Here is a 522187-nt window from a genome sequence, read left to right as displayed (position 1 = left end):
GTATCGTATCGCCCACACTGCATTATTATATTCACCATAACACATAACTATAAATAAAATCGTGCCGACACGAAAAAATGGCGTTATTTGAATGCCGGACGATAATTTAAATGTAGCAACAACCGCTTTTAGCTTACAACCTTAATTGACTTAAAAATGCTTATCAATACGTGATGCTTAAAAAATAATAAACACAAAAAAGGGTTATACAAATATAAACCATAATAGGAAGGCATTCGACCTAAATTTTAAAGTTCACCTGTTTAAACATAATTCCTTTAGCAATACGGACGAAGTTCGAAGCACGATGCACGCTCACGACTTTCTGAACGACTCCGGACATGACATTCCACGTTTCGTTGTAGATTAGAATGGGATGGATAGCGAGCCACCCGCCGAAAAAAACGAGACAAGCAACCGCGGAACAGTCCACGTGGACTGCTTAATATCAACACAGGAGCAACGACCAATGGAAAACGGTACCACTAATGTATTTCTCACCTCCGCACTCACACCCAGGTCGCCTGCTGTTTTTGAATTATTTATACGATTTTCAACTTTCCGTGGCTCGCCTAGGGTTTCAAGTTTCGCGATCGTGTCTACGCGGTCGTTTTCGAAATGACTTATGGCATCCTGCTGATGTCATTTTCGTACGTAAGGCTAGTAAATAAGGCAGATTGTCGCTCGCAAAGTGCTCTGCGGCTCTTGAATTTAAAACGATTCCCAAGAACACGGGCGCAAGTTGATGAAGGTTGGAAGAGGCCGCGGTGCAAACTGCATCGTCTCGTCACAACGGCTCCCGCCCCCCGGCTCACCCCGCTGTGCTCTCCCGCCTTTATTGTAGTAAGTTCAGCGTATACGGTACGTGTGTGTATGGCTGTTCCGAGTCAACTGTTGTGCTGAGGCACGACGTTTTCATAGCTCTACGAGGTGCATGCGGCCGCGGCATTCGATGTTTGCAATATATTGCTGTTGCAATATTACGCTTTTTGTTTGTTCAGTGTGGGCGTCTTACTAGCAGATCACCGAGAAAATAAACAGCGATCCACTCATATACTAAATAAAATATTTGTTTGAATAAAATGTATAGACAGATCCACTCCTATCTACCTACGTAAACTTTATAAGCATTCGAATAAATATAAGTTAATAAGTACCTATGAAATTAAATTAAGTAAGTATGGGATACTCGTATTATTACGAATTAAATTTATGAAATAACTTAATCTCGTCACTACTTTATTCCGTTAATAGATGGTAGAGGAGACAGAGGGGACAAAGCGTATTCTTTTATAAAAACAATTTAACTTCTTTAAGAGGAAAAAATAACAAATGAGCGGTAATAAAGTGGGGTCCTTTGAACACGTCTACTAGATCGTGATTATAGGTATTTTTGATTCAATGAAAGGGATCGTTGGGGTAGCGACGGAAATATTAGGGCGCCCCTTGCTCACGTGACGGTCCTAAAGGGCCAGCCGTGACACTGCGCTCTATTTGCTTATTAAACTCGTTAAGCGGTGTCAGATTTTACTTTTGAGTCACGATTATACTTGTATCACGTCATTTTTAATAAATATTTAGATATTTAAATGTAGCGAATAAACTCAAATCATTTTTTATCTAAATTATCTAATGAGTGTTACTGTCTATTCAAATTAAAAAAAAATACCTGTTTATACGTATGTTGTATTATAGATTAAATCTAATTGTAAATATTAAGTAGAACTGACTGTTTTCTGCGAGTCTAATTTATACTTGTCTACTAGGCGAGGTAGCCTGGAACAGCCACCTCTATGACAAATTTAATTACGATCGGTTCTGTATTTTGGGTGGGATGAGTTGCCCAATAGAAAGAAAAAGTTACTTTCGCATACATTTCTGTTCTGATTAAAAATTTTAAAGTAGGTATTGTCAGCTAAGTACCTATATGATTTACAATGGGTAAGTAATTAGCTCTAGGTCTTGCATTTGCTAAGCGCTTAGTAACAATAGTTATTCTAATAGAAGCTTTGGTCTCTTTATTAAAGAAAAGTAATTACAAAATGTGATCTTAACATAGAGCTAAAACAAAATTGGAATCTACTAATAAGTTGAAATAATAGGGAATATTATACATATACTTACATGAATATAGGTAAACATCGATTTCAATTTAGTTGTGAAATTATTTACGGGACCATTAAATATGACATTCTAATTCTTAAAGACAGTCACGCAAATAACAAACAATTAACCATACAACACTTTTTTAATATTTATACCTATTTGTAAATATACTTAAGCATATTAAACAACGTGCGCGCAAGTAATCTCTGTTATTTGTTTAAGCAATGCAAAAATACACGAAGGGCTGTTTTGTTTGAACACATGCGGCAAGCGAGTCCGGTCCTGTGTAAATTCACTTATCTTACCCTAACATAAAGAATATTTAAAAAATGAAATACAAAATAATTAATTATTCTTAAATTTGTAATAAATTATTTTTTAATTAAAAAGAATTAAGCAACTTTTAATTTTATTGGAGAGATTTTTTTTTCATTTATAGTACCGATTACATTATAACTAAAAAATTATAAGCCTACCAAATGAACCGCAAAAATTAAACTTCGTAAGATAAACCTAGGTAAGTATATTATACAAATGAAAAAAAAAATGTGTTTACGATTCAATACTAATTTAAATAAAATACCTACTTCAAAAATGACCTCGTCTCGTGGAATCGAGAAGACAAACTGAAACTAAATACACTCCTACTTTAATATAATTTGACGGGAAGTGAAACGTTGTTAATGGTATCTAGCCGAATTTGATCTGACGAAGCGGCGCGGATAAATGAGAAAAATCAGTACCAACGTCCCTTGGAGAGTTAGGGGGCTACGACAGGGGTGCAATACGCAAACTAATGAACTTAATTTCTTGCTCGAATACAAGATTCAGGGGCTTAAAGTATACGTATATGTAGTTACCGAACAATAATAAAACAATTTAAATATTTTAAATCTTTAAGCATTATAATAGATTATCTAAAACTTACACGGAACTAGGTATTTTATTTAAAAAAAACACTATAAAATTAATAATGAATTAATTTTTTTTATGTTCATGTAATTCCATCTTTTCAATACGTTATCTTCAATCTATCAAATGAGACGTGAAAATATTAATAAAAACTCGCAACTATAAATTTAATCAAATTATGTTAAAACATATAAAAATGCTATTTCATATTTAAATCAAATAAAAAAAACAGCGGTGTCAAGTTTATTACATCCGCAATAAGCCCGCAATGGAAGAACGAACATCTCGCGCTAACATACACGGCTATCAATATGTTCTCATCCGTCATACAGCGACGCGCGTGTCGGACACACCGCACGACGCTCACATTATTCAACACAAACAAAAAGGGAATAAATGCTGGAATAAAATACTTTTAATTTCCCCGGGCGCCGCTAATCGGGCAACGGCGATGGAGGGCGCCAAATCGCCCTTTTTATTTTACTGCATGAACGCAAATCCGGCGGGAAAACGAAGAGGACGAGAGCGGGGTGCGGGCGAGACGGGGGTGCGGTCACGCGCACGGAATTAGCGCTCCCCTCTCTGCCCCCACCCCGGCCCGCACTTGACCCGCGCGAGGTGTCACCGAGCACGTTACCTACCCGCAAAAAATGGGGGTGAGCCGCTACCGCGCTCCGACGCCCTCGCCACTCGCCACTCTACAACAGGGAGCACGGATTTTGTTTTTAATTTATTACGATTGTTTCGATAACCTTAACGCGCGCCACTTAACCTACATACCTAGTGAATACAATCCAGTGATTCCTATCAAATTAAGCACAAAAGTACCTTAGGTACCTATTACTAAATTTTCTACTATAATAGTTAACCTTCGTATAATCTCTGAATGTGTTTCCGTTGGGCGCGCATTTATTAAATTAAAGCCACTAATTGACACGCAAAACTACTCGTGTAAACCACAAATAGTGATATTCAAGCTTCAGACTTAAACAATGACTCATTATTGTAAGTAGCTGCCGCGTAAAAACATATTAATGAAACTATTCCTTCTCCACGATCATATTAACTTATCCAACAACATAATATGTATATTTTATTTCATAACTATAATAATTATAATAAATAATAATTGAGATTACTTGATTGTTTCTCTCAAGATTTGTATACATAATATACAATTAAAACCACAACTCTCTGATCGTTTTTTTAGTATCGCTATGTAAATTTTTGGAGGAGACTTAGATAAGTGAATTTCAAAGTCACCGAATGAAAAAAGAGTACAATTTACATCGAATCCAAAAGCTAAATTCCATGAATTGAGCTGCTGGCAATTCAACATGGATAAAGCCATGAAAAAAACTAGACATCAACGAAGTTGTTATTATGTTAGAACTTTTACTATTTTAATGTTCAGTTCTTTCGATCTTATTATTGTTGGATTTCGTGTTCTCATTGTGGAAGTTTGAACAAAAGTATAACAGTTTGTGTGTTTTATTGCTAAAGTAAATCATCTTCGCTCAGAAACGCTGAGCTGACATTACTTAGTTTTGCAGTAACTCCAGACTTTGTTGAGCTATTACTCACCTCGCATAAAGTGCACTGCATATGTCTCCGACGGACAAGCATTGGTTTGTTTTGCAAATAGTATTTTCGTGTTTCAAACAGACATGCATATTTGTATAAGGATAAAATCTACATGAGAATTGAGAAATCAATTAATGTTTGCAGTATTATTTTGAGTTAATTAGAAATACCACGTAGGTTGGACACATACCTAACATTATTTTTATCGTTTATTAGTTTTCCTGTTTTGTGCACATGGGTACATTCCAAACATATTTGTTTTGTAGGAATTATTGCTACACATGACGTAATACTCCAGTGGTAATGTGTTAGTAATGTTTACGACTCTTATGACAAGGATAAGAGCCCTCTATGCGTCATTAGGCACATGTAACTCGGATGCTTTGTGAAGAAGTTGGCTTTATAAATTGAACAAACAGCTCAATTGTTGGCTCGACGATACGTCGCTCGTAGCTCCTTGCTCCTCAACAGCCCGAGACAATAAAGCTCAGGCGACAATTGCGTACAATTGACACAGTTACAGTCCTATACTTGCATCTTATATACACTTGAGAACGCAATGCTAAATTCTAATAGAGTTATTAGACTGTTAATCAGACTGAAAGCTGTAAGTCTAGACAAGGAGATTTTAATTGTTAAAATAAGTATATACTAATTATTAATTATAAAATATTAGGTACCTACTGTTCAAAGCAGTAGTACCTAATAAGTAATGAGAATTTTACATTTTTTTAAAAAGCAAAAAAGGATTAAACCCAATTTTTAATTAGAATATTTTTTATGAAACTAAATGACAATGTTCTTTAATCAGGGTTTTAGATAGTCACATGCCATCCTTATTGTTAAAGGTAGGTAGTTTTGCTGTGATCGGGAGATCAATCGTTTAATGATTAGATTGAGTCAATCAATAATGTTTAAACGCTTAGTATTATTATTAAATTTATTGATAAGAAAGTACCAATTATACAAACGATTTATTATGTATATTAAATTGCACACATCAAAACAATAGTTTGTTCAAAATTGAAAAGATAATAGCCGAAATTAATTATAATTCTTAACTAAGTTTTATAGAGTCAAAAATGTATATTGATATAGTACTTTTGTCCATATTCAATGAGCTAGATAAGATACATTACTATTTCCACGAATCCATTAATACTTTTAACCAAACTAAATATTAAACAGCGAAAATAAAAGTCGAATGTCCATTTATAAGCTGTAACAAGTTGTGAGATGGTGTATCAAATAACTTTGGAGTTACAGTATAATTGCGGTCAGCTGTGGGAAAGCATTGCATGAGATCTTTCATATGTAGTCACGGCCGGACACCTCAATTCATCAGAATCACGATCATTTCCGATTTAGTTTAGACGAACACCGCTCTTTAATACTACTGCAGTATCAAAAACATAGGTAATCTAAACTATACTGAAACATATGTTTGTATAATATTACAAATATGGTTTTAGTATTTAATCATCAATATTAACAAAGTTAACTTTAATTACTTATATAAATTATGCCATTAAAGGTAACATATTTTAGCTTATTAGATACAACTTCGGTCTTCATACAATAGTTCATTCTTAAACTAAGTACCTACCTACTCGTATCGAATGTAATGTCTCTATTAATATTGATACGTCTATTAATTAACAGAACGCAGGTAGAAATAAACTAACTTCATCATATTTTTTGATTTACACAACATAAATAATTTTCATAATTAGTTACATCCTCAATATTGAAGCTCGATAATTAGAACATTAATTTAACTGCTTATTAAAATGTCTAAACGAGTTCGATACTCGAGTTTCGAAGTGCGAATGATATTGAAAAACACGTCTCACACCATTATGTTTATGTGTTATAATGACACGCGTCTATTAGTCGGACCAACAATATATAGAGTGTACTTGCGCCTTGAAGCGCACTCGTAAATTGATAAGGCGTAAAGTGACTAGTACGTTCGAGATGTGAGCCTAGATATAAGTCAGCAGAACTGTTAAGTGGAGTGGAACTCGCCGCTAGTTGATACCGCTCTCGCCCCCCGAGAGATGTCGCTAGGTTTCGCGCGCTGCTCAGCCGCTAGTAAAAATACGTGCGGGTATTTCCTGTCCCCGCGGCTACGAGGGCGGAGGGGGCGATAAATAACTCAGTTTGCGGCGTGTGGGTGCGGGGGATGCGGGGAGCGGGGTCGCAGCGTTATTTGTAGGGCTCGCGTGTGAATTATTCGTGGGTTCACGCGCGCTGTTTGCCCGCCGTCTTGTGGAGTGGTGCGCGCCGACCCTCGTTAATGAAATTTCATATCGTTCGCCCGCCGCGTCTCGTTCTATTGTCGCTGCTCACTAGTCTCAAACTCTTGCCAGTCGCTCACTACCCTATTCTCTGCCTATTGAATAAGCCGAATTGTTACACTTGACTGTGGAACTGTGGAGAAAGACTATTATGTTTGCTCAACTTGAATAGAAATTAGGCGACGATTGTTACATATGAAACTGTAAGCAAGTAGGTTAAACGAATAATATGTACAAAATTATTCTTACTTTATGATTTCACCATTAAATCGGCTTCAAGCTTAACGGGCTTAGTGTCTATAAATATTAAATGCTTCGCTATCTAATCTGGGTACGCATCATAACATTTCCGAATTTATCGATGTACGTACAGTTGATCGTAAACATGACGAGGTTTAATACATGGACACATTAAACGCTATTTCTAAGTGCCCACGAGCATCGCCCGTGACTATGTGTGAACTTTTAACATATCGGACGTTCCTTGAGAAAAATACATTTCTAGGGCATAATAAGTATCCTAAAACTAATAAAATTGACCGAATAGTAACACTGTATTCCATACGTAGAGTACAACAAGTTAAACGATAAAAACCTGCAGTCTTATTTCAATGATAAAGGACCGAGCAGTTAATCATTTGCAAATAGGTACTTGAATTATGTACACAATAGTTCCCATTAAAAGTAGGAATGTAGATATAAATATACGAAGGCGTTATTGTAAATATTAATATTGAGTATAAATGAGTGGGTAAACAAGAAATAGAAACAATGAACTACGGTGTGACGTCGCGAGACAATGACGCGGTACAATTGCTCACAATTGACACAGTTGCACGCCCACAGCGCGCTTTGTAGTGATTAGTATAGTGTTATAGCACGTTATAGACAACGCAGATAGGTCGATTATGTAAGAAGGGGTGAATGAATGAGATAATGTAGAATGAGCAGATTTAGAAAATCATTTTGATTGAACAATTAAAAAATTCTACCGCTCAGAAGCATGCAATATTTTGAAATTTTCAAATCTCTTCAAAATATTTACTGAGTGAGTGAGTGAGTGGGGCATTTGTGCTGAAAAGAATGGTTAATATTTCTTACAGCGCCAATGACTGACCACTTACCGTAATGTGGCCCGTTTGCATACCTTATATATATATGTATAAAGATTTTTTTTTTAATTAACCTTTTCATCTACAATTTATATTTATATTTTTTATTATTAATATCTCGCAGGTAACCAGAATCAGGTAATATTAGAAGTAATAAAAATTATAACTCGTTTTATTTTAATATCTACTTACTTATCGAACGGTTTGACGAATTCTAAGTCAATAATGCTGAAGAATAGATAGAGGGAACTGTTTTAATGATTCATAAAAAGTCATTACTAAATTTAATTTTCGCCAAACCCAGCCGAGCGGATAACAGTCAGTTTCGAACAAACAAATGTTTCATTATAAAACACGGTTCTTTAATGCCACACTTCCCCTAACTACTACTTAGTCAGGCTTAATATCTACTCATTGTACTAAACGAGCATTATAATAATTATTTTGTACAAATTTAGACTCGGAAATATTTCGTTTTTTAACTTTTTTTATTTATTTTAACGATATCTTAAGAAAAACAAAAGAGGAAAAGCAAGTCATCGCAACATTCTGAATTTTTCAATTCGTCCTCATTTCACATGTATCTTGTTATTCACGTACGCCCGCTTTATATCCAGCCACTTGTATTCGGAGCTCACTGGCATGCATTTATTATTCGCATGCGTTGGACCGCATGTGTACCGCATGCCGAGAGCCGCCCTTTACCCATTCGCATGCATTCGCCCGCTTAATATGCGGGCTCGTATTGCGCCTTTCACGCTTCTCTATAACTCGTACACGTTGTTCAGTAATTTAATCGACTTTAAAGAATAGAGGTACGGTCCTTCGTAGTTTGTATTTATTATACAATTCAGTGATTTATTTTAATTGTTGTTCTTAATCTTAGTATGTTTAAATATTTTTATACGTTCTAAAAATAAACAAAAAAAGATATCTGTAAAGCAAGGTGTAAAAAAATTAAAGTATTGCCGTCTATTCTACAGGTAGTTGAGTCAAACTGATCTTAATGTCACAATGCTCTCATTTATCTGATCTTCAATCAGATACGGCACTCGCATGTCTGTGTCAAGGCCGTTGTCTGAGCTGAAAAAATAATTAATTATAAACTCTGCGTATGAGAGCAAAGACCGGACCTGTTATAAATAGACGTATTTAAACAAAATTCGTGACAAGTAAGTAAATTAAATTGCTTACAAACAATTTGTTTCATGTTTTAGAGCTTAGGTAGGTACTTAATTATCAACAAGCTATTTGTGAGTAAGACAACGTCGTAAGAAGACTACATGTGTGATTCTTATCTATTTCAATTAAAACAATTTTATAGTGCTCAATTAAGAACATAGGCAACCTAGCAAGAAGTTAATTCATCGCTCATAAAAATAAAAACATTAAAAAATTTGTACATATACCTACATAATACATATGTATATATTATGTGATACCTATTACCCATAATGAGCCATCATAAATTCTATCATTGTTAAGGTATTTTATCGAAGTATCTATCTAGAAGGTAAAACACGTAAACAAAATAATAGTAGGTATATTCTAACTTCTTTGAAAACATAAAACTTTCAATCCATCCGATAAAAAAGTTCAAACACATTAAATTCTATTACCTACTTATACCTAATTACAGCAGGTCAGTAAATACTATTATTATTAGTTGTAAACATGTAATCCAACACAATTGTGGTGCTAAAACAAAACTAAGTAGGAACGTGATTTTAGAAATTCATTTCTTAATAAAAATACGGATGATTTAACAGATCATTCGACGAAATTGTAGTTGACAGTCGAATAAAACTAGACGATGTTAACGTTTCCTTCCTTTATCGGTATGCAGAGTAAGTACGATGTCTACGAAGAGCGTTAAAATTGCGTTCTAACATGGTTTCAGGACAGAATGTGGGTAGCGTGAGCGTGTTCTCGTGTAGGCTAGTGTTGCGCCGGTGTCGATAGTGATTGCGGTGGCCGCTGCTCCCAATCATTGCAATTCAATTTGCGCGGATGTAGCGGTGCCGCGGCCGAGGCGGTCGAGACGCTTTGTTTACATTATGCCGAGCCGTGTCTCATCGCTTCACCGCGGTTCGATTAAGGACAAATCAATAAGGCAGTCGATAGCGAGCGAGTTTAATAGAGTGAGCGAGCCGAGTGGAGCGCCCTCATTACCCCCGCAATTAGCGCACGCCGCGCTCCCGTCGCCGACGCACCCCGCGCGAAAAACGAATAAAAAGAGCTGCCCTCAAAATGGCCGCCGCCTCCCCCCCGGACGCCCGCCGACCCCCGCGCCGCTTCGTGATTGCATCCCCGCAGCTCTTATAAATATGGCCGTATTCCTCCCGCCTTTACTGATTGCCCGTATACCCCCCGGCCTCCCCCCGCGACCGCGCCGCCGGCGTCTGAATAGATAAACGAGTCCACGTGGACTGCCGCGCTTATAAAAATCGCCTCCTCCAATCGAAATGACTCCACGTAGCTCTCGCACCAATAGAGACGTCGAATCGCGTGTAACTCCGCCCTTAATAAGCGATCCGGCCGTTTCGACCAATCAGAGGGGCGTATTTGACGGATTCCGCTCGACGACGACGAAGCAGTCCACGTGGACTGACACACACACGTACGTGAGTATAATGCCTCGAGTGGAAATAGCTATGACGGCGAAATGTGCGACAGCGAAAAAATAAAATGCGGTCGGTCGGTGCGGCGGCGGATCGAGCGAACGAGTGGGTGTAAACAGGGGATATTTTGGTGCGGCTCGTTCATTATTATTGAATGCGCGGCGCTAATGGCACGTCGCAGGTCGCGGGTCGCGGCTCACGACTCGTGCTCAGCCGATCACACACTTCCTGCTCCTCCGACAACGAGCACCGTTCGTTTGGCGGCTCACGTTTACCATACTATTATAAACATAACTCTATTATTAAACTGTTAACTTGGTATGACTTTTGTATAAAAAAACTTGTTAAGACCCTCGAAATAAATATGAAAACCAGTAATAAAAACCGTAAGATTTCTAATAATCTAAAGCAACGCTTATATTCGTTGAAGAAAACGGCTGTGGTAAAAACCTGTCTAAAAGGAAATAAAAGCAAGCGATGCCGGTGGAACGCAAGATAGCTATCGACGTAGGCGTATTGTGTCGACCGCCATCCGATAAAGTATGCTTGTCCGGTAGCCGCAATCGCTATTCAACACACAAGCGTCTTGTCTAAAAAATTAATGATACCTACCGCTAGGTACTCGCTACATAGTGTCCAGCGCTCACCTCGTCTCGCAGCGGACACACACTACAATGCGCTGCGAGTAGAAATTGCAACATGTGTGCACGCGCATTGTACTCATTTTTATTTCAAATTGATTGACAAGAAGTATTTAGAACACATTTTAAGTATGTAGTAATATATTAAAATAAGTAGAAAAAATATTAATGTACGTTGTAGGTACAAAGTAAAGTTTATATTCAGTGTCACAATCTATTGCAAATTGTATTACCTGAAAGGCCATTTAACGGTGTATTAATAACAGGTACCTAAGAGTCGGTCGGGTACGGGGGTGTCACAACAAAGCAAATCATAAATCAATCTCTGCACAAATTTACCGAGCAGGCTGCGATCGAGAGAGTGAACGAAATTGAACAATCGCCTAGTTAAGCCAAACCGAGAGGAGAGAATCAAGTGAAATACTTGGGCAGCTCTTAAACTACGATGACGCACGCCGCCGCCCGAACAATGCCGCGGTCATTAAAATGGCATTCCTTCACGAACATTATTATACTCACTGTGCAGTGTACACTCCACATTAAACAGTGTAGTCGGCAGTCGGCAGTCGCTATGATTTATACAACACTAGCACTAGCCCGCCACTTCAGTATCTTCATTTGGATAGTGGCTGTGGTATACGAAACGCCCAAGAATTGTATTACAACTAGTTAGAATCAAAAATATTAACTCGTAAAGAAATATATTTACTATTGACTTTATAATATTTTCATGATATTATTAATGTATAAAAAAGTAATTAAACATAAGACATAACAACTTATATACTTAAATAGAGTAAATATTTTACACAACAACCAAAAAACTAAATTTTAAATTAAGAACACGCTATAAAAGTAATTATAAGTAAGTATAATATTATCATATATCAACAGTCGAAGTTAGTAATTTTTAAATCCACGCCCACGGCAGATCACAAATGTCGGACATATTAATTATAATGTTAAATTAATAAATAGGTTCAACGCCAAGAAATAAGCAACACGCTTTACGACTTCGACACCTTGATAATACCTCGTTCGCAATTAATATATTTGGAGACAAGAGTAATTATCGTTAAATAAAATTGTTCGTAAATTTATCTTAGATAAGAATATTTTTTTGATAATTTTTGTATCAAACACCTAATTAGATTATATCTACCTACTTAGGTACAATTTAGTTGCTACTTGTGTATTTGTTATTATCGTGTATTTGTAAGTAAGCAGAATTTGCCGCTATAAAGTATAAAACGTAAAACTATTTAATTTGAATTCAGATTTTTCTATGATTTGTTTTTCTTACTGCTTTAATTTAATAAAGTGAAGTAAATACCTCCTGAGTTAAGGTATCGTTTGCTCCTCGAGGAGGCTTGGAACTTATTCTGTTTCATTGCGGGTTGGTGGCTCATAAGCATTCAGCGATGCTTACTTGGGTTTGAACTCGCAGTCATCGGTTAAGATTTACATGCTTAAACCATCTCGGCTTTGGGCTGAGATCGTAACTACCAATTTCAATCGAATGCCATACAAGTAAACAAACGACAATTAAATATGATGTATCAATCTGACATGTGAAATCGTTATAATGATTATTGTCTCAAGACCTTTTAGCGAGCAATAATTATTTAACTAATTATACTATTTCGTGCCAAGTGTACATGATGTATACGTAATAGGTACACGTTCACACAACGTTTAATGCGGGCGAGCAGGCGAGCTGCGGCTGAGTGTCAATCACGCTATAAGTGCGATATTACACTCACTGCCCCATCACAATTATTTGAACGGAGAATGTGTTGATTTATAAATTAATGTTGTTTAAACACGCTGTATAGTTTGCATAGAATTCAAGTTCTTTTTTCTTGTTTTAACTGGTACGTTATGCTGATAGTTGTTTTAGGCTATTTAAATATGTATTATTCTTTCAGATTAGGTAGGTATTATACTGTTTGTTACGTCACTTAAAAAAATATAACGTTTTACATATTCAATACTATTGCAATGTTATTACAATTCTAGTTATTCATTTGTTTTGTTATAATTTTAAGTGGATATATGATGCGTATGCAATTGAATTTTAAAAGAAAAAAAATACTTGTTGCAAATTATTGGCTCATCAGATTTATAAGTAAACTTACCTTTTATATCAACAAAATTTTCAATTATTTTAACGACAAATTGCACATAAATTCGGTATTCGATTGTATAATTCTTAGTAAAACGTTCGACTAATCGCTACGGCCGTTTAAATAGAACGCTAATCAAAAACACCGTTCGCTCCGATCTAGCTTTGATTTACAAACGCACTAATCAAGCAATTGTAATTACGAAATCGGAGAGATAATATTCGAGTAATTTCTCAAGAATATAACCTATTGCTGGACAACTACAATGGTGATGAACATTTATAACAAACCAATGAGTTCTAAATCGTGTTTAAAGATCATTTAATCATTTTTATAACTGGCACGATTGTGATCAAAGAAATTATCTTCATAGTTAGTTTTCTATGTCAAATAATCTCAACAGCCATTAAGCATTAATTCGCAAACAAAAAAGCTTTAAGAAGAATGGAATGGAATCTGTGCCTTCTGGGAATCGCGGGAAGGTTTCAAAGGCTGGCGTTGGCACAATGGCCGGGTTATACAACTAATTGTTCGCGCCGGTTAATAATGCAGCTCGTTTTGTTTGCAAGTGTGCGCCGGTGTAAGCCCGCCACCTAAATATCGCGATGAAATCTTACAACTGCGAGTTGTTCGTTTCTCTCCTTTAATAACATTAATTGACAAAATTAAATATTTATTTACGATTGTAATATTTAAATATGAATAGGTACCTACCTTTTTACACATAAACATTTCTCAGAAGATAAAATCAACTATAAAATCGGTAATTTATTCGACCACCTGCTGATAAGTAACACGCTGAAGATTTTGTATTGCCTTGTTTAATAATACTCTGAGTTACATTATTATTTGTGGTATTTTTAAGAGCAGAGTTATTTATGTTATTTGCTGTCTTAATATCAGTTTAAAAATAATAAAAAAATCGAAGTAATTAAAAATGTCCAAGCAACCCTACGTGTGCGGCAAGTCGGCGAGTCGGCGACGCGTTGGGCGCGATATCGCGGCCCGCGCGCGGCTCGCCAACGTTTGTCGCTGACCGGCGACCGCTGACTTGCCAATTAATCGCCTGTTTACATTGTCGTAATGAACCGACTGATCTTTGATCGCTACTATAAGGAATACTGTGTTGATAACATATATGTACATAGACAATATTGTTTTACTTCTTATTCACCTTTGACTTTAATTTATCGTAAGTTTATGGTTTTCAGTATTAGTCTTCCTATGGGTACTATAAATATAATCATTATAGATAATACTAAGACTAATACAACGACTATTTATTTATTTAAATATTTAAAAATGAAGATAAGATGAGGCAAAGAAAATAACGTGTATCAAGTTCAAATCTCAGCACCATTGTGTACCTTCGTGCGCTAAATTATTGCTTATAAGGTTTAGCGATGGAAGAAAACACTGTGATATACAATGTTTATGATAAATAGATGATAGACACGTCTCGAAAGCAATTCTATGATATTCGGGTAGGTAAGATTGCATTTATTTTCATATTTATCCTTGAACACGCAATGGAGAACAGACTTTTGATGATAAGTTAATGAAATAAGGAATATCCAGTGAATTTTAGTATTGTAAATAATATCTCACTCGTGTATAGATATAGACGAATGCTAATATGATGTTCTAGATCGACGCTCGACAGGTACGTATAGCTATAGACATATAGATAAGAAAAGGAATTGCCTGTTGTTGGACAGTGGCGATAAAATAGTGCTTAGGGTGCGACTTGGTGACGTCTCCGCGATATCGCTTGATTGCTGTTTATTTGTTATCGTGACGACGGCGCACCGCCATCGCGCTCGTCGAGGGACCTATTCCACGGGAAAACACTATAAACTTTATTTTAGGAGACCACATTGTGAAGTTACGCTTTAAACCCGAGCGAACGATTATTTTTTTATATCGCGCTGTAATCGAGAAGCTTAGTGGGACGAAATAAAAACGAAAAGAAAACGTAAAAATAGAAACGTACAAACAGACGATAAAAGCTATAAAATACACTGCGTCCATTGTCAAGGAGTCGTGTCCCACACTTCTGTGGGCGCGACATATCTTCGTTGAACAAAAAGGATTGAAGAATTAAGAAAACGAGAAAAAAAGAAGAAATTCGAGACAAGAATTAAGGAGTTAAGGTTTTTGTCAAGGCTCGTTACTTCCCACTTTGTAAGCGCTCCGTAAATTACGAGACGTACGAATACTTTTATAATTCCCGTAAATTATTTACATTAAGGAGATATTAAAAAAAATTAAGTGTGTATTTTGTAAGGCATTATGCAAACGTGTTCCAAAAGAATCAATTGAACGTCACTTTGTAATATGCGCTCAATTTGATTTTGAAATAGCTATGTATCATATCTATTTATCCTGTTATTTTCTTTGAATTACAATGTATATATTTAATATTTTAAAGGTTTTAATTTATAATATATTATAGTTGTACATACTATATATAAATCGATATTAATGTATGTATATTTTTATAGAACAATTTAACTTTAAATAAAACAGAAAAACTTCTGTTTAAAACTTAAAATCACAGAAGTTGCGGTTACTGTCAAGTAAGTAATGATATTACTCTATAGATTTATGTTCAAGTGTCTCTGAGTTGATTATTTCATTAAACATTCCTACACATTGGATATTATTAATTGCGGTTTGTTTGCAAATCCGTTTCGAGTCTATTGTAATATCGTTACATTGGTTTTTCGTTCAAAGGCCGTAGATTATCTTCAATTGATAATAATGTCTAATTATTTTTATTAGCATTATTGTGTACATGTTATATTCATTAACTTTATTAAAACTTACAAGACTACAAGAGTAATTATATTTTTACATAAATAATTGTTTTGCATATGCACGAGGACTATCAAATGAGATAATTTGTTATTCTTAAAGAAATCTTTATTTAAATTCACTAATAAATACGTACTTAAACAATTATTAAATATATACTTGTAAATTCTAGCGTAAATATGCGCAATAGTTATTTTCCAAGAATACGGATAAGAATTAAAAATAATGAGCTTACGTTATTTAATAATACAATCATAGTAAATCCTTTACAATATCCACAGCAATTGGATAACCGAGCGAGTTCCATGTAACAGAAAACAAGCTTATAATATTTCTTACACGCCTCCGCACACCCTTAAGCCCAGTGACACACTTAAGGTGTGTCCGTAATCTCAAAGTGTCCTAGTAACTCCACCTATCTTGGCTTTCTTTTCTTGCCAGACCTGACATAAATTGCCCTATTATTTAACTTTGCTGAAAACAATAAAGCTAAGTGGGTGTACATCTGTCTCTGTTTCTCGGGTACCTATCTACTCTAAACTTTCGCTAAAGTAGATATCTGTCAAACTTTGTCCTATTCTAGGCGTTGCCGAGTGCCGACTCATCTATTCTGTTGCAAGTTTACTGCGTGACTTGAAACAAAAGAAGCTGTCTGCTTTCGTATTAAAAGTTGCTCTATGCATCACCCTTTTAATAACAAGGTTTATACAAATCGAACATCTAATACCTATAACTTGCGAAACAGTTCCAGATTTACATAGCCGTATTCCCTCAAAGCTACTAGAGAATTCCCAAATAATACGTATCTATTAGAGCACATATCTCCGATTCGCCTAAGTATTCCTCAAACATAAAGATAGTCGGCGAAAAATTCGAGTGGAGAAAATATGTATGGCAGCGGCATGCAAAGGGTGGTTGAGGAGGTGGGGTACCGGGGGAATTGTAGCGGTCCCCCCGCTGCCGTTCGCTTTAGTTCACTTGCGACTCTTGTGTATGACGGTTGTGTGTCGTTTCTACTACGGTTACGAGTCGCGTGTTACTTATTGCACGGATTTGCGCGCGTATTTGTGTTGATCTTGTGGCTTAAGTGAAGTGAGTGTTGTGTCCTGTTTTTTTGTGTGCTTCAGACGATGACCGCGTGTGTTTGACGTGGGGATGTATCCTAGCGCGGGCGCAATGAACGCCGCCGCAGCCGCCGCTGCCGTGGCGGCCGCTAGGCATCCGGTGAGCCACACATACTTACATAAATCATTGCGGAGATAATCAACTTGCCTTCCATTATCAAGTTGCATTGTTATGATAAATCACCTACGGTGTGAAAGCTTGAGGAAAGTCTATCATATTTAAATGTAGCGTTCATGTTTAACGGTTTCTATTATTTGCATGGGAAATGTTAAATGTTAAACTTAGTCATACGCTCGAGCGTTATATTACTTACATAAAAAAAAAAAAAACGAAATACAATGAAAAGTTTTTGTTTCTAATATGGCCGTTGGAAATAGTAATAATAAAGAAAGCAAGGGTACAAACAAATGCGCCCCCCGCTGAGGTCGACTCGCAGTCGGAGCGATGTCGGACACACTCAATTACCCGTGTAATTGTCTGTTAACTTTTATACTTAACAACTGACTAGCTACTTTTTGTAGAAAAAATACTCACAAATATATGTTTCTACCACTCTTAATTAGAAAAAAAAATGAAACCAAGGTCTTTAAGAAATATTGAACATTATTTGTCCAATTAAAGTTTTCTACTTAATTTAAGATAAAATTTCACATGACTATCACACATACGTCGCTGCTCCCGACGGAGCTCATACAATATTTAAAGATCGATTCATATGATGTTGAATACCTATTACTTAAAAAATCTTTAAACTTCGTCTGTCGAATGTTCTTGTAAAGTTTTTATTTTAATAGAATCAATGTCAAAGCTATCATTATATGTGATTAAATATTATTATATATTAATTGTAAAAAAAAAACATCCATTTATTTTATTAACGAAGGATGTTTATAAATTTGAATAAGCTGTATTAAACATATAAATCAAATACTAAAGCTTAACCTTTTATTTATAGTTGAATGACTTAAATGTATTATCGTTATTACACATTGGTTTATAAGCATTGTTAAACATTACAAATCATTAAACAATGTTAAACCATAAACAATTACGTATTGTGATCCTTCTACTAGTTAAATATAATTTGAATTTAATATTCATGCATTCCTACGTATATTTATTGCCATCACGTGAGCCGTGTATTTTATTTCAAATTGCGGTATTTTTTCCTTTTATGAATAAATTTTTTAATTTAATATTTATTTAATGTAAAATACTGCTAACTTAACACTTTCCAAAAGCAGATTAAATGAAACAAAAAAAATATCAAATATTTTTGTAACTTCATAAGAAAGCTATCACATTTTTTCTCATTGAAAGTCTAATGTCATTATAGTTTAGATGACATTTTATGTTTTAAACATAAGTTCAAATCTTACAATAAGTTAATACTGAAACAGTTTCATATGGGATACTTACGGGCCCTCAGAACTTAAAAAGGCGTGAACTGTATTACGTATGACAGTAAGTTGTACTCTTTTACGACTTCACTTTTATGACTCGTATAGAGGTAGAGGGGTTAGAGGGGGCGGGTGGTAATGTAAATGCCTATTTGTATGTTTGCTTGAAATCCGTGTCGCGTCCTAGGTACTCTCTCTCGCTCGGTCAATATTTGACTTACGGAATTACCGCTACGAACAAATGATGGCGTCTCGCGTTTTCACGTCTTCACAAATAACCGCTTTATTTACTTGTTTTTTGTTGAATCGCTTTATAAAAGCAAGTCAACCGTACGCTGATGTTATTTAATTTGCATTAAAGAATATTATTATATCCTCTAAGATATACAACTTCAATATTATATATTTTCTATAAAGATGGTAAATTTTCGTTTCGTCAATGTAACCTTTGTAATACTTCCCGTGATATGCTTTCACGTTTATCAACGGAAACATATCTTGTTAGGATTACGTATCAGGGCTGACGATAGGGCACTCTTGAGTCAATGCTCTGAAATAATTCCCCACATTCGTGCTGATAACGTCGTTATCAGTTCGCACAAACACAGCATTTGGAGTATGCTAACAGTGTCCGCCGTAATCAACGCACCATCAATTTGTAGTCTTCACGTGTGTTTTTAGTTCCACTTTCCATGTATTGGAAATTGAGAAATAACAAAAAAAAACTTAAATTCTGTTATAACGATAGTTATTTTATTTTAAAAGAAATTATCTGATTATCTGCTATAAATACTTAAATAATAATTTCATAATTGATTTAGACTCAAATTGCGATGTGAAAACTCCAGTTGGTACGAAAATGATGGCTAGTATTTTAAATTTTTGTATATAGTTCAAAAAGCCTAACATTTCATGGTATTCAATCGATTTACAATGAGGCAGGTATCACCTTTCTAACCGAACTCGTCGGTAAGTGTAAGCGCTGTTTCTCGGAAAGTAAAATCAGATTTCTGATCCCTGTGCTACCATATTAGACTTGCATTCATAAATCCAATTGTACATACACACCCTAAGGTTTTGAATATAAAGTTCAAAATAGCCTGCATTATGATATTCGACCATAACGTTTCAAAACCAATCTCTGAGTTTAAATATTTGTCTACGCTTGTTTGCTCTGTAAGTGTGAATAGTGCTTAGTTGTTTACAGTGCTGCTGAACCTATGTATGCTTTTCGGAGTTGCCTTCTAATATCACTAATAAACACTTGACATCGATCTATTTTCCTGTTTCTGAGAAGCCGGAGATGATAATAAGTTCGTGACAGAAACAACGAATCTGCGTGTAGCACCGTATGTCGCGTGACTCTTTCAATTATGGAAAATTATGCAAATTCAACATTTACCTTTAAATATATAATAATTGGAGGAAACGAACATGTTTTATCTTCTTACAAAAAAAAAAAAAACGTATTTCGATTCAATTAATAAAGATAGAGTAATAAGGAAATATTTAAAAAAATATATACATTATCTTATACAGCTTGAAAAAAAAACTTGGGACATCACATTTTTATCAATAACTATTAAAAATTTTCTAAAGTAATGGCATCAACATAAAAATCAACAACATTTATGTCTATTTATTATATTCTAAACGATTAAGAAAAAAAGCAAAATGCGTCTCAACAAATTTTTACGGATAAAATTTCGCTTGAATTCATTCAGTTCATTCGAATTTTAAATTCCAACAAAAGAAGTCCTCTCGCCGAGTGAACAGGTAGACGTGGGCAGACAGACGTATTCAATAATTTGAAATAAGAACACGTATTTCTTTTTATATCCGTTTAAACGCATTCTGTTTAGTTTTGTTTTTGTGAGCGTCGCTGGATGCGGGCCTTTCATCCGGGCGGCCGGCCCTCCGCACAATACTGCCACTCAAAAACTCTTCATTGTATTTTAATTTGACCTTTTCGGCGATAATTTATGAGAATCTTTTTTCTTGAGGGGAACGTTTACTCAGTCTATTATTGTCAGAATTTTTTGTGATCGATTTAAAGATGGGGCGATCGAATTTAGGGACTATTAAATATTGTAAGTGATTCGAGGGATGTATAATTTCTTGCTGCTTTGATAAATGTTGAACAGAATATGTGCTGTCTCGCAAATATATTTGTTATGAATTTGATTTCAATACAATGTGGTATAAGAGTAATTAAATCTAATTATAAAAATAATTAATCAAATGTTAATTACATAAATCGTCAATTAATTTGATATTGTATATCATAAATTGACATATTAAAGGATATAATTGCGGTTAACCGGTATCCATTAAACGTTGCTATAATATATTTTATCAGTCATAAAGAAAAGTGTTAAACAGCGTTTTTTAACATGTGAATATATAATATCTCAAGTAATAATATATTTATTATTGGTATATTACTGAAGTAGTGGAATAATAGAGTAAAAAAAATGGTTGACCTCACTCTAAATATAAATTTCTATAAACATTGAACGTTATATCTTTACATTATTTTTTTTTAAATAAAAAGTCTTTGTAAAGAGGAAAAATGTGATACAAAGTAAGCTTAAGTATTTTCAGCATATATAAGAGTACAAAACGAAGGGCACCACAGGCCATGTATCATGCATGCCGTTTGGACGTTCGGCGTGCCTCCGAACGGCTACCGAGACTGACATTTTACTTTTATTGCATTAAGATTCCGACTCTTAAATTCAATTAATTTTATTATCAATAGATAATACAGCTTAAGTGTTATTGTTTGCATTTAAGTTTTTTATTAAGTTTATTCTGGTTAAGTAGAACTATTTAAAAACTTGAGCAATGTTGTAAAGCTTGTAATTTATGTTTGTGAATTCCGAGACACAATAAACTATGCACTCAGTGGACTCACTTGCGGTTGTGGTTAGGTATTACGTTATTAAGTGTGATCACCCATCGCAGCCGAGAAGGAGTCGCGGGCCGAGGTCGATGCGACCGCAGACCTATCTCCTCGGTTACATTCACTAAATTCCCGGCCACATTTTTCCCGAGCCCGATTGTCCGCAGCTCCATTTACAACGTCTACACGCCGCGCCAGTTCCTTTTACGCTTTTATTTACGCTCCTTTTATTATTTTTAAAGTCCGTTTGTTCCTCGCGCGCCGGCGAGCGACGGTTATTTATTTTTTGCCGCCCGGCCTCCCGGCGACCGTGTGTTGTTGTGTCCCTCGCTTTATTTTTATTTTCCTGCTTCTTATTATGGAGTTGGTTTTTTATTTATTTTTTTACTTTATTATTAGGTGCTTGCGTGTTCGTATTTTATTTTTGTGTTAAGAGGCGAGCAGTCGGCGTTGTTGTTTTTTTCATTAATCGAGCCTCACACCGAATTATGGTCATTATAGGATAATTTGTATTATGGTAATTTGGGATGCGTGTAATTTTTGTTTCGTGATAGGAACGTTTTTGTTCAATGTTCAGATTGATGAGTTATGCTATTATTCTCTCCATCATATGTTTGACAATCTGCTCAACTAGTCAAATGCATTTATTGGTGTGTTAAGTAAACTATTGTTAATTGTCATTGATTTCAATTAAAAATTTGTTTGATTGTATGAATATTTCATTTAAACATTAATACAAGAAATATTACGTAGGTACATGACTTCACTAATATAATAACAAATGATCATAACCTTAATTTTATTGGTCCAAATCAATTGTTTGTTTTTTGAAGCAGATTAAACAGAATCAGATATCATATTTGATTATGTTTAATCTGCCTACCTATTTAAAAAATGCATTATATTTGCACGATTCATTTCTTTGTAGTTCTTAAGTAAAGAAAAATGTAGACGCCAACTGTTTTTTTGTGTACAAATAAATAAAAGCGTTATTCTTACAGGGTCCACCGCAACCCGGGCAACCTATCAAATTCACTGTAGGTGAATCTTGTGACCGAATTAAAGAGGAGTTCAACTTTCTTCAAGCTCAATATCACAAGTTAGTATACTACTTACTTAAAAGCAATACATTTTTTTTGTTATCTCATCGAATCATTTTTTTTGTTATCTGTGTCGACATCGAGACGATACAATAAATGTTAAATCAATTTTGTACTTCATACTTTTTAATGAACTTCATGGTTATCATGATGTTTGTTCGTATTGTAAAACATAATTTGATATAAGTTTGAATAAAAATTATTATTTATTATTTATTAGAGTGAAAACCGCAAATGTTAATAATTTTTTTATGTAAAAATAAAATTCGATGATGATTATAGAAAACAGAAGGTTTTTTATATATAAGATTTTAACAAATAAATATGATTTATGTATTGTATTTAGGTTTACTTTGTAAAGAAACTACTTTTATACTGATTTTTTTTTACACATTTTTGGCTAAGAGTAAAAACAAAGATACGAACTAAAAATATTACAAAGGTATACGAAATTGAAGAACATTAGACATACATCTCGAAAAGGATATAAAAGTAAATCAGCTAAAAAGGGCTCATCCGGGATTTCTCCTGTCGCTGAGTATCAGTGAATCATCCCCTATCAGCCCCTTTGTGAGCTAAGTAGTCCCTTTTACAAGCAGACCCTTTATGACCCTTTGCTGTTAACTTAAAAAATCTGTTACAGGTAAAAATAAAAAAAATCACTATATATTCTGTACATGTTCTTCTAAAAAAATTAGAATATCAACAATTGTTCAATAAAATTATGAAGCGTAACAAATAATTCCAATACTAATGGACTGTGTATTTTATAATTTCAAGTCTCTTAAGAATGTTCTTAAACTTTAGAATCGTGAAGTAGAACAGTCGAGCATTGATAAAGCTCTTTACAAGTTTGACCTATTACTGACGATAACAGCTATAAAACAAGCTATTTGTTATAAAACCGCTTATCTCGTTGTATAATATGGAGTGCTCTTTAAACATAATGTGAATTTTGATTTATTGAGCCTCTACTTTCAATTACAAAACATTTACAACTATGTTAAATTATAATTTAAAAACGCATTTTATTTATTTGCGATTGTAAATTCTGGACTTAAATAATTGTGTATGAATTATAAATTAAAAGAATAATTGACGAAATTTCACTTCTATTGTATATTGTTTCAGTTTAAAATTAGAATGCGAGAAACTGGCTAGTGAAAAAATTGAAATACAAAGGCATTACGTTATGGTGAGTATTAAGAAATAAATATATTTGTTCGCTTCTTACTTAATAGAGATGTATTAAATCATAATCGATGTTTGTTTTTAACGAGCTGTGTTAGATGATTATCGTATTATGTTCGTGTGTGTACGCACAATCAATAAAATGTATCTTTTGTTCGACGCCCGCATGGCGCGTACGACGTATCACATCGACAACGAGGCTATTGGAACCGACAGTACATTTAGTGCCCCCCTGTTATTTAGAGATAATCGTCGACGTGAATAATATGTGTAGCGTGTACACTCACTTGTCAAGACCGGCTGTTTTGATAAATTACGCTTGTATATCTATTATTACGCATAAATTGTTAACATATTAACAAGTTACAGGAATTCGTAATGTTACATCGTATAAAACAAATTCGTTTAAGTTTGTTTTTAAACATTGTTCATCTGAGATTTTTTTATTAGAACGTTACCGTTCATACGTCACCGTTAACTACACACGTGAAACTTTAAAGTTTTAAACTACATTCACCATTAAAAATTCAGAAAATTTTCAAGCGCGGACATACCGTTAAATAAATTGAGAATAGAATGAAACCATATGGTTTTGCTATTAGGATCAATTTTGCAAGATGATGTAAAAATTAAAAGTGGCAACATTTTTCAGTAAAAGCGAATAGATATTATTTGGCAGTCCTTAATCCCCGCGTGGTCGTTCCGGTTTGATATGAATCACGATTAAGTGTTGCCAAATCGCTTGCAATTTATTTTAATACGCTCTAGAGGAAATTTTCGCGAGCGTTTTTATGTGTCGGAAACACTTCTGGCGGCGGTCCAGAATGTGCCATTGCGGATGTTTAGTCACTCGCCTCAAATGATTCGAGGAAGCTAATCCCTGCCAAAAGCTTTCTGTGTCACATAAACATTGTTTCAACGGACTAATGTAATTGATCTCCTTAATCTGTGCCGTTTATGTTTCAGTACTATGAAATGTCGTATGGACTCAATGTGGAAATGCACAAACAGGTATGTTAAAACATTTGTTATATTATTATACGAATAGGTTACATTTGCAAAACAGAAAATCCTTTAAGCCGAATAGTAAAACTGTCAGTTACCATAATCTATTAAAGCAAACAAAAAGTAAAAAATGTTTCCACATTCCGATATATTGTGTGATGTTTAAAACGGTATGATGAAGGTGAAAACTAGCGATATTTTATTAGTAGCCGAGCAAAGTGGCGCACGGGGAAAATGAATGTTGTAAAATTGAAAAAAAAAGTGTTATTGCTGCGCCCGCTTGTTGGATAAACGTTGTTTGACAGCAGCCCGCAGGCCGGGGGTCCAGGAGGCAATGTTGGGGAGGCTGGGGACTCGGGGCCGCTTGGCGAAGTATGGTCAAACCGTTTGTTTACATTTTCCTTTTTAATTTATAGCCTTCTTTGTTTACCAGGCAATCAAGATTTGCGTTTCTTTCCCCTCACTAATAATGCTTGAGAAAAAAACCTTGCCTGTGTAATAACTTTGTTATGATCCTATTTCGATGCCATAAAGTATATTGAAACTGTGATTGGGGACCGATTATTAAAACCGCTCCCCTAAAGTGTGCGTTTGAAACTCGTAATATGCTTAGCGATATATCTTTATGTTAGTGACGCGTAGAAAACTTGACTGTAGTATTTTTTTTGGGCTTTCACCCTAATATTTAATTTTATTTATAATCTCTTAAATTAATCAATAAATGAAGATTTAATCGAGTAAACTTCTAAATTTTTCTAATATATTTAATAATATTTTTTTATTCCATTAATATACAAAAAAAATACGAACCCTAATAAACGAAGTAAACTTCAATTCATAAATTTAATTCTTCAATAGTGTACTTGACAACCCTTACCACAGGGCATCAATAGCTTTGGTAACGAATAGTTATTACTTTTGTGCGACAGGGGTTCCTTGCGCTGTAGGGGCAATCGATGGGGCTCTGTAGTAATCTGTTGATTTTACGCTCAAAGAACCGTCAGTTGCCATACTCGATCCCCTATTTTATTAATAATAGCTCTACCTTAACACGTCTTAAAGCGGAAAAAACAATTTATAATGTACCCACACAAACCTCATATAAACCAGTCCATCTGGTATTTAAGAAATATTCCCACGTAAATATTTTATGATAGATAAATATCCTCTAAGTTATTCCGTGTCGTCATTTACTTACTTTTACTTAAAATCGGATTAAACAAACAGAACAGATAATGAAATTACAAGTTTCTTCATAAATTATTCAAAGTTGGAACGGCATGAAACTATGTTTGTTTAGGTTCTGGCAAACAAGCAACGAGGGTGATTTAGAAGGGTCGTATTGTTTGCGCTGCGGCGGACAGATGGCTCGCTGGCTCAATGCTTGAATGCGCTATTTAGCGTACATGGTACAGTACAGTGCAGCGCTTCATTGTAATGGATTATTACATTAGCACTTAACACGCTCAGTCGAACGGCAACCAGAAATGCACCCCTTTAACCATGTATAGATATCGCACGATATTATTAGAACAACAACAAATATTTTTTCTGTCCAACTTCATGCTTATTTTTATCGCCAACGTTGCGTGAAGCTTAACCGCTCAATAAGCAAGATATTGAGTTCGGAATATCCATTTCGAATCACTCGAATGCGTTTTTTTAATGCCATACCTACGTGTAATTTAATTACACTGAATATTCAAGGTCGTCACATTTATTTCTGTAGAGTAATATAAAAATAAATAGGAAAGTCAATAAGGTTGAATTTGTTTCGTTTGAACGGATTGCGTCGTGACCGCATCGTGTCGGTCGGCGTGACCGCGTCTAACGCGCGTTTTCCGCTCTTTCTGGCGACGACTAATTGCTTAGATTTTCTTTTGTTAGTCGTGGGGCCGGACCGCAGTCAGACCGTGCCGAATTACACCTACTTACGTCGTGAATTGATTGTTTCGTCTTTGTGTGGCTGTATCGACACGGAGTCTTATTGTTCTGTTCCTCTACCCATTATTCACGCCCGAACCGGCTTTACGTTCTCAATTATTATAATTATTTCCGTATATATTCAATCAAGCAAGCATATAGGACATATATTTTATTAACATTTTGTCGCACACAATTACTTATTCGTTATGGCGTAAAAAGATTTTCATTGTATTACTATATAAAATATGAGTATAACATTAAATAAACAAAGTATATTAGAAATAATCTATGTAATGTTAGGTCGAACACGCCTTCTACTAAATTATCATGTGCCGAGCTGATAGAGCGCTTCGAATGGAAGTCAATAGTTGAAGAGCAATAAATTCATAACGCTGGAGTGATTTCATGAAGTGTCACGAGTGGCGACAGCGAAACAATAGGGTTGTGCAATGTGCAATGTTCTCAACGCTCCACGGGATATCGATAAAATACTTCGACGTGTTTTACGAGCGTTGACACCCCTACACTATACGCTCCAGTGCACATATTTCCCCTATATCTGGTACTCGTTTGTTGTAAAATATTTGTTCGTGAGCTTTACAGTACAATGTTTAAAATAAACATAATTTTCGTTACGATTATTTAAATATTGCTTTCACAAAGGATACCTGTAGACATGTCTACATAGTGACAAAAATAATGTTTAAATAGGTAAAATATATCGATCGCGACCTTTTGTCATTTTACAGGATTAATTTATAAATCGCGAACTGTTGACCGACGTACGAAGTGGGCGAAAACAAGAAGCAAAATTGAGCTCGTCGGCATAATTTAATAATTTACGGTTTATTGCGACTCCACGCCAATGTTCCCTCACCCTTAATGCGAAATTATTCATATGCGGGGCGGAGGATTGTTTACCCTTGCATTAGGGGCGTCCGCGCTGCGCCAGCTCTCGTTGATAAAAACATTGCACGTGCCCGATCCGCTTAGCTACTATTTATAATGAAACAACAGGGGCTCGGGGACGCTCGAGATGTCCCTAATCCTGTTTGTTTTACAATACTGCAGCGTTCGTAGCTACTAAATTGTATTCATATTATCTTATTTTGTATTATAATGTTTCTTTATATGCCTATTATTTTTAAATGTAAATACCCACCTTTTAGGTTTATCGTGAATATTTTTTATACAATTTAGCAGAGATAATACAATTTACATACTGATTAAATTCTTACACATTACGCATATAATAATTTAGGTAATAATGAATTAAGAAATAATGCGTGCAATGATGTTAAGCTTAAAGCTTTTGAATAGATTAAATTATACGATTGGAAGATATATTTCACACAACACAAGAAACAATAAACCCACGATAAAACAACATCATTATGTTTTGTTCTGTATATCAGAGATGATTTCGATTTCGTGTGCAGTGTAGCGTACCGCTTTCCGTATCAAATTATAACTGTGTGTTCATATCCACATAAAGATAGTCGTTAAGGGTCCCGTATAATAATGGGTGCGCTATCTCGCTATATCTACAAGCGGGTACCGCGTTGTGAATTGTCTAAATGAACGCAACAACTCACAATGAACGCTCCGTCGCCCCTCACTGTAAAAGCGAAATTATCTCTCCATCTACAGAGTACGTCGCGCGCGGCAGATGGCGCTTGCAATAAAACCACTAAACGCGATATCGTTCGCTCAGAGCTCGCTGCCCCTTCGCTTTATTATTTGATAGGGGAGCCAAATTAAAGGATTTACCGTAACCCCTCGCCTGCGACCCTTAGTCGACAACAATCACCTCTGTATTAAGTCTAATTGTGTTTTCAAATTCGGACCCTATAATGACACCGGCGATGCTTTGTGCGCCATGTGAAAAAAATAGGGCGTACGTGTCCCTCGGGATTTATTAAATTCCAGAATATAATCTGCGCTGAGTTTAATTGATTACCATAGAAGGAAAATATTGACTTAATAATAATAATATAAGTAATCAGTTTGAAGATTTTTTGTAGGTTATTCGAAAGACCATTTAGTAAACGTTTTGTAAGAACTAATCGTATTATGTTATCAACAAATAATGTTGTTCGTGACAAATAGCGTGTATGGGCGTTACATAGAAGCCAGTGCAGTGTCCGCTCGGCAGGCGATGAACACGTTAACGTTAATCTAGCATTTATTCTTATTTATTTACGCCCCTTGCCGGCAGCGACGCACATGGCGCGAAACTAATTACACCAAATACGGCCTCCGCTACGGGGCCGCCTTAATTGCACTGATTGAGACACGGATATTGATTTCGAAACAGTTTGCGTTGATGCCGCCTCACTCGGAGGGCCGCGGCCGGGGTCTGTCGATGGTCGGGCGTGAAACGGCACTCATGAATAATGGACGCCTTGTTCGCTCCTTGACTCTTCATTTAAAACAGACGATTTCTATTCCACTCGTAAACCACACGCCCATGACTCACTCATTTACCATTCACCGTGATACTTCGTAAAAATGCAGCCCGGGCTTTGTGAGAATTTCGAGAGCTATCGTTACTGCTCTGCATGCTTAATTTATGTGTAAGATGCCGAACAGTATACCAATGTTCTAGTAGGCTCCGCCGCCGGTGTCATTAAACATCATTTACATATCATGAAAGCAGTATAACAGTTGTGCGGTGATGGGTCCGGGTAGTCTTTGCAAATAGTGAAACAATTCCAACGGGGGAAGGGACACGTACAAATAAAGAGGGTGGCAGCCTGCGGTGCTATTGACGGCTGAATCCCACACAATCTGAGCGTTGTAGTACAACACACTTTTAAACGGGGTTGGGGCGAAGTGTAATTACGATGAAAACAAAGTTTTAAATTCGATATAACGAATAACGATGACTTGCTCCTTCACATTTCATCGACGAGGGTGAAACGCTCGAGAGTAGTAAGTAATTACATAATAGCAGTCCTAGTGAATCAGGTTACAATTAATAAACGAAAAACTGTTTTTTATAAAAAGTCTGTCTTTTGTAAAAAGGTATCTATTTACAAGGTAATTAAAAAAGGATATGTTTATTTAACAGTAATTGCGTGCGAGGCGTGTTGAATTTTATTAATAGGCAGCCGATGTGGCTTACGATAATTATACAATTAAAAATGCTGTTGGTGTAATAACGGTTCTCGACTTAAGTTGAATTGAAACTACAAGCGACGAATTCCGGTTTAAAAATATATTGTGTTATTTTATTTATATATTCATAACGAGTGATTTTATCACGACGATTTAAAACAGTGACATAGAAATGTTTATTTTTATCGTATAACATGGATCTTTATTTGATATTTAAATATCCGCTACCTTTATTTATTCTCATAACTCTCAGACGGTAACAGTAATAATTTACCATATCTACATACTATTAATAATAAATGTTCAGCATAGGTGTTTATGTGATAATATCGTAGGTGCTAGTAGGTGTAATTGATTCATACAAGTGGATGTCCAGTTAAATATGAAATGAATGAAACACCTACCTATTAGGTACTGTCTTCGTCAATACTTATTTACTGTACTTTGGCTATCAGCTAGATTTTCATCGTGTAGTGCACTAACTTTCTTGCTATTAATGCGAATTGATAAGATTTTAAAACTATTTATACAAATCAAACATTGTTTATTTAAGTCTCGAATAGTTGTAAATGAAGTTACCTATTGTTATTATCTTATAGGTAATATAAACACAACGAATAGTTTTTTTGTTAATATTGAATATACAGGTGAACAATCTGCAATGCTAATACTTACTTGTTGTAATATCAGTAAGCTAAGTAACCAACTAGAGCAATCGAAAGAAACATATATATTTCATATTTTTTGTAAGTTAGTTAACATCAAATTATTAATTGCACCGTTTCGATCAAACTGGAGTTATATTCATGTAATAGAGGTGCAGTAATTATGGTAGTGCGTGCGGCGCCACGTGTCGAAAACATGGCCATAGGTTGCCACCGTGTCACCACGACCACACAGAGTCACCACATGTCGTACAACATAGCTTGTTTGATAATGATTCATTAACGTTAAAACACCGGTTTTGTTTGTGACGTGTTAATAGTGGATGGGATTATGTTTACCAAGGCCCTGTAGGTACCTACAATAGGTACACATTATGAATAACTAGCGGTTTATTGTTGCTTTGCTCTCGTGTAATATTGATTTTTCATTAAATCTATAATGTTCACTTCGAGACATTTCCTGTTAAAATGTATTTATAAATTAATGATACATATCTCATATATTTGAGTTGTCATATTTTTCTAACGATGTCGTTTGTTTTTATGAATCAAACTACACTACTTTTTTATATAAAATTAAATATTGTGCAATTTTTTTAGTTTTTTAAATTGAGCATAATTTTGTTTTTGCTAGTTTATGTAAGGACAAGTTGAGCTTAACTGGGGAGCCTGAGGTAGGTCGGACGTAGCTGTCCGCAGCGCTGCGGTTGTGGTCGCGCCCGACCAATCTGCGCTGCAGCTCCCAAAATACACTTTGTATTTTCCATTTTTAAATCACGTACATACTTAATATACTTAATAAGTTAGGATATTATTAAAAAAATATTTAGTTTGTTTTGAATCAATGAATAATTGAGCATAATAATGTTACTAATAGACTCTTTAAATACAGTAATTTGTAGTAACAATTTAACATAACCCTGTCTTTATCGCAGCTTGTATGTAAAGACAAGTGGAGCTTAGCGGGGGAGGCTAGGGTGGGTCGGACGTGGCTGTCCGCAGCGCTGTGGTTGCGGTCGCGGTCGCCCAATCCGCGCCGCCGCCGCTTCGAATATACACTTTGTATTCTGTTTTTGTAAATCGTGAATTTAAATACGGTAAAAGCATTTTTTATTTCATTTTGTGATTTAAATAAGTCGAATGTGAAATGTAGTTTTTAGTAATATTATAATTATTTATAATCAAAATATTTTAATACTCATGTTCTTAATGTTTACATTTTTTATCAAAATTTATAAAAACAGTTTGATTATGGTTATTCTATACGAACTTCATAACATACATAAATAGGTATATACATACACTCAATCAAAGTGCTTAAAAGAATTAAGAATTAAGTATATATTTTAATACGTCTAAATCTAAAATATGCCATAGTACTTCAAATATTTCTTAAAACAACATTAGTAAGTAATGTGTAAAACTTAATTATTTTTATGTTTCATAATATTATGTAAAATCTTCTTTCCAGTTGTTAAAATTTGTGTGCAAATCATGATATCTCGTAAAATCCAGTCATATAATAGAATCATTAATACGCGTGAACCTATTGACATTTAAAATTAACATAATATTTATTTAACACATGCGTTCTCTTAATAATTGGGAAATTTAAAATGTTAAACATTTAAATTGTGAAACCTTATTAAATATGAAGAAATGATTGACCACTTATTTATACACGTCAAATTAAATTTTTAATTAACAAAATAATATTGTAACATATTGATATGTTTTTAAAACGCAAACTGCTCAGTAACCGTAACTAAACTCGATAAGAAGTTATTTAAACTCTGACGTCTATTCCATTTCCTACAAAGCTGTCAGATAAAATAAATAATATTGAGCTCAGGTTGAAGCAACGCGTACAATAAGCATAGCTGGGCGTCCAAACAGCCTGCGCAAACACACCGAGTAAACATACCAACTCACCCCGGCCTCCCCCTCCGCTCTGCCCGCGTCGCTCGCGCTGCGACCGTTATGCTTCATATACATAAAATCAAATATTTGTTTAATTTACACCCTAAATGACAGTGTTGCCATAATATATAATATATTTAAGTACACGTATATAATATATTTAAGTCACTATTTGAAAACCTCTTACATTTTTGTACATATAATATATATAATTCTGTTGATTAAATTTTTTAATTAATTAAAACGTAGTTAATAGTTCATATAAGTTATATTAGATATAATTTATTAAATGGTAAACGATACGATCAATAGCCTGAATGAATACATACAAAATTTAACATAAATTAAATTAAAAATAAATCCATACATATTGGAAATGACAAGCTATCCATATTCATAAAGGTTAAAAGCTGCAGATGTATATAGTATCTTAAATTAACTATTCGCATTCGTTACGTTGCGAGAGGCCGGGTAGCAATATTTGTTCGCTGCAGTACGAGCTGGCAAACAGCGCTGCAAATGTAAACAAACACGCCTCAATCTCCTCGCATCGCGCTATCGCCGGACAAACTTCGCCGTTATAAACGAGAAAGCTATGAACTCGTCTACCATAAATGAATAACACATTTGCTAATAGTGTTTAATTTCACGAAGGTTAATAACTGGTTATGACATAGTTTTTAAATGAACATGTCAAATTAGAAATTGACATGCAAAATTATGTTCTTTAAATTGTTTGTATGTAGATTTTTTAAGGTATCATTATAATAAATCTAAGAGATGTTCTTACGTGTCAGAGAACGTTTACTACGTTTCTTTTATTAACAGGAGATTATGGCAGGTTTTATATAAGTGTTTATATATCAGGTTTATCTCAAGTTAACACGCCTTTATCAGGTACTTTATCATTCGTATGCTGATCGTATAATACATTGTGTATCATATTTATTTATCACATAAAATTGTTACGATTTGTTGTAATCAATCCAATCAATTTTGTAGCAAATCCATGATACCGACGATATCATGACAAGCGGACAGTGCAAGGAAATCTTAAGATAGTGATTAACTCGGCGCTATCTTATAATGTTAATGTGTTAGCTACCATGTTCTTTACAAAAAATATTCTAGATCATCCTCATTTTATCATCTTAAATGATATACTTTCTAAAGATTTCATATTAGTTATAATATAATACTGCTATGTATAGTCTCATTTGCATAGAAAGTGGTGGAGCGTCGAATAATTGTATAACTTAGACTTTGAATTAACTACACTAATTGCCGGTATAGCACTACTAAAATAGACTTGTAGTTGTATTGTGTCGGCGCCCCATTGTGCCGGTACACAATGTTCTCACAACTCACAAGGCAGCAGAAACGCGCAGTCATTAGCCGAGGCGGCTCGTTAATGCCGACAAAAAGTTACGCGTATGCTCCACTGATTGATTTGTCTACCAAACCTGTCCTTACCTAATATTAGCGTATTGGTCAATTATTGTTATATTCTTATTTTAAATCTTAATAATTGAATTGATGGTTGGTGTGAGTAATTAAATTGTTATTCTTCTTTGTATTAGGCAATATATTTGGCAAGTCTTTAATAAAAAAAAACGTACACGTAATACGTCACAAAAGCCATTTTGAGCAAACACTTTGTATTTTATATTGCATAAGGTAGTAATTGCGAAGTGTAACCAAATATATTTGTTTAATTTATAACTGATTTAATAAATAATACAATGGAATGCATTGTAATGAACTTTAAAGTTATATATTGTCAAAGACAAAGCTTAAAATTAAAACTTTTAAAATAAACTTTACATCAAATTAAAGATAATCATTTAAGATAATAAAAAAATATCAAGTCACTCTTAACTTACGAGACTCGTATCATACGAAACGTAAAGATTGACGCATTGGTTAACAAAAAAAAACCGAATGTATGCCGTATACGATCGCTTCTGCATCTACTTTAAAAAAAAAACATCAAAAGTAGCAAAACAACTAAAATCTGAATATCGAATATGAGGAATTTATAAGAATTATATGTCTAATACAAAAGTTGATATCTATTTATTGTAAGATTAGGTAAATGTTTTTTATCGATTATCGTATTTGATAACATTAAATGATATTAAATATTGGATTTTTTCTTTACACTTTAGATTAGACACAGTTCCAAACAATTCCGTAAGTCGTTGGTTCACACGCAATTATAAGCGCTCTTGAAAAAAGTGCCGAGTCAAAAAGGCTTCACGCTTTAGCGAGAGGCAGGAGACGCAGGATACACAAAGGGCAGTAAACGTTCGGTATGGGCCTAAACAAACAAGGGTAGCTAGGAAGCTGGCTCTTTGTTTGGCGAGAAACATGAGAGTCAACACACTGAACACAGAGTCGTCCAATTGTGAATAGGTACCGGTCGCCGGTATATTACCAACTCTCGAATCGATATGTCAATTACAAACATCTTTGTGACCCTATTAGTCAAACATTATGGAAATTACGTCTTAATACATTTTAATGACATATTTCTAAATAAATGGCTTTTAAATTGATGTTAATGACGGGTCGATGTTCCCTTTAATTTTCTTAATTTTATGGTGCTTCACAAACGATTAAATGTAATTGGTGTAACTTGCTTCTCGAACTTATTTTTTTAATTTATACAACGCGTGTATTTAATTATTATTTATGAAAACATAAAAAAAATACATTCGATTTTATATTTGTAGAGCAACGACAAGTCATTTCTCAAGTCATTAATTGACAGGCGGTACTTTTTTGTAATTCCATCTTTCGTTGGTCGCGCAATTACGATCTGATTACGACGCGACGCTGCCGGGCTGTTACAAGTCGCGATTGAGAGTACGTACTCGATACAGTCACTACTCTCGATATCAAGATAACGATGTCTCTCGCACCGCACCAGTCACCCTCTCGACATCTCTCGAATCAACTTGTTTTTGCCGCATAATTATATTATCCATTTGTTTTTAATGAATATTAATGGCACGCCTCGACCCTCGCTCAGACATCGTGTCGATTATTAATATCGAATAACAAATACATAGAACTGATATTAAACCGAATAGATTACGATATATTATTTTTATTAATGTAATACAACCTCAACTTCAGCGAGAAACGACAGGAGTTGGCGACGTGGCCATGGGATTGCATTATCGATGTGCCAGACAATAATGTCCCGCGGCAGGCTATGTTTAAACAATTATTACTCTGCGAATGCGATACGAATCGATGATAATGTTGGCCTCTGTCTACTGCAATAATAGCCCATTTATCGACTCGAATGCCATTTCGCTTGAGAATTATTTATTACCTTGCTATAAGAGCTATGTCGCTTACAATACAATAGAGCCTTCTCTATGCGCGACTGTTTTGTTTAATAAAGTGGAAACTTAGCAAGAGCGATGCGGGTAAGATAAGCTGAACGCGGCATGCATAAATAATTCATAAAAGAGCTGGCATCCATTAATGAAGGTCGAAATCTCTGGAAGCGACCGCGGCTGCCTCTACGTCCGTTTGGTTTGTTTCGCGAATACAATCGCGGTAAAAGTTCATCGCGCGGAGTGCTCGCCTCGAGGGAGACCGGTAACTTACTGAATTACTGACTGCCAACTGTCGACTACCTACTTAAATCTGTCTGGCATTATCAATGTTTGTGTTGTTTCTATAACGTTACTTTACTAATGGCTCTTAATTAGAATCGCAAGTGCCGATCTGATATAAAATCACTTGAGTTACATTTTAATGAGCTTATATATAAAACCTAATACCGACGTTTGATAATATATTAGACCTAATTGAAAGGTCCAAATGCCCAGCTTAAACGGTCATCGCATGTAATTAACAAAAATGTAATTTGCATACACGATTGATAATGGAGCTCGGGTTATTGGTGTGCGAATAGAAAGTATAAAATGTTAATGCTTTAGTACTTACTTATGTGATAAGGATTTAAATAATTAATCGAAATTCTAAACACTAAGAAATTAGCGTACAAACTATCCCTTACAATATTGATGTGTATTTACTTGTTTCGAACAGAATATCAATATGTATATACATTTTAATCCGCTGTCGCTTCACCATGATACTCTAGGGTCAGACGTGAGTATTCCGAGAGAGCTAAGAGACAATAAATTACGGCGTGCAACCGCGAGCGAGACCTGCATTTAGGTCACCACCGCGCCCTCGCCTTATGCATGCACTCTGCATCGCGCGCTGAGCAGAACCGAACCACATCGTGACGCCGCCTGCATAGTCACTGCAGCCACTGGAGTCACTCAGACCAATTTGTGCTATGAATTCTCACATTTGTCAAATATACTCGAAATACCATACAATTTAATGGTCTATGTAAAGCTTATTCTTATCATAAAATGAATACATAATATTCTAAACAAACGATCATTTAATGATAATTCAATAAAAATGTTCGTTGTTAATATATTCATGTATTTTATCATAATTTGTAAAAATAATATTTTTGAGCTACATATACATCATACATAATAATATATATAAGCAGAGATAGATCTCTGAACAAATGGAGCGTCACCGCAAGATGCAACTCCAGATTAAAAGCTCGACCGACTAAACCACGTGAAAATCGTGCAAAAAGAGAAGTCACCCGCGGCATTAGCGGATGAGTGTCGGAGCCATTAGTGCGCCCTCCTCCCATGTCTCTCACCCCGTCCTCCCTTCCTCCTCACGTACCTCTTTTATTTCTCGCGCGGGGATGAACTCCTTAATGACAAACCTTACTATATCTTTTGTGAAGAGCCCGCAAAAGTACGTATTTTGCGGCCCTTTTGTACGATCTTTTTTATTCCTGCGCTGTGCGCAGCTGTTGTTCGGGAGTTATACCGTCTACCTACCTATCTATGTAACTACGGACTGTAAGGGGAAACGGTTTGAAAATCTAAGAGGTTTAAAATTTATTTAAAAAATATTTTTTAAATAAAAATAAGTTACATTATTATCGATGAAATAAAATAAATTTTAAAACAATGTTCGTCAACCTTATCTTGTCTTTTTGTTTTGAGAAAGAAGTCATGAATTGTACAAATAAAATTTCAATTTAATGTATCAAAATTAAGTGAATTTTTAAATAATAAAATTGAAAGAAGGCCAGGTAATATATGTATCCTGTATTTTTTTTTATATTAGGCACTAAATAAAGCTAAATTTTATTAACTATTCTATTCTAAGAATCCGATAATAAGAAGTAAGCACAACGGATAAAGCTCCTTATTACATTATTTTTTGTAATTTATTAACGATAGAACTACCGCACAGTCCGTACTTAATATTCACATATCGTAAACTATTAACTACATGCAATTATGATAGCAAAATAGAGACAGGATAAAAATAAAAACATTTAAGCGAGCAGATGTTTCGCGCGTTGATATCGTACGGTCTCGGGTAGCGCGATGCGGCGCGATGGCGCGGCGGATGTAATGTAATTTGCGGTAATTCGGGCGCGTCGCGGCTTGTTCGCGTCACTTGCCCGTGTTATACAACCGACAATACATTTATTTACAATTCGAACAAATATTTTCGTACTTGTGTCCATGTTGAAATTCCATGATTTGAATATTATATTTTTACCTATAAGCGGTCTATGAACATTTAATTTTTCAGTTCGGCGAACATTTTATTTCTAAATATATTGAAAATGTGTGGGTATGTTGAATTGCGTTGAAAATAATACGATTGTTTTTTTTTATCTGTTTTGTATTTCAAATGTCGTCGTAACTGATATAATTAAAAAAAGCAAAGAATTAATCAAAGTAAAGCGTAACATAATGAAACGAAAGCACCGCTGCAACAGTAAAGTAAAGCAAAGCGAGGTATAAATTACCAGAAGCACGGGTCGCGACAAACAGTCCATTTAGCGTGGAATGAAAGTACAATTTGTGGCGGCGCGGCTCGCTGCGGTCTGCTCGCCGTGTACAATGTACATAACTATTAAATGCAAACAAGAATTAAAATCGTATAGAAATAACTAAAACCAAGCAATTCTATTTCCATTAACAACTATATCCTGAATGTTGCTGATTAATAATTAAGCTTGGAAAAGTATTTTAAACAAAACGCTACTTTATTATAAATTGATTTCATTTCGATTCAGTTTCTTTATCATCAATTTTTGGAGAATTATAAATATCGATATAATATCAATTACATTACCGTGTTCACCATTTGATGTACGATCTATTCGACAGATTTAAAATATATTTTAAGATTGATTTCCATAACAGTGTACCCTATGTAGGTTATCTATGCAAATTTATCTTCATTACAGTATGTAAATATGAATAAAACTATTTATTATATACGTTATTTTCTCAATAAACATGAATTATGAAATATATATGTACGACCAGAACAATACCGATTAACACAAAACAATTAATAAAAATATACACAAGGTGATGTTAATATAAGGTGTCATGTTGTAAAACCACTTTCAAAAGGCTCATTATGTTAATTCGTTCTCGATTCACTGCGAATCTGTGAATAAAATTAATGTGCATTTAAACGGAAAATACGAACAAAGCCAATAAACGCGAGTGGCTCGGGTAACACGGCGATTTATCATTTCATTTGACCGCATGCATATTATTTATAGTTTTAATTTTATTTGTTAGCCGGAGCCGGCCAACTTGTCGGCTACAATTATAATACGCTATTATTGAATCGACTCGTCGCCGGTCCGCGATGGAATGTGGAAACATTTTCGAATATCTATTTGTATGTAAAACGCGTTCCGCTGTTAGCGGTCTGTTAATAATTGATTACCCCATCTTTATTGAATGTTAATGTCCAATTCATTCATAGATATAGATAATTACTGTTGTCATTTGTTTTAATTGTGTACTTGGTGTGTCTTCGGTGTTTGTGTTAAATGAAATTTAATTTATTTTACACGTTGTTCTCTTTAAAACTAAACGGAGTACATACTTACTAACGTATTTAAATAAATGTAAGACTATTTTTCTCACTGGCAGTTATACATTACAAGGTAAACTATTTACTTAAAAGTTTAAGAAGTGTACCTATATTTAGAAATCAATCCATGTATTTTCTTGCAGACGGAGATCGCGAAGAGGTTAAATGCTATAATTGCGCAAATATTGCCTTTTCTCTCACAAGAGCACCAACAGCAAGTAGCGTCGGCGGTGGAGCGGGCGAAGCAGGTCACCATGACTGAACTCAATGCTATCATTGGGGTAAGCATTTTAATTAAATTCCACGTCTATTATAAATATAAATACGAGCTATTTAAATCCAATTACCTTCTACATTAACGCTAATTTATAGGTTTCAACATTAAAAGTAGATATGTAATAATTATGTTATTAAAATAATATCATAAAAAGTATCGAAACAATTTAAATGAATTAGTATGCTGCATATAATAAATGTCCATACAAATGATACAGCATATTATACCAGTGTTTAAGTATTAAAACCGTTTTGAGTTAATCGACTAAACAGCCAACATCAATCCTGTATATGTACCTGTAGATATTTTATACCTACGTAACTAACCGCTTAGTAAATTCGACACTTTAAGAACGTTTACTCAAGCGACACATACGTATTTACAAACAGAATTTAGCAGTAATATTTTATCTGCAAAAAATTCCACATAGATAATAAAACCAAAAGTCTAACCTTGTATTTATTCGAGTTCGTATGATGTTACCTTGTGTTATTTATGTTCGTACGTTATAATGTCGTATATTTTATACTAATAGTTAGTAACATTTCGCTTAAATTCGATTTAAATAACACGTGTCTTGTTTGTACAGTTCTGAAGTACTACATCGGTGTGTTGTAAATATGCCGTGGAATGTTTAGCAATGCTATCGCCACATTGCGCTCAGCCCGCTGATTGTGGCAACTGTCCAAACAGTTCACGCCTCCTGTCGCCATCGTCTCTCAACTACTCGTTAACATTCAGTTTATTGTACTGATTTAACGAACGGATATCAATCCGGTCAATATAACAACTATTTCATTAAAAATTAAAATGATCAACAATGTGGCAAGATGTGATTATTTCTACACTATTTCCTAAAAATATCATAACGGATAAGCAAGTAAACGTAATTTGAAGTTATCTAAACACACGGTCTATTCGCGCCGAGCGAACGCTACCAAACAAGTTCTAAAATATGCAATATAAAACTTTATTTGTTAAAGCTGTAAGAATGTGTAAAGTAAGTTCATTTTGTAAAGGCACGCGGCTTTCAACAGGTCGAAAGTTCGACGGTCGTTAATTAAACGATCTAAGCCGCGCTACTCGACTTGGCTGCCAGCCAACAACGTCGAATTAATAAAATTGCCACCGAGTAGAATTATTCTATGTTCATTGTATAATACAATTCAATTTATAAAGTCGATGGCCGTTGATTTTTAACACGCTATTGGCGTTTATATAATATAAAATTAACATGTTTCACACTTTCAAAATATGTGTAAAAGATAACATATTACTACTAAAAACGAATCTGTTGACTGGTAACAAATAAGTTTCGAGTGCCGCGGTAAATCAATTCTCCATAGTATTTCTTAATTTAACAATACTCTAATAGTGTTCTCGATTGTATTTGTACGGACTTCATTGCCGTCTATTATTTCAATCGTTAATTTCGCAGTCGGATGCCAAGTCATTAGAGCGACCTAATCTCGTGATGTGTAAAGTGAGAGCGACGAGCACAAGGCTTACAGGCACGGCTTCCAAAATAAATCACTTCAAAGATAATGAGTTCGAAAATAAAGCGGTGAAACTCACTCGTCTCTCATCGGAGTGCGGCCGATAGACTCTTGTTAATCTCGAGTCCTGGGCGCCGAGCCAACTCGATTAGTACTCTTAGAGCTCGCATACTGACGACAATGTTTCCACCTTTGCCAGACACTGATTTATATTTAAAGCTATTTTAAAAATTAACGCAGTCATTAAGTACTGCTATATTATTGTTAGTCAAATAGTTGGCGATAATATTGTTTTAGAAGATTACTTATATTAGCACCTGAATGTGATTTGTAAGTTTTGGCCGTGAATCAACAATCTCATGAATTATTTAACACGCTCTCCAGAGCTAATGCCTAGTAAATAAAAACCAATTACATGACGCAAAGTATAGATATAAAAAAGTATAACCATCATATGATTTAAATTTTAGTGGAGTGGTTTAAGTGCGGGTTCAACGTCCTCGGGACTTTAGAATTTACCTATCTATACCTTTTTATACAGATTACTGAACGGTCCCTGAGAAACCGGCAAAACGCAATATCGCTCTCCCCCTATAAAACACTCTAATTTAAATAAAAAAGCGGCGCCACCTTCCGTATGTCGGTCCTTTTTTATTACGAACCTTTTTTATTTTCGGGTCAGCTAGGGATCAAAGGGGCTCTCCCTTGAGAGCGCCCTCGCCCTCCTCGTCTGATTTGCGACCATTCCGTCGAGCGCCGATTTGTGAAGAGGGAATACTTCTCAAATTGGGGACTGTTTGCTCGTCTATTAAAATCACTTACCGCTTTGAGTGTCTCGATGAAACGACTTGTTTTGTTTTTGTCATTTCGTATTGCTTAAATCATTTTAAAAACTTCAACGTCTAAACATCAAGCATTTTCATATTGTCGCCCTATCCCATATCTTTGGATATCTAAAGCATATCGAATGTAATATTATCTCTGAAAAGCTTTAACGTCCGTAAATTCTGTTACAATAGATAAAGCCTGTAGCGTCTTTGTCGATACATTTTGGGAGCTCATCAATTCTCGTTCTGATTTTATTCCGCGTCGTCGAATCCAAGGGGTGGATGTCGCCCTCCGACGATGTAATAGCTTTTCGATGCAATCTCCTCATGCTCACCTATGACACAATTGTTCACATTGAAAAAATATTCACGTAACTCCAACAGATAGACGAGACGTGCGACCTCGTGTCACAGATACGCGTATCGAATCCGATAAGGAATTTCATTATTAATAGGTATATAAGTAAATAATCCGCATTAATTATTTCGATAGTAATTGATAAGCTATATCGTTGACATAAGTATAGAATAAGTAAGTGTATTATGCGTAGTTTATGCAATATTATCTGAAGAGATATGTGAACAAACACGAGTGCTCGCAGTGTAAATAGACCGTATCTGTTTCCCCGTCGATGGCTTTATAAACAAGCGAGTCGTGAAAACATTTCTATCTAGTTTACGTCGCGCGCCGGGTCCCGCACTCTGATAAAAATTACGACGGGCATAAATCAGGGCGCGGGGCGGCCGCGGCGGGTGGGAAACATGAATTTGTCATTTTTTCCTAGGCACGTTCGCGGCCGGGTGATAAATATTGCATTGCAGCCGTTCGGCGTTTCTTGTGACCATTAACTTTGCGCTATCTAGCGCTTCGGAATAAACTCTGTTGCTGAATCTTTTGTAAACCTTTTTATTTACAGTAAATAATACAGTCTATTTTTAAGTTTTCTTTAATATGATACAAACTATTGAATGGCATATATTTCATATCCATTACCGTGGTAGCTATTCGATTTCTGAATGCAAATTTATTGCAGTTTTCTTATAGTGTTTTTTTATTACACACCATTAACCAAAAATAAATAAACATGATTATTTTTGTGCCTACTTAAAAGATAATATGTTAATATTGATTATTAATTAAATATATCATATATTAAAAATATGATATTTTATTTATAACATTTTGAATGATTATTACAAACCAGATAACAAAATAAACCCATCGATGTGAAACACAATGCCTTCTCGGATTTATAGGATCCCGCACTCTGATACGTATTTGTATGTGATTAGACGCAATTATGTTGAAAGCTGATGTTGTAACAAGTGTTGGCGTCGCGTGCCTGCGCCTCGGGCTCGAACTCCGCGTCTAATGGTGCGTGTTCAGATCTCCGCCCCACACCCTCTACCCTCGTTGTAGCTTACACCGTCATATAAATGACTACAAACGTCTATAATTTGATCAACTCTAACGTTTAGACCGCTAAGTCACGACTTCTTTAATTCAGTTGGTTAGAGTAATCTCATTTTAGAATTGATTTTCCGAGCGTAATAAAAATACCATTGAAAGAGATTAAGCAAAAGATGATATATTTTTTTCATTACTGCTAGTAAACTTCGAAACAAAGATCATTGGGATAAGTAGATATTATAGTTTTATATTTAATTATAAAATTAACACTTTGTTAATAAAATTAGAAATGAAAGACTCAATTGAATTATAAGACGATAAACTCAAATTATCTCTTATAAATGAATCTTTAAATAGCTCTAATGCGCCGGTAACTCTAAAATAACTGGCCTTAATTTATTTAAATGTTCTAAGAAACTTTCCTCTCGTTGCTATTAAAGTTAACTGATTGTGGGTTAATATTATAGATTATTACGAACGAAGTTGTTCGACGGTAACAGCTGGGTAATTACTGAGGAAATTAAGATTAATCACATATTATCTGCGCTGTCTAGACACATGACATTATTCTTTTAGTGTAAAACGTTTTTGTATCGTTTCATAGCATTTGTAAATAAATCGCGTTAACCTTTGTATCTTTTAATAAACGTTAGTGCAGAAATGACACTGTAAATTCATCTTGTTTTGAGCGTAAATTTAATCTCGCTCAGGTAAAATGAATTTATTTGTAAAGAAAACAAAATAATATTTAATTTATTTATCAAGTTACGTAAATTAAAAGCAACAATATGTCATTGCTGGCCGTGAAAGTGACCGTAATTTTAACAGAATATTCAACACCTAACATTGGACAAATATTTGAACAGGATATCAATGAAACAAGTTTAACAAAACGTTTAAATAAATCCTAAAACGCGGCAATACTCCGTTTCGAACAGTAGCATTTTACCTAACGTTTTGTTAATGCTTACCGTAAAATATTTCCAGCGAGATTTGATGCGAAGGGAAATATTTAGCGTAAAAATCTACGCTCGGCGAACATCATCCATTTATAAATGGAGAATTATTCGCGGGTGTATAGACAGAGTAAATGTGCCGTGAAACCCAAACGCGTAGAAGCATTTTTTTCATGACAAAGCGTTCCACGCAAAGCGTTTGCTTTACTATATTCATTATGATTATGATTTTTTTTTATTAAAGATGTTGCTGTGGATTATTATTACTTTCAACTTGATAACCTTTTAAATAAGAAATCTAATAATTCTCAAATTTTAATCTTTTAAATTTTTCCTGTAATTATAATACGACAAAATATACATTTTATATTTATAAAGATATTATCCATTAAAACTTTTATCTTATCGCAATTCAAAGTACCTACCCTAAATTATATTGAAAAATAATCTTTTCCCCTCGTTTTCATAACCGAAACTTGAGCAAACTTTAATTTGTAGTTAATATAAACACCGAAAGTTGGCGGCGAGATAAGTAAACGGATAGCGTAGTCGTTAGGGGTAACGAGTTTCGATCCCCCGAGACCTGCTGGTATTTAATCACTTCTAAAGTAAAATGCACTTCGAAAAAAATATGGCGGTGAGATATGAACGGCACATTATTGTCATTCATAATAACAAGCGAGTGAAGTGGAGAGGGCGAAGGGTGGAAGGGAGTTGAAGCTTTGAGCGTGAGGCGCGAGGCGTGAGTCTCAATAGCTGGGTCGTGTCATGCCAGCCGTTTCGACGCGACTCAGCTTTGTTTAGATATCTCTGGTTTCCCACCCGACTTTCAGAAACAACACCTTTTCACAAAAAGTAGATACTCTTAAGTTTACCTTGTACTCATTGATTACATCAATTTTACGTTGTGGTTAGCTTAATTTAAAATTATATATTAAAGAAGAATGTTTTACATCTAATCGAACGCGTAAATGTGATTAAGCGAATGAAAAGAATATTAAACTATAATAGACTTTAAAGATTTCTTAACTTTTAAAGTGAAATGCAAAATAAGAACCTTTTAAATAATAATATTCCTAGGATGAACGTACCACGGTTAAGTGCCGCTCGCCACCTTTTGACACACAATAAATCAGAACCATGAGCGGCCAATAAAAAATATGTTCCGCCCTCAGCGAAAAACCAATTAATTTTCGGTGGCTAAATAAAAGATCGTGACCGCCCGAGCGGGAAAAATTTCCGTAGTGAACAGAGACGAGCGAGCGAGAAAGCGGAAGCGATTCGCGGAGGCGATTATTCGAAGCTCAGGCAAAACCATCCCGTATAATAATAAAGTTAAACGTGACGAGATAGAAACGGGAAGCGCGGGAAAACGAGGGAAGTGGAAAAAGGGGAATAATGGAGAAGGAGTAATCAATTTCGCACAGTCGTCGCCGGCGGCGGCGAAGCACTCATTTAAATTTTAAAACACCGCGGTGCCGGGGTCCGTGGAGGACTTTTTAATTTGCCTCGGCTCTGTTTTAAAAATGCACGGCGTTCTGCGGTGACACATCAATTCACTTTGACCGTCGACAGTTAAGGCTAAAATGTGTCGCACTTTATTCATACCTATATTTATGTTAATTCTTCAACAAGCTTTTATATACATCGCGTCATGGTCACCATAAAAAAGCGTTGTTGGAAATGAACCTACATGTTAAATATTATATTCGTAAGATAAAAGGAGGTGGTTCAAATTCTGTTTACAAGATTTGATCTAAACAAAGTTTTAAAAAAATACTCTATTTTTGTCCGATAAAATGTTGAATAATTTATTTTCAAACGAATGTATCTTGTTAAGTCACATTTATGTTTTGAAATCACTCGATAAAAACAACTTTTCTGTCAAAAAAATGGTATATATTAATTTTATTGACTTCAATAAAAATCTTTTAGAATATACATTTATACTTTAGATAGTTCTCGCGTATCCTACATATTTATGACTATTAATTTAAATATTAACTGGAATATATTTTGTACTTTCCACACCTACGTAATATGTGCCGCTTGATTTGAATTTAAAAAAAGAATAGAAACCGATTGCTATTTGAAAGGAATGATGTGCCTTATAATGACCATAATGTAGACACTGGTAAGAATACTGAACAATCACATTGAAATGCTTAGAGGTAAAAAAAATCCACTTTTTAAATATATCATTTTGTCCCCAGCAACAAAGGCCAGACTTGCCGCGACTCCTGCAGCAGATGCATGCAGCACATCTGCCAGCCCACGGCGCGCCACCTCTACCTCTACTAGGGCAAGGTGCCCTACCCCCTGCGGGCCTTTTAGGCCTTGGCGTACCTCATCACCCCCTATCCGTATTAGCCAAACCACCAGATATACACCGACCAGACGATAAAGGCAACGGTAAGAAAACTTCTAATCAATTTCAAATTATTTATACAAAAACTATATTTTCCCATATTTTTATTTTTTATTAATATTTTTATATTAAATATTTTAATTAAGGACTTAATATAAAATATTAGGACTATTTATTTAATGTGCGTTAACACGAGCTTTTGGATTTAATTATATAAAACTTACCACGTGTTCCTTCGTCCGTCTCTCGGTATTCATTTGGAAAACGAGTAGCTTAACATGTACATTTTTGCCTTTATACCTTACAGTAGGCATAATTCTATAAATTCATTCTAAAAAAACCTGTTGAAGTGTAATATCATAACGGATCAATACATAAGATGAATATTTTAAGAGCTGTCGTGTGTTTGTGATGCTCGTCTTGTTTGCCATGCGCCACTCACTGGAGACTATTAGAGTCCCCCTACCCCCTCACCCACGGCCCCGCTACCACGGCAGACGTCTCCGATCCCACTTCTGTTTCAATATTTACCACCTACGAGAGGCTTTTTGAACCCGCTGTTTGCGTGTTTTCGGATCGCTGACGGCTATGGCTCTCCGATATTACTTTCCGAGTATGAATAAGTCACTTCTAAGAATTGATGTCTACCTATCGTAATGTTTGGGTAGGGCATGTAAATAGGCGACTAAATTGACATGGCATATAAAACGCTTGTTTTACGTTGTCGTCGTCACTTTGAACTCGATATTTAAATAGTTATCTAAACATTTTTAGCTTCACAAACATAAAAGTAGGTTCGAACATTAAACGAATACTCCACACGAACTGGGAACAAGAGGGCGCCGCAAATGAAAATGTAACACAGAAATGGATTTGGAAGCCGCCCGTCGCTCCGGTTAATTACAAAAGCAAGCGGTAATCTGCGCTCCGGGATGTTCCGGCTTAGTGCCCCCTCAGCCACCCCAACCGCTCCTCCGCCTGCCACTTCCCTGGCTAATTTGTGCCATTATCGGTGTACTGATGTAAGAGTTACCGTACAGATGGCCCCTCCGTTCCTCGCCCGTCGCCCCGCACCTTGCCCGCGCCCAATTAATTATTCCTTGCTGGTGTGAGCGTCGCGTGTTTTAGTCAATTAGTAACGTAATTTTGCGGGTGACTTGAGTGTACACCCGCGTCGCGCTGCCTCACCGCGGACTGACTCGAGCGCTACGTTTTAACGTTCACTGAATTAAATACCTATGTTACCTACATGTACATTCGTATATTCTAATTATAATTATAAATACATGCTGCATACAATATTATATTAAAGTAACGCCGTTGATTTAGTACGATATTTTATTTGAAACATAATCTGCTTAGTTTCTAAACACTTGGCTAAAATTTTACTACGTTTTTTAGTAAACGGCATTAGCAATTGGTTATCAATATTGTCAATTTTAGCAAATTGTATTAAATTTTAATCTGTATAGATATCCATAATCATTTGATTAATTTCACATTCAGTATCGCTTGCCTATTGTTGTGGTATGTTTCATGCGCGCATTCCGAATTTGCGTGTATCCATAGATAGCGAGTATACGGCCAATAATTGAGGCTATTGCATTTAAATTAATTGAAGCAATTCATGCACTGCCGCGCCCTATGCTATGTATTAACAACCTAATATGTATGCAATATATGCACATAATCACAAACATATTGGCTCGGTTATTGCTCACAAACTTAGACGAATTAACCGATAGAAGATAATGCCTTTGATGTTCAATATTAACATACGAGTAGATGTGAGTATGAACGTGTGGTCGGTGGAATTAACGCTTATTGTTGGGTAAACGCGCTCAAGTTATACAATTAGGTTTTAAATTAATTTTTTAAGATTTTTTCCTCTTTGTAAATTGGTTGGTTTATCTTATGAATATTTATACGATATAAAACGCTCGGCTGCATGCATGTGTTTTACAATATCATTCGTATTCAGTCCCTGACGAAACAGGTATATAATTCATTCACATTATATCCAAAATTGACTTGGATTCGTTCATGGCAATATGCAATAAATTACAATAGTAGAATCTAAGACTAATTTGTCGCAGTAGGCACGGACGGCACGGCCTCGCTTGTGTTAGTGCTAAATTATTGTGACGTGTGTGCTGCATAATCTCGGCGTACGTTAGAGGAATAGCAGTGTTATCATTTGATATTGCAATTGCCTTGCTACCTATTTCCATATGCATCTAGCTTACCCAAGATAATGAAATATATTGCAAGGACTCCTGTGATATATAAATATACAATACTTAAGTATTAAAGGAAAATAAATAAGTGTAACGTGACTAAGACAAATTCTCGTAAATATTATTGTAACGTTTTGAAGTGTTTACTTTTCATTCATTGTCATAAAATTCAGTTATTAATACTACACCTACCGAATAGGTAAATTATCTTTAAACCGTATTTGACAAATATGTGTTATTATAATTAATTGGTTAAACTATTCGAAAAGCACATTATAACTAACATATTACTTACGCCATCAAATATAGATACGATTTATAGCTTAATAAATTACTTTAAAGTCGAAAACAAGCTTTTGCTAACTATCAAAATATGTTTGTTGAGCAAATTCAAAAAGTAAACATTCGCTCTGATACATATATTCAATGCTTTAAACCTTTCAAATGCTAGTAGCGCAAATTAAATTACACCTCGTAGAGTTGCGTGACGCGCCGACAGCGCTTGCAATATTTATTTCCCGCCCCACCTGCCGATCAGAGCATTTACACAAACGAATGAACATCCTTATTTTATAATCACTTAATAGTACGTTTATGTATGCTTTCTTTCCGAAATTAAAAAATTATTTTATTCGTAATTTCAATTAATTCTTACAATTTCAACATGTACCTACAATTCAAAAATGTTTTTTTTTTCTCGTTATTTTATTAATATTGTATAATTGTATTTTAAATTAGGTATGTACATATTACTTTTAATTTTGTATTTAAACGTAAAAGTGAAAGCACTACTCATATAATGCTTTAATAGAATCTAAACAACAAAAGATGAATACGTTCTAACATCGCGCTCCTTGTTCGCAGGTATCAGTTCAGCAGAGGAACGGCATGTGAGTACCAACAGAATTCCAATTTCACAAAGTTGAAGTTGTTAAAATTTCAAACAAAATTTCGCTTTGAAAAATTCTCGTAGAGGTGTACTCCACGTTCTGCTTTTTCCATTTGGGAATGCGAACGTAGAGAGGAGTGTTGTGCTCGAACGCGTTGATTTCATAACACGGCCCTGACTGAAACAAGTGGGTGGTGCAAGTGGCACACCCCGCGTAGGGTTGCCCCTCGCAACAAAATGAACTTTACTTATTGCTCTATTATGAACTTTGACTTTTTTGCACGTTTTAATTAGGTACATTAATATTATTCTTTCTCGAATTCATGTTAGACTAGGCTCGTATTCTTAGTATTGTAATTAATTTATTACTTTTTATTAACTAGGAATATTTAAAATTGCCATATTATATACCCTTAGCTACGAGTTTTTATTTTGACTATAAATGTATTGTAATAATAAAATCAATTAAATTTCTGAATCTTAAATATACAGGTAGAAATAAAAAAAAAAGTTGTATAGTTGGATAAATACCTCAAGAAATCGAATATCATTTTCATCCCTATATTAAAGTGAGCTCGCGACCGAGTGCGTCGTTCGCGAGGTGTTGCGAATGTCGGCTATCGTGCTAGCGCGGCGGTGGTGGTGGCGCGGGCGGTGGGTGGCGACACCCTGTTATGCTCGCTGAACGCAGCGGCGGCACACCACACAGATGTGCCACTCACCGGCGATACCACCGCTGCCGCTACGCCAACAACCCGCGCGATCTCTGCAAGCCAAATGCATACGGATCCATGCAAGACCAAAATTCAAAATGTCTTGCTTACCCCACTTCCATTCTGTTTTATGAAATTTGCTTTGATATTTCTATTAATAAAACATAAACAATCTAGCGTATATGCGTCTAACATTTTTTTATGCAAAACCACGCGGAGTAAATTAAATAAAATGTATTCAAAAACTAAAAGTTTAAAATCTTATTTAAAAAAATTAGCTAGTCTTATTAGTTATTTTGGAGAATTGGTTCCGGCTATACGAAGCGGTGTTATGTGAAACCGATACGTAGTAGCGAAGGCGATGTTAGCAGTCTGTTCACGGAGCCGTCGATCTGTGCAAACACGCGGCGAGCTGAGTAATGCACCGACGCGTCTTACAATTCGAAGCGAAGGGGGTCCTGGGGGCGTAGGGAGAATGCACGCCTTAATAAAGTTTACATAAACCGTCTTGGCTTCGGCTTCGTGCAAGCCGAGGGGGTGTCAGGTTACACTCCTTGTTCGTACCTCACTAGTTTGTCCAGCGAATGTTTTCACTGTAAATCACGAAGGCGCTACACTGTTGCAAGCGAGTCGTGAGTTTATTGACAACAGCGCATACCGCGCAGACCGTTTTATGCATAACACCGTAATGTTATAAAAATACTTTCCTAAGTTAAGTTTTTGTTTGGTTATATTTTATACTTAAAAATACGCTATAAATATCTTACTTAACAAACTAAATGTTACATTATTTTAATATTGAAATAGAGAAAGATATTTATGTAGGCACACACAATTGCGAAAGCTACTTCCATTTTCACTATAAAACTGGGATTATGACTGCCAATTTACACCAACACGAAATTGAACGGGCCTCTCGAACCGTCCTTCTCACGATCTCATTTTGCTAATATAATAACCACGGATTTATTTTGCCGCCCGTTTATTCGCTGTTGAATTACTCCTAATATTCAATTTAGCGCCCAAACCACACAAAAACTGCTCGAAGCCGGTTCATTACGCCGCACATCTCGCCTCTTCATCCTCCTTACCTTATCTAAGCTACTCTGAATAACGCCCCCATAACCCCCAATCCGCCCGGTTCTCGCTCACCACTTCAAGTGGAAAACTCACAGAGCGAGGACCCTGCCTTGTTTAGCATTCTCTTCAACTTCTTTGCTTAATAGATGCCCAAAAAAATTCGATCACTTTAAATTTGCAATTTATTTGGATATACTTCGTTTGTTTCGTTTTTACAGACTTTATATTAGCTTTACTTGTATTGTGAAACAACATAGTCAGTATGTAAACAATACGAAACGATAGAAGGTCGATTTTACCTGTTCTAAATGTCGTAAAATTTCGAAACTTAACAAATACGTAATAATATATAATATATATATGTGTACTTTGAAATAGGGATTATTTGATAAATGTTTAACGTATCTTTTAAAGAGTCCTTCATATCGTAGAGTATTTTTTTTTTCAATTATAAATCATATTCAATTTAAGTTAATAAATAATTGAATAATGACTGCGTGATGTTTTTATTAAGGTAGGGGTGAAATCTCCATTAAATGATTAAAGCATAAATTTATAAAATGTTTTTACACTGGTGTTACGGTGACAGAGATGTTTACGCGCGGTCGGTACTCATTCTCATAGTAGAGTCGTGCCACCCGCTCCGCAGTGACAACCCTCGCAATTTATCGCTCGAGACTTCCCTTAATTGGAAAGAATGGCCACTTGTAATTATTAAGACGCCCTAAAGTGAAACAGATTGCACGATAGTAGTCTCCGTTGTGTTTTGCTTTTTCTCTTGAGAATAAAAATAAAGTGTAAGAGGCCTTTAAATGTCTTGATAAATATAAATTATTTTAAGTTGCGGTTTCATTTAGGAAATAATATAAGAAGTATTTGCAGAATGAATAACATTTAATAACACGTTTTATTTATTATTCGACCAACTTACTTTTTTGTGATATCTTCATATTTTGTGCTTATAAGATCAGTCAATACACTCAATCGTGAAATGTTTGAGTAATAATCTTGATTAAATGTTTCGTTTCAAAGATTTTAGTAGACAGAGATTAAGAAATCCTTTAGGTAAATAGTTAAAGGATTTTTTCAAAATATAGTGTACAAAAATTCAAGAGCGTCTGTGGAAACATACAAATTCACAATTATAAATCAAAATACATTAAAAAAATTACTGAAACATTTAAAAAAAAAACATTGTTAGCAGTATACGTTTCAATAAGTAAAAATCTAAAAACCGTATAATTTGAATAGGCAATGATTGTCATTATTGAACTACTTAGTTAGTACACCTCCCAACGGTTCTAGTAATCAGGTATGTATTTCGTTATTTTACCGTTATGTATTACTAATTATTAGCCCAAATAATCAAAATATACTTTATTCAAGAAGTGAAGCTACCACCGATTCGGAATGTAGATTCTACCGAGAACCGGCAAAAACTCAGTGGTTACTCTTTTCCAACATTTAAAATACAAAGTTATGTTAGTTAAATACAATTATAGATGAATATAATTTATCCCGTTTAGAAGTAAATAAGTAGCTACACGATTTTTTATCATCTTGTATTGAATAATAGGTATGCTTTTTATATTAATGTTTTTTTTACAAATGATTTGAATTTATGAATCGTACGATAAAAGGCCAAAAACTAGTTGAGGGGCAACAAAGTTACGTATAATCCATTTGATTTACCGTATGAAAGCAAAGTCTAAAAACATATACAATTGTTAATACACACACAAACAATTGAATATTTATAGAACGATCGCCCTTCTCTAGACATCGTTGCGATGAAACCCCAATTTAAATTGTTAAGCTTTCATAAGAGCTGTCGTACATATAGTTACATCGCAGTGTTAGGATAGTGCTCGTCTCAGCTGTGTGGCTTTGTTCTGATCCGGCGTATCGCATCGATTTATGCAGGCTTGATCGAATCGCGCCCACCGCCACTCTTATAACAATACCTGCCTACTGCCTGCTGCCTCCACTCTGCTCACGTGACAAAATTGAATATTGCATTCCTCTACACCTTCGCTTCTTACACGATTATATATTTCGATTTCATTTCGTACCTTTGCGCCTTTCAAACTCTGTATTGTAATTCCATTGCAATGTAGGTACATCATCGTTAAAAAAGTTTGTTGGTTTTTTTTTGTTACTTTTGTTATACATTTTAAATATATAGATTAACCCAGTGTTATTTTTATACATTTTATGCTAGTTTATAATGTTTATACCTTCCGTATAAGTATATAACAAATAAAATTGATCACGTTGCAAATACAACCAATTAGTAAAAACAAAGTATAAGCGTTATATGAAAGTTATAAATTCATTTCGAAATCGCTATTTTAATAAGACATACAATTAATAACCCAGAAAGCTTGCAGTTAAAAATTAAAATCAACGCAATTTCGTTTAAATGAAACACTTGTAATTGGAAACACGCAACGGTAAGTCCGACTTTTCGCGCTAAAATTCCATTTGTAAATGCAATCATGGCTTATCAATTCATTGTTGCACGGATAGCCGGCCGACCGTAGCCGTAACAGCGCGCTCCCACACACCCATCGATTCAATATTCCCACTGAAATATCGAATATGCAGATACCCATTGGTTTCACTAACGTAAAAAGAGCAATATTTTATTAAAAACAAAAACTTACGCACACACTAGTCAGTGAAACTTTCAGAAGAAGAAATCTTCTAACTCGATATGTTTCGATGTCATAAATGATTAAGTTAACTTAACATTTGACTCTTTTTTTTCTACATCATAGGTGATGACAATTTTGTCATATTTAGTCCTCAAAACTACTGTTGTCACTTTCTTGTTTTCCTCGATATTCATTTTTATTTCGTTGATTGTTGATGCATAACAACGCATAGTCCAGACATAAAGCCATGTCTAGAACAGCGTGGATAGCATTAGACCACAAGTGTAATGAGCGTGCATCGAGCACAGACGTTCACGCCGTACTCTCCCATGTTGCGGACTTGCGGTTGCGGCCTGCACTACATCGTCGCAACGTGTGAGGTCCTGCACTGTGGCGACCACCATGCCATTAAGATAATGCAACGCAAGCATGCATTCTCATGGTACAATTATTTATTGCTTGTATTACTCCACTAATTACGCTAATTTCCAATAAGCAGTATTTTATAAAGAAATAAACAAAAAAGAACATTCGAATAATTGAAATCGCTGCAAGTAATTAGCAGTTAGGCGGGCGCGATAGCTCTCGACTCGGCTCACGTCTTCATAATTTATCTCAATTAGTTGGCAGCGTAATGGGCGGAAGGGCGGCGAACGCGCTCACTTCGTACTTGCAGATCATGTAGTACACCACGAGTCCATGACCTAACTACATTTGTATATATCTTGTTTTTTAATCATGAATTGACTTAACATTAAATCTCGCAAACTCAAACAATAATGTAGCTAAATACCAATTAATATTAGTATTTGTAAACAGTAAATTCACTTATGCATTTAAAAGAGAAAAAATCAATTTATGAACAAATTCAAGTAGTAGTTAATTAGATAACAAATATAACTCTGCGAATGGTATTATTTACATATTAATTTCAATTAATAATGTAAATTGAAGTCGAATGATGCATTATTCTTACGATTAGGTTGCATTGTTGTTCTTAAGCCTTTCATCCAGCTGTGAGTATAGGAACATATTGAGTTTCGGTTTGTGGTTTCGCCCGTAGCACTTGCTACATTCGATGATATTAGTTCAAAACGACAAAGGCGAGAGAGGCGGAGGCGGCCGCCGTATAGTGGAGAATATGCGAGTGTGCAGCTCTGCGGTAGTCGTCGGCGTGTTTAACAATGCGGCAGGCGTGCGGCGGGCGGCGTGCGGTATGTCCCATATTGCCTCGACACGACTTGTTCGTGTACTTGGATCACGCTCGCACTGCCGCGCCGCCGCACCGCCGCCGCACCGCCGCTCGCCTTCTATGCACGCCGCGTCGTTCCCTTCGTGCTTATCACACATTTACATATGCTTCGGGTGCTCGCAGCCGTGTTCGAGCATTGAAAATGTTTCATGAATAAATTTGTAATCCAATTCTGAGCTTAACTTTTTATTCGATCGACACGAACGCTAACATCGGTCATTGCTAATGAAAACAGACTTAAACGTAAGGCAGCGCCGATGAAGAATTGAAACGAACAATCTCCGGTTCGTCTAAAACGATTTGTCATAAAAAGAGTGCGACTCGCAGCCCTTTTTCAAGTTTCCTCGTTACGGGCTAAGACGAGAATCATTAGGAATTAAATTTCCCCTTTCATTAGTCCCTCAACCCTCGTATAATTCCGGACGCGGAGCAATAACAATATAAATCCCCCGTCGCGCCGAGCGGGGGATTAAGGCTTGTCTCGACCCTAATTTAGGGCTGCCCCCGCCCCGGATTAACGAAGTGGCGGAATCCGCTAGGGTTGTCGCTGCGCATAAACTTGTTACGTGTTTAATGTTTTATTGACGGGTGGCAAGAGAGCTCTCATTTAAATAACAGAGGAATAATCCGCGTCCTTTTAACAATGACCTAGTGGTTTGACCGCCTGTATCCTTCGCTTTAATACAATGTAATAGGTTATATAGTCACTACATAATTCATACTTAATTACTTTATTGTTTTATTTCCAAATTTTTGTCATTGTGATTCTATTACTACTTGTATGAATATATTACTTAAATCTTTAGGCCTACTGCTCGTTATAAAATAGCTTACTTGAATTTTGGATTTTTGCACTTTTGGATTGTTATTTTATAAGTAGGTACATATCTAAACAAAGCAAATCATGTATAAGTTCGAAATGTAGATAAAAAATTATAAGCGACAAACGTGTCTATGATAATTTCATGGAACATCATTTAATACAAATAACGCACATTTCTTGGTCAATAGAAAATTTCATATTCAAAAAAATGAAACCAGTACTGCTCTAGCACCAGCATAAAATAAAAATACGTCAACAATTGCGATTAACTTTTGATAAACTCGTATTTAAAACGGTCGTTCACCCTGACAAATTAATTTTTCGATCTATTATTCCGTGGAGGCGAATCGTTAGAGGTGGAACGAATTGTTTATCCCCGGTATTAAGTCGTAGCTGGAGTGTCGACGCACATATTGCAGTCGAAGGAATCTCCGAGGGATTGACGCGCCCTCCCTTCGAGGGATCACGGTTAAATGAGCTGGCATTTGTCAACACACGGTCGTGATATGCTGACGGCTTATTATATATTAAATATAAACTTTTGAACTCACCCTAGTGAAAATTTTGGTTTGTCGCTCGAATAGACAAACCACAAAAAATAGTTACAATAGTTTTTATTTTCGGAATATTATATAACTTGCTTTTTCCGTTAATGCGATTACATTAGTCTCTTTTTACAACTATAATGTAAACAAACTATACAGAATGAGACTTAACGATAAAACAAGTTTATTTCAGACTATACCGAGGTATTTATATTATTATAGTTAATATCAATTTATTGGTAATTGTAAATAATTAAAACGCAATCAAAGTTTAAAAATTAATATTGTCATTATATTTATTTTAATATTCCTAATTAGTAATTACTTGTTTTATATTAATCTTTCTTTATGTGAAAATGATCTTAATATATTCGATTTAATTTTAAAAACATGAATAACATTCAGTTTTGACTCAAATAAATAATAATATTTAAAGTTTTACTAAACCGGATGTTTCTACAATCGAAAAAGTGATTAGAATACCAACTTTAGTTGAGATGATGAAATATTGAGTAAAAATGTTGAATTGTTAAAGTACCTTCAAGTGAATAAATTGAGGATGATTGTTTCTACTCCAACAATAGGTACTTAGACTTTACTTTTTCTTTTCATTTGAATCCACATCACAAACTTTGTATAAAAACTAATATGTTTATTATTTTTACAATGATAATACAATTATTTCAACTTTGAAAAAAAAGATTAAATAAAAATCGCTGTAACACAGACTTGATGATTTACTTCTTCAGTACCAATTTCCCGAACGAGTTAACTTGCAACACGGCGACGTAACTCCATTCGAGGTAATTTATTTAAGCAATTTTAACAAAGCGAGGCCGCGTACATCGTATTAAAATTTGAGTCGCGACCACAAAGTAGACGCTAACACAAAATTAAAGTCGTCGACACTTAAGGGCTTCGTAGTTTCGAGGGGAGTTCCGTGAAATTTCTCTCAGAATTCCGAAATGGCGGATGAGTTTCGCAAGTCAACTCAATTATCGTTTTAATTAAGGCGCTGCCATGCCACGTGACATTTGTTTGCGTGCGTGAAAGCGATCGCTCCCCGCGGCTCTCGCCCGGGCCCCTCCTGTTAATTGCGCTAATTACTTTTGAAATGGTGTAGGGTAGAATGAGATTACTTATCGACGGCTTCCACTGAATTTATGTTATATTTGCGAGTATTTTAGGCAGAGTATTAATTTAACACAACTAACAAGTTCGTTGAATAAACTGTTCGGGCATACAAATAACTTGGCACGCCAAAGATATATATTATTTACATTTCCCAGACCCCGTCAAATATATCGTAATTAATTTGTTCATTTACACATTTAATGAACTTTAATTCTGCTTTTTATACTTTTACTTAAACATATGTTACTACTAAGGAAAAAGCACAACTTAATAAACATGACCTGGGCACTTAAATAATAAGCGCGATCTGTTTTAGACGTTCAAGTTGATGTTAGGGTGATGGCGCAGTGGTAACGATGAGCGCTGAGTGGGTGGCGAAACACGTCAGCTTGCCAACGATCATCAGACAATTTGGTTATTTGGGGTCGGCCATAAACCGATAGCGAGCGCAGTAAACGCAATCCACCACTCGCGACTATAAACTTTACGAGTCACGTAAAAACACGCTCGAAATGCCGACTGGCTACCATAAATTTATGCTAATGTATTCTTTATAGGAGTTTAATGTGTATTCAGAAATTCCTTCATTATTTATGTATACGAATGAACCGGTGAAGTTAATTTTAAAGTCGCGCTGCGCACCGCAGTATGCACAATCGCTGGCGATTAATTCTTTGTAATTCGCTTCCGAATAACTAATGGCACGCAAATTATTGCCTTACGAAATTCGATAATAACTTGTTTATAAAAGGCAAACTAGTATTAACAAAATAAACAAAACAGTATTCAAAAACATCTTAGATGAAATAAAAAGGTTAAGACATCTGTGATATGGCTGACGCGATAACTGTAGAAAATCGAGTAACTTTTCAAAACTATTATGCCTGAAATATAGTCCGAACTCAATCCGTACATTTCCGAGCGGTGGGCGGTCTATTTATCTATTTCCCCCGCTTCCGCCCCCAAGCGTCCGGTTAACCGCCCCCCTTCCGGTTAACCGGGCGGCGCGGCGTGCGCGGCTAAACGGCTCGTCGCGTGACCGCAGACAATAAGCCCGGGCGGCGTTAACAGCGCGCTTGTGTGTTGCCACTTTATATGTTACGTCAGAGCGACCCGATCCCCGCGCCCGACTCACCACCCGCTTCTCGCACTCCTCTTCTCGACACATGTGTCTCATGCGACAGGAGGACGTGACCTCCATCCTCCTCGAAACGAACAGGAGCCGATAAGTCGTGTTATCGGAGCTTGTAGCGCCTTGTTTAGCGGCAATGTTGCTGCCCTGCCCCGCCGACTATTGTGCCCGGCTCGATTGCCTTTTTCTTGAGGTCGACCCAAGTAATGAGATAAAGTACGTACAGATTAGCTATATTCGCTTTACTGACAAAAATAAATTTTGGATTTCACTAACGTACTTCAACATATTATATACATATATATTATATATATACACTCCAGAAATTCAACTCAAAATAAAACATTTTAATTTTATGATGTAAAATGTTCTTAGTTTTTTTTTCTCATTTAAAATTTCTTTGACTGTTTTCGCTTTTCATACATACCTAATAAAATAATTAATATTACAAATTAAAATTTACTCTAGTAGTATCAGCCAAATGGCCAGAGATATTACACATTCATGTTATAATAGCAGCCGACCGCAAAGACTATTAAATTAACGATTAGCCACAAGAGCTTTACCCCAGAGTGAATGACTCGTAGGGGCAACATAATATACATTGAATCGAATCCGACACGTCGCTTTATGGCGCGCACCGTGGGTCTCTCGAAATAGCATTACCTACTTGAAATTGGATATCAAATGGCGTGGAGTTTAGTTACTCATAAAATATAGCAACGTGTAGAAATTAATAGCAATCTCGATTAATTTATTTCGTTTTATTGATTAATCTATAAAAAAAATGTGTGGATGTAAACTGAATGTTTATCTTTCTGAAACAGCTACTTGTCCAATGAAATATAAAATGTACAATAAAACGAGCTCAATTGCTGACGTGATTCGTAATGCTGAGCTCCGAGCACAAATAAACTTGAATCTGAACATAAAGCGATATTGCTTGTGTACGAGAGGGTTGTAAGTCACAGCGGGCGGCGACAGGTTGACGGCGTGGCGAGCAAATTAACAGCTTGCCACTATCCTCTAACTTAGTACCTCGTAAAATTAGGCCCACTAGACCCCTCCAGGCCTACGAACCTTGCTGTATAGTTGTATTATACACGATTCAAGCAGAAATACGGATTAATCTTAAACAGTTATATTTATATCAATTAATAACAAACTTTAAATCACTTATGTATATTAATATAATTAATTATTTAATTTATATTGCATTCGAATAATATTAAGGAAATAAATTATCTGATAAGAGTTCTTCTACAAGCTGTATTTTTATACAGTGAAATAAAACCAAGTCGCCATGAACACTCAACTAAATGTTTATAAAGCGTTTAATTGATGCATGAATCCATACTGAGACTGAAGTGTGCCTGTGCACATCCGCGAATATATTTCGTATCGCAATGTCAACACGAGCTGAATCAGTAAGCGCGACGGTCGTTCGACACGTATATGATTATTTCATTAGTTCGTATTTGCGCACTCATTCGAATATAGCATCCGCCCTGCCCCACGTCCCCCGGCGCGTCGTGAGGGGGGCGATGACCACTCCCGGAGCTAATCATGCGGTCAGTTTGTTCTGCCTCAGCGTGTTTTGATATTGATATTGACTGTAGCGTTCGCATCGCTGCGCGCCGATTTATTTGCGAACAATGATCGATTGATTGCTATACGTACGTAAGCTCGCCCGTAAACGTTTTGATTATGTTTACCTACTCTTATTTGCTATATCAACAAAACCAGATACCGCATGCATATATATTGAAACATTCTGCGATTTGTATTAACTGGTTTATTTTTCTTGTCGTAGAGAAATTCAATATCTCCCGGTGAAAGAGAAAAGTACAGAACAAGAAGTCCAGCAGAACCAGATCACAAGAAACTTAAAAAGGAGGAAAAAGATATGGGCCATGTAAGTTAACTAGTTTCTTTTACGAATATATTATTGTTTTGTTTTTGTAATTTATGAATGTTGACATTCTGAAATATAATGAAGCTATTTAAATTCATTATTTAGATGAACTTAACTATTTTGAATCTATTTCTTTTTACAAGCTTTTAATGAACTCTTCATCTGTTAGTGTGTGGGTCAAACATTGAAAGTGAATTTTAACCCATTTCCATCCAACCGACGGAGCTGAATTGTTTAGTTCTACACGCTATAATATTTACGAAATGATGTTTTTTGTTGAAAATAGTCGTTTACATAAAAAAAAAAACTAATTATAGCTATCTTCTGTCGTGTTTAATCGTTTAGACTACTGACAGAAATATGATAAATTTGCATAAATATTTATTTCAGGAACTGGTAGTAGACGACGCAAGTGAAGAGCCGACGTCTCCTCACAACGGTGCACCTTCTCCACGAGAAAATGGACTGGACAAATTACAACCTAAGAAAGAACACCCACCGCACAGTCCCAGGTAACATTTACGTCATCTTACATATTGTTTCAAAGAAACGAATTGATTACTAGGATCGTTAAAAGTCACATTGAAAGTTGTGATATAAAACAGATGAAAACAAAACGTGATCACTGTTCAATTACCCATAAAGTTTAACATTCCAAAAGAATCATTACAAAGAGTCGTAAAACATTTATAGCGCTCGATAATCTGTATAACAAACATGTATTGGGGCCAGTCGCGCCTTAGTCCGATGTTGTGCACGATAAATTCATGATAATCGCTCCATCCATTTAAGGGAAGCCGTAGTTTGTAAACTATCCGTTACATTTCTTGCGGAAGGTCAATGTGCCAGCGACGATTGAACAGTCAAAAGTTAATCTCCTTCTCTGAATCAATTACGAAGCGGCGCGTTAGTCCTGTTACGACGATGAGATTAGACACGCCTGATGGATAACCAATGATAATAATCTTCACGAAAACTTATGGTTACGCCGACTTACGCCTTCCAGTCTAACCTTGTAGGGGCTTATTAAAGTGTACCCTAATTAAAACGGATTATGTTAACTGTTTAATAAACTTATTTGATGATTTAGTTCTAATGTTGTTTCTAGAAATATTCAAGCATAATGTACTCAAGCACCTAAACTTGTGTTTCAAATAATCACATGATTTATAATTGCCAATTTTAATGATATCTTCATGGTAAAATGTGATGTTTTACCGTAGTATCACGAGTCCACGACCTAAATACATCATTTATATGACGATACAAAATACATTCAGGTCTTTTAGCAAAAAGAATTGAATATGTAAATAACCTCAATACATTTTAATGGGCGGGTACAATTAAATTCTCTAATAATTAAGAGCGTGCTAGGTTTTTACATTTTCATTTACATAATAGTAACATCAATATGTAATATTAATAATAATTCTAGTTCTGAATATTATTGTTTTTTTTAATTCATTCTTTTGCGTTTAATTTACAGATCAGGAACGTCGAGTAACGCATCAACACCCTCAGCAAAGAAATTGGACGAGAAGCCAAGTACACCTATATCTAAGCCAGTAACGCCAACGTCAGGTGCTAGCGGGGTGGGGTCCGCAGGAGCGCCACTAAAGGCCGCAGTGAAGCCTCCGGCGCTACAGTACCCTTACCTCGGCAACGGTGCACACGACGCGTACGGTCTCGCAGGGTACTCCGCGAGAGCTGCGCTAGCGTATGAGCCGCTGCGTCCGCCCATCGGACCGGCTGCGCTCGCACCGATACCCGGTGGCAAACCGTAAGTTTGATTTTACTCGATTCACATACACACGAGTATGCTTATATAGGAATGTAATGTTTGTTATTTTTTAATCAAATGAAAAGATAATTCATAGCAAAAAAAAATTTAAACAATTTCATGCAGTCGCGATTTTCATCTGATTTTCATTTTATGAATTCGTTTTGACTTTCAGAGCGTACTCATTCCACGTGTCCGCGGAGGGGCAGATGCAACCAGTGCCATTCCCACCGGACGCGCTGATGGGCCCCGGCATCCCGCGTCACGCGCGCCAAGTGTCTGCGCTTGCGCACGGCGAGGTGGTCTGCGCCGTCACCGTCTCGTCGCCCACCAAGTACGTCTACACCGGCGGCAAGGGCTGCGTCAAGGTGTGGGACATCAGCCAGCCCAGCAAGGCGCCCGTCAGCCAGCTGGATTGCTTGGTGAGTGGGTAACTGTCGGCGACTCTCATTTATTACGTGCTCCTTTTTATTCATATTTCCGAGTAACATATCGATTGCATTCGATATTTTTTGTACGATCCTTGAAGTTCCCGAAAATTTAGTATAGAATCAAGTTTTATGTTTTGATTTAATCGTATTACAGCAAAGAGACAACTACATAAGATCAGTGAAGCTGCTGCCGGACGGGCGCACGCTGATCGTGGGCGGCGAGGCGTCCAACCTGTCCATCTGGGACCTGGCGTCGCCCACGCCGCGCATCAAGGCCGAGCTCACGTCGTCCGCGCCCGCGTGCTACGCGCTCGCCATCAGCCCCGACTCCAAGGTACCGCGGCGACGCAGCCACGAACTGTTTTAATCCTTCGATATTATATATAGTTTTTGCTAGTTATCCCTGCGATCTTACTATGTACATTAATTAATTTACAATGACTCACTGAGTTCCTTTTTAAAATGAATCTAATCAAAAAAGTTACTTCTTCATTGTAATTTCAATAAATAAAATTTAACTTTAGGATGATAATACAATAAATAAAGGAATTAGAGTTACCGTCAATTGAACACGTAAGCCTCTCAACCATCGATATAGTGTCATGGACTCTCTAAATAAATGAGATAAGGAAAGGATTAAGTGTTACTGTTGAAAAGTTGAATAAAAATTATTAACTGGTCAATAAATAAAATAAAATTTGGATATAGACGGACGGACAGACAAAATATGATTGATGATTGAATAAAATTTAAATAAATATACATACATGCGTACTTTGTTCTTACAATTATCAGTAGCATCCTTACTATAAATTATTCCTGAGTTTGTAGTGTGTCGAAAACTCAACAAAGACTACAAAATGAAAAATATATAATGTATGTATGTTATTGATTTGAATAATAACATTTATTTATTTTGATTGCAGGTGTGCTTCAGCTGTTGCTCAGACGGCAACATCGCGGTTTGGGACCTTCACAACCAGACGTTGGTACGACAGTTCCAAGGACACACAGACGGTGCTTCCTGCATCGACATCTCCGCCGACGGAACCAAGCTCTGGACCGGCGGCCTCGACAACACTGTTAGGTATATAGGCAACCAATTTTGTATCTACGACATAGTCTTGTCTTATGATATATATATATAGTTAGTTTACATTTATAAATTTAAATACTCAAAGTAATTGTGAAAAATTATACATTATATTATATGAATTCGGATGTTAATTCAACTATTTATTTTCAGATCCTGGGACTTAAGAGAAGGAAGACAATTACAGCAACACGACTTTAGCTCACAGATATTCTCATTAGGATACTGTCCCACGGGTAAACTAACCTACAATATGAACCATACATAAATTATATAAAAAGTAGAAAAACTCTGATGATGTCAACACATCTAAATTCTTTATCCAAAGAAAAATGATTATAAAACTTAGTATACAATACGTATACGGTAGAAATAAAACAAATCCAAATAAAGTCCGAATCGACTTATCCGAAATTGAAAAGAAATATTTGTAATGTATATTTTGCTGTATTTCAGGTGAATGGCTGGCGGTGGGCATGGAGAACAGCAACGTGGAGGTGCTGCACGCGGTAAAGCCCGACAAGTACCAGCTGCACCTGCACGAGTCGTGCGTGCTGTCGCTGCGGTTCGCGTCGTGCGGGAAGTGGTTCGTGTCCACCGGCAAGGACAACCTGCTCAACGCCTGGCGCACGCCCTATGGCGCTAGTATATTCCAAGTGAGTCATCATCTCGTGTGTCTGCATAGGTCCCTGGGTTATTGTTAAATAGCAATTAATTTTACGGTAGAATAATATTTTTACTAGAAATATAAGAATTCTACTATATTATTGAAAAAGCACCATTAATGTCTAAAAAGCTTAATCAGTGGCCCGTTTTTAAAAAAAACTTTAAAAATTTTATTTAAAACTTTAGGAATTTTAAAAATTGTCATACCATATTGTAACATGGTAAACAAGATACCTCAAGCTGCTAAATTAACTAAACTATTAAATATTAATCACAACGATTATCTTTACAGTCGAAAGAATCATCATCGGTGCTCAGTTGCGACATCTCATCGGACGACAAATACATAGTGACAGGCTCGGGCGACAAAAAGGCCACAGTGTACGAAGTGATCTACTAGTGCGACGAACTGACGGACACTCGGACAAGCGAACAAGCGAACAAAACAGATCAAAGTGACGTGTGACTAGTGATTGCGGACGTTCTGCGAACGTAGCGTGGCAAGTGGTGATATAGCTTTAGTGTATGTATAGAATATATGGGAAGCCTGTATGTACTTATGCGACTTGTTTATATAGATTAGTGAGCGCGGTTTATGTTTATTTGTTGAGCGCCCGTAGTGTATGTTGGCAGCAGATCTCAAAATGATGATTTCGTTTCAATATTGTTGTAAAATGCTCATATTAAAGAAAAGATATGCGCAAATTATACATGTCTCGTTTTATTTTTACCCTAATGTAATAATAAAGACAAATATAATATAAATCAAGTATAATAATACAATTGTATCGTACAAAGATTATTCAAGAAAAATAAAAAATTGAAATACAAAAATATATATTTATTTTTAGGAAATGCACGGCGATTCCTGTATTTTATTTTGTACAATCTATTTGTTATTATTTTTTTATTTACATTACATTTTAAATGAGCAAAGTTCGATGTCAGTACTGGGATGGTGGTTTGTGAACTATACGGTAATAGTCACAGGTAGCATAAGCTATAAAGCTTCTATAAAGAAGTTACTACATATTTTTGAAATTTGGCACGAGTCTTCACTGAGTCCCGCTATTGCGAAATATTTTCAAATTTTTTGTCTTACCCTTCTAGTTAACAGGTTTCTTCAATTGTCTTTTAGTTAAGCAAATATTTGAAAAACTAATGACCTTGATGTACATATATGCAAGAAAATGGAAAATTAAAATAGAATACAAGTACTAGTAATATATAAGTACAAAAATTTGTACTTGGGAAATAATTAATTTTGATAGAAGTTCATTTAAAGAACCGGTCGTCTCTTCATCCCTTTTTGAGGGCGTGAAATGTTCCATTATCTTACACTCTGCTTGATATTGGTACTGTTTAACAAATAACTCGAAAAACAACAAATAGTTTTAGAAATCTACCTAGTTGCTATAATGATTATAGATCTAGTCGTGCCTGCATTAGACCGCCAACGACACGACTTTTGACCCTTTTATTTACAGGAAATATTGTAACGGATTACTTTAACAGTTATTTTATTATCATATCTATAGCTTGTCTAATTAAAATGAAAAATAAGCTCGTTTCTTGACGCATTACTCAATTGAAATCTATTTAAAACCATCATCAACGTAAAAATATAGGCCTACCAGATGCCGTAGTCGCTTTAAAGCGACACCTTATGATGAGGTAAAAGTCTTACAATATTTACTAAATTGCGTGGTGCTAGCTGTAATTAAGCTTTATATGTCTGCAATCAATACAAATAGGTAATTAAAAATTGATATTATACTGAGTAATTTGCATATTAAAGACAATTTATTTGAGTGTAAATAGTGATGTAATGATGATATATATAGTGCGGTGAACTGTGATAATTTACTTAAAAAACGAAAGAAGAGATATACTTACTGTGGAAAACGTTGTTACAGACTACATTGTGTCATGTACTAAAATCAGACAAATGCTATCTTGAATATTAATGTATAATATTCATTATGGATTTAAAAAAAAATTGCATTTTGAAACGGTTAATGGAACTTTGGAAGTAAAATTAAAATTAATATAAGTAGTTGAGTGTAATGTGTAGGGTAATTATTCATAAAGATATATTAATCAAAAACTTTAGTAGAGCACAGTATAATGTAGCTGAGCTATTAGCAAATCGCATTATTTATTGAATCCACACCAATCCGGTTTTAGAGTTTGACATATGACTAAAACAACAATACTTCATAACAGAAGATAATCGTAAGGTAATGGAGAATAAGCAGTTTATTCGAGATAGTAGAATATCAAATAGGGGTTGTGAAATCGAAAATGCGGATTACAGAATTGCCTAGCTGATTGACTTTAGTAATGTTTCAGTGCTGTTAATAATCTGTTACTTGCATTCTTATCAAATATTACTATCTCCGACTTAACTATTCAATGGCTTTCCATTGTTAAAGGTTTTCCGATCGGTGTGACTTAAGTGAGGAACCCTCTCAAGACAGTATTTTATCTCCCCTACTGTTTATTTGTTTAGTAATTCGATCGTTTCTGTAATATCCCTACGCTACCACTTTTATAATGACGACTTTATTTATTTATTTATTTATATTTTGGAAACAAACAGTGCTATTAATAATTATAAATGTTGTACATAATTATTCCTTAAACCAAAACAGTTTCCTATGACAATAAATACATAAATTAACTTTCAGAGTGTAGAAAGCATATTAATAATTATTATTATAAATTAAACATTATCATTATAAATATTAAAATTAACTTTAAATTAAAAAATATTGCAATATATAGTTAGGTATGTTAAATATCATTTAGATTCATTCAATAAATATTTTACAGCAGATTTAAATTGACGGAGAGAGAGATGAAACATATCTGTTGTTTTGCACTTCTAATAATAAAACCATTTCCTGCAAATTTAGTGCGGGTACACGGTATATTAAAAATAGGTTTACTTCCAGAATTTAATCTTGGACAGTTAAGATCCAGTCTAGAGTCAGTAACTGGAGTCGATTCCATTGTTCAGTATCTTGTATAACAATATTTGATCTCTTTCGATCCTTCTATTACATGACAGTGGCAGTTGCTTCATAATTTTATTATTACCAGAGGTTCTATATTTTAAGTGTTTTTTAAATAAATAATGGACTTTATTTATTTTTTCTATATAAGTTTCGTATTGAGGATTTAATAAGCAAAACAATCGATACGGATCTTATGCAAAATTCATCGTGGTTTATGTGTATGGCATCGCATTGCGGTAAACCTTTCGGAATGTTAAGATATAATTGTAAGGAATTAAAGGTATATTCTATAAATGATTAGGCCTCTACCCAAATATTATTTTAATAACTAATGTATTCGTATTTTAAGTCCAATTCCTTATTACAGTTCATCTGCAACTTTGATCTTATTCTTGACAACTCTCCCAGTTGGTGTTATCATGTGAGCGAAATATATAATTGAGTCCTCCGATATAGATCCTACTCTAACATAGCCTTCCGGGGTACTGTCAAATCCTATCCTTCTAATAATATAAATGCGAAAGTTTGTGAGGATGTAGGGATGTTTGTTACTCATTCACAAAACGACTGTTTGGATTGTAAACTTTACAATAATATCATATCATACAATATATCAACATCAGATTAACACATAAGCTATAATTTATAAAGATATTGTGGAAATTGGCCAAAATATAACCATAAGTGTTGTATGAGTCGGAAAAACGAATCTGTCACCTGCGAATTATTGTGACGTGCGCTGCAAGAGCTGTAAGAGTTAAACGAATGTATATTAATATTTTAAAGAGGTAAATATAATCAAATATAGGTAAATATGATATAATCTAATCAAAAACGACAAGATTTAAACATAGACAAAATTACTACTTGTCTTGCTAAATCTCAGTTTGATAGATAATGCAGTAACGTTGAGCCCGCCCATTGTACTATTTAATTTTCGTCTGTAATAAACTATATACAGCATCTATGGGCGGTGGTGACCACTTACTATCAGGTGAAGCATTTAATGTTCTCAAGCTCAATATACATCGTAGAATATATGACAATGAACCCAATAAATAGTACAGATAAAATTTGAACAAATTAGGGTTTATTATTCGAATAGCAACAAATTCTAAAAGTATTTCAATAACTATTTTGATTTTATAAAAATACACTACTCATGATGCGTAGTATCAAATCAGAGACAGTGCTTTACGGTCTAAGCATTTTACTAAAACACAGAGAACAGTTTAAGAAGAACAGTTTAATAGATTCAATTCTGTATATTGAAAATTTTTTCAACTTTTATAGTAAAGAAAAAAAAACCAAAGTACTAAAAGACTTATTTTGTATTACAATTAATATATATTTTAAAAAATAGATTTATTATTTATAAAAGTAGTTATTTTTTTCTTGACGTTTAACTTTCCGTTTCGGCAACATATAGAATTGTTTGGGTATTATTTTTTGATTCAAGGTGCACTTTGAATTTTCTATTTGTTTTTTTATATCTACTGCCAAACTTGTTTTGTACTTTGAAAAAAAGTATAGAAAAAAAGTAAGTATAATAATGACGTAGACTTAAAACACGGTTAGATTCAAGGGTTGTAGGACCGTCAATGTGTCTTCAAAATTAGTCATTCTATTGTGAAATTGTGAAAAAAAAAAATTTTAATACAATAACGTCTAAGTAGGTTCTAAATAGTTGTTAATTTATTCTTCTTAGTGGAATCCATCTGCTCTTAAACCAGATAATAACTGCGTTACTTTCACAAATAATAGAAGTAGGAAAAAACTTAGATAAAAAGGTAATTTTTTGTGGCAATACGATCGACATCAAATTCCAACATTTGTAATTTGACACAATGGATTTCTATTGATAAAGTATTTTTGTAAATAATTTTCAAAACACATGTGCTTAGTTAACGAGAATATTATCGCCACACCGTTGATAAAGCTTAACATTTTGGTTTATTTATCTATTTCCCAAATAATAATATAGATTACCATGTATTTTATATACACATAGCCATAACGCTTTCTTTATTTATTTAAGTTAACTATTATCTCGACATTCTCAACGTTAATTTATGACGATGTGAGCAATATGTAGATTTGCGTTTTAACTTCCTGACGATGCAAATGAAATAATAATCAGTTTAAAATTCTATTTCTCTACGGACGCAAAAGCTAATAAAACAACTTAGCGCTTAAGGAAATAGCTTCATGCAACTGTGACAATCGAACGTATGATAACACATCTCTTTTTTGAATTGTTATTTAATCATTTTAATTTTTATAGAGTTACTTTTACGGTTTCACACGGGTACAATATAGTCTATATGTTGATATATAGTAAGATATAGATTGAAGAGCAGACATAAAAAGAAAAATTCTTGTTTTTTTTTTGACCAGGAATGTCGACTTCTCCTTGTTATAAAATGAATGTTTTATATTATGTTTATTGATGAAAACCGTATGTCAGTATACATATAGTCGTTAATAGCCAATAAAAAAAAGAAAATTGGATAACAAAAAGAGGAGAAATATAGTGAACTATTTTAATTTCACTTTTTTATTTATAGATGGGTAATATAGGCCTTAATAGTCTTCTAACGAAAATTAGCGATTCGTTTATTTTCAATAGATTAATAGTTATGTTGTAAGTATCAATAGTATTCAAAATAGTATACATAATCTAAACTGAGCAGCGCTATTACAAGTACTCTATTACAAGTAGTAAGCAGAAAAATTACGATTTATCTACTTTAATTGTTCCATGTGTTTACTGCTAAGGTATTTTCCATCATTGTTGTAGGAAAACACCAATACGAATGCCAATACGTAATGGATCCAATGAGCAGACGCTGGCACTGCCAGCCACCGTACGTTATCGCCTTCATACAATCATAGGTCGCCACTAATCGCAATCGTCATATGTATGTGTAACAATTTACATACAACACCTTTGTAAATTGTAACACACGTAAGATCATTAATTTAATTATGCAACTTGCATCTAAGGATCGTGACGTTAAACTTATCAATTTACCTGTGCCTTATGCGGACACGTGTCCTACGTGCCGATTTCTCACGAATGAATAATAATGCCTTATGAGTTAAAATGACGCATCATTAAATAGTTATATTTCTATTCTAGTTGTTGTTCTATAAAAAAGAACTTAAACTATCATGAAAAGTGTTTTGTCAATAAAATCCATAATCGTCTAAACTTCCCTGTCGTTAAAGTAATAGTTTGATGAAAAACCCGAATACCTAATTCGAAGTATTTTTTTTAGATAAAGCGTACTGTTATATACGTGCGTAGTTGTCAACGTCTGCCATGTAACACGAGTAGAGGCGCGCACGCACCAGATGCCGGCGGTGCCAGCCACCGATGTGATAGCGCCGCTGCGCCGCGCCCGTCGTCAACTCTACACGCAGAACTTGTTGGTTAATTAGGATAAACCAAACAGTTTGACCTACATCTAACTTAATTCTTTTGAATCGTATTTAAAATAGCTAACGTTTTAAAAATATCACTCAACCTTAAAATTTTGCTTTTCACGCCAATAGATTGATATTTTTTTATAAATAATGCTTAAAATTAATTTAATGACCATTTTATATAAGTTAATAATATATAAGAACAAAAATGTCATATGGAAAAATCAAGGTAATTATATGGTCTTGGTTTTTTTTAACCAAAAAAAATGCTTTTTTTTACATGCTACACACACGGAAGTCAAACGGTTTTACATTTGAAAAAGCTCACAGATAAACCCCATATCAAAACACTTCGCATAACCATAACACAAGGGAAGTAAAAATAAAAAACAAATATCCTTTGTTGTTTGTATGTCAATACATACATACTTACATTGAAACCCCCAACCTTAAGCGCTTAATCATGTTGCAATAACTATTGCAAAAAAAGTCATATATTATTTCTACATATATATCTACTATTTTTATATCCCCGAAACACCTACAAAATTATTGATAATCATTTCAACCTTGTCCTTAAAATCATGCGATAGTTTCCGTTATTTATTACGGTTGGGTTAGTTGTTGTTGTCCATTGTTCAGCATCACTTCCGAGGAATGTTATCACTAGTTATCAGGGGATGTAAGCATTGCAAAAATACTATCTATTCCGCTCCAATCGGAATTTCCGTTGTGATTTTATTTGATGAGTTCAAACTTAAGCCGCGCACTTTAAGAATTAATTACTTAACAATTTATTTTAAGTTGTAAATTCTTCAAGAGATATTTTATTTATTTACAAAGGAAAATATAAAGCAAATGGTTGTACGATTAATTGATTATTGGATATTATGTTTTTGGTTATTAAATTATTAATAACTAAAACAGAAAAAAAAATCACATAACATATTATTTTGATTGAGTTTAAAAACATTTTCAGTTACATATATACATATCTATTAATTATTATCATAGGTAAAAGAACTGTCGGGTAGGTCGGGTAAACAAATGATAAGAATAAAAGTGAATGATCCGCATATCATCATGTTCAATAAACAACTTTTTAATTTAAATAATATGCATGATTTTAACACAACAACGCTTTGGTATATATAAAAAATATAACTCAATGCGCAAACAACTATGCAACATTGTGGTTTATTAATATAATAGAGATTAACATTGCTATCATAGAGTGAAAAGTTTAGCGCGTGTTATGTGCACTGTAACCACCACCAATAGTCCTCCCGCTGGCGCAGACTGGCCGATAATCGCCGATCGCTGTTATCGCGCGTCCGTGGCGCTGTCCGGAGTAGCTGCGATCACTCACTCTAGTCACAGGACGCGCCGTATGCGCCTGTACGTGCATTCTTAATATTGTTCACAACTTCCAAATTTCGATACTACATTTATGTAATAAATAAAGCTCGTGCCTTATTGAGAACTCGTAAGTATAAATATATGTATATATATTTTTTAATTTATTTTTTAGGGATTTAACTAATTTTTCTGTACCTTTTAGATTCAAAATGTACCGCGAAAACTGCGGCTTGCTAAATGAAGCTCTAAGCGATCAGCTCATGTTCGAGTATTCACCAGCAGAGAGTCTCATCAATTTTGAGTTACCTTCGAACTTGAACTCTGAACTCAACGATTGGCAACTTAATGATTTAGATTTTCATTGTGATGCATTTGTTCACGGATTGAATGATTCTAACAGAGAGAACTCTATATTCGAAGACGGTTCGAATATACTTTTTGATTTCGACGATTTGGATAAAAACATAGATTTAGACGATTATCTTCTAGAAGCATTAACAAGTGATAAATCCAACGATGTGCTACAATCTAGCCCAAATTCTACAGATGTTGATAGTGACACAGCGCTCGGTAGACTTTCTGTCCTTGGAATTGATCTGGAATCAACCTATGTACAAGACAATCAGTACTCGTCTAACAATATAAATAAAACTAATGATAGAGTGCGAAGTTTTATACCAGAAACTAAAATACAAACATGGGGAGAGCCGGCGTTCTGTCCGGAACTTGGAGCGTTCCGATGCCCGGTGGAAGACTGTGGAAAACTATACGCAAAAGCGTCACATGTTCGCGCGCATTTGCGTCGTCATAGTGGTGAGAAGCCCTACCGATGCACATGGGGTAGTTGCAGTTGGCGTTTCGCGCGGTCAGATGAGTTGGCGCGCCACCGTCGAAGCCATTCAGGCGATAAGCCCTATCGGTGCAGCGAATGCGGCAAGAGATTTGCACGTTCGGACCATCTTGCCAAACATGGACGTGTCCACGCTCGCCGCGCTGCCGCAGCCGCCGCGGCCGCCAAACGAGCTTCGAACCATTCTTATAAAACTAGAAGACTGATGTGAAATGTGATTTATATAATCTTTTAAAGTGTGTGATGAAACTATAATCGCGCTGGCGCGTTTGGTTTTATTGATTAAGTACAAATAAGGATACATACAAAAGAATATGTGGAAAAAAATTGTGCAGTTAAAAACTTAAAATTTGTTGTAGTTTTTACGATATTTTATGCGATTCTGAGTAATATTAACTCTAATATATTTTTATAACATTTGTACGAATTTTGTGTTATTATATTAGTTATAATTAAGCTAGATTATATTAGTGAAGTAATCGTTTGAACTAGTAAAGTTTACTAAAGTAATTTATATTTAAAATAATTAAGCCACTCTTAATATACGTTGACCGTATGAATCTCGACCTGCGCTAAGCATAATTTATGAAATCTTGTATGATTAATAGACAAACTAGTTAGATGTTCTTTTAACTTTATTCTCGTTGTAATATCATGTACTTTATGTATACTTGAATATAATAACAAGAACTTACTGTTGTGTTACTTAGTCTTTAGATAAGCTAGAATAATAAAATAATAATTTACTTCCTCTACAATGTGGCTACTTTTTAACAGGTCTTTATAAACGACATATCTGTTGTCACAATCCACACGAACTACACAAAACATAAGTAATATTTAAATAGTTATAGTATTCTTCTCACACATTGGTTAAAAAATTTAATGATTCACTGACATTAGAGCACCGTGGTGGAGTAAGCTCCAAACCTTATCGAAAGGTCTTTCCAGTACAGTTGGAAGTTTACTTATTTAATTGTAGACTCAGTCATCCAGACCAAGTCATCGTGTGAAAAATTAAACTAGATAAGTTCTTCTTGATAATTAAATAATAATATGTGCCTACAGCCTATTCTAACCAAAGAAAAAGTAGACTATTAAACAACTTTGACATTGAATGGTCGCGACATCATCGAAATCTGAATAATCAATGGTATTATCAGTATGGGTTCGCGAAAAAATTACTTTGAACTTCAGCGTAGTTGTTATCGAAAGTTTGGAAGTAAAATTAGAGTGCATTTAAGTAGTTAGTGGGGTAGTGTTGTATCAAAAATAAAGATATATTAATCAATTTAGCTGTTTGTACTGTATAATATAGAATGGGTCATTAATAAATCTTAGATGTAAATTTAAAGTTTATTTTTCTTTACTCCTTCGAAAATTGGATATGTACTGGTGAAAAAAAAATAGTTGAAAGTTTGTTGATAGTTAATCGTTTGGATTTAAATCATGGTAAAGTTTAAAAGAGACACACCTTCCTGACTTCACATGATTATAAAATTATATTAAGAAATATTTCAATTATAAACTAAATAACTATAATGTAAGCAGTAGCATCAGCCCATACCGAACAATAGCATAATTTTCAATGACATGACTTTTTCTTCCTTTTCAAAGCATCTATTAATATGTGTATTTGCGTTTCTCACGCGTTCATTATCAAATATCTTGTAATGTATCTAAAAATACTGGACAATGGACATCTTTATAAGAGATAAATAATGCTGTCACCATTGACTCAGCCAGGTGGTAATAATCAGGGTCCAGCCCTCACTTTCTACGTGGCTTAAATTTTTATCACAATTGAATTTATAAGTCTTGCTTAACTATTTATTCAACAATATACGTAATTGTTGTGTTCGGCAACTAATCAAAAACAATAATTTATAAACAAAGAAAAATTGTGTACTTTTTAATGGTTTCATATATTTCTAACAGCTTAAACTTAAATCAGCCTTTAAACTGATAGGGATGCGATTTGAATGCAGTGACTTGCAAAAGAAAGTTTAGTCAAAAAAACACATTAAATAAGCAAAGAATCAGATACCTACCGATAAAATATTTTGCCGCTGAAAGCCAATTATTTTGTCTCCGACTAGAACAAAAAGCCACGTCAAAAGGTAATTTATTCAAGTAAACTCTTTCAAACACATTAAAATTGTTAATTATAAGATATATATATTTTAATTTAAATGTAACACCGGTTTGGATTGGCGTAAAACTGATAATTTATTTTCAGTTTTACAGACAGACAGAGTTACTAGTACAGAAGTAGTTACTTTTTTCCGATAGTTAAATAGCATTTAACTGAATTATTATATGTTATTAAACGACATTATAAATAACGTAAATCTCGTAAAAATATGCAATATATAATTATACTATATACAATTGTTTACGTCAGTTCTGAAACTAGAAAGTACTAGTTTTAGCCTGCGGTTTATACCACCTTTCATAACGCGGTAGAAGGTTTTAGATATAGAAAAGTATATTCCCTTTTTTAGGGTTTAAGCTTGCTTCATACTAAATTTTATTAAATTCGGTTCAGTGGTTTAGCCGAGAAAGCGTATCAGTACGACATATTTCGTCATAATATTAATACCTATATGGGTTAGTCTATATAGGTTACGAATAAAACATATCAATTTGATTTGTATTTTTTGCCTAAATTCGGCAAAACGAATACTCAATTAATCATATTATATGAACCTGAGATTTGTTTTATTTTATTAAGTAATAATAAAAATATATTTGTATTTAAATATAAATTACAGACTTACAAGCTCATAATTTACGTAAAAATGCGCAAATTACTACTTATTTGTTCCTTCTGTTCGAATTTCGACCACTGGGCAAACGAACACTTCGGGTTTGTTATGGAAAACCGGTTAAATAATTTAAAAAATTGAATAATTTTTACTACAAAAACATCTGTGTTTTACATTCGAACCAAGTTAAGTTAATGTAATTAAGTATTTTTATATCGTTATAGCAGATTAATCCTCTATTAATAAATATAAAATTATAGGTAACATAATTCTATAACATTTTATTACAGTCTAAATAAAAGGTACGAAGTGATTATTTAACTTAATATTAACTATTTATTTGATGAAATTATTCTATTCACAATTACTAACGATGATTTATTTTATTAAAAATGGTTCGTGGAAGCTATTTTTTGCTTTCTCCTTGCGCAAGGTCAACTTTAATATATAATTGAACAAAAAAAGGATCATTTATCAACTTGATCATGAACCATCATTTAACTGTTGTCTGACTGTGTGAAAAACAATATAAACAAAAGGAAGGTTTAATTTACGTTTATATATAAGAAGACATTAATATTCTAATATAAATAATAAATTATAAAATAAATATATAAACACAATATGTGGCTGTATAAATTAGTACCGTTGTCTTTTTCAATATTATAAAAGAAATAATGTCTACGGTAAAGTAATAGATTAGTCTATGGTTTTGTATAATGCGACTAAAATAAGTGGTAAGCAGTTTCCATGCATTTACTATGAAAAATAGAAATTCTTGCCATGGCTAAGTTAGTAATAGATACACGATTCAATTCAACTCTACATACAAATAAAAATGGTGGTTCAATTTCTATAGAATATTTAGTAAATTGAATTAAGTTATAAAACCTTAAAGAGCCTCACATAAGTTGTACATGATTTTGAAGATAGTTATATTGTAATTGTGCATCTGGTGCGATTACGTGGTGCGTAAGCGAGAGTTGTGTATGACAAATAACAGGTTGTTGAATACACCGACTTCGTTGCGATTTTGTGTAGTTACATTGTTCGTTTCAACTATTACTAAAGACTTGCAAAAGGAAGTGAAGAAAGCTACATTTTTGTATATTATTTGAATTGAGTGAAAATGTCAATATGTTAAAAGAGCAACAAGCTGAGCAACTTCAATTTAATCAGCATGTGACCCACATCTGAGATTTCTCTTCCTTGTATATTGTTTTCAAACTAAAATATCAATTCATTTAATACTACATCAGACCGGCTAAAGTCAAGAATTCACCGTAAAGTCGTACGGAAGAAACTACATGAATATCAGACATGACATTTTGTGATCTTGTCACGGTTGACTACAACCTGTGCAGCTCTCGGGGGGTCATATTCACAAACCAGGATTTTTGAAAACATCGTTGAATTCGACGAAGATTAATCGTGTTATCTTAAAATTTAGGATCGTCAAAAAGTAACTAATAAATTATCCCCAAATGTTATTAATAAAACTAAGTGAAGTTTAAAATACATTCCAAGAAGTGTGTAGTGTACCAAAATGAAATTAAATTATTTACTAAAGTATCAAGAGTGTGTAGAATGAAGCAGGATGGCTCATGCTGAAAATCATAGATACATTGTGCAGGTCAGTTTAATATATATTGGTTTCTGTTACTATTTATCTAGCAGACTATTTTGTCTGGCATCATACATTCAGATTTCACAGAAAATATTATAAAAAACAATACTATACATATATAAAAATCTTATCCGCAAGCATTTTTTAAAAATAATTTAATTACCATTATAACATTATTATGAATTGGTGTCCTATTTGGCTGACTTTTACTGATAGTACACTTTTAAATTGACCTTTGTTCATATTTTTATCACTACTTTGAAATGAGTTAACATATAAACAATGGTATATAATAAAGTTCTCTTTATTTTATAGAAAAGTTAAATCATTTTTACATTATTATTGTATCACTACACAGAATAATATAAGATGTACAAAAAAGTGTATTTAATATGAACAATTATATATTATTATTTCCAAAAACACATTACACATTTGATATAATTGTTTTTGAATTCAATTAAAGACTAAAGATACATAACAGAAAGGTAAATAAATAATATGTGGCTCTTCTAACTGAGAATTAAGTTATATATTCATTTACATTACTCAATATTATCAAACATTATAAATTTAACATATATTTTTTAATAATTATCATACTCTCTGTACTGTTGTAAAAAAATTGCACTAGATTCAAAAAGAAATGACTAATTTTATATATTCATAAGCAAAAGGTATTCACTAGAATCTAAGCTAGAATCAAATATAGCATTCCTCCAAATTTTAAATATTATTGAGATTACATAGTATACATGTCAATTTTAATTAATCAATTAGAAAAAGTACTTCTATATTTTGCTATTATATTATTATTGGAAAATATAAACTAAATGTATACTAGGTATGATAAATGACTAGCCCATTAGTTAGAGTATAGATTACGTTAACCAAAGATTTTGGGTTTTAAACCCACAATGTATGGTTAACAGTTTTATTATTTTTAATTTGTGTTTAGAATTCATTGAATTGACTGCCTAGTTTAACTAGAGGCTACCAATAAATGCTATTGGGTTTTTCTATAGAAACATTCTCAATAACAGCCCTCAGTCTGGATGATGAAACAGTGTTTATTCAATTGGACGACATGGATCAATTGCTTACATGCTTTCCCATGCCTCGAAGCATGTAAAGCCATTGGTCCTGCAGCCAAACTCTTTCCGGTTGTTAGATTTACTGTCTCATTAACTTATTAGAGAAAGCGAATATAGAGTGCACCTGTGTTTGTGTAGACCTGTATTGATATGTGTCTGCACTATGATGTTCCTGTGTAGTCGGCTGACGTCTCTCGAGATATGCTGTGGCTTAAATTGGTCAGGATTACATTATTATAATTTATCTTGCATTTGGCAGTCTAGGAATACATTGTGAGGAAAGCATGCATGAGATATAATTTTCCATACGTATATCCACTAAACTAATTACAAATATATTTAAATTGAAAGCATGCAATGTTCAATACAATTTTATAATTCAAAATATATTGTTCTAGGTATTTGTAGGAGCACTTTCTGCACAATATGAAGCCTTGTCAGTAGAAGCCTCTAAGCAAACAAGCTCTGAGGAGATAGTTTGCTGCATTGCTGATAAACTCAGCTTAAATGATGGATCGGGAGGTCCTTATGAGTTGGCAGAGGTATGTTCACATTCCTTTCTTAGTTTAGCGTGATCAGGTACATGTGGTTATTAATTCAGACTATTCCATCCAACTCTTAAAAATGATAAAAAATCAATGTGTTTTGGAAGTGGTAGAAGTTGATTTCATACAAATTTATTCACTAAATCAATTCTGTTTATTTTATTGCTGTTAATGGTGTAGATACAAGCAGCCCTCTTGTATGAGTCTGTAATAAAAAATCCTGCTTTAAAAGTTATTTTTAATGATTTATGAAATAGAACCAGAATTAAATAATAAATTTACTTATTAATATTCATAATATCAAAATTATATTACACAAGTCTTGTGATAGTTTTTCTTAAAATAATATTCTTCTCTTATCAAAAGCAGTAAGAACAATGCAACAAATATAATTGAATCCAAAATCTGACCTTCGTCGTTCCCAAACAAGACTATTAATGTTTTACTAGAAACAATAGTAATACAATCTCTGCGTAAGACAAGATTAGTCACTGATGATAAATACCATCAATTAATTTTTTGCTGCATTACTAGAAGCTACTTGTGTGAATTCCACACTAACATAACTTCCTAACAGATGTTGTGATAGTGTTTTATTTCACTGTAAATGTTTAATAAGTAATGGATTTCTAAATTAGTTTATTTATTAGTATTAAGAATCCGTCTATAACTATATCCTGAAATATGAATATATTATCTTTATTTTATGAGCATTCTATTAATAATTTTTGAATACCAGCAAAGTTCAAGTGAGCCTAGTATTTATGTTAAAAATTTGTTATCAATTTATCTTATATAAAATAATATCATAATAAATTTTAATTATATAAATTATTGTTCAATAAAATAGGTGGTGGGAGACATGGTCAGCGGAGAATGTAAGGAAAGGCGTCTCGGACCCAACGAGTCGCCGGTCGCAGTCATGATGTTGTGGCCCAACAACAATTCCGGTCAATACTACAGGTATACAACATGCTATCCAACTGATGTTCTAGAAGCTTTAGAAAATTAGAAATATTTATAAAGACGTCTTTCATGAAGTTTTATATAAATATTGTTGGCGTGAAAATATTCCACGTTCTATAACTAGAGCGTCTGCCGGCACGTTGGCATTTATTTCCAGTAATGCTTTGAAAACAAACATCGCCCCAGCGACGATGACTGACATACCTCACAAACAACTGACTAATATTTTTAATCGCGAAAATGTCAAGGGGAAGATTATTCACGTTTGTTCTATTCTATTTATTTAGAATTTTCGATTACGTGTCCTATGGCTCAGTACGCATTGAATACGGTAGACTGCTAGTCGATTCTTTATCAGTTCGCCTTTCATACTTCCTTCCGAAAAAAACATTTGTCATCCAACGTAAAAGACGTATAATTTTGTCGTTAAAAGATTGCAAAATAAAATTACAAACGTTCGGAATGTAATAAATGTATCCTATCATAAATATTTTCCTCTACGACTTAATTAGCAACAATGCATAGTAGCCGGTCCGCTGTGTAATTATCGAAGTACAGCGTTACAGGTATAACCTTGCTAACATATTTATTTACATTCAATATGTGAATGGTATCTTTACCTATAATAGACTCGAACACGATATGGACTTAGGTTTTCTCAGTTGCTTTGTTTGTACATGTATCTGGCGTTGAATAATTATATCATCGCGAATAAGAATTATTTTTAAATGAAACGTCTTTTTACCGTATTATTTATTTATATAAGCGTGCTATCGCGTCGTACTTTGTCATTTATGTATATAAGCTTTATTGATTCATGTTATTTTTATTATATACGTATATCATTTACAAATATTTTAATAAATTCCGGAGATTTCTGAGGTCTTTTTCTTTTATCACCAGCGACACATAGCTCGCTCATGTTTCACGCACCTTCCGGCTTCTTTTATTTTATTATCATAATGATAAAGCGTCCAAAACAAATATTTGCTTTCATTTCTTAATTTATTAATATTGTGTATCTCATAAAAGAAAAATATACTCACTGTTGTACTTATTAGATTAATACTTAACCAAAGAGGGTCTTACAAAAAAATATAGGGGGACAGTACCTAAAAACTATATCATACTTATCACATTTACATTCACTCTGCCCTAATTTAAACAATAAATAGTCCTAATTACCGCCATTTTTGGGCGAAATTCGATAAAAAAACGCCGTCCAAGTATTCGACATAATCTACTTCCAATACAGTAATGACTAATACGACAATTTTCGATGTTCACTCAAATGATGTATATAATCTTGCCATAATATTTTCTGCTTCATTAAATTATCCTGTCACTGAGCAGCTATTTGTAGACTACAATGCTCTTTATAATAATTGTACATACAGTGATTCATATATAATTATTTGCGTCTATTTTAATTATTGTAATTTTGTTCTCGTATCCTCAATATTCATTTAAAATATGTATGCATAGCAATTCGGTTTGATAGTGGTTATTTTCATTATTCCATAATATCAGCAACTAAAAACTAGTGCGTCGACTAAATATCGTATTTGAAATAAACTTGATTTAATGAAGGGCCGTATTACGACAGTGGTTAGGGATATTGTTGGTGCGCGTGAGTCACTCTTCCTGCCGCCGCCGCGGCGTGATAACAACCATCCTGCCAATCAAATTCAAACTGAAATTTTTGCTACTAGCAGTAAACATGAACTCTGAAAGTGCCTTTTGGTAAATTTATAATATTCGACATTTTAAAATAACACAAATGTAAAAACTCACGTCTGTATTTTGTTTCTGTATGTGTGAGAATAGTTTATGTCAATGTTGTTTGTGCAGGTTCTATCTGCGAGAAAAGATTCCCGACGAACCATGGATGGAAAACTTCTCAGTGGACCCGCAACTTATAAAGGACTACTTCCAGCGGTTTCTTTATCAGCCGAAGGATCGGGAGTATCCCGACCTGTGCCAGCTGCCAGAGTTAAACGAACAGACCCTCCTGGATAACTTGAGAGCTCGATTCGCCGCTGGATATATCTACACATATGTTGGCTCTATATTAATAGCCCTCAATCCCTTCAAGTTCTATCCTATTTACAACCCAAAATACGTTAAGCTGTATCAAAATAAGAGAATAGGCTCGAGCCTTCCTCCTCACATCTTCGCAGTCGCTGACGCGGCGTACCACTGTATGCTACGAGAGCGGACGAATCAATGTATTGTGATAAGTGGCGAAAGCGGTTCAGGGAAAACAGAGAGTACAAATTTTCTTCTCCATCATCTCACCGCCCTCAGTCAGAAAGGATCTCATGGAAGTGGCGTGGAACAAACTATATTAAGTGCAGGACCAGTGCTAGAGGCTTTCGGTAATGCGAAAACCGCTCATAACAATAACTCCAGTCGGTTTGGCAAATTTATACAAGTGAATTATAAGGAAAATGGTATGGTTCACGGTGCTGTAGTGCAGAAATATCTTCTAGAGAAATCCCGAATATGTAGTCAAGGTCGAAACGAAAGGAACTATCATGTGTTTTACTATCTCTTGGCGGGAGCTTCTGAACAAGAAAAGGAACAGTTGCATCTGCTCAGTGTGGACAAATACAATTATTTATCAAAAACTGGTTGTAGTGTAGTGCCTGGTGTTGATGAACAGTATGAGTTCTCACGTCTGAAACAATCCATGGACATGGTTGGTTTCACACTGGATAAGCAGCGGCGGTTGTTTGCTGTTCTCTCTGCGGTACTCCTTTTAGGTAAGTGTTAAACCTTATTGGCCTTACTTATATCCGCTGTTTAAGGGATGATTATTTCAACACAGATTTTCCACTATGATATATGAAAAAACAAAAGAGTAAGAATCAAAGCATGGCTACATCTAAAAATCTATAAATTATATCTAGTATACTTTCATTATTATAAATATATGTCTCTATTAACAATATTGTATAATTTTAATTTTATTTATCTTTATGTAAATTATTATCAAATAAATGATATATACTTTTATCATAAAATGTATGATAAGTACTAGTAAAACTTTTCAAATTGCTAATCCTAAGTTGTTATAACATTGTGATAAGATACAAACTATATTATCAGACAGTTAATTGACCCCTTGCTGATAATTTTATGATATCTAAAAAAAAGTTTTTAAAATAAAATAAAAGTCAATAAAATCGACAATATATTTAATAAACCATTGCTACAAATATTTAATAATTTTTTTTTTATATATGTGTTTATTTTTTGATTAAATGTTATTAAAATATAGTTTCCATTAGAATGAGGAAAGAAATAAAAAATGACGTAAAACAAGATGCTGACAATTATACTTCTATTCCATTCTATTATAAATAGTGAATTTGAGAAAATATTTAGTGAGTTTGATTTTTAATTTATTTCAAATAGAAGTAGATTCACTTTATATTTCGAATAAAAAGCTGGGGTTCTTAAAATGCAGTAATTTGTCCAAACTAGAAAAGGAGGTTGCTGCCCATACAATCTAAGGACTAAGCACAAAAACTAATTTTCTTATTTAAAATATTGTATAATATACAGTATTTCATCTTTTCCTCAATAAATTTAATTATAGTTTTAAGTATTTGTCTCATTGCTTCAATTTGACGTTTATTTGTCGTATTTCTTACAGTGCTGTTTTCTCACAATTTTTTTGTGCAATAATAATATGTCTATTTATATTTCTTGAATAAAAATGGCTAATTAGGATAAATTATGGTTTAAAACGCATTCTTTTAATAAGTTGCTGACTAAAAGAAACTTAGCAACATTAATTTAATCATTGAATATAGAAATTGCTTTTGCAGTGCTGTAAAGCATTGACTCCCTGTGTCACTGAATCCAAGTAAATGGAATCACAATATTCTAATACTTTTATTTTCTTAAAAAGGCAATGTGGAGTTTCAACCTCAAAGGAAGTCCTACCATCATGACGAAGCAGTGGGAGTGCGGAACCCAGAAGTGGTATCACTTATATCATCACTTTTGCGAGTTAAACAGGAGACTCTACTCGCGGCGCTCACATCCAAACGAGCCAGAGCCTCAGGGGAGACACTTGTCATTAACTATAGGTATGTACAGCTTGTAAACGTCTTAGTGCTGACAAAAGGCTTCTTGTCCTGTTCAGGACCTTATTCAACTACTTTATTCTAACCCAGTTCAATGTTTAGTTCATGAAATATCAATGTGGATACTTTTTTAGTGTCTACAGTCAAATGATACTCTCTAGCAAAATACATATTTACTGGAAATGTCTTTTTAACCACACATTTTAATGTCAGTCAGCAAAGGTCTATGTTTCGGTAATCCAGTACGAAATAATTAAATGTATAAGAGACATAAACAGCAGTGCCACGTTATATGCTTAAGATGTGTAATGCATTTTGTTATGTCTACGTTTAAAGGCTTTTGATTTACTGTCTAATTTTACCGCAGTTGTTCGTATTAACGAACCAGGTTTGTGGTTATTCTAAATAAACCATGCAAATTTTTGTTCAACGAACTCGACAGAATATCGGATCGGATTGCCTGTGTGTGTGTCAGAAACTTAGGGCGGCGAATGATACCGTCGTAGTTTGTACCACTAACTTATGGCTAATTTCTTAAACCATATGGACCTTAAGATACAACACGGTCAACCTTGAGATATTAACTTCAAATATTTCATTTACAACATTACACATATGTTATGCTAGTAGATTATATATCATAAGCAACAGAAAAATACAAATATTGACAAATTATTAATAACATTCCAGGTTGCCAGAAGCGATTGCCACGAGAGATGCGATGGCAAAATGTCTGTACGGTGCTCTGTTCGACTGGATAGTAATGCAGGTCAATCACGCATTGCTCTCAAAAAAAGATACACTCAGGGAACACCAAGGACATAGTATAGGTAATACTAGTGCTCTATTCAAAATGTAAAGAAAAATAACGGTTAAGTAACAGCTTGTAAATTTCCCACTGCTGGGCTAAAGCCTCCTCGCATTTCGAGGATAAGTGTTGGAGCTTATTATACTATGCTGCTCCAATGCAGATTGGTGGATATATATGAGGCAGAATTTCCATTGAAATTAGTCACATGTTCCTTACAATATTATCACTTCACTCGCGAGCATGAGTATAATATATAATCCTTCATCGAGGAGGAGTAGACGTCTTTGTTGCTCAATAACTTTCCAAAACATTATCGGGACGAGAATTATGTACCGAATTAAAATCGATTTTAAAATCGTAACGAAGGAATCAATGTATACATTCCAGGCGTCCTCGACATATTCGGCTTCGAGGACTTCGGTCCGAGCAACAGCTTCGAGCAGCTCTGCATCAACTACGCGAACGAGCACCTGCAGTACTACTTCAACCAGCACGTCTTCAAGTACGAGCAGGAGGAGTACCGGCGCGAGGGCATCCGCTGGACGGACATCGGCTTCTCCGACAACACGGGCTGTCTGCAGCTCATCGAGGGCAAGCCGGGCGGCCTGCTGTGTCTGCTGGACGACCAGTGCAAGTGGGTTCCGTGACCGACTCGTGTACTATGAGGCCGTGCTTAGATAATCTTTATCCTGCCATGGCCGAAAATCGCTTAAAAGATTAAAATTATTTATTATTAACAGAAAAAATAATTTAAAAAAAAAAAACAGAAATAACTGTTAATGCGACTACACTGCGAGTGCTAAAGTTGAACATGTTCCTTTATTACAGTTTCCCGTGGGCGACAAACGAGACACTCCTGCAAAAATTTAATTCTGTGCATGAAGACAATCCCTTTTATGAGAAACCACAGCGACGAGAGCCCGCATTCGTAGTGCGACATTACGCAGGGAGGGTTAAATATCAGGTAGCCTTAATATGTAGCCATGCATAAAATACGAGTAAAGCAAAAATACACTTAAAAGTAAACTTTCCACTGCAGTTTCTTAACAGTGGAACTTAAGCAATGAAACATTTTTTGAGGACGTTTGGTACTTATTTAGTTTAAAACTAAAAAAAATTGTGATTGGAGTAACTTATGCTTGAGATGTTATTTGATATCATTATATATTTTTTTTATATTTTAGGTGACAGCAATGCGCGAGAAGAACTTAGACTTAATGCGACAGGACATAGTAAGCGTTCTAAAGAACTCTTCTCTGGCATTTGTGAGAGAATTAGTGGGTGTAGATCCAGTTGCTGTCTTCCGATGGGCTATTGTACGAGCTTTCTTTAGGTAAATAAATATTTTTTCACTTATATAAATGGTATTTACACATAAATTCTGTATGTAATTTTTAAGTAATAATACTAGTACAATTCTTTAATGCGTTCTATTCACTGCAGGGGGTATTTTGCCTTCTTAGAAGCTGGTAGACGGCATCGGGTAAACAGGGTCGAAGGGGCGTCTAGGGTACAGCGAGCATCTATACATGCGCCGAATGACAGTATTATCAGGTAAGAATCGCAGTTGATGTTAAATTAAAATTTATGTCTTACGTGATTGTTTCAAAAATGCATCAATAGTAAAAAGAAATTGCTTGTCTACAGTTAACAGAATTAAGTGCAAAAATAAGTTCCATTAACATGAACGAGGCATGAAAATGTTCTATATATTGATATTCCCAAATCGTTTAATTTTACCTCGAATTATATAATACTATGTTACATATAAGCTTTGCTAATACTGTAATGTGACGTAATAAAATGTCTTGTTGCTCAGCCAACTGGTGACAGTATCGTCAATCAATCTTGCGATCAACCGCATTGCGTAAGTCACCGTTTATGGCATGCTTTCAGTTCTATGTGCACTTTACGCATGGATATTGATGTTTTTTTTTATTTTTCTCTCGACTTTTATCATCCTTAATATTACGTTCACGAGGCTGTGTCTAGATGTATTTCACAATTATCGCGAAATGGAAACGTCGAAGAATTAAAGATAAGCAGAACGGCGGCCGTTCACGCCGCTCCGGAACGCTCCGGAAGCGTGCGGCCGTCGTCGCACATCTAAGCACGGCCGCGCCGACCCGCCGCGCCGCCCGCCCCGCCCGCGCCGTTACTGTACTTTTGTTTTGTTTCCGCGGATGCCTTGTTTCCCCCGACCCGCGACAGGGCGGGCAGGGCGCGGGCCGATAGCAAGCAGCGCGTCGCGGGCAAACCTTACAGGCTCGCGGAGACGCGCACGCGCCGCCTCGAGCGCGACGAGCGCTTCGACGACGCCGACGTGCTGCAGCGCGCCAGCCTCATCGTCATGTACGTGCGCACGCTTGCCGCTTGCCCGCGCCGACCTCTCCCGCAGCTCTCTGCTCTCTACTCTACACTCTCTATCTCTCTCCGCTCTCTCTCCGCTCTCTCTCCGCTCTCTCTCCGCTCTCTATCCCTTTCCCGCTCGCTCTTACGTTCATCAAACAAATCTCGGAGATGGGACGGAGTTATTCGAAGAAAGAAAATGTTTAAACTTTTGCGTGGATTTGTTTTAATTTTTTCATTAAACACATTAAATATAATTATCATTCATATGTGGTGCATGTTCAATAGTTACTTAGTTTTGTCCGAGTAGCTTATCTTAGTCCTATCGTAAGAAATAATACTTGTTGTTTTTCTTTTGATTATTAAATGATTTTGTTTGATGAATTTTGGAAAAATTGTTGGGTCGATCGGTTACGGTGATGGTCTTTTTGTTTATAACTTTCTTTGCACCTATTTAATGATTGGTTTTACAGGGAACAATTTAGTATTTATAAATTTTTTATAAGATGTATATACATAATTATGTATGTGTAAATTTTTATTCTCCGACTACTAGCTTCTATCATATAGCAGGGTTATATTAGCCGCATGAATGTTTTATTTTTGGTAAAGGGAGTCCTCCGCCGTATCGTTAAAAATTCTGAAAGTCTGTCGATTGACAGGAAGAACAAATCGTTTCGGCCACGGGAGCGCGCAAAGAAGGGCCTTAAGAACCTGCAGAGCGTGAAGACGCTGGCGGGCCGCACGGCCGCGCCCGCCGGGAAGCGCAAGCAGCCGCTCACCGTGGCCGCGCAGTTCCAGCACTCGCTCGCCGCGCTCATGGAGACCCTCAACCAAGCCAACCCCTTCTTCATCAGGTAACTTGCGATACGCCTAATACGCAATGTATCCGCGCGGACTAACGAATTCTAAGTCTTATTTCTTATGATGTAGGTGTATAAAATCGAACAGCGACAAAGTGCCAAACGTATTCGACGAGGAGACGGTCCAACGACAGCTGCGCTACACCGGCATGTTGGAGACGGTTCGGATCAGACAGGCGGGTTACAACGTGCGGCTCACGTACGAGGAGTTTATTCAATTGTACAGAATACTTCTGCCCAAAGGATTGCTAAGCTCGCAGACGGACGTCCGACACTTCCTGGCTACGTTAAATTTGGATAGGGATAATTATCAATTAGGTAAACTAATTTTTTTTTATTGCTTATTAATTTATAGAGCGAAAGATCGAAATGCACGCGAAAATGCTGGACGTTTCAGGTGCGACGAAGATCTTCATGCGCGAGAGTGAGCAGACAAAGCTGGAGTACCGGCTACATCAGCAAATTATGGCCTCAATTATTACCATCCAGCGCTGGTTTCGAGCCGTGCTGGAGCGACGGCGCTTCCTCGCGCTGCGGCGCGCCTCCGTCGTCATCCAGGGATACTGCAGGTACGGTGTCGCCCGCCGCGCCGCCGCCCCGTGGAGCGCGCCCACCAACCCGCAGCATGCTTGCAGACAGTGGCTGGTGCAGCGGCAGGAGGCGGCACTGCGAGTGCAGGCATGGCTGCGCGGGCGGCGCGTGCGGCGCTGGTTCGTGCGCCTGCGCGCCGCGGCCGTGCTGTTCCAGGCGGCGGCGCGCGGCTGGCTGCTGCGCCGCTCGCTGCCCGCCCGCCGGCTGCCCACGGTACTTCTCCTCCTACTACTCCATGTCGACTAACGTGTGTGCGTGCGCAGGCAAAGTGTTGTGGAACACATCTGTATTTACGAGTCGTGGGTGGTATTTGTGTTGACAGCATGAGACTAAAGCGGCGCTCGTGCCGGAAACTGGCGTCTTCAAGAAGCGGCCGCCCAGTATTGAGCAATTGAAGAATATTATTGACATACAGCTGTGAGTGCCCCTTGTGTTGTGCTTGTCTTTGTGAATACAGAATATAATACGAATCTTTTCATATGATATACCCGCATGTTGTGTAACGTTAGTGAATTTTTTTACAGGAACATGCTTATACAGGAGGAGGCGGAAAAAACAAGACAGCTGCGAGCTACCCAATCACTGCCATTAGCGAGGTAAAATTAATTAAAAATATACACAATATTTTGTTAAATTATATATTTTATTTTAGTTATATTTCATTTTAAATTTGTCTGTGTTTATTGAGCCGAGATGGCCCAGTGGTTAGAACGCGTGCATCTTAACCGATGATTTCGGGTTCAAACCCAGGCAGGCACCACTGAATTTTCATGTGCTTAATTTGTGTTTATAATTCATCTCGTGCTCGGCGGTGAAGGAAAACATCGTGAGGAAACCCGCATGTGTCTAATTTCAACGAAATTCTGCCACATGTGTATTCCGCCAACCCGCATTGGAGCAGCGTGGTGGAATATGCTCCAAACCTTCTCCTCAAAGGGAGAGGAGGCCTTTAGCCCAGCAGTGGGAAAATTTACAGGCTGCTAATGCTAAATGCTAATTATTGTCATTTACAGTTTAGAGAAAAAACGAGACAATATATTGGAGAGCTCCAGCGCACAGACGTACAACAAAAGAAGAGTTTCCAAAACACAAAACATAACAGAACTACCGCTTAAACAATCAAATCCAAGGTTTGAAATAATTAAAGCTCCTTATTCGAATTGAAATAATGAACTCTCAAACATATTATATATATGAAAATACCTACTTTTTTAAGATAAGCCAATTATGTGATCAGCCAAGTATGGCTTATACTTGGCTGATGTCATTAATAATAATGAAATTTGTAATGTTAAAGCCAATATGAACAGTGGGGAATGTATCTGACAAAGCTGTGATCTAAATAATGTTAAGATTTTTTTTTAATTTTTATAATGTGAGTTAACACATCAGTTACCATTTTATATTACACAAAGTTAAATAGTATTTTTTTTTTAAATAAACCTTTGAATACAATTTGAATAACTTTAAGGTAACAACAATCTTATTTAACTATTATTATTTCAGTTTAATTAGTCAAGAAACAAACGAGTCATCGCCAGATGACAGCTGGAATGTAAACTCCAATAAATATCCACAAGGCATAGTCGCCTGGCCAAACAAAATTACAGCAGAAGACCTAGCCAACGAACTGCTGTGGCTCAGGATAGATCAGAACTATCTAATGGCTGAAAAGAACAAGGTAAAACTTGTCAAAATATTTGATCCTCAATTTATTATACCAGGTTTAAAATGTATTACACTATCGATATTACGTTTCAGTATATTATATCTAAAGTAACAAAAATGAATATCGTTTACTTTCATAGATACGAGAACGTGAGTTGGCCGAGTCGATAGCTAGCAGTAGTGAGGAGTACCTTCGGCAGGTTGGCGACTGGAGTCCAGCTGAAAGTTCCGACACTACTAAAAGCGGATCGAGGTACGTTAATAAACGGTACATAATGTCATGTATCTTACATAATATATCTTTGCATAGGGTATAGCTTACCATTGAACAAAATGACCTTTACAGACAATTAAATCTAATATGCTTTATTTAAATTTCTTATGTGAATGAATGAATATAATTTATACAAATACAATAAATATTGATAATATTTAAGTGTAGTTTTGGTGGTTGTTATACGATTTTTAATTATACTGAATATTTTGTCTGCAATTCGTTAAAAAAAAGTTAATGCTCAACCTACCATATTTACTGTTAAAAGCTTATTTACTCAAAAGTTATCGAAAATAATTTAAAATTTGTAATATAATTAAATATTCTTCTAACAATATTTTTAATCGCCTATTTTGAACATTCGTCGCTTCTTTAACTCCTAAAGTAAAGTGGCAAATTACAACCAGTGTATTTTATTATTGAAAATATATTGTAATCGTGGTAAATGGACATTAGCACTGTAATAAATCTTACCCATTTCTTTCCTCTGACAATGCGCCGTCATTTGCAGTACCTAAGATGTAATATATTTGTAAGCTTTTATTCTGAATACCTAATATCTAATCCCTTTCACAGAGGTTTTGTATCTAATACATTATATACCTCAATTGACATTAACAATAACACAAACATACACTTAGTATAATAAGTTGAACTTATTGTGTCCTGTTGCATGTTATGTTAGACGAACATCACCACAAGTGTATCAGCGCAGCTTGTCGAGCACGACGCTGGAGCCTCCCGTGCGGACGCTGCACAGCCTGCCGCCCGTGCGCCGGGACCCGCGGGACCAGCGAGAATCGCGGGACCACCGGGACTCAGTGCCCGCTATTCGAACGGAAAACAATACTGAACCGGGTAACTGTCTTATCGATTAGCGTTAACGTCCAAAGTCGTCGATACCTTTCTTTAATTATATGAATTTATCTCATAATTAAATAAATAATTCGAATGCATAACATTTATCTTAAAAATTAATTTGAAAATGGCTAACATTACATATTGCTATTGAGATATATTAATTAACTTTAATGATTGCTGTGTTTGTCTAAATATGGAATTAACGATCGTTAAAGAGTAATTATGGTATACAAGTAATAATGTCATCAATGCTTCAGTCTCTAAGACTTGTATCAATATTTTCTTCACTAATACGGTGCATATTCGAAAACATTATTGTTTATATCATGCTAATTACTACACGTGAAGATGATTCTTTTGTCTATTATTTTTCAATATTCGGGGCTGCCATTCGTCAATAGCTATCGATACCGAAAGGATGTGCTCGTTTTCAGTAATATTAACCGAAATAAGTAGCCATAATTATGAATTAGAGGAGAAATTTGAGAATATTTTAGGCTGTCTAGGTTGCACGGTGTGGTTCTTAGTGAGGAGTTATTACGATGTGTTAATACCACTGGTGTTCTATTACTTTGGTAAGTTAAAAAATAAATAATTGTAAATAAGACCGGTCGATCGCTTACGAGGCAAACATTAGCAAAGTAACGCAGCGCGTGTGCCCGCAGCGAGCCCGCCGCCGGCGCGCGCCGAGGGCCCGCCCGCGCCGCCCGTGCGCGCCGCGCGCCGCTCCCCGCGCCGCCTGCCGCCCGACGCCGCGCCGCTGTCCGCGCTGCCCGCGCTCCCCGCCGACCACTTGGACATTAAACGGTATTTATTTTTACTGTTATATAACCACTGAGCATTGTTATCATATCCGGTTCTCCCTGTGTTACGCCAGAAACAGTTTCAATGAAAAGATTAATATATATGATATTTAACGTTAATGATGAAATAAACTAAATTCCTGCAAAAACTTAGATATAAAACCAAACATAAATTTTAAATCCAATTATATGCATCAATGTTAATAATCTCCGAGGACGATGACGCAGCAGGCCGTAACGTTCCGAATGTCCCTTGCAGCTGCGCGTCGGAGGCGGCGGGCGGCGAGGCGCTGCGCCGGCGCAACTCCGACCCCGCGCCCGAGCCGCGCGCGCCCGCGCCCGACTACATCGGCCACACCGGGAACGGGCTCTTCGGGATCGCGGGACACAGGTTGCTAAATTAATTCTCGTGACTTTTCTAACATCATTTCCGTATTTTTGATCGAATCTCTTATATGCCAACATATCATCGATCAAAATCCTTCACGTATTGGTGAGCGAGAAAGCCTCTGTTCAAAATAAATTCTGGGCTTATATAGAACTTAATACAAAAAAATATTAAATATCTTTCCAGGTTTCGTAAAGGTACGAGATTCGCTAAAGGCGATAAATGTGTGTATTGCCATCAAGCGATCGATGCGTTCATTACTCAAGGACAACGATGTATCGACTGCAAACAGCTTTATCACACAAAGTGTATTCAGAATAAGGGAGTGATCACCATGCCCTGTCCCAGTCCCGTTACCGTTGCATCTAGAGGACGACATAAAAACAGAAAGAGGATCATTCTAAATAAAGATTCCCCATACAGCTTAACGACAGACCATTCCAAGGGCCCCGTTAGTTCTAATTTTAATTTGACCGGTACATCCGAGTTCATGGATAGAACAGACAAAATCATATCAGATGCCACGGAATTACAGGCAATGCAAAATTTCATCACAAAGAAAATATATCTTATGGAGTCCTCAGAAAATGAAAAACAGTCGGAAGTAAGTAAAAATGTTATCAATTTGGTTTTTTTTTTCATCATTGGAGAAACCACGATGTATATAAAACTGGCTTTAATTTATTAAACAATACTATCTTGTTTCTTGCTATAGGTGGACAGGGTATTCAAACATGCATTAAGAGAGTTCAAAGACAATCTAGTAGCCACTTACAGCGTTGTAGAAACAAGAGGCTCAGCACTGAAGTACAAAGATTTGATAGGTAATTTCCTTCACGTGATGGAAACGGTTTGTGCCAGAGAAGGTTCCACACTTTCCATAACGATGGGTGTTAACGCCTTTAGGGGATTCATGGACGAGTTTATGAGCCAACACGAAACAGATAAGGCTAGGACGAAGAGAAAAAAGGATAAGAAAAGAAAGGTAAATTAGTTATGTGTTATAAACATTATTTCTGTTATTAGCATTAACTATTTTCTGTTGAACACAACAGTCATCTACCAAGAAAATGTTATAGATCCGAATCCTATCGATATCAATAATCAAACCTAATTATTAATCAAATGTAGTTTTTTTATGTAGATTAAGACTAATACTAGTAAGTTAGTGCATGCAAAACTTATTCGTTTGGTTAGTTGTCCATTCGGTTTCAGGTGGACGATCCGATACAGTACAAGGGGCACACATTCATCTTATCCATGATTAACATCCCCACGGAATGCGAGATCTGTAAAACGTTCTTCATGTGGCCGATCGAGCGCTCTCTCATTTGCCAGACCTGCAAACTCGCCTCACATAAGAAGTGCTATATGAAGGTAATTAAATTTAATTACAAATATAAAGTATTCAATTTTCAAGTACTTAAACTCGGTTTAAGAAATTACATTTATTGTTTTTTTTTTTTTTAAATAGTTGGATAGCCCACCAAGACAAAGTAATAGTGAAAAGAAATAAAGCAATAAATAGTATCAATAAAGTTTTATATAATGCGCCCATGATATAATATTTTTATTTAAACAAATGTCTATTTAATACATACGTTTAAATAAAAACAAATATGCATATAATATAAGTTCATTATTAATTATTATCACATCGTCGAGAATACAAAATGATGAGTACATGTCACGCAGGTGTCGACGCAATGCCGCAAGGACTCGGGCACTCCGTCGGCCTCCATCGTCGGCGCCGTGGACGCGGGCGGCCGAGAACAGTTCGGCGTGCTCAAACGTGGAAAGGTAAAATTTACCTATTCGGACATTCCGTCATTGCTTTCTAATGGTTTATTTTTTGTTACATCGAATTTTAACTTACCTCTGAATATATTACAATAAAATACATGTTTTTGGCAAATTAATCATTAACGACCTTGTTACCTTTTTACTGTGGGTATGGATTTGAAGAAAACAGTTTTGTAATATAACTATTTAATTGTATAAACCAAAATTTATAAATCTTACAATAAGTTTAGTTACTTAATTTAGTTACAGCTTTTGTACTATAGATAATTAAAAAGCGTGGGTCACTTGGGATAAAAGGAATATTTGAAAATTCAACGCATTATAAATTATCTTATTAAATATTAAAATTTAGGCGCCACTGGCGATTCAAAGATTGTATATTTAATTATTTAGTACACCGTTTGCCAGGCCGGTGGTGTAACTAAGTTTGTATAAAAAATTTAAGTGGGTACATCACCAAATTTCTTGAATGTGGATATTGTTTATATATAAGGGAACAGGCATGCCATCCTTGGAGTTGCACCAGCAGCTATCTGAACACACTCAACTAGGAAACTGCAGCCGTCCACAATTAATATTTCAAATATTAAGTGTGGACGACTGCAGTTATTCATGTGGTGGGCATAAAAAAAACTCGTTTTGGAGGTTTAAAGTCCTGCTTACTTTAAATGATGATTTCAACTCCGGAGAATCACTCCAATGGGTCAAAAATCAATGTTTTTAAAGTCGGTAGAAATATGTTGTATAAAGTTTTATCAAACTTCAAAACTCCATTATTAATATATTCGATATATTCAGTATATCGAATTTGAAGTTTGAATTCGATGTTAAACCGAAAATGTAAAAATGCAAAAAAAACGAAATCGATAGTTCTTGAAACTTTGAAAGGTGCGGGAGTGTGGCCAGTATCACCAACATCCATTATATCCATATTTAAATCAAAGAAATAATTATTTTATTTAATAAAAGCCAATTATAAGGCAAAATAAATCTGTCATAATAAATTTCCGATATTTTCAAATAAATACTAACCCTTTATTGGATGACAGCTAATAAATTAATCTGAAACGATGCAAAATGACTACAACAACAAATACAACAAACGAATTAGATAATAAAATCTAATTTTAATAATTATTTCCCTGCACTGATAAAATAAATATAATTTATTTTATTAAATATAATATAATAAATAAATATAATTTATTTTATTATTTGAATTCAAAGAAAATGCCAAAATGATGTATTGGGCTAGCAATACCGATATATGAGAAGTGGGAAATGGGTTAACGGATTTTAGCGAATTGACATTTTGTGACGTTTTATATAATTTAAAAAATAGTTAAAATTATGAAAATAATTTTTAATGTAACAACCTGCAATTACATTATTTATATTCGATATATTTCAGGTCTTCGGCATTCCTTTAAGCGAGTTGCCTACTGGGGAAGGAAACATACCGATCGTTGTTGACAGACTCATTACTACTATTGAAATGACTGGATTGTACACTGAAGGTCTTTACAGAAAAAGTGGACTTAGTTCTAAGGTACATTAAAAACTTATCCTACTAACTATTATAATATATCATTTCTAACTTACAGAGCAAACAAACGAAAATTATACTGGCCATTGTAAAATTAGTATTTCATATACAAAATATTTTGTTAACCTGGTGTTTAAGAAAAAAAGTGGAATGTGTGGTTTTGTGTTCAGGTGCGTGAGCTGCGACGCCTACTGGACGAGCGGCCGGAGGAGGGCGTAGAACGACTGGACGCGTACGCAGTGCACGTGCGCGCCTCCGTACTTAAAACATTCTTCCGCGAATTACCTGAACCGTTGCTCACTTTCGACCTCTACGACGATTTTATTCTTGCCGCAGAAATATCTGACCCGCAGGTACTTATAAAAATATGTAATTTTACATAATAATAAACTGCTATACATATTTTTTTAAATATAACTTATGATTAATTTGGTGACTATTATCTGTAAAATACAAATAAAAATATTTTAAATTGATTCATTTGCTAAAGACAAACAAGCTTTTCTAACATAAAATACAGATTTTTGTATATGTAATTATAAGTTGATTATCGAAATAATCAAGCATATAAATAAATTTAATTCCAGGAACGAGTGTCCAGTATTTTTACAATATTAAAAAAGCTACCTAAACCAAATTATGATTTAGTTGAAAGATTAATATTTCATCTGGCAAGGGTAGCATTAGGAGAAAATCACAATAGGTAAGCAATATTATACTAAAAGCATAAATTGTTCTTCAAATAAAAATAAAAAAAATTATAACAAACAAATTTAAATTATTTAGATATATTTCTAAAGCCATATAAGCTTAAAGTTACGTGTAATTGCAGAATGGGTCCCAACGCGTTAGCTATCGTATTCGCCCCATGCATCCTGCGCACACACAAGGTACAGCCTGCGCAGGACTCGCTACATGACATCGCGCGACAAACCGCCTGCCTCGAAGCCATCCTCATCGACAAAATAAGCAATGTAAATTCAACTTCATATATTAAATAAAGCTTCCCTTTGACACATAGGAAAACTATTTATAATGCTTATTTCAATTGTTTAAATAATAATATTAATATATACTTTTGCTCCAGACGCGCGGTACGCTGGAGGATATCGCGACTTTGGATAAAGCATGTGAGACGGCGTCTAATCGACTGACCATAATCCGCGCGCGAAGTCTCGCTCCGCGACAGGAGGAGCAAATCCTCGAAGGACACATACACGAAATCGAAAAGGAGAAGAGGAATCTTACCTTCAACCTGCCTACACTTATTAGGTGAGAGACGAAACTTATTGTTTATATTATAGTAATTGTAAGTAAAATATTAAATAGTCTTCAAATCAAGCAAATCCAAGAAATATCTTTTTTTATAGCAATTTCATATTAAAGTTTCTTTAAGTTTTCCCTTAGCCTTCCCTTTAACTTCAGATGGGAGCATAATACGAAAACAAACAATCGCTTCAAATATTAGGTTTAAATAAAAACACCACAATGAGGCCTTACACTGTTCGCTATTTAACCAATTCAGGGCGACATCAGACGACGATTTGCTATCAACTACAGACCACGACGGCGAGTTTGGCAGCACCGATGACGTCAGCACGGGCGCCTCTTCGTTGCGATCACAACGACTCCTACATCGCCAGCTCTCTTCAGACGACCCTATAATGGTGTAGACGAAATTCCCTAAACACCAAAGGATATTTACAACGCATTCATCGTTGAACTTTTGAAGATTGTTGGTTTGTTTCATTAGCCGTGATCATTAATCAGAAACGACACTCAGGCTTTTGTGAGCGAACCGAAAACAACACTTAAATATATAGTATTTATATCTTGCCATGATACATAATTTTAACGGAATTTACTATATATAACTCGTAAATAAATTACTGTTTATTTTTTAAAATGTTACAAAAATAGTGTGGAAAAAGATCAAATACGTAGACAAAAATACCTTTTGTAAACCTAATAATATTACATTCGTTACTCATTATATTAGATTCGTAGCAACATTAAAACTAGATAAATAAATAATAATTAGTACCTAATCGCTTTACACTTCATGTAATGTCGTAAATACATTTTCGATATCATTCATGACAAACACGAAAATAATCTAAAAAGAGAAACGAAACATGCATTCAAACAATAATCATTCCTCGTTCAGCGTTTATTTTGTGTATAGTATTATATTTCAATAAATGAATATTTAATATTCCTATTTTATCAATCAACGAAAAAATTTCTTTGTTCTACTTCTAAAATGGTACACTTTTAAGCATTTATTTTTAATGATAATAATTCAAGAATTTTTAGTCAAATATTGAAGTTAAGTTTTAAAGCCTTTTAAGAATGAGTTGAGTTTAAAATAAAAAATTTCAATTACTATTTAAAAAATTGAATCTTTGATTCAAATATGGTTTTAATGTACAAAAAAATAGTTACAAAAATATTGTATTAAACTTGAATTTACTTCAAAATTGTATTGTATTCAAAAATTATCTATACAATTATTTATAGACAAATAATACATTTATTGTTATTGAATGTTAAATAATGTTCACATTGAATGTCATCACTCGGTATGTGTTGTTGTTAACTTCAAAAGTTCTGGACATTTTATAGACCACTTATTATGGCGGGCTTTGTTCGTGCAGATGTATTCCAAGCAAATTTGTAGAGTTTTACAAAAAAAAATATTTATAAAATAACTAAATAAATTCTCTATGGTGCATTTTAAATATTTTAAAACTTTCTGGTTGTTTTCATGATGACACGTTCAATCAGATTATATCAAGGTAAAGATATTGTGATAATTAAAATGATGTTTCTAGAAATTAATAAAAAAAAAGAACAGCTTAGATTACTTACTTAACATATTTTACACACATAATTTACTAGTAGAGGCTTAAGAGAATGTCTACTAACTTTAAAGTTGCAATTATAATAAGATCACAAGTTACGATAAAAAGAAAATACTATTTTTTGAAAGACATCAAAAAGTATTCCATAAAAACTAGTGTATGTACAGTTTTTTCTATAAAAATTAAATGTTAGGAACATTTAATATTAATTTTATGCATGGTATATCTGTTAGTGTTATCGATGGTACCTTGCTTGTATTTTATTTGTTTCATAATCTAAAAGACTGTCTATTGTTAAGCTATTGAATTTATTGTTAAGTCACAAAAGTTTTATCTGCTTTTAATTAGTTACTATATTTATACTTACTATTCAAACAACGAATATCTCTGTGAAACGTAACTTTATCTACTAAAGCATACTTGTAGCATTAAGTTTATATCAAGATATTGTGTAATTTAAAAACTCACAACAAAACATATAGGTTATTGTAGTAGTCATTTTTATACTTGTATTATTTGAATCTCACAATTAATTAAACCTTTGTACATTTTATCTGGTAAACAAACCAATAATGCTACTTAATTTGAAATATGTTGCAAAGGTGCCGAACAATTTTCTTTAATCTTTAAAAATATATATAAAAATCTTTTATTGGAGGTTGTGTCACAGTACTTTACTGTACTTTCTGTGCCTTCAACTTCTTTGCTTTCAGCAAGCAGCAGTTCATGTCTATAAGCGTTTAGATGATGTTGTATTTTACTAAATGTTAACTATCCTATCATATTATGTATATTACAGATTTTTAGATTTAAGTATTGGTTAACCACTTACTGCTTAAATATCTACAACAATATTTTATATATAATATACCTTTGAAATATTTTACTCTGGATCCATAAAAACTTATTGCTTATGTGGTATGTTGTAGATTTTTGATAATTGTGCATTATGGCTCCATTTTAGAATAATTAAATTACAAGTCCATGTAGATAAAAAAAAATCCTTGTAAAATTTTTGTAAATAATTAATAGCCTAACAATTTAGTTATTACTATATTATTATACATATTATACAAATTTATTTTAAGTTGATTAACACTTAGAGTATTTTATGATTCATGGTGTTTTAAAATTGGAATTGGTGCCTAAATTGATTTGTTAAACAAAAACTTTTTAAATTGACAGTTATATGTGAGTGTTATAAAATGTACAACAATTACAGTAAATTTTTTGTCTTGAAGTTAGGAGTCTGAGATCACACTTATGTGAAATAAAATTTTGATAAGATATTAATTTGATATTTTATAATTTGTTTAAAATAAATAAATGAGGCAGTGATTTAATACAGTAAATGTTATATTAATTAAATTTTTGTATTTTCTAAGGACCAATATGCTTTCATATGTTTTTTTTAAATCTATAGACTGCAAAGATATTCCTTGAATCTAATATGGTAATAATTTGTAATATATTAATGATATGTATATTAATCAATTTGTTTTAAGGGTCCTGTAATATGTCAATATTATGATTTTAATAAAATGTAACCAAAATATTAAAGTGTATACAAAATATGATAAAAAAAATAAACAATTGCTGTGGATATTTTTTTATTTTTTTATTTATTAGAAATTTCCATTAATTCTTCTGGTTGGTTTACTTGCCATGGTAACTGTCCTATAGCACACGTAGACCATGAATAATTTTTAGAAGAACTTTGCCAAATGCCATATTTCTGATAACATTCTTCTTCTATGCAATTTTCATTTGTAGTATTTACTTCTAACATTTCATCGTCATTAATAGTAATAGTTGAAACATTTGCATCATCTGTAACCTTTAGATCTTCCACTGTGTATATCTTTGGAGGTACCGCAGAGAACTTTTCTGGTATAGCAACTACCTCAGCTAATTTGCATATTTTGCGTATGATAGAAACTGGTAGACTGGGTTGTACTAAATAGAGCAAATCTTTAATGAAATATCTAAGATTAGGATTATAAGTCGATATTATTGGCTGAATAAAAGTAATGTTTGTTAAGTTTTTAGGTACAGGTTTGCGCAAATCCAAAAGTAAAGACCTTTTTTTATTTGGAAACCAGTGATAGAATAATGAATTTATTTCCTTCTTATCTTTTAAGCTCACATGTTTAGTTTCTGTCCTGAAATAAAACACACTTTTTATTAAGCAGTTCCAACAGAGAATAATACTATATATCAGTAAAAATATGTGAAATATCATTTTCAGAAGCATATTACAAAACATAGATAAACATTAGTATCACAAATAAATTATTTCAGCATAATGTGTGTGTATTTTGTCTGATTTGCTGTGTATACGCAATATTATAGAGAGGTATGTTTTAGTCATAATTCTCAAGATTTATGCAGATATTTTCAGATAGATGTAAAACTTTTGGTATAACTATATAAACATTCTACTTACTCATATACTTTTTCCATAAATAGTTGGTTTTTCTTCAAAGCTTTAAATATAACTGATACCCATTGTGATGCAAGTTTACGTCTTCTATTAATGTTTTCATCAGAGTTTGTATATTTAATTAATTCTAACACAAAGTCTTGTATTAAATCATTTGTGTGAAGAAAATTTAGCAATCCATCAAAACACTGCACATATTGTTTACAAAGTGATTTTGAACAGTCAAGATTGTAATTATCTAATAAACTGTGAAGTTCCAAAGATAAAAACAAAGAATCATCAGCCATCAGTATTCTGTTGACATAATTTGAAACTAAATCATTATTAAGGAGTTTTTTAGTCTTTGAATTCATAGTCTCAATAAGAAAATGTATAGAAATTAACTTTAAATTTGTAAAATCTACACTTTCATCAAACAAATCTTTAGCATCGTTTATTAATGACTCTCGGATTGTAGCATCCTTTATTTCAGATATGAATTTTATGTTGCATTTTGAATGAGAACATATGCTTAAAGAAATACAAAAATTTATAAGAACCGATATTTTATTCTGTAAATAACCTCCATCCTGTAATTTCCCAATTACTAAATTATTGATACATTGTTTATGCTTATCCCAATAATTTTGTTGTAGCCACTGTATGCTTGTAAGAGTCGCCTCTCTTAACAAATCAAGCGGAGGAAGTCTCTCACTGTGTGCAGTATCGTGCCGCAATTCTATAATCCAATCTGGGATACCTGAATTTTTGGCCGCTTGATATAAAGTAAGACCTTTCGATGTTTCTTTATCAAGCATATGATTTACAAAACGCATTAATGCTGATGAATATGCTAAGCGTAAGAGATGGTCAGTACATATTTCATTGTTTTTATTTAAATCTTGAACGTGAACTTCAAGCAAAGTCAGTGTTGATTCAATACCGGAAGGTAAAGAGGGACACCTGGCTTTCCAAATTAATAAATGATCTAGTGCTTTCTGTTTTGAAGAAAGTGTCGTAGTTTGCGCATATATTTTTTCATAAACTTCCTGCCACTCTTGACTATTATACCACGGAACTACCTGGAACCCAGCTAACATTTTCGATTTTATAACCTATTCAGTCAAGAGTCAATCACATTCAACTGTCACAGTCACACAGTCTCAATCTCAAATATAGATAATACATATAAGGCAACTGGCAAGATATTGACAAATGATGTCATTTGAAGTGACATATGAAATGTGACAGCAAAAGTTTTTGTTGCTATAAGAAAAACATATAGCACCACTATCCGAGTAATAATAAATCAAGCTAGAATCTACTACATAGGAACGGGAAGAACATGTTAGGGTAACTTTTTTTTAAATAATACTTTCTTAAATAATTTCCGAATTAATAAATAACATATTATCAGTCATCATACTATAGACCTTCTTTCAATATAAGCGTCCTATCATTTATCAATGTACATATATATAATCAATTTGTTCTTAGTTAAGAAATTTCTTCAAGTTTCGTATCTAATTATTTTGTCAATAAAAGATTGTCTAAATAATATTTTACATACATATTGTGCACATATTGAGCGCTTCGCTCTCGGTGTTGTATATACACTGATAAAATTTCTCGCAGCGTTCGATACCAAGAGACAGGACCAAACAGACATACCTACTTAATTTTTCTATAGATAACGGATATTTGATCTCTCACTTTATTATCCAGCAGATAGTGAGTGAAAAGAGAGACAGCGAGAATTTTAAGCTAATATAATTTATTATGTGTACACTGTACAGGGTAAAATTGATTTGCAATATCCTTGTTCGTACTTGTATTTAATTAAATATACAATATTCATTATACACCATACTGTTTCAAACTTGTGCATATAAAACTGAAGTTAAATAAAGTTTTAGAAAAAGGAACCAGTCTTTTTAAAAGCAAAGGCATAAATAAAAATAGATTTAAGAGAGTATTTTTTTATTAAAATTTGATACCAAAGCAAATGTATATTGTATGCAGTTAAAACACCGAATATCAGTTTTGATTTGTATTAGTATCTTTCTATTTAATATTTCAACATATTTTTAATATCTATCAAAAGATTTACACAATAATAAAGAGTTTATTTAAACTATTTTTTTAAAATATCATGATATAAACAATGTCAAGACTTAAGACGGTACATTAATAATTTGTATGCAACTTATCTATTTCAATTCGTGTCTATTTTAACTGCTTACCATATTGACATAAATTTAAATGCAAATTTTACTAAGGTCTCCGACACTGACGACATTAAAAAGCATATAAAAAAACATTTTTTTCATAAATAAAATAACAAATAAAATACTAATTGGAAAGGAGAAAATTTCTAATATAATTCTATGTCATAAGAACAAAAAATACAAATCTCGGTAACAAGTTCTTCTGATATCATTTTGCCAAGTTTACGTTTACGGCGACAATGAGCTAAAGAATACAATCGATGGGTCGTGCTCGCAGTAACCGGAACTATATAATTTACACATACAAAGGAACATTAGGAGAAAACTACGCTTTTCCGATATAAAAGAGTAATCTTATTACGTACGATAATAAATATCTATCAATATATACTCTCGATCAACAAATATAATTTAATATAGGCAATAATATATATAATACGAATTTTTAAATCTATTAACATTATCACAATACGAGTTGCGACGACATTATGCCGTCTAATAAAAAATTATGGTTCGTTTGTAACCACTTTATTATTTACAAACATTACTCTCATTCTTACATCGTACACGTCTCGTCTTTTCTGAAATGAACACCTGCAACGAGGAAGGCGACGGGCGCCCGCGTCGGGAGGACTCCTCGGGCCCGACGCGGCGACCAACGAGTCCGGCACTCTCACTCAGTCCGACCGCGCTCGCTCGAGCCGCGCCACACGGGAGCTCATAAATCGACGGAATCGAGGTCCTGCTTCGGGGCCCGCGGCGAGGGCGGCGAGGCGGAGTGCGAGGCGGAGGGCGAGGCGGAGGGCGGCGACGGCGGCGGCGTCGAGGAGCGCGGGTGGAACTTGCCCGGCAGCGACGCCAGCGCCGACAGCGCGGCGTCCGCGTGCGGGATGCGGCGCATGATCTTGCCGGAGGTGATGAGGCGGCCGAAGCCCTCCTGGTGCGCGAAGGCGTACCCCGAGCGCACGGAGCGGCGCGCGCGGCGGGCGGACGGCGTGCGCGGCGCGGGCGCGGCGGCGGCGCGGCGCCAGCGCGTGCGCGCGCGCAGCCGCTCGGCCAGCGTGGGCCGGCGCCGCGACCACGCCAGCCGCCACGACACCACCGGCACCATCAGGATCATCATCTGCGCAGAGTGGCGATTGGCACGAGCCGCACGAGGCGCAAGAGGCGCAAGCCTAGCTCGAGGACAGAACGCTACGAGGGACTCACCGTGAGCACGGCGGTGAACCAGAAGGTGGCCTGGGTGAGCGCGACCGTCAGCGACCCTACGTAGGGGCCGCGGATGACGTAGTTGTAGAAGTAATCCAGCACGAAGTACGACACCAGCGAACCCCAAATAGTGATATGGTTAAACACTGTCCAGTATGTCGTGTCTAATGCGATCTAAAATGGAAGCAGAGCGAAATACGATTAGAAAATTTGCAGTTAAATGAAAAATATGCGTATTGAATAGTTTAGCCGATAAAACGATACTCACTTGCGTCGTATTGTCAATGATCAATATCGTCGCAACTACGCTCCCTAAAAGCATATGATCTGATAATATCTTGCCGTCGGGTGCCAGTCCATCTTTGTAAGTACCTGAACAGATTTAAAAGTGCAAAAGTCAATATCAAATAATACCGTTAAAAAGTATAGAAGAAAAATCAAAATATTTTAAGTCTAGTGTCGCGTAGCTCACCGTATGGGATGAGGAACAAGACGAGCGAAGTGAAGCAGCCGTGCAGCGTGGACTTGATGAACTCCGTCTTGTTGAAGAGCTGGCTGGTGTGCCCGGGAGCGTACAGCTTGGGGAACTGCAGCGACGTGGCGTCCGACACGTCCTGCTCGAACACGCCCAGCGCCAGCACCGGCAGCGACGTGTAGAACAGGTTGTACACCGAGATGAACATCTCGTCGAACACGGTCTGCGGAAAACCACCGATGTGAAATAGATTTTGTAGCGATGTCTTGCCGACAAGTAAGAGTTGTATAGACAATACAGTATAAGAGTCTACTTATAAAAACACCATGTTACTTAACGTGTTGGATAGTTTTAGCATGTCTTTGCCAATTAGTAATGTACTTATTATTTTATGTAATTTTTGTATGGTTTATTTCGTATATCTAGAGTGATTAATAAAACAATGATATAGTAAAAGAATAACTTAAAAAAAAGTCAATATTTAAATTTACTTAATAGAAGTAATTGAAATAGATACGAAGATGTCCTCCTGATTGATTCTCGCCTGCTAATTGCTCAGGAGATATTATATGATATGATATTGCATCAAATGTGTAAGCGCGCAGATGTAAGTGCAATCTCTGTTCTCACTCTCTTCGTGCAGTGCAGACCGACTATTTCACGTGGTTTACGAGCCAACGTTCTACCAACGGATTACTTAGAAAACTTTTTGATGGACAAACTCGAACAACGTTTGTATGAAGTATCTTTAATAGACTTACCTGTGCACTAAATCCACAGAAAAACGCGAACCAAAAGTGGCAAACGGTGAATGCGAAGTTTTTGTAGAAGAAGTATCGTAGAAACTTGCACATTCGATAGTACGACCACCGGCCGTGCACGAGCAGCAAGCGCTGCAGGAACCGGAACTGCGCTATCGAGTAGTCGGAAGCCAGCACCGCCTGCATGCCCTCTTGGCCGGATATACCCACGCCTATATGAGCCGCTGGAATGTAAATAATATTTATTTTATTTCGAAAATAGAATAAAAAGAAATAATTTAAGCAGCAAAAATCAATAAACTTGTTTTTTTTTTACATATAAAACATTTGATGTACCTTTTATCATCGAAACGTCATTGGCACCATCGCCAATGGCAAGCGTGACCGCTTTTCTACTTTTCTTAATGAGCTCAACGACCATTGCCTTCTGTAATGGCGTCACCCTACAGCATATCACAGATCGGCAATGAAGAACTACGTCAAGAAATCTGAAAACAGGAACAAAAAGTGTAATATTGCAACTTTAACAAACAAATTAAAATAATAATCGAACAGAAGAATAATTAAACAGCCCACTACGCAAATTCGATTAATAATTTGAAATGACAGTTCCAAGTTTAAATTTAACCTGAAACTACAAAAGTGCCGACAAATGAACGAACTTCTCTTCCAGCTTGGGATGCAAGCAGTGCACGAGCGAGTGCCCGTTGACGACGATGGCGAACCCGTTGGAGTCGTCGCCGTGCTCGTGCGAGTCCGGCGCGTGCGCGGCGCCGCCCGACGCGTACTCGTTGCTGCAACACAACTCGCGTGAGCACGGAGCGCTCGACACTCGGGACGCTCGAGGAGCGCAGGCGGGCAGACTTTTATTTACAAAATTTATTTACGAAGCAATAGTCACATCTTTCATAATTATGTTAGAGAGTAACCTTTTTTTAAGAATATTCCATTATTTTATTTTATTTACTTCGTCGCATAAAATAATAAAACTATTCAATTCGGTAAACAAAATTAATAATTGCATTTTAAATTAATTTCAACTAAAAAATATCCCAAAAAACTCGCACACAAACATTTATGGCAATACAGCAGTAGCAAGTTCACAAAGTAAAAAAAAACATATAATCATTTGTTTTTTAATGACCTTATACCGTTTGCGAGCAAAACATGAAGTAACTAAACTACAGAGGGTATTAATAATATTTGTGTAATGTGAGGTTTTATTAAATAGTGTGACAGGTCGTGTTTCGTCTGGTTTAATTTGAAAATTACGGAATAGGAGAAAAATTAAGGTAGTTTCAGTGCAAGTAGGTAAGAAACACAGTCAATGACAGGAGTAGAATAATGATCTGTTACAAAATATGGGTAATTGTTTAGAAGATATTTTCTGGTTTACGAAACTATTATAAAGGAAAATAAAATATAATTTGTTTATTGAAACAATTGAGGCAGCTTCTTGGTATCAATAACAATCTTCTTCTAATAAGGACTCATTAAAATAATTTTATAAATAAGACATCTACATATTTCCGATGGTCAGATCATACTCTGTTTTAAGGCTCGCGTTAGTAAGACACAATTTAGATGTAGCATCGGCAAATTCAATAAAACTGATTATTGCCGATTTAAACAACCAATAGAAATAGCTCCCTATCGCGCCATTCAACGCTATTCGACGCAATAAATTCTCGCTTCAGTTCAACCCAAGACAGCAACGGGAATTCACATGATTGAATCATTCCGTACACTGCTTGACAATTAAATGGTAAAGGGAATATTATTTATTTTTTGGTATATTTTTAAATATGAATCATTGAAACTGGGTAGACCGTATAATAGCCAAACTCGTGAAACAATTTTCCATCATTTATCAATTTATGAGGCGAGACAAAAATATAGATTTTGGGGAAGATCACTTTCAAAACATTCAAAAATATTTAGGTACGTATATAAGCGCTATTTTAAAGGACAATTAACAACAACTTTTAACCCACTTACAAAGCTCAGAAAGGAGACGTCATCAGATAGCGATGAATCATTCGATGATTTGTGGAGCTATTGAGAGAGTAACCATAAGAATAAACTGTTTTTATAATATCAGGTGTTTTATTTTAAAAGCCGTATCGTATTTACTCAGTCTTCTATACTTAAAGTTTCAGTTAAAAACAAATCAATTTAATTTCAAAAGATTTAATTATGTGATCATGTAAATCTACGCGTCAATTTGACGAATATATTTGGTTATATGATATTGCAAGTAAATACGTTTGCATCAAGATCATTTTCACATAAGAAATAAAAAAAAATTTGAAGGCGTACTTAATTCGGATGTGATCGGTTTTACGATTTTTGCCGATGCTATATCTAAGCTGTGTCGTACTATACGTACGGACGTAACGTAAAGATAAGTAGGCGAAAATTTGATCAAAGCAAGGTTACGAAGACGAGTTCAAGGTCAGCAACGACACTAACACACAGCTACGAACAGTACGGACAGGAGGCGGGCGGGGCGGGGCGAGGCGGCAGGCAGCGAGTAAGTGGTCGGTGTCTACCTGTCGTGTGCGAGTGTGTTATGTTCCCACCTAAATGTGACGACGGAGACGGCGGGCGCGTTGAGCTTGACGTTGGCGGCCCGGCCGGGCGAAGGCCGCGCTACCGCGCCGCCGTTGGCCGTCTCCGAGCGGGAGCCCTTCGCCTCCGACGGGCCTGCGCAGTCGCTCTGTTAGTGGTCGGCTCGGGCGGTCCTCTGACCGTCGAGGTAACTCATAGAGGCGTGGGTACCGTGCGGGAGGAAGGTGTTGACGACGCGTATGGAGTCCCTGCACTTGGCGAGCTGGCGGTCCACGTCGTCGTGGGCGACGCCGTCGATGACGAACACCTCCGCCATGTCGTCGGTCAGCAGCTGGCACGAGTAGCCGATGTTTATCGCAGTCTCTGAGGATGACGTTAACGAAAGCTTAAATAAATGCCATTGCCATTGCACCGATTTCTCGCTACGTCGTCGTCGTAACCCAACTATAATATAAATTCTTGTGAACATTTCAATCGTTGTCTAGGTTGGGTGACCGTTTAGCTCCAGTTACCTTGTTTATCTCCCGTCAGAACCCATATTTTGATACCCGCCATGCTAAGATTCGCTATCGTTTCTGGTACTCCATCTTGTAATTTATCCTCTATCGCCGTAACGCCTGAAACGAAAACGAGGACATTAATTACCAACATATTTATATAAAAACTCAAATAAAAGGAGTTAGAATAAATCTGAGGTTTGGTAAGGCGACCAAGCCGCGGCCTGACCGATGAGGATGAGGTCGGTCTCGATCTCCTCGTAGATGGCGTCGAGGCGCTCGTCGCGGTCGCGCAGCGCCAGCGCGGCGGCCTGGTGGCGGCGCTTCCACTCCGCGAAGCCGCGCTCCTCCAGCGGGCGCCACGCCAGCGCCAGCGTGCGCAGACCTTCGCCCGCGAATTTCTACGCCGAGGTAATACGGTGTTGAGTTAAAAGGTCACCAAAACTTTGAGCAGAGTGTGTCATGTATAAACTCTGATCTCTTGTAGTAAAACTGTGTTTGCAGTCTTATATCTTATAAAATTTGGTTATTAATTTCTATAATATAATCTTGTTGTAATATCGAACTAATATGATGATAACGGCCATCGGGCATCATAGTGACTAACAGAACATCGATCGTGTTTGGATTCTTTGAATTTAAGTTTAAGGTAACCTATTCATATGGTAATTATATCATTCTAATAATTGATAATTAAATACAGTAACTAATTCAAATCTAATTATAGTATCGCAAAAGTGCTATTATAAACGTATTCAAATTATATAATTATGTAACTTCATTCAATATACATCATTTACTTATGTATGCAATGGAATAGAATGAGATATATACATATATATGTGTATATATATATATATATATATATATATATATATATATATATATATATATATATACACATATATATGTATATATATATATATATATGTATATATATATATATATACATATATATATATATATGTGTCTAAAGTAGTGTAATAATGTTGTTATAACTCACGTTTAAATGCTCCTGTGTTTTTGATCTCACTTCCTCTTGATGGCTACGTTTTAATCTGTCGTATATAACATTATCAGCACCTTTAGTATATAACCTAATTTCACCATCCTTCTTCAATATCACGGACATTCTTTTTCTAACATTATTAAAATCTAATATACATAACAACTCATACACCTGGAACAAATTCACATATGTTAAAGAAAAGTTTACCTCATACAAATATTAAAGATGGATTTTATGTAAACAAATCACCTCACCTCTGTTTTACCCATAACCTCTATAGTAATAGTGTTGGGCGAGCGCTCTCGGAACACGAAGCCAAAATTTCTCGCCGCCGACACCAGCGCCGACTCGTCCGGCGATTGTGCCTGCAATGGGAATTATCTATATATTATCTATGATCTTAACAGACTATTTTCGTTTTATAAAATACTCGCTACCCACCCCGGCTTCAGACGGTACAAGACGTTGAGGTGGTTTCGGGAAGTGTGGACTAGCGTGAACGGATAAAATATGAAATAAGTATATAAGGGGGAAGCCCTAGTATGGGAATGATGGTAGAGATGTATTGTAGAGATGTGTTGGTAGATATGCATTTGGTTGACTATAACACTATAGCGTAAAGAAATAGATGTCTTAACACGTCAATCGTGTAAGGTTCGAGCTTGAGAGGGACTGTAGCGAGCAAGCTGCCATACACTCGCTCACAATAAATGATAAATAAATGTGACAACCATGGTCAACGACGAAAAGCGGCATTTCGCGAGACTTCAAAGGCGATGTTCTACTCATAGTTTTTCTTGACGCTATGATAATACTACATTTGGATGCAATAGAAAGCCCGAAAAAGGATTGCGTGAAAGATTATATGTGCAAAATGGAGAATTAACGAGTACGGCTTGGGATACAGATTAATGACAAAGTTACGTTACGTTAATTTCGTCATCGTCGTATAATTAATACTTTTTGATTTTTTTTAATTTCTATGAATCCTTCACAGAAATTAAAGTGTTTAAGTTTTAAAAGCTGTTAGTTCTCTTAATCAACACACACACACAACGCTCTATAAAAAAGTAGGTCCCTTGCAAATGAAAGAGATGAAATCTAATTTAATGTTATACGAGTTGTTTTTGAGCAAATGAAACAATTCCACACCTGGTACTCTAGCCGGCCATTCTTCTGCTCGGGCATGACGGTGTGGCAGAGTGCCAGCAGCCGGAAGAAGTCGTACACGTTCCGGTCGCCACGACGGACCGCCTTCTGCAGCTTCGCGTCAAAGAACTTGAACTCCGGCTCATACTCGGGATTGTCGGAGAAGTCGAGCGGTTCCGTGCTCTGCGCGAGATTGTATAGTATTATATTATCTCATCGGTACGTCTCCTGTTTTCGTATATTATTCGGTGAGATATATTTTTAACCATATATATTTTATTAATAATAATTAAATGCCATTATTCCAAAATTACTTGAATTATAAATGAAAATTGTTATTTTTATCATTTTGGTAAATATTAATTACAATTTAACATAACATTCTTTACGACTATTATTTACACAAAATACAATTGATTTAAAACAAAACCACAACTAGACACAATATATTCTCATGCAAAACCATGCAATACAATAATATGCGAGTCACAAACACCATGCAGCTCTGTGAAGTATGTTAATGATTAATTATTTATTTGTGTACAAAGAAAACGAATATGTGCAGAATTAGTCACATCAATTGTTAGCACTAAATCCATTGAAAGTATATTTTAAATTGGGAGGTTAGTTAGTGTTTAACTCATAGAGGTATAAACGATTCAATTGACTTATCCACTAAATACCACGAGGAATAAGAAGTTTTACAAGATAGCCTGTTTCGCAGTGTTATTATTACAGGAGGAAATTTATTTTTTACATTTTTTAAACATATATAGCTTATACATTCGTCGATAGGTTAATCTAATTCAATAAATGTTATTAGCGTTAGCAAAAGAAATTTCATATTGCGGCTCCGACACATCGTACTACGAAGAGACCAAGCTAGATTGCATATAGAACCTCGATTCATACGAACCGTTTAGATCGCAATTTATAAAGTACGCAACGTGCACCGAGACGGCGTACCCGGCGTACGCACGTCTCCCCGGACCGCGGGGCCGTTCCGAACGGTTCGCATGAGCCGAGGCGTCGGTGTAGAGGGCTGGGGCGTACGTGCGCGTGCGCGTGCGGCGTGGCGCCGGGCGTGCTGCGGCCCTGCTCGTGCTCCAGCTCCAGCAGCCGCGCGCGCGCGCCGCCCGCGCCCCGCGCCGCCGCGCCGCCCGCGCCGCCCGCGCGCCGCCGCCCGCGCTGCGCACACTCGCGTCACTCTCGGCCCTACCGCCCGCACCGCGCGAGACTAACGTGTCCTAACATTGGTCTCGTGTGATAGCGTGTCGTCGTACACTGTATTGATACTCAATTCGCTCCTCGATGAGATCGGTCGTTACGATGAATAGTGTTGAGGTTAGTGTCCGTTGTCTCGATTGTTACTTTGTTCTAAAGAGTACAGCAAATTTTATCATAAATTGTTTGCGTTGGGATATTGTGCATGCAAGCCTTGCGTAAAAAGTCTATATGCTAACAGATCGATATAAATGGGCGGTAGTCACGTGTGAAATACGTTCTTGCGAGAAAATTTTAAAAACACAGTGACGCACATATCGGTTTTTACAAACGTTTGATGTCAATGGGTCGACGCCTAGGTCCGACTGGTCGAATGATGGTAAATGCATGAAAAACAGGTACAAACATGTGTTTTTATTTTAGTTAAACGAACAATATAACAAAACAAACAAACAAATAGGTCTGTCGGTGGATCACATCAAACGGACCAAAAATGAGATGTCCAACACAAGCTGATAAGACGAGGACGGCATCTTATCACCAATTAAAATTCAATTAAAACCGCAAAAAATTGAAAACATGCAAATAAATCCAATCTGTTACGTGCTATTTTCAATCTGTAGAAAACTATTCGCATGTTCAACTTATAGTGCTGGTCATGTTAGGAACAGCCTACATGCAATTACGCCGTGTCTTCTAAATAATTCAGTGCCTGGCTACTCGTGATAAGTATGAGTTAAACTGTTATCTTAAATCTTGTGTCACTTACGTCGGTGAGTTCGATCGTCTCGCCCGTGTTCTCATCGACGATATCGCCGTAACACAATCCGCCTATCGAGCATTTGTTGAAAGTCATTATGTTTTGTGTTAGGGTGCCAGTTTTATCTGAGAATACGTATTGGATTTGTCCTGAAAAAAAAGCCAAATCAGTACTAAAAATGTTAATTAACTAAGCAATCTGTGATGAGATGAGCTAAGATGGTCCAATGACTAAAACAAGAGAATTTAACTGATGATTTTAACAGGTTCAATCCCAGGCAAGCAACACAGAATTTTAATGTGCTTAGTTTTGTTTGTAATTTATTGCGTTCTCGGCGGCGAAGAAACACATTGAAACGTGGTGAGATAAGCTCCAAACTTTCTTCTAAGTCAGAAGAGGTCTCAGTCTAAGCCATCTTTTTTAATTATAATAATAGTCATTTTAATATTTAAATATTTATTTACCCAGCTCCTCGTTCAACGTTGTTGTTCGCGCCTTAGCCGCGGTTCCAGTCTTTTCGTAATACATTTTTTCATCCCAATTTATTAAAAAACTCTGCGCAAATCTTATGACCTACAAAAATACAAAAGTTTCAAAGTAATCAATTTATTTACAAGATACGATCTGTAGCATAGCTAACGATCAAGAATATACGATACCTCGACAGAGACGTAAAGCGAGATGGGCACGACGGTGTTCATTACGATCGCGTAAGAAAAGAAGACGAGTAGCGCGATCACGATGGCGCCCGACGCGGGCTCGGCCGGCACCAGCGTGTCCCACGGCAGGTAGACCTGGAAGTAGCGCCCCACCAGCCACTCCCACACGCCGCACGCCACCGTGCAGAACACGCACATCGACAGCAAGAACAGCACTATCTGTGGGGCCAGCGCACGTCTCATCACGTTCAGCGAATTTAGGTTCCAAATTCGAAATAACGTATCGTAAAATGTTAACTGTTTGGAAAACTTCATTTATCTTCGTTGTTTGTTTGTAACCATTTATTATAGTAAAAGTAAAAAAGTAAATTTTAACACTATTAGTTAATATTTATAATACTTTTAATACCCGGAAACAACAAGCCGTAATAAGATTCGCAGAAAAACAATCTCGTGCACAATTAAAAAGCAAGCCCCACTTACCCCTATAATAAGAAAATTAAGTAATCTATCTATGCTGGTGCGCTTGAACTTAGTCTTGCCAGAGTTCTGCATGAGTTTGGTGTCTTTCCCGGCGAATACCACGACGCCGTAGCACCACGACGTGTTCCGCAGCACGCACCCGCGCAGCAGTATCTTATCGTTGTCCAACGAGAAGTGCTGGTCGCGCCAGCTTAGCGTACCTACAATATACAATATATATATAATATAATAATAATCAAGGCGTTCATGTAAATCGTCGTCGAAGTTAATGTGACACGACCATAGATATTAGACGCGGGATGCACGGCTTTACGTGTTTTCCGAGGTATTTATTTTACTATAATTCTAGCTATTACTTTGTTTAAATGTATTTAAGCAATTTTTACGTAGAATATTTTATTATTTGCTGTAAACTTGTTAAATTTATAATTCGAATGGTTATGTTACATTAATATAACATATACTTTGTTAAAAAAATAATATATACTGGCTAAAAGAAGCGAAAATAGCGCAATAGTGTATCGGCCCTAGTGATGTAAAATGTCGTAGGTTTCATCCTAACCCCATGAGCTATTGTCGTCCCCACTTCTAGGGTAAGCTTTATACTAATTTGGAGAGGTAAATTGAAATATTAGTAATTGCATCATAAAATGGGGCATTACAACTTTGTCTAGCGACTTTTTTTCCTTTTTTTGGCAGCTATTGACGAGTTTAGCATGTTTATTAATTACAATACGTTAGAAATAAGAGTAAACATTTTTCTATACAAGCAAATTTATATAATATAATATCAAATATTTACAATAATTATTACGGTCGATTGACCACGGAACGAATACTAGTATTAATTATTCTGCCAAAAATATTTTTAAAGACGCTTCAACTTTGTAATATAATGGCGACTCAGACTCATAACATAGTTAACATTGTGGGTATACTGCATCATTTTTGCACTGTATTTAGAAATAAAAAGTTTTAGCACTTGAAATAAAACTCTGATAAGGATAAAGTGCTTATACAGCGGTAGTCGTAAAAAAAATATTTATTACCATTCGATGGTTGTTGTATTAGCGTAGACAACTAACCAAATGCACTTTTATATACGCTTAGACATTCAATAGCTATTAGGTCCTTACATACGAACTTGACGTTTGGTACAGAGGAATATAGAGTCATATTTTTTTTGTAAAATATGTTTACTTAATCAAAATATGCACCGTTGTTATCTATGCACTTTTGTTATCTCATACATAGTTCATTGATCCCTTTATTAAAAAAACCATGGGGGCGAGAATCAATAAACTCTTCGAAGACGGTTTGGACTGTCGCCTCGGAGTTAAATTTTTTTCCTTGTACGAAATTGTCTAAATTCCGGGTTCACCGATTGCGACCAGCGCTTCCGATTATCGTACCGTATCCACTTTGCATCACAAGTAATTTCGAATTAAAATACCTTCATTATTGTGTCGGTTGAGCAAAGTAATACAGCAGTCGACGCGTGTTTGCAGTTCGATTCACTCAATTCATGAGGTACCCATCGTTCAAGATTTGTTAACTTTCCAGATGTATTTTATTTTCTGCATTATTATAGTAACTGGTATTGTCTCAATCATTAGATAAAAGGAAAATATATGCTAGGTGTACCAAGGGTTTTTTATGGTATATATAAGCGGACGGAAAAATGGGCCACCTGATGAGTCACCACCACTCAAAAGGTTATCTTTGAAATATATCAAATATATCAAAAGTCAAAAATCTTTAATTGGAAGCACACCACACACTCGTTTATTATCTAGAAAAAAAAACACCTGAGAGGAACCGACGAAAGAAATTGAGCGGGAATTTTCTTTCATTTTTCTCATCAATTGTGTATACATTTTTTCCTATTTCTATTTAAACGACCTGAAGGCGAACGTTTCATTCCTATTTATATACTATATATATTCATATTTTATCAACTTTAGATATACCTACAATACAATGGTATGGTATTTAGGGGAATATTCTGTGGGCAAATAATACATACATAACTGTATAAAAAAACGTTTATAGCAAAATATTGAAATTTAACATGAATTAATGTAAACACTGTAGTGTTAGCATATAAACAGAGGAAGGCAATTTTAGCTAACAAGGGAAAAAGCAATTTCATCCGTCAATTACTATCTAATTTTGCAGTAAAATCATCGTTTAGTTACGAAACCGCAGATTGCAGCGCGCGCTGTTCTGTAACGTGATTGTGTGTACCTAGCTATAAAATAACACGAAGAGACTCGCTAGCGGCATTTATGATGAATGCTAATAAATTTTCAATTGCGTATTAGTTATAGATATCAACCAGGACATTATTTATTCACTAGGATTTACTGAATTTGCTAATATAAAAAGTCGTATATGTACATGACGTTCCAATTAAAAACAACCGTTACCGTATTTTTAACATTTACTAACTGTTATATTTGTCTTTGTCAAATGACAAATCGGAAGGAAGACGGAACGATGGTATTGAGTGTTTAAGTAAATACTAGCTAAATGTTTATAATTAAGGTCGATATAGTTTCAAGCGTTACGTTATATTATGAATTTGTATAGAAGAGCAGATACAGCATGAATATATTAAAAGAACATTAGGAAATAATCAGTTTTTATGATCTGATATGTATGAAGTACACATTTTAAATAGAACATAAATTCATATATATTTCTAAATTCTTAATATAAATAAATAAAAATAAAAGTATGACTTTTTTTTCAGTCACTGTACTGTAAAATGTATCAAAAATACAAAAAAAACATTTAGAATGTTGAACATACCGTCAAACTTATTAAGTAGATTGTTTGGCGTTTCACAGACGATCTCGCCGTCGAAGGCGCCGAGTTGTGCGTCGTCCTGGCCCATCGCGGCCGTCTCCAGAAGGCACTGACGACATTTTAAATTTGTCTCCCTAAAAACCAACAATTTATATTATTAATTTACAATATAAAGTAAGCCAACAAAACATTTTTCATAATATATTTTACTTTAACACAAACTGTTATCAGTAACTACTACAAGAAACACATTGAATTCAGGTTCAAATATAAACAATTCCAAGAAATATAAAATGTTTATAAATTTAAAAAAAAATCAAGGCGATGTAAGATAAAAAACAACAATTTAAATGGTCCAACTATTAAAGAAATAATAGAAAATATCATTTCCTACAAAAAAGTCCTACTTTTCTCGTACGACAAAATTTAGTAGACTTTAGGAGCATTTTATGCGTCGACTAACAGAAGTAACAATGGTTGTTCCTTGTATTAAAAGTATAAACTTCACAATAGAAAAAACTTAAATCTACGGATTTACATACATATGCGATGTATGTAAGTCCAATCTAATCGAGAAATGTATATCCCACATGTATTGACAAACATCTGTTAATAAATTTAGTACCTTAAATTACTTCTTAGTTAAGCGTTACGTTATAAAGGAATAGGACAGAATCAGGACAAAATCAAAATAATTGATAAATCGATTATTGACTAGTGCCGCACTGCGAAATCACACGAGGCAATTTTTATTTTAGCAGTTAAATTTAGTGTACGGAATTACATTTTTTGTCAGTTCTTTGCTGTTCATGGTATTATTCATAATCTAAGTTATATCGTAATATAAAATTTTATATTAGGATTGCAGTCATTTGTTTCTTTTATTACTTTTTTTTTTAGAATAAGTAATGTTTACTTTGTCTATTTCTCTGTGTATGGTTTGTAAATACTTTTTTTTTATTGTAACTTAATCATATCTCAAACTTTTAAATTGCGAGTACATGTAAGTTCACGTGATTACATGTAACAGGGAAAAGGAAAAAAAAAAGTTCTTTTCGCAATGCGGTTTATTGCTATGGGCTGGGCCGCTACGAATTTGATAATGGGAGGTGCAGCTTTAAGGCGCAAACCATAAATCGCGAAGTGTGATTTCGCAAAGCGGCCTAGGACTCAGTTTTTGTTGATAAAGGATAAAGACATTCCTATACTTCCTGGACTTGACGTTTGGCTTGAACGGATGACTTTAATTTATAGTTAGAATGTTTTTCGAATTAACCGAGGTGGGAAATTACGTATAATTTGACCCAATGACAAGCGAAGCTACTAATGATATGATAAGAAATCGTAAGTCAAAAGTTCAGAAAAATTATATAAATAATTATCTAAATTGATCGCAGTTCAGGTGCGTCTGACTTTTACTCGACCTCGCATCTATGTTTTGCCCCGGTTTATATTCGAACAAACGCTGAAGATTGTTTTAAAGACACTTCTTCTATCAATAGGCGTATAAGCTACGTGATCAAATCGAAAAATATTTGTCTCCCTATTTGCTATCTTACCGCCTAAATCTCCAAAATCAAATTTGATATGGGCTCGTTTAACGCCCGTTTGGATTCCTTATCTGTGTACGAGCTGGAATTTTTGCCAAATGGCTTATGGAAAAAATAAGCTAAAGTGATCCTATAAGGGTCACTTTATGATCAGATATACGGTAACTATATCTATAATAAATTGCGAAGGTGTGACATTTCATTGATGTATAAATCAAGAGGTGTGACGAAATGACGAAAATTTCGTCGTAGATAAAGGTTGCCAATACGACGGCCTATGACGTCAGCGATATTAACGTTCAAATTCCGCGCAAAAAAATTAAGTTATTTATATCCCTTATGACGACGTCTTTGGCAACCGCAACATTTACTTTACGCCATCTGCCATGATGTGTTTTATTAAATCGTAAATACTAATATCAAAATTGGTAACTGCTAACTGCAGAAAATAATAAACGCAAGTCTCTTATACACTAAACATAAAATTTTCACACAGAATTATATTAGAAATAAGAATTGAAAACAAAAAAAATATATTTGCATTTGAACCATTAGCAATTTTATATTTGTTGTGACGTGAGACAACAGTTATAACAGTTTTCCAAGAATTTAATGACACCGCAGTTATTGTTGCTACTTATAAATATTTAAGGTTATGACATAAAATATAAACACAAAGAAACAGAACGAGTAAGGTAATATTGTTTGATCATACAAAGTTGAAAAATAATTAATTAAACTTGATAAACATACCCGTCCAGTTCTGCAGTCTCTATATAGCAAAGCCCGTTAGGCTCCGAACTGCTAAGCAGTAGAATATCAGCCGCGACGAACTGGTCGTTCTCCAGCCGGATGACGTCTCCCACCTGAACAGACGCCCACTTCTCCTCCACAAGCTTGCCATTACGCAATGTCTTCGCCCGCCTGTGATTCACTTGAGAGTCGTTCTGATGACGTTGCTGTAATTAACATGTCTCGTTAAAATATGAACTCAATGACTTAAGAATACCTTACTTTTAATGAGGCAGACGTTTTTTTGCAACATTTTGATTTGTTATATTAATATTGCTTATTATAATCATAAAAATATTTCTGATACTAACTCTTAGTAGTAACGCAAAATATTTTGTTACACAGAGAACTATTAAACCTGTATAAAAACATTTTTATTAAGATTTCCATAAATCATTGCATACATACAATATTTTGTTCTCCTGGCCGATTTTGTTATATACATAGTTTGGGCAACTACAACACTTATGTCGTAATACTGTACAAATATGTGATACTATTTTTTCTCACTATACGTGTAATATCATCCGTTATCTTACGTTACTCATATCCTTACAAATATATACCTACCTACAATACCTACAATGGAATGAATAGAAGAGTAAATATACTATTCGCAGATTTCTTGCGAACAATAGAATATGTTTAATATACATAAAGAGTCAGGTCACTGGTTAGATGCAATACCCCCTAAAATTCTTGGGACACTTTCGAGACTATGAATATTTTCACGCAACAATAGGCCTCTAGCCGGAACAATGCTGTGCTTCGAACACAGATATCCATGTCGAAAGGAGGTGGACTTTTTTGGATTTCTCGATATTTCTTTTCCAATGAACTCATGTAAGAATGTATCTTTAAAGATAACAATAAAACAGGCAATCGCTATCTTCATCGTTCCTGCTTTTAGTGTGCCCACTGGTATTGGGCGTAAATTAACCAGATGACACTCGTGCCCCGGAAATGGAGATGGGTATCTCCATCTTACGTGGGAAACTATTTGAGACAAGCTACGACGAAGAATGCTGAAGGAGTAAATATTCATCTCTAATTACTTATGATATCTTAGTGCCGCTCAAAGCGCTTGATTTCTAAAGATATGTTTCATCGTTATTTAAACAACAACACAAAAATCCCAATTTTTCTGTTGTAATACTTTTTAAATTATGAAAGTAATGATTTTAGCGAAAACGCTAAATTATTTTATTTAGATTCATAATCATATCTTACAGGTAGTTAAACTAAAAACAAAATATTATTTATAAAAATCATATTTTTTTTTGTAAATATTATGAAGATAAATCATAGACAATATCGCTTAATAAGAAATTGAACTTCTTTAAAACATTTATTTCAAAACTTGTTTCATCGCCGGACGTATTGTGAAATAAAAACTTTTAAAATTTAAATTGAATCTAAGAATTAGGCTTATCTTTTTTTTTAATATAATACTAACAAAAAAATCTATACTATTACTACTGAACGGATTTTCTTGTGGTCTTAACTAGAAAATTAATCTCACTTTTGCTTTTAGATGACAGTAAAAAATTATTGTCATATAAAGAAACAAACTAGTATAAAAAATAAATCACTATCTGTTAAGGCAAGTCATAGTATTTGTAAGCAGAGAACAAACTTTTTAATAATTCATAGTAATAACAGAGTGTTTGCTTTCTTTATACAACTAACAGAATATTACCATTAGTTTATTAAAAGGCCTTCATAAGTTCAATGTCGGTACACATGGATGATATGAACATGAGTCACACATCACTCATTAGTACGTTATTGATATGACGGATTGATCGATAGATATGTAGATTGTTTTACTTTGAATGGTTATAAAGTGTTATAATTTTGATAAATAAATGATGAGTAAAATAAACGTCTTGAAACGATTTAGTAACGCCTTCCAAAGCTCCGAAAAGCAAGATCTCTTAGATAAGCAAGTGAGTCAGCCTCGCGCGTCTTGATGTTGATACAATATTCAGAATAAATTTGGTGTTTAAAATTGTCCGATAAGATTAAATTAAAACATATTCAGTTAGAATAATTTGTCATATATAAAATGTATGTTGGTGTATCTGTTCGAGAGTAAGTTCGATACTGTTGACTGGTAACCATGAAAGTTGACAAATATAATATTTATTATATTTATTCATGTAGTATTTTATACTATTCACTTTTTGTTAACTCGCCGCCAGCGGACACTGTAGCGCATCAAATTCTGTATCGTGATCGCAGTGACAAACTGTATATAATTATGTCATCAGTTATTTATTCAGATTATGGTGGCCATTAAACTAAGATTTTTTCGAACAAATTAATTCTGCCAGTAACATTAACAACAATAGCTTCTGAGGTAATCAACTATGACACACGGACATACGGCCTGACGGACTCACGCGATGTGTCATTTCGGCCTATTATTAATCTTTATACGTTTGTATTTATTCTAATGTAAAGTGTTTAAATATATATATATATATTTTATGAATTAATTAATTACAAAAATACAACAAAGGAATTCAATTTACTTACGAAGTCGTCGTACGCGTCTTTAACGGCAGTTAAAGCGAGCACACCAATGAGGGGTATTGCAGTAGTGATGGGTGTCAGCGAGGATATAGCCGGTATGAGCTGCAGCACTAGCAGACAAAGGAAGTAGAAATTGGCCAGTCGCTGGAATTGCTCCAACAAATTCAATGGCAGGAACGTGATTATCGAATACTTCGAGGTCTTGATATAGTTATTCTGAAATAAAACAGTATATAAATAATGTAAACATTTACATATTATAACCTTTTGTAACGAAATCTAACGATCTTATTTAATGCCAAAAAATTTAATGCCATTTCATGATCTCATTGAGTATAAACCCCAATACCATGAATGTAAAAACAAACTCAGTCTTTGCCAACTAGTTATTGAATATAATAATCAGCACTTAAACATTTTTTATGATTTTTAATATAAATACAGAGTTAAGTTTAATACAAATTGATATAAAAATCATTGACTTACAGCGTAGCGGAACTGCGCGTTGTACTCTCGGTTGTTGGCTTTGATTCTCCGTTCATTCTCTGCAACAAAGAACTCAAGCGATTCAAGCGATTGTTACTTTATACAAATAGTACTTAAATAAATGCAGACTAGAGAAACCGTTTTCCGTAATGGATTCGGTAAAATACATTAAAATTTATAATCATTAAATTTACGAAAACCATAAATCAGCTTATTATTTTATTGACTTATCTAACTGTTTACAGTATGCATATTACTATTTATATTTGAACTTGTACAATCGTGACGAAGTGCACATGACCTAGTAGTATACAGTAGAATTACGCATAGGAAATTACAAACGTAAATAATATAGAGTTCAATACATTAGCACAATAACACACTCTTGATATCAATTTACATAAAGGTACTATAAATATATCTGAACGTATACTGCACTGCAAGCGAATCGATTGTATAACATTCGCAGACCTTAACGCTAAAATAAGTCAGAGTCAGAACATGAAAACAAAGCTCGCTTGAGTCACGTAAATAAAATATAATTCATATAGAAGTGAGGCACATCAAAATACAATGCATTCAATTGAAGCGTGCTCACAACGTAAACGTACTTACTCGGCTTCCTCAAGTTCCACACTTGACAGCGAGACATAACATGCATTATGTTCTACTTCACTGAACCGATTACGATGTATGAAATAACGGCATTAAAAAATAAAGTCTTGGATAATTTTATTAAAACAAGCCAATTTAAGGATTCGAATATTTATAGTATTGATAAATTATGAGATATACAGGTAGGCTATAAGGTATTTACTAAGGCCTATTCCATGCGATTTTCTACAGGTATATTATGCACTACAAACAACTATTGATTAAAATATACTCAATTATAATAATTTAATTTTTGTTTGACTTCGAAAGATCCAAAAACAACTTCGCCGAAATTCCAAAATGGCATTTTCTCACGAATCAATAATGAATACCGTAGTTTATTTCAGAGCTGGACTAATGATGTCATGTCAATTAAAAGTCGAAGTATGTATAAGCAGTTTATAAATGTTTTCTACTGCTATTGGAATAGGCTATAAGTAAATAGCTTAGCGGCATCTATATTATTATAATTACAGAAACAGTTTATCTTACGATCTAAAGGCTTCCGACATGGGGCTTACTAATACTAATTAATGCTAATTTCAAAATACTATAAGTTTAAATAACCATTAATTATATTATGTATATACGTTATTAATGAAACAACGTATTTGCAACTGACTTCGAAAAAACTGTTATATTATATTTTGTTGTAGTAACCGGTAAGATTAAAGGCGACTTGATTTGATTTAAACTTTCTTATAGTGTTAGAGGTACTCAGATGGTTTCATATGTTCTTCTTAGGTATACGCAATAGGTGTACCTTTATTTATAAAATCAGGATAGACCACGTTTATTAGACTCACATCAATGTGTACGCTTTTTCATTGATTTGTTTTGTTCACCTATACTTGTTATCTAATTCCGATTATAATTTATTTAAATTGACCCAGAGGATGAAACATCTGAATTTTAACCGAACATTGCGGCTTCAAGCCCGCAGGCGAGCTCCAATGAATCATTATGTGCTTAATTTTGAATTTATAATTCATCTTATGCTCGGCGAAGGAAACTCCGTGAGGAAATTTATATGTATCCGATGAAATTCTCCTAAAATCCGATACTCAGAGCTTTTTGGAATTGGTCTCAAACCATCCAATTTAAAAGGAGAGAAGGCCAGTAGGCAAAATCATTTATTTTTTAATAGGAGTCGATTCAGTAATTTCTTTGTTACATAGTCCTGCCGCTTACATTATCGTTCACTTACTTGACGTTCGCCCACTTCACCACAGTTCAAATTATTTGACACACAACATAAATTATTATTAACATTAGTTACATAATCAATTTAACGATTTCTGAAATTATAATTTACGTTACTCTTCGTAGTTTCGGCAATATTACACGAGCGTAGGAACGGATCATTGAATCTGTTTACGCTTAATGCTTTAAAATATACTAATCCTATTGATTATTTATTATAGACTGACAGACGGAGTATTTTACATCATTATAATTATATAACACATAATTTATACCACAGTTATGTAACAAAAATTTACACGACAAAGGTTAAATGGCTTCAATCAGACATATTGGGCATATATAAATACAATTACTAAAAAAATGAATGAGTTACATTTAAAGTCATAATAATTATTTTCAGTCGAGAATTTCGAGTCAGGTGTAACGAATTCATCGTTAAAATAGCGTAAAAAAACCATATATATATTGTATCAAATAAGTATCATATATAAGTAAATATCATCCAAAAAGGAATGACATACATCCAGTAACTATCAAGTCATGCACATAGTATACACATGACTTGAAAGTTATTTTAAAGTTGTTTATTCTTTTGTTAAACAAATGTAAAAGACAAAGAATATGTCTTTGTGTACAGAACTCATTATGCGTTAGTTAAACGTAAGAAATATCAAATAAAAATAAAGTGGTTCTTTAAAACAGGTGACATTGTTTTTTTAGGTAGGTAGGTATGTCTTGTAATTTGTAACGATTATTTATTAGGATATTATTCCTCATAGGCACTATTTCGACTAGTGTTATATGCATTAAAGCAACGGTGACACTGTATATCTGATTACTGATTATTTAATTTTAAATTCAGACTATTTCATCACTTTGCTTAAGCCGAAGAATTGATCATACTCTACTCACGAGAGCGCCGCGCCGAGCCGACCGACTTATTTCAAATCGATGCGGCGGCCAACAGTGCAAGTTCGCATCGAGATGACTATAATTCTATCATCGTTTATAATGTACCACAAAGCAGGAATTGTCTTAGTTATTTAACAATAATGCAATAAAAAAATTGAAATATAAGGCAGCTATGGTGGTATATGTGGCTAGAACCGGAAAATTTACTGGAAACAGCTCATCTTTTCTTGGCAGTCTCTGGTCGAATAGCAGATAAAAATGATAACACCCGATTTTACTCGCGGTCAAATGTCAGAAAAGTTACAGCGACGGAACGGCTAACACGGAAGGCCTGCGTACCCGCTAATAGTCCCGCTAATCGGGACCGTATCAGCACCGCCAGAGAGTCGGTAAAGGCGAATGCAAACAATTCTGTAACTATAGTATTAGTACCCCTACATTTCCCTAAAATAACACTTAGTTTCTGCCTTGAATTCACTTCAATATCACCGTGACAACTACTATCTTGATATTATTCCTAAAGCATGCGGGCTGTGACCCACGCACACTTTTTAACTTATATTGTTAAATTTATAAAATGAACAAGCGAAACTATTAACTAAAGGTAACAGAAGTTCAGAGACATTTTTAAGTACAGAGGAGTACATGAAATCGAATTGGGTATCTTTTCTTTTAATAAAATAACAAACAATATAATCTATTCAAGTAGTTTTTATATCATCTAAAACAAATTATTTATAGTTATATATTAATTACAAGTATTATGTATATATATTTATATATATATATATATATATATCATTATTATATATATCTAATAATAATAGCTTGCGCAAATTTATGAATAAATACTTTTGATATGAGGGAAAGAATTTTATTTCATACAATAAACTTGTTATAATATGACTTTCTCACTGAGTTGGATATTTGCTTTTCTTAATCTAGTATATTGCATACTCCTCTTTTACATGATAGCATTTTAAACACAAATCATTTTAAGATTCATCGTGAAATGCTAAATTTTTGTATTGTAAAACAAAACTTCGTGTCATCATTAATTTTTAATACTTTAATAATTTAACATTCCAGGCTTTTAGTAGCGCTTATCTCATAACGGGTAAGCAATGTATAAAATCCGTGTTAATAAACACGTCATAATAATTATAGTTACGTAATGTCTTTACATTACAAGACATGTGTGAAGACTCTCAAATATTATACTTGATGACGTATCAGGGACCGATGGACCGAGGACGCACCGATTGACTCATTATTATCAAGAACTATCAAGTCTAAACTAAACATTACGATTATATATACATACATATCTATAGTAATATTATAAATGCGAAAGTAACCCTGTCTGTTACCTCTTCACGCTTAAACCGCTGAACCGATTAAGATGAAATTTTATTTGCAGATACTTTGAGTCCCCGGGAAGGGCATAGGCAGTAATTCACCCCTCAAGAGGCTGAATTTTGGGCGATTTAAGTCACAGTTGCAGCTAGTATATATATAACCGAGGAATGATCGAGTGGAGTGTAATCACATCAACGTGGATAGCACATGGATTTTAACAGCGGATAGAGGATTTAAATCCAAGCTGAAATAGACTCAGAAAACCCGAAGAAAGACCAGATATATTTCTGCCACAAAAGTAAGAGATTGATACAAATTGTATCTCATTTATCGTCCCTAACAGGAAGACTGAGCTGAGCAACGTACGCGGTTAGAAAAAATAGACAACTAACTGATATAGATACCGCTCATTTAGTATATTTTGGTTATTTTCAAAGTATTATGTGTTATGGCATACTGGAGTACTTTAGGGTAACTATAGATATTGATGCTATTTTAATTTTACAAAGCTGTCCGGTCACAGTTACATTGAATAGTAATTAAAATGTGTGACAAATTTAACGTGATTTTGGTGCGTTACACTTTTACATTAGGAAACTAATATTATAATATAGTGACGCATTATTAACTGGGTAAGTAGAAAATATATTTGGCGATTCTTTACTATATGATACAGAGACGGTATGAATGAGACTATTTTAATAATTGATCTAAACTATGATTATGTTTTTAATATATATACTTTGAATTCTCAGAGTTAAGTTTAAAGAATATTTATCAGAGTTAGGTATATTAATCACTTAATATGCTTATATTGTTATCAATACTCCTTATCCTTTTGTCTGATTATCTTTATATTCCACTTTATCAACATGTAAACAAATGTTCAAAAGAAAAATATACACGAAATATATTCATATACATGCCGCTTCTTACACATTGAATGCATCCAAGCCGGATAATATAAGAGTTTTAAAATCATATAAATAATGATCAAACGTGTCCATCTTTGAATGAACGAGATTAACGAAGACATTACTGCTTAAGCGAAAGACGGATACACTAAACAGCTGTCCATTATCTTAATAAAGGCACACAAAAGCATTTTATTTATGCAAATACAGTAATAATGCTCTAATTTTTCAATTTCCTCGAGACCAGTGACTCCATGTCAGTCCAGTCATGTGGAGGATTATATATTTTGTACGCCTACACACACGTCTCAATGTTAAATCATGGTTTAATTTAAGTTTAAGTTTTTTTCATTCATAGTAATTTGTGCATTTTAAATATAATTATCTCCCTTGCTTAGCAAATGGTTTTTTAATTAAGGTATCCTGGATGTTATGTTTCATAATTCTTTATATTTATAAAAAGTTTGTAATTAAATTGTAAGTATACCATGAATTATTATTTTATAAGTTATAAATGGAATGTGTCTATTTAAGATCAAGCTCTTTCTTAAGTTTAATGCTTTCTTTTATTAAATTTTGTGTGAGTGAATGCAGATATATCTTGTAAATTAGAAAAACTTCCAACTCATAATGGTTTAGATACAAGCACCTTACGTAAGATTTGAGCTAATGTAGGCTTATACCAGTTTAGTTCGTATCGGCTCCTGGCTGGATCGTTACTTTTGAAGTAGTTTCTTTGAATTGTTTGATACAAACGATATGCTAAAGTTACTACTTGAACTTCCACTTCAGTAGTTAGAACAGAAAGGGTATTTAAGGGTCGATTTTAAGTGTTTACTATTATGATGGAAGCTATTAGAGCGTCTAGGCGGAGCGGGCGCCGCGGAGACGACGATCGATCTGCTCTCGTTTATGGTTAATAACACTCTCAGGGACATTTCACTTTCCATAATTATCCTTTACTTTACTGCACTGAGCCGAGATAGCCAAGTAGTTAGAATGTGTGAATTTTAATTTCTAACCGAAGATTCAAACCTGTTAATTGACCACTATATTCATGTTCTTACTTTGTTAAAAAAACATCGTGAGGAAACCTGCATGAGTGAAATTAGCTCTAAATCCACCTCTGCTATCGTGGAACCCAGCAGCAAGGCATTTACAGACTATTAATTTACAAGCTCCAAAACCTCGTCGTCCTCCAAGGCCTCTCCTATACTCTCGTGGAGAACAATAGAAAAGAGAGCTTAGCTTCGTAGAGAAACATTTACAGAATGTTACAGAAATTTAATTTACTGTTAAAGCAACATAAGTATTTCATATTTATACATAAAACTAAACTGATGTGAAGACACGTCATTAAGAACGGATATGGCATAACTACGAAGGCCATTATAATCATAGTCTATGCAAACTCATACTGCGTAAAGAATTACGTCAAAAGCGGAGCAAAACTAAAAGTAACTTATTATCTCTCGAAAATAAACAAAATGTGTCACACAGTCGTACGTCGCCTTTACATACAATTTGACTAATTACGTTTTTTATTATTTAATTACCGTATACAATATACATTTTTATCTCGTATCCTATATTATTAAACAAGCCAAACAATGTTGCTTGGTTCACCAAATGACAACGTTCATACAATTTATATTTTCTACGTAATTACCTCTTTGAAGATATACCTTTAAGACGAGGCATTTTCAGAAGAAATAAAACAAAAGACAGTATATTTACGTACTAATACCATAAAACCTTAGTCTTAGTTAGTAATTAAATTTATAAAATCATCTTACCGAGTCAATTATGCATGATTCAGTCTAATAAGAGAATTAAGGATATGTATTTTTTTTGTTTAATTATTAAAAATGATCTAATCAGTCAAAGTTATCGGGCGCCAAGCGGTCCTAACGTCGACAGTTAGTGAAAAAAAGCTAAATCTCACGCCACATACAGTTTTTTACGTGTAAATTACAGCCTTGTATTATTTTTAAGCTATTGGGTCAAACTTAAAAGTTCAAGGGATAACAACCTGCGGTTTGTATTTGACGTAATAACAGTTACTAGTTTGATAAGAAATAGTTTCGTTTAAATGTTTTATTTCGGGTATATTGTTGCAGTTTTTTTATTGATCGATTCCCACTTACAGCAATTAACTGTGTTTAGTCGTTTTGATGTGATTATGTTGACGGCCGAACTGATCATTTAATACTGAGTTGTAACTCTGTAACTCTGCAGATAACAGCTTATTATTCATAAAATAAATAAAGTATTCAATATCCTAATCGATATCATAATCGCCTTTTTATAAAAAATCATTAGATTCGATCCGTTCGAGCGATCATTTACAATAACTCATTCTATATCATCATTATATTAAAATAATAAAAAAACATATCGTTTATTTTTTTTAAAAACGAGTTACTACTGATATTTTTCTAAGCAGTAATGTTTGTAATGTTTGTAATGGATACATTACAAACCAATGCGCGATAGTTGCTTAACATTCAATTTAATCTAAATGACGATTCAAAAATCCTACATTTATAAAGTATATTTCGATTTTGATTAATACGATGTATGCGTACGAGAGATATTTCATATTTAATAATGATAAACGGAAATGGAATTCTTAAAATAAAGATATAGGTTACACATTAAATTTTTCGTCCAATCTTCATCTCATCGATCAGGAACATCTCGCTAATCGAATATAGCAGACGGTGATAATAAACGTCAACTGTTTGTTAAATTTAGCAGCGCCGTGCGAAATGATTGGTGGAACGAAATATACTCACAGCTCCCACGCCTATGGTTCATTCATTGAATGCTACTATGCAGAAATGTTATGCGGATTTCATTCATTTTTAAGATTACGTAATATAAATTACTCCGTCCAAATACCGATTGCCACGATAAGCTTTTATTGCTAACGTTTGATTCAATATAAATGAATAAATAATTAAATTAAAACCAACGTGTAAATAAATGTAAGTATTTTTCCTCTGAAATTTAGTATTTCAATTGGAAAAGGATTAAGGTTACTATATATATATATTTTTTAATAATTTTAAATGCAAAATGTTATAGCTAAAATATTTACTCTATGTGAAGAGTGAAGATTTAATAAAACTATTGCTTGAGACTGGATATAATTCAGTTTTTTAACTTAGTTAAACACCGAGTTCGAATATAGGCATTTATCTAGAAAATATTCCCACAAAAAACATATACTCGTTGACATATTATGTACTTCATAGGGTTTCTTTGCACGTTAATCTTTATCGTTATCCATTCCGGATAAAACTGCATTCGACTAGTTAGCCAACGAGTAATATAACCTCATATCCACATCCAATTTGTTGGAACGGTCAGTTTAAAAAAGCTAGTTATTCCAACTTTACTTAGTGTTTTTTTAATTATATTAATCATCGACTGCTTTTGACTTCTGTATGGATATTATCATTATTAAAACCATATTTTCGGTTAAAAAGCAAAATATTGACAGTTAATCAATAACAAGAGAGCACGCTAGGTCATACGCGAAGTGCTACGGCGCCGCCGCCTCGGCCGTTGACCGTGCGCGGGGGCGCGCCGACTCCGACCTTGCTCATTGTGCAATCTTTTGCAGGAAATTATCTTTTTACTTCCATAACAAGTTCACTAATATATTTATACATTGCTATGGTATCTCATGAGAGTAAAAAATGTTTATATGTTCCTTTGCCGCATTGACCTAATAGAAAGTACAATGATAGGTACCAAATCAAATGTTATGCGGTAAATTGATTCTTTGTGCAATGCTACGGATCGAAAGAGCATTAAAACTATAAATACGGACCACAGGATACAAAGGTGCGAAAACGATGGTTGTGCCTGGTGCGGCGGCGCGGCGCGGTGGGCTGGTCACGGCGTACCAACTTGCCGAGCAGTTCGAGGAGTGAGAGGCGCAGTGGGCGCGGTGGCACACGAGCCTCGCCACCCTCCGCGCCCAGCACCTCCAGCTCAACCGCCTCCGAGCGCGCGCACATCCGCGCCGCTACCGCCGCGCCATGCCGCGCTCCACTCCGCGCGGCCACCCCGCCGGCTCACCGAGCGAGAAACACGGACGCACCACGCTCCACACGAATCGTGTCGGACTTTACACGCGCGCTTCGACTCACCGCGGAACCGATACTCCTCTTCGAAATACACTAGCGCCCTCGCGACGGCGCGCGCATGCACAATTCGAAGTGGTGTTGCCTTCAATAATACAGTGTTAACAGCAAAAGAAGAAAATTTCCTACGAAAATTTTAAGTTCGATTTCAAAAATAAAATTTAAACAGATAAATAACGAAAATTAATAATATTATATTCCTTTGGGTAATTTATTAATATAATTGTCCTAATAATTCTGTACGCATTGAAAAACTTATTTATTATAATTAAAGAATATTTTTAAAGGTGTTTTAATATATGTCTTTTTTACATGAGTCGTATACATGTTATATGATACGACTGAAGCCTGACTAAATGGCAGTTAAAATCTACCAAAATACGAAATTCATTTTGAGATACCAATCGTGTATCTTAAGGTTTCTTTTAGATTAAAGTTAAATAAAATTGGTTTAAAAAAACAGCTTTATTTTAATTTTTTTATTAAAATAAAAGTTATATCTTGGACATCTTCCATAGCTGGGCTAAGGCTAAGTCCTCTCCTTGAGGACGTGTTTTGTAGCTAAGCGTGTTGGAACCAGGTATTTCCAATGCGGATGTCATGTAAAATAAGTGGATGAAAAGTAAATGTAGCCGAATTTTAATGAAATTAGACAGGTTTCCTCACGGCGTTTCCCAAAACAAATTAAGCATATGGAAAATCAGCAGTGCTTGCCAGGTTAATCTTACAGTAAGCAGTTAAGACGCACGCTTTCTAACCACTGGGCCATTTCGGCCATATTTGTATTTAAAAATACATACTTACTATTTAAAAATGAATTGGTCGGCTATGCAATTGCGCACGAGATATTAAAGAATAAAGTGAAAAATAAATAACAGCTACGCTTCCTTTGTCTCATAGTCCAATGGGACGATAATCCGCATAACAGTGCAGGACCCATTGAAACATCTGGTAATCAGTACGTGTTTTACGAGGCATCACAGAAGGATAAAACAAACGCTTTATTATCCTATGTACCCTAGATAATGACACCTACACAAACGGTAAACAGCGGCTTAGGCTTTTTTAAGAACAATTAAGGTATCAATAAATTAAATATTAAGCTGCTAGAGGACAAACAACACTTACACGAACGTGATTACGCACTCATGTCGAACATTTCCATAATTTATCACAAGACGATGTATCTTTGAAAAAAATAAACATTTACAAGTAAACGTGTACATATCTCTCTAAAGCTTCGCGAGCGGAGCGGCATTATAATTAGGGATCTGAGAAGCAGTATTTGATTTGCTTAATTTTCATATCGATAGCATTAAAGTTGAGATCAATCGATTTGTCCAATCGATGTAAATTGCTGCTTTATATTTCGACTGCACTTCAAAGTTTTTAAGAAAACACTACATGGGCTCATATATTGCGTTTGGAGCTAATGGTCAAAATAATCATTTGGACGCAGAAAATCTATGAGGAAGACATCGAAGGCATTATATTATTACGGGACGTGTAGTTGTAAAAAAATAAAGGTCAAGCTCATGGTTCTAGTTTCGACAATTTGATTATTTCGATGAAAAATCTGCTTTTACAGCATTTTTTTATCTTCTTGTAATCATCAATTTTGAAGTCTTTGAATTTCGTTACGTTTATATTTTACTATTATTCTTTCTGATTAAAATTTCTACGAAAAATATACTAAACTAACAAGTGAAAACGTAGGTTGTAATCTACAGCTGGATGAAATGTTTCATTGCTTATTTATAAGAAACGTTATACAGAACCCCACTGAATTTTCTTAAGTACTAAAGGTTTTTGGGCTATCTATGTTGTCTTTAGTTTAGACTATTTTCCCCAGGTGATACATATTGAAAAACATTAACATTTTTTACTCATAAACATACACAAAGTTTCATTTTTCTAATTTCAAATACCAATAGAGAACTTCCATACAAGCTTTCATAATGAATTCTACCCTTTTAGATTATTAAAAATCACTATAACAACTGTCTATTTCTCAAAAGTAGAAGGTCAAACATACAGATCCCGATTTAACTATAAAGAAAATAAGCTTTCATACAAACTTTCATGCTAAATTACACCCTCTTAAATGATAAGTTAAAAATTAAGTTTGAATACTGCCGTCAATTCATTAACAGAGGCTTCTGTCAAAGATATCATATTTATAACATCAGATATGTCACGAATTACCATACAAACTATCGCTTACTTTCGTTCCATAAGGAATTCCTGTGCGAAATTTTATCCTGTTAGACCCGTCGGCTTAATAGGCTGTGCGTTGTTAGTCAGTCATTTTGGAATTTTATTAAGAAGAAGATGTCAATATAATTCATGAGTCTAGTATATTCTGCCAAATGAATCTAAGGTAAGTAAGGGTTTAGAAAAATCTTACCAGATCGAAAAAAATGTATATAAAATGGATGTTGGTGTTTTTCAGATTGATACTTTTTATATTATTTTTACCGATATTCATGAAAGTTAATGGAATGTATATTATGTATTTTTTATAGAGTATGCTTTATATAGTTTAATCCGACCACAAGAGCACAAAAGCCAAATAAACAACATTTGACAGCGAAATGAGGCGATGTCATTGGTCGAGAGCTTAAATAATTCATTATATTAATTATATAAATTTGCGATTAAAATGGCGTTTTGAACGTCTACAAAACTATCATCGGAATATTGGAAGTAAAATTGAATTGGATATAAGTGGTTAAGTGGAATTGTGTTGTATTATAAATACAGATATATTAATAAAGAGCTGTTAGTAGTGCACAATATAACAGAACTATTCGAAATAGACTACAGATGACGGTGCAGCCCGTCATCCTACAGTTATCTCGACCACTACGTTAATTGAGATACACAGTATATACAAAGACAGGACAACGTTTGCCAAGTTTTACTTATTGCATATATTATGCTAGATAATGTTTTCTGATTACTGGAAACTGCAAACTGGATGTGATGAGAGCGAGATGAACTCATTTACGAGATCGTTGTATTTATCTGCAAACTGAAAACCTGCCATATCATCATAGTAATCTTCAGTTATGAAAGAATTGAGTGCAATAAAATATAAATCATATGAAAGATTACGTTATGAATATCGGCGACTTCGCAATCGGAACTTTGAAAGTAAAATTAAATAAAGAAACTATAATATATATAAATATTGATCAAGAGCTGTTTTCGTTGTATAATATAATAGGACTCCTAGAAATCGCATGAAATATATAAATCGAAAGTATGTTTATCTTTATTCCTTCTACCATCGGGACATGCTCTAGAAACACGTAGCAAAAAATCACCCGATTCTTATGTTGCTATAAGGTAAGGATTGCTCAGAATGACTTCCCTCATGCAGCACGAGCACGAGGTGAATAATTATAAACACAAATTAAGCACGTAAAACAGTGATGCTTGAATTGAACCCGTAATCTTCGGTTCAGTTTCACGTGTTTAACCTCCAGGCCATCATAACTAATATATTGCCTACTTACCAAGAATTTCGAGCGACCTCAGATAGGCCAGGTGCACGGTTAGAAATAGCTATTGGACAACACACTCACCTTGGCCATGTGTTCTCGCCGAGGACTTTCCCATGTCGGCCGCACCATCGACACACATATAAACTTACACTCACGCGACACTTAACACTAAACACTGTGTATCTACTTAAACTTATTAGGTCGGTGTAAAAGAGGCGTATAAAAGTTACACTTTATATAATCTAAGGCCACTTGAGGGTTGAGATAGGTCTCCTATGGAGTCGCAGGCGGTAGGGTGGTATCAAAACGTGCGGAGGGCCACGCGGTGCGATCGGCATCCTGCGAACCAATCTTGCACTTCAATTTCCTGCAAATAAAGAAATAATTACTAATTTAATCAATATAATGAATAAAATTCATAAATATACAATCGATAGTTGAAAAAAAATGTTTTTGCCAAATTATTATTTGCCAATATAAAAAACCGGTTTAGTTCGTTTGACGCTCAATACATTTACGTTTTAAATTAGCTTTTTTTTTCTAGCATTAGCAGCCTGTTAATTTTCCCACTACTGGGCTAAAGGCCTCCTTTCACTTTGAGGAGAAGGTTTGGTCCACCACGCTTCTCCAATGCGGGTTGGCGGAATACACATGTGGCAAAATTTCTTTGAAATTAGACACATGCAGGTTTCCTCACGATGTTTTCCTTCACCGCCGAGCACGAGATGAATTATAAACACAAATTAAGCACATGAAAATTCAGAGGTGCGTGCCTGGGTTTGAACCCGAAATCATCGGTTAAGATGCACGTGTTCTAACCACTGGGCCATCTCGGCTCCGCTATAAAATTATACTAATATATTAACCATTGTTTTCTTTGTATTCATTTATTAATATTGGTGATCGATTTTCAACTACAGAGCTCTTAAAAAAGGTTTAAGAAAAACATATTAAAAAAAATATATGTTTCAAACTTAAGTTTTTCCTATCTAATGTTTTTTACTGATGTGAATTTTATTTTTTTGAGGTTATAGCCCTTGTCTCCTCAATAGTTACTAAACAAAAGAAAAGAAAATCGGTTGGAAAAGCTGTTTTATTTATGTATTGAAGAAGATTATCAATAGCAACAATATCTTTTCGCAATCTATAAATCTATAGGAACTTAATTCTATATCGTACATCTTTTAACTCAATAAGGCGCACCCCTCTATAATTAATGAATTAATCTATACATCATGCTAACACAACATCTATGCTAATATTTTAAATACGACTCAGTCTGCCTGTTTATCTGTAGCTCTTGCACGGCCAATCTATTGAACCAAATTCGATGAAAGCAAGCTCGCACCACAAGGACGGATATAGGGTTTTTGTGCCACCTATCGCCAACCCCTAAAACGCAAGGGGACGACTAGTTTATAATAGAAGAAATAGCCTACATAGCGTAATTTCTATTTTTTTCTGGGTTAACTCTCGCACACTAAGACATCTTCTAAGCACGAACGTCACTCACTCATACTTAGGCGGGTCCGAATAAATTATATCGAATTTTGTACAAAAAAAAAACACATAAAAATAATACCTTTTTTAATAAATGGGATTACCTCAGTAAAAAATAAATATATTTGGTGAAAATGTGCAATAGTTGAATTGTGGTTAACTACTACTGCTATCTAGTTACTTTATTAAGAAGATCAATTTATCAAAATGTTATATTTATTGTTTGTCTGCGTGATATAAAATAACATTTTATAGTAAACATAATTAATTAACGTTAAATGTTTATAATTTGCATGTGGTTAACACAAATACCTAATTAATTAGATACCTGTAATCATACACATTAGTACACATTATCTATAGTAATCATTAATATTATAAATGCGAAAGGCACTCTGTCTGTTACGCTTTTACGGCTAAAGGGCTAAATCGAATTGGATGAAATTGGGTATGAAACAAGCTCGAACCCCAAGGAAGGACGGAGACTACTTTTTATACCTAAAACCTACGTAGTTCCCCTCTCACAACTTACACGCGGCCGTAGAACAGCCGTGAGCGAAAACGAGTTTATAATATTTGATAGATCTCACTTTAACGTTTAAACAGGACTTATGTTTTGTCTAGAACTCGAAATTAAACAAAAACCCCGTACTAGCCGATTGAACGCTACATAATAAAAATAAAATAAATTCGACGTAGGTAAATAAGCAGTAATGTGGTCGAGGCCTAGCGACAGAGAACGTCAACCAGTTCCTAATGAGACAATTAAACTTGATTGAGAGAATTGAGATGCGCTGCTCGATATTGTCACAATCGCACGTCCTATAAGTGCTCTTCATAAAATTACAACGTAGACGCTCCCGTAGCTATGTGATGATTGAAGGACATAAGAATACTAGCTGCACCGTGCGGTTTCACCTGCATTTAACGACAACGGGGAGTGAATCGCGATGTTTTGAAAAAAATGGACTGTTAGCGCTGTTAGTTACTGCGATTAGCGCGTTCAAACAAACAAACTACAATAATTATTATCTGGAATCACTCTAGATACGATTATTTAATTGTTATTTAAAGTGGAGTTAAGTCGCTATTAAAACTGAATGTTTTTATTTAAGTAGTCGTTAAGGTACATTAGAAGGTAGAACAATCATGGAGTTTTTATTTGACATTGATCGTGTCATGGTAGAGAATTAGCGACTTTAAAATCTGACTAGGTAGTTCAGAGTAAACTTGAACTCGTGTCCTTGAATTAGTGTTGCATGGCCGTTAAAACTATTAAATTAAATAAAAAAATAAATGTTTTAATAACAAATGGCATTAGCAAATTAATGAATTTTATAATATAAAAACGAATACTTAGTTTTAATTAAGAAAACAAAAAATATGGAAACTCGAAAAATATATACAATCAAAATTAAATCTTTTACGTTAGTGATACCACTTTACGTCTGGTTAAGTTTTATATCTATGCACACAGGTGACGTCTTTTATGCGAGTCTTTATAGCGTCAATATAATCAGAGGGTTTAATCCATCGTGATTTAACTAGCTCATGTGACGTCGAAACATGGAATACGTTAAATAGACTTGTAAGAGTTTAACAAGTGAGATAAACGATATTAGATTAAAATATAAAAATCTATATCAATTATTTATTATACATTTATGGGAAACATTTGCGTTATGTGTGTCACACATTGTGGGCTACAAGTTTACATAATACATAAGGAGAACACAAGTTCTCGTTAAAATCGGTATAAGTATATTTCAGAAATGTAGGTTATAACTTTTGATTTGACTTTAATCTATAAATATTACTATAACATTCAAGTAAAAATATTCATTTATAATAAAAAAAAATATTCCCTGTAACATTTAAGGTATTTTTCGAGAAATTGTTTTTAAGATTCAAAATATAATCAACAACAATAAACCAAAATTAAATATTAATATATTAATTAGTAAATTAAATACACAAAGCATTCACACGATTCATCTGAATATATTTTTGTATTTTTAGATTATTATTGATTGTCGAAGAACATTCAAAAGAAGGTGCAAATGGTTGTGGTGCATAAATAAAATAATTAGAAGGTTAGTAAGAGTAAATGGATACAATATATTGATTTTAAATGACGTGATATTTATTTAATCAACAAATAGAAATATTTTTAAGCATTAAAATAATTGATCTCATTTATATCATAACGTACTTCAGTACCACAAATTAGCCTAATTGATGCGGAACAAGGATCCTCTATATTTCACAGTGACATCATATATCGAGGCTCGAACCTTGAACTGCAATCTGTTTCTAGTTCGCGATGCTATTAAAAACTTCAATGAAAAAGATTTTGCAGAATTTTTACGTATTTTGTTATTAGTTCAGTGTTTTTATTGTGATCTACTTAATTATTTCTGAAGTGTCAAAAGAGAAAGAGTCTGCCGTCGTAAATGTTTTTATGGGATTTTAACGGCATAAGATATTTACGTAGGGAAACGTGTAATTTCAATATGATAAGTAAGTTCTTCAGAAGATATTTTATCGACATGTGTTAACGACTAGCGGCTCGACCTTGCAACATATTTACTAGTCCTTGTTTATTGTGTCTATTGTATGAAATAATCATTGCAGAACCACCAACTCAATAAGTAAACACGCCATTGGATTTATCATTGTAAACCGCAACACAACATAAACAATTAAAATTCTAAGCCTATCATCCCGGTTCTAGTTGATGGCTTACCATTACCGTACAATTGCTGTGATAACTTTAAAACCATAAATGAGATTAGAACGAAATTAAATTATACTAACGTAATTAAATTGTCATTGTATATATTTAGTACTAGCTAATGTCCAGCGCGCGTTACAATTACCATGAATTTTTGCTAATATTTAAATATCCCATATGTTTCACGCGCTACCTTTACTCTGATGGTAATCTACCAGAAACCTTCACACGAGTGTTAACAACAGATATACAAAACTTTAACTAATTCGTATAATTGGTTAAGGAGCTCATGTTACAAGGAAATATTTATTTTACTAGTGTCCGCTCAGCTGTTGAAATTTAATAATAACTATTATTGAAACTTTGCGGAAAACATACGAGTTAAGCTAAACATATAAAGAATAAAACAGTTGGAAATAAGTAGAGAGAGAGGTACTGAACTGATGTTCTGTCTTTGCATATTTATGCATAGATAAGATGTATATCGAGAACCACTTATAAAATACATTTACATGTAAATTAATTATTAAATGTTCCATTGATAACGACTCATTTAATAGAATGAAGCAATTCTCAATACTTAAACAGAATTAAATACATTCGCATGACATCTTTTCAATAACGAGTCGAATCTTCATTGCTGGAAAAGATGATCGTTAGATCCAGAATTTTATATTACAACTGGCACAGCCGTACGATGCTGTTACACCAGCTTTAAATTTGGATTATCAGAGCCCGTTTTATACAGATGAGGACTGATAAGTACTTGCCTACAGTCTGCCAAAATGTTTGATATTAATGGTTACTGCTGCGCGTAAAGCTATATAGCCCTATTTCTCAACAAACGGGCTATATATACCTACTTAATAAAAAAAAACCATAAAAACTCTCTGTCATCAATATAAAGACATAAATTAAATAAAAAAAGGTAAGTATATAATATCAGTTACCATATTGTACAATAATTCTTTGAGGACAAATTACAAAACGGTAAAATCAAATATTAATAAAAGAAGTAGGAGCTTATATCGATTCCTTTGATCAATGTTTGCATCTTTAACTATCATAGATAAAATTGCTGTATTAAATTTCAATTAAGGATATTTTTTTAAACTTCACCATAGATATGAAGCTTGTAATTCAAATTTGTTAGAAATGTACAGAAAATTCTAGAATCCTAGATAAGTAACATTACGTCATGTATTAACATCCGTTGTAATGCAAACTTGATAATGATATACCGGCGTTTTTTTTTTGCTTTAAGGGATAAACGACAATGAGGTAAGTGTGTTTTTCTCCAATAATTTTTAATGTCCATTGTATTTATACAATAATTATCAATGTAAGTTAAACCGACTACTATTTTTGCAATTATTATTTTTAAATAGGTAAGCGGAATTGCAATTGGAAAACTTGGTGGCCAATTGTAATTTTGTATTGGCGCTGTAAGAAATATTCACCATACTTTACATTGTCTATGCGTCACCAACCTTTGGAACCAAGTTATGTCACTTGTTCCTGTAATTACCCAGACGGTCTTAAAACAAAGACCTAAAACAAAAAAAAACTGTTTTACTTGAAAAATAAAATGAGTTCAAACATTATCCGATGTTAGTGAAATTACTTTCAACATAAAAATAATTATCACACGAAACGACAAGAATTTTAAGAATAGTTCTTATAGATTTTATCTTTTATACAACCACGATTAGATTATGTATATAATCTACTGTCATTTTAATTTTTTATAATATATAATACCTCAATGGACAAGAACTTTTTACACGCCAATGTGATGACTAAAACAACGTTACATTATCTATCGAGTGGTACCGTATGTAGTAAACACTACAAATGTAAAGATTAACTACAATCTTTATCTTCCTCGTATATCATTGCAACAACGGTAATTAGTCTATTGAGATTGGTATATAATGTTTATTTTCCTTTTAACCTTTAATATAAAAAAAAAACTTGATCAAAAGAGTTCTTATCTGATCCAGGCTCCTGGAAATTTGAAAGGCTTTAATTCGAACTTCGAGTTTCGATGTGACCATAAATTTTTGAACGAGCTTTTCATTCAAACTTGATTACGAGTTCCAATTTCCAACGTTGAAAATATTACATTATGCAAGTCTTAATCGAGTTGGCTTGTTTATCGACTGGAGCTGGTTCGGCGCTTGTACAAAATTTGATAAATAATAATATCTAATCATTTTATTACTCTTCGTCCAATTATTTTTCAATTACTTCTCGTTCCAATTACTTCTCGTTACTTTGTAAGATTGGCTAAATATATGTATGTACACGTGAAATTGTGCAAAATTGTAGGTGGAACGATATTAGGCTGGTAGTCTGAAAAGAGCACGCTCGACTAGGATAGACCCACTGACAAGTAACTCCCTAAAATGTAATTCTACATATTACCGTTATACGGTTACAGGGTAAAGGGGTCTCGTTGGTCTAGCGACTAGCTTTTAGTGCTGCTCTTCTCCTGTACCTTCGAATTAGATTGAGGAAACAGAGTCTGAATCCTTTGAACTTGAATGCGTTTCCTTCAAGATAGGACGTCTTGACGAAAGTCAGCAAATTACAGGCAAAAGGGAGAAAACAGCACGAATTCCATTGACGGCATTGACGATGTAAGGAAATAAGTGCCCACGAAACAGGAGGTGACTTTTACTTGTCATTTGGGATACGAATCGTCTACTAACCCGTACGTCGTTCCGTACTATTAACTTCCTTTTTATGTTAAGATATTAAAGACGGTATTCATCTACTTTTTATATTGTTTTTATTACAGAAAGAACTGGCGAATCGAATTTAATGAAACCTTAATATGCTATTCATTGTGCTATTACGCGGCGGATGTCGCTGTTTTAAGTCGATATTATCCTTTTTAAAACTACATACACCAATAAGATTTCAACATTTCAGGCCTCCAATAATTACAATAACCTTACAATTACTTACAAATAGAAAATTGTAAACTTGTATTTAACGAATAATCCGTTATAACTCATTCTTTCTTTTATTAAAACTTGTTAAAGGCGGAACCGTATTTGATAACCGTGTTATTAATTTTATATGTAAGATAATTTCTTCAAAGTACTAAACAATATTATTAGGTAACCCTATCAAAATATTATATAGTAAATGAAAACGTGGAACGAAATAAACGATGAAATGAAACGTAACAAAATTTGCGTCTAGACTGTAGACATATTCTTAGTTTTGTCTTTCATTACATAAAGTGTTACTCACACTTATTTACCTACTTCTATTCTTCTATTTGATGTTTTGGGACTAAGTAGACTAAATGTTTAATTTCATTTCTTACTAGTTAGCAGTCTTGACCTCGCCCGCGTGTTACTTCTTAGCAATAATGTAGAAACACGCTCAACCGCCGAGCCTAGCATTCGAGCAACAAATATGCTTTTATGTTAATGTATATTGAGGTTATTAGTTATATACACATTTTATTAGACATATTAAAACTATCATTGGACTAGGTTAATAGAAAAATTAAAATTTGCATCTTGAAAAGAGCAATTGTTTTGCGTGATGGCGCAGACACGAAACCAGTTTCTTCATGCATACACTTAAATACTCTATACAAATATATTTAATTGAATACTGTGTTTTTAAAACAACTGCCGTTTTAAAGTATATTCGCAAGTTATCAAAACCAAAACAACCACATTAGGTACAACTACTACTTCAAAACAGGTAAAATTGCAAACATATAAAACTGTAAAATGTATATTTATAGGGAACAATTAAACTTACTGTTTAGTTATTTTATTTAGATAAATTTCATTTTAATAAAATAGGTTACCTTATAAAAAAATAAAAGATCTTGAAGTTCACGCTATTTTAAGCATACAAGCAGTTTTATAAGGAACATAATTATAATTCATAAAAACTATTTTGGGATTGTTCCGAAATTCCCTCTATTTAGAATAAATAGTATTGTCGTTTTTTATTAACTTATATTCGCGCTATAAATACTCACTTTATATTATTGAACGCGTGTAAAATCACGCGTCACAGCTAGTATTTATAAAGATACAAGATATTTAAAAATATGCAAATACAATCACGTTTTCAGTGATTAAATAGGAAATTTATAGATTTATACATAATTATATATCTAGTTTTGTTGAGGATTGGCAAATATAAAAAGTATTTTAATGTTTGTCGGTCAAGGCTAACCTCTACCTAAACATACGATGACGGCGGTAAAAGGATTTACAGAAAAAAATGTTTGCCTATTACGTATACTATTATAGTATTTATGTTTATGTTGTTGAGTTCAAAATAATCGAATAAATATAACACAACAATTTGTTTTTTAGATATTCAGCCAGTAGCTATGGAAATGTTTTGAGTACTTGATAAAATACCAAAGGATATAATATTATAATATAGTTTATTAAAATACAAAATTACATGACTTTCGTTAACATTCCCATAAAATCGTTCAAGAATAAAAACATTTGGATATTGGGCGATAAATAATTTAAGAAAATTATTTTCTGAAATCTTTTATAGATAAGTATTCCATTGTAGTCATTTCATAAATCGAGATAAACATACTTTTGGTCTGTACTACAAAAAAATTCGGAAAAAATTATTTAAAAAAGATTTAAAGATGAGAAACATTAAAAAAAATTCAACAGTTACACTTCCAAAACTAAATTAGGTTTCATTGCAATTTATAAAAGTTATAGTGTCGAAGACAACATTATGTATACTTATATTTGAAACATGTGATAAAATAAATTAACTGGTAACCGCTTTTGCCACATAGCATTTAATTGTCGTCAAAAAATAATAAGTATTGAGGCTAACCTAAATTAAATGACAAGTCACATCAAAAGATATTAAGACCTCAGACGAGGTAATATTTATCACTTTTACCTTTAAATTATAGATATTTTCTGTGGAATTGTAAATAAAATCACGTTAAAGGCACTAATATCGTTTCGGTTTGATATGAATTTTCGCTTAAATTAACAAAGTCCGCAGCGCGTGGTCTACGGACGTGCGACTCGCGACGCTGCGGTAGACAAACTGTTTTGATAGCGTAGCGTATAGTATGTATTTTGCGTACGTAACACAGCAAGCCCCAAGGTGAGTAGGAGTTCTATACAGACTTATACCTCTTTTCCTTAGGTTTCCTTCGTTTTTTCTATTATTATGTTTCACGGTTTCTCATGCCAGACAATTCTATTCTATTCTAGCAATTAATTTTAAAATTCCGTTACCAATGTAATAAATAAATAGTAGAGTAATGTTATTAAATATTTAAATTCCTATTTACTTTACGGACACGTATTTTGCTAATTTTTTTGCATGTAAATTAGCCTAAATAATAAGCCATTTTTAATTTGTTTCCAATATCTAGTCAACTATTTCTACATATTATATCGAGTAAAATATTATTAAGTAATTCTTATACCTTTGGGTGATGAAAATTAAAAAAAACTTTAACATCTGTCTTTAACTCATTAACATAAGCCTTAATACATATTTTCATATATCTAACATTAAAAATTTCCATTCAGATTTCAATACAAACGTTCATACTCTGTTTGAGTCCCGTAGGAGAGAAATTTTGACAAAAATATCTCTTAATGCTTACTGTTCCATAAGGAATAATTCCTGTCAAATTTCCATCCTGTTAAACCACCGGTTTACGCTGTACGTACTTATTATAAAAATTTTATTACTAATATTTTAAGTAAATATTAATTGATTAAATTTCTTATATTTTTATCGTACTTAATTACGTATAAATACAACCACACAATCGAATTTAACACGAATTGACCTTCCTCGTATTAATTACCGTTAACGTTTATTATTTATTAACGTCTAGTAAGTAATTAAGATTAGTGATTTCTATATTCCCAACAAAATAATAATGTAAAATCTTATAACGTCAATTTCAAATCGATCCAATGACAAGAAAGAAGACAAACAGTACAACTTAATGAAGAGAAGTTAGCCACAACAAATCAAACTTCCGTAACGGCGATGACAGTTCGCCGAGTGCAAGTCGCGTACATTCGTACTAAGAGTACGCGGAATGTCTGACTCTTGCGCAAATTGTACACCGACAAAGTAACAGTCACAACTCATAACAGGCAAAACAGATGATTAAATTTTACTACAACAAATTGTTGTAGTACTTTAAAATTGTTGCTGTAACGTAAGGAATTTAAATTTTAAATATTCCATAACAGTTGCAAATATAAATATACGAATCGTCAGTTAATTAGTCAGATCAATCTATAGTTGGTTTATTTGCGTCGAACCGAGTACTTGTTAAATTCAGCGATGTCATTCGATACAGATACATATACTCAGATTTAAACCGCATAAAAAGGTTTAAACGTAATTAGGACATATTCATCGATTTAAAATCTGTTATCCCAAACATTAAACAGTTTTTGAAACATTTATCTAAATAAATATAAATGAAATAAAAACTCCTCGATGGCGTTTAATACGTGAACCTAAATCTTAAAAGTCCTATCTTTATAAAATTAGACTTATATTTTGTAGACTGAAAGTTTAATACCTAAAGACTACAATACATGTGGGACGTTCCGCAAAAGTATTTAAATATATGTGCACCGTGTACAAGTCTTTTGTTTTCTAAAGTTGAAAACATGTACCAGACAGAACAGAGTTAAGTATTCCTATACCATATATTATGAATTTTATATTTTAATTTAATTTACTTCATATAATTTAAAAAAATAGTCAACCGCCTCTAATAGTTCCGATTGTTTTAGTGTTGGACCGAGTATTCGTTTTTTACTGAGTAGGTAGTAGGTATTCGGCATTCTAGGAAAATGTTGCGTTACTCTTGTTAATAGGTCTAATGATAAACTTTACATCTTGTAGTTTTTGTTTTGTCGTTGGGCCCATTCAAAATAATTTGGCAAATATTAAGTAATTTTGGGAAAAAATATAACTGCGGACCTAGACAAAGTCTAGGAAATGATGATTTACGATCGACAGTATCAACAAATGGCGTATTGCAAGAATTTAGATATATAAATAATTTTATTTTCAAATGTACTTTTCTATAATTTGTTGTATTAAACTCGCTATTCAATTACGCGGTATAACAAGGTTATTAGTCCATCGCTAATTTCATTATTGTTTAATAATTAATATACAAATAATTACCAACATAATTTTAAATAGAAAATTATATAATTATTGTAATAAAAAATAATTAGTTTTTTTTAATATATTATATTTATTAAAAAATAATAATAAGATAACGCATAATTGTCACGGAAAGGCCTGCGTCATTAACATATTTAACATTGTATAATGCTTAGTTAGATGGTTCAACAGCTCATACGTGCCAAGTATAGCTTAGAATGTGTACTTGAAACCAATGCATATATTTTGCTTTAACTATTAAATTGTCTTTATTATTTAGTTAACCTCTGCGTCATATTCTAAATTATTTTTATAAAAGTGACGACGTCGTTCGACGTCCTAATCGACGTCGAAATTATTATGTGAAGGAAAAAAATTAAACAAAAGCTGCTTTAAAACTTTAAAGGCCAATTATAATAGAGACAAAAGATAATTTTGTTTTATGAAAATATTGTTACGAAAAATGTATGCTTTATTTGAGGTACTGGCAAGCTTTGTAATGATTATTGGTCAACCTAGTTTCTAATCTCTGCGGCACACAAACTACATATTTACCAGCTAACCCACCTTGACTTCGCCCTTTGATCAAGAGATTTATTCCTACATTTTGATATAAACAAACAGATAAGTCCTTTTATTTTCTAAGTCTGTAGTTATTATTTCTGCACGAACTGCCCATGTGGTTTAATAGGTTTCATTTCTACAAATCTCCGGAACAAAGATTATTCATAGTATATTCCTAGTTTTGCCAAGGTTCTTCAGAAAAGCACCAAAGTCGAATAAATTGACTGCAAATTATATAGGATAAAAAAAATATATAATTTTCTCTGGAAATATTGCAATGTATAACAAAAAACTCAGACTAGTAGGGTTATACTCACGTAAAGATTTGTATTTTTGCGTGAAATCGAATAACTTATGATTTCTTTATAATATTAATGTGGTTATAAATAAAACGATTGTACCTACCCGTCAATTTCTCATAGCTGTATAATGACCGGAGAGTACTCTTAAGGAGCTTATTCCACCAAGCTATTCCAGTGCGAGATGTAAAATGTAGGTAGTCTACACGTATGTATATGTGGCGGAGAAATTACTTTTTAATCTAAGTTCCTCTACATTATATTTATTTTTTACACGAATAAAGTCAGCGTTTTACGAGATGACTGTTTGATTAAATAAACTACTTAACAAACTCTGTTACATGATAACTCTATACGTAAAAAATTTATGGAAATCGACAAAGTAAATATTTCACTAGCTCGTCTTCCTGACTCTGTTTGAAATTCACACAAGTCTCATAATTTGTTATAAACAACGCGACGGCCATGACTTCATTCCCGGACCGTATACCCCGAACAACGATCTGAGCACTTTTAGATGATTAACAGTTTTACGATGTATGCGTATCGTACACGTAGCAACGTACAATTGAAGCTCACATTACAAAATTTGTCGTTTTGCCAAAAACCCACGACGCGAATGTAAGCGATTTTTATACATACGGATGACTCATTATCATATTCACATGTTCATTATTACTTATATAGCTACGTAAGTGTTGAAAACGAGTAGAAAAGTTTAAGCTTAAACACTAAGTTGTTATTATTTGATTGCTTCACCAAATTGAATATTGAGATAATTGATATATATATACGCGAAAGGGGACAACTTTAGTGTTATTAATAAGCTTTGGTGCAATAAAGAATGAATAAACAAATAATAAATTGGTTACAAAAGATACCTTTGAAGTCATTACGGTAGTTTTTGCCTCAGTTTATGATGAGAACAAAAATTAATACAAAGAACAAACACAGTCAGTTACAAACACATAGTTTTTTCGCTATTTCAGTGAAAACCCACTATAAGACTGTTCTCTAATCCGAATTAGATCTACTCAGTAAACTTAACACTGCGATCACGAAAATGAATGCAATAAACTACTAAGTAAATTCTCTAGGTGAACATAGTCACCAGTTAAAGGACAAATTCACTCTGATCCATCTTTATTGTCGACCTTCAACGTGATTTGAATATGAAATAAGGTTCAATAAAAATCTACCTATTTATAATTATACTTATGTATAGTTTGTTAAAAGTTAAAATTAGATTAATGTTATTAAAATAAGACTTTTTAAATGATAACAGAAATTACTCAAAACATTACCATATTCGTATTTCGCGTGCTCTTATCTCGATTATTTGGGGTTGGTGGTCTCTGTGTATCTTTTTCCTTAATCTATCTCTAATCTATAGTTCTATTATCTTCACATAAGAGATCCTTCCCAGATAAAAATACTAAAAATTTACTTGTGACCAAAAAGTATATTCTGTATTAAAAATAATCAATAGTAAATGATGTGGGTAGAAATCAGAAAAAGTATGACACACATTTTCGTTCTACTTTCAGCGACATTAGATGCGTATTCCCTGCTATACGTGATTGTATAAGGCGCGGTACCGTTGCGACGATGCGGTCATTTCGACGATAATGCGGCTATACCGATAACAAAGTACGAAATACGGCACACTGATAGAGCAATAGCCCTTGCTAGAGTCGTCTATTTTAACAGCCCATCAGATTTCCTGCCTGTCAATACATGACATGAAATTTATTTATGAATACCGCCCGTATTCGTTGTTTTGGATCAATAGATACGAGTAAAATCGAGCTGTCATGTTAATGTTCCGTGTCATTAACGCCTAAAACCCTTTTTTTATAATATTGATTTAAAGAAAAAACTGTCTATACATATGTATGTATATTAAACAATTGTATAATGTTATCTTATAATATTTTTGTACGTGCTTGTCATATATTATAAAGCTACCTGAGGAAATAAACATAATTTTCTTATTACATATTGTAATTTCGATTTTACATGATACGTGTCTACCATCATAGTACTGTTTTTTCCTTCTTGGTTATGATGGAAGAAATATCTATAAAAGATAAGCATTCCCCTTTATACCTAGTTATTTTATCAAACGGGCAGGAGGCTCTCCTGATGGAAAGTGACTACCACCGCCCATGGACATTACTTTGACATTTCTTTTTGTAGTTTTCTATTTTATTTCTCGTGAGTTCGTAATTACGTATAAAAGTTTTGAATAAAAAAAAAACAAATGCGTAGCTACAATAATATTCTAAAAGAAAAAGTATAATCATATACATAATTTATTTGGACTCACGTAAAACTGTTAAGAGCCTTGACATAAAATTTTCATTGATAGCTTATAATTTCTAGATGGGCATGTTCGTTCATTGAAGCACTTTGTAAAATGATTTTCATTTTCAATTATAGATAATGATATTATACGTAAAAGTAATTCACAGTAACTACCTTCATTGTGTGGTCGCTGCGTGGTCTTAAACTGAACCAGAATAATTATCACAATAATTAAAAACGTGAGCTCTAAATTAAAAACCTAATTTTATCCACGCGATGACGTGTTGTCTTGTTTTATAATATACTAATATATAAGTCATAACAGGTATCATAATGATACCGTAGATAAATATACCATTAATTTTATGAGCTATATATACCTAGGTATGTTCGCTTATCGATGTGAGTATTCAATCGATGTGTAAGTATATAATTTATATTAGATTTTAAGTGTTTTGAACAAATATATATGAAACAACGTGATCGTTTAACAAATAATCACTATACTATTTGTTCTCTGTATTCAGTATTTTTTTTAAAGTTCTTCATTTAATAAAATTTGTGAAAACTCAATTACATACATATTGTCTTTACAACTTCTTATTATTTCGATTAAACGTCTTTATTTGATGCCCAAAGTAAGTGTAACTGGAGGTCATTTTTTTTTTGCTCAATATTTATTTATTTATATATATTTTACACTCCATGTGTTATGAAAACTTATTCAGTTCTAAATAAGATTATAGAAATATAATTAATTTTGTTTTTATTCTCTATTTCAATCGAAGAAGGAGTATAGTTAAATAAAACTTAGTAACCTGCAGTTCGAAGTTAGAAAACGCATGTGATATGTAAACCTGTTTGCAGTTCATAATAATATATCAGAACTATAAACAGTTTTGATTCAAATATTATTATTCTTGATACAACAAACACTATTCTACTTGTACCTACTTTAATTTTTCTTCAATACTTCCGATTACAACTTCGCCGACGGTCGAAACGGCATTATTTCGCGAGTCCATAATGAGTACCATAGATTATTCAAGATCACGATCAATATAATTGTATAAGAGGGAAATGTAACGATAAAAACAAACGAAAAACTAAAAGAACAAACACATGCTTTCATTCGATCTTTTGTTTTTACACGCTTTGAACGAACTCTTCGGACCTCTAGATTTCAAATACGTTTTAGTCACTTCCAAATGAGATGTAAATATAGTTACTACTTTTTGTACACCATGAGATCTAAAAAATCTTCAAAAAAAGTTCTGCTACCTATTACTGTTAAATATTTGATCAGATTCAAGCAAGTTTACCAATTCTGTACTATTCTTCAGTATTATTCCACAGCCTCGATGATAAGCCAACTTACCACAAATAAGTTGTATAACATTTTCGATTTAAATCAGTGACCGGTATCATACAACATCGTATGCGACAAAATCATCACACTGACCTGACATTGCTATGCGAGTGGATGAATGATCTGCATTGTCTGTGATCTGGCATCCATTGTGATTATCTTAAAAAAATATTAAGAATGTGAGTTGACATAATTATTTATCTTATTCCGTTTTAAGGCCGCAATTTCGTTTGCTTAGATAGACAAATAGAACAATGTATATTTTTGTCTGAGTAACATTTAAACAAACTTTCGTCGATATTCGCTGTTTCAATCACAGGTTGAATTTAATGTTTAAAATGTACATATAACCTACTATTTAATTCACACATTCTTATTCGTGACAACAAAAATAACTTGCCAACAGAGAACTTTTGGAGAACTCAGAGAAATTAATCGCAAAATCAAAATATATTTATTCAGTTGGGATCTTACAAGAAAGCGACATGATATTTCGTATGTATAGCAGTCTGGGGGCTGCTCTTTAAACAGCAAGAATACACGGTTCCTATGGGAAAGCATAAAGAGGGAATATTTATTTGTTTGTTATCGATAGAGTCTTAAACTACTGAAGCAATTTTAATCATTCCATCAGCTTCAGAAAGATAATTTATCCATGAGCAATATAGACTATATATTATTTCAGTTATGTTACGATTTTTGTCTTAAATAATGGTATGGAAGAAATAGTGCTATCGAACTGCTTAATTAATTACATATCCGAGTGTATATTGAAGACCCAGGTTCAAGTAAATAGAAACGTAAAATAATTAACAATATTTAATATATTGATTTTTCCAGTTTTTGTTACAATCATCCAATATCTTCCACTTTTCAACCCAGATTAATAATTCCCATGTCAAATTCAAAAATATTCTTCTTCTACTTTTATTATAAAAATGTCAAACCAAAAAGTATTCATCACATTTATATAATAAATAAATATAACTCAATAGCTAAAAGCTATACAACCTTGAATGATTATTTATAAATATTTTATATAAAATAATTTATAGGCTTACAATATAGTATTATATATCAAATAAATTAAGCCTCAATAAATCATGGCAAGTAAAATTGCAGCTTTGTGACATCGAATCGCCTAAAAGCCTAGAGAAAATTTATTATCAATGTCGTTACCATGTTACTCATTCAACTTTACTTTTAATTATAGCTAGTACAACATATTTTACGCCAACGATAACGACCTGATTCACACTACATACGCAGTTAATAACATAACGAAATTAAAAAAAAAACATATGTATCACAAAATCAATGAGCACCGATGGATTCTCAATTTAGCGGCAGTGAAATCGTTAAATCCAGATTAATGGCAAACATAAAAGAATTAGGTCGGTCCTCAGCGGGTGCTTTGGGGGTAGATTTGGGCAACCCTGTCATGACAGAGATTAGGGTGGACTAGGGCGTGTCGGCACCGTGAAATGTCGCGCCATTTTACCGCACGATGACGTCACGGGCCACTCCTGACATTTCGACTAAAGCAACAAAAGCAGCCCTACCTTCCCTCACTACTGATAACTGAAAAACCTTAATAACTTCAAGCTCTTTGCTTTATTTGCACACGGCCGCGCACCATAGCGTTTTGGCCGTCCTATTTTACCTTGGCATTTACAAACCTTAGTAGTTCTGAAATTGTGTCGAAACATTTGGTTGAATACAAAAATGGTACTTAGCTTTTATTTTTACATATTATGATGATAAATTTTCCTAGGTAAAAAAAATCTTAATCGGGTATAATGACCGATGGTCACTCTGTTTGTGCGTTGTCCCATAAAAATGTTAAATTGCCGACTCCACATAAGCTTCTACGTCATATTTTAGCGCAAATCGTAATTCTTTGATAACAATAAACTTTATCTATAATATATCTCATAGTTAATATAATGCTAACATTTTTACGTCTAAGTGGTTAAATATTAGTTTGTAGATCCCAAGGTACTGGAAACAAACCCCTGATTGGAAAGGTTATTGGGTTTTACTGTTGAAAATTTCTGAGACTATTAATTCTATTGGTCTTGCGTCAGAACTCTCACCCGCGGGATAACCCGCGGACGGAAACTAGTACTTGCATAATTTTAATGCTACTTACGCAATGCGTGTATTACTTACGTAATGCTATATAACTGAAAGGGTTTTACTCAGTCACATAAATATGTATTTATATTATATAGTAAGCAATAGGGATTCAGACACGTACGACACGCAGACTGCTTGCGAATTTATACCTTAGGCTAAACTTTTCCCTACTAGTTTTATGTCAATTTTATCTGAGCCTCTGAAGTCCCATAAGAATATAATTAAAGCTTGTATTTTTATATATTTACAAAATATTTATTTGATCTCTTTGATACGTTTATTAATTTTCAAGAAACAACGAGGTTTAGTGGTTTACAATAACTTAAAGTTTAAAATACCCATGTGATCGAAAATTTTCTAAGCATCGTAACGACCGATATTGTAACTAATCCGAAGATTATGAGTTTAAGTCCGGGTCACCACTGAGTTTTAATATACTTTATTTTTCTTTAAATTTCGCCTTGTATTCGTCGGTGAGGTAACATCGTGAGGAAACCTGCACGTATCGAATTAAATTCTACCACGTCTACCCACCAAATCGCATGGGAACATCGTAGTGGAATAAGCCTTTGAGCAGACGCTTTTAATTTTTGTAACCCATCCTGGTAACAAAGATATTTTATTTTACAACTAAACGATACAAAGAATTATTCGAACTGTAAAAGGTGGTTTTATAATTACATGCTCTCGTTACAGTTTCATAATAATAATTGTAAAATTAGCGTAAAAGGCAATATCTTTCCAAGGGACATTTTAAAATATAACGATATTATTTAAAAATCCAAAATATGGTAGATATTTTGGATTTGTAGATATTTTCTAACATAACGTGTGAAATAAACTGTATTTGTAACAAGTCACTTTTTAATTACAAACTTGAAATTGCTTGTTGTTTTTCTTTAAATTCTTTTCGGTTTTAAGTGCCGGAAATACTTATAGAAATTACTTCACGACATACTTAGGAAGGTCGTCAGAAACTTTGTTTCGAAAATATTTCAATCTCCCAAAAAGCATATACGAGAGTATTGCATGTTTGCTGATCACTTTTTTTTGTATTTGTGCGACAAATAATAGCATTAAATTAAAATACGAAAAAGCCAGTGCCTAGCGGCCCAGTGAAGAAAAGGATCTTGATCGAGTATAGCGGAATCAATTCCGGCCATAAGTTTCCATGGACTTATGTGTCTTTAGAACTCAGCCCGTCGTCGTCAGCTCAGCGTCAAATTGTAATCGTAACACACTCGCCCACGTGGTGGCATTGTATCGCTTTATTATAAAGCAAATTTAACCATACAATATTCTCGAACATTATCACGGTGCTACACTCTAAAGAGAAGTCATACAAGAAAACCATATTTAGACTGCAAAAATTTTGCAGTCTAAATATCAGAAATCAAAAACTTATACGAAAAAAAAAAAATTCAGAAATTGTTTACGGGTTTTTCTTTAAATTATATGAATACAATGTAGAAGTAAAGTAACAGTCTGAAAATGTCTCTCTGCTGAGCTAATCATTGTAAGGGAAAATTTTGATCTTATTAACAGACAGTGATGGGAAACCGAAAATATCTAATAATCCAAAAAATTACGTTTTAAAATACTTATTACTGTGACGAGATTGTGTGGGTGTATTATGTGTGAAATTCTTTATTGCACTAGACATAAATTATTGCGTAATTCAAATTAGAATTCATTTTTTTTTTACCTTAAGTTTCTTTATAGAGTTATACCAGCTAAAGAGACCCCAACCACTAGCCAAAGAGACCCCAACCGAAAGGACCTCCGTTCGTAACAATAACTTAACAATTATCTTTAATAATAATTTTTTGTAATCGATATTTTTAATAGTTACTACCTGTTATTCATGTCCCATCCGTCCTCTGATCTGTCAAAAAGATCAAGCTAACTTGTACAATGTATAGGGTACTCAAAACTGCCAACAACTATATTTAAATACATTGTAAATTTATGTTATCTTATAACTGTCAGCTCACGTTAATAGATTTCTGTACAACTGCTGCTAGCAGAATTAAAACTGTTGTAAAATATACCTGCGATAATTTAAACTATTTTACCCATAGTACATTTCTAATTACTGGTAATACAGAAAACGAGGGTAACGCGCACAGCGCAATGCTTCAGATAACAGTGATTCGTTACCCTATATTCAATGGAGGAATTACACGATCTCTAGATCTAAATGATTCAGAACTAAGCTATGTAATCTTAATTACATAATTTATCTTTTTCTTCTTTGTTTAAAAGTATATGGGGGTTTTACCAACGAGGTTATGACCGGAGGCATCCGACATTACTTAAACGTTAGGTTTTTGCGTAACCAGGCCTTTACTCCGCCCTTTATTTTATAATACTTTTATTATTGAATTACTTTCAATAAATACATAAATACTAAAAATACCACAAATTATTCACTTTGTTTAGATAATTGCTGTAAAAACCTTTTGCGCATAAATATAAAAAAATGAAACATTCTAACATTTACAAGGCAAATATTGGCCTCACCAATATTATTTGACTATAAATTGCAGAACACCGGTTTGTTCAGAATTTCTGAGATGAGAGATTTGGGTGTTTACTTAGACCATAAGCTAACTTTTACTTACCATATTAATTATATAACAGCTAAAGCGTATTAAATGCTAGGATTTATTCCAAGATTGACTATAATAATAATAATAAATAAAAAAATAGCTTATTTTACTTTGTAATGCTAGGTCTATCTTGGAATGTATATAAATAAAATAGAAAAATATAAATATTACAAAATGTATATAAATAAAATAGAATAAATTCAGTCAACATTTTTGAAACATTTGCAATTTAGAGGTGGCTTTTCCAATAATATTGACAATAATGATATCTCGGGTATCATCCCGTTAAACGTGCGTAGAAGTTTAAGGGACCAAATATTTTTATATAAAACTGTCCATAACTTTGTTGATTCTAAGAGTCTCCTTAATAATTTACATTTTAAATGTCCTCGCCTTAACGCGAGAAACCAATCTTTATTTTTTGTACCCCTTTGTAAGTGTGACTATTAAAAGAATATGTTCTTGCTACGCGCATGAAAAAATTATAACATTCATTGTAAAGAATTAGATATAAATTCTCAAATTTTAAGTTTTGAGTTAACTCAAAAATTAGTGAATTTAAATTAAGTTTACGTCATATTTTAAATGTCAGTTATCATTTGTTTGTACTTTTTAAGTGGAAACTTTATTAATCAAAATGTTTTTCTTATATTTATTTTTTACTATTAAACATAATTATAATTGTTTGTTTCCCAAATAAATAAATAAAATAAATTGAAACAAGTGCCATAAAATACATCGTCCCCTATTTTATACCATCAGTCCAAGGATTCCAAAAACGCTAATGCCTTTAACTTACGAGTTGAAGTACAGGCACCATTCCTCATATTTCTAAATTTAATAAGAAGGACACGCTTTCATTCAATAATTCGTACCGTACTTGTGAAACGATAAATTTTAAAAAAACTAGTACTTTTTACAAAGAATCAGCTTCTGAGAAATTTTAATCCTTCTTGATCTTCTAATTGAGACCGATTTCTTTTTTATATCATAAGTGGCAAACGAGCAGGAGGCTCACCTGATGGAAAATTTAAAGTTCTAAGCTTTTTGTTTAAAGGCATTTTAAATATTATTTTTTCATTGCTTACGTTATTGATTATTGATTTATGTTAACTTTAATTATACTATATATAAAGCTGTAATTTTTCAACTTCAGTATTTTGAATATTATATGTATTATAACATTTTACAGTTTTATCTTGTTTAATGTAAAGCCCTAAAATAGCTCGATATATATCTATATATATATATATTACAAGTGGTATTTTCGTGGACTATCTTACAGAACTAACATTAAATGTATAATTAAGGATGTATTTATTAGATACCAGATAGATGCCACATTTTTTATAAAATAAGAATTCACTAGTTACACTCCGCGAGATTCTTAAAATAATGAGATTTTATTAAATTAACAATTAATCACTTTCAAATGAAACTAGTCGTGAGCTGTAATATATCAAGACGCACGCCTCATGTATTTTTTTTAATGACTTAATAGAGGTTGTGTATTGTTCTTTGTCACCGTGTTTTCCTGTACGTCGTCTAAAATTCTGTCCCGTGTATGTGAACTGTAATCCTATTTATTCATAAGTCGTAACAATTATTATTTAATTTATTGCGACATTAAACAATAGAACATTCGGCGAAAATAAAGTTCAAGGTTCTTGGATGACATTGGCTCTACAATCTTACTAAATTATTCAACAATCTAATTGATTTAAACGCGTGAGAGTACTTGCACCTGTAACGCGGCTGATATAATATCAAGTCTAAGTTCAAAGTTACATACTATGCAAACAGAAATTACTTAATCATTATAAAGAACCCCACTTTGCAGATTTTGAATAAAAAGGTGAAATAAGACGTCTATTATAACAGCAAATAAAAAACATCAGAATAAAATGTAGTATAATTTTAAATAAAAAAAAAATAACACAGTCAATCAATCTTATGTAATGTCATGGATATGTGGTGTCATACCTTTTCATTATTTTATTAAGGATATGCTCTACCATCTTAGTTGCTTTTGTTAAATTACAATTATTTTGAAATAAAACCGAATACAATAGTATATATTAATAAAGTAAAAAAAAAAAATCAAGTATCTTTATCTTAGAAAACCTAGTCATAGGAAAAGCAGCATATGAGATAAATAGAAAAAAAATGCTTTTTATTTTATATATTATATTATATTTTTTACAAATATATTCGAGCAATTTTAAAAACACAAAAAAAATTACACAGCATTTAGGGACAAAATATAGTAACACCTATTTGAAGACATAAAAAACCAAAGAATTATCTATAAGAGTTGATAAAAAGCATCTTCGAGGAAACCTGCACATGTCACATTACTTTCTGATACATGTTTATACTCCCGCAAGAGAAGCATGGTGCCTTGGTAAAAGAAGGCAGGATATTGCACTTAGTAGTTGCACAAGTAGGATTTATTTGCTTTTTTTATATAACCTTTTATTAAAACTTCATATTCTTTTATTCTTCTTATATTTCCATTGGATATAAACCCCATGGTAATATAATTTATATAATCATTGATTGCAATTGACTGTTAAGTTCAATCGCACACTTAAATTGAAGGCTATTAAAAATGGATTAACAGAACAGAGCAAAAATCTTATTTGGGAAATATTTATTATTTGCCTGTATTTGAAGTTGAATACCAGCCAGAACCAAACTGAACATCCTAATCATTTTTATAACATTATATATTTTTTGCGATTGTATGCAGACAAGGAATTAATTGTTGGGCCTATTTTAATCTACTGAAAATCCTACTATTTCATTAGTTTTTTACATTTAGAAAATATATCTTCAACAGTGCATGTCTAACTTATAAGATTGCAGACCAGGAGGCTCTGATTCTGGCCCACATTTTTTTATTTCTTCTTTATTTTCTTTTTTCTATTATTGTTAATGTTAAAAATTACCAATATTTGTTATCATAAGAATTAATAGTAAGAAAATATTTATTGACCTAAGTTGCATTTTTCAATACTTAAAGTGGCCTAGGTTTAAGACTTCTTCTTTATCGTGCTTTACAATGCATACATAAATTACATTGAACTACAGCTATATTTCCATAATATTTAGTCATTTTTGAGACTTAATTATTGTCTATAAAAAAATTTAGTAGATCTAGCAGTTTGATATATTATTAACATACTGATATCTCTTAAACTTTTCTAATTTAAGTTATTATTATATGTAATGTATATATAATATGAATAAACTTTGTTTTATATCTCTTCAATCCTAAACTTACCAACTCCTTCAAATATTACAGAAAACATAAACTCCTAACATGTTCAAATCATCATTTTAAAATTGAATATCATTGCCAGATTTTTAGAAATTGAGTTCTTTTGACACTAAAAATTGACAATAAATTCGTTAGTGACCTTGCCACAGGATATAGACTATGCAGAGTCTTAACCTGGTATTATAAATTTACATCTACTTCTCGTATATAGACATACCACAGACTTTAACAAAATTGGCTATGCTATTATGGGTATACATAATATTACTGTAAATACATATATTGTAATTGTATTATAAATTAACAAAAAAAAAAAATAGATGAGAAAAAAATGTGAAGAACATTTTTATAAAACATTCTGTTTTACTATATTTCAGATATTGAATATATTTTCATTTGGTTCCATTTTACTGACTATAAACATCCTGTGGATTCCTGTAAGATCCTAATGGGAAGGCTTAATGCACATTCCAGTGAAAATTCAAGTCTAAAGTTATTCCTTAAGTCAATAGTCAATACTTCAAGAGTATTAATTACATTAAGGTTGAATTATTTAAAACAAACAATTTAAAAGTTGTTAATAAAGATAAAGTAGTTTATTGTATAAATTCATCTAAAATTCATATTTTTCATTACAAGAAAGTAAAATTTGGTGATCTTGTAAATGTTTATTTGTATACGGCAACTTCAATGCAAAATTAAAGGTAATGTTTATAGCCAAAAATAGAAGTTATTTCATAAATTAACGAGTGTTTATAAGCTGAAAATTCTAGCGAACACCCGGTTACAACAGGTTGGTGGCTATATTTTGGCGACCTAAAAATAGACATATTGTACCGTCATATTGAGTTAAATGTAAACTTTCAGCTAATATGAAAGGTTTACAAAATAATATGATTACGTACACCACATGTAGTGTATAGTGATTTCGTATATTTTAAAAGTGAAAGTAGAGGCAAAAGTTGACACCTGTGTTTATTGAAAACAATTTAATTTTAGCTACATATATTTCAATCAAAGATACGTACTGTTTTGAATTTCACGCCATAAACACTATCGCAATAGTTTTATTTTCTTGTCTGAAAATATTCTTATATTCACTTATAACAAACGTACAAATCCACAATCACAAATCCACAATTTGCACAAACTGACTGACATAAAATGACAAGTGTGAAGTAAGCAAGCCATAGAGAGTAGATACTAGACTAGTGACTACAGAGATTACACATAAATTTTCTACTATTAACTGCCACACTCAGAATTCAGAAACATTTTTAACGGTTACTTACACAATCTAATTGTAGATTTGATATTTAAAATCCATACCAAATTGGTATTGGTGATTGGTATTACCAATCATTAGCTTCTATATATCTGATACTCCACAACAGAGCTTTTAAAAGCGCTTTTGAATTTATGAATCGGCAAAGTTAAATATCTGCGAAAGTTTAATATAGAAACAGATCCGCAAAGGATTTATTGACTTTGCGAAGTCGGAAACTAGACGTTATATATAATAATAATAATGGCATAATAATACAGCCTTATTTGGAATTTTGACGAGATGTCCGAAGGTGAAATTCAGCAGCCGGGATTAATCCGAACAATTCCTCGGAACATTCCCCGTGATAAATTCTGTAGAAGATGCAGAGCGATCCAACATCTCTACGCAAAGCCAAAGGATCAAGCAGATCGGAAATGGCTTGATCGTCGATAATTCGAGCCGCTCTACGTTGGATACGGTCAAATGGAAGGAGCTGGTACTGGGAAGCATCCGCCCAGAGGTGAGAGCAGTATTCCATGTGAGGCCGAATTTGCGCCTTGTATAGTCTTAGACGATGGGCCGACGTGAAATACTGTCTTGCCTTGCTGAGCACACCAAGTTTTTTTGATGCCAATTTGGCTTTGCCTTCCAATTGACCGCGGAACTGAACGAGACTCGAAACATCAACGCCAAGTATTCCGATACTAGCTGTAGCGGCTAACGGAATGTTCTCGAATCGTGGAGATACGACAAATGGTGTTTTTTTAGCAGTTAACGCGCAAACTTGCGTCTTTTTGGGGTTGAAGTGAACTAGGTTTAGCCGACCCCAGTTCGAGACTTTGTTTAACGAAGACTCGATTTCAGATACAAGTTTGTTCCGGTTTTCTTCGACGTTTTCCCGAGAAATATTAGCACGGCCGGTGTATGAGGTGTCTACGGTGCTGTCGTCTGCATAGCAATGAATGTTACTGATTTGCAACAAGTCATTGATATGCAGAAGAAACAGAGTGGGTGATAGAACGCAGCCTTGTGGAACACCAGCATTGACGAATTTTAAGTCAGAGCATGCACCGTCGACAACGACCTTGATGCTCCGATCTGCCAAAAAACTGGTAATCCAATTGCATAATTTCCGGGGAAGCCCATAGGAAGGAAGCTTCGAAAGAAGCGCTTTGTGCCACACGCGATCGAAGGCCTTCGCTAAGTCCAGACTGGCTGCTAATGCCTCCCCTTTGCTCTCAACTGCTTCCGCCCATCTATGAGTAAGGTAAACTAGAAGATCACCGGCTGAGCGACCCCGACGGAAACCGTACTGGCGGTCGCTAATCAGCTGGTACTCCTCTAGGTACCGCAGGAGCTGGCAGTTTATAATGGACTCCATTATCTTGGAGAACAAGGAGGTGATGGCTATAGGCCTATAATTGGACGGGTCTGAGCGGTTGCCCTTTTTAGGGATCGGATGCACCAAAGCAGTCTTCCAGGAGTTCGGGACGACGCCGAATGCATAGGATTGCCGGAAAAGACGCGTTAAGACCGGCGCCAACTCGGGAGCACAAGTCCGTAGCACGATTGGAGGGATGCCATCGGGTCCACTCGACTTATGAATATCCAAGGAAAGAAGTGCTTTACGAACTGCACTTTGCCGGAATTTAACCTCCAGCATCGTGGTATCACACCGCGGGATTGTTGGTGGTGACTTTCCTCGGTCATCCAGAGTCGAGTTCGCTGCGAAGAGAGAGCCTAAAAGATCAGCCTTCTCCTTCGCTGTATGGGCCAATGACTCACCGTCCTTGTGCAGAGATGGTAAGGAAGGCTGACAGAAATTCCCTAAGACAGCCTTGGCGAGAGACCAGAACGCACGTGTTCCTGAAGGGAGGCGCACCAGTCTCTCGCCAATTCTGCCAATGTACTCCGTCTTCGCCTTAGCAATCACGTTTTTGAAGGACCTAGAGGCAGAGTTATATTCCTTTCTGATTGCGCTGGTATTTACATCACGAGACGCTGATGCGTTAGCCCAGTCTTGGTAGCGTTCCCATTTTCTGCGTGAAGCCGTTTTGCAGAAACGACCAAACCAGGGCTGGGACTTGCCACCGATGGGGACCGCAGAATACGGAATGAATAGTTCCATACCCTGAAGTACCACATCGGCAACAGAGTCAGCAACAACACTCGGATCATCCGGCGAGAAACAAACCTGCCCCCATGGGTAGGATGCAAAGAAGGACCGCATCCCATCCCAATCTGCTGACCTGTAGTGCCACACTCGGCGGCAGCCCACGAAACGAGGTCGTGAGTAACGCGCAACCGGCACTGTACTTCGGACGAGACAGTGGTCCGACGAGCCCAGAGGGGGTTCGACGATAACCTGGTAGCCATCCGGATGGGAAGTCAGCAGAAGGTCCAACAGGGAAGGTGTATGATCCTCCACGTCTGGTATTCGCGTTGGCGAGGGGACTAGTTGTGTCAAATCATATGCTAAAGCGAAGTCGAGAACAGATCTACCCGCATGATCGGTAGTGCGCGATCCAAGCCATTCGGCATGGTGGGCATTAAAATCGCCAAGAATAACGATATCTGCGGATGGGATCTGCTGCAGCACGGAATCTGTAGCCATTTGGACGTGCTCAACCAGTCGGTCGGTTTCGGCATTACCGCTATGGGACCTATAAAGGCACGCGTAGATTCGCGGATGGTCGTCGCAGTCTACACGCAGCCAGATAATTGATAGGTCCTGCCCTTCAAGGCTGCCGAGGCGTCGAGAGCAGATATCATCTCTGACGTAAACGCACACCCCAGCTCGTGGTACAAAGGAATGTTCCAATTTGTACCCGGGGTAAGAGAGAAAAGTCGTATCGGCAGGAGAGGATATCTGGGTCTCGGTAAGAAAGAGCAAGGCCTACTTAGCCGTCTCAAGGTGAAAGTGAACGGCGTTCAAATTGGAGTTGAGTCCCCTTATGTTGCAGAAGTCCACGGTGAGGGTGGTAGGGGTTGCCTTATGATGCCTGCTCCGCTTGCCCCGAACAGTGGCGAGCGCAAAATTGCCCCCCCCAGAATTCGGAGGGCAGCCTGGGCATCCCTGCTCAGGTTGTGTACGTCCTGAGCATGGATGCCCAGAGAGGGATTCTCCACCGCAGTCACTGATGGTACCCTCCTGGGGTAATAGAACCAAATTCTGCACAACCATTATGATTTGGGGAGGAGGGGGATCGGGCCTCTGGGACTCTCACATACCGGACGAAACGCAGTAGCATAGCTACCACTTCACGCCGATTTTAAGTGAGAGAGTGGTACTTCCCCGAGCGTGCCGGCCCATTCGGCTGCAACTCGAAAGTATGCAGTGTGGCACTACCACTTAAAATACTTGTCTTCCTGGGCTTTAGCATAATTATTAAGTGACAACTGACGTAAAGCTTTTTGCAATATAATATTCACCGAACGAATGAATTATTCACTCCAGAATGATCCAGTCATTCTGGAGCTACATTGATCTCCACGACTTTGTTGAAACAAGTTTACTCTGCGAACACAATGAAAACTGTGAAGCTATAATCAAGACATTTTGAAAATCTTTACAAGCGAAAACCATTCATTCTCTTAGTAGATCTGCTATATCTCATAATAGATAGTATTTAAACAGAGAAGAGAAATTCCGAGCATAGCCATCTCCATTGCTCTTTGGGTGACCTTGAGCCTTCTTATGAGGCCCATTGTGAAGGACCACGTTTCAGAGCCGTAAGTCATCACTGGCAACACACACTGGTCAAAGACTTTTGTCTTGAGACACTGCGGTATATGGGACGAGAAGATTTTTCGTAGCTTCCCGAACGCTGCCCAGCCGAGTTGGATTCGACGGTAACCTCTTTTTTGAAGTTGGACTTACCTAATTGCGAGATCGAATCAGAAATGAGGAGATCCGCAGAAGAACTAAGGTCACCGACATAGCTCTAAGAATTGCCACACTTAAGTGGCAGTGGGCCCCCCACAAGGTGGTCCGACGACCTGGTGAAGGTCGCGGGAAGCCGCTGGTTGCGGGCTGCACAGGACCGGTCGTTGTAGCGAACTTTGGGGGAGGCCTATGTCCAGCAGTGGACGTCCTTCGGCTGACATGATGAAACAGAGAAGATCTATCAAGAATAAGTATGAGTTAAGATTGTATACTACTACTACTGTATAGTGAACCTACGTGATCGCCCATGGTGGTGAAATTTGGCATGTAAGAGAAAATGAAATTTATACTAGTCGCAGTACTAAATAAAAATTAATTATTAATTTTGAAAATGTCTAACGAAATTATTAAAAGTAGGTTTCCAAAATTAAGTTCTGGATTTGCGACCGTCATATGTTCATCATCGTGACGATGATGATTTTGATGAAAACTTTTATTGTTTTTTATTTGAAATGTTTTACCATGAGTGTTATGACATAATACAATACAACAACCGACTGATCTTGATTTCTTTTTCCCGTTTTTTCCACTCACAATCAGTTAATTATAATTTTCTTATTAATAATTATAGTTTCAATATGATATATTGTAATATATTTATTTATTAACTTAGTAAATATTATGAAGAAATAATTAGTAAAAAATTACACACAGAATACATGCTTATAAACTTGACTTCAACCATGGTTTTGCAAAATTAACCACGGATGCGCCACTAGTCTTTACGAATGTTCTCAAAAATAATAGAATAAATTGTTTATTATAATTTGAGTTACAACGACTGTCACAATGCATGAGTGACATATCTTCTAAAGTTTGATTATCCTTGACTTTGATGTCATTACAATTACAATTTCTGAAGAAGTAATTTCGTTTAACATTTGGTTATTTGTAGTAAATAAATAATGCTTAAACGTGTAATTTAAAAAAACTAAACTTGTTTAGCATTTTATTTTCGACATAAAGGTTTCGTATTTTTGTATGTTATAATGAATATTTCTATAGAAAAGAAAAGATCAGATTGTGCAGCACTGCCTAAAGGATGGCAAAGAGAAGAAGTTATAAGAAAAACAGGGCTCTCGGCAGGGAAAGTCGATGTATACTATTATAGGTAATTTATTTTTTTTATTAACATAATAACACCAAAAGTCTCGTGATTACTATATTTTATAATAAACAAAAAATCTAAGTTATACCAAACATTATATACAATAATTGCAAGTTTATATTTTTTACTATGAATACTTTTTATAACGGAATAAAAAATATTAGGTTAAAACTAGTGTGTTTATTCAATAATTGCTACTTTTGTATATAAATTGATGTTATAATGATATTATTGAAATATTTTTTATTATTACTTTTATAGTTGAGTGGTGGACAAATTATTATTGTCGATTGAAAGAAAGCACATGTATTTTGGCAGCATCATAAGGACAAAAATCAAATAGCAATTGGTTTCTTTTATAAATGGCGGCAACTGTAAATTTAAGAAATTAGGATGAATTATTATTTCATTTAGAGGTTTTCATGCAATTAATATAATGTAAAAATTCATAAATGAATTTCCATTCTAGCCAAATATTTACCTGAACATCCAAAACATTCATTGCTATTAATAATTAACATGACTAACAGTATCACAGCTGTTATAGCTGACCGGTCTGTGGTGACAATGAATTTTCTGCAGCCCTACAGGTAAAAAGTTTCGCAGTAAACCCGAGCTAGTTCGTTATCTGGGTGATAGTGTGGACTTATCGTGTTTCGACTTTCAACAAGGTCAAATAAACACAATGCTCCTGTGCAAGGTCAAGAAAGCTCGAGCGCAGTTTGACTACAGGTTCCCACATGTGCCATACCTTCTCTCACTTGTGTTGTGTTCATTAGTGCAGTCCTGCTTTGTGTTATATTTGTACATGCTCTTTATCCAATAGCTTTTGTCTGTGTACCTTAGAACTAGATTGAACCTATTTCTATTGACCTATTTTATAGGTTTAAGCTTCACATTGATATTATGAAGTTCTGTAGTTTTTTGATACACCCCTTAAACGCTAGCTTAATTTCAAAAGTATAATCACCATTTTGTTACTTTTCAACTATATTGCACAATGCTTCCTTTTATGCAAGCTTTTCATGAATCTTTTTTTGTTTTTGTAAAAATTATTGTGACTTTAAATATCCATTTTTCCAAAAACATAGGAATATTTATTCTAATACAATGTAATACAATGTACAAAAAAAGGTGTCTTTAAACAAAACAAATATTGCTAAGTTGATATTGTGTGTATAGTGACTATAGTAATTGTTAAAAAATTGATAATTTAGAATATAATATATAAATTTAGAATATATTGGTAAATAATTAATAAACATAATACTGGGTTTGAAATAGAAGATAGCTAGAGACTTCATATATTTTGTACAAATTCATTTGAAATAAAAACACACTTATTTATCACAGTTGGCCAAATTTATCACCTTCATCCCTCACTGTACATAACAAGTGCCTAGTTATCATTTAGCATGACTAATCTTGCATGTGTGAATTAATAAATTCATTTGTGAAGTAGGCACATTCTGTATTATTACCCTGTGTGACTTGTTTTACTGTTAGTATATTAATTAGAACTTGTTTATTAAAAAAAAACATCTATTTTAAAGTAAAATATTTTATTGAAAGAAGTAATATTTTTGTTAGTTTTTTTTTATATACTATGAAATTGGATAAAACCTATTTAGTAATCAATTGTTAATTCATACACAGGGGTGTTCGATCAGATGCTTCACTTGTGCCTCCTATACGTCAAACCGCTTCTATATTTAAACAGCCGGTGACTGTGTACAAGACTCAGGAGAGTAAAGTCAAAACGGACCTAAAACATGGTACCCAGGAAAAACCTAAACAACTATTTTGGGAAAAGCGCTTAGAAGTAATATATATAAATATATTTTTAATATAAATTTGTATTCAAAGTATATATCATTTTCTAAATTTCATCTAACTAGCAAACAAAAACTATTATATAATTACTCAGATTAGATTAGCTGTAAAAAAGTCAAATTGATTTCAACTACTCAAATATTTAGTCAAAAATGTACAAATTCAATTATTTGCCTACTAAATAAAATATGTTTTAGGGATTGACTGCATGTGATGCAAATGGAGTCATCGGTACAACATCCTTACCTAAGTATATAAAGCCCCTGGGGCCATATACATCTGATGCTACAACTATACAGTCACTAGCTACAGCTTTACATGTTTCATCGCAACCAATTACAGGTAAATATAATTATATGCTGGAAATTTGTATTAACTTAATATAACATATTTATCTAAGTTATTCAATCATCAATATTCTGTTTGAATGCTGAATGAAGGAATTAATCGCCTAGACATAACATTTTAAACTGTGTAGCAGATTGACGATATAAGATAAGGTTTATACATTTTAGTGTCAATATACAAATTATTAATTAATAGCTGATACTGCGGCCTCGCCTGTGTAACATTCAGTTTGTGACGAAAATTCTCCTGAATGTGTCATTTTAACGTTTATTTGATATATAGTTGTGTATTTTCTCTTATTTAAGCATATATTTGACATAAAATCTGTTATGCCGGAGTATTTATGAAGAGATTGCGGACTTTTTTTTGATCTACTAAAGACCAATTTATTAATAATACATAGTAATTATGTGTAACGGACCATTTAGTCAGCGCTCGCGGATATAGCCGCTATTCTTCTCGCTTGTTTCACAATTACCATTATTTCAGGCTGAAATCTAAATATTATTGAAATATCTGGTAATATATATAGCTATGTTGTTCTTGGACAAATAAGGTTTCTAATGGTTAAAATCGGTTCAGTAGTATCTGAATCGATTACAAGGAGCTCAATCTTTCTCATTATGTCATCCCATAAGAAACGTGTATTTTTCCGGGATAAAAAGCCTTTGTCATTCTCCGATCCCTTAACTACCACTATGAATAAAAATCATGATCATGCCTTGTTCTGTAAAAAACAAAAATATCCCACGGGGACCGTACATAGTAACTTATGTGCTATTCTAGACATAATCTTTCTCCATGCCAAAATTCATCCAGATCCGGTCAGCCGGTCTGGTATGACTAAGTAACAAACATCCATCTACCCTGATTTATAATTAGATTATAAAACAAACGGCAGACGGTGCGCAAATAACGTTAAAATGAAGCAAAAAAAGCGAATACAATAAATGGTTTTAAAAATTTCAACAATTCCAAGCTATCAATTACTGTATATTATTGTTTATCTTGGTTGTACGTACGGAAAGAAAAATCTTTCCTAACTAATTTGCTAAAATAGATAAAATATAGTTGCTACAAGTCGAAGCAAAACAGGCCTAGCACTATTTACTCGTACTTGAATTTTAATTTGCACCATGTTCTGCAGAAATGTTCTAACCTACACAAACAGATAAAACTGCATAACACGGTCCATTTTAAGTACTAACCGCTTTTAAACATAATCACTATCTAAATCTATATTTTATCAGTATTTCGTTAAATGTTGGTTAAATGTTACCAAATTTCTATTGGTTTATTATTATATTAATTCTTATAAAATTGTTATGTTATAATCAAATTTATGTGATAAATTTAATATTCTATTATGAACTCAAGTAAATTGTAACGATTTACAGGTCAGTCTGGTTCAAAACAAACAATAATGGAGAATCCAGGTGTTTTTTTAAACCCTGATCAACCTTTGATAGCGGCAGTTACAATAACAAAAGATGACCTCCGGCGTCAAGAAGAGCGGGTAAAGCGTGCTCGCCTGAGGCTGCAAGAGGCTCTTGTGGCTGCATAGGGGCACGCCGGCGACGGGGAAGCCCTGACCTCCGCCGCCGACTCGCAGGAAGCCGACCCCGTCGAACAGATGCTGCCAGATTCCACCGCAGACTCGCCTAAACCTTCCAATTCGGATTGTATCGTCGATAGTACTAGCTAAGATTATTTAGGTTATAAGGTAATTGATGCTAGAAGTTTAATATTAAGTTTTAGCAATAAAAAAATTACTATTGTATTTAGCTGTAATTTATATTGTACTAGTATTTACCCGTCTTTGTGAGTATTAAACTTTCGATAAAAACCTCAGTACACCTCAGACCACTATGTAGCTCTGCTCATTTTAAATTCAGGCAAGTAATATGAAGATGATTCACTCAGAAGTCAGCCACACACGCAATCAAGAAATGTCACCAGACAAATTGTTCCTATTTTGTGACTTAATTAGAAATTACATTTTCAGAATTGAAACACAAATTTCGACTTAAAGCATATAGTCGTAAGAGATAGCAGTACAGTCTTGGTAATTGACATTCTTATCTTTACATAAACTTTAAATTAAATAAATTGATTATAAGACTGGCATAATGAACTTTCGAATACTAAGTATTGGTTTTTATTAAATATTTCAACTAATTTGTAATATAAGTGTGAGTAAACAAAAAAAATACTAACCTTAGGATACAAACTCGAATTTGTATTAATGTTTTGTGTGTACATATTTGTAAGTGAGTAATAATAATAATAAAATGTGTTTGATAAAAATATTTGCGTTTATTTAATTTTTTTTGATGAAGCAGAAAATTTTTTGAAGCTAAATTTGTGAAATAGTGCAGTAGATTTAAAATTGTAATCACAACCATAATTTAGAAAACAGGTAATCATTTTCCTAATTAAAATGATTAAATAAAAAAAAACGATCTCAACTTACTTAGCTATGAAGTAATCGAATAAATATAATCAAGAAAAAAAGTCTTATTATGATGTACATATTTGAAAAACTGACAGGTATTTCATTAGATATTCTTGAAAGAAGATATACAAAGAAAAAAGTTACATTTTATACTAGTGTTACATAATTATGGCTTTGTGCTTTAATTAACATGCTTAAAATATTTTCAAAATGTTTTATCACCTCATTTTACACATCCTATTACTAGAGCAAAATATGACTAGAATTTTATACTTAATCTATTATAACAAAATTAGCTAATAAAGCCAATTTATCTATCTATAAAACTTTACTAAGCAGTTTTTATATAAGTAACAACCTCAGGTCAAAATGTAAAATGGACTCATTTGAAAAGGCCCCATGCATTATTAAACTCCAAGCAAAGAGATTTTTAACAATTGTACTACTATCATTAAAATTACTACAGTATGTAATCATCACTCCTTATGTCTTAAATCTAAAAATTAAATAAAAATGTGTAATGATATGTAAGAATTCTTATAATAATTGAATAAGTATTGAATTGAAAGAATGATATGTTGTGAGATCAATGTAGAATGTGAATTAGACATTTAAGTCCATGGATAGTAATTACAAAACAAAATTGTACCCATAAAAAGATACCCCAGAAAATAACACTGTATCAGTCTAGACTGAAAGTCTGGCATTCTCCTTGATATTATAAAAGTTTTCCACTTACTGTACATATTGTCAACACCTTCTAAATTAGCTATTGATAAATGGTGAGAGGGTATTCTCTTCCCTATACCAATTCGACGAAAATGTTCATTTATAGTATTTTGGTCTGATGTTGGTGTAGGACCAACATTCATTTTATTAGAACATATCCAATACAAAATTGGACTAGCAGAAGCTAGGAGTCTTGTTGAAACTTGTATATGTACATATATGAGGCAAAATATACTTAAAAATAATACATGTATTACATATACAAAAAAATTAGGATCATTGGCCCCAAAACCTTTGGGATGTTGTTTTAGTTTATTTATTTTACTTGAATATCCAAAATTAAATACAATTTCTTTTAAACCTAGACGTAAACATAATCTAAAATTATTTTTGATGTATGATAAACAGTGATATAATGTTATAAGAAGAATGGGTGCGGCAAGAATGAAGTTTGGAATTTGTTTTATTTTATAATACCTTAAAAAACCAACATCCCAATAATGACTTTGAATGTAAGAATAAGAAACAGGTACTGAACTATTACACCAAGGACTTTCAGCAGTCCCTGGCAATATATATTCTGTGTTAGTCAAGAATTCTGGTAAATTATGATCACTATAAACACAAAATTTAAAGTAATTGTAAATTTGTACTAATACATATGGAATTACTGCAACAACCACAGTCAAAAATAATGCTACACACGAAGTAAATAAAGGTAAAACTAAAAATGGTAAAATTAATCTATGTCTTAAAGTTTTATATTTGTACATAATTTCTGGTAATGTCCTTTCTATTACATTTTTGAAACTAGCATATAATATAAACCCTAAATTAATGATACCATTTGATCGACTTATCATAGAGAATCCAGCTGGTAATGCAGCTGTTATATCTATATTAGCAAACCTTAAAGTTTCATTTTCTGTACATTTATACATTGTATAAAAAGACATCAATGCAAATAATGACTCAGAGTAAGGTGCTGAAAAAAATATACTAGCTGGATTAACACAATACAAAATAACTGACTTGTATGCTCTGCATTCACTTCTCAATATTCTCACGCTTAGGCGATGTAATACATCAGCTGACTTGATAAATGTTAATAAATTGATAACAGTTGCTGAAATCAATAAAGTACTATGGAAGTTTAGAAAGGAGCCTAATATACTATTTAGAATGAAGGCGACATACCTTGTTATTAATGGAAATAATGGAGAAAATGCCAAACAATTTTCGTATGTATATCCATATTGTGCAATGTGTATAAAATACTGGGCATCCCATCTTTTAAAACCGCCCAGTAGTATATCAATAATGACATCCCCTTTGTTTTTACGCAATGCTACGTCTTCGGGACTTTTAAATACATTTGCGTCGTGGTCCGGTATTATGACATTTGCTACAGCTTGAAGAAATATTATGAAAACTCTGGTACTGAATGCAAACCATAATATTTTCTGTCTCGGAGTATACATTATTTTCTGGAAAGTGTTCGAAATAAAGTTAAAGATAACTCGTTAAAACTGCACTTCAATAATTATTGATTTTGAACTAACCTATGTAAAATCATAAACCTAAGGAATTGATCCCGCATATATGGGGCATTTATTAAAATATTATGAAACAATATTCTTTGAACTCGTATTAAATATAATTTTTTACAAGTTTATACAAAATATTTGTTATATTTTACAACACAAATTACCTATTAATATTTAACTTAAATCAATGAGAGTTAAGATATGTCAATGTCATAACATGACTTATTAGCAGGGCTGCCAGTACAGCCAACTTATTTTATACCGCTGGATTACTGAAATTGTATAGAAGCAAATCTTTCTAGTACAAACTAAAATAACAGATGACCTTTTTTTGAAATGGTTTAAATATATCCAGATTTCTAACTATAACGCAGATATTATTTGCCGATTGTTATAAATTTCAAGCAATCAGTCTAGCAAATCACTGTAGCCTTTTGTTTTAATTCTCATAGTTTAAATTTGATTTTTTTATTTTTGTATCGAATTTTGGAAGGCAATTGGTTTAAGAAAGTAGACTGACATTAAAGATGGATCGATATTGTATGATATAGCAGCTCTGCTCATTTATACTAATATTATGAATGCTAAAGTAACTCTTTGTCTTTCTGTTGCGCTTTTACATCAAACTGAATTTGATGAGATTTTGTTCGAAGCAAGCTTGAAGGACATAGGGTATTTAATTTAACGACAACAAATGTGGATTAGACAGTGTTACTAATTGGTACTCACATATACTACTGCCATGTTAATATTAAATAACTAACCAAATTCTATTTATGCACTCGGATCTTAGTTTGATACTGTGTTGACAGCTTGACTGTTTTAAACTTTTTTAATTTACAGTAGTTTCTGATTTTGTATTATTTTATCTTTGATATCTTTGAACAAACAAGGACATATAATCATGGGTAGAAAAAGGCTCTTCAGCGTTTTCAAACTTTATTGATACATATTTTTGTATTAATATAATTCTATATAATTCTTGGAAATTTAACGAAATCCCAACAAAAGTGAGCATGTATGTTTTACAAATTACAATTTGCTACACATCAAATAGAAAAAAGCAAAAGCTTAATTCCAATACTTTACCACCTCACAAAAAATACAAAAATAACTGTACAATCATCAACGCCATTATGGATTTAATTAATACCCACTCAGAGAAGTTTAATATGCTCCTAACCCATATAACAAAGAGACACACAAAAGCGATTTATTTATGCCAATCCTGTTTAATAATTTTTAAAGTTATTCAGTGCAAATAAATTATATGTTTATTCTTCAAAAAACTTAATTCCTTTTTTATTTAACCCCTTTTGCATTTTATACAAATTATACATTTTAAGAATTAGCAATTAAAAATATTAACAAATTTCAATTTAAAGATACTGTATATAATAATAGCACAAATTAATTTTATATGCTTTGCCAGGACTGCCTTTATCACTCGTTTTTAAAGCAAAACTATTTACATAACCCTACATCATTTATCTAACTTTACGAGAACTAAAACTATGTATGTATCTTTATAGCTTGTGGAAACAGGAAAAATGTTTAATTAATAAAAATATATTAGTTTAAATATACTAAACAAGTCAATCAAGTTTAATATAATCTTAGTCCAAAATTTAAGATTAGTTTTATTTCAAAGTTGAAACAAACTAATACACCTAAAATAAGAAGGAATGAATTTAAATTATTTAATTTAAGAAACAATTTGTTAAAAATAATAGACATTTAGATAGATATATTTTTAACTGAAAATGAGTCTATACCGTGACGATTTCTATCGTTTTATTTATAACACACTTGCACCACATGTCGCAATAAACATATTTGTATTATCGTTTTTAATTATCTAGTCAAAAAAAATTATAGACAGAATGTATAAAATTAATACCACATGTAAAAGTTGATAGTTATATATCTGAATTAAAAATCCGTGATCAATCCAAGTTTGCAGTACAGGGGTACAAGTGAGTACAGGTTACGATGGGGCACCCGCGCGAATGTTAGCTCATAGACAATTGCCCAAGTGCCAGTAGCCTTTCCACCGCTGCATTTACATCTCCAAATGTTGCAATAAGAGCTGAAATGCAATTTTTCATTTTAATTATTAAATTACGGCAAACACAATTAATGAATCGTATAAGAGCAGACCCCCAAACTTTCTACTTGAAGGTTATTACTGAAACTGCTAAAGAAATGTTAAAGGTCATGTTTAGTTTCTTGAAATAATTGGTTTTTCAATATTCATACCAACTCACGGCTTCGTGACCGTAACGTAATATAAATCTTATCTCGTAATATAATCTTGTTGTAATCGTTTAAGAAGGAGGATAAGCAAAGGGACCTCATAATAAGTACTCTTATCTCATAACATGCTCATAAACATGAGCATCAATATAAATATGAACTACTCTTTACACTGTCACTTTTATACACCGTCGACTATTTTAAGATGTTATACTTCGTTTAATTATATAGCATCATGTGTTTGGCGATCGTAAGTTGATAAGTGAGTGGTTTTCCTCAAAACTTTATCATATGTAAGATGATCCTACTCACTCCGAAGTACCTTCTTGGCAGGGAACTGTTACCGGTAAGATAATCAATTATATTTATATTTGATGAAATACGTACCTTGCAAATTAGCATCACGGTTAAGGAAACCCATGGCGGTAAGCTGTTCAAGTTGCTGAGAATAGCGTTGTTCCGGCGGTTGCTGTGTGTTAGTCTGATTGTTGGCCATTGCTGATACCATTCTTTGCATAAACTGAAAGAAAAATTGTAGCTCATATGAATAAGTTGGTGAAAAGGTATAGCATTTTTTATTAGCATAACGAATATTTTTATGATTAAATAGTCTTTTCCAACCATAGGAGCACAAAACCCAAATAAACAACATTTGACATTGAATTGACACAATATCATTGGTCACATAGCTTAAATAATCTATGATATTCATTATGGATATTCGAAAAAAAAGTGTTTTAAAAGTCGATGAAGCTACTATCGAAACATTGGAACTAAAATTAAAGTGGATATTGTGATATTAATAAAGACATATTACTCAAGAACTGTTAGTAGTGTGGAATAAAGTTGGGCTCTTAGGGAATCGAATGAAATACCTCAATCTAAGGTTTGTTTATCTTTATTCCTCCCACGATTGGAATAGACTATAAGCACACAAGCAATAGAAGAATGTATGCAACATTCTTGTCACCAATTCAAGAAGATGAATTTTATAGTTAATATTTTTAATTTTGGTCTTAGTTTTAATTAGGCGATTTAAAATGAGACAGAGGTAACAACGCGGCTACCTGTGTGAAGAGCTCGGAGTTCTGTGCCTGGCGGCCGGGCGGGGCGGCGGCGGGCGCGGCGGGCGCGGCGGGCGCGGCGGGCGGCTGCGCGGCGGCGGCGGCGGGCCCGAAGCCGAGGTTGTTGACGAGGCTGGGTGCGGCTGACCGCAGTTGCTCCATGCCCTGTTGTATCTGCAGTAGCGCGTTCAATGCCTGCAAATAAATTTGCACGTTTTTATATCAAATTTCGCCGTCGAAACTTGTAGTCCATCTTATGTATGATATGCAGGTTATACAAAAAAAAATGTTACCCTAACCTTTAAGGACACTGATAGTCTAATATGGCAACTACATTATGAGTTCATAAATAAATACCATAAATCTTTAATTTATTGTATTACATTACGGGTTTTTTATTTATTTAAGGTATGAGGTATATGTATATAACTAATAAATGCGTGGTCCCTGGTTCTAAATTAACAGTACTAAAAAATTACAATAGAATTGAGAGCTTCCTGTTTTTTAAGTCGGTTAAAATGTATTCATTCGTTCATTCTAAACTAACCTTTTGTACAATATTATTTGTTTAAGTAACTCTAAATATTTAACCGGATAATCCGGAAAAAAACACTCTTAAACAACTTAAGTTTTACAAGTTATGTTCTCCTTTAATTATCGAGACCACAGCATACACTATTAAACAAAAATAATTTGACCATAGTTATGATAAAAAGTGACAAAATAAGGCAACAGTAAAAATGTATACAGTTAGAAACTAAATATTTCTTATCAGTATACTCTTTTTTATTTTGCATCTTTTTCTTATTTTAAAAATTAAGCAAGGCAATCTCTGAATTTGGCTGTAACAATGTATGTTCACAAGATCATTGGAACAGCAGCAGTTTGATTTAAATTTAGGAATGGCAAACAGGTTAGGTTATATGCACTCATATAGGGAATAGAAGCAGAAGCATTAACTTGAAGCTTTTGTAACAAATCACTACAATCTATCATAATAGATGATTGACTTATATTTCTGAGCAAAATATTAACTTGAAAATTTTCAATTTGGAACATTCCATCTATTATGATAGATTTTAGTGATTTGTTACAAAGCTTCAAGTTAATATTATGCTCAGAAATATAAATACATTATAAATAAGTCCTTTTAACCAACTAATTTGTTACACAGATAAGAACATAACCTATTTTATTTTTAGTTCAAGCTTGATATTAATTTATCTATTTAAAATGCTATTTATCCATCAAGATTTTTTTCTTTTTTCAGAATAGAGCACATTAAGACGTTCAGTGACGAATATAAGTATCGCCTAAGAACTCTACTAACAAAGCTATTTATGCATTATATTTATTTATGCTACATTTTGTCTAAAATTAGTGTTATTGTACAAGATGGGCTAAGCAATCTGCCTTGGTTGGATCACAGAAATAAGAGTGACATCACTTGATATGCTAATAGACTGGGATGATGACACAAAATACTAGGTCATTTGTATCAGTATGGTGGTTCTTCAGGGGTCAAATTACGTAAAGGCAAAAAGGAAAATGATGGTCATAGCACTCGCATCGGCGGCCCAATCGCGTGGACGTTAATCGAACGCGTCGGATAAATAACGAGTGTCAAACGATTTGTTCCACAAAAATGCTTGTATTTTCAGATAGTCGAAAAAAAAAGAAGTAGGCGATAGCATAATGCCATACTTCCCGGGTGTGACTTACAGCCCGCCATACCGACGCGAATACATTAATTTAAATAAAACAATTCAACCATTTGTACCAGGCTAATTTTTGCATAGCTAATCATCGTCGAGTAGGATTTTTGGAAATTATACGATACAATGTGACCATTATTATATTTGCCATACTTGTAGTAGAGGGAAAAAGTGGCTTCATACTTGAAAAACCTGATTTTTCGACACGTTTTCAAGTTACAAGACATAAAATCATTATGGCAGCATTGTCTTCGGTTCATTTGGATGAAATTCAACCTAAAAAAAAATAATCCCATGCTATAACTAAATCTTTCGAGCGGTGGGAGCCGCAGAATATTATACAACATAACATCTGCTTATAAGACAAGATTGCCGCCAACTAGGTGTTTGAAACTTTTATATTTATATTCGTTAAGCCTCAAATTTACAGGAAAAATTAGTGCCATACTGGTACAAATCGTTCGAATTACGAATAAAATCTTAGGATTTTGAAAAAATATTGTTCACATTCGCCACCTCCCACAGGTATGGTATTATCAGACTTCTATTTATGATCATACAAGGAACTGTTAAAAAAAGTTTCAGGGTGGTACAAATCGTTTGGCAAAAAAAAAAAAATTACTCTTTTGCAGTGATATAGCGGCCATCGGGAACTGTCGGAAAAGTATAGCAGGTGATTTTCGTGGTACAAATGGTTGAATTGTTTTATTTAAATTAATGTATTCGCGTCGGTATGGCTGGCTGTAAGTCACACCCGAGAAGTATGGCATTACGCTACCGCCTACTTCTTGTTTTTTCGACTATCTGTAAATACAAGCACTTTTGTGGAACAAATCGTTCGACACTCGTTATTTATCCGACGCGTTCGATTAACGCCCACGCGATTGGGCCGCCGGTGCGAGTGCTATGACCATCATTTTACTTTTTGCCTTTACGTAATTTGACCCCTGAAGAACCACCATACTGGTACAAATGACCTAGTATTTTGTGTCATCATCTCCCGGTCTATAAGGTGTTAATGAAATTTAAGTTTTGTAATGATTAAATTGATCATGTGACGGTTCAGTTCGTCTGCAGGTGATTCATTACATACGTGCTTCAATGTTGACGATACACGTGAAATTATGATTCAAAGTACTTGTAAGAGCCTACTCGAATTAAGTATATTTTTTAATAGAGATTGTAAAAAAAAGTGTAATTTGATAACTTGATAAATTAATTCAGTTGATTAATGAGCTCCACTTTAATTAATTAATATTATTATTTATATTTTAAAAACGCCATGTTATCTCATAGGCATAATGAATATCATCAATTCTTTAAGCTTTCGACCATTGATATTGCGTCAATTCGCTGTCAAATGTTCTTTAATAGGCTTTTTTTTTCTGTGGTTGGACTAGACTAAATAATATGTCCAGTAAGCAAAGAAAAAAATCCTAAGAATAGACTACAAATCAAGATAGAAAATTAAAATCATGAAATTAATGTATTTATAATTTTGAATAAGTTATACAACAGATACTTATGAAAAATAAAATATGTTCACATTCTGTTACCACATATTCGAGTACAAATCGTTTTCAATCGCGAGTTTATAGATTAGCTGTTGGTAAGTGATAGTGTAGTGTCAGTAAAGACATAATATATAGTGTCATTGAGAGACTTAATAAAAACAACAGTTTCAAATTTAGCATATGCTAATAGACAATAGATTCGTTATTGCGAGCAAACAATCACAGCATTAAACTGAAAAATAACAGAAACTGGCAATACATTAATTAAGGGTCCATAATATTATTACTTCAAACACATCATATTTTATTCATAAGATTATAATTATGAGCTAATTAAAGTTACTTAATTGTATATTGAAGTCAAGGACTTTTATTGATATTATCCATTCCATTCTGAGAACTTTTTGACCTCCATCGTTTCTCTTCTACTTCAACAACTTTTTATCAAAGGAATAATTATAAATGCCAACTGACATGAAATAATGTTTAATTGAAAATGTCAAATACTGTTTAAGAATACACAAAGAAAATTCTCACTTAAAAAAAAAATCTTTGTTTTTATGTATATTTTGGTGAACAAAATTAGAGCAAAAATTTATAAAATATATATATAGCCTTCAAATATAATACTGCTGAGCTAAGACCATCGGAGTTGAGCACACCTCTTATGGAGTAAGCTTAGAGCTTATTTTAACAAGCTGCTGCAATATGATTTGGTGGATACACATGTGACAGTATTCACCTGACTCCTCAATTTCCTCAATCACAATTCCTCAATCACAATTCCATTAATCAAAACACAAATTATTCTCATGAAAACTGACAAGGTATTTGCCTACCTTTAATCCTGCAATCTTTAGTTAAAATTTACATGTCTTAGCCACCGTACTGCTATATACTAATTATACTATGCACTTTCTAAGAGCTAATTAAAAATAAACTCACTTGTGGATTTGACATCATTTGTTGCATTTCAGGATTTTGTAGCTGAGCAAGCATCTGTGGCATCATAGTGCGGATCTGTTCCTGAAGTTGGGGGTTGTTTGCAAACATTGGGTTCTGAAATGTTATTATATAAATGTAAAATGTGTAGTATGTTGTAACATTACTACTAAATGCTTTATGTATATCAATTTGATTTTATTTGCAAATAATTCATAGTAATTACCTGGTTAATAAGCTGTGAAGCCATTTCAGGGTCAGCAGATAGTGCCTGTAGCATGCTGTTTGTATACGGAGCAGAAAGCATTGACTGTACGAGGCGAGGATTTTCTGACATCTGCTGCAACAGAGACTGCATGCCTGGAGTGTTGATGAGACCTGGACCAGTTCCACCACCAGTACTGGGTGCAGTGTTGGAACCACCACGTTGCCAAGGATTTGGTAATGGCTGCCTATTCTCTGCACCCTGTTGTGGATTTGTTCCATCTAAAAATAAAATTTTACTCTTGCTTATTGATTGTCACAAGGGTTCATTCAACTGATACAATATGTGGTCATTTTACTATAGTTTTCAATTATTTAGAAGAGTAATTAATTGCAGTTTGTGACAAATTGAAACAACCAAATTAAACATGAGTCATGTTGTGGAGGCTATTGATAATTATTGTTAATTTACACTCTAAATTAATGCTTAATTAACAATGTTGTTCTTATTAAATACTTAATCATTGTTTGAAAGTCAATTTACCTGAATTATCGACAAGTCCAGAGAATGGATTTCCTGCCATGCTGCTGGCTACATTCAACATAGGTTCCTGGATGTCACGATACATACGCTGTAATGCATTGTAACCCCCTAAAAAAATTAAATATGACTTATATATTTAAATATTTGCTATAATATAGTTTAAAGAATTATCTTAATTTAGTTACCAGGTATACTCTCCAGGTTGGATAGTGCTCTATCGTGAGACCTCATCAGCTCTTGCAGCATTGCTGGGTTACGTGCCAATTCCATTGTTTGACGTAATAGTTCGGGATTATTTAACATGTGGCTTATTTCCGGGTTTCTCTATAAAGATATTAAAAAACATGAGTTATTTTAATAGATATTTTGAAATATATTTATATATTTTTTATAGTAATATATCATTATCTAAAAATAATTTTATTTATTTCTGTTTACCTTTAACATAAATGAGATTTTATTAAAATTATAAAATGTTATCTAGTAATGAGCACCATGTCACCATAATTATTGTTTAATCAAATTACTGTAATTTTTAGTGCTTACAAGCAATTTTAATACTTAAAACTAACATCAGTAATAATAATAATGAACAGTGAAATGAATACTATAGCAAAACTTTTATTATATATAATCAACTGTAATTATACCTTCATAGACTTGGATAACAAATAATTATATGTAGATCAATAATTTTTAGAAACTTAATAGATTTGAAAACATTATCTTTTAAATTATTTCTACATAATTTTTTTTCTAAACAAATTTCCTCTAAATATTATGTATGATAAAAAGTTACTTACAGCCATCAAGTCTTGCATCTGTGGATTAGATGTGATGAGGGAACGCATGTTTTCTGGATCATTCATCATTTGTTGCACCAAAGGATTATCCAAGACTTGCCGCAACATTTCTGGATTGGACAACAGTTCTTGTTGCATGCGAGCCTAAAATATATAATATCAACAGTATAGTTTTATTAAATGATTTCTATACACTCATGATAGCTGTTAAAATGATTTTGTAATAGTAAAGTAACTTTAGTCAAAAATTTGTTACTTATTACATATTACTTCTTTAGTAGTTATTAATTTACCTGTAAATCCATAAAAGTGCTTTGACCAAGACCCAAACTTTCCAGTCCAGCAAGCCCTCCGAGAGAGTTAAGTCCAAATGGTGTTGCACCAACATCAGCTAAAAGTTATTTAACTTGTATCACTTATTTGATAATTAAAAATTAATAGATCGGAAGCAATAATTACTATTTAATTACTATATTAAATTGAAACAGGCATATAAACTTTTTTCCACTAAATTTTCACTTTAATGACACCATTATTTTTCACAATATATTATCACACACAATTTATTTCATGTTTCCTTGATTTTACCTGGGGGACGGCGAGTTCCACCTTCAGGCTCTGGTCTAGGAGGAGTCTTGATAACAAGATGAACTGTCAACCCATCCTTAATGTTGTGCTGTTTAAGTGTGTCGGAGTCATTCATTATTTTTCCAGCGAAGATGAGACATAGCTGCTCCGGTTCAGCATTGAATTTAGGAGACAGTACTTCTTTGAGCTAAAACAATAAATTAATTTAGTTTCTTGCCGAATAATTAGAGAAATGTCATCACTGATTGCGTATGCAATATCTATGTTATTACGCCATGAAAAAGTAGCATAGAGTCTCAGTACTTACTTTTTTAATATCAGCATCTTCTTCGATTTCTACTTGCTGCTTTTCTTTTGGGGTTTTTACAGTAATTGTGATCTTTTTGGGTTCGTCCTGGCCTTCTGCCATTTTATCAATTCTAGATGACTCTGTACTTTGGCGGAATAGCAAATAGTAGCACTAGAATTTGACGACTATGCGATTAAAAGCAGATAATACATAAAATTGCGTTCTAAAACCGACGTTCCGAAATAATTTATAGTTGACAGCTTAAATAAAGTAATTTGTTATTATCGTTAAATTTTGAACATTAGAATTTACGTAATATTTAAATAAAGATTAAATAAGATGTTTTTTTTTTTTAAACAAAATGTTATTACTATTGGTATAATATTATAATAAGTTTAAACCACAATTACCAATGTAGTATGTTTAATGAAAAAAAAATATTTTAGCAATGCCATTAATATTTGAAGTTAAGAATGCGTAAAGATTTAAACTAAATAAACTAAACGAATTTCAACAAAATACCTTGTCTAAAAAATTTCGCGTAGTAAGCAAACAATCATTGGCTTACAATTACGGTAATTTGCCGTATGGCAGTAACGTGTGTGGAGGAATGAACTAAGAAAATTTGTATGGACGGTAAATGTCTTAATTCCTAATCTTTTGAATACACTCTACTAAAGTTGTTAAACAAATTATATGTATTAACAAATTTACTTCGAAGTATACATAATAATAAAAAATAGGCATTAGAACAATTTAATTTGCCGATTAAGATACAAATAAACTATTTTCAAAAAATGTATTGGTAAATTATTAGTTTTGGTAGCAAGACTGACGACAATCCTAAGAAGACATAGAACGTAGTGATTCTATAATCGTTGAACGACAGTTGACAAAACAAAAAACAGTGTACCAGAATGCAATTTTACTAACAAAATTTTAATGAAATCGTCCATACAAAGTTTGGTACCTACTTTTGGTATTATTTAATTATGTTTGATCCTGTAATATAAATATAAAATTGTTTTACTAAATAATTTTATTTCTAGCACAACTCAATCCTGTTTAGGACTTGTTACTGATTTCGGAACTTCGAACTTTGTCATTTCAGCGAAGAGAATGCCTTGCGCAAATATTTTTATAATTTAATCGTAGGCTTATAATATTAAATATATACTATATAGTAAATGGAGGTTAGTTTAATAATGATTTCTGTCGTATAACCATTAAAAATAAATATCTTTTGAGAATTAATTTTATAGCTAGGCTTTGAAACATTTTCACACGGGGAGGATCAACGTTCATTGAGTAGCTCTAAGAAAACGTACAATGTGCCTATACGAAAAAGCGATAAAGTTGCAGGTTAGCTACATTTATTTTACATTTAATTAGAATACCGCGCTTTAATTTAAGAAATTCGGTTGAAATATAATGATAAAGTTAAATATTTTTTAAATAATTACTGTATTACAAACTATATTTTTACTTTCATTGCTATTTAATTGTCTTGTTATTCACACGCTGCTCAAAATGTATAGATGAAGTAAGTGTGATAATTTTTTTTTCTATTTCATACAATCCTTAGGTTTATTAAATAACGTGTTTCAATTCGATCGATTGTTGTTGAAAAACTACTATCTCCTTGTATCTACGTAATATTTGCAATTTCTGAATGTTGGTCGATTTTAAAATATTGCTTCTTCTTTAAATACGTTCATATATTGTTTGACTGAATCAATGAAAACAGTATTAAGATTTAAGAAGCTGTTTGTCGCATTTATCGCTGTAACTGGCTGCTACGCAAACGGTCGCAAAGTTGATCGAGTTTCAAATAGCGCGAATTTGATATTGTTATAGTAATGGCCGAACAACTTGATAAAGAAGAAGTAGCAGATAACATAACATCAATACTTTTGCCGAATTATGACAGCAAGCTATATGACGAAGATGATACGTCCCAGCCAACCTCTTGTTCAGCACCTATAATACCTATTGAGACCACACGCAAGAAAAAGAAAAGAAAGAGGTAACTGCTCCTCATATAAAGTGAAGTAAAAAATATATTTAGTGATAGAAATATCCCAACAATATGGGACGAGTAGACAATAACTTAACAATTTTATTATTTTTGAAAGATTTTTTTTAACTATATGTAGTTGAATTTTTTGTTTTTTAATATATTCATACAACACTTAGACAAAAAAAAAATGTTTTTTTTTTTTTTAATATTATAGATCTCAAATATCAATTTGTCTTACCAACTGTCGTTACGAATCTATACGAAAAGTAGCTAGTGCGTTTGGTATGCGTGAAGTTTCTGAAGAAGAAGCCTGGAATTTCTACTGGACCGATATGAGCGTGTCTGTGGAAAGAGCTAAAGAGATGAAGAGATTTCAACGTATCAACCACTTTCCTGGAATGCTTGAAATATGCAGGTACATGCCTTAAATGTAAAAATTGAATTGAATGATGTGAAGTTATTACTTTTTCGCCTTGTATCTGATTTTTTCTTTACAGAAAAGATTTATTAGCGAGAAACTTAAATAGAATGCAAAAAATCTATCCGAAGGAATATAATTTCTTCCCAAAAACCTGGTGTTTGCCGGCCGAGTGAGTATTAAAAGAAAAAGCAATTATAGCCTTCTTGATCAATATTCGAATGAAGGCATAAATTGTCGTATGTCACACCATAAATTTAACGATATTTGTAGTTTTGGGGAAGTTTTGACCTACAGCAAATCCCGCAAGAATAAGACGTTCATAATAAAGCCGGAGTGTGGGAGTCAGGGTCGAGGCATTTATCTTACAAAGTCTTTGAAGGACATCAAGCCTACTGATAAACTTATTTGTCAGGTATTTTAATAGTTTTTGTTTAAATCAGTAGAGAAGTAACAGTACCTGTATGTAGTATATTAATATGAATATATGATAAATAAATAAGAACTTTCGTTAAGTCGAGTTCATACTGATATGCCACTAACAAATAGTTCTTAAAAACACATCTTACGACATTTACATATTTTTTTTGATAATTGTAAGAAAAAAAATGAATGAAGATTTTTTTTTAATATTATTAGCTTATAACATTATAAACATATTAAAATAATATTTTTAGCAAAGAGTTATGCATATTTCTATGTATGCATAACTCATTGCTCAAAATGATTTTATCATAACAAGGGAAAAAAATCAGAAAAAATGTTTTAAAAACATGCAAAAAGACGTCAACCATTGTTAGTTATAGTTGGGATCCTACAGATATAATTCAGTAGCAAATTTTATTCAACGAAAACAAATAATGACGTTTGGATGGTTATCTCAAAATCTTGCTTGGACTTTTGCAGTCGTATAGTCATCTCAAAACTAAAGCATGTCTTCAACGACGAAAAACAAAGGACCAAATTTCGAGTTTTACTTTTACCTAAAATTTCATTTGCAAGCAAAAATAAAAGTAATTAATCAAAAAAATTATACATACATCATCATACATACATTTCCTACTTCTACCCTGATATTTATATTAGTTTGTCTGTATTATTAGTCGTGTAATTTCATTTTTTTTTCAGCGAATCTGATAGTACAATGCTAAACAATTATGCCGCCTATCTTAATTGCTAATCCATGTAATTGAACTGAAAATATTAAAAAATATAATCATATTCTCTTGTCGTAGGTTTATTTATCGAAACCCTATCTCGTGGATGGATATAAATTTGATATAAGAGTGTATACCCTTATTACGTCATGCGATCCTCTTAGGATTTTTGTATATAACGAAGGCCTTGTCAGGTAAACAATACTATCGTGTGAAGCATTTTACCATGTTTATTATGTTGATTTTTAGGTTTTAAAATATATAATTTCATAAATAACATTATTTGAAAGTTCTTAATATCATTGATATATATTTTTATAAAGGTAACTTTTACCATACCATGTTTTCCCACCTTTACGATTAGACCCGTCTTAACTCGGGTTGCGGGGGGTGCAAAGAATCCGAGTTCCGCTCTTCTTGGGGTTGGATAGTCCCAACGATATTGTTAAGTCTTGGACCAATGGCAACGCGCCCCCGAAATATCTCTTTCTTGAGGAAGAGAAATCGCCAGAACTCTGCTTGTATCTGGGCGTTTGTTGTCCTTTAGACGGGTTTATTTGCGATTGAATCGTTTTAAAATACTTAATTTATGAATTAGTGTACCTACCTATTTTGGAAGACACTCGACTGTTAATATTTAATTTTAAAACAAATTATAAAATATTTATGGAAAACCTATAAATGTGTTTTTTCATTTTATTTTAAATAACTGTTCAGTATTCGACTATGTTTAATATACGACATATACATGTCAATATTTGGGTACCTATAAAGTTAGTTATAGAGGTGAAACTGGGTTGATTATAGGTTTGCCACGAGTCGGTATGCGGACCCGAACGCGAACAACACGACGAACGTCTTTATGCACCTTACCAACTACGCGCTGAACAAGCATAGTCGCACATACGTCTACGATTCTGAAGCGGGGAGCAAGCGGTCTGTTGACATTTACATAACATTTTTTTTTTAAATTATTTTGAATCAGAGGAACGGAAGTCCCATTTTTTGGAGATTGGACACTTTTCCCATTTTTATTTTACATTTACGACGCATAATAATAATTATATAATATAATGCAGTTTCCTTGAACGTCATGGGAAAACTATGTATTTATTGATTTATTTTTTATCTTTCTCTTTTAGCTTCTCTTTCTCTTTTACATTTTTAAATTCAAATTATTTTTAACGATATTTTCGATATCGTAAAAACCTGTGTTAGCCTAATTCGTAATTATGTATTGTGAATATTGTATATTAGACCAAGGACTCTTAGAAGGAACACAAGAAGGAATTCAAATTGTATTTTGCTTTGATGAAATGGTAAATTCCTTCTAATTTTAAAGATAAAATTAATAGGTTTCTAATCTAATTATAAACCAACCAGTTCGGTAGTGTGGTTCTCCCTCCTAGGTGTTTTATTGAAATCCTATTGCTCGTTGTAAAATGTCTACATGAAATATGTTTTCGACTATCAGCAAAATATCGACGTTGAACAAAGTCCTGTTGTCGCAAGGAGTGGACCTCGATCGGCTGTGGCATTCCATAGACCAAGTGATCGTGAAGACCATTATATCCGCCTGGCCCATACTCAAACACAGCTACCACGCCTGTTTCCCTTCGCACGATATGGTTATTTCTTCAGTTTTATTATTTTAAAAATATTAATCAAGGAGTTATCCCTGACGTTTTTTTTTTTAATTCACGTGAATACTTCTTATAACATAATTAAAATATGATGTTATTCACTCTGTTTTGTTAAAGTTTTATCGAATTTTACATGGACTAAATTGATTAAATTTAATTCACAGGTTCATGCGTGTTTCGAAATACTCGGCTTTGATATACTTCTGGATCACAAGTTACATCCTTTTATTTTAGAAGTACGTTAATCAAAAAATGTTTATTGCAGATTGCACACAAATATCAGTAATTGAGATTTATTTTATCTTAACCATGCTGATGCTAAATTTTGATAGATTTTTTATAATACTTAACAGATTTATGACCAAAAATAAGTGTGAAGTAGTGGGTATTGTTGCACTAATTCTACCAATGATTCTCGGTCCTCAGGTGAACCACTCACCAAGTTTCCACACAGATACCCAACTCGATCGGGAAGTAAAGGAAAGTTTGCTTACTGACACGTTAACTATGTTAAACATCTGGCAGTGCGACAAGAAGCGAGTTCTAGAGGAAGATCGTAAAAGAATAAGGGACAGATTGCTTCAGACTAATAAGTTAGTGAACATTCATTGCAATGCGAAGAAACGATATCAAAATAAATAATTTTACTAAGAAAGACATTAAGATGTTCAAAGAAAATACTTTTTGTAGATATGCAGAGTATACTCCAACAGAAGAGAAAGAATCGGAGAGAAGTCCCTGGCAAACGCAAATTCAGTGGGAAGAGACCCATTTGGGTAATTTTAGGTAACGACGTAAATGGCCATTCCGTTCCCATTAAGTAATACATTAAACTGGCAACCACTCTCATTTACATACGGAAAAAATTCATACCATGCAGCCTTTCCATTTAAATATCCAAAAATATCCTTTCTAAACTTCTGGATACATGAATGAATACAAAATTTTAGACTAGTTCCTAGAGTATTCCTAGAGTAGTTCTATTAAATAGAATAAATTATTTATTCAAGTTCAAAATATATGTCGGTGCAGTTACGATAATAATGCACTGTAATCTCTCGTTTATTCATCAACGCGGGAATTACAGTTTAATAATATTTGACAGTACACCAGAAGGTTATGTTATGTCTATTCCGGATAATAGTTTTTTAGTAAATAAACAGTTTTACTGAATCTGGCATAGTTTAAGTAAACTCTCCAGCCATTGGTTCTGCGCCTTAACTCTTTCTGGACGTGTCGGATTTGCCGTCCCATCGGATTATGAGACTGATGGAATATAGGGTGCGCCTTTGTTTGAGCACACATTTGTGCACTACAGGTAATACGTTCTGCGCAGTTAGTTGGTCTCCGTGACTGAAATCGGCCGGACGACATCATCATTAAATGACTAAAAATAAAGTGGATAACGCTTGAATTTAACGAGACATTCGCAGACGGGTGTACCCGTCGGGGTCGCAGTACGCGGCGCTGTTCCAGCAGCCGGCGGGCTCGCTGTACGCGGGCACGGCCGCCTCGCGCGCGCGCGGCGACTGCGTGCGACTGCAGCGGGACGACTTCCAGGTACACGGTGACAGCAGTAGACGGACACGGGGAGCGCAGTGGCCCTAGTGGCCTATAACACATTTATGTGGATTAATACAAATGAAACATTCGGTTATTTTATTAGGCATGTGTTTGGATATATATTGTAGTAAAAATGTTAAGTGATTGCAGCAAACGAAAGCGAAAGCGGAGGCTTTGAAGAAGCCGTCGCAGCCGAAGCCAAAGGAGATCGAGAAGAAAGAGAAGGAGGGAGAGGGGGCCGGATCTACCGCTAACGGTACCGGAGATAAGATGAAACCGCGACCGAAAGATACCAAACGCAATAAAGACGAGAAGGGAAAGCTTGTAGCGAAGCCATCTCTAGCGCAACAATCGGTAACAAATAACTAAAAAAATATTTAAAAAAATATTAAAATTTAAAAATATGAATAAGAAAATATTAGATATTTTTTTTGTATTTATACGCAGATAACTACAATAGATGAAAAAGAAAAAGAATTGAAACCTCCATACGTGCTATGTTCATACGAACCCGATCCTATCGTGGAAAAAGAGGAACGGGAACGCGTGAACCTGCTAGCACAGCGAGACTTCCTCATCCGAAGCTACGGCATGTTGGAACAGGTACGGCTAAAAGCTTATTCGAATTAACTAAGAATTGTTTAAACATTGTTTCTTCATATCAATTTTAATTTGAGAAATAGTTTTTAATCATACATTCTAGAAAGAAGGGATGGACCTCACTTATATTTATAATATATTATCAATATAATAAATTATAAATAAATCAAAGTTAAAAAGGTATTCCTATCACGTTAATGGAAGATGCTCAGAAAATCAAGTTGGAGACGAGATAATCTAATCAAACGTTGCAAATAAAATCTGATTAAAGATAATATATTAAATACAGTTATTTTTTTTATTTTTCTGAGGAAAAGACGAAGTTAGATCCGATCCGATCCATTACCGTTGTAAGTTAGTAGAATTGTTTTACCAGATATGTGTTTACTATCGCTTCAGACAATAAACTGAAGCGTTACTGGCTTCTAGTTTGGAGTAAGATAGACGAAATTGTTTTAGCTCGTCTCATCCAATTAATTGACCGTTGGTTATGATAATCATAGTTATCATCATTCGTTATTTTATAAGTCCCTGAAGGAAAAATTATATTGCACACGTACAATAGACAACCCTAGGCATTGCGTAAACATTGGTTTTAGATGTCGTGTAGTTTTTGCAAAATCAGTGGGCTGGAATGCGTGAAGTAAATAAATAAATAAGTGTATGAATCATACAGGCTTTTCATACCGTCGTCTTATTCCTAAGAGATATCTTATCACCAAGACAGTATAATATCATGTACAGCTTACTAAGAACTAACGCTACCTTATTATAGATGCGAATAATATTTGGCATAAAGGGAAGACTAAATAGCTTAATCTGTTCGGGTGTCGCTTCAGCGTGTAGACCTACTGAAAAGGAAGGGGTCGCATTAAACGGGATTGTTTAATCAGTGGCGTAGCTAGGTGGACAAGGGCCTCGGTGCATAGAAAAAGAAACGGGCCCTCACCCCCTCTTTAACTTATATTGCACTTCAAAATTATAGATAGGAATAAAAATTGGATACAGGATACGATATCCATATGTCATCTCTATTCAAAGCTTAGGTTAGAGGGCCCCCTGAGCTCCAGGGCCCTGGTGCACTGCACCACCTGGCCCTACGATAGCTACGCCACTGTGTTTAATGGGTTGTCTGCAACATAGCTCTACTCGTTCTGTCTGTCTGCCTGACACAGACGACGGCATTGAAGACGAATCCCTGTGAAACTTCAAGATGGCTCAATCAAGAGGACGATATAGCGATTTATATTCGATAGTATTTTAAATAAATAAAAACGAAACGTCTGGCAATCATAGTTGCTACAGCTTGTGAAGAATATCATTGTGCCAGACTTTGACGCAGGCCTTTGCTACGTAGAAGAGAATAAGTCGTCGCAAAAATCACAGATAGATTACCGATTGTTCTCGGTGGATCGAAATTATACCTAAGGACTAGTTTTGCTTTTATCCAAATGTCTGCCAAAATACCACGATCCACAATTTATAACGAGTTGTTTGAGTTGTAAGCAAGATCAAGATACACGGACCATGTGGAGCATTAATCATTGATAGTTTTAATAATACAAATTAACTCGCAATGATGGTTGCCTAATATATCGACGAAGAAGTCAATGGAACAGCAATTACTTAAAAATTTAGAGGTACTAATATCAACCGCAATAACACTATTTAGCGTATTATAGGAATCCAATGGTCCTTGTTGTCCATCTTAAAAACGAGCAAAATGTATTTCATGGAAAAAAGAGATACAGAACAGAGCAACGAATCGATCTTACACAACATTAACAGCGTTTTTTCTAGTAGTAGTTTTCTAGTTTTTTTCTAAAAAACAGATAATTTTGCAAGAACTGAAGAATCCAATGTAATTTGAATGGAATACATGTATACTTTTTGCTTTATGCTGCCAAAAACAACAACCATTGGTTTCAGTTAATGGACGGTCTGGTTGTGGAAATAACATTCTTAATTTTCTTGATTCTGACTTAAATCTCTTTGCTTCTTCAAGTATTGATTAATCGGATACTAAAATGCAATTCACAGTAAACCCAAAATGTGTGATATTTTAAAATCACCAGGAAATTATGTGTATTGTACACAAAATATCATTGAAAAAATTAGAAAATCACTCATTAAAAGATTTGCGTAAAAATTGTAAGACAGTGCCTCTGTGCCTACAAATGCAGGAGAGGAAGATCACATTGCTTGCTTGCAATTGCTGTTACAATTTAGAATAGCGAATTGGCATACGAGCTCTTAGATAGCTTGGATCGATCGTGATTGTATATGTTACAACATGGAGTAAAACCACATTTACACATAATCAATATCTTCATTGACTGTTCTATCAACAACTTTTTATTACTTTTAGATTTATTTGGTAATGAAGAAAATGGGAACTTTGAGGCCTGAAGACGAACGAAAGTATGGAGTTTATGGGCGTCTCTCAGTTGTGTCTAATTCAACAAAGGTATTATCGCAATTTTTATTATATTTGTTTTAAAGAATAAACAACCGTAAGTTGCATATATATCCTTTTTTTTTCCTATAGAAATTATGATGTCATACTGAAAATTTAATATTATATAATAAAAAAGGCCATAGAGAAATGTAAAGAATAAAGAAAATTTTCGTGAAAAAATAAAGAATTTTCTAGGAAGACTTATATGAGATAGACGATCTGCACGGTTAGTATTACAATATTTAAATAAATTAATACAAAAAAAAAAAACATGACTGAAGTAGACATGTCCTGTCCTGTCCATGTGAAGTATCCTAAAATATAATTTAATATTTTCAAACTTGAATATACCACCACAGGAAATAATCTTTAATTTCCAGACGGTTATTGAAGCAAACATGTGGCAAGATTTAAATGAGTAAAGTACTTATAAGGATTTGTATCCTATTATAATATTTAAAATTTGTCTCAAGATTATGATGTTTAAAAATTATGAACTTTGTCAATTTTAAATCCTTGTGTAAGAGATAAATAAATCTGTAAGAATATATTATTTTTATAAATAGAGTCTTTAAACCAAAATAAAAAGCCTTTTTTATTATCAAATATATAATTCCATATCATTTGTCCTACAATAAATCTTAACATATGAAAGTTAGCTGGATGTTCAAAGTCCGGCTTTATGTACTCACCCATTAAAATATATGCACAAAAACACAGTCCCATTTATAAAATTCATTAACAATAACTCTGTTATAATTGCACTTTTGTCTTATGCATTCTTGGCAGTGTCATTATGCCAACATTATTAGTGTGAAATTAACGATTTTGGTATACCTACATTAATTACAAACTTAGTTATGATAAATATTAAAATTGAAGTTTTTTTGCAAGTAAGCCTCCGTCAATATTATCAAGTAATTTTCTTTTAAGTGATGGCTTTTCTGTTTCTATCTTTGTTATGTTTGTAGGCATTGGTAGTTTTGGCCCAAATGATGGTGCTGGCTTATTACTGAAATAAATAAATGTCATTAATATTGTTTCAAAAACAAAAACTAGTGAAGCGGGTTATTAGTATCTAGAATGTACCTGAAGTATGACATTTGTAAAGCCTGTGTACAGTCACAACGTCGTGGTGGATACAGTGCAAGTAAGCTTTCCAACAATTGCAAAAGGTCATCTGATGCAGCACTAAATATGTGTCTTAATTGCTGTGCAGGAAACTGTTTGTACTGAACGTAATCAGTCAAAGTCTTCATACCCTAAGAAATAATAAAATGTAATGTTTAACTGTATAACAAACATACCACATAAATCACATTATATTAGTACTAACAGGCCATGTCTCTTCTGTGGGTGTACCAAATACTTGAAAAATACGAGACAGTTGGTCAAGGTCGGACTCTCCAGGTAAGAATGGCACTCTAAGCAATAGTTCAGCTAGTATACAGCCTACTGCCCACATATCCACTCCTGTACCATATTGCCTTGCTCCAAATAAAAGCTCTGGTGATCTACACAGAAAAAAATTATACTGATATATAAAGAGTACTAAAAAAAATTATGAACCAATTCATAATCATTCATATTACAATTATTAATATACTTTTACCTATACCATCTTGTAACCACCTGATGTGTATTTATTCTGGTGGGTGATCCAAATGCTTTTGCCAGACCAAAATCACCAATTTTTAAAATCCCTTCTCTGTTAATAAGAAGGTTATTAGGTTTCAAATCTCTGTGTAAAATCCAATTTTGATGCAAGTATTCCAAACCTACAGGATTAATAAAAATAAATTATTTTAATATCCAAAGACTGAAGCTAGACCTATTTATTTGTATATAGTTTGCAAGCAATAACCAATTTATTAAGCAGTATTTTAAAAAAATTCTGTTTTCTTTATTTTTTTTTTATAATTTATGAACCTCATAAATATACTGACCACAATAAAATATTCAAATGTTTTTTTACTTACCTTTTAAAGTCATAATCATATAGGCTTTTACATTGGCTGGAGTAAGTACAATATTGTTATCTTTAACAATTATTTCTAGGTCAGTATCCATGAAGTCAAACACCAAGGAAACATTTGATTTTTGTCCAAATACATCTACAAATAAACACCATTTGTTTACTATAAGTAATATGTAATAATTAACAAGTCATGATTGTTTTATTACAATATATGTATAATATATTATTATGAAGAAGTAACAGTAGTTACAGTACACGAAATAGGCATTTTATAAAAATTGTTGTTTACAAATTTCATCCAAACCATAAATTAGTAATCGAACATAACAATTTTATTTTGTTTCACCTAGAAGTCCGATGAGGTTTATATGTTGTAACTCTTGTAATAATTTGATTTCTCTGAGAGCAGTTCTGTTAATACCATCTTGTGCTTCTAGTCTTGAGCCAATTTTAATTTTCTTTACAGCAACTATTTTGTCAGTTTTTACATCTCTTGCTTTGTATACAGTAGCAAACTAAAATAAATAATTATTATACTGAATCATATTGAAGGACTTAATCATTTTTATATTTAAAAACAAATAAAATTGTCAATAAATACCTGACCCTCTCCCAAAAAATCTATCTTCTCATAACGTGATGTTTGTTCTTCCATTGCTTCCTTGTAATTAATTATCGTTTATATATTTAATTGTATTTTAGTAATGCTATGTCATATTAATATTAATTTAAAAGAAATAGCTCGCATATTGTATGAATTATTTTAGTAATTCACTTTATTAAAATTGCCACTATGCTAGTTATCCCTATCCAGCCACATGAAATTCAAATTTGACGTTTAACGTAATTGGTTATTGGTCACTGTTGACTGTTAAAGTTTGAGATTTAAGACAGGATCTTGTCCTAATAGTATTAGCTCTATGGTAATTATGAGTGAAGACTAAATAAATTCACTTTTAACTTAAGTGTTTAAAATAATTTAATTATATAGAGACGTTATTGATATTTTTTAGTTATTTGTATGTTTATTGATAACATAATTCAGACTGATTTATGTCCTTAATACATTAACAATATGAACGAAAAAAAAATGTAATATATTTTCTTGATCTAAGTATTTGTATTGGTTGAAATATTCAAATGTTTAAGTTAGTTTAACATGATGAACGACGATGCAAAAGTTAAAGTAGTTATTTTGTATATTATCTAATTTATTGTCGTTGATCTGTTGCACAGATTCTGATTTCTATAATTCATTATAAATTTTAAGTGTCTTGTTGTCAATGTCAGTATTGTTATGTGTCAAAGTCGAAGATATTAAATGATAGTTCTAAAGAGATACTTATTTTTGTTTTGATAATTTAATAAAATATAATAATATATATACCGAAGAATGTATTAAAATTACCTCTTTATGAAGTTACTTTACTTGTAACTTGTTATCTTTTGATAAGACTAGATTTTAATTATGGGGATATAATGTCTTAAACATAGAACAAGCTGTAGAATACTTTAAAATGAACGCAAGCAGTAATGTTGAAAATGTTTTTTACGAAGATATACCCCCAGGCACTCTGGACGATGAAGAATTTTTTTGTACTGAAAAGATCGTGCCTAGAAAAATTAAACCGCAAAATATTGTTATTAGACTTATGGATCGAGAAATTTATGGTTCCCGCAAACCTGGATCTCATTTTCATGTAGTTCGAGAATTTTATCAAAATGTTTTTCCCAATTTGACTATAGTAAACGTAGAAAAACCACCATGTTTTTTAAGAAAGTTTAGCCCTGATGGAAAACATTTCATAGCATTTTCTGCTGATCAAACATCACTAGAGGTAAATTTGTCGTAAATTTTTGAGTAATAAAAGTAATGTAAGTAACTTTAGAAGTTCTAGCAATTTTTGATGTTCAATCTAATATTTTTGTTATGGTACTTCACCAATTGAAGCTTATTTAGCTCTAGTATGGTGCTTTTTTTTCATTTTTTTTGCTAGGCAGGCATTCAAAGCCCAATCCAGTATCTTGCAGTTCTAAAACATTGGTGACACAAAATAATGTAAAGGAATGATGAAGTGAATGATAAATCATATTTAGTTTAAACATGATTAGTACTGAAGTAACTATTGAACCATTTAAACTAATAAACATCATTCTCAATTTCCATTATAGATTTATGAATACAGGGGAGCATCAGCTGCTGGAGATCTTGTGGCTGGATACCCATCAGATTTGTTAAACGCTGATGCCGATGCACATCATAGAATAAGAACTCATATATTCTATAGATTTTTTAAGGTATAGTTAAGAACAATTTTTTGTTTTCTAAGTTATATATATATCTATATATATTACCATTTATTCGGATAATTATATCCAAATAAATGGTAAAGTAAATAAAGCATTTGATTTAGAATATAAAATTACTTTATATTCTAAATCAAATGCTTCTTTCTGCTCCTTAATTAGCTAATAATATATATATTTTTTTAAGGATCTTAACATGTCAGTAACATATAAACCAGCACTTCTGTTGTATATAAATTTGTTTTTAAAAAACATATATCTATAGTGTCTCTAATTGTTGTTACTGTAACCTTGCTACTGTTTTTGCTAATATCTTACTCTTGTGTTCTGCTTAATTTGGAAGCCAGACCTGGATAAATGTAATGATGAATTATAAAAAAGTTTGTGAATAAAAGCCATAACTGACCTTGTGTGCTGGTGCATTTCACCAGGAAGTGAAATAGCAGTACAACTCGTAATCTCTTAATTTTACCTGCATAGTAAGAACCTTTTGGATACACTAATAGAGTGCATCCAAAAGATGCTTACTTCTCTTGGTTACAATTCTCTTGAAATTACAAACACCTACTTTTTTAATGTGTCTGAGTGCCTTTTCAAGTCTTTCGATTATCGGCCATCACAGTAGGTTTATTGCATAACAATTGGCTATGTACATCTTGGGCACACTTTTACCTATTTTAGATTCTTAATAAAAAAAAATTTACAATATTACGAAGGTTACGAGGTTACGAGGAAAGATGTTATCACCGCATTTAATAAGATAAATATTTGGCTTTAACTATTTCATAATGAGTTTTTTAGGGGCCATTTAGCTTGTTAGGGCCTCCAAGACAGTTTTTAAGGGATAATTTGGCCCTTATAACAATCTCGCATAACTGGGTTTTAAGCCCGGTACAAAAATGTTTCGAAAATATTCCCTGCGGCAAAAAATTGTCCTCTATGTCGGTTTTGATCCTGAGATAGTCCTTCGTACCATGCCTTATAAAGACGTTATGGCATTAAAAATTGGCAAAACAATTACGAGCAGAGTTCTTGTAAATTTTATCTATTGTCTTTTCCATGGATACTACGGCTACAAGAGATATCGAGTTTGAGGTTTTCTGATTCTTTCATTCCTTAATTTTTTGTGACCACTAAAAAAGACAATTATCATTACTTCTGGATCGTAATCAAATCGTACTTTACGAGGGTTAATTTCAAACTGACATAGAATAGTGTAATTTAGTTTATTTTAAATCTAGAAGTATTCCTCGTCTGTCTGACTAATATTCCTGTAATAATAATTCATAAATTAATAAAGTTAACTATAAGTAGAAAATTGATGCAAAGTCTAAACTAACATTATAAATTTGTCACCTATAAATCATTACAATGTTCGGATGAATAAAAAAATATGTGAAGGATCAAATGTATATTATGTTATTACATTATCTTTCAGCCAAAATTCACAGTTAATGTTTGCCAGCAAAGACTAGTTTCTAGAGCAGAACGAAATTCTGGTCAACTTCCTTTTATGGAACAACAGCTAAACAGGGAATGTAGTCTATTTACTGAAGATGGTAGATATGTCATTGTTGGCTCTGCAGCGCACATTCCTGATGATCTACGGCCACACTTTTATAATATACACAGCAATAATGAAGCGGTTACTCCTACTATTAGGTATATAATTATTATTATTAATAAGGATGCTTATTTATGTAAATCATTTTGTTTTTTTTTTTTAATTTTTTGTCCACGTTTACTCCACAGGTCTGCGCTTGAAGATTATTCACTTCACTTAGTTGACTTACATCACGGCAAACTGTGTGATACGAAACATTTTAGAACTGACAAAATTTATCTTTCACATAATCAAGGCATTTATTTATATAAGGAAGTTTTAGCCGTACTGTCTGTTCAACACCAGACAATACACCTATTCCACATAGTTGATGGAATGCTTGTTGAAATCAGAAAAATAGGACGTTTTTGCTACGATGACGATCCATATACTGTTAGTTCAGTATTTGCACCAATGACTAACGAAAGGCCGTTTTATGAAGAGACTATAAATAGTTTGAAGCATAGACTCCTCGTATTTCTTTTTAAAAGAGCAAAGTCCATAAGTGATGAAACAAAAGATCCCTTGGAATTGAGAAAGTTTTATAAATACTTTGATATGTTTAAAAGTTTAAGAATGTGGAAAATGCAACTACTAGATGAAGATCACCTGTTTATTAAATATGCAAGCGAAGAAGTCGTGACATTGAGGGTCGCTGAACCGAATAGTCAATCGTCTTTTTTCGTTATATATAATATAAGTGAGAGTAAAATTTTAGAGGTGTATGAAAATACGTCAGAGGGATTGCTGCAATTATTTGAAAATTATTGTGACTGCTTTAGAAATGCTAGACTATGCGCAGACTCGCAGTTCACTTGTTCTCCCTCTAATAACTTATACGCTCGCTTGACGCAACAAAGATTCAAACAGACAATAGTGCGGGCGATCTACGGCGGGCGCACTGAAGCGACGAAACGAATATTGGCACAGTTGCCTATAAGTGCTCAGTCCTATAGCGGATCACCATATTTAGACTTGGGTCTTTTTAGTTACGACGACAAATGGGTGTCAGTTATGGAGAGACCCAAGGCTTATGGGGAGTATCCTATACGGTACGTGTTTTAGTGTCATTGTGGTCAGCAAATTATATTATGTAAGTATAAAATATTCGTTTCTCAATTCTGGTTTTTATTTCAGTTTTTATGCTCGAGATTCTGGACTTTTGAAGTTCAAGATTTACGCTGGAGTTTTGGGTCAGTCGGTACCGGCGAGTGCTCGGCGGCTTGTGGCGTTTACTTTTCACCCCACTGACCCATTCGCCATAAGCGTTCAGCGAACCAATTCCGAATATATTGTCAATTTTCACATCAGAAATGCAGTCTTTAGCTGACTACCGTGATATTTACATGCCTGTGTTGTATTAATAAAAATACTACTGATGTAATGATATGATAATCGAATGCATTAATTTTTATATGTATAAATATTAAATTATACAATTTTATAAATACAAGATTTATCATTTATTTATACTTTTTGAAATTGATATATATGACTTCTTAATCTGGTAGGAATAATTATAACATCATAAAGTACTTAATTATTATATATTTTTTTACATTATTATATCAAAACAATTATATACTTTATAGAAAATATAATTTTAAAATAATATACCATTCATGCCAGTATAAAATGTGATTTAAATCACACAACGTAATATTGTACAATATTATTACTAGCGGCGTTTAAAGAGTTTACATAACTAAGGTTCTTAATGAAATGAAAAATAAGGTATTGTCATCTGTCACGAGTTACAAAAACAAATCATGGAATCAACACACTTAATTTGTATAAAAAAATTATAAATAAATTTAACATCATGATTCAGACATCTAAAAATGCTAACTTATAAACTTAAAACAATACAATGCAGTGGAATCAGCCCTTCGGACAAGTTGCGTTTGAAAGCTTTCCTAACAATGTTTACTATCAACCCAGTAAGTATTAGGGTGCGATTTCACTGAAATAGTTGGCATATTCAACAACAATTACATAAATGTAAACATTTTAGTTCACTAAAAGACAAAACAACTCTGAGCTTCAATGTTTCGTGTAATATTATAGTACCTAAATTTTATTTAAAGTTAATGTTATTTTATTTATTTTAGTACCTCCATCTCGAGCGATAGGTGAGGGTGAAGTTACCTCCATATATATTCCAGATGGCAGCACGCAGATGTACTTTATACCTACGACTAGATACGATCGTTGGTCACCACATCAATATAATATAAATTTTCCAAATGTTGATAACTTTCACAAAAATTTAAACGCTGAATATTGGTTTGTAAAAAGCGTTTCTTTCCCGTAAGTGAAATTTGTTTCCTAACTTTGCTATTGAGTATTTACCGATGTATGACTTTAGTGATATATTTTTTTAATTCGTCTAGTGGCTAACTTATAAGACTACATTTCTCAAGATCCTGTTCAATTCGGTTCAATTTCGGATCAGGCAAATAAAATGTTAGATTTTTCTGTCGATAATTTTTCAATCGCTTCCCGGGACTTAGGAGTTGGTAGTGTTTACACTTCCGTTCCTCGGAATGCACGTTAAGCTTTTGGTCATGCTCCTGTACTATTTCCGGTCGTAGGGATTTGCCGTCCCATCGGATTATGAAAGGGAAAAAATAGACTGAACTCGGGTACAATACGTCAAATATTTTTGTGCAGTTAGCTAATCCCTCTTGAAAATTAACTTTGGTCCAAATCTACAATCGGGGGCATCATCGTTATCAGTAATATCAATTTCAATGCGACATAACCTATATTGTGTTGGAAATAATTTTAACAATTTATATGATTTTACAATGTTATAGACTTTTTAAGGTAATTCTTGCAATGTTTCATAAAAACTGGCCGAATTGTTGCTGTAAAATAACGTTAAAAGATAATTAAGAGTTTTATGAAGGATAAAACATGATGAAAGTATTTAAAATATATATAAGTACATTATCGTTTTAGAGACTGGTTTAATATTTAATAACAACTGTGATAATTTTTCCAGGATTCCAACCGGTTTCAACAATCAGTCACCAAATCTATGTGGAAATTATATGTCGACACAACCATTTACTCCCAATTATAATACAAACGTTCCACTAAGCCAAACTGAATATTATCAAAAGGTTTGTCTAACGAACGTAACGTGTTTGTTTGTTGTCTGTAAAATAAAGCCTGTCCGATGTATTTATAATCTAGGAGCTAGCGACTCAGGATGTTTATAACAAATGTGCTCACAGTTGCTTCACAATATATATAAGTATAATAAAATTAAGAAACGGTGACTATCATTGGATAGACTAATATCACTTAGTTTCTGACTACGCAACGTTAATCTCCTTGGGGCACGGTACTCGTTTCTATAAGATTACATAGTTATTTTTAACATGGCCTATTAAAAAATTTAACTCATGTCAAAAAATTATATACAATTAACACTGTAACATGACGATTCAAATGCTTTTATGAGCCTACTTGAATAAAGAATAGTTTAATTAACTAAGTAGTTTGTTTAAAAGGTATTCAGTAATAGATTACGATTCATTACTATATGTCTATTAATTATAAATGGGCAAATTGCTTGCAAGACAAAATGTGCTATAGTTTTGAAATGAAAAAGTAATAATTGCCTTTACCCAAACAACGTTGATAAATGAATATCATCTAAACAAAACGCGTAAATCTTCCTTATCTCAAACGAAAAAAACTATATATTATTACAGTTTCACAACGATAACGCAACGTCGACGACAGATATCATGTACTTTTACCCTAGTTTACGTCCACAGAAGACTTTGCAAAACAGTACGTTAGTCCAAACAAATAAACCCTCTGCTAACTACGAAATATCATATGACGGAGTAAGTCAGTGTCCATGTAAAGTGAGCTTTAGAGTAGAAAAAGAAATCAGTAGTAGATGTATGTGCCAAAGAAGTGCCAGTTCCATGTCCGTTGACAGTGTGAAAAGTACGTCGAGTCAGCGTAGCGTTAAGAGTAAAGAAATACATAAACGTTCAAAAAGGAAACGCAAAAGTAAAAGAACTAAACATAGAGGTCATATTTGCAAATGTAATAATGACGTAAAAGAAACGTCAGACAAACTGGTGACGACTTATATGGACGAGGCCAGTGGTCACGTTGCGCTCGAGGGGCGCGATACGCAGACGGCTCGGAACTCGAAGAGAAGCGATATCAAAACCGAGATATGGACACCCATAAAAGGGAAGAGCAGCCGGAGCTCCAGTTGGTCGAGGCGCGCCTCCGGCCCGCGTTACCGCTTTACGCCGTCAGACGACTGCGCGTGCTCAAGTTTTACGGAAACTGACAGTCAATGAATAAAACATTATGTTCATAGTTTCTTATAATACATTTATTCCTTATTGTTACACGTATTTACATTTTGAAAATAGTACAATAATAAACAAAAACAAAAACGAGATTTTCATTTTTTACCTTTAAAACATTACAGGGTATATTCATTTCAGATACGCTCTTCTTCGTCCTAAGTTAACAAACTTTAGACTAGTATTCGTTAATATTAAAGTTGTGTGTTATTACAATTTATCGAACAAGGAAGACTGCAAATAATATTAAGGTTGTTATTTGAAGTAATTACTTTGGTAAAAAATGACTCTTGCGCGGAGTCGTAAGGATCTATTAGCGATCGCAAAAATGTATACACGTATAAGTAGACATTTTATGTAGGTTATAAATATGTATTTAAATTTATTAACGCACAGTCTCATTATTTTTTCATAAGAAACATTCATACTATATATGGCTCGGAAATTACAATATTACTACATATTCGATTAAAAATAAGTTATATTTTAAGGAACAAATTAATATCATATCATTGTTTTACATGAATTTTAAGCATGAAATTTATCTATCTACATTTGTCTATTACTTTAGATAAAAACAAATCGTAGCAATAGATAGAATGATATGAATACATTGCGACGCGCTAATAGACCATGTTCGGCTCGGATTACTAACCAATTTTTAAGAAATTTATAAATTAATCGTAAAAAAACAATGTAACACTTATAACTAGTATTGCATAAGGAAAATAAGTGGACTTTCCCATCGTGTAGCCTTTGAATAAATCATCACTATTCAAAATATAATCGGGTAGTGTTTTATATGCTTGTTATTGCAATAATCAAAAAAAATAAAAAAATATTTACACTTCGTATGACATGTTCTCTAATCGTTTATAAATCATTTTAAAATTTACAATGACAAGCATAGAAGAGTTCCACTAACATTACATCGAAATACCGATCACACTTCTCCAACTGAGATTCCATTTTTGTCTCCATTTGTCATGATAATTTATTTTTTTATATTTATACCATACAACCTCATTTTATTTTAACAACAATATTAAATCGTATAATACGATTTTAAATTACCAATGGTAATCACTACGTTTTAGCACACAACCAGGAAGTTGGTTAAACAACTTTATTCCTTATTTTATCTAAGCACACATGATTACTCTACAACACAGTGCTAATACCGATCTTAAAGAAAAAACTTTCAAAGAAGATCAGCTAAAAATTCAAAGAGTTATCGTAATATCAGACTTTAAGACTAATATTGTAAAGGAATGAATTACTAATGTACGTGGTCTCTTCACATAGCAATAAAAATATAATGGAATTGTTTTGTGTTTAAATTACATCGGTAAAGATTATTACAAAATAGCATTTCGAGTTCCTCGCATGCAGACAAGAAATGCTCAAAACTTACAGTAGGTACTCATAAATTATCGATATATTTCTCTATGTGCATTATAAATGTTCACGTTTACAGTGTGATCAGACACCATATTTATATTTAAATAGAGGAAAAAATATGATACAAAGGAAACTACAAATGTTATTTGACTAGACAGTACCATAGTACCGACATACGGTCACGTTATTTCATTGAGGAATTTTACATTATATTATTTAGGCCTTACAAATTATAAAAGGGCTTTTAGTGCCGACTATAATCAAATAGTTCGTAGGTTTTAATCATTACTATCGGAACATTAGCTTTAGAAATAGTTGAACAATTATTTTTTATATTATAAATTTTATGTAAGTTTCGATAAAAAATTATACATAATATATTCTTTATCAATTTGCGCAATGTAATGTTTAGGTTACCGTGGACTATTATTGGTAGAAGTGGTAGTTAATTCACTAAATACTCGGAATATACGTACTAAAAATAATTTAATAAAAAATGTTATCACAATATTTTTATCAACTTTGCCTTCTGTTTATAATATGCATCATGAAAATATCTCCTAAATTATTATTATCAATATGAAAATTATAAAAAGTTATCATTTTATATGTCGGTTTAAAAATGATGGTCCATGGCCAAGATTATTGTGCTTTGTAAAATTTGTGCATAATTTGAACAATATAATTTGCAATAGAAAGCGAGACATAGTGATTTATTCTAGTACTAAATAATATATTTCACGCCATTGAGAGGCCACTAAAAGCCCCGCGAGAGCAAAAATACACAACATGAGATAAAATTCTCCTCTATAACACACCAATTTTAACTATCCTGCATTATGGTTACTTCTTAAGCGAGGAAGAAGTCTTTATACTTTATCAAAATAATTTAGTACTTACACGAGAGATTAAAACCTTGTATAATAAAAATACAGCTTGCATTTTCACAGCGGCCACTAGTGTAATAAAGTTCAACTCAAAAGTTTCACCGTTTTTACTACTGCATTCACTGAAACAAAACATTTTGATTACTATTTTGAATTTAATAGCGATTTATCGAGTTCAATTTTTATTTCACAATTAGTTTGACATTTAGACCTTTTAGAAGAACATAAACTGCCAGGCTAAGTTCGCCTTTCCTCTCAAGAGGAGGAGCGCTCGAGCGCTGCGTGGATAAGCACATGTCAGAATTTTTCCTTCACCGCCGAGCATAAATTACAAATACAAATACGGGCAGCACGGCGGCCGCTGTCACCTGGTGCGCGTGCGCGGCGTCGCGGATGGCGGCGAGGCGCAGGCGCGTGTGCGCGAAGGTGGGGCGCTGCGCGGGGTCGGCGTGCCACGCCGCGCGCATCACGTCGTACGGGCCGGCCGGGCAGCCCTCCGGCGCCTCCATGCGGTAGCCGCGCTCCACGTGCCGCACCACGTCCGCCAGCGGCTGTGGGCGAGTCGTTAGCGTCTCAACTTCTCTGATCGAAACGATTTAATAAAGAAATTTACTACGTAAAAATCGTTCACTTACGATTCTCGGATACGGAACTCTCCCGAATGAATATATTTCCCAGAGAAGTATACCAAAGCTCCACATGTCAGACTTATTTGAAAATTTCTGAAAAAAAAGGAGAAATAATTACCACATACTACATAGAATCGAATCCGCCGTAGCGTACGGAAGACAAGTGGAGTCCACTCACGTTGTACTTGAGCGCCTCGGGCGCGGTCCACTTGATGGGCAGCTTGGCCTGCACGCGCAGCGCGTCGGCCGGGTCGTCGGGCGTGGCGTCGGTGCGCGCGAGGCCGAAGTCCGCCACCTTGGCCGTGCCCTCCGCCGAGATGAGCACGTTGCGCGCCGCCAGGTCGCGGTGCACGACGCGCTGCCGCTCCAGGTACTCCATGCCGCAGCACGCGTCGCTGGAACGATGGGGCGCGTTATTTATACCGGTTCCTCGTCGCAATGTTCCTTTGGCCCGCGGTTCCTCCCTGGCTCGGCTCGAAGTCATTCGGCTTTATAATATTAGTAAAGAGAAACTCTTTGTCGTCAGCAACGATTTGGACGTTTCAAATGAAGCGTTAAAACGGGAATGTTCACTAACTACGCGAAGTTGATCTGGTTGAGCTGCGTGACGTAGTGCCTGCCGCGCGAGCGAAGGTAGTCGAGCAGCGAGCCCTGCGCGCAGTGCTCCGTCACTATGCACGTGCTGCCGTTCATACTAAACACCACGCAGCCAAGCAGTCGAACCAGGTTTTCGTGTTTGAGAGATCTGGAAGAAGGCATGAATAAGTTACTAAATATTTTCCTAGTTATCGTAAATTACATGAGACAATAATAAAAAGTTATTTAAGACGTGGATCTCAGTTAGATTTTCATTCGAGTTACATTGACCCCTCTTTGCAATTGCATTGATTGCAGACACTCACCGCATTTGTTAATAAAAGTTATCTCTCTTTTTTATTTAAATATTTACCTTAGAATATTGAGTCAGTCAGTAAATAATTGAAATGGAGTTTTGAAGTATAAAGTGGAATACTATAATATGGAGTATTTATAATAGTAAATTATTGTATGAATAGTATTATTTAATCATTATATATACTAAATAACCTACGCCATAACGCTCGCTTCCGCGCGGAATTTGCTGGCTGCCTCTCGATCCTTTAAAATCTTCACGGCTACCTTTTGAGTGCCATTCAGAATACCGAGCATTACATCGCCGAACTCGCCTTTGCCTATATTTTCCCGAATTTCCAAATCTCGTTCAGCTATAATCCAACCTGAAAAAAAGAATTAAACTAATCGATATTCAGATTCAATAATACATTTTGAATATTTTTCTCAAGCCATTATAGCCTGCTTATTTTATTTCAATATTTATGGAACTTAGTGCTGGATTTTTAGACGTGGTCGGTCAGTTCGTTTACTTTATAAATTTAATAATTAAAAACAATAAATCTTTTATTTTATATTTCTCTATAGTATTAATATTAAAATTAGACATAAACTTGGTTAGATTTTTCATTGTTAAATGTTAGATGCGGTCTTCCAGCCTCAGGATGGAACCATGTCTATCCAAGAGGGAAAAGCGTACAAAGTTGTCTCCTGTGAAAACAGATTGGCTAAGTGTGGCGGAGGAGGGCGAGTACTCACGCGCGTCTACGAACTTCTGCGCGCTGTCGGGCTGGTCCGCGGAGAGGTGCCCGAAGGCGTGCTGGAAGTGGCCCGAGCTCAGTGCACTCGACACGCTCGGCGTGGGCGGGTACGGTGGTGGCTGCTGTGAAGTAAGTTATTTACTAAATTAAGAACATTTCTCCTTAGTTTCAATCAAAACATTTTTTTTTTTGTAATACTAATATATAAGATTTAATAATAAAATAATAATAAATATTGGACAACATCACATACATTACTCTGATCCCAACGTAAGTAGCTAAAGCACTTGTGTTATGGAAAATCAGAAGTAACGACGGTACAACAAACACCCAGACTTGGGATAACATAGAAAAATAATGAACTTTTTCTACATCGACTCGGTCGGGAATCGAACCCGGGACCTCGGAGTGGCGTACCCATGAAAACCGGTGTACACACTACTCGACCACGTAGGTCGTTTGTGTTTTAAATGAATGATTTTGATTACATAATCAAGATTTATTGAGTACAAAAAGATTTGAGTAATATAAAAAAAATCTTGTAATTAATTATGACTTAGTTATTAGATGATACGATAGTGAATAAAAAACAAACTCACCTGTGGCAGTGGGGAAAATGGTGGTTGAAGAACATTGTTATTATTGGCACCATTTGGAGAAGATTTCGGAAGCCATCTTTCTAATTTTGTACAAAGCCCATCTGCATCTTTTAAATAATGCTGCAAAAATTTGTCAAAAATAATATTTCCGTTAAAATTATTTAACAACAATTTACAAAGATTCCAGACACATTAACTTCAGTGATCAATAAAAATTAAACTCACCTGAATTAAATCTGGCATGTTATCGAAGAACTCTTCATCGTCTATCGTCAGACGTTGATTTTGACTGTCGGGCGCCGTCGCCCATTTAACTCTATAAAAATAAGGAAAAAATTTTTTAAACTTACCAAAGTGTGAGTATTTTTTTATATATTTAGATGTATCTAAAGAAACTACTTTAGTTGGTGACACGGCTCTGTGCAAGCTCGTCTGGGTAGGGACCACCCACCCACCATATATTCTCTCGTCAAGTAGCAATACACAAAGTATTGCTGTTGTGTTCCGGTTGACGAGTGAGCGGTGAGACGGGGAGCCAGAGCCAGGCACAAGGGATATCATAAATTAGCTCCCAAGGTTGGTGGCGCTTTGGAGATGTGAGCAACGATTAAAATTTCTTACGGTGCCAATGTCTACGGGCGGCGGTGACCAGTTACCATCGTGTGGTCCATTGACCGTCGGCAAATCTGTTCCATAAAAAATAAAATTGAGAAATAGTAGTTCACATAGTTAGATTTTGAGCCCAAAATTTCGATGCCCAGAACCAAAATCAGTGACTACTATTCCGTATAGGAGTCGTCCCGTACCGGTAGTGCTCGACGCGGCCCCGGAAGCGCACGCACAGCGTGTGGTCGCCCGGGAAGTTGGTGCTCTCGCGCACGAGGAACACGCCGTCCGGCGAGCCCGACAGCAGCGCCTCGGCGCGCTCGCGGGAGATGGCGCCGTGGTGCCAGCTGCGGGCACAGGCCATGCTATCGTTACTCCGTAGTGGAACTTACTTCTGATCTCATTGACAAATCCTCGCTTATATCGGCCTACTCGGATAGATCTAGTTGTAATCTAATATACATATTACATACGATGATGGGCCTTTATGCGAACCAGTCTAGCTGAGACGCCACCACTAAACAATTGTTCTATCACAAAACTGCAAGAATTGGTATAGGTATGCTATGTTAAAAGGTCGGGCCGATATAATTGCAGGCACGAGGAACATAACATTTTAGGTTTTCTTGGTTAACCTCATATTGGCAGTAGACTAACCATTTAGTTGTGCATTTTGTCTATGAAACAAAAATTACCTAAGCTCATCATACAATTGTTTAACGTACATAAATATTTTTCTGATATATTCTCATTTCGATTGATGATCAAGCTTCAGACAATTATAATAATAATTGTTATACTATGTCTATTATAATTTATTACTAGAAATCAAGAAGTAATGACGATAATGAGAAGGTTACACAATTCATTAATAATAATAGTCAATTAAAAATCATTGCTAAGTATTTATCTTACTTGGCGCCATTAATAATAAGGTAATAACGGCATTTATATAAAAAAAAATTAGATAAGGTCAGTTCATGGTTTCAGTCACAACAGATTATATTCATATTTATTTTTGTATTTTAAAATTGCATTCGTTTGTGAAATAATTTATAATTAGTTGCTGTTAAACTTGATATGAAACACAAAGCGTTCTTTTAAAATTTCAAATTTCGAAAACACTTAATTGTAACATATGATATTATTTTGCAACCGTTAGTTACGACGCAACACAATCTTATCGTTACAAAACCGACTTCTCTGGAAAGTTGCAACGATTGCCAAACAAATGTTACAACCGAAGAAAAATTGATAACATAATATAAAGTAATAATTACTTAAAGTCATCGTAATTAATTAACGGCGAACCGGATTTCGAGTTACCCTTTTCACAGTCACTGTCAGTCTCCATAGCTTCGTGGAACCGAACTACGCTAACAAGACAACACCTAAGATAAGCCGTATCTTATCACAAGTAAAACACTTTTTGTGTCCCTCATCTTCGGCACGAGTACTTTGATTAACGAAAATTGAATAAATATGCTATACATTTTTTATCGATGTACGATAATTAAATTATGATAAACCGATTGTATAGATAACAGTACAGATACAGTTAAATAAATATAGATATTTTAAAAAAATAATTATTTACTTTATTTTATGCTACCGCCAAACAACAATACTTGGTATTATTGTGTTCCAGTTTTAAGAACTTACTCGGAATTAGTGTAACTACAGGCAAACTAACACTTAACATTAGGTGACCTCATAGCCCGTTTGCCTACGTATACTATTTATATATTTTTTGCCTTTTAACAAATACAACACACTGAAACAATTGAAGAACAGGAGAAATTATCAACTTACGGCCACTGCGTCATGTTGACGAGCCTGTTGGCAGCGGGCGGTGGATTTTGACCCGACGAGTTTACGAGAACATCACTCGGTCCCTTTGGAACTACTGTGGATATGCATAAAAATATCACTAAAATTAACGATATTTATTTAATTAAAAAAAATACACATATATATTAATACATATTACTATTTATACAAATAAATATTAATGATTTAGCAAAAAGGAAAAAAATGCCGACGTTTTTTTATACGATTCTAGAGCAGTAGAACATGAGATGCGTTAACATCGTTAAACACTAATTAGCTGCCATTTTATATCGAGAGGCCTATTAACGTTTGGTCTTCATTCAGAGTGTTCGCTTGTAATGAATGAGCATAGAAATTATAAAACACACGGGTAACACGAGTCATTTGTTTGTTTTTATGTCAGAATTACACAACTCATTGTGATGACACATGGATAATTTACATGATTCAAATTAAATACGACTTTTATGTAATCATAGTCATAATTAATGCGTTCTAACTAAATTATTAAGGATAACTTGAAAAATGCGTATTGTATGTCTGGGTGGGCGTGGGTGCGCTAGTGACGTCAGAAGACGTGATTGGTTGATTAATGTTTTCTTTTAATATATAAAGTGAATTATTTACTACAACTAGATAAGTCTATAGTTATTACTTACATAAGAACAATTAAACCTTCAACAATCCAGTTGAATAATTGTAAGCAACTGTTGTGTAGTTTCCTCGAAAAGCGCGATCATAATAACATACGAGGGATACAAAGAGCATCATATTTTAAATAGGTTAAAGATAAAGTGATCCTGCGACACAATACACACTCTAGAAGTATCGCTAATCACGTGTTCAGCGTGTCAGTATAATGATCGTCATGAATTATTTATGTTTTAAGCTTGTGGTGCATTTAAAACCATTTGAAATGCATTTGAATAAAGCATATTACTAAACGTTTAACATATGAACATATCGGTCCTTTTGTAGTTTAGTGGCTTTACGGGTCAATGTAAGAGCTAGATAAATATCGGTAGATGGGTAGATGTAAAACATTTTTTTTATTTTGTCACAGCTGCTCTCGGTTACCTTCGTCAAGTCGGAGATCAATTTCTACATAATTGAGACGCGTAAAAGAATATGATTCCAATAAATCTCGTGTGGATAAATATATGAATGCTAGCACATGTGTGAGGTGAGTGCGCGTGCTCACCGGCGCTGGTCTGCGAGGCGTGCAGGGGCGCGGGGGCGGGCGCGCCCGGCGCCGCCGCGCGCACCGACGACGACATCACGTTCTGCGGACAACGCTCGCTCGATACACTCGCTATGACTCGACAATAGTGGGATTATTCTCTTCACCTTGTATCTATACACTACTCACTGCGATTATTTTAACTGGATCGAGTTTGTTTCCAAGAAAATGATTAAAACTTAAATTTGATAAATAATAAATAATAAATATTGGACAACATCACATACATTACTCTGATCCCAATGTAAGTAGCTAAAGCACTTGTGTTATGGAAATCAGAAGTAACGACGGTACCACAAACACCCAGACCCAAGACAACGTAGAAAACTAATGAACTTTTTCTACATCGAATCGGCCGGGAATCGAACCCAGGACCTCGGAGTAGCGTACCCATGAAAACCGGTGTACACACTACTCGACCATGGAGGTCGTCAATATCGTCGTATGTATCTTAATACAAAGTTTTATTATTTCAGTTAAACTCTAAACGATATCATCGAAAACGAACTTACGTTATGTGGAACAGAATTTTGTAACGCTGTGGGCGAGAGCGGCGCGTGAGGACCATTGCTTCCGCTGACTCCTCCTCCAGACTTAAACATTATAGGAAGACAATATGAATACATGATGCAATAAGTAGGTATGTTTTATAAAACAACATTTTATTTTATAAATAACTACTATAATACAAAGGAGAGCTATATCTGAGGAACGTATATAAATCAAAATAATAAGTAAGTTTCTAAGTAAATCCTACTGGTAGGGCGTTGTGCCAGTTAGTCAGTAGATACCACTCACTCATCAGCTATTCCATCGCCAAACAAATATAGGTAGTTTGTTTACTCTTCAGAGTAAGCCAATAACAGGCATAGTTAATATTTATAACACTGCCAATATCGTTTAGCAACTTACAGGTGAAGAATATGCTTGTTTGCCTTGCAATATTAAATTTATAAAAACGATCCTCTACGATCTATTATAGTTTCATGTTTACTCAATATTTTTTTCTATTATATCCGTAGTTTATTTACTATTGTATATTAAAACAACGTGCATGCAGATTCCATACGTAATCACTTCTTTGAAAATTTAATTCATAACGCGTGCCAATAAACATATGATTTATAATTGAAGAATATACTTGCGCTAATATAAACAACAAAAACATAAATTTTATTTATCTCCGATTAAATGAGAGATCGGAGATAAATTATATTTATTAAGTCGACATCATTTTCACGTCCAATTAATAAATAACATTATACGAATATTGCAATAGGAATAATTTAATCTTGTTTTGTTTTGTTGAATAACGCCAAAAAGAGTGTGATTTAAAATATACGCTATACCAAAGTATTATATTACATTGTAATTGATTTCTCATGTCACTTTGTTCATCTTACGAGTAACAATAAGAATAACTGCTAACAATAGCCAATTATAATAAAAAAAACGTCATCAAAAATGGCAGAAAATGACTTAAAGACTAATTGTTATCCATTTAGGTTCTTACATGTACTTACGTATTGAAAATTGTCTCTATGTCAAATCTTTAAATAATTGAAAGCCTAATAAATACACGTCAAAAATATTGTCTCCTCATCCTCGGAGTCGGTTAAATACATAACAAAACAAACCATCCGGTAGAATGACATAGTTGCTTATGTAACAATAACAAATGTATTATGTGTTTTATGACTGCGATTATTTTTCCATTTTTAACCTTATAGATCACAACAGAGATGCGCGTTGTGTGCATTCGACATCTATATTTTAAACTATTCATGGATACATTTATTAGATAAAAAAACTTTTAAATAAAAAAATTAAATATCTAAAACTTTGCAACACTATATCTATAGATGCATGCATACGTCAAAAATTTACATTTTCTTATATGACGTGAATTTACCGGTAGCTGATGGGGTGGTTGCGCCCGCTTGAGACGTGCGGGTGCAGTGGGCGCTGGGGTGGCGGATGCGGAGTACCACCCGCACGGACCGACGCTCTGCGTGCTGTGCACACCGTGCTGGAACACGTGTGCAATTGACTATTTTGTAGAAAATTGTTAACTAGATCCCTTCCATTAAAATCTATTTCATCATTTATACAAAAATACGTAATTTGGTTAAAAAGTTTGTGTATATACTTTCCATGAGTTCTCAATTATGATGCTATCAAGTATCCCTATTAAAAACACGTTTTTATTCATTTAAATGTATGGGCTTAAGATTAGTTTTTTTTATCTTATAAGGGGAGGTCTAAAACGGAGGGTAGGGATACTTACTTGATATATGTCACTTATTAAGTAATAATTCACCAAAATAGACGATTCTGAAAACACTGCAATAATAGAAAAAATAGAATATCGCGCTTTAATTACACTTATCCAAATACTTGACTGAACCATAATGTACCACTGCCCTCGTAAAAAAAAAATTTGCAAGAATCAAGAAATATTAAAAATAGATCAATAATCAATTGCAAACGACCCTAGTCCAGGGACTATGGATTGACAAGTCAAACGTCGTCGAATTATCGACAAATGAGTATTAGAAGTCAAATAAAAATAAGCTATCTATCTTAATTGGAGTATAGTATTATTATATTGTGATGATCCTACGCGATAATCTTGGCACGATGAAAGTGTAATATAAGTGCTGAGAATGTTCACGTCGCATCAAAAGCAACAGCGAATTTATGCATCTAAGTACTTTAAGAGCTGCGTGGTGAGGTTACCCTACACGGATTTAGAAGCAGATTGTGACTTGGGATGAGACATAAGTTTGAGTCTGAGTCATTGCAACCAGATCGAAGGGTACAAAAATTAGAAATTCATTAAAAATTTTAGGTGTTCATATCAGTCTGCAAGATAATGACTAGATATTTTCGTAACCTGAAGCAATCCGATAAATTTATTATAAAGCAAAAGGGTACCCCAATTACCGGAGAGTACTGCACTTTATTGACAAGACTGAAAGTCGTCAAGGAAAAAGACGAGGAAAATTATCCAAAAGTGTTTCTTTTCAAGATAACGCACCAGATCACAAAACAGTGACTTTTTACGGTGACAGTATGGTTAGTAACGAAAATTAAGTCAAGAAGATTAAGTTATGTTATTATTGCGATTTGCACAATGTATTAAATTCGAGTATAGGTAATTATACTGAAAAGTGAAAAATTATATTTTTTTTCATAGTATCCACTGACTTTGAAACCTTCCTCGAATCTATGGTAAATTTTTGATGAAGTAAAAATAACTGTTTTAATGATATTTAAACTGAATAGTCCATGGATATTAAATAAATATAAGAATACTTGACAACATAACAGTCATGTTTAAGTCACAATATATTGAGTTTAGTCATCGCTGAGTAAGATTCACTTGCTCAAATCAATTTAACTCAAAGAAAAAGACAAGTACAAAAAGTGAGGGAATGAAATATGCCTTGTTCGTCTTACATATATAAGAAGTTAAAAATATGGATCAATTTTCAAAGTTATTTAACAAAAATGTCGTGGTAATTACTGCAATAATAAAAGATTAATGTAGTTTTTAATGTTTACTATGACACGTCAAAGTTAACGATCCATTGAAAACTGAACTTGGCCGGACGCCAGATTATTGCGATGCAAGTACTCAACACTCAGAGCAATATGGTCGGCGACTACTGTCTACAAACATTTTCTCATTATTTAAATTCTCACAGATCTTATTCAGTTCCTTTGTTACAATTATAATTTGAATTTACGTTCATCGCACCAAAAGTGTTCACATTTTGTTAACTATTATACTAAAAATGCAATGCAAAATAGACACTTATTAAAACAATATGATAAATGATTATTATCACATATTATGTCCTAAAAAGCATGGAGATTGATCAATAAAGGAACAAGTTTAGGAGGTATTTTTTAATGGCAAGCGTCATTAATATATAACATTGCCTCATTGTGGAATACCAGAGAAGGAATGCGACACAATCATTCTCTTGTTTGCCATACAAGCGACCCGATTGAACACGTGACTTATTATAAACTCTGATAACGCAATATGGTAAGATTAATATACCTATTATTATATTATATACGCATATCTTAGGACTTCGTTTTTAAATTACCAATATATAACTTAATTACCGATTCAATTTCATTTGATTTTCGAATAATATCCTGAAGTATATTGTTAAAAGGGATTGTACCTGCGCCAACGGCGGATGAGCTTGGTGACGATGCACGTCCGAATTCATATCTGGAGACGATTAGCACCTCCCTTCACGGGCACCTCATTATCTGTTAACAAAAACAGTTAACTTTAAATAAAACAACAAAATAATATTTATTTATTCTCTCAGCGGTGCATTTTTAGGTCCTTTAAGTTTTGCTTCCTCTTTAGGAATCAAATAATTTAGTTTATCACTTCATAGTCAAAATTCCCGCCACGTACGTCTGTCCAAACGTGCTAAACTGAAAAACTACTCAACAGATTTTCATATGGTTTTCATTTCAAATTTTACGACATAATTGATGAAGATGTCCATAAAATCATGCGGACTGAGAGCTTTACTGGCATGCGCCGCGTAAATCAATATATTTATATGTATTATTTTTTTATAAAATAGATAGACGAAAAGGAAATTGAACGAACGAAGACATTGACGTCGTAAGAAATATATAGCCATTCCAAAACACCAACCTTGTGAACTAACATATTATGACCCTTATGTCCGTAGTTATACTGACTCACTCACCCTTCAAACCGGAACACGAAAATACTAAGCATTACTGTTTGACGGTAAAATATTGGGCGGTACGTACCCAGATGGGCTTAATAAACATTTTATGTAGACTTATTCAACCCGTCAACACCATATGGCCAAAACCAACACGGACGGTATTACGAATAGCAAATTCATAATGAATACAAAATAAAATGTAAATTAGGCGTTTGAATGGAAATTTGGATCACATTTTTTTTTGTTTTAAGATCGTTTGTGTTTTCTTAACCTAATTACTCATTTTCTCATGTCATGCTGCGGGCGGGCTCATCCCGAAATAAATCAGACGAACTGCAGGAAAATGCATTTTTGTTGATAATAATATTACATTAAAATAAACAAATATTAGTGAGTCTGGAAGCTTTTCTTCTGTTTAATAACCGGAAGGCAGACGAGCAAATACAAACAAACTGGTGACTCTTGACCGTTACTGACAATAAATCTACACAATTCGTTATACTTTCAGGGGGGCGCCAACCATGAGAAAATCTAAAATGTTACATGATTTGGGCATGTAACGATACTAGCTCACTCTCCTTTCAAAATAGAATACATTCGTACAAAATATTTATATTTACTGTAAAATAATTGAGGATTTATTCAATGTAAAAAGAAATGTGATGAATATAATAACGTAACAATATTGTCATAAATTTGCTTTATATATATGTATGCTAAAATTGTAATTAAATATTACTTTGTACATAGAAAGCAAACATATTGAAACCCAGACAATATCGCATTACGTACACGAACTCGAGTGTCTGAGACCAATGTATTTCTCATTGGGTAATGTAACAAGTATTATATTGAAAAGTAAATATTTAAAACATTAGGAATATAATTTAGTTGTATAACAATATCACACAAATTTGAAGGATTTTTAACAATATATGATTTATACTATATTGAATTCTCCGCTGACTCATTGATTTTATTGAAGGTTTAAATTAATATCACTATAACCTCTATTTTTACAAAAAAAAACAACCGTTTAATTTTGAATATTGCCCAAGATAACAAAATTGGATCAAATATGGGATTTACATCAAAGCAAATCCTAATGGGCTATTGATGTTTGATATAATCAAGTAGTTAAATATAGTAAAATTACAATCTGATTGGTATAATTAAAACTAAGCATTATGCAATCGAGTTTTGATATAAATCCAACCATTTTAAAATACTTAAGAAACACTAAGGTTACGATTCATTGTATATTGGTTGTATTAACATAATTAAAATAAACTTAATTTATCATCTTACTTTACCCTTGTCTCGTGTCACGACACTGAATCATTTAACTTCAATATATTTCCGACAAGGTCTAATTTGCAAATATACGTCACCAAGATCAGTGACAAATGAAACAAAGCCGAATATTATTTATACGGGCTATGTAGGAGTGGCCCGCTGAATCACTCTCATTCTCCCGCCGATAATATAGAACATGCGAATGAACATATAACCGGCGGAGCGTGTCGAGTATCGTGATTCTACTTCTATTACGCTTCTGTGAAGTAATTTATTTAAACGTTTACAATAACAGGAAAATCGTTTTTACTACCTATGTAAACAAACAACGCGAGAGTTAAAGATTAGCGATTTATTTATATGGTATAATGTTTTACGTTGCTATTCGCGAGACGACTCAGACGTTATAATAACAAAAATTGAATAAATTAAAGTTAAGAAATTGACGTGATATAGGAATATAAATAAGAACTGTTTATCTACGAAGAGACTAATACGCTCGTATTTGTAACGCAATATTGCTACACCGTGTCGAGTGGACGGGAACGCATATTAGTTTACTGCCAACTTCCCACACCACACCGCAATGCGCAAATAAACGAGTAGATTGCGATTATTTAAAACGTGTGTCTATAATACTGTCGTCAAATTAATGAGACATGGCGCTTTTATCCCGTTCGTATTTATATAAGCGGTTGCCTACCTCGCACATATGCATTAAACAATTAATATAATCGCGATAAGTTTTTTTTTCAAAAAACGTATCTAGAGGCAATAATTTTAACAAAGCCTCGATCACATATAATATAGATCTTATCATATTCATTTCTTTACAAAAGTAGAAAATTTACATTTTGTCTACTTTCACTCCTAACGAGGTGATATAAATCTACAAAGCTTTTATTGTATGCAAAATGAGCTTATCTTACGGGGGTGTCAAGTGTCTACTTCTACCAAAGAACTTTTTATTGACTATTGAAATAGTTTTTAAAATGATATGCTTAAATATTTTATGTCATGGATAGGTTTACAGTAAAATATAAAAATAAAATTAAAACGTTTGATGTATAAATATGTGAATAGATAATAACAATGGAGCGGATATGGTAATATGTAACTTTTGACATGAGCTAGCCCGAATTCGAGTATGTTTATAAGACGTTGCGTAAGCCGACGGGCCGGCGATTAGCCAGTTTTTGCCGCATGCGTGGCTGCCAGCGTCGGCGCCGCTTGCACGCCAATACAACGTTTTCTACATACCAAAACGATAACTTGTTTTTATCACGCCATTAAACGACACCTCATGGTCAAATGCAGACATTATTGTAGTGATAAAGCGATCTTTATATCAGTTACACTTAATTGTTTTCGTGTCGCAATAGTGGAAATCAAAGGAAATATAAAATACGCCTGTACGTGATATGCAACTATATAGACATCTTTCGTTGGTAATATACAATAAGTTATTAATAACACAGCTGATAAATTTTAACGAAACAAATTTAAAAGACGAAAGCTCTCCTAGTAGTGTAAGGCTAGATATTTTTGGTTACTATTAAAATGATGTCTTCTAGTGCCATTAAAATAAAAAATAAAAATACTTTCAACTTCGGCTCGATTTCGAACGTAAATATTTAAATAAAAAAAATCTCTTTTGGACATCCCTAGAGTAGACCGACAAGTTGCATTGAAATCATAACTACGAGCAAAGAAACCGCGCGGGGATGCAGGCGCGTGCCGAGTTGAACGACCACTCCACCACGCGCACGTTTCACTTTCATTTCATCCACTATACGTATTACGAACGCCTCCTAGTGTGTCGAGTGCCAATTTTACTAATGTTTGTTTATGGTGTGATCTTGACGATTCATCGATATTGCTACTCACCAGACAATTTTATTGAATAGGTATTTATCAATAATATTTAGCTATAGTAGTAGTAAACACAGTTTAGCTATGATAACAAACACTAGATTACGCGACAACTTCTCAAAATATATTTGATGAGTTGTGTTGGCACTGATTCACACATGCGGAACTGTAGTGCATTGTAAATTTGGTAAATCCAAGTCACCTTGAAAGTAAAATAATGCAATTTTAAGAAAATGAATATATCGAAAATATTTTTTATATTAAACGAAGCTGTCGTTAAATAAAACACCTTTATTCTAAATAGCGGAAGTTGATTATGTGTTCGTTCTTTCACTTCCTTCGTCTCCATTTGTCATTCCAATTCCAGTTTCGCATTGTAATAAAATCCAATAAAATAATATTTAAATGTTATTGCATAAAATCGATGGAAATGGCGTAGAGAACTCTATTTACTCAGGTGAACGTTATTAAAGTTGTAGCATATCATATTTTTATTTAGCTTCTTCAGCCGATGCCTTTCCTGTTGCTAAATGTATCTCGTTTGTTAATCCAGAGAATAATCTACCGTCTAGTTAAATCTCTTAGGCAGATTACATTTCAAAGGCAATTAGAAAGACATATACATTGTAATATGAATATTTCAAATACATTAATAACTACATGCAAAAATTCGCGTCTTTTAACCACTGGACCCTCAGGGCTTCAGATATCAAATAAATATAAATAAATTATTGTATTTTATTCTATGAATGTGATAAGATTTAAAATATGTTGTTAGGTTCTAATTATATTTTAACACAAAAATATCTAATATTCCTATATGATTGATTCATTTTAGAAAGTGCTGTCCTCTTCATTAATTTTGGCCAGAGCGGCTATATTCAACGAACATTAGGCAATTTTAATAAATGTATAAGATTAATAATTGTGCAAGAGTTTCTACAAAAGCGCAAACTGTGCTTTAAAACGTCTCATTTGAATACTCCGATGGGATGGCAATCGGACACGATCAGAGTAAGATTAGAACCCAACGGATTTACGTACTATACGAAGCAAAGGAATATAACACTGCTTATGATCCGAGTTTCTCCTGAGAATTTCATAACGGAAAAATCCAAAACTGTAGTTAAACCACGCTGGGATTTAAGCCAAGACTTTGACACCTTCAGCCTCAAATATGCGAATGTAGTTAGAGACAAGTTTACAAAGTTTATTTACGTTAACTTTACAAATTTATACTCTACTTTTATATTACAAGTCAATCCGGAACCAGACGTCTGCGTATGTTTATCCAGTATGAAACTGGTGCTCAGTTTTAAATGTTAAAACAATTAAAAATGTTGTATCAGAAAGAACTCGTACGGAAATTATTTCGGATGATAGTACGTATTTATATACTGGAAGGAAATTCCTGTTAAGGTCCGTATTGGAACTAGTTTTTCAACATGCACACATAAAAAAGGTTAATTAAATAATAAGCATAACTTAAAAATACTTATTTTTTTTCAGATAATTTCAATTATATCCGGAATAAGGAATTTGTTTTTATGAGAATAAAATTGAATTTTAAACCGGCAACCAAAAATATGATCGGTTGGGTGGAAATGGTGTTAACATCGGGGGAAGGTTGGTGTTTATAAGGACAGTTTTACAGAACGCTTTATTTTTTGTGTTTTAATTATTTGAACTAATATCAAATGTGGTCGTTTATCGATTATTTTAAATGGATAAGTAAAACGTGGAAGATGTTTTTATTACAAATAAACTAGTTATATAGAGATCATTGACGAGAACCCAATGAAGCTGATGATATTAAACATCGTAATTATTGCACTGTACCTAAATAACGAATAACGATTTCTCGATCCATATTCTCAACATTGGAACATAGTTGAAAAAAAATATTAAATAACAATATATTAATCGCAATAGAAACAAATAATTAGCAAATCGTTTAATTTCCGCTCAAACTAATTTTATTAAAACGCTAAATTATAAAGTAAATTAAGCCGACCTTAATAAAACAGCTTCCTTCCATCCACGGTCATATTTATAAAAGGAAAATACAAGTCTCGGTACTTCCTACGTACATTTAAACATGGAATATCTCTTTGTAAGTAATTCTACTTAAATACATAGCCACTTTAAAAATGTATACGTCTCAATAAGGTAAGATTACTAATCTAACACAGCAACGTTCTTTTCTCAAATGTATTCATTAAAGGGTCTGTGTTCTTAAAGTAAGTTATTCAAAAACACATGTGGAGTTTGAAGCTATTAACTAAAGTGCATTGATACCCTTTTGATCGTTTCGTACTCTAATTTGAGATGGTAATAGGATGAGTCGATGACTCATAAAACCTACGTACATCACAATTTACAAACAAGGCGGTCATATCATGGCCTTGTACGATTGCGACGACATATTATACACATACAAGATCAGCAGAATTCCACACTTAATATTACAACCTTTTTAGTATTTCGTTTATCACGTTAAATGTTAAATATATTTGGTATTCGTTTAATTTTTGTATGAATTCCAAGTTATAATTAAAAGGGGACTTTTAATATAGTGCGTTTTTAATTTATTTATATTTTATTAAATGAACATATTATGTAACATAAAATAACTGTACATATTAAACACGTTTTTTTAATAAATAATTAACCTAATTATTAGAATATAAAAACTTAATCAACATAGTAATGCGTGGTTTAAAAATTGAAACAGTTCTAAAGCCTGTTTGATTAAATGATTAATTATATTATATGGTTAATGAATATTGTTGCAAAACTTTAAATTTTTTTGTAACTATGAAAGATTACTGTTTTGAACTGACCTCATATAATGTTGCAAATTGTAAAAAGTTGTTTAAAATTACAGAAATTTATGATACTAGTAAATATTCTTTTATGAAGGTATATTTGCTAGTACACTACAAATTTAATAATTAATTTTAGTAATATTATGAAAAAGTATCATTACCTATAAAATAAAAACGTGGAATCAACAAATGTAAATTGCTAGTTTACCAGAGTCATTTAATAATGAAATATAAGGATTTTGTTCATAATCCACAGCGGTGGTACAATGCGTCGTAGGAGATATATAAAAAAAGACCCATGCGTGAGTTTCCTCGACATTTCCTTAGGTACCGAGGACAATATGAATAGTAAGCAGACATTTTTAAAACACAGTTTAGCTTGTCTAGATTAGAACACACTTACTTCTCTGTCTCTTCTCTCATGTTCATATTGCAACAGTATAATTTTATTTAGGGTCAATGTCTATACCTATTACTTAAACATTTTACGTCTTTTGATTTGTCGTCGAGATTATTGCTAGACAAGAAAGAGAACACTATTCGGTGGGTAGCCATATGGTTTATTTTAAGCAACGAGGCGTGCAACATTTTAACTTTAAATCGGGAGTATTGATTTTTTCCGAGAATAGAATATTCGCAAGTTAGCTGAGGATACCTACGTATTAAATATATACAAGCAAACGAGTACAGTAATATTAAAATTGCCTACCATAGTTTTACAATAATCCAATTAATTAGTTCTTTTTTTCATCGGCACCTTCAACATATCACAAACACGACGACACGCAATCAATGTACACATGATAAGAAGAGATAAATTTAATTAAATTTAACGATATTTTAATATAGGAAAAAATAATTATTCTATGTTATTCTGTGTTGTTTACACAATTGACGATGTTACTAAGTGAGTCAACCGCGCGCGGGAGGCTCCTTTGTTTATTTACAACAACAACGAGGCGACTAATGCGTGGAAAGAGACGAAGTCTTGCAATTTCTGCAAAGACCATGAAAATACAAATGATTCGCTAAACGAACATGATTCGGCACTACAACGTGCGGCCGAGGTGATCGTCAATCACAAACTGTCGGAACTCGGAGGGGACCGTTGCCGTTGTGGGTTAGCCGGCGTGCGATCAACTTGTCCAGTTAAATTTCCTAATTAGTCAACGTGTTACGCAAACATTATTTCCTTCTGTAATTGTTTATCATCACTAAGAAATATTTACTCAATTATTTTAAAATTCATACTTCGCCTAATCTTAAGCTTTATTGTTTAATTACATGTAAAGAATTTCAAAAGCCTTTTTCATTGGCTATCGGTGTTATGTATATATACATACATAAAAAAACAAATACAAAAACTATTTTACACGTAAAAAAAATTAAAATAAAAGATGAGGTTTATGTTACACAAATCTCGTAATTTTTTTCTTAATATCTTGAGTTACTTTATTTTTTCGAGATATTGAGGAAAACTATTTTCAGTTATAAGCAATATCTTTCTGTCAATCATAAGGTCTCCTTCGTTTCTTAACTTCAATAATAGAGAGTTATACTGATTTTATGACTTAAAGTGCACTCGTGTTAATTCCATAAGTACATCCGTGTGATGAAAAAACGCAATACAATTAGTGGTATTTGTGACAACTGGAGCGTGAGAGGAATCCGGTGTACGGTAGTGTTCCAGTCACAATGCCCCGTGACCGAGTCCACGAAGCTAACTGACAAAATGCCCTCTATTCAAACATACAGACAAGCAGACAATTTCTTCGCTAACTTTTGTTATGTATAAAAAGAGATCGTATCGGTTTCGAATAATATATACGTATGTATGTATATTAAGCATAAATTTCGTAAGATTTATTCTAAGTAATAGCACGATAAGTCATTTTTGAACCAAAGTTGGGTACTGGTCACCCGTTCAAGGGTCAATGTGTGTAACTCTCTACCTTTTTACTAAGCGATCGTTATTAATTTTATTTTATAGTTAGTCTGAAACATGAGAACAAGAGTATGTAGATATGTAGTCACACGATTTATAGGAAAAATAAATTAAATCTGATCGAGTCGCAGGGGAACAGCTATTGAGGTATAAAATAAGAAATTTCATTCAACATTTGGTTAACTATACTACTAGCCAATGTGCTGCTCATCTAATTAGAAGTGTAAACAGTCACGGTGTCTTAGGACGGGTGATGTCATCGGACGCGCAGCCGTCGTTCTGTTCGACATCCGTCAACACGTATGGGCAGAGACTTCATTTTGAAGCTACTACGAGTATGTCTTATAAAGGTTTCAAGTGAAAATTTATACCACCATCAACGTAAATAGGTAGTAGTATTTCATCAATAATTCATTTAGCCAGCTTAAAAGCTAAAATTCGCCGTTTTACAACACTATCAACCACAATTCGATGATTGATAGAAAGCATTATTGTGTATATAATATTAATTTCTTACGTAATCATTTATAGCTTCATTATCAAAGATGAGGATATCGATATAAGAGATACAAAATATTACAAGTCACATTACACAGTATAATAACAAGAACAGAAAATAATATAAATTTGCAAGTAAGCGTCACAGAAGTTCAATCTAAATCGCTCAACTTTACAAAGATGAAAAAAATACCACAAAACTGACTGAAATGACAATTGAAAAATTACTTAGATAAAACTACCTTCCCCTCGAATGCAGAGGAAGCCTTGAGCAAGCAAAGGGACATATTTTTTACTTTATGCAGATAAACAAATAATAACATTTCTTCAAAACTATAAAAGCAGCTGGAATTTCAAAATATAAGGTAAGAAATCATATGAACCAAACCAATAATTATTAGACGTAACAGAAAACAGAAGCAAATTGTATGATATGAACAGGGGAACATACAAGAAAAAAAAGATTCTAAACGAAAGATAATAATAAATATTAAAACCATAGATTACTCAAGATCTTGACCAATGATACAACAGCACTTGAAGGTCAAAGTTGTTTATTTGTTTAAAAGAGGTATAAGGATACATCTAAATAATACTGTAAAATGTGATAAAGATCAAGATCGGAAAGTGTCTGTGTGTCACATACAACAGAATAGTATTATAATAATTTCGATTTTCCATTTAAATAACATGACAACCACCCACTCATCAGATATTCTACTGCCAAATAACAGTACTCTGTATTGGTGTGTTCCGGTTAGAAGGGTGAGTGAGCCAGTGTAATCCAGGCACAAGGGACATAACATCTTAGTACCCAAGGTTGGTGGTGCATAGGTGATGTAAGGAATGGTCAATATTTCTTACAGCACCTTTGTCTATGGGTGGTGGTGACAACTTATTATCAGGTGGCCCATATGCTTGACCGCCAACCAATGACTTAAAAAAAATATGAGAATAATTACTATTTTTGGAAAGAGATGTCACATATTTATTACTATACCATACATCCATATTAGCAAAGCAGAATTATGATTTCAGAATTACATCAATAATTCTGATTTTAGAATTTATTGTGATGACTACTAATCCCCATTCCCCCATCCAATGATTTAATATTCAAATAGTCCACAAGATGAGATATGTTGGAATAGAAACTGATATTATGCAAAATGTGATGATGTTAAACTACTGTGATATTACTGTGCCATATAATATTTTGCAAAAGTTGAATACAAGCAGAGGAAAATTTAACTTTTAAGTGATATCATCGAAAACTTTGGAGCAAATACTGAACTTTACAAAGAGTGGAAGTATATATTCTGTTGATTTTGCATGAAACCATGGCTGGTTCAACCCATACAATATCATCCAACTGCATCGGTTTATTAAACTTTTAATCAAGACTTTTTAGACAAGTGAGATTAAGTAAGTTTTTAGATGACGCTAATAGGGGAATTATTGGCCAGTATCTGTTTTTTATGAAGTAATATTAAGTACCTGTATTACATATATTTAATAAAATATTAATTAAATATTTAAAAAAAGATTTGTCTCTAAACTATATTAAGAGAGTAACAGGCAGCATCTAAATTAATAAATAACCACTTGCTTATATTGATAAAAAAAATAACTATATTTATTTTAGTTACAGCTACAATAAATATAGTCCATCGAATCCAAAGTAAGGCTTAGTGTTAACCACTCATAACATATTCTACTGTAAAACAGCATGTACATGATATTGTTATGTACTGATTAAAAGGGTGAGTGAACCGGTGTAAAAACATGGACGAAGTACTCAGTTCCCATGTTTCTCGCACATTGGTAATATTAGGGCAGTACTGTCTGCTTACTCTTGGGTGACCAATTTGCCCAACTGCTTATCTTTTTATACATAAACCTAAAAAGGTAATGATTATGCTAATGGTTCTTGGTTATGGCTCATTTTCATGTTACCATTTATAATAAATGCTATAAATTATTTTATAAATCAAAATATGCAGCATATTTAGTATTAATATTTAATAATTGTTTCAGCATTTTCATATTATAATCAGAATCTTGGTTAAATAACACTATAAAAAGGATCACTTCTTCAAATTTGTTTAATAATTATTTAATTACTTACTTAATTAATCCAGCTCAGTGCCACACAGATAGAATTTTAAGTAACTACTCATTCTGTGACCATCAATTTTGGTGGTCTAATTAACTAAATTATTATTCAAAAGTATTGAGGTGTATCAAATATTATGCAACAATATTTTTTGTGATAAATCTTTTCAGTTCACTAGTCATATTTTTTTAATGATGAATGAAAGAACATTTTTTAATTAGAACATGCAAACTTAAGAGCTCTAGTAAAGATCTATGTAACACTAGTAATATCACAAATATAGCACAACAAAATATTAGAGCCAATTAGATTATATATTAAATTGCTTACAAATACATGAAATAAAAGTTTAGAAAATAATTGATCATAGTAAGTTGATTATTAAAAGATTATTTAATATTAAGAGAATTTAAGTATTCTACTGTTTCATAGTCCACAAATTGATAAATAACATGAATGATATCTCTTTAGTATATTTTATTTTATTAATTACAAGAGACTTTAGTTAATGAAGTATACAAAAACTAATGATAAAGATGATGAGTTTGAAGAAGACAGGTTGAAGAGTCCCAAGAATCAAAAGTTGTCTTAAAACGTTTTTCCTGTAATTTCATATGCCTTACTTATATTACAAATAAGGCAGAAATATTATTCCTTTTATATTCTAAGATCGATTTTTGGTATGTAGATGGTCGAAAATTTAAGGCCATCAATTACAACTATAACTTTGTTGCATAATAGATCATTGTTAAATAATCCCACAATTACATCTTTTTTGCCCTATCCCAGAAACGTATAGTTATGAAGTCGTCCGCCTACAATTTCTTCTACTTGCCTCAGCAGCATGTCAACTAGTTAGAAATCGACGTTACACGGAAGTTAAAATTAGCAAACTTACCAAAATTACTTGAAGATAGCACTAAATTTAACTATTTTTGTAAACTCTTATTTCATCCTTAGTCACAACACTGATGAAAATTATTGATAATCATAAACAACTTATACGTCACTCGCAGATGTCCGCCATTTTATAAATTTATTTTTACGTCAATGTATTTGTATATATTTTTTTGAGGACAGATAAAAATTTTAAATTTTAAGGTGCACTTTAAGTTTTTTTTACTAAAAAATAAATTCAAACAATCAATAGCAAAAGGAATTTAAAGGTTTTTTTTTACGAAAATATAAATTTTACTGATTTATAGTAGTACAACATATTGTATTATAAAAAAAAGGAAAACATACGGACTTCATGTATTTTAAAATAAAAAAACGCTCCATTTTAAGCTCCTAGTCTTTACAAAGCATCTCAATAGGAAAGAACGTGTGATTGCTTAGTGCCTCCATTGCAAATATATTTTTAGCTTTATAGTTTACTGATATTTAATATAGCCTTAAAAAGTATTTAACACTGGAAAAGTCATCCTAATAGTTCAGCACTGTTTCTTTACATTCACTTTTGAGTTAAATATTTAACTTCTTGTCGATTTTAAAACAAATGGTCAGATTTTTCATAAGGATTACAACAAATAATTGAATTTTCAATGCTACAAAAACGAAATGTGTTTTTATTTTATCGAATCTTTAGTGAAACTTTAAATTATGGTTACTTTAACAGGAAGTCACAGAAGCAAAAACGTCGGACTGCGAGTAGCGTTTAGGTGGTATTATAATATAAAATTAATTGTATTTAATTAATAACATAACTAATGTATCTCAAATATTAGAAAAAAACTAACTTCATACCGGCTATTTTCAGTAGAATCTAAATTCAAAATCGGTAGCAGCTTTACATTTAGAATAATTCTGTAACATTACGGTTTAGAATCGCAGACTAAACTGTTAGAACCTTTTAGAACGAATAATAGTTGTTAATAATCTGTATATTAATAGTCACTTATTACCGATGAATGAAGACGTGAAAAACAAAACATCACATTTGAGATTTGACACTTTGACAGCCGATATATAAGAATCAAAGATTATTTATAATTCTAGAAGATAAAAATATAGTTATGTAAAAATAAAGTACAAAATAGCAATTATGGACATTTAAAAAATTGGATTTTCATTTTTAATATATTTTAGAAAAATGTCCGTAGAGGGTGAAAAAAGGAGTTACGGTCTAGAAGACTTACGGAATATTTGGAAAACATACAGTCGAAAGAAATCATTTAGATATGGATTACCCTTTATAATATTTATGATAGGTGGATCATTTGGGTTAAGGGAATGGACACAAATAAGGTTAGACTATTAATATGTATACTAAAGTCCTACTATGAAAAATAAACCTATTCATCTCATTTTTATCAACGATTACATAGTGTACGAATGCAGATCTAAACTAATATTTTTTTAACCATACATTTGTAAAGAAATTTTAAGTAGATTGTTTACCAGCTGCTCTTCTGTGTGTGATAATGCGCCTTCTGGCAGACTAAAATAAAAACACTCCATTTCGACCATTATTGATAGTGAACGATGAGTTTGCAATTAAATATTATTTTATTTATTTGTCTTACAAATTTGTCTATGTTTGTGGCAAATTCTAATTCTAATTTAAAGGGCTGATATGATTTATAGTAATTCTATATTCTACCACCAAACAGTAATTCTCAGTAGCTCCATAAAACTATGTTCTAGTTAAAATGATGAGTAAGCCAGAATATTAAAATGTGCAAAAGAAGTATATCTCAAACCCTTGGCTTAGTGGTAAATTAACTTATCTACCCTAAAAAAGTTAACTAAGTTACCTAAACCTAAGAAAGTTTTTTTGTTTTATAGAATAAATATTTCTTTGTTTCTTTAGATACTAGAATGAAAGAAAAATAGCAATATAAGGAGCTATGGTGGAAAACTATTACTGTATTTTAGAAAGTTTAAATTCTTTGTAATTTATAAAATGTTAATTTTTCTATCCATACTTAAGACCAATTTTATTTTGTAAGTTAAAAAAATATATACCTATGTAAACAAATCATGTTGCAGGTACCAATTTTCGAAGGTTAAAGGTATAAGCAAAGAGGAAGCAGAAAAAATGGGTCTTCATAAAGATAAAAATGTTACTTTAGAGGGTGCTTATGAAGACATTCAAAAGTTGGATATAGACAATTGGGAAAATAAAAGAGGCCCACGACCTTGGGAACAAAATGAAACACAAAAAAAGAATTGACTTTAATATATATATGTAATGTTATATACTTAGTTAATACTGTGTAAATAACACACATAGTTTGTAATTTAGTATGTTATAAGAGCTAATTAAAAACAACTTTAAATCAAAAATATAATTTATTTCAACTGTTAGTGAATATGCTAGGTCAGACTTGATTAGACCCAAATCAAAATTGTAATAGTAAGTAGTAAGTAATTACTTAAAATTATAGATCAAAGAAATCACAATTAGAATATCTTTATCAAAATCTGTGTTTCCACTGATAGTGACTGTAACTGATGTGTCTATCGATTGCGTTGTGATCTCGACTATGATAAAATAGCATAGGCTACTCTGATTGTTTGAAATATTCTTTAACCAGTTTAGATGCCATGACTAATAGTACAATTCTGTATAAAACCATTGTCTAATCCGAAGTCACTTTCATATTTTTAAATCTCACTCTGACAGTCTTCTGAATTAAACAATATTAAGTAAATCTATTAATTAAATTTTATACTCTTGGATTTGTAATAGTATGTAAAATCAGAATAGTATAACCTCAGAACCACTAAAGTATAGAAAGCGAGTCTCACTATTTGTAGCCTTAAAGCAGTTGATTCCGAAAAACTAGCTAGCTTTTTTACATCCTTTACTTTACAATCCCCATTATCGTCTTTAGCATAAGGCACATGGGGCACGTGCCCAGGGCCCCCATTCTGAGAGGGCCCCGAAGAACCAAAAATTTGCCAAAATATTCAAATTCAAAAATTCGTGGGTGCCCGAGGGCCCCAGCACAGCTTGAGACGGCTCTGACAATCCCTTAGGTTGCTGGGGGATCAAGTCAATTTGGAAGACGTAATGGATTTTCTAAAAAGCTAGATTATTTACGTAGAAATTTTCATTTCTTGCATAGATAGATAGATAGTAGAGTCAGGATTCACTGATTATACGCGGTGGAAAACTTGACTGCTGCAGGTACAGCTAGTGGTTAACAACCTTTTTTAACTCATTACGACTCATTACGCGCATAACAGAAAACGACATTAGAAACGATTCATTTTAATACTTATTACTCATTTACCTACTCTTCAGCGTCCAAACGGGAAATACAGAAAAGGCTGTATGAGTTGGATCTGTTGCCTTTCTAAAAATGGTAGCTAACCAAAAAATTTCATTTGTCAATACTTGTCAGCTCAGTTGTCAATCGTATTTTTGTTATTTCATTGCATTTTGCATTGTTCCTCTCAAGTTCGTCTTTGTATAAAAGGTTGAATCGTGAAATTGTGATTTTAACAGGAAAGATCTCTCTTTTATTACAATATATTTTTCTTTAAGAATACAATTTTTATTTGTATCAGATACCTAAATAATAAGACCAGGGAGAAGATATAACTTTACAATGGAAACTATTGAAAATCAGCAATGTGTCTTTTTGGGTATAAAAGTCAAACCTGGGCCAATGGAGCGCCATAAAATAGAAAATTTTACTCTTGATAATACTGTGGACAGATTGAAAAACGAGGCAGAAAAGAAGACTAATTTACCATCTGCTTCTATAGGTAATATATATTGAAAAATTTGAAGTGATCATTTTATCGCCTGAATGAAAATATAAATATTATTTTAATTATTTTAATTCTCTAACTTTTTTTTAGAACTAATACATCATGGAAAAATATTGAATGACAATGCAACCCTTTCTAATTGTGGTGTTAAAAATGGTGAGATGGTTCATGTGCTCAAAAAAAAAATCCAGGCACCTCCTGCGTCACCACCGACATATACTGATGCAGAGCTACTGCAACTAATTGCTTCATTACGCACACTTGGGTGTACACCCAATGCTCCTGGTTGGACAAAAGCGATGCAGGTCAATTTCACTAATTTGTCTATTATAATACTTATTCTTCAATATTATGTATATCTATCACTTGTGGTATTTTCACTGCAGCCAAAATGGTTCTCTTTGTGTTAAACTTTAATTTTTTCATTTATTGTGCTCTAAAGATTGAAGCTTAGAAACTGAAAAACCAACTATCTAGGTAGAACATAAACTAGTTTCTTGCAAAATATAGTCTAATAAGCATGTTATGTCTATATGTAATAACATATTAAGAATGCTAAGAACATGGTGTTTTTTTGTAAATCATTGTAATAGTTTGAGTAAGTCAGGATGTTTAGTTAGTAATAGAAGAATAAATTGAAAAAGGAGAAAATTGAAGTAAACTAAAAGATCTGATACCAATTATAGCACAATAATTGTCCAGCTTCATCATATAAATATAGATTATATGTGATTAGGGCAATACTCTAAGGTTTAGCTGGAAATTCAGTGCATTAAGTAGTGAGACACACGCAACACTCTTTAAATCAATCTTCTTTTAAAATAAGACTTGGTAAGAAACATGTGTAATATTTAATATTTCTTTGCCACTGCTGACACTGATTCTGTTCTAGCCATTATTTTTCTTGACATTTCATGAATTTCTTCTGTACCCAAGTATTGTAAATTTGTTTAAATTAGGCAGATTATTTATTTGTTTTGCCAGATAATCTTATACATATATTTACAGTTATTAAATGATGAATCTGCAATGGCTGAAATAATAGACCATGCACCATCATTAGCCGAAGACTGTATGACCCTATCAATTCTGCATGAGGTAGAGTTGCTCGCAGCTCTGGGCGCCAACATTCAAACAATGCGACGTGGTGCTGAAGCACACCCGGATCTACCAAATGCATTACGACACTTAATGCGTTTAGTGCGTTCTCGATCAAATGCAGCTACTTCTGACACTGGTAATTCAATTATGAAAATTGTATTCAAAATTTATTTTTTAAAAAATATGTCTTACTTACCAAAACTGCTTGAACATCTGTTTAATAACTAAAATAATGACATTGTTTATAATTTTTCTACATTTCTTGATCTAAGCTCCAACATCTGGCTTTGCTTATTCTTTGGAAGCACTTTCGGAAGATGAGGATGTGGAGGAAGAGGAAACTGAGGAGGTAGAAAATAGAAATGCTATCACCCAAGAACAATTAACTGCAGCATTACAGGTTTATTTATTTATATTATTATTTTTATGAACAGAAATGTGTACTGTACCTTATTTGTAAAACATATGTATGTGCTGATGCAGAAGTTTTTGAAGAAACTTAGATCAACAAATCCCTCATACAAAATGTTTATATATTATAGTTAAGTTATAGTTTTGGCAGCTCAACTTTGAAATTGCCGGACTATTACTTGTAACTATGTCAACATAATTATATTAAGCTACATTCTATCGTAAAATTGGCATATGATACTGTATGTAAATCTGCAACTTGTTATCTACAGGAATGTTAATTTTAGGAACTTAAAATGTGAACAATAGCATGGACATGCAACTAATGTGTTTTCATCTTTTTTAGATTATTATTCTTTTAAATACATCTTTCCTTTTTTTAATTTATGAAAACACGGATAACACGAAGTATTGTCTCTCGAGTAACCATGTGACGTGTGCAGGCGGCGACGGAGGCTACGCTATCGTCTGCCAGCGGCGCCGCCGTGCCGAGCGGGCTGCTGGGCCTGCTGCAGGCCGCCACGCCCTCTACGACGGGTAATTATATCATCATATGATGATCTTTCGATCGATCGTTAAACTTTAATTTACAGACACACTAATAAATTAAAAGAAAAGAGTAAGGGCATTTTATCACCCATTTACCATCATGTAGCATTTTGTTTATTTACCATGCTATCTTATTAATAAATATTTTAACGTAATATAATTTAATAGAATATTGTTTTAAAGGCGGTACGAGCAGTGCTGTCTTGAATCACAACAACATCACCGCAGAGATGATCAGCGAGGCCATCTCCGAGGCGCTTACTCGGTCCATGCCCGAATCCTCGACAGCTAATTCCCCAGGTGATTTTGACTTCTTGGATACAGTATAAAGTGGCAAGTCCAATCTACAAGAACAAGAATGAGTAAAAACCGTTCAAAGAAGTTGGTAAAGATTAATATTTTGATTATAAAAAACTCTGCTTAAAAAAATACAAGCCTCACTCTGGGTGACTCCCTTCCAAAATCTGGTGATTTTTAAAAAAAGTAAACACATATGTTATGTAATAGCATTACATTAAAAATAATAGAAATTAAACGAATTTGTGATAGATTTTAAAATTTTTATTTTAGCGTCATCCTCATTCAACCCTTCCATACAAGAAGATTTCACGACACAACTGCAGCGAATGCACGAGATGGGCTTACTGAACGATGCGCTTAACATTCGAGCATTACTCATTAATGAAGGTAATTTAGTTTTATTCTTAAAGTAATTGTTCTTTGTGATGGTAAATTCACGATTGCGACTTAATTGCAGTCCAAGGAATTTAAATTAAAGGATATTAATTTGTCTAAAATTGTACCCATGATGAAAATCAGACCCATTACAAATCATAAATGAGAAATAAAAAAAATATATATGAATATTCCGTGTCGACAAATAATTATAAACTATACCCAGTTTCGACACTTGTGATGTTAATTTTAAGTAGACATTGTGTGGCCACTCTAGTCTAGACAAAACGAAATCCACAATTATGATTGTCGAAGTGATTTCGAACTTAGTTTTCGTCTACACTGCTTAATGCAATACTTGAATTGTAATAATCTATACGAATATTATAATTGGCCTATCACCTGACGACCGACTCCTAAGTGTAAGATAAATTAAACACATGTACAGTACGACCAAAAACTAAATCGATATAAATTCAATTCAATCGAGGACGGGGGACTATTTTAAACATAACAATAAATAAACGATATACTAATGATTCTCACTTTTTATATTTTAATTTTGTAATATCACTAGTGGCTTGATTAAAAAAGTTTCCTAAAAAATGGCTAACTTTCACATTCAGAAGTCATTCAAAATATGTTTAAAACTTTATTACACAATCTAAAAAATGTTGTTTAATTAATTCTATGTTTCTCCTGTCATCCTTTATAGCAAATGGTGCACATAACAATGTGAATCAATCGGTTCAAATAATAATAATTTTTATTTTCAGGTGACGCAAATGCTGCAATCAATTTAATTATCAATGGACTTATTGAAGATGATTAAACAGTACTTCAGTTAAATATTTGTAGAAAAATAAATAAAATGTTTATGTTTATGATTACTATATTTATTGATTAATAATACTTACAAATTTTGTAAACTTAAATTAAAAATATCACTGGATACTAAAATCCGAAAGGGCAAGTGTTAACAGTTTCTATACATTGTGAATAAAACTATTCTATAAACTCAGCAGTGGATTTTAAATAGCCAAATTTTTATGAAGACCTTTTTATTAAATTCTATTCTATCACATTCATATTTAATTATATAAAAATATCTATGTTATATTATTTGCATTGAAAGAAATTCAAAATTAGTTATACTAAAATATGTATTAAATCATAACTGGTGGCATCAGTTCACCTAATGGAGGTCTTGACCACCAAAGAGCTGGAAAATTTAAGTTTATATTGAAATGACAACAAACATATAATTATTACATATTTGAAACTTGTCTAAAAAAATAATAATCTTTTATCACACCCACTCTCCTGGTATCCCTGTAAAAAATTGCGAATATGTATCTAAAAATTACAGTTACTATTTTAGTTACGCAAATTTCGTATCCTTTTAAATGCTTTTATAAAAGCATTGTATCTAATTGAACCTTAATGATCTAGTAATACGACGAATTTTCTTATTATATAGTAACATTTATTATTTACGTTTTAATAATTTTCGATAAGTGCTGTTATCGCTTTTTCCACGACTTTGCTCACGTTTACGCATTCGTCGAAAATACCAACCAGCAGCGTTGACACCATTCTTAACAAGGGACTCCTGCTCAAGCCTTTGCCTTGCGTCTGTACGAAATTTCGCTCTTTTGTCTAACCAGTTTACTTGATCGTCTTCATCCTTATCATTAACGTCATGATTTTGGTTATCTGCTGCATTAGCGATATTGTTAATAATAGACTGATCTTCTAGTTGACGTGTACGGGTTTGGTCGCCTTTTAAATTTGGTTCATGAGGCAAATAAATATTTTCTTGAGATGACGTCATTGAAATATCATCATAATCTTTGAATAGCCCGCCTTTCATTTCCCATTGTTCATACTTATTCCTTCTTTTGACTTTTTTATGCGATTGTTGACGATCATATTTTTTTCTTTCTTCTTTCTGTTTTTGACCAATGTATCTGTTATCCTTTTTTAGGTCTTCATCACTGATGTCTTTTCGATAATAGTCTTCTTCATTTGCTTTTTTATCGTAAATAAAATCATTACGTTTAGTTTGCATTTTTTTTTTGCTATCGTTTTCGTTCTTTGGTGTTTCATTCCAATCAAAATCTTTACTTTTCGCTAAATCTTTCTCAATGTTCTCTTTTATGTTTTTATTATTGGTACTGGTTAAAGATTCTTTATTAGTATACAATTCGCCTTGAGGATTTTCAGTGTATAAACTTTTAGTATTTATTTCACATGTCTGCTCTTCATTTTGGTTGTCATTACGTTTTTTATCTTCCATATCTTGCTTTGCAGTGTCGTATTTTCCGTTTAGGATTTTATATTTTGTGTTTCCTTTGTTTTTTTTATGAACTGTTTTATTATCTTCTATTTTATGATCATTTTTAATATTGCTATCTTTTACGTTTCTTAAAATTTCATCTTCAGTATCCTTTTCGTCGCGTGGAGTATTATTTTTCTTCAAAATTGTATACTCTGGCTTAAATGCTTTGTTACTCTCATCTTTACCAACAATTTTTTGGGTTTTATCTTTAAAATTTCTAACAAATTCCTTTTCTTCAGTTGTTTTTTCTTTATCACAATCTCGACATTTTTTTTTAAAAACTTTGTTTTTACTTTTTAGGTCCTTTTTCTTTTGTTTTTTGTCTTTTATACTACTTAAAAATTCCTCTTCAGTACCAAATTTATCTTCTGATATTTTATTTAAATTGATATCTTTCATTTCTACTTTAAATGTTCTATTACTTTCTCTTTTCTTTATGTTTTGATGTCTTTTATGCTTGAAGTCATTAAACAAATTATATTCCTCATTTAAATTATTTTTAGTATTTTTTCCTTTATTTGAAAAATCATATTCATAACCATATTCTCCTTGAAATTTTTTATATTTTTGAAACTGTTCTTTATTATTTTCATTTAAATGTTTATCTACATTATTGGAAGAAAAATCTTTTTCAGTAGTATATGGTCTTTTGAGTAACTTATTGTTGTCATTTAAATACCTATATCCTGATTTAAAAAGATCACTCTCTTTATTATTGAAAGTTTTTACATTCACATTATAATTTAGTGCATCTGCTGCATCGTTTAAGTCTTTTGTTTCATTTAGATATTCTTCAGACTTTTTTTGTCCGTTTTGACTATTTTCATTAACGTCAATTATTTCATTTGAGTAATTATCTTTATTTTCATTTTTGGGATAGTGTTTTATAGATTTAGAAATATGCTGGGGATTACATTTTTTTAAACTATTCTGATTAGGTGGTTGCAAAATCTCATCATCTAACCACATTTTATTTTCTTGGTAGGTATTTTTATTTTTCCTATTAATTGAAAATTTATTTTCATGAGTGCCTTTATCCATGTCTTTATTCAGTAATTTGTCATCATTTATAAATTTACCATCAACACATTTTGTAACTTTCTTACTGTCATTATTTATCAATGGTTCTTCAAATATTTTCTTACATTTATTTTGTTTCAACGTGGTTTTTTGTTGATTCATCTGGAAATTATTTAAAGCTGTCAATTCCTTTATTTTATTCCATAAATAAGCATTTTCTTCTTGTAGTTTATACAGATTAGACAAAATTTTATTCACATTTGGAGAAGTTTGCATGGAACAGTCAGTTTTAGCACCCCACATGTGTCCAATAGCTACACCTGCAGCTGTTATCACACTACCCAACATTATTATGTTAAGTACTGTGCTCAATCTTTTATTTCGCCTATGTACATACGTCTTATGTTTTTCCCCTCTGTCCCCAAGAAAATCATCATCTTCCTTTTTAGAATCATTGTGGTTTTTAATATCGTGCAAGTCTGAATTTACTGTCATAAATTGTGGAATATGATGTTCCGGTGCCAAATTTTCTTCTATAAGGTAATGTTCATAATTTATTTCACACGGTGAAGAAGACTCTGGTTCACTATCAGTGATTATAGATATTCCATCAGTGTCTTCATCTCTATCGTGATGTTCTGCTGTGGTGCTGCAATAATGAACTTATTGATTGATTGCTGTCTAAAGAAAAACAGTTGTTATTGCCTATTGATATTGACATTGCAAGATATTTTAAAAAATTTGCATTAAATACACTGTATGTGATGAGAAATAAGATGATATGCCTCTTGTGTCTGTAAGTTCATTAGAACATTCATGTTCTAATCTGAGACATAGCAATATGTAGTCTTGTTCTTTAGTAGTAGAATAATGGATATTAACTACTCAAGCAGTTTTTCACAAATTATACCAATAAAATAAACCCGTGAATTGTTTATAGGCAAATTTGAAATTGATTTGTAAATTCTGTCAAAAAAACATTGGAGGTGCCACCATATAATAATAATTATGATCATATATAATTACAATTGGGAGATTACAAATTATTAGACAAATAAGTATTAATATTTGATCCCTTGAGTTGCAAAATGAATATTAACTTGGCTCTCGTCCAAATAATTTCATGACTTTTCTTCATTAAGCAAACTTTGAACTACCAAAAGTGCCAGTCACTATTAAATTCTTTTTTTTTTTTTTTGTTTCATTATTATTCATTGACATAACACATGATATATAATGACATATTTAAGCTATATTCATTCCAATAATCAAAAAATTACAGATTTAAGTAATAATAACAAAATCGAATATTTATTTATTAAGCTCAATTACTTTGAAAGATGTTAATACCTTTGAGTTGGATGATCAGGTACTTCGAGCGCATCATCAGCGTATGTAGAGCTATTCTCAATCAGAGTCCAACTATCTCCAGAATCAGAATCACTATGATCTGTAGCGGAACGGTCCATTTTCAATTATCTAAAAAAATTTTAATCCACGATAGGTTTACGACGCAAAAAAATAAAACGCAAATATAAAGATTACTGTAAATATACCACTGGATTAATTTTGAACTAAACCGGCGTATTTTTTAGTATCACTAGAATTTAAAGAGAGCCAAACTAAAAATGTAAGACATGTTTTTGTATTTTGTTTTTTTTGTGTAAACAATATGCCACACTTGCGCAATTAATCGATTTCTATATAGTGTTTTGTTTTTTAAACTTGACGTCTATTTTTTTTTTAAGAAATCACTATTTTCAGAAAAAAGCAAAGGTATTGCAACATACAGCCTAATATTTAATATTGATTTAGCATTTGAGTAACAGTGTTATATTAGCTAAATGTTCGCATTTTCCAAATGATTATTTTTTACTACATTGCACCAGCTTGATTATTAAGCTACTGGCATAATTTAAATTTATAACAAAGACTACATTTACGGAGTTTTTCTTTTATCTCTTACGGTAAATCTTTGTGTTCGTAGTATCGTGTATAGTAAACTATTTAAAAAAATTAACTTTACTTTGCTTGTTAAAAAAATATGTAAACTGCCTAATCTATAATCTTATTCAATTCTTATTTATGACTTCTTAAATTTGAATACCGTAATTGTAGAAATCAAATAAAAAAATAATGAGTCATTACAGCAAAATCTTTCACATTTACTCAAGTATTAATAAAATATATTAATGAAACAATCTATATATGACATACCTATATATTTCGAAATGAATGGTTTAAAATTTTGTTTTTTGTAAAATTGTTACTTGAACAACCAAACAAATATAAGTTTTTTTACATTTTAAAGTGGATAGTCATTTTTTTATTATTTCCCATAGAAATCTGCATAATTAAATTCAAAATTAACAAAACAGCAATTTTTTTTCCATTCATTATACCTGGAAACTTCCAATGAACCAAGATTTTTTTTTTATTGTAATAAGTTTTTGTCAATTGTGGCAAATATAGATAATCTTGTAGTTCTTTAGTTCATACATACATTACAAACGGGTTCCAACATAATACTAGATGAACTTTTCATTCTAGTTCAATATCAATTGTCAGAGCTTTTAACTAGTTGCCTGCGATTACTAGTTCCATCTCTCAAAAAGTAAATATCTGAATAAACAGAGTATACTGCTAAAGCCTATTCCTAGTATTTACAGTAATCAGATTATTATGTGTTTGTAAGTGTAACATTTAAATTAAAATAAATGCAGCCAATTGGTATATCACTAAAAATTATAGTAAAAATTTAAAAATGAAAGCTCATTAATTATTAAATCTATTTTATTTAATATTAACTTAAAGTTTTGGAATGTCTATAAAAATTTAATTGTAGTAGTTGTCCAGACTAGGGTCATTAATGGCAAATTTTTTATCACAAGTAAAAGAAATTGTTATTGCATATCTTACACCTGAAGTAACCTTTTCCACATAATGAAAGTTTTCACCTCCACTGGTAAACATACTAAGTCTGCCTTTCCGTGGTTCTATTGTACTGTTAAATTTTTCATCAATGAAGACAAATCTACCTCCTCTGAAGTCAATGTTATAATCTCCAAGATAAAGCAATGTTGTATAGTGAAAGGACTTATATGTTTCCTAAAAAAAATTACAGTTAATCATCATAGGTATAAAAGTTTTAAAGAATAATTTTTAACTTTTATTTAGAGGATTTTAAAGGATTAATTTAGTTTGGATACAAAAATAAGAAACCATTTTGATATTAGTATGAGAAAATAAATAATTACTTTGTCAACATGCGGATGCCAGTATTCATCATGAACTGTAAAAGCAGTTTTAGATGTTATTTCTGAGAAGAATGTTGGATGAGTTAAATATAATTTGTCAGGTTGTACGCCAAAATGATGTGCAATGGTGTACTTTATTTTATCTTTAACCACCTGGAAATAAGAACAGAATTTATGAAATACTTGATTGATTAATTTTAATGAAATTATAAGTCTTTAAATTTAATTCATAACCTACCTTAAAGATGTTAAAGTCATCTTGTGTGAAAAGATTTTTCATTTCATCCATTTTATACACATTAACAAAATGCTGTCCTTTGGATAATGCTCCACTATGAAGGTCTAATATAGAAGCACCACCAAAAGAACCACCATACTTCAAACCTTTTTGGGCTAATTTCAACAACTCTTCAGTTTCTCTTATAGAAATTACTTTATCAGTAACAAATCTTTTGCAGTATTTAGGAGCACAGCCTTCATACTTGTCTATATCTTTTAAATAATCGGAGGAACATTCAATAATTTGACCTTTTCCTGGTAGTAATTCAGCTTGTTTTGCAAATGTTTGAACATTGTTCTTAGACGAATAATAAACAACAATAAGCAAAGAAAAAATTACAACTGATCGAGAGAGAACTCTAAGAGGTAAACCTTTATTAACGGATCTGAAAAATATAAAACGATGCACTATAATAATTATGCTTAAAAATACAAATATATGTTTACAAAACATTAAAAAAATTGTTAATTACACTTTTGCAGCCGATTTTTCATCGACTTTTTTCACGTTTTCACTTTTGATATTGATTTTGTTCCTTTTTTTAATATCACTCATATTGGCTAGAAATTTTCTACATCATTTTAACCTAAGACAGGTAAGATTAAATTTAAATTTATGTATGTTAAAGATTGAAGTTTTTATGAAAAATATATTATCTGTTTACTACTCATCTGTCTGGGTGTGAGACTGTAAGTGCCCAAGATAGATAATACACTTATAGTTTATACTAGCTAGTGCCCAAACTCCAAAGTAGTACTAAGTATATACTATATATACTGTTACTATATGTTTTTGTATATAGTTGCGAGTACTGATTAAAGTTGAGTTGAGTTGACAGAAGTCACAAATGAAAATTGAAAACAATAAAAAGCTTGCGACTCTGGCGAGGGGAAATCATTCTGAATTATTTTTTTTAGCTAAATTAATTGTTTGTTAAGAGTGCTTCAAAGTGTAATCCAAAATATTTTTTGATAGTTTATTTCTTAACTTTTTCGAGCGATGTACCAAAGACAATAAGTAACTAACAACTATACAAAGCAACTATAGATAATACACTTATATACTACCCGGCACGAAACTTGACCTAACATGGCGTCCTCTGCGCAGGTACAGTCCTTGCGAAAATCACGTACTATCTAAAAAGCTTAAAATAAATATTTAATATATTAAAGGGTAGGTACGTAATAAAACACAACGGGTTAATTATTGTATATTTAGTAATTATTGTATCAATAAATAAATAAAAAGAAATAAAAATAAAATTTAGAAATATTATTAGAAAATAAATTAATCACTATCACTCAACGGTGTGAAACCCTCAAAATCAGCAAATGAAGTCGAAGTTCTTGGATTGGTACTGGGGTTGGTACTGGTGCTCGGACCGGGTTCGTCATCATCAAAGACTTCCCAATCGCTACTACTGCTGCTATCTGAATCTCCCACTTGAATAACAAGTTGGTCTGTCAACTGGTCCACTACATGGTCGCTTTTGCAATAGTCGTCTTCAATAGACCTTACTTTTGAACATAACTTTTGCCATTCACTTGATCCCATAGCATCTACCTTCTGTTTCACCAGTTCCATAACGCGTGTGACGTTCCACGCTACGTTTTTGCTGCTAACGTAACCTTTGATTGCGGCCCACGCCATTTCAATGGGGTTCAGATCCGGATGATAGGGCGGCAAGCGAAGGACACTATGATTGTGTTGTGCTAATAATCTATCGATATTATAATTTTTTAAATTTTCTTTGTTCGTTTTTATTAGTTCGTACAACTGTGGCTTGTACATTGTTGGATCAAACGAAATTCCTTTTTCAGTCAGCCAGGCTTGCATGTCGCATTTCTTGGAGTTTGAATTTGGGGCCAAATTATATTGTGTATTATGGTAGGATGCATTGTCTACTACCACGACGGATCTCGGTGGTAGGTTTGGTATTAATTGTGAAGTTAACCATTTGGAATAATTTTCATAATTCATGTCGTCGTGATAGTCGCCCGTTTTGGCTCCGGATTTAAACATTAATAAACCATTTGGTATAAAACCGGCTTCAGACCCTGCATGTACCATAACTACCCGTTGACCTTTGGATATCGGTTTTTTTAAACCTTTTTTTGAACCGTCCGTCCACGCCTTGGAACTTGTGTGCGAAGCGTGGACATACGATTCGTCAGTATAAATTATGGGCCTTCCTTCATGTCTGTACTTTTGTATTGCTTCTAAATATTTGATTCGCTGTAATCTTATACTGGTTTTCTCAATAAGAACTTTTCTATTATTTTCTGTTGCTTTCCATTTAAAGCCTAGATCCTTTAAGATGCGTCGAAGACTCCGTTCAGATCCTTGATAATTTATATCCGATCGCAGTTTTGTCAGAAGTTTCGTAACTGTTGGGATTTCATTATTTGTTAAATGAAAATTATGAATGCATCTTTTGATAACTCCTTGATCGAAATTGTCTATACCAGTTACAGGTTTCGATCTAGCATGTTTTTTTCCAGGCGTCCGGAATACTGTGAGAAATTCTGACTGCTCAGCTTCTTTTACGATTCTCCGAACAGTGCATAGAGAGGTTTTTGTTGCTTCAGCTGTTCTCTCTTTAATTTGAGTATCACTTCTGCCATTAGCTTCGTTTTTTAAAAAACAGTAAACATCGTAAATCATTTTCCGAGCTTGTCTTTTTAGAACTATATTATTTTTTCTTGGCATTTTAGTATACTTCGTTAAAATCTTACTATAATAACAAAAGAAACAACCCACAAAATCAACAATACAAAAACAAAGTTAATAATCAAACACAATTTTACACAATAAAACCGTTATATAATAATAACTTATGTTAATGAGCGTACACTAAGACAACACAGGAACATGCGCGGGCGACGGGAGACGCGGTGGCACTGCGCGGGGCCACGCATCCACCCGTTGCTATGGTTACTAGTAATGGCGGCCTTGTTTGCTATAGTAACGCGCTCCTCGCCTCAGACCGCACCTCAAACGATATCTATTTTTTGTTACTGCGCAGAGTCAAGATTCGTGCCGGGTATTATACTAGCTAACAACTAACTTTGTTTTAAAACTAGATTTCGCCGGCGGCTTTGTTCTCAGGTAAAAGGGTGAGCCAGGTGTTAGGGTACACGCATTTAATTTTTGAAGAAGAAAAATTCAATATTGTATTTAACTTTAACATTAAATATTTTTGCTACTTTAATAGTAGCAAAAATATTCTTCTATAATAATTCCACGATTCTTCTTTAGTTAGCGAATAAATTAAATGTGGGTCTTCAACATCCAGATCACCCAACTTGCTACCGGCGTATAACCAGAGCTGGGTAGAGTAACTTGTATTTGAAATACAAATACGAATTTAGTATTTGTATTACAGTTACGTAATTGTTAAAATAAAATTTGATGTCAGTATGTCGAAGTTAAAGCTTCCTAATATATTTAATGATTTTTATTAACGATCATGAACTTTACAAATCTACAAATTGTTAATTTTACTGAGACCGTTTTATTACGGCTATGTATAACATTTATAAAGTTAAACAGTTTTGTCTGCATTTAAAATAAATAATAGAGTAAGAGTTCCTGTATCGATTGATACCAAGGAAAATTACCCTTCCCTATCACATAAGTGAAATAAGTAACTTTGAAGTCACTATTTAATTAATGCTAACTTCACCGGAAGTGAATTTTCAATAAATATTACATAATTTTGTTAGTTTCTTTAAAAGTTTTACGGTGGGAAAACGGATTTTTAGTTAGCCTGTGTAATTCGCAATTTTTTAAGCCCAAAAAGAAATAGGTGTTATCGTTCATCTTACATAAATATTTCGTTTTGAATTTGATAAAATCGATCTTACCGCCTTCTATCCATTTATATTTCGACTATCTGGCAACGTGTTTGTGTGTTAGTAATAAAGTACATTTATAATCTAGGCGCATATATTTCATTCACATTAATATAACTAATGTTTAAAATAAAAATAAAATTAATAAACGTCTATGAATATTATTTTTATAATCATTAATTATAAATATTTTTAACGAAAAGTTTGAATAAAAAAGAATAATGTAAAAGAAATAGATCTTTTAATGTGGTTTTGCGATCTGAATTCGGGACAAAATTATCGAACTATTGCCCATTGGCGTGCTCCAAGCCTGATTTATTTATATATATCTAACTCTTCATGTACGTAATTAAGTAAATTTTAGAGATTTTGTAAAATTTACTTATTAAACTTATGTTACGAGAATCTATGTGTAGAAACGTCACGCATAGACAATAAAGAATATTTTGATAATTTTGTACCATAGCCATACATTGGCAACATTGACATAAAAATCACGACCGTTGTATGTTGATTGCATTATATAGCGATTACCATTTTTTTTGTTGAGTATATACTCTAAATTTTTGTGATTTATAGATTAAGTTTATATTTTAGGTAAAGTAATCGTTTAAATTAAACACTGCCATAACTAAACCGTCTTTTTGCCATGTTTTTTGACGACGAAGATGAAGCAATATACGATCCTGATTTATTTCACATTGTTCATGGAGAACTATGTATGCAGTTTTTCTTTATTTATAGAAATAAATAGTTATTAGTTAATTCAATGAAAATATTTATTGTTATATTGGTTTTAGTTGAAATAGGATCAAATCTTGATGTAACACCGTACGGCTTAAGAAGTGTTCCTACACATACTGAAGATGGTATACCTATTAGGAAGTTATATGTATCGAATTTACCACCTACAGTAAGTAAAAATTTGGATTTTTTGTTTTCTTCATCTTATTATCACAAAACATATTGTCACATGGTTTTAAACACATGTTATAGGTTTAGAAACATTTTCTCAATGACAATAATATTTTTTTAATATTTAAATGTCGCTAAATGTGGCAAATTCTATATGTTTGTATCTTACAATTTTTGTGTATATCTATTAATGTTTACAATATTCAATATATATATATATATTGAATACAATATCTTTGCCTTATGGTCTTACAAATTTAAGTAGAGATTTTATATTTATTTATTTAATACTTGTGTGTATACTTCCTACCTAACTGCTACCAAAACATAATCCTTTGACTAAAGGTTGTCGAATTGCTTTTGAGCAATAAAATGACCATTATACATCTTCCCTAGCCTTACTTATAATTGTATTTAACTTGACATCTTAATTGTTTTGTTCAGATTGGGGATTTAGTTAGAAATTATTTATTATTAACAAAAATAATTTGCGATCTTAAACTATAATAACTTTTCTCTTTATTTTTAGACCACAAGAACAGATTTATTTGGAGTGTTTGCTCAATATGGTTTTATTAAGAGCTGCTGGTTGAGGATGGGTGACAGAGGACCCAACAGGACACCTGTACCAACTTATGCGTTTGTCACTTTTAGCAATCCAGCAGATGCCCACAAGTAATTTTACTAAATGATAATTAACTCAATACTAACAGAATTTTATAAATTTTGAGAAGTGAAAACATGTCCAAAAATCTATATATATATATCAATTACTGGGAAGATCCAAAATCATTATGCATGGAAAATGAATTGTTGCAACTATTATTAATATAGAAGCCATAACTACAAATTAGCTTGCCATGCCTGTCATTCTGCCTTCATTTAAATTTTAGTGAGAATTTTGGTATGCTGAGAGTTTGATTCTGAGCTTAATATACAAGTTGGAAATTTGAGACAGTGCAGAGGAGAAGAATGACTAGATTAATATTTATAGATTTTTTAAATTTGATCAATATATATGTTGCATAGGGTCATGAGTGCCCCTCATTGTCAATGTACAAGTGTCCCAAATCTATTATTTAGTGTTCTGCAGAAATAGTGGGTAATAAATTAGATATGTTCTTGTACCCCAGCAGCTTTCAGACTCGAAGTCTCCTAAGTGCAGGTGAGGGTTACCTCTCCGGCAACTGACACTGAGAGTCATTATGAAAAATGGCAGTTTTTAACAAGCCTTTTTATTTTACTACAGTACAGCAATTAATACATAATAGAGACTGATTTCAAGAGGAATTTTCTTAGACTCATCTGGTGAAAAATTGTAGTTAGTGCATTTAAATCTAAATTATCAATTTGGAAAGTTATGGATTAGAGCACATGGTACTAACAGGTGATGACTCCCATTACTTTCTGCAACCTGTTGTTTTGACTTATTGGGTATGTAAATATTTAACTAAATAAAAAATACCAAAGTGTTCATCTAAAGAAAGAAAAATGTTAACTGTCTCTATTTTGAATAGAAAGACCATTCCATCGATATTTCCACAAAGTAAATAAACTACTCCCAGTTTTTGGGTTTCTGTAACCTACACTAGCTCAAATTTCCATTCTATATATTATATATTTTTATAGTAAACCCTTATAATTCTACAAGCTAATGATGTATTTTATTTATGTATTTATAAATTGTACATGATGATTTCGTATATGTTAGACATTTGTGTATATCATAATTATTTTATTTAAAATAAACAAAAAACAGAGCTCTACAAGCACCTGTACATGAGAAGACATTAGACGGTCGTAATCTCAGAATATCTCCAGCTGATAGTTGGCATCAGCCATCTGAAGATTCAGATGGCAGAGTACAATGGAAGCCTAACATTCGCAGGGAAGATCCTAACAGCAATTGGGGGAGAGATCAGCCAAATGGTAGAGATATCTAGAATATATAATAACTTGTTTGAAAATTTTGGTTTTGCAGATTTTTAAGTTAATTGTTACCTTTTTTAATAATATAATAATTTGCTGTGGTTAAATTTTTATTCAATATACCTTAAAAAAAAATGGTATAGTTTCTGTAAAATTATAAAATTTTTGTTTTAGGTAATACTGCAGATCCTAATGTTAGTACTGAAACTGAGAATATTGAAACAAGTAGCAATGAAGAAATTGTATGTATTGAAACAAAAATAAATAAATGTAATTTTGTAAAGGAGTCTACTGATATTTTGCTTTGTTTTAGAATGAAGAGACTGAAGATGACAGACCCTATAACATATTGGATATACTCAATAGAGATTGCTTGTCACACATTTTGACTTATGTTCCTATTAGAGATCTTATCAGATCTGAAAGAGTTAGTAAAGGATGGCAAAATATGGTTCAAGAATATTTCCAGGGTCAGTAATTTCGGATTAAAATAAAATAATAGGACATAGTTTAAATGGAACTATTTGATGTGTGCTTTATTTGTAAAATATTTTGTTTACCATATAAGGAAGTGTGACTGTCACTGGTCTACACCTGATGATTATGATATATAGAAAAAAAACGTTTATAGGGTCAATATTATGGGTTTCGACAGTGAGACGTGAGTGTACATGTGCAGGTACGCGAACGTTCAAGACTTCGTGGTGGCAGCACGTGCCGGTGACGCTGACGACGGCGGTGCTGCGACGCCTGCTGCAGCGACTGGGCGCGTCGCTGCTGCGTCTGCACATCGACCACCACTGGTCCGCGCTCAACGACCGCACCGCGCACACCGTGGGCAAGTTCTGTCCGCTGCTCGAGGAGCTTAAGGTGATGACTTGGCACTGACCCATAGTGTAGTCAATATTAGTGTAGTCAGTCAGTAATTGTGTGCATAATGTTCATTATGTTCGTTAATTTCAGGTGGTTGGAATGCACACGAAAAATTGGAACCCATTAATTTATGGATGCAAACAACTTAAAAGTCTCTCTTTTGTGTCGTGTAACAAGGTACGTAATTAGTCTAAAATTGAATTAATTAAATTTAGTTGCATATTTAACATTGAAACAATTTCTTTCAGCTCACAGATTCGAGTTTGGTCAATTTAGTCAAAGGTGATTCATGCATTGAAAGTCTGACCGTTGCCAACAATACACATGTGACTGGTTTTTTCCTCACAGGGTCCAATCCTTCGAAACTATCTTCTTTAGCGTTTTACAACTGCTATAGCCTTCAAGGCACCGTTCTCAGTTCTGCTATAGAAAACCTACCGAGCTTAACGTCCCTCAAATTAGACGTCTGTCCTGTCACTATGTGGAAAATAATACCTCTAATAATAAGCAAACTGCCAAGACTCGAAGAACTCTCTCTCAGCGAATACACGTCCGTGGAAATGGTTCTCAACCCTCCCGGAAATGATGCATTTTGTAATTCTTTAGCTGGCCTGACCGATTTGAAGATTTTGAATTTGAGCAGAAATATTTACATCACCGATGCAGTTTTGAAAACTGTGGCGCAATCCTGTCCTAAATTGGAATCGCTGAACGTATCCAGCTGTAATTCCAGAAAGGGTTTTCCTTACCCGGGTAAGTTTCCGCCATCGTTGGTTAACATGCCTTCGATTCCCCCGTCGGTCAGCGGTCATTGATCTCCGTTCGCCCGCAGGCGTGGGCGACGAGGGCGTGGGCGCGGTGTGCGCCGCGTGCCCGGCGCTGGCGCGGCTCGACGTGTCGTACCTGGTGGCGCTCAGCGACACGGGGCTGGCGGCGGCCGCCTCGCTGCCGCGCCTCGGCACGCTGACCGCGCGCGGCATGCCCGCGCTGTCCGCCGCGCCGCTCTCCGCCGTGCTGCGCGCCTGCCCTCTGTTGGAGGTGAGTGTCGCGGGCATATGGTGAGCGTCATTTTGTACAGGCGACTAATGGATTACTCTCGGTGAAGGAGCTCGACGCGTGTGGGTGCAATGGCGTGTCGGAGGAGGTTATAGCGACGGCTGCGGATGTGTTGCGGAGCAATCCACGTCCGCTCGTGCTGCACCTGGCCGCTACCGCCGCCGCAATTCTCGACCGACTACAGGTACCACTCCAGAGTAAACCTTTAATTAGTACAAATTGTTTCAGAAAATTATTTGAGAACCTCATTACAGCGTCGTAGCAACTTTAGTCAAATTTTAAATCTAATTAATTCCTCTGTCTATTCATAGGTCCAAAACGCTGTGATATCTTCTGATATCTATGTCGCTCTTGGAATTTATCGCAGTAAATGATCGTGAAGTGTCCCAAAAAGTGATCTTCAAATATTAACTATAATAATTAAAACATTTCACGCATCAAATAAACACATGTCTGCAATTCCAAAATATAACAACTATGTTCTTACAAAATAGTATTGGTGATCCTCTCATTCCAAAAAATGTAATGTCACAAATTGACGTGATTGGAATGTCGATATTGAATTTCCTACATGCAAAACTTTGAATTTAAATCTTAACGATAAACATGTGCCCATGTTAAATTTACTACAGGTCCTTATAACACCATAAATTTTATGAAAATAGTAGTGATGGGTATTGGTTGGCTTATTTAAGATTGCTAGGAATTGTTGTACCTAGATATTAAAACCACTAAAAAGCTGATATATCCTCAGCAGGATACTAAACAGTCTCCAATAGATACTTTAGTATTCCTCTCTTATATCAAGTGCACCGAACATTTGCATATTCCTTAATGATTTGAACATTCAGGTTACAACTATACTTGTTGTATGTATCACACATACATACCAACTCTTTCTCTAACTTGCCTCTTCTACTTTAACCATAGTCACTTATGAAACTAATGTCACTATTAAATCCTAGGCAGAGGAGTATGAATACATTATATATAAGAAGACATACACTATTACGTCTTTTCTTATATTGACTGGCTCATAAACTGCATCAAAATTCAGTATTATTTTCGAATTGATATTTTTGATTAGTAAGTAAAGTTTTTAGAATAAATTATATGAACATGTTGATACTGTTCATTAATCATAAAAATAATAATAATTAAAAATAGAACTGCTGTCTCAAATTCGTATTATTAGAGTTAAGTTTGAAATTAATTATTTTGTCAATAGTATTGATTATTATTAATCTTTTAAACACAATTAAAGTTTCGTAACCGTAAATATGGATAAGTACTTCAGAACAAGTCGCTCAAATTATGACATTGGTGCGGGAAGACTTGGATCGGGTTCGTTGATCCAAGCCTTTAGGAAGCCATTAGAATCTGTAATGGAGGCAAAACACCTTTATTAAAAGAAAAAACAAATTACAAAATCTAATATTTGTTACATTAATTGATTTTGTTTAAAGAAATTGGAAGGTCCTTTCCAGTATGCTAACATATACTTATGATACTATGCTGTTATGAAGTTAACCAACCAAAATTGTATAAAATTAAATTTGTATAAAAGTTTGAATACTTGGTTATAGTTTTTATTTCACAGGCGTCTTGAATTTTGATGCAGTTTATCAGTCCGTCAGTGTATATATACTTAGGGTTTAAAGTTATAATCATTTCAATATATAGTATACATATAGTATAGTGCAGAGCTATCCTGCTTTCTAAAATGTTGATATCATTTCAAGTTCTATCTTCTAAAATAATATTCGATTTCAATTTCGTAATTTATTTTGTATGGAATATTATTTTTTAGATGCACATAGTAATTTTTAATTATGAGCAATGCACAAAACCGCATTGTAGTGAAAAAGCTCCAATATTTTTCATCAAAAAAAGCTTTGAATGCTTGGCTTGGGTATGACAAGGACATTTACAGGATGTAATTTAACTTTTTTTTTGAGGAAATACTGAGTTACTCATACCGATAGTTTTTTGTAGTATTTTTGTTCTTTTTAAATATTACGAAATGAAACTAAATACTACATTTACAATTTCGTACTGCTAGGCACCCCCCACAAAGAGTTGGAGGGATTGTGGGACTCAGAATTTCTTAAAGAGCTTGCAGGTATGTCTTTAATAATAATTTATAATACAAGTTTCTTTTTAATCCCATATATCCTAAAGAGAGCGATTACTGAAAAACGGATACCCAAATAGTCTTGAATTATTGACAAATTATAATAGCTTTTTTAACTAAATTGGTTGTTGTACCAACAGCAAGAGTACGAGGGTCATAAGTTGCTGACTATAAACCTGTATGAAGATCGTAGCAATCCACAATTGCGGCCTGACTTTGTGGACCGCATCTTCGAAGAGAATTCCGAGGGATCCTTCGATGACATACTCTACGATAATGATTTCAACGATTTCCTTGTGTCAGGTATTATTAAAAATTAGAGAAACATGCTATGTATATACTTATTTTCATAATCAGTTGCAATTCTGGTTCTTAATATGAAATATAAAGAAAATGGTGTCAATTTATCATCACTATTTTTTCGCCTTACGATTTGAAGTAATGAATGAACCAATGTATCAAAACTACACTACGGGGTGTAACTCTATTACACTAGTTACAAGAGGCACATTGGCGGTGTCAAAACTAGTCAATATTTTTTATAACTTCAATGTTTAAGGGCACTGGAGAGTTTGTGACCACTATTGTACATCAAAAATGCCCCCATTCGATTGTCCGCCTTCCTATCTATATGAATAAATAAAATACCTAAATGAACTAACTATAAAAAAAAAATTTTCTTTTTAGATGACGAAATGTTCCTGGGTGATGGTTTAGAAGATGATGAACATGTTCTTGAATTTCATGGGCCCAATATAGTATTGCTTTGAAATTATATAACGACTATATTAAACAACTCCATTATCTAATATAGTTTTATAGAAAGCTACTGTGGATTTTGTATATTGAGTTTTGTGTATTCAATTAAAATATTTTAGTTTCATGTGATTGTTGATGTCATACATTATTTTTTTAGAGGAATAGATCTTAGTTAATTTGTTTATAAGTAGTGTCTCTCAAATTCAATGAAACAGGAACTTACTTTCTTCTTATGGTTATAGTTATTTTAAATGTGTAAGTGTTTATTTGTTTGGAACACCTGAAGATATAAAAGCAGTTTACATAGAACCAATGATTATCTGTAATATTTTCAATATATATTTATCTGTGATGTTGGTGTTGCAACTTATAACAACAAACTGATTTTTTAGTGTTTATTGTTACTTTAATATACATAAAAATATAAGTATAAGCAAAGTCTGAAAAATTGTGATAGAATGTAAATTTTTCATGTACCTAATGGTTTATTTTTTCATAACTGGTATTATTTTGTATGATAAATTGTAATAAAAAATAAAATTGTAGGTACAAAAAACTGACAGATTGCATATAGCCTGTTCAGAATGTGTTTAAAATGCACAAGTTGGTTTAGTTGAAAGACTGTTTAATGATGTTCATTGCCTCTTAGTGTTGCTCCAGCTATAGGTCCAATTGTAGTGATTGCTAGCTTCAAGAGTCATACCCGTTTGTCGGCTTGAGAATATAATTACTACATCTATGCAATGCTAGTTTTATAGTAAATATGACAATAGGGCTAGGCCATTCAAGATCATGTAATAAGCATGCTGTGACACAATATATTTATGTAAGATGTATATAGATTATATTACACACATTTGTAAATCTGACAGTTGTTTGTTATGCAGTTGTTGAAATGGATCTTTTTATATTCTTTTTTACTAGGTGCAATATTACGTGCATGGAGTAAATTAGCAATTTTTAAAAGTTTTTCATAATTTTATATTACATTACTGTATCTTTATTATATTTTTTCAATTTTATGAACTCAATGCATTGTAATCAACAAAGTGGTTTTTATTTTATTTTTTTTATCAAAGTATCAATTTTTATTTCAATACATTTTCGATAAATCAGTAACTATTTATATTTTTTAACCATTTTAAATAGAGGTTATATAACATCTAATTTTGAGGTGAGTTCTAAAGGTTTATCATAGCATTATGTAGTAACCTTGAATTAGCATGAAGCAAGAATTATTAGCTTATGTTTGTTTTTATTATTTTCAATCTATTTATTTATTTTCTTATTAACTAATGCTTTTTTAAATTTAAAATGAGGAATATAAAAAAAAAACCTAAGTTAAATGTTACTTAAGTTACTGTGATTTTTGAATGAGTCCTATGTTTAAATTTGCTTTGTGCTTTTTCTGTTACTTTGTTAATATGTTCATTATTTTGTAAGCCGCTGGAAGGGTTTAATTTATTTCTATTTGTTTCAAATTACAATTAACAAAGTGAAGTGTTCTGCTATATGGGAAAATATTTATAGAAGTATATTTTCATGATTCATTTAGTGATACTGTTTTAGATTGCATTTTAGGATAGACCTCATGCATGATGAGAATGATTTGTGAGGACTATGTAGTTTTTATACATTCATTGTTTTAAACATCATTAGTAAAAAGGAGCAAAATACAAACATTTTACAAAAAAATCCTAGTTTTATTTGTTTACATTGTGATGGTAACAATGCCCTCTTCAAAATAATGATTGAAAAGAGATAATGTTAACTACTACATTGATTTAATCCAATTAATTTATATATAATGATGTGGTTTCAAACATTCACATCATAGTTTGTTGTCTTTATATAAGTATTCCACCATTTTCCCATGAATCCTACATCAACTATTCGTGAAAAAATGCTAAAATATGACGGTTTTAAGTAGGAACAGTGAGCCTTGTACAAGTCACAAGAATCATTAAGTTCTGAAGTATACATGAAAGATACAATTCCAAGTGTTCCGTAGTGGATCACATCTTCATTGTAACATCTTTGTATGTAATGTAAGTGTTCAACAGATTTTGGATTTCTACATTCTTCGCTTACTAAGATTACATTGTTTGTGATCCTCCTCAAGTTGTCTTTGAAATCTATTTCGCTAGGATTATTTTTAGCTAGTGCATATAGTGTCGCTATACCGGTAGTCCAAATTAGAGCTTTCCTTGGATCTTCTTGAATGTCCGTACGTAAGTCTTGAAACATTTGACGATAATCTATAACTAAATTTTTCCAATAATTCGCCCATTTTTCAACTATAGTTCCTTTTAACTTTTCTGGTAACTTTATTCTTGATTGCACGTTTATAACGAAGGTCGGGGTTTTTCTTATAACTTTCAACATATTATATGAATGTGAATATATAAGATGTAATTAATTAATTTTAATCTATATATTCAAATAGTTAAAAATTTCTATTTTCAAGACACGAGACATTGACGTCTGTCAGTTCTTTGACATTGACAATTTTCACTTGAGTCCTTTTTTTCAAAGAATAAAATTACAATGCTATACAGCTATTCAGCTTAATAAAGTCTTAAGAATAAATTCACTGTTAATTTACTAACACATAAATATTTTATTATATCTAATTTTTTGAATCGATAAATAATGAGCTCTTATAGTTTGTACACTTAGGATTAGTATGTTGTTTATTTTATTTTATTTATTTATTTATTATAGAATATATATATATATATATAGAAGTGCTAATTACCGTACATGTACTGGTTGGTACAGTTTATATTAATAACTTGATCCTCTTTGATCAAATAATTTATAAATCTTATTTCTACACTCTGTTAACTAATCTGTAAATTAGGTGAATTTACTTATCAGCTTTTTAGTGGTTTTAAAAAAATTTGATAAGCGTCGGCCCATCGCCTAAGACTATCCAAGGCGCAAATTCGGCCTCACTTGGAGTAGAGCTCTCACCACTGGGTGGATGCTCCCCGTAGTACCAGCTCCTTCCATTTGACCGTATCCAACGTAGAGCAGCTCGAATTATCGACGATCAAGCCCTTTCTGATCTGCTCGATCCTTTGGCTTTGCGTAGAGATGTTGGATCACTCTGCATCTTCTAACGAATTTTCCACGGGGAATGTTCCGAGAAATTGTTTGGATTAATCCTGGCAGCTGAATTTCACCTTCGGACATCTCGTCAAAATTCTAAATTTCACCCGCACCACGTAGATGCCCGTAAATCCACAACAACGCGATTTTTAAGGCATTTTCTGCCTCGCACAACCACTCTGTGGGACCAGCTTTCACTGGCGGTTTTTCCGAACCGATACGACTTGGAAACCTTCAAGAAAAGAGCCTACTTGTTCCTTAAAGGCCGGCAACGCACCTGCAACCCCCTGGGGTTGCAGATGTCCATGGGCGGTGGTAATCACTTTCCATCAGATGAGCCTCCTGCTCGTTTGCCCCCTATAACATAAAAAAAAAAATCGATAACATATTTATCAGAAATCAGAATAATAAGGATTAACATTGATTTGGGGAAATGGCTTCGCATTTCGCAAACAATCAAGAGTTTTTTACAAATCTGTAACAGATAAACAATACTTATGAGCATACCTTAGACGATAGACAAATATAAGCACAGCAGTGGACTTTATTGTAGGCCTTTTTAAAATATATAATTTTCTAAAACATTGTTTTGATATGGCCAGAGTAAGCCATGTTTAAGCACACGAAAACGAAAGTTGTTTTAATAAAACACCGCCCCTAGCCACCCTTTAGCCATTTAGTACATTTTTTTTTAAAAATTGTGTACATACAAACCTTCCTCTTTTATTGCTGTTTCTATTATTGATCTATTTATAAATTTAGATTATGTCCACGCCTTATAATAAGGTTTATTTATAATATTTTTCACTAACTTTACTTATACGAAACGATATTTCTTATTTATATCTATATTAATGTTATACCTGACGTAAACCAAGTACGATGATTTCCTGCTTAACATATATTTTTATAATCGTAAACGTTACACTCTTTAGTACAGTTTTGTCTTTTTGACAAATAATGTCTATAAACCTAACTTAATGGGAAATACAAACCATTTCGCTATCTTATTCAATTTAAATGTGAATTTTAGCATTGTAAGTTTTAGCATAGATAGAACTTGTAATAACTTGAGACTTTTATACAAATATTGTAATTGTATATATACATAGTTGTATAATGTTCGTAATTTAGTGTATGTGTTGATTTTTGTAGTAGTTGTTAAGTATGGTTACGAAAAAGAAGTTTCATTACTTTGTTTTGGATAATCTGTAATCCATGAATATAAATTTATTTAGATTTGTTCTATGTGAGTTTTCCAAGTAAAATGGCCATCCAACCTCAAGCCAAGGTATCTTTTGTTAACTTTTTCTTGCTTTTACTATATTTTGTAATATGTTTCTGAAGTACAATAAGCTATTTATTTACAAATTAACCCCCCTAAGGCATGATTTATTTAAAAAAAACACTGTAAATATTGCTTCTTAGTTTTAATATCACGAAACCATTAAAACCGATTACCATATTTACAAATTTATCAATATTATTAATGTAAAAATAGGTGAATTTCCTTGCAAAATCTCAACCAATTTTTTTTTTTTGTCTAAAATGGTAAATTTCTAAAAGTGCAGTAGTCTTTTGCTCAGAAGCTCAAGTTCAAACTGTATAAGCAACTGCTATAAGATATCATATAAGCACCCACAGAGCAATATCATAATTTTATGATGCTATTGACTAATTTTACCGTGAATACTCTGTAAGGAGTTGTACGGGCATTTCTGGGTACCGTCCACTTCTATTCTACCGCAAAACATAATAAACTTAATTGCATTTTTTATTTTTGAACGGTACGACATAAAAAATAGATTGTATGCTATGGCCACCGGGATACCGGGATACGGACAACCCTTAGCCAGTTAGTTTACAGCCACCCTTAGCCACTTAGGAATTACAGTTTATTGCTCAGTTTATATGCTCGTGCTCTCATAGCAGGTTACACGACCCTTGCACAAGTAATCCTAAATATATATATATATATATATATATATATAATATAATATGTTAATAAAACGCAAAAAATCTGCTGAAATGTTCATATTTATTTTACTTCCAGTACCTTGTTATGTAAAAATTGTTAGTCTTTATTGGTGTCAGGCTTAGAGCAAAAAGATTAAGAAGATTAACCTTTACGTGTTGGTAAAGAACCACCGACTCCTTTGGCTTCTCTTCTTTTACGCGCTTTGACCAAGTCTTTCATTTGTAGCATCACATCGCTAAGGGGTTTTGTTTCTGGTGGTTGAGGTATATCAGGAAATTGGGACATCTCTTGTCTGGGTACCTTAAAATAATTGTACCATGATTAGTTATTAGTTCGAATACATAACACAAATAAATTATAAAATCACATGTATGTTTATGAATAATAAATTAATCAGATGCTTGAAATTTTATTTGGTAAATATTACTTGATAGCTGCTAACCTAACTAAATCTAAGTTTTTACATATGTAATTTCTATTAAAATTTAATTTAAAAAAAACCACTAGATATCTAATAAAATAGGCTAGATAAAAATATTAAAATGAAAAAAATATATAAGGAAATTTTATTCTCATTTCTTACCCGCTTTAGAGGTTTAAAGTTTTCTTGGGAATCTTCAATAATACTTTTAAATGATAATTTTTGGCCATAGCATGAAGCTAGGCAAATGAAAACTAACATTAAAAAATGTGTGTATTTCATATTTGCTGGCCTTTGTTACATTGATATAATTTGAAATATACCCATCCTTATATGAGTTATGTCGTATGCGACTTTAACTGCACGCAAACATTTCGTAAACAATGCTTTATTTCCTGTCATGAACATGATTACTTAGATCAAAATGTCAAACCGTCGATAAAAATTAATTACGATCTAGTTATAAAAGCGCTTGCATCATTCAAAAGCTCGAAACCTCATGCCTCATCTTGATGTTATCACGTTCAATTGAATGTAAATGATTACTTTTAATGTTACGTATATATGATTATAATCGGAAAATTAAAAGGAATTGCGCATTTTTTTTCATGGTCTTCAATGACTGTATTTTTCCATTTTGGTATGAAACTATCGTAATATTTATTTTTGTAAGAGATATGACCAGGTAGGTATTATTATGTCACCTTGGTTTTACAAACGAACAAAGATAATGATGAATGAATCGAGTTTCCGAGTGGTTAAAATGTTAATGGTAATAAACATTACTAAGCTAAGATGTCAGATGTTACACATAATATGCGACTGTATTATCGTTTTTTTTTTTTAATTATTGACTATCAATTATTATCGGTTAAGTATCACTTGATATACCAACGAAAATGTCGCTTTTAGTCGCTCTAGTATAGAATTGAATGTAGAGGCATGGCAGTATATAATCATTCTTCTCAATAGGACATTTAAGTATTACGTAAACAGAATTTTAATATTTTCTTAAACCTCATCTCACCTCATCAAAAAACATTATCTGAGACAGACGGCTAGGGCTTAATTTGGCTTCCCGTAGCTGCTAGAATCACGACAGTCTCGCTAGATTGTACTGAAATTATATTTCCACTGTAACTTTAACGTGAAGTGACATTACTACAGAAAGTCCGTATTTTACTGTTCAATTAAGATATTTATAGCAAGGTAACAATCCCAATGAATACATGCAACGTTAATATTTATCTAAATCGACGACAATCGCAGATATTGTCTACGACAAGATCGTAAGTATTCCTGGGAATATTAAGAACGTAGATAGTCACTCATAAATATATGCCCACCGAACATTTATATATGTTAATTTTATCGTTCGTACGTACTATTAATAAGGTATTTTTACCAAAGTAGTGGTAATCCGAAAAGTAATAACAATAGCTAAATTTTTTACACAAAAAAAACCAAACTTCGATGTATAACGGCACAGGCAACGGTATTGAAGACTCTCTTGAACCTGTCTTATCCGTGAAATCATCAAGGTAATTGCGGAATCCAGATCCGATGACGATACTTTCTTCTTTGGGTGCACATCAAAACTCAGGATACTTCTCTTGCAATTCAGTCCAAGTTTGGGTGGTTGCTCTTACACATTTTTGTTGTGTTTAATAATGTTTGTGTTTTGCAATGTAATTATAATTGCAAATAAGCTGCGTAACGCCAGACAGATTAACTAAGAGACACTGATATTTCATGAACAACAAATTTTCGGTTTTTGCATTTTTTCTTATACATGTATGACAAGATATTGCTTCTAGTGAAATTACATGATTCTTGATCAATTATAAGTACCCTATAGATTTTTTATTTATTTTGCGAATGTGTACGAAACGCAACATACAGGGCCATATATTTTGATTGCGTAGACTTAGAGGTTAGTTTCTGTTGTTTTCTGGAGGCACAGCACTGTCCCCACTAACTCTCACACAGCCGTGGATAATTACCCCTATTGAATTCTTAATCTTGTGTAATTAATAATAACACTATCACCCTAATCTAACATAGTATTTTTGCGTACTATCATATATAATATATATGCTATCGAAGATATTGGGATTTAGACATAGACAATTGTATCTATTACTGTTTACTTCTAATAAACATATATTCCAAAGAAGTCTTAACTTCCTTTTCTTAAAGCCATTCAAAAAACTTTCCAACCGTTGTAAATTTGTTAGAACAAGAGTTAGAGTGATTAGCCAATAACAAGATGTAAAAAAGTCTCACGCCTCCTCCGCTGGTAAAAATTGTGAGAACCCATGTAAAATCAAGTCAGCTATCTTATTTAGTATTCTTGAAAGCAGTTCCAAACACTGACATACATATTTATATACAGAGAAACATATAATCCCATCAAAAACATAAATGTAAAAATGAGAGCCAAGTCAAATATTATGATATATACCTTGGTTGTTGTCTTCAACGACAAAAGAAGTGAGATCTAAATTTGTGCCAAGTTAAATAGTCCTTTCTGAAATTTATTTATAACTACATAAAATATCATTTCTTCTTATAACTTGGGATAATATATTGTTGCCTAAGGTTTGTATTGGCTAGTTCTTATATGTTTATAAACATAAATTGTAGTTTATGTTTAAAATAACAAATTATAACTCAGAACATCTAAGAAGAATGGAGGCCAGCTCAGTATTGCTTAGTTAGTATTAAAGTACATTAAGAGCTGCGATGGTCCAGTCACTAGAAAACATGAATCTTAACCAGATATTGCGAGTTCATATCCAGACAAGGACCATTGAATATTTGCGTGCTTAATTTGTTTTTATAATTCATTTGTAACAGGCTTAGAACTTAAGAAGGCTATAATATTATCGTATTATTTCATTTATGAAATATTAATGAGCTACCTAACTGATGGTAAGTAGTCACCACCGCGCATATACATTGAGACTATGCAAAAATATTAATCATTCCATTGTACCATTTTTCATGGAAAGGTTAAACATAAAAAAGTTCAAATAAACATTGAACGTCAATTATTTATCGGTATGAAATAATTTAATTATCACATACATTATACATGATTTACCTATTTGGGATCATTTAAGAATTTAATCATCAAAGAATCATCAAAGTTGTAAAATTTAAGTAGCAATTACCTATAAGTTGTTGTAAATTATAGATTTTTAAAATTTAAACAATACTTGGCTTAACCGTAATCTCAACTATAACTTATTTTATTCGTAAAATAACAACCTTTGTGCTACAATGTACGCTCTGGTTCTTATTGAGTAGTCTTAATTTGGCGTAGCAGATCGATATTTTTATTATTTTTAGTTATTTCTACCGTTCCTTTACTGGTTTAATTGTTCGATCCAAAACATTTTTTTATCTTAAAAGTTTGCTTTTAGTTTCTAGTTTAAAAACAATTAACATACTAAAGTTTAAAATATATAAGTTATCAATTCTTAACAAAAAATGTAACTCCCACCACCAAGTTAAAACTTGTTCACTCGATAAGTGTCAAACCCGTGGAGGGTTAGAGTGATGTTCTCTCCGACGACGGTAAATCATATTCAGATAAAAAGCCGATGGCCGACTCACACGAAAAATGAATTCGCTTATCACTTCAACGTCCTCCATAGTGAATGAAATTGGAACGTATGCGAGAAGTCGTTTTGATCGATCGTGAGTAGTTGGGACAGATTGTAGTCATGTTAGAACATTGAACGAATGAGTAGAGATATTTGACAAAATTTTGTAATTTTGTCACAGGCAGTACAGCCAACTGACCAGTAATTATATTACATAGCATAGATCATACCTATTGTAGCGATATAATTACGGTATCAAAAGCACCATAACTTTGATCTTTTTCATACAACTTTTAAAAAAAATATATATAATGTTTTTTACATGAATTCAAATTATTTGCCTGAGGATATTTTATTACAATGACAATACTTTTCTTAATATATTTTCAGTACCCACTTTTATTTTGGGAATTCGCCTTTGAGCTTAGATATTACGCTAATGAGTTCAAAATTTTAACTTCAAATCAATGGCGTAGCCGTCAGAGGTCAAGGCGTCACGCTGCAATATATAATATATAAAAATAAACAAATAGTTTAGGAATAATATGCAAACTAAACTATGCTACCTTTACTACCTAGTAAAGGTAGCAAAGTTTATAGATAGAATACATAAAATCTGATAAAACATGAACCCCCTTTTGATTTGGGTACAGTTACAGGGTAATTATTATTGTTTATTGTGGAGGAAAACATACCTATAGTTATCTTAAAATAATTAAATAAAACGTTTAGAAGACACAAAAACCAATTAAGTCTCAAACGCAAGCAGAAACCGAAGTCGACTAAAATGATACACTAATTAAGCAATTTTTTAGAAATTAAGAACAAAAAAATTAAAGTTAACGTTATTAAGAAAATAATATATACTGACAAATATTATAAAATCCTTTTTATTTTTTTTAAGTGTACTTCGTAACGTATTAAATGAAAAAAAAAACAACAACAACAACAACTTCAATATCATTGAAACTTACTATGCAAGAAGAGTACAAAAAAGTATTGCGCGTATATTTAGTCCTTGTTTTATAACTAGGTGAAACAAGGAATAATTATGGGTCTGTAAGCGAGGTCACTATATATAAATGTTAGTTAAAAGGTTTAGATAATTAAGGAGGTTTCCCAATATCTTTAATAGAAACATTTAACCTTTGGTTTTACAATTGTGATGTAAAAATATTAAAGTGTACATTTTTAACTTAGTTTTATACATTAAGTGCCTATAAATATTATTCACTTATTCAGTATTTTTTACTAACGTTCCCTAGTCCCTACATCGTTCGAGAAATGTCATTTTTAATTTAATTGACAAGGTCTCATTCTAATAGCGAGGGGATTTGAGTTTTTATAAGACATATTACAAATATTGGGTTATATAATTTATTTACTGATGTCAATCGTAAGTAAAACATTTTTATTTCAGATTTTTCAACTATTGTTAAAATATATTTAATTATTTATGCTTGCAACTCTAAGCTATTTTGATTCTTTAGTTTATTGATACCCTCGGAGGCGGTATTGTTAAAAATTTTTGGTAACAGAAACCGGCTTGTAACGCAAGACAATATTTTCATCCTCCTTTTAAATTAAGAAAATCAAAAATGGAATCTACAACTACGCCAGTAGTTGCAGCTAATGCTGGTAAAATTTACAAAGTTGCGACTAGAGTAGGACGAGGTATACCAGAAATAACAAAGGCTTATACGAAGAAGTGTTCTTGTCGAAGAGAAAAAACAATCGTCTTTTGTCGAGCATGTGGGTACTACTGCCATGGACGTATTCGATTGAAATGTGAAACACACCCCCGGGTAAGATCAAATAAAACATTATAAAATGTAGTGGTGTCATTTATTATTTTGTTTCAATAACATTGTTTAATTTATATTACAGGTTACATTTTTATTGGATATTGCTGAATGCCCTCGATGCCATTCTTCAGTATTTCTAGATGAATATTTTGGCGACCTGTAATTTGTTATGACTGAAATGTCGACTCTCCGTCTCCTTTATATTCTCCTCACTTATATTTAAACTAAGATATTGTTAAGTTTGTGTTATCTAAATATGATTTGAATGACTAAAGTTTTTAAGGTGTTGATTACCATTTTTATTTGAGTCTATTTACTTGTATACTATTAAATATTTAAAACAATTAGGCTTTTATGATAAAAACCTAATTTGTTTGTTAAATTTAGTGCTATATGAGTAAATATCATTTCTTTATGTATGTTAATTAGTGGTTATTAATTAGTATTAAGTTATGCCGATGCGGTTAACGGTAAATAAATGCAACATGATAAATTTACAATCTTTTTCTTGTACTAAACCCAATATCTCGTTACTAAGTTTATGCTTTTCTTTAAGCTCGAATTTCTTTTAAATACAAATTTAGTTCTTGTTTTTATCTATCTATAAGCAACAATATTAATTACTTTAATGATCTGACTCAACTAAATGTTGAGTCAGTCAAAGTAATTTGACTCTATATGTCATCATTTTGTTTAAGATTTTATATATAAAATGGAACGATGACTTATCAACTTCATATTAAAAATTTTAACTTAATTCTAAATAGAATTTTCAAATAAAATGTAAACCCAATTAGCCAGACAAAATGTTATTTGATTGATGGTTTTTAGGATTGAATGAGAACATAGAGTTTCATCATATTCCTTTATTATAAATATTATAGAATCTAATTACTACTAATTTGTATAACAGTTTTTTTATGTGTTATATAGAAAACCAGCTTGGGACATCGGATCTATCCTTGTTACGTTCTATGTAATTTTTAAAAGACTTTTTGGCTTCATCTAATGACTTCATATCATCATCACCATCACCTTTTTTCTTCTCAAATAAATTGGGGAAATCAAATTTCATCGTTTTTGGCTGAAAAATTTAAATATACATTTATTACTACATTCTACATTCATTTTATATGAAATTTCCTGTGGATATAATAAATAGGTTTGAACAAAAGTATGCTGACACACACATGTGTTGCGTGTTTATAACTTGTTTTAAGAAAAAAAATGGACTTTTTTACATTAAATCATCATTAATCAGAAAATGTTTAAGTAGAAGCTATAACCTAAAGTTTGAAGAGGCAAGATAAATGCATAGAATGTTTATAAATATTGCCTACTTTCATCCAATTTTTAAATAAACATTACACCAAACAACATAAGAAATGTAAACTTTATTTCAGTTAAATTAAAGCACTCATCATATTAATTGTTCTTTTAATGCATTTATTATAAGCAAGTCAATATGATTGAATAATGTGATTGTTAATAACGCAATAGCACATTAAAAAGACATGATCATTTTTATTTGAAAAATATGTATAAATATGTTACAAATGTATCATTTATTATCTGCATATGCAAAAATGCAATTTTTTTAAAGAGTACATACCAAAGTTACATATGCAAACTTTACATCGTCATCTTTTACAATATAGCCCTTTCCAATGTCTTTCCGAAATTTCCCCATTGCAATTCGTGTTTTTACGTCCACTACAGGGACATTATAAATTTTCTCTATATAGTTTTTGACGTCGTGTTTTGTCATTTCAATTGAGCAGTGAAATGTTACTTTGTTTGGTTGTTGTCGGCCCTCAGGGCGTACTAATTTCATCCAAAAGTTTGGTAAAAATACTCTTAATTGTGGATTTCCTTTTTGGTATATAGGATACCTGTAATTCAATGAACATTATTTAAGTGTCGTTAATTGAGGCTAATTACATAATTAATTACAACTTACCATCGTGTTGACATTTTTGTTAAATATTTTATTTATTTATTATATATAGATATTATATAAATTGATATAAATTTGTAGGTTTTTAAAGTAGTAACCTAAAAGCACTTGACAGTTGACACTCCAAATACAATACAAATTACAAAAGTCAATATAGAGTCACATCACAGACACACTATCAGAATCATATATAGTGTATTATCTATGATCAGAATCACAATGACAATTCTCAGATGACGAAAGTTGGTATACCCACTTAAAACTTTAAGGGTAAGTACTTAAAGGATAACTTTCAGCTACCCAATGTAATTTTCTTACTTAGGTTAGGCGAGATCCATTTTATTTTTATTTTTTTCCGTTTTAACTGGTCTTAATTTTTTGATCATTTTTTTTTTCAATTACCCTTTAATGTTTTCCTGTAAATTAATTTTACATAGATGTAGAAAATATTAGGTAATGATTTGAAATGTTAATGTTCCATGAATTTCCTGAAACGAACTTCAATGGTATTAAAATTAATTATATAATTTTCTTATAATAGTATATTTGTATTTAAATAAAGTTAAGTTAATTATTAGTAATATGTTAGCTATAGATATTTACTTTTAAATACCTAATTTAACATTTTAGGAACGATTAAAAATACAGAAAAATTAAATATCAAATGTAACACACTATTGACAAATGTTTATTTGTCTGTTAAACAATAAGATTAAAAAAAAAGGTTTTATGAAGAATATTTAAATAGTATTATGGTAACATCAATGTAGAGACAAGTCAGTCGTGTAAAATTGTAAATATAGTAATTTTATTCTTAATCTGTAGGTTTGGTTTGTGGACACTGGCAGTCATAAAGATGGCGGTGGCCTTGTCACCCGATCAAGAGTTGGTAAGTTTAATTGTTTAAATGTTTTGTTTAAAAAGTCTTGTCTTATTCTCTCTGGTTACGGTTTATTTATTGAACATAGATGTCTTTTAGAATTTTTGTTATAAGACTTATTCATAATACGATTTTAATAACTTAAGTCATTCTACGTTTACCATGTCATCAGTGTTTGTTTTGATTTCGTTTATAGCGTTAGGATTTTGTATAAAAATACATACAATATATTTTGTTAAAAAACATTATGATGTCAAATTAAAGCCGGGATTTAATTATACTGTATAGTTAAATAAGAACGATCCATTAATTTCATTTTTTCATGTATGTACAATAACAATATATTAATATTGAAAGAAATATCTATTGTATACTAGAATACTTGCACTTTGAGTGGTTTATTTATATTTCATCATTCTTGTTTAAATTTTTGAAACTTTTCGTTAATTTTGAAATAAAAGTAGTGGTTTGAAAATTTCAACATTATATTGGAATGTAACAATATGAGGTATACTAAAAATCATTTCAAAAAGATAAAAGAATGCAAAAGTTGTTCACCTGTTCTTTTATCATGTTGTTGGAGCTTATTTATTATACAAATTGCAAAATTGTACTTTATCAAATCAAATGTATTTTATTTAAGTTAACTTTAAAATGAAGCATTTTTGAATTGTCAGTATTTAAACACTAACAATTGTTTTCAAAAGTTTTTTTTCATTTTCATCCACACTGTGATATGTTGAATCAATCATCTCTTTATTCATCAGTAGTTTTTCATATTTTCGTTGTGCCTGCAAAAGTTGCTATGTGGTTTTTAGATTGTTATGCCATTTTAATCATTAAGTCATTGAAAAAGTTTATCAGTGATGTAGATTGTTACGTTTTTCTAGTAAATGTGAATAGCATTAATTAAAATTAGAATCATAGTAAAAGGAGTTAACGTGACTTCTTGTCTAAGTGATTCACTTTATTAACACTCGACTTCACCATTACTTTACCCGTGCGGTGAAACTCTTTCTAAAAAAAACCTAATTGGGACAAAGATAAGTCTAGTGTTGCTGATTTTGTTATAAAGCCCAATTTTTAAACTAATAAGATTGAGGAATATCAATATAGTGGGCATAGATTATTTCCCCAATGACACATAGGAGAATAGGAATCTAATAAGTAACTTAAATTTGAAAAATTAAGATCTTGTATGACCTAACCTGATATTAAATTACAGTGAAAACAAAATTATTAGTGATAGTATCATGGACGGTTTACATGAACTTGCAAGAGTAGCTCACTGTTACACTTTCAACTGAGGGACACTAAATCAGAGATTTAAAGGATTATGAAGAAGTTTGTACCATTGAGAGATTTCTTATTTCATTCAATGGGATAAGCATTTGATAACAGAACACAGCAAAAACACAGAATACCTACACATCAGTCAACAATAAGACATATATAATAGTAGTATAATATGATGATGAAATTATTTTTTAACATAAATTTTAAAATCTTGTCAGATAACTTTATTAATAAAGTGAAATTCATAAAATAATATATTTTTTTCAACTACAAAAATCTTGATTAAATATAACAATTAAAAGAATAATTATAATAAATTAATAATTATTTTAATGATATTACTGGTCAAAACTTAAATATGACACTGTAAAATGAAAGCAGATGACCGTTATTCTGGATCAGCGCATCCTAATCTTCATTTTTGAGAAACGGAGATCAAAATAATAGTATTTAAAGCTGTAGAATAAACCATGTGTATGTAGTATCCAAATAGGTCCACATAAGCTCCACTCTACCACCAGTATAGTACCATGTTAACAATAGAATGGATCTAAATAAACATTATTATGATTCTTATAATTTTTGACTGTGTGAAGTGGCTGATGTTAAGCATTTCCAAAAAAATTTAACAGACACTATTTTTTTTGGTATTTTACTTCAAACCTAATTTTAATCCCTATTATGTGTTGAAAGTAATTGTTCAGCCCAATGTGGCCAATTCGGAAATAGAATAGACTATCGATTGAACGGTCGACGACCGGTCGCGACATCCGCCTCGCCTCTGTTTGTATCTGATGCTTAATCAGTGTTTGACGGCTTGTAGAAATTATCAAAGAAATTTATATCCTCTGAGATGTACTCGCCTCACGAGGATTCATAGAATATTAAAGGTATTTTTTTACGTTGGTCTCACCTTTGCTATGGATACTAATATCATCACTGAACTTAGGTTTTTCTAGAGAAGTTACATTTTTCTACAACGTATTACGATACAAGTTACAAATTATCTGTACAGAACAGATAAAATAAAATTTAAATAAAATTTCTAATTTAGGCAGACCAGGCCAGGCAAATTTGTGTTAGGAATTTTAGCGAACTCGTGTGGGTAAATGAGATCTTTAGATATACTAACGCAAAACGGCAATATAATTCTTTATTGCTGTAGTTGTAATTTGTAGGATACAATGGCACTAGTTTACTAACTCAGGTGTATTTTGGGTATGGTTATTAAATTTACTATCGGGTAACCAATTTGCCCCACTATTTTCCTATATTCATAGAATATTGGTGCGCGATAGCTAATAAAAAATATTTTATGTAAGTTGAACAGTCAGTTTGATCACGTTAAATGTGCTGTAGAATTGTTTACTTGTGGCGTATATTTAGCCACGTGCGAGTACCCCGACGTAGTCTGCCGTAAATATAATCGTTGTTTTCGAAACTTCCGTTAAATCTATTTATGAATCAAAGTCAATAAATTGCAGGTATAAGATGAAATGGAAATTACGTGGGAACGGAAACTACTCGCAATAAATCGCTTGGTTTAAGTGTGAGTGACGGTAAGAGGACGGTATTCAATCCAGTTATATTACCGACTTCATTTATCACACTATACATTTTATATTCACTTAATTTATTAAACACTTAAAATGTTTGTATATATGTTTTGTAATTTACCATATAATTATTTTAAACTTTTTAATAACTATTTGCCTCTAGGTATAATATAATTGACTGGCTCTCGAATTGCAATATCATGATGATTGATATACGATTCCCAATTATATTTCGATATCAAATAAGTGTGCTAAATGAATAAATGTGAGTATATTTTAAATGATTTCATTGTTAAAAAATTGGGACAGTTTTTCACGCTCGTTGATAAAAGATGACAATGTGCTAATGGAAGCATGTCCGTAGCAACGGACCCGTCTCACAGGCTCAGTTTATACCTCCCTTGTCCTACTTTATCTTTCAATTCATGTCAATGACAGTATATTAAATTGAAGTTGTGTGTTTATTTTACACACAAACCATTAAATCATTTCCTTCAATTAAAAGTTTTTTTCCACTTAATGATATTTTTACGTAAAGATGATTCTAATAGACGTGAAATTGTCGTTAGCATTTATCGCAATATCCAATCATAATTTCAAATGAATTTTACATTATTTTCAATCGAATCGCGTTGCGTCATATTTCCACTCACTCCTGTGTACGCAAGGCGTTTCTCAGAAGAATCTACTTGTAACTAGTGTTTTGCACACATTTATAAGTGATAATAATTTGTAAAATTAAATGTATCGTGAACTATATATTTAATGTAACATTTATTTATATTAGAAATGCTAAAATGACTTTATTTATTTGTTTGGTACGTTTTCACGTCTTAACCATAATCATCATGAAATTTTGCATACATCAAGGGGGAGGGGTGTATAGAAAAGAAAACACTGTACCTAATACCTCCCCTTTTACGCGGGCGTTTACTTTTCTTTTGTTTGAATTAGAACAAATTTATTTAAGGATAAAGTTTGATCTCTTCTGATCACCTACGCATTATAACAATATTGTCGTCATCCCACGCAACAGAAGCGGGCGGGGGCGTGTCGGTTGACTCACAATATGTGTTTTTATGATATTAATACGCTGAAGCATATTCATTTAAATTTACATAAAGCATGTGTTATCAACTTGATGCTTTTGTGGAAGGTAAAATTTTAGCCATACCTCATGTAAATTAATATGCGGTTATTCATGCCATAAATTATGGATAACCTATGAGAAATTAATATCAAATGTAAAATTAAATTATATTAAATGCTTATTTTTTATATGTTAAGCGTTAAATTTAGATATATAAAGATAGTTTCTTGAATAGAGGTCAGCCTCTGATTTTAAATTATGCTAAAATTGAAACATTTATTAAGAAAACATAATTATGCTTTTTGTCATTTCTCTTTCGCTTCCTTGGACTACCTACCTGTTAATTACTTTCCCTTTTCATACATTTAGATTTGAATTAATATAATATTGAAATTAGTTTAATTTCGTTACTCTAATAAAATCCAATTCATTCGCAAATCATTAACAAAAATTTGAAGATTTTTTTTACAAGTGAACTTTTATTGCCTAGAATTCTAAAATTAATAAATATACCTTAAGTAATGACAATGCAAATGACACCCGTTAGTCATAACATAATATAGTTTTCTTGTTGTTTCTTAGTTTTATTATAAAATTTTAATATGGCTAATATAAGTTACCTTTATCAATAACGTCATGTTCTTGATTTAAAGTGCATCTTATATAGACAATATTTGTATTTATATAATGTACCTTAATGACTAGTGTTCAGGGTCTGTGCAGACGAAATAGGTACAACCGGATTAAATATTATACCATTAAGAAGCATAAATAAGTTACAGCTGTTTTTTCTTACGGCACGCTATTAGGATGTCTTCGTCTTCGAAATTGCCGTCGAAAGATCAACATAATATGCTATCTCATTCCGTAGTTTAATAATTTTATCATTTTTTTTAAAGAGAAGTTAATAAGAAGAATTAACATGCATTCATTTAACATGTTATTATTATTAAATTAATATATAATAATAAATATTTTATGTTACGTCAAATAAGGAAAGTGCGTTGTTGATTTTGGACGAACACTTGTTTACGTTCTTATTGACCCGACGTTCTGTCTGACTGGTTGATTTTTGTCTATGTTGTGACAGTTGCAATTTGTGGCCGAGTGCGCGCGATCGTGTGTCCACGTTTTAAATATTTATAGCACATTTCGTGATATCAGTATATAAACTTGTTTGTATACAAAAAAATGTGTATCTTATCGGAACGTATTTCAAGGGCTTAAATCGTTTTAAAGTGTTGTTAATTTGTCGTTTAAGATACGATTGTTAATCTTGTTTTTCATTAATTAAATATGTTTTAAATTTTAATACTAAAATTTAGAGCGATGACATCGGGTTGAAGTAAAACTATGAAATATGCACTAATATGTTTGTATAGAATTAATTTTCTTCAAGTTAAAAATCTAAATTTTACAAATATAACTACTAAAGTACTCCAAGTAAATTTCTATCTAAACTTTAGATGTTACTATTATCATCATATTGATTTTAATAATTACTATCGTATTTTACACAGTTACCGATATGATTTTTCGAATTAAAGTCGGGTCAAAGCTGTCGTGCAATAATTCGATTTATATATCTGATATCGATAGTTTTGCTGTTACGGTGCTTTTAATTCTTACTTAGTTCGTAAACATACTAGCAAAACATCCTGAAACTACCACGTTATATCGTTTTCTGAATATGTTAATTTTATTCTAAACTCTAGATCATCGTTGGTCTGATTAACTCAAATGTGCTTCCTTTTTTACAAATTGTGATTTGTTTTAGATTTTTTTTAAGAAGTGCAAATACTGCGAGTACTAAAATTAGCCTATCGCTTCTACTAAACCACCAGAGCTTTGAGTTTACTTTCCTACGATTACTGAGTCCCTTTTTGATCTTTCTCGTCTTACCAGCCAAGTGAGCCTTGATCTTACCAGCCAAATAGGTTACAATATAAGGTTAAATTAGTTTTTTTTTTGTTATTATACTACTCCGATAGAAACGTAGAACGTAGTAATTTAATGATAATGACACGTGATTAATTTCCTCCTATCTCCTTTTCTCGCTGATCGAAAAAGTTATTGATTCATATTGTAAAAGGTTAAAAATATTATAATTATATATTTAGTAAGAATATGAATTAAATAATATAATTAATTTTTCGTCTACTAATACTACTACTGAATGCTTTATGTCCTCTAAATACCATACATAATACAATGAGATTTGAAAATTAAAAACACTAATTAACTACATGTTAATTTAACGTAATGTTACTATTATTATAATAAAATTATAGGACATAGGACACATAGGACTGTACGACACACGAAGCAATTAATCTCACACATTTATTTTGTATACACATGATGGAAGTAAGTAAGCGGTGTGCGACCGCTCATACTAATACGGTCACCGAACAGGATACACATCCCGGAAGAATAAGCCCCTCCCTTTACACACAGACACGTTAAGGTTAGGTTATTGTATTATACTTTAACAACTAACTGTTCCCCGCGATTTTAGTCGAATTCATTTTAAATTATAAATTATTACAATATTATGATTACAGATATACGAATGTGTTGTTGTTTATGCTTACTGATCAACTTCTTAAAGTCGTAGCAGACTAACTAAAGTAAATATACCGATATATTTATTTTAATACCTTGAACTTTATAAATAAATAAATTACATTTGTAAGTATTACGCTTTTATAAGATTACCCTGTCAAATACATAGAGAATAAACGTTTTGTAACTTGCAAATTAGTAATTTATACTGACAGACAGGAGCTTCAATTTTTTTTATTTCTACAGATCTATATAGTAATAATAAATGTGCGTGTGATTGTTTGTACTAGCCCGTTATCAGATTTCTGCTACGTTCGTTGAAAATTTAAACTACAGGCATCAATTTTATTATAAAAGATAGAAGCTCTCTTTCAGCTCAGACCTAATATAAGCATTTTCTTTGTTGTATATTATTTTTACATATCACTGCGTATAATATTGTTTCACAATATTGATAGGTATATTAATTTCTTAGCCTTAGAGCAGGGATATATAATGTATATTTAAAGCGAATAAATCCATACATATCCGTGTGTTAGTAATCTCAGGGAATTCCAACCTGAACTGCTGGGAACAACAGGAAAACAGTCTTATTTCTAGTTCTCAGTTTGTTATGATTTTACTTTTAGATAGATGATTTACACATAAGGATCGGAGTTGAAATCTAAATTTATGTGAGGCATGGTAGTTCATATTTTTTTTTTAATTTAATTCTGTAAAAAGCCTCAAACGCTCCTGTTGTAGTTTAAATAAACAATTTACTTTTAATAATTAGCTAACTAAATATTTTCGTCAAATTGAATATTTTCTTTATAATTTAACTTGAAATGAAAATACTATATAGCATATAGTGTATTCCAACAACAAGAGGAAAATAAAAAAACATTCGACAGCCTGAATAACCTATGATATTTATTATGGGTTTGCGAAAAAATGGCGTTTCGAATGTCGAATGTTCCAAAGCTCGGATAACAGTTTTGTTATCCGAGCTTTGGAAATGAAATCAAAGTGGGTTTATGTAGATAACTTTAATTTTGTTGTATTTATAAATAAGGATATATTAATTGTTTGTACTAGCCCGTTATCAGATTTCTGCTACGTTCGTTGAAAATTTAAACTACAGGCATCAATTTTATTATAAAAGATAGAAGCTCTCTTTCAGCTCAGACCTAATATAAGCATTTTCTTTGTTGTATATTATTTTTACATATCACTGCGTATAATATTGTTTCACAATATTGATAGGTATATTAATTTCTTAGCCTTAGAGCAGGGATATATAATGTATATTTAAAGCGAATAAATCCATACATATCCGTGTGTTAGTAATCTCAGGGAATTCCAACCTGAACTGCTGGGAACAACAGGAAAACAGTCTTATTTCTAGTTCTCAGTTTGTTATGATTTTACTTTTAGATAGATGATTTACACATAAGGATCGGAGTTGAAATCTAAATTTATGTGAGGCATGGTAGTTCATATTTTTTTTTTAATTTAATTCTGTAAAAAGCCTCAAACGCTCCTGTTGTAGTTTAAATAAACAATTTACTTTTAATAATTAGCTAACTAAATATTTTCGTCAAATTGAATATTTTCTTTATAATTTAACTTGAAATGAAAATACTATATAGCATATAGTGTATTCCAACAACAAGAGGAAAATAAAAAAACATTCGACAGCCTGAATAACCTATGATATTTATTATGGGTTTGCGAAAAAATGGCGTTTCGAATGTCGAATGTTCCAAAGCTCGGATAACAGTTTTGTTATCCGAGCTTTGGAAATAAAATCAAAGTGGGTTTATGTAGATAACTTTAATTTTGTTGTATTTATAAATAAGGATATATTAATCAAAAACTCTTAGTAGTGCACAGTACACATAGCTGAGCTATTTGCTCTTCGCGTCAGAGGTGTGCAAAAAATAACAACTTCTTCATCTATCAGTTTCCAAATAAATGAATCAAGTAAATCAAAGTCACGAATTTTATTTCTATCGAGTTAATCATAATATGTATAACAATGGCTATTTTGTAAAAAGTGTCAACTAGCCGGTTACGACAGGCTTGCTAAAACATTGATAGTAATAATTACTATGCAACAACAAATGGCATTTATTTCCTTAATAATAGTACAATTATAAATATGTTAATTTAAATTTTATTATGTTATATCATATATGTGAACAACAACTTTACGTGAACGCATATTATGAAACAATCAAAGACATTCATTTTTATTTTTTGTTATTTAATAATGAACTTGACGGTTGACAATAACTGCGTATATAATTAAAAAGCTTACAAATAAACAAACAATGTGATTCATTAGTTTTCAAGAGATATCGTGCAAATATATGTAAATACAGACCGGGTGACGTCTGCGAAAATATATAATTTCATTAAATTGTGGTGAATAATTATTTAATCAAAAAATTTATAAGCATGTCAGAGCTATTACATAGCCGTTAATTTTTTCTAGTGATGATGGAGCAATAATTCTTTGCGATGAAAAGTGCAGTTTCGTCTTTAAACAGTTTATCAATCAGCTAATTAAAAACTAAATAGTTTTGTATCCACACAAAACATTAAATTAAATAAATAACTTTTGATAGTATTAGGCGAATTACGCTACGACTTTTACGACATTAGTGTGTTACGATTCAGCCCTACCCTACCACGATGTTCTAATTGAGAAAGTGTGACGAAATGGAGAAACCAACCGTTTACCAATAAAATAAACTTAGCATAATAATAAATGCATACTAAATTATTCGCCGACTTAAGTGCTCATGGACAGACATATTATTTTTGATATGGAACAAATGTTTTTTCGCAATTGGCTGATCTTTCTGCGGGTATTTATTTAAATATATTTTAATTTTAATATAACAAAATATATATATTTGTAACCCTCATTCATAAGTAAGAAAGAGAGAGAATAATAATATTTTTAAGGAAGATTATTCAGAAAAAAATTATCAAATTAGTCAAAATTCGAACTCATATCAATACAAAGTGTTGATGTATGGCGATAGAATGAAATAATTTAATTTTTATTGTTATGTTAATTTGACTGAGTAACTAAGTTTTTATATCTCATTTTCAGGCGACGAAGGCGTTCCTTGACGCGTTAAGTGAAACCGGTGCAGCGTGCGTTTCGCGAGCGACCGCGATCAAGTTCCTGCTCGCACGCAAGTTTGATGTAGCGCGCGCGCACACGCTGTGGCGGCAACACGAGGCCACGCGCCGGAGGGAAGGTCTCATCAAGTTCGAGCCCTTCGAGGATCCACTAAAAAGCGAACTAGAGACTGGAAAATTTACGATATTGGTATGGTTTAATTTTATTGCAATAAATTTATTACTTAGTAACAAAAATCAAACAAATTTAATCGGCTACTTTTAATTCGACGAGGGAGTAAGTTCACCATAAATATTAATTTTAGTTTTATAAGCATTCGGCCTTTACATATAAAAAAAACACAGTAGCAGATTTCTTACGGAAATTTATTCCTTAATATGGTACAAATGTTCCTCTAGTAAATCTTAGAAAGAGAGACATTTAAAAAGTGCCATATTATATTATATGGCGCATATTGTGTTTCATTTTTTTTTAACCAGTGCCAGCTCGAGATCGATGACGCGAACTATATTAAAATTTTATCAGTTTTATAAGCATTGTTTGTATGTTTAAGCATTTTTTTAAATTCAATAATTGGCCAAAATACGCATTACTATACTATTTTTTAGTAAAATTAGCTTAAACCGATGTGTAATGAGTTTGGTTTTTTAGCCCACGCGCGATGCGACGGGAGCAGCGATTGCAGTGTTTACGGCGAACAAGCATTTCCCAGCGCTGACCACACATCAGACAACCCTACAGGTAGATGACATTTTTTATTAAATAATATTTAGAGACTGATAACAATATTCTAAACGAGCATTAATCTAATCGAACAGCCTTATTAACATGAATTCTAACGGGGAGAATTGTTAATTTTTGGAAAACTTTGTGCAAGCTCGTTTGGGTTGTTATCACCCACTCATCAGATAAACCGCCTTCTACCGCCAAAGAGCAATAATAAATAATTTTGTACCGGTTTGAACGGTAGGCACAATTGACAACATCTTGTCTCCTAAGGTTGGATGCATTGGTGATGCAAGGAGTCGTTAAATTTTTTTAACAGCGCCAATATTTTATGTGGTGCTATGGGTGGTTGTGACCAATTATAATCTGGTGGCTCATGCAAATGAATTAATATGAAAGTAAATTAATATGGTATTAATAGTCTGGTCAAATTAGACCAAAAAAGAGGAGTAAAGTTACATAAATTTACAACAAGCTGAAAATGCTTTCGCTTGTTTAAAACATAATATTCAGAAGTTCCGAATCATTCCGGTACCTGTTTTTTTTTTTATTTGACGTCAAAGTTCGAAATTCCGATAAAAATTGGTTTTTCGCAATTTTCAGGAAAACGGTAAGTTTTGTGGCAAAATTACCTCAGACAAAAATTGAAGCTTATAAAATTCTCTATAAAAAATGTATTTTTAAATACCAAATATTTTTTGGGATTTTCGACTTCAAATAAAAAAAAATCACGTACCGGAATGATTCGGAACTTCTAAATATTATTTTTAATTATGTTTTGAACAAGTGAAAGCATTTTCAGCTTGTAAATTTATGTAACTTCGAATGTCTAGATTGACCGGGCTATTAAATGTTCTGTTTTAATTAACTTAAAGAAGTATAGTAAAGTATAGTACTATTTTATTCTGATGGGCAATATGACTTGCCTTTTATTAAATTTCCTTTTTTTTAACTTCTTTGCTCGATTTTCATTTATATTAATAAACATATATATTTTTCGTGTATACTTGTTATTTGAGTTGACTGTAGGAATAATTACAACATGTAATGACTTTAATTTTGGTATGTGGAGTTCTTAATGTAGAATACATTAGTCAGTTAATGCTAATTTTACATTTAATAAGACAATAGTAATATGTATGTCTGGAATGTTAGTACATAAGAACAAATTATTCACAAGTATGTGTCAGGGCGTGGTGTACCAGTTGGACGTGGCGCTGCAGTCAGTCGACACACAGCGAGCTGGTCTCGTTTTCATATACGACATGACTGACTCCAAGTACACCAACTTCGACTACGAGCTTTCGCAGAAGATACTTACTATGCTCAAGGTGAGTTTTATAAAATAAATATAGAAGAAAGTATTATTATGGACACCCTGCGCCTGATTCCCAGCTAAATAAATAATTAAAAAACCAGACCATTGACACAACAACTCTTTAAAGTGAAACAGTTACATGAAGTATCTATGCTAGCAGTGTTTTAATTGACGAGTAGATGGTACTGGCGCAGACGAGTTCATGCTTATCTTTATCACTAGTGACCGACAGAGCTATTTAGTATATATAAAAAAATAGGCTCACTATATTTTATTATAATTTTTTAAGTACAAATTAAAATTCAGGACATTGTATGCTAACGAGCTTTATAACGAGCCTCTTATATGAATAGAATATCTAATGAAAATTATAAATCCTAAAATGCTCAAATGAGTTCCATGGTGTGTAATTTTTCAATTATCTGACAGAAAGGTTTTTAGTTAATTTATTTTAACATTACAAAGATCTTAATATATGAAAACTTTGCATTTGTTATTTTTATTACGAGTTAAGTACATATTATTCATTAAAAATTAAATGAAAATAAACTAATAATCTTACTAGAAACTTTTACAAGATAAAGAGTATATTTGCTTATAAAAATATGCGTACATTCGTAAGTAAGTGTTTTGCCATGTTAACGCCAAAATATCCGAAATATTTGGAAAATTTCGTTGACAACAGAAGAAGTTTTCGTAGGATCCGATAGATGGCGCTGTAATGCAAAACTTCTTTGGTCTTGTATCTTTATATAAGACTTTATATAACCGATCTCGAGGTTCTAGGTTCAAATCTCAGATCGGGCTGATGAAAGTTATTGGATTTTTATGTCGAAACATTTTCAGTAACAGCTCGAAGTTGGAAATGCGTAAAATCCAATGCCTCGGAAAGTATGTAAAGCCTCATCGGCCTGGGCTAAGGACTTTTCGGTTATGCCGGATTTTCCGTCCCATCAGATTATGCGAGTGCACCTGCGTAGCTGAACACTTGTCAACTATAAAATGTTCTGTGTAGTTAGCTAGTCCCCTTTAAGATTTGCTGCCGTGGCCTTAATCAGTCAGGACGATAATTTTTTTTTATAGTCCAATTTCCCTTTTTGAATTATCTTCCATAATAAGTATCTACACATCCGTAATAGGGTCCAGTAGATTCGGATACAGACATGAGAGTGAACTCATTTAGTTTTTGCTTTTTTAATCGGATGTACGCAATAACAAAGTAATAAAACGATAAATAACAAAATAAAGATACTTAATCATAATAAATGTAAAAAAAATATATACTGTCGGTACCAGAATATTTATAGATATTACTATGATTATCAAAATTGTACGCCGTTTGATTTTAGCATATTAAAATGTATATGTACCGAACGCTCCATTGTGTTTGATGCAAATAACCGTAATGTTGCACCAATTAGTTTGCTCGCTGCAATAATACGAATAAAATGCTTTGTAGGTCTGACATATATTATGTATGTTTTGCTGTTAACTAGGGATTTATTGCTTTCAGTGTGTCAGCAAAATTTAGCTTCACATTACTGAATTTGTAACATATATATGGTTTTTAGTTTGATCTGTCCGGCGTCTGTTTCTTTTTGCGCGTGAACTTAAGTTTCTTTAATGCATTTTGCTAGTTTTGGTGATTTTACGTTGTTTCAGAAATTCTCTAATTATAACGTATGAAAAATGGTTCCATAAATTAGGGCCTTAAACCAGATTCGATATTTTCTACGCACGATAATTTAAGGAGTAGTATAAATTATAATGTTTGAAAATATAAACTTGATTCATTAAAGCGTCGCAATAAATATCCAGGGCGTAGAATTGTACTAATATTTTTGAGTCTAAGTATTAAATAAAATAAATAAAAAATGTTATGTTCAATAAACAAAAAAAAATAGTACATAAGCTTGTAATAGTAGATAATTAATCATAATCTTCATTAATTTGAACAAAATATACAAATTTGCTAATTATTATTGTCTAGTTGAAATTGCGTCAATTTCGGTTCGAAAAATTATAGATACGGCTGCTAAGGGTTCACATGACAACGGTACTGAATCAATCTCCAAATCAATTCTACGAATCAACGAGAATTTTTATACTTGTACTAATATTTGAAAAGGCTCTTCTTCTCGTAATAGGTCGTTACCACTTATCCTTTCTCCGTTACGTATCTTTACCGTAAATTATTCTCGCTAAAGAAGTTTCTTCTCAGTTGAAGCTTTATTTCGAATTCCGAATACAGAGTAAGAATACAGAAATTGTAAATCATATAATATAAAATCAATTGGTTTTGGATCGATGGAATGTGTGTTTGTTTGTATGTATGTTGTGTTATTTATTATCTATTATTTGCAAGACATTTGTATTGTTTCTAATTATTGTTATACTATGCACTTAAAATAAGTTTTTGCATACCTGATGTTTCCTACCTTCTATAGTTTTTGTTCGCTCAGTTATAGACTATCGTTTTATATTATTAGCACCAATTTTTTTATTGCCATTGACAAATTTCCAGGGGAGCTTTGGAAACTCTGGTTCTTTAAGATGATAAGTTGAATATTAAATAAGCGCGGACTTTATTAAATCTTAATAAGAGACTAAAATATATTCGATGTGACTTCCAATAATGTTCTGTTCTGAGGGTGGACATATGTACAAGTTTGCGGCAAAAGACTTGCTCGCCTACTTCGATATAACTTGTGAAACTTTTTGTAATGTCACCCAATTCTAATCACAATATTTTTACCCGGGCTTAGTTATTTTTATCTTTTGTTGAGCAGACTAGCCATAAGGCTAAGGGTTACTTTAAAGTTAAGATTATTTAAATTAACAATAATATCATAAAAAAACAATTTTCGGTCTGTTTTAAACACGTGTTTAAAATCATGTATAAATAAATATAATAATAAAAATAATTAAATCCCTTACCTATTTGTACCTACAATATTTATTGATTTTGTACGTAATTAAGAAATACGTTTACAGTTGATACATTTTTATGGTTCAAGTGAATAAATCTTCTTGTTATAAATAATTATTTTACTATCGGAAAATTATATACTCCTGTTTTAATTATTTATTTAAATTGCTATCAACTTTTTACTTTTAACAATAACTTATCCAATTTTATTCATTTGGATGGGGTATTGCGTTGCAAATTTAATTAACTTGTTTCTTATTTTAAAGTAAAAAATCGTAGTTTGGATTTTACGTAGCGCAGTGGGCGGAATCAGCCCTGTACGTACTCCGTAGCTGAGGCGGGCGTCCGCGTCGCGGCTCGCCTACGTCAGTCGAGATCGCGTCCGCGGATACAACGCACGTGTCTTACTTACGTTAAGCCAGTCACTCCATATATGCCGATTCATATCCCGTACGGATTATATGTTAATCCGATACTGATATTATATCTTATCACGGAAACGTAAACTGATAGTGACATTAGACGTTTCCTCTGTTATTTCTCGGATGAACGAACAGGTGGCGACAGCAATAGTGATATTTTTGGGTTTTTGCCGCTCAGTGTAGTGCTTGTGTCTAATATCGAAGTGCAAAAAAACTCTACTAGTCTTTATTGTTGATGCCTATCGCCCCATTGTAACGCACTTTACGCTGAAGTGACGTCGGATCGATAGAACTAACAGCTGAGCCGATTGCAGAGTCCACACTGCTTGTAAGGTAAACTCTTGCCGAATGTTGGCTTGTTTATCTAAGAGAACAATCACTTCGGAAAATTTGATCTGAGGTTACTCAATGTTTGTGAAAAAATAATTAATCGAATCTTAATCAAACAGTCAATCTTTTCCTTCCGATAAAATATTGATTCATTAAGGGTACGTAAACACAAACAAAAGGGATATTAATTTACGGACAGAATGACTAATAACATTAAAAATTATGGTCAATCATTGTTCTTGACAATTTTCCGCCTTTAACAAAACGTCAAACTTGCATTATTGTCTGAGAATAATACAAAGTAAATTGTGTTTTATTACAGACGTTCTTTGTAATTATCGATTTGTTAAGCAAATACTGAAAATGACGTAGTGTTAAAGTATATATGATTAATAAATGGTTGATTTTATTACGAAAAAAAAAGTTTTGTTTATATTATTTTTATTACAATAAATCTAGAAACATGCTAAAAAACAGCATATATTATAATACTAGCAGTATTATTGTATGTATATGTATATATGTATGTATTCACATTCATTGAATAATGCATACAAGGACAGACACGAAATCCTTATAATATAAATACACATACATGAGGCAACGTACATGTCACATGGATTTGTGCGAGGGGTGCCGTTTGAGTGAGGCAGAAGTTACCCCTCACCAAATATGACATGAACGTGTCCTTTCGACCGCTAAATTTAGTACACATTTTGAATATATTTTTTTAATTTTTTTTTTTTATTTTTTTAATATATTTTTTTTTTATTGTAAGTGAGTTTTAATCGATCGCAGGTGAAATCATTTAAATTGGTAGATTCCGTCGTCTTTAGTTCGATCGTTTTTGTTAATGACTTCCAATCGAAATTGTTATTAAATGTAAATTTATGCAACGTGCGATATCGTCGTAGGTAGCATATTATATTTCGATGAATGGTTCTATGTGTGCCATCGGTCGGGTTCGGAAGTAAGACGTCGTTTCGTCGTCGACCCGCATCGTGGATATTGCCACAAAGACTTGGTTGGCTTAGTTCTGGAGTTTTGAGGACTGCTACTTCATAATTTTGACACAATAATATATTTTAAGGTGAAGTAGAAGAAATAATTTTTAGAATTTAGATTCATATTACATTGAAGGCCTCTCACGTGTTATTTTGAATGTAATCGTAAGCAAAGATCCGTGGATTAGTTAGATGTTAAGTAATATTTTCGCGGAATTCACCCTTTACCTGTTTTTTTTTTCATTAATATAGTCTACTTTTAATATTATTGTATACTAGTAAGAATTTTGTGCCATTGCTAAAAGCTATTAAAAAATATATTGTTCTCGTTTATGACTTACCTTTTTTCATCTAAAATGTTTAATTTAGCTTTGAGCTTAAGTTTTACTTTAAATATTTCGTCGAATGAAGTAAAGCGACGCCTTTGTTTATTTTCTTCAGTAGAGTTAACATAATTGCTTTTCAACTTCTGTGCTCGTGAAAATGTATTTAATCGAATTACACACAGAGTTTATTTTTCAATTTTTTTTTTGAGTTTTATAGTTTTTGCGAGTTCCTTTATTTTCTAGTCACGATTGAGCAGGCATTGACCTGCAGTAATAAATATAAGTTATGAAACTCATTGTCAACGAAGGACACGAGTTCCGCATCGTAGGTTATTAAATTCCAGTCAGGATATTTCGGTTCTTTAGTGACGCTACTAACGGATACTTTATTAGTAACTAATAATTGGTACACATATATTACTTTCGTCTGAAGTATTTTATTAATTCAGAGTAAAAGTGTTAATATGTATCTGCTTGTAACATTTAAAAAAAATATACAACTGTTATTATATTATAAGTTCAAAGCACAGCATTACGCTTTGGGAAACTTCTTACAAACACATAAGTGTTGTACTTTCATTACTTCTGATGGCGTGAACATAATTTTTACAGTTGATCACTGGAAGTTATTTACTACGGTATAAGAAACCAATATTTTTTATAACATTTGCGTTTAATTAGAGGGAGGGGATGTATACTTTAAGGCTATAATTAATTAAATGGCTTTCGAAACCTTACTTCGACACCCCATGTGCAACAGACCACGATGATTCGCGTGACATTCGTCTGCTGGATATTGATACGCGACGAAATCATATATAAAGTAAACCTTTCTCCATACAATTTATTTAGCCTTTCAAATGTATTCTCCTGTTGCTTATTTAAATCTACCATTGGCAATTGACTTTGTTTCCAGGTGTTAGTTAATTTTTGTAACCGTTTGTTAGCGTTTACGTCTCATTTGACCAACTGGAAACAATTACTGTAGAAATTAATACGTTGAGTCGTAAAATACACTATTTATATAAGCTCAATTTTCCAGTGTCTGTCGTTTTCAAGCGTGACTTATTATTATTACGCTGATGAAACAAGCTACAGACTTGAGAGTTTAATCCAAGGGCGTCTGATTGGCAATTTTTCACTACGCTATCATCAGCTTGGCCGGCTACACTATAATTACTACATTAGATTAGGTTTCCGCGCTACTAAGTTTTACTTTCGCAAGATATGTTTTGTTAATAAACGTTTACTTTCGGTGAACGTCAAAAATTACGTGTTTTTACACTTTATACAACTTTATTTAGCAATTTTTATTTTTATAACGAGTTATATAAACGATTTTTCAAGTTAATATGCATTTATTTAGAAAAATACATTGACTTCAATACACGAAACAGTAAATTGTATTTAGATAATAAACACGCGTCGAGTGGCCTCGGCATTTAAAATTAGACGTAACTCGTTAACGAAGTCTGAGAAAACAGGAAGTGTTGCTTATACAATCAATTTCGCGACGTGTAACATGCGGCTGCAACTCACGTATAAATCCATTTATTCTAGAATTTCATAACGCATACATTGATTGCATGAAAGGCAAAAATTTAATCGGTCAGGTATTGATCAACATTTAAATCTACCGCTTTCGAAACATTGGATACGATTGCTATTGCAAAACAATTGGATTATTTCTCGTGTGATATTATATATTTTCTAACGCAGTATTATGTACTTGTTTTCGTCGATGCATTTGTTCAGCCTGTGCGAATTACAGACTTGACTCTATGAGCAATTTTTATGTTTTTGTATTATTGCGTTACAATTGAATGTGCTCGTGTGTTTTCATTTTCTGGTTAATAATTTTAGATCAACATGTCTGTTTATTGTTAACGGATGTTTTATTTGATTCAAAGCAATATCTGAACTGGGATGTTGGTCTTGAAAAGTTTCTAAATGAAAATTTGATTCAGTTCTCTCCCAAATACTGAAGATTATTATTACACTTTAAAAATAACATTGACAGCTCAATCACCCTTGGCATTCAGAATGGTTCAAAACTCGGGTATACATGAAATAAACTCCGTGGCAGTAGATGTGTTAATCTATAAATAACTTGTAAAATATTTTCACTAGATATCCGATATTTAGTATATCATTGTTCTAAACTTTTGTAATATTCATAATAATTGACGTACTATATCTCATATCTTTGATATATTTGAACAAAATAACAAGTTAATCGTTTTTCTGAAAGGTTATTTGTTGTCGTCTATTCGTTATGATAAGATTACACTTTTAATACTAATAGAACGTTATTTATACAAAGTTTATCAATGAAATAGAAATAATTGTGATTGAGTCACGTTTTTAGTATGTTTACTGCCTGCGATACAAAAATGCGAATTTTATATGTCGAAACGTATTAGATATTGAGAGGAGACCGGTGTAGGCGCGGAAACCAGTCCTCAAGAGCAAGGTCAGGTCTAGAGCTCTAGATGACGGAGCCGGCTTTATTGCCCTCTTAACACTGTTTCCTGAACTATTCTATATCGGTTCTTTTATCTTTTTCATAGCTAGCTTTTCTGTCGAGAAATATGCCCTTGGTGGTTAATATCGATTATTTTTCATCAATTTAAAATATGTACAACAGATTTACCTTAATTAAATTCTTAACGAAATTTTATATTAATTTTTACTGTCTTTTCTTCACCTACTTAACATAAATAACTGGTACGATATGTGGTTGTGTTCAATTTATTATTATTTTAAATAAAAATTGATATTTTAATTTAAACGTCACCTGGCAATGTTTAATCAATCCAAATAAATCAATTAGCCGTAAACATGTACGTGTCACATCATTTAATTTTGTATTCGCGTAAAAATACGCTGTAGATCATTTAATAATATATATATTGAACTTATAATTGTATATAATCAATTAAATAAGAAGTCTGTCGAAATACGATAATCAAAATATATTTTTGTAACCGTAAGGCCATAATATCATATCTAATCTTAATATTCTTACTTCGATGTCACACTTAAGTTGCAAAGAATAACACATAGAGTTCCCATAAAATTACGTACTTAATGTGTGTGAACTCAAGTTATATATTATAGAGGAGAATACGTATAATTAAGGCATTATTTCGTAAAAAGTAAACGCGGATGTATAATTTTATTTGTTTAGTAACCAGTACGCACTTTACACAATAAATGGTTTGTTCTGCGCAATATGCTTATACAGTTTTGTAATTACAACTGATTTTGGCTTGAATAATATTTGAATCAATAAATATTATTATATTAGGTACATATAAATGGTTTTATTGTTATTATTATTAAACAATGGCCGGTACCGTTATAGAGGAAGGATGAAACTGTGAGTAAAGTTGGGGGAGTACCTAGAAACCTTCCTATCCACTATCCTGTGGTATAGTATTGTACTTTTATAGTTTTTGGTTACGAATTATTTTGTAAAACGATGACTTTACTTTTACTCAAAACAAACAACATCAAACTGCTGTCATCCTATTCATTACCGCAACCGGAAGCGCTTGCGAGTTGGTAAAAAAATAACCCGTCCACATTGGTGTTTAGTTTAACAAATATTATTTGTATTTTCTACAGCTAGCTTCTTAACAACATTAGAATCAGGTATCAGATAAGTAATATATAATTTTTAATTTATAACCAATCAAATAGTCTTTAGTTTTAAAGTATATGAATTATCCCCGAATTTATTTTTATGCATAATATGTTGCGTATATAGTATAGAATCTGACGCAGTGCCATTTTGTGATTCCGTATTGATTTTAAGTAAACATTGGCGTCTTCACTCTTATCTTGGGATGCCAGATGCTAGCTATTTATCGAGGCGTTGTGCCTTCACTGTAATTCATGATATTAGGTTGGAGTATTACGACGGCGACTTAATCTTAAATGGCAATATTGTAAATATAATTAAATATATGTCAAACTTAAATATTTTATTTTTAAATAGCATTGCATCAGCAATTATTGTAATAGTAATGAACATAATAATTAATTGACTCAGCTTAGAATTTTTACAAAAGTATATTTGACGCCCTTGATGGTACCTCGTGGAAGTCTTTATTTGTGCCGGTTGTTCGGGCTTCACCTTGTAGTCACGTGGAACGCCGTTGTGACTCATCGCTGCGCAGCGAAGTCTGTCCTTAAGATTTGCGTTGTACAAGTCTTTTTAAGGCCATTCGTACATTGTTCGCGTAAACAGTCTAATAAATATTGTCATTAACATCGCAGTACTGCTAGATATTTTTAAAGCTCTCATAATCAATTTATCTCAAACTTTATTTTTATTGATTGTATTAAATGAGACGGTAGTATTGACGCGTATATAAAAACCATAAGATAAAATACTTAATTGCTTGGATGCTCGTATGTCTGTCCACAACGTGGATTGCTCTTAAGCCGCAATCTAGATTAGTGTTCATGGCGTTAAGTGCAGGACAAGCTCTTGTTGCACTCGGCTACTGCCACATTCTCTATTTGCTTTTAGCTTCATGCGACTAACAACAATATGCAAATATACTGCATGACTATTCATAAAGATCCTTTCGGTGCAGCTCAGTGTAAAAGGTATTCAAATATCAATGTGTTCTAGATCGTTATCTGTAGAAGGGTTTAATTCCTTATCTATCCATTTTTCGCGCCACTAAACAAAACCTTTTTGCTCTTAAAAATGAAGATTTATATAACAGACCGAGTTTAAGTTATTTATTATACAATATTGAACATTGATTTAAATTCTTACTATCTTTTGGTATAAATAATTCAGAATGTGGAATAAAAAATTATTTTCGAGTAGGTAAGTTCCAAGATGAATAATCTTTTGTTTACATTGTTAATTATGAATGCTCTGCGAATCGTAGGATATAACTTCAGAATATTAATGGGAGCTATCAATTCCATTTCAATGAGTTATCATGTAGAAAATACATTTATCGCAGACGACTATAATATCCTGTCTAGTAAAAGCTATTAGTCTGCATACTACTACGCGCCAGACGAGTTTTAACTGGTCTGAAAATTAGGAAGAGGCCCTTCGCAGTTGATGCTTCGTTGCGTGCCTACTAATTCCAATTTCAGACTGGAAAAATTCTACTGCGAAGGTTAGTCAGTTTTATTGGTTCGTATTATATCGATGGCGAAGATCGTGAAATGAAACGTCGAATTTTCTAATTTGTGTTACATTAGGAGATTCCGTTGTAAATTGCTTGTGATAATTAAAGTATATAATAACCATGTATTCCGAACGATGTTTCAGTTACTTATATTAAAAATAAAATTAATATTTTGTTGGATGTACCGTAACCTAAATTGAAAAAAAAAATTATAATAAAAAAATATATATACATATTTTTCCAATCAAATACAATAAATAGTCTTTATGTTGAAACCATATAGCTTCAGCTTAAACGTCAATTCCCGCATGATATGTTAAATACCCTTGTTGTGGGACAACCGCCTGCACCATCGACACTGGATGATTAATATCCGCTAGGAGAAGGTCGCGGGCGGAGCTGTGACGTCATCTCCGCAATCACTTTACTTCCGCTCGTGTCGTACGTGGACAGACTGGCGACTATCATGGAACGGTTAACGATTCAATTTAGTTTTGTCAATCGATTTACTTTTACTTTACTATTCATTGCACTATGAAAGCTGACGATCCATAATAATTAAGTTTCTTCAAAGTTAAATAAATATCAATTGTTATTATTTGTGAAAATTATTCGCTTTAGAATAGTGTTTGTTAGACGGTTCAGGTTGGTTGATTTGATAAATATAAAAAATAATGATAAAAAAAGTTGAAAGAACCTGGAGACAAAAGCTTAAAGTTTCTTTGTATTGTTTTAATTGCACTGCATAATTTCACTTTTATTTCGAACTTAAACTCTCTCGGAGCTTTTATGAGTGGAGTCAGCAATCATAAAATAATATCATTATATTATGACAGTCCATAAACTGGTCGATATTTATAACAGCAATACCTTCAACTGACCAAATCAGACCGCTTTTTGTTTCATCATTGTAAAATATTCGACCTTGTGCTACCGATATGTTGATATTGCCGTACGTACAACAAAACGCGAAACAATAGGGTTGCTGCGCGTCCCATTTATGTGCCGTATTTTGTTAGCTGACGCTCGCTTTTCATCACTCTGTCGGCATAATGAGATCGGTGCATTCATGGCTGATGCGAGAGCACTCATTGTATCAGATGAAATGACTAACGAGCGCACATAGCGAAACTTTGCTCGTATCTGCTCATTTTATAAGGGAATTATAGTAAGTAGTCTTACTTTACACTAAGCCTCGTAAACTTCTATAGACACTCTGCACAGAGATATTGAATTTAACTCGTTTATATAGGTTAGTGACATCTATTACTTCTGAATAGTTAATTTAGGTCGACAAGAGTATTTATATGTACGTCTGAATCTGAATGCTATTTATATCCGTATATCGTTATGTTATTTTTGTCAAAATATTAAAATTGACACACAAGCAAAACACGAAGATGTTGTGTTTTACATAACAACAATAACATAGTGTATATATATTAATCTGGAATTTTTTCGTTCTTCAACCGCATGTTCTTAGAAAACAGTCGTAAAACAGATTTAAAGTTCGAATGTTAGATTAGATAACGATAAATACGAAAATAGTCACGTCAATTCTAAATAATAAATTGGAACGCGTTTTATATTGTAAGGGTTGCTAGGGAAAGAGAGTTCTTCGAAGTGAGTAGTGTGAATATTGCACCTGGCCCAGTCGGAGCAGCAGCTGCCATCGTTTCGTTATTTTTTTTATCCTGTATTCCACTCACCGACACAATCTCATGTTGCAATAATGCAGTGATCTTCTGACCCCATTTTACTAACAAAACGTTAAGAGACTATTATAGCTGTACGGAAGTGGGTATATTTTCTACAGTTTGGCTTCTTTCCATAAAGAAATGAGCACGGGTCGCGAGCAAATCACTTTATCCAACGGAAACAGTGGACTTACTTTTTGTTTAAAAAGTACTGCTTCTATTATGTTCAGCTCTTACGTTAGTATTCGAATTAAATACTGATAATATAAATTTAGAGTGTTCTTAAGTTTACTTACTGTGCTAAATCATAGCGCTAGCTCTCGGCAGAGTTCACCTGGTAGCGCGAAACGGGGATAGCTCATGGCACGCGTGACCTATATCATATTTCAAAGGGAGCCTGGGACACCGCCAACTCCATCGCTTCAAGGACTTTTTTACTTTATTAAATATAAAATGCATGTCTTTTTAAATTTGAAAGTTAAACAGGTTTCACAAGAGATATTTTCATTATTCGACGACGTGAAATGTAATTTTTTTTTTCTCCCCGAATTAACGTTTGAAGTTGTTTGAAACCAGTATCACTAAAATGTATGTCAGTGATGCGACTCTAAGACGTTGATTTGCTTCTTAATTAAATTATGTTTTTCCAGTTGCACACTTTACATAATGCTGCATGTTTGATAGCTTAGAATTTCGAAATTTAATTAAATTATAATTAATAACAAACGTATTTGGTGTTACTTATTTTAAAACAAAGTACAATCAAATTATAATTGGGTTTAACGTTAAATAATGATAACGCTAATTAAACAAGGCGTTTTGTATCGTAGCGCGTAGTAAGTAGTTTTATTTCCTAAACTTCCATCTACCAATCTTTTTTCAAACATTGTTAATCCTTTAGTTTTGAAATCCTCTATACTATTTAATTGTGCTTTACAGTTGTAACTGTGCTCTCGTTAGCAATGTGATCTTGTTTTCTGTAAAGCATTAGCGATATTTATAATGGCAGTGACACAAAAATGTAATCAATTCTCTTGGACATACCAGAGTATATATTGTGAAGGAGGTACAATACAATGAATGTTCCTTTCATCAGTCCAGAAACTGTATTGTAAACCCACAAATTGAAAACAAAAAAACAGATCGATACGGTAATAAAAGTTTTATAATAAAACCTATTCACTCTCAAAGGCGCGCCCCTCAACGTCAAATTATCGGTGAGCATTAATATGGGTGACCCTCGTGCTCAAAAGATGTCTTAGATCCTTATATGATTAATTTAAAAATAAAGACTGCGAAAAATTTTTTGATTATATTTATTAATGCACGCCGATACCATAACGGCCGGCGCGCCTTGAGTGAACAGTGAACATAATAATAAATTATCATTAAATCATCCTAATGTACTATATATTTTTGATACTCATTTCATAAAAAACGCTCTACGAGCGAAACAAATTTTATTTTTAATTTTAATCTTAAAAGTTTATTGGCTGCCTTGTATGTCAGTGACAACTCGGAACTTGGAATTCAAATTTAATATCGAAGACCGTCAATAACGTTGCTTGGCCTGCTCTACAGCCATGCTCTATATACACAACGTAATGCTTACTTATATCACACCAGAATTGCTCTCGAAGATTTTATTATTCATCACATTTTATAAGACATGCTCTCTTTATTAAAGGTACCAATATTACTTTCATTGGGGATACTAAAATTTCTGATATTGTTAATCCGAAAGACGAAAGAAAAGAAGAAATAAATTTGTGTTGCACAATTGTACGCCTATTCGTTTTTTTTTGTATTTCAATTAAACTATTCATGTTTAGAAAGCAAAGCAAAAATTTTTTTGAAAAAATGAAAATGTAGATAAATATAACGTGATCTTACAAAACACTTTTTTATTGTTTTAAAATTACTGCTATTTTGAAAAGCAATATTAATAAATAGATATGACTTACTAGGTATTTGTAAGTAAGACGCAAGTTCAGCTAGTACTTAGCTAATGTAACCGATATGACTTATTATCTGCTAACCCTGAAGGCTAACGTCTCAATCTTATCGTTTGAACTAAATTATCGTTGACCATCAGTTTATTACAACAATGTCACTCGCTATTTAGGTCAAACATCTGTTTCATTATACTAAGGTTTTACCTTATTCTTAATTTTGGTGTGTCGACGAGAGAATTATTGCATAGACATCTGATAACATTAAACAGTGTCTACTTTGCAGCACCGCTTGAGTAATTATGTAAATAACAATATACCATTTAATTAGCATTGTACCAAACATCGTGATCTTTCTCAAATTGACTATACTTAACTAATCATGAAGTGAAGGCTCCATGTCTACTTAAAATGTATAGCATATGCATTTAACACTGCTAATGTGCAAGATCAAAGGTGAAGAATTACCATAAGATGATATTATGAATATTTTTAAAATATTTGTTCTGAACTACCTGGCTAGTAGTGGTTTTAGGGTTGAAATTCCTGGTCGGGCCAACAAAAGTTTGGGGTTTTCGGTCAACAATAACACGCATAATTTGATTCTGCGCTTGGTTCTGAAGAATTACCGTCCCATCGGACTATATGAGTGAAGAAAAATAGAGAGGACAAGATATCTAATTTTGAAAATAGCCTCCATTGTAAAAGTTTAATCAAGATTTTTTTAATTTTTTTTATTTATTGTGAATCGTCATATTTAAGACCACAAAACAAAAACGTTAACAGTTGGACAGAATATTTTATATCTGACATAATAACTGGACTCGCTTATTATTACATCAGCACACATTTTGTGACCTCGCCCTAAAACACTTGCTAGACATTACCATATATGACGTAATTGAAAGTTACGTGTATAACCTTGATATTGTGTTATAATTTAATACTATCTAACAAAAGTGTTGTTCTGTAAAACGATAATAATCGCATGTATTTATAATCAGCTGTCTCGATATTATTATCGTAAGGATGTAAATTAAAAACGAACAAATTTTATTTCGTACTAAAACTTAACGTAAAATCATTTAAATTAATTATTTTATTGTTTCATGTTTCAGTTACGTTTAGCAAACCCTCCTCAAAACTATAACCTTGAATTTAGATAATCTACTACGGTTTTCCCTTGTAATTAAAACTTGTTATTTTCCTCTGAAGCAATAACTGCCTTTTGATAGCCAACACTCATTTTCATTATGTGCTTTTCTTATAAAGATATATTTTTAACATTTATCTATGGGAATAAATAACAATATGAAGTCTAGAATAAAATGATAAAAAATTCAAAATTAGTCAATATATTAAATATCAAGGCGCCATATATGTAAAGCAGTCATGCGAGCTAACAGTGTGTTGATAGAACATCGTATTCATCGCTCAGCAAAATTCACTGCGGGATATGGTTGCCATAAAGTGTACCGAGTTACTTAACATGCAATTCGATGGTTCCTAGTTCCTACTCATTCGCTACGGTCCCAGATTTCAGCAAGAATAATGTGATGAAAAAAAGTAGCGCTTCAATTAATTCATACAAATACAATTATATGTTATGAAATGCGAGGAATTAGCAGAATAAACGAATAAGATAAATTTCCAAAAGGCATAATATTAATACAATATACGTGCAAAAGTATTTATCATAATGTTAAAATAGTTATTTTTCGAAGAATTAATGCTATAGACATATATAGAACACGCGTTTACATACACCCTGACACTCGTGACAAGGATTTTATTTATGTATTGGGAGCAGTCCGCCTGTTCAACGACCAGTAACATGAGTTACGTCGTTCGCTATTGAGAGCACAGATTTTATAGACGTACATTATATAACCTGACAATACTTATGTTTATTTTCTAAACAAAGGGAAATTACATATTGATTTCACAGTAATTGTCCCTATAGTTCTTTTTCTAGCTAATTTGCAATACTAATTTTACTTTCCATCTATTACAACCCATTTTATATTTAATGTTGACTTATTATTTTTGTCTTTTATGGAATATGTAGGCACATGGGCCACATGATGTCAAGTGGTCCTCACAGCCCATTGCCTTTGGCGCTGTAAGAAATTTTAATCATTCCATACATTTCCAATGCGCTACCAACCTTGGGTCCTTGTTCCTGTGAAGTTGTGAAGTTATTATGTCCCTTGTTCCTGTTGGGCACTGTCTCACTCACCCTTCAAACCGGAACATAAAAATACAAAGTATTGCTTTTTGGCGGTAGGATACATGATGAGTGGTTGCTACCTACCCAGACGGACTTGAACAAAGCCCTACCACCAAGTAAAGCTTTCATTATACCCTTTGAAATGTTTTGTCAAATTTATTGCTCCGTTTTTAAGTGCTATGTCACTGTTACCTAATGTATTTATTATATTTTTGACCTTTAAAAATCATTCATACCAAAACATTTTTTATCAAACCTTTTAACGATTAATATTGTTAATTGTTTAATTCTATATGCTTACCTACTTTAATGCATTTTTCACGTTTAATTAATATGAAATAACATTATTACTTATTTATATGTGCTATTTAATTTGCGTGTAATATTGTCACACTAATATTGTTAGCTCCGCTCGCCAATAAAACTATTTTGTTTACATCTAATAACAACGTACAGTGCATCTTTAATTGCTATTTTATTTTTGTATGTATGACCTCGAAATGACAACTGCTAATGTTGAATGTAAGGTAATTTAGAATGAATTGATTCATATAAAATAATAATTTTTATAATCAGTTAGGAATCTAAACTTTCAAAAAATATATATATATTTTGTACAAGTAAGGATAAATTCCATGTACGAAATCTAGATTCTTCTGAAAAGAAACTGCATGAAATTCAGTAGTTTCTGTTTCGATATATGTAATGATCATAATTACATACAATGGCTCCGTATGAAAATTAACGAATGCTAACTCCAATCGTTTTTATCATCAATATAATCTTGTACAAAATAATACGCATTATTAATGTATTCAGCATACATACGTAGATTATTTGCGGTTGATTTTATCGTATATAGAATTGTTAATATTAACATATCAGAATCGATAAATCGAATCAACTACTTCGTGTTTACAATTATTCGTAGGCGCTGCGTTAATAAAATCGAACTCTCTGACATTTGACTTAAAGGTCAACGTTGTAATTGGAAATTGAGTGATGTTCGGTCGACGGACCACACGATGACTTTTATAACTAAGAATATAGGTAAGCTTCAAATGTCGTCGGTCATCTTTAGTGCGGTCTCGTTATAAAAATAAACTGAGTTTTAAATAGTAACGGACGGATAAATTGATGTATGTATGTGAATCGTAATGTATACAATATATAATATAGTAATATATAATAGGTAACAAGTTTTACTCTTTTAATTGCATATTATAATAACTCCAATATTTGAATATGAATATTGTAAATAAATGAAGACAATGTGTTTAGGCGTCAATGATTCAGCCAAGTGTTTAAATATCAATAATGACTCCTTTATTCTAAACAATATATTTTATGAAAAGTTTGTCTCGCAAATGAAATACTATTATTTCAGTATCGGTTGGAACTCAGCCAACGTAGTCTGTGTCACTTTGCTATTGGCATAATAACTACATCAACTTCGATGAAATCTCTTTGACATCGTAATCAGCAAATAGCTTAGAGTTTTAGCTGTCTCTGTCTTTTACAAAAAAAGATGTAATTATGCTTCTTAGATAAACGTTGCTCAAACTTAGCTCAAAAGAAAAAAATCCTTAGTAAAAAAAAATATTCAGATTGCTAGTGAGCGATATGAGATGGCACGTCTACCTTCTTTTTCTTGAAGTAGCAGTGTCAAACTTTTTCTGCGACTAGTTGCTATGTACACAAGCACAAGGATCTCATTTAAAGCATGAATGCCTTCATTTTTGTCGCTGAAATGGGATACGACGAACTCCTTTTACCCTTTGACGCTCTTAAGTGGGTGCTTTTACAGAACTATATCATGTCTTGAAGTATATCACGTAGTTTAAAAATAGGCCATACACAGAACAGTTAAAAAAACAATTTCTATTAGTTTATATAACGTAAGAGACAAGGTTGTCAAAATTTTCTTTATTATTTATTATAAAAACGTTAGACATAAAGTCCGCATGACTTTAAAATTGTTTAACTATGTAAACAATTTAAAGGTTTTTATATAACAACCCTGAAAATGTGTCCTTATCTAATTGCAATCTAAAATCTATAAACGATACTGATTTATTTGTGTAAGTACTATAGATTAAGACTAAAATGGCTGGTGGTATTGTGAGGCATAAATGTTGGCGGAAGAGCATCATTTTGTATAGAAGCACAGCTGCAACGGATTGAATGAATGTGGGTATTTAAAGTGCACACCCTTTTTGAAATAGCGAGCGCTTCGCTCTCCTGATTTTTCTTATTTCTTCATTCTCAGCACCTGCATTCATACTTGAACTTATATCTGTACAGAAAATAATTGTATCACAACTTTGAAAATAATAACGTCTAAAATAATAATCGCACTCACCGTACATATCGTAGATAAAATTATTTAAATATGTGATACAGGTGAATTTCGGTACAGAAAAAAAAATGGAAAGGATCTTGAGATTTGTGAACATATGGTACTGTTTTAATTTTGATTTTAATTTTACACAATTCCTACCATTTACCTTATGCTATTCCCGTGAAGCATTTCTTTATATTATTTACCTATTACATGAAATTTTAAATTGGAACACTGACGGATACTTAAATAATATATTTCGTTGTCTGTATTGTGAAGCGCACAAACAAATTATAGTGCTGAAACGGCCAAGTTAGGGCAAGAGTGAGGTGAAGGCATGGGGCCAGATTGGTAGGATTTTTACCTTTGTCACCAGCCTATATGCGCTCTCCTCTTGAATCTAATTTACCTATTAATAATATTCAAAAGTTGAAGGTTTATGCTTACGTTTTTTTTATATCATGTTATTTTAATATTATAATTTAATTCCAAAAGTATATTAAGTTTTTAAATTGAAAAGTATCGTATTTATGTAACTTATAGACAATTGCAAAAAATTCACAACAATACTACGGAACGAATTTACTGTTGAACCTTTAGTAAAATAAACAAAGTTCAAAGCTATGACCCGACAGAGTATTAATAGTTATTTAAATGAAAATAATACTATCGTCTACTTTGCCGTCATCGGGGGATGTCTAGACTGCAGTCTGCCCAACGCGGAAGACTCAGGCCAACGCACTTAACGAATAGGTAAAGTGCATGTTCTTTAACATCTATACACATATTGTACTTCATAACCATATCATCAACCGACAATTGTACATAACAATGTTAGTATTTAGTTATGTAATGGATATGCAATTATTCAATTTACAGTTTTATATCCTCGTAAAATTATACAATGCCTTAGTTATTTCATCTTTTCCATAACAAGTGCGTATTACATAAAACGTTACTTTCGCATGTACTTAAAACGATTAGTGTGCGTTTCTTTTCTTAATTACTTAAAATAATTTAAATATTAGATTTGACCACATTTATATATTTCATTATTTTTCTACAGGATATTTTGAAAGTAACTAGACATTATGATTTCATACGTAGAGCTTAGCGTAAAACTGAGGTCGGTGACCTGGCACCCCTACCTTTCTTAACATCCCGAGCCTGTCTGACTTCACCCCGAAAGTTTCTTGGATATGTTCCGTTTTATTGACATTAAATAGGTTTTATATCTTGCACGATTTATTTCATTTTTTCTTGGTTCATTTGATGAAGAATATGCGCTTTGCTTAAGTTAAGAATTGTTACTTAAAATTCAAGGTCACCTATCCATCTATGGATTTTCCAAAAAATAAACATCCGACGGTAAATATATAATGATATTGTATCAGAGACATTAATTAAATAAAGTCTACCTAGAAGCCTTGATAATATTAGTAACATACTTATTATTTTTTGATTATTTCGACTTCTATTCACAGTTTATTTCGTCTCTAATTTATTGTTTAGAATATATTTTATTCTGGTTTGTGGTAACTCAGTCCTACTTTTTAGTGTTTCATAATGATTTGCTTGCTTATCCATGTTTAATAATTCGATACGCTTTACGCGTTATAAGTAGCTTTAAAGTCAAAAACACTTCTCACTAGAACCGGCTTTTCTAAAATTAAATATAAATTATAAATAAATATAAATATTGATAAAATCACAAAAGAGATGATTTCCTTTATTAATATATACGATAATATATACGATAGAAGAAAAATTCTAGCTTTTCGAGCGATTTTAAAAAGAGAGCACGAAGGTCCCCGATTTAAAATATGCGTAGACATGTTTGGGCTGCGTTGACACTTGGAAAATTCTAATTAATTTTATTACATGCTCTTAACTCAGTACACAGAGAGCGACATGGCAGTCACATAAAACAGCCCCGTCCAAAGAGTTTCGTATTCTAAAAAAGAGATCATTTACCCTCGACTGATCGGCGGCATCGTCGAGCGTGAATATTTATGAGCATGGCCCACTGCTATGGAAGATTCATTACGAACTCTTGAAGCTGATCAGCCGTATTCAAGTTTCAAATAGATTTAATTACATAATGTGATTTTTTATGAGTATAATAATGTTGTTGGTTTTCTATAAGTTAATTATTATTAAAAGATTGTGCTGTACCTATTCTTGAAATAATTCAGCTCATGAATGCTTCACATAGATTAGCGTAGTATTGTGAAAGTGTACTCACTACGAAACCGATCGCAATTGTTTAATAACGTGCCCGTAATATTTATTTTAGAAAGTATCAACAATAATGTCGTATATCATTATGTTGGCTTCTAGTATTTGAATCGAGTTGTCTACAATAGAATAGCATAATGCCTTTTTAGCTAATAATAATATATTAGTTCGTAGGTGGGTTCACATTTCGTGAGGTACGATGCTAAAATAACTTTGTGTATTCCTATTGATACTATGAAGTTATATTATGAGATTGGCTCGGTTGCAATGATAGAAAATATTATTACATTATTTTTTAAGATGCAAAGTAATTGATATACTTTCGCATATGCGTTAATTAATATATAATAAATATAGGAAAAAAATATAGATAATCATCACGGTACTTGTCAGGTGTAAGGGTTGTATGTGTAAGGTGTGTACATTAGGAGGTTTTTTTTCTGTTGACATATTTTAAGAAAATATATTGCAAGCCAAACAATTTGAAGTAGTTTCAAATAATAACATAAATTTACGCGCCAAAATAATGTTTTACCCGCTAGGAACGTTTTGCTGTTGCTTTTTTTTCTAGATAAATCGTGATCCTTAAATAATAATCTGTCATTGTCATTCATTAGTCATACGTAAGTTTCCATTTAGCAGTTATATAATAATAGACACAACAACAAACGACCAGTATGTTTGTTGTTGTTTCTTCGCATAGAAATTGTAAATATATAATTATTAACTTATTTATAGTTCCTACCTATAAGTAGCCTCGAGCTTCACTCGAAATCATATGAACTACTATTACCTCGTAAGAAGAACTTTAAGGAGAAACCACTTCGCTTTATAAGAGCATTTCTAAGAAACATATCCGACATCGAACATGAGATTTTCCTTTGCTGACGTATTTGGTACGACGCAACGCCACATTTCCTTTGGAGATCCGAGCTAGATAGCAGCCAGTTCTTTAACTACCTTTTCAAAGTCAGCCTAAGATTACTTTCAATTGGAGCCTAGATTTAAAGATTTATTTTTTTATATCCATTGGTTTTAATGTCCAGTAATAAATTTTTATATACACACTTCTAAATATTTTTCATCTATAATGATTTTTATGAAATACTTGAATAAAAATTTTAAAATTTATATTATTTATTCGCCTTGAACAACAAATCACGGGTAATTTATTTGTAAGTACGGACTCATTGTTTATCGTTTTGTCTTGCGACCATTTCGAATTAAATAATAAAATAAGCTAACAATGTCGTATAACTGTCGAAGTAATCTTAACTTGGCTAATACATTTTTCAATTTATAAAAGCGATAAATACAAGTGACTATTAAAGTTTTTCTTAATAATTCCTATAAATTTATCAACTTTTCACACAACTCTGTAAATAAATGAGTGATTTTGTATACAGTAGAAGCTAACATTTTATATTTAATAATTAAACTATATTTTTTGTTCTAGGGTGGTTATCCAGCCAAATTAAAAAAGGTGCTCATAGTGACAGCGCCGCTGTGGTTCAAGGCGCCGTTTCGAATTCTTCGACTGTTTGTGCGTGAGAAGTTACGCGAGCGCGTGCACACGGTGAGCGCGCCGCAGCTGGGCGTGCACGTGCCGCGCGCGAGCCTTCCGCGACAACTAGGCGGACACCTGGAGCCCGATCACAGTGCTTGGTAAACTAGCTACTCATATACTTTTATCAACTGTGACGACCATATCCTAAAAAGAGTAAATTAAACAAGCCACTATCACATTTTTAAATTTGAATAAAATTACAATTTAATTTCCAATTTAACCTCCAACAATTAACATAATTGGAATACGCCGACGCAACAGAATCTACTATCATCTTCTAATAACGACCTGTTATCATTATAATTAAATAGGAAGTGCTTCTTCGTAAAACGAGACATGAGATCCAGCCTGCAATGGATAAAAGAGTTATATAATATTTAAAAAAATCATGTGTCTTAATTATTTGCACAACATGGGACTTGATATTTTAAAATAAAAGAATATTCATTTTATTTATGCTCGAGTTTCGGTATTCGAAAAACGTGAATATTGACAGTATAAGAAAAAGGATGATAACCGGCACCTTTGGTAATTGTTAAAAGCGATATGACTTTTCTTAGGAACTGTGGATCTACGCATTGCAATTTACCTTCGCTTTTCGCATCTTGGACTTTTATTTCGATTTCCTATTTAAGTTTTCATTTAGTTCGTATAAACTTAACAACTCGCCTATATTTTCCAAAATTGTATTCACAGGTTTATAACCTGACACTCTTTAGTAGGAACACGTACAACTTTATAAATCTCCTCTAAACATGATTATTATCTAAAAAGTTGTACATATGTTATAAAGTATCAAGATCAAATTTTTATGATACATGTTCATTTTGTGCTGAGTTGGCAAGGGCCGGTGGCCTCTCTTTTCCTGAACAATACGTGTACAAAAAGCTTGCGCTCAAACTATATATTTGAACATTGCACAGTTTCGTCGACAAACAACTTTGAACTTTGCCAAATCGTCCCTACATATGACCTAGATAGAAATTTCCAATACATATTTTTTATGTCCATAACAAACTTATACCAGTTTCGTCGAAAAACTGAAATCGATGCCTCTTATACTACCGACATGAAAATGAGGTTCGAACTTGACCCCATTGGTCTATTGTCGTAACCACTTCTAGCATAACCTTAACACTTGATTGGAAAAAACGAATATTAAAAACTTTGCGTTATACGGGCGGTAGTGCTTCGTGCAAACTCGTCTGGGTAGGTACAATCCACAAAACGGTTTCTATAGGAATGACATTGTATTTTCCAGTTCTGATATGGGATTCGCATAAAAAATTATCAACAAGGAAATCTGTTTTTCGAATTTAACTAAACGGGATTTTATGTATCGTGGCTAGTGAGTGAGTGTGTATTGTTGGAATGTAAATATATTCCATCCGTTTTAGGTAAAATTATAAATATTATTCTCAATTATTTGAAATCTATTTATGAGCGGATAATTTCCCGTATAGATATTTGCTGTAGTCATGCAGAGTGTATTCGATGTTTTGTTATAATATTGTATTTTCGTCTGAACTATTTTCTAAGTTGCGGTAAAAAAAGAATAGCTTTATTTTTTGCCTTCTATATTGATGATAATAATGAACTGTGAGTTTGTGTGGGTTGCAATTGGATTTTTTATCCAACCGATTACTCTGTAATTACGGTGATAATATAATCTACTATATTAATTTTTTTTAAATTTTAGTTCATAAATCGAATAAGATCTAACGTTTATTTTTCTTTAAACTTATGGATTTATTTAATACGTGTATATACTGAGTATCTGTTTATTTCACTTTTGGTGATGTAATGATATTTTTAATGAATAACATAGTTTTTTCAGGTAACACAAAAAACTATTTCCATAAATTGAAACGATTAGCCCCTCGCACCTAAACGACGTTCGTTAGTGCGAGTTGATCAAATTAAGAACGCTTCGATAAACTTTCAGGTTGGAGTTTTGCAGGAACTGTTACACGAACAACCTGAATACCAAATTGGACGGCGTCATAGACGACTATGTGATAAGTAATCACATACCTCACGTCAAAACACAAAATGGTAAGTTTAAACATTGACAAAGTTATATATGTATAAAGCATAAGATACGTCTACAAAGTACGTAATTTGGTAAGCGTTAGCATTCCTAATAAAAGATATTCTGCAAAACAATAATTAAAAAGATAAAAGTTCAACGGTGAAATACTTTAATAATTGACTTGTACATTTTATACATACTAACATATAAAAATGTCATAAAATGAAGCGCCTTTATACATTTCACGAACAATTTATCCATCGAGCTTAGAATTTGTTTTTATCATATTTTGTTACTTAGGTATTTAGTAATTTGAATGCAGTACTTTATAAATTAATGTACCGTAATGTACATTCATGTACTGTACGAGCAATTAAATGCTCAAAGAAAATAGCGAAAGGAACCTGAAAACCTTAATTCTTCTCTTGTATACAATATAATTCATATTCACTCACAAATATTGTCGCAAAACTTACAAATTATATTCTTTTTAAGTATATCAATAGTATCGCTACGAATTTTTCCATTTAAATTTTCTAATTGAAGAGAAATAACTAATATTAAGATCTTTGTTGTTTGTGTATTTCAACTCTACGTAACAATCGTTAAATGTTTCCACAACGTAAACGACGAAGATTGATGTGTATTTTGTATCGAAATCAAATGTGAAGGTTGAAAGTGTCCGACGACAGGTTTAATAGATGCGGAGGTTCCGTGTGACATGACCAGCGACCGCGTGGCTCGCCTCGACAACGGTTCCGACATCATGCACATCAGCGGCGACCCGCCCTACACCTGCGACCCCAGCCCGCTCAGGTACGGCCCTCTCGCCTCGCTCAGACGAGACTGCTGACGTCTTTTGTGTCACTTTTATAAACGACGTACTCCATTTGTTACAAATAATATAAACGCGTCCTACATGCATTTTAAAATGTGTTAGAGATTGATAAAAAGGTTTGAATACAGACGTTGCATGTTTCAGAAAAGAGAGTTGAATGATTAATTAGTGTAATTTGACTTGAACGAATTAGAAATTGATTTTACTGATAACAATTATCCAAGATTAGAGATATAATAATAATATATATATTACAGCTATATCTATTATATTAAACGGATAAAAAACGCAACAACCTGTAAATGTCTCGGCGCTGTAGTAAGCCCTCTTCTCCTTTTGAGGAAAAAGTAATTCCTTTCTAAGGCCGGTTCTTGAGAGTATTACTCGGCGTAATTTACTCATACGGATCCCTATCAAGCTCTCTATATCCGGTTCTGAAGGTCCTGGAAATTTTTATAAATAATATTTCTTTTTTCAGACACACACACGGCTACAATGGCGACATGAAAGCCGGACACATCAACTCTGGAGACGAAGACGATATAGACTTAATAAGTTAGTAAAATATTTACTTGATATACAGTAGAACCTCGATTATCCGACTTAATTGCGACCGAGATTAGTTCGAATAATCGAAATATGGATACTTTAGGACACTATTAAAATTGCAGTATACATTTGTCCATTTTTTATAACCAAAGCCAATGATGATAAGATCAATACGAATCGATGTCCATTTAATCAAAGTCCTACTAGTCCATTTAATCGTGCTTTTTGAGTTACAGTGCTTAAAAAGGGAATAGGTAAGGGTATAGGTATGGAGAAGGGTAATAAATTGATTTGCCCATCCGGATATGCCCAAATGTCATTCTTCTAATGTCTATGATGTTGATCATCGTAAAAATGAAAAAAATCTAGATATCCAGAGATCTCTCTCTACTATCACGCGACGTAGTTTTGATAAATGTAAATAATTAAGTTTTGGGTTAGTTAGAAGTCCTAGTTTCGTCCATTCGATTACCTAAAAACGTTCGTTCGTTATGACTTGGCAGACTTTTTGCTCATTAATTTTAAACTGTACACGATTAAAAAGGACTTAATACACGAATATTTGAAATATTTTACGAAGAATCCGAATGTTCGAGTTATGGTTTTGAAATCGTTCTTATCTAACGTTAATGACGTCTATTGAAATTTTGCTGCCGAAATATAAATGTGTCAAAAATATACTGAGCCCACGATTTCAATGTCTTTTATTTTATCTAATCGAAATAGAATGTCCATAACATTATATTTCGATTAGATACAAAATAAGTAATTAAACTTTGAGTATATAAAATATATACGACTAGTTATCGCCCGCGGCTTCGCTCGTTATTAAGAAGTTGGACGTTAGGTGTTAGGTATATAAAAAAAAAACTTTCCTTGGGGCTTTATACGAATTTTCAACAAATTCCGTTCAATGGTTTGGCCGCGAAACCGGAACAGATAGAATTATTTTCGCATTTATAACACTAGTATAGATTCTTACCGAAACTAAAAAAGACCGCGATATCTCTTGTCACACAGGCATGGATTTAATTTTAGAAACTAAGTTATTTGTTTTGTGTTTTTAAGCTAGTTTATTGCTTCTGATATACAATTTAGTAGTCAAAGAATACATTGTTCTTGATTTATGTTATTAATTATATTTTTTATTTAATCTTATGAATATAATGGCTGATTGTTATTATTAAGGAACTTCTAAATCTGTTCTATTTAAAAAGTCATTATCAATACTGGTCGACTATATACTTTTTAAACAAAATCTCTTTTCATTTTTGACATTATAATAAAATTACAACTGTCAATAAGATAACACACGATGATAAATTATTTTTGTTATTGATAAATTTTATAAATGGATTTGGATACAACTATTACGGGTATGTCAACAAACATTGCAATGCAAATGTTCTAGCAGCTTGTGTAATATATTAATGGGACGATACCAAAGTAGACAAAGAACGGCTCCCGGTAATGAAGTTTCATATTCGTTACTTGTATAGCTGTGTTTTTATTATATTGTGAAATCGTTTTGCAAGACATTTTATGTGTTGATTTATAACTTATTGCTTGCTATGAAATAGAAGTCAATACTTTTGTGTTTTTAAATTTGGAGTTTGAATTTAATTCATTTAAAACGTTTACTGAATGTATCGTATTGTTCTTATGATGTTTTTATCAAACACTTTTCATGTAGGTACGTTTTCTTTATTATATAATCAATTTAATTTGCATAACAGTAAAATATATTACTTTTTTTCTGTTTTATTATCTCATTAAATGTCTCTTTTGAATAATAAGTAAAATTTAGTTCAGTAGTATAGTTCAGAGTAATTATCAGAGTATAATAGTCATCTTTCAAGTAATTCAATAATGTATATTTAATTACTCGTTAAATACTGGTCTCTCTGGTATTGTAACATTACATGTACGGTGCGTATCATATCAAAGTTACTGTCAATTCGGCGACACATTAAACGACAGAATTTCCTTTACATCATTGAGCTCCCCCCCCCCCCCCCCCTTAAGCTCCTGTTTAATATAACAACACGCACATCGCAGCCCGCGGCACGTGGTCGTCGGGCGAGGCGTCCCCCGGGCTGTCGGACGAGGAGTGCGGCGGCGGCGGCGCGGGCGAGGCGCCGGGCGCGCTGCTGGCCCGCGTGCGCGCGCTGGGCCGGCGCGGGCTGGCGGCCGAGTACGAGGACATCCGCGCGCGCCCGCCCGCCGGCACCTTCCACCACGCCAAGTCAGTGCCGTGCTCGCCCTCCCGTTCCATCTGGGGTGGTTTCGAGTAACGCGTCGTAATATTTCGGTCCCTTCTCTGATGCAGACTGCCCAGCAACCTAGCGAAGAACAGGTACACGGACGTGCTGTGCTACGACCACTCGCGCGTGCTGTTGTCGCAGCTGGACGACGACCCCAGCTCCGACTACATCAACGCCAACTACGTGGATGGATACAAGCAACGGAACGCGTTCATCTGTACGCAGGGTGAGTGCGTGTCACGTTATGAGTACGTTTCGAGACCGTTGGCCGATTCGAACGCGATTCATTAAAATTTATAAAAAAGAAACACATGAAAATAATGAGTTGTAATGAATCGTGTAATGAAAAATAATTGTGTTCATAAAAATATAAAAATTCAATTTCCACAATTTATTATGATTATCAGCTTTGATGATTACTCATTCGTTGCAAAGTATACTGTTTCTTCGAATATTGTAAGCCATACAATAATTTCGCGGAAGGTCGTAGCGGAACGACTACACATCCAGCGAACTGAACTATTCTCTTATTTCTAGAAACGGATTTACGGTGTAGTTACTGTTTCTATGAATACTGTTCTGACCTTCCAACAATATATTAGAAACGATAAAATAGATTTGTTTGTTTAAAAGTAAACACACTATAAACTTTCTATTATACGTAATCGCTCTACATTTTAATGCATGTTTTGTGATAGTTTGTATAATATGATAAAACTATTAATTAATTTATGATGCATTTGATTGGTTTCGTGTTTGTGAAAATTTCAATTCGTGGTGTTCCTGAACTTGCGTTTTCTATTGAATTTTCTGCTCTGACGTCTTGCTCATTCGATAGTTGGCGCAATGCCAAAAGAGTTTGAAATATCGTCGAGTGCTCTTGGCTACGGAGAAAGTTTGGCACTTTTACAAACTAAAAAAGGGAGTTTGACTCAAATGTTGCAGCTCTTTTTATTTTACTTTATGTTATATTTTATTCATTGAAAGATATCATTTTAACGTATAACATTGTATTAAGATTAGTATATGCCTGTATATGTACTTTAAAACGAATACATAAAACCCGGGGTCTTATACAGGCCCGCTACCGAAGACCTTCGGCGACTTCTGGCGCATGGTGTGGGAGCAGGGCAGCCTCGTGGTGGTGATGACGACGCGCACGGTGGAGCGCGGCCGCGTCAAGTGCGGTCAGTACTGGCCCGCCGCGCCCGGGCAGCGCGCCGTGCACGCCGGGTTCGCCGTCAGCACCGAGGCCGTCGACGTCGACGACGACTACACCGTGTCGCATCTGCTGCTCACCGACCTCAGGGTGAGCGTCCCTCGCGACGATGTTCGCACCGAAGTGTCCGGCCGATAGCCGCAGCGGACTAACGGACCGGTGTGCCCGCAGACGGAGCAGCGGCGGCGCGTGTGGCACGGGCAGTACACGCGCTGGCCCGACTACGGCGTGCCGGGCGGCGGCCGCGCGGCGCCCGTGCTGCGCTTCCTCGCGCTCGTGCGGCGCGCGCAGCACCGCGCGCGGCAGGAGTACGTAGCGCCGATCTTGTCTCCATACTGCCCCGTTTTCAAAAACTCGTTTTATTCGGACTTCAAATTACGATAACTAAATTATTTAAAAATCGAATACGAAAACGTACGTTTATATTGAAGTTATTCAAAAAACTTAAATGTTTCTGGCGTTTAAGTTATAATAGGAATTTTTTACATTACCGTTTCTAAATATTTTATTTTATTTTTGACGTAGCCCACTTACCATATTTTCCTATGGTTTCAGATTGGGAGACGCGTGGGCGGGTCACAGTAGGGGTCCACCGATCGTCGTGCACTGCTCGGCCGGCATCGGGCGCACAGGTGCGTGAGCTGGTCCGGGGTGGGGGAGGGCGATGTCCCTCGGAGGGAGCGCTACAGTGTGTGTGTGTGCAGGCACGTTCCTGACGCTGGACACGTGCACGTCGCGGCTGGCGGCGGAGGGCGTGGTGGACGTGCGCGGCGCGGTGGAGCGCATCCGGCAGCAACGTGCGCACTCCATACAGATGCCCGACCAGTACGTGTTCTGCCACCTGGCGCTGCTCGAATACGCGGTCAGTATTTCCTTACGCTTCCAGTCGCTATTACGTGCAAGAGTCGGAGACTTTTTTTAATCCATAACCTCTAATGATGAAAGTTATGATACTTTCAAAGTCATTTATGTATCTTGCACGATACAGATCTAAATTCAAAATTACCTATATTTACGCTCTCGAAAATTAATAGTTGGTTTTAAAAAGGTTATAGACATGTCATATGTAAAAAAAAGAACGTAGTGTTCAAGTATAAATGATGCCCATGTGGACATCATTTACACTTATTTAAGCTTATTTCTCCAGCCTCTTTCATATTCTATGTTCTCTGCACTATGCCCCTAAAGTGTGATAACACCCACCCTTGGGAAAGCGTAGCCAAAAAATTACCTCTTCTTATATTGTACTTCTTATTTAATAATTGATGAATAATAATTGCTTATAAACGAATTTGACCTTGAAAAAACTTTGAATTGACTTGAATATAACGGTTTCAGGTAATGCACGGCTACTTAGAATCGGCCGACCTGTCCGGCTTCGACGAGGAAAACGAAGAGGAGTCCGAATGAAGACTGTCGCGAGGTGTCTGCAGCTTGCTGTGAAACACGTGTCCACATGAACCAGCCTCTAGCGCTAAGTCTCCTAGTGTTTACTTAAACGTGTAAATGAAAACGTTCCTTTAGTAAGAGTAAGGACTGACTAGATCACCCGTCGTCTATTTATTTTTCACGTGCGAGACATCCGTAACCAAAAAGTATAACCTTAATCGTTTAGGTGTACTCTCTATGTTATTTATTTATGTATAAGAAGTATGGCTGTGTGAAGATTTTTCGTCTTTAATTTATGTAGATGTTTATACTTTATTATGAAATAATTCGGTCGGATAATGCGCAATCGTACCCGTCGTCGGCACTCGAGTCAACGAGTCTGATAATTTTAATGTGTTGAGGTGCTGGTAGGTTAAAATCATTAGTGTCTCGAACGTTCGATTCTTCCATTCGTCATGGCATTTTGATGTAATTGTCATTTTTATAACGAATTATCATATATAAATGCGCTTAAATAAGACAGGATGATTCTCGATTGCGCTGCAAAAGGTAAACTAAGAGCCAAGAAAATAATGCAAACAGAATCGAGTTCAACCTATAAATAAATATTATAATATTAATGGTTATAGACTGAATACTGTTAATTTCTCTAAATTTTTATCGACTCTAACGTCGCTATGAAATCGTAATGTTAAAATAACAGGAACACAAGTAAATAATTGTAGAATTATAGGCTCCCGATGAATAAATAAACATTATAATAGTTGAAAATTATATAAATATATAAAATACAAGCTAGTGAAATGTTAGTTAGAAATCCTTGACTTGTGAAGTTGAAGCAGAAATGAAAGTTTATTTTTCAACGGATATATGTATTAGCGACATATCGTATCACAGATGTATATTTTTAATCGCCGTCCTTTCGTACAATTTACATATCGCATAACGCCTCATTATTCCATGATATTCTTTCAATCGCTTGTAAGATACGCTCATATATCTATTAAAGGATACCGGCTGTTACATGACGTGCTTCATCTTCAAAGCTCTATATATTTTGCAAGCTTGTACGATAAATAGATATTTGTGTTCTCTTAATCTTAAAACGGGCTTCAATAAAATTACCGCTTTGAACTGAGAAGTAAATTATAGTATTATAATATTTAATGATAGAATGAAAAATAAAACAATACATCGGTCCGGTTACCAAAAAAACGATATATTGGCTTGCGGACCATGTGTAGTGCTGCCATCTATCGATCATCTATCGCCTCTGTACCAACTACTACAACAGGCAGGTCACTAAGCACACTTACGCGTTCTAAAATTATTTGTTTAAGTAATAAGCTCAAAATAATTTATCCGAAAGTAGACTTGAAAAATATAAAACTTTTTTGGTATAATCTTAAGTTATAAAGCCATGTTTATCTTAACGCATATTATGATTAAATGTCAGCTAATGGCGTATTAACTTCTTCAAATTAAACCTAATGTTAATATTAAAATCATTTACTATTTTCTGATATGAACTCCTATGCAGTAACAGGAAATGAAAATACATGCAATTAAAAATAAATTTACGAATACGAGTGTCGTGATATGATATGATCTATACTCTATGCGATTTTTAACGATTCAATTGCGTGCGTTTTTTTAAACATGGCTTTATTTTGCACAATTTCTGATACCTAAAGCCCGAATAAGATTTACTGCTTTAATTATTTTTAACTCGATTGATCTTAATTTTTCATAAAATTATGTATAAATATGAAATATATAAAATCTCAATCCGCCTCAGCAAGACAGAATTATGTATTACTTTCACACTAACTTTATTCGACTCCTTACTGTTTGCACTCTTAAAATAATTATAAATATGTATATCAATTAAGACGTATACATTTGTTTAACAATATCTTGTAAGAGTGTAAACAGCAGAAAACATAGCTTCCCAACCTCTGCCCCAATCCATAGCTCTTAGCGTTTGAATAGTTGCAGAATATATTAATTTATAAGATATTCACAAAAATAGATAAATAATAAATAGGAAAATATTTTTCACTTAGCGTACAAATGTTTTGCCACGATAAGAAAACTTGTAAATATCGACACATTATATCGAATGTAGTTTTATATCATCGCTCGCTTTTGTTACAAGAAAACCAAAATTTCAATTCTTTTCGATATTTTCATGTTATTTTGTAATCTTTTAATGAAATTGTTGGTCTGGAACGCCTGTTGGTTCTTGCGTCTGTAAATATATTATCATTTTATGTTAAAATCGTAAATTAAAAATTGTGAAATATGTGTGAAATAAAGAAATACTTGTAATATATTGAAACCGAATTATTGTTTTTATCTTTAAAGTGTCCGTCGATACATATCTTGCGACTAACATATCATATGTTCAACAATGTCATCAATAAAAATGAACTTCAAGGACTAAACTAGTAAAACTAGTAAACTAGTTGAGATTCACTTAAAAAAATAAAGGTGCTTACACACTAGTAACTAAATAATACAAAACAAGTACTATACTAAATATGTTATAAATTTTATAAAAAAATATGAATATAATTTTGCCAAAACAAATCCTCATAGAAACTTTCCTGCAAAGCTTTCTTTCCTCAGAAGTATTCATAATATTTGAATTTACAAACATAAACCAAAGAGCTTACAAACTTTGAACGGAAGATCACATCAGATTAATGCTTTTGATAAAAAATCCGTGCAAGTAAACTTTTACGAAGCTGAATTTAAATTAAATTAAACTAAATTTTACTATGACATTAAAAAGTCCAACAGATTTACCAGTTTATTATTTGCTAGGTATTTAATATAATGTAATTATAATGAGAGCTTAATTTTTTGCTATAAATCAATATAACAAAATGAAAATACTTAATTATTTATCAATCTACTGTATTCATATTTTATGTGTGAAGTTCAGACTAACGGATAAGATTGAATATCCCAATTTTTCTGCTCAACATATCTTAAATCCGTTAGGTTTAGCGACCAAGTCATTACTGATATGACGGAGCGCAGACAAATAGGTGGGCGTGACTTGCTGAATCCAGCTTTTGATTTCCGAGCGAGCGATCCTGAGTACTGGCAAGGCATTCAAATGAACTGTTCGCACACGTTGGCTCTCGTCTGCAACGCTGGCGCCGCTCGGCGTAACGATGTCGAAAAATACGACTACGAAAAACTAAACTCCATAAACAAAACTTTTTTAATGTTCAGATTTATTTTATTAGGTATTATACGCTAAGAACAGTCTCGTCGTTTCCTCTCACGAAGAGCATGGGTGGCAAATCTTTGCTCAACACCTCGAGCCACGACATGTATAGAGTAGCGGATACCGAGCCCTGGCAGAAGAAATATAAGAATTATGCACACTTATATCTAAAGTAAAAGCAATAAAACTAGAATATTTTAAACTATGAACAATCTATGTTTTATTTGCAGAGTTTATTCCAATCTACTATTCAAAATGTCACCTTAACAGAAAATGTTTTAGGAATTTTAGAAGCGATGCTGTTAATAAAATAAACTTAAACAACAATGTCTAAAAGTTTTAATAATCAATTAATTTTCTTTATGTAAAAAAGGCCGTAGTAGAGTCTGATTTTGGTAGAAACAATACGTGGAATTTTCGACGAACTACTGAAATAAAACTAACCAGTCTCGGATAGGGAAGTGTGAGAACAATGAAGGAGGCCATGTATGAGTGTTCTATGAGCAACTCTCGCAGTCGCAGGTGACGGTTGGTCTTGTTGCTCAAGCGCTCCAGCTCTGCATCCGATATTAGAATGTCTGTAAATACCGCTATCTCTTAAACACACTTTACACACATTTTTATATCACATTAATTTATTTAATTATTTCAGTAATCGACTGAAGTAAATACTGAGTTTCATTGTTATCTATAGTATAGTATAGTATCTTTATAATGAAATTTTATAAAGTATTATTTATGTAGTGTGGATTGACGAAATATATTTTTTTCTTTTATTTGAATAGCTTGTAGTCTTTACATATGTAGAGTTTTTTCAATCGAAGAAGGAGTAAAGAAAACCTTGATTTAAATATTCCATGAGATTTGTATAGAGCTTCCCATATAATGCACTCCAGACAGGTGCTATGGTTATATTAAATTAAACAAAAAAAAATATTTATAAAAAAAATCTATGGTACTTCTAACCACTTCCGAAATCAGTTCTAAATTTTTTAATCAGCTGATTAAAGTATTCCACGCTAGCTTGTAGAGGAGGTTCGTTGATGCCTTGAATCATGATCAGTGATGAATATTCGATACGAAATTTTTGTAGTAAAGCCTTTATCCTGAAATAAATAATAAAAATAGTATTTAATAATTATTAATATTACTTATATATACTATTATCTTTGTTTTTATTCGTGTTCTGCGTTCCCAATGTTAACGATGCGTTGATCTGATAAAGTTGAAAGTTTGTACAGTTGTCGTTAGCACTTGCGTGAATATACTCGGTTCGTATCGGATTATAGCTTAACTTTTTAAAAATATTTACTTATTGTTACTATTATCCGAAACGAACCGATTTGCTGTAAGGTTTGTTGAACAAACGAAACAAAATGCTAAGTGGCTCGGCTATACATATGTAAATATATATTTTATTCATTAATACCCTGAAAAGTATTTTTAAATTGTATTATATATATTTTTTCATACTAACTGTTTTTCAGAATCTTGAATATCGTTACAGTCACGTGTAAGTGCGAATATTCTTAGCGGCATTTTCTCTGTGAAGCCACGACGAGCAATGATGTACGGTAGCAAGATGTTTAGGCCTCCGTCGTCATACAGCCACCAGGCGTCCAAATCGTTGTCCTTAACATATAACTTTTAGTAATCCCCATATGTAAATATTTAAACTTGGTAAATGATTAGCTGGTATTATATAGGTATCATTAAGTAAATGTATATAAACTGCATACATATATAGATAGTAGATATTAAGTGACGAATTTACGTGTATATATAAGTACACAATAACAAAATTGATGTGAAAGATTTATTAAATACAAGTTCAATTGATATTTTATACTCACAGAGCTAAAAGTTAAAGGTTTGTATACTCCAGATTTTCTCATCGAAAGACTTGATACTGGGGTGTGTTTGTTAGGATCGCTGTCATGAAAAGAAGGGACGTTTTCTTTGACAACTATTCCCAGCTCTGGGTGACTACTTTGAGCTCCGTCTAAATAATATAAACAAAAAAAATCCTGTTAGTGAACTTATGACATACATACATACATATACATATTGAATTTGTACATTAAAATAGTAAGCGTGTGGCCTATAACTATTTTGATATGAAACATATTTCCTCTCGCTTTTCCACAGTCTGTGATTCTAGGAATCTTAATGTAATAGTCGAAAGTGAATATTTAGCATAGTTCTGACATTACGTACCAGTGCTTAGGACTTTACATTTATTTACTACCGATCTGGTGTACGGTCGTGTGTCTATTGGAACATGAAAACATTAATTTGACAAAATATTATTTACAGAATATGCTATTCGTCGACGTTTATAATATAAAATATTATTATTATTTATGAATGATATCTTTATTTCGATAGTTTAATAATACTTTCCAAACATTTAAGAGAGATTACTCAGAGTAATTGTGCTCAAAATACTAAAACTATTAAAATTTGGCATAGGTTATAAAAGTTTAATGGGATCCAGTAGCGTCAGCCGTCATGTCCTCTAGTCACCGTTAGAACGCTCGTGATGCGGCAAGTCAGCGTCGGAGTCGGCGAACAGCAAGTCCTGCACGTGGTGATGCGCGCGCAGCTCGTGCGCACTGCGCGTGACGTGCGCCTTCACCGGCCGCGCCGTCTCCGGCACGCGTAAGATGGATACTCCGAGTTGTTCTTCGAACGCTAACCTGTTTCCATTCATCACTGAGATGCACTGCAGCGCAATTTCATTTGTATCATATTTTACAATGGTGTTTTTTTTAACTGGGATAGTTCCGCGGGGCGCTCGATGTCTACATATTAAATGATGATTGAATGTTTTTTTTCAAATGTTGTGATATTACGTGTTACATTATTTTAATCGAATTAAATTCAAAAGGTGCTACTTCCTTTCCTTTGAACAATATTTACTATTTGTATTTTTCAAAAGCTACTAGTATCTGATACTTTTACATGTGTGTTACTTGTGAATTTTGTTCCAAAAATTTAAGTCCACATATTTAATGTTTAATTAGGCTTTATTTTTATTTAGGCACAAACACATTAAAAAAAACTTCTTTTTGTACCCAATATGCTATTGCTGTCTTTATGTCTATTTTTATTTTAATAACACATCCTGTCCCAGTTAAAAGACAAACACCAAATAAAATAAGTCCAATTGATTGTTTTTCGGTTGCTTACTGAAGAACCCGTACATATGTTCTAACACTAGTGACTGCACATCTTGCCCATCTGTTCATATAGCCAATGAGCATAACGTTCGGCCTTAGGCTGCCTAATCCAGTTGATTTAATGACTGCATGCACGCCCATCTCGAAGGGCAAGCCGTCTAAAACTACGTAGAAGCCACGATCTTTCCGTGATAGTAGCCATTCTTCGCCAGCTTGAAGTCGACCCACTCGTTCTGTTTGTGAAATTGGTTCCTAAATTTTATAATAACTCATTTAATTAATTGGTAATACTAAAATAGAATATAGTAACATTATCTATAAAAGCAACAAGCAAAGTTATTTTTTTCCGAATTCACTCAAATGTCGAGATGAACCGATGGTTAGAACAGGCAAATCTTAATCTATGATTACGGGTTCAAAACCACTGCAAGCAATCAATGAATTTTCATGTGCTTAATTGGTGATTATAATTCATCTCGTGCTCGGTGGTGAAGATCATCGCGCGGATAGCTTCAAAGATCCAAGTCTTCCACATCTTTATCCATTCCGCATTAAAGCGTAATGGAATTCATGGAATACGCTCGAAGGTTTTAACATAGATATATTTACAGGCTGTTATTTTAGTCAAAACCAGGAGGTAATCGGATTAGGCTTAACATTATGATAGTTTATAATTTTAGACTTTATTTTGACTGAAATAAGCTGCTCGCAGGTACGTTTGTGTAGTAGGTATACCTGTTGTTTGAGGTATATTATGTAAATCCATATAGTTAGACTTAAAGATAAAATTGTCGGCACGGGCACAATTATGTTATACGATATTGGGAAGTGTTGTTAGTTTCTAAATATAAACTAGTTATTTCGTTACCATGAATAGTGTCATAATAAAAATACTAAGTACCAACAATTTCCGATTATCTACCTCGATGACATCCGCGACCATCATGAACGAACCCAGTTTTGTGATGATATGACCCATATCGAGCAAGGCTGGTCTATTGTTGGGTCTTCCAGCTAATACCAACAATTGTGGGTTATAAGATTTGATGTTTTCATGCATGTGGGACATCTGTACCAGAGCTGACACCGTGTCCTTGTATCGTTGTGCGTCCGTGCTGCTGCCCCAATTTACATCTGAAATAATTTCATTTTACTACACATACTAAATAAAATATATATATATATATATCAACAAATATAGTGTGCACCATTTTTTTGAATAAAAGGGTTATATCGAATTTTAATAAGTGAATAATTTAACATATAAGTAATTGAATATTTAATTGTTACCTGGCTTTCTGTATAGTACTAGTAGATACAAAGTCATGAAAATAAAAAATGTAACGAGCGCCATCGCCCAGCTGATTATCATCATTATAAAGATACATATTAGGAAACCAAATAGAGATAACCACGTATTATAGAACTGAAAAAAATATATAATTACTAAAACAAATAAATAAATGAATAGATATTCAGTGATATCGTACGTACTCGAAATGTGGGCCTCCAACTTATCGACTGGATCAAACCCGCATGAAATGTACAAAAATTGATGAGAGCGTACGACGCCAAGTAAAAATTTGTGATTAATGGAGCTATAGTATTTAAATCAGCTGAAAATTATAAGGAAAATAACAAAAATCATACATACTCCACAATTTCCCAAACAATAGTTAAACAAATGTAATATAATATATTCAATTTAAAATGATTCACCTATCAGCAAGAACACGAGCGAGACGAAAAACGTGAGTACGTATCCGCGGTAGGGCTCGCCGTGTTTGCCGTATGGCTTAGAGAAGAAGATGAGTCCGGGGTAGATGCGGTCTACGCCCAGTGCCTGGATCAGGCGCGGCACCGACAGCAGGTTGGTCAGCGCCGTCGACAATGTGGCCGCCCAGCAGCCGGCGTAAATAAAAGCGCTCGATTGCGCCATTAGCTGCATTATCTACAAAATAGGTCGCGTATTGAAATAAAACTAGTTTTTTAACGGATTTAATCGCGTATATTAATTATTTTATTTTAACATCCCGACGTTTCGAGCACTTTGCAGTGTTCGTGACCACGAACTAACTAGTTTTATTTCAATGTGTAATAATCGCGAAAATCTAAGACAACATTAGGTCGCGTATAATTTAACTTATATATAATTTAATTCTATTATTATAACTTAAAGTGAAAAAAATATATTGAATTGTAAAAAATATGTATATTTTTGGGAATTTTAAAATATCATGATGATAGTGGAGATAATATATTTATGCCTGACTCTTGAATTGTTAAGATTGAGGAGAGGGGGGAAATTATACGTAGTATCTGAAATTCACTTAAGTTTGATATATGATCTATCTGGGGCACCATAACTTGTACTTGATTTGAGTATATATAGATATCCAAAAAAAAGAACTCTTCTTTGCCACGTTCAATAAACGATACTTTACGATAAACTGATCTGGAGTTAATCGTAACCCTTTTTTATTAATCCATTATGTCTCTAAACCAGAATAATGTGCCGAATAATGTGAAAAATAAGTACCTCATAGTTATTATGCAGCCCATATTGGCAGTTAGGTATGCAGGCGTCGATAGTGCCTGAGGTGACGTCTGTAATGTTTCCACTAGCGTCTCGCAGAGCGCCCGATCCGCATAGCACCGCCATCACAAGATAACTGAACATTGATAAACCTAGCGCCAGAAGTGTTCCTTTGGGTATTGCTGTGGCTGGATTCTGGTGGGTAGAAAATACTTACCTAATTGATTTATTTACAACATCAATAAATGAATAAATTCTTTGTTTTTACTTTACAATAAGTCCATATACTTCAATTCCTCAAATTTTAGTTTCGCAATGCCAATCGGATTTTGAGAGAGTCGAAATAGTCAAAAAGCATTCTCATTCACGCATCTTTTAGCATTTCTCAAATTTGTTAAACTTACTCTCAAATCACCGCAAATATTAGCTCCAGCTTGAACTCCGGTTACAGCGGGAAAGTACATCGCAAAAATGCTAAAGAAATTGTGTTGCTGATTGTCACTGTATCGGAAGTCTGGACCGAGATTAATCAATGCTGTTTCCACTGCGTGCATAAGATTAATAAATAATTTTAGAATAGGAAAGTATCTGTCTTATTACTCAACAAATACAGAAATAAAAAAATAATAATAAGTTACAGTTTTTGAAAACAATGAATCCAAAATTACCACTAATACCAACGAAACCTTGTGCTCTCTCACTGTTGTTGGTGGGTCCCAAGCATGCTCCCAATATGTAGTTCAAAATCGCTACCACAATAATTACAACAAGGAAATTCTGAAAGTAAACCAATTTGTACATTTTAAACGTGCACTATATTACTAAGCTTTTATAAGTTATTTAATATATACAATCAGTTATGGCATTTTAACCTGCGCCTTAGTTTCCCAATCCATTCCAAAAGCGCAAATAACGCACATTACAAAAAGTGCAATAGTGCCAACGATTCGCACATCGTTCATTCCATTATCAATTATTTTAACATCAAAAGATTTCAATAAATCGTTTAGTGACTCGCAAAAACCAATGGTATTCATGCTTGCCGCTACTGCGTTTGCAAAAGCAAATATAATCCCAACAGATGCACCAAGTTCTGCTCCTAATGATCTAGACACGATATAATAAACTCCACCTGTAACAATATATTTAGTGTTCTTTGTAGCTTACAAAGGCAATTTAACGTATGCATTTGTATAAGTTATCAGTTAAGTACCTCCTTTCAATAAGCCATTCGTGCAAATAGCACTGAGGGATAGCGTGGTAATAACGCACACGACGCCCGATAGAAAGATGATCAGAACTGTTAGGCAGATACCAGCTTGACCCACGATCCATGAAATGCGCAGGAAAAGCATCACACCCCAGATGTTTAGAAGGCATGGTATTAAAACACCCTAATGGAGAAATCTCTCTTAATTCCTGTTGTTTAAATATCAATAGCATGTCTGAGTAATAAACTGTTTGCTTTATTTCACCTGTATCCATCCTAATTTGATATTGTATGTTGTGAGTTCAGGAGTAGGTTCAATATTTTGACCTTGAATATTATGTTCCTAAAAATTTTTTACACAACATTTAGTATTAAGAATATTGAAATATAATATTCTCTATTTATAAATATACTTTGAAATAGAAATATATCTATTGACATGGTTGCAATGTTTATTTATTAGTATATACGTACTCACCTCGTCACCATGACCCGAAGTAGCTATCAAAGCTGCACCAACTCTACTATCTATTCGGGCCTGGCTATGTCCACTAGCTGGCTCTGTAAAATTAATCGAATGACAATTAATGGCTGTTGCGTGAAGCCTTTCAAAGGTTATGTAATTAGTTATGGCAACTCGCCGCTTCGTCCAAATGATACAAGATATATTTGTGGGTTCATTATTTTAGCTAAAAAAACACAAAACGCTTATAGGTTATTTATTATCTCTGTGTCAATATTAAACGAGGTACAACGCAATAGTGTAAGACATGACAATGATTAAACAGTAAGTAACTGAATGAGTTCGATTGAACTGCTGCCCATTAGCTGATCTCAGGTTACCGGTTATCTACAGTCATAACACGAGTCTTTTAAAACGCTTCAATTGTATGTTTGTTTTTAGAAATTTTCAAAGATTTAAGACAATGGTGAATATGTGGTTACGTTACGGTATACGGCAACGTTTTCTTCTTAGAAATTGTAATAAAACATCTAGTAGGATATAGGTATTGGTTATCCTTAAATTATAAATAAAAGATTCATTTTTCTAAATACGATGATATTAAATATTAACAAACAAATGTAAACAAAGCCATTGGAATAATGGAATTGATATTATTTTATTGCTTATGTAGCAAAATATTCGGAAATAGACATAAGACACTAGGAACAATCCTAGATATTTTAAGGAAGGTTCCAAACACTTACCTACTCGTAATTAATGTGGATTAATGAGCTTTACCTTTTTCTAACCTTACGGCTATCATTACACGAATAATATAATGTGAGTACCTAAAAACAAGTATTGTTATAGATATCCAGTTTTCCTTTTTTTAGATTTAATATAAATATACAAACGTGTATTGTTTACGTTCTATTAGTATTTAATTGACATTATTTTTAATGACGTTTTTTTATTATTTATGCGTTCTTAAATATATTGTTTAATTTAGAGAAGTAATAATAAATACTCATTTTAATTGAATCAAATATTATAAACAAATTGCATATAAATTAATTACAAAAAACCAAGAAAAAATATTTTATTTAAACTTCAAAGAATTTTATAGTAAGAGATCTGAGAACAGATTGTATAACTCGTATAAGGTTGTATATTTACAATAATATAAGTCATATTATTATATGAATTTACTTTTCTTCTCTAAAAAGAAATAGTCTACTTTATCATAAAATAAAAAGATTTGCTTTTTATTTTAAATAAATGAATATAAATATTAATTACGTACTATAAAGGCAACTATTACTTTCGGTTAAGACATTGAATTGCTAAATTTCAATTTTCCTTTATAAATTATAAAGCCTATTCAGGATAATTAAAAATAACTTATAACAGAAAATAAAACAAATTGCTCTTGTTGATGATGAACTATATTCAAGTAAAATATTGTCTTTCTTCTAAAGTATAATACTCATGACAGGAGTGAATACGATATACGTCTAATGATAAAGTATTTAATTTAAAGAATACAAAAATGACTACATTAAATTATTATAATAACTTAATCTTATCTTACAGAGATATGTAATATGATAATGAATTAATACTTGTAAGTAAAGCAAAAATATAAATTTATTTTATGTAACAAATATTTATTTTGGTGATTAATTTTACATGAATATACTTAAAAACAATATGGCTTTAACATAATTTAACAGTTTTTTACATGTTAATACAAAAATGACCATGTGCGTACAAAAAAATATAACGAAAGTATTGATTACTTACGGCGCATGAATTTTGATACTTATACATATTAAGACTTATCCTATTAATAAATTATTTCTAAGTTGTTAACTATTGTAACTGGAAATATAAATACTAGAATGAATTTAAATGTTATGTTACAATTCACTTAACCTATTTTTTTATTTAGAATTCAGCTAGTTGGCAAAGATCTTCGATCAGATTCAATTCATTCATATTCAAATTACTTAATAAATATACAAAAAGAGTATAAGAAGAGTAAAATTTGTATAAATATATTAATTTGTTCTATTTCATTAATTAACGATACACTTTGGTTCATGATGGGTCTTAGTTGCTGCGCTAATACTTAAAATGAATACTAAAACGAGTTTAGCTTAAATACGTAGGTACTTACATACAATGTTAATTTAAAAAAATGCTGCATTACTTAATAGTTAACTACTTGTACTTTACTTAAATTTACTACTTTGGTGTTACTTTGTAAATAATAAGGAAAAAAATATAGATAATATAAGCAATTTGTTTGACCTGACGAGTGAAACAAAAACCATAATGGTGATATATTTTTTCTTATTTTATTTCTTTTCGTGAAGTGTTAACTCACATTTTCCTCCGAAATATTTAACAAATAAAGTGGAGATGTTTGGGACATATTTTCATAAGACAAATTGCTTAACGATAAACTCATAATTTTTCACTTGTACTCTCATATATTATAATCACGTGTTTGTACGTATATATTACACATCACAACATCATCTTAAATTTAATTAGAACTTTCAAAAATATCTAAAAATAAAGTACTATATTTACTAATAATATGCTTTACCTATATTATGACAGCATAGATTTGATTAATTTCAAAAACTACCATATTATTAGAGTCACAGAGTTGAATTATGTCAATACTTAACCTGGTATGATTATATATTAATTTATTAAGTAACTTTTATTGGATACTGCCCTTTTATCAAGGACATTTGTTCCTATCGATGACGTAATTGCGTCACTTATTACATAAAATAACAAACGAAGGATAGGGAGATATTCTCTTTCAATACTCTTGTACTTTGTTACCTGCAATCTTTCATGTTCATATATTCTAATATATTCGGTATAAATTAGGCAGCAGGCAGAGTGTTAATGTCTACTTAATGGAAAGATTCCATTTATCGAGTAAAGTCGTCGTTTTATGTAGAGCTAGTAAGACTAAAGTCTAGGAGTAGAAGGTGAGCACGGAGGTGTGGTTGCCGCGCACGAACATCACGGGCGGCAGGTCGCGGCTCAGCACCTCCAACCATGCCATGTACAGCGGAGCCGACACCGAGCCCTTCGAAGCGAACAAATGTACGTGACTAATCGATACAGTTACATTGTTGGGTTTAATAATAATAAATGATAATAATTCATACATATTTAAAGTCTCTATTCACGGCAATTCTAAATTCTTATTGTTACTTCTAGTTTACTTCTGAATACACGAGTTTACCTAGAAATATTTACATTAAGCCGGTAAATTTAATTGTTTGTCTCGTAATTCCAATTATTATGTTTTTATTTTTAACAATAGTCATAGTTTTTGTATTTAAAAATCATTGACGTGTAATCAGGAGAACAGAAGACTCAGGGCTAGTCAGAAACTATCTAATGTAAAATGTTTTAAAAGAGAGACAAAGACAACAAAGTATCTTACTCACAGCTTATAGTGCAACATCTTACCTTGCGCGGCATGGGCAGCGACATGACGACGAGGCGCGCCGCGGACGAGTTGGCGAGCAACAGCTCTCGCAGTCGCAGCTGACGGTTCGTCTTCTCTGACAGCGTTGTTAGCTCCGTGGGATTTATTTTGCACTCTATGGACCAATAAAATACTATCACAATATTCTATAAGGTAGTTAGTCATTCGAGTAAGCTCTTACAAGCACTCTTTGAAAGACTTAATGTTTAAAAGTTTGAGTGTTAAAGGACTTATGACTTCTTAGATTCCGTAAGTGTCGTAATACAAAATAATAAGCAAAATTCGTCAGCCACAAAAACAAATTCTGAGTTCTCAACAACACGCTTTGAACCAAACTAAGTATCGCACAAGGATAATATCTCTACCTCCTGTATCGTCCGTGAACTTCTTAATGAGTTCCTCGAAAGTCTTCTTCGTCTCCGGCTGTGGGGGTTCCGTGATATCCTGCACCATTGTCAGCGATGAGTAGTCGATCCGGAATTTGGCCAGCAAATTCGCCATACTGTCGATTTTAAACACATGGAACATCTCTACATACTTTAGAAAATTAAAATGATGAATAATACTATAGTTCCTGTGTATAAAAACCTTTCGTCATTACGATTCGAACTGCAGCGATTAAAAATAACTATAGAATAGATAACATCAACCCAAGGCCAATATAATAATCTTATTCTTGTACATGAAAATCAGTTAACATATCTGGAATAAGCACTTACTTCCGCTCCTCCAGCTCGAGTTCGTGGTGTCGGTTGGCGAGCGCGAAGATGCGCAGTTGGCAGCGCGCCCACGCCGAGCGCTGCGAGATGATGTACGGCAGTAGCATGGTCAGTCCGCCGTCGTCGTACAGCCACCAAACGTCGATCGTACCCGGCTCCTGGTGTAAATAAATTTGTGAAATCCTTATCTTGTGTATAATATCCTTATGTATACAATTATACCAACTCACATAAATTTGTAAAATTCGGATATTAGAATAATAATAAATATAACAAATCTTTTTCACGAATAGAAGCGTATTGTCAGAACTTACAATTTTTGACACAATACAATTTTAATTTGGGAGAGAATAAAAAACTCATCACTATAACATACATATTTAATTAATGACATGATATTGGTGCTAATTATAATTTATATTGTTAACTTTAATGTTTTATGCAATACTATACCTGTTTCCTTTTAAATATTGTCATGTGAGACAACTGCTCCATAGACAGCTCGATGCCCGACGCCGATTTGTAAACCACTTGCCGGTGAATATCAATTCCTTTCTTATCTTTCTTCTTGTCCTTTGTGTCACTTTTCTCGGATATCGTGAATGAACGCGATGTCGTTAACGTCAATAAATCTGAAATTGTAAAAAAATACTATGTTTTCAACATGAACTAATAGATAATGATAAATCCATACTAATGCAACGTAATTGTTCGTTAATCTTTAGTAACGGTATGTAACCATTATAGGTCATATCCGCCATAAACACTCACTGAGGTTGTGTCTGCTAGAGGGCTGCGAGTCCGCGCGTATGTCGAGATCGGAATCTGCGTGCATGATAGGTGCGCGTACGCGTAGGTCGCCGCTGCTGGAAGCTGCTGTTAGCCCACTATTAGGTTCCTCTGCGCCTGCGACAGCGCTGAAGTCTAGTCCACCCGAAACGCGCACGATGCCCACAGCCAGCCGCGTTTCGAATGCCGTACTAAAAACAGAGTCGTTTATAATTATCAATTACTGCTCGTCTCCTCCGGCTCACATATGTCGTAAAGTATATGTTCGGTTGTATTCATAGCGATATTTAATGGAAAAACTTACTGCAGCACGTTGAAGTAGGATTCTAGGTCGGCGGGCGGCGCCGAGGCCCAGTCGGCCTTGTAGCCCATCAGCAGCACGTTGGGCGCCAGCCGGCCCACGCCCACGGCCTGCATGAGCGCGCGCGCCCCGCATTCGAAGCTGAAGCCGTGGACGCCCGTGCAAAAGGCGCGCACCTTCCTACCCCGCAGCCACTCGTCGCCGGAGCGTGTGCGATGTGCGCGCTCCTTGTATGATAGTTTTTGCTAGAAAGAAATGTAAGTAAGTGTATTGAGGCCTACAAAAACAATATAATACTTAAAAAATCTACCGTAGCCACGATAGTTTTTATTTAAGTATTATATTGTTGCGTGCTAAGCAATAATTTAAATTGTATCTAATAATGCAGTTACAATACCTCAGCTAAAAAGGTCGTTTTTTTTATTCAAAATAAAATATCCATAATATACTATCAATATTATATCAGAGTTGTAACTAATTTACCATACATTTTAAATATTAGCTAGATGTTATAAAATATTTTGTTCAATCGTAGCATTGATTGTATAGATTTTTTTTATTTTGACTAAATTCAATGAAAATCTATATGTCCTAGCATCGCAAAATGACGTCCACACTCAATAAACATACTTTGTGTATCTTCGAGTTCATTTGTAAACACAACAAAGAAGCATTATCGCGTTGTTATCAATGGGTATGCAAGCTGTCAATATATTTCAGCAGTCATACATTTTTATAACTGCTGAAATTTATCATAATTTTGCATTTATTGACAATATGAGAGTAAAATTTAGTCTGTTTTAGTAACTTTTTCAAATTTTTTCAAATTATTTATACTTACTTGTGATATATCGCCTACGATCATAAGCGATCCAGATTTTGTGATAAGATTGCCAAGATCCACAAGTGCTGGTCTGTCTTGGGGCTTTCCAGCTAATACCAAAAGTTGCGGCCAGTAATTTTTTACATGTTCACCCGTCTTTGCCAGGTTATGAGCACTGGAGAGCGCCGTTTTGTACATTTGCGCTTGAGTACTACTGCCCCAATTTACATCTAAAATTAATATTGATTTAAAAGATAAATTGACTAGTTTTAAAACTGTCATTAGCAATTTCAGTGGGTATTATACATGCAGTTGAATTAAGAAAATTCATCATTTTCAATAGAGTGAAATGTTTATAAAGTTATAGTTTAAAATAAAGAGTTACGCAACAATTGATATTTACAGCAATATAAATCATGATTTCAGAACAGAAATCGCTCAGTAATATTCAGCAAATCAAAGCAAGCTCTGAAAATTGTGCAATAATTCTTCGAACTCCACAGATTTAGCATCAGTCATAAATTATTCCAGTCCAAGTGCTGATATACTGACGAAGGTCTCATTTCCACTCACTTAATCAATTGTATCGAAACTTGCCCTTTACACAAATAGTTCGTCAAACTATTTTAAAATATTCATTTTTTTTAATGAATAAAATTGAATATTTACAACCGAGTTTTGTCCCGGGTATAATTAACGAATCGTTATTATGCATAAATTACCTACAAACTATTTATAATCTTAGTTCTCGGAAAATATTATGATAGAAAGTGAAAGAAATAGGCTGCTTGATAATATATTTATGATATTAATATACCTACCTACTTAAACAGTAGAATATACAAAAATATTCTACAAACGCTGATATAAATCTCCGAGAAAAATAGAATATTTTTGGACTATGTGAGTTTTTGGCCGCCTAAACGGTGGTAACATTGAAATATTGACGATTAAAAATTAATTGAATAAAATACATTTGGTTTAAATTTTTGTATCCAACTCCTATGAGGTTCACGTCACATGTATGTATCAACCTCGTATACAATAGTGTAAATAAAACGAACCTTTTCTTGAATGAAGTGACCGAACTTTAGTCTACTAGAAGACTACAATAACAATAAACAGTGAATACTAAAAAATATATCAAAGTAAAAATGCTCACCAGGTTTCCGATAATGCACGATGAGATAAAGTGTAAAGAAGATCGCGAAGGTGACCAGCGACATGATCCAGCTAATGAGCAGCATGATGCCAATGCACAACAAGAACCCAAGCAATGACACCCACACGTTGTAATACTAGAAGAAAATAAGTTAGACGTTGAGTATTTTTTATTTTATTTTATATGATAGGTTGGCGGATGACTATTCAAAAGTGCTTGTAAATTACTTACACGGTTATTAAGTACAGCAAATATAACTTACTCTAAAAGTTGGGCGCCAGCCTAAAGGACGAACAAGCGCAGCGTGAAAGGTACAGAAGTTAATGAGAGCATACGACGCCAAGTAGAAGTTTGAAATAAGCGGCGCGATCGTGTTCAAGTCAGCTGTGGAAGATCATTTTGGTCAGAAAATATAATTTAGGTAGATAATTATATCATCTCACATTATTAAAACATACTATTCTCGATAAGCAGTATTTATTAATTAATTACACTCTTTTTTGTTAATTAAAACGAGTAGTAATTTTTGATGATAATATTTTACTTTTTTCATTATAGATTTCATTACCTATCAGTAAGAACATGAGCGAGACGAAGAATGTGAGCACGTATCCGCGATAGGGCTCGCCGTGCTTGCCGTAGGGCTTAGAGAAGAAGATGAGACCGGGGTAGATGCGGTCCACGCCCAGCGCCTGGATCAGGCGCGGCACCGACAGCAGGTTGGTCAGCGCCGTCGACAACGTGGCGGCCCAGCAGCCGGCGTAAATAAAAGGACCCCATGCTGACATCAACTGCATCACCTGAATAATAATACATACAATCATAAAATATTTTGCAATATAACACATATGATTTTGCAAGTATTCAAAAGGTCAAAATTAAAGCATCCTCTAAAATCTGTAATTTAATTAAATCCTTTGTAAGGTGATAGCAATTGCAAGTTTCAGTATCCTTTTTTTATAGTTGTAATGGAATAGGCGTTTTTCTTCCACCTCACCTGATGGAAAGTGTAGATGAAGACGAAGGTGGTACACGCCCATTCAAAAGAAACCTGTTCACTCTACTCTTAAAGGCTCCAGAGTTCAACTTATCAGGAAAAATAGACCCAGGCAGGTCGTTCCAAATCATGGCGACTCTTACCAAAAAAGGAGCTGTCAAACCGTTTACTTCGACTTTTGGGTATGTTAAGAACGTATGGATGAAACTTTTGCCTGAGACTAGTAGTCGGATAAAGGAATGGAGTTAGCTCAATCAGTTCGAAAAGAGCCGTCGAGCACTCCTTTCCTTTCTTGAAATTTACAGAACCCAGCTTAATTTAAGGAATGGAGTTAGCTCAATCAGTTCGAAAAGAGCCGTCGAGCACTCCTTTCCTTTCTTGAAATTTACAGAACCCAGCTTAATTTATATTAATTTATCTTATTCTTAGTGGTAGGGCTTTGTGCTACCCGTTTAGGTAGGTACCACCCACTCATCAGATATTCTACTGCCAAACAACAGTACTCAGCATTGTTGTATTCCATTCCATTGTGTACAGGTATAAGAGATATAACATCTTAGTTCCCAAGGTTGGTGGCCCAGAAGCGAAAAAAAAATACTTTGCCTCAAATATATGAATATAAATAAAATATTCCAGTTAGTATATATACACAGGTTACTTTTTAATAATACTTACAGAGTAGCTATTATGAAGTCCATATTTACAACCCGCAGTAGTATTAACACATTGAGAAATGCCACTAAAGTCCACAGGAGTATTGTTCATAAGTAACAGATCTGTAACGTTGCCACTAGCATCCCTTAAAGCTCCACCTCCAGCAAACAACACCATGAGCGCGTAGCTCACCATTGATATCAACAACGATAGAAGAGTACCCTTCGGAATTGCCGATGCTGGATCCTAAAACATAGATTAAAATGAATATAGTACCCTCATATCGTACTTGGTAAATAAAAACAATTCAATTTAAATTAATATGAAATTTATGAAACAAATAACTGCTCGTTATTACAGTGAAATGAAAAAATAAGAATGGAAATGTTTGAGGAATGTGAAGTATGAATCATTGATTTATTATAAGAAATGTATCGATAGAGGGCATGCCGCTCGCATACATTCCTGGAATATATTCCACGAGTCAATATCATGTTACATGTATCTGTAAACATTAACTAATAGTTAAGAACTAAACGTACTAGGTGGTGATCTAGGTTATAATATTCGACTTTCATAATTAAATAGACTTTCCTTAAAAACAAAGTAACGAAACAACTTAACCAATCAAATTAAAAACGCAACAGTGCAAATTTCTAAAATAAAATGAATAAAATCTTCCTATAAATAGCCATGAGTCATTGACAGCCATGACTTCAATTGGCTTAAATTGATTCCCTGCGCGATCGATTCAGTGATGTTATCCAAAAAACTTCGAGGGTCAATCATTTTGACATACTTTTACGACTTTTATATGATTTCGTTTTATTTGCGACTTCTTGATTGAGTTGATTCATACATCATATAAAACTGCCTCGTCGTTCATAAGACAAATATAAATACATAGTATATAAGTATTAGCTTTTATACCTACAAGTCTCCAAGGACTCAAATTCTTATCCCGGGATCAGTTTAGTAAAAGTTAAACTAAGTAGTACATAGAGTAAGCAAGTACTCGGTGTTATATTCACTTATCTCTAAATGCTCAAAAGCCGCTGGTGCAATATCTGATCTCTCTTCGGATCGGATCGGACCAAAAATATGCGATACATTTTGAATAGATCATAAGTTTGTAGTTGTAAAATATGTTAAGTTATTAATTATAAATTTAAAACATATATGCAAATAACATGTTTTGGTTAGATACTAATAACTTACTAAGTTATTGAAAAAAAAACAGTTTGTAATTGTTGAAATTCTTTGCTTAATATTGTTTTTAACAAAAAAAAATTGACACTTGAGGAGTAACAAGTTTATTTCCCTTATTTTTCAATTAAGACTACAATTAGTTTCAATAGAAGTACACTTGACAGAGTGTTTCAACGGAATTATTGTTATAAGAATATAAGATGTACAACAAGATCTTCATATTGAGATTTAATATTTTGCACATTTTTGCTATAGTGATTGAAACCGTTAGGTAAAGGCAAATGATATTAAAGTTTGCACGACAACAAATATGATATACTGAAGTCGACTAGTACTTGTTATTTCACAAATTTGAATTTACATTAGAATTATTGGAACCTTTTCTAGAAATAAATAATACTCAAACAAATAATAAATAAAGATAATTGTAATTTATATATATATATATACCATTAATCATTAAAGCTATTGTAAAATGTATGTAAAATTCCAAAGTAGTTAGAAGGGAGTATAGTATCGGCTGTAATTGTATCATCGCTAGAGGAGGCGTGGGTGTTGGTCGTGCTTTCCGAACATCGAGTCGGACTCGGATCAATTCGCAATCCACGTGTACGAACACATAACAATCTCTGAGCAGAATGTCGACGATGTTTGTTCATTTGTTTTTATTTAATTTATTGATTTATACATACATGTATTAAGTATTATAATTCATAAATATCAATACATATTATGAATTGCAAAGAAAACAATATTCAGAGCACATATTCGTAATTTAAAGATGTGGCGTTCAAAGAGTTAATAAATAATAAATCTAAACTCTAATCTAAACTTATTGTCGATTAAAATATTAAAACTTTATTGCTGAATATTAAAATAATTATTATTTTTCTATTAGAAATATTAAAGACATAAAAACCTATACTAGCACATGCAATTATATGAGCTCACTCAGAAGTAAATCATAATGCAATAAACATGGCCAGAAGGCTAGTGGGTGCGTGTCCTACTTCCCGTCCCCTAAACAGGAGACAAATATTGACAAGCGGAGTGGTTGGCGTTTAATTTTGGCGCCAACGTCATTCAACGGACAAAGCGCCCAAACTCGATACATGTACTAATCGATGTTGTTTACGCTTTCGATATAGTTTGTTAAGTATGTAGTTTTTAATGAATCTATGATTACTACTATTTTGTAAACTGTGACACAATTTATTGTCTCATTTAAAACTACTCACAATGTTTAGCTACGTTTTATTTAAAGAAACCGTAATGTAATTGTTAAATTTTAACAATTACGTGTTACAGAAAAACTAAAATAGCAAAATTCTTAATATTTTGGTATTTATCTAAGTTCTGTTATACAATTATTACTGTTAGGTTATAAAAAAAATAACAAAACGTCTACAACAGATAATAATTTAAAAAATGTATGCATCATACCTTTAGATCTCCAGAGATGTTAGCGCCAGCCTGAATCCCAGTGACGGAAGGAAAGAAAATAGCGAAGACGCTAAAAAAGTCGTGATCAAGACCTTCGCTGAAGCGGAAGTTCGGTTTGAAGTTCTGCGATAACGTCTCCGCTACGAAAACAATGCATTGTTTAATATAAACGTTATTTTTATTAAGTAAGGAATGACCATGTCGTATATTGTATATTGGGCACACCTAATGTATTATATCTCAATAAAAAAAGTCTTAAACATGGCAGTGGTATTGGATCGTATAACTATTTGTCGTCATGGGAATATCCGACGATTAAATTGTACAGATAGCGGTGTGCGTGTCCGAAAAATTACTTTGACACCATAACATTGATTCAATCATTTTTCAGCAAATTTGGAAAACATCAATATATTTTTTTCTGATAAATAATATATGCTTTTTATGCAAACCCGTCCGTAACAATTAAAACAGTAATTACTTTATATTTAATTCAATAATTGTTATTATATATATTTAAAACCTTTGTACCTATAAATTCAATCTTCATTTAAAAATGCTTACCCGATAGCCCAACAAATCCATTAGCAATTTCACCCAAATCCCTCGGTCCCATCAATGTGCCTACTACGAAATCAACCATGGCTCCAACAATAATTGCTATTAGAAAATTCTGTGAAATATAATAATTTATAATTTAATACAAGTGCTCACCAATACATATTTACTTATTGATGAAAGCTAAACAACTATCAAAATAAATGTCCCAACTAGCACCAAAATAGATATTAATTTAAGCTCTCTTAATTTAAGGTTATGTAGTAGCGGTTTAAGGGTTCTGAACAACCACTGTAAAGTTCATATATAAACACTTTAAATTATTAGATTAAAATAGCAAAAGATAAATATGATAAATTAAATGTATAAATAAAATCGACGTTTGATTTGCTTTTACAAGGACTTCAAATCAACATTATACAGGATGGTGTTGTAGAGCTACCATCTGCTCGGATTGTAGATTTTTCCGTGAAGAACTGGCAAAAAACTCAATAGTTACTCTTTTCCAAGATTTTAAATACCAATATGCTATGTCAATCAAATACAATTAAATTTGTATAATATAACCTGTCTGCTCAGCAAGGAGCTCTACGTTTTTTTATCATTTAGATATATAACCTCGTGTGGATTAATGTGCTTTATTTATTTAAAAAAAAAAACCTCATATGAAAGTAATGGCTGGACACACTTTTGTCTAATAAATTCTAAGGCTGCAGTCTATTGCACTTCTAAAATATGCGAACATGTACTTTCGCATATGATCGGCAACATACAAGAATAATTTCATTGGATTGGTGTAGACATCTTCGCTGGTTAAGGCTATCAATCAATTACCAGAAACCTAAGAAGTTTTTTCATTTCCTAAGAAGTTATTATAACTATGATCTCTTTTGTCAGTCAAATTATGTTTTAGAGCCAAAACATGCCAATTATTTAGATATACAATAGTTATAGATTACAAATATAATTAAATTATACGATCGAATAATAACCGGATGAAAGACTATAAAAGCAAACGGTAAATATATTATTTAAAATAAATTAAACGAAAATTTGTGTTGTTTTATGGTTTTTAGCATTAGCATATTTTTTTTTACAATACAAATATATTTTTTATTAAGGCATTTAATCAACAAAAAAAAAGTTAATAAAATGTGTGTCTTAGTTTATCTGTTAATAATTATTAAGCTTCGTAACGCTTCCGATGATTGTATTAGTTTTAATATTGGTAGTGGAGGTATAATAGACATCACTACCAGCAAAATAGCGCAAACCGGTATTTATATAATTATATAAAAATTAAGTTACAAATTGTAATGAAAACAGCATACGTAGAAAAAAATTGCTTTAATTAAATGATGGATTTTCGTCCCCATTGGGCCGTTTCAATTCACTTAAAAAGATAATTAGTTTAGAAGGTCATAAAGTAATTAATTTAACACCATTATAGATAATTATTAGAAGTTTACATGAGTGAGTTATTTATTTTTGGTGATTTTTGTTTACATAGTTTTTAATGTACATGTTAATTAAATGGTATATGGGCTGTTTAACATGCTTTAATCCTTGAGAGTGGAGGAGGAAATTATAAACCAACTTTATAAAACAGCCAAGTTTGTTTTTATAATCAAAAATTAGCGCGGCTTAGAAATTATTTCACTTCAATTCTTTCATATGTGGTGGAATTTAAACCGAGACTTTTATCGCGATGTTTTTTCTTCACAGTTATAAGACATACATATAAGAATAATACGTTTGTTAATATACCTAAAAGATATTCTAGGGCAGTATATATCCTAATATTATGCCGAAAAAGATCTTATATGATACAAAATCTCAAACTGAGAAACTGCTACTTATGCATACATATATGATGATTTCACGCAACATCTGTATAATGTTCTTTGAAGGTTCAAGTTACGTAGCTCACGTGAATCGTAATGACTGCAATTAGAATTATTACGATCAAGAAATGAAAATTATTCTATTTTACTCTTGTTGAGTATTTTAAATTAGCTTAGTTCATCTGGTAATGGATTAAATCTAAATTATCCGTTTTAATATGGCCGCTTTGTTATGTGACAAGTTAGGTTTTCCCATGTATAACATTTAACGTAAAATAATAAAAACTTAATCAAGTTAATTTACCAAGAATCCCGCAAGCCATCTAAATTATAATACTTTTAATCTGAAGAAAGTGTGTGTTTATCTGAATCTATTAATGATACAATAAATATGCTACAAAAATCCTGTTCTTATGAGGGCTTTAGTAATAAATCTAAGTCATAATTATTAAACCTTTACGTATCATAAAGAAACAACTCTATTATGACTACATCACATTTAATCTGTGTCCTGTCTTTTAAGGATGCAACTACAGCTATAAAACCTGAAGAAAGCAAATTTTGGGAAACTTCTTTCTCATCATAAGTGTTTTATTTTTTAAATAAATAAAATATTGAAAACTTTGCAAAAAACTTGAAAAGAGTATCATATAGTCCCTACGAAGGGATATCTGAATATCTTTTTCTTTATTGTTTACTTGTTGTTGAATAACTTATACAGAATATACTGACTCATATTTTTGAAAGGTTTTATTTACCTGCGCTTTACTCTCCCAGTCCATCCCGACCGCGCAAATGATGCACATTACGATAAGCGCCACGGTTCCCACTATTCTTACGTCATTGACGCTGTTATCAATAATCTTCACTCCTTGATTCAGCAACAAATCGTTTAAAGAGTCGCAAAAACCAATTGTATTCATACTGGCTGCTACAGCGTTTGCAAATGCAAAAATTATACCAACGGAAGCTCCGAATTCGGGGCCCAGAGATCTGGATATGATATAATAGATACCACCTAAAAATATTTAAAAAAAAATCAAAGAAAATACATTCATATTATTTTGAAGCCAATTAAATTTAAGTTGGCTATCTGTTGTAGTATAAATTTTTTAACCTTTGTTTGGTTTTATGTACATTTTGTTAACAATTTAATTCATTTGAATAAGATTTTTGTTAGGAGTATATTTGACATTTAGATCTTGTAATATGAATTAATGTACAAATTATACCCGCAGATTATTATTTAAAAACTTCATAGATAAGTATTAGTGATTAATTTATGCATACTTATTCATTTTTGTGTTATAGCGAGCAATCAATTCATATCGAAAAATAAACAGTAGACAATAAATATTAGCACTTTGTATAATAAAAGGCATATATAAAACTTTACTGCTTAAATTGATGCATAAACCATTTATCACGAATTGAACATGCTGTTGTAATAATTATAAGTAATGCACATACGAGTAGTCAGAAACGAATATAGATAAGATTAATTATATTATAACTACAGAACATCTAAAAAAATGGAACTATCATTGTTACTGTTCTTGTTGATTTTTTTCTATATAAATGTTAGAGATGTCTAGATTGAGTTTTAAGATTTATATTATATACTAAATTATATTATTTATATTGTACATATAATGACTGACTGACATGCAACGTAAAGTCTGAATCGTTGGGTTTAGCGGCATGAAATTTTACACAGGAATTCCTTTTTACGAATCCAAATTGATTCTCTATGGGTAAAATGGTTGATGAAAGATTGATTGAAAATTAGTTATTTCTGATGATAGAAAAATTTAAATTAGTTTTTTGTTACTGAGTAAAGACCGATTGATATAGATTTTTGATAATTCGGCTAGTGCATACATAAAATAAATCGTAAAAAAATGTCAATGCGATTTTATAATGACGTATACCAAAAGCTTGGCATGCGTAATGTTTTGAAAGAGTAAGAAATTATTGGCAAGACGTTTAATAAAAATGTAACTATCGTAATTTGCATAAGATTTGCATGGGTTTTTTCTATGAGTTTTGTGGGCTCAAAGGTCAGATTTTTTATTTAAAACGGGAACATACTAACCTCCTTTCACCTCCCCATTTGTACAAATAGCGCTCATTGATAGAGTTGTGATGACGCACACGATTGCAGAAACAGCGATGATGACGAGTGTAAGTCCGATGCCGGCTTGTGCCACCACCCACGATATACGTAAGAACAGCATCACTCCCCATATGTTCAGCAAGCATGGTATTAACACTCCCTACAACACTTTCTGAACTTAATATTTATAGTGTTTGAAAAATATAGTTTGTATATGATGACAATCTTACTTGAATCCATCCTAACTTTATTCCTCCAGCTGGAGTTGGGGATTTTGTATCTCTTTGGGGCTGTTTTTCGTCCTATAACAATATAAGCAATGTTTATTTCAAACTGGACAAATATGCCTTGTATTATTATTTTGCACGAAAAATAATTATCATTGTGACCAAATAAAAAACACAACAATATTTAGTCTTTAAAAAATTATGATAAATGTAGTTAACATTTTTTTTATATCGTAATCTTTTAATTAAATTGATATTCCTGTTTTGCATAGCATACACACCAATTAAACAGTTGCTAAATAAGTCACATAAGATATATTTGACAGCTAAATAGTTGTCTCAGTCGGTAAGTCACGAGTAATAACAATAATAATTATGCTATTCTAAATTATCTTAGCTCATAAACGTGATATATTTCATAGCTGCGATGCTAAACGTGGTGAGATGATTGTCACTGTATGTCCATTGTGATTTATACTATAAAACTGAAATTATTACCAGCTGATGAATGATGACAATGTTAACGATTGGTAATAAACTCTATACATAATCGCCAGCGAGGCGCCCTGCGTTGGACACTGCAGTTTGTTTTTATTTTTTTAATCTATTTTTTTTTTAAATCATCCCGCACATTCAATTTAAAATAACTATTTTGAACTTATGATCAAACTACTTTAAAGTTGCAAAAACTTTTTTTTCATCAAAACATCTACCATTTTGTGAATTTTATTTACTTATCTGTTAATATTGATATAATGCGGAAACAATTGTTCATTTAACATTCAAGTGTATATGAAAAATGGATGGAAAAACGATGACAATTATTGGTCATTTAGTAAAATGTAAACGTATACAAAAGCGACATTGTAAGTTGCGCAATTGCAAAATTATAATAATTTGTATCTCTAACTACAGTATATTTAGGAAGCAGAAGGTCGGCGTTTCATTTAACAATGTCATAAGTATTATCAGACATGAATATGCCCTAAAAATGTTGTAGCATATATAGCTACCTAAAAACTATTTATAAGAATATCCTGGGATAAAAAAGACATGTATAGCTAAACGATATAATATCGATAAGGTTAGTATACCATAGTTTAATTTTAAAAAATGGCAATACTAATCAGTGTTTAAGATTTAAGTGCTACTTTATAACTAATTAAATATGAGAACAGGCCTATATCACCAAATTAAAAAAAAACGTCCTAATCAACAAGTAGACGTTGAATCTCAATGTTCATTAAGTTGTCCCTATCTGTTAATAATTTCAGGAAACACTTATAATTGTATTGCACTTGATATTTAACACCCCTACTTCATAAACGATATGAGATTAGATACAAGGGCTGGTAAATATACTCAAGGGCTGTTTAGCCCGGCAGTTACCGGTTTGAACTGGATAATTACGGTCTTTTCACGTGCCTTCTAATAACATCGAGAAAATGACGCATCCCACTTAAACACATCCGTCGCTGTGACTAAATAAAAAAAAATTGCTTTACGAATATTTTATGTTATATTATTGACAGAGACACGGGTTTTTTTTTTGAAGATATATTATTCAGACAAAATGTTAATTTAAACTTAAGTAATCTTTATATTGAAGTAGAAATAATATAATAATAAAAAAAATTACGCATATAAGAATGTGTTACTAACACTCTAACAGAACATCGCGTCTATGGTAGCGAGACAGTCGTTTGATATTTTTTTAAGAAGAAATTTGTATGCCACCTCTCACCGTGTCAGCGACAATATCAAGTATTAATAATCTTTTAATTAAATATTAAAAGATTATTAATTTAATATGTTTGTTACTAACTGTTACTGTGAGATTGTATTGTTACTTTGTTTCGGGGAAATATTAGTTTGTAATTTTTGTTAATTGGTTATACATCCGCAATGAACATGATGATTTTGGATAAAGCCATCCTATCTCTTTACTTATAACAGATACGTCACTATTTCCATTAAGTTATAAAAACTGTATCCATTCAGTATTCAGGTGTTTGATATGAATATAAATATTTCGATTATTGACTCTAGTCAATATATACATAGTTTTATAAATTGAATTGATTAATTATATGGCTACTAAAATATACACATTTTTTTAGATAGGCGGACGCGCAAATGGACTCATTGATGGTGAGTGGTCACCACCACCCATATACATTGGCGCTATAAGAAATAATAGTATTATATTGATAATTAATAATTATTAGTAAAATAGTATTAAATAGTAATTAGTAATCGATGTTAATTAAAACAAACAACGCACGAAATAAGACAAATAAAAATCAAGTGACTGTGTGTTATGCAATCCTTAACGGCTGTTTATAAATTATGAAGATGAAAGACCGATAACTAAATCATCAAATAATATATAATAAATACTTAGTAAATGTTTAAGTCAATTATATTTAACTTTTTCTATCTTTCACATGACCTACCTCTTCAGTAATCAAATGATCTCCGTGCAACTCTCCTAAGCTCGGTCGTTTCAGGGCTCTTTTAGAATTTCTGTAGTTTTCCATCCTTGGTAAGGCTTCTCTTGTCAATTGCGCAAGAGATCTCTTCCGCCTCCAGCCAGCGTCATGAAGCCATGTATCTGGCTGAGGATTGGGATCACCTCTCTCCATCATCTCCACTGAAGTGCGTAGGGGTCGGGAGATGATGCTGGCTCCCATGTGTATACCATTTTTTTTAGATTCCGACTCAACGGTCGAAACTGAAAACCTGTTAATTATTATTAGATTAAAATTAGTTTATGAAATAAGAAATAATTTTATTTATGTCTAGTTAACTACAAATTTCCACCAATTTATTCTTAAAGTACCAAACATACATCTTTCAAACATTGCATTTTTTTAAATCAAAAACAATCAAAATAAATTCGAGCATATCATTGTAATATTATTATCTAATTAAATCTTAACATCAATTTAAATCGTACCTGCTTTCGGCCATTCTGCTCGATATATTCGTAGTCTACCGGAAAATCGTCTTATATGAACCTAGTACTTTGGAAAAACTAAAACGAATATCTTCAGATTTTATCTTCAACCACATAATTTGTTGCCTTGAATCTGTAAAAAAAAAATACCTTGAGTATAATGATAATACTAAAATTACAATGTCAAAAAATATTTTTCTTAAGGAAAATCATATATACCTTTAAAAGTAGAACTTTATATATTTTATGTATATATGTACATCTTTACATCAATTAAATGAATTCTAAAATCTTAATTCGCTTAATAACCGTGTGTTATTATTATTCGTGTTATCTGAGTATTTAATCAAGACTATAAACTGTGAGAATCCACTAGAACACTTACGTATAGGTGAAGCTCTACAATCAAATATGATTATAGTTAGATTTAGTAGGATAACAGTTATTTTATATAAATATATATAATATTTATCTTTTTACGATAATATAATGGAGACAAGCATTAAATAATGGATTCATAAAAAAATTACTATATAAATAAAGTATAGACTCCTTTTTTTAAATGTATAAATATTGTAGTTACAAATTTTCCGTTTGGCAAAGACTGTCATTAGTTAAATAGTAATAAATTGTAATTATATATCAATCTTTATTCTTATCAGTCTTCAAAAACGTCCAAAGAATTACGAAGTGCATCATATTGCACTATAGCATCATTGATTGTATTGACTTATACATATGACTTCACTACGGAAACGATATTGATGCATCCCAATAGCAGTTTAAAAAGAAACATAAAACCAATATTTTTTCACATACGTAGTACTGTGTTGATATAACTGTTTTTAATGGAATGTTCATTGTACCTATAAATAAATTAATGCAATATTTTTATCGAACAATCTAAACTGCACTGTTTGTTACGTCATAACATTCATATTCAATCAAAAAGATGATAAATTATGACTTAAACAAATGGATATCGGACTTGACATGTTATTCTGAGTGTCATGAAAAGATGTTTATAACGATAATAGATAAAATATGGCAACGATATCTCATTTAAAGATATTTTTTTTAAATAGTATCTTGTCAAATAATAAAGAAGTACTGTCTATGTAATTCCAGTTATACAAGTTGCACCTCTCGTGACTGCGACAGGTGCATACTTTCAAATCGTCGGGTTAAATAATAACAAAAATATATAATGCAAATATTTAAAGTTTTTATTGAATCTAAATTTTCAATGGACCGAAACCTCCATACTAAATCTATTATTAGAATAACAGATATCGATTAGTTTTATTAAGAAAAAATACATCAAGTAAATGATTAAGGTTTCTATAGCGGTCGTGATATACACCGAGACGTGAAGTTTTTAGGAATAAAACTAAGTCTTTTAAAAAACAAGTCTCTAACCGCTCTCCCAATGATAAGAAATAAAGATTCTCTATGCCAATTAATTATACTGGTTTTGTTGTAATAGCAAAAACTGAAGCAAGACGAATGGTACTATTGTTGCATATTTAAATCTATTATATGTAGGACTTGACCGCAAACACTTTACTTTTGTACAACACCCACAAGTAATAAGTTATACTTAACTCTACATCACGGTTTAAATGTTATCATGTTTCAATGTATGTATCTAATAACAGTTTACAGGAAGTCCAAGTAAGTATTAACAGATTGCTGGATTTTAACTTATTATAGGAGTTTGAAAATATATATTTTTTAATATTAAGTTTATATCGTGTAGTGGCTTTTAATAACAAATAGATTTTAACTTTGTTAAGAATTAAATTAATATAATATTTTACGAGTGCATTTAGAGTTTAGAATGGAAAAACTTAAACGGTAACTTCAGTAATTGAAGTACTTCAAACTTATTATAGTTTTTTTGATTTCCATGGTTTGAAGCATGTTCACAATATTTTAGATATCTGCCTAATCAAGTAACATTATTACAAAATATGTTGCCATAAACATAAGGGTTCCACGCGACGGCAATCTCAAATTTCTGGAGGATTTCAGGCGGTAGAGCTACGGCTTCATGTTAACAAGTTTTTGCAAAAAAAAACTCATTCAATAAATCATTTTATTTGACCTGATTACAATTTTCTATCACAATTTTTTGGTCACATGTGTATTCCACCAACCCACATTGGAGCAGCGTGGTGGAATATGCTCTTAACCTTCTTCTCAAAGGAAGAGGAGGCCTTAGCCCAGCAGTGGGAAATTTACAGGCTGCTAATGTAATGTAAACAATTTTGTATACTAGAACAACGAGACTGTCAGTTCAAGGTTTTCTGACAATTTTACCGAATTCTACAAGCAATGTTTCGGCTGACGCCTTATCTTGTGTCTCATTTATTTCTATAATAAAGTGGTGAATGTATGACACTTACTCGAATGACTGCCAACCGCGCGATTAGAGCTAATGAGAATTTGATTGATGTACTTCGAACTAAGTTATAGCTATACTATATAAATGTACCTCTATAATATATATTGTTAAAATAAATATAGTATATTGTAATGAAAAAATATCTTGGAATATTAATAAAAAATAGTATTAGTAATTTAATAAAGAAAAATATATAACTATGTAATTAATTATTAAGAGTTAAGATGAGAGAGCGATCCATTTAATTGTCAATCGTTAAAATATTCTTTAACGAGGAAAAAGTCAAAGAAATAACGAATTCAATTAATATGACAGAAATGAGAACTTTTAATTATGTCAACTATAAAAAAATGTCACTGTTACTTCTATCGCTATCAAAGAATTCAATATTTATATAACTTTTGATATTTTAACTAGGCTCACAATTCATCCCAGATATGTAAGGTAATATGTACCAACATATTATAGATGGTTAACTTATTTAATAAACGCTGCAAATTCAATTACACTCTACTGGTACCTATGTAGAAATGTATAACAAATAATTTCCATGACTAGGACTCAAATTCACTAGAGTTGCAGTAACTACTGTTGAAATAATGTGTCTTTTCTACACATACTATTATAGATGTTATCCGTTAGGATCATCGAAATTCCAAAAATGAATAGCATGAATAACCATCTACGGGTGCAGCTTTGGCAGAATCTACTACAACCTTAAACATCCTCATGCACCCGCGTCTTATATTTCTTAGTAGTAATTGAAAATTGAATAGACAAATGCTTCTATTAATTTTTTTTCGCGATGGTCATATTTAAAACATATCCATTTTTTAATTCGTATAATATCATCAATTTGGCCTAAGCAGCCTTGTGTATAGGTCGACTATAATAATAATAAATGAATAATAAATAGAGAAATATTTTTTTTAAATAAGTCTCTGTTTCGTTACTATAAGAGAATTTTTAAATTGTTGAATGGTCTTCCGATCTTTTACTTGAAAGGTTTTGGTAATTTTTTGTATCGGCGAAAAACACATTTATTAATAATAATTTCCCGACAATTCCTATAGTTACTTCAACCTAATATCAAAGAGAGACAATAAATATTTAATATATTATAACAAGATTCATATGAATCTAGTTATAATTTATTGAACAGTTTAGGCTTAAGAGCTACTTCATATTACCTATAAACAAAAATTTAATTATAGATTTAAACGTAGTTTAGAAGAATAATTTCATACATAATAAGAAATCCTTAAAAACTTATTACTGATATGTGATAACGTTTGAAGAGAATAAGGTCAGTCTGATATTATATTTTAGCATTATATGAATCTAGAAGCTCGCTCGACGAGTATCTGCAGGCTTTCGCGGCAGTTTAATCCGGTTGAAACCAGCCACGGGTAAGTCCGAGTCACGTGTTCGTCCACCGCCCTAAGTCGTATGCGTATATAATATCAATGCCGTATTCAAGGATACGTCATCTCAGTGGATTGCATTTTGATATAGAAAATTTAATTATTGATTTGAGAATAAATGTATGACGTAAAGTGATTTTAAGGTAAATATACAAAAATATTTTTAGAAATAATTTATTTATTACAATATATTGATATGATACGTAATAACATGTACTTGATTCATATATAGTTATGTTGACACATCTGTAACATGACAAACAGCAAAAACGCACAACAGTGTGAACACAAAGGTCAACCCACGGTTTACGTTGACCAAATAACATTTAAACAATATTTATTCGTTTAGATAAAACCTAAACCACTTATGTTATGGTCTTAGTTAATTTGCTATAAAACGATGAAAACCTCACACCTTTACCGACAAGTTTAGAAACCTTGAGGAAAACACGCGCTGTCATAATTCGAGCGATTAGATCAGTGGATAACAAAAAGGGTACTGTTCGTGGACATCGCATGTCCATTTTAATAAACTCTGTTTACAGGTGTCTTTTATTTCACACTCAATGATGTCGTGAACAGCTTACAATAGAAATATTGTACACAACTCTAACTATGTTATGTTACAAAAAAATAAATTTTATATGGATCTGTTTTGGTTTTCCGTCTAAATAAAGGAGATCGGAATACTATTATCATCGTCGTATTTATGTTTCATATAAGAAATAAAATAATGACCAATTTAATCTGTGAAAATCATATATTGTTTTTTTTTAATGCGATTAATACATTAACGAGTTTTTGTAGAGACTAAGATACCGATCTATGTTTCGCAAAAAAATGAATAATAATAATTTAAATATTTCGACTGACACATGTATTGCATAAAATAAATTACATAAGACACACTGTAAAAAACGCATGAAATGCTAAAACGAGCGGAGTTAATAAAATTACTAATGAACTATTCTTATAACGTACTAATTTTCATTGATACATATTCCGGAAAGTAGAATTTGGCGAAATCCCAAAGTTTACAAACGCAAAACCTATATAAACGTGGAAGTTAAAATATTGTAAGCAATGCATTTGCGTTCCTACTTGATTTTCTGTCTAATAATAGAAACAATGTTAGTTACTACTTCTCACAGGTCTCTTGTTTTCTATTTCAATTTATCATCTAGAATCGCCCACGCTATCAATAAAACTAGAAGAAAATGAGTGTGGTACTATATATGTAATATAAACATATACTGATCTCCAAATCATTTTAATAATTTGTAACATACACAAGATATTATGTCCCTTGTTATACTGGTTCACTCACTCTTCAAACCGGAACACAACAATAAAAAAAGTATTACCGCTCGGCGGTAGAAAAACATATAATGAGTGTTTTTAGGGTGAGTAACGTTAAAATTTTCAAATAAAAATATAATTTTAAATAGTACTTTTCCACTATAATAAGTCAAATAGTAAAAAGTTAATTTCGTAACGTTCTTATACTAAATATGATATAAAAGTAAACTGATTCAATTCTTATTTTCTAATAATGATTACTCTAATATCATAATCCTAAATTAAACATGATTTAATATAAATAGTATATGCTTTGATATGTACAAAAATGAATAAAATATTAGTATTACTGGATATATATATATAAAAAAGCTAAACCGACTTCAAAGGTAGCAGAAACGTGAAGAACTCAATACGATACTTTATTAAAACGTTTTATATGTATGTATGTATTACAAAACTGTTTGAAGTCGATGCAAAATCGATGAAAGCATACATTGATGACCGTCTTATAATATGTTATTTCCGTACAATATTCACTAAAAAAAACATATACGACTTTGGAAACTACTTTAAAGAATAAAGTTTAAATCATCAAAATACGCCAAGCCGTTTTCAAGTAATCAGAACGTACGACTAACAAACTACATAAAAGGATTAAAACAACTGTTCATCTTCGAACAGTTGTTTTAAACTCCCACATATTTTCGGAGTCGAATGAATGATCTAAAACTTCATTTATCAGATTATATATAAAAAGACATTAGCAAACAGTTTAAATTCTTATCTGTCTAGCCTTTTTATTCAATGTGATTATTTAAGCTGTAAATGACAAGCGTTTGCTTTGGTATGAGATAACTGTTATTTCTTTTCCAACATGCCACTGGTATGTCAATATAAAATATGTACATATATATATTATAGTGTTTTATGCCTATTGTAAATATTTTTGTTGCCTTTAACACTAATCTTAGGAGATTCGTGAAGTCAAGTGGGTTTCCATCGGACTATGAGAATAGGGGTTAGAGAGACTCTCTAGTTTCTCACCTATGTTTGCGTTCAAATTTGATCACTGTAATATACCCAACTTGGTCAAATTTCATTCCGAAATAATGTCAAGAGATTACATCACAACAATTGAAATAGTAATTGTTTATATTCTCGGAGAGTTGTATTTTAATACTCACTGTACGATTTTATATGTATAATATATTATTTCATTGTCAAACATTCTCACTATTTCATTTTCACACCTTGCACATTAACAGACAATTAAAACAAATGGTGCCACATTTATCGATAAATCATGTAATTACTTGATTTATTTTATTTGTTTAAAACATATTTCATGTACCAACGAAGCTCGTTGGAGTTTATTTATACGTTTCAATACTTGATACTGTACACATTTTTTTTAAAAAACTTTTACGATACATACTCAATCAAAATATATTTAGTTGAATTGTAATAAAAATATGTTCTCAGATCTGTTGAAGGCTATCTTGTTGTATTTTAGGAATCAAGTAGATTATGTATACAAAATTGATTTACGTTGTTTAATAAATAATAAATATCTTCCTTCACTCAAAGGGATAATTCGTGAATTACTGAAAAGCTGTGCTATTTTTACTTCGTTACATTTTAACGAAAACACTTGTACTAGATTTGGTAGACATCATTACGTCAAATCTCGCTTAGGATATTGTAGGTAATCGTCTGAATAAAGTTTATTTTTTTAAATGGTATTTTTAACTCTTCAATATATACAAATAATAAGGATACTATATTCATATACGAAGTTCTTAGATTGCGGACATATAAACAAATTAATTATATATGTATATATATGTTTCTCTATAATGTCAATGAATAGGTATATTTTATTTTACTAATTTCGCACAAGCGTATGGCTTCACACATCATCAACGAGACAAAAACTATTTATGTATATTTAATGAAAACGAATTAAAGAACAAAGTTGGTAAAAGTCTAAAAGTACATTTAAGGTCTTTTATTATTCGCTATGGCAAAGGACGATACAATCAACAGGTGCTTATTGGCGAATTTCTAAATAGGCCAGCTAAAATACTTAATAAAAAGTCTCATTCCTTCTTAAGGAGGAGTTTTTCTCTCGGCCGGGTTGGTAGAGATAATGTTGTATAATTTCATCCAATACCTTCCGGTTTTTCCACGATATTTTCATACACCGCCGATTGTGAGATTAATTATAAAAACAAATTTATCACTCTATGTAAAGCTGTTGTTACTGAATCTGTCTCTAATAAAAGGTAAGTAAATAATAATAATTTAATATTATTTTACTTCTCGTCTAAAATCTATATAGTTACTATAATTAGGTATTTTCGAACGGCAATTAACTTTACGACTTTCAAAACAGATGTCAGAGCGCTCTAATAACGTCAGTCGGGGTGCGGCTCACGGTTTAATCAAGTAATAGAGACTGATGAAGCGACGTATGCCACTAATAGTAGCAACCTACAAACTACCACCAGAAAAATAATAAATGACGTTATATACAGATTACTTTGTAGAATACAATAGTTGTCTCAACTGCGTTATTAAAATATGCAGGAATATTTACAATAGACAATGTGCTTAATTTTTTATAGATAAATAACCATCTTTAACAATTATTAAACAGAGGCTCATTTTATATATAACATTATTTATTGAGAGTTAGAAGGGAACACGCTCCTCTCTGCCTACCTAGTCATCAACTTAAACCATGACAATCTTTAGAAATAATCAAGACATAGGCTTCTTTTAATGTCCAGGATTGAGGGGTTTCTCAAGAGTTAAGCAAATGTGTATTGTCATATTGGACGTTTACAAAGTCTATGGTTTTCAATACAATTCAAATTTCAATTATTCATATCACAGTTATATACATATTACAAAATGTAAAACGAATCGAACGTGTATCAGTGCATGCAAAATCTCTTAGTGCAATGTTTGACATTGCAAATTCTCATTTTTAGTTTTTTTTATAGCTACGCAATTTAGGCCTAATATCTTAATATAAAATAATTATGTTTTGATTTGAACCGATATCGCTATTCAGTGCCTTAGCAAGCTTAATGGGTAAAAACTGTGTTAATAAAATATGCCTAAGGTTTTCCTGTTTATTTGACCTTTTTTATGTTTAGCTATAAAAATGTATTAATTTTATTTTACTGTAAGGACTCGTGACCTACCCATTTAAACGTGTTTTAAGTAGTCAGCATAAAATATAGAATACAACAATACAAACTGACTTTTTTGATAAAAAAAAATGTCAAGGGTCTTCGAACGTTTGAGAGTTTAATTTAATTTAATCAATATTTTGAAAAATTAATTTTCACAACAGATACATCAGGTTTCAATTAACTATATGTTCTTTATTTGCTTTACCGAGGAACTCAATTATTACTCCTTAAAACTATGTATAAATAATACGTATAAAAAGGGATTTTTCGTTTCAGAAACTATAATTTTATTATAAAGCTATGTAACTACAGGCACAAGAGACATAAAATCTTGTTTAGAAAGTCGGTAGCGCACGGTGATAATCAATCATCATGATTTGAATTGCAACAAATTGCAGGAGGGCCAAAATCGCCTCACCGTTGATGTTGTCTGATCAATGGCAGTGTCCATGTTGGACGCCCTCACCGCACACAATAGGCTAACGGAAATTGCCTGTTAGGCACAGAAGGCATGGCTCTCCATGCCTTGACGAGCTACCACCAGAAAAATAATATACACTTGTGTATTTCGAGACCTGAGCGCCATGCCCTGACTTCCAACATTGGCAGAGATCTTTGTTACAGCTAACGCGAGGAACTGGACAGAAACTTTGTCTTTCTACGAAATAGTAATGTAGTAGGAGTTCGCGGAAAAGGATTGGCGAACAAGAGGTCTCTGCTGACATACTCCACCGTAGAAGACTAAGATGCAAGTATCAATGCTATGCTTACAGAATGGACGATGGATTTAGATAAATTCTCATTACCCTTAAACACCCACCAGACACGAAGTACGGTGGTGTAGCGTCTTGAGCGTAGAATATAAAGTATTAAGATATTCTGTCGAAAAATTCAAACAGTCCGGAGTCTAGAAATTAGAAGTGTGTACCCTCCCGTGGAAAGCACATTAAGCCCTTGGTCCTGCGCCTGATATCTTTCCGGGCGTACCGGGTTTGCCGTCCCATCAAATTATGAGTCAAAAAAATATTGTTTTTTCTTAGTGATTAGTATGGCACTTGGCTAGGAAAACATCATTTAAAGCGGATGCGTAAAGTTTACTTCATAGACTTGTATAAAATATATCTATTATTTCGGAAAATCTGTGTAAATTCGACAAATGCGTAGCCGTAAAAATATACTAAAAAAATATAATACTTTATAAAAATGTTCAATTCAGTAATACAGCTATGCTAATATTTTAATAGAATAGTTTTAAGTGGCCAAGTGTCCTTAGCCGTTATCTGCGACATTTCTTATTAGCTTATCTAGACGGGGTAGAGAATTACTCAATGATCATATAATCTAACAATGCTAGACTAAGTACCGCTATCATAAATAAATACTTAAATTGTTAAAGTAACATTTATTTTTATCTTATATCGTGTAACTATCAAGATGTTCAGATATTTAAGTAAATTAAATTCGTCAATTATTATAGCTTAACCTAATATTAAAAAAATAATATAGTAAAAGTATCAGCATTTGGAAACTATTTAATCTTAATATAATAATTTCAAGACTCAAATAAAGTAAATATACAGACTATAAGGTAAGGTCTTAGAATATTCAATATAACCTTTACAATTATGCTTTACATTTTATAAACATTATTTTTGATAACAATTCAAATTGGTTGGTACCTGTTTTATTAACTGGATGTTACAGCATTAGAAGTTAATTAGTTATCATAACGGGATCACATTCAATATTTTCTCATTTATAAAATGATATTGCAAACTTAGTTATGTGTGTAAGTTAATAATAATAATGCTAATTGTAATCATTTAATTGTAAAGGGCAATCAATTAAAATAAATAAACCATAGACAAATAAGATTTTTGAATATGAAAATATCCTATTAAATATATCTTACTTATTTTATATAAATTAGTAACATGGTGTTCAGGATAAATGTTTGATGTCACAATATCTAATTAACGTCTTGATAGAGTTAATTACTGATGGATATACAGACCATCTTACGATGAAAGCTAACATTTCAGGCTACCGTTTTATCTACTCCTAGTGAAATTTGTGGTTTACTTTAGGGGATTTATTTTTCATAAATATTAGTAATGTCATTAGTTAACACAATTATTATATGAATCATACGTCTTCGCGGTACTCCTTCTGTATTTACTGCCAAAATATCCTCCACAATGTCTGTCCACATAAATACCATGACGAATTTATTCAATGACCGTGATTATATTATACAATGAATACATTATGAGAGTCATTTAATTTGTAACCTTAAAAAATATCATTAGTTTTATTTGAATAAATTTAACAAAACATATCTGTATCTACTATATTTCTTATTTAAGATAAATTGGTTCAAATAAAACAGTAAAAATTAAACTAATCTTAAAAACTTGAAATAAATAATTTCCTGTGTTAATATCAATTGTTTTAATTTTTTTGGTAATCGACAATAAAATTGTGGCAATAATAAATAAAATAAAAAGCTCTAATCTTATGAATATATAATAAATAAAATTTTAGATTTAATAAATAATTGCACAAAAAATAAAATGAATGAGGTTTTAAATATGTACTGATAATCATAACATACCTGTCACTGCTTTTATTGTATATTAAAGTTTATTTTTCATGCGAAATAACGATTAAACTAATTTCACATTTTCACTGGAACACTACATAACAATTGTAAAATTCACAAATCGGATTAATTTTATTTTTTAATATTTTTTTATACAATACTGTTTATCGGGACAATTATATTATTGTTGCGTGATTTATCATTCCGCGAAAAAATTACAGAAGCCGCGTGCGAACGACAGCACAGTCGACGCGGCATAGTCGCGAAGCCTCCGTGACAGCTCCTTTTAAACGAGAAGCGCCCTTAACTCATACAAACAATACTTTTAATTACTTCAATTATTCAATCTAGTTAGTACGAGATTTCTTCCAGTTTCAGTGACGGTATTCGATGGATGTTACCCGAACTTCACAACCATATCTGAACGGATATCGTTTATTTTTAGTAATAGAGAATTATTTACATTGGAACAAACCGAAATGAATCTCATGAAACACTCGCATACCAATAAATGCGGGTAAGCCGCAAATATACGCGGGGGCTGTCTTTGATTTGTAGCACAAATATTCTGGATGAAAATTTCTTGATCTGATTATTTGTTACATTATTGTTGTTCGTAGACATAAACAAAAGCGATCAATTTTAATGTTTATATTTGAATAGATAGTTACTCAACTACGACGTGAGCGGATAACTTTAAGAGATGTATCTCAAATGTTTCGATACCATGGCAATCAAATCATAACATCAGGCATTAATCATCACAATATGATTAATTTCTTATTCTTTATATATTTTTAGTGGAGTTGTTCTTTATACTCTACACATTTAAAATACTCACAAAAAAATCATTATAATTATATTTTTCTTTTTTTTTCAAAAAACATAATTCTTTTATTCCTACTAATATTATGAGAACAGCTGAGATAGTCCAGTGGTTAGCATACCTGAATCTTAATCGAAGCTTGCGAGCTCAAGTCCGAGTAAGCCCTACCGAAATGAAATTGAAAGAGCTATATATTTTTATTCTATTTATATTTCATCTCGTATTTATGTATGAAAAAAAGGCAACAGAAATGTTTAATGTTTCAAATAACAATATGTTATATATGAATCCACCAACCCACATATAGAAGCGCGATGGAATAAGTAAAAGGAGAGGACGCTCTTGCCCAGCAGTGATTCTTCAACGTAGCAACGGATCGAAGTGATTTTGTGCTAAATCAATACAATTTAAGAACAATGCACGGTTCAATACCACAGGAAAAAGTAGAATATATGTATTTTTCCTGTATGTAACCTGTTTCTGTATATAATAAAATATATAACAATTAAAAGCGAAATAATCCTCTGCTTGTATAGAACAAGGTTAAGAATCTAGATCTCATTACTTCGTGTATAGATAACAGACTATTGGTGTTTGTTTATACAAAATAATATAATTTGTAAATCTGAACGAATGAATGAAATCAAAACGTCGCAAGGTTATTTTCATTTAAAATACCCACATTCGTTTATAAAGAGATGATGAACCAATTAAAAAAAAAACAAACGAAAAAACCTAAGGGCATTTGATTAATTAAAATTGGTAGATGAAGTGTGAAAGTAGAAAAAAATAATGAGGAGGAAGAATGTCTAACAATGAAAAACAGCGGACAATCAAATATTGGAATTGTTGTGATCTCTATATAGAAAAAGTGACAGAAGGTGGCTAAATATTGTAACATGTAAAAAATTCAAAAATCTGATATGTGCCAATTTAATTTTTTTTTCCATTTCATCTGGTGGTGGTCGTTCAATAAGTATAGAAATCAACAACAACATATATTTTCATCAAAATAAAAAGCTCTAATCTTATGAATATATAATAAATAAAATTTTAGATTTAATAAATAATTGCACAAAAAATAAAATGAATGAGGTTTTAAATATGTACTGATAATCATAACATACCTGTCACTGCTTTTATTGTATATTAAAGTTTATTTTTCATGCGAAATAACGATTAAACTAATTTCACATTTTCACTGGAACACTACATAACAATTGTAAAATTCACAAATCGGATTAATTTTATTTTTTAATATTTTTTTATACAATACTGTTTATCGGGACAATTATATTATTGTTGCGTGATTTATCATTCCGCGAAAAAATTACAGAAGCCGCGTGCGAACGACAGCACAGTCGACGCGGCATAGTCGCGAAGCCTCCGTGACAGCTCCTTTTAAACGAGAAGCGCCCTTAACTCATACAAACAATACTTTTAATTACTTCAATTATTCAATCTAGTTAGTACGAGATTTCTTCCAGTTTCAGTGACGGTATTCGATGGATGTTACCCGAACTTCACAACCATATCTGAACGGATATCGTTTATTTTTAGTAATAGAGAATTATTTACATTGGAACAAACCGAAATGAATCTCATGAAACACTCGCATACCAATAAATGCGGGTAAGCCGCAAATATACGCGGGGGCTGTCTTTGATTTGTAGCACAAATATTCTGGATGAAAATTTCTTGATCTGATTATTTGTTACATTATTGTTGTTCGTAGACATAAACAAAAGCGATCAATTTTAATGTTTATATTTGAATAGATAGTTACTCAACTACGACGTGAGCGGATAACTTTAAGAGATGTATCTCAAATGTTTCGATACCATGGCAATCAAATCATAACATCAGGCATTAATCATCACAATATGATTAATTTCTTATTCTTTATATATTTTTAGTGGAGTTGTTCTTTATACTCTACACATTTAAAATACTCACAAAAAAATCATTATAATTATATTTTTCTTTTTTTTTCAAAAAACATAATTCTTTTATTCCTACTAATATTATGAGAACAGCTGAGATAGTCCAGTGGTTAGCATACCTGAATCTTAATCGAAGCTTGCGAGCTCAAGTCCGAGTAAGCCCTACCGAAATGAAATTGAAAGAGCTATATATTTTTATTCTATTTATATTTCATCTCGTATTTATGTATGAAAAAAAGGCAACAGAAATGTTTAATGTTTCAAATAACAATATGTTATATATGAATCCACCAACCCACATATAGAAGCGCGATGGAATAAGTAAAAGGAGAGGACGCTCTTGCCCAGCAGTGATTCTTCAACGTAGCAACGGATCGAAGTGATTTTGTGCTAAATCAATACAATTTAAGAACAATGCACGGTTCAATACCACAGGAAAAAGTAGAATATATGTATTTTTCCTGTATGTAACCTGTTTCTGTATATAATAAAATATATAACAATTAAAAGCGAAATAATCCTCTGCTTGTATAGAACAAGGTTAAGAATCTAGATCTCATTACTTCGTGTATAGATAACAGACTATTGGTGTTTGTTTATACAAAATAATATAATTTGTAAATCTGAACGAATGAATGAAATCAAAACGTCGCAAGGTTATTTTCATTTAAAATACCCACATTCGTTTATAAAGAGATGATGAACCAATTAAAAAAAAAACAAACGAAAAAACCTAAGGGCATTTGATTAATTAAAATTGGTAGATGAAGTGTGAAAGTAGAAAAAAATAATGAGGAGGAAGAATGTCTAACAATGAAAAACAGCGGACAATCAAATATTGGAATTGTTGTGATCTCTATATAGAAAAAGTGACAGAAGGTGGCTAAATATTGTAACATGTAAAAAATTCAAAAATCTGATATGTGCCAATTTAATTTTTTTTTCCATTTCATCTGGTGGTGGTCGTTCAATAAGTATAGAAATCAACAACAACATATATTTTCATCCTTTTGTGATTATTTATTTGACGACCCCGTGGTCGACTAGTGTGTACAGCGGTTTTCATGGGTACGCCACTCCGAGGTCCCGGATTCGGTTCCCGGCCGAGTCGATGTAGAAAAAGTTCATTAGTTTTCTATATTGTCTTGGGTTTAGGTGTTTGTGGTACCGTCGTTACTTCTGATTTCCATAACACAAGTGCTTTACCTACTTACATTGGGATCAGAGTAATGTATGTGATGTGGTCCAATATTTATTTATTTAAATTTTGAGAAATGGTACAGCACCAAATTTATTAAAAAAAGTAAAAGGTATGAGGTAAAAAAGGCTTATGAAAAATTCCGTTCGCTTGCTAATAACAATTAATTTGCATATTATATCTTGTTATCAATATTAAGTTATTGAGTCCTGCTTAACTAATTCATTGTACATACACTAAACAAAGACAATGAGATTTAGTTACAGATAATTTTACTACTTTTACTAATTTAATGTATTCCTAACATCTAAACAGACAGAGGGCGATAGTATTCTGAGTAGGTTTATCTTAGTTGTTAATTTTATTGGAAATTAGGTTTTATATTTAGTTAAAATTGACAAAACAAAAAAAAAAATACTATCAGTTAATAAATATTAAACAAAAATCTAACATGCAGAAAATACTAGTTTAATAATAAAAATCCAATACCTGATTTGGAATTTTAATTTAATTTAAATTCACTACGCTTCTTCACATCGAATTGCTTATAACTCCGGCAATAAAATATTTATACTACTACATAATAGATTTTTTATTGTTACAGATTTTGAATCTTCAAAGCAGGTTAGTTAATAAAAAACTTTCGTGTTCATAACAAACGTCTAGAAAAAGCAACTTCATACGTTAAAAATATTGAAATAACCAATAAATTTGTATTGTTTAAATATAAATATAATAGTAAAATAATTCTTTATTGTATAAATTAGAATACGTATATTTTTTTCTCTTTCAAATTATTAAGATAACTACTCTGTCTTTATCCGAATAAAAACATATTATTTTAAAAATAATTACATTACATTAAGGGCCTTTAAATTTCCCACTGTTGGGCTAAGGCCTCCTCTCCCCTTGAGGAGAAGGTTTGGAGCATATTCCACCACGCTGCTCCAATGCGGGTTGGTGGAATTAAATATAAATAATTGCTATAAAAATGACTTATTAATAATCTATGGTTTATTGTATATAGTCTTTTCTTAACATACATAGGTAATCGTTAAATATTATTTTGATTTTATTTACAATAATTTAATTTCGAACAACAAATCAGCGGGAAATATTAAATACTTATACTTTTAAAATTGTGTTTTGAAACGTTATGAATCGAAATATATTATAAATATTTTAAAATATTCATAAATTCTTACTCACAGTAATCATACATATAGCCAACAAATTATTATTTATTTATTACATATAAATCGGGTATTCTCATAGTTTCTCTTCTTATTTTCTCTTTTAAGCGATATCGTTTTAATCAAAAAAAAAAACGCGATCCAAATTAGTTAATGTTAATTCAAAATAAAAAATATGATGAATTATAAATATTAATAAGTACCATTTTATTTGAAACCTGTTTGTCTTTGAGTGGGTGTAGAAGATGACACCAATGTGAATTTTTTTAACGATTTCAATTAAATACCTTATTTTATGGCTTATTCTCCCCCATATATATTACTAATAAATTATAATATTATAATCATTGCATTTCGAGTAACATTGTATATAATATTTTACCATGTATTTCTAAATAAATAGGTTTATCACCCGTTTCTAACGTTTCTAACGGTCTGCAATGATTCTTTATTGTGTTAAACTTACTTATATAGTATTATTATACTTACTATTAAAGGTTTTTGGGTTTCCTGGTTTTTGCTTAGTTAGTAGGTTTAAGTTTGAAGGTCCTGTGCCTAGCCAGAGATTTTGTTTTTTATTCCAAAGCAAATGGTGCTGGCCAAGCTCTGCCCTTGGCCCTCCTTAACGGAGAACATATATCTGAATCTACTAAGAGTGATCAATGTGTTTTTGTTTATCCGATTAGGCACCCCGGTCCCACTGCTACGACACCAATATGACGAGAGTCTGAGTGAATACACAAAAGAGATCCCCTCTTGTTGAAAAAAACTCTTGTTAAAGCTCGCATACGACGCTGTACTTTCAACATAACCTAGTTAAAGAGCTCAAGTATTTCGGCAGAATCTCGAACGTAATATTAATTAAATATTATAAAAAAAAAACATAATAAAGAACGTCTTGAAGAACATCATGCCATGAAATTTTTTCTGTGGAATAATATATTAGCATCATTTCGAGTCTTGTTAGTCGTCAACAGAATTAATTAAGACTTATGACTAATAATTTTGCAAGATCATTTCGCACGCATGCCGTGATGATGAAGTCAGTCAGAAAACCGCCGTCATCTCGATATTGATACTAGACAATTTAGCCTTTTAAATTTAAAGAATAATGGTGTACGCCTCCCTGGACCAAATGTCGCTAGTCAAAAGTTCAACTCATGTTTCAAATTGTATTTGCCATGAAGTCATTACCTATTTGATTGTATAATTTAAAATACGATCATAACATGCCACTTATAAAATAATATAATAAAATAAAGTTGACAACTTATTTTATTAACAATGTATCTTTATTATTTATACTATATTAAATGTAGACAATAGTTTCGTTATTTGTTTAAAACTCAATTGTATTTATTTAAAAACAAATAAACAAATTGGCCTTCTTTATTATCTGAACGATATTAAAACTACATTATTACAAAATATATTCAGCATGCATCCATACATCCTCTAGAATTGATTAGAGATCTATTTACACTGTACGTAATCAGAAGATTAATATAGTATATAAATAAATTACAGTATAAAATTGATATTATGTTAAAGCGCAAGTTGCTTTAACCATTAGAAAAAAATTATCATTCGATAACCTTGGACAAGTCTCACGCTCAGTTGAAGAATATAAGTTAGCCAAGGATTGATTTCAGCAAATAGTCAATGTTTACTATTAATTGGTAAGTCTTTGTAAGGAGATAACGTTAGGATGTAAAAGGGTTGAATTGCAAACAAACATTTTATGGCGTCGCCGAGGTCGGTAATCGTCAGATCGAGGCGGCAGCCACCGGTTACAACTCGCAAAATGAACCAAGCACGCTTACAAAGACAATAGTATGCACTCTTATTAACCCGCCTATTATGATTACGCACTGCGTTCTCATTATTCGTGAACTCCTTAATTGGTACTTAATTATGATCCATTAACAACAAACCCAATAAACCTTCTCATTTCAAATCAATTTACATGTGTCACTTGTGAGCGAATAATATTTATAGTTAAAATTGATAAACAACATAGATAGACAAAACCGTAGTTGGATTTTTTTGTAGAACTAGATATTGCTACCCATTATCATGTAAACCTTCATCTTTCGTGAGTTGTGTTTGTCTTACAGTTAGTCGTAAAACAAAGGATCACCGTTCGATACATATTATCCCAGCGTTGGACAGAGCAATTCTACCACTTTATTTGTAGGATGAAGTATACATGTGCGTCGTGAGTTAATAATTAATATATTCTACGAAAAAAAGTTGGTTATTAATAAATTTCATAATGTTTCTATTTGAAAAATCTTGGCTTTTATTCAAACAATATATTTGTAAGACAAACATTTTTTATTGTTACTTACGGTAAAGTAATATTAAGATGAAATTGCGTATGTATGTGTATATGACATTTTATTTTCTTTACTACAATTAAAAATACGGAATTATTAATGTGATAGGATCAAGATGCTTTATTTTCATTGACTTGACTAAACTAGTTATTGTAACACATATACCTACACATACGCAGTTACTTACACACAAGCTTATAATTGACAAGCGGCAATTTGAACAAACGCTCTGAAATATTATTTTTTAATATTAGATACACGCTAAAGATAACTTTAATTTAATTAATTATTATTATTATTACAACATTTTTAAACAATCTTTATATTTCACATATTCTATTAACGCCTCTTCGGAATTTCAGATTTTTAATAAAATAATTAAGCTTGTGCTATTATTTGCTAACGGTTTTTTTATATTATATTATAAAACAATTTGACATACTCTTAATACATGACACACTTACATTGTATTTAAAATTATTTCTCGTAAGAAGGACTAATGCAACGTTGCAACACACAAGACAGTGCGTAGCTGTATACATACTACATGACATGGCGATTGTTCAATATTCATTCGGTATCTCCAGATGACGAGCATCATGGACAAAAAAGGACAAAAAATCATGAACGATTATAGAATTCTAATTTAAATTAATAATCTAGCAATTAATGCGAAATATAGTGAAGCAATTGTCAAAAGATTCAAGCGATATGATGAAGCTGGTCGAACACGAGACGAGTCATAGATATTTAGACTTATACAATTAATGACAGGACTCGACTGCTTAAGCGAATATTGTGTAATATTGGACTTGAAATGGCGACGACCGGTACACCGTAGCCTGGAGGTGTGAGATCGGAAGCGACATCCACACACAGCCTTGACGCCTGGGGCTTTAAATACAGATCGTACCTCCAGAGCCGTTAACGTGTAAGGTCAAGAGCCTCTAATCTCCTGTTTCAGATGTACCTAAGTAGGACAACAACCGGGATGACCTCGCTGCTATACTCACTAGCGAGGAGTGCGGGACATTTTCGCCTCCTAAGCAATCTCTGCTTAACCGCGCTAACCCACAAGCGAAGCTCGGCACATAAGAAGTAGCGAATCCGTAACTTATGTAAAACAAATACTTTAATAAAAAAGTACTTTAACCACAGCCAAAATAATATCTATTTTATATAGGATTCTATATCAAATTTATATATATATATATATATATATGTCGGAGGAGCAGGATGCCGAACAGTTGGGTTCGGGGATTGATCCGACATTTGGAAGACTATGTGGGCATGCAATGGAGATATTCACAAAATAAAACGTATTTAATATCGTCTTATCACTGTATTAATTGATAATAATCAATAATCGTACACCACAATAATATCAAAAGATTACAATAATTCATCTCGATTAAGAGCAAATGGGTTTGCAAACAACCATCGCATTCGAATCGCCTGTCAAAACATAACAACTCGTTGCCATGACACTTATAACTCCATTCGGGTTGACCCGCTCTTAAAAGTAAATCAAAAATTATTGCCAACTACTCGATTCATTAATTATCCAAATCAACAACCAAAGTAACCACGCTCCGATATATATATATACATATTTAAACTTAGGCTAAATAACAAAAATTACATTTAATTTACATTAAGAGCCTGTAAATATCCCACTGCTGGGCTAAGGCCTTCTCTCCTTTTTGAGGAGAAGGTATGGAGCATATTCTACCACAATGGAATGTGGAATACACATGTGGCAGAATTTCGTTGAAATTATATTAGATGCAGGAGAATTACATGCACATTTCCTCACGATGTTTTCCTTCACGTCGAGCACGAGATGAATTATAAACACAAATTAAGCACATGAAAACTCAGTGGTGCTTGCCTGGGTTTGAACCCGCAATCATCGGTTAAGATGCACGCGTTCTAACCACTAGGCCATCTCGGCTCTTTGTTAAAAAATACAAAAATTGTGAAAAATGCTAAATGTTACATCGATGGATCCAGTTGAGCCAGCTACATTTCTTGGCCTTACTGTTGATGCCAAGCTGCTATGTGTTCCTTATATAAACAAATGGATGAGTAGACTGTTGCATTTACGATCAAAAAATTAGATAATCTACCGATGTTGATACGGTTCACTTACTTTTACAGTATAATGTCTTAAGATATTATTAATTTATATTACTTTAGGGTAGCCGCTATCCATATGATATTAGTGCTACTGAAAAGGGCTATTCGTGCAATCTATAACCAAGAAGCTAAAGAATCATTGAAGCATAAATTTGAAGAAATCAAGATATTATTAACTATTGCTTAAATTCCTTAAATATATTCTGTATTATTATGTATGTACGGAAAAATATTAATGATTTTGTGAGAACATGTGATACTCATAGCATTGGTGCTAGGAACTAACACAAACTTGTTACTCCTGTTACTCGACTGCATAGGGTCAGTAACTCTTTCGTGGGGCTATGTATACGGTTCTATAACACGCTTTCTGTGATTCGAAAGCGTTCAAAATGCCAAAAGTTGCTAAATTAAAATATATTGTTAAAGAACGCTTATGTTATTAACAAACAAGTTATACTGTTATACATATACGTATAGCTGCTGAGTTTCTTTCGCCAGTACTTCTCAGGTCAAGGTATATTCTTTTTCGAACCAGAGCAATGTTTAATTTGACAATTAATAAGAAAGTGTATTGATTTGAATTACAAAATCGTAATTTCTAAGGATTCGAAGAAGAAGAAATATTATAATACTAGAAAAATAGACCTATAAAGCACCAAGCAAAGATCAAACTGAAATAACCATGCAACATAATAATACTGGTACTAAAGAAGTGATAAAAAATAAATACAAAATACACTCTCAACATGAACCTAACTCTAGTAACGAACATTTTCTTGACACCCTCAAACAAAAACTAAATGTCGCATCTAGTAGGCTGAAAAGATATTTAAATTGCACTCTTAGAAAATCACAAAAAACACAATTCTGTATTAATGAGAAAAAGTTTTATAGAATCTTGTCATCTCCCACACAACGCAACACTAATACGAATACACAAGACATAACACCACCACCAGCCAATGCAATACATACTTTCTGGTCTAACATATGGAGTGATCCAGTATGTCACAATACAAACGCTGCGTGGCTAGATACAGATCACGAAGTAATTAATTCTATCAAACCTATGAATTTTGAACATATATCTGTAGAAGTTTTCATGCGAGTACTCAATAAGGCGCACAACTGAAAATATATAGGTAGCGACCATATACACAACTATTGATATAAAAAGTTCACATCAACCCATTCATTACTATACAAACACATGAACAATTTCATTCAAACACCAAACATAATGCCGCACTTTGTTACACAGGGCCTTACCTTCATGATACCAAAAGACACATCCTTATAATGATAAGATAGAATTATATTCATTTAATCGAAAAATATTACAAATGAAGATACAAAAAAAAATTAAACTAAGCCAAAACACAGGGGCTAACTGTATAATTAATAGGTATAGGACGTTAAAATAGCGTGATAGTGATGGTCTTTGTCTGGAAGTAAATGTCTGAAAATATTACCCATTGTAAAAAATAATTATGCATGTTTGACTTAAGTGCTTCAATCGCAGTAGTCGCATTTTTGCGCGTGACTCACGGATTGCAAAGACCACGAATTTCCGCGCTTACTGTATCTCTTTTTATACATGTTATTTATTGGTATTAGTATATGGTATTGGTATAAAACTTTTTATATGGGTAAAATATTTATATATACATTAAAATCATACAATACTCTTTATATTCAGTTTAAAATAACACGTTGAGGTTGCTATGTGGCTTCTTCGCTTATGTAGCGCTTAAGGATGTTTGCCAATTATGAGAAAAAGCATCCTTCTTTCGACGAGAGCTCGCCAGCTCTAACAAAATCCTAAACATCTCTAGCAAACTACATTTCTACACTTAAAAATTGCTGCTGTAAAGATTCTACTAGACCAGTATACCACAATAGTAGTTTTATCCATTTCAAATGTCAATTTCTCTGTTTGTTTCTTCTATTACTAACTAACGACCCGTCCCGGCTTCGCTCGGGTGCAATAGTGATACTAAATATATTACAGGTCTTTATATTCAACGTTCACAGCTTTTTGTCATTAGACAATACAAATCTCTGCATTTTTAATCTGTAATATCATCGAAAATATTAATTTAAATTACATGCTGTAAAGATTTATATTGATCTATATTAAATGCACAATGAATGCACAAAAAAGTGTTTATTTACATCACATTAGAAACCTCTAAAATTACCCGTTTTTTTCTACTATTTTATACATGTATTATACATAAAAACCTTCCTCTTGAATCACTTATCTATTAAAAAAACCGCACCAAAATCCGTTGCGTAGTTTTTTAGATCTAAGCATACATAGAGAAAAACAGACAGCAGGTCTATACTATGTAGCAGGTGTAATGTCTTATTTCGACTTGGGCAATTTTTTTTCTTTTTGGGAACCATAATTAAATAGTCCTTTCTTTCTAAGTCTTAGAACTATTTGCAAAATATGAACTTTACATTTTTGTTTACATATTACTATTGAATGTAGTTACTATTTACATTTATTAGTACCGACTCTACTCTAACATAGAATATAGTTTGTGTTTTTTTACTCATAGTAGAGCAATTGATAATGTACAAAAAAGTTTTGACATAGAACATTTTTTTATAAAGGAAAATTAATAAAAACTGCATACATTGCACAAAAATACTTTATTGTATCATTGTGTAGATTTTGCACTTAACCTAAGTGGATGTTCTATCATCTACTTGAGTGGGATGAACCTGGAGCTGTGAGTAGCACCAATACCGGGTCTACCGTGTTTGACTGGCTTGTATGTCACGGAGAACTCACCAAGGTAGTGACCAATCATCTCAGGCTTGATTTCAACCTGAAAATATAAATTACGTTTTATAATAATAAAGTGACACATTGTTCTCTTTACATTTTTAAAATTTCAAAAATATAAAATAATTCTTTACAACATGAACATGAAATATGTCGTAAATATAACAACATATACATATATACTTTTATAATGTATTTATATAGTCTTGATAGCTACAAAAAAAAACTTGTGTCCAATAATGTAAACAATATAAAAAATAGTAAAAATAAAGTTTACATTATTTTACAATAGTAGATAGAGCTAAATTGCCCAAGCTCTATTTTAGTTACTAGCTCATTCCAGGATGAGAACAAAAACAGCAGAATATTGACACAGTTAAAAAAAACATTATGATTGTGAGAAAACCTGATGCAGGTTTTGTGTAAGGAGTTAGTTATATAAGTGATTATTATTTTATGAATAGTAATAGCCATTGTAATACTCATAACAGATTTCAGAAAGGCAAAAAATTATAACTATATTTTCAACCTTACTTTACTGTTGTTAAACAATGACAATTGAGTCTTATATTTTTCCCAAAAGATGACAATATTGTTTTATTAATAACCCCTTCAAACATTTGTATATGTATGACAGTGACTGATATACATAAGACTTTTTGAGTTAATCTAGTACTTCTATTATATTTAGCATTTTATTTATCTTTCTATTTATTTCTATCTTTTTATTTTAATTATCAATTAAGAAAACAACTTTCTTTTTTAAAGCAATTCTAAATATTAAAACTTTTAAGTCTTACTTCTTTAATAACACAATAAGAAAGCAAGTAAAGTATTGTGAAGTTATTTCTAATACTGGTTTTGAAAATCCTAATGACTATGAATTAAGTAAAATTAAAGTTACTAGGGAAAAAAATATTGACTGAATGGATTTAATTTCTTGCCATTTATGTTAACATAAATAACTCCATTACTCAATATTCTTTCAGTTCTATTAGTAACAGATGTTTTATTTATAACCCTCTTTAATAATGATTTAGAGTTATCAGAGAATTTGCTCAGTCAATTGGTAGAACATGAGGTACTCGAAACATACCTGGTTGAAAGTCTTTCCATTGTAAATACCGACGATAGAACCAACCATCTCTGGAACAATGATCATGTTGCGCAAGTGTGTTTTAACAATTTCTGGTTTTTCATTTGGAGGAGCCTCCTTCTTTGCACGGCGAAGTTTCTTAACAAGTACCTTAGACTTGCGCATATAACCACGGACAAATCGCCTCCGGGCTCGTGCATGCATCAATTCCATTAATTGCTCACTAAAAATATAAATTATTTTAAATGAGGTTATGTTTTTCACCGCATCTCATTTCATTATTGTCGTAACGATTTGGTAAAATAAACAATGATTCTCACTCTGGCATATCAAGAAGCTGATCAAGATCAACACCTCGGAAGGTAAACTTCCTGAAGGTACGCTTCTTCTTCAGAGTTTCGTCGACCTGAAATATGTAAACATATTTTGTAGTCACAAACAAAAAATAACACCGAAAAACGCGTACGACTTCGACACATTTTCATTTACTAGGCTTCGTCCGAATATTAAATACACGATGGGTGATATAAAACAGGATTGATTATTTTTATAAAATCTTAACAAACCTCAGCCATGTTTTATATCCTTTGACAGATCAAAAAGAAAGAATAGGTGAATACCTATTTTTTGTCTCGTTGACTGTTGACAGAACAAATATAGTATTGCCATTATAAACTAAACTTTTTGGCGAAATAATCTGTACCCTGTCGACACAACTAAAGGCCATGAAACAATATAAAAATAGAATTGAATAAACTTAAAAAAAAGAACAATTTTATTTTGTTGTTTATATTGTTTGTTTGCAATATATTGGCACATTAATAAAAAAATGTGCACAGTAGCACATTTTTTTATTGACAAAAATCCCCTAATATTTTTTTGAACGGTACGCCTTATTATCTTGGGCAATACCAATATGCTTAAATTCCGTCCTTTTATCAATTAACATAATAACAAGTAAAAATGTTTTAACTATATTTTTATTAAAAGTATATAAAATTGTAAAACACATAAGTTGAATATTTTGGAATTTTAGTCTAATCCTCTTAGAGTGGCTATTAAATACAACAAATGCATATATTAATTTTATACTTAACCATCGTAGCCGATTCCCGTATTTTTTAAACATACTTTAATCCCAAATTTTAGAAGACATGCTGCGCCGACCCCAAGTAAAATTAAGATAAGGACAGGAGGATGACGACTTTAATCCCAAATTATATATTTATATATTATATTAATTTATATATTATTTTTAATTGAAAAAAGAAAATGTGTGTGTGGGCCACATCTTCCAAGAAGACGACAAGCTCGACGTCCAGCGAAGATCTGCTGATGTTCAGTAAAAATATAAAATTACGCCAAAATTTATAAAATGTAAAAAATGGCACGGGCAACTGTGAGCCCGTGGATGTTGTGCACTAAATAAAAAAATTAAAAAAAATCCCAAGTTGTATCCTATCATTTTCATAGTTTCTGATGAATTTTCGTAAATACTTTTTTAATAAGTGTCCATAACTCATCAACGGCGTGTGTTAATTAGTAAATATCTATTTTAATATCTCAAATCAGAAATGATAAATATCATTATAAATGGTCATTCCCCATTTAGCTAAGGGATTAGGTTAAGAATTTTGAAAAATTCGTCCTAGAGTGGTTTCTTACATTCTATGAGTAAAAAAATAATCATGTTATACCCTCTGGTTTAGGCAATCGTGTAATAAGTCAATTGACCATTTTAAAATTTTATCAAGTAGAATGTGGGACTACTAGGGTTATTATAAATTAAAAAAGGCTCAATTAAAACAGAACATTTTATTAAGATGGTAGGAATTCTTAGCTAAACTTGATAGTTGAAATTTTAGTGGAAATAGTGATAAATGTTCTAAAAAATCAAAATAATTACTAAAGTATGTATTCAGTATTGTTACTTAAAATAATTTAAAATCACTAAAAATGACTGTATAAATTTTATAAAATTATAATTACTTATATTTCATTTGTAGATCTTAATAATTTAGACAATCGTTTTCCTATTAATTTAGGGTATGTTTTTGTTTTAATTAAAAATTCTTTTGATTGATGTGTAACTGCACCATTATCTAATTGAAATTTACATAGCATATGTAAAGGTTCAAGCAATTGTTCTCTGTAAATTGAATTGTTTTCTAATTGAGATAGAGCTTCAGCTGCAGTCTCCAGTGTACTTAAGCAGCCTTGAGTTGGCTGTGTTCTTATGAGATAGTTACTAGTGCTTGTAGTAGTAAGTTTGACTTGTTTAATTACATGTAAAATAGGGCTTGATGCATATATGGCTTTAGCTTGTGGCCATGTTCCATCTATTAATATAATATTATAAGAGGTAGCTTCATGTTTTAAGTCCTTAATATCAATGGCAGCTTTACTAGGATATAAAAGCACAGTATTTGGTTGTGTTAGAATATCTTCTAGGCATTCATGTCTAGGTTGAGGAAATTTTTTTCCTTTGAATATAAGGCACTTATGTTCTGCTAAGCCTAGTTGTAGCATAGGAGCAGTTCGAAGGCATCTTTTTTCTTCAGCTGGGTGTTGTAATAAAATAACTTTGCTCTTAGGATCAAGTCGCTCTGGTGGAAGTGCTGAACACCAGCAAACAACTGAAGGTCTCCTAAAAATTTAAATAATAAAATTTAACATCTGTGTATCTGTGATCATTTTCATTTAAAGAAAATGGAAACTCACTTGCAATTTTCACATAGCTCTCGCATCAAAGGTGGATCAGCTGGAATATTAGATAAATCTTCCCATACTTCTAGCTCATCCATTACTTTCCTATTTAAATATTTCCGAAAGAATGAACAAATTATGTTTGAACACTTTATTCACAAATTGTTTTATTTTCCTCTTCAAAAGTAAATCAGTCTATAAATAAGTTTCACTTTTTTGTTATATTTTATATAAAATAATTCATACTGTTTACAGTCTTAGTATAAAAAACTTATACATGTTAATACTTAATACATTTTTGGTAATTACCAAAATTGTCAGTAATTACTGATGTCTTTGGGCCTTTTATATAGATATATGAAATATGCAACAGCATAAATGAAGTAAAACTAAATTTTAAAATGATAAGCACTGTAATTTCACTAATGTTATATGTTAAATTATTACTTCAAAGTATCCTGTGGCAGTTTATTTAAGTTTATTCTAAGTTTAATTCATAATTCCATAAATTAATGATAAAAAGTTCATATTTTTATATACTGTAGTAGCACTATCCGATAAGACTAGTAAAAAATATAATATGTAACATATATTTAATGCTTATTTGAAATCCTTATTCACTATTGAGTATTACTCTTACCACGACTGTCAATGTCAAATGTCATTATGAGTTGATGTTGTTTCGTTGTTCATGGAAAAGGCAAAAATATTGACACAAGACACACACAACATTCTGTACCAGATTTTTTTTTAATAGAAAAAAAAATTAGTGTGATAAGACCATATGTTAAAAGTGCTGTCATAATGGTACTTTCTTATTAATATCGTGTATTATTCTTAATTTTTGATGGGACATACCTGTGTGACGACGCAGTTTTAAATCGCATATTTATTTTGTACCAGTACGATTTTAAAATACATTCACAAATTTAATCATCACATTAATTTTATTGTCGTTTATTAAGTAATCATTAACTAATCTATCTTTTTAGGTTTAAGTTTATAGGTTTATTGTTATTTTTTATTCTTTTTTTAGAAATTTCCATTTTTGGGCTCTTATTTTGAGGATACCCCCGGGGCTATAAACCCTTCTCCTAATTGCGACCTTGTCTTTTGTGTCAAATTAAGTATAATACACCTAATATAAATATTTAAAAAACTTGCGGCTTAATTTGGCTTTTTGAAGGAACTAGAGAACGTAAATAAGATTTATTTAAGTATGTATTTAAATATTGTTGCCATTCTGGAGTCGCTGTGTGGATGTGCCATATGAATGACAAGAGCTAGAAAATGATAAACAATAAATAAAGCCTTCATATTTAACACAATATTGAACAAAAAACCGAATGTTTTATTATTTGCTATAATAATTAAGCAATTTTTCAAAGTTTCAATACACTCGGTTAGCCAAAGAGTAATAAAATTCCTAAGGAACGGGCTGACATCTAACTTCAAATCACTTAACTAGGTTAGCTAAGTGCTCATTTTTTATATGAATAGTACATTACTTAACTAACAGATGTCATTATGTTAGTAGCAGAGTAAATATAGATAATTCTTTTGTTTATTTTTAGGTAAATACGTACATCACCGTGGAATATTAAATCGAACACAGTTACTTTCTTAAGCAAATACTCATAATAGTTGTTAAAGAATAAGCTATATATATTCATAATATAGATCATTGACGCCATTTTGCGCCGCAATTTGAACCTATTATTATGATTGGAATCTCTTTCTTGCACAAGCAATTCACGTAAGAGGGAATGAATAAGCTGCAGAATTCACTAGCTTTCTCCCTTTGTACCTACCTAAATTTTTATGCGAAAGATTTGTAAACATGGTGGCCAAGCAATGTAAAAATTAAGTGCTTAGCTGATGTAATTCGTTTTTTTTCGTGAATTTTGAAGAATATTGAAGTGGTTAGTGACTCTACATTTTCGTAACGAGTAACAAATCATGATATAAAGGCTATCGAGCGATGTAGAGGTTTTATATCAAGTATTTATGTAAACGTATACATTTATTTGGCGCCAACGTCGTAAAAACCGTTAAACTTATTATATTATTACATAAAAACGTTAAATTAACATGTTCTGTTAATGAATCTATGAAATTGTATGTCTCTGATGTGGTGTAAAAAACTCAGTTTTTAGTTACACGGTGAAATAAAACTGGTCCAACGAGTGTCGTCAGATCTGTCATTCCGACAAATTAGTATTGGAGTTGGAGGAGAAAACGATACTAATTTCTGGAAGTACTGAACTTATCCGCTGATAGTATTATATTATAATGTAATCTATCATATATTTCAGATTACGTCAATGTATACACATGCCCCATGAGTGAAATGAAGAAATACATAGTATTATATTTTGGAACATCTTGACCAACCTTGAAGTAAGTACCTCATACGTGATACGACTAGTAGCGTCATTAGATATTAATTCAGCTAGTTAACAACTAAAAATTTTACGTGTACTAATAACTTAGGAAACAAGAAAACAAGAGTTTTTTGTTTTGGTATTACAAAACAAATGTCATGCTTTGCTTTAAGACATCAGTATCTAACACAGTCCTTTACATATTTTTTATGTTCTACGATGTAAATTAAGGCAAAACAATAAATTAAATTTAACATGTCATTTAGTATTTTCAATAATTATATAAACTAAAAGTTGTCATGTAAAAATACTATTATTGTGGTGGTTGTTTGTAGTACTTATTTCAAAAACATTGCAAACAATGAATGTTTAAAGCTGAAGTCTATGTTTAGTTTATTTGTCTGATTATAGTATAACTAGAGAATTGATTTGGATTAAAAAAGTAAAGTCATTATAGTTTTATTTTACAGTATTTTTCTTTTGTGTTTTTCTTTCTATTTCTGTAAGTATTAATTCCTTTTCTGGCCTGCTGGAAGAAATCCTCTAAAATGATAATGCCTACTATATACATTTCTTGTATCATAACCTTTGTATATTATGTCTAGAATGTATAAGAAATAAATAATGCATTCATATTAATGGTGCATTAGGTTCTTAATACCCAATTTATCTTATAATTAAACTAGTTTTTGATAATAACAACATATTTTAAATGGTAACTTTACCATAATTAAAAGTAAATACAAATAAACACTAGCTAAATATAATACTTATAAATGATCTATTATGGTATTTTTTATTATATTATATAATTTAATTAATAATATTATATTATTTAATAAATTATACCTGTTATAATCAGGTATATAAAAATAGCCATACTATATTTTTACCATACCATAGCCATAGCCTTCTACTATAAATGGCTATATATAGGTTGATAAAGGATCTTAAAAATTGTTAGTTTTATTACAGTTATTGTGAATTTTCCTAATTATTGTCTTTTAATTTTGTTTTAGAAATGGGCACAGAGGTGCCAAAAACGCAAGATTCAAGTGGTGATTCGGATTCTAATAGTGATTCCGAGGTAAGCTATATTATTTATTTTTATTTTAATATGATTAATTTTCTTGGATATAGGCAAAAAACAATGTATATTTTACAAATTTACTTGTCAATAATCATGTTGTATTTTACAATTTTACAGAACAGCAGCTCAAGCGATTCTTCAGGAAGTGATTGGGAATGTTCTGGTAATAAACAGAGCAACACACGGAAACCACATTTCTCAGTTACTTCTTGTGACACTGGACTGAAATTAAAAATTGCCGCAATTCTTCCAAAAAAATCTACCCCCAAGAAAACTATCAAGCCATCAGTGAAAAAGAAACCTCACGAGGTCACGCCAAAACCATCGAAAGATAAGCAAGAGAAGAAAAAGGTGTCTGAAACCAGTTCAAGTTCAGAATCATGTAGCAAATGTTCATCTGACTCATCCAGTGAAGATGACTTGCCACTGAAAACTGTTAAGAAAAACTTACCAGCTAAATGTTCTCCGCAGAAGACAACATCGAAGAATGCAAAAAATGTTATTAAAAGTGATAGTGATGAAGAACTTTGTGAGGCTAAAGATACGTCTAAAAATAAAGACAAGTCCTGTGCTTCAAAGACTAATGTTCATGTGAAAAAAACTAAAAGTGATGATTCCAATAATGACATCAATGTGAAGAGAGGGCAAGGAAGAAAACGCTCTAAGGTAAGCACAAGTGTTTTTCTAATATGTTTTTTGGCATTTTATAATTCAACATTAATTAATATTAATAATAATAATTTATAAAAGAAGAAATTGCAGAAGTAGTTTTTGGTTTATAGATGTAAATATATTTTTATGTTAATTTAAATTAATGCATAATAAAAATGTCTGCAAATGATAGCTTATAGCCATATCTATATATGAGTGTAGATTTTTTTAAGAAAGGTTAACTCTGTTTCGTTTAATGTGTTGTATGGCAGCCTAAATATAAATTAGGTATAAAGAAAAATTTACTGTGTCATAATGTTCTGTATACTTATGAGTGGGGTCAAAATGTTTGGAAGAGGTAATATATATATATATATATATATATATATATATATATATATATATATATATATATATATATATATATATATAAAAGGAAATCAAAAGCCATGTTGATGTTTACTACTGCCGATAGACATGGTATTCTATAAAAAGGTAAAGGAGTTTGAGTAAGGAGAACTGAATGTGAGATAAAGAACCTTTGTCTAGGCCTTATTATTCACACTAAGAGTAATCTCTCAACCTAATTTGTTCTCAGTGAATCGTATGGTAGAGATAGTTGTAGTGACCCCAATTATTATATTGTCTGTAAAGAGAAAACTGAGAATGTCTGGCTGTAGAGATGAAAAAAGAAATTTCTTCTGATTTTGATGAAACTTTCCAGGGTTTCTCTAAGACATTACCTGTAATTACTCTGGCTCACTCACCCTTTAATCTGGAAAACAACAATACCAAGTATTGCTGTTTGGTGGTTGAATATTTGATAAGTGGATAGCAAGTACCAGAAGAACTTGCACAAACCCACAACACTTTAGACACTTTAGACAATGCATAAAGAATCTATTCTAAGCAAATAAGACAATCTTGCACACAAGGATATTTCTTAATAAAATGTTGAATCAACAAAAGTATAGAAAAGGAAAGAAGTAATAGCCTGCAAACACCCCACTGGGTTTAGGCCTCCCCTCCTTTTTGGAAGGAGATTATTCCACCATGCTGCCTCAATGACAGTTGGAAATACATGTAGGTTTTATCATGATGTGTTCCTGTAACGCCGAGCACGAGATAAAGTATTAACACACATTAAGCACATAGAAATTCAGCCTGGATTTGAAATCGCATCCATCTCGGTTCCCTTGCAAGAGCATAGATTTCAAACCAACTCTATAAGTATTATTTGGTTAATGAACCATTCAGTGGATATGCGTGGCTTCAGTGTTGTTTGAGATTGCACATATAAACATATAATGAAGCAGTTCGTAACTGTACCTAAGAATCAACTTTTCCTAGAACCTAATCAATAGTCTGGGTAAGTGACCATCAGTAGGTGACATTTATATTTTGTAATTAAATATAAGCATATACATAATAACTTGTCATAGGTTTCTCTCCCATGCCTTTTCCTTTAGTTTCTCTTATGACCAAACATTGCTATTTATTTTTATGAAAGTATAATATAAAGTTCCAAGAATAAATGGTGGTATCCGCATTTACTGGAGATCAACTTATCTTTAGTTTTCATGCTGTAAATCTGCGCTTTTGTGGTTAAGCCTGTTGAGGTTCACACTACCATCGGTATTGGAGCAATTCCTTGTAGATCCGAATAGTTGCTAAGAGTGCATTTTTTTTATTGAAAATATTCAAGATTGATAAACAAGTGCATCATTCTACTCGTTTTATTTTCTGTTTCATCAAAACGAAAATCCGTAATATTAACGTTTAGGCGCAACGGTTGGTCTTTTAATTTCATATTTATTAATTTCTATGTTTTATTTATGATAACAGGTGAACCTCGCCAGTTTAGTAAAGGGAAATAGTAATGATTGCGTATTATAAGGTGGATACTATGCTTTAATATATATATTTGCTTGGCCATTTTAAAAATACGATTGATAAATTCGTCCAAGAAAATTGATCTACAAATTTCGTGCTCTGTGAATAAAATAGCATCACAACTAGGCTTACAATGTTACAAAATAAATTCTGAGAAATAATTATCTTATCTAAAAATCGTCCAAATAAACAGATTTGCTCCACCGTATCATTTTATTTCGTAGGAAAGATTCCTTTGCCTGGGTACGATATATCATCTAACTCATTGTTGAAACTGTAAAAACATTTTTTCATGTTCTGCTGACCGAATTTCAGCCATGGTATCCATATCTGCAGAAAATATGTATAAATAGTGCTTGTGCACTCTCAATACTTCAGCACTTATGTTGTTAGTCAATGCTTCTTTCGCTCTCATAGTTTGATGAGAGGGTAATCCCACGAGTTCGAAGAGAGATTTTTTCGATTGCCTCGCACGTGATCACTACACTGGCAGTTACTTGATAACAACCTACTACTAAGAAGTATATGACAGAAAAATCGAATTAATAATTTATAGAACAATAATGGTAGAAGTACAGGAGGCACAATTTTTCAATGTACACTCGTAAATTGTCCTGTTCTGGGTTGATAATTAAATAAATGCTTCATAATTATATACAGAATTTTTCATTGTTATTTATTAGAATGTCGGCTAATATACCGATTCTGTAAATTAACGCACAAAGGAATGCTTATTTTATTTTATATACAATGCCAGATGTTCAAATAGTCCATCTGATAGTAAGTGGTCACCGCGGTTTATAGACATTGCAAGTATAAGAAAAAATATCCCTTATACCCGTATATAGATTACACGCTTGCTAAACCAGAAAATAGCTACAAAATGTGTTGCTGTTTTCTGGTAGAATGTAGAAGTCCTGCTAATCAATTTCTGGCCACGGCGATTGCTTAAGCGAGACTAGTCAATTGCACAAAAAGCACAACTATGTTGACAAACCTTAGCTCACGCTCTGAGTCCCATGGAACGGCTAATGCTAAACGACCGGAAAGAGGTTCAGGCGCTGGAACAACTGTTTTATGTGCTTTACAAAGCATATGAGTGCAATTACTATCAACTTTCCAAATTCTAGTTACCGATAATTTTATGATAGGAAGCCCTATAACTTTTTATTAATGGGACCTAAGGTTTGAACCTAATAACTCAGGATCTGCGGCCCTATGAGTAAGACATCACACCATCGAGACGGACGAGCAGGAGAACTCGTGGAATCAATTATGAATGAATAGAAACCATTCATTCATAATTGAACTAGCCTAACCTAGAATTTTTTCTTACCTAGAATTGGTCCTACCTAGATTTTTCGGAATCCCACTAACACCAATTTGTCAAACCGATTTCGAACTTAGCTTTCATCTAAATTATTCAATACAATGTATCAATTTTGATCACGTGATAAATCGAATACATAATACATATCCAATCTTAACATTTGGTTTTTTCTAAAAACGAAATCGTCAATCACCATTTGTATTTATTGCCCGATGGTTCCATTGTCATTCGAGTCGCAACTTTGTTGGTCGGTTTGGCGGTTTTTCGAGCGCTACTAAGGTGGCCGTCCCCGAAAATAAGTACATATTGATTTAAAAACGGTGGTATAAGTCTGTCACTGTTTTATTATTATTACCAATATTAATTATAAGTACTTAACAAACAACGCGGATGTTGCTAGAAAGTACACATCGTGTTGCAAGTGTGAATAGAAACTATTACACACGCATATGTAAACGGTCGCCCATGTTTTGCGTGTTCCCACCAATGTTTGTCAAATTTTTCGTCAAATCGCGACTACGCATCTGTAGACAACATACAAGCTACACAGAAATTTAGTCTTAAAATTTCGTGCTTAATATTTGAGCACGTTTCTAGTTATTACATATATACATATGTATGTATTAGTAAAGTTTGTGGATAAATAAATAAATTTGAAATATAATATAATAAATATAAATATCACCTATTTGTAGTCAAATTTTAATTTAAGTTTAAAATTATAAATAAATAAGCCAAAATATTAAGAAAATTTAACCTCATATTAATTTACTATAGCGTTATTTTATTACTGTGAATTTCTTGTTCTTTATTTAAAGACTTTCCAGCATTAACATACATTATGCAATCTAATGACATCATTCTCGGTTAATCAATAATGTATTCTTTAATCTTTAAAAGGTATTACAGTGAGGCGCAACGGATAATATGAAATCAAATTTTATTTTAAGGGTTTTTAGTCCGTTTAATTATTTTCAAGAGCCCATATGGGATAAGGTATAGAATAAATCTATTTTAAAAGAAAATCGCAAGTTCGATTCGGGCAGGCAACACCAAGTATCGATGTAGCTAATTTGTGTTTTGTATATAGTTCATCTTCTACGTTTTGAGGAGACCTGAATGTGTCTATAAAATTCCAACGCATTAAACAATAGTGGAACAAGATGGTTGAAAAAGTTCTAAATATTTTTTACAAATGAGAAGACAGCAGTGGAAAATTAACAGTTCTCTGCTATACATACTTTTTTCGAACAAGTCGTCATACTCTGAAGGGATTTCAATGATTTGTATTAATTTTCTTTCTAATAGCATCTATGTTTTATAAAACGATGGCGGGTCAGTGAGGAAATATTTACAGTAAATATTTTTTTCATTGCGTTTGAGTCACTTTAAATACCCTTTCGTCTCTCATATAATTCGTAGAAAGATATGACATCACCCAAAATATTGTTCATACATAAACATATGTCATGTGAAACGAGCATCGCCGACATGATCTGTGAAGTTACATAAGCGTGTATTTAACTTGTCTTACCCTATTTAATATTCAATCCGGTTTAAATTGAGGGGAATTTTATTAAAATATTAAGAAGGGTATACGAACTTAAAAGGTACCCAGAATTCTTTGTTGTTATTCAAACTTATACATTTTATTGCTTACGTTATTATACTCGTTTACCACACGTGAAGTGAGAAGTCTATAGAAATGGGATGATTTTATTTAAAGGAGTAAAGGGACCCTAATGTAATTTTTGTATACTCTAAAAATGGGGTGAATATGGTTTACTTATAAATGCTCTAATAAATTTATTAAAGTATATTTTTATAATAACATAATTTTGTATCAAACATATTATTATTATAAAATCATATGTTTTAATGTTATTAAATTATTGTAGAATTTAAATTCTCAATGTCTCTGTAATAAATATTAAATGGTAGATTAGTTTACTTCACAATAAAAGATATTCGTTATTCATAATATAAAATAACTATGTTGAAGATTGAATATTATACAAGGTCATGAAAATGTAGTAATCAATAGTTAGTGCACGTTTTTTTCCATGTGACTCAATGAAAACGCGCAGTTCGCATTCCAGACTTCGAGATTTATTTTTGCTCTTCAAACATTTTTATTTCATAAATGAAAATAGGTTATCTAGCAAATTTTTTTTCTATATTAAATACACTGATTAGAATTATATTGAGAAATATCGTGATATAGAAACCGTTTGAGTGTATACTCTGGGGTTTTCATATTACATATAAGTAAGTTTGTCTATGATTTTATTGCTGACCTATTTATGAGTAGTTGGAAGAAGAGTTTTCTAAAACAATGTATCGATAAAAATATAAATAAAACTACAAAAAAGTAATTGTAGTTGTGCTTTAAGTCCGTGATCTAATGAGAAAACGATCTTAAACCTAAACCGAAATGAAAGTGTCTAAAGATGATATCAATACAATAAATTAGGTTTTTAAATAACTGTAGATGGTATATCATATCGTAAAATATAATAAAAAAAAATTTAAACAAATGCATGTTAGCGTAGCCTGAAAAATGCACAGCATTAGGAAACCATACACATCAAATTATATGTAAGGTAAAGTTGGAAGGAACTTTATGTGTCGGTACACTCGCTACGAGTTTTAATCAAAAACTTAGAAACGCGATACTAAAAGTAATTGTGTTAATAGTTACACAAAATAGTTGTAAGAGCCAGAATCCGCGCCCCAGATTGCTATTTTTGCATCCTGCTAATATGATGCGATATGTGAGTCAGATCGCATAACACACCAAAAATTTCGAATATATTTCTAAATTTTATTTCAGCAAAATTTTATTGATTCTTAATTTTGATCATTTTAATCGTTTCGTTTAAGTAGAAAATGCAATAATCCTGTACAAAGTGGAGATTAATATAGAAAACTACTATGATATCAATATACATGTGTGCACCGCCCACAACTAATCTGCGAGTAGGTCATTCACTTCGAGGCCGAATAAAATGCTCATTGTTAGCATTGACGGATCAAATCTGTACAGATATATTGCTCTGTCTCTCAGAACATCGGACTGAATATAAATTTAAGGTAATTGAGATATTCGTAATCGACAAAAGCTTTCATGATGAATACTTCACGTAAGATTAGCATCGCTATAATGCATATTTGTGGAATGTGACGTTAGGATCGGGTGTCGATCTATCTCTTGTCGCATTATCGCAAACAATAACGTAAGTGATAGGCGGGAAGGTGTCGCAGTGTGTAGCCTGGGTGGTAGAGCGTGCCGCGGTGGTTAGGGTAGGTGTGCAGCGTGCAGCATTTAATTAAGGCGGTGGGTGCGCTCGGTTCGCGTGCCGGGCGCCGGCCGTGCACTTCCGGTGCGCCCCAGGGGTGCTGCGCTTTTTCCTCACGGGGGACTCCGATCGAGGAAAGCGCGACCGGTCGTCACCCGCGCCGAGGAATTAAAATTTTTCACGTAAACTGGTTTGATAGCGCGTACAGTGGCGGAGTGGGGGTCGTGAATACGCGTCGCGCCGGTCATTAGCTGGCTCGCGGCGAAGCGCGCGCGCGTTTCTACTCCTGCGTGTGCGGTGCCGCGCAAATGCGTACTTACTCGCGTTTTACGTGCCTTAACCATTTCGCAGACGGTTTGACTAATGTGATTTAGTGGTTGTGCTAATAATAAATATATGTGAAACAAAATTATGAAAAGTGATTGAATTTTTATAAATGTAAATAAACAATATATTGCTATTGATTAATATTTCGAGTGTTAAAATGATAATTTTATTTTGTAAATAAAATTTTGTACAATATTGAAATTAATTTTAATAACTATATTATTTACGTTATATAATTTATTATTTTTACATATCTCTCATTGCCGTGTAATAATAGTTCATTAATTCGCCATCTTTCGAATTGTTATGCATGTCGCGATATTAATTTTGTGCAAAACAAACATGACGCTTCGATAAGCAAGCGAGACAACGCCGCGAACGCCGAATTTCCCTTATCAAACGCTTAGCGACGGCTCAAGGTCACGCGTTATCAGAGTCATTCTTGTGAATCCAATGGATTTGCTCTGTGATTGCGCTCTGCTGCAAATTAGCCATTTCTTTCGTCAATTACGTTATGTATTATTACGAGTGTTATGTTAATAGCTTTAAAAATTTGTTTGTTTATTGCACGAAACGTTATTTACATATTCAAATATCGTATTAAAAGCTGTAAAACATATTTTAAATGCTTAGTTTTTGATGGTAATCGTGTAATCGATTATCTTCGTTACTCAGATTAATATCCCAATATTTTAAAACAAAAACGAAGTTTAATTAATTGTTTACAAACTGGAACCGATTTTTAGCACAGCTCGTTATGTAGATCGCGACCCAGTTGCGCGTGATTGAGGATAAAACAATATAAATAGCTCGTCAACGCTCGGACGTGAGCGTAAGTGTAACTAGTTCGTTCAAAACAGTGTGTGAGTGATAAGTGAGACTAGTGCGGCCGTGTGATGTTGGCATGATGCGGCACGCCGCCACCTCTGCAGCCTGGACCGCTCCCGGCGAAGTCTGGGAGTACGTCAGCCAACTCGTCAGCTCCTACCACGACCAGCACGATTGCCAGGTGCGACACAAACGCCCCTAACATACACAACCAACTCGACCGCATCTATAACATTTATAACACATGTGACTCACGTCAATTAGCTCCTCTCGTGTACGTTATTTATGTACAAGTTTTTGGTTAGGATCGCACATCGTATCTGGTTAATTTCATTCCTAACATTTTAAGGCGGGGAAAATTTTATTAGATTGACCGCGCTCGTAAAGAATCGCGGTTACGTCAATTTCATTAGATACGGCGCCCAATCTCATTAAAGATAAATGTCAATTTCTGTTACACAACCGATTCATACATGTTACATGCTTGTTTATTTATATGTACGTAATCTAAATAAAAATACACTAAGACTATGCATTTCACTTTTAATGAGTTTCGATTTTATACATGTTACATCTTCATGTTTCAAATTGCTGTTGGTTCTAACATTATTAAGCACCTAATTAAAAATAAGTATATTATAAGGTTGTATGAATGTGATTGTTTTAGATAGCTTCTGTTCGTTGAACCTATTTATAAAGCAACCAATAAAATGCCACGTAATAGACAGATCAAACTTGCTTCATTTGACCATGAAATTGTGATCGAGCGAGCGCGACAGCGTCGCGTGTTTAGACATGGTGTGCATACATCCATATAAATGCTCATGTGTTCTCTTACAAAACAATTGATTTCCCATTTTACAAACAAATAAAATTAAAACAGCTCGTATATATAAAAAAAAAACAAGTATGTATGTTTCAGAATTTATTGCAGTTGACATTCGCGTGGGCGACTATTTCATTCTGCTCATCAGAGTAATCACATTTAATGAATATACCTTACGATCAACCTTATGGTCGGTATTTTGTCTGGATTTTTCTTACATAGATTTGCCTAACTTAATTTGCTTAAATCATATATATTGACTATATATATATAAGACTATTAGTATTAAAATGGATCTTATCGATTATTTTAATCTTGATAACGATTTTATTAAACTTCGATGTGAAAGTTGACCTTCATTATTGCTTAGTTTTTTATTGATATAGGTAGGTATTAAATCATGGATCCGGCTGTTAATATGAATACGAATATATTTAACAAAAAATAAAGTGTATAAAATATTCTGTTTTTAATAATTAAAGATGTCATTGATCGTTTCAAGGATATTCCATATTAACTGCTTTTCAATATCATCGTTTATCTTGTTTAAATTGTAAAAATATAATAACACACCGAATGTATTATTGTAGATAACACTGACATTGAATTCTTTATTTTAATAATGCTGTTAATCAACTTCTAGATTCGTGTTTTTATAGCGATGAAACTCGGCAGTGACTAATGAATCTATTAATAACGTTGTTTTCTACTCTGTACATTTGTCATTACTTCTCCTGGTAATATGACTTTTTGCTGCATAACTAGATCATTATAAAAGAAAATGGAGGAATGCGATGTGCCGGCGGACCTAAGTCTCGCAACTGATTGATGTGCGTCGCCGTTAAAGCCCTGTAGATCTTATCTTGGTATCTAATAGCTTTAACGAGATTACGGTACCCTACTTGTTCAATTTACATCTCTTCCTGATTATTATCGAATCGTTTTGCGTTATCAATGTTTTCCTAACAGTTGTTGTGGACGTGACACAATAAAATATATTTCCGTAAATATTTCCTTGTTCTTTAGTATTGTTTCATTATGCTCATGTAGCACGCCTCTCATTGCGAACGACTTTAATGACCGATTATGCAATACGTTAGTCCCATCTAAAGATGGCGATGATTCAGTTCCATGTATGTACGTCGATATAGATATCGATAATAAACACAGTTCGGTTATACATTATTTTAAATAGTTCGCTACGTCTCAGAAATAGCTAAATATGTAGGTATTCGTTAAGAAATCTTTAGAAAAAATTTTTACAAATTTATATGTATTAAAATTACAAAACATATAATAACTTTGCTCAAAACTATTAAAATATTTTATAATAATGCAGCTTTATGAACGAACATTCGCGACGTTTATTCAAAAGGTGCGTGCTTACATTAATGTCAGTGCGGCTCCGGCATAGCGGTCGTATTGCATTTTGCGGTATTTGACGAGTGTTGAATTTGCAGACGCGTTTATGACGGCGGCGGGAGGAGATGGAGATGGTAACTTAAACCGGTTGGACACCTTTAACGTGGCGACTGCCGGCTTTTGGTGACATCCGCAAAAAGTGCACAACCACATGCGCAAATTTCGGCACATTCTTAATCGAAACATCGATTTTCAAGTTCAATGCTAAAGATCGCTTCTAAGTTCAATCATTAGACGATGCATTGATTTTCTTCGCGCCGAGTCGTTATCTAAACCGGTTATACTCTTGTTTGTATATCTAGATGATTATAAAGTCATGTCTTGCAAATATAGCATTTCTACTTGCCAGCAGGGACACAGATTTTAATGATTCTATTAAAATAACTGTAGCCGTTTCTATTGGGAGAACTAACTACATTCCTAATGTAAAAATTTTAGTTATGATTAATATACGAATAGCTACGAATAGCTAATTCGTCAGGTATAAAAGATGCGTAAGTGAGACAGGTAAATGTTGTGAGAGAATGCAGTTTGAATGTATGTGAGTGTATATTCGACACGTTTGCGCTCACACTTGGTCACATCGATTAAATGCACCATTACTGCATGCTTATATTCAATCGGTCTCCTTTATATGTAATTCGCCGACCCTCATACGGGCCTTTTGTATTAATAAACGCTTTCAATCAGGCTTCTCATGTGCCAATTAAATATTTATGAGGGTCTTCTACTGTATTTAGTGGTGTCTCGGGGTTTATAGTTTTTGTTTTATAAGAATGCCTATCTAAGTCATTGATTTTCATCGGCCCACGGCTCTTATGTAATTATTAAATTTTATTCACCTTGTTTATCTTTTTAAAGGAAACGACATCTAACGTGATTTAAATTTATACCTCCACATGTGAACATTATGGTCGGAGTGGGCGGTTAATTTGTTTGTCTCTGAGATTTATCTCTTAAATATGTGTTAAGGTGTTATGGATTTAAGTGGTAAAGTTAGTAGAATCAGGGATTATTGCGTATTAACGACGCGTCGAGTAGGCGCTCGGGGAATCGGGATAAGCCGGTCCAACGGCCATCTTAGTTTTGCGTCGTTTAATAAAGCCCCTGCGACAACTGCACGCTTCAATAGGGCTGACAGTCATGATATACCTGTTTGCATAAGAGTACATTCGAGGAGCTTTGAATATAAATCGCCCGTTATCATATCTACGATGCATGCACGATCGCTTATTCATATGATATTGTTACATTTCCCACGCCTGTTTTCTAAGCGATATTTTGAATTTTAAAAATTAAATTTTTTTTTTAGTATTTGTAGTGGTATAAGATGTTGTGTTAATACAATTTCCACCTTTAAATTATTATTAATTGTTAATCAAATCTATCGTATAAAACAAAAAATCATTATCATGTTTGGAGCGTGATTTTTATATTGTTATCATTATTATTACAATCCAGCCCTAGCTTCTGATCGGGTAATGCAAAACGAGGCTCGGGAATAAATCGTTTACATGGTTGTCGGCGTAAACTGGTCTCAGTATTCGTCGCGCGGTAAAATACTGCGGAGGTAAAAAGCTATCGGCACCATTACACTTGTCATAACTTTATCTGTTTTGATCTACTAATATTTATTAAAAAGTAAATAATTTGTGGCAAAGGAACAGAATATGCAGAATAAATTCTAAAATTAATAAATATTTAGAAAATATTTACAGATCAGATCCCAGAATGCCACATCTGATTATAGTGTACGCACTATGTTGGAACATTTGTGCGGTTGGTACAGCTTGTAGCCGTGCAGTGGCGGTCTTATCTTACCATTAGAGTTATTACGGGTCGGTATCTCGCCCATCGCACCGCTTCGATTGTTTCTGAACCCGCCACAAAGCCGGGCGCTACACCGTAATTGACCACTGTTTACTTCCACGGCAAAGTCTTATTTTATGCATTATTCTGTGGTCGCAACGTTTTAAAATATCTTTCCGCTAACAAGGAAGTATTTCAGTTCGATGAATGTTTTGCACTTTTTATGCCCGTCGGTTACCTTGAACCGTTCCAGCAGCACTCAATTGCTCATACACTACTCTATACTCGACATTTTATAGTTCTTATTGTTTATATTTTGTTTGAATATGGTTACGACAATGGACCGTATTGATATTTATAGCAATAGCAGCTGCTGTTTCGATTTTATCGATAATTCGGTGCCCACTTTATCAATTATATTCATAGTGTGCAGGATATCAGCAATCGAATTAATTAAAATTATCTTTAACGTGTATATATTTAAAATATACCATAGTTTTTAAAAATATAATAATATAATAAAACGTATACACTGTATTTCAGAATTTATTAGTTGCTTTCCGTGTAAACTGCGATGAAGTATGCGAAGTTCATTGGTAGATAGTGCCGGATGATTGCCGCCCACACGTCTCTCAAGTTCAGCATAGTTATATGCTATGTCACTTATCATTAATAGTAATGCTATGGAACGATAATATGCTATTTATATTTACTTGTCGAGACTAAACTAGGACCTAGTAAATATTTAATCGTTAAAAACAATGTATTTTTTCCACAAAGCGGCTAATAAAATAGTAGGTGAGTATTATCAGTGCATATGCGTTGAAGCTGCCTGGAAATAAAAACACGTAAGCAGATCAGAAATAAACTCAGTCTAAATAATAGTAAGATAAAGTACACAGAAAACACGTCTTAGAAGATTGGCTAGTTTGAAAATAAAATATATATCCATCCATATATTATTCAAATGACAAATTAACTATTGATAGTTTTATAATTTGAGATATAATATATCGTATTTGTGTTTTAACGTTTTTTTTTTATTACAGTAATAGTTATGGTTGTATATTTTTTCTAAATGAAAAGCAAATATTAATTATCGTCGTATTTAACAGTACGGTATTGAAGCGTCCTTGGATGCATCTCCTCAATTAGTGGGGGCGGTGATCGGAACCATCGTATCCGCGTGTGCCGACTGACGCGTGGGAATGCAGTACCCCTACCTCCCTTACCACATAAACAAAGCTGTAGAGCTGTTTTACGTAAAGCATTCCTTTACCTATTATATAAAACTGCGTTTATTTCATTTAGCTTTTGTGGTTGTGAAATTCGTATAATCTTTGTTTTGTACATGTTTTTATATAAAATTCCGATGTGCGTGTTTTCACAATTCTTCTCTTCTTAAACCGCTTGACCGATATTTATGAAATATTTATACGGTTTTTCCCGGTTTGTGTCGTCGATATCGATATTCATCAAATACCGTACCAAAATTTTTTCAAGTACATTTTTATATTTATCAAATTAAAAGAAAATATAATCTTTAATCTCCAACCTTTCAGCACTTCTCCATATTAATTGATGACTTGTTAATCTTTTACAGTATATATAACCTGATCATTCAAATACAATTGTGTTGTCATCTGATTTTGTTATTTTTATTCGGCGAGACAGTTCCGTAAACGTTTCAATCAAAAATGTTTATTATTATCTAACCTGAACGCAAAAATAGTAATTGTTATTCAAAATACTTGTGTTGTTCTGGTAGACTTTTTAATTATTATTATATTGTCAATGGACGATTAGTTGTTAATGTCTATCACGTTGTATGTATTATGGTAATTTGCGGTCATTACAATTATCCTTTATAATTATTTTGTAATTAATCATTAATTACTTCATTGTTATTAACGTAGGATCGTTGAAGCAATAAACAATTGAAGATGTATTAATAGAAAATAATTAAATTATTTTACGTTAAATTGTTGTACCTAATAAGAGCGTAATAATTATTGTTAGGTATATGAAGCTTGGATTTTGAAAGCAGTTGTTCCAACTACCATTTGAAAAACATTTTCAGTATTTTTAGTTGAGATTAAAAATATTAAAATACATCATTAAAATATTATAGTACTAAATTATTATTCCCGAGATAAGTTAGATTGTGGCATGTCAGGTGTATATGCTTTATAACTGATTCTAGGTGCGACTTTATGATCGTATGGTTCTGCGCGCTACTATTGTTCTAATAGGCCCTCGGCCCTCCTCTCGCACTTCGTAACACCCGGCTTGTTACTCGCCGACTTGAGGTCACGTTCAACTTGATCTCGTCGATTCTCCGCGCTTTTATGGGAATTGTTCGGATGGATTACTTAACCGACCATTTTATGCTGAGGGTTACAATATAGTCGCCACTACTTCTGCGCTTCGCACATAGATCGTTCTATAATAAGAAAATATATTTTAACATTTGCCTAACAGGTTTACGATCACGTTCAAAGTCAGCTTTGAGTGCAGACAACGGTAATCGTGCAGCGACTATCGTAGTCAATTAATCTCAAAATGTTTCACTGTGACTTTTTGACGTGCCGTCCTGATTCCGTGTTACAGTGACGAGGTACGGCAATATTTTACACATGATTAGAACGGCGCGCACCGGCACTGTATGGGTAAGCAAATTGCGCCGAACGCGACGCGCAGTCACGATCTGAACTTCGCGGGAACCCGGGAAATTTCTAGAGAATTCCAACGTAAATGCTACAGCAGATATTAATGGGATTATCGGTGTTCATATACCAGTCGGCTCCGTACATGCTCTTAAAATGTTTAAATAAAACATTGTAATTTATTCCGAATGATATAATATAATCTAACAAACCGACTCGATATTCATTGAAGTTCCTACGGTTTCAGACCATTTCATCAAGGAATATATTTAGATCGGGACTTCTCAAGTCGTTGGTTATTCAAATGAGACAACGTTCTTAGCCGATTATATCGCGTAACGGATAAGGAAGTTGCGGTCTGCTATCTTGTCATCGCCGGGAATACTGCCACTACGTCGTGAATGTTGTGCATAGCACGGTACTTCATTACCAACAAGCCATGTTATATGTATATAGTCGTATAAAATATGATTTCTCAATGCCCGTTGAGACTTACTCCCTTTTACTCAGAGCGACTTAGGAAAGCAACCAGTTCTAAGCTAGCCTAGCTTTCATGCGATTACTGCTTATCGCAAATCATTATTTGCCGTTTCGAGAATTGGAATGCAGAATCAGTACTTCATAGTAAAATATATGATGAGTTATAATTTAATGCGCCAAGTTCATAGTCTGTCGTGATGATTCGTAATTACAACAGTTTCGGAGTAGTTATTATAATACTTTTTCATAATAGCTGCCCATATGCGTGCAAACTTTTGTGAACTAACTAACTCTTAGTGCTGAAGGGACGTTTTAGAATTTGTCAATTTTTACACTGTTTATTTTTTTTTATTACTATAAGCAACAACAAGTCACTCCCCTGTTACTAAAAATATTTAAAAATGCTTGACTACATTAAGGGTACGAGTGTTATTAGTATTATTACATGAATGCTCCATCCATTTGCGCCCTAATGTGTGCACCTTAATTAGTTTGGTCAGGATCTGTAGATTATGATCGAAGGTACCTACTACGTTATCGGGCGCCTAATTCTGAGTCATGGGCGCCAGTGTGATTTGAAATGTTGTCGCGGTGTAAGGTTGACAAATAACAACAAGTTAATTAATATGTTTTGGTGGTATTTTGTTCTATATATAAAGGTTATATATACAAAATACTTTATGCTTATATTAAATGAAACGAAAATATAACACGGAGTTTTGTAGCGCTGTTTTTATTACGTTAAACTATTTTAATATTTTTCTTTTCATTTTCTAGTTACAAATATTGCAATAAATATTTAATAATATTTGTGATAGTTAGATACATTTGATATAACTATTTGATTAAAGATTGAAATCTGACATTTTGTTCCTTATCGACGAGAATAGTGTGAAGTTATAATTCATTTACTGTTATGTTCCGTTTAAATTATAATCATACAAAAGTTGATTTAAAATGTGCATTATTAGAGTATTATATATAAGTTTGTATTTAATAAACGAATTATCTAGCAATCTAAAAATTCATGATGCGTATATTATTTCTTTAAAGAAGTTAATGTTATCGCACTAATTAAAATGCCTATCACTCAAAACGAGTCAATAGGTTAGTCGGTAACCATTCTTCAGGTCGACGTAGTAGGTGCGGTGTGCATCGGTGCCTGCCCGCCCGGAACGGCCAAGGCAACCCTTCAATCTACACGAGCGTTGTCTACATGTAATATACAAATGAAAGGCGCATTTCTGTATCATTAGCGAGTATTACTGTAATTAAATCTGCTTTTGGTGATACTGGAAGTAATGATTATATTATTAACGTCATCTATAGTAGTATTAGGATGCTCACTTAGGTACATTTAATGGCATAAATTAAAATTTAGCACTATATTTAGAAGAAAATTTAATTAGTTTCTTGCGTCCAATTGGACGTCATAATTGAAATATAAACAATGAAATAATATAATAGATGTCATAGTAAATTCTGTGTACTTTCAGTCGAGCACGGTAAGATATTTTTATCCTGAAGTATAAAATTAACTATTCGGTATTATTTGTACACGTAGTATTATTACTCAGATCTTATTTAAGTTTATTAATTTGAACATTGAAAAAAAGTGCTTCCAATTCTCATACTATAATTTGGACGACGTGCATAATTTTGAAATGAATATTCGATAGGATTCAGCGCGCTTGCCCGATTTGTTATTGCGTCATTTAGTCTGGTACTAAACATTGGTACATGTTTCGAATAGTCGAAATTTAAGCTACTTTAAGAAAGAGGTCGATAATTTTGACATATTTTCGTAACACTAGATAAAACTACAGTGTATGACTTGTGAAGACATAATTTCAAAAAAGAGAATATAAAATAATATGCAATTAAATTATAGTAAACATTACGCCTAAGTTTTAATGTAAATTTATTTGGTAGATTTTTCTGCATTATAATTGTATCTCGCATTGAACTGAAATTCTGAAAATGTTTAGTATTGCTGTGCCGAAAATTACGAAATATTCAATCCATTATTATATGATATATTTGAAATTTATTGTATTATTACTGACGGTCAAATTACTGTATAATGGTTTTGATATTTTCGTTGAACTGTTGTGTAATTTTCTCGTTTATTATTATAGCTCGGGTCGCATAGATATATCAAATATCTAAAATTTGTATAAGTTAAATTCTAATAATTAAATTAATCTAAATTATAATCGACATACTTATTCTTTGCTTAAAAAATATATTTAATCGGTTAATAAAGTTAGATACCGACGAAAAAATAAATTATTTTTTGTTCATTCAAAGCGAGTCACGAGGAAAATCTCGTTTCGATATCACACATGTCTCGATTTTACAACATTGTTTTAAGTATGTATGTATTTAAAATGGCGGTTGTAACGTCAAGATGCTCTCAGTCATCATCCAGCTACTTAATATTCACGATTGTATCTCGTATAATGTTCGTCGTTATATAAAATACTCCGCTCGATAAAACACTTTCTTTGCAGTTTGATTATAAAATATACTTATAGTATTATTATTTATATAATAAATTGAATATATATTTCATCTTCCACATATACATGCAGCCAACAATCTTCTTGAGCTATGCACCTCTAACTTGGAAAAATTTGAATCGTTATCAAAGGAATCCATGTGTAACTGTTTGCATACTCAAGAAGATGAGTTGGCCTCTGCTAACACTAATATTAACACAGTGTCCCAACCTCTCAAGTTGAGTCAATGTTCACCAGGGTTCCACAACCACAATAAACTGGGGTTAGAAATAAATATAAATAAAAATGTTAAAAATGTTATAGTAGTATCTGACAAGTTAGGTCAGGGCTTTGGCTCAATACTAAAAAATGAGATAAAAAATGTAGTCAATACATGCTCACCCGGGGCAACCTATCAGTACCAAATAAATAAGATAAGTTCTATGCATCTGGATTCCAATAATATAGTTGTATTAATGCATGGAGACAGCTTGTCTCTGAACAAAAATAATCTAATTAAGGATATAAAATTATTATGTGAAATTCAAAATCAAAAGAAATGCAAATTTATAATTAGTACATTTCCATATTCACATACCTTGACAGATGCACAGAATTTACATATTTATGACTTAAATGTATCTTTATACAATTTGACCCGACATTGTAGCAATGATTTTATGTTATTTGACATTAATAAATTCATATATAGATTTAAGTTGACAGAGGGTACTATGTACCTACCAATAAAATCGAGAAGACAAATTGGTAACCTAATAGCTTACAATATCAATAATTATTTTATGCCTAATGTTACCAAGGATCATATGCATAATAAAAATAACAATTTAATTTATATTAACACTGATAAAAGTAATTTAAATTGAATTTTAAGACAAAAGAGATAGTCTCTGGCTCAAGTATTATTAATACTAATATTAATTTACCTAATAGTAATTTAACCTTGGATAAATTCCTAAATCTTAAAATTAGAAATAATCAAAACAATAATAATAGTAAACTTGTAAACCTGGTGCACCAAAACATTCAAGGAATGACAGGAAAAGATTTAGAAATTGAGTTATTCATAAACAGTAATGCCATTGATATTTTATGTATAACAGAACATTGGCTTGTAAATTATCAGTTTATGTTTAACTTTAATGGTCACCAGATGGCTAGTATGTTCAATAGAAAAAAAGCTATACGTGGTGGCTCATTAATACTTATTAACAAAAATCTAAAATTTAAAGAACGTAAGGATGTTGTGAGCCTTTCTATTGAGCAGACTATTGAAATAGCCTGTGCAGAGCTTGAGCATGTCATTGTTGTATGCGTATACAGACCTCCTAGCGGGTTATATGAAGCATTTGAGAAAATATTGGAAAGTGCATTATTGAAATTATCTGGATCAAGTAAATATATTTTTATTTGTGGTGACTTCAACATAAATTTATTAGAAAACTGTAGCACAAGTATTAGATTCAGATCATTATTATATTCATATAACCTCATTAACTTATTCTTAGAGCCAACTAGAATCACTGAATCCACTGGAACATGTATTGACAACATATTTACCAACTGTGTACCTAATCATAAATGTATTATAAATATGTTAAGTTCTGATCATTGTGGACAGTTGGCTTCATTTAATTCGCAAATAAATAATAATGCTAAGGATTTAAAACAGACATTTGTTCCAATCAATTTGTATCGAATTGAGAAGTTCAGAAGTAATATCATGGCAAAGCTCTCATATTTACAATTAAATGATAATTCTAATGAGCTTTATAACAATTTTTTTAAATTAATTAAAACAGAATTTAATGCCATATTTACTTCCAAGACAGTCTATTCTAGGAATTTTCTTAAATTTAATGATTGGGCGACTGTCGGAATTCACAAGAGTAGGCAGAGGTTGTATGAACTTTATAGTGAAAGATCATACAACCGGTCTTTTTCATTTATCAGTTATGTTAGTGCCTACTCTAAACTATTCAAACGTGTATGTCATACAGCTAAATCATTGCATATAAAAAAAAAAATTATTGAGGCACCTGATAAAATTAAAATGACATGGAAAATTATTAATTGTGAAACTGGAAGAGTCAAAAATAACATCTCCGACTTTAGCTTATCTATTGACAACAATTTATTTTCCTCAGATCGGGATGTTGCAACTGTTTTTGAAAATTTTTTTGCTGACATTCCATTTTCGACAACTAACTCATTAAATTCCTCTCCTACCGTTGCTGAATCATTATTAAAAAACCATGTGGAAGAATGTAATATTAGCTTTAAATTTAATACAGTAAGTGTAAGTGATGTAATAAGTTCCTTCAGATCACTAGATATTAAGAAAACGGCCGATCTGTGGGGGATCTCTGTCAAGGTAGTCAATTCAATAATTGATGTAATCGCACCCTACCTTGTCACTATATTTAATAAATGTGTCCTTAGTGGCGTGTTTCCTGACCTCATGAAACATAGTAGAGTATTACCAATATTTAAATCAGGTAGTACATCAGACCCCAACAACTATAGGCCCATCTCTGTACTACCAACTCTTAGCAAGATCTTTGAAAAGTTATTACTAAATCAAATGCTAGTACATTTTAACAATAACAAGTTGCTACACAAGAAACAATTTGGATTTACAAGGGGTCGCTCGACAACTGACGCTGGTGTTGAGCTCGTTAAAAATATTTACAGGGCCTGGGAGGAGTCACAGGATGCCTTAGGGATATTTTGTGATTTATCTAAGGCCTTTGATTGTGTGCAACACGAAACGTTGGTCAGGAAGCTACGTCATTATGGAATTAGGGACACTGCACTCAGTCTTCTGATTTCGTATCTGAGCAATCGCATTCAGAGGGTTGATGTAAATGGAAAGAGATCTCCCGGGTCTCCAGTTACTGTGGGGGTCCCTCAAGGATCAATTCTTGGACCATTTCTCTTCCTTGTTTATATAAATGACCTGCCACATCTCCTAGGTGATAAACTCGAGATAGTATTGTTTGCTGATGATACTTCTTTAATTTTTAAAATAAAAAGACGTCTTTCAATATATGACGATGTGAACAATACTCTCTCTGAAATAGTAAATTGGTTTAGTGTTAATAATTTAATGTTAAATAGTAAAAAGACTAAATGTATTAAATTCACTACTCCCAATGTAAGATGTGTCAAAACGAGTGTACGTTTAAACGGGGAAGCATTAGATGTTTTAGAATCAACAGAGTTCCTTGGTATGACAATAGACTCTAAGCTCCAATGGGGCCCCCATATAAATAAATTGGCGAATAGACTTAGCTCTGCAGCCTATGCGGTAAAAAAAATTAGACTTTTGACTGATGTGGATACGGCACGCCTTGTGTACTTCAGTTATTTCCATAGTATAATGTCGTATGGCATCCTACTCTGGGGTAATGCAGCTGACATTAATACTATTTTTGTACTGCAGAAGAGGGCTATTCGTGCAATTTATAACCTGGTCCCAAAAGATTCGTTAAGAGGTAAATTTAAAGAAATTAAAATAATGACTGTCGCTTCTCAATTTGTTTTTGATAATGTTATGTATGTACGCAAAAACATAAATGATTTTCCCAGAAATTGTGACGTACATTCTATTAACACTAGGAACAAGAATAAACTTGTTACTCCAAGTACCCGATTACACAGGGTTAGTAACTCTTTTTTGGGGCAATGTATACGTTTTTACAACAGGATCCCAGAAAACGTTCAAAATTATTCAATTATAAAATTCAAAAGAGTCGTTAAAGAGCGTTTGTGTGCTAAAGGATATTACAACACTAATGACTTTTTAGTTGACTGCACACCTTGGGAATGAAATGATCGCCTCCAGGCTGTTTCAAACAACTAATATATACTTATCATTGTACCTACATGGAAAATGGTTAAAAAAAAAAAAAATATATCCCGCTGAGTTTCTTTCGCCGGTTCTTCTCAGGTCCGAGGTGCTAAATTCCGAACCGGTGGTAGATTTTTGACAATCAATAAGCAAGTGCAAACACTTCTATATTGAATAAAGATTTTTGACTTTGACTTTGACATAAAAAAAATTATCACAGGTATCAACGTAATTGGACATTGACCTAAAAGTGAAGTTGTATGTTCGAATAGTCGAATGGTTGTAGTATATCGTTTCATTATGATTTTATATAATATTATTATTAATGATTTACTGCAGAAATCATAACCGCGTGGAATAATGGCAAGAATGCTAGGAGATTATTTTAATTGCAATTTTGATTTTCTGGAATGAAAAAGGTTTGAGCTGGACTGTCGTCACTAGTGAAGTAGGACGAGGTGTTTTAAAATAGTTTCTACTCTATTACTTCAAGGTTTTTCAATATGTACAAGTATTTACGAGATTCGGTGATTATAATCAAGAAATATAGACAAATATAACACAGATATGATCTATTTGTCTACGATATTAAAAAGGAATGAAAAGTAGTCAAACGTGCAAATTGTAAATAATTATTATTTTATTTACACAAAATAGTTAAAACTAATTTGTAGTATAATATTGTTTGGGATTGTGTGATAAACAACGTACACATTTCAGAACATCCTTTGTGCCCGTTTTTATTGATTTAATCATAAATAAAGTATAAAGTAAAGTTTAATTAAAATAAAAACTTACTAATAAGTGGTAAAAACCATATCAGAATTAGTCGGGTAATTTCAAAATGTAGGCGAAATAATTGACAGTCGGAAATGAAAGTAAGTTTTCTTATACTATGGAATTCATAACAAGTACAAACAATACATATTGATTTCAATTAAATAAATTATTATTTTCGCTTATACGTAAGTAATCGTTTGCATTATTAAAAAAAAAACGGAAAAATTGGTAGATGCCTTAACTCCTTGTGTGGTTCCACTTTCCATTAATGGTATTAAAATTACAAATAACTTGTAGCAGCACGACGTTAAGTACATTTTTTTACCTTAATCAAATGCCTTGTACGACAATATTTTAATTTTTTGTATGTAACTACTAATAATAATTATATATTTTTTTTTACTTTTAGAGAGCCCACGAATAATGGGCACTAGATTTTAATTGGTTACCTTCTTCATAGACCGTGGTACTGTAACTTATTCAATAGATTCATTACACGTGTCTTGTAATTTATTTACACCGGGTCACTCGCACTTCAAACAGTAATATATAATATTGATGCTTGGCGGTAATGTGAATTTCCTATTTCACACACATCTGAAGATTAAGTTCCAAACCTACCCCAAAGTAAATGTCTGACTAGCAGTGGAACATTTACTGGCGGTTACTACACTATGCTTGCTTCGGACAAGTATAGAATGTAACAGAAGAAGGTCAAAGTCATATAAACATAAATGTTATATGAAGGTACATAAAACTTAATTTTATAATTTATTAAATAAATTTTAATAAAATTAAAAAGTGTCGAACATTACGCAAAAAACTGACGCTTAAATGGTTATATAAAATAAGATGATGATATCTTTAGAACATGAATTTAGTTTTAATACTTCATTGTCCTCTTTTTGTATTGACGTGTCCTTTAAAATGATTTCGATGAAGACCGTAAACAATATCATGGTGTTTTTATTTCGTCGTCGCGTAGCACTTGTATTCACAATGTGACAGAGTGACATCACGTCTTATGAATGTTTGCTGAGTGTTTTTGTTGAAAATTATTATAAACGGCATTAATAATCGAGTGTTTATAGAGATGACTTGAGAACGCGATGCATTTTAATAAGATATAATTTATTTGTTCGTGTAATTGAATCAACAGTGTTTGATAGTTGGCTCAATAAGCCACTTAATACTTTAACGAGCTGACTATTAGCTTTGTATGATTCAAACATGTTTCACAATTTATTCGTCGAGAACCTTTACCGTTTAAATTGTTCTTGGCACTCGGTCAAAAGTAGGTACATCATATGAAAAGGAAGGTTAAAACTTATAATTGAAAACACATCGCAAGTAATGACTTGCGTTGACGTAATGACATTAATATAATAATATAAAATGTAGTTTAACGTAAATTCACGTCCAAATAATAAGTTTTATTCGTATAAAATAAAGATAACACGCATATGAAATACCTATATTATACTAAAATAAATATTAAGTTTATCAAATTCGTTTTCTGCTTTATGTGACTAAAGTAAAAATTGTAGCACAAAGTCCGTCGATCAGACAACACGTGTTTTATTTGCGAATTGATGATCACACCAGTTTGGCAGCCCCATTACATTTTTTTTTATATCGTTTGCCTGATCGCTGGCATTAGCGACGGTTATTTATCTTAACAGGTACGCTGTTTCCGATAATATTTATTATTCGGCAGCTTTGATTGTAGTTTTATATCTCAATTAATTTATTCATATTCAAACGACGAATTGGAAAAATAATATGCAGCAAAAAATATATAAAACCAATTGTTATTTTTTTCAATAGATATTATTTTCGTTTAACATTACGATACATTTATATGCTTATATTACTATTATATGCCTTTTTATATTTGATAAAAAACCCATATTATATACACTAATATATGTATGATGACATCTTATTGATTAACAACATTATGTGTAATCGCATGTAAAATTGTAATTTATATTATTTCATATTTTATTATAGTATATTTATCAATTATTTGTTAAATTATTTACATTATAAAGTTTAAAGATACTTGGGTGCACGCGTTTCACATACTATTAAGTTGCGGTTTCCAGACGCAACACCCACTTTGCACATCGTGAACACGCTCGGACATTGCTTTATTTTAAAACCGCAATATGTCTTTCGTGTAATCACATGTTTATTTTATTATCAAATTATGGACATATTTATAATCTTTACCTTACCAAGTTAACTTTAACAAATAGTCTTTTTTGGGGTTTATTTATTGATTTTGATATAGGAAATACATCATATAAACGCAGAAATATTAAATAAACAAGGATATACTTAATATATAAAGAACTATGTTACCATTTTATAATATCTGTATATTACTGTATAATGTAATATATAATTTTAAGTTTAAAGTATTTGTGAGTTATTTTCGAATGAAATTACTTTTATTCTGCTCATTACTTATATTGCTAACGGTAACAATAATAAAAAAGTAATTGATGATAGATCAGTAACTTCATAAGTGCACCAGCTTACCGGAGTTAATAATACATTCAATACGCCAAATGTCAATATCATGACTCGCCCGAGCTTAAAAATTACGCTCTCGGTTAAGCAACTGTGTAATTATTACTTATGTTTATTTAAGCCAGCCATACAAGTCATAAAAACGCGATATCCTCGACGTAAATAAAAGTAATTAAAGACTGCCGTCCTCATATGTGCGATGGCTCTGACTGGTAGTCCTTTTGTCCTTGTCCTTGTTTTGTTTTTTTTTTCGACTTCGAATGAGCTTTGTTGACGTGCTGTTTATTTGCATATACCCCTGAATCGGATGGATTGTCAAAATTAACCGCATTGTTCGAATATTGATATGATCATAATGTGTTAAACGAATCATGTGCTAAACGCTTGCCGTCTTGCGGATTATCTGAGATCGAGACGAAAAAGCTGATTGTAATTGTTTACCATCTGCTCAAACACCGTGAACTGGCCATATGCCACAAAAAATGTAACTAGACAATGAGGTTCGCACATTCGGTTTGTCGAGGTGAGTGAACCCTCGTAGATGAACATAGTCTATAGTTTTTGTTGGTGCTTCGTCTGTACAAAAACTGATTTAAATAAACCGACTAAGCATTGATACCCGGCACGTTTCGCGGTCTTAAAAAATTCCAAATCAATATCTCATTTTAAACATGCGTCCGACACTGTACGAACTTTGAATCTATAAATTTTAGTTCCCATTATCTTAATGTTGCGCAATATTTTTTTTAACATTTATTTTTTATCGACTATAATTATTACAATGACAATCGTTCTTTACGATATTGTAAAGGAATATTCTTAGTAATGTTCTGATGATAAAAGAATGATGAAAGAATTTTCATTAGTTTTTTTCTTAGTGTTCATAGCTTTTATAGAACATCAACTTAAAAAAAAGTAGAATGTCAAAATTAAAACTAGCCATTATTAGAAAATCACAATTCTTTTGAATTGACCATTGTTAACTCAAAACGAGTATTTACCTTTCATAAGTTTTATAATATAACAAGATGGCTTTAGGTTTTCATAACTTAACTGCAGATTTATAAACACGATTTATAGGGATTAACAGTCGATATGTATCATGAATATAAATGAGTCGATACAAAAACGAGATGTGTCTGGGGAGAAATAATAAGAGGCGTTCGACAGCAATCGTCTAGCAACCAACGTCCTTGAGTGCAGAAAACCTTGATGAGTACAATCAACCGCCACCGGATAGCCGCCTTCATTCAGGGCTGCCAATTAATAATGTAACCTTTAATCCTGAATGCACACTTACTACGCGCGCAAACTGTCATTGCAACAATGCACATTTATTTTGCGTACATTTTTCACTTCGAAGTGAACTTCTAGCGAGCTCTAAGATGTAATAATTGTTCTGAGGGAATACATTTCGATTTTTTTTTAATGTTGCAATGTATTACAGCCCTGTTCTATTAATGCGTAGGTGCTAGCAACTGACGACAAAAACTCAAACTGAAAATAATCGTCTATTAACGGCGTGGTTTACGATACTCGTTCCGATGCGGGCTATCCGTATATGTAAACCGGTAATTATGTGCATTGCGATAAGATTACTTTATCTTGTACTTGTTACCACTGAATCTTAAGTAGACATCCGAATTTGAATATCTCTATGTGTAAAGCTATAGCAATAATCGTTCCGATTATATCTACTTCACAGCTCTTTGTCCGAAAGCAATTCAGTGAATGAGTGTGAAGTGAATAACTAAATTACAAAACGAAGATTTCCGGCAGCCGGTGATTATCTGAACGTACCATTATATTATCAAAATGGCTACGTATATGTGTCACGCTTAAAATTCAACTTTAACTGAAATTGAATTTAATTTGAGGCACGACCTGTCAACTTATCGAACATAAATTCTCTTAATAATCGTTACCAATTACGCGAGTGTACGGCCTCGCGGTAGAATATAATCATTTGCAGAAATATTGCAACTGCTGATAGGTGCGTGGGATTGAGATCTTTTTGCAGTTGTAGGTAAGATGTAAAATGAAATGTCCAAAGAAAAGCTGATTGATCTTTTGGACGTAAGGCTCAGATGCAGTGATTGGTTACCAGCTCGCCGCACTGGCCACCGCAGCGGATTGATATTATGAAACGATTGCAATTTGCGATTGGTGATTCGTATTATGTTCTGATTAATAGATTTTTGATGTTTATTCAGTAGCTAAATGCAGCTTAATTTTATACCGATAAATCAGTTCGCTCTTGTTATAGTTAAAATGTAATGGAAAGCTAATATGGCATAGGCTCACGCAATCGTAGCTATTTATTAGTCATTGTTAATGTATGTGAACATCATTAGCGCTTGTGCGGAGAGATTCGATCGTAGTATCGCTTACATGCTTAACAATACGCGCACGCAAATATCGCTCGTCGGCCTTTCTCTTGCCCTTCCGCTATTTGATATCTGCGCTCAGACTGACGCTCGATTGTCTGTCGCAGTCAAGTTCACGGCCTCTCTTGATCGATCACCGTTCGAACTGTATATTATTTTTAACCGACTTCAAAAAAGGAGATAGTTGTATGTTTGACGCGTATGTTTTTTTATTATTTGTTTTTATCGATTGATATTAGGCTAGACTGATTTGGGAGATTTAAACTACTGTAGATGTAGTTATTACAATTAAAATTATAAACATTATTTGTACAAGATGCCATTTTTTATAAAATTGTGAAAACAATGTATTATAGATTGTCCTCAGCGTACATTTTTTATCTATTTAGTTTTATTGCTTAATCTTGTAACAACTGTGATGACTTAAAGTCCATTATAATTATAGATTTTTATGTAAAATCACGGATTTATCGAAATCTTAGAAGAAGCAACTTACATTAATGCTCATTTACTGGCGCTTATGCACTTTCCGATAAATTAAGGTCAAATGGTTTGACACAGACTTAATCCTTATCAAAATGAATTTTAAACTTTACTGCAAATTAAAAATAAACTTTAAAATGTGGACTAGCAGTTTTAGATATATTACAAGACGTTATCAAAAACTATTCATTCATTTAATTATATATACATAGTGTTACTACAAGATATTTTGGTAAAAAAATATAAATTTATATTTGAAAAACAAGTGTAGCCTTCAGTAAGATTAAGATAAGATTATGGTTATACATATAAAACATTCAAAAAAACCCCAATTGAGTCATGTTATACATTTCGTGCATTTTTTTGTTATATTGTAGTCGGTTGATATTTTGTTAAATATTTATACATAGTAGGCATTTGTTATTTGTTAAATTATTAACTAATTTTATAGCCTCGTTTTTTCTTATTTCATCTTGTATTTTATTATATTCTATAATTATTGACTTAATTAATAAGTTTCTCATCGAATGGAATTTCAATCAGTTTATAGATTAGGTATATTGACAATGTATCTAGGTAGGTACTAATTCAGTATAATATTGATTAAAGGCATGAAACGTGCGTAAAAATTTCAAACGCATAATTCAACACTTTGTAATTCGTGACGCTAATCGCCTTGTTCTTTGTAGATGCTATTGAACACAATATAATTTAAGATCAACCTCGATACGCGATCATTAGAGTGTTCCATTACCAGCGAGTATTGTTTTCGAGATTCGGACTCGGGGTCAGTGACTCGTGCAAATAACTTCCAAGTTTCAATTTGTGTCGTAGATCACGTTAATGGAAGTGATATTTTTTAATAGAAAGTAATGGTTAATGTTTTACTGTTCTTAATACGCACACATTGGCCATGCGATGGCAATATTTTACATTGGTATGATATTGAAGCTATCATACTGATAGGATAATATTATAAAAGAAAACTGTTTACGTCTATATGAGACGATTCCTTTTTATTTGGCACTCGTATTTAAGACATTTTTTTATATATATCATCTGTTTTTTTTAAACAAGTCTAAGAATTTCCCGCTTTTCACATTTCGCATTTAGTATGAAATTGGTAACCCATACTTAGTTTTAATTATATTCGTTGTGACTTCATTGTGTTTAAAAAGGCTTACTTTTAAAAATAAAATACATGCGGGCTACATGCAGCCATAATAAAGTCCTACACCAGTTTATTAGAAAATAAATTGAATGCACAGACATGATTCCGTTATAGTGTTTGTATGTATGTAGTTATGCTGACATGATTTCATCGTTGAGTGTCCCTATTTTAACAAACAAAAACGTTTTGAAAGCTATTCGATAAACGTTTTGCGTTTGTTTGACTTACTGTCAGATATAAATCTCCGTAGATCACGAGGTCGTTAATGTGATATTCGTGTCGGCGCCGTCTGACTGAGGTACAGGCACTGTTACACTATTGTCGATTCAAATGTGAGACGTCTCATATAGATTTGATTTTTTCAAGCTATGATTTTTATATTAATTTAGGTATAATCAATTTATTTTATTTTTTTAAATTGAATCTTATAGACACTAAGATATACTATTACAAAATTAATTTAAATGGCAAGATATTTCAATATTTTTAATCGTCACAAGTAGTGGTGCCCCTATAAATCGTATTATCTTAAAACTGGAGAAATTGTGTAGTTATCACACATACACACTAATCTCAGGAATTTCAGTCCGATTTGAGTAAATATTTTTGCATTAGATAACGTTTATGGGGGAAGGTTACAAGTGTTACGACTTCATGCTGCGACCACAAGGAGTTAAGCAGTGACCATAAACGGCAAACAATTTGGTACACTAGAAGCAAGTATTCTTTATGTACTCATCATAAATCAGGCACGGATAGTCCAAATGTGGTATAAAAAACTTATGCAAGTGTCTGACACAACGACATTCGCTCATTTTTTATTATTAATAACATTATATTTCTATTTAAATGACGCAATGACGCTATTATTTGCTTAATTACAAAATCATGTTATTAATTTATACTTACATATTCGATCAATCATTCCTGACAGATCATAATAATAAGATATGAGTAGATATTAAGTATCTAATATCTGCATTAATATTGACGTATGAAAACAATATACCTATATATATGTCTATATGAGAACAATTTAATTATATAAGCATTTTATTTGATTATATTAGGAAATTAAAAAAAGGTATTTATTGTATATTTTTACAATTTGTGTGAATAAGGCCTCGGTGCCGTGTTAACATGGGGTAGTTCAGGGTGTTTGATATGCGAGCCGTGATAAGGCCACCGGCCACACGACACTTTAGCCCCTTGCATTGCGAGGGCTGCTTGCCCTTCCGCCTTATTGATTAGTGCCCTTCATACATCACCTTATTGCTCAACAATACTTACAAATAACTTATACTTATAACTTAATACCTTAAATACGTTATTAGCTGCGTTTGATATGGCTTGTCTATAGGTACGTAATAATTGAAATAATATGTATGGTTTCCGCCTATTTACCTTGATTTACGACTTTATTTACTAGCTTTACCAAACACATATCTGGTTGTGTTTCTAAATATTTTAGATGATAACATAGTACGATAATAATATTGTAGTGAGGCTTATTTTTATTTAAAAAACTAAATTATTTCATTTGGCTTATATTATATCAAAAAAATCATATAATTTTAGTAGCATATTGTACCTATTCTTCGTGCATTCATTATTATCAATCATAAACAGGTCATTTTTAGAGAATTAACTTCAAGATATGATAAACTATTATAATTAAATAAGCTTAAAATTAATTGCAAGAGAACGATCGCAGATAAGCCGCGTTAGACAAGTCAAATAATAGAAGCGTGCTGTAAATCCCTTGCTTTCATTGTGTTATCGAAAGTCGTGAGTTGTACATTCGTTCTTCAAAGTTCCACTTAGGGAAGAACAACTTGGCGTTATATGCAATATTATTGTATATATTTATTGGCACATATACGAGTACTTCCACTAATCGCGCACGACCGGCGCGAACGTGCAAACTAAACATCGATATTTTCGGTCATACACGATGAACTAATGTGCAAATAAAACGAAATCCAAGCAATATACAGGAAATGTATGAATGGTCGTTAGATTTAATGCACTGTTTGTGTAGCCTGTTACGAATGTAAAGGTGCAGTATTGCGGCCAGTGAGAGCCCTTGCGAAACAACTGTCGGTACTAGTTACGCTAAATCAATCTTGCCGAGCTAATGGCACCTCTCGCTCAATGTGATTATTGTCGTTAAACTCTGCAATTGCTTCAACATTCTTAGCAAATGCGGAGCTATCTTAACGAATGTTATGTCTCTGGTTATAAATTGCCTCTCTGAAAAAGTTATCACAATAGTTGGTTAGACTTAATTATTTCTATATTCATTTATGTGTATGAAAAATCTTTGAAGTGTAAATATAAATAATGAATTATTCTATGCTTTGTATCTTTCGTTGAGTCAAGTAGTTTTGTCTGCATAGACACAAAACAATAAAAATGTTGACCAAGTTTTGTTTTTATAAATTTTTTGTTTCTTTTTATATGGAACCGTTTTTATTGCGTGTTGATAATAATAGTTGATTGTAAATAATCTTTAATGTTATAATTCAAATATCTCATATAATTAAATTATTTACAGTTCGCATCATCAGCGGCTGAGAGCGGCGCATGCGGGAGTAGTACGTCATCGTCAACTTCGTCATCATCATCGTCATCGTCCTCATCCTCATCATCGTCTTCTGATTCCGACACTGCGGATGCTGCTGGCGGTTCCGCACACACGTCGCCCGATGATTCTAACGCTGCTCTCGCGGCCGCTTGCCAATTGCAGGTAAGCATAACTTGTAAAATATTTAACATTCTATTAATATCACTTTTTATCTCAATACATAATCACTATCAAGAGTGACATTCTTTTGAATTATTTGTTTTTTTTAGGAGTAACTAATTTTCAAAAAATAAATATATATTTAATTAGTATTTACAACGCCGGAGCCGAGATGGCCCAGTGGTTAGAACGCGTGCATCTTAACCGATGATTTCGGGTTCAAACCCAGGCAGGCACCACTGAAATTTCATGTGCTTAATTTGTGTTTATAATTCATCTCGTGCTCGGCGGTGAAGGAAAACATCGTGAGGAAACCTGCATGTGTCTAATTTCAACGAAATTCAGCCACATGTGTATTCCGCCAACCCGCATTGGAGCAGCGTGGTGGAATATGCTCCAAACCTTCTCCTCAAAGGGAGAGGAGGCCTTTATCCCAGCAGTGGGACATTTACGGGCTGCTTATGTTTATGTATGTTATGTACAACGCCGGAAGATAAATGCCGTAATAAATTTTAATTATATTATACCTATTACATTTCTTATAATCTAGATTACGACGTCATTAACTTATCAGAAATAAATCCCACAGGTCATCGACGATGCGGACCTTGCGGAACTATTTCCAGAACAAACATCGAGCGCGCCGGCGCAACAGCCCAATTTCTCGACCTTCTCTGTTCATAACGCTGCACCTGAAAACGATGACAAATCTATTGCAGATAATGGTGAGTCAAATGAAGGTAATATTTTATTTGAATAACTAACAATGTATATTGAGAATATTTTTTTAAATATTTTTTTTCTATTTTTTTTTATAGGAGATGGCTCAAGTAGTGAAATGGAATTAACACCACAACTCGTAACAGCTGCAATACAAAGGGCAACTGCAGACTCATCGGGTTCAGAAAATGAGTGTTCAAATTCGGATACTGTTCATCAAAACACTTCACATTACGCGTCCAGTTTATTGCAACAATTTGTCGCTCAGACACAATTATTAAGTAGTACAGTTCCACTCACCACCATCAATGCTGCGGCAACTCCGTCTTTACAGTGTGGTATCACATCAAACTCTATTGAAGGCGTTGGAACGATCACTGATTGTGTTTTAGGGCAAATAAATAATTTGCCTGAAATTCCTCCCATTGCTTCAAATTATTTGAATAATACTCAGCATTTAAGTCCACAGCAGACAGAAGAGCTTTCCCAAATAAACAAAGCTCTTGATGAAATAACGTCCGTCACAGAATCTGTAGTGTTAACAATACCAAGTGCTCCAGGTCTGGATGATTGTGTGGATAATAACGACTTCATGAACTTGGATATAACATCAGGTGGTTCAGAACTTGGTAGTGCAAGTGACCTATTAAAAAGTTCACCTATAACAGTTGTTGGCCCTGATACAGGTTCGGTTAGTCAAATAGAGTCTCAAAAACTAGATACAATTAGTACAAACTCTGTTGAATCTCAGGAAGATGTTAAAAATATCGTTATTGAATCTAGAAGGAAAAGAGGTCGTCCCCGTAAAGTACGAAAGGTGGACGAATTTGAGAACAAAGGTACTGAATCTCAAAAACAAGTTAAAGCCAAAGTTAATGTAATTAACGACTTTCATAATAATAATGATCCGCCGAATGTTTCTCCTGATTCAGGAATTTTGTCTAACCACAACTCACCCACACATTCACCATTGCGAAGACACGATATTGATGAGAGTAATAGTAGGCATAGTCGAAAGTCCACCCATAAAGAAAATAATATCGGCGAGCGAAAAAGTGCACGCTCTAAATCAAAAACACGAAGCAGAACGCACAATAGGTCTGATTCAAGTGATTGTGATTTCCAGAAAAAACGGTTAGAAAATGAAATTAAGCAAATAAAAACTGAAGCTCCTTCTCCTATTCCGCTTAAACAAGAACAAAATAAATATGAAAAAAATAAAAAGAATGATCACAAACTCGATATAGCAGCCTTAGATAGGATGTTATATGCTACTGACAGAGTTTTATACCCGCCAAGAAAGAAAGTAGGAAGAAAACCGCAAAATAAAACAAAAAATACTAAAACCACACCAAAAACTTTAAGGGATAAAAATCAATTCGATTCAGCAGACAGTGATGATGATTCATTACCGTCTAATAGATCTGTTTTATCTGGTGTTTACGCCAAAAGAAAGGAAGTAAATAGCAAACTGGCTAATTTACCTAAAAATAACAAAAATAGTAAGGTGATAAATAATTCATGGAGAGATCATCAAAGTGAAAATGAAGCGGCCGCTGATGATCCGCTTGACCCGACCTGGAAACAAATTGACCTCAATCCTAAATATAAAGATATTCTTTCTGGTTATAAAAGTGATCACGAATTTAAACCATATAAAAGTTGTAGTAGATTAATAGAATCAGGTTATAAAAGTGATTATGGTTGCAGATCAGGATATAAAAGTGATTGCTATAGATCTGGTTATAAAAGCGATCATAAATCTGGGTACAAAAGTGATAAATCTGGCTATAAAACAGATTATAGTGTCAGAAGTATGCGAAGACGGATGCGGAAGTTGAAGAAAACGCGTTCCGTTAGAAACAGATCCTACTATAAATATCAAAAGCATTTCGTATCTGATAAAGAAATTTTAGTATTGTCAAATAAAACTTTTAGTAGTCTTACTTTAGGTCACAGCTCCAGTGATTCTGAATGTGAGACCTACTTACGTAAACCAAACGCTAGTCCGAAATATGTAAGCGTCTGTACAAAATATCCGTTACCATCAAAATATAATTATGGCTTTACAAAAAATAATCCAAAGCACATTCTAAGATTAAATTCTTCGGACCCATTTGCACCCGGTCCTGTGTTTAGTGGTTTGCAGAGGCCGGTAACGACATATAATATCTTCAAAGTGAGTCATAATAACAATAATACCTTATTGAAATCCCCTTCAAAAACCCGTTACACTGGGAGCCCTCTGCCATCGCTGAAGCCAGTTTTTACTCATAAATTTGGTGTTTCACCAATTTGCACCGGTTCTAAATTGACTAGTGCAAAAAAAGAAGACAGCTTAAGACATTTTACTAGAACACTTTCTCCAAAAAATCGAAAGCAAGTAAAAAAAGATTCTCCGAATGCAAAACGAGAAAATATTTCTAAATCCTTACCCAGTTGTTTTGAAAAAGCTAAAAATACATACATTCCGAATAAATCATTGTCGAGAAATGTTTTTTTGAATTTTAAAAAGCCGCATATAAAACCAACATATAACGTTAAAAAACATAGAAGGACAGTTGTATTAGCACCTCCTAAAATAAATTTAAAACAAACTGAACGACCATCAAGAATAACCATTAAAACTGAAAGTAAACATCACAGGCATCGTAGTAAGAGAAGACATCGCTCAAGATCGGTTTCGAGGTGTCGTGAATCTTATACGAATCGGAATTCTGTAGATTCAGTTGATCAAAAATTTAGTCAAGATATGGACAGCTTAATATCAAACTTTATAAAACTATGTCAAATTGCTCCTAAATTTATGACAAATATATCACAAGTTCCGCAAAAGGCAGCAGAAAAAGAAAAGCCCACGGAACAAGCTCCAACAAAAGTAATCAAAAGAGCTTCAAAGAAAAGGAAAACGTCAGATAATCAGGAAATTGTTACTCCCACGTCAAAACGAAGACACAAAAAACAATTAACTGAATCTCAAAATAAAGGTAAAGATACAAATGAACATAAATTACCTTTGAAAAAGAGACATTATCATATAAATTCTTCTACAAGTAACTCATTAAGTCTGAGCTTAGTAACAGCCGAATTTGATGAAAATTCTAAGACCGATCTTAGTTCAGACAAATTTTTATGCACTGAAACTGATTGCATGGGAGATATACATAATAATATTACAGAAGAATCTTCCAAACAAAAAGCAATAGCAGAAAAAGGAAAAAAAGGTAGTGATAATTCTAAAAACAATGTAAACAATATTCAAGATTCTAAAACTCAGAATTGTGAATCTTTACCTAAATCATTGAAGTCGAACGCTAATGCAGGAGAATTATCGTCTAAACATAATGACACAACTCCCACTGATACTAGTCAGCCCTCAAACAATATTGATGATGATCTGACTATTCAAAAACCCACGGCTGAACAGTCAGAACTTTCTAAAAAAATTTATGAAACATCAGAAAAGCTTAAAGCTGTTCACAAGATGGTTCATGATCTTGAAAAATGCTTACCAAAATCCAAAGAATGCGAAGCAAAAACAGAGTCTTCAAAAAATGATCCTCATAGAATATCATCACCTAGATCAGAAAAAAGATTGTCGCCAATGCGTAATACAGCCCCTATTGCGACACCAAAAAAGCGTCATAGACTAGAAGCTGACAAAGTTATATCACATTCTAGTTTAGATCAAGTTGTACAGTCATTGTCTAAAAAACTATCCGAAGAAAAATCTGTAAACCCAAATGTTTCTAAGGATATCAATCAAAACACATCAATAGAAGACAGCAAGGAGTCTGAAAAATCAACAGAAATGTCCACAGATCAGAATAATCAGTCTAATACATCAACTATAGACCCACTTAAAAGTATGTCAGCGCGTTCTTTATATAAAAGTTCAATTCCACCCGCACAAAAATCTGAAATAATGACACGCAAAAAGAATAGACTTGAGGGTCTGACAAGTAATTTAGTGTCAAAAATAAATCCAAGCGCAGCGACTAAAGTCTTAGATACGCTTTTAAATAACAATATTAGAAAATCAATTGAATCTCGTATTCTAGAAAAGGAGAAAAACAGTTATGATGGCGTTAAAAATTTATGTGAAGAAAAAATTAAAGGCAAAGACTCACCGCAAATGAACACTAGAGCCAGTGTAATTAAATCACCCGTATCTAAAGGAAAAGTTATAGAAACTAAAAAAACAAAAACAATAGAAGTTACTGCGGAACAATCTGTAGTCGTTAATGTTGATAATCCCACGGGTATATTTGAACCTTCAGTTGATTTAGAAGATCAAATACCAAAGTCATCAATTTGCGTTAGTGTTTTTGTAGACAGTGCTAAAGGCAAAAACAAAACCAAAGGAATGGATTGCAAAAGTTCAAATGCATTGTTATCTCCAATAGACACCGAGGCAGAAATACCTCTCGCGTTAATATCTGAAACACCTGATCCTATAATCAGGCCGAAACGAGGCGAGTCCATTGCAGCTGTTTTATCTGATAAAATTCAAGAGACTGCTAGTGGTCATAATTTACGTCAAACTAAGAGAAATCTGAATACTGAAAATGACGACACAAATGATAAGAAAAAGAAAAAGACTTCTAATAATCTAATAAGAGAAAGCAAGTTAGTGCTACCGACAAAAGTGATAGTTCCTAAAATATCAACAGAGAAAATATCAATTATGGATTCAATTAAAAAATCTGCCTTAAATACCAAAACAGCTGAAAGTACCGACTCGGTGGATAATAAAATCGTAGAGACTAAAAAAAGAACACGAAGGCGTAAAGCTATTAATAGAACTGGTTTTCCTAGCATTAAAAAGAAGAAGAAGAAAATAGAACCAAGCAGTACATTAAATATTTGCTCCGACCATTTTACATCAGAAGACACTGATCATTCAGCATTTGAAAGGGTACCCAAAGATGGTGAAGCTATGAGCAGTTTTCTTGAACGCACGACAGTTAAGAAACCGGAGTTAAAAATAGTTCTGAATAAAGATGAGCTACCGAAGCAGGGTAGATTGACCGTTGTTGCTCTCGAAAAATTACAAGGAAAGGATGTTTTAGCAGATAATAATAAAGTTCTACCTACAGACAAGAAAACTAGTGAGAAAAAGATTGGAAGTTCATCAATTTTAAGAGCACCTGCTTTACAACTCAAACAAAGTAAGAGCGACAAAGAAATTAAAAATCATATCAATAAATGGGAAGTGCTTAGTGAAAGCGATAGTATTCCGTCATTAACTAGTTCCTTAGGAAACGACCCAGAAGACAGTATCCCATTAAGTTTATTGAATTTAAAAGCTCATAAAAACACTAGTCGTTTAGATAACTTGGAAAGATTGAAAAGAAAAACAAGGGCTATGTCACCATCACATGAAATTGAAGAAATATTTTCAAAGCGCAAAAATGTCGAAAAATCTACAAAAGTGGGCTTGAGACCAAAATCGAGCTTGGCCATTTTGTATCCTAGCGAACGCAGACTTACTAGGAGTTCTGATAATACAGCTGATGATGGAAAAACGGGGACCAAAAAGATCGAAAACAAGAAATCGACCATAGAAAATGTTTCAGAAAAAGGTGCAAAGCCAATGAGCATAGCCAACAGACGAAAATCGAGGTCGTGCACGACTAGTAAAAAAACTCACGAAATACATTCTAGCTCACGTGACAGTTCATTGGATACGGTAATTAGTCGCAGGATAACATCTAAATCTCGTGAACCTTCGTTAGATACCCTTCATGATCATGATGAAAATGACCCATTACCATTAAATGAAAAGGAAATTGATTTCGAGAAAAGTATCGACGTTCTTTCTAAGAACATTATTTGTAAAAAACGGGTTGCCTCATCACGCGACGAGAGTCCAGTTAATGGTGTCGATGGAAGGGAAAAACCTGTCGTGTCCAAAAAAAATCCTCGACTGCGAAAAAAGTTTTTGGTAGCTGGTCTGTTTTCAGATTATTACAAAGAAGAGTAAGTTGTTTTCTGAGCAATAATCTTTTAATTTTTTTGTTATATGTCCTATTAATCTTAATCTTTATTGTTTCAGTCCAAAACCAGATGGAAAAGGAAAGAATCTAGTGACTCAAACAGAATTTCCACCAGGTTTGCTAGCACCACCGCCATATTGTGAACGTTGGGTGCGCCGTACACCACAATATTTTACTCTACCTTACGATATTTGGTGGGAACAACATTATAATCAGCCAGTACCATCTTGGAACTATAAAAAGATTCGCACAAGTTAGTATTTATACCGTAGACTTGTGTGTTAAAGCACAATATTACTTTATTCAGTTACCAGAGATTGTTTAATAATTGATAATAATTATTAAATTTTTAGATGTTTACTACGACGTGAAGCCCTCAGCAGAAGAGTGCGAGAGTGTGGCTTGCAATTGCGCGCAATCTTCAGGGTGTAATGAAGATTGCATCAACAGGCTCGTGTTCTCCGAATGTTCACCGCAATTATGTCCTTGCGGGTATACTTATGTTACTTTTATCGACTAATAATTATCGCTAGAGTTATTTCTTTCACTTTCTTTCACAAACTTTTTTTAAAGCGGGTCTGACCTTGTCCATAATTAAAAATAAAATCAATAGTAACTGTAAAAAAATTTGAAAACACTGAAATATACTTTTTTGTTAGTTAATATGTTAGGATTTTACGAAAATTATTAGTATCATAATACCATTATATTTCAGAGATAAATGTAAAAATCAACGAATACAACGTCACGAATGGGCATCAGGCTTGGAGAAGTTCATGACAGAGAACAAAGGCTGGGGCGTGCGTACCAAGCACATGATAAAGTCTGGAGACTTCATACTCGAGTACGTCGGTGAAGTCGTCTCTGATAAAGAATTTAAGGTAGGATTTGCAGTATTTGCATAAGATAACATATTTACCTTATCGTATAAATAAAATTAAACTTGTAACTTTTTAAAATTATGTCTTCAAGGTGATAATTTTTTAATTAATTCGACGTCGACGATGTCGACACATGACGTTAACGCGAAATAATAAGTTAATTAGAAAGGTTTTTTGGTAATAAATAGAAAAAAAAACTAAATTCACTTTATTTACATATATAATAATAACGCAAGCGCTCACTTATTCAGTTTCGAAATGTAACTTTACTACTTTCAATTAATTTTTGATCACATCTTTAGTAAGCTTGGTTTGATTTAAAACGGGAGAAAAAAATCCGAATGTTATACAAATATAAAAATAAACACAGGATGATTGATGATAAATTTTGTTCGATGTTTGCACACAAAATAGGAGCGCATGGCGACTCGCTACGCTCGCGACACGCACCACTACTGCCTGCACCTGGACGGGGGGCTCGTCATCGACGGACACCGCATGGGAGGCGACGGACGCTTCGTCAACCACTCCTGCAGACCCAATTGCGAGATGCAAAAGTGGACCGCTAACGGTGAGAGACCATACTAATGATTATGTTTTATTTTAAACGGTTTTATATCGCATACACTAAGTGTAAAAACCAAAACTGTTAGAAGGAAATTTTGAGCATAACATACATAAACAGCAGTCTGTAAATTTCCCACTGCTAGGCTAAAGCCTCCTCTCCCTCTGAGGAGAAGGTTAGGAGCATATTCCACCATGCTGCTCCAATGCGGATTGGTGTAATACACATGTGGCAGAATTTCGTTGAAATTAGACACATACAGGTTTCCTCACGTTTTCCTTTTGTTTTCCTTCACCGCCGAGCACGAGATGAATTATAAACACAAATTTAGCACATGAAAATTCAGTGGTGCTTGTCTGGGCTTGAACCCGCAATCATCGGTTAAGATGCACGCGTTCTAACCACTGGGCCATCTTGGCTCTCGGCAATTTAAGATTAATGTAAGATATTTGACAGAATTGCAAAGTCGGCAATCCTACATTATTTAACTAAAATTCAATTAAGTATTTACGAAATTAAAGCCTAGAAAACCTCACGTTCAACAAAGCAGCCAGCTACCGTAATAATTAGTTGTTTCGAATGAAATATGGTCTGTGCAGTGAGTAAGAGTAATTTCTTAATATATTTTATTATTTGACAGGTACATTCAGAATGGCTTTATTTGCACTTCGCGATATAGATCCAGATGAGGAATTAACTTATGACTACAACTTTTCACTATTCAATCCTGCTGTTGGTCAGGTAGGCATTTCAAATAGTAATTTATTTAATTTTAATAATAAGAGCGCACCATTCTTTTTATTAATATGAGTGATAATATACTCTATATGTGTATTAATTTTGTATGTATGTATAATAAAATGTAAATTTTTAGCCCTGCAAATGTGACTCAGAAGACTGTCGTGGTGTTATTGGAGGCAAATCACAAAGAATCACTAAGCAACCGCTTAAAACACAATCAAGAACACCATCTAATGCGTCCAACCAATCAAATAATTCGAACGGTAATCAGCCACGAGTAGGCCGGCCAAGGAAAGCTGTGAAATGCAATAAAAAGTCAGAGCAGCAGAGCGTCACTGCTTGCGATATTAAAAACATGACGATACTGAAATATCAACAACATTTAAACAAGTTGTGGCAGGAGCCGCAAATGAAGCCTCTAACGGCAAAAGAGAGGACCTTAGTCAAAGAACGTCACTGTTTCCTGTTCAGAAACTTGGAAAATGTAAATAACTTTATAATAATAATAGTAATTTACTAATTATATTAAGCTACAATATTAAAAAGTATAATGCAAACCCGCCAAATTTGCTACGGCTTTTGGTTATTGAGTTACTGTTAGTAAACTTCTTACATTTTAATAATTATTACCATTTTAAAAACTCCTCAGGTTCGACGTATCCGAGAGCGCCTGTCGCTACCCATCCCCCCCTCCCCGCCGTCACACGCGGACACGCCCGCACCGGCGCCCGCGCAGCCGCCGCCCTCCGCGCCCAGCGCTCCCGTCGTCACTAACGTTAATCCCCTCGCCCTACCCGACACCATGAATCCGACAGTGTTTCTCAAAAGATTGCAGACCTTGCGCGCATCGAAGGAGGAGAATGTGAAAGAACTGGCGCGTCTAGAAAGTGACTCTACGCTCGATGTAAAAACTCGGCTGGGAAGAGTTTACAAAGCCCTGTACAACTCTGTCGTGGCTGTTAAAGGTTGCAAATTGTCTTATAATTCTGTTTTTATTTTAATTAAATTGGGCTATGAGAATTCTTTTTTAAGGTTTTATAATATGAACTATTAAATTTAAATAATAATTATTGCCTTCCTAGATGATGAAGATAAATCTGTTTCTGCTCTTCTGCTGAAACTTAAGCTCGGTCAATCCAAGACAGATACAGGATATACACATGATTTGAACACAATAAAAAATAATATAGATAGTGGTCAGTATGAAACAGTGGCGCAGTTTGACGGAGACATGAACGGCTTTTTCTCCAGCGTCATACGTGAACACGGAAGATTTACTTCTTTAGGTACAGCTGCTACACAGCTCAAAAAGGTGACATTATTAATTAATATAACTTAATATCAAATAAATATTCATAAAGACAATAACTCATATTATTACATTTTTTTAAGGTTTACAATGCAACGAAATCAGACTTCGCAGAGTATTTAACCAAAATTCTTGGGCCCAACGAGTCTCTACCAACTGGATTCATACAAAAGACAAAACCCGGTAAACTATATTTTTTTCTTTAGATTACCGATAAGACCTAATTTGTTATAAAATGTATATTAAAATGATGGTTTGATTCATTACATTAAATAAGCTCTAAATGAACACATTACTGAATTAATTAACTTGATCAGAGGAGGTGATCTTGTGCATCTGCGGCCTGCATGTGGAGGAGGGGCTGATGGTGCAGTGCGGGCGGTGCGGCGTGTGGCAACACGCGCGCTGCGTGCGACTCGCCGACGCCAAGCGCCAACACCACTGCCACTACTGCAGCCCCAAACCGGTACACTAACTTTTACCGTACCTGTTACAAATAAGACATCATTTTAAATGTAAAGAACAAAAAAGACTTAACAATATTCATGGCAGAAACACGAATTGCGTAAGCTGACCTATTTAATATCAATAAAAAAAAAATACTATCAATACTAATAGCAAATAGCAATAAAATTATAATATAAAAAAGTGACCTGATTTAGAATTTAATTATATTACGAGCTTAAATGTGATACATTTTCATTACTCTCGTTTTATTTTATTCAGGTCGATCGTGAAATTCCTCTCGACGAATATACCGAAGAGGGTCATCAATTCTATCTATCGCTAATGCGGGGTGACTTACAAGTACGCCAAGGCGATACAGTGTACGTGCTTCGAGATATTCCAATAGACGACAAACGCCCAGATGTAAGTCAGAAAAATGGTGATAAGAACGAGTCCCCTAAAACTAAACGATTGGACAGAAAAAAACTCAAGATCGCTAAAGGAAAAGATAAAAATGATGAAACTACTCAAAATAAGGTACGTACTTATAAACGTTGATACTTACGTATGTGGGTATGTGTGTATTGGTTTTAAAGCTAACCCTTTTTTCTTTCATAATCTACAGGAAGGGGAAGTGCGTAAACATACATATCAGACAATCGGTGAGGTTCCGGTTTCGGAGCTGGATATCTTCCGAGTGGAGCGGCTCTGGAAACATAAAGATACTCAAGAGAGATACGTTTATGGTCACCACTACTTACGACCGCACGAGACCTTCCACGAGCCGACTAGGAAGTAAGTTAAAATGTGTGCTCAGCCGCAAACACAGGTTCGGCACATCATGTATAAGCTTAAAATCTGAGCTCAATTTGCAAACTTCAGGCTGCTATTGTTAATATCTTCGAAGTAAAAACCAATAACTTTTTATTGATCAGTATAAAAGCTCGAACCTGATCAAGTTTTTGATCCGAGATATTATCCTAGGACCTCGGGACCTTTATATAAATTTAATTATATAATAGCTAGTAACTAGATCTACGAACGCGGATCAAATCAGCATAATACATTTTGAATATGAGTCATTTCGATCCATTTCAATATGATTTGTTAAAGCTTGACAGCGTCATTTATTGGATACTAAAAAACATATAAATATCATTTTGTTATAATAAGTATATTGTATGAATATACAATCCGCCCAGTCGTTCAAAATTTCTTTAGTAATTACTAACGCTCTTGTTTAATTATTATTTACATATTACGTTTATTTTATTTCAGGTTCTTCCATAATGAAGTGATGAGAGTACCACTGTATGAGGCTGTACCCATAGAACTTGTGATGTCACAGTGCTGGGTTATGGACTTGAATACATATTGCAAGGTTAGATATTTCTTACGAAATTAAAGAATATACTTAATAAATTCTAAGATTTATATTTTAATTAGATTTATTAAGTGAACATTAATAAAATTACTTAAATCTAGAAGTGTTAAGCATTATAGTTACGTGGTTCATAAGATCCTATTTTAACAAACAAAGAACCTATGCCGCCTGAAACAAAGATGACTTTGATTGAATTATGAATATTTTCTTGTACATACTTACTACTACATACTACCATATTTTTATTTATAAAAGTTTTGCTATATTTTTCTATTTGTTCTGTATTAAATTAAATTTATAAAATTTATTCTTTACCTTACTTACCTTACTTTAATTCTACTTGAACTATAATAACGAGGTTATTATTTTAACTAAACCTAAAAAGTGTATTTGTTATTTACTTTCTGTAGGGTCGGCCAGTGGGTGCATCCGAGGAGCACGTATACATCTGCGAGCTACGCGTGGACCGCTCCGCGAGACTTTTTACACGCGTGTCTAGACCCAAATACCCGTTGTGCACCAAGCCATACGCTTTCGATCACTTTCCTACGCGTCTCAAACTGACAAGAACTTATGCAGTAAGTTTTATAACTTGTGTTTTATATGAATATTTGTAAAGTAATGTGAATGGTATCAAAGAAGTTTATGTATTTAAATTGCAGCCTCATGAAGTGTCCCCTGAGTACCTTAAAGGTCGTGCTGCTAAAAGTTCTGCACCAACTGATAAAGCTAAAAATACTCAAGAAGTTAAGAAAAAACCAACGACAACAACAATGTCTACTACAACTCCTAAGGTTTGTATAAATTATAATATATATCTTTACTTACGTTCATAACAGTCCCTTATTTTACATTTTCAATTGTGAAGGTAGTTGTGACTTAACTGACCCTGATTATGTTTTATAATATAAAGGTCGTACGATACAACTCTAAAGGGTACTAGGGGCCAGCAAACGATTTTTTATGTTCTCACTTCAAATCAGTCTGAATAATTCATAGTAAAAACAATATTGTCGGTGTCTTAACGTAATATTTTGCTTTTGTGCGACTTTGATACTTAATACTACTAGGTAAACATAATCGTCTTGTCCGAAAATAAAATTCTATCAGAAGGTTGTAATTACTTACTCTATAGGAGATATATAAAAATAATTATCTAAGGCACCTGACATTAAGGAAAATATGTCTACAGGCGCTGACACCAAGTGCCCGTCGCGAACAACAGAAGGAGCGCGTGAACAACATCGCCCGGCGCCTCCTCGCCCGCGGCGGCCAGCGCGGCGCACTCGACGCGTCGTACCTGCTGGCGCCGCGCGTGGCCCGCGCCCCGCGCCGCCCCCGCGCGCGCCCCTCCTGACCCGCGCGCGCCTGCACCACCTGCCCCTGCTGAGTGCGCCGCCATCAGGGGCTGCAGTGGATGATGAGTGTATGTGACAGTGACAAGTGATTGACATGATAGTCTGACTTTGACGCAATTACGACAACAATTACAATAATATTTTAAAAAGTCACTGTAATGTGTGCTTCCCTGTGATGCCGGAGACTATGGCTCATCCTTGTAAATATCTCATATGCGTAGATTAGAAATGTTTAATTCAAAATTTTAACATTACATTTGTAATTGTATTGCATAAAATGCGTTTATTATTTATATACGTCGTATAATATAGCCTTGTAAAATATTTATCTATTTCTTGCAACTGTTAGTCTTAAATTATTCTTTCGACATTATTGGAATAACTCATGTGGCAGGGTATTGGATAGATAGGTAGGAAGAAAAGAAAAGACAGTGACTAAAATGTCTTTTGGATATGTAGGATGGGTGTAATAAAAAATAAAAATCACAATATGTAAAGTAAAAATGACATTCCTGGGCTTTTAATGGTTTGAGACAATAATAAAGGATCAGCTGGTATGTATCTATGTATGTATATATGTATGTATGCATGTGTAAATTGTAAGTGAAGTTCAGATCATGGAAACGAATCTCTGCTAGCTTTTGTAAATACATTTGACATATTCCCATCATAAATAATATTTTTGTAATTAGCTATTAATAAGATAATTATCATAATTTTTAGTATTAACCTAGTTTACTTTTATAATTTATTGTTTTCTAACCATTTGATATTTTTCTAAACTTTATTTTTGTTGTAATGAAATTACATTTGTAATCTCAATTGCTTTATAGGTCTTATTAATTAATTAATTCACGATTTTGAGTGTTTAATTACAGCTTTGTAATGCATAAAAAATATTTTTAGTTATAAATATATTTTTATATAGGCTATTATTGTTAAAGTATACTGATAATATAAATTAAATCTTAGAATAATTAAATTACAATTTAACGACCACTGGTGCGAACTGATGTTGAGCATTGAAAGTTTTTATAGAGGTTAGGTACAGTCAAGTTGTTTGGAGGTTGTTAAAGTAATATTAGTGATAATTATTGATTTTATCTAAGAGTAAGCTACTTCTACAATTATTATTTTATATTTTTCTGGTCATTTATTATAACAACAGTGAGCAGGTTAGCTGGTGCACTACTGAGCCTTATAATGTGCTAAAAATCTCTCTATTTTTATTTTTAGTTTGTTAAGTTGTACATATTTCTAGTGATTAAGGTGGTTGGTTGTTTTATTTTAAATCAAGATAATAATATATTGTTTAAAGACCATTTTTGGTCGTGAATTAAGTTGCTGTGCGTTTTGCCTAATATGCATGCTGCAAGTATTAATTCGCTAGCCTTGCTAACGTGATTATACAGAACAAATTGTTTTTGTTTCTAATTTATTTGTAAATTACAGTTAGGTTTTTGATGTTTCTTGACTATTTTTATAAGTTTTAATGAATTAATATTCATCATAACACTTTCTGTAATATTTTATTCAATTCGAATAATAATTTACAAATGTAAAAAATTACACCCGATTTTATATTGTAAAAATGGATGATGACATAATTTTTTTTACATTTGTAAAATAATATAACAAGATTTAGAGTTGAGCACAATATATTTCAATAGTATTATATTTCTAAGCTTTTTTGATCCTGATATTTATAGACACTATGAAGTGGAGCCCAGAGTACATAAGGATAAATTGATCCCAAAATGTAGTACAAAAGTCCACCGAAATGTCCAATTACTTTATCGTTTTGTGTCATTTTAAAAGTATTAGATATTGTAATTGTGAACACATGTAAGATTGAATTACGAAACTTTATAAATGTCTTTAATAATAAAAAATCTTTCACAGTACAGAGTAGATCAGTTTTAGACAATTCATAGTTAATGTTGTTGATTATTAAAGTATTATGATATGATATAAAAAGTTTAAGTATCCTTTGTTTACGTATTTCAGTTGCTTGCACGAATGCACACGTATGAATTATAGATAGTAATAATTAATTATATACAAAACTCATAACATTTCGAAATATAATAAAAAGGATTTGTTATTATATCACAATTCCATTTATGTACTTAATTAGTGAAGAAATAGACGTCAATAGAATAATATAATAGATTTAGATAATTTACTTGCTTTCTTGTGTGTTTACTATCACCGTTGTTTATCAAAATACATAGCATCTTATATAAAAATATAACTATTTTGGGATCAAAATTATATTACGTGTTTAATTGGCATTCTAAAATTTAACAGTTTTATCCATTTGAGTGTATTTCATTTACCATGTTGAACTTTACATTTGTTTTTATATCATATGAAATATTTATTACATCAGCTCTATATATTATATTACGTAAGTAAAAGTTTTCAAAAATGTTTAGATGATTTGGAACAACATTACTCTTCTATCACTTCCAAGTCATACTACACATATCTATTAAATATCTATATGCAATGAAAGTTGCAATTAATAAAGTTTTGAAATATTTCTTTTGATTTATAATATATAAATATGTATATATCTTATGAATTTTATTACAAAATCACCAAAAACATTGTTATTTCCTTAACAAATCAAATGGATAACAACTGCAAATGTATTTAATTCATCTGTTATACTAACTATTGAGCAGCTTTACTATTTATATGTAGGATTTTATTTTTAAGATGCCATTTGTTGTAATTCATGTTTTAATATTAAATAAAAATGGAATCAAATAGTTTTTCATTTCCAACAATGACTAGAATGTTTGTAAATTATTGCATGGTCATAAGAACAGTCGTGAAGGGCGGAATACATAGCCTATTTAAAATTAGGCTATAAATTAATATTAAAGTATTACTTGATGTTTAGTAAATATCCGCTTCGGGGTAAAAGCTTCCACATTTAAACATAAGGTTTAAACGTCAAAAGTTTAAAGTCATATGAACCCGCGACCTTCGGTTGAGACCACCTGCTCTATTTTCTCAGTTTCATGCCTTAATTAATTGTTACTCATATTTATAAAAAATAATTAACTAAATATTAATGAATTACATCGATAGTACGTAAGTAATTACAACCATTTGAGTTCATGTGTATAAGCAGGCAATGTCTAATTCCGAAGATGTATTAAAGTGTGTCGTATTTCTTGAGATTGGAGCCATTAAACGAAATATAAATTCTGCGATTTTATTTTCTTTTTAAAAATAATGTAATCGTGTACAAATTACGTATTATTTAAGAAGTATTTTTAACATGTTTTTACTTTTACATATATAATATAAATGTGTATACAGATTTAATGTAGAGATATTTATTAATCTTTGTTAACTACCCAAAACAAAGCTAGGTTTTTATTTTTATTCTTTGAGTGGGAAATGTATTTATGAATTATTCGCTCAGTAAACTGGTGTCTATATCTTCTCAAGTGCCTGATTACCCACTCAAATAACAACAATATATTAATGTGATGATTGGCCTGCTCCTGCAGGCTTAAAGGCGAATTTGTGTGGTAGGTGTCTAGTTTGTAGGGTCAAGTTGATAGTAGATTTAGTTTTAATAAATATAAAATAACCTATTTTACCGTAACTATTGACGTAACAAGTAAATTTTTATCTTTTTCCTTATTTTCATCATTTTTTTCGGAGTAGAATAGACCTTGGACTAGGTTTTTTCTCTAGAGCCGTTTTAATAAAGATCGTAATTAGGTAGGTATATCTTATTTACGTGGAAATTAAAATCGGTTTTATGGAGGCTAGTACAACGGATTAACTGCTTCTCAGACTATTCTTTATATTGCCGTCATAAGGAATAATTTGAATCAGCATTGACCTTAAATAACAATTCATGTTTACGATGCTCTGGCCATCCAGTGGCCCCGCTTGCTGGGGTCACCCGCAATGAGAAGATTAGGCCGGCGTCCGCCCGCATGTCGCTGTCGCTGCGCTTACTCGCACCGCACGGCTTAACACCTTGGTAAACTTAATGTTGACATTTTTGAAGTTATTAGTCGACTTCAAAAGAAAAGATATTCAAAAAGCAATTATTGACATTTAATGGAATGATCTTATTGTAATCCATGACAAACATGGAGTCTATTTTTTATGGTTCTAAGGTTTATTAATCAGTTGACTCGATATAATATTGGACATTTCATTCGATACAACATTTCTAAATAAGTCGAACGCAATTATAAGTACGTCACATAAAAATATATATATATATAAGTTTTTGTATATTTCAACTTCAAAGGGTTGGGAAAAATATTTCAACGGTCCTTCAACCAACTACGTATTTCCACCCAACTAATTTATTTTTAAATATTACTTAGTCTTAAATTGATGACATTATGAGTTTAACAACACCCACCCATTCATCCACCCATTTCACCAATACAGCTATCCTTTATCGTCTTAACCGTCTATTCATCAGTTCAATCGTTAACCCCTCCATTTACTGTTATAATATATATCTCCCTAACTTCAGAGGTATGTGATAATATTACAAATTAAAAAGTATATATTTTTCTATCGTGAATCGATTAATATAAGACAAAAAAGTTGTTGTCGGTTTAAATAGATATTATGAAATTTATTGATAAAAATAATTATAATGAAATATATTTATTATTTGCGTTAAACTCTTTAATCTTAACTTTTATCATCAAGAAAATATGCATGTTTGGTGGAAGTTGTTCACGGAAATAAAAAATTAAGACAAGGTTATAACAGATTCTTATATGGTTATATTTTCGGTCTTGTTTTTTTTAAAGAACAGAGAAAACAACACCTAAAATTAGTTTTACAAAGAAAAAAAACAATTTACAGAAAAGATCCATTCGTAGTCCAATATATATGATAATATACGATAAAAGCTCCATTCCCACTGACAATGAAAGTAATATTTATGAACGATGTATAGGATATAGTTTATGTTTAAAACTAAGCAGCTTTGCCTTTCATAGCTTTAGCGGACGCTAACTCTAAAAATAACTGATATATAATTAATAAAAATAAATATAATAAATAAAAAATGAATAATATATATTTTTTGTTTTAAGTTTAGTGTGTATGTATAATATAGACAATTATTTGTAATCAGTAAATAAGTAAACAAATTAGGGCACTGTTTGTTTTATACCTGGTCAATTTTATGAACCAGATTTTAGATGGATACAAATAAATTCTATTTTTTCGGCACCAAAGAATCAAATTTTTTGTCTTCTAATATTTTTTTACAACCGACAGCAGCTTGACAGCTTTTCAACTTTTAAAGTAATCTGCATACATATGTACGCGAATGCTTGATTTCGGCTACAAAATTATTCATGAACATGAACATGAAAACAACATATAAAGGAGAACGGTCCCAAATTTTAGCCTTGTAGGACCCCACCCAGACGCATAGTAGAGATAAGACTCAAACCATATCAAATCAAATCAAATGTATTTTATTCACAGTGAAGCGTTTTTGACTCATCAATATTTAAACAATACCACCATTTTCGGAAAGCAACCTCCAGCGAGACGAAACGGCAAGATTCTCGCATAGTTTCTCTTTTCAAATATATATCTATGTATATCAATAACTGATAGCAAGTTCCGTAATATGAAAGCTTAAGAAAAAATTGACTATATCGTTATGGTTGTCGAAGGCTTTGGAGAAATCAGTAAAAAAAAGCTATTTATACAAATTTCTCAAACTGTGTACTGCCTGTTAAATATCAATGGTAGATTAAAAGGTTTGTGTTTGTAGACTGTTCACATGTGCAATGAAACTTTATGAATACATTAGATATACATATCATATAAGTATATTAAGTTTGTTGTAATATAAATAAAATTTACATAGAAAGTGATTTCATAGAAATATCTGCTTTTGATTTTTTGTTGATACGAGATTTTTGAAATAGGAAAAGTTGTTATCTTACTGTTTTTATGACTAATTTATAGTTACTTGTATTTTGATAGAATTAAACATATTTTTTAATATTTAATTTGTTACACATAATAAAGATATTTGTATCCGTATTATTAAATAATGTTTTAACGGTTTATTGAAAGTAATTGAGTAGACATGGTGTAAGCGGAAGTGACTGATTGTTCGCGAATAATATGTCGCGACAAGATTTCTTACTCACTTGTGAATTATCGCTTTATGCACGAAGTAATTGTGTATTATTTGGATTTAAGCACACAAAATATTATTATTAAAATATATGAAGTATGTATAGAATATATTTTGTGTTCATAAATAAGCGGCTTAATCTTCCCTAGCTCTAAAATCACCCACTCTGAATTAGACTGATATGTATTATAAATATTTAATTAATTGATTTATTAGGTTTTAGTTTTGTGTATGTAATTTTTGTAGCTAGTACATAAGCTGTATCCTTTATTAAATAGGGATCGACAGGCCGATGACAAGCTGTCTGCTTAAGTAAAACGTATTCGCTTCGATAATTGAGAGATGAGTCCCCTAGTTTTCCACAGCTGCAGTTATTTTTAGTGGAAAAATTAATCATCTACAGGTAATCAATTTACCCAAAAAACGATGTACGATCAACTAACAAGCAAAGTTATCGAGACATTTGTATGTTACATAAGTTAAAAAGCGTCAAAGCACAGATAACCCATTTTTTGGTATTGGTTATATAAGATATTTTTTTCGATGATCACGTATACGAATCACTTGAAGGCATTTTTATATTAATAATATAATAGAATAATAAAATGCACAACCATTGGCATCGTTACCCATTATTTAATACGATTAATTATATAAATTCCAATCTTTTATAATGAAGTAAAAAATATAACTTACAGTGCTTATACTCTATACGATATGTAACAGTTTTATTATAAGACGAAGACGAAAAGAATGCCTATCCTTCATTGATAAAATATACAATAATATAGGTTTACTGACTGATTATATTTAAGATATAAAAATCTCTTTATTTAGTATTTTATATGAAGTAGAATTAAATATATAAAAACAACATATACCTACCTAACAAACTTAGATAATATTTACCAGTCTTAATTAATAACTCCTTTGTAAATTATTAACCGTAAATAAACCAAACTTGCTTATAAAATCGGGTGAGAAAATGTTACGATTTTGTTTACTAAAATTACATTTCTATTATGTTAGTTACCTGTTATAAAGTATAAGGAGTATCATATAGGTGAGGCACGAGGCAACGGATCAGCAAATTCATATCTCAACCTATGTGACGCATTTAATAGTCATGACCCATGCCTTTATACGCATTTACTCAAGAACTTAAGACGCAAAAGTTTCTGGAATCATCTTCTGGTTGGGATGATAACCATTTAATTTCCGGATTGAACTTTGTATATTGGTTATAGCTTCGAAAAACCCTGACAATGATAAAAACAACCGTATTGACAATTACTCCGTAGAATGATATGGTTATGTGTTCTACGGAGATTCAATAGAATTCAATAGCTAGCTTCAATAGCTTTACTAATTAATATATATAATCTTAATATTATGTGCGCTCATTGGAAGATAAATATCTTGTATCATAAACAATACTTATACTAAATACTATTGTATATTTTCACTAATTATATTTAAAAACTGGCTTAACTTTATAAATCTTATCTCGCACGGCTTCATCAGGCGGACGGTTGCTATCATTTAGTTTCGGAAGCGACAGTGAATAACATGTCTGTGAAACGAAGTCAAAGAAGATACTACTACTAGGAACTACCGAGCGATATGGTTTACTGAATTACTGCGTTTTCTGTACCGTTTTAATAAAATCACGCCTTATTTTTATCGATGGTCTTTTAGTACCCTTTGCCTCAGGAAGAATGAATTTGCAGAGTTCATTTTACAGTTGTAAATTTTTTAACTGTTCCAATCTATAATCATTATATTAATATGGATATTATTATGGATATATTTTATAATAATCTTGTAAATGTATTATGAAGATGGGTTTGGTGGAAATTATCCCGACGGAAGTTTCTGCCTTCAATATTAAAAATAGACTGACTAACTCTTTTCGAAATTATACTAAATTCGAAATTCTTCATAACACATGTAACAATCTAAAATGTACTGATCAAACGAAATTATAGCACGCATCAAAGCGTAAATCGAAATATTAACATTTCGGTTTTTTTTGTGCTTAAAAACTAATAATTTCATGTAAACACTTTATTTAATTGTAGGCATATGCAGTTATGTATTATAAAAATGTTTTGATATATGTAAGATATATTGCGAGCGAAGCGAAACTTTATTGATCAGTATTAAAATATAAATAGCCCTACAATTACCAAGACTATTTCACAGTAGTTTTAGTAATTGTCATATAAATTAACATTTCGACAAAATCAGAAAATTAATGAGTATCTAGATGGTAAAAAGGGTAATATACCCAGAGATATATTATATACAATAATATTAAATGCAAAAGATAACATGTAATGTTATTGGTTTTTAATTCAATTAGGTTAGCACATCAACTATACGCAGTCATCAGAATATATATTTGTGAAGTTTCATTACTAAAAAATCATACAAAATACAAAAAAAAATAAAAATAGCATTAAACATTTTTACTAAGAATGTTAGTCGGATTTAAAGTCTTACCTATTCAAATATTATTATCTAGCTAAAACGTAATTCAACTAAAACGACCATTTAAAATTTAGGAACTTTTTAGTTAAAATATTATTACAATTATCAACTTAATTAGTTCCACCAGGTACACGCGTCATTAAATTTTTTTTAATGGAAGTAGTTAAACTCGTAGTAAATGTTTCTATATATAATAGTTTTTACGGTTGTCAGTTCATTTAATATGAACTCATAAAATTCATAGCATTCATAGTTGTATATGGTGTTTATTTGTAAAATAAAACAAAATATTATTTTTACTTTAAAAATCCATTAAGCTGTTTATAATCTTTAAATAAGCCCTGGCCCCTGGACTCATTTATTTTCTTTTGATTATTTGATTACATTTATTAAGTAATAGTTTAATATAACACGATAAAAGATTCTTATTTTGTAGTAGGTATATTATATATATTATACAGTAAGAAATATTAAACATTCCTTACATCGCCGATGCGCCATCATGCACAACCTTTGGATCTAGGATGTTATGTCCCTTGTGCTTGAAAAAACATCCACATCCATCAAAAAAGCGAAAGAAAAATGAAGCGAGTGAAAAATGGTTTTGTAAGATAAGCCCTTATAGAATTTCTTAACAATATAAATATAAAAAATACAATGTCATTTGGCTATGTATATTTAACTTGGCTATGACGTATATACAAATGTTTCAATTATACTTACTACATGACAAAGGATCTGTTTTTATTGTTGTTTGTAGAGATTCATCATCATTACAGGTCAGTCTGTCGACCTGTAAAAGGACGTGTATGTAATCCCGCGCTATTATTTTGTTACTGGCTTTACAGCACAGTGCCCTCCACAAGTATTCGGCTGCGATCGCGCGACGCACGTTAATCCACAAGTTATATAATAAAGTAATTTTATCGGATTAATGACTATTTAGTCCCGATTCAACGAAATTGTTTTAAGATAATTTGTAAATATTTGTGAAAGTGATTTAAATTGAAGTTTATACGTTCAAGGTATGAGAAAGATCGTGGTGAAGACTAGAATTGTCCGAGATTTGTACTGCACCAAAATTGTCATCGTTGCAACCATAAGGAATGTTAGCTTCTTCGTAAGTCACCACGTAACTATTTTAATTTTTTTTTTTATACTATATGGATGCATATTTTAAATCGTCAATATACATGTTTGAAATGTGTATGGGAATAAATACGTAATATAAAATTATTTATTTATTGTCATAAAATCATCATAAATTTTTCTACCTATATACTTACAATAATTTTTGATGATTTTTTTATCTTTTGTTAATCTTGTTAAGGCAAAGCCGGGAGACATAGTAAGTACTTTATTAAAATATTTATACATGTAAAGTAATAAAAAAAATAAGGTTAAAGCATTATATTTATATAAATAAAAAATAATAGTAGTAATCATTACATTAAATAATTGATTTTTGTATAGCTTAGATTAAACGTTTTATTGGGTAATGACTTTTCTATGTAAATATTATAATGAATATCTTGGTTTAATCCTTTCATATACGTAGATACATAAAAGTATATTTAAGTGTCATATGTAACATTAATTCAAAAGTCACACATTGAACAAAGCATGTAAATACCGTCGTATTATTTCGACCGGTGTAAAGCGAAGTGATGATTTACAAATATACCATTGTATGGTCGGTCGGTATTCTGAATAGGATGAATGCGTAGTGATTCGCGAGTCGCGTGATTCCGAGGTAAGAGGCGGACGAGATGACGAGCATGATGATGGCCGAAATCGTGTTACTCGACAGCCGGAACACTTTATACTGTCGTTATTGATAAATTGCCGCTACGTCAATTTTCTACAGCTCGAGCTCTCGCCTCGAGTGCAGCCTCGATAGACGTAAAAGATCTCGTCAGCTTGCAAATAATTGTTATTGACACAAAACGTCGTGTAAAATAACATTATTCTTGTATTCAAAAAATGTAACTTGTTACTTTCTTGTTGCGTATTCAATTTTACTGATTTTAAAAAGAAACAATATGTACCGACTAATTGGATTTAACAATCAAGCGCCGCAGAATGAAACAGCAAATTAAATAATAGTTCAATTGTTCTGCATGTGATTTACAAATACATATACTATACCTTGTTACACACATTCAAGATAATACCAAAATACATGTTCGGTATATACATGTATTGGTTGTCTAAATGGAATGATACTACTTAGTCAGAAAAAAAAAATATTAATAAACTTGTACATCATATAATTTGTAAAGCAAAATTGTGTTTTCGAAATTATTTTTATAGATTTAATATGTAACAATTTTAATAATTTTCTTATTTATATTTCATAATACTTATATAATATTATATTTGTAATTGGATTTAAGTTGTGCCAGTAAATAATATCATTTAAATGTGAAAATATCTTGTAAATGTATATTGTATTATGCAAGACAATGTTAGTTATTAACATTATTAAGTCTGAAGAATCTTGGATATTGATTTAATTATAAACTGTTCGCTTGCTTTGCTAATTACCGCTGTGTATATAATACTGTATACAATACATTTAAAGAATTTTTCAATGACAAGAAAATTCTGCAAATGTTCTTTACTATTATATAAATTATAACAACTAAATAAAAATAAGCAAGTGAATACAAAGCGATTAAAATGAAATAATGTGTCGATCGATGGCTCATTCGACATCAGTTTCGAAGATCATAAATTGACCTAGATCGTTTAATGTATGCCTGATTAATCACTGGTTTCCTGACAGTAGGGACAATTCAGGACTTAAATAATTTTCTCATTAATTATTTTAAGCGCATACCTAAATAATAAAATAACTTGTTAAACAAATAACTGAATTATTATCACATTTGCCATCTGAGTCTTGTTTAGTTACTATTTTACTGAATATTACTACAGAGTCCTCCATAGAAGTTTTTTTTCACGCAAAGGAGACCCTCAGAACCCTTCAATACCCGAGCCCCTAGGTAACCAGGTAACCGGGTTATGTGTGACTCTTACCCATTAAAACCACTGCGATAGCTTTTTTTGGCACGGATCGGAGAGGCTGCGGTATAGTGTTGATATATCGCTTCCGCGGCCATACCCGTGCTCCGTTACGTTCGTGGTACGGCGAAGCTGTCCTCGGGGGGCCGGCATAGACAATACTGGTCTAACGTTACAAAAGACAATGAGATTTAGTCATAGTCAATTTTACTAATATGATATATTTCCAACAATAACTTCTAAACTATATGCTCTATTTATAGTCTATTTTTATTCATCTATTCCTGAACATACTAATGGAAAAAGTACCTAACGTGATATTAAGATGTCGTCATTAATAAAAACATGGTAAACAAGTTTTATTTAGTTGCAAGTACCGTATTTTTTACTCAACCTCTTGAATATTATTTTTTTCAACTAATCTCTTGGTCTGTGCATCCAAATATCATCGGAAGCATTGGACTCAGTTGACCGAATAGCCCGTAGGTTAATTAACAACGAAAAGCTCTCAAATAGCACACTACAGACCCTTGAGCATCGTCGTCGAGTTGCCGGCTTATCGGTTTATTATAGGATACAGTTTGGAGAGTTCTCGAATTCTCTTTTCTAACTGATTGAGCCAACTCCATTTCTTTATCGGACTACTAGGCGCAGGCAAAAGTTTCATCCATACGTTGTTAGAGTCGCCAAGATTTGGAACGACCTGTCTGGGTCTATTTTTCCTGTTAACACGTTCAATGTGGAACGAGGTCTAATGCGCCTCGTATGCATCTTCCTTACGGTGCGGCTAAGAAAATCATAGACCTCTCTGTCGTGCGGAGGCCGTAACGTCTATTTGATATATTGTAGGAAAGTGATAAATATATTTACATGATGCCTATTGAAAACAGATTGATATTGTGTACCTACTTAATACGGGTTCTCCTTGACCATGTACCGCACTGAAGAAATAAAATTCGATCACATCATAGCATCACATCACATCAAGTTTTAGTTTCTTAAACGTTACGGGGTCTAATAAACCCCGTACCGGTATTATGATAGTTTTCATACAAGGTCTTAAACGCCCCGTACCGCAGGAATGGAAAAAATAAAAAAATATTGCCGCAGCGAACGTGTTAAGTTGAACTCTGGAGCCTTTAAGGTAGAGTGAACTGGTTTCTTTTGGATGGGCGTGTACCACCTTCGTCTTCATCTGCACTTACCGTCAGGTGAGATGACATGATGATGATGACAGAAGACAAACGCCTATTCCAAAACAACTTTATAAAAAAAAACAAGTTTAATCAAATAAGTTTTTATCCCAAATTAAAATATAATTAAAATAATAGCGTTTGATGCATAATAATACTTACGTATTTAAAATTAAAAAGTTAGATATTAGATAGCGACAACTTTCTTTAAATTGTACAATATGTAGAATCATCGATGACTTCAGTCTTTATTCCAACAGACATAAGACAATAGAGGTTTCATAGATACATTTTTAAAACTTAATTATTTTAAGTTCCAATTAACTAACATTTTATTAGAAAATATTGAAACAAGAATTAAGCGACAATTTTTCTTTACGTATAGTGCAAAAAACAATATAAATCTTAGTGTACCTTATAACAATGATCTAATAAAATTATATTATATTATAGACTTATACTTTCAATTCTAAGCTGTTCGAATTGTGATTTTAAAGATAAGATTCATTTTTAGTATTGATTTTGTTTATGGAAACCTTATGTATATTTTTAAATTGATTACACTATCATTAGACTGTACGTTATTTACATACAAACTTAATATTTACGATAGTATACTAAAGTACATGAAGGTTTACATTACATTATAACAGCTGTGCTTTTAGCTAGTGGAGACAATGCATTTTTCAAAAGTTCCTCTGTTCCCTTCAGAAACATAATTCAAAATAACTAAAATATCTTTATATGATATTGTAGTTATTTTTTTTGACTTTTTAAATACAATAGTATTTAAATAAATCAACTCGAAATATTTATTACAATACGTCATTTTTTTAATCATAATTTTTAATATTACATTAATAAGTAGGTTCATTCGTATCTCTTATCGCAATGTACATCTCCCTGTCTAAATAATATAAGTAGAATAATCACTCAATAAATATTTCGCATGAATATTAAAGTACACTAATAGATTTCAAACAATTTAAGAACATAATTCAGAGTAATTCATTGTTTGGTAAGTGACGTACATATATACTTCTTATCAAAATAATTTAATTTATTATACAGTTGTATTGTTGTATGTACCTACTAGCGACCTGTTTTGACCGCGTGCAGATAAAACATTCCTCGTTAAAAAAGTCTAGAAGAGTTGGACTTAGATTTAATTTTTAATTGAGATATTTAATTAAATATTAAAGAATTACACACCAAAAGGCAACCTAAACCTACCTCGACATAGTTTGGTCTTCGCTTTGGTTATGTATAAGACGTGACAATCACAAAAAGCGATATACGTTATTATTGTTATTTTTTTTTTTCAATATAGAAACAAATATTTTTTTCAATTAACCAGCAATATGGAGGAATAGCTAAACGAGTTATATCACATAATTTACTTTGAATGGAAAGCGTAGGCTTTGAATTGTGATAAGACCTAGAAGATAGGTGTAATTATCGATCTACTTAATCGATGGATACATGCATTATGTAAAGGGGGAAAATTGATGTAAACTCATTTTGATTTTTTTGAATTTAATACTAACCGCCAAATAGCAATACTTAGTATTGTAGTGTTCCGATTTGAAGAGTGAGTAAGCCTACTTACTGAGACTTTATCTACCGGCAAAAGGGACATTACCCCTGGGCTACCAAGGTTTGGGGCACATTTGCGACGTAAGGAATGTTTAATATATATAGCTAATCTATATATTTGGTGGTGACCACTTACCATCAGGTGGCCCACTTGCTCGTCGACCTACCTATATTATAAAAAATAAACCGCAAATTACACAGAGAGATTACACTAACTGGTAACACGTGCAGTACCTACCTGATACATTTATTTATGGCCTCATGATGAACTCGAATCTAAGAGATTTTTAGTACAGATGGAATAATAGAATTTGCTGCTCCATCGAATGCTTTTGCAAACCGGTTAGCTATGGCTTTGTTAGATAGTCCTTGTGATTCAAATGAGGGATTACCACGGATGGATTTTTACTTCGAGTATAAAATGAAAACCCAAGTTATAAATATCTATTTATTCTTGCAAGCGAGACTCTTAGTACATCGGGGTTGCACATAATATTAGATATTTTTTTTATTTTTTATTAATTATTCACGCATTTTGCAATTGCGCATCTGAAAACCATAGTCGTTAAAAGATGTGACATTTCTTTCCTTGCATACTCTCGAAAAGTACTACCTGTTCGGGAATATTATGGATAGAAATAAAGGTTTGCTTGCGCACTATTTGATTAAGGACTCCAGACATAGTCAGGTAGACTGTAACACATTCCCTGTTTCTAATTAGTGTGTAGTACTGTTTCACTTGTTTCATTTAGTATTTATAACTTTCACCGATCCCAAGTAGTTAATATGTATAATATCTAAAGAAAATGATTAATTTGTCACATGATCTACACAGTTTAGTTATTATGCATAATATCTAGCGTTTATGTATAATCGCTAATTAAACACATTGTGCTTAATATATAGATACATATGGAATTTAAAGAAATATAGAGGTTTAATAAATAAATTGATTTTATTTCCAGTTTTAATAAATTAATAAATCGTAACTGTAAACTGACACTGATAAATGGAAATAAAAAATACCTTTGACCTTATCGTAAAATATTGTATTACACGTATGTAATAATAAATAATAGAAGATAACATATGACACTTGCGTCTATTCCAATCGTCCCCCTTACATTTCCCCCGGAAAAGCATCTACGCGACGACATTTGAAATCCATAATCAAATATTGTTTACGTGTTTTTGCGTAGTATTTACAATGAGATTGCCCGTGTTGACATTTCGAGGCCTGTCGGTTGATATATAGTTTGACACCGAGGTGAGACTCTCGCACTCTCCCCAGAGTGTTTTCCGACGTAGCTCGTAGTGTTAAGTTCATTCCATCAATCATCTCTCGTTCATAGCCACCTCAGTGGCGGAACGCTCATACGACAAACTACATCAGAAGAGACACATCAGACCGACCGGTAAGTAGATCAGATTAATTAACACACGTAAACCTTGCGAGGTGATTATCACTGTCTTACAGTCCACTGTTAGACATCGGTACAGTCATTTATATAGTGTCCGTCATACAACTTAAAATGTTCCATAGGTGTAGGCGCTATAAGACTATGCTTCGTTGGTCTAGTGGCTAACTTATAACAGTGATTACGTAGGTTCTTGACACTGATCAAAGGATATTGCGTTTTTCCTGCAGCTTTTACGATTTTCCATACAATCGAAATATGAAAATGGAGAGTGTACTGGTGTTGGCGCACATACGCTTCGGCACTATAATTAGTTCGATTTGTTATTGTTTTGATTCGCCGGAAAAATCCACTCACATATTTAGCCTGCACGATCAATCGGGGGTCTATGTGGGACTCAAAAGCGCCTAGTTTATTCGAACACCTACTAAAAAAAAAACAGCAGAACCCTCTATTTCTCTTGTGAGGGACGCTACGCTAGCTGATTTAAATTGGCTAAGAGGGTATCATTTATTTATTCTTTTTAATTTATTCCAGTTTCATCGTTTACATTGCTAATGAGTTTTATTATTTATCATGATATGACTAAATATATCGATAACTACATATTATGTGCGATATGCAAAAGAAACACATTAAAGAAAATATATATTTAACCTTTTTTTATTTGTACAGATGCTAAATTTTCATTGAAAAAGAAAGCATTAAATTCATTAGAACATTTTACAGCCCTTATGAAGTTTATATAAATATACATATAGCATATTATTTAAAATGAAAACACGATAGCTATACAGATAGCTTAAACGTAATGACTACATGTTAATTTTCGCAATATTCAAAATACATAGTTAGTGAATATTTTACTACTGAGATTAAAATAATGAATACATTTAAAACGATAAAGTTAAGATTCATGTCAGTAACATTTTAGTGTTTATTTTTGCTGACCTTACGACTATGCTGTGCATGAATTTCAAAAAGTCAAAATCTAACATTATCTTTACATTATATAATAACTTCGAATTGTTTGGTTAGCAAATTTGCTGATGTACTTAAATTGTTGACTCAGTCAGTTCGGTAGTCGGTATCCTTCAGTATCACAATCTGACGTGAGGATTAGAAGTTTATATATGAACAGTGATAAATTGATGTCCTCTCAACTGTGTCAATACTGGGTTCCGTTGACGCCGACAAGCGTCTTATTGTTTTCTTGTTAAATTTTATGGATATCATTGCAAAGATTGCAATATGTTAATTATATTGAAAATTATTTTATACGAATGAGCCAAATAAATAACTAAGCGTTTTAATTGTCTATGGTTATCTATGACATATTTATGATAAGACTTCGTTCGGCTAGAGCAGATGTCCTTATAACGTGAAATATGTATGTAGAGTACATAATCATTATAATATTAAATCTTTTTACAATTATTTCTTTCATAATTTTCATTTTAATAAACCCGTATTCCGTTTTGCCTTATTTCATGCGGTAACGTTTTGTCTATTTTTTTTGTTTTTAATAATAATAAATACTATAAATCACTTAATATCCCACAGAGTAATTCTGTATCTAGTCTATCAGATGCTCATGCCTTACGTTTTACTACATCAAAATTCTCTTATGCAATAGTATTATTTTTAATTACGTAACTCGTATCTATATCCATCAGGTGACAATCGAAAGTAAAATTTTTAGATGCAAAATAATAAAAGATGTGTTTGTTTACATATATAACTGTTGTTAACAGAATGTCATGCTCAATGCCACCGAAAATTTTCTTTTCTACTCCGATAATTAGCTTATGCAAATACATACAATTTGAAATAACCTTAAAATAAGCGTCTAACCTAACATAGCAACATAAGTTGACAAAACTCACCTCTATTTAATATGAACAAGAGGGATATATAAATGAATCAATGATCATAAAAAAAATTAATTCAGTCAAACAGCACTTAATCTTTGTAAAATTTACCGTTGTTTAAATTGGTTGGCAAACATCAATATACTTATTTTAGATTATTTTAATATTTTTAACATAACCGTTAACAATACTACAAAAAAATGTTTTGAGCTACGTATTTTATAAAGAAGTTCTTGAACTTTTTTTGTTTTGATTAAAATTACTTTACAATTTAAAGAATAATTATATGGTATAAAATATGTTCTAATATAATCTTATTAAAGAATAAAATTAATTAACATACATATTAATAAATGATAATAACGTACTATGTTTAAATTCAAGTTTGTATTTATTTTTCCACGTGATCTATCATTTCCTTATATTCTGATTATAACTTGTTTTAAAAGCAAACACGTTTTAAACCAATTTATTTTATTTAAGTTAAACAAAGTAATATGCGTTATACATGTAACAATCGATTGCTTTACTGCACAGGCATATTCCGTAAAATATAATTAAAATAAAAAAAGGAGGAACAAATTTTAAAAATTGTAAAATATGACACATTGTTTTGCCACGCATAACATAATTGTCATAACAATTAAAAAGTAGGTTATCGACTAAATTAAGCTTTTATTTGACTTTAAGTTTATAAAATCTATAAAAAGAGAAAAATTAGGCGATTATCTAGTCATGATTCATGTTGAAAAGTAAAATTAAAACATACATTTAAAATCAAATCATCCTGGAATCGACCCTTTAATTTTACTATAGTAATAAATAAAATTAGCTTTTTTTACTGATATGCACACGAATCAATTATTTGTAATTGAATTATGTATCTAAAATGAACACGATTAAATTCGTCATTTACCTGTACATTAAAACTTAAATTGGACCAGTTTTGTTTGTACCACTACGTGTCGAGTGTGGTGTGGCGACGATACAATATCATTTAGGTACGTTTGAAATAATTTTATTTATTTAAAGCGAAATATAACATCATGAATCAAATACATTGTGCTGTAGTGAGGACTGAGAAGAATACGATAAGATTGACGTTCATTCGAAATTAATTTTATTTATTGAGGGCGAAAATCCGTTAAATATTTATTTAAGATCAATATTCTACTTTTGACAACTATGACCGGAATGAGCAAAATTATTATAATCACGTGCGACTTCAAATAATGTTCTTGTTAATAGATTTTAGATTAAAAACCCACTATTTTTAAGTAATTAATAATTCTGTTAAATTAAACAAATAATTATTTGTCATTGATGAATGGTAATTTTTTTCCTAGACCCCACTCTTAGGAACCATTTCAAGGAACTATTATTATTATTTTACAATAAGGAATCGAAATATGTATATTAATTGAATTATAAATTTTGACACAAGCATCACTTCCTATATCGCAATGTCGGATGGCGCTAAAACTTTTATACTTACTTGAGGTCTAAGAATGTTGTGACTTGTGAGTGACACGGCAGCCGTTCTGGCGGCGAGCCGCCTGTAATTAATATTTTATGAATAAAAACCGTGTTTATGCTGAGTCCACGCCGCGTCACTGCTGCTGTGGTTCCACTATTTTCTGAAGGTATTCACCTAAGCACTGCGTCTTAATTTTTTTTATATTCTTAATATGTATAGTAATTTCTTTATTTTTTAAATACGCGATCATGGAATACATACTTGTTTTTCAAGACCTAGGTACCTATACAATTGTACAAACATAACAAGTTTAAAAAAAAAAACAATAATACCTACCTACTTATTTAAATTTATGATTTGCTACGAGACATTAAGGCAGTATACTCATAAGGTCGTTCCTACATTTTTCATAATTGTAAATATATGTATCTAAACTCAATAAAAGATGTGGCCGTCACGAGATATTCGGTAGATGTGAAACATGCAGATTGAAAGAATAAATACATATAGAGTAAAATAAAATAAATAAAAATATGGACTTCCGTAACTAATTAAGAAAATATGAAATTTTCGTGTACCAATGGAGTCTGGTCTGACCGTAGCGCGTATACTGTATACGCGCTACGCGTATGGTGAGAGCGACGGCGGCGGCGGCGGCGTCTTTAGTATATTACGACACGCCTATAAATTCACATTAAAATTATTTATTAATAAGACTTGTGTAGGTCGATTAAAATACTTATAAATAGATCCAAAACTCCAAACATCTCCTTACAGTCCATAGAACATTTGAAGTTTTCTTTAATAAAACACAAAGCAAAGCAAATTTCCATAACATCAATCACTTGGTAGTTTCAAAATTTCAGTTACAATTTGTAACTTACAAATATACCAATGTATTAAATATTATCACCTGTCGTACTTTAATTCAAGTCTGTTGTATAAAAGAACTCACTTGTATATAATATACATATTCATGTATGCATTTAAATTAACTAACACATAATGATCATTGATAAAACTTGTACAATTATTTAACATAGGTAAATGGATCTTTGTTTTGTGATAATGTTAATTAAATACAAAGGTAAACAACCTTTGCACCGAAAATTCAAACTATAATATTTTTATTTAAAAATGAAGTGATCAAATAACTTGTATAACTAATGGTATTGAATTTTAATCTAATTTTTGTGTTTACTCTATCAAATAATTTTAAATGTAGTTGTTATTTACCTGAGAATATTTAGCACAGTTAGGGACAACCAAAAGAAATAATATTTAACCTTTTTGTAAATTATTTGCTTTTAGGGTTCAGTGACCGAATAAAAAGGAGATACGATCATTCTTTCCTTCTTCCTCATACGAGATATCCGTCCATTTGTTTATAAACTTTTACTACCAATATCAGTATTATCCAATATAAGCGTAAATTCAAACGATTATCCACAAAGCATTTGTAATAAAAAATTATTTCATACAGAAAAAAATAGGGAAGCTGATTAAGGGCCACTTGATACAATTTTTTACCTTCGCCCATAACCACATGCATAAATATGTAGAATAATGCATCCTACCAAGTTTCAACGAAATTTTAAAATGATATTTAAGATCTTATGTAGCTTTACAACGTAAGGCATTAAGATCTTACAGTCGTATAAGGCTATTTTATCGACCTTCAATGCGGTAAGCATTCATCACATGTACCTATATATATTGTAATCCTTTATAATTGTCAGGTGCTAGCTCCTGTGAATATTGTACCGAACCTAAGGTGCGCGTATCCCTCTGGCACTTGATCGGGTTTTATATAATTATAGCGGTCACTACGCGTGTTAGTGCACTTCATTTGACATCAACCTTTACCTTGATGGACCGGTCTTAGGCCGGGACACACTCCTCGAGGCCGTATCAAGCTATATATCTCATACAGTTATACACTGTCTGTTCCGTTGCTAATCTATATCATTTCCTCATTTAACACAAAACCAGTACGTACTATTTACTATTTACGATAATATTAGTGTATTTTAATCTACTAAAAGCACTTGTAAGCAGTCACATAGAAATTATAATTTTCAAGACTTTAAAGAAGCCCTAAAGTAATTATAAAAATTGTGCTTATTATTTTTTTATGTTTTTAATTATACATACAATACGTTTTGTGATAATAATTGATAGTTAAAAAACAATAAATTAAACGTTCACAGATATAATAAACTTATCGATTTCCGACATCTTAAAGAAAAATTATATTTACATTATTTTCTCAATTTCATTATCGTAACTTATGGTGATAATAAATAATTCAAATAGTAATTAAAGTTAAAAAGTAATAAATTAAACGTTATATATGACTTAAAAATATCATCTCGATACGGAGTGGGACTAATGTATTAATTATGACTTCTCGTTACGAAATCATTCTGAGTTAATTTGGTTAACATTGGTTAATCTTCGTTTTGAAATACCAAATCAACTGTGAAGATATCAATAATTTTAAGTAATTAAAAATAAAAAGAACTATTGAAACTGATATAATTTAACATGTTCTTGTTTTTAATGTAATAAGTAATTGAACATTTACAATTATTGCTTACTAGTTAACAATAAATAATATCACTATAAAGTTACTAATTATACTAAGTATATAAGTAGTAGTTATTAATAGAGTTTTCTCAGGCATATAACTTTTTTTTTTGTTTTATCTCGTTGGAAAAACGTTTAACGCGTTTTCTCTGCATGAACAGGGGGGTATGTAGGTCTCGCTGGTGGCCAGGGCGTCTAGTGCGTCCTAGTAAACAGGTAACCTAATAAAAAACCAGCAGCACCCTCTCCGTCTCTTCGGGAGTCGTCACGGGATTGCTTTCGTATGCTACCGTGACGCACACCCTACATTAAACACAGGCTTCTAGTTTGTCAATCTAATCAAAGAAAAAATGTTCTCTTTAAAAATTGTATTAAGTATAAAATATTTTTGAAAACTGTGTCATAAGTGTATTATTATTTATTGTGTGTAATACATATTTTATATCATCATTAAATTACTTTGTTAATTTAATTCGTAACCGCGCTATTGCTTTACCTTTGAATTGATATCATAATGTCTATAAGGAATTTAAAATATGAAACTAAATATCTTGTTACGAGTAACGTATAGACATACCGACTGCATAAATTCACACAGTTTTGATTTTCTACTTATTGCATTTAATAAAGAAACTATCGAACTTTTTTCTTACTAGACAAATTACAGACATTTTTCCAATTTATTAATTTATCTATTTGTATATTATTGCGTTTTACGAATATCTATAAAAAAAAAAACAAAAAGTAGATATAACTTAAACAAAATCAAACCCTTTAAAGATTATATAGATAACGTTTATACATAAAACGTTTTTAGTTTTAAGATAAGTTCTAATATTTCTTATTTATACATGGACGCAGTATAATAATGTAATAACTAAAATGTGACAGGTTATATGGATATAACACGAAGATGATACCGTTCACTTCCTACACGTTGACGAAACATTTACGGAACTAGACAACAACCTTAGTACTATATAATTGAATAAACAATATCAGCCAAGGTGGGGCGAATACTAGTGTAATAGTGTATCGGGAGGTGCAAAGCCAAATGCGCGTGCTTTTTTACATCACATAACCGCGGGAACTCCTATCGACAACACGTCTAGATATACTGATGAAAATATTTCTTTTTTAAATATTTACTCAAAGAAATTATATATTTATATTAGGAGCCGAAAGTTTCGATGCTTGACCTGAGTTAAGTGTAGCCATAGATTATTATCACTCTATGCGGACTTTACGAACCCTAAGTGTCGTGAAATGTTTTTTTTCTGTGATATTTGACGGGAGTTTTCTATATTTGTTTGTGTATAAAATAAACTGGCTTGAAGTAACTTTATGAAACCCATAGTTTTGTGACAACCCTGTTTTGGACAATTCCCCGATACCTTATTTGCGGAGTTTCTATATAGGTAAGGTTTTTGAATCAATATTCTTAATTTATCAATATTTTTAATAACAGAGATATTTTACAAATATTACTTTAATGTTTTAGTAAATGAAATAAATGATCGGTTGTCAAACATTTTATATCTATTGATAAAATCAATAGGTATAAATGCAATACAATTTATTTTTATGAGTAAAGCTGTTCCTTTGCTAAACGATTTTTGTTTATATATAGTGTTATCTAGTGTTAGCGACGTCATTATATTTGCGTTTTTTTTTTAGTAAAATAGTGTTAGAATCAACCTATAAAAACAATTTAAGACAGGTTTTTAATTTGAAATATCCGGCTTGCAAATAGATTAAACTCATTATTTCAGAGCCTTTATCTGACAAAGGAGTTTTTATACCTACAAATTAATTGTTTTTGCGCTCTATCTGTTTTATTCGTAACATTCATATAGCTTATTTTATTTTGAACGTTGCAACTAAATTGTGAATAATTTTACGTACTAGTACTTATTTAATATTATAATTGATGAAATACCTACTTTCACGTTAATAAAGTTTTTGTTTAAATAAAATAGTCTCTTTAATATACTTCGTTGGCATTTAAAGCTGCAGATCCTTAGTCGTGCCTTCACGAAACTCTTAAAAGTAGCTCTGAGTTACAAACTTGTCAGTGTTGAACTTCCGTGCCTGTGAATGTACGTAAATATAATATAGTAAACATGTTAGTACGAATTCAAAACAATTAACGAAATGTAATGTTTCGTATTGCGTTTTTTTTATAGAGTGGATTTAGATTTAAATTAAAGATAATAATGAAGTTGTAAAAAGGTGGTATATACCTATTTATAAATTGATTGGTTTTAATATTGTAACTTTGTCAGCTCTTGGTAAGAAATGTATAAATGCTTTGTCGAATTCAAGTTAAAATGTCAGAAATGATCAATAAATGTTATTTATAGATAAAAATAAAGTTATTGAGTAAAACTTTTTGTTCTTATTAATTATTATTTATATCGACTGATAAAACCTGTCATAAATATTGTACGAAACCTAGAAACTAGCAAGTACTATTTATTTATATTTTTCTTAACGCGCCAGTCGAAAGGATGAATATTACTAATAACAAGGTTATACTTATTTCAATAACGTATACAATATATACATTATTTTTATCATATTATTTTACGAGAGCCCTTTTTAAATAATTATTTATTTGAAATAAAGTCAGTTTCATTTTATTTTATACCAATATAATTATAATTTTTAACAAAGACGCCTAGTTTAGATCACAACAATTATAAGATTAGCTCAGGTTAATTGAGTCTAGGTCAAAAGCGGATAATATGTTAGAGCAATAATATTACCAGCCATTCATGCGATTTTATATAACGCTTACCTATATAAATCTTACACAATTTGCTTGCAATATTACAAAACAACTATAATATACCGAAATGCGTAAATCGATTTATATTGTAATAAATATTCGTTTCTATTGCCAAAAAGATTTTTATTCGCCTAAAGTTAAGTTTATTGTGTTCTCTTAAATTACTAAGGTCGAATTGTATGAGCATTATTACTAGATAATTTGTTCATGTGTTTTCCCTCGGTAGACACCCTTACATCAATGTGTTATGTTTTCCAATCTCTAGGGCGAGCCAGTAACTAGCACAAGGGATACAACATCTCAGATTTTGTATGGTTGCCCACTCATTGAAATCTGCCTTCCAGGATTCCGTCTGGGTTTAAAGTATACTTAAGCATCATAGAAAAAGTATCAAGTGACAGAAACATATTAATTTTTAAAACAAAATTGAAAATATTTTCCTAGATATTATACAAATGTAATAAAACTCCTTCATTCACAAAAAAAACTTGATTTATTACATAAGGAAAATCTTACAAATATCAACATGGAAGACTTAATTAAATATACAAGTATATATTATATTGCTGCAAAATCAGGCAAATTGTGCATAGAATAAACGACACACATGTGGTCACACGACACAAAATTGATATACGGCTTTCAATAAATAATGCATAAGGGATATAACATCTTAGCTTTTAAGTTTGGTAGATTTGGTAGCATTGGTGATATGAAGAGTCAAAAATTAAAATCAAAATATTCTTTATTCAAGTAGCCTTTCTCAAGCACTTTTGAATAGTCATTTAACAAACTATTTAAAGTAAAGCTACCACCAGCTTGGCATGTAGATTCTACCAAGAAGAACCGGCAAGAAACTCAGTAGTTACTCTTTTTCAACATCTAAAAATACAGTCATGTTAGTTAAATACAATTATACATCTATGTTATGTCTCCTGCTTAGAAGTCAACAAGCATTAATACTTCTTAAAGTACTGAGCCGAGATGGCCCAGTGGTTAGAACGCGTGCATCTTAGCCGATGATTTCGGGTTCAAAACCAGACAGGCACCATTGAAATTTCATGTGCTTAATTTGTGTTTATAATTCATCTCGTGCTCTGCGGTGAAGGAAAACATCGTGAGGAAACCTGCATGTGTCTAATTTCAACGAAATTCAGCCACATGTGTATTCCGCCAACCCGCATTGGAGCAGCGTGGTGGAATATGCTCCAAACCTTCTCCTCAAAGGGAGAGGAGGCCTTTATCCCAGCAGTGGGACATTTACGGGCTGCTAATGTAAAGTACACTAATGGCCACTTATAATCAGATGGCTTATTTGCCCGCCCTTTAAATATATGTATGTGATGTATGTTATTATGCAAAGTTTCAAATAATATTCAACAGCTTTTTGCGTTATTTACTAGATCATGATATAATGACGTGTTCATTATTTGCATTGACATTTACACGTGTCGAACATTTTATAATGTTATAGCATAATCCGTTGCAGGCAAAGTTAAGACTTGTCTAGACTTGGTAATTTTCTTATTAAAAGTAGCTTAATCACATTTCGTACAGCCCATCGTGCGTGTGCAAAGTATTACAATTCCCAAAATTACAATACGTATTCCATGCATATTATAATTTATATCCTATTTTTAAATTTAAAAAGCGACAATTTCTATATCACGTCCATCATTTATTGCGTACAATCTGCAAAGGAGGATTCGTTACGATCGTTAAACAATACATCGAAGCCTAATTACAAAATTATTCAAGTGCTTAAAAGTGTAAAAAAAAAACAATGGTATAGTTGATTTTATTTTGAATTAATATTACTGCACATTTTTAAAACTGCCTCAAAATAAATTCATATTGTTTGTTACACATGGAAGCGGCATTTCAAATAAAATTAATGATCATTTGAGTTAGTGAATGAAGTATCTTGGAGTCGAATGTTTCCTTATAGGCATGAAACTTTGATTCTAGGTGTGCCGTCATCTTTCCCATTTCTTTTTTTTATTTAGCAGCAGACGACGTTTGCTTCTATTCTGGTATTTTGTTGTAAACAAGATATTTACTAACTATAATATATATGGAGTCGAGTAGCAGGCAAAATAAATTGTATTTATTTTAATTATATCACAATTTCTTAGAAATTTAATATTTTTACAATTTTCTATAAACATTATGTGCTGCGGTATACGTATAGATAAGCTGTGAGATACTGAGAATTCAAAAGATCATTTAGACCATAATTGTAATGAAAATGATAAATAATGATACTCGGAGGACAAGCTTAAAAATATAGAATATATTATTTTTTCAAATCTATTATGTATACGTAATTTAAAATATATATTAAACCTTATTATAAAATGTATTACAATCATCATCATTATGTACACAAATGATATAAATTATAAGTAACATTACAGCAGCTACCTGCCCTGCTACTTAAAAAATACTGTACCTGCCGTTTTACCCGCGCACGCGGATATAGTATCAAGCTCGGTTACGCTTTTCTTCTGGTCTGCAAATTACATTATTTCAGGCTAAAAGTTAGTATTGTTGAAAGAGTTATTATAATTGGTCTATTACTTTCAGTGTATCGATTACAAACAATGATCTTTCCACTTTATATCAAATTCCTTTATTCAATATAGAAACATTACACTTACTTGTTGAAAGTCAACGAAACTCAGCAAAATTAAAAAGGTTTTAAATAAATACAAAATTATTGGTAATATACATAGGTAATATACATAGGCTATATCTATCTTATAAGAGTAATCATCGTGTAAAAAGGTTAATGTCGGTAGACAGAATAAGTACAGTTTCTAAGAATTCTAAATACGACGTTGCACTTAATCAATAGTGGTTTGTTACTCATATATGAAACGACGCATATTGTTTTTAATATAACGGACCAATTTTAATTAAACTTAAAACATAAAAGATTATAAAGTAACGATTTTTTATGCTTTTTACTGTAAAATGCTACGTTTAAAATTTTTTTTTTATTGTTTATCATCCGTCTTTATTTAATATAAGCCATCGGTCTTATATGTATGTACGTAATTATATTAAATAGTAATAATAAAAAATATAAAATATCAATATATATTTTTTAATTTAAAGCGTTATTAATTAATTACTTTGTCCATATAAAGATTAATATTACTATTCAATGACGGATTTCAAGGAAAACAAGAAGATTTATTCAATTACAGTCGAACAAGTTCAACTTGGCTTATGTCAAAAATTTGTCAATTTTTTAATATTACTATAGTAGGCGAGAAAATTCTCGAGTAAACAACAACAATTGTTCGGGATGACGACCTAAATAATTTGATAAGACAAATTTAACGTACGAATATGCGTTAATAGGATGTATCGACAAAGGCTCCTGTCATTATCAACGTTACTGCTCTTGCGTGAGCCTCTGGAATTAGGCGTAATTAGGCAAGGGAACGGATGAGCTGACCCTGACGGGGACGAGCCTTGTTACGGCAAGCCACATGCTAAGACATTTTGTGTTCTGTCAGGATAATGGCATTACATTTAGAACCGCGTAAAATACTAAAGGCAGACACTCTGTCTGCCTTTTTTCTATCTTTCTTTGACGTGAATTCTTTATGTAACAAGAATACGTATCGAACTTACTTATAGTAAATAAAAAAGATTTTTCAATTTATTTATTTCAAATGAATTTATTTTTATATTAATTTTATTATTTTAATAAAATCTATACCGTTTTTAGGTTACTTAAACACCTTTAGTAAATATACCAATTTTAACCCTGACCTATGCACACACCTCAAACCACGGCGACTAATAAATAACAATGTCAGCCTCGCGTTACGCCACATTCGCGTGTACAAAATAAGGTAAAATAAAATAATCCCTTCATTACGATATGTGCTCTACCTTTTTATATATGTACTTATTATTTAATTATAGCCGACTTCTCGGTATCTAGTCATTTTTTTTCCATTACCTTTAAAATATATTTAGTTTTTTCAATAATTTCAAAAATTTATTTGTATACTATTTAAAACCAGTTATTAAACTCGAAAAAATAATCAATTAGATATCGGACTTAGGATACAAGGAGAACGTAAAATAATAACGTCCCCTTATCGGAATAACGAACCTTTAAAACTATATATCGTTGTGTAGAAACACAGGTGTATTCCTCGCTATACCAAATTCTGACACGTCAAGATCTGGATCTGGAAATCATGTTCATTACTAATAACTATACATGCTTTTAAAAGTTGTAACACTGCCAACTTTGTCATTCCGCGCTACGATTGAGAATTCCTTGACGGAAAATTATTTTTTTCCTAAATCCAACCCAACGGGATCTAAGTTGCAAGCATGCCACTTAGCCAGAATGAGACGTTTCAAATATTTATAAAGATTGCAGCTCTCGACTTTCATATGACCCCATACAAAGTTATTTTAAAACATTTGCAATCTAAAATAATATTTACACGCGTCACAAATAAAATGTCTGTCGAAGTCTGCCAAAAGTGCCAAAAATATCAGGATACATATATCGTTACCAAAGATCAAAGTTGAATTACTTAGCAAAAGAAAAACGTTTTATAAATATATCCTGAATGTATGGATTTCAATAACTCTATAAATGCACTTAGCGTAATAAAAAAACGGCAAACAGCTTTAATACAACTTTTATTTTATTGATTCTTTATTTAGAACTTTTTGCGCTCCATCTTATGGTTTACTTGTACATCCGATAAACACGCAGTGTGAATTTGAATTTTGTTTATCTTGGTTTTGTGGTTGGAAATACCACAATATTTTTAGCGTACCTAGAACACATCTTGGTGAAACTAAAAAGGACGTCAGAAGCTCCTAGGTATTCTCATGTATCTGTGGAAAATATATTTTGTTGCAAAAGTTTTATAAAATAAATATCGTCAAGTTTTAAATAAACGATATTTTGCAACTTTAATTATATGAATGCATAGATGCAGTTTAGCGCACTCTAAATTAATGTTCAAGATTCGATATACAATTGTCTATCTCAATTATACGAAGGGGATCTCAGTAAATTGGTTCAACGACTTGCACTGCTCCTACGCATCAATGCGAATATCGGAGCGTGTTACGATGATTTATTAATGCAAGGCGATCTAACGGCGGACATCCGCAAATGACTCAAAACTACTACATACTACTACTAAGCCTATTATACAATTCTTTTGAGGAGTCAGTACTTATAGCCTCGAATTTAAAACGAAGGTTAAATTTTTACTGATAAATTGACTCCTTCGTTGTGTGGTCTGGTAATCGCCAATACTTTCTATTGCTGAGTTTCAGTTTGAGGATGGAATCAGGACAAGGAGTACTTCATCTTAGATCACAAAGTTGACAGCGCATTCATATAAATAATTTGTTTATACTGTTTACAACAAATTGACGAAAGTAAATATTTTCCATTGGGTGACCTATTTTCCTACTGCAATAAAAAAGCAACTAACCCAACTTGTTTGTCCGTGTTTCGTGGTATAAATTAATCTATCTAAATATTTAATTATTGTATAAATTATCTTTTTTATTTCAATGAAAACTGGCTTGTTTAAATATAAACGAAAATTCAAAGATTAAATATCGAAAGCTATACGAGATAACAAATACAAGGTGTCGAGTACACCTTGTGTTTATAATCATTAGATACAAGGATTTATTTACTTTTATATAAATAAAAATACTATTGAAAATATAACATTCATTTCATTAGGTAATTTAAATCGACCTATTTGTATAAGATTATAGTTGATAAGACTAATTTAGTATAATTCAGATTAATTCAAGTTAATAGGCATGCTATGTTTCGTATTTTAATGCATTATTCTATGATACAATGCCAAGGATCTATTGTATCGTTCTTACTCAACATCACGGTTTGTCAGCCTCCTTTAATGAGGCAAACAATTTTATACTGCGAGAGAAAAATGTCTATTTAGTATTTCACTAATATTATTTGTAAATTTAATTAAGGCTGATATTTGAATTATATATTTCACTCTGGTTCTAATTTATCAGATACTTATTATATTATTTATTGAAAACACTATATCATTTAAAATTCAAAATTATGTCTATGTTGATTTTAAACGAAGGAAGTGCTCTTAAAATAAAGACAGATACGAACCAACATTACAACAAGATTGCTAGACAAGATTGTGGTCCAGTTACATAGAAATTTGTCTCACGCTCCTCATAAACATATCCTGTGTTATTTGTTATTGTTACTCACGCGGAAGAACGTAGTAAAAATGCACTTAAGGACGAATAAGTAGATATAGCGATACATGCGATCCTGTTAGTACTAATTTACAGTGAATATTGTTTACGCTAATAGTTACCTAGGCGAAGATTTATACATGATACGAGGAACACAGATATAGGTATACCTATGTGTTGTATATTTTGTATTTAAAGTCCTTTTACAGATTAATAACGTCTTAACTTAACTTTATAAAAGTGTGACGAACGTCAATTCGACTCAATTTAATTTCAGTTATACATTACAACATATGTATTAAGTTTTTTAAATTCATCATATATGAAAACTATGGTCATATTATTGTAATCGAAACGTGGCTTGCAACACGTAATCACTACTTATATAACCTTTTTTGAAGATTTTGTAGATTTTCTGATTTTGTAATAGTTTATCCTTTTCGTTCTATTTTGTAAATAGGTATATCTAAGATTCCATTTACTGAAATATAAATCCTTAGCGGTTACATTCACTTGGAATTGATTAAGAACCAATTAATTATTATTATTGTTCATTTATTATTTCAAGGTTCATAGAAATTTTTAATTATTGTAAATAGGATACGAAAGTAATATCAGTTTCATCTTTAATGCATATTTTTTGAGAAAATCAAGGGCATCCTTGTCAAGTGACGATAAAGTTGGTCTATAATTGTTGAACAACAATAAAATTAATGATCTAAATTGTATTTTCAGAATATTTTAATTCAAAAGACTATTAAAGTCTACGAAGAATTTTATTAATTTAAATATCTAGATCCATTACAATATCATTGTATAATTACGTGCACGAAATGTTGTGATTACATCCATTCATAATTTACTATTTTTTTAAAGAACGATAATAATAAAATAAAAGTACACGAAGAAAGTATTAATTGTTTTAATATGCATTTATGTAATAATCAATTTTTTTTTCTTAAATAAGTAATTGATAACTTTTCTTACTCAAAAACCAACGTTTACGTGATTAATATCTTGTATAATATATTACGGCAACTTTTAAAGTCGTGCTTATAAATTTGAAGTAAATATACTTAAAGTTATTACATTTTCAATTCGTACTACCAATGTTAACTGATGCAACATCATACATTCGTCATTGTTTATTTTTACTTCAGTGTCATTTGTTTTTACATGTATCTTTATTAAACTATAAATATGATCTTTTTACAAGAATCTCGAACGGGCTGTATAGGGAAAAGTACTACATTTCGTCAGATATTATCCGCGCCAAACTAGATCTGCCCGGTTGCTTGCCATGCGGTGATGGCTGTTTCCCGCCCATTGTTAGCACGTAATTATTAATCGGTGGTTTGTGCCTATTCATTTAACCTCCATCTTTTCATATGATGACGAATAGTGAAAACTGAAATGGCTGCCTTGTTCAATAGATATAATCAATTTATTTAATTACATGCTTGTTTTTATTGACATTTTCTATTCCAATAGAAAATGTCTATATTTCGAGAGTAAAAATTCAAAGCAGTTAACATACTTTCTTTTGATTATATGACTGTCAAGATTTATATTAATATCCTTTTCAAAGCCTTTCTATTTATCGATTACTTTACAAGTGTCAACGCTGCACTATTATACTGATCACATTTATCACTGGATTAAATATTAATAATTAAACTTCCATGCTCTTTAACAACTCATTTTAACCGATTTCAAAAAAAGAAGGTATGTCCGCAAATCTTAAAAAAATATATATTTTTAATTCACTAGCTGTTTCTAATTTTCGAGTTGGTTTATTTTTTTAAAAATTATTTTTATATATGAAAACAATTTTAACATGTAAATCATTCGTACAAAACGTTAGGGCGATTTAAAAGACTAGTAATGCCATCTATACAATTTCATGAAAATAAAACTAATAACTGACATAAATTACGTTAATTATTTTAGACAACAAGTCTTATACTATATTTTTTAAGAAGTTTTTTACTTATTTCATATTATAATTTCGTTTCACTTCTATTACTTGTAAAGACTTGAAAGTGATCCGTTATAATTAAGGATGACTTGGTTGAGTTTTTTTAGATTACGTGTAAAATTAAAACTGAGAATTTTATTTCTAACTATACATTTATAAAGGTCTTTAGTTTCTACCAAATGTGGTTTAAAATATGTATTGGAAAATGAAGATACTCAAGACATGTATATATATTCACAACTCAGCATTTTGGATAGCTAGTTTTTTATTTTTGGTTTTATGAGCGACTTTGCTCATAATATATTCAATGTTAATGCTATAAAATGTGATGACTGATGTTTTCATATTTAGAACTCTTACATACACCGTTTTGATGTGCATAAACTATGCTGGAAGTTATGTCCAGGTTATTTTCTCTTTATTGAAATTTAAGGACTAGGTACATATGATCCCGCCCGTGAAAATATCTAAAATGGCGTAGATGTTTATATTTCTTCATATGCTCATTCATTGATTAAGTAGAATATTAACGGAGGGATTTGTTTAAAATCAAAGCTTTTAACAAAACAACCAAAATACTCTGCTATAATCTAAATTAGAAATGATGTCCTTTAAATATAAGTATCGATGTTTTCAGCTTTAGGTTGGCGTTGATACTTAGCTTGTTTTGCTTACATCGAAAAAAACCTATGAAAACTATACATTGTTATAATAAATCTACGCAGACTTATATTGTACCTTAAAAAACTTGAGGTGCAATTTTTCATCGATACAAAAATATTCTGTTAAAATTTATTGATCTTAACGTTTATATGTATTCTATTAATTTATGTTCACATTGAAAAAGTATAAGGTCCATTGTAATTGAACTCATAACAAGTATTTCACCAACAAATGTCGTAGAATCTTTAGGGATACAAGCGTTACTTATTTCTAACAAAGATTTGTTTTTGTGTATAACGAAGTAGTATTACTATGATTTATGCAAAGTTCTAAATAATATATACAATTTAATTTTTAGAAGTATATTTCTAAAAATATACTCTACTCTAGTATATACCCCCCAGTAGAGATAAGTTGTATGCCCCATATTTCTATCGATTTATTTCCATATGATTTTTAATATGTATTTTAATATCCTAAATATTTGGAGCTACAAAGTAATACGATACAGATATTTTCATGTTTGTTTCAAATATGTTTCAAAAAACAAGACAGACCAACGAAAGTGACATTCGCTGATACTAACTTTAATAATTTACTAATTACATATATAATCGAAATCGCCACTTTCTTTATTTATCTTTTTTGGACGGAATTGATCCAGTTTTTTGTGCACATTTATGACGCAGTACCTTTCTAATTACATACGTCTCGTACTTTTATAACAAGAACGACGATTTGATGGATGTTTACGGAGGTATTTGATATATGTAAAAATCAAATAAAATAAAAATTATTTCAATTTTACATTCTAATTGAAAATTATCTCTCTATGAAATAAGTTTTTATTTTAGTGAACAAGAAGACAAATGTTCGAAGTCTTTTTTAATTTTATATGTGCACTAAAGGTTTATGACTTTTCAAAAAAATCGCGGCTCTAAAAGTATACTGAATTTTTTTATAACAATTTATTTAAAATATAAACATACTACTTATATGTATGTTGTTTATATAAATATATCTTTTTATTCTTACATCAATGAAATATATATTGACAGACGAGCCGTGTGCCGTTGGAAGAAAATCCACAATCACTGAGGGAGTTTTAGTCCGCGACACCGCCGGCATACACCGCAGACCGCCCGCATAGGATGATAGAAACTGACCCTGGGCCTAAGAAACCTCACAGTGAGTATTAATCTTCTATATTCATGATGTGTCAGAATATAAATTACAAAAATATACGTCTTATAATTCAACTAAGATATAATTAATGTATCAATGATTTGTAGATAAATAGATACTATGTGTTTTTATATATTATGAGCTAATTTGTGAGGTTGTTTTATGTTAATAATAAATAAAAAATAGAATGTTTTCTATCAGAAACACTGTTTTTAAAATAATTTGTAATGATTACTGTAGTATATGACCATATTAGATAACCAAAAAGGGGACCAATTTTAATAGCATAGAATCAGAATTGTTAACATAGAATAATATGCTACTTAGATTTATATATACGAAATATATTAAGATAATAATAATATAATATAAAATTGATTTATTTAAATACTAGAAAAATTAAAATAGATAGAATATTTATTTAAATAAGAATTATTAACATTGAGGCCCTAATTATATACAAATAAAAATTACAAATAGTTACTGTACAAAACATGACCAAGCGATATAGCAATACCCCGTTGAGTAGAGTTAAATAAATTTTCTGTAAATTTTAATTTTATGATATGTTTTAATACTTTATAATAGATAAAACACTTTTTACATTTAAATAAGTCGCAACTCTATTTTATTGCTATTTTGTATTAACTTTTGACTTGACTACCCACCCAGAGGCTAAAAGGATAGCCCAGTGGATAGAATACATAAAACTAACCGAGGATAGCGGGTTTCGAACCGGGACAACTAAATTTTGGTGTACTTTTTTATAATGCATTTCATACTTGAAGGAAGTTATTGTAAGTAACTCTGCATTGTGTCAGATGTCATTACACCACGTTTCTATCCACCAATCCGCACTGGGTGCTCGGTGCCCGGTAAGCAGCCCGGTGGAGTATGCTCTAGCATTTTTCTCAAAAAATAGAGAAAGCTGTGGTCGAGCACTGGGTTTGCTTTTTTCTTATATACTAAATATGAAATGTAAATTCGAATTATAATTCAATTTGTATTTGTTTCAGATTGTGATGTAAAAACTGAACACCAAATAAACGGACCAAGTTCCAAAAATATTGATCTTGGTAAGTTAACTAAATAATGTTAAGAAGTACAACACTAATAATAACGCTTTATCATTCATCAATCAATAAACCACAATTAAAGAATAAATTTTAAGCTATACAAAAATTACTTTTTAAATTTAAATCGAGCCGAGATGGTCCAGTGGTTAGAACGCGTGCATCTTAACCGATGATTTCGAGTTCAAACCCAAGCAGGCACCACTGAATTTTCATGTGCTTAATTTGTGTTTATAATTCATCTCGTGCTCGGAAAACATCGTGAGGAAACCTGCATGTCGAATTTCAACGAAATTCTGCCACATGTGTATTCCACCAACCCGCATTGGAGCAGCATGTTGGAATATGCTCCAAACCTTCTCCTCAGAGGGAGACTAGGCCTTAGCCTAGGAATGGGAAATTTACAGGCTGTTAATGTAATGTAATGTAAAAAATTTAAATCAGTACTTACGGAGATTATGTTTGAAACATCACATAAGAAGAACAAACTGGCAAAAAACAGTCAACAGATCGTTTAATTTTATACTGAATATATTATAACACTAACTGATGTCTCAGTATTGAAAGAGGTCGAACCCTTTATTATCCATGAGATACGGGTCGAAATTAGAGACAAGTCTCTTTTGCCAGTTTTTATATAATTTAGTATCTAAATATCGATTAATAATATATTTAATACTTGCGAGGTATTTTCGTTACGTTGACTCTACATAGCATATTTTCAATTAAGTAATGGTTAAAGAATATTTATTTTTAAACGAATTACATTATTTTATTGTGAACCCCAGATTATAATAAATAAATTATTTTTGTTCATTTGTCAGGCGTCGTGCCATCGCTGAAAACACCGGCAAAGCTCGACCCAGAAAAGTGCCCGAACTCGGAAAAAGCTGACTTCGAACGGGCAATCGAACTCACTGGTAAGTAAAACATAATAAATTATTTGAAAAATGTGTTTTTTTTACAACACTGAGCTGTGACACGAGATATAACAGACATTTTTTTTAAGTAACAAAGTGTCACTTTTTTAAAACAATACAAGTAGTAACACAAAACTGCTATTCGTCATTTTGTTCGAGTTGCCACTTGACCCATAATTTTAATCGCCTTTTCAAATTAAATTACAAACGTGGTGTGTGTAATAGGATCTTCGACGTAGCTTTTGTAAATAGAGTAGTAATTTGAACGAAGAAACAGTAATGAGTCGATTTATGAATGAAGATCGTCCGTGCAGCATATTTTCATAGCGTGGTATCTCGCAGTAAACACGCTACTGCTTCTGGGAAGTTTGTCGTATGACAAACAGATTTGTTTACGTTCGTACAGGATATGCGGCTGTGGCAGCTAAAATGTGAATATGATATGAAAAAAAAATATTGCTCTTTAATATAACACCTTCTTTGTAAAATAAAGAAAGTATTTTAGATACGATTTAGCATTCCGCTTCCTCAGTTCGGTCTAGCCTTAGCTTACATTAAAAAGATTTCCTGTATGCTTGCCTAATGATTGCCGAACTGCTTAAGAAAGATTTACGAAAACCTATATATTTGTATAAGTATATAAAAACGTAATACCATTTTCTGATTAATCACGAAATCACAGAATCTATAAAACCTACAAAATTTAAATGTGGCAGGTAGGTTCCTAAGAGGGGGGGGGATAGACATCCGCTGAGAACGGATTTTACGAAACTCTACCCCTAAGGGAGTAAAACGGGGTTAAATTTCACGCGGGTAAAGCCGCAGGTTCGGCTAGTTACTTATAAAAGAAGTGCCTTATAAATGCACATTCCTGTTTTACTTAGCTCGCATTAAAATACAGCATGATACATACTGAAATATTAATATTACTAATATGCCTATATATGCCTATGTTACTTTTGAATGAACGTTTTCCAATGGTGAAAGAACTATTAAAAACTGGTCAAAGGTTAATATTTTTTTGATCACAAACTAAATTTTCCTCTTTATAAATATAAGTATAGTTAATCCAATAAAAAATCCTAAAGCTGCGTATTCCCGTCGGTGTCTGATTGCAGTATTTTGTAATTATTATTAGTGAAATAAACTATGTAATTTATTTTATTTTCAGGCTATGGACGCTTTCACTACTTGTTGCTTGCCGTGTGCGGTCTCGTCAGCACTTCAGAGGAGATGGACGTCATCTCCATGTCCTTTATCCTACCTTCTGCGCAGTGCGACTTAGATCTTACCACACAGACCAAAGTATATAATAAAACAAATATGTATCTAGCTACTAACATTTTTATTTTCTCAAACTGACTTGACATAATTCATTTTTTAAAACAATAGATAAAAATTATACATAACACAATACCAACACTCAAATTGCGTCACGGTTATTGATCTTGTCTATAAAATTATATACAATAATATATATGATACAGTGATGACACAAACATTTCACACAGTGCGAATTTTAAGAATATAATATATACACACAAGTTCAAGTCGAGGAGGAAAATTTCATGCTGTCAAACATTTCGCATCAATATTTGTTTATCCTTATTTATTTATCAATAATAGGTTATTCCCATTTTTTTGTAAAAGTCATCTTAGCTTAGAATCTTAGATTACTGTTTATGTTTGTCAATACACTAGAGCGAAAACCGATTAGTTTCATTGTATTTCGTTATTTCAAGATTCATATTGTAGGTATCAGATATCATGTAATACCTATTCAGACATAACAAAATTCTGCTATTTATCTATTTATAAATCTTACGGCTGTAAAAATAGGAAAATCTCCTTTTTTGTTGTAGTTCTTAAAATTGTACTTTCTTACAGGGATGGCTCAACAGCATAATCTTTATCGGGATGATGGTGGGCGCATACGCGTGGGGCTCGGTAGCGGACTCGTTGGGACGCAAACGCGTTTTAATCGCCATTTCCATCATCAACGCACTGGCCATAGTCGCGTCCTCATTCAGTCAAAACTATGAACTCTTTATGTTTTTCCGTTTTATGAATGGCGCCGCGTAAGTATTCATGCAATAGACATGACTTTCTAGATTATTCGAAATGTATATTTTTCGTAACATGACCCTTACAATAATTTCTTCTACAGTTTGGGAGGTTCAGGTCCAGTTATCTGGTCCTACTTTGCAGAGTTTCAGCCAAAAAAGAAACGAGGTGCGATGTTGAGTTTCATGGCAGCTTTTTGGACTCTGGGAAATTTGTTTGTAGCTGGCCTCGCTTGGGTCATTATTCCAAGTGGTATGTATTTATACCTATAATAAATATTAATTATTATTAAAATATTCTCTAAATAACTCCTAATATTTGTCGTTACAGAGATCGGGGGCGTGACAGGTGGTTTCGTCTACAATTCTTGGCGTATCTTCCTACTGGTCATGTCACTTCCTTCCTTTTTGGTAGCTGCTTTGTTGTTTCTTCTACCAGAGTCCCCAAAGTTCCTCATATCAACTGGACGTCACGAAGAAGCCTTAGAAGTATTTCGTGGTATTTACATGATGAATACCGGCCGGGATAAAGATCAATACCCAGTCAAACAAATTTTGGTAGACGAACCTTTACACACCAAACCAGAGAAACAAATTGAAGCGAAAGAGCCTAAGTCCAAAATGAGAAGAATGATGAGTGATATCGTGGAACACAGTAAACAGCTGTTCGTTCCACCAATACTGAAATTTACTACGATCTCTATAACAATAAACTTTACATTCCATATAGGGTAGGTCTAAGGTATTTTTTTATTTATATGAAGACAAAACTCACATCGCATACTACTAAATCGCCTATACTTAGACAATTAAAATTATTATTATGAAATATCTGAGAATATATCGAGATATGTCATATATTATCATAATTTAAATATTTCAGTTACTACGGTCTCATGATGTGGTTCCCTGAAATGTTCAACCGTTTTGACGAGTGGTCGCGGACGCACGACAACGCTGAAGCGGATATCTGCCAAGTGACGGCCTACGTCACTCAGTTCGGCACGCACTCGGCGGAGGCGCGCTGTGACTCGCACATACACTCGGATGTCTTTATGGAGTCACTTATTACTGTGGCTGCTGCCATTCCATCAAACATATTCGCGGTACTTGGGATGGACAGGCTGGGCAGAAAATTCTTCTTAGGTGAATTCTTAACTCTATTAAAATATAGTTTTAAAGAACATTAACAACATGGCTGGAACTAGATAATCTACTACTCTACTACTAATATATAACTTATCCTCTATTATGATGATCATAACAATGTTTTTAAAAAGTGGAATTTACAAGCAAATTCCGCACTGTTAACTAATTTAAGACACCTGAGACCTTATTAGAAAAAATAGTATGCGATCCAGACTTTTATTTCATTGAAAGGGACCACCTATATGATTTAATCTAGTATTATATAAATATAATCAATTTTAGTGTTCGCAACATTTTCGGCGGGTCTCTGCTCGGCGGCAATGTACTTTGTGTACAACAAGACTAATAACCTTATCGTGAGCGCCATCTTCAGCTCCGTCATCTCTTGTGGAAACGCCTCCCTTGACTGCCTCATCACTGAAGTCTTCCCTACCAACTTACGGTATTTATTGCTTTAATAATTAAATAAATGAGTACTAATGTAAGCATGTATATTTTTATTAAAGATCTTAAGTACCAATTTCTTCAATCTTTGACTATAAAAATGAACACTAATTCAAAAAAATTACAATTCTAGTGCAACGGGAGTAGCTGTATCTATGGTAGCAGCCCGTCTCGGTGGTATCATCGGCAACGTAGTCATCGCTGCGCTGCTGGACCAGTACTGCCCCGCACCGACGTTCATCGTCGCCGTGCTGCTCGCCGGCGGCGGCCTGATGTGTCTCTTCTTACCCAACACTACGAGACAAGCTTTGCAATAACCAAAATAAATACGCAAAAAAATTGCATCACATACACTGTTCCCGCCAAATACAGATAAAGAATATTTTAAAAAAGTACCATGTTATTTTTATAGATTTAAAAAAAAACATTTCACGGATATTTTATTAAGCAGTTTTTTTACTCCGAGCCTCGATAACTGTGAATACAGTTTTTGCCTTGTATAATTGATGTAGATAGTTTCTTATAAATATTGTAATATATCCTTAAAGATGTAATCATAATAAATCTACTTTTTTTAAATGGTCCTTTTAAAAATAATAAGACTATAAAAAGGTTGTCATATCGTATTAAGAAATTGCGTATTTTATTGAAAGTATTGTAGGCTAAGTTATCGTCAATTTAATTTATAACCATTATTAGCAATTGTATTAACATGTTACGAATTTATAAATAAAAAGAAAGTTAGAATATCTTAAATGTTAATTTAGTCGAATAATCACTTACTAGTAAATATGTAGACTTTACTAGTAAGTTTAAATGATCGTGTTTTTTTTAAATACAAGCACCTGTACAACAAAGCAATTTTATTGAATTCTATTCCGTTTTGCAATATTTTAAATCAAAGTCAGAGTAAACACATTTTTATCAAACTTTTTAATGAATATTTATTTGAAGATTTAATTTTAAGATAATTAATAAAATAAAAGATAAATTTGAATAAAGTTTATTTATTAAAACCTTAGACTACACAAAAGTATATTACTAGACTCCATTTTTATAGTTTGATCTAGATTCTGACGTAGATCACTCAAACAAACAAATATGTGCCTTTGACATAAACATGAAAGTTATTTCAACAAGTATTGTACTTAACTTTAAACTCTAACATATAGTATTACATTCATTTTACACTTAGCTTATCACCAAAAGGCGTAAACTAATGTTTATGATTGACAGTTTCCAAAAACTGAAAATAACATAAATTGCTCATACACAACTCAAATAGCACGAATTAATCATGTACAAATTTTGTGAATTGTACCTAATTAATATTTTATTCAAAAGATTACTAAATGTTATAAAAATATTATAATATACCTAACTTTTAATATATTACACATCGGATCCAACAATACATAATTCAATTTAAATTTACAATCATAATCCTTATCCTATTTGCTATGCAGTATTGCATATTATGATATTTGTTTGAATGAAAAATTCAGATATAGTTCAGCACAGCATCCTTAGAAGTTCAGTTCACACTCTATTATTTACACTGTCACCTACACACGTACGTTCTGAACGTCAGTATAATTTCTATTAGCTTTCAGTAACTTTATTATATTTTAAATAAAAAATAATAAATCACAATAAATTTGTGTACATAATTGTACAATTTTCAAACCTATTGATAACATAACTGTCAAAACTTAATCTATTGCACGTTTTTTTAACAGTTATCATAAAAGGGTAAATTACTAATAAATATTTATCGTGAGATATTATTTAAAAAAAATTAAACTTTTTGAAATAATATACTTAGCTGTTTTCAGATAAATCGCTTACGGATAATTGCATGTTAGGTTGTAAGGGTATTTCAGCAGAAGTTTCAGATGTATCAGAACAAGGCGTAAGTAGTCGTCGAGACCACTGTCCGCTGTCCTCATTCTCAGACTCTCGCACATCAATTGACGAGGGGGAACCTATAGTAGATTCTACGGATGAAACAGTTCTGTCAGCAACATCATCTGTTAAAATTGGCATTGATTTTCCGCCGGCCTCTTCGTCTGTAAGTAGAGGCATAGAAATTGGACCAACCACATGGACATCTGTGTCTTCTGTTGTGGTAAATGTCATTTCTGTATTTGGTGAGGTTAATAAGGATGTTCCATAGTTATTATTGCTCAGTGGATCTGTAGTCTTCGGCGCTATCCGAGGATCAGTAACTGTAATCGGTAATTCCAAAGACGTTGGTACGGTTTGAGGAGTAACACCAATAACAGCTAATCCATCTTCCAAATTAGAAGGCACCGTTGGTTCACTGTCACCTTTTGTTGGAACTTCAACAGGTGTCATTATTGGTTGGTGGAGTGTTGTGCTAGTTTCTGACACACGACAATGAACTGACACATTGGCATTTAGGTCTCTAAAGTCGGGTGCATCATCCCGTGTAGTTTCTGCATGAAAAACATCACTGTTAGCCAAAGCTGCTTCTAAAATATCTCTACGTTCTGGTTGAGGAGCAATTACTGGTAATGGTTCAGCCATAGGTACAAGCTGACTATTTTCAAGAACTAACGGCCGATTGTCTATAACTGTAAATGTTCCATTTTCCTCTACACATAGATAAAACGATCCTGTAGGTCCTCCAAAGTGTTCTCCAGGTACTGCCAGCAATTGTCCATCAGAAAGAGGAGCAGGAGAAGGCTGTGCCGAAAGCTCTGGTTGTGCTAACAATGATTCTTGTCTAGCAATTGCCGTCGATGGTAAGAGCTCTTCAAAATTATCTAAATCAGAAAAGGTGGAGGCGGACGCATTATTTGTTGTACTGGAAACGTTAGGAACCTGAGGAGGTGCAGTTGTATTGGAAAACGGAGCGAGCGCTGGCATTGTTGATATTGGTGCGGGCGCAATAGCTATCTCATGCTTAATTTTTTTTGATGGCGTTGGGGATTCGCTTATTTGCTTTCTCACTCTCTGCTTTTGTAAAGTCGGAACGACTGTTTCTGTAGGAGATATAGTAATAGACTTTTGAACTATTATTTTATTTTCTTGGGGTGGTGTTGGTGTTTTCTGTATTATTTGACCAGTTCTTTGTAAATGTTCAAATTGCGCTGCAGTTAACTGCATTACTGCACCAGATTTTTGTTTTAAAAATATCAAAGGTTCTGATGAATTCTTTTGTATAGCTTGAACAAGTTTTTTGGGTTCTGTTGATAATATTCGTTTCGGTGCTGGCCTTATTTCTGGAAGAGGAGCTATGTTTTGTGATGTTGTAGCAATACGTCCCCCTACTATTAGTTGCCCTTTAGAAGTTATAATAGCGCTTTTTTGTTTGGGCACAATTCGTGTTTGTGTTTTTGTAGACGCCCCTGTTGAAACTAAAGATTTTTGAACTGATCCAGAATTCGATGTAATGCGATGTGTAAACGTTTTAAGTTGTGATAAATTTGGTTGTTTGTTGGGAAACAAAATTTTTTCATGTTCTGGTGTTAAAACTATTCTTGACTGAGCTCCTTCAGCATTTGTTATAATCATTACAGTATTTCCAGGAGTATTAGCACCTGAAATAGATGGTACAAGTTTTGCGGAAACAGGTTTATTTTCAGCTATAGTTGTGGGAGTGTCTGGTCCTTTTCCAACAAGTACGTGAGCTTTTCCAGTTTGTGGGTCAATTACAATTTTTTGTGTTCGACTTGGACGAGGCGAACTCGGCGTTGGCAAGATTATAAACTTTTCTGTTTTTGGAGTATTTTGAGGGGCTGGTTGTATCAATGTTTGGGGTTGTTTAATTTCTTTTATTGTAGGTTCAGATTTTGTCATAATAATTTTTTGTTTACCTGTTGTTTTATCAATCACTAACATGGGCTTGGCACCTCTCAATTTTGATGATTTTGAAAGGATATTGGGAGTTGTAACTTTAGTAACTTCATTATTTGGATTCATAAGTAATGTTTTGATTTCAGCTTTCGGTGTCACTGTACTAATAGGATGTTTCTCATTTTCAACTACTGTTGGTTTCGTTTTTACAAGTTTAGGCGGATTACTAGAATTTGTGATTATATTACCGTCTGACATCACTATTGGCATTTTCTCGATATTTTCTGGGGTTAAAATATCGTCAGAAATTACTATAGGCATCGAATTTATATCAAACAAAGCTTCTTCTTTACTCTTGGTTATCTGCACGGTTTTATTTTCACTTACAAGTGAATTTTGATGAGGTTTTATTTTCTGCAATTTCGATACCGGCTTCGTTATTTTACGGATTTTCGGTTGAATTATAATTGTATTTGTATCTCCAACAGTTTGTGAATCTGTTGTTGTTTGAATTGTATATGTTTGGACCGAAGATCCATCTTGTGTAGTCTTGTTCGAACGAGATAATATAATTTTATCAGGTGTAGTAACTTCAGTGATATTATTTAATAGATTTTTATTAGGTGTAGTACGGCGTATAATTATTTTTTGTTTAGGAGATTCTGGTTTGGATTTTATAGGCGACTTTCCGACATCGAAATTCAAATTTTTTTCTTTTCCAGGAACAATAATTTGTTTTGTGATGGTTTTTTTCGCTGTAGTTAATTTAGGTAAGCATGGTTCCTCTAAGATTCTCAATAGCTTTGATGAATTATTTTCTAATTCTGGAGTTTTACGAGCTGTCACAAGATCTAATTTGCAATCATTTGTTGAATTATTTTGTTCTACATCTAAAGAGCTTACTTTTAATTCATCCTCGTTGACTTTCACACTTACTTTTTTTGGTAAATCTATGTCGGGAATTTTTATATTGTGGTCAATCGTTTCAGACATCTGCACTAATGATTGTGCTGCATTTAAATTTTCACATTTTTCTTGTTCTGTCTCAAAACGTGAATTAATATTTTCATTATTTGAAGCAATGAGAACAGCTGGTGGAACTACTATATTCGCAGAATTACTTATGTCAGCTATAGCAACAGTATCATCTTTCTGCAAATTTAATTCTTCTTTATTATGAATGGGGCTATCTTTTAATGATGTGTCTAGCGTTCCATCTTCATTATGACTTTTAATTGGCACTTTATTCAGAGTTGTTGTTGGTAAATTTATAAGAGCTTCTGCTACTTGTAAATCTGATTCAGATGGAGTATTTTCAATAGGGAAAGTGTCACTAGTTTCATTTGATTCAACTTCTAAGTTGCAATCATGGTTAGATAGTAATTCACTAATCTTAACTTCATTAGTAGTATTTTTTTCGATCTCCACACTTTTACTGTTTGAAGGCTCTGAAATATCAACTTCATCTTGTACATTTTTCGATACTTTACCAACAATTTCTTGTTGTGTCTCAATGGTTATATTTTCGGTTCGGCGATTTTTATCTTCTATATTAGATGACTTATGTAATTCCTCATGCTGTTCATCTATTTTATCGCCTTTGTAATCTATTTCGTTGTAACCATTTACATTATTCGAAATATTATTGTCTTTTATATCATCTTCAAATAAATCTTCAGGAGGATCATCACTTATTACCTTCGTTACTCTATCAGCTTCTCGAGAAACACTTAATAATGCATCAACGGCAGATGCGGTAGATTCGTTCATAAAAGGTTCATAAGGTTTTTGAAGATTACTATCTGGAAATTTTATAATTGGTTCAATATCCTTCTTATTTGAACTTTCCGATATGGTTACCAGTAAAGTATCTTTTTTGTCATTGTTAATTTCTTTTTTAAGATCTTCAATAGTATTATGATCGATAATCTTTTCCTCTGTTTTATCTATTTCATTTATAGAGTCAAGATCAGAATTTATAGAATCTTTATCATTGTTTTCATCATGTTTACTGGTGCAGTTAACATCGCTTTTGGTATCATTTTCCGAATTTAGAATTTCGACATTACGTTCTGTAACATTGCCAGTCACATTTTCAGAAAAATCTGTCAAGTTAAAAGTAGTAATCAAATCATCTTTTGATTTATCCACATTAAACTTTTCTAATTCTCGTAATTGTGCTGCCTCAGCTTTCATTTTTTTAAGTTGTATTTTTGGTGCTAGACGGGCAACTTTAACATTGTCTACTGAAGGTGAAATTCTGATTTCAGGAGAAGAAATTACTTCAGCACCATTCATTTCATTGTCTATAATATCCATTCTCTCCGCGGCATTTAGTTGTTCTGCTACATATTTACCTATTGCATCTTGACTTCTAGAGTGACGACTCCGAAAAAAAGTCTTCGTTTTAAATATTGTTTTTGGAGGTAATGGATCATTTAAATTTTTTTTTTCGTGTACATTTTGTTCTTGTAAATTCTCTTGTATTTTATCTGGGGACTTGACGATCGAAGGTTCCGGAAAATTTTCCTCGACTTTTAAAGGCTCAGGAGCCGATGGTAGCTCAGGAAGAGTAGTTTTATTAAGTAATTCAGCAACTTCTCTTGCCATTTCATCTTCATCAACACTAACGCTTTTAGTGTCCCCCTTTCGTTTTGATGGGTTTTTTACACGAGGTATTTTTCTGCCGATATCGGCTTCGATTGGCCAGTCTTCATCCTCACAGAACTCATATTTTGAATCACTTGATGATTCTGGCTTCTCTGATCCAGATACATCATCAGACTTTTTCTCGATTGGTAACACTACTTCTACAGGGACTTGAGCACTTGGTAATTCTGCTGGTGTTGGTACTGCTGGAGATTCTGCTGCTATGGGAACTTCTGGAGATCCTGCTGTTACCATAGCAGATTCATCTGTGGAATCATCATCACCATCATCCCAATCAGCTAAAAGACTGCTCTTAATTTCCTCATCAGTTTTAAGTTTTTTTACATCAGGAGTAGAGTCCGATTCTGCAGCTCGCTTATTACTAGGGGATTTTTTCGATACTTTTTCTGGTTTTGCCTCTTGCCGTGGCTTTTTTTGTTTATGTGTTTTGCTCGCAAGAGGTGTAGAATTAGGTTGTTTTGTATTTTTCTTTCTAACTGGAGATGGTGTATATGAAGAAAATGTAACACTATGACTTTTGTTATGTAAAATTAAAACATTTAGACGAGTTGTTGTAAATTGACATGCATGACAAGCATATATCCCAGAACTAGACATTGTTGGTGTATTGAATGTGGAAACTGGCTGTTGTTTTTCAGTCTGTTCATTTTTATTTTCTTCAGTTTTTTCAGTCACCTCTAAAGGTTCAGAGCCAGCTCGACTAGTGGAAGGCGTTGAAGCATTCTCATTAGTTTGAACAGGAGTTTTTGACCCTTGAAGCAAGATATGTACCTTGTAGTTTGTTTTTTCTTTAAACTGAAAATAAGTAAAATGAGAAAATTAATAAAAAAATCTGAGTTCATTGTATTCATATTAAATAGTAGATGTCCTTTACCTTTCTCATAGGTGTAGAAAGTTTAGATGAATCTGGAGGCCTTCCCCTTCCACTTTTACCTATTAAGAAAACAATGATGTTAGACAGGAAGATATATCAATTTAATTTAATCAAAATTTTACAGAAAAGGATTATATTTACTAGTTAAAGAAAAAAAATTTACCCTGTTTGTAATAGATTGAATAAATAAAAAAATATGTTGAATATTATCCATGGATAACACAAATACAATGAATAAATGGACTTAGTATTTATTGGCAGGATATATAAAAAATAATTGTTATTTACTGACATACTCTGCAATTAAAATGGTGGAAAAGAGTAACTACTGAGTTTCATGCCGTTTCTTCTACGTAGTACCTACTTTCTGAACTTGTGGTAGCTTTAAATTTAATTCAACAGTGTAACATGATGATTCAAAAGTGCTTTTGGGATCCTACTTGAATACAGAATATTTTGATTTTGTTTACTTTTAAAGTTATTTTTCCACAAGTACAACAATGGTGTGTATTATTGAAATATGTACTACAAGATCTAGTTCCTTATACATTATTCGCAATGCAAATTAGCGCTCACTCCATTTATGACAAGTATCCTAAAGTTTTAATATTATAAGCTAGGTAACAATATTTTTAAGAAATAAAAATAAACTAATTAAAATAACTAATAAAATATATAAATATATTTTAGAGATTTATTTAAACTACTTTTTATAATAGTCCATATTCCCAAATTTATTAAAAAAAAATGAATAACAAATTTTGAATTTATATTCTTACTTTGTTTATTAAAAAAAAAAACAGTTTTCTATAAACAATGTGTTATAATTTTAATCAGTGATATGATTAAAGTTATTTCAGTCAGTTAGTTATGTTAGTGATGAAAGATGAATTAATGTAGATATGAATAACCTTTTTTAATAGAGCCAGGTGATTTCTTTGATGGCTCCCCAAAGAGACCTGCATAACTTTCTTTTTTTGTTTCTTGAAACTCATCTCGTGTGAGAATTTTTATGTCCCCACCTACGGCGGTTTCAGCTCGTATTACATCTTCTGGGAACTTCTCCATATGTCCATGTTTTGTCCTATACATATCTGAAAAACACATAAAAATATATAAAACATTGATTTAAGGAATGCCATAAACTATGAAATTTTAGCTATTAGTTGGTAACTTACATAATCCTTTATTGATGAATTCATTTTTGCGACTGCAGTTATATTTAAAAATACTGCTTAGACTTTTCACATATTCACTAAAACAAATAAAAATAGATTAATTATACTTTTGTTGTTCTCATATAGATCTAATAATAATGGTCAATTTTAAGCAATAGCAAAGAATGTTATAGGATCATTTTAAATGTTAATATTCATGAAATAGTATGAATAGTAGTTAATAAAAACAATTTCTTATTGCAGTTATATGAAAGAAACACATTTAGTGGAATCAGATAAAACATAATAATATGTAAATAAAATCAGTGCAATGGTTTAAAATACACTATGTTAAACAATCATGTATACGATATAATATTAACGTTGCATAGGTTATATTTTGTAAACTTACTATGTATCTTCTTGGAAGAACTTGACAACTGCAATAGGTGGCTTTCGAAATGATGGCAGAACATCGGGTGGTAGCTTCTCAGAGCCCACTACTTCTCCCGGCCACCAGCATGAGCCCAGCTTCACCCATACTATATCTCCGTCTAAATAGTTAATTTCAGTCTGTTCACTCATCACTACTATCTGTTTAGGCAACACGCACGACCATATTTTATTCTATAGTTACTATAGGTCGAAAGGACCTGTTACCATAACATACCAACAACAAAGAAATAGCTTTTCAACTTTGTCACTTCACTTTGTTTAGTCAATTTCAGAAATAAAGTTCGGCAGATTGTATTCTATAATTGTCAAAGTAGTTGCAAAATAGTACTTGTAAATAAATTCACCGACTGCGTACGAAATAATTTCATACGGCACTACAGGTGGTAGCCCTGATTCTTATATTAAATATAATAAATAGGTAACTTTTAATACGAGGATAATAATGAATAATTAAAATTATAAAAAAACTTATATTAAAACAATTTTAATTCAAAAAATAATTACTAGATATTATATAAAAGTTATGAATTTGATAAGCCGGAAATATATAGGAGTACAGCGTCAGCAGCTACCAATATGAAATAACTAATTTGTGGTCAATGTTGCAAGAAACAAACTTTTAAAAAAATATAAATTTGAGTATTATCACTTATAATCAAATTGAGATAAAAACTTATTAACAAATATTTTGAAAAACAATAAATAAATACATCTTGATACTCCCTTTTCTTCTCTACGTTTATTTTAATAATAAAGATTTCCATAGAGATTCCAGTCATGACATGCATTCACATCGGACGCAATATAATCTTTATGATGCTTGTCAATGAGAAGCTCTGGGATGCTACCTATTCATAATTAATATCTAACTTTTGATTTGCCCAACTTGGGGTAGTTGTTGCTCAACAACACAACATGGCCGTAGGTTTTAGGAGTTTATATGTCAACGTGTAAACGCTTTATAAATAATAATGCCATTTTGTGATATTAGTTTTTTTATTTTTAATTAATCTTTTATTTGTAAGAGTTTTTACTATAATTTTAGATTTATGCTCCAATTTAATTAAATGTATAACTTTTAGATACAATTAGCATTTTGACACATATTAAATTTAAAAATTAACAAAAATATTAAAATAATTTGAAAACATCGTAATTATTTTTTTTGTAATACTTTGGCTTTTCATAACTTCTTTTATATTTCAATTTGTTGTTCTCAAAAATAAATTCACTAGAATCCTTAAAAGAATATTATTTATACTTTGATAATACGAAGTGAAAGTCTAAAAGGAATTTTATATATACGATAAGATCGTATGATATTAATTACTGAAATTATTATTAACTTTAAATATGAAATTTCACTTTATTATTAAACTGAGACAGGAAGACTGAGTTACAGAGAAGCTTTACTTTGCACATTAATAATCGTTTTCCAAAATGGCGATTATTATAACATAACCTATATTTTAATTATTTCAGGAAAAAGTAAGTAATAATTTAGATTAGCCGCGTATTGTGTTTGTATATCATTCGAATTTTAGCGATTTTTTAAAATTGAGATATGGTAACTTGCAATGCCTTAGATTATATACCTCGATCATAGCACTCAATCTATGTCTGTGTGTGTGTGTGGAATATATTTATATATATCTTCAGTTAATCAAGTACATATAAGATTCCGCAGAATAATTTATTATGAGTCTATTTGATAACTAGCCATTTGATTGCAAACATTTTTCAAACAGTTGCAAGAATTCTGCAGATTACTATTATATATTATTATTATTAACAAAGACTTGATTTCAGACAAGTGATTGACAGAAGCCTAAATATCGATTTCGATATTTCTAAGATCAGAAATGTTCCGTGGATAACCCCTAATGTTTAACGATTAACTGATTTACCTACATGGTGCCTTGTAATTCAGTTAATCAAACATTATACATTTTATTAAGTAATTATTGGTTTTTAATTCTTCCGTTTGCCTTTTAATTAAATTTAACTTTATGTAATATTATAATTTACATATAGGTACTATAAAAAAGCTTTTATATATTCTGGCCCAGAGCTCAACACACAAAAATAAGTAGTAGTAATGTTAGCTAAACACAACAATAAGAATTGCAACAAGAAATATAAAGAGAGCCTCTTGTCTGCTTCCTAACAATTGGCTATTGCTTTACGAAATTGTAGATAGTATAGATAACACAGAATAGCCGTTGTATGGAGACCTCTAAGGATCATAGCGGATAGGGCGATACGTAGTCGCTTAACGATGTCGTGGATGACAGCGACGATTCTCGAAATCGATCCGCATTTGGAACTCCCGGTGGTGGTGTTCGTAGAAGTGTACCGGTTTGAAGTGGAAGCCAGGGCGAGCGACCGTGCAGCGTCCGCGAAGGTTGGACGAATGAGGACTCGAGCCCTGATCTGTAGCAAGCATCATCATCAGCAAGCCTGCCGACGGAGGAGCCGCTCCCACTCGAGTCGCTGGGTGGAACGAAGACACGGCATACTCACATTCAGACTGACGCTGGTGCTTACCATACATGATGGTTTCGGTAGGTAGCTGCATTGGATAGCGAAGCGAAACGCTACGCTACGCTCTCTTGCCAGGGTAGCTACGTATCGAACACGATATGTTACGCCTTGATAAATGTGCCGTGGGCCCCAGAAATATTTTCTTAGACCTATTATTTATTTCTGTACGGCATTATAAAAAAAGTACAATATTTTTTTATATTATTTTATTGTTTTGAAAACTAATTTTATTATATTATAAACAATAATTATAGTTGGTACTTCAGATTCGCTCTTTGAAGTTCTAAGGATGAACAACAGAATACAATTACTACTACATGATGTACATTGGTTTAAGAAGACTTTTAAAATAATTTATTCGAAGCTGTTTGTAGAATTAAAATACATATATTTTCTTTTATGAGACAAGAAGTCTTATTTTTGGGAACCCTTTAAGGGCGAACAAGTAATATTTAAGATTAAATTTTAATCTAGTTATACATAATTACATAAAATATTTACTTAGAAATAAGCTCATTAAATACCTTATTTTTTTTAGAAAATATTTACAATATACCACTTTAGTTTAAAGTACGCTCACGTCCAAATAGTATTCTTTGAAAGAATAATGTTGATATTACAGACTAACTATACATAATAGAGCATTAAAAATATTGTCAGGTCGTATATGTATAAACGATACGGTGACAGTTATAAAACCTTTACACTAGGTACCTACTTTCTCGAATTTACTAGGTACACAAATAGGTACAATGTACGTACATTGTCATTTAAAGGTTAACAACAAAGTATTTAATCTTCTGAAACTGAACTCAGTAATTGGTGCGAATACTTATCAAAAATAAAAGAATTATGAAACCCTCAAACACCATAAATATGAAATAATCCATTTGGTGGCGTTTTACTTATTTTCATTTATTTCTTTGAGTTATATAGCCTTCACGTTAAAATTTATGTTTAACCGGAGTACTGACGTACTATCTTCGCCCATTGTTGTGGAAAATTTCTTTGCACGTAGGAGAGGGTACGTTGAATTTGTTTGGTTTCTTGTGGTGAGCATTGTGGACAGGCTCCTCTTAGAACTAATGGCGCGAGAGCTGAAAAAAAAGCAATAATTAAGTATAAAATATAATATAGGTAAGTTTAAATTGCCATTTACCACAAAATGGAACAAATCACGGTAAATATTAAGGATGTATGTGAGGTCAAATTCACAGTACATCTATTTATTTTTTAAGGTTAATTTTCGTGTAAATGTCAATGCCCAATCATTTCTGTCACACAAGTCGGTACAAATTTCCTAATAAAAATAAACTTTGATTTTACTCAATAAAATTGGAAAAAAACGACAAATTATTAAAAAATGTTCATTTCGTATTAAATCAGATTGATCACGTTTTTTCTAATCGACCTTTTTCTTGACTAAAATTAGATTTCAATGGACCATAAAATGGTCAAGATCAAAATAAATAGACTTTATAAGTATTAGAAATTTATATGATTTACCTACCTTATAAGTAATTGACAGAATGTATAATTATAAACTTCTTACTGAAGAATATTTCTATTATAATTAAACGAACAACATTTTTTTAGAGCTGCGCCGTATCCTAGATAACTGTACCACATGTGATTCACATTTTTTCTATTATTACCAACTACTCATGTTACATTTTGATATTAATTGGAGATAAATGCGAATCAAGTTATGACTTGTGGCTGTAGTTGTCATGTTTTTAAGCGAGATCGTCATTGAGGTGAAGTAGTCTTGACACAATTACGAGTTTAAAAATTAAAATTTTACAATGTCACCATATTATTTTTAAAGCACCATTGAAATAAGACTTTACCTATATGACAAATTAGGTACTTTATTTGTTAATATAATTTATATTTTAAGTTTTTAGTTATTTTGAGATTTTCCTTAGATGCGAAAGCATATACTTAAATAATTTCTCTTCTTTAGCATGTAATGATATTACTATCTCTTTAGGTTACATAAATCGTGAGAAAGATTTGCTTTTATAAAACAACTTACTTTTCAATCGTTTTCCAATTGGATCACACGGTGCCTCTCCGAGAGCACATTTGAGTTGTCTCTGAATGAACCGCTTATCATTAAGGGCGTCCTCCAAAGCTGTGTCTGATACTTGTGGCCTCTGGCTCTGTGTAGCACACACTGCCATCATAGCACACAATACCAGAATGTATGTTAACTGTAAAAATAAGACATATATCTTAATATTATTATTCTTGGTTAATTTCAATATTATTCATAAAGTATAATCAAATAGAGTACATCACGGCACTTATAAGCTCATTTCATTTGCAATATTTATTATTCTATATATTAATATAAAATGTTTAAATTACCTACAAATTATCTATATACTATTAGGTATGTACATTTGTATTATATATAATGCGCTTTTTTACATATTACAAACGAGAAACATCGCGACCGGGCAAGAGACTTCTTCAGCAAAAATAAACACTTTGAAAAATAACTTGTATGTCTTATTAAGCAGAAAAAACCCGGCACAAATAAACATCCAAGTTAGTAAAATTGTAAAAAAGTTAATGTGGAATATGATTCATTCTTAATTAATTAAAAAAAATAAACATGTTTGTTCTTTGGTGACCTTCTTGTTTAAATACGAGTAAATGACATGGTTGTGTAGTGAAGAAACTGTGCCGTAAGTGACTGTAAGTCATATGTGACACGCGATTTTAAATAACACTGACACCATCGCGGAACGTGCTTAGGAATTTAATTATTAACCAATCTGCAACAATCGACGATAACACTCAGCTATCGTTTTAGTTTAATGATTTTTCATTTTATATTGAACTACCTCTTGTGTTTGTGTTTAAGCAATAAGTAAATAAGCAATAAGTTTCAATTTATCCAAGGTTGCCAATTCCATTTGTTAAAAACTAGGACAAAAAGTATATTAGAATACACTGACAACACTAAAACTCTAGTCTGGATTATGTATGAATGATAGTAAATTTATTAAGTGTCCCACGGCTGAGTTAAGAGCACCTCTCCCTTCGAGAGAAAATTTGGAGTATATCACGCTACTGCATGTTGGTAGAAACACAAGTTGCAGATATTCATTTGACACATAGAAGTTTTCTCGCGATATAAAGTAAAACACTTTACCGCCGAGGACGATATGACTTTTAAACAAATTAAGACCGGCATAGACCCTACTCTAACATACCTACTCTAATTAAAAACAATATTACTTAAGCAAAGACAATTTTACTAATTTTTACTAATCTATTCTTCTATTTAATATTATAAATGTGAAAGTAACTTTGTCTGTCTGTCTGTCGCTGTTTGCCAAACCAATGAACCGAATTTGACGAAATTTGGTATGAAGGCTACTTTTTTTGAGTAACATATGACAACCAACCCACTAAAACGCGAGCGCAGCCGCGGGCGACAAATAGTATTATATATTCCTAAAAGACATATAATCAGAAAGAGAAACATATATGATAATTTGTTAATTAATAATTCGACTTACAATGACTTACTCAAGTAAGTAAGGATTTAGCTCGCTCTTTAGCGAGAACGACACCTTCTGTTTGTTTACTGAAATTATTTTCCTTTAGTCCACAATAAAGTGTATTATTATTAATTCGTTAAATCTAATTAAGACTTAAAAATTAGAAACTATAAATTGTTATGAAATAAAAATTACGTAATTTTGTCACATTAGTTTTGATGCAACATAATAAAATGGGGCAAGTATCAAAATACAATTAATTCCCCGGATTCTACAATTTTAAGATACTTTATAAAGCTAAAAACACACCGGAGTCCTAGTTATGCGATTTTTTATTTTAATTTACATTTTACATAAAGTGGGCTGTTTTGGTTACCCACCTTTACAATTGGGCACATGGGGCAAGTGCCCAGGGCCCCCTCCTGAGAGTAAGGTGAGTAAAGTGATTTGTAAGAAATAACTAACATATTTATCAAAAAATTCATTGGTGCCCAAGGGCCCCAGCATAGCTTGAGACGGCTCTGCTCACCAGTCATGCTAATAAGTTATGATTACTCGATTACTCATCCTAACCATAATAATAATAATGACTTTGTTATTATCATTATGGTTATACATCAAATTATATTTTATTGCTATTGAACTTTATTACCAATTTCAAAGCAGTTATTTTACAAGCTCAAATTACCGCATCTCTTAGCTAGATGAGCACATTTCATCTATGTAGTAGTGTAGTATCTATATACTTAAAGCAACGCTTGTAAAACATATTAAAGATTAGACATGTGTTTGTATGTTATCCGTGAAGTACACGCTTTTAGCTCAAAACAATTTACGATAACTTATTTTTAGTTTAAATAAAGAACTCTTTTAATTTATTTATAGTGAGTGATCGTGATAGTGAGTGATTCGTGATCATATGCGTCAAAACATAATAACCTCCTTTTTGGAAGTTGTTTTAAAGATTGACAAAATGTAGATTTAAGATAGACATAGATCTATTTCAAATTAGTTAGATAGGATCGATTTAAATCTCGGATCCTAGAAACATAATTAAGATATTATTTCGATGGATGTGTATTATTGCCAATATTTATCTTTAGGCTTTTTAGCTAATAATTTAATACATACCTATTAATTATTTATTACAGAAATGCCCAGCAAAGACCCTACTCATTCTTCGTTCTTGCATACTCTCAAATGTCAAATATAACAGATTCCTAATACTAATCAAAGATATTACTGTTTTACCACGGACAGTTTACTACTTTTTACTAGTTTGACATATTCCTAACAGTAAGAAAGCTAAGCAACAATGCTTAGTACTGGCGTGTTCCAGTCTAAAGGATGAATGTAAGGTTGGTGGTGCATTGATGATATAAATAGGAAATATTAACTGGCGAGAATAAGCCGGACGTAACTTTAACTTTAGAGAAAGGCAGAATAAGACTTGAGCTTCGTGTTTTTGTAATTACTGACTCATTTTAGTTTAACACGAACGAGCAATGTTGCAGTATCATAAACTCATGTATGTATGTAACAAACAATGAGTAAGAGCGTAATCTTTTTTCGAAGAATCAATTTGGTACAGTTCCTTTCGATAGAGTAAACATTAATTTGTTGATAAGAATACAATAAAATGAAAAAAATAGTTTTATAAAAAACACATTGTTTCTAAGTTCAATCTCTAAAAAAGTAATAAAGCAGATGTAAAAAGTAATTATATCTTATTTTATAGAGTATTTCAGAATTTAGATAAGTTAAAATTTATATTTATACTACTTAAATGTATGTATAAACAGCCGTATAAAGTGTGCACTAGAATATATTAGTGTTATTTAGAAAAACCTAATATAGACATAGGTATATATTTTTTTCAAAGGACTAATGTTTTAAAAATACAATGTGACAGGATTACATTTTATTATTCAAGTAATTAAAAAAATATATTAATTTTGGTATAGAATACAAATAAAAAATAAAATATAAACAATCATATACCTAATAATCTACTTCGTTTTGAAATTCTATGACGTAAAAATCAATGGATAATATTAATTTAGAGTAAAATTTCAATTATTTTCTAAATCTTACAATTTTTTTTATTTAATAAAAATAAATTATCAGCAAATATTAAGTATATTTATCATTATAGTTTATTTACTCAAGCATAGTCAAATATAATTTAAGGACTATATCCTTATAGATAAAATATCTGCTATAAGGCAACACTAAACAAAAACAGAAAATGCGAGGAAATACTGCACGTTATATATTTTTTCCTACATTTACTATCCTAGTGGACAGCTGCACTCTAGCTAAATCTCCGTTCGAAATCAAAACTAGACGTCGTACTAAATGATACGACATAAAATCGTTATAATATTTACATTTACTTGGTGGTAGATCTTTGCTGGTGGATAGTATGTGATCACCACTGACAATGGGCTGCCATAAATTATCACAGTAAGTCGGTTTTTAAAATTTTACGATTATTAAGTGCCAATTTTATTCCTTAGAGAATAGATTTGCTGGACCAACCTTGTATAAATACTGTTTGAGTCATGACACGAGATACATAAGGATGACCATGTAATACTTTAAGTAAACCAAAAATGAGGATAATTACCGTCAAGTACATACTGATTTAAAAAAATGCAAGTACATATTAATTTCTTGTAATGATTGCCCTTCACCTATTAACATGAATATAACAACAGCGTAAAATAGGAATCTTATTTTATCCCAGAAGTCTATACATGTAGAAAAATAAATGTTTTCTGATTAAGTAACTTTCCATGGGGTTTGAGTTCGTTGATGTCTTTAATATGCGAACATGTACTTGTGTTATATTTAATCACCTAGATTCTAGATACTATATTGTATTCGATAAAATTATGTTGATAGACTGAGTTTCAATGATTGAATATCAATTGATTTATTTTAAAATATAATTTTAAGAATAAGTACTTATAACTATTATCATTTGTATAACTAACTTTAATCATTTGTTAGACGTTTTATCTTAATACACTACCGAATAACATAAGTTAAATAAAATCAAATAGTAAACAAGTCAATCAAGCAAGTGAAAAATTGCGCCCTTCGCGAGTTCAATAATCTACATTCGACGAAAGCTTTACAACGTGATGCGAACAGGAAAATTAACGTTATTGTGAAATAATAAAGTAATATTCTTACCTGCATCCTTATTCGTTCTGGTATAGCTTGGTACACTTTTACTTTCCGTAAGTCCCAAATGACCCGGATTTATACAGTGATTTCTAAACTGTTTCGCGGTTCGCGTGCGAATGCAAACTGGGTGCGTTGCAACGAGCGCGCGGTCGTAGAGAGAATGCTTCGAAGGTAATGCCGTAACCGCTTACTTAACAAGACCCCCTCTTTCCTTACCAATTTGTATATGTACAGTTCATTCACATAGAATTTGTTAAATCTATAATAACTTTGAAAAGAGGATAATCATCTGAGTATAGGTATATTGGTTATATGCTATATACAAATAAGTATATTACAAAGTTTTAAACGTTAAAACCATTCAGTTTATTGTGTAGTTATCATTTCTATTAAGATAAAAGTGATCAGAACTGAATATAAAAAAGGAAGAATAATTAAATTTGACGCTAAATAACAATAAAAATTCAACAAGAAGTTTAAATAAAACAAAAAAAAAACATATTTGAAAATTTATATATTTTTATTATTAATTTGTTAAATTCTCTGGAAATGAACTGTAATACTACTACGCCTTCGTTACGTGACAGAAAAATGACTAAATAATATAAAACAGACCATCCGGCACAACACTTTATTATATAAACAAAATTATAGATAAATAGACAACTTAAATTTTATTTCTTGATATTGTAACCTATAATTTAGGTCAATGTTTTACAATTCAGAAGTTCAATTTAATCGCGTTTCCGGAATTGTTAATAAAAACTTACACAAACTTTATTAACGTAATCTATGTTTAATATTGTTAGCAGTTTATTATATTTTGTTATTGAGACCATATATTCATTGTTTGTAATTAATGTTTACTAATTAATTAGAACAATAAAGTGCAAATAATTTATTTGACTGAACCAACATTAAGTGATTATAAGCATATAAATTATATTTAAAACATCCTAATTATGTTTATTAAGTGCGAATATACTCTAATTACTAAATTACAATATATATCGTATACAAAAATATTATTCTAAGGATTTTTTGCTCAATGTCGTTTATAATTCGTATAAATTTATATTTATAAATATGTACTTAACAATATGTATTTGAACGTATAGTTATTGTAAGTTATGATGTTCTTCATGTAATTTTTTTTTCTCAGCCGTATTGACGAACAATTTTTGCCCATTCCCACGGATAGTTTCTCTGGACGTAGGCAAGTGTACGTCGAATCTGACGCGTCTCTTGCAAAGAACATTGACGACATGAGCCGCGCAACACTAGAGGGGCCAACGCTGAAAAAAATATAGTGTCAACTCAATATACAGCGGGGATTACATATTATAGTATTTATAAATATGTATATGAACAAGAATACATTAAGAAACTATAAACCATTATAATACAAAGATATATTATAAAACACTATCAAAATAGAGCAAACTACTACTAGAGTCTGCTTAGAACTTCAACCTATAATACTGCTCGTTACAAATAGTACGTATTTTCTATAATAATATGAAAAAACGTAAAACAATATATTCTTAAATAAAAAATAATAATAATAAAATGGTATGTTATAAATACGTAATGTAGACTTAATTATTTTTTTATTTCATAGGTGTACATCTAAAAAGTTTTTTCATAAAACTCCCGAAACAGTTTCGTAAAATTATCGCAATTAAATTAATTATTATTTTATATTTATTAACAAATATATATAATATATCATACACACGCATACAATAGTGTAATACAATATGCTCAAATCGAATATTTATAATTTTGAAAACCACTGGTAGAGCTTTGTCCGTACGGGCCTGCGCCAGTCTGGGTAAATACCCAGACTGGCGTATCCTGGCCCACTCATCAATTATTTTACAACCAAACGTTAAACGTTAACTCATATTGTTGCATTGCGGTTTGCAAAGTGAGTCAGCCAGAAACAAAAGGAACTTAACGTCTTAGATCCCGTGGTTGGCGGCGCATTGACTTTGTAAGTACAATGGTTTGTTCTTTTCGTCATGCACATAATTCGTTATTTACAATAAATTAATGTAATTATGAAACCGTACTCGACCAATGTGTACTGGAGATAGCAAGGAATAATAAAAATAATTTAAGCAATACGTACTTCTGAGTCTTATACCCACGGGGTCACATGGCCCCTCTCCTAGAGCACATTTAATGTGCCGCTGCATAGTTCCTCGGTCAGTTAAAATTTTCTCTAACTGATTATCAGACATCTGTGGCAATGCCATTACTGAGATGCAGATGAGAGTCAGAAAAATGATCGACAATAAACCCTGAAAATAAAATAAATAGGACCATCAAGGTGTCTCGGAATACTTTTGATTTACATTATTTACTTACAAAATAATTGAAATGTTATTAGCAGTTATTTTATTCTTCTGTTTTCAAAATTAGCATCTGACCTACAAATCTTAACGAAGACCGGTTAAAAATCAATAAATATTTATTAAAAACAGGTTATATTACATCCGATCATATACATATTTGTCACAATATTTACAAATTTTAATTAATTTAATTCAATTCTATAACACATTCTTTTATTTATACAAAAATATTTTAAATAAGCTTTTCTATTACTTTACAAGTATCATGATGAGGATATGAACTCTGGAAATAGCCGCGAAAAAATAATTAAACGATCTAATTCTTATATACTTAATTCTTACCCCAAGGGTTCTTTGCAGATGATCTATAATATAATTTTTTTAGTTGAATGAAATATTATAAATTTAACGAATTGTTACTACAACATCAACGACTCAGATGTTTGATTTCGTTTTTTTAAGAGTAAACTATAAAATAAATAAATACACATACCAGTACTATATACGTACATAAAGTATTCAAAGTGTAGGAAATATCACAAATTGATTCGAATTTAATTTTAAGCAGTTATTGTTAAAATATATGATCATTTAATTCCTTTCATAGCGGAATAGGTTTAGCAAATTAGCAATGAATTATTGTGGAATAATAAGCAACCGATCTGCATATAGTAGTTTACAAAAAGACGGAAGATTGTATTAATCGGACATGGCCAGTCTTGAACCTTGAAAGTTCATTTCAAGTAGGTATGCCAAAGTTTCTTGTTTTGTCAAGTAGCATTTGAGATTTTAATGGTGTACCGTTCTTTGTTCGTATAATTTTTAAGAGTCAAGCGAGCACATATTTTTTTTGCAAGTCTTAAATCAAATTATTATAAATATTTTTGTATTAATTGTTAGTTTATGATGACTCATCATGAAAATTGAAAATAAAGTATTGTCCATGATATTTTTATTTTAAAATTTAATATGTAGAGATTATATTAACAATAATAGCAATATTTACAAAGGGGCCGAGATATATAACTTTATTTGACATAATGTATAGCAAATGTTAATAATAGGTAGTACGTAGGTTACCTTGACTTTTAATATAAGAAAACATTGATATGGAATAGGGTATTTGGCTTTTTTTTTTGTTCCATTGTGTTCAAAGTTATTAAGTTAAGTTATTATTGTTAGTATTTTTGAATCAGAGAAACTTTGTACTAAATTTAAATAACTACTCATAAAATAAAATCTATTTACCGAGCTTTAGTTTCTAAAGCAATCCGATTCTCGCTTACTTTCAAAGAAATCCAGAATTTATGTATGAAAATATTGCATAAAAATTCAAAGTTAACTGAGAAGGCTGATTTTAGATGGAGGCTTAGAAAATTATAACTTGAAATTGTTCACGAAGATTTCCTAGCTTTGTTTTTTGCGAAAATTCGACTTTCTGTCATGATATGAGAATTGTGATTTAATACTTTTTTGTTGCTTTTATTACGCTCCATAATTTAGGTCATATGCATTTGTATATTGAAATATGTAAAATGATCAATGACTGAACTAGAGACAATGGATATGTATTTATATTTCATGAAGACTATTTATACCAGTAATTTCTTGTGCATTAAATTGTTGTACGCCTTTAAATGTTGCATAATTTTTCAGTGATCGACTTATTATTTAGCTAAGAATAAACTAAGAGGAAAACAGCTTTAACTCATTCCTGTGTTAATTACGACACTTTAAAAAAAGAAACTACCTAAAACGATTTTTAATATCTTAAAACTATTATGTATAAGATATATCAACATTTTCGTTTCGTGTTCTTGGTATATAATTATAGTAATATCGCTTATGTCTTTTAATAGGATACAAGCTATCGACCACGAGGCTACCTTTCATTAAATCTATCGAGTGATTTCCGTGTACCTATTGCAAATATGCAAATTTTTAAAATATTTATTTGAGACTATAAATTATTACTGAATTAAATACCAGTACGTGTTAAATTTTTAATATATTATTTAAAATATATATTTTCGTCCTTGAATGTGAATTTTTATGAACAATATTTACGATATGTATCTTTGGAATCAAACATTAGTAAATTTATTTATTATAAGCCGCAATAATATACTTACTAAACACGGACAAAATTTACATTATATTTAGTACTTTTTCCTAACAAATAAGTATAATCAATGTAGGTAAGTACCAACATAGTGTATAACATAATATATTTAATACCATATACATATTTATATATTTAACAGGATTTAAATATAAATTTGAAATGATAACAGTTTTAAAATATACTGTACAAAGTAACTCCAGTTTACGTACCTAGTCAGTCTAATTAACGCATTAAGCACTTCCCGGAATCCCTTGTCTTGTGTGCCACATAAGCTGTTAATCTCTCAACGCCAACAAAGGGACAAAAATATAATAGTACATATTATAATTTATAAATACCTTCATTATCACTATAAAAGCTTCCTCGAGCTTACGACTATGCTTCAAATAGATCCTTACGATGACTACGGATAATTTTCATTAAACTTTTATGTTACGACACCAGTATTTGGGCAACGTACGGACGACGCATAGGGACAGACTGCCCGTAATCATCGTATTAACTAATCTGGACTCCCTCCCCCTGTTTGAGGTGATTAGGCGTCAATGTCTTATGATAACTCGTTAACACGAAATTCGACCGGTATTTGTACTATTAGTCAAAAATGCGCCGATAGTTTATAACAAGAAACATAAAGATTTGTATAGTTATCGGGAAATAGAAGGGGAAATATGATATTTTTTAATTCTATTCTTTTAGTGACATAGACTCATTTTTTTCTTGACATGCTTTAGATATAGGAATAACTAGTCAACATAATTTGATTTAATTTATTTGATTAGATCTGAATCCGTAGGTATGCGTTGAATAACATATCAGTCAACAGTTGGCTCAGTTAGTTAGCTCATTTTTCGTTATAAAGTCAACAACGTTTCTGTGGTAAAGTTTATGCCTAGTTTCCGATATTTGATAAATATATCAGCAATACAATGTATCAAATGAAACCATATATTTAAAACACACGCGTCTTATGTTAAATAGCTAGTATCACAGCACGCACACAATCATGTCAATTATCATGGACATCGTGTGATGCAGAGCGCTTGAAAAACGATAGCTGATGTTACTAATACTTTTCCGCGTGTTACGCGTTTAATTTGGTTATTTTTTGTTGCGATTGGAAAGCAACAATCTACCTAGACTTATAAGTAATGATAATAAAAGTAAACGTTATATATTTTTTAAGTCTGTTCCGTGTCACATATTATGATCATTATTACATAGCTAAGTATTTTATTTTCAATTTAATTAAATTTTGACACTTGAATATTATTAACCAAACATAAAAACTTATGCTAACTTATGCCTTTGTATTATAATTGGAACACAGTGTAAGATTCCAACATCTAAAACAATAAATATTAAATATATATAATAAATATGGTAGGCACTAATACTCTGCAGCGCCAATTACTTAGTTAATAGGACTAGGAAGTATCATGGTTAGTATTAACATACTTTTACTCAATATATGTTTCGCTCTACCTTTAACCTGCGTAATTAATAATACTCAAAGTACCTACGCAACATTAATATATTATCTTTTTAGGCTGTATGTCAACTGACGACAATAGTAAGTAGTAGTAAAACTAATTTTATATAGCTTTTTTTTCTTCAATATCATTAATGCTCATACACAAATCAGATTAAGTTATTTTTTAATTTCACAAGACCTTTAACAAAAAATTTTTTGCTTAATGCAATATTAAAATAGCAAGACTTGCATGAGGAAATGTCCTTAGTGAAAATGTCAATTTCGATTTGGCACAGACTATATAGCAATCCAAAAGAATTGTGCAACTTTATACAAATTCACACAATGAATGTCGTTCGATTAAACACTTTCTATATTTTATTTGCAAAATAAACTATTACTAAATAGTTTAAATAGTAAACTATATTGATTTTTACTTACTGTGAATTAATTGTGATTGTAAACATGAGAAATACCTATAAGCTGCCTAATTAACGACTTGTCAGTCAATCATATGTTAGTAATTAATTATGTCAGTGTTTGTTTACTAATGACAGTTTTGATAATCATAATACAATGAATCTTCCTGGAAATGCTGGAGAGTCGTCGTGTAAACGACAAGAAAATGGCGACGCTACCACAGAACCTGACCGCCCACTTAAGAAAGCACGCTTTGCTTGGGAAGTTAAAGGAAAATATCATTTGAGAAATGAGATTTCAGATGAAAAATCTAGTACCTTAAACGAAACTGATAGAGCCGGCTCCTCATCGGAACATGAATGTGAGGCAAAATTAGTAGGAAATACTGAACAAAACCTTGAAATCCTTGGTGATTATCTATTGAAACAGGATTTCAATTCCTTAGATTCTATCACTGATACCAATACATCACTATTGCCTAGTTCAAGCATACCAACAGAAAAACTGTCATACCCGAGATATATTAGTACATTTGAAAGTAGCAGCCGAGACTTCAGTGAAAGTAGCAGCAGTACTGGTGAACGAATGTCAATTCCTAAATCAATGGTTTATTCTAATAAAGACATAGAGGATCAGTGCATTGCACGATGGCAGGCAAGACAGGTAAAGTTGAATAATAAAATGAACTATCAACATGATTTAAAGGATAATTTTCATTTTTTTTTGTAAGTTGAAACTTAGTTTGCAAAATAAACGAAATTCATATTCCTAATTATTGTAATACTAACTAAATTCTCTAATATACTTAATTGAAATATTTTTATAACAACATGATTATTTCAGATGGCAAAATGCTTTGTTGACAATACAATAAACCGTGTCCTAGATAACTGGATGATAGCTCCCTTGCCTGCCGACATGGACAATAACAGAGTTCTTGCTCTCGATGCGGCAGAATTTATTAACAATTTGCCGGGTGACAATAGTATAGAAAATGAGGCTATACTTATGGCAATATCTGCACATGGCTTACAAAACAATTCAAGTTCAAGTAGTAGCAATGAAAATGAACTATCACAAAATTCAAGCAAAGATTTATTTTTATCACCACCTGCAAGCCCTCTCCTATCAGATGACGATACTAATTCAGAGCCTAAACTAAATAACGATAAACAAATTAATCTTGAAGAGACATCTACCAGTGGAATAGACATGTCATGGAACTTCACAAAGGATGTAAAACAGAATGCCAATAGTAATTTACCTTTGTCATTTTATCCCGAAACATCCAGTTCTTCTTATCCATATTATAATGACTCTGATAATCTAAATAGTAGCAATAATGATTTTGATGGAGATGAGAATGTCAACTCTAATGATAATGATATCATGACAAATCATTATGATTTTCTTGATGCTGCTGTTTCATTTGCTATACAATACAAGGGTCTTACTTCATATGGGACAGATTATGGATAATATACAAGATAAAAAAATAGCATAGATATTTGCTGACTTAAATTTATTATAAGTAGTTTAACCACAAAAGATTTTCGGTTGTAAGATGTAAGTGGTGCAAAATAGGTTAACAATTTAATGTGAATATATTGTCATAGTGCCGTGCATACTGTCTGTTACCATGTTTATAATTAATTTACAATCTCTACTGCACAAGATATGAAATCTTTTGCCATGCCATTATTTTTTCATTCAACAAAAAGATTTAGATCTGATTTTGTACATATCTTATTTGTTATAAAGACCATACTGTTTAATCTAGATTTTTAAGAAAATGTATAATAATTTTATATGAGTTGATCATATTTGGAAGCAATTTGGATTTGTGTTATATAAAGTTCAAATGTACATTAAAATATAGGTAATTATAGTAGTACTTATTAATATTCCATTATTATTGAAATTGTGCACACATTGAGGGGTTTAATCATGAAAGTGATTTATTAATCTACAAATATCATTACAACTTGGAATATTTACAGTAACAAAACCCCATTTAAATGTTATACATATATGTACAGATATGATGCTTAGATTTTGTGTAATTATCCAATATAATTTGAAACTTGCTTTAAAGTATGACAGTTGTTGGAAAGTTGCAAAATAATTGTGATATTATTTTAAACTAAACTCTTGAAGTAAAAATCAATTTTATTAGAAAGTACAAAGTATTAATATAAATTCATATCAAGGTGGATAGTAAGGTTGCAGATTTATTAAATGATTTTTTGATTTACTTATATATAAGTTATGATTTATTATATTTTTATACACTCATATTTAATGTATTACTTATTTTGCTGTTGATAGTTATATACTTACGGATGTAATGTAAAAGGGCTTATTCTGATAGACATAGCTGGATTGTATGCCATAATGACATGAGTAATTATATTGTCAATAAAAATATATATGTATAGCCTATGCATTCTATTTCTAAATGCCTGTAACATCTCATGTACTCAGAATGTGTTAAAGCAATGATCTTGCTCTTTATTCAACATATCTCTCGAAAGTCTGCTAAAAGATTAATTAAACGAAATTGTGTTGTCATTAGCATAAAAAGTGTCAAAATCCGTACACTGATTGCACATTTCCGTCGGGTCCAAAAAATACCTATGATAAGTAACAAGTTGAGTCATTAGCTTGTAACTAGATATATTTGTTACAAACACCAAATATATTCTATACCTAATATTCCAATTTCCAACCATAATAGAAGAAAATTCAAATAAACAACATTTGACAGCAAATTGACGCGATATGATTGGTCGAGAGCTTCATTAATCTATGATATTCTCTGTGGGTGGAGAAAAAATGGCGATTTGGACATCGACAAAACTTATCACAATTTTGAAAATAAAGGTAAAATGGAAATAGGTAGTTAGGTGCAATAGTATTATATTATAAATAAAGATATATTAATCAAAAAGTCTTAAGTAGGGCTAATATAGCTGAGTTATTAAAAACGCATGAAATACGAAAATCTAAGGTTTGTTCATCTTTATTCCTACTTTCATTGGAATAGGCTATAGAGGACCCGATCAATCGTCTCGAATTCAAAAAAAATACCTAAATATAAATAAATTTAATACAAACTACTTGTATTTATACACGTACTATGTATATGTCCCATATTGTCAAGTCATTCTATGCCAGGCATTCTTGTATGTAGGTAGGTAAGAGAACCAGCATAGTTGGTTCTTTTAAAATGAAGTATTTCTTCTGCAATATCCCGTAATAAAATGGATTGTCCATTTTAACATGTCTTTGTTTTCAGGTTGAGGCATATAGGTGAAATTCAACTGTCGGAATTAATCCAAACAATTTCTCCGAACATTCCTCGTGATAAATTTTGTAGAAGATGCAAAGTGACCAACATCTCTACGCAAGTCAAAGGATCAAACAAGTCAGAAAGGGCTTGATCGTCGATAATTCGAGTTCCGCTGTGCGTTAAATACAGTCAAATGGAAAAAATGGGCAGCCGCCTAGGTGAGTACAGTATTCTATGTGAGGCCGAATTTGCGCCTTATAGAGGTTTTGGCAATGGGTGGACCTGAAGTACTGCCTTGCCTTGCTGAGCACATCAAGCTTTTTAGATGCCAATTTGGCTTTAAAATAAACGTGGTTTGAAACATCAACGACAAGTATTCAGATTCTAGCTGTGTCAGCGATGGGAATGTTCACAAATCGTGGAAATACGGCAAATGATTATTTTCAGCGGTTAACGCGCAAATTTGTCTTTTTGAAGTGAATTGGATTAGGCTTAGCCAGCCCCAGCCCAAGAATTAGTTTAACAAAGAATTTTAAACACAAGTTTGTTCCGGTTTCCATCTACATATTAGCACGGCCTGTGTATAAGGTGTCTATGGTAGCTACTGTCGTCTGTATACCAGTGAATGCTGTTTTGCAACAAGTCATTGATATGAAGAAACTCCGTCATAACTGTCGTGTGAAGTTAGATGGGCCCGTCTAAATCAAGAGTGTAGGGTTTGCAAAAAATTCCGGGCACCTCGCTGATGACAGTTCTTGTTCCTGTCTTTGACCAGCAATGAAGCGAATAAAATAAAATAATCTTTAGTGGGATGTTAGACCGCCAGAATGCTGCTTGGAACTCGGCGTTGCTTGTTACAGTATAGCGACTTTGTGAATTCATTTTTTTTTAAATTAATTGCTTATCCTAACTACCACTGAACATGAGAAACCGTCAGGAATACTGTATCTACCTCCTAATAATATAATTTAACTAGGTATTAGCGAGCTTATATCACGATTATATTACCATTTTCCAAAAATCTATACTATATTTATAGCAAGCCGTAATCATCGATCTTCGAACCCAAGGTTTCCAATGGTGATGTCTCAGGGAGTGATGCGTTATTTATTACACATACTAGTGTCTTATTCATTTGCCTTGTAGTATATTGACTTTGATGTCTCGTATGACGTCCAATATACGTCGTTAACTGAGAGGGTAGGTAGGGTAAGACTCGCACTTCATGTGCTCCTAACTGTACCAACAATGCACACTTATTCCCATTCTCACCAATACTTAATGTATCTGTATTTAAATATCAGCCTTTTTCTTATATAAAAGGTAACTTAACATAAAATAAAAAATCCTCAATAACAATTTTATTATTGCTTGTTATTATTCACATAATACAAAATAAACTATGCACAAGTTTAAGACCACTGATGTAATTCTATTTGACTTTATAAAATATTCTGAAATACAACTTGCTATCATTCACAACAGTATTGTTTTTTGTACGATGGGCTGAACGAAAGTATATATTGCGTTTTATTTTGATCTTTATATCTAATGTTGAAGAACTACACATAATATATACGTCGTAAGGCCCAAAGTACGCAACACATAACGTGTTTAACTAATATACATAGCAGCAGTCTCCCGTAAATAATTGTGATGCTCACACGACAATTAACATTACATTACATTCATGGCCGCATATCCTAGTTAATAAATTTCTAATTTATCAGTAACTGTACAATTGTTAATTATTCGTCGATTTATTAAATATATATACAAAATTATTTAAAAAAAATCATCTTCCGCCGAATGTTTTATTTATTATAACTACTTACTCAATTTTATTTTATTGAAAAAATATTACCAAAATAATTTGGGATGATAAAGGCATGACCAAATCAGATGTTAATTGTTTGTAACACGGCATTCATATCATTTACATCACGTAAGAAAAAGCAAATGACTAATTCGGTGGATATTTCTATAAAGGAAATTTAAAAAAGTGCATCTGTTAAACCCACAATATTGCATTACAATTAAATTAGATAATTTTATTTTTATCGATGTATAAAAATTTTATGTATTTTCATCACAATAAAGAACATTCTTAAACATATAATAAGTGAAAAAAAAATGACAGATGTGACTATACCTTTATATTGTTTACCAATTAAGTAAGTATGGTATGGTATAAAAAAAAACAACACCTGACAAGAGCCGCGCCCACTCAGTTGTTAAGTGGTCAGGTAAGTTTACCTGGGGATACATATTGTGCTAAAAATTGTTTGTTAATCTACATACATAACAACTCATATTACTTAAACATGTCATGGTATTTATGATAAAATAAATAAATATGTTATTTCTCTCAATCTCATTGAATATTTAAAAAATAAAAATAAAAATTGTTATCAAAAATCTTGTGTATATAACTTAGGCACTAGTTTGCTGCGTTTTTTTTATTGTACATACAAAATGATGCTATACATTATTGGATCTATGTACATACTTTTTTTTTTAAATAAAATTAATAAATTGTCTTATGGTTAAAATGGTACGACAGTTACTGTCTCAAAGCAATCTCTTAACGGGTCTCGGATTTAGTTGAAGACTACAAGATTTGTTTTTAAACATTGTAAAACTAAAATTATTTTTAAAGTCACAGATAAAATAAATCATCACAACCGAGGGACAGCGTTTCAAACACTAATTTCCATGAAAACAAAATGTAAGCTAGTATACAAGCTGCTCTAAAACGAATATTAAAAATCTATTACAGAAAATGGCACAAGATGTTAAGAGGGCACTAAATAACTTCAAAGTAAAATACAATCAAAATGTGAGTGGGTTATAAACATATTTCATGACCAAGGACAGTAAAAAATTGACAAAAATATTTCAAATTAAGATTAAATTGATACCTTGAACTAAGTTTGCACTTCTCACTGAGACCAGACAAAGGATATTGCGGTTGATGAATAGTAAACAAAAATAGTATGTTTCAATCTTAGTCACAACCGCTCAAACTTTCCCAGAGCACTTTTCAGTTTTATATAATCTCAGTACATTATTCGAAACACTACAGAAATATTTACAATTCTTATGATACACACTTACAGTTAAAAAATCTTCAAAAGTTAAAAAATTGACAAACACATTTTAACACTCTTATATTTAACAAAGCGTATGGATTCATCATATTTACAGTTATTTATGTAAAAATAATGCGTATTATTACATGCAATCTAGGGCACCAAATGAAAAGTAGGTAATTATAAATATAATGAAAGCACATTTTTTTATAATCATTGTTTTAGTACCAAAGCTCTTAGGAGCCTTTAAAAAGCTAATTGCATGTTTACAAATAAATATCTTGCATTAAAAAACATTTGAGAAGTATGTAAAATTATAATGTAGCACATTAAATTATATTAAACACTTAAAAATGTGTATGAATAACAAACATTTCAAATATGCATGAAAGGCAAGCATTGGTATATTTACTTTTTCCTTATGAGTTTTTTTGTTTTTATTTCATGTAAAATAATACCACATATTTAATTTAAAGGATATAGTTCTGTTATTGGGATATTTAGTAAGGAGGCCCTTTTTTATCTCTGGTAGTTTAGTTTTGTAGAGTTTAAGAGCTGCATAAAAAATATTCGAGAATAATGCAGAAGATACTTGCGAAACTCATTTTAAAATTTATGGACAAGGACCCACTTAATTTCTATTGAATATATTTTGATATTTCACAATTATTATAAGGCGGAAGTTTAGACTTAAGTTTACTCTAAAAAATATTTACAATATGCACAAAGAATAAAGCGACACACGAATAGCCGCTAAATAATCGGCCAGCTTTATATTGCTTAATCCAATTTAACACCATGTCACACCCAACTGTCATTTTAATTTGTTTTTTTTTTTTTTAATATACAAAGGCATATTTTCTATTTGTCAATGGCAGCTGAATGTGGTATGATATTTATTAGTATTCTGGTATTAATTTTCTAATGAGAAATCACATTACATTGCTTTAACAATTACGCCTAAGCAGGCTCAAATTTAGAAAACTTTTTTTTTTATTCAAAACTTATATCACATTCTTTAAATTGAAAATAATAATTAGTTAAATTTTGATCAAATGATTGTTGTTGAATGCAGTATATTGTTTTACAAAAAAAAAACAATATTATTTGAAATAAATTATTAGATGCAGTTTATCCACAACTTACTAATAAATAAAACAGGCTAGTTATTTATCTGCAATTAAGTAGTTTAGCTCCAATTGCATTACTTCAAGATTAAGTTGTTCTTGAAGTTGTCCATTCAATAAAACAATTCTAAAATTCTATCCATGAGATCCTTCATAGTGACTCTAACCGAAACAATCCAATAAATTACTAGTCCATATATGAAAAAGTGAAATAAATACTTGTGATGTGTGTAGGTGAGCTAGTCGGCTCATATGTGTGACAGGAGAGGTAAGTGGCACAACACTATGGTTTAAACTTTACAAGGGGTATGTTTTTAGAATGTAGGCACTTGTCGCAAACCCACTCCGCATACACTTCCGCCGTTAACAATTGAAAAGCTGGCTCTGTTAGGCCAGTGCATCCTCTGAAAATGAAAATTTTTTTTAACCAATTATTTTCTAACAATACTTTTTATATTATTGTCTAATAAAGATATTTAAAAAAAAATTGAAAATTTTGTTTAAAAACATTATTAATTTTATTAAATTATGTTGATTTAATTTCATACAGAAGATTCAGACATTATTTTCTCAATTATCCTACACTGTGGTTCCTAAGACATAAACAAATGGATGTTTATTTAGACTTTTTTACTTATAGATATTGTTTTCCTCATTCGAACAATTTTTTTTAGTGTATATATAGTATGCATATTTTATATTATTTTTCTAATGACATGAATCTCATTTTAGCCTGTTTCATAGTTTCTATTTTGGATATTTAGAATAAACTATTTCATCATACTTAGATATGTTAAATGAGGTTTGTTTAAAATTTTTCTTTTTTTTTTTTCAAGTATATAATAATCACCAAGGCCTACTGGTAGTGCAAAATTGTATAATCAACTAAATGGTCATAAAATATATTTTCAAGAATGTTAAACAAAATATACTAACTATTTAAATAGAGCTGCACAGTTAGAATAACAAAATATAGTTTTAAAATTCATTCTTACCTGTGGAACCAAAAATTACATCCAGATTCGCATAATATAGCTTGATCATTATCGTGTACTTCCTTGTGACATACTCCACAAGGATATATTGGGGGAGCATTTGGATTCTGAGGGTTAAACACCATGGGTTGGTCAGGGGGGTATACTTTTCCTGCACTCACTGGCATTGGTTTAGGTCCAAACATCCCCATGCTTTGACCCATAGGCCCAACTCCTTGTCCTCCTGGCCCTCCCATAGCCATTCCACTCATACCTTGAAGTGGTCCACAACTTCCCATATTTCCTGGCCCAGGACCCATACCCATTGAACCATTTCCTCCCATTCCCATAGGCGGGCCGTGGCCCATGTGGTTTCCAGAGTATGGTGGTCCTGGACCCATTGATGACATAGGCCCATTCCCTCCCATAGGTCCACTTCCCATACCTGAGCCCATTGGACTTCCATGTCTCATAGGACCACAGTGACCAGGGCCCATACCACCACTTTGCATTGGACTTGGTGACATTATTGAACTACTGGGCCCCATGGATCCATTTGAACAACTAGGACCCATTGGTCCATTCATGCGAGGAACATTCATACCTGGTCCACCTCCTCCCATTGGTCCATTAATAGGCCCATTCATTGAACCTGCACCAAGTGGACTATGCATTGGTGGGCCCATTGGGCTGTTACTCATGTGGCTTCCAGCCATAGATCCCATATTCATTGGACTGCCCATTGGTCCTGATGACATAGGTGAGCCCATGGGCATGGAATTCATTGGACTCATTGGACTTCCCATTGATCTTGATGTAGGTCCCATACCTGGACCCATACTATGATTACTCATCCCCATATTAGGTCCTCCCATTGGAGACATACCACCCATATGGCCCATTGGACTCATATTACCCATTGGACTTATACCACCTCTTGTTGGCATTTGCTGATTCATCGGACTCATTGAGTGGGGTAAAGGGCTCATGTGTCTCATTGGTGGCCCACCCATACTATGTCCCATTGGGCCCATCATTCCCATGGGGCCATTTTGACTCATCATTGGTCCATTCTGACTCATCATGGGACCATTGTGTGACACTGTCGAGGGTGAGTCATCAAAAGGGTTAGATGCAACGATTGTGTCTCCATAGCCTGTTAATGGTGGGGGTAGTAAGTCTTGTGCTGTTGGTGGTGGCTGAGGAGTTGTTAAGGCATTATTAGCATTTGAGGTTTTTCTCCGCTTTTTTGGATTACTTGGTGCTGGTGCTGGGGGTGTGGGTGTATCCATTGGCGGTTTAAAATCTGGTGGACCTAATCCAGGCCCTGGTAGCCTGTATGAAGGCATACCTGCCAGATTGTGACTCATCTTGATATTATACTTTTCCAGCTCTAACAACCATTATGAGGAATTTTAGTCTAAAATAAATACTTTAGAAAATATATTCACACTTAAGGCACCGCATTGTCACGAGAAAGCGCAATAACGTGCCGGAAGACTGGTTGAGTCTATTTCTGTAACAAGAAAAAAAAAATCATCCTCCACAATAAGCTAACAAACTAAAATATAATCACACTTAATTAAAACTGTTTTATAACTTGTGTTTGCTAATAAAGTCCATGGGCGCCAATGATTACGTTATGAAGTAGAAACATTAGTAACCTTCTCATTATAAATGCATAAAAATGCCGAGGACCATATAAATTGTTAAGATATATTCGCTGTAAACTAGATAGAAGATACATAAAAATTTAAAACTTACTGCATTATCAATTTAGCATCGGAATTACTGATTATTTTTTTGTCCTCATCAAGACCCCAAGGCAGGCGTGCAACATATGACAAAATACCAAAAGAAAACCACTCCTTAACTCAAGTTCTTGCTATTCACAGTAGGATTTTAGATTGATTATTGTTTTAACACACATCAAGTACACTTATAATAAGTTATATCATTTCTTTGAATGCATTTTTTATTTACGACTCACGATATTCCAAACAACACACGCCACATTCACGATGTATTTTTATCAGAGAATTGCCGCTAGGGGTCGTCTTTTGTTTTTTGTGTATTCATTTCTAAGGCAAAGGAATATTTCATTCAGACTAGTAAGATATTAAAAATAGCTTTATTTTTATGCATAATACATTATCCATAACCATATATTATAGAATATAAGAAATATTTTATTTAACATTATATATAGTTATTAGCAAATTATAGTTTTATGCCTTAAAAAAATTCCGTTCAGAAAATAAGCTGTCATTATGTCATATAATAAAGTGTCAATTCTTCATAAATATTTTAATTTTTAGGTTAAAAGAATTACAGAATAGCAAAATAGGATAAGATATTTATGATTATATCATTTTAAAATTTTCTGCGATGGCTTTAAACAGGTTATTCGCAGGATTAAGTATAGCCGTAACTCCAAGCGTACTAGGTAGACGAACCATCCAAATAGCTGCAATAAACTATGCTAGTAAACCTAATCTCGTTAAACCAAAGCCTGGATTTGGAAAAAGTTATAGAAGAATAGTACACTTTCCAGAAGAGTATACAGTAAAGCCTTTAGAAGTTACGAACTTGGCTGGCCGAGATCCGGTGTCAGGTAGATAAGTCTTAAATTATAATATTATTTTACGAAATTTTACTAAAAATGTTTCTTTCCATTAAAGGAAGAGTTGTAGCAAAAGGTATAGGTGGAGGAATAAAACACAAATATCACTGGATTAATTGGTTCAGAGATGGTCCAACAGAAGGTCCACCTCAAGAGGAAAAAGTTATTCAGGTACAGAGTATAAGCTAATCATTAGACAACAAGACAGTTAATGTCAATATATTATTATTACATGGACAAAGATATGACTGTTGTGGTGAAGTAATTTATACCATGTTATATGTTTTAAGATTTTAGAATGTGGCTGTAGAACTGCCCATGTTGCCCTAGTAGCTGTTGGTGATAAATTAAAATACATACTTGCAACAGAAAATATGAAAGCTGGGGACATAATTAAAACATCTCGCCATCTACCCAGGATACCAGGTTTGTAAATATAGTAATCCTCATATAATAATCAATTGAAAGAAACTTTAACCAGAAAGTAGTTTTAAAGATTATTTATTCAATTATTAAAATCAATTACACAGAGACAATTTACTCAAATCTGCACATGGATTTTGGGCTGCTTACATAAGAATGTAATGCTTTATTCTAAAAAAGAATCAGTATACCAATGTATTATTATATATAATATAAAAAAAAAAACTAAGCTATCATATTGGTTTTTACAGTGAGGGCAAATGAGGGTGATGCATATGTATTAGGAGCTCTACCAACTGGAACACTAGTTCATTGTATAGAAAAAGAGCCAGGTATGTAAGCTGATAATTTCATACAAATCATAAAATATATGTATCTGTTTCTTCTCATTCAAATCAGCCACTTTTACAGATTTTAAGTTTTTATACTAATCTGTTGAAAGACTATATACAATGCCGCTTGATGTATAAACTACAATTTGTTGTTAATAATAAACTTTTATTTGGACATATACTGCTAACAATACCAAAAGTATAATTGTAATACACACATTATGCATTGTTGTTACCATAATGTATGTATATAATAGCTTCATATTACATTCTGCCTATCTGTATCGGCTTCACACAAGCATAATGAAAGTCTGTATATAACTATTGATTGAAAAACAAACAAAAAGAAAAATTATTGTTTTTATCTGACTAGGAAATTTGAAATACTTGGCTTTCTCTACTGATTCAACTACATATAAACCCGAGGAAGGTTTATATGTAGTTGAATCACTCTGCTTATCAATGCAAAACACATTAAAATTAATTGCATGGTTTAAAATATCTAGGCATACAGATGGCGGGTAGTGACTTTGTTTTATACTATGTAGTGTTCATTCATTATAGGTCAAGGTGGGCTGTATGTCCACGCAGCGGGGACTTATGGCACTATTTTAAGAAAACAGGATGATCGTGTAATTGTCCAGATGCCATCAAAGAGGCCATTCAGTTTTAGCCAATATTGCATGGCTGTTGTTGGTTTGTTAAATTTTCTTATTAAAATATTTTTTCACAGTAATATTAAAGTATTTTCATTTGGCCTGAACCAAATAAAGTTATTTCCATCACTTTGGTCTTATTGATATATTATGTACTCATATAATAAAATACATGAGGGAATCTTGATGTAGTTACCACCTTCAATTTAAAATAAAAGCATATTTAAATATAAAGTAAATCAGAGAAATATGATAAATTCAGATGTTTAAATTTGCAATTAATGGAATGTTTCATGTTGTAGGCCGGTTATCGAACATAGAGCATGGCACAACACCAATAGGGTCTCCACAACGCAACAGATGGCTTGGCAACCGCCCAAGATCAGGACTTTGGCGTAGGAAGGATGGTAGACATGGAAGAAAGATCAAACCTCCAAAGCCAGTGAAAGAAATTAATCATCCTACGAAATTCCCATTGCCAACTATTCAATTGAACATGCATCCCTAAATATGTTATCATTAAATAAAGTAAATGTTAGTACATAGTTATTTTTATTTTTCTAACTTTTTAGTTAAACATATTTGTGTGCTTTTTGTTTATACATATTGACCACAAATTAACATGTATGTACATACCTACTCTTCGCAGTTATACTCATTGAATTATATGTATACTACTAGACAAGCTGTCTGTTCAAAATTATATCAGTGACGGAAAAAGGAAAGAAAGCGGGAGGGGAGAAAGTTAATTCAGTGACTAAGCCGTCTCTGTGCATAGACAACACTGTAATACAGTACTGTAACGTCTCTGGGCGTCTACGGTCGTATGATATTATAAAAGTAAATCCTACAATGGCACATTAAATAAAATACAATATTTTTTTGTTAAGTTATGACAGAGACATAGAGTTTATGTACATATAAGACGATGTACCTTTGTAGGATAATGACAACCTGACCGATTACAGCCACTTCCACATTTTCATTCTCGAGAGATTAGCCAAATAAGAGGAACATGTTATAATGCACACGTGTTTACGCAAAGATGCACTCTCTATTCTCTCACGCTCATAATCAGATGAGACGGCAAATTCGACATGACCGGAATGAGTTCAGGTTACCATCTTTTTGCAACTCAGGCTTGGCTTTCCAAGGCACGGGAGTGTACACACTTCTAACTTCTAGATTCTGCGCTGCTACAGATTTTTTTTAGACTCAAAAACTCAATAACTGTACCACCTATTTGACCGATCTAGGGTTTAAAACCAAAATCTCGATATTTGAGCCTTATATAAAACAAATAAATGTAAAGAAAGTTTGTATATAAACCTACGATCCAAATACGAACTTTCTAGGCTCAGTAGTTTTCGATATGCGTTGACAGTCAGTCAACGCTGTTACTGCTGGCTACTCTGAGGCTTATCAAAATGTCGAAAAATTTTGATTAGATTTCCTATTCACTGTTTAACTGAACTTTTGATTACGACTTTTTACAATCTACGACTGGTTCGGAATGTAGATTCTTCTGATAAAAATCTCATCAGTTACTCAACCAAAAAATTTAATCTTCTATTTCGTGATCTTTAGTTAGGATACATACGTTTATACTTTGCATAAGCTGGGTCGTCTTTGAATTTTTAATTCTTATAATTCATTCGCGAATTCAACTTCATATATAAAACAATTATTGATACTAAAGACGGATAAAGGTATATAAAAACACGAAAAACGAAATAAGCTTTATTTTATGTGATATTAATAATATTTAAATAAATTAACACTTATGAGATAACAGCAACTACAGTTTAATAGAAATTTCCAATAAATGCCTTTACTACTGTATAAATTAATATATCTTAGCAGATTATAAAACTTCAATTGAGATTAAATGGTGCATTTATTTAGTATGTTCCCTTTATATACTTGTAGTGTCTTGATCTTCGTCTGATAATGTTAGTATCTGAAAAAAAATAATTAAAAGTATATTTAGTAATCAAAGATTATATAAAACTTTTTATAATAGCCCATAAACCTAACTGGCAATTTTTTCTCTATATGAATCAGAACTGATAGTCAATGGAGAAAAGCTGTTAGTATGCTTGTTGTATTCACACACGCTTATGATTTATAAAGTAAATTAATAAAAGTTTTCAAATATAGTTGTTTTAGTATTAAGTCAATTTTCGTATATATTTACAAATAAATATATACGACCTTAAATTACAACCTAAATTTTTCATAACAAGCTTTTACATTGTCACATATAATATAGAATATTTTATTATTTTTCTAATTGGCACCCCAAAAATTTATCACCATTATTCGTTTAAGTAGGTTTCCTAACTTTGTTGTTTACTTTTTTTTTCTTCGAATAAATTCATAAAAAAAAAATGCTCTCGACTGAGACACGACTGTTCCTATAGGTTCAATTTTATTAATGTGATTGTATTGTACATATAACTCTAAAAAACGAAAAGGATTTCTTCAGTTTTTATTGAAAAAAGAAACCATTGCTACTGATAGTGAATAAGTACAATACATATTTTGTTTTTATATTTACCTCAGTCATTTCTGCAGTCAATTGCAGTTCAGATAATCCCGTAACATCCTCCAAATAAGTTCCACTATTGAAAACATTCATCAAAAAGTCTAAGCCTTCTTCTTTATATTTGCCTATCACTACTTCAGAACACGCGATACATTGTTTGAATTTTGTGCACGTTGGTAGCACAGTTTGGTACGAATGAAGAAAACCTCGTATTGAATGAGGTATTGGACCAAGGACTCCTTGAAGCTTTGGGTCAAGTTCTTCATCGGTAAGGTTATATACTGCTGGAGCTTTTACCCTGTAATAAAATATAAATGCATAAAATTATATACATAACTAGTATATTTAGCCTTTACAAATATTTATTTATTTAATAAAGTTTTATTGATTTGAATATATAGTCCTCACTTTCACTATTACCCATTGGACATTAGGCAAATCGGTGCATTTTCATGTGTTCATACAATTATTATTTTAAGTACTTGTGACACTTTCACAACCAACCTTGGCAAACCAAACATTGATAATTTGGTAGAACGTTCGACATTTGCAAAACTGGCATTCGTTTTAGCACCATGATTTGGCAACGGCAAAACTTGGAAATCTTACGTCTTACGTCAAAATGCTTTGATCGTGCTCAATACTTTCTTCCACTACTCTCGTTAGCAGAAGATACGCCGGGCATTCTTAGTATCCTGACATGCCGAAACGACGAATGAAAAATACAGATGTATACGATACGACACGTCGATACGAATAGGATTTTGCTTAATTTTGGTGGATAGTCTGACACACAGATAGCAGTCTCACACAGAGCTTCAAAGTTGTTGGGATATGCGTCCCGAGTGATTTACCGGAGCGGGTGCTGCAGCGTGCCCACGAGCAGCTCGACGGCGAGCGCGCCGGCGATGGCGGCGACGCCGGCGCGGCTCACCGTGCACTGCTGGTCCAGGGTGCGATCCTTCAGCGACTGACAGGTGACAGATTCTATCATTACTCGTATTATTCCATCAAGAAGTATTAGTAGCAAGCGGTTAAAGTCACAAAGAACATCTCATCTCTTAATAAAGGTTAAAGCTTATTCTACCATGCTGCCGTAGCCAGACATAAGCAGTGGCTTACATTTCCAGGTGCCGTGACATCATTGCAGAAGTAGCACCCGAGTTGGTCTCCGGACACGAAAGTGCTGTTGATTGAAGTTTCTTCTTGAGCTGAACTTATTCCATGTCGCATTACCAGATAACTGTCAAAGCCGAGCGCTGCGTTTATTGTTATCTGAAAATGTTTTATTTTTTATTAGAAAAATAGTTTTCTTCAAAATATTCAAAGACAACACTACAACAATTTAATTGAATTGACTAGACTACAGACGTCATGATAAATACGAAAAAGAAAGTACTCTTAACACTTCATGATAATTAGAAGTCAATTCATTCATGAACCATATAAAATATAATTTAAAAATATAAAGAATATAAATTCTGTAAGCCTCATGCTTTCGTATTTGTACCATAAACAAAAATAAGTTTACCTTTCCATAATGTGCGGAGATGAGCGTCGGTAACCACCTCGCTTCTCTGGTGTCCAAAAGGAGGAAAATCACATCATGATCTTTTATAGCCTCAGTTAACAGTTCGATGTTGGTAACTGTCTCATCTTTAAGGGACTCGCCAATTGGATGACCGGGCATTGGAATGTGGAAGACTAGGCCTTTACTTTGCTGAAAATTAGTATATCACACTGATGAGCTAAAATATATGTTGTCTATTCGAGCAAAAATTAAAGTAACACCTTTTAAATAACGCACCAATGGGTGACCCCGTTTCGAGGAAAAGGTTTTCCTGTAACGCCGAGTACTAAATGATAAAGTGAGATGAAAATTCAGTGATGATTGTCCTGGTTTGGTTAAAATTTACTTGTCTTATCTACTGACAACAGAGCGAAGTTACCTATTTAATCAGGTTTTATGACGTTTGTCAAAGCACTATGAGATGTATTGTTCATAAATTGTGCATTTAAATCGTGAATATACGAACATAATATGCACTTATTTGTATTAAAACTTTTTTTATCTCTATAATCGGTTTTTTATTTTATTTTATGGAGGCGGACTGGCAAATGGGAAATTGTCACCACTTCACTTCACATTGGGCTTTTACATTAAAAAATATTGAACTCCTCATGGAATAAACTTTTTTAAAAAAATCGTAATTCTTTGCATAATTATAACTAGCACTAAAATTATATCAATATAACAAATATTTAATATTTGATAAAAATGTTATATAGTTACCACAGTTGGTAGGATAAGTTTTAAATTATCAGCTGCAGCTTCCGACTTTTTTCTACCACCATTGAGACAATCTTGATAAGTGTAGAGTACTTGACGCGTCGGATTAGAATATGACACTTTGCCACTATCTATGAAAGTTATGTGACGGAATCCCCACGCCTGTTAAACAAAACTAGTTTTAGAATCAGCTGCGATTTAGCTAGGTAATAACACGATTGTATCAAAGTTTTTTTTTTTTAAACCGATATTTCTCTTTCCCGCCAAACTAGCACAATGATACCTTATGCAATTATTTTATATTCTTAAACATGGATCATGGACTAGTAGTGTTTTTAGAATATATGTATTTCAAATGTTTTCCGACAGGGGATGGCACAATACAAACAAATCATATAAATTATATTGTTACTTGAATATGTTCTTTTTCTAACATAAAATATATATTTGTAAGATTTACACATTTAACTTAATATTTGTGTAATTTAAAATTACTTACTAAGAGATCTCTTGCCACATGACAACCCAGAGTACCGGCACCGAGCAACAAGCATTTTGTTTCCTTCATAATAGTCACATCAAGATCAGGAACAAGACGCCATTTCATTAATTTAATATTAAGATCAGAAGATGTGTCTGCCAATCTGAAATTTTGCATTTCATTACATTATTTTCAATACTTCTTAAATTGTGTGAAAATTTTGAATAATAAATATTTTCTTTCTAGTACCTAGTAGTAGGGTGGTGGGTCAAAAGACATATCATATCATCTGTGCGGAAAAACTATTATTCTACTTTTAAAAAGACAATATTTTGTTAGAGAAAGAGTGAGCTTGTATAATTGAAGGCATCAGCATATTAGATTATGTGTTGGATGGCTCATGAATGATGCAAGAACTGGTTTATACATCTAACAGTGCCAGTATCTACCAATGCAGTTGCTGACAAAGACGAATTCCGCTTACAATTAGATGACCCATTTATTCATCTGTCCTGAAGTTAATTTATTAATTAATTAAGAAAAGATGGGCTATCATCGCTACTACCTTTCTGTCTACTAAAAACAATAATTAATTTACTTACTTCACTGGATCCATTGATGATGACATATTGGCAAGTTTCGGTCCAAAGTTACCCCTTTCATTTCTTTCCCAACCTACCCAACCAACATTCTGAGGTGTCTGGATGGTCTAAAATAAAATTTCTATCTAAAATAAAGTAAAATTATGGTCCATTTAATTACAAGAATCTATATGGAAGTTCTGTCTAAAATCATTATTTCATTTATTTTCACAATCAATCGTTTATTTTTACAATCAGTCATTTACTTTTTGTAATTACATTACATTACAGTAAAAAATATTGAATATCTGGTATTAGTTTTTAATGTTTTCGGTGGCAGACGAGCAGGAAGCTCACCTGAGCAGCTGTTTTGCGTTGCCGGCCTTTAAGAAATGAGAAAGCTCTTTTCTTAATGTTCCCAAGTCATATCAGTTCCAAAGCAAAGCCAAAGGAGCCAGCAGATCCTTTGGCTTTTCCGGCAGAGCTTGATCGTCGATAATTTGAGCCGCTCTGTGTTGGATACGGTCAAATGGAAGAAGCTGGTATTGAGGAGCACCCACCCAGAGGTAAAAGCAGTACTCTATGTGAGGCCGAATTTGCGCACTATACAAGATAGTTTTTAGGCGATGGGCCGATGCGAAATACCGTCTTACCTTGCTGAGCACACCATGCTTTTTTGATGCCAATTTGGCTTTAATTTCCAATTGACCAAGTAACTGAACGAGGCTTGAAACATCAACGCCAAGTATTCTAATAATAGCTGGGGCGACAATGGGAATGTCTCAAATCGTGGAGATACGACAAATGGTGATTTTTTTAGCAGTTAACGTGCAAACTTGGGGTTAAATTGGAATAGGTTTAGCCGGCCCCAGTTCGAGAAATTTGTTTAACAATGGCTCACTTACAGATACAAGTTTGTTCCGGTTTTCGTCGACGATTTTTTTTTTTTTAAGGCATTGGTTGGCGGACGGACCTGATGGTAAGTGGTCACCACCGCCCATAGACAAAGGCGCCGTAAGAAATATTAACCATTCCTTGCATCACCTATGCGCCACCAACATTGGGACGTAAGATGTAATGTCCCTTGTGCCTGTGATTACACTGGCTCACTCACCCTTCCAACCGGAACACAACAATACAGAGTACTGTTATTTGGCGGTAGAATATCTGATGAGTGGGTGGTACCTACCCAGACGGGCTCGCACAAAGCCCTACCACCAAGTAAATAAATAAATAGCACCGCCGGTGAATAAGGTGTCTACGGTAATATCGTCTACATAGCAGTGAATGTTCCTAATTTGCAACAAGTCATTGATATGCAGAAGAAACAGAGAGCGTGATAGTACGCAGCCTTGTGGAACACCAGAATTGACGAATTATAAGTCCGATCTGCAAAAAAGGTAGTGATCCAATTGCATAATTTGTCGGGAAGCCCATAGGATGGAAACTTCGAAAGAAGCGCCATGTGCCACACGCGATCGAAGACCTTTGCTATGTCTAAATCGGTCTGGCTGCTAATGCACCCCCCTTGCTCTTAACTGCTTCCGCTCATCTGTGTCAAGTAAACTAGAAGATCACCAGCTGAGCTACCCCGACGGAAACCGTACTGGCGGTCGCTAATTAGCTGGTGCTCCTCCAGGTACTGCAGGAGCTGGCAGTTTATAATGGACTCAAAATTGTTATATATACATTATACATATATGTTTCCTAACTGGAAATTGTATAATATAATTTGAAATGTATAAGAGATTATTTCAAGAGATTCATTTTGGCGACATCATCTGTCAAACTTATTCATTTTTTGCCATCAAAGATTCTCCTCAAGGTTCGGTTTTAGTGTTTACACTCCATCATATACTTGTCTTTATTATGATTGGTACAATGGTTCAGTCACAATGAGGTTACCAACAGGTAGACAAGAATTACTTTAAAATTTCTAAATTTTGTAAATTATAATTAAAATTAGAATAGTAAGTTACTGACCTCAGGTACTGTTATGTTATAAATCTGACTATTATTAATGGCACCATTTTTGCTGCACCTTATCCCAATAACTTTAATAATCTTCTTACTTAAATCTGGACAATATTCAAATAAAGCTGCCAAAAATATTCTCAGTGGCCATCCAGGGTTTTCACAATTACTATGATCCGCAAAAGCGAAAAATGTGTTGGTCAGATCAATATTTGACTCTTCATCCTTATTTCTGTTTTTATCTAAGATCTTTGATAGGGTCACAACATTGTATGAGTCACCATCCTTAACAATTGCAAAGAAACATTTCTGTGAAATCTCAAGAAGTTGATAGCTCTGTGAAATATCTTTTATTTGCTTCTCGTTGAAACATGTGCTTATATTCTTACATTTTTCTTTTAAGCACACAACAGGCTGACTTGGTGCAGGAAATGCAAACCAGTAGTAATAGTGGAACTTTTTGAGATCCTGTAATATTAAAATTATTAATTTTATATCTAAACAGCATGCATCCTAAGCTAATTTTCTATAGACTAGTATCTATTTTATTAAGAAAATTGCACGACTGTAATGTAAGGCTAATTTTTTTACAAACATATTACTTCATGTGATAGAAACATAAAAAAAAACATCAAAATGACCAAATACATTTCCTGGCAAACTAAAAACACTGTAACCTATGATCAAAATTCACTATCAGGGTTATTTCTTTTTTAATAAATTCATTTCATTAAGCATACATAACATGGTCTATATACCATTAGGTCATGTAAACAAAGGGCTATCTTACTCAGTGTTGATTATTGATAATTTCTAAAAAACCCAAAGACTTGTAATGGAATATATTTTTCCCATTTCTTTTTTATTTTACTCACATGTGACTGAAAATATTTTCATTTGAAATTGGTTAATATGTAACTGTAACTACTTAGAACTAGAATCAAATACAATTATTAATTCACATTATACTTACAGCAAATGAAAGTACAAAAAAGTTTAATAAGCTATTAGGATTGTCTATCCATGACTTTATCTGTATATTGGCTCTCATAATCTCACCAACACTATTAATTAATGCTGCTTTGTCAATGTTTTTAAAGTCTTCGATTGTATTTTTATTCATTAGAGTCCCAGTAACATTTATGTAGTGGAACTCTGTCTCTGGGTCCCTTTAAATATAATTTTAAGATTAAATAACTGGCATAGCGAAAAATTGCAACTTCTATATTTAAAAAAATAAATTAAATTTGTAATCAACTTAACAAGATTTTAACGTAATAAGACATGTATTTTTTTTTAAATTTATATGAAACATTGATATAATGTTAAACTTACTTGTTGAAAGAAGTTCCGTCGACCTCTAATACACTTATAATATCATCCCTATACGAATAACGTCCATAAATCTGTTTCGTATTCTCATTTAATTTATCAACGTTCAATTTCATTTCGGTTAAACTATGCCAAAACGATGGATGAACGAAAGACATAAAGGGAACATACTGAATAATATCTTGCTTATCATCTATTGTTGACATTTTTAGTTTTTTATTGTAAATGAGTAAAATGTATGAGAAATCTTCAATTCAATTTAATTGTTCGGTTTTAACTTGACATTACATTTCTAACTTTTAAATAAATTGAGATTTCGACTTAAGCAAATTCAAGACAACAAGCAATTAACTACTAAATTTCAATGCAATTTTTCTTGCTACGTTGTAGTTAGTACTTATGGAGAGTACAAAGATAAACTAAACTTATTTTGCCATCGCCAGATACAGATACGCCAATGTCAAAATTCAATTACATGATTAAACGGTAAATCTGACGTTGAATGACGGCTGTCAATCTCAGAATGTAGTAAATTGTAAAACTTGATAAAGGATATATAAGGTACATATTATTATGTAAAATATGAGCCACAAAAATAATTATTATTATGTACCAAAAAGTGTCCTGCACAATGTATCAAAAATTAGATAGCGCTGCTGGAGCTAGAGGATGAAATTTAAAGGTACTTGATAAAATAAAGTGGAACTAAAGGGAGAAAGCATGTGACTTCAAAAGACTCTATAATCGAATTCTAGGCTCTATATTCTGATAATCAAAATTACTTAGAAACTACAATTCCAATGAATATGAATTTCCGATATATACCTAATAGCAATAGGAACACCATTCTGACAATTTATAGGACCCTTAATTCGTAAATTTCGATAAACTAATGTATGTTCATAAAAATATAAATAAATTATCTAGAAATTGTGTTTTACACTATTATTACAAGCAAGTAGTAACAAACATAAACCTATAAACCCTATGATCTGACACACAGGTTTAGTAATTCCTATCTGGGACAATGTATACGATTTTACAACAGGATCCCAAAAACCGTTATTCTATTGTAAAAAAAAAAGCTGACTGTGTATTGCCAATTCAATGGAAGTAGAAAAAAAAGAAAACAAACCTTAGATTTACGTATTACATGCGATTTGCTAATAACTCAGCTATATTTTGCACAACTAAGAGTTTATGATCAATACATTTTTAACTAACACTAATACTTAACTACTTATTTCTACTTTAATCTTACATGCAAAATTCCAATAACAGTTTCGTCGACGTTCAAAACGCTATTTTTTCTTAAATACACAGTGAATATCATAGATTAATCAAGCTCCTAACTAATGATATCACATCAATTTGTTGTTAATATTGTTTATTTGGCTTTTTTTCTGTTATAGTTGGAATAGAGTACCTACATGTATTTTATTCACAAAAAAATAACAACCGAGTTTCTTGTCGATTCCACATTACGAACTGGTAATGCCATTTCATTGAATCATATTAAATGTCAATTTTAAAAGTGTATAAGATCTTACTTGAATAATACAAACTATAATTTTGAATAAAGACTTATTAAATGTTTTTATAATAAACCTAAACTTCATACATGCCTGCGAAAAATAAATCAATAAAAATAAAACTCTACGTCATTTATATAATTATATCTCATACTTCTCCACTGTCAATGGCGAAATTATTTTAATAATTTATTATAGCTTTACTAAACAAAACATTTTTGTATTTTAATACGTGTAATTCAATGTAGAAGTATTGTAGTTTCAAAAAGGAGTTTTCGAAATTATAGTGGTCAAATTTTTGAGTATCACAATCAGAATCGTCTAAATGATAATTGGTAACCATGAATATTTTATAATAATTATTAGTTTTGAATGATTTTTGTTAGCCCTTTAAGTAAAAGGGAAACGAAAGTAAACGTTTTTTAAGATCCGAACAATTATTATTTAAAGAACAAGATTATTACAATAACGGATAATTTAATACGTAACAGCAATATGTTTTATTACAATATTTAATAATTAAGTATGAATTTCAATAATACATATTGACAATTGACAATTTTAATTGATCACAGGTGTTTTGGAGATACTGTGGTGTGAGAACATCGTCGATTATGGCAATAACTTCGTTTGATATATTTTTTGACAAAAATACAACCAAGTCGTCGTGTTCAAAATCCTCAAATTTAAACACATTTAGTTCGATGAAAATCGATTATACAACAAACACGAGTTTGACTAGCAGTAATGTTAAACATAATAAAGCTAAAATCGATAAATACATATCGCCTTATATTTCCGAAAATAAAGTTCAACGTCTCTCACGAGTAACTGAAAAGAGATTTCAACATAAAAATAATGATTTTATGTCATCTTTTCCTTTGGCTGTCAATATTTATAAAGCCAATTCTGATGAGTTTAAATCTGCAAAAAAATGTAATAAGAAAGTAAAAAAGTCGGTTTTGACTCTACCCAACGAGACAGCTCCTTTACCGCATGCATGTACTGTTAGTGATATGAATGATTCGGAGTACTTCAACGATGATAAAGACGAGTTGAGGCCAAAAATGAGAAAGGCCGCTCCAAATAAAAGAAAGTCACGCTTGAGGAGTAGACTTAATACTTTACATGATAAAGACGTAAAATATTGTTCAAAATTAGATATTCAAATGGAAAAGAGCTTTAAAGATATGGATACTAAGTTTGCTGATGATGATAGCAGAAATTTGAAGAAAACACAAAAAAAACCTTTAAGAGTTAATTCTGATTTTAATGCTCATGATGTTTGGTCTCTCCTTCGTAAGGCCGAACACTTTAATTTTAGACCGTCCCCACCTGTGTCCCAAGAAAGTAGCTTAGTATCAATAAAAAAGAATAAAAGAAAAAAAAATAAGCAACGTAGCAATCGCAACGATTCAAGGTATAACTTAATATTTTGTTTGTTTGTTTTAGTTTATTTTTATATCAAATCAAATATTATTCATTTTAGATTCATTGAGACTCGGACAGAAGAATTTGCATACATTACTAGTTTTGTTGGTAATCCTCAAAATAGCTGTTCTTTATCCAGTTTTGATCGAATTACTGTAATTGAAAAACAAGACGAAATACAAACAATCAGTAATGAAATAGGAAAAGGGGAAGCTGACAAATCGACGATTCCATTTCCGTTTAACTGTGATAGCGGAAAAAGTCAAAACACTAGTAAATCAAAGAAATCTAAGCCAAAACAAAGTCGTATTAAAGTGAATAATTCTGAAAAAAGTAGCGAACATGTTTCTCATAGTAAAGTTTTAAGGCCAATTACAATACAAAGGAATGATGTTTTATTAAAGGGTAGAGATAAAAAACATCAAAGTAATGAAATAGTATTTCAAAATGATATTGAAAACAACAAGAATAATTTCATAGAAATTAATCTTAATAATGAATTAAATATGACTCAAATTAACCAATGTAATGATTTAGATAATTATTGCAATTTATCGGAGAAATCTGAATCAAGTAAGGAGGATATCATAGAAATTAATATAGCAAATAAAAAAATATATGACGATGAATCAAAACAACATGTTACTGGTATTACAAAAGTCGTTTTTAGTAAAGGTCAAAATGTACTTTTAACAAAACAAAGTACACTAAGCAAGCAAGATGTTTTAAAAAAGTCTCACTTATCGTCCTCAGCCCCTGTTAATTCGATCAATCCTACAGTTAATCAAAGTTCGATAAAGTTATCTGAAATAAAACGAAAATTAAATAGTATAAGGTTTCCTTTAGTTATTTTGGGCAAAGATCAACTTAGTTCTACAATTACTGTGGAAAATTATGACCCACCGCAATTCGCAGGTTTAGATGAACATATATGGCCTTTTATGCGAAAGTGGTATACCATTGACGGTCCTAATTTCGATGATGATATTAATAGCAATGTGAATTATAAATATCAAAGTTTAAATAGAAATAATGCAACTACTAATACTTGTGGTATCAATAATAGTAAAAAATCTTCGTGTTCTAAAGTTGAAGACAAGCGTAATACTTTGCCAAGCGACCGAAATGATACCAGTCTTAAGAAACCACATGAAAAACCCATGCACAGAATTAAAAACAGAATGATGCAATTTATACACAAAAAAACCATCCCTGAACATGAAATTTACAACACTAAGTATACTGATCAAAAATCAGGCAGACACATTAAAGTTTCAAGCCGCAGGGTAGATGTTGGTACAAATACTGTTAATAATTTTGTATTTTCCAAGCAACCATATTTATTGCCCAAAAATGACCTTCAAATATCTAAGAATGTTTCACCATTAACCACCAGCATTAATAATAATGTGAAGATTAAGTCTAAATGGGCAAGTGATTTTATTGAAAATGTCATTAGAAAAATAAGAAATGGGGTATATTACTATCAAGAAGAAAAAGACAAATTTAGAGAATACCATAGAAGTAATTATATTAAAAAATGTTTTGTTTATTTGAACTTAAATACGTTAAGAAAAAACAATAAGTAAAATTTGTCTTATTTTTAGGTACTAAAGACGATGGAGTGCAAACAGAAGCTGAAAAAAGTCAAATAATTAAATATTCAGTTTCTAATCACAATATCGCTGATGAAAATACTGTATCTGAAAATAATGATTCAGATTTATCAATTCCTGGATTTGATAACAGACTTTCAGACTTAGAAATTGAGACATTAAATAACTTCAATCAAGTTGCAGTTAAGCATTGCGTGGCCAACATTATAATACAATTTGATGTGGCTTTATCATTGGAAAACAATCGCGTTCTTCAATTAAAACAGTCATATCCTTGTATACCAATAACACTGATCAAAAATCAGCCAACGGTATTCAAATGTAAAACTACTATTATTAACGCAATTCTTCCTGCAGAACTTTGCAGTATTATGCCGAAATTAATGAAAAAAATAATGAATTATAATTTGTCAACACCTGTTGTTGATAAGGTTAATTCTAATTTATCTACTATATCAGAATTTACTCGATGTGAGAGCGATGATTCAAACAGGTCTTTGGTGCCAGTTCAAATTAATCTCAAGATAAAAGTGGCCAATGATGGACAATTTTCATCGAAACAGATTTCTAGGGATATTTCAAGAAATATGAAGATAACATCTCATAAATCATTTGATTTAAATGATATAAGAGGACTTTTAACTACAATAAATAAAAATATTCTACCTCTGTGGCACATAAATCTCATAGATTTGTGTAATTACGAACCAAAAACATCCGTGGTTGATAATACTATGCAAAGTTTGAAAAGGTTGCCTAATACTTGCAATACTTTACAACTATATCAGTTTTCTTCCAAAAAACTGTTGCATTCTAGTGATAATTATAGTTTTGTGCGCATTGTAGAAACTATATTAGGTTCTAGAAATATTATATTTAATTTAAACATCTCACACAATAATATTTTAAAAGTGGTATTTTACAAAAATCCGTTTATGATTAGCTTTGTAACGATAAAGAATCCTGATGCTAATGAACTTAATTCCACTAGCCCTGATATAAGTATTCAAGATCCACATTATGGTAAAAGAAATGAAAATGACGACAACTTTGTTGTAACGTCTCATTTAAATAACTTTTATCCTGCAAAAGCTAAAACTGTTAGAAGTAATTATTCACACACTTCTAAAGCCGAGAGGGGGAAAAGCGTAGCTGAGTTTTGTATAAATAATACTAGAAATAAAAAGAGAGGATTTGTAAAATTGTACAAAAAATGTAAATCTATGTCTAGTATATCGAGAAATAGGACTAGCACCAATTTAAATAAAATTACTAATTTGGAAGAATTTTGCCTTGCTTTGGGTTCTGGAAAGATGTTATCCGCAGTATTAGACGGAAACGCAGAAAGGAAGATACTATCTGCAATAAAAGAGGTAGACAAACTATTATTGAAAACAATAGTAGGTATTTATAAAATGTTCCAATACATTCTGATTTTTCAACGTTTTAGATGAAGAATTGGATGAATGACATAACACCTAGTCAGGCTTTGTTAGTTTTATTGTTAATGAATAAAAAGGAAACAACTAATTTAGTTCGCTATCGTCCTATTATATTACAAGGTATAGCAGTAAATAGGATAACGCGAACTTCAGAATTGGATATGGAAATTGAGGTTATAGAAAGAGAGAATCTAAATAAATTAATTCAGGTATTTCTTTTTCTTATTGATTATTCTATAGTAACAGCTGTACTGCAAGTTATTTTTTATTTTCTTAACAGTACGAAGGAATAACTTATTTACCAGCATCTGAGGAAAATCAAGATAGTCTTTTAGAAGAGCTATATTGGATAGCCAAAACAACCGTAAGAAAATAAATATAAACGTATCATCATCAGTATGTAGTAGCAATAATAAAGTTAATCAAATTTAGCGATGCATCTTTTGACTATTTTAAATTAACGTTTTAAATAATTTAATCACTATACGTTGTGATTATTGATCCCAATTATTATACTAGTTTACATAATTTAACTTTTTGTCTGTTGCCGATAATTCTGTGGTTCTAAACTCAATTTTTTTTTGAGCAGTTCAAGTTACTTTGTTTTTTTTTTTATATCATTTAAGCCTATATATTAATCGATTAACAGGCGTATTTTACTATGTGAAGATTATTTATCTGAAGTTTTTGCGTCATGTATAGTTCAGGGAGATGCTTAAACAATCGAAATCATTATTGCTATATACGCGGATAATATGTGTTTAACCATCACAGTAAAGTAATATCCGAGTTGGTGAAAAATACCTATTTTGAGTATTCTGGGATGCTCTTGGATCAAAAGTCTTGGGCTCCCAATTGTATTTGTAAATGATGTGTGGAATATTTAAGACTATGGAAAAGTGTTAAAAGAAGTGTCTTTAAATTTGGAACACCGAATTTTAGGCGAGAACTACGAAATGTTCTAGAAGATTTTTGTAGAATGAATGTAACCGGTTTAAACATTAAAAATCGAACTAAATTACCCAATTACTAGTTGTGATCGATGTCGAGTGCAGCAAAATATACCTTAGAACAAGCCATTGACAGACAAATCATTAGACCAGAAAAGATAAAAGTTGGTATTTTATGATGGCCCCCAAATTAGACTACATACAAAAGATACTCAATTTAGAGATGACTAAGGCATGGCTTGAACAGCTTTCGTCTCTGTGATAACGATTTTCTTGGAAATAAAAAATCTGAACATTATATTAAACTTGTAGAAGAACTTCTACTGCAATTAAAAAGTATGGGGTACAATATGATCATAAAACTTCACTTCCTCTAAAGTCACCTAGACAGGATTCCGGAAAATTAAGATGTGAGCGAAAAGTAAAGAGAGCGCATCAAGACTTACGCGTTATAAAAGAGCGCTGTAAGGGTTTCTGGATCTCTGATCACAGCAGAGAAGCTTAAAATGAATTTTTTTAGAAATCAATGATTAATTTTTTTTTAGTAAAATGATTCTCAGTAAATACATTATAATAAAAATATTTTAATTATATTTTTGAACATTATCATGTTTAGTCAGCAACAGCTAAAATTCCTTCGGCAACAGATGTACTGTAAACTATATTTATACGATATTTTATATATTGATTGTAATTTGCATTATACTAAATATTAAAATATTGATCAATCGTTTTAATAGACGTTGGTAAAATAGCCTAGTTTAAAATCAGTAAGTATATATAATTTATATTTGGATAGGTTGTTTTTTATTTATTGTTTTAATTTACTTTCAGGCGTCGGACTATCAAAAACCTTTCGACGAGTCTTCTGAGCGTCTTTTAAAGTCTTTGTTAGTAAAAAGAAAAAAGTTGAACCCTTCATATCTACGGGTAATGGCTCGTTATGTTGGGCTCGGTCTTCTTAAGTCTTCAAAATAATGTGATTTAATTTTATTACAAGTAAAGTAACACATCGTCGTTCAGCTACTGTAAAAATTGATATATAAATTACTATGTAATGACAATAATTTTGATGTCCTTTTGTTTGTTTTATAAATTATACTATTTATTTTTGTAAAATAATGATTTTAAATTATAATGCTTTTTTATAACAGTTGTTTAAGTTTATTTCATTTGTACACTCGCATTAGCAAGGATATATAACAGCGTTAATTTCATTAAACTTGATAAGATCTTAAGATGTACGTACGAAGGCATGAAGGTCGTGAACATAGTTTCATTTTTAATATACCTATATACAAACGTACCTTAGATTTCTTTCACTTTTAAATATCGTTTCCATTTTGTTTAATTGGTTAAAATATGGTATTTATTTTGAAAAGCAATAAAGAAATATAAACCAATTGTTCGGAACAGCCTTCCATGCTCTCTTGAGACAACGCAAACCAATTCGAGTGCAACCAATCGTCTTACGCGTGGTTACCTTCACCACTACCACTACTTATAACTTAAACAATTGACCAGTTGTTTTTCAATAGTATTACTTTCTCTTTTTTGATTTTGTAGGACAGGTAACGACACTATATTTTAATAAGTTTAATTAAATCTGCACCAGTAAAGTGAACAAGAATTAATTTATATTACATTTAGTAGTTTTTCTTCGATTAATGAAAAATACATTAAAGTATACCCTCCAGTTTAAAAATGTTGTCTTGTAGAAATGATATAATTACATACGATAGGCGGTGTCGACGTTAAAAAAAAATAACAATATTCGATGATAAATATAGGGCCTTGATTTAAGAAACATTAACAAGAACTTTAACTTCATTATCCTTTTCTCAAAATTCATTTCCAGACTATCGATAGTATCGCTGGTAATAGTACCGCTTACAGAGCTATATTATTGATGGAAACGATACTATCGATATCCTGAATAGTTTTCGAGGTCAACTATCGATAGTATAATATACTAGTAATATCAGAGAAATTTGTTGAAGTATCTACATTTGGATAACTTTAGCTTTGCATATCATTTTTTATGAATAACCTAATATTATGTGACATTGACAATAAGAAAAGATATTTCTAGATTTTAATTTTTATTGGTAAAAGTCTTTCACTTTTGCGGTGCACTCGTGCTGGAGCTCTTAGAATCGCGCATTGAAGCTGATCGCCTGCGTTTGATTTCCTCTTGACGGCGCACCTACAAATGAAAAAGATGAGAATATAATATAAGTTTATTTTATATGACGTTTAAGTTTTAGAATGTGTTAACACTTTTATTCTAATAGACTATTCATATTATTTGTTGAAATAAAATGTTCAATGATTCATACAACATTACAATTAAATTAAATTCGATTCTTTTAAATTAAAGCGTATAGCTTTATATCGTTATCAATAATTATATTTTTATTATTAAAAAGTATAATGACTTGTTGCTGATCTAATACCTTAGTCAATATCAAAAATAGACAAAGGGGTAAGTTACAGCACCTTAATCTTACAGCTTAGTACGATTCCTATAAATTATTTTATAGTCATATGATACCAGCTGTTACATTGATACATATAAATAAACATTTGATAATAATCTGTAACATTTTTACCTTGGATTCCTTCTTTCTTTGTGCAAGCAGTTTAGCATATTCAGCCTCAGAGGTCTTGCGTTTGGCCAGACGCTTCTTCTTCAGAGCAAGTCTGTGGCGTCTGCGCTGGAGTACCACAGGGGTAACTAATCTCTGGATCTTAGGTGCCTATATTGACATAAATTTGTTTTAGAAAATAATGTACTTTATAAATAATATAGAATTACATGACAACATAATAAACTGTATTGCTCACTGTAAAAGTAGACAGACACAAATCTGAATCTTCTGCTCGGAGCTAATTTAATATACCCTGATAAGGTGGTTTACTGAGTATGAATGCCCAGCAACAGTTAATATTTTTAACAGGGTATTAAAACTTTTATTATATTTTTTGGAGTACTTGAAAACGAAATAAATAATAAGTAAAATAAAACTACTATATAATATAAGAACATTGAAGTTTAAATAATATTTATGTTTTTACTGTTTGAGCTTATCCCTTACCTTATATCTTGGTTTGGCATTCTCCTTGCCTTCCTTAGCGGGCAAGAGGCGTTTGACAACATAACGACGTACATCATCCTGTTTGGTCAAGTTGAACAGTTTGCGAATCTTGGAGGCACGTTTAGGACCTAGACGGCGGGGAACATTGCCATCAGTAAGTCCAGGAATTTCCTGTCATAAAATAAATTCTTGTTAATTGATTTCATAAATATTTTATATGATTTCTGTGATGGAAACTTTTACTTACTGTATAATGCAATTTAAAAAAAGGATATGTATGACGTTAAAAAATCCACAACAAAATGTAAGTGTAGTGGCATATTTATACATCATTTTTTCTACCCTGTCGCATATAATTACACAGATTTGAGGATCTGAGAAACAGTAAGACCAGGGATGCAAATATTGGTGTATGAAGACATGTATTTAGCATAGAATATTAGTTTGTTTATAGCACTATATTTAAATACTTTTATGTAACAAAGATGAGGGTTTATATGTATACATAAATGGATACAAAGTAATATAAAATTACTACTATTCATCAATAATTCTTCTAATGTATGGTTGATAAAATCCCACTTGTATGTACAATTCAATCAAAGACAAGGCACAAATTATTTACCTGGGCTCCTTTACGGACAATTACAAGAGCGAGCACGGAAAGATTAGCATCGACAATGCAGCCACGGACTGATTTACGTTTTCTTTCACCATCACGACGGGGTCTGTAGCAAGAATGACCCTTTGACATCAACAAGCGGACACGACCTAAAAAAACGTAATGTATGATTTTCTGAAGAAATTTACAATTAAGGATGGATTTTTTTTTTAACTTACCGCATCTAATGGTCAATAAGTTAACTTAACCTAATAATACTTAGCTTACAGAATTTCTTTGTTAATTAAAATGTTACTATGTTACTAAGTCTTTTCATCAATTTTAAGTTTAATAGTAAAATATGACTTACTGTTAGTGAGGACACCCTGTTTCATGGGGAAACCCTGCTTGTCGTTACCGCCTGCTACACGAAGGATATAACCTTTCCATTCATCACCTAGCTGATCAGCCTCTACTTCCGCGCCCATGCGCTTCTCGTAGAAGATACGGAGCTTGTGCTCGTCTACTACTTCGAATAATTTTTGACATCCCGTTGCCGGGTAGGAAACGTTCAGCTAAAAACAAAACGAGGTTATAACACACTTTCGAAACACAACATAAACTTGAGCTCCTGAACACAAATTAAAAAATAAAGACGTAACAAGTAAGCACTAGTTTGAACATAACCACATTATAATTTAATTTGTATTTATATAGGCATGAGTTTCACTCTTGGCAACAGGGCTGTTTTTATCAAAGTTTTTCAAATTAATCACATCACGTATTTACTAAAACTTGTTTAGGGTAAATACTTAAAGATGTTGAGAAAGTAATTAGTTCAATATTTTGTTTTATTAAGGATTATTTAGTTATTTAATAAACACTTTTTAAGCACCTTCATGACTGCAGTTAGCTCCTTGGAACGTCAGCCATGAAAAAGAACCAGAGATATTGTAGAGCAGCCAGCCGTCAATTTTTTTTTTGAAAGGCAACATTCATATAACAAATTATTAAAGTTCACTATATGTAAGTCTAGAGTATACTATCAAGTTTTATGTTTAAATAGTTATATAAAAGTAAAAATTAAATATAAGTCAGGTAAATTTATAAAAGTTCAAAGTAAAGTCGAGTGTTGGGAAGACCATTTCAGTGGAATCCTAATTCCCATTCGCAAAATCACTCCTCCAAAACATCAAAACTATTAAAATTTCCTCTCGCCTTATTATCTTTATAAGTCCATTACTTGACCACTAGCAGATTAACTGTATTTTTATTTGTTTGTATTTTGATTTTAATGTACGTGTGCAGTAGGCAAAAATAAGAAAGTGCCATTATTATTATGTGCCTATCACGAGGCCCAGTAGAAGTAAAACATTTAAATTGATGTTGTTGAAATAAATTATAATTAAAGAAAATAACTAAAAGTACAGTTCGGTTATGAAAATAAATATATTTTCTTACTAACGCAAACAATGTACAATAATAAAATATATTACTAACCATGTTTATAGTGTACATGGTACGCATATACAAGTAAGGAGAAAGTGGCAGCGATGACGATACATGATGGCATACAATGGCATAAAAGACATATGAGTTGTTCTACCTGCTAGGCATGGCCATAGATGTTTTACATAATAAAGTCTCTTCTTTTTTTATACTTTTGACACGATGGGATTTATCATCGGATACAATGTATAGAAATAGATCAACTTTTCTTAAATATTAGAGTTTTTGGTAGTGTTGCCTAAAAACCAATTTGTACAATTGGAATTTCGAAAATGACGAACTTGATTATATTATTTCACTTCTGATCCTCATATCAGATCATTTTTAAAAACTTTGTAATTGTTTTTTCACTTATAAACAGAAGAGATTACTAACGACGGACAGAATGACGATTTCTTATATTTCTTACTTAAAATATGAAGAACTTATATAAAAACTCTTATCCCAAATCAATTGTATCAGTAACTTTCCAAAATAAAGACCTTCCATACCAATTTAATTTTCAAAAAATGTTTAATATTCCTCACTTTAACATAAACCTATTTTTTCCCCGGAAAGTGTATGGCCTTAATGGCTTAATTAGCTACAGAGTCTCCGGGTGGGGAGGCGAGATAAAATACTAAAGCTGGGAACATAAGCCTAAAAACATTTCCATATCTCTACCACCTTTCTAACAATTTTGACCTTTATTTTTATAAGCATTTTAGATAAAGAATTATTAGAAAAACTTTCCTTGACTCATTAACGGAAAAATATAGGGTTGGATATTTTTAACATCATATGTGATGAAATTACAAAATACCAAAACTCTCGTAAGTTTAAATTCTATTGAGTTGTGTGTAGGCAACATTTATATTAATTACAATTATTTTCTTCAAATTATCTTAATCTTGAAAGACTGTTAAGTGACGTTAAGGTTTATCGTGACATGTCACATGTACATGACAATTGGAATTGACATTCTTACTTATGTCATAGTAGGTACTAAATTACTTTTTGATAATAGATTTCAGTCAGTAAAGAAAAATTATTAAAGCTTACATGTTATTTGTTATTTCGACTCCATTTATAAAATAGTGATTTATATTCATATCTGAATGAATGTTAAATTGGATTCATAAATTTATAAAACAGTTGTAATCTTAAAGTTAATAAGTATTGGTAACAATTGATTTTAAAATAATTTATTTTTATAAGAATTTAAGCGGTCGAAAATATATTATTAATTATGAACAACGAGGAAAACAAAATTTTGGCGCACAGACAACACGTTAAATACTTTATGAGATTCCTTAATGTTTTACCATCATCTCTGTCATCGCATGATACAACCAGGTATAAATTAATTGTAACATTTTGAAAGCCATTTTGACCTTAGATAGGTACTTAAAAAGTAGGTTGAGAGTGTTGAGGTCAAAACATAATAGAATGTTGTTTTATAGAACATTAAGTTGTTCTAATGTTTTAAAAAGAAGTTGGATTTATTAAAATATGTAGTAATTTTAAATTAATAGAACTCAATATAATAATAATAAACTTATATTTAAACAAATGAAATATAATTGAGACAGTCAAAATAAATAAATTATCACAAAATGTTAGATTTTAAAAATTTTACACATTTATTATATAAAATGCTTCAACATAGAATTATATGAGGAATGCTACTTTAATATTGCTTTAGTTTTTAACTAATTGCTCTTTTTAAAATAAATCTTCCTATGGTTAAAAGTACATAAAGTTGCATATTTCTGGTTTCAGGGTTACGATAGCATATTTTTCAGTATCAGGCTTGGATGTACTTGGATCAATAACATCAATATCATTAGATTTGCAATCCAGAATAATAGAATGGCTTTATCAATTGCAAGTGGAACCCAATAAAGAAAGTAAGTGTATTTATTTTTATAATCATGAAGACTGTAAAATAGTTTCTCTTTATTGTATGCTCTACAATAATAGAGTTTCATTGTTTTGTCTATGGGATTGGCCTGGAAATAAAAACTTAATCATCAAACTACAAAAATGAATTAAATAATATAAATATACTATAATGTTAAGGACTACATGTCTGGTAATTCATTTATGTTTCCTTAAAACATCTATATTATTCTCTACCTGTGTTTCAAGGTAGATCAAAAGAAGTAGAAATCAACTTAGTCTAAATTTTCTATGCAGAAGTTAAGTTATATACCAATGGTATATTTTATATACATTTTAATTTTAATGTCATAAATGGACACCACTGCCCATAAAAATTTTATAAAAAATATTAAGCATTTCATACATTGCCAATACACTACCAACCTTGGGAAGTGAGATTTTAAAATATGTATGTGCTGAGTGGATGGTACCTATTCAGATGGGCTTGCAAAAAGCCATTCCAGCAAACATTTAAATTAATTATAACATTATTAAGTACAAAACTAATAATTATCAGTTTTAAAGACATTGATTAATGTTTTGTTATAGATAAATGTATCAGTAACAACTGAGTGTATTTCATATAATAATTTCCTTAATGTACGAGTATTCAATGTATCGAAAATATTGATTTGTTTGTTGATTAGTCATCAATGCCCAGTTTTTGACCATTTGACCAAAAAAGCTGATATTTTGCAATGAAGTGCCCTTTATGTACTGTGTTACTGTACAGTGTGTGTTAGGGAATAAAGATAATTTATATTTTATCTTTTATTTCACTTTGAAGTTACATTAATGTCGTAACTACATTAAATTTTGCTCGCTGTTTAAATTAGTATTTATTGATAGCTTTTTTTTATTTTAATTTATGTATAACACTAAATAAGTTAAGTGAAACCATGGTACAAAACTACCGTTTCATAGTTATAGAATGTTTTAGTAAGAACATAGTCCCTCATAAGATATGTATATAAGTCACAAATAAGTATACAACGTTATATTTTATCTAAAAAAAAATCTTTTAATATCCTTTTATTATTACAATATTTAAATGAAGGTTATATACATAGATTATATCTTTAAACCTAAGGCATTAAAAAAACTAAATTAATGGCAGTTAATTATGTAAATATAACTTGCTACCTTCATTTGTTATCAACGAGAAAATAATGATAAGTAATTATTTTAATGAAAATGATGTCAGTCATTTAGGCTGTGTAAGCATGGCAGATGTTGCTGTCTATTTTGTGTGTAAAATGAACTAAAATCAAACTATATATATTATGTTCCATATATAAATACTGGTTTTCGCTGCGATTTTACAATATATTGCATATATGAAAATGCAGAATACACATATACATACATACATACAGAAACTTATATATATATATAAATAAAATCAGTAGCAATTAGTAGTATTTAATAGCAAAACAATTTTATTAAATAAGAATTGAAATCAGCTAAGAGTTACCTTTAAAAGACCTTTTTATGACCTCAGTGGTGCAAAACAAATATAATGAAATAAAACAATTGCTTGTTATATCGATTAATGTGTTGACAAATGCTTCTCCATTTATTCACATTATCTTTTATGCATTGTATAAGTTTCATGACATTGTGTAGTATTTGCATAATTTATATAAATAATTATTATGACCTGTTCTTTAGACTATGTATTTTTGAATTACTAGTTACTACCCACTAAATTACAAATTAATTTATTTGTAATATTTTTTTTTACGTTTATTTGTTTTTGAGTTTAATTGTAAATGAATATTTACATTACAATACAAATTAACAATATATCATTTAAGATATAGGCTCAGGCATCATGATGTCTTATATTTGTAGACTACTCGATTATATTACACAAAAGAAATGTTTCTACTTTAGCATAAAAAAATTTACTGTGGTATAAATCCATTAAAAGCAATAGTTTTTCCATAAAATATTAGGATATGTTGATAATTTAATTAACAATTTAATAGGTAGTAGGCTACCTATAAGTAATATTTATTATTATAGTTTAGCTTTGTTTTATAAAGCAATAAAAAAACTTTAATTTGCTCATTGATTATAGTTATTACGCATGTAATATGATCAAAGTTGTGAAAAAGTATATTTTTACATTATATATGTATTATTTTTGTGGAATAGTGAAGAAGAGAAAAATAAATTTGATGATACGATTAATATATTGATAGTATGAATGCTATATTTGACTCATATTTGTATCCTTACAGATGGTGATATGTCAGCATGCGGGTTCCAGGGTTCCTCTACCATAAATATAGATTTCGAATCAGGCAACAATCACTACCGCTGTGGTCACCTGGCCATGACATATACGGGCTTGTGTATTTTGTTGACTTTAGGCGATGATCTGTCGAGGCTTAATAGGAAAGCTTTAATAGAAGGTAAAATGTAAAAAATGTAGAGTTTGCTTTTGTGCGTGTCTAGGTGTTTTAGAATATTTCTTTGGCGTCTCATAATTTAAAAGCCAATAAAGCTAGCGCCTTCTGATGTCTTTCATCGAATGTGCTTTTCTATAATAATCAACCTCTCAGTTGAACCCTGCCATACACTTATTACTTTTTTATACTTTTATAAAAAGAGGGGAATTAGTCTTAAATATATTAGTAGGTCCTGGTCATTGGAAGCAGTTTATGAATAGAAGTGATAAGTTCTAGTTATTATAAAAATAATGGAATGGTCTCCAAGATTGTTAAATGGGATTCTCATCATTGATATCGTTTTGGATTTTGGTGCTGTCTTCGATATAAATTCGATCTATGCTTATAATCTTATTTACTATTATGGACTTTTTTTCTAAAGTAATAACTTACAAGTATTTTATCAAACGAGGATGATTATGGAGGAGTGATTTGAGAAACGTTTATAAAATAATAAACCTATGATATCGATGGAGGTTCTAGCTAAAATTTATATAAATAAATATTGCTAATTGATAAATGCAGTCCAGAATTTATCAATTACTTAAAAATTATATTGATATCAATGTTATTATTTTAGGAGTGAAAGCGCTGCAAACAGAAGAAGGGAACTTCTCCGCGACATTATCGGGATGCGAGTCAGACATGCGTTTCGTGTATTGTGCAGCGTGTATAAGCTATATACTTAATGATTGGTCAGGCTTCAATGTGGAACGAGCAACAGATTATATTATTAAATCTATAGTAAGTATTATAGTATCTATAATATGTATTATATATTCACCATATCTTGTCAGTCAAAGGCTATTTTGGCATATATTTTATAAAATAGCCTAGTGGCAATGACATTTTGGTGTCCTTAATTCATCTAAATATTTTATCAAAATAAATGCGGTGAAGACAAACGTTGGAATGCAAGCTGTATGTGTCGGAAGAGATTTTACCGTAAAATAAACTTCAAAACTTTACCTTAAAAGAACGGGGGGGGGGGGGGTCTAGGGCTTTAGCTTTCGCTCTGATCAGTAGTAGGACATTTATAGGTTAGTTGAACACTATAATTTTGGTGTCTTTTGAACAAATTGTATTATTCTTATTATAAATTGAGAAGAGATATGATTATAGGAGGTGCATTAGGTAAAGGACATAGGTATAAAATAAATTATTAACAAAATTAGTTAAATAATATTTTTTACAGGGTTACGACTATGGAATAGCCCAATGTCCGGAATTGGAGTCACACGGTGGTACTACATTCTGTGCTCTGGCTACTCTGAGTTTAACGAACCAGTTGAACAAATTAACCGAATATCAAATAGAGCGTCTAAAACGTTGGCTACTTTTCAGACAGATAGACGGCTATCAAGGCAGACCCAATAAACCCGTGGATACATGTTATAGTTTCTGGGTAGGAGCATCATTAAAAATTTTGGACGCATTACAATTATCAAATTATGCAAACAACAGAAATTATGTGTACGAGACCCAAGACTGTGTCGTTGGAGGATTTTCAAAATGGCCCGACACTTGCACCGATCCTATGCATACATATCTAGGATTAGCTGGCCTTAGTTTAATCGGTGAAAATGGTTTGCTAGAAATAGTACCAACTTTAAATATCAGCAAAAGAGCGCATGACCACCTAAAGGCGTTACACGAAAAATGGGACAGTGAGTCATAGCTTTAAATTTATTATTTGTACCATAGATAATACATCTCTTTAAGGATTTTGTTGCCATTTAATAAAGATTGTTAGACTGACGGCGTCTATGGCCTTCTTTGTAAACTTCAAATTATAACTAATATTCTACGTTTATAACGTAATATTGCTGTCATTAATCCTAAATTGCAATACATATATAAAATGTTAGTACTTAAAACAATTTTATGAAGAACAGGTGCTAATAGCAAATGAATGCAAGTCAAATGTTGAACAACGATTCAGAATTAGCAAATAGTACAATATTAAATCTCTTATGGTGCCATGTTATTGTAAATATTGGCGTTTACAGCTGTGTAGTTAGGCGTTTTATGAAATTATTGCACAAATATAAAATTTTAAGTCGTTTTGTTGATAGTTAAGGTCAATAGAATAAGTAACAGGGACGCAATGGGCTTAATTAAGAAGGTTTATAAAAAAACCTTTTAATATTTTAGTCTAGCACTGATTTAATAAACGGGTATGTTTCGGTATTTATAAATTCATATCATTAATTCTAGTGCACAAACACATTCTATGTATGAATTTAATTTATTTTGAATTGTAAAAAATAAATAAAATTTATGATAGACTTTTTTAAAAGTTTTTCAATAATAACAATATGTTTTTCATGTGATTATAAGCAATTAGAGAAAAAATTAATAAGTTCTTATGGCATCATAAGCAACGATTGCTAATATATTAACAATGTTTAATTATGTACTGTGATTGAAGTCAATATTGTAATGCAGTTTGTCGTCCTTTTTCGAAGTATAATATTAAAAAAGCAAATATTTCGATAGATATTTAAAGTGCTTATATTTTTGTTTCTGAAACTTATTCTTAATTTAAAAAAGTTGTATTTTTTTTTTGTTTAAGATTATTAAGTATTACGTTTGTTATCTGTGTATGTGGTCTCTGTCATGTATTTTGTAAAAATTATATTAGCCTCATGCATATCTTCCTACAAAAATATTTTAACAATCTTGAACAAAGGAATAATAGTATTAAAGAAGTATTTATTAATAAAAGTGCTATATTTATAATAATAAGTCTATAATATTTTTTTTTGAAATTTCATCGAATATTATAAATTATATTTTATTACGTTTTCGGCTAAAAACACTTTTATATAATAGATATACAATATCAAAGCGCAAATTAAATTTTAATTAATACATATGTATGATTTTTTTATATAATTAAAACAGACATTATGCAATGAAATTCTTGATGATTTTGGTTGATTTTTGCCATAGTCATAAATATTTGTATTATTTTGTTCCTTTAGTAGTTTATTTCATTTTCGGTATTATTATTTAACTTTGTATATAGGTATTATCCAATACATTGAAAAATCATTATGACATGTTTGTTTTTAATACTTTTATGAAACACCTTGATCATTGAGAACTTTGTAATTGTTGCAAATTATTTTTTGTATATTAAAAAAAACGCAAATAAATTTTAAGAAAACATGACATTGTTTTTACTTTAGACACACCTTGTGAACACTTCTAACATACAGTTTAGTTCCCTCTAACCAACGTTTTTTTTATCGTAAATAATCGGATCGCTACAGACGGGTTTGCCCTTGCCCTTAGTGTTTATTTTTCATCACTGTTTTTACAGCACTTTATATATTAACTGTGTACAATTTTAATTTGATTCTAAATTTTGCTATATTTTATAAATGATGGGATCTACGTCCGAGTTCACAATAACAGGATGTTATTGGTTGAGATATTCGTTTTTTTTTTATTAAACTCGACGGTTATTTTAACGTTGCCAAGTAGTAGATTTGTATATTACTTTAGAAAACATTAATAAATAAGGCATACCTAAATACTCTATACAGGGTAGATGATAAAAACGTAGAGTTAGTGTTTTGTTGATATAA

General features: G+C 32.4%; 37 protein-coding genes and 1 long non-coding RNA gene across 61 annotated transcripts; 17 read left to right on the top strand and 21 right to left on the bottom strand.

The window, feature by feature from the left end:
- The first annotated feature begins 17196 nt into the window (after nucleotides 1–17196).
- Nucleotides 17197–65952, top strand: LOC125067743 (protein groucho-like). Its single transcript, XM_047676481.1, has 16 exons — nucleotides 17197–17443; nucleotides 22651–22748; nucleotides 23881–23944; nucleotides 24907–24951; nucleotides 39704–39841; nucleotides 46741–46939; nucleotides 49997–50022; nucleotides 61171–61272; nucleotides 61663–61784; nucleotides 62759–63052; nucleotides 63228–63474; nucleotides 63638–63817; nucleotides 64410–64570; nucleotides 64730–64812; nucleotides 65033–65232; nucleotides 65535–65952. The coding sequence occupies exons 1-16, from the start codon at nucleotides 17375–17377 to the stop codon at nucleotides 65640–65642; spliced, it is 2136 nt and encodes a 711-aa protein (XP_047532437.1). The 5' UTR covers nucleotides 17197–17374; the 3' UTR covers nucleotides 65643–65952.
- A 7025-nt stretch (nucleotides 65953–72977) lies between these two features.
- On the top strand, nucleotides 72978–75207 carry LOC125067693 (Krueppel-like factor luna). Its single transcript, XM_047676414.1, has 2 exons — nucleotides 72978–73177; nucleotides 73253–75207. The coding sequence occupies exon 2, from the start codon at nucleotides 73260–73262 to the stop codon at nucleotides 74109–74111; it is 852 nt and encodes a 283-aa protein (XP_047532370.1). The 5' UTR covers nucleotides 72978–73177; nucleotides 73253–73259; the 3' UTR covers nucleotides 74112–75207.
- A 2293-nt stretch (nucleotides 75208–77500) lies between these two features.
- LOC125067958 (unconventional myosin-IXAa-like) lies at nucleotides 77501–99744 on the top strand. 4 transcript variants are annotated; one of them, XM_047676891.1, is made up of 34 exons: nucleotides 77501–78301; nucleotides 79788–79931; nucleotides 80785–80897; nucleotides 82752–83665; nucleotides 84820–85000; nucleotides 85688–85827; nucleotides 86196–86442; nucleotides 86637–86772; nucleotides 86993–87141; nucleotides 87252–87362; nucleotides 87628–87675; nucleotides 88020–88160; nucleotides 88820–89014; nucleotides 89091–89338; nucleotides 89418–89589; nucleotides 89656–89824; nucleotides 89934–90028; nucleotides 90136–90207; nucleotides 90625–90741; nucleotides 91118–91292; nucleotides 91420–91532; nucleotides 92239–92411; nucleotides 93080–93221; nucleotides 93477–93608; nucleotides 93792–94209; nucleotides 94321–94590; nucleotides 94821–94982; nucleotides 95301–95405; nucleotides 96820–96957; nucleotides 97125–97307; nucleotides 97542–97657; nucleotides 97787–97928; nucleotides 98042–98226; nucleotides 98480–99744. In XM_047676891.1, exons 1-34 carry the CDS (start codon nucleotides 78266–78268, stop codon nucleotides 98625–98627), a joined length of 6030 nt encoding a protein of 2009 aa, XP_047532847.1. In that variant the 5' UTR covers nucleotides 77501–78265; the 3' UTR covers nucleotides 98628–99744. The 4 variants fall into 4 exon arrangements, with proteins under 4 accessions (XP_047532847.1, XP_047532848.1, XP_047532850.1 ...); XM_047676892.1 differs by lacking the exon at nucleotides 87628–87675; XM_047676894.1 differs by lacking the exon at nucleotides 88020–88160.
- A 1673-nt stretch (nucleotides 99745–101417) lies between these two features.
- LOC125067959 lies at nucleotides 101418–103395 on the bottom strand. Its single transcript, XM_047676896.1, has 2 exons — nucleotides 102265–103395; nucleotides 101418–101980 (listed from the first exon to the last, which is right to left on the bottom strand). Exons 1-2 carry the CDS (start codon nucleotides 103338–103340, stop codon nucleotides 101437–101439), a joined length of 1620 nt encoding a protein of 539 aa, XP_047532852.1. The 5' UTR covers nucleotides 103341–103395; the 3' UTR covers nucleotides 101418–101436.
- Nucleotides 103396–104342: 947 nt separating this feature from the next.
- Nucleotides 104343–161307, bottom strand: LOC125067587 (probable phospholipid-transporting ATPase IM). Of its 5 annotated transcripts, XM_047676228.1 has the most exons (25): nucleotides 161177–161295; nucleotides 152208–152273; nucleotides 136235–136520; nucleotides 123443–123501; nucleotides 122960–123172; nucleotides 120380–120585; nucleotides 118080–118210; nucleotides 115266–115465; nucleotides 114783–115001; nucleotides 114588–114696; nucleotides 114133–114272; nucleotides 112143–112322; nucleotides 111245–111355; nucleotides 110985–111161; nucleotides 110211–110382; nucleotides 109997–110101; nucleotides 109695–109847; nucleotides 109466–109619; nucleotides 107576–107707; nucleotides 107250–107401; nucleotides 106914–107137; nucleotides 106150–106375; nucleotides 105946–106049; nucleotides 105678–105851; nucleotides 104345–105591 (listed from the first exon to the last, which is right to left on the bottom strand). In XM_047676228.1, the coding sequence occupies exons 3-25, from the start codon at nucleotides 136290–136292 to the stop codon at nucleotides 105187–105189; spliced, it is 3804 nt and encodes a 1267-aa protein (XP_047532184.1). In that variant the 5' UTR covers nucleotides 136293–136520; nucleotides 152208–152273; nucleotides 161177–161295; the 3' UTR covers nucleotides 104345–105186. The 5 variants fall into 5 exon arrangements, with proteins under 5 accessions (XP_047532182.1, XP_047532184.1, XP_047532185.1 ...); XM_047676229.1 differs by lacking the exon at nucleotides 152208–152273 and having other exon boundaries at nucleotides 161177–161307; XM_047676230.1 differs by lacking the exons at nucleotides 152208–152273; nucleotides 161177–161295 and adding an exon at nucleotides 145311–145448.
- Nucleotides 161308–166187: 4880 nt separating this feature from the next.
- LOC125067754 (methyl-CpG-binding domain protein 3) lies at nucleotides 166188–170959 on the top strand. 2 transcript variants are annotated; one of them, XM_047676500.1, is made up of 5 exons: nucleotides 166188–166472; nucleotides 167052–167201; nucleotides 168126–168291; nucleotides 168500–168644; nucleotides 170048–170959. In XM_047676500.1, the coding sequence occupies exons 1-5, from the start codon at nucleotides 166351–166353 to the stop codon at nucleotides 170212–170214; spliced, it is 750 nt and encodes a 249-aa protein (XP_047532456.1). In that variant the 5' UTR covers nucleotides 166188–166350; the 3' UTR covers nucleotides 170215–170959. The 2 variants fall into 2 exon arrangements, with proteins under 2 accessions (XP_047532456.1, XP_047532457.1); XM_047676501.1 differs by lacking the exon at nucleotides 167052–167201.
- Nucleotides 170960–171011: 52 nt separating this feature from the next.
- Nucleotides 171012–173559, bottom strand: LOC125067753 (GPI mannosyltransferase 2). 2 transcript variants are annotated; one of them, XM_047676497.1, is made up of 2 exons: nucleotides 173397–173559; nucleotides 171012–173321 (listed from the first exon to the last, which is right to left on the bottom strand). In XM_047676497.1, exon 2 carries the CDS (start codon nucleotides 173313–173315, stop codon nucleotides 171717–171719), a length of 1599 nt encoding a protein of 532 aa, XP_047532453.1. In that variant the 5' UTR covers nucleotides 173316–173321; nucleotides 173397–173559; the 3' UTR covers nucleotides 171012–171716. The 2 variants fall into 2 exon arrangements, with proteins under 2 accessions (XP_047532453.1, XP_047532454.1); XM_047676498.1 differs by lacking the exon at nucleotides 173397–173559 and having other exon boundaries at nucleotides 171012–172960; nucleotides 173032–173154.
- Nucleotides 173560–174303: 744 nt separating this feature from the next.
- LOC125067816 (ubiquilin-1) lies at nucleotides 174304–183493 on the bottom strand. Its single transcript, XM_047676604.1, has 11 exons — nucleotides 183319–183493; nucleotides 183012–183198; nucleotides 182717–182814; nucleotides 182424–182567; nucleotides 181806–181944; nucleotides 181621–181728; nucleotides 181099–181358; nucleotides 180876–180989; nucleotides 176705–176896; nucleotides 176025–176157; nucleotides 174304–175470 (listed from the first exon to the last, which is right to left on the bottom strand). The coding sequence occupies exons 1-11, from the start codon at nucleotides 183418–183420 to the stop codon at nucleotides 175394–175396; spliced, it is 1554 nt and encodes a 517-aa protein (XP_047532560.1). The 5' UTR covers nucleotides 183421–183493; the 3' UTR covers nucleotides 174304–175393.
- A 739-nt stretch (nucleotides 183494–184232) lies between these two features.
- Nucleotides 184233–193308, top strand: LOC125067735 (tubulin polyglutamylase TTLL13-like). Of its 2 annotated transcripts, none has more exons than XM_047676471.1 (18): nucleotides 184233–184261; nucleotides 184350–184493; nucleotides 184563–184662; nucleotides 185158–185326; nucleotides 185535–185735; nucleotides 185818–185910; nucleotides 186012–186153; nucleotides 186974–187089; nucleotides 187703–187831; nucleotides 188370–188523; nucleotides 188703–188774; nucleotides 188965–189131; nucleotides 189229–189324; nucleotides 189972–190098; nucleotides 190252–190455; nucleotides 190549–190704; nucleotides 193070–193168; nucleotides 193250–193308. In XM_047676471.1, exons 2-18 carry the CDS (start codon nucleotides 184488–184490, stop codon nucleotides 193256–193258), a joined length of 2040 nt encoding a protein of 679 aa, XP_047532427.1. In that variant the 5' UTR covers nucleotides 184233–184261; nucleotides 184350–184487; the 3' UTR covers nucleotides 193259–193308. The 2 variants fall into 2 exon arrangements, with proteins under 2 accessions (XP_047532427.1, XP_047532426.1); XM_047676470.1 differs by having other exon boundaries at nucleotides 184245–184266.
- Nucleotides 193309–193756: 448 nt separating this feature from the next.
- On the bottom strand, nucleotides 193757–196012 carry LOC125067707 (cyclin-dependent kinase 7). Its single transcript, XM_047676432.1, has 7 exons — nucleotides 195739–196012; nucleotides 195484–195652; nucleotides 195139–195273; nucleotides 194772–194937; nucleotides 194496–194673; nucleotides 194249–194421; nucleotides 193757–194171 (listed from the first exon to the last, which is right to left on the bottom strand). Exons 1-7 carry the CDS (start codon nucleotides 195790–195792, stop codon nucleotides 194030–194032), a joined length of 1017 nt encoding a protein of 338 aa, XP_047532388.1. The 5' UTR covers nucleotides 195793–196012; the 3' UTR covers nucleotides 193757–194029.
- Nucleotides 196013–196452: 440 nt separating this feature from the next.
- Nucleotides 196453–200489, top strand: LOC125067642 (DET1 homolog). Its single transcript, XM_047676344.1, has 5 exons — nucleotides 196453–196975; nucleotides 197310–197435; nucleotides 198883–199106; nucleotides 199197–200099; nucleotides 200185–200489. Exons 1-5 carry the CDS (start codon nucleotides 196655–196657, stop codon nucleotides 200375–200377), a joined length of 1767 nt encoding a protein of 588 aa, XP_047532300.1. The 5' UTR covers nucleotides 196453–196654; the 3' UTR covers nucleotides 200378–200489.
- A 244-nt stretch (nucleotides 200490–200733) lies between these two features.
- On the top strand, nucleotides 200734–203405 carry LOC125067952. The gene is made up of 4 exons (XM_047676881.1): nucleotides 200734–200987; nucleotides 201159–201357; nucleotides 202055–202175; nucleotides 202773–203405. The coding sequence occupies exons 1-4, from the start codon at nucleotides 200918–200920 to the stop codon at nucleotides 203382–203384; spliced, it is 1002 nt and encodes a 333-aa protein (XP_047532837.1). The 5' UTR covers nucleotides 200734–200917; the 3' UTR covers nucleotides 203385–203405.
- Nucleotides 203406–203415: 10 nt separating this feature from the next.
- Nucleotides 203416–228532, bottom strand: LOC125067951 (tyrosine-protein kinase CSK). 4 transcript variants are annotated; one of them, XM_047676877.1, is made up of 16 exons: nucleotides 228406–228532; nucleotides 216419–216509; nucleotides 214129–214245; nucleotides 212729–212809; nucleotides 212178–212259; nucleotides 210959–211052; nucleotides 209347–209493; nucleotides 208766–208856; nucleotides 208541–208660; nucleotides 207940–208063; nucleotides 207401–207566; nucleotides 206888–207055; nucleotides 206489–206705; nucleotides 206317–206403; nucleotides 206050–206232; nucleotides 203416–205803 (listed from the first exon to the last, which is right to left on the bottom strand). In XM_047676877.1, the coding sequence occupies exons 2-16, from the start codon at nucleotides 216464–216466 to the stop codon at nucleotides 205801–205803; spliced, it is 1728 nt and encodes a 575-aa protein (XP_047532833.1). In that variant the 5' UTR covers nucleotides 216467–216509; nucleotides 228406–228532; the 3' UTR covers nucleotides 203416–205800. The 4 variants fall into 4 exon arrangements, with proteins under 4 accessions (XP_047532833.1, XP_047532834.1, XP_047532835.1 ...); XM_047676878.1 differs by lacking the exon at nucleotides 228406–228532 and adding an exon at nucleotides 223658–224040 and having other exon boundaries at nucleotides 207940–208060; XM_047676879.1 differs by lacking the exon at nucleotides 228406–228532 and adding an exon at nucleotides 223658–224040 and having other exon boundaries at nucleotides 210959–211049.
- Nucleotides 228533–229428: 896 nt separating this feature from the next.
- On the top strand, nucleotides 229429–230795 carry LOC125067779 (cytochrome c oxidase assembly protein COX16 homolog, mitochondrial). The gene is made up of 2 exons (XM_047676539.1): nucleotides 229429–229754; nucleotides 230499–230795. The coding sequence occupies exons 1-2, from the start codon at nucleotides 229600–229602 to the stop codon at nucleotides 230680–230682; spliced, it is 339 nt and encodes a 112-aa protein (XP_047532495.1). The 5' UTR covers nucleotides 229429–229599; the 3' UTR covers nucleotides 230683–230795.
- Nucleotides 230796–231882: 1087 nt separating this feature from the next.
- Nucleotides 231883–235858, top strand: LOC125067604. The gene is made up of 8 exons (XM_047676265.1): nucleotides 231883–232226; nucleotides 232323–232537; nucleotides 233241–233469; nucleotides 233606–233733; nucleotides 234188–234281; nucleotides 234477–234593; nucleotides 234864–234980; nucleotides 235745–235858. Exons 1-8 carry the CDS (start codon nucleotides 232067–232069, stop codon nucleotides 235798–235800), a joined length of 1116 nt encoding a protein of 371 aa, XP_047532221.1. The 5' UTR covers nucleotides 231883–232066; the 3' UTR covers nucleotides 235801–235858.
- A 386-nt stretch (nucleotides 235859–236244) lies between these two features.
- LOC125067603 (putative uncharacterized protein DDB_G0282133) lies at nucleotides 236245–240031 on the bottom strand. The gene is made up of 3 exons (XM_047676264.1): nucleotides 239886–240031; nucleotides 239680–239808; nucleotides 236245–238978 (listed from the first exon to the last, which is right to left on the bottom strand). The coding sequence occupies exons 2-3, from the start codon at nucleotides 239796–239798 to the stop codon at nucleotides 236458–236460; spliced, it is 2640 nt and encodes an 879-aa protein (XP_047532220.1). The 5' UTR covers nucleotides 239799–239808; nucleotides 239886–240031; the 3' UTR covers nucleotides 236245–236457.
- Nucleotides 240032–241099: 1068 nt separating this feature from the next.
- On the bottom strand, nucleotides 241100–242847 carry LOC125067672 (2-oxoglutarate and iron-dependent oxygenase domain-containing protein 3-like). 3 transcript variants are annotated; one of them, XM_047676383.1, is made up of 5 exons: nucleotides 242531–242847; nucleotides 242339–242452; nucleotides 241825–242251; nucleotides 241587–241739; nucleotides 241100–241437 (listed from the first exon to the last, which is right to left on the bottom strand). In XM_047676383.1, exons 2-5 carry the CDS (start codon nucleotides 242419–242421, stop codon nucleotides 241165–241167), a joined length of 936 nt encoding a protein of 311 aa, XP_047532339.1. In that variant the 5' UTR covers nucleotides 242422–242452; nucleotides 242531–242847; the 3' UTR covers nucleotides 241100–241164. The 3 variants fall into 3 exon arrangements, with proteins under 3 accessions (XP_047532339.1, XP_047532337.1, XP_047532336.1); XM_047676381.1 differs by having other exon boundaries at nucleotides 242339–242461; nucleotides 242538–242847; XM_047676380.1 differs by having other exon boundaries at nucleotides 242339–242847.
- Nucleotides 242848–243153: 306 nt separating this feature from the next.
- On the bottom strand, nucleotides 243154–243936 carry LOC125067923. Its single transcript, XM_047676820.1, has one exon. It carries the CDS (start codon nucleotides 243934–243936, stop codon nucleotides 243154–243156), a length of 783 nt encoding a protein of 260 aa, XP_047532776.1.
- A 2270-nt stretch (nucleotides 243937–246206) lies between these two features.
- LOC125067656 lies at nucleotides 246207–254947 on the top strand. Of its 3 annotated transcripts, XM_047676360.1 has the most exons (15): nucleotides 246207–246225; nucleotides 246318–246439; nucleotides 246521–246633; nucleotides 247165–247310; nucleotides 248395–248564; nucleotides 248739–248806; nucleotides 248878–249034; nucleotides 249244–249434; nucleotides 249528–249614; nucleotides 249686–250190; nucleotides 250270–250475; nucleotides 250543–250677; nucleotides 252556–252615; nucleotides 252768–252930; nucleotides 253315–254947. In XM_047676360.1, exons 2-15 carry the CDS (start codon nucleotides 246370–246372, stop codon nucleotides 253395–253397), a joined length of 2154 nt encoding a protein of 717 aa, XP_047532316.1. In that variant the 5' UTR covers nucleotides 246207–246225; nucleotides 246318–246369; the 3' UTR covers nucleotides 253398–254947. The 3 variants fall into 3 exon arrangements, with proteins under 3 accessions (XP_047532316.1, XP_047532315.1, XP_047532317.1); XM_047676359.1 differs by lacking the exon at nucleotides 246207–246225 and having other exon boundaries at nucleotides 246237–246439; XM_047676361.1 differs by lacking the exons at nucleotides 246207–246225; nucleotides 252556–252615 and having other exon boundaries at nucleotides 246237–246439.
- A 121-nt stretch (nucleotides 254948–255068) lies between these two features.
- On the bottom strand, nucleotides 255069–255863 carry LOC125067657 (mitochondrial import inner membrane translocase subunit Tim29). The gene has a single exon (XM_047676363.1). It carries the CDS (start codon nucleotides 255769–255771, stop codon nucleotides 255205–255207), a length of 567 nt encoding a protein of 188 aa, XP_047532319.1. The 5' UTR covers nucleotides 255772–255863; the 3' UTR covers nucleotides 255069–255204.
- Nucleotides 255864–258519: 2656 nt separating this feature from the next.
- On the bottom strand, nucleotides 258520–259281 carry LOC125067815. Its single transcript, XR_007119744.1, has 2 exons — nucleotides 259062–259281; nucleotides 258520–258778 (listed from the first exon to the last, which is right to left on the bottom strand). It is a non-coding gene; the product is annotated as an uncharacterized LOC125067815 (long non-coding RNA).
- Nucleotides 259282–265166: 5885 nt separating this feature from the next.
- Nucleotides 265167–266405, bottom strand: LOC125067768 (probable 39S ribosomal protein L23, mitochondrial). The gene is made up of 3 exons (XM_047676521.1): nucleotides 266276–266405; nucleotides 265928–266207; nucleotides 265167–265399 (listed from the first exon to the last, which is right to left on the bottom strand). The coding sequence occupies exons 1-3, from the start codon at nucleotides 266287–266289 to the stop codon at nucleotides 265241–265243; spliced, it is 453 nt and encodes a 150-aa protein (XP_047532477.1). The 5' UTR covers nucleotides 266290–266405; the 3' UTR covers nucleotides 265167–265240.
- A 638-nt stretch (nucleotides 266406–267043) lies between these two features.
- Nucleotides 267044–309493, top strand: LOC125067971 (tyrosine-protein phosphatase non-receptor type 9). 2 transcript variants are annotated; one of them, XM_047676922.1, is made up of 15 exons: nucleotides 267044–267161; nucleotides 276766–276987; nucleotides 277450–277539; nucleotides 278715–278855; nucleotides 300933–301141; nucleotides 302989–303098; nucleotides 303768–303891; nucleotides 304392–304468; nucleotides 306521–306707; nucleotides 306792–306952; nucleotides 307806–308035; nucleotides 308117–308253; nucleotides 308501–308577; nucleotides 308650–308807; nucleotides 309284–309493. In XM_047676922.1, exons 1-15 carry the CDS (start codon nucleotides 267129–267131, stop codon nucleotides 309353–309355), a joined length of 2028 nt encoding a protein of 675 aa, XP_047532878.1. In that variant the 5' UTR covers nucleotides 267044–267128; the 3' UTR covers nucleotides 309356–309493. The 2 variants fall into 2 exon arrangements, with proteins under 2 accessions (XP_047532878.1, XP_047532877.1); XM_047676921.1 differs by lacking the exon at nucleotides 267044–267161 and adding an exon at nucleotides 276309–276514.
- Nucleotides 309494–312291: 2798 nt separating this feature from the next.
- LOC125067922 (bumetanide-sensitive sodium-(potassium)-chloride cotransporter-like) lies at nucleotides 312292–320771 on the bottom strand. The gene is made up of 19 exons (XM_047676819.1): nucleotides 320747–320771; nucleotides 319982–320064; nucleotides 319769–319846; nucleotides 319507–319687; nucleotides 319166–319425; nucleotides 318962–319070; nucleotides 318698–318837; nucleotides 318297–318488; nucleotides 317477–317708; nucleotides 317252–317373; nucleotides 317048–317183; nucleotides 316680–316891; nucleotides 315768–316009; nucleotides 315102–315379; nucleotides 314429–314577; nucleotides 314053–314207; nucleotides 313542–313681; nucleotides 313020–313153; nucleotides 312292–312705 (listed from the first exon to the last, which is right to left on the bottom strand). The coding sequence occupies exons 1-19, from the start codon at nucleotides 320769–320771 to the stop codon at nucleotides 312598–312600; spliced, it is 2976 nt and encodes a 991-aa protein (XP_047532775.1). The 3' UTR covers nucleotides 312292–312597.
- Nucleotides 320772–321654: 883 nt separating this feature from the next.
- On the bottom strand, nucleotides 321655–352397 carry LOC125067637 (bumetanide-sensitive sodium-(potassium)-chloride cotransporter). 2 transcript variants are annotated; one of them, XM_047676337.1, is made up of 20 exons: nucleotides 352164–352397; nucleotides 339273–339405; nucleotides 338770–339055; nucleotides 336317–336388; nucleotides 336066–336246; nucleotides 334729–334988; nucleotides 332133–332241; nucleotides 331569–331708; nucleotides 328938–329162; nucleotides 327834–328065; nucleotides 327528–327649; nucleotides 327266–327401; nucleotides 326122–326333; nucleotides 325284–325525; nucleotides 324962–325170; nucleotides 324644–324822; nucleotides 324191–324348; nucleotides 323837–323973; nucleotides 323453–323586; nucleotides 321655–323063 (listed from the first exon to the last, which is right to left on the bottom strand). In XM_047676337.1, exons 2-20 carry the CDS (start codon nucleotides 339284–339286, stop codon nucleotides 322950–322952), a joined length of 3162 nt encoding a protein of 1053 aa, XP_047532293.1. In that variant the 5' UTR covers nucleotides 339287–339405; nucleotides 352164–352397; the 3' UTR covers nucleotides 321655–322949. The 2 variants fall into 2 exon arrangements, with proteins under 2 accessions (XP_047532293.1, XP_047532294.1); XM_047676338.1 differs by lacking the exon at nucleotides 352164–352397 and adding an exon at nucleotides 350223–350456.
- Nucleotides 352398–362493: 10096 nt separating this feature from the next.
- Nucleotides 362494–364378, bottom strand: LOC125067633 (40S ribosomal protein S15). The gene is made up of 4 exons (XM_047676327.1): nucleotides 364311–364378; nucleotides 364065–364150; nucleotides 363745–363967; nucleotides 362494–362691 (listed from the first exon to the last, which is right to left on the bottom strand). The coding sequence occupies exons 1-4, from the start codon at nucleotides 364317–364319 to the stop codon at nucleotides 362566–362568; spliced, it is 444 nt and encodes a 147-aa protein (XP_047532283.1). The 5' UTR covers nucleotides 364320–364378; the 3' UTR covers nucleotides 362494–362565.
- A 1199-nt stretch (nucleotides 364379–365577) lies between these two features.
- On the bottom strand, nucleotides 365578–367096 carry LOC125067771 (tRNA-uridine aminocarboxypropyltransferase 2). The gene is made up of 2 exons (XM_047676525.1): nucleotides 366466–367096; nucleotides 365578–366391 (listed from the first exon to the last, which is right to left on the bottom strand). The coding sequence occupies exons 1-2, from the start codon at nucleotides 366546–366548 to the stop codon at nucleotides 365734–365736; spliced, it is 741 nt and encodes a 246-aa protein (XP_047532481.1). The 5' UTR covers nucleotides 366549–367096; the 3' UTR covers nucleotides 365578–365733.
- Nucleotides 367097–368244: 1148 nt separating this feature from the next.
- On the top strand, nucleotides 368245–415641 carry LOC125067804. 3 transcript variants are annotated; one of them, XM_047676588.1, is made up of 23 exons: nucleotides 368245–368372; nucleotides 368766–368850; nucleotides 369854–369921; nucleotides 370042–370590; nucleotides 401747–401938; nucleotides 402525–402660; nucleotides 402754–408637; nucleotides 408714–408907; nucleotides 409008–409146; nucleotides 409370–409535; nucleotides 409950–410106; nucleotides 410741–410841; nucleotides 410975–411325; nucleotides 411491–411806; nucleotides 411924–412153; nucleotides 412234–412333; nucleotides 412468–412616; nucleotides 412877–413134; nucleotides 413223–413392; nucleotides 413876–413978; nucleotides 414392–414559; nucleotides 414644–414775; nucleotides 415174–415641. In XM_047676588.1, the coding sequence occupies exons 3-23, from the start codon at nucleotides 369856–369858 to the stop codon at nucleotides 415336–415338; spliced, it is 9726 nt and encodes a 3241-aa protein (XP_047532544.1). In that variant the 5' UTR covers nucleotides 368245–368372; nucleotides 368766–368850; nucleotides 369854–369855; the 3' UTR covers nucleotides 415339–415641. The 3 variants fall into 3 exon arrangements, with proteins under 3 accessions (XP_047532544.1, XP_047532546.1, XP_047532545.1); XM_047676590.1 differs by lacking the exons at nucleotides 368245–368372; nucleotides 368766–368850; nucleotides 369854–369921; nucleotides 370042–370590 and adding exons at nucleotides 377237–377535; nucleotides 378171–378433; XM_047676589.1 differs by lacking the exons at nucleotides 368245–368372; nucleotides 368766–368850; nucleotides 369854–369921; nucleotides 370042–370590 and adding an exon at nucleotides 377654–378433.
- Nucleotides 415642–431087: 15446 nt separating this feature from the next.
- Nucleotides 431088–456449, top strand: LOC125067620 (synaptic vesicle glycoprotein 2B-like). Of its 2 annotated transcripts, none has more exons than XM_047676294.1 (11): nucleotides 431088–431229; nucleotides 449918–450047; nucleotides 451061–451120; nucleotides 451942–452037; nucleotides 453209–453342; nucleotides 453925–454115; nucleotides 454205–454353; nucleotides 454432–454831; nucleotides 454984–455246; nucleotides 455532–455691; nucleotides 455827–456449. In XM_047676294.1, exons 2-11 carry the CDS (start codon nucleotides 450011–450013, stop codon nucleotides 456008–456010), a joined length of 1674 nt encoding a protein of 557 aa, XP_047532250.1. In that variant the 5' UTR covers nucleotides 431088–431229; nucleotides 449918–450010; the 3' UTR covers nucleotides 456011–456449. The 2 variants fall into 2 exon arrangements, with proteins under 2 accessions (XP_047532250.1, XP_047532251.1); XM_047676295.1 differs by lacking the exon at nucleotides 431088–431229 and adding an exon at nucleotides 438341–438587.
- Nucleotides 456450–456680: 231 nt separating this feature from the next.
- On the bottom strand, nucleotides 456681–465029 carry LOC125067879. Its single transcript, XM_047676774.1, has 5 exons — nucleotides 464629–465029; nucleotides 464238–464314; nucleotides 463971–464153; nucleotides 463060–463118; nucleotides 456681–462980 (listed from the first exon to the last, which is right to left on the bottom strand). The coding sequence occupies exons 1-5, from the start codon at nucleotides 464799–464801 to the stop codon at nucleotides 457515–457517; spliced, it is 5958 nt and encodes a 1985-aa protein (XP_047532730.1). The 5' UTR covers nucleotides 464802–465029; the 3' UTR covers nucleotides 456681–457514.
- Nucleotides 465030–467439: 2410 nt separating this feature from the next.
- LOC125067880 (ejaculatory bulb-specific protein 3-like) lies at nucleotides 467440–478997 on the bottom strand. Its single transcript, XM_047676775.1, has 5 exons — nucleotides 478753–478997; nucleotides 476064–476235; nucleotides 475106–475224; nucleotides 469255–469432; nucleotides 467440–468313 (listed from the first exon to the last, which is right to left on the bottom strand). The coding sequence occupies exons 1-5, from the start codon at nucleotides 478756–478758 to the stop codon at nucleotides 468174–468176; spliced, it is 615 nt and encodes a 204-aa protein (XP_047532731.1). The 5' UTR covers nucleotides 478759–478997; the 3' UTR covers nucleotides 467440–468173.
- Nucleotides 478998–480198: 1201 nt separating this feature from the next.
- Nucleotides 480199–482758, top strand: LOC125067644 (probable myosin light chain kinase DDB_G0279831). Its single transcript, XM_047676346.1, has 2 exons — nucleotides 480199–480971; nucleotides 481152–482758. The coding sequence occupies exons 1-2, from the start codon at nucleotides 480465–480467 to the stop codon at nucleotides 481785–481787; spliced, it is 1143 nt and encodes a 380-aa protein (XP_047532302.1). The 5' UTR covers nucleotides 480199–480464; the 3' UTR covers nucleotides 481788–482758.
- Nucleotides 482759–484953: 2195 nt separating this feature from the next.
- On the bottom strand, nucleotides 484954–490808 carry LOC125067598 (protein pygopus). Its single transcript, XM_047676257.1, has 3 exons — nucleotides 490558–490808; nucleotides 488815–490309; nucleotides 484954–488223 (listed from the first exon to the last, which is right to left on the bottom strand). The coding sequence occupies exons 2-3, from the start codon at nucleotides 490161–490163 to the stop codon at nucleotides 488103–488105; spliced, it is 1470 nt and encodes a 489-aa protein (XP_047532213.1). The 5' UTR covers nucleotides 490164–490309; nucleotides 490558–490808; the 3' UTR covers nucleotides 484954–488102.
- A 272-nt stretch (nucleotides 490809–491080) lies between these two features.
- On the top strand, nucleotides 491081–493368 carry LOC125067599 (39S ribosomal protein L2, mitochondrial). Its single transcript, XM_047676258.1, has 6 exons — nucleotides 491081–491407; nucleotides 491475–491587; nucleotides 491707–491842; nucleotides 492091–492171; nucleotides 492736–492867; nucleotides 493130–493368. The coding sequence occupies exons 1-6, from the start codon at nucleotides 491182–491184 to the stop codon at nucleotides 493333–493335; spliced, it is 894 nt and encodes a 297-aa protein (XP_047532214.1). The 5' UTR covers nucleotides 491081–491181; the 3' UTR covers nucleotides 493336–493368.
- Nucleotides 493369–494573: 1205 nt separating this feature from the next.
- On the bottom strand, nucleotides 494574–502496 carry LOC125067836 (ubiquitin-like modifier-activating enzyme ATG7). The gene is made up of 11 exons (XM_047676633.1): nucleotides 502037–502496; nucleotides 501675–501870; nucleotides 500711–501169; nucleotides 498749–498855; nucleotides 498165–498309; nucleotides 497669–497827; nucleotides 496907–497095; nucleotides 496498–496650; nucleotides 496230–496345; nucleotides 495388–495673; nucleotides 494574–494787 (listed from the first exon to the last, which is right to left on the bottom strand). Exons 1-11 carry the CDS (start codon nucleotides 502237–502239, stop codon nucleotides 494743–494745), a joined length of 2058 nt encoding a protein of 685 aa, XP_047532589.1. The 5' UTR covers nucleotides 502240–502496; the 3' UTR covers nucleotides 494574–494742.
- A 1298-nt stretch (nucleotides 502497–503794) lies between these two features.
- Nucleotides 503795–510075, top strand: LOC125067871. Of its 2 annotated transcripts, XM_047676763.1 has the most exons (7): nucleotides 503795–503900; nucleotides 504141–504985; nucleotides 505055–506520; nucleotides 506604–507985; nucleotides 508063–508263; nucleotides 508335–508418; nucleotides 509839–510075. In XM_047676763.1, exons 2-7 carry the CDS (start codon nucleotides 504180–504182, stop codon nucleotides 509980–509982), a joined length of 4083 nt encoding a protein of 1360 aa, XP_047532719.1. In that variant the 5' UTR covers nucleotides 503795–503900; nucleotides 504141–504179; the 3' UTR covers nucleotides 509983–510075. The 2 variants fall into 2 exon arrangements, with proteins under 2 accessions (XP_047532719.1, XP_047532721.1); XM_047676765.1 differs by lacking the exon at nucleotides 508335–508418.
- A 1014-nt stretch (nucleotides 510076–511089) lies between these two features.
- Nucleotides 511090–513655, bottom strand: LOC125067814 (40S ribosomal protein S6). The gene is made up of 6 exons (XM_047676603.1): nucleotides 513599–513655; nucleotides 513074–513278; nucleotides 512728–512873; nucleotides 512103–512273; nucleotides 511617–511763; nucleotides 511090–511210 (listed from the first exon to the last, which is right to left on the bottom strand). Exons 1-6 carry the CDS (start codon nucleotides 513602–513604, stop codon nucleotides 511124–511126), a joined length of 762 nt encoding a protein of 253 aa, XP_047532559.1. The 5' UTR covers nucleotides 513605–513655; the 3' UTR covers nucleotides 511090–511123.
- Nucleotides 513656–515197: 1542 nt separating this feature from the next.
- Nucleotides 515198–521360, top strand: LOC125067653 (geranylgeranyl transferase type-1 subunit beta). Its single transcript, XM_047676355.1, has 5 exons — nucleotides 515198–515547; nucleotides 515974–516101; nucleotides 518382–518555; nucleotides 519172–519335; nucleotides 519787–521360. Exons 1-5 carry the CDS (start codon nucleotides 515441–515443, stop codon nucleotides 520267–520269), a joined length of 1056 nt encoding a protein of 351 aa, XP_047532311.1. The 5' UTR covers nucleotides 515198–515440; the 3' UTR covers nucleotides 520270–521360.
- Nucleotides 521361–522187: the final 827 nt, after the last annotated feature.

The sequence above is a fragment of the Vanessa atalanta genome, chromosome 12 (genome assembly GCF_905147765.1).
Source record: "Vanessa atalanta chromosome 12, ilVanAtal1.2, whole genome shotgun sequence".
NCBI classification, from domain to species: domain Eukaryota; kingdom Metazoa; phylum Arthropoda; class Insecta; order Lepidoptera; family Nymphalidae; genus Vanessa; species Vanessa atalanta.
The sequence above is the reverse complement of the archived record's forward strand: the minus strand, read 5'-3'. Positions and strand labels throughout refer to the sequence as shown.

Bases quoted from the DNA above. Each gene is read 5' to 3' on its own strand.
- LOC125067656 (XM_047676360.1), top strand. From the start codon at position 246,370: ATGTTTTTTGACGACGAAGATGAAGCAATATACGATCCTGATTTATTT. The intron at 249,615-249,685 runs GTACGTAATTAG...AATTTCTTTCAG, and splicing joins CTTTTGTGTCGTGTAACAAG to CTCACAGATTCGAGTTTGGT. The intron at 252,931-253,314 runs GTATTATTAAAA...TTTTCTTTTTAG, and splicing joins CAACGATTTCCTTGTGTCAG to ATGACGAAATGTTCCTGGGT.
- LOC125067880 (XM_047676775.1), bottom strand. The intron at 475,225-476,063 runs GTACGTATTGCT...TATTTTTTTCAG, and splicing joins CGTGGGTATAAGACTCAGAA to CGTTGGCCCCTCTAGTGTTG. The intron at 469,433-475,105 runs GTTCGTCAATAC...TTATTTTTACAG, and splicing joins CGTGGGAATGGGCAAAAATT to TTAACATACATTCTGGTATT.
- LOC125067587 (XM_047676226.1), bottom strand. From the start codon at position 132,518: ATGTGCGCGCGCTCGGAGGCGGTTGAGCTGGAGGTGCTGGGCGCGGAG. The intron at 118,211-120,379 runs GTATGTTTATCA...GTTGGTTTTTAG, and splicing joins GAGACTGCAGAACTGGACGG to GGAGACAAATTTAAAATGTC. The intron at 107,402-107,575 runs GTTCGTTCATTT...TCCTGTTTTCAG, and splicing joins CATCCCAAGCTGGAAGAGAA to ATTTCTTGACGTAGTTCTTC.
- LOC125067642 (XM_047676344.1), top strand. From the start codon at position 196,655: ATGAACGCAAGCAGTAATGTTGAAAATGTTTTTTACGAAGATATACCC. The intron at 196,976-197,309 runs GTAAATTTGTCG...TTTCCATTATAG, and splicing joins CTGATCAAACATCACTAGAG to ATTTATGAATACAGGGGAGC. The intron at 199,107-199,196 runs GTATATAATTAT...TTTACTCCACAG, and splicing joins GCGGTTACTCCTACTATTAG to GTCTGCGCTTGAAGATTATT.
- LOC125067768 (XM_047676521.1), bottom strand. The intron at 265,400-265,927 runs GTATGTACTCTT...TAAATTTTTCAG, and splicing joins AGTTTGCATATGTAACTTTG to CCAAAAACGATGAAATTTGA.
- LOC125067657 (XM_047676363.1), bottom strand. From the start codon at position 255,771: ATGTTGAAAGTTATAAGAAAAACCCCGACCTTCGTTATAAACGTGCAA.
- LOC125067599 (XM_047676258.1), top strand. From the start codon at position 491,182: ATGGCTTTAAACAGGTTATTCGCAGGATTAAGTATAGCCGTAACTCCA. The intron at 491,408-491,474 runs GTAGATAAGTCT...TTTCCATTAAAG, and splicing joins TGGCCGAGATCCGGTGTCAG to GAAGAGTTGTAGCAAAAGGT. The intron at 492,868-493,129 runs GTTTGTTAAATT...TTCATGTTGTAG, and splicing joins ATATTGCATGGCTGTTGTTG to GCCGGTTATCGAACATAGAG.
- LOC125067922 (XM_047676819.1), bottom strand. From the start codon at position 320,771: ATGATAGCCGTAAGGTTAGAAAAAG. The intron at 315,380-315,767 runs GTAAGCAACCGA...TTTAATATGTAG, and splicing joins ACATATGTACGGGTTCTTCA to ACATCGAGCGCCCCGCGGAA. The intron at 313,682-314,052 runs GTTAGTATGAAA...TATTTATTTCAG, and splicing joins ATTCAAGATTCTGAAAAACA to GATAAAGGCTTTACTACAAA.
- LOC125067923 (XM_047676820.1), bottom strand. From the start codon at position 243,936: ATGGTACATGCAGGGTCTGAAGCCGGTTTTATACCAAATGGTTTATTA.
- LOC125067952 (XM_047676881.1), top strand. From the start codon at position 200,918: ATGCAGTGGAATCAGCCCTTCGGACAAGTTGCGTTTGAAAGCTTTCCT. The intron at 200,988-201,158 runs GTAAGTATTAGG...TATTTATTTTAG, and splicing joins CAATGTTTACTATCAACCCA to TACCTCCATCTCGAGCGATA. The intron at 201,358-202,054 runs GTAAGTGAAATT...TAATTTTTCCAG, and splicing joins GTAAAAAGCGTTTCTTTCCC to GATTCCAACCGGTTTCAACA.
- LOC125067633 (XM_047676327.1), bottom strand. The intron at 363,968-364,064 runs GTGAGAATCATT...TTATATTTTTAG, and splicing joins CAGCTTCTTGATATGCCAGA to TGAGCAATTAATGGAATTGA. The intron at 362,692-363,744 runs GTATGTTTCGAG...TTATATTTTCAG, and splicing joins ATGGAAAGACTTTCAACCAG to GTTGAAATCAAGCCTGAGAT.
- LOC125067836 (XM_047676633.1), bottom strand. From the start codon at position 502,239: ATGTCAACAATAGATGATAAGCAAGATATTATTCAGTATGTTCCCTTT. The intron at 501,170-501,674 runs GTAAGTATAATG...TTAATATTACAG, and splicing joins TTTTTGTACTTTCATTTGCT to GATCTCAAAAAGTTCCACTA. The intron at 496,346-496,497 runs GTAAGCCACTGC...GTCACCTGTCAG, and splicing joins ATGTCACGGCACCTGGAAAT to TCGCTGAAGGATCGCACCCT.
- LOC125067637 (XM_047676337.1), bottom strand. The intron at 334,989-336,065 runs GTTAGTATGTTC...AAATATTTTTAG, and splicing joins AAATGGGGAGGTGAAAGGAG to GTGGTATCTATTATATCATA. The intron at 328,066-328,937 runs GTAAGTATTATT...ATTATTATTCAG, and splicing joins GACTTCATAATAGCTACTCT to GTGATGCAGTTGATGTCAGC.
- LOC125067743 (XM_047676481.1), top strand. From the start codon at position 17,375: ATGTATCCTAGCGCGGGCGCAATGAACGCCGCCGCAGCCGCCGCTGCC. The intron at 46,940-49,996 runs GTAAGAAAACTT...CCTTGTTCGCAG, and splicing joins ACCAGACGATAAAGGCAACG to GTATCAGTTCAGCAGAGGAA. The intron at 63,053-63,227 runs GTAAGTTTGATT...TTTGACTTTCAG, and splicing joins CCGATACCCGGTGGCAAACC to AGCGTACTCATTCCACGTGT.
- LOC125067951 (XM_047676877.1), bottom strand. From the start codon at position 216,466: ATGAATTCGGACGTGCATCGTCACCAAGCTCATCCGCCGTTGGCGCAG. The intron at 212,260-212,728 runs GTAAGTTCGTTT...CGTTGTCCGCAG, and splicing joins AAAATTCTGTTCCACATAAC to AACGTGATGTCGTCGTCGGT. The intron at 207,056-207,400 runs GTAGGTTATTTA...GCCTTCTTCCAG, and splicing joins GCGGAAGCGAGCGTTATGGC to ATCTCTCAAACACGAAAACC.
- LOC125067604 (XM_047676265.1), top strand. From the start codon at position 232,067: ATGGAAACTATTGAAAATCAGCAATGTGTCTTTTTGGGTATAAAAGTC. The intron at 232,227-232,322 runs GTAATATATATT...ACTTTTTTTTAG, and splicing joins TTTACCATCTGCTTCTATAG to AACTAATACATCATGGAAAA. The intron at 232,538-233,240 runs GTCAATTTCACT...ATATATTTACAG, and splicing joins GTTGGACAAAAGCGATGCAG to TTATTAAATGATGAATCTGC.
- LOC125067620 (XM_047676294.1), top strand. From the start codon at position 450,011: ATGATAGAAACTGACCCTGGGCCTAAGAAACCTCACA. The intron at 450,048-451,060 runs GTGAGTATTAAT...TATTTGTTTCAG, and splicing joins TGGGCCTAAGAAACCTCACA to ATTGTGATGTAAAAACTGAA. The intron at 455,247-455,531 runs GTGAATTCTTAA...AATCAATTTTAG, and splicing joins GGGCAGAAAATTCTTCTTAG to TGTTCGCAACATTTTCGGCG.
- LOC125067735 (XM_047676471.1), top strand. The intron at 186,154-186,973 runs GTATTTTAATAG...CTCTTGTCGTAG, and splicing joins CTGATAAACTTATTTGTCAG to GTTTATTTATCGAAACCCTA. The intron at 190,705-193,069 runs GTACGGCTAAAA...TATTACTTTTAG, and splicing joins GCTACGGCATGTTGGAACAG to ATTTATTTGGTAATGAAGAA.
- LOC125067644 (XM_047676346.1), top strand. From the start codon at position 480,465: ATGAATCTTCCTGGAAATGCTGGAGAGTCGTCGTGTAAACGACAAGAA. The intron at 480,972-481,151 runs GTAAAGTTGAAT...TGATTATTTCAG, and splicing joins CACGATGGCAGGCAAGACAG to ATGGCAAAATGCTTTGTTGA.
- LOC125067816 (XM_047676604.1), bottom strand. From the start codon at position 183,420: ATGGCAGAAGGCCAGGACGAACCCAAAAAGATCACAATTACTGTAAAA. The intron at 181,945-182,423 runs GTAAGTAACTTT...ATATCTTTATAG, and splicing joins AGATGCAAGACTTGATGGCT to AGAAACCCGGAAATAAGCCA. The intron at 176,897-180,875 runs GTGAGTTTATTT...ATTTATTTGCAG, and splicing joins AAATGATGTCAAATCCACAA to GCATTGAACGCGCTACTGCA.
- LOC125067598 (XM_047676257.1), bottom strand. From the start codon at position 490,163: ATGAGTCACAATCTGGCAGGTATGCCTTCATACAGGCTACCAGGGCCT. The intron at 488,224-488,814 runs GTAAGAATGAAT...TTTCATTTTCAG, and splicing joins TGTAATTTTTGGTTCCACAG to AGGATGCACTGGCCTAACAG.
- LOC125067754 (XM_047676500.1), top strand. From the start codon at position 166,351: ATGAATATTTCTATAGAAAAGAAAAGATCAGATTGTGCAGCACTGCCT. The intron at 167,202-168,125 runs GTTCCCACATGT...ATTCATACACAG, and splicing joins CGAGCGCAGTTTGACTACAG to GGGTGTTCGATCAGATGCTT. The intron at 168,292-168,499 runs GTAATATATATA...AATATGTTTTAG, and splicing joins TTTGGGAAAAGCGCTTAGAA to GGATTGACTGCATGTGATGC.
- LOC125067779 (XM_047676539.1), top strand. From the start codon at position 229,600: ATGTCCGTAGAGGGTGAAAAAAGGAGTTACGGTCTAGAAGACTTACGG. The intron at 229,755-230,498 runs GTTAGACTATTA...ATCATGTTGCAG, and splicing joins AGGGAATGGACACAAATAAG to GTACCAATTTTCGAAGGTTA.
- LOC125067753 (XM_047676497.1), bottom strand. From the start codon at position 173,315: ATGTATACTCCGAGACAGAAAATATTATGGTTTGCATTCAGTACCAGA.
- LOC125067672 (XM_047676380.1), bottom strand. From the start codon at position 242,421: ATGAGTGATATTAAAAAAAGGAACAAAATCAATATCAAAAGTGAAAAC. The intron at 241,740-241,824 runs GTAGGTTATGAA...TCTTATTTCCAG, and splicing joins ATGACTTTAACATCTTTAAG to GTGGTTAAAGATAAAATAAA. The intron at 241,438-241,586 runs GTAATTATTTAT...AATTTTTTTTAG, and splicing joins GGCATCCGCATGTTGACAAA to GAAACATATAAGTCCTTTCA.
- LOC125067959 (XM_047676896.1), bottom strand. From the start codon at position 103,340: ATGTTAGCTGGGTTCCAGGTAGTTCCGTGGTATAATAGTCAAGAGTGG. The intron at 101,981-102,264 runs GTAAGTAGAATG...GTTTTATTTCAG, and splicing joins TTTATGGAAAAAGTATATGA to GACAGAAACTAAACATGTGA.
- LOC125067814 (XM_047676603.1), bottom strand. The intron at 512,874-513,073 runs GTAAGTCATATT...ACGTTTTTTTAG, and splicing joins ACAGGGTGTCCTCACTAACA to GTCGTGTCCGCTTGTTGATG. The intron at 511,764-512,102 runs GTAAGGGATAAG...ATGTCAATATAG, and splicing joins ATGCCAAACCAAGATATAAG to GCACCTAAGATCCAGAGATT.
- LOC125067771 (XM_047676525.1), bottom strand. From the start codon at position 366,548: ATGGATGAGCTAGAAGTATGGGAAGATTTATCTAATATTCCAGCTGAT. The intron at 366,392-366,465 runs GTGAGTTTCCAT...TTAAATTTTTAG, and splicing joins GAGCTATGTGAAAATTGCAA to GAGACCTTCAGTTGTTTGCT.
- LOC125067804 (XM_047676588.1), top strand. From the start codon at position 369,856: ATGGGCACAGAGGTGCCAAAAACGCAAGATTCAAGTGGTGATTCGGAT. The intron at 412,617-412,876 runs GTACACTAACTT...TATTTTATTCAG, and splicing joins ACTACTGCAGCCCCAAACCG to GTCGATCGTGAAATTCCTCT. The intron at 413,135-413,222 runs GTACGTACTTAT...CATAATCTACAG, and splicing joins ATGAAACTACTCAAAATAAG to GAAGGGGAAGTGCGTAAACA.
- LOC125067653 (XM_047676355.1), top strand. From the start codon at position 515,441: ATGAACAACGAGGAAAACAAAATTTTGGCGCACAGACAACACGTTAAA. The intron at 516,102-518,381 runs GTAAGTGTATTT...GTATCCTTACAG, and splicing joins AGTGGAACCCAATAAAGAAA to ATGGTGATATGTCAGCATGC. The intron at 519,336-519,786 runs GTAAGTATTATA...TATTTTTTACAG, and splicing joins ATTATATTATTAAATCTATA to GGTTACGACTATGGAATAGC.
- LOC125067871 (XM_047676763.1), top strand. From the start codon at position 504,180: ATGGCAATAACTTCGTTTGATATATTTTTTGACAAAAATACAACCAAG. The intron at 504,986-505,054 runs GTATAACTTAAT...TATTCATTTTAG, and splicing joins AGCAATCGCAACGATTCAAG to ATTCATTGAGACTCGGACAG. The intron at 507,986-508,062 runs GTAGACAAACTA...TCAACGTTTTAG, and splicing joins TACTATCTGCAATAAAAGAG to ATGAAGAATTGGATGAATGA.
- LOC125067958 (XM_047676891.1), top strand. From the start codon at position 78,266: ATGGCTCATGCTGAAAATCATAGATACATTGTGCAG. The intron at 79,932-80,784 runs GTATGTTCACAT...TCAATAAAATAG, and splicing joins GTCCTTATGAGTTGGCAGAG to GTGGTGGGAGACATGGTCAG. The intron at 98,227-98,479 runs GTGAGAGACGAA...TAACCAATTCAG, and splicing joins AACCTGCCTACACTTATTAG to GGCGACATCAGACGACGATT.
- LOC125067707 (XM_047676432.1), bottom strand. From the start codon at position 195,792: ATGGAAGAACAAACATCACGTTATGAGAAGATAGATTTTTTGGGAGAG. The intron at 194,422-194,495 runs GTTAGTACTAAT...ATTATTTCTTAG, and splicing joins CCACAGAAGAGACATGGCCT to GGTATGAAGACTTTGACTGA. The intron at 194,172-194,248 runs GTACATTCTAGA...TATTTATTTCAG, and splicing joins TTACAAATGTCATACTTCAG to TAATAAGCCAGCACCATCAT.
- LOC125067971 (XM_047676921.1), top strand. From the start codon at position 276,449: ATGGACAGACATATTATTTTTGATATGGAACAAATGTTTTTTCGCAAT. The intron at 278,856-300,932 runs GTGAGTTTTATA...TTTTTGTTCTAG, and splicing joins AGATACTTACTATGCTCAAG to GGTGGTTATCCAGCCAAATT. The intron at 308,036-308,116 runs GTGAGCGTCCCT...GTGTGCCCGCAG, and splicing joins TGCTGCTCACCGACCTCAGG to ACGGAGCAGCGGCGGCGCGT.
- LOC125067603 (XM_047676264.1), bottom strand. From the start codon at position 239,798: ATGGACCGTTCCGCTACAGATCATAGTGATTCTGATTCTGGAGATAGT. The intron at 238,979-239,679 runs GTATTAACATCT...TCATTATTGCAG, and splicing joins CCTGATCATCCAACTCAAAG to CACCACAGCAGAACATCACG.
- LOC125067693 (XM_047676414.1), top strand. From the start codon at position 73,260: ATGTACCGCGAAAACTGCGGCTTGCTAAATGAAGCTCTAAGCGATCAG.
- LOC125067879 (XM_047676774.1), bottom strand. From the start codon at position 464,801: ATGAGTGAACAGACTGAAATTAACTATTTAGACGGAGATATAGTATGG. The intron at 464,154-464,237 runs GTAAGTTACCAA...TGTGTTTTTCAG, and splicing joins ATTCATCAATAAAGGATTAT to ATATGTATAGGACAAAACAT. The intron at 463,119-463,970 runs GTTATTCATATC...TTTTCTTAATAG, and splicing joins ACCTGGCTCTATTAAAAAAG to GTAAAAGTGGAAGGGGAAGG.